The sequence below is a fragment of the Pituophis catenifer genome, unplaced genomic scaffold (genome assembly GCF_029215685.1).
Source record: "Pituophis catenifer annectens isolate HBS135680 unplaced genomic scaffold, rPitCat1.0.hap2 SCAF_1, whole genome shotgun sequence".
NCBI classification, from domain to species: Eukaryota; Metazoa; Chordata; class Lepidosauria; order Squamata; family Colubridae; genus Pituophis; species Pituophis catenifer.
In genome coordinates, this window is record NW_027256881.1 from 40,766,366 (window position 1) to 41,343,081 (window position 576,716).

The following is a 576,716-nucleotide window of genomic DNA, read 5'->3' on the forward strand; positions in this document are numbered from 1 at the left end:
TATCTTCGAGACCGCCTGCTGCTACCGACGACCTCCCATCGACCTGTGCGCTCCCACAGAGAGGGCCTCCTCAGGGTGCCATCAGCCAAACAATGTAGGCTGGTGACCCCCAGGGGGAGGGCCTTCTCTGGGCGGGCACCTACCCTCTGGAATCAGTTGCCCCCAGAGATAAGACCTCAGTGCCGTGCCCTTAAAACCCATTTTTTCCAGCAAGCCGGGCTGGCTTAAGAAGAAATTTTTAAAAGTTTTAAATTGGTTTGTGATTTTTAATTTTTGGGCCAAATTTATATATATTTTAATTGTTTTTTTAATATTTGTATTTCATGTTCTTAATTCTGGCTGTACACCGCCCTGAGTCCTCAGGGAGAAGGGCGGTATATAAATTGGAAATAAAATAAAAATAAAAAATAAATAACTTGCAATCTTTCATTCAATTCATTCTTTCAAGCATACCTTATTCTTTGATACAATAATTTCAGAGCTGCACACCTTAGCATATCATTCAGTCTGTCTAATACTCATCGCTAAGCGTTTATATTGTCAGCCAACAAAACAGCTTTATCTACGTACACATTCATATCCCTAACCAATATGCTCTAACATTGTCATAAGTATTCTCTTATTATTTATCCATAAATAAATTTAATAGTGTGGGGGGGGCATCCTCATCTTCTCTTACTTCTTGTTCAGTGTTGAAATATTTATTAAATATTCCATTTACTCCAATGCATGCTTTATTTCCATCATACACTACTCACATTCAGTAGCAAAACTCCAGTTCCACATTCAAGTGAAAAAGTCTGTAAATCAAGCTTGTTCATGTTTTCATATGCTTTGTCTAAATAGACGAGTGTATAATATGCTTTCTCACACTCTTGCAGTCTTTAGAGACCAGCAGAAGAGCAACATTCTGTTTTGCACACCCCCTGCCTGACATAAAGCTGTATTGCAGCCCCCAAATTTTGCTCTTTTATCTTCTCCCAAATGGAACTTTGCCAAACATCTTCCCAGGTGAAGTTTACTAACTAGCTCCCCTGGAGTTTTTAAATTCACTCTTACTACTTTTCTGATTGCGTACAGAAACAATTTTAGCACTTTTCCAATGATCAGGCACAGCTGCAATCTTCACATTAAAGAAATTGTACAGACGCTCCATAAATAAACTACATTCATATTTCAATGTTTCTTCAGTTATGCCATCTGCATTATCTAATGTGTTTATGTCATACATAAACACTGTTATTTATTGATTCCTTTCACACTATGTTAAAGATAACAACCTGGTTTTTGTTATCTGTCTCCTTCACTTCCAGGTTCATCAGGCAGTTTCAGTTTGCCTGCCTTGTCTAATATCTACTTCAGCAGCATATGTGTAAGGATATGAAATTATTTCATATATTCACAGGGGTGAAATGCTCCTGGTTCGGATCGGATTGCCTGATCTGGTAGTGATGGAGGCGGGTGGTTCAGAGAACCGGTAGCAAAAATCCCTGCCCCCCACCATGCCCAGCTGAGCCGCGCAATCATCAGAGGCTTTTTTTAATTTTTAAAAGCATTTTTCTACAACTTCTTTGGCCAAAAAAAAATGCTTTTAAAAGTTAAAAAAAAGCCTCTGATGATCGCGCGGTTCAGCTGGGATCGTCAGAGGCTTTTAAAAGCATTTTTTCTACAACCTCTTCAGCCAAAGAGGTTGTAGAAAAAATGGTTTTAAAAGAAAAAAAAAGTTGGCCACGCCCACCCAGTCACATTACCCCCCCCCACCAAGCCACACCCACAGAACCAGTAGTAACAAATTTTACATTTCACCACTGCTCTATCACTTGTGCTGAAGGCTAAAAGTAAACATTACTTAAGAACAAAACTCAAGCTAGCACCATAACCCCTTTGGTGTGTTCAGGAATTAGATTATTACAGGTAGTCCTTGACTTATATTCTTTTATTGAGCATTCAAGTTACAACAGCTCTAAAAAAGTGATCATGATTGTTCCTCCCACTTATGACCATTGCCACATTCCCATAGCCACATGATCAAAATTCAGGTGCTTGGCAACCAGCATGTAGTCACAACAGTTGCAGCCTTCTGGGCTCATGAGACCATCATTTGTGACCTTCCCAACTGGCTTCCGACAAGCATATTCAATGGGAAAGTTGGATTCCCTTAACAATGGTGCAATTCATTTAACAACCATGGCAAAAATGTTGTAAAATCGGGTGTGCCTCACTTAACAATTGCCTTGTTTAGTAATGGAAATTCTGATCTCAGTTGTGACTGTAAGTCGAGGGCTACCTGAAAAAGTCCTGGAAGAACAAGCTCAGGGAGCGTAGTAAGTGAAACACTCTGTATTTTGACCACACTAATGCCAGGACTATGTGGATGGTTTTCATTTGATTCACAAATAGAGAGATTTGTGTCTAGATTGCCTCAGGCAATTTTACTGTGTTTAAGTGGAAGCTAGATAGTTATCTATTTTAATAGCTATTTCTTCATTCAACAGAATAGAATGGGCTCAGTGGCCTAAATCCAATCCAATCCAATCCAATCCAATCCAATCCAATCCAATCCAATCCAATCCAATCCAATCCAATCCAATATAATATAATATAATACAATCCCACCTCTGTGATTTCTCCAATTCCAATTTCATCATTTTGTCCTTTTTAAAAGCTCTCATGACAGAAGGCTTTCCCAGATGTTGAGGGCAAGAAGGTCAAGCTTTGTCCTTGTGACACATCTCAAGGTCTCCCGTTCTTCTACTTCCAGCTTCTGGTTATTTAAGGAGAGAATTTATGGCTAGGCTTAGTTTTTGCCTTGAAATGGTAGAGTTCTAAGGAAAATGCATGGAATCTTTTTTACAAGCAAGGATCAAGGGGTCAGGTGGCACAAGTGGAATTATACTGCTATAGTTGTTCTCTGTCTATTTTTGAATCACCATTTAGCTATAATCTCTACCGCTTTCAGGATCATTTTATTGGGTTGAGCACACAGTTATGTGTGTGAAATAAATTATCCCAGATATGGCTGCTCAAATTTTACATAAAATAAATACAACACAATTCCAGAATGTTACAAAATTCAAACCCTCTAAAAATATTAAGATGCTTTAATTATCAATTAAAAGCTGGTTGATGAGCATTAAGCTTCTGGAAAGTAGAAGCTTCTGGAAGAGTCTGATGCTCACTTTCAATCAATGATGTCAGAACCTTTTTAATACAGGTTAAGCTTCATTAGCATTTGAGTGTGACATCACCAGGAAATTCTAGGCTACAGTCAATAGCATAGCATAGCATAGCATAGCATAGCATAGCATAGCATAGCATAGCATAGCATAGCATAGCATAGCATAGCATAGCATAGCATAGCATAGGAATTCTTTATTGGCCAAGTGGGATTGGACACACAATGAATTTGTCTTGTGCATACACTCTCAGTGTACATAAAAGAAAAGATACATTCGTCATGAATCATAATGTACAACACTTAATGATAGTCATAGTCTAACATTTCCAAACAATGGAAACTTGGAGGAAAAAAATCTGGAACAAATTCTATAGAGCATTGGAGGTGTCCCTATAGACACCAAGAATCAGGTTCATCTCAGAAGAAACTTTACCTTTAATGTCTGAATCAGTAACTTCCATTTTAATGGGTTATTTGTTTAGTGTATGGCATATCATACATGGACTTGCAATATATATTAACTTTTCATGCAGATTAATAAAATACAATAAAATACAAATGTTAAAAGGATCTATATTCAAGTAGCAATGTCTAGGGCCCCTAGGCCATCTAACCATTAAAACGTAGCATCATTTATATGAAAAAAAATCAGAAACTGGACTGGTATATACCTAAGTTTACAGCTGGTCACTATGTGAGCTTTATACATGCAGATGAGATCTATACATTTCTAAACTGTGAATAAGCCAATTCAGAAATTTGCAGATTTATACCACACATGTTAAGGATGCTGGCAGCTACAAGATGATCTTCACATCCTCCATACTCATAAAAGTCAACTTTATGTTTTGTTCAGCATTGTCACCATTTCCACAATGCAGCCGAAAGATACATGTGGCTCACATAAATACCAAACAGAGCTTCAATTGCACTCTTGCAGCTATTGCCTTGATTTCTTTTTATCATACCCTGCAAATGTTCCTGGGCCTTAGGGGTGCCACAGAAACCCTGAAAAATGAGTCCTGTTTCCTCATTTCTTTCATACTGTATATCCCTTAAGCAGTCACATCAGAATTCCACTTCTGCAACTGACATGGCAACTTCCTTTCCATCGTTAACCAATGTCTTTGGAAGAAAGCTAAAAGAACATGCTCCCTTCTCTCTATCTGCACGGCACCCTGCTCCACTTAGTCTCTCTCATCACTGTTCTTCCAAATATCTATAGCATCCATTGCTGCACAAGTTTAAAACCAAATGCAGTTTCTACTCAGCAACTCATGACTTAAAAGATAGGACATGAAAGGCAAAAAGGGAGTCAAAGAGATCCTGCCCACAAAGCTAAGATAGCTTATTGCTCTGTGTAAAAACATAGCAATATACTTCAAGGCTTTTAAAGAGGGCAATGGCTGGAATTTGGTAAGATTAAGATGCTGGCAGTCTCTCCAGTTTTAAAACAGATAAGCTGAGGAGTGAGTTGGCAGGATTTAATGTCAAATGATTGGTGGGCTTCTTGAAGATAACCTGATTTCTCTAAGGAGAGTTAACAAGGCAGCCTTTACCCCACCCCAAATCCTCTCCTGGAGAGCTTTATAGCTGAATGAGCTCACTTGCTTGACTTGCTTATAGTCTTGCTCTGTGAATATCCATATGTCAGAATGAAATTTAGTAGACTTGGAAACTCTGGGTCTAGAAGTCACGAGGACTTCTCATTAAATCTACATAAATATGCCAGTAAAGTTATGCCTCTTTTCACACACTTTCTTCAATAATATGTTTTTCATTATTTTATAAGGTACGAGTTGCCACCTTATTTAGGGATAAAAATAACTGAGATGGGACATTAAGGAGATGATGGCTGGAGGCAACATGCTGTAGAGCAGTTTCTTAACCTTGGCATCTTTAAAATGTGTGGACTTCATTTCCAGAATTCCGCTTTAAATACATTTTAAAGGTGCCAAGGTTTAGAAACACTGCCCTAGAGGCACATTTCAGCTATTTACTTACATATTAAATAAATGCATGAAGTTATCAGTATTCCCACTCTTGCCTCCTTAGAAAAAAATTAGCTATAGGGAAGGATTTCCCTATTCACGAATGAAGGTGAATATACAGTAGATGTCCCAGGATAATATTGCAGGATCCAATCTAGGCCAGTCACCAGGACCAGAAGTTCCAAGCTTTCAGACTCATGCTGAAGGCCATCTTCAGGGAACTTCTCTAGAAGAGTGTGTGTGTGTGTGTTTGCTCTGTGTGTGGTATTTATGTGGTGCCCATTGTATGTGGCTTTTTAGATGGTGATTGGAGTGTTGATAGCTGACTATTAAGTTGTTGGCTGTCATTTGCTTGTGCTGCCCAGCCCTCACCTTCTAAGTGCTTGATAAGCTGGCGGTAAATCAGCATTCCTGTTGACCAATGAATGGCCATTTCCCAGTCTTCAATCACTTTCCTGGCTGTTTTTGTGCCTGCTCAGCCAACAATCTTAATCACCCAAAAAGCCACATACAACAGGCACCATATAATACCACACACAGAACGGCACACACTCTGCTAGAGAGAAGTTCCTTGAAGATGGGCTCCAGCACAAATCCAAAAGCTTGTAGGACAAAACCTCTGATTCCGATGACTGACCCAGATTAGATTCTGCAAGCATTTTTTAAATCCACTTTTAAAGAAAGTTAATATATGACAGTTTATTGTGTGACAGTTTATAACCTGTCTTCTTTCACTTCTCCCTTTTATCCTTCTCACTCTAGCCACTTTAAAAAATCCATTTCTTTCTGCTGCTTGTTTCTATGCTGACTGAAACTCCTTTACCGTTCTTTCTGTTAGACTGTTGCAAACTGTACATAATATTTTTACATAATAGTGTATTATACACACAATAGTGATATTACATACACTTTACTGATTCAAAAAGAAATAGGACTGCTCCACAAGCAGCACTATATCAGTGCCAGAAAAGGCTAACCTTGCTAAAGAGCCATGTCAACAAATGTGCCCATCCAGGAAAACAAATGGTGAGAAGACCGTAACTTTTTCCATCTTTCTTTCTTTTCTTAAAAATTCTGAATGTTTTTCTGAATGTTAAAGTAGGACACTTTCCACCTTGATCAATAAATAATATTGATGGTGGGAATTAATAATCCTGAAGAAATCCACTACTACAGATATTATATGGAATACAATTATAATGTCACTCGGGTGGTTGTTTTCCTTTTTTATATACATGAAGATATTTATTGCTGATGGGGGCAGATGATAACTGAGGATTTCTTGAACATTCTGTTGCAATCAGGATGCTATGTTACCCTATTATGGGCGATGGAGTTAACAATCCAGTGGAGAGACATCAAAGAAGATATTATATTATATGGATTATAAATTTAAAGTCATTGATTTTATCTATATAAGGGAATATTTTTTTTAGTAGGGTGGGTAGAAGAATAAAGATATTAAGAATTGTTATGTATGCTAATTTTGTAGGTAAGTGGGTGGAGATAGGTTAGTTTATTGATTGTTTAGTTTAAGAAAGGGATGTTTAAGAGATACATTTATGGGAGTGGAGGAAATGGATAGAGCTGAATAAATGTTAAATTAGGATTTATTATATAGCTTTTTAGGGGAAGGCTGCTTTGAAATGTTATATTAATATACATTAAAGATTAAATGTTAAAATAGGATTTATTATATAGTCTTAAAGTGGAAGGTTGTTTTGAAATGTTATATTAATATATAGATATATGTATGGGGGAGGAGAAAAAGGGCAGATTATTGTTAAATTGGGAGTTAAAATAATGTTATTATGCTAAACTAGAAGTTATTATACAATGTTACAGTAGAATGTTATTTTGAAATGTATGGTAAAAGGGGGATGTAATAATATTATTAGAAAGAAAGGGTCAGTATTTGAGGGAAGGAGCAAGGGGATGGTAAAATATTATATAATCTGTTATGAAGTTGGATTTTATTTTGAAGAAGTCACAGGGGGACAGGTGGTGAGGGGGGGTTAGGGAGGAGGGGGGGAGAAAAAAGGGGGGAAAATTTGTATTTGAAAAACTTTTTCAATAAAAATAAATAAATAAATAATAAAGGTACTCTTGGCTGATTTATACATCCTAAAAGTTTTGCTGAACTCTGAGTCTATCCAGCAATGCAGTTACCCTGAGTATAAACCAGGTTAGAAGGAAATAATATTTGGATGGAGCACCAATGAAACATTCCAGAGACAGGTTTTTTTAGGACCCAGAAGTTTAAAAATACCGAGGAAGAAGGCAATGACAAACCACTTTTCTACTGTTGCCAAATCAATAGAATGGATCTGTCCATGTGAGGACCAGGAGTTAAGCTTTAGTTGAAGTTCTTTTTGCCTTTTATAGGACTATAATTTCTGTGTCAGGGAGTTGTAATGGGGTCTCTTAAAGAGTTATGTTCTTCATGAGTATTCCCTATTATATCATTTACTGCTTGAGAAAGTCTTCATTCTCAATTGAAACCATTTATGAAAACTGCAAAACATTTTTAACATCATAGTATTTATTAGCTTCTGAAACAATACACATTCACATACTTGAGAATACAGTACATTTGGCACAGTAATAATGGCTACAGTGAAATAACCCTAATGAATGGCAAGAGATTTAAATTACAACTGTAGGAAAAAGTCTGTACAAAGAAAATCTCACAATTGAAGAAAAAACAAAAACAAACCCAAAACAAAGCAAAAATACTACCTGGTCCTGTAACACTCAGTAAATTTCATATTTTCCCCAAGAACTATTCTCCACAAAATTTCAGATAAGGTTTTTTTAAAGCCTTTCTAGAGAGACAACATTAGTTTTATTGTAGAGGGAGAGGCAATATTATCCCCATGAACAGTGACTTCAAAAAAACAAAGTGAGAAAAAGTGGTCTGTTGTGATTTCTTTCCATTTTTCCATTTGGCATTTCGCACACTTTTTACGCATCCTTCTCCTATCACTCCAGAAGGATAGGGGGAAAACTTTACAAAAATAAAAAAAAACCTTTTAATTACCTGCTAATTTTTTGAAGGTTTGAGAAAAATGAGGAAATTGCTAAATGGAATGGTTCAGGAATAGAATTCACCTATACGCTGATGGCAGCAAGAAGTTCTGCACACAACCCAATTGCTTCCTTTGGCTTTCAGTACAGTACAGTACAGGTGCCATGTATCCTCTTTGGTGGCCTTGCATGCTGATAGATTCACCCATTTCCATAAAAAAAATTAATCTGGACAGTAACAATTCAATATACATTCAGGTTCAGGTATCATGATGCAGCCTGAGATATATCTGTTAGCCACATACCTGCCATGGGCGAAATCCATTAAAGTTTAATTGCATGGGTTTCTGTTGCAGGATCAAGGTGGACTTCAGGATTACAGCTGAAATATCTTTGCATGCAAAAACACTAACTTTTTCCTATTTGGCATCCTAAAGAGAGAAATACAGGAACTGCATAAATGTTTGTCAGAAATTGTGCATGCCAGGAAAGGGAAGTCATATACTCCACCATTTTGCTTACAGCAGCTTTGTGGAATGCACATTTTATTCTCTTATAAAGAACCACTAATCTCCATTTTGTATAAAGACCTTGCATGCCATGCAAACAAGACTGTGCTGGGCAATCATTCTGCAGTTTTGGGAGTCCTTTTGCAATTTCCAAAGTTTTCATTCACCTATGGAAAACACCGCTTGGCTTTGTTCATTCTTGCACTGGATGTTCAAAGTTAACTTCATAAGAAAAATATACAGATCAGGTATTCTAAAGGGCATTTTTACACTCTTTCCCTCTAAAATGAAAATACAATGAGATGATACATCCTTTGTGATATTTCTGTGCTTTCGCTCTAGAAGCCAGAGGGTGAGGAGATGGGATTTCTTCCCCCTACCCCCAGCCCCTTAGTTTTTATTAAAAATAAAATAAATTATTTAACAATGTTTGATACTTTATTACTTTGGTAAGCCAGACAACACATGACTTGGTGTAGCATATTTAATATTCTGAAATCCTCATATGAATACATACATATATGTATATATATTTATATATAATAATAATAATAATTACACCTGAGTTTAAAAAAAACACAACATAAGGGAATTAAATGTCTTTGTCACCAAAAGTGGCTCTGAACAGCCATACATAAAACTGATGTAACCTGTCTCTTTCAAAAGATGACTTGCACCACCTTTTCAAGCTAATTTGAGGCCTGGAAATCGCTCCATGTGGCTTCTTGCGACATTATGGAAAGTTACAGGCCACATGGGAGAAGCCCACGACAGGTGCCTTTTCTGGAAATTGGGGCATAGTGTCTATATGTTATGGATTGTATGCCTTGAGGCAATCCTGCTTTGGTTGGTGGGTTCCTCGGGACTCATCTGAAGGCACAGTCTGCAACAATTTGACCAATTTTATCCATGTATCAAGTAGTTCAGCCTAGCTCTTTGTAATTTACCGCATGACATTTTTTATGACAGACTATCCTTGCTCAAATTGCTGACAAAGCATTTTTAAGAGGAGCTCCAGAGCAGGCTCCTGTAGCTGTCCAGGCATACCCAGTTCAGATGCTGTTCCTATCTACTAGCATGGAAGGTCACTTTTGATAGCCAGGAGGTTCTACATTCTCTGACGAAGAAGCCTTTCTGCAACCATTTTCTTCTCCTAGAGATCACATGAGATGGGGCATGTGTCTGAAAGATGTGCTTTGGTCAATAGTGGTCCCTTCTCTCCCCCCTCCCCGCTCTCTCTACCATTCCATATACAGTTTAAGCGAACTATACGGGAGAATCAGTACAGCTTAATATAGGTTTACATCTGTCCTATAAGGAAAAAAAGAGAGGGAAATTCATCTGTGACAGTAACTTGAACCAATATACAAACAGAGTATTGCACATGGACATAATCATAATTATTCTTTCATAGGCTAATTTTAATAATATGCCTGAACATGCAGCAGTTGATACCTCTATATTCATTGAGTCCCACAGGCCTTGCAATAAACATCTATATACAAATCTCACTGGGAGAGAGAGAGAGATGGGGGGGGGGAGAGGGAGAGGGAGAGAGAAAAGAAGAAAGGAAAAGTTGGGAAAATGCTTTATGACTGCCCCTCTGTCTCCCCATGTCCAAAAGTCAGGCTCCATAGCCAATATACTTTATGCATAGACAATATGCTTTATTAATATTTTTTTCAGAGAAAAAGATCATATACCATACTTAGGAATGGTCAAATGACAAGTGTTAAACGACTAAGGAAGTGTTTAGAAGAAAATTGCAACCAATTCAAACATTTTATGTAAATTTTATAATAAAGTGTCTATGGGGCTTCACTTTTGGTACACCCTGTATGTAAGTGTGCGTGTATGTTTGTGTGTGTGTGTATATATGAAAAATCCAAGTGCAACAAATAAAAAGGATTCCCTTAACTGCTCATTCAGTCTATATATATATATAGACTAATCTATACACACACATACGTGTATATATATGTATATATACATATATATATAAATGTGAATGATACATATACAAGCACGCATGTCCACGCTCACATATACAAAAATGCAGTATTCCCAGAAATATGAGTAAATAACACTATCAGCATATCTACAAGCGGTAACTTCACATTTCTTTCTTAATGTATTTTCCACATGAGTTACCAGTTTATCATGATTACACAAGAAATCCATTTACAACCTTCAACAATGTCAGTTTTTGAATCTTGATCTTAGTCTCTCCCTCCTTTTTTCATTTCATGAATGGCTTTGCTTTGCTTTGTGGTTTTCCTATTGACCACAATTATCACATCAGTTCTTTCAAAGCTTTTCACAACCAAACAGTAGTACTACTGGGCTGACCCACAGTACAGTAGTATGGCATTCCAGGATCTCCATCTCCAGCCCTCTGCTTTTACACAGGGCCCCGGAAGAGGACAGAGGTAACTGGAGGTGAGCATTCAGCAAAGAGAAAGGGAGGACAAAGGCTATGTACAATGAAGGATGGGTCATCCCATTTTTGTGGGTAAAAGCCTGCAAAAGTAACACACTGCTATTGAAGTTAAAATTAAATAAGCAAAGCAGGTCATCATTCAGGTTCAATACATAAAAAAGAGGCTCCCCCCTCCCCCTTAAGTCCCCTTCACACCTGTCAATGCACCAATGACATAAACAATTTAGGCACATGCTTTTAAACAGTTTGACTATGGAAGGATTATCATGAATATGGCAAAGCAGCTGTAAGAACCCTAGAAAACCTATGCTGCTTTATTAAAGCTAGTATAGGCTTTTGAGAATTTGTCCATTCTTAGCCCTTGAAACACCTGTCTTTGTAGCATTTGTGTTAGTGATTTTTTTTAAAAAAAATTAGTTATAATTTCTAAATAAAAACTTTTAAAAAGTCATGTATTCTTTAAAAATATAGCTTTTTCCTGAAATGTTTTCCATAGCATTTATTATTTTAATCACAATGCTTTCAGTCAGAGTATTTGCTTTTTCAAGACCCAGCCTTGCAACAAAATGCTCTTTAAAATATACATGTTGGGGGAAGGGGCAGTGGAAAATCATTTTGCTCCATTCACTGCTGTATCACAGCATGGCTTGTTAATGTTTTAGCAAGCTGCTCTACTATAAGTATGGGTGACTGAAACCCATAGAAAAGAGAAGGGTAGGATTCCTTCCTGTCAGTTACTTGCGTTTCTAGAAAAAAAAAAGTTTCAAGAAACGGATTTTAAGAAGAACATCATAGAGTTTCTAACTATGTTTTCGATGAGTGTTTGCTTAATAATAAGTTCCATCGTGTTTGAGGTTTAATTGTGGGTTAAAAGTGGCACAGTTCAGCCTCAGAATCATAATATGGAAGTCCTGCATAGCATACAATGGCTTTTTCATCTTGATGACATTCTCCTTCTAGGCTCCCATCAGAATTAAGAGGAAACGATCCCCAGCAATTGACTGTCTTATTCCTAGGCAGCTGTCAACTCACAAGCTTAGAGCAGCCCTTGTCCCACTAAGCCAGTGGTGGGTTGCTCCCGGTTCTGTCTGGTTCTTTAGAACTGGTAGTAAAAGTGATGGGAGGCTCCACCCATCCACCCGGACGTCACAATTGACGATCTGTGCATACGCAGAAGCGCGCACTCCCGTTGTGAACCAGTAGTAAAGATAAGTAGAACCCCCTTCCCCAAACTAAGCTCTGGTTCCGACTAGGACAGTGCAACACCAAGAAGCAGTTAGAGAAAGAGTTGGCATCCGTGTAGCCATCACTAGCATTTTCTCTGCAACTTTCCCATTTTCTCTGCGTCTGATGCATCTTTACCCTGAAAGAAGTCCATATATCATGGCAACTTCTGATTGCATGTGGAAAACTGCCTTTTCCTTTGATCTGATTGTGAAACAGATTAGGGCAGATTATGTAGTTTTGTTCACATCTTTGAATTCTGAGAATTCAATGCTGCCCTCTGTCGCTTCCAATCACAATGAGAGCAGGGGTTTTAATCAACCAAGGCAGTGTATTTTTTTTTTAAAAAAAATCTGAGTTCTGAAAAATTGTAGTGTATCAACAGATTTCAGTTATCTTTTCATTTAACCCAGGGATCTCCAAATTTGGGAACTTTAAGACTTGTTGGCTTCAACTCCCAGAATTCCCCAGCCTCCCCAACATGGCTGGCTGGGGAATTCTGTGAGTTGAAGTACACAAGTCTTAAAGTTCCCAAGTTTGGAGACCCCTGATTTAACCCTCTGAGGTTAAATGGATGAAAGCCAGTCTGAGTTCAACTGAGATCTCAGACGCATGATAAGCTGCCGAACGGAAACTGTTTTCAGCTGCTTTTGTGGATTTCAGCCTCTACACAGTTTACTAAATTATTTCTGTGTACTAGAACTAAGTGGGTTTCTAGCATCTCTTTGCTCACCAGGTAACAATGCCTTGGGACAGCAATTAATGAAGGCATACATGGTATTATACCTGGAGCATCAATTAGTAGCCATATTGACCAAGACAGATCTCTCAGCTCTCATATATTTAAAATGCTTGTCTTTCAAAGGTAAATGCTTCATTCAGTTTATTTTGAATATTGGAAATCTGGGAACTCCATTCTATGCACATGAATTGGAAAGAAATGGTTACATTGGATTCTATAAATGACTTGCACGATTAGCCCAAATGTGTAAAAACTTTTAACCTAGTGTTGGAGCCAGACATACTTAAAACAGGCCTAATAAAGGAACTGAATTTAAATTAGCTGAAGCAAGATGAAATCTGAATTATTTCAGTGAATCTAAGGGGAGGAATATGGGGGTTTGTTCCCCATCAGACTAAATACACGATACGCTTGCATCTGCCCTAGAAACTACAGTCCAAATTAGGATAGTAGCAGGAGACAAAAAGTTAGACCCTCCAACCTCCAATCTATTTTGGTGTGTTTTTAAAACAACCTTGAGCCTGAAATTTTAAAATGTGTAGTCCTAAGAGTGGAGAGGTGCCTAACACTTACTCATAGCAGCGGCTTTTTCCTCTCCAAATGGTTCCCAAAGGTTTTGCCTCCCCAGATAAGATTTAAAATCAGTGTTTATCTTCTAAGACATAGTTTTTCAATCGCAGCAACATTAAGGCATGTGGACTTCAACTCCCAGAATTCCAGCATGGGGAATTCTGGGAGTTGAAGTCCACACATTTTAAAGTCGCTGAGGCTGAAAAACACCATTCTAAGACACACAACAGAACTTTGAGAAGATCACATTTGACAGATTAGGGCATATTTCTCTTGCCTGACACTAAATGTAAAACTTCAGTTTCCTAAGGTTGCATTCCATGGAAAGAGCTGCCTATTGAGGAATTGAAGTTCCCTCCAAACCTATCCATTTGAATGTTAAGGGTGTAAGCTCAACTATTCCTGTTGACAATTTGTTGAAATCAATGGCAAAAGGGTTTTATGTTTATCTCTCATGCTTCATAAGGCCCCTAGCAATCATCGCAGAATGCAATGAGCTGATTCCAAGCTCAGTAAATCTTATGGCTGATTTATAGATTTGTGTTTGAGGTGAAGATAAGTCATAATGAAGTATTTCTCTCTCTCTATAATCATATAACAAATATACTTATCCATCTAGCACAATGTGATGAGATACCTATTTATGGCATCTTGGGAAAAAGTTATCTAACCTTCAGTACATACTCTAGACCATAATTTTAAGCATTAAAAGATGAAGCTAAAATTCCTAGTGATTTTTAAATATTAAAAATGGTTGAACAAATTACTTTTGACAGTGCTAGGTGATTTTAAAAAAGGCAAAGCCTTCCTGAAAATTAAAAAAAAGTCTGAATAGAAAGAGAGAACAAGAGACACAGCAGCAAAAAACAACAGCAATGTGTTACCTTTACAATTTCTAATACAAAATATTTTGCATTGCTTTGTAAAACAGCTAATATGAGTGCCTCCAGATCAAAGAAATGTAACAATAAATAGACAGTAGAAAGTAATGGGTTTAGGCTCATGATCAGAGAAGCAGTTCTTGATGGTGTAGCTGGAGGATTTTTCAGAACACAACTTGCAGCATCTGTGATCTGGCGGTTCCAATTTAGGGGTGGGGGGAATATCTTATGGCAGCAGCTCTTCTCCAAAATATGAGAAGCCTTTAAATTCTTCTTGGTTGATTTGCTTTATAATTGTCTCATCCACTGGTGTTAATGTTGGGTCTTCTCGTGTAAAGTCTTGATCAAAGTTATTTACATCCCTTTTGGTTTTCTGAGAAACAAAAGGAAAAGATGAAGAATGAGTGGCATTCTTGCACCAACAACCAACTTTTTTAAAAAACTGGGATTCTAAAAGAGTGATAGTTTGGATTCTAAAGCAGGGGTTGGGAACTATGGCCCTTTTAGGACTTGTGAACTTCAAGTCCCAGAATTCCTGAGCCAGCCATGCAAGTCATAAAAGGTTTCCCACCCCTGTTCTAAAGGAAGGTGGTTCCATTTCATAGACACAATTCTCATATTCTCTCTCTCTCTCTCTCTCTCTCTCTCTCTCTCTCTCTCTCTCTCTCTCTCTCTCTCTCTCTCTCTCTCTCTCACACACACACACACACACACACACACACACACAGAGAGAGGGAGAGAGAGAGAGAGAGAGAGAGAGAGAGAGAGAGAGAGAGAGAAGCACACAAGCACACACCATACAGGAGAAGATGAGAAAAGAAGGTAGCCAAGTGAGGATGCAGAAGCAAAGAATGGTCCTGGATAATTAGCCATTAGTTTTTAATTGAGAAGTTGGAAGCAAAATGATGGTATTTATAACTTAAATTACACCATACTGCAATAATTTGGATAAATGAATGATGAATTCAAACAGAATTTGTCTGGAAATGGCATAATTTCCTTACAAGTATAGGAGTGAAGCATATGATGATGAATATGACATAAGGTAAGCAAAATCTCACAAATTTGCAGCTTTTGCATCTTTAGGATCTAGCAGTGATTGTTTTTCACAGACAGAGCTGTGGAAGATCCACCACCTACAGTCCTGAGATGCCTAGTGCCAATTCTGATCATGATGGCAGCTATTCTGAACGCATCAGTAAGATTGGCATACAATCAGAGATTGTATCTATTTAGTATGCTTACTACAATACAGTTTCTCTAAATTTTATGCTAATAAACGAACCATCAATGAAGTGCTTCCTGTTCCAGATTTGTACTTCCACAGGAGAAACTTACCTCTTGAAACATCTTTAGTTCAGTGGTTTCCAAATCATAAGTTTTCAGAGAATGACACAAGCTCCCAATGTACTCTTCACAATGTTTATCTTAACTTGGCAGGGACTCAAAATATCTACATACAAGAGCCATGATGGCTCAGTGGTTAACATGCAGCATTGCAAGCTAACTCTGCCCACAGCCAGGAGTTTAGGAGGTTGAACCTCAGCTCAAGGTTGACTCAGCCTTCCATCCTTCTGAGGTCGGTAAAATGAAGACCCAGATTGTCATGGCTAATATGCTGACATTTGTAAACCACTTAGAGAGTGCTGTAAAGCATTATGAAGCGGTATAGAAGCATATCCTTATGCTATTGCTATATACCCCATCCCAGACAAGAGAAAAATCCTAGTTGTAACATAAAATGAAAAGAGATGGATATCCAGTTTTCCAAATATCCCCTTCTCATTACAGTCCCTTTGCTATACTTTAAAAAGCTTGTTATGAAACCACATCTCAATCATTAATTTACTGAGTCTAGAAAATATGACAGCTAACAGATAAATGTTTTACTCTGCTTTTACTCGTATTCAGGCAAATGTACCTCCTTCTCTTTGCTTATGAAGGCAAGCCATGGATTGTTTTCTGAAGTAGGCATGAGTTTTTGAAAGGGCCTAAGAAGTTATGGCTGGATCATTACAGATAGTCCTTGACTTATGACCACAAACTGAGCCCCAAATCTCTGTTGCTATGCAAGACAATTATTAAGTGAGTTTTGCCCCATTTTATGACCTTGCCACAGTTGACTTTGCTTGTCAGATGATCGCAAAAGGTGATAATGTGACCCTGGGACACTGCAACATCATAAAAGGTAAAGGTAAAGGTTCTCCTCGCACATATATGCTAGTCGTTCCCGACTCTAGGGGGCGGTGCTCATCCCCATTTCAAAGTTGAAGAGCCAGCACTGTCCGAAGACGTCTCCGTGGTCATGTGGACGGCATGACTAAATGCCAAAGGCATACGGAACGCTGTTATCGTCCCACCAAAGGTGGTCCCTATTTTTCTACTTCCATTTTTTATGTCCTTTCGAACTGCTAGGTTGTATTTATATATTATATTAAATATAATATTAAATTATATTAAATATAATATTAAATTATAAATTAAATTATATTTAACATCATAAATACATGCAAATTGCTAAGCATCCCAATTTTGATCATGTGACCATGGGGATGCTGCAATGGTTGTAAATGGAACAACCAGTGGTAAGTCACTTTTTTCAGTGTTGTTATAACTTTGAATGGTTACTAATGAATAGTTCTAAGTTAAGGACTACTTGTATGTAATGTTCACCTTTTGTACACCACTAATCTCAAATGGTTTTCTATAATTACTGAAATAAAAAAGACAACATTTGATTAAAGTCTCCCCAAGCAAGAAGAAATCACAGAGTGTTTTCATTATAATTCAATAGAGAATTAAGCACAGAAATGTAATTACTAAAATTGGAGTGTGTAATGTTTCCAAACAAGTTCTTCCCACAGAAACTTTCTTGCAACTATTAGCATTGTATATCCCAACATTTGTAGTGAAATGAATGAATTTGCGTGGACTTTGGAAGCATGTACAAAACATGTGTTGCCTCAAAATCTTTGTACAACTTTCATGATAGCCTTCTTCAAAATGATGCTTTCCAATTGTTTTAAAATACAATTTCTTCTCTAACAACTATGGGTAGGTTAAAAATAGGGAAGGTACCATTACAATATTTATGTATACAATGTATATCCCATATTTTTTTTATGGTTAAAAACCATCACATGTTTAGAACAATATATAAAGCAGACTGCCAGCTTTTTAAGTGGTTTTCTGCACTTTTCAGTATCTGATTGTCTTGCTGATATGATCATGCATCTCGGTTTGGTTGCTTTCTGCCAGCCAAACTACTATTAAAAGCACCTAACCAAGTAAAGTCAGTTGGCTGCTCTACTGCAAAGTCAATGAGTCCTCAAATATAGACATATTCCGTTAGATTGGCTATTTCCTATTGCTGTTGAAGGACCTGTCAAAGGAGGATCGTTGCCTCTTAGCATCTGAAAATAAATGTTGATAAGGAAAGAAATCTGAAAAAAAAATCAGAGTTCTTTTGCTTTCGGCACTGAATTAGAGGATTTTATTACCCCACTGCAAATTTCTATTTTTTCCCTATGTTCTTCCAGTCTTCTTAAAAACCAGATGAATGCACCATTTTCATAAAACTTTGAGGAAAACTGTAGTGCCAGAAGGTTAAATAAGACCGTGCTGTTCAAGCTCACAATTACAAGAGGAATTTGTGATGCTTTCATTGCAATTTTGCCTTTTCATATTCTTTGCCCTGTCCCATATTTGTAGTTAATTGTCCTTTGGAACAATCAATCAACTGCAGCAAAGTTCTTTTTCCTATCGTGTTTCAAATATTTTACATCTATTGTATTTTTTTTATAGCTATAGTTCAACTGCATAAACTTAAAAAGCATATATTAAGTCCTTTCACTGCCTTGAGGGAGGAGCATGACTTCAATCCATACCCCAACACATATTTTACTCAAGTTTGCACCTTGTTGCTTTGGATTAATCCTCCCTTGAAAATGTTCTTCTTCTTTCTTATAAAAGTGTCCCCAGCCTCTGTCTTCAGCTTCTGAGATCAGAAAGCAGACAGAGGGTCCCACCTAGCTTTTGGTTTCAATAGAATAGCCCTTGAATCCATTGGATATCTAGATTTGCTTTGGGCTGTGCCTACCAAAACGCTGCAGTAATGATATCTGTGATTTTTGAGGACTTGGCCACTCTTTCTGAAACAACCTATAACCATACCTCAGTCGTGAGACATTTTTTTAATTGTGTGTTAAACAGAGTAAGTGATCCCGGACTTGAGAACTGAAGATGATTTATAAGAAGCAAGAAATCAAGACAAGATTAATGATACATTCAAGGTGAGACAGGGGAGTTATGGGGAAATCTAAAGCCAAGAGTTAAGAGAAAAGAGAAGAAAGAGAAAAATGCTGTATAAAAAAGAGCTGTACAAGTAACCAACATGAAAGTCTCACTTAATTGGATTTGAAATATTTCTAGTAAATGAAGTCACATAAAGTTTTTAAAAAACCATTTTGCTGAAACTAACCCATTTATTTACTGCTCATAATGGTTATTTTAAAACATTGTCAGTGACATTATTCATAAAATTTTGCAAGATCAGACAAAATAGCACTATTCTGAACTACAAGGCTGAGATACATAGTAATATACAAGCATATACAGAACAGATTTTGTTCTTACTTTGGCAAAAGGAAGGAAATAACTCAAACACTATGAAGTGAGAAGCTGAATATGGAGACAATGTGGAGTGGATAAATGGGAAAGGTTAAGTATTTCTGCTGAACTGGCATACACAACCATCCTTCATTAAGTGATGTTCTAAGGAAAGAAATTGGGACAGCCAAAAGCAAATGGGATAACAATTCTTTCTCTGTATGAAATGTGCAAGAAATTAATTCTGGAGCTAACTTGCTTTCCTTGCCATTTATAATATTGTATTTTATAGAAGTATATTTATTATAGCAATGTCCAATTTTTTTCTCCAAAGAATTCAAGTCAACATAGGGAGTATAATAGCACTCATGCTTCTCAAGTTCATTTGCTGGATTCAGGCAGAGAATTGTTCCGTTTTTCTTCTTAGAGTTGAACTTAACTCTTGGTAACTTCAGGGACGTATCCTTATAAGTCTTGCCCGCAACAAAATCGAGATGATTGCTGTTCTTGGATAGCATGATTTTTTTTTTAAACTTCCCACTCTAAATTACAGCCAAGGAATCTTCTAGTGGTCTCTCCTGTGGGTACTAACCACATTGCCCCTTCTTAATATTTCAATAATAGCCAAGATTGGCTAGCTAATCCACCTAGCTCGGCATGTCCCTGATTATTGTAAAATATCTGTAACCCAAATGTTATATTTCTTAGACCCATATCAGCTTTGAAGAAATTAGTTCTTCATGTAAGCTGCATTGATATATATCTAACATATACATAAATACAGAATTGAGAGTGCTGCCGCCATTTGGGATTCATTGTTGATTTTCTTCTTCTCTGGGGAAAGCATAAGGCCTTCCAACACCCCTTTCCCTCAGTCTCTTATAAGCAGTGAGGGGACACTTTCTATCTATAGCAAAAAGAGTTGATAGCAAGAGAAGGTGATGGAAGCCGATCTCTCAAGCAGTTCTCTGAAGAAGTAAAGGAAGGGATGGGTAATGCTCTCTTCTGCTAAATTAACCTGAATATCTCTTGCTGCCTCCCCCTTATGAGAATGTGAGTGTTTTGTAGGAGGAGGAGAGAAGGAGAATGATTTTCTCTGAGATGAGGAAAAAAATAAAACTGAATTGGAATCTAGAATATTTTGAGTTTGTAATAGACAAGCGTGCTGTGGTTCTTCTCTTGGCCAAGCAGAATTTAAGCAGATAATACTCATCACCTTTCCATTCATAATATGTAAAAGCAAGTGGAGGATATATTTCTTTATTCTCAGTTATTAACAGTTCCCCTCTGCTCTACTGGACTCTATGAAGAGGAAGTGTCTGATTTGAATTTATGGCACATGGACTAGGATAAGCAATAGCAGCAGGCCTTATTCTGGTTCTGTGAATGACTGCCCAAGTCATGTATGTCACACTTTAATGCTAGACCAATTGGTAAGTCTGAGATATTAAAACTGCCTACAGGTAAATGTAAGTGCATCAGAATAAGATTATTGGATAAGATGGCCTCATTTTCATTCACATATATTTGTGCTGTCAGTATCTCAGTCTTTTCCTGTTCTTTGATTTTACCCTCTTTTAATTTTGCACGGAGTAGTGAAAAGTGCAGAATCAATGCATAATTAACATAACTGAACAATAGTACAAAATCTGGAGTCCAAAAAGAAAAGAAGAAAACACTGCTGGACCCAGAAATGTCATCAAAAGAGGCTATTTCACACATACAGCTGAAGATCTATAACACTGGGGAACTATCTCTTACTGTACAGTAGTTTATTGTAGAACTGCAGTCATGAAAAGAATGGCACAGGAAAAAATACAAATGACAAGCAACTCATAGGAAACAATAATAGGAAACAATAGCAATCCATAAATAAGATGATGAAAAATGTTCCAGAGAAACCTGGAAGTATGAAAAAAATCAACTTTGGGATATTTTGCACATTTCCCCCACTGCTGCCTACTCCCTTCGTCAAATATAATATAATGCATGATTCTATGCCTTGTATAACTCAGTCACTCATAACTCAGTCACCTCCCACTTGGAGGACTGTAATGTAGTCTACATGATCAGTACATGGAAATTGCAACTGGTCGTACATGGAAACTGCAGTAGTGTAGGCAGGTTTTAGAGTTTCTTGCTACACTCATATAATGCTGCTACTTTGCAAGCTGCCCTGGCTTCCAGTAAACTTCTGAGTGCAATTTAATGTGCTGTTGTCATCTATACAGATCTACATGGCACTGGGCCTGGCTAGATTTAGCAAAATTCAGCTCCCTTGTATCAAACAATGTCATTTTGTTGGAGGATGGAATTGAGTTTTCTCGGTGGCAGTGCCTGCCCATGAACAGCATCCTCTCCAAGAACTGGATGGCCCTAACTCCTTTGGCCTTCCTCAGGCATCTGGACCAGGAAGTTAGATGAGCTCTGTATTGGAGTGGGTTTTTTTTTTATTGGGATGTCTGGTTTGTGTCAAGTGTCATGAGTTGTTTGTAACTGTTAGTTTTATTCTTTGCACACTGCCCACAATCACTGGAGTGAGAAAGGTGATCATATATATTTTTCGGAGTATAAGATACACCGGAGTATAAGACACAGCTTAGTTTTTGGGGAGGAAAATAAGGGAAAAAAATCTGCCTACCAGGTATTCATCTGGCTAGTGTCCTTAGTCTGGTCAGCTTCAGCACATTAGTTTGCTGGTTTTTTATCCCCTGCTTGCGGATAAAAAAACAGCTTCTAAGGCACAGCTGAAAGGAAGCAGCAATGAGAAAACCAGACAAAGCACTGGGAGATCTCTTCACTTGGCTAGCGCCTAGTTAGGGCTGAAAAAAGCTTCTAAAGAACAGCTGAGAGTCGGAGCAAAGCATGGAAATCGCTTCACTAGCTAGCGCCTCGTTAAAGCACAGTGGAGAGTTGAGGGAGCAGGCAAAGTTGGGAAGATCGCTTCACTCGCTAGCGCCTCGTTAGGGCTGAAAAAAAGCTTCGAAAAAGCTACATTCGGAGTATAAGATGCACCCAAATTTTCAGCCTCTTTTAGGGGGGAAAAGGTATGTCTTATACTCTGAAAAATACGGTACATACAATACATACATACATACATACATACATACATACATACATACATACAACACTTGCTTTGGATCTATATGATCAAAATTTACTATCACTATCACCAAAAACTTCTGATCAAAGGGGCAATCAAATTTAGTACTGTAAGCATTACAAGCAAGGGAACGAGAAGTTCTGGATGTCTTCAGCCTGCACTTTTATAGAAGATATTAATGTACTTCAGACATGAACAACATAACATTCTGAAAAGACCCTGCAGACCCCTGTATTAAATAACAATCACCACAAAGGCAGTTTTTTAAGCTGCCCAAACCCATTAGATTGCTTAATTTTCTAGTGCTTGAATTTGTGAGGTTTTGGAACAATGATAGCTGAGACCAGTAAAGGTTACTGACCCATGTCAACATGGAAATAACTACTCATGAAATCCAGTGGAAAAGCTTCTGAGAAAACTCTTTAGGAGTAGGTTTCCTCTTCCATAGTACTGATCCATCTGCCCTGTTTTCTTACATTTAATGTAATTATTTTATCCTTATAACACAATTATTCAGTAATGTCTCTGTATTTAAACCTTTTTTTTCCTCTTAGGGAATTGCTGATTCCCACAAAGTGATTTCTGGACAAATATTTGTAGTAAAAAAGAAATAAATAAAAAGTAAATACTGTAAATAAATACTACAGAAATAAAAACAAACGGCATGGACCATGCCAAAGAACAGAATGCTGGTTCCAGAATCTTTCCAGCAAATATTGCTAGGCAGTTACATACATTTCTGGTAAAGACATAAGTTAAAATGGAAGAAACCTGAACTCTAAAACCTAGCCAGTTGAAGGATAGGTTAAAAAAAAAAAGACTTTTAAGTATGTTTCATTCTAACAGCTTCTAGTGATCCTCTCTCCCTGCCCTCATGAAACTAAAAAGAACAAATATTATTCAGTTTCCACCCTACCAATTCTCTTTCAATATGATGAGAAAATATGGTTTATAAATTCTTTCAAAGGGCATATAAAACTCATAGGGGGAAAGAGGGCCATTGTGGATGTTCTGTCTTTCATGGGACAATAATTTCTCTATAGCTATTTGGTTTATGTTTTCTACACCTCAAACAAATGTTAGTGAAAGTATTATAGAGAAACACTTCCTCTTGTTTTTTTTTTTCTGGAAGGATGTCACTATCATTGCTTAAGGAGGTATCTGGTCCTAAGAAAAATCTGGATGCACAGTGCAATCTTATGCACTGAATAACTATTCCAACAAACTTGGCAGACCGTTTGAAATGTCATTTGTAATTAAAGTTGCCTGGAAAGAGCTTATTGCTCTTTTTTGCTTTTCATTTGAGCAGCAACCTCAAGTGTGGAACACAAACTCGTTCATATTGTCTCCTGGTGTGATTTAAATCTCTGACAGATCAGGGGTTGCTAAGCACATAGGAAATGGAGAAGGCTTCTATTGGATATGTTCTTGAGGCCAACATAGGACTCATGGTGGAGACAGGTGGGAACAATGGGTTTATTCCTTCTCTTAGGCCTCATATAATGACAATGAAAAGGAGTGAACAGAGCAATTATATTAATTCAAATGTAAGACAGGAGCTATTTATCCACATAAGGCATTTTTGTTCTATTTAAATTGTCAGGGAAATGAGATGGTTCCTCTTTTAGGGGTATGAGAGGTTTCTGTGAGAAGTTTAGGGGAAGATTTGAAGTGCAAAGTACTACTGTATCACTGTAATATAACTTAAGACATACTAAATGTATAGCTAATGGAAATATTATTAAAGGTAGATACAGTGATGTATTTTGGATATCTAAGAATATTGATCATAATTATGTTTCAAACATGTCCAACGAAAAATATTTTCAGAAGAGAATCAGTCCTCCTATGTTCTAGGTTTTGGCTTGAGTTCATCATCTGGTCACATCAACCATGCCCATCAATGACTTGTAAGAAACACGGAAGGAAGGCTTCTTCTTAGGATAGGCATGTTTTGTGGCTTCTCTATCTTGGATGGACTTAGCAAACTAATATCAGTCAATGCAGCAGAATTAACTGCAGAAGAACTTACATCTGCCTGCCTGCCTGCCTGCCTGCCTGCCTGCCTGCCTGCCTGCCTCTGTCTGTCTGTCTATCTGTCTGTCTGTCTGTTGTCTATCTATCTATCTATCTATCTATCTATCTATCTATCTATCTATCTATCTATGATTTATTTTCCAGAATCTTGACCTGTCACACAGTTTGAAATTTATTACATAAATAAATATACAAACTACATGTTAAAAATTCTAGTACTTCTTTTAATACACTGGTTGAAATTTTTGGTCTATTCATGAGAAAAAAATTCAGTCCATAGAGAAAGAGAGGGAAGTGTGGAATCAATGAAATAGTGTTTTACAATGGAACATGGATCAACTCTACCACCCCATCCCCAACTGATTGAGCAAACTACATTTCATGCAGATGCATGCAAGACAGCTCCCCACTTTGCATCTCCCTTCATCTAAATGCCAATTGCCATGCATCAGATGACTTAATGGAAATATATCATGAGACTGAAAGAACACCTCAGCTTTGTATATTAGGCCTGAAAACAGACCTACCTGGATATTTTCCCCACACTGTAGGCCTTACCTTAAAGAGGGACGTTCACACTGAAGCAAACTTGAAAAGAGAGAATATTCACACAAAAATAAATTTATTTGGCCAGTAATTTTGGTGTTCCCATGACTATTACTAATGCATTATTAAAAGTGACTATCTTCAAGAAGTATTTTTCTTGCTTCAAATAAATTGAAAAATCATAATCTCATGCTTACAACAGGGACCAATAAGAAGCTGTATATACAATGTTATGACTTCAAAGTAACTGAACAGAAAAAAATCCTCTATTTAAAATGCACACATATTTTGGCACAATAGTTATAAAAGCTCTAAAAAAATGAAAAGAACTTCTTCAAATTACCATAGGCACATTTGGTTTTAAAATGTTGCCTTCAGAAAGAAAGTCCCTCTTTAAGAATTCCAGCCACTGCCATCGTCAGTGTGCAACTTGGCATTTGCCACAGCGTTATGAAAACAAACACACACTGATATTTCTGCAACTGACATATCTTAAGCTAAAGCACTTCCAATTCCTGACACATCTCTCCAATTAGGTTTGCAAAAGCAAAATGTTTCACTGTGGCAAACTCTCAATCTAGTTTCTGACCATCCATTTCTCTTCCATCCGGGGTTTCTAACCCTCAGCAGTCGGCAAGCACTTTGTAGCCACTGAGCATGCTCACAATTATTTGGCCTGAGATTTTACATATTTCTAGACATAGGGTGGTTTATTTTCCTCCACCAGAAGAAAGCATTTGTTTGCAGGCTGACAGCACTTAGTGTGAACATGGGCTGGCTCTTCCATTTTTCTTTTAAAGGAATAAATGCATTTAAATAGCAATAGCACTTAGACCTATATACAGTGCTTTACAGGGCTCTCTAAGCAGTTTACAGAGTCATCATATTGCCACCAACAATCTGGGTCCTCATTTTACCCACCTTGGAAGGATGAAAGGCTGAGTCAACCTTGAGCTTGGTGAGATTTAAACTGCCAAATTGTAGGCAGCTGGCAGTCAGCAGAAGTAGCCTGCAGTACTGCATTCTAACCATTGCACCACCACAGTTTAATTTAAATGGAAATAAATGCTACAGGGAAAATCTAACACATTACCCGTGTTATTAGAATATGGATTACAATAGTGTTTGAGGCCAAACTTGAATGAAAAAGAAACACACACACACACACACACACACACACACACACACACACAGATTTCAATTATTACAGGCTATGGTTATGCTTCAAAAGAGGAGTGTTTTATGACTGCATACGGCAAAGAACAACTTTTCCAATCTTTCAATGCTAAAAATAAAATATTTGAGAAGTACACTTAGTAACTCCCAAAGTATCAGTAGCTGATAGTACTATTTATATTATCTTAGATATGATTTATTTTGTAAAGTTGATAAGCTGCTCCAATTGAAGCTGACTCTTGAGTGTCTTGAATAGGATGCATGATTCTCAAGCAGAAATTAAGCATTGGTTTACCAAGGAAATTAATATTCTTACAATTCATTGCCTCACTAGGACTGCAAAAACAGATTGCTGGAGGAAAAAGGCTGTCAAGCATTTAGCACAGCCTTTTTTTCCGGGTACTTCATGATCACAACCTTAGGAACCCCTGAAATACAAAGTCTCCTATTTGGAAGGGAAAAAAAATCCCTGACCATCTTTCCTCAATAATCTGAAATAAGGAGGGAAATCTTAGAGGATACCATGAAAGAATGTCTTGAAAAATCTTTCTCTTTTGAAATAAGTAAGAAAAAAAGAAGGGAAACTTTTATTCTGATATAGCAAGAAGGATGTATATTTTTATACAAGATCACTTGCAGAATGAGGAAATAACAATTCATGCACAGAATGCAGGTTAATCTTCCTGTCTGTAATTTTCCTGCCATGGTGCATGTCCACCATTTCAAGCCAGCATGAGGGAAGTGATGGCAATTGTAGTGGAGTAGGGTGAAGAAGCAATTTACGAAGGACTGCTATAAACATATTCAGCACTTAAATCCTAAGAAGATTTCCCTGCTGGGGGTAAGAGATGCTGGCTGGAAAATCTCAGAGTTGTAGTCCAAAACCAGTGGAAGTTGCAAGTTGTGTTATCTTCTGGCAGCATCTGAGGTAATTTGGGGAAGCTTTACACTGAATTTCTCCATTTGCAAAACTAAAGGTGCCATCATCTGTAAACACTGCACTATGTTAGTTGGTCACAACATTTTGCTGAAAAAGGCTGATCAGAAATTTATAGGATTGTGCTCGAATCAAGCCATGGTTTTGTGGCAACAAGTCTATGCAGGATTATTTGGAAGTAAATTCTAGTAAAATTTGCTTTTTCCTTTCAAATGGCACAGATAGGATTGCTCTAAATATTTGTTAGTTTACAGTAAGTCTGATTAAGAAGTGTTCTCCTCAGGTCTTATTTCAAATTTCAAATGATCTATATTTCAAGGAGTTCAGTGGAATTCTCTTGTCAGAGTTTTCTGACAAACCCAAACAACCCTCTGGTGCATATCTTGTCCTTCTTTCTTGCATTTAAGCAAACGATCTTAAGAGCGCTTCTCCCTGTTCTCTGAAGAGGTTGTTCCAGGATTGTAACTTCAGGGACCAGTTGTAGGTCCCTTCATTCAATGCTGCTGTAACTTCAAACTGTCACTGAATGAATATGAATGAATGAACACACACACATATACAGGTAGTCCTTAACTTATGACTATTCATTTATTGAAAGTTATGGTGGCCTTGGAAAATGTGATTTACAACCTGTACTTGCACTTATGACCGTTGCAATGGCAAAAAACACCCATTGGCAAAGCTGGATTTGTTTAATGACCATGTGATTTGCTTAACACCTATGGTGATTTGCTTAATGGCCATCATAAAACCATCCTAAATTCGTGTCTGATTTGATTTGCAATGATTTACGATGGAAAATTTGGTCTCAATTGCAGTCATGAGTTGAGGACTAATCTGTATATTCTTCCTAGCATTTTCCCCGCAATTGCAAGGTCCACTTTTGAATTTTTTTTTTGAACAACCGAGTTATCCAAAGAGATGCATATACTTTTGGAGTTTGATGAGGTTTGATGAAAAAGCAGTAATGGAATGGGGATATGAATGAACATATTTACAAGTGATGTACACAAAATTAAAGTAAATTGGCCATCCTTAATCAAATTGTGTAGAGTTGTTCTTATTTACAGGGTAAAAAATAATTTTCTGGCTATATTTCCAGGCAGGAGAATAATTTGGAATGTTGAATCTGGTAGTAGAAAGGCAAATTTCTTTGTGCACTGGGCAATATTCTGTGATTTTACACCATAACATGATAATCTAGCAGTAGTGGATAGAAGGGAGTAATTAGCGCAATAGATCCCTGAAGAGCTTCTATGAATAAGTACTTTGATTTCATAAAAGCTGATCGGTATTTTTACAAAGAAATATACTACAGGTTTTTAAAAATTCATTTTGCAGTCCAATATCTCAGTAATGAATTCAGATTCATCTGTATTCACCCTCCTGTATTTCAGCCTTAACAATGAGTACATACCATTGGCCTATGAATTACCTCCCTTTCCCTTCATTATTCTCCTTGACATCACAAGTATCTAGACTTCAGCCTAGACAAGTATCCCTAAGTCATAGAGATGTTCAGTGGAAGCTCCTGATGGTATATGCTGCGAGTAAAAACTTAATGGAAGAATTTAATTGCCTACAAAAACATCTACACTTTATTTCAGCTATTAGCTGGAGAAGCAACAAAAGTATAAACAGAAGCACAACACATATCTGTGTTTATCCACTTCTTCTCTCTTTTCTTGCAAGTTTGAAATCAGCGCTGTATTTGACTATTATTAATTTGGCTAAGAATGAGAATGTGAAGGAGAAATAATAAAATAATGCACACATAAAAGCCAGCAAGTAGCATATTTCATCTTCAGAGGAAAAGAGGGTAACAATACAAGGAAATGCAACTTTTTTATGTTCATTTTTTGTCAGTCTTTTAGTGAACACTGAAGAAAAAAGAAATCTTAAAAAGCTCCCACATTTAAATAGTATGAATAGATTGGCTTAAAATTAAATAACCTCAATTTATTTATTAATTAAGAAATGTTATATGACCACTCAACTCACTCTTGGTGATTCTGGGTGGCTTCCAATAAAACTTCAATACAAAACCCAATAAGTTCCTACCCCCAGTCAATGTTCCAAACACGTACATATAACATACAATAGAGAGCTAGAACTGAGTGACAATAATTCAAATTGTGACAAGGGAACAGAAATGAGACCCCACTTGAATATGCATGTTCTAATCTCTCATCATTCAAGATTTCATGGCTGTTTATCTGTCAGTAAGAACTCTTTCAGATGTGCATAGATTGACATTAAGTACAACAACTATGAAACAGAGCTCTTTATAAGAAATATTATGAATGGTTCACTCAGCCATGAAAGTAACTTCTTATCTGATGATCTTACATAGACAAAGTATAACTGGAGATCTTTTTTAGGAAAATGATATCAGACATTTGTTGATGAACTTTATCACTGGAAAATATATTCTTTTGAATAAATAAAATACATTTTGTCAATACTATGTATTAACAATATTAGGATCTTGAATATGAAAAGAGACCATAAACTGGATTTCATTATAGCACCTGCCAACTCTCCAGTGAATCAGGACTAAGGAAAAAACAGCAAGGGGATTAAAAAAAATAAGAATCCACATTTATTGCTTTATAAGTAACTTAAGGTGTTGAACATACTAATACTTCCTCCACCTCCTGTTTTCCCCAAAACAACAAATTCTATGCAGTGAGTTGGAGTGAGAGAGAGTGACCAGCCTAAAGTCACCCAGTCTGCTTTCATGCCTAAGGCAGGATTGGAACTCACAGCCTCCAGGTTTCTAGGCCAGTGCTTTAATCACTACACCAAACTGAATTTCTTGAGTTTTCACAGAATTAGAATTTATTTATTTAGAAAATGTATATGTCTGCCCGCTCACTGACAGTGATTCTGGGTGGCTTACAAAAAATAAAAACCCAATATACAGCAATAAAAATAAACAACATACAACAATAAGAATTCAGAGTTACTAGCAATGTTACTTAACAGTCTCAGTCAATCTGAAACAAGAGTGCAGCATCTAGTATCTCAGCAAAACAATGCATGACAGTCATAAATATGATTCCCAATTGATGCAGGTATTGATATTACATGAAAGAATACATATCCAATATGAGTTTTGGATGCTGAGGGTACCTTCACATATTTAGCTTAATATGTGAAGCATGATTATCTTAGCTGTGTTTACAGTGACAATAAATGGCAGCAAGAAAACATGGTAGCTTATCATTCCATAACACAAAATTAATGGTTTTAGATATAAAGGTTATCAAATGATAATGGCAATATTTTCTGTGATTTACTTTCAAAAACAGGATAGCATAAGCTCTTGATTGTTTTCACATTCAGTGTTTCATTAACAAGTATGACACATAGTTCTAAGGAAAACAATTAATTCACTTTCATTGGTATGGCAAAAAATTGACCATATTATCAGTTCTATTCCACTTCTGCAACCTTACTATCATAAAGGTAGTCAACCAGTTTTTATGTTATCCAAGTTCTCTTGCACAACTCAGATCAATACTTACAATCCGAGGTTTGAAGGGTGGCTTAATTTTCCTTTGTTCTAGAAGAACCCAGTCAATTTCTTTGAAGAATGGATGCTGTTTAATGGCATCTTCACCGTTCTGAGATGCCACACAGCCCAGACGTTTGTTTGGGTTTTTTGTCATGAACTGCATGGAAAACAAATAACCAATTTCAGTTACATAGTGGAAAAATTGTATAAGGTGGTAAGATACAGCAAGATAAACTCTGGGAAAAGCAGAAACATCGTGCAAAATATTCTATTTGCATTAGTCTTTCTGATGCCTTTCCTAACTCAGTAGAGTTTTGAACTGTCTGTTATTATTCTATGGTAACTGCAGTAGTCTTTACTGATCTGAGGTAGACCATTTCAAAACATTATATAGTAATAAATCACAGCAACTCTTAAATCAGATTAATATGTACTTAAATCAATGTTATGTTTCACTGTGCTTTTTTATTGCATTTATATTTATATACAAGGGGTAAAATTTTAATATACAAATGAGTCAGAAAAAAGTGCATTTGGCTAATATAATAGTTTAGATTATGATCCAAATGTTGTACAATTTTCGAAGACAAGAATTGGCAGATTCACTAAATATTTCAAAGCTGAATGTCACCATTTTACTACTCTTTATTTATGGGTACACAGAGAGTGTATTGTTTTATAACTGAGAATGCAAACAATTGACAGATGTATAGCAAAGGAATAGACAAAGGTAGAACAGGACCATCCAAATAAAACAAGCAACCTCTTGTATTTTCTTTTAATTGAGATGGTGAAATCCAAGCCGAGCTATTCACAAAAGAACATACTATGCCATCTAAAACTGGGGCAGAGATACAGTATATCTGGGTGTAACAAATGATATAGATAAAATTGATGGTTCAAGAAGATGGGTATGAAGACTCAAAACCAGAAACCACAGTAGAACCAAAAAACATTAACAGGTGTTGTAGTGGGGGAAAAAACAGGTTATTTTTCAATTAACACAAATACATTTTAATCAGCACAAAATGTGCTTGACCTAAACGGGATTGAAATGAAAAAGCTGCTGTCAATAACATGAACAGAAGAGAAGCAGGACTGAAGAGCAGAATCCTTAGAGGAATGAACCCTAACTACAAGCTTGGTTCATCATCCCCTTGAAATAAAGAAATAGAAAATCACGGAATGGCCAGGACAGTGAAATGATTATTTTTTAATGTGTGGTATGGCTGATAGAACATACTATGCTTACATCTAGCACTTCTTATAGGGACAGAGATAAAGAATAATTCACATGTGACATGGGAACATAAAGTGCTGGTGCACAGAAGAAATACCTATTCAGAGTTTTATTCTTAGTGTATTGTGCTTTTTAAACCTTAAAATGTCAAACAGATCCACCCACTAACTATACTGTATATTAAAGAGGTAACTGAAATCCTGTCTATTTCCATGTGATCTGGCAAATAATTATTTACAGATAAAAAATATCTTCAAGAAAAAGATGTTACATCTATACAGCGCCTGCACAAGAGCAGCACATAACTAAGGCAGAATATCAGCAAATAGCCCGAGCCTGCAAAGATGAAGTGAGGAAAGCTAAGGCTCACAATGAATAAAGGTGAAGTGCATGCATGATGCGAACCAGTGGTAACACCAAACCCACCAGAGTGCCTTCCAACTCTGTTTTTTTGTTTTCTGTTTTTTCTGCTATTCATTACATCAGATACATGTTTTTCATGTTTTTTTATGAGCATGAAAAAAAATTGATGATGCTTTAAAAATGGCACTAAAGTTAAGATGTTTGAGGACCCCTGATTTAGTGTAATATAAAAAAATGCAAATAATTTTTCTGTGGACCACCAAAATTTTCTCGCGGACCACTAGTGGTCCATAGACCACCAGTTGGTGATCGCTGATATAGAACATATTATTGAGGGATCTAGAACAGGATGCTTTAAAGAGTTTCATAAGGCTTAGGAAGGTCAATTTCTTATTTAAAGTATTCAGTGATAAGAGCAAAAATCTCAAAACATTTTTCATTATCACAATGATTACCAACTCATTATATACACCACAAGTATATGAACTGGTGTGGACACTTTTTGGGAGGGGAGGACTGAACTGTTTTTTTTTTTTTAAAGAAGAAAGGAGCTAAGGTTATTGTTGGATAAAATTCACAGTCTTTCTTCCCACTTTTTGTGGGAAGGCTTTTTGTTCCCCTCCTACTCTCGAGATAAATTAAACCAATCCAAGCTTTAATACTCTTAATGTTTTTTTTTTTAAAAAAAACTTCCTCCAGTACTTGATGGGAAATTACACTAATGTTTGGTTGTTTGCCAGCAAATTTCAGTGGTACAATCTTAGTGGTCTCTGAATGCTGCAAGAAAGGTGATAGGGCAGCTTATGCATCTCACTTGCCAAGACCTCTCATAAAACCTGTAATACAGATTTCCTTTAATCAGAAAAGAAGACAACTGAACCTATATTTTTTTTGGAATGCAAAGTATATTTTCCACTGCCAAACTAAGGCTCCTTTATTTCTCATTTTGTCTTATTTTCAAGAGAACTAATATTAAGCTTTAAAAAAGTAAAAAGGGTTTTTGAATTCCACAAAGTCATAAGATGTGTAAACATTCTAAAAATTCAGAGCGGTGTCTTTCACAAAACCTCAGAAATTAATAGGATCTCCAGTGTCCCAGCACTGAAGATCAGTTCAGAGAAATTAAACCCTAGATTCCCCACTGTTGTTTCTGCCACCCTCCCCAAGTTTCAAAATATCTTCAGTTTTGGATATTTTTTGTTTGGAAACTGTAAACAAATTGCAACATAATAGTGCAATAAAATAAATAAAATTGTGTAGAAACCAAAAATCATTCTGCCAAAGCTATTCAAAATACTTTTAAAAATCTTAACAGGATTCCAATTTAAGGTGCCTGAAGAACAAAGCCCTCATCTAACAGTACAATGTAAGGAAACAAAGCGTTCCAAAGCTAATCCCTTGTTAATATTCGGCAGTCAAGTACATAGACGCCCCTCCATTTCCTCTGTTTTTCCTGCTCTTTGGTTAATTCATATTTCTAAAGAACAAGATGAACAACCCAAGCTTCAAACATTAATCTAAGCCTAAAACTCACCCCAGAGTTTTCTTTCTGTTGTTGTAAGATGCTGTTTGCATGGTGGGTGGGAAAAGGCCTCACATTATTTCTTTTCAGAGTAAGAAACCCGGTAACAATCTATATGTTTTAAAATGACTGTATGGATAAGCCTTCTTATTGCTTCCATAAATGTCTACAGAGGAGACCTTCCTCTATCAATAGATCTCTATGTCATTGAGGATCCCAATTCCCCAGAGTCTTCCTCTCCCAGAGACCTTCTATAGCAGGGGTCCTCAAACTTTTTAAACAGGGGGCCAATTCACAGTCTCTTAGACTATTGGGGGGCCAGACTGGCTGGGTGGGCATGGCTAGGCAGTCATGTGACTGGGTGGGCATGGCTAGGTGGTCATGTGACTGAGTGGGTGTGGCCAATTTAACAGTCCATTAAACAATACACACAAATTTATCTTTAATTTGTTATGCTCCTGGGGATGGAAAGCAGGTTAGTGAAGGGTTGTGGCTGCCTTGCGGGGGGTGGGGGTGGGGGAGGTGAGGGACTTCTGTTTGTGTGTATGTGTGTGTGTGTGTGTGTGTGTGTGTGTGTGTCTTCCTCTCTTCCTCCCTCCTTCCCCTCCCCTCTCTCTCTGGAGGCTGGGGTTCATTTTTGGCCTCCTCGGCTTCCGGAAGGCAACTGGGGGCTGGCGGGTAGGTGGGGTGATGTGGGCAGGGCAGCCTCATGGTCCTGCATGGGCCGGATTAATGGCTTCGGCTGGTCATATTCGGCCCACAGCCCGTAGTTTGAGGACCCCTGTTCTATAGTTAGCAAAGGGTTCAACCTTCTAGGAATTCACTATCTGCATATGGAGGACAGCATGAGGATGATGAAACAAGGATGCTCATCCCTTTCTCCTCAATGTGTCAGTGAAATTCACTAAGGGCTAATCTTACCTATCATGCAATTAAGGAAACTAAAGCTATTTCAAATTCTACTCCACATAGTCTTCACCTCCCAATAGGTTCCTCCAAGATTCTCTAGGCTGATTGGACTCTATACCATGGACATAGTTTTACTGGAATTTCCTAGGAAGACCAGCTAGTTTGCATGAAATATCTCTATGACAATGCTTGGATTGTCTGACTTTTGTAGGGTTTTAAATAGGAACTTTTCTCGCTTTGTGTTCAAGGAGAAACATCAGGTTTGCAGCAAGGTTTTAGATTTTCCAGACTACACTTTTTAAAACTGGTTTTTATTATTTTTTATATATCAGGGTAAAAACATTCAAAGTCTAAACTCTCAGGAAACTGATATGGTTACATTCCCATCCTCAGTCTGAGTTCCCATTTCACATAAAGCATTTTTTACCTGCTTTGGGGAGAATTGCCCCTAATAATTTATTTTTCCTAAACAGTTCTCACTAGCTTGCTAATCTTTCCTCCTTGTGCACAGTCAGAGTTGTTTTGGCAGTGTAAGGAACAGTATGAGAACAGTTAAATGTATATATATGACTGTTAACAATATTTTGTTTTGAGCAAAGTACAGTGTTACCTATTTCAGGGAATTAACTAGGAAGTAACTTTTGGTTAGGAACTGATCCATTGAACATAATTCCCTTGTAGAACCGGCTCATCTAAAAATAAAGATATGAAATGTATTGAAACTAACTTCACCCTTATTTTGCCACCATTTTTCATTTTTCAAGATGAAGAATGGTCTTTCAATGCTAACCAATAAATTCTAACTGACATTTGCACAGAAGCTGTGGGGGTCAGAAATACAGGATCATCTCCCAGAGAAATCAGTTGACTTTTAAATCAGCATGGTGATGGATCAGGATGTCATTTTGTTAAGTATCTTTTGGATTGAGGCCCATCCGTGTGGGACTTGCATCCTCAGTTGCATAATTCTGTCTTCATTTTAGCCAACTATACAATCTGAGTATTCAGCTTGACAAGGCACTTCAGTTTGCTGGTGTTTTTGGTTCTTCCTGAAACATGATTCTCAAGTGCAGGCATGTATACAGATATACAGATGCAAAGAACACAAACATTTTGTCTCTTTCCCACAAGAAGTTTAATTCATCCCAGACCCCTGTATACTGACAATGGCACTCTGAACTGTAGTTGAACTCCCAGCGGTGGCTGCTTCTCAAGTGTTCTAGGAAAACTCAAATTTAAAAAGAAAAATAGATAATCTTACCGCTTTCAAAATGCTGACAGCTTCTTTGCTAAGCCATACTGGATATAGCACATCATCATGTAGGATAGACTCAAAGAGGTCATCTTCATTATCAGCTTCAAAGGGAGGTTGTCCAGCCATCATTTCATACATGAGAACCCCCAGCGCCCACCAGTCTACAGAAGGACCATATTCTAATTCCTGGAGGATCTGTTAGGAGAAATCAAGAAAAAGAGGGAAATCAGTGGATAAAAATGCACAATATGAACAATTTATATTACCTGCTTTTGAAGAAGAAAGAATGCACAGAAGAGCAACAAAGATGATTAGGGTTCTGGAGGCTAAACTATATGAAGAATGGTTGTGGGAACTAAGTATGCCTAGTCTAGTGAAGAGAAGGACAAGGGGTGACATGATAGTAGTCTTCCAATACTTGAGGGGCCGTCATAGAGAAGAGGGAGTTAATCTATTCTCCAAAGCACCTGAGGGCAGGTTAAGAAGTAACAGGTGGAAGATATTAAAGGGAGATCTAACCTAGAATTAAGAAATTTCCTGACCATCAGAACAACTAATCAATGGAACGCTTGTGTCTAGAAGTTGTGGGTGTTGTATCACTGGAGGTTTTCAAGAAAAGACTGAACAACAGGAATGGTATAGGGTCCTGCTCAACCAGAGGGTTGGGCTAAAAGACCTCCAAGGTCCCTTCCAACTCTGATTTTCCATGATTATATGAAATTATTTTTAAAAGCCAGTTTCAATGAAACACACTTGGACCTTAAATTAAAACCTATAAATTCTTTGAAAAAGTTTCAGTGTGACACAATTTCTGCCCATTGTTTATCAGTGAGAACGCTATTCTACCCATCCAGTATATTCATAATACACTAAACTTAGTGTCTATCAATGAAGCTGAATGAAAGTAGATTTACACGAGAAAAGAAAAGGCAGTTCTTCACTTAGGAAACTGTTAACTTACAGAAGTTCCTATCAGGTGATATGATTAAATCTGATGATGGACATCACTTAATTCTACTCCAAAGGAAGCTAGCAAATTCATGTGAAAAAAAAGATTGAAAAGTCACTGATTCTTATGGGTTACTCCTGACTTCAGAGGCAGACGTCTGCTATTAAACTCCTGTCACAGTTGTAAACTTTACTGTTGTTGGCTGCAATATGAAAAATATACTAGAAGAGATAGACCTTCATTCTGCTCCAACAGAGTTTTTCCTGTGTTTTATGTGTTTCACAACATGGAATTGTTTTTCTGAATGGTACTGGAAAATTTGTATGGCAAGCACACATTAATCCTATTTTTTTTTAACCAAGTTCCTGTTGTGATATACTACAGTCATCAGCATACTCAATCCTAAATAGGATTACATAGAAAGAATTTGGTTTCAGTTTTTCATCGAGGGATAAGTAAGCTAGCACCACAAAAATAAGTTCTAGACACTTCAATGCATATTATTATACCTCTGGAGCTATGTAGTCTGGTGTTCCACAAAAGGTAGTAGTTGTTACTCCATTCAAGATTCCTTCCTTGCACATGCCAAAGTCAGCCAGTTTGCAATGACCTTCTGCATCCAAAAGAATATTGTCCAGTTTCAGGTCCCTTGAATAAGAAACAATCAGGAAGTTCTTAGCAATAAATAAAGGCGGGGGGCGGGGGGGGGGGGGAGGGAATGAATGTATTAACTGTGAAGAGAAACAGGTACCTTTTCCATATTCTAACAGAGAGATACAAGTGTTAAATAGAGGGTGTGGAGTACTCTCAAACTATATTCTACTTCATAGTATTTTAAGACATCTTCCCAAGGAAAAGTGTGATTTTTCCACCTCTTCTACAAGCAAAGTGCATTGATCACTAATGCAGAAGTCACATAAATTTTTGATATGATCATGTATACCATGTCTATGGCTTTATGCAATAAGCAATTGCAGATCCTATAAAAGCTACTGCTAAGGGAAATATAGTTTCATTATTATTTAAAGCTTTTCTTCTTGGATTAGAAAATCAACAGTTGATGTCCTGGGAAAGTTGGAATCAAATAACAGAACTGCCTATGGAAAAAAAGGAACCTACTTATCACTATTGTAATCCCATAATGTGCACACACAAACACACATAACACAGACAAATCAAACTAATTTCAGCAGAAAATTGAGGGTTTTTTAAACACTTCAGAGTCAGAATTTTATGAGCTAAAAGCTTCATGAAATCTGCTCAAAGGAACACCCAGATATTCTGTTAACTATAAAAATATAGCACACTTTTATCAAATTGTGTGTTTCAAGGAAACCCTAAGAAAACAGATGCTAACACAGTTGCTACATGGTATAAAGTTAAACAGATTTCTGTAAATTTCTATTTATGTACAGTTCTTTACATAATTTAAATAAAATAGTGAATACGGCAAATACCAAATTATGAATGACCTTTCAGTACTTCGTAAAACCTCCAAACATTTCCTGTAGCACAATAAGAATTTTTCTATTCTTGCTTATCATTGTTTCTCCCCCTTTTCCTTGCAAAATTCTTCCAGATCAGAAATATTCTTAGGTCTTCTTGCATTCCATTGCATATTTGAGGTCTCGGTGACATTGAAATCTGGGGCTGTGAAGACCATTCCAAAACATTTTTTTTCCTTTCCTGCAACTATTTTAAGGTTGAAATAGTTTTCAATTTTAATTTCTTCACTGGATTAGGACATTAACTTCAAGGATAAACTGATATTCTTCCCTTCCCCTCACACAATATTTTCTCTGCCACAGGCTGCCATGTAACCCCAAAATATCTTCATGCTTAACAATTAGCAAGGTACTCTTTTTTAAAATTTCACCTTTTTTTCTCTCAATGTATCTTGTGTAGTTGTGATCAAACAGTTCAAATTTTGTTTCACCTGTCCAAAACACCTTGTCCAAAATGTTTCAATCTGATCAGTTTTCATTTGCATATCCTTTCCCTTAATTTGGTTGCTGTATACCAGGGGTGTCAAACTCGATTTCATTGAGGGCCACATCAGAGTTGTGTTTGACCTCTGGGGGCTGGAGTGGGCGTGGCCAGATAGGTGGGCCAGCTCGACATCATTTGGTTCAGGGGCACCTGTGGTGGTCCAAGCACTTTCCCAGAGAAAACTGGCTCCCAAGCTCCATTTTCGGCTGCAACAGCCTTCTGCAACCCTGTGCCAGCAAAAACGGAGCTCAGGAAGGCCTCCCGCAATCCTCCCGAGCCCTGTTTTCGCTGGCAGAGGCACCATGGGCCAGTCCTTCACTGTTTCCAGGACGACCCCATGGGCCAGATCTAAGCAATCCACAGGCTGGATCTGGCCCCCGGGCCTTGAGTTTGACACACCTGCTGTATACTGATGACAAATATCAGCCTTTAAATCTGTATCTACAAAAGCGCATAAAGCTGGTAGTTTAGAAGAAAGTAAAAGCTTTTTCAAACATTTCTAACTTGGAAATCAAAAGAGACAGGCTTAAATAAGCAAAAGCAAATTCTGTTCAGTGAATAGTTTCAAATGATAACAAGCAATAGTGAAAATACCAAATATTTATCAATCGTTTGAAGTGGTTGAGGCAACTGCTATGTAGGTGTTATACAATGTTTCTATTTTTCTTCTTTCTGTCTTTTATAGAATATATTCTCTAATATGTTTTTAGCGGTCTACTTCTCCATTGAAACTTTAGTGGGTTTAAATAAGGATAAGATGAATTTATCCTATGATAACTTTATCTTTGAACGGTGTCTTGCCGTTTTATTAGCTAAAAAGATATCTGACCATAAGCTGTCTTGCTGTAATTACAAAGCAAATAAAATTAAAAAAAATGAATAGAGGCAGTGAGGTGTAAGTTAATTTACTGCTGTGCAAGAAAAAAAAAACTTAATCCTTTGCATTAAAACAGCTTATTTTTTATTTGAAAAATGGCACATGCCATGGAACAATGAGATAGAATGCTTAAAAAGTAAGATTGGACAGATCTTCAGAGACCAGATTTATTTATAGACATTATTGCTGAGTTTACATTCAACCCAGGTGTAAAGTTGAATTAAATTTATCAGACATACCACTGCTGGTTCAGTGCTTATTCAGGTATGCCAATTGAATGTATCTTGTAAATAAAACAAATGCAAGTGTTGAAAAAGAACATACCTACTAACTGGGTTTCATGAGCATGTTTATCTCAGGTCACACTTTCTAGCTTGCCACTCTCTAGGAGGATATCAAAGGTCACTGTGGTTGGGGATGAGAGGGATTGAAACCCAACATATTTCGAAAACATCCAGTTAGTGGAGGTGGCCTTACATAAAGTAGAGTGTCCAGGAATTTTGAGCTAGGCTGATTTTACTCTAATTTTTAATAAAAAATACTGAAAACAAAGCATACGAACTTTCCCAAGTTTCATGCTGATATTCTGTTACATGGAAGCATACTAGCACCTTATGGGATACTATATAGTAGTGGTCAATGTGCAAATAGAATCTATTCAACATTACCTTCTGAAACTGCCTTTGGGGAAATGCAGCAAAATATTATTCGGTTTCTTTTCAGAAGGATGAACCAATAGAATTCTATTGGTTAAGGACTAAGAAATCCAGCCAAATTTAAAACAGAATTACATTCTCCTTGTCTAGTTCCCAGCACAGATCCATCAAGATGACTAAAGCTGTCTCCTTCATATAACTGGATGCAAATCAAGGCTGAAATGAATGGGTATTCATCTTGATTAATGATCAGTTATCAAGATAAACTCCTAACACGCTTTACAGGCTCCTTGATAAAGACCTCATCAGGGTTCTTCAGAAAAAAGGTAAAGAAATTGGACAGAAATAGATAGATGACAGACAGACAGACAGACAGACAGACAGACAGACAAATATATAACAAAGTGAATCACTGTGAAGTTAAGGGAGAACCTTGACTCATTAGTAAAACACAAGCTGCATTGAATGGATCTTGACTTTGAAAGTACCCTTTACTTCATATGGAGATGTGAAAGCATTCCAGACCTCCTTTTGTCAAATGAATTCAACTGAGTTTGTATTGTAAAATTTTAAAACATTTTTAATAAAGAATGCCAATTCTTAAATAAGATTACATATGGATGTCAATCTGAAAATTCATGAAAATTCATGAAGATATTTAGGATATCTATTTTTTTTTTGTGCATGCAATAGATACTTTTTGCCCAAGTGCCCCATTCTCCTAGGAAAACACAGCAAGAAACCAAAAATCTTGTTATAGTGAAACACGACAGGTAGTCTTTTACTTACAACAGTTCATTTACAAAGTTCAAAGTTACAAAAAAGTTTTTTACAGTTACAACCTTTACATGATCATGTGATCAAAATTCAGATGCTTGGCAAGTGGTTCATACTTATGACCATTGCAGTGTTCCAGGGTCATGTGATCACATTTTGACAACCTTCTGACAAGCCAAGTCAATGGGGAAGGCAAATTCACTTAACAACCGAGTTGCTAACTGATCAACTGCAGTGATTCACTTAACAACTTGTGGCAAGAAAAGTTGTAAAATGGGACATAATTCACTTAACAAAAGCTTCACTTAACCACCACAAATTTTGGGCTCAGTTCTGGTCGTAAATCAAGGACTACCCTTATTGTGTTATTATTCTTTCTTTTTCTTTGGTCCAGTTTGCATGTTGGTAAAAACCCAAACTCACAAAGTAATGATGGATTAAGTTACCAAAAGTATATTGTTCCCACCATACTATCCCAGGCTAAAAAAGGGAAAAATAATCTCTCAGCTGTGCTCTCCAGAGTATCCTCAAAAGGAAGAAACAGTTAGTTCAATAGTATTTCCTCCCCCAACAAATTTCTGCTACTGAAGGAGGGATTTAAAGAGATTTTTGCAATGAAAAGTCTTTCCATGGGTAAATAAAAGTGATTGTTGTGTAAGAACTGTTATTTGTATTATTTATAGACCATATCAAGTATGTTGTATCATAATGGACTGTTGACATAAGTACTACTGGGATGAAGCTTTTAATTTCCAGTAGTAAAGTTCAGGCTCCTTTGCTTTGTCTCTGTGCATACTTTTGAAAAAAAAAAAAAGAAATCTGTGTTTTCAGAGGCACGTTGTACTAAACGAGTTTTTAGCATTGTCAATAAGGCTGCTTGTTTTTCTATCTAATAGATCTCTTCTTTATAAAAATGTTTTTTCATGCAGAAATATTTGGGGGAAAATGATTGAATGAGTGTGTCACTCAGACAGAACTGCATCAATTCCTTCTGATAAATTCTTTGCTTGATTTTTTACATGGGAAGGAAATGCTTGCTTTGGGTCTTTGAGAAATATTAAAATGTTTGGGTCATTTAATTTTGACAGGAATTAAAGTTGCATCGCTTATGGGGCATCTAGAAAGATAATACTTTAGTGCTGAAAGATATTTAGAACTAATATAGTATTTAGAGCTAGTAGGGGACATCTACAGGTAGTCCTCAATTTACAACAGTTCATTTAGTAACCGTTCAAAGTTACAACAGCACTGAAAAATGTGACTTATGACCTTTTTCAGTTATGACCTTTCAGCATCCCCATGATCATGTGATCAAAATTCAGATGCTTGGCAACTGGTTCATGACCATTGCTATGGCAACTGGTTTATGACCGTTGCTATGTCCCAAGGTCATGTGATCCCCTTTTATGAACTTCTGACAAGCCAAGTCAATGGGAAAGCCAGATTCACTTAATTTACTAACTTATCAACTGCAGTGATTCACTTAACAACTGTGGCAAGAAAGATTATAAAATGGCGCAAAACTCACTTAACACATGTCTCACTTAACAACAGAAATGCTGTTGTGGTCAGCATTTGTGGTCAATTGTGGTCGTAAGTCAAGAACTATCTATATTGTCGAATTTCACAAAAATCTTTCCCCTCAAAACAGCTGTAAGGAGCATCAATTTTCTCTGGAATACTAGTGTTGATACACATGGTTTTCATATCCCCTCCTGTTTCTCAAGTCTAAAAACCATCATGGTCCATGATGGCATGGAGAATATATTCTGACAAGTAAAGTGCCATTCTTAACTTACCCTCCAAACTAAGTTAAACATACTTTAAATGACTTGTTCCTCCCCGTAATGATATAAAAGGGGATGGGGTCCAATCAAATAGAACACTCATTTAAAAATAGCAATATTATATGGTTGGTTGAAAACCTTTTGTTATCTAGGGCAAAGAGGTAGCAATCTACCTATGCCTTGTTCAGATCCAGCTAAATATTTATACAATACTCACAACAGATAAGTCTTCTCAGTCATACAGACGATTGAAAAGTATATTTGTGGACAGCATAGTCATCAACTACAGCTCTCTCTTTCCATATAATTTTATCACCTGACTCCTGCATGCTTCTATTGCAACTGGCTCATTCTGCCTACTGGTAGGGCCTATTCTGAATACGGAGGGCTTACATCTTAGAAATAAATGTGCTACTTTCTTTTTTGCCAACAGACATATATGTCTGCTGGCAAATAAGTTTTCTAAGTTTTCATAAGACCCTTTCTAAGAATCATATGGAAATGGAAGGTGAGTCAAGCTCTTAGCAGTTTCAAAGCTGGCAATCATGGGAATTTAACTGCTACCCTTCCACCCTTTATTTTTGAACCAAAACTGGCATTTGCAGATGGTATCTCTCAGAGGACAGATTTGGCCCAGAGACTGTCAGTTTATAGTTTTTGAAGAATTAAGCCTCCAAAACTGCATAGCAGAGATAATAATGTTAGGCAATTTAATATATTATATTTGGAATATTTAAAGCAGTTGTGCATTTCTGTGATGTTAAAACGTTTGAAAAAATATATAAACTATTTGTTAAAACCTGACAGGTGAAAATGAAAATGGATAAATAATGATTAAAAAAAAAAAGATTACAAACACAGGCTGAGCTAACAGTCCTGGAAAAGCTCAGGAGATCTGATACAGAAAAATAAGATGCAGAAAAGTACTACTTAAGCACATAGCTACTTAAAATAATTTGAATTATTGGGCTCTGAGCTTTGTACAATAAAACATCCAGTGGTGGGTTCCTCCCGGTTCAGTCCGGTTCGGCTGAGCCGGTAGCGGTGACGATATGACGTCACCGAACTGGTTCTCCCTCCCCGCCCTCCCACGTTATTCTTACCTTTTATTTGGTCCCACCCCCAATCTATTGCTGCCTCCTGAGTCCCAGCTGATGACTAGAGGGAAAAAAACTGTTTAAACTCTTGCCGCGGGGCTTCAAAGGGCCGTCCTACAGCTGATCAATGTTAAAAGCAAACAAATGAATTGGGTCATAAGTGCGAGGACTGGTCGTAAGTGCGAGGACCTCCCAGAAATGACTGACCAGCTAGCCACGCCCACCTAATCACATGACCTCCAAGCCACACCCACAAAATAAGCCACGCCCACAGAACCGGTAGTAAAAAAATTTAGAACCCACCCCTGAAAACATCATACAATTTTAGAGGTGATTATTGTTCCCATGTGAAGAATGGTTAGAGAAATCCTAATGATGTGATCTAGAGAAAAGAAGAGATCTAAAAATTGCTTCTCCAGTTTCTTTTGGGTGAAATAAGCATTGCTAACTGAAGGAATGCCACTTCAGATATATCTCTAGCACCAGTGTGGTTGTTGCGGACACCAATTATAAATGATAGAAACAGATTTTCTGAGAACCCAAAACCTAAACCTAACTAGCTGGATTCAAAATTTGTGGCAATCTAAGGGCACTTCCCATAGTGTCCTTAATACCATATATGATTCATGGATTTGTGACTGAATGAAATCCCAAATTCTAGTCTTTATAGAATATCATCACTGAAAACCAGTGAAGGCTTAAAACGTCCTTTAATCATGAGCTCTTTGGTGACATCTTGGTCAGTTTGATGTGAAGATAAAATAAAAGACAATTTGTGCACTAATCCACAAGCATCCTAGCATTTAGGAGGGAAATTATTTTATCTATTAATATATCTAACCCAGTGGTGGGTTGCTACCGGTTCACCCCGGATCAGGCGAACTGGAGGTGGCAGTGGAGGGAGGCTCCACCCACCCGCCTGGACATCTCTGCGCATGCACAGAAGTGTCCATGAGCAAACTGGTAGCGAACAAAATTGAAACCCACTACTGATCTAACCCACCTTGTAATGTTAACAGTATGGCTTATTGTAACATAATAGTTCATTCTACAGTGAGATGGTTAACATTACATAGACACTGCTCACTGTGACTCAGTCTCCTAATGGTCAGGGAAGGCCAGCAAGATCATCTATAATGCTACTATTCTGGCTTTCTGATAGATAAAGTCACTTAGATCAGCTCTGGCTTGGATTCTAACTGGGCAGTCCAGCTAAGGTGCTCAGGGCCTGGTCTTGTTATTTGATCTAAGTTTGATCTGATGACTACTAATAAAATGGCCAAGATTTTCTGTGCTCTCAGTTTGGTCACCTGTTCATTGGATCTGGCCACCTCCTGGTTACGAAAGCAGCCAGGGAGTTGCTGTGATTGGATCAATACTATGATGTTGGCCTCTTTGAGAGACAGGGTGGTACCTTCTCCCTTGTATTGTAGCCTTTCTTGAACCCAACATTCCTAGTTAACTATAATCACATCTCCAACCTTCCCATTGTCAAGAAGTCAGTCTGTCTGTAGTTGGTGAGAAATCTGGAAGAAGTGGATTATCTAGACCTCTTAAGAATACTTAAGTTGCCTTCATTCTTGTCAGGAAAAGACACTTCAAATTTTTGCAGAAAAAAACCTAAACCCTATTGTCATTCCTATTAGGTCCTTGTGAGGAAAAAAAGAACAGTTCTAGGTTGTTCTGACCTCACTTGTGCTGCTGCCTGAACTATTAGTGGAGTTTTGTTTTGGTTTCTTAAAAAAGAGAAAAAATTAAAACCCTCTTCTCTATCACAGCGATGATGAGTATGTTTATTCCAAAGGGAAGATCTCGCAACTAGTCCTCTATTCACCTAATCACTACTAGTGGGTTTCCAATAATGTGTCTGGATTTCAAGCCATACAAGTGTTTAACTGTACAAGTTTAAAATTGTTCCAAAGCATCTGGATGAAATGGGCATAGCAGAGTAAATATTTAAATTCCTGATGATAAAAAATATCAGTGTAGAAATACTACTTTAGTTCAAAATTTTAAAGGGCAACTACTAGGTATGGTGGAGAAATGCAATTGCTTCTTTTGTTCTCTTGATACCAAACTACTCCACAAGCTGTCTTTATTATTCTCCAGAGAAGCCTTAAAGGGAAGTTCTGTGTATATAGAAAAAAATAAGACATATGTGCTTCTGTCCCTTTCTGTATATAAAAGCATATATTTTTGAGCTCAGCCAGGGAATACAGGCTCATTTTTAGTTTCTTGTTAAGTAAATATAACAACCAAATAAACTAAAATAATTGACGTTTAAACAGAAGATAAATACTGCTTCCCAACTTCCTCTTCGTAGAATTAGTGTTATCAGGCAGAAAGCACTGGTCCCCTTCCTACAAACTCTACAGGAAAAAGACTGCCCTCTCAGGAATGTAAACTTGGCATGCTTCTTGGTTGCCTTCTTTGGTTTCTCCTTTTCCCTCTTAACAAAAGGCCCACCCTATTCTTCCCATGTTAATGTCAAGGCTCTGTTTACATGATGATCTGTTTACATGATGCAGATGAATATTAAGGAAGGGAGAGCTCTTACAATGACACAAATGCCATCTCCAGTAGCCTTTCCAGTTGGAGGTACAAGGGGAAGATCATTTGGAATGGGCCAAATTTTAGGAACTTAGAAGAATCTTCTTCAAATGTCACCCCAACCAGAAACTCACTGACCTAATTCAGATGGAGTTGCAAAGCCTTGTTTTGTTGACCCAGACCTTCAGGCATGTATGCTTCAATTTATTTTCTTTCTTCTGTTGAAGAACTACAGTTGGCATCAAAACATGACAGGCTCTACATTCACGGAAAATCCTCAAGGTTTATGTTTTCTTGTTTACCTATCCTCAAGAACTGGGCTGTGGTGACTGCAACTTGAAAACTAGTTGCCATCTATATATCCTACAATATGTTACTTCATCCACATTAAACGTTTTTTGTGTATGTCAGCTTAATTCAGGGATAACAATAACACAATTTTGGGGGGGGAGAAAGGGCCAGATTTGCTGTAGTTATGTTCTTTCAAAAAATAATAATAGTAATCATATCTTCTGATGTGCTTGGAATTCAAGGAAATGAAAAAATGGCTTCCTTCTTTGCTATTTGTTATGAACTCTTCTCACAGTCATCCACCTCTTGTTTGAACTATTGTAATGTATTCTACATTGGGGCTGCCCTTGAAGAGTATCCGAAAGCTTCAGTTGGCTCAAAATGCACATGGTTTTGTGCAACTCCAAAGAGAGTGTCATCTCTTTTGCAGGACTTACACTTGTTGCTGATTTGCTTCCAGATGTTGACTATCACCTTTAAAGTGCTACATGGCTTATCTTCCCAATTATATCTACTGGTAAATCCTCTCTTTAATGGACATCATTCAGCTTAAACATATATTCTTTTGTAAAGTCCATTAAAATCAGAGGCTTACTTTATTGTTATAAAGGGTAATACAATACTAAAGTTCTCAACTAGTCTTTTTTTTTTTTTTTTTTTTGCCAATCCCCTGGTTTTTCATCATATAAAGGAAAAGGCATGAAGACATAAACCACTCTTGGTTTCTTTCCATTAGAGAAGAAAATGTTCATGGAAATTTCCATATTGCATGACACTGATTCTTTCTCTCAGCAGGAGAATGCAATCTTTGGCACTCCAGATGTCAATGAACTACAACTACTAGTAACAGTAGAGACCGGCAATCTCCGCATTTACACAGGCAATGCAGAGAAGAGGAACTTTGTTTGGGAGTTGTCTATCTGATTCTTAAAATCACTTTTAATTATAGAGATGGGAATTTTGAAAGATAGGAGCAGATCCTATTTCTCAGCAACTTTATTAAAAACAGCCATCTTCTTTCTGTACAATAGCACTTAAATCAAAAATAGGTCACCACATTGTGACACATTCAAGGCTATTTTTTTTAAAAAAAGATTTGTAATTTGTAAATAATTTGTGTTGAGTACACAACACAAAAGATATCGGCAGTAACAGCACTCCCACTTGCTCTTTACTGATTGGTTCCATGTCTCTGAGATTCCATGACTTCATCCCTGTTCTATTTATTTTCAGCTCAGTTATGTTGTATGTCACACTGCTAAGAAACTCATTTGTGCCTTGAAATACTGTGGTTCTGCAGGCATAGCATTTGTTTCCATTTGAGGAAATCTTAGCTTTATATGAACTTCCTAGTTCTTTGGTTACAACCATGGTAGCAAATCTTTCAAAGGGAATGGTGGCTTGGCAGCTTTTCAGCCCTGCCTCCTCGTATGATCTATTGAGACTTTTTCTGTGATCATACATATGAACACACAAGAAATGAGTGTGTTTGTGCTTCATGTGCAGGTAATTTATTGTAGTCCCATTTTATATGATGTGGAGTTAAGGGGGATTGTTGCTGTAAGAGTTTTGGCAATTTGAGAGAGAGAGTATTTTTGCTTTTTGTTCTCAGCATATCTGAGTATATGGTGTAAACATAAATACATATTGTCTTCAAGTTGCTTCAGAGGGATTGGGAAATGGAAGTACCAACAGCATAGAAATCAGAATAAGTATCCAAAGTAAATACAGAATCAGAACATTTCTAGAAATTTTTATGTACCACGGTAAGATTTTTTTTCCTGAAAAGAACTGAAGGATGAAGAGGGGGAATGAAATGCTATTTTAACACCCCTATTAAAACCTTTCTCTTCCTATCTTTCTCTTTCTCTGGAATATAGTGTGCATTATGTGTGACTTGTTTTTCTCTTAAAATATTGTAGTAAGTTTTAAGTTGCTCATCTCTCTTTCAGAGGAATAAATGGACTGCTGTCCATGCCACTGAATTCCCAATACACTGAGGTTCAGGCTGGCAAGATCTGGATAGGAAAAACAACCAATTCTTAATCTTCTCTCCTCTCCAATACATATTCCTATGTGCTTCCAAACATGTATTATTTTTCGGCTTCATTTTTACTGGTAGTTGGCAATGATGTATCTGCAGCAACCTCCCCTGTGAATAGTGCTTTGTGACTGCCCTCTTCAAGTACTTCATGAAAGAGAAGTGATCCCACAGCCAACTTCCCTTACTGCAGTTTCTTCTGTATATGCCTGCCAAATTTTATCTGAAGTCATGAAAAACTGCCAGTTTCTTTTCTTTGTTTTTGTTTTAAAGGGAAAAGAAGGAGAGGAAGAGTGAAACGACAAGATAAAGGCCTTAATAACATAGAAAGATAGTAGGTGAAAATGTATTAAGAAGTTCCTTGTTTCTAATAATAAATATTTATCTCTAAGTGTATTCTTCATGGCATAACGAAAAGTTAGCAATTCAGATTTGTTATTGTTCAGCCAGATGCCAATCAGGAGCTACAGGGAACAAATTCAAGTTGTCTCCAAAGAGGTTCTTCCTGTTAGCAGCTGAGCCTTCACCCTCACCATGCAGACTTCATGTACAAAGCCTCATCAAATGATTATCCCATCTCAGACTGGAGACAATTAAGACAAACAAACCCAGGAAGTGGCAGGGAGTTCCGAAATGAAAGGAAATCCATGGCAGAAGAAGAAAACTGAAGAGATTGCCCTGATCCGCAACCAAAGTCAACGATGGGTCACAGCGTGCCAAGTTTTTAAAATAAGCGTTGCTTGTTTTATAATACAAAACTGGCACCCACAGCTGGCAAGGCCTGCAGAGACGATTCAAATGCTAACATTCAGAATGATAAACAGTCTTCTCCCCACCTCAAAAAGAGTAAGAAAAAAAGTTCTGTGTTAGCAAGCAGAAACTAACAGCCAATGCGGTTGCTAAGAGACCCTGGACTTTAGCCAACACCAATGAAACGAACAGCTTTAATAATTCTTTTTTTTTTCAACCTCTGAAAGAAAAGTACCTGTAGATGACGCCATGTTGATGTAGAAACATGAGTGCCGATGTGACTTCTGCTGCATAGAAGCGGGAGCGAGGCTCGTCAAATTTGCGTGAACGTTGAATCTGAAACATTAGGTCTCCTCCATTGACATATTCCATGACGAAAAATAGGCGGTCCTAAAATTCACAAAAAAATAGAGCCATTTCGTTGTTTTTTGCCTGGGTTTCACAAAGATGCTACTGTACATTCATGGCACATCAGGAAATTAGATCTCTGTCCAAAAATGGAAGAAACAGCCAACTACAGCTATCTGAACAAGAGGAGCAAATGCTTCCAATTTAAACTATGGGTACTTCAGCTAATGCAGAATGGCTTAAAAAAATTACAGATTTGTTTCTCAAACGAATACTTTTATTTTTTAAAGGAAAATATAATAGATGCATGAGGATCTTTTGCTTAAGTGCAGCATTTCCTTCTATCACGACAAACCAATTTATGTGATATTCTACTTCACCTCATTTTATTTTATTTTATTTTTCTAGTTTTTAGCATTATGAAATAACTCAAAGCCTCGTTTTGGCTGTGCCAATAAAATTTTGAATAGGGAGAAAATACAAAAAAAAAAAAAAAAAGACTGCTCTTAGACAATTCTGGGTCAATGGATGGCACTGAATATTATAAAGTCACAGTCCCTTTTGACAAAGATATTTCCCTGGTTCTCTAAAGCAGGGATGGGGAAGTGGTGATTTTGTAGCTTGTGGACCACAGGTTATCAGCTTAAACTAGAACCAGCCAAACTTAATTATGGTTGAGTTTGAGGTGTATATCCTGTGATAAATTAATCACTGCTAGTTCCGTATTATTCAGAGATCAATAGGAGATAATAAAAGAATTGGAAAAGGACAGAAAGGGGAAGCTATTGACAAAAAGAATAAAGAAAGTTTAGGTCAAATTCCTATATTTTACAAAGACAAATGGGGTATATTTAATTCAGAAAACTGTTTGAGACGATGCATTCACACATTACAATTTTATGTATATAAACACAACAAGAATTCTTTGGAATGGGGGGGGGATAACAAATTTGAATAAGGTAAATCTTAGGAATGGGGAATCTGGGTCCCCACAGATGTTGCTAAATCACAGCTGCCAGCAACCCCAATCAAGCTGTCCAATGGCTGGAAATACTAGTTCAGGAACATCTAAAGGACCTTAATTCCTTATTCTATATTAGATCTAATGCTAAAAAAAGCAGTACTCTGCTATACCATGACAGAAATGTTCACCTACTGATATTTCTACAGCTGCAGTTTTTGACTTAATTTTAGTTCAGTTAGCTAGTTTTCACAGACATTTTCAATGCTTGTATTTTATTGAATAATAAGACTAGGATGTTCAAAGTATACAATTATTTTAAAAGTTTGTTTTGCTTTGATTTTTTTTTGTAGCACCTCTCCAAGTCCTATCAAGAAGTATTCAGTGTTCTGTATGGTTTCTCTCTGGTTGGTGACATGCAAATTGCTTAATATGCCCTGTTTATGCAACACAATGATAACACAAGTCAGCACTGAGCTAAAACAGAACCAATAGAGACCGGATTGTGGTAAGGATAGTGAGCTTTATGCTGGCCAACTCCAGACCAATAGATTTGGCAAGAGGAAAGGCCTAGTTTAGAGTCAGTTATGAAGGCTCTCAAGATCTCTTCAAAGTCAAAACACTGAAGAGCCAGAGGGATAACTATATGGGGAAATAGTCTCAGGGTTTTAGAGTCTCAATCTTGCAGGGGTTTTTACTTCAATATGTAAGACAGAATTGTTCTGTTTTTCACATGTTCCCATCCCCCCCCCGGTTTTTACAAGATCAATGCTTCCAGATGATTGGCTAAAGTTTAAGCAAATAAACTGGATATCCTTTGACAGTAAAATAATTCTTGATTAGGAATATATAAGGGCTTTTGCATCCACTGAATTGGATGTGTTGCAATATCAGGGGAGATTACTGAGAATGGATGGACTAGTCACTAGGGAAACAAAGAACTGTCTGTATACAGTTCATTCTTATTTATTTATTTATTTATTTATTTATTTATTTATTTATTTATTTATTTATTTATTATTAAATTTATAGACCACCCTTCTCCCGAAGGACTCAGGGCAGTGTACAGCCAAAGTAAAAAACATAAATACAAACATCAAAAGCAATTTAAAAAGATATATATAAATTTGGCCCCAAAGTTAAAAAACAATAACAAAACATTTAAAAAGCATTAAGCCAGCCTGGCTTGCTGAAAAAGGAAGGTCTTCAGGGCACGGCAGAAGGCACTCTTAATCATCTTAATCATAATTCTCACGTCATTTTTGTAATGAAATTTCTTCTTTAAAATTTGGCTGACTCAGCCCTTCCTCAGAACCCGTACTTCTGCCCAATTTTAAATTTTTCTTCTCAAAGGGTCCCTTCCCTCCATGCTCTTTTATATTCATTTTCTACTTTCCAACTATTCTAAACAAAACCGTACTTTTTGAATTTATCAAAAGCAAGTTGGTTCCTCCACCTCTAAGCTCTTTTTGCCTGTTTTACTTTCTTGATGCCATATGCCACACATCACATTTGAATAATGTATGACCCTCATGCTGAATGCAGTCAACTTCACATTCAGTAAGATTTTCTTCCCTTCTATCTGCTGGGGACTGCCAAAATAAAAATAACTGACAGGTTGTTATCCTTATGACAGCCTCAGGTAGGTTTTCCTAGAAATTTATGTTTTTTTAAAAAATTGCAGTTTATATTCTACTTTACCATTCCTAAAGTTGATTTCTTATAAAAAGCTAAATTCTTTTCTTATTTATGTTTGGAGGAAAAATTAACTCTTGCAATTAAAAAGAGACAGATTTATGCCTTTAAAAACTTTTTAGACACATTTCCTTTCTTTACATGGAACATATCCTCAAGAAACAAAAAAAGTGTAAACTTCCCAGAACTTTTTTGGGTGTATGGTTCTGAGCAAAACATGCTACTTAGTACATATCTCATGAAGAGTTCATAAGGAAGCACACACATCGATGTAAATAATACTATAATATATAAATGACTGTGAAACAGACATTGTTAATTGTGCAAGCAAACAGGAACAGAAAGGACTGAATAGAAGAAGGAAATTGAATCACAACTATGTCAGCCTTCAACCAGCATGAAATAAAGTACTTGAAACACCACACTACTCCCTTCTCCCAATGCACCATTCTGAACACAAACTTTTGGGATTATAGTAAACTATAAAAATTTTAATAAATGAATAAGCATGGAACTGACATTCTCTATTTTTGCAAGCCTGGACTTTTGGAGCTTATAGTTATTGGAGTTTATGCACATGTATTTTAGTGTACAAATTCCAAGTTGAAGAATGGTCGAAGGGGTGATTCCTCTCTCCTACCCCACTTCAAAAATTCTTAATATTGTGCAATTATTGGCACACTGGCTGCTGTGAAATCTCTTTGTGATCCTTGATTTGCCTTAAAAAGGATTTACTAACCTCTCAACTCACTATATAGTCTATTATTTCTTAAGTGCACCGAACTGTCCAGCAGAAGAAAGAAATGATGGCTTTAGTGCTTAGCTCCACCCCTTTATCAGCCCTTTGACAGACTTAATCAAAGGGAGATTTGTGAGTATTCCTACTGTGAGATAAAACAAACCTATTTATGGCAGGATAAATCACTGTATGCATATCTAGGAGAGCAGCTGAGCTACTAAATCTTACCCTGGGAGAATTAACATTTCTCCCACTGTTTCTTTGAATTGTGCCAGAACTAAACATGCATTGCTCCAATGGTTATTGTGGTAGGGCATTTAAGTATTCTATGAAGAGCAGTTTTTATGAGTGCATTACCCTCCTCTGTACATCTCAATCATTGGATCTCCTTTGAACCCCAACTTCATCTTCACATCCATGAGAAAGTGTTGAGTACATTATCTTTGTTACCAGAACTACCCAAATGTAAACCATGAAGAACAAGTTTGGGAACTCCTCATGAGAACTTGTGAGTGATGACCACAGCTTCCTTTGAGGAGAAATAAATCCTCAAACCACTTGTTGTGTGTATCTAAAAATGACCACTGAGCATTTAATGTTTATATACGAAAAGATAGTATCAGTGGGGAAATGAAACTTCATGTAAATTCCAGACAAAAGGTAATGTCTTTGATGTATTGTGTTCGGCCTGAGAAAATCTGCATAAAGAACTTTCCCTCTCACTGGGTTCTAGCAGAAATCAATTCATCTTTTCTTCGGCTTGTTTGTTTTTTCACTTTTCAATGTAATGATTACAACTGGACAAAGATACTAAATAGCAGGCCAAAACATGAATTGAGAAAAGCCAAGAGGGGCAATCCTCCCTTGCTTTCAGTTCAACACTGAACATTAGGCAGCCTGTCAGGTAGCCAAAGATAGCTTAATTGGCTGAAATATCACAAAGCAGAAACAAACCACGCAATACATTTTCCATTTTCAAATCTCAGACATGTGTCCGTGCTATGTGTCAGGCAAGCAAGGGGTGTCAACGCAGGTCCTAAATTTCAGGAGCTACACTTGTACACGATTCAAACACCCAAATCAGGAAAAGCTTCGCATACACACCCCTCAATCACTAGAATCCACAACTGATAAGACTTATCAGTATTTTCCAAGTGGTATTTTTCTTTTTATATGTTTCTCATATAAATGGGTGTGAAGATTTTTCCCCCTCCAATTCCAAGAAGGGTTTGCTTTGTCAATAGATCCTTTTTTTTCTTCCTTCTTGGAAACCTAATAAGTTATGTTTCTCCTCCAAATGCTAAAATTGTTCAAGAAATGTTCTAAATTGTTCATGAAATAGAAGTATGTCTCAAGTCTGAATAATGGGAGCTCCTGGCAAACAGAATCCACACACTGGCTATGTAACAGGAGTCCAAACTAAGGCTGTGCTGAATTATCACCCTTCTCTGTGGAAATGGAGAAAATATTCAGTAACTTTTAAGAATGGATCCATTCTAAGAATTTCAGGTGTTACTTCAAATGATTTGTTAAATACTGAGGCAAACCATCATTTCTTCAAAACATATCCTGGGAGAAATGCTACTGTATAATCTACTCCATTGACCTGCTCTATCCTTGCAATGCTACCAGGATCTTCAGGATAGCCAAACAGGAGAGGAGAGGGGAGAGGAAGGGAGGGGAGGGGAGGGGAGGGGACAAGAATAGAGGAGAGGAGAGGAGAGGAGAGGAGAGGAGAAAATCACAAGTCCTTAATATCCTTTGGAATCTGAAATTGCTTAGGTTGAGGCAACAGGCAGCTTTCCTGTACTGTTCTAGATAAAATCCTATTAGTTCTTTGAATCACCTGATCCACGAGTAGATGACTGCAATACTGTCCTCTCACCAGTTGTGCTGAAATTGCTGCCATATAGCCGACAGCACCACAGATGCCCAATTCCTTCCTCTGGCATACAATGATCTGTCTTATAGGACACAACATAGACTCTTCTCTAACTGTACAAAGTCCAGTTTGCTCAAGGAATCCCAAAATCACAACTGAAACTCCTGTGTACATGTTTGATTTTATAAGATACTCGATTCAAAATTAGAAGGTTATGGTGTTCTTTATCAACTGACATAAAAATTATGTGTATGTAATTCTAATTTAAGCGAGAGCTCAAACAGCTTTAATGTTTAATGTTGTTGAAAATTAGGGAAATTGTGTTGTAGTCTGTTAATAAATCAACTGCTTATTTAGGCTCTGCATAGTTTCATGATAAAGCACAACTTTCTGAATAGTTAAAGTGCTGCACTGTTTTTGACAGGTATGGCTGTTTTGGAATGATTCACTTTTTCTTTGCCAACTGAATGCTTAATGTATGTATGTTTATATTATAATGTATAATATAAATGTATATATTTAATCCACATTACTAGCATGCTGCTTGACTGATTTCTACAGAATTCTGGAAGAACAAAATGGAGACAAATCACTGTAAATGACACCTGTAGTCAATATGTGCAAGATGTACACTATATTCACAGTGGAGGCAGCAACTCTGTACATGCGCTTGATTCCTATGAAATCAGGTTTTGGTTGCCATTGAATCTGACTCATACTATAACCTTGGCTTGGCATGGCAAGGATTTAGGGGAAGTGAAGCATCTCCTCCCAAGTTGTTCTTATGTGACTAGTCCCATAGGTTTGCAAATTTGAAGGGGAAGGCTAAGGTTTTCTCTTGGCCTTTGGACAGTATGCTGCACACCCAAAAAGAAGTAGGGTTAGAAAAGAAAACTACCTGGCACCAAACTAGCATTAAGTTTTGATGTTATTTGATTTAATTCAAGTTGAATTAAAATTGAAATGACATTAAATTAAGTACAGTCAATATGATAATACATATCTTCTGACACATCAACAATTGTAAATGACTGGCAAATTTTAGAGACTCCCACCCAAGGCTTTAGGGGCCTGCAAGTAGGCTTTCACCTTTTTGAACTATTCAGAAAACCCAGAGTTAATAGCCTTTTTTGAGCCAGATGTTCATCTATTAAGATAACCTCTTGTTTTGCAAAACATATTGGCTCAAAAACCTATGCATAAGATACTGAATGCATGAGATCATATATTCGTAGTGGCTTCTGCTAAGTAGTTAAATAATATCAGCAAAGGTATTGCTAGGTTTAAGACAGGTTAAATCCAGGATAATACCATCCTATGTTGCTCTTGTTATTTCTTTTATTTTTCACTAAACATAAAGATGGAAAGTGGCTCTCTTCAAATATTTATTGCATGTGGTGGCCAAGCCCCAAAATTGGTAACTTCTACAGATGAAGCAAATCCTTATTCCCTTTTGGAGTTAGGTACAGCAATTTAAAGGAAAGAACTACTCATTACGTGGATTGAGTCAATATGTACAAACCACTGCTTTATTGCTCTATATTAGAATCTCAGTGTTATAATCTGACAAACAGTGATATTTACTTCAGGTTAATATATCTCAAGCATACTATGGAACAGCAACAGCAAGAAAACTTTTTTGCCATCTTGTGATAGTGCTTCTGTTGCCTTTGGATAAACTGTATACAACACAAGGGCATCAGGTATGCCTGATTTGAGAAATTCCTCTGGGATGTATACTTAGCATTTAAAAAGATCAATGGCTTAGTACGGTATTATATACCCTATCAACTCTCATTAATCTGAGCAAATTACAGACAGCAATGGGAAAGTTACTTCCTAAAGTTTCATCCACAACATTAGCATTGATTTTAACAGAATAACATAATTGGAAGGGACCTTGGAAGTCTTCTAGTCCAACCCCCTGCTCAGACAGGAAACCCTATACCATTTCAGAAGAATGGTTGTCCAATCTCTTCTTGAAAGCTTCCAGTGTTGGAGCATTTACAACTTCTGGGTGCAAATTGTTCTACTGATTAATTGTTCTAACTGTCAGGAAATTTTTCCTTAGCTCCTTTATTAGTTTCCATCCATTGCTTCTTGTCCTGTTTTCAGGTGCTTTGGAGAATAGTTTGACTCCCTCTTCTTTGTGGCAACCCCTGAGTTACTGGAACACCGCTATCATGTCCCCCTATTCCTTCTGTTCATTAAACTAGACCTATCCAATTCCAGCAACCATTCTTTATATCGTTTAGTCTCCAATCATCTTTGTTGTTCTTCTCTGTACTGTTTCTAGAGTCTCAACATCCTTTTACATTGTGGTGACCAAAAGTGGAAGTAGTATTCTAAATGTGGTCTTACCAAGGCATTATAGAGTGGTATGTTGAACTGATTAGCAAGAATCCTGATTGACTACATTGCATGGAAATATTTTATATCCTTCATCACGTTTGTTTACCTTAAGAGGCTCAAATGCTTCACACTCAGAAGCAGGGGTGAAGTTCAGCAGGTTCTGACAGGTTCCGGAGAACCGGTAGCGGAAATTTTGAGCAGTTCGGAGAACCGGTAGTGGAAATTTTGAGTAGTTTGGAGAACTGGCAAATACCACCTCTGGCTGGCCCCAGAGTGGGGTGGGAATGGAGATTTTGCAATATCCTTCTCCTAGGAGTGGGGAGGGAATGCGGATTTTGGAGTATCCTTCCCCTGCCACCCCCACCAAGCCACACCATCCCCACCAAGCCACACCCACAGAACTGGTAGTAAAAAAAAAATTGAATTCCACCACTGCTCAGAAGGCCTCACAAGGGAGAGAACAGAATCATACATATACATGCGTGTAACAGAACCTTAGCAGCTTATAAGAAAAAAAAAAACTAACTCTGGAAGGGAAAGACTGAATGAAGAGATTCTGGGTACAGAGGTGGGTTATGCAACTCCTTCTCCTTATTGTTTCTCTAATCCAAATCTCCATTTAGTGCCTGTTTCTCGTTAGTGATATGGGAGGCTGCCCCATTTCTATAACAACTTATGTAATATGTAGCTCAGCTTTGTAAACAAGCTTCCAGAGCATTGCTACCAAAAGCAGAACTCATCTCCATCCCGCTTCTATGACTATGTGAAGTGGTTCAGCAGTTCCCATGTACTTATGTGCAAAGGTCAGCCAGTGACAACAGTAGGCTCCAGCTTCACAGCACAGCAAGAGACATCTAAAAGGACTGTGATCATCTTGAATGGAAAATTTCAAAAAGAGTCCTGCTGGGTCACAAACTTTGGCCTATCTCTAAGCAGTGGATTATTTTCATGATTTATATGAACACAGTGTTCTGAGTAACTTAAAATTCATTAAATTTCCATAAAGGCAGATTTTTCTTAATGACCAGATACATTCTGCTGGGACAAAAAGTTAGCCTAAAAGAAATGGCTGGAATGTACAAGGGCTGAAACCATACATGATTTACTACAGAATATTAATAGCATAATTGGCTTTGCTCAAGAGGTCTGCAGCCGAGATCTCATTGATTTCCTATTCACGAATTACAGAATAGTGTTAAGGCTTCAATATCACTATACTTCCATGCTGGATCTGTTGTATTTTTTAGACAGTTATTGGTTAGAGTTTCTTTTGGAAAAATAATAAAACTCCAAACAATGAATTGAAACTTCATTGTGTTTTTCTGCCCCAGAGCTTTTATGGCTTTTGTTGTTTATGTTTATTTTTTAAAGTATTCATTGTTTCAGTATGGATCTATCAGTTAGAATGCAAAGGTACACTTAGCCAAGCTTTGTGGAATAAAACCATTTAGTAGATTTCAAGACAGAATCATTTACCAAGGGACCTGTAAGATGGAAGCAAGGAAAGATAGGAAAATATGTCCTTCAAAATTCATGCTCTTCAGGATTTTAAGGTTGTTTTCAACTAAATAAATATATATATATATTTACGAACACGAAGCCAAACAACAGCAACACAGCTCACCAGCTCAAATCCCCCTGCTACTCAGACTAACCCGAGCACAACCAAGCCCCCACCTAAACAGAACACACACCCATCCAATCAGAGCACAGCCAACTCCCCATCCAATCAGAACACACCTCCGCCCAATCAGAACACAGCCAAGCTCCCACCCAATCAGTTCACACCCCCACTGGCAGTTAAAAGGAAGAAACAGCTGCGATCACACACATTGCTCCTAGAAGCACGAAGCCGAGAACACCAGCCTGAAGATGACGAATGAGACGTCGTCAAAACGTTGCCAAGAAACCTCCAATTTTACGCGGGAGAAAACCCGTTCACAGTGATATATTTTACAGGAAAGTGCACACAAAAGTAAATGTTGATGGAAAGAAAGCATACAACATGTGTGACTTGATATACAAAATGCATATGTTAAGAGCAATGTAAGAAATACAATTTTAATGCAAAGATAAAAAAATTCAGACTGCTGCAAACTGAGCCTAAATTCTAAATGCTGGTCATGTAAATATTTAAAAATTGTTGTTCATATTATTTTGCATGATGCCATTCTGAGCTTGGAACTGAAAAACCTAAAAGTGAAAAGTGAATTTACATTCTTAAGCAAGCAGCATATGGGCAGCCAAGAACAAAATATTGCATTATAGAGTATTCCTAGAAAGTCTGCAGCCCATATAACATTTTCCAGGACATTCATTTGGTGCCATCTTTCCTTGCTCCATCTGTTCCATTCTCTTTACTAGATACTGAGCTGTCTATAACCAATTTAATATGCTCAGTATACTAAGTGACTTTTGCAGGGAAAGATGATTCCAAAAGAGCATAGTTGTAATTTTTGAAGCTTGTTGAGGATGGTGTGTTTCTGACTCCATAAAGGCTACCACTTGGAAAACTGAACTGCAATTCCTACACCTAATGAGAGACCACTTGCCAAGTTTTGATTAAGAGACAAAATTAGATTCATGGGGAAACTAATCTTCTACCTTTCCCTACCCCCAACAACTGTGTGTGTGTGTGTGTGTGTGTGTGTGTGTGTGTGTTTTAAAAAAACTTGGCTTTAGTATAATCTTCTGGACACAGAAGGAGCTAATTGCTTTCATTCGAAAAAGTTTATAAGTGCTGATTAGGATCAAATAATATAAAAACCATTATGTTTCAGTTCCCTAAATAACTGAACTAAGAGGGCACTATAAGATGGACTTAATAAAGCAAGATTTACAATCTAAATAACTTCATAATACTCAGACTCATTCTCCAAACCGGAAGTCTACTTCAAGCTCAATATAGTTCATATTTTATGTTGTGGAAGTTATTTTTTTCTCTTCATCGTCTACAGTAGATAGGAAAAAAATAAACTTGAAATCAATTCACACAACCTCAAATGCCTCTTAGACAACCAGTTCCGCTCTCTCATCAGGTAGGCTTTTGAAAAGTCTAGCCAAAGAAAACATGTCCCTATGTCTATGCTGAGCGAGAATAAAACAATAAAAAATTATTTCAGCTGTTGCAGTTCAGGAAGGAAAACAAAAACATTACACAGGAGCAAAAAGAAAAAACATATTCCTGGCTTTCAAACTCCTTGTTTTCTTTTGTAAATGATTGTCCAGCTCTTAATATAGGAACCAGGCCAAAGTTAAAAGTATGTCTTTAGAAAGAACAAAACAAATAAAGCCAACAAAATAAACAAAACAGACCAAGTTTGGTTTTGAATCTAAATCCAGTCTGCAATGCTCTGGATCTTTAGATCAGACAAATATGTTATATGCAGCATGCATTAATTGGCATCTTTACCTTCAAAACGAAACTGCTCCTCTACAGGAGTCCAATGAGATATTCCTGCTTTCTTCCCATATATTCTATTCCGTCCTCCCCATTCCTAGTATTCATTTCTTTTCCAACTGAGACACAATAAAAAAAAGAATGACGCCTAAACTATCAGCTTTTGTATTTGCAAGAACATGTGTGAATCTGTCTTCAGCTATAAATTTTTCCCCCCAAAGAAATGTTGATGCTCAATATTACTCAACATAGATGGGTTTGACTGAATATTTATTTATTTTCAAGCAGAAAAATGTGCTTCTTCCAAATAGTTCATCCACATAGAATAAAGATAGGATGATTCTAGGGAATAATTTTATCCCCAATGAAAAAAGCAATTGAAAGACATCTTTTTAATTAAAACTCTGAAGTCTACCACTCAACTGCAATGACTGCATACTGACATGAAAATCAACCAAAAGAACTTGCAAGCCAATCTCTCTGCAAAAGACTCAAGCACCAGGTTCTGGATGGGAAAAGACAGTTGCCATTATAGTCTAATGCTGCCCATCACACTGAATACAACTTATACTGTATACAACTTATACTGTATACAATCTAGTAGCACCAGATTAACCATTGTGGGAAACAGAGTTTTATTCTCAGGATTCTTTCTAGATCAGCTGACTCTCTGGATTTATTTAGAAAAGAAGCACAATTCCTGCTTTCTCTTCTTTCAAATTAATGAATCACCATAAAACATTTATAAAATTAGTTCACATGAGTTTGGGAAGATGTATGAGATAAAACTTTAGAGGTGTTACAAAAATGATGAATCATAATGCCTGGAATTTTGGGAGATGGGAGGAGAAGAAGAAAAGGATGTAGCACTTCAATGTTAAAGAGAAAAAAAGAATGAAAGCCAATATGCAGGCACAATCTTCATTTTCAAGTTTAAAAGGCATTGCTGTAAATATCTAGGGAAACATTACAAAGGCGGCGCCAATGTAGGAAAGCATGGTTAACCTTGACCAGAAGGAAAGGGCGAATTTCAACAATAAGCATTTTCCTTTTTTTAAACAGCTGGTTTCTTGAACTTCACTTAAGCAGAGGAAATACTGAATGGTTCTAACATGCTGTTACAAAGACTTTTGTTAATTCCCCCTCCCCACTTTTTAAAATGTGGCTATAACAGAGGATAATGGTAAGAAGATGTATATATTCTCACAAAACATCCTTTGTAAACATGAATACTTTATGCATTTTTAAAGACCGGTAAGGCAGTCTTTTTAAAAATCTGTACTGCAATGATCATCAAGGAATTTTACCAATCTCCAAAACAAATACTTCAAAATACGCCATCCTCAGACTTTTCAGAAAGAGTTAGAAGTCACATTAACAAACATATGGTCCAAACTAAAGAAACGTGTGTGTGTGTGTCCATGTAGGTCTGTACTATTCTGTTTTGTTTCATCAGTATGTTTCATCATAGAATAATATCTTACATCTTCCTCAGTAAACTCCTACTCAAGATGAGGGATATCTTCAGTTCAAAAATATCACAATACCACTAAAAACCAGTGAGAGATTTGATCACACCATCATGACTACCATCTTAATTTTTTTTTAACCACCACACTTAACATAAATGAGAATCTACTGCATTTGAATTATTGGAAATTAGCAACCAGCATTGACATTCATATAAGGAAGTAAGTGAGCTTTCTTGGAAAAAGTAGCAGAGAGTGAGAAAGTGTCACTCTTAACAAAAACAACACAACTATGCATTTCTTGGGAGAAAAGGAGAACTTTGGCCAAATACTGTGATATTTATTTTGAATGACTGCCCACATGCCGTTTGCTAAACAAGTGGCAAGGGAAAACAGGGTGTGTTGGATGGTTGCATACCAACCACTATATCTTTTGTTCAAAAGTGCAATCTGATGTGAGGCATTAAAAGGAATATTTTAAAAGACCACAAGAATTTTTAAAAGGAAAACTTCACTTGTTTTTTGATGATGTAGATCCTGTAACTCTGCTGGCAACTAAATAGGATCTTAGTTCCCACACAAAAGCTTGTTGATGAGGGAAATGTCTAAAGGACATCTAAGTGCAGTTCAAACATCCATGCGTGGTTTCATGTGGCATAAGTGCAAACCTCAGATGTTTTAGAAAAGGCCAGCCTATTTACTCATCTACTGTAAACCTGCAACAAACATGTGACACAAGCATGGCAGAATCCCTTCATAAGAACTCTACTCTCCCACCCCCTCTATTTCATTTCTGGTGTATTTGGGTATTAATTGTCTCCCCAGGTGAAAAAGAAGTTACTGTATTTTTCAGAGTATAAGACGCACCTTAGTTTTTGGGGAGGAAAATAAGAAAAAAGCTGATTGGCAGGTGGATCGGCCTCCCAGAATACCCCCAATCAGCTGTTCCCAAGCTCTGTTGGGGGGCTTCTTTTCTGAAGCTCTGTTTCGGGGCTTCTTTTCTGAAGCTTCGTTTCTGATGCTTTTTTCTGCCTCTGAAACCTCCACTTGAGAAGCTGGGCAGGGCCACATTCGGAGTATAAGACGCACCCAGATTTTCACCCTCTTTTTTGGGGGAAAAAGGTGCATCTTATACAACAAAAAATACGGTAGGCTCCCTCAGACTTCTGGAATCTGAATGGCCAGAACAGAAGAATTATCCATTCTTTAGCAGGAACTCAACTTTGCGGGGGGGGGGGATAATAATGGGGAAAAACACAACAGAGTAAGCACTTAGAAAATAAGATGAACAAGTTACAGGAGTCTTAGATCTACATGCCAAAACTAGTAGCCACTCATCAGTTAAAAACACACACACACACACAAAACAATAGTAGTAAGAGAGAAAATGTAGGCAAAAGCTGAACTACACAACTGACTAAAGCAGCACTGAAAAGAGACAAAACATCTTTGCTGGTTCTGCCTATCCCTTATCCCTGAAAATTTTACCATGCTGGTTTCAAGTTGTCTTGGAGTTTTTGGAGTTAGCACCTACATCACCAGACCCAGTTGGAAATCTGCTTCTATGTGCCATTCTGAGGAGCTGCAGCCAAGATGTTTAGAGAAAAAGGAAACTTCGAATAGCCATTCTCAGTTTGAGTAATACCCATCCTGAAGAGTTACTGATTGCAATTCAAAAATATAGTGTTTAATAATAATCTTAAACTAATTAATAAATGTCAAATCCATCCTTTCTATGAAAGTAAATATAAATTTTAGATTTAAAAATATGAGCCTGGTGAAATATACACTTCTAACAATTCTGAACTATAGTTTACAAAAATACAAATGAAATGTAGATATTGGGAGACATAAGCCTGAAATTACATGCAAAAAAGTAGATACATATATTGTATGCTCAGGTATGTGTAGGACCTATTTTCAACAGAAATCCATCTAGTTCATTTATCCCATATAAGGATAATGAGAATAGCCCTTCTGATATGGGACTAGACAAGATGCTTTGTGGGTATGCCCCAGACTATGGAACAGTTTGTTTTCAGATATTCATTTTTTAAAATTATTTTTTGATGGGCAGTTTATCTCTGGAGGGCAGCTTACCTCCAGAGATTTACCATATTTTTGAAAAGCAGTTAAGATAGCTTTTCACTGACCAAAAGCTTGGGACGCTGCTTTCTGTATATTGATTGGGGAGAGGGGAGTTTTGGAATTTTCAAGCACTTTTTTCAGCTTTTTGTAAACCACCAAGAATTCTTCTGAGGTGGGCAGTATACAAATACCACAAATAAACAAACAAATCTCCAAACTCTGGAAAGCAATACTTTTAACAATAACATTCAGGGATTTCTGTTCATATTTAAAGAAAGAACCAAGTTAATTTCTACCTGCTGCCAAATTCTACCAAACAATTACAGAAAGGGAAAAACAAACACTGGTTGTGCAAACTTATTCATCATGCTGTCTGACTCCAGGTCAATGGTGGAAATTTCTGTTTATTTTACTGAAGTATATTGATGTTTCTGGAAATGGGATATCTATGACTTCCCGCTGGACACATTATTATGTTACCAGTTTGAAGGTCACTGGTTTTCAACACTTTTTATATGGACAAAAAAATCAAATTAGATAAAACTCCTCAAAGGAGTTATTTTGACTATCATTTAGAAAGGAAGCTTCAAAGAACTGATGTTAAACTTTCTGAAAACTATTGTCATCCTCATCCTCATAATTATAGACAGTTCCTCAGCTGCCAAATATAAGTAATACTGTACAATCTATTTCATATGGTTGTCGGAATATTACATTTATAATATATTTTGAATCAGGTATGGTTTTAATTGAAATGATCTTCCTTGTTAAAGAAAAAGGTCATATTTAGATAAATTTGGAGAAGACAGGAATATTAGTGGCTATTACTCTTATTAACCATACACCACTTGGAAGCAATTATTTGTCCTTATATGCTGCTTGTGAGTTTCCTAACTGTCTCAGTTTGACTATTGTGCAACATGGAGTGCTAGATTAGATGGATATTTGATCTGATCAACAGGGCCATTTCTTACAGTCTGTATAAGGCACAAAGAATCCTACAAAAAAAAGGTGTTATTTCTTGTAGGGAACTCTCCTACCTACCTCTCTTTAAAATAAAAAGAAGACTGACACCTTTAAACAGTCACACAATTTACTTGTATTAAATATTTATAAAATTGCAGCTAACCTTGCCTGATAATTATTAAATGGTTGGAGGAAAAATGTTTCACACCACTTGGAAGATGATTGACCAGAAAGAAAGCTGAATAATAATATTATGTATTAGGTAGGTATCAAGCACTAGGTATCTATTTTTTGCAAGGGAGTCATGATTATTTTGTCCATAGAAATTAAAGTCCTATTGTTATGTGAGACCTATAAAATTACTGAAATCAGTATATATTCTCTCTACAAGGAAAAAATATACAAAAAATATGCCTATTCTGCTGAGAATGTAGAATTCCTTACCTTCTTAGAGTCGATTTATAGATTTACGAAGCCTTGTCAGACATACTGTAAGTAGCAAATGTAAAATTATTTATTTTTAAAAAATTAAACCTGAACTACGCGATCCAAATTCTCCATTTACCTTGCTCAAGGGAAGAAGAAGAAAGCAGGAGTGAGACAGGCTATCCCTGCAAATGGCAGAATATGCATGCACAACATGGTAGATGTAGCATTTTTTCATGGGAGAACACTGTGGCTCAGCATTTTGCTAGATAAAAATCATGGTTGTTATTTCTTCTCTGTTGCTGCCTGCCTCTAGGATATAGAATAATCAGTCATCATGAACAGGAAGACATGAATATCAGCTGACAAAATCCATTCTTTATACTCTAACTTTAAAAAATTGCTACGAATGCAGCTGGCTGCTTTCAATTTAAACCTTTTTTTTGCTATTTGTCTCTTACACAAGTTCATGAATAGAATAGAAGAGAATTCTTTATTGGCCAAGTGTGATTGGACACACAAGAAATTTGTCTTGGTGCATAGTATACGCTCTCAGTGTACATAAAAGAAAATACGGAACAAATAAGCAATCAAATCATATTAGGAAACAGTCAATATAAATCGTAAGGCCTTCACAGAGCGGGCCTTCTCAGGGTGCTGTCAGTCAGACAATGTCGGCTGGTGGCCCCCAGGGGGAGAGCGTTCTCTGTGGGAGCGCCGACCCTCTGGAATGGTTTGCCCACTGGGCTTAGGAGAGCCCCCGACCTCCTCTCCTGCCGTGAACTGAAGACGTGGCTTTTTCATCAAATGGGCTGACCCGTTGAGGGGGGTTTTTACATTGTAATAATTTTAATTAATTTTAATTGGATTTTAATTTATATTTAATTCATATTGTTGAATTTTTATCTTGTAAGCCGCCCTGAGTCCTTCGGGAGAAGGGCGGCATATAAATTGCAATAAAATAAAATAAATAAAATAAATATATGCGGATTCATCATTGTCTCGAATGAGACCAATCACTGTTGTGTCATCTGCAAACTTCAGTAGTTTAACAGATGGATCGTTTGAGATGCAGTCATTGGTATAGAGAGAGAAGTGGAGAGAGCACACAGCCTTGTGCTAATATGTACAGGTATCTGATGTGATTCTGCTTAGCTTCACCTGCTGCTTCCTATCTGTTAGGAAGCTTATAATCCACTTACAAATGTGTTCAGGTACCACTAGCTGGTTTAGCTTAGTTAGAAGAATGTCTGGAATGAAAGTGTTGAATGCTGAACTAAAGTCCACAAAGAGGACTCTTGCGTAGGTCTTTGGAGATTCAAGATGTTGTAGGATGTAGTGCAGAGCCATATTAACAGCATCATCTGTTGATCTATTTGCACGGTATGCAAATTGCAGAGGGTCTAACAGTGGATCCATAATGGTTTTCAAGTGGGACAGCACTAACCTTTCAAAGGTTTTCATAACTACAGATGTTAGAACAACTGATCTGTACTCAAGTATTCAGAAGAAGATTTGAAAACCCTATAACAGAGGACCAATCATATGAAAGGGATGCTGCCCTCAGGTCTTACCACCAGAATTTGGTTGGATTATTTGGTTGGAATGTGGGACAAAACAGTATGGATGTAACACAATTTTGTTCATTTTGCAAACCAACTAATTTCCCCCTTCCTAGAGTGTGGTCAAATTCTGGAAGGCAAAAGTCTTGCATGTTGAGAGTTTCATGCTACTTCATTGCAAAGCATGACTTGCTAGCCAATGAAAAGAAACATATAGGAATTTGGAGTTCCTTGTGAGACTTTTTAAAATCTACATTGTTATTCTAAATAGAAGTTATACAGGCAAAGAAAAACAAAGTATAGATATTAGATTACTCACATGGTTGAGTTCACAAATCAGTCTTAAGGATATATGAACTACACCATGTTTTATATATATATCAGTGCAGCTTTAATCTAAACTACAGGGATGGCAATTAATCTTCTTGGGCACAACACCAAGAACAATTCTTTTTCAGTTTTTCTCACAGATTGATTGTTTCAAATATTTATAGAAGTCAGAGGTTTCACCTAATGAAAATTTTCCAAGGATCAGTTCCTCAACAAAAGTTCAAGAGCTATTGTCTAGTTTAGACATTTCATGCTAATATTAGTTGTCTATAATTTGCACATTTTAGGGATGGGAACTGAGTACGTATGACTAAAACTAAAAATTAATAGTGTTATTTATATTCTTGTGTCGATTGCAGGAATACACCACCTGCCTACAACTACAAAATTAGCTTTTACAATTAGATAACAAGACAGGGTTAATTATTTTGGCAGGCAGACCAATTTCAAGCCTACATTTCCTCTTAAAGTTCATCCAGCCCCTTCATGATTGGTGTCATATCTCCTTGAGGCTTCTTCACTGATAAAGCAGCTCTTTTTACTTTCAATATTCCCTCCAAATAATCTCTCAACAGACTGGCAGCACAGCTTTAGAATCAGCTGTCCAATTGCTGCTGATCAACATTTAGGTTTTTTATTCCATGAACTGAAAGATATGTGCAAAGTACCAGATCTATTACCTTCTCCCCTCAACACCAACTTCTCTGCAGATAACTGATACTTGCATTAAATGCAGAATCACAATTACAGTATCAGCTGAGGCTGTGGGTCACATAGAATTAATGTTTATAATTAATATTAATATAAATTATAAAGATTACTTAATATTAATCATTAACCCTCCACCTAACTCCTTTATTATTTTTAAAATTAAATCCTATTAGCTCTTCAATGGTTGGTTAAAAAAATCTTATGGAATTAATTTTTGGATAGGAAAAAATGTGGTATATTTGCTTTTGCTCTTTTAATCAGAGCTAATATTGTACATACAGTACATAATAATTTGTGTTCTGTCAATTTAAATTCTTGTTTTGATTTTTTTTTCTGTAAGTTCCTTCGGGAAAAGTAGTTTGAAAGACAGGATGGAAATGTCTCAGACATTTAGAAACATACAGACATGCATATCTCTTGACTATCAAAGGCAGAGGAGAATTTTTATAATAAAAATATTCTTGTAGTGTGAAATATTAGTTTCTGTAGCTCACTTCTGCCTCCTTCTTGCAATGGCTCTCTTTTCCAGTCCCTACCAACAACTGAGACTATTTCCATAGAAAGCATGCAAGTAAGTCAAGTTCTACAGAAGTTCTGCTATCTCCATCTATGAAGGAGAGAGGTAGTCTCTAAATAACAATAGCAATAACACTTATATACTGCTCCATAGTGCTTTACAGCACTCTGTGGGTGGTTTACAGTTTCAGCATATTGCCCCCAGCAATCTGGGTTATCATTTTACTGAACTTGGAAGGATGGAAAGCTGAGTCAACCATTTTATTTATTTTATTTTATTTTATTTTATTTTATTTTATTTTATTTTATTTTATTATTTTATTTTATTTATTTATTTCATCAAGCATGTATTAGATAACAGATATAAGTATAAACATGATTATGAATACATAAAATGGATATGAATAAAAGGTGATATTAGGACAGGGATGGTAGGCACGCTGGTGTGCTTATACACGCCCCTTAAAGACCTCTTAGGAATGAGGTCAACAGGAGACAGTCTAAGGTTAAAGTTTTGGGGCTTGGGGAAGAAACCACAGAGTCAGGTAGTGCATTCCAGGCATTGACCACTCTGTTGCTGCAATTGAGTTTGGAGCGGTTTATCTTAAGTTTGTATCTATTGTTTGCTTGTGTATTGTTGTGGTTGAAGCTGAAGTAGTCATTGACAGGTAGGACATTGTAGCAGATAATTTTATGTACTATGCTTAGGTCAGACTGAAGGCTGCATAGTTCTAAATTGTCTAAGCCCAAAATTTCAAGTCTGGTGGCATAAGGTATTATATTGTGGGTGGAGGAATGGAGAACTCTTCTCGTGAAATATCTCTGGACTCCCTCAATTGTATTAATGTCCAATATACAGTGTGGGTTCCAGGCAGATGAGCTGTTTTCGAGAATTGGTCTAGCAATTGACTTCCCAAGTTAACAAGATCAATCTCTCCGGGTTTTGAAAATACTCAATAGCTGAGGACTTAGAGCAGCCTTCTCCAACTTGCTCTAAGTCCTCAGCTATTGAGTATTTTCAACTAATAGACACACAGTCAATGAATGCACAGACAGAAGGCAAAGGGGAAGTAATTAACCTGAAACTTGGCAAAATGAAAATGTTTGACAGACTGCCTAAAACTATACAATACATTAATCTTAAATTTCATATTCAGAGGAAGAAGCTCCAGAGTTTAGCCATAACAAAAAAAAACCCTAGCATTTCTGAAAATTTTGAAACACTGGAAAAAAAGCTATCTCCAGGAAACATAAATTCACACATATACATCCGCACACGTACACTTCTTTTTTCTTATGACCAGTACAGATTTAAATATTATACATGTATGTGGTTGCCACTATCTTCTTTGTGCTTTAAAATCTGATGGAGAACTGATGTCCATATTAAAAATTGACAAAAGATCACAAGTCCATGAATATTCAGTTCTCCCTTTAGAAAATATAAGTTGGTGCTCCCTAGAGAAAGAAAGGGATTTTTTCTTGCATTTGATTATCGCACTGTATTTCCTAATCCTTTTTGAAGAACAATTATAATAAGCTGATACTTTAAGTACAATACAATACATAAAACCTATTACAGTGTTTTTAGAAATTATTTAGGGAAGTAATAATGGATGGCAATACTGTATATGGATACTTTTCAATATTCCTTTTTATGTAAATTTTTAAAATAAACTATTAGTATTTTCTAATTGTTTAAAATGCTTTTTAATGCAGCAACAACAGAAGAAGATCTCTTCTGTTTTCCATCTGTACTTTTGCTATCCTTAGTAAAATATATGTTCATCTGTTAGTTAAGATATTTTTGCATGGCTGTATGGTCCAAAAGGCCCTAATATTTCCTATAACATGTTGGTATATAGTTGTCTGAACAGGATATTCAAGCTGTATCCTTGAAGTGATTCTGTGTAAGCAATTAATATGAAATCATACAAAAATGCAAATGTACTGGCCAGCATTTGTACCAGCAGTCAGAAAACTAACATTTCATATGCATATAGCTAAAGGAATCAGGATTTCTAGAATAGTTAAAACAGAGATTTTTACACTAGACACTCCATTTAAATCAGAATGAGATATTTACAGAAATCCATCCCGACTGGTTTGTTATTAGGATTCATCTATTAAAGTGAGAGACCTATAATTTGAAGGACACATCTCAACCACTGGTTAGTTATTTAGAATTTTCACTGTCCTCTAGGACTATTATTATAATAACGATGATGATGATGATGATGATGATGATGATGATGATGATGATGATGATATTTTCTAATTTTTGATTAGTTGACAAAGACTCAGGATTTTGCCTTGCTAGGGCAAAATCCTACAGGGCCTCTGTACAAACTGAATTACAGTGTTATTCTTACAAATTCATTTTTAATGTGTTCAATACCTAAACATGTGTTTCATTTGACTTTAAAATTAACTGATAGCTCTAATTTATCTACTGGGTTTGTACCAAATACATCTAACTGACAATTGAAATTCATGTAATTATTTTGCCTCTTTGAGACTGGTATTAATCATATATCATACTAGGTGTCAGGGGTATCCAACCTTGGCAACTTTAAGACTTGTAGACTTCAACTCCCAAAATTCCCTAGCCAGCTATGCTAGCTGGAGAATTCTGGGAACTGAAGTCTGCAAGTCTTAAATTTGCCAAGGTTGCACACCTTTGTGCTAGGTCACGGTTGTCAAACTTGCTGTGTCACGTTGCCATCGCATGGCTTTTGTGACGTTTTTCCCATTCACGGAACTGTGATGGGCATGGCCTGTACATGATGCATACAGCCCACAGGCTGTCATTTTGACACCCCTATGCTAGGTCATCATATTGCTTTGTTTGTTAAGAGATATAGTTGAAGTTCAGGAAATATATTTGGGTTTCTTAAATAGAGTTACATATTGTTATCTATGAAAAATCATGTGAATCGTACCAACAACTTCCTCAGAAAGACACAAAAGCTTTGCAGCCTATCTCACCAGTAACATAGATGCCAGTACTATTACTTATGCCATGCATATTTGAGTCATCCTTGGATGGACTCAACCTCACAAGAAAGAACACAAGCTGTATTTTTATATTAACATTATAGAAACTCTGGTGGCAGTAGTATTCTATTATGAACACAATTAAAAGTTCTCCAGTCTTCATTGTCATCTCTCAGCCATTATTTAGTCACATCCTAAAATTATTTCCCTAAAATGTTTTAGGGATTTTCTTAAAAAACAAACCAACCAAGGGGTATTTGTGAGCTTCAATAGAAATATCCCCAAAAAATTCATTATACTATAGTGATACATGGCAATCCTAAATGATCCTCACTATGTACAGAACATGAAATAGAGCCTTGACAAGGGTCTTACATTATTATTATTATTATTATTATTATTATTATTATTATTATTATTATTATTATTAATTGAATTTCTATACCGCCCTTCTCCCGAAGGACTCAGGGCGGTGAACAGATTAAAATTTCATATACATATAATATTTTTTTTTATAAACAGTAAATAATAAATTGAGTCAACTTGGTGTATCTGCTAAGACCTTGGCATAGAATTTAGATGTTTATGCTAGCCCTGCTTGTTGAAACAGAAAGGTCTTCAGGGCATGTCGGAAGTGCGAAGATCTGGGATTATTCGTATTCCAGGGGGTATTTTGTTCCAAAGAGTAGGTGCCCCCACAGAGAAGGCTCTCTCCCTTGGAACTACTAGACAACATTGTTTTAATGATGGTACTATGAGTAGGCCTACTCTGTGAGAGCGTATTGGTTGGTGGGAGGTTATCGGTTGCAGCAGGTGGTCTCGTAAGTACTCAGGTCCTAAGCCATGGAGCACTTTAAAGGTAAGAACCAACACCTTGAAGCGCACTCAGAAAGCCACCGGAAGCCAGTGCAGCTCGCGTAAAAGAGGTGTTATATGTGAGCGCCATGTTGCTCCCATAAGTACTCGCACGGCCGCATTCTGGACCAGTTGGAGCTTCCGGGTGCACTTCAAGAGGAGCCCCATGTAGAGAGCATTGCAGTAGTCAAGTTGTGAAATGACGAGGGCTTGAGTGACTGTGCGTAATGAGTCCCGGTCTAGAAAGGGACGCAATTGGCGAATCAGGCGAACCTGATAGAAAGCTCCTCTGGCCACAGCTGTTATATGATCTTCTAAAGACAGTCGTGCATCCAGGAGGATGCCTAAATTGCGAGCTTTCTCTGCAGGGGTCAATGATTCGTCCCCAATAGTTAGTGATGGGACTAACTGGCTGTACCGGGACGCCAGCAGCCACAGCCACTCAGTCTTGGAAGGGTTGAGTCGAAGCCTGTTTCTCCACATGACGCATGGCAGGACTATCAGACAATGTAAATGCACTTTAAGTGGATTACATCCATATAACAAAATCTTCACAACAGGTTTAGCTGCCTAGCAACCTACACAATAGATGGTTGGATAAAACGGATTACAAGCCATTGATTAGCCCCAGACAAATATACGACCAGCCAGCCAGTCAAGTTAATTTTCACTCTAAATCACAAATGACACATCTTGGCCCTCTGGCCAATAATTACAAGAGAAACTTAGACTGCTGTCTGTACAGATTGGTGACTGGAAAGTTGTTATAGCATAGTTTGTCAATAGGATCTGAATATAACTGCAACTCCAGAGATGTTTTTCTTAGGAGAAAATAATCCATTTGGCCTAATGAGATGAACACACTCATTTGAGATTAATGTAATTTGTAGAGCTATGAGGTGTCTACATAGTATCCATTTTATCCTATATTTATTAACATTGCCACTTTTGAAAAACTATTTTGGCCCTACCATCCTGTCCATCTGTCCATCTGTCTCTCTTCATGGAAAAGAACCAACACCTATTTTTTGTCAAAACTTTTTCTATGTACAGATTTTGTATATGTTTTATATTTTATTTTATTGTATATGTTTTATATGTTTTATATGCTTTACATATTTGTAAACTGCCCAAGCTGCTCTCTCAGCTTGCTTGTTTTCTTGCAGACATTTCATTATCCAATGCTGTTTATATACAAACAATAAAGCAGTAAACAACATCCTAATCAAGGAACCAGTGACAAGAAAACAGCACTCCCATCAACATTGACAAGGCAAACCACTGTATATAAAGAGAGAGATAATTCCACTCCCTTCTAGAACTGAAGATGTTACTTAGTTGGGTAATGAAATGTCTGCAAGAAAACAAGCAATCTCAGAGACCATCAGGGACCCTATCGTTCAAACCTGAACTACAAATATTCTCTTCTCTGGTCAATGCTATGAATGGATTTTGTGGCAGAATTCAATTGGGTGGATTTTTTTACTTTCTTAGTTACAAAATCATGATTTTATTTTTTTCCCAAAATGCCCAATAAATTATTATGTGAAGGTTTCACAATTTTAGCAGAGAAATTAATACTGCCTTCCACCAAGATGTTGTTAGAAAGTCTGTGATACTCAGTGAACTTTGGGGGTGGGGTGGGTGAGCTATTTTGAACAAAGTTCTCTAAATTTTCTATTTGAGGTCTTAGATGATGCTGAATTGGTTTATTTCCCTTCTCTCCAAAATACTCCAAGATGACCATATCTCTGCAGCATTCTAGAAGAGGTGAAATGGTAGCCAAAGTGACAAAAGTATATTCGCTGTTGATACCACTTATAATAAAAAATAAACCACAAAGACAAACTAAAATATACTTTTTGCTGTGGTGAACTAACTGTCCCTTTTTCTTGTTCCTCATGCACAAGATCGAGAATTTTGAAAAGCTCTGGAAAACACATTGCCCTGACAGAGAATTTTGACCTGACAAATTGGTTTATTGGACTGAGAATGAGAGCTGTGCTCATTAAGAAATTACTTGTAAAATAAGCAAATGTTAACATTCCTGTTGAAAGATACAATAAATATTAGGGGTGGGGCAGTAATGGAGCTTGTCACTCTTCCAGAATGAATGGTGTAACTGAAGTGCTGATGGTCACACAGCCTTTGGGGAAGCAGAGAAATGCTAATGTAAATATGATATCCCTAATAGGGGTTCAAATGTGCTTATGAGCAGTTCCCTTGGATTCACTAAACACCCAGCCTATTTCATTTTTTTTAGATTACTTTGATTTGAACCAAGTGTCTTATGCTAGAACAATCTTTATCTTCAGGAATGTCCTCTCAGTTTAATATAGGCCTCATGAAGCGTCATGGGTAGCGGAGTCAAATGTGAGGGCTGCACAATTGCTGCGGCAGTTCCACTGATGGCATCCCCACAAATCGGGGGAGGGGGGGAGATTCATGTTGTAGTGCCATGTCTAACATATCTACCTAAAATAACATGTCTAACATAGATAACTTCTGTCTCCTGTCTTCCAGGTGGACCCCTGGTAGGGGGCAGCGAGAGCAACAGGAGCAACAAGTGAGGGGGAGGCTTGGCGGTGGTGGCCTGACTTCTGGCAGCGCCAAAAAGCTGAGGTGTTCCCCGCCAGACCCACGCTGCTCAGCTGATCTGTCCCATCAGACTTCCACAGCGGCTATGTGCCGCCCGGTGGGTCGTTCCGGGCAGTGAGGAGGACCATTGCAGCCGGATGGGCATTGGCCCAGGTAGCTACCATGGCGGTAGAACATGCACAGCCCTGACCACGGATGGTGGTTCCCGGTGGGCCAAGGGATGGTTCCTGAATGGCCAAGGGGTGGGGTGCAGGGACATTAAAGGGCGCTGGGAGGTGGACGCTCCCAGCGCTGACTTTGCAAGGGACACATTTCTTACTCATTGCGTTCTGAGGCTCCGGCCTATTTGTGGGGAATAAAGCAGAGTTTTGGCACATTTTGCTGTGTGTCTTGGCTCCCTTTGTTCCTAGCCAGAATTGGCCTAGACTGGCTGAGACTATTATTTTTGTTTGTTTGTTTTAAGGAGTGGGGGGGTCCTTGATGCTCTCTGAGTTTGGTTGTTTACCATTTCATTAAACAAACCAAGTAACATCATCAGTTTGTTTTAATTAAAGAGTGTTTAAAGCAAGCTTCAGCACTAATCCTTGAAATTTTGGTCTATGGCTTTTGCCTAGAATGCGATACCAATGTTGGAATTGACCCCTATTTTTATTTTTTATGAGTAATTTTATTAAAAATTACAATTGTACCAATAAAAAATGAATACAAACTTTAAAAAAGAATAAAAAGAAGCATGGAAGGTACAGAAAAGAAAAAAGAAAAGGAAGAAAAATAAAAATATAGTAAAGGAAAAGAAAATATAAAAAGAAATGACTTTCCCTTTCATCACAACATATAAACAATTCTAGTAATGTCTCCTAAAATACAGCAAATCATCTCTTCTTCCCATATCCCATCTCTTAATGTATAAACAAATCCTTAAAGCCTCGTCATTTCAGTCCCGGTGTCAGCAAAAGTCCTGTAAAGGTTACCAGAGACAACAACAGCTTTTCGTGGAGCTGTCTTCAACCTGCCATTTTTGCTCTGCAAGAGCAGTATTTTTTATTAGCTACTGTTAGTGCATGGTGGACATTTTAAGGCCCCTAATCCATCTCACACTTCTGGAACCTCCTTCTAATCACATAGCTGAAATCAGCACCACTGTTCTCTATAACTTTGAACAGAAAAAAGAACATTCTACAGTCTGGGACCTGCAGCTAGATTAATATTGTTAAAGCAAATGCACTATGAAATGTTATTTAAAATATAAGGGAATAGAGGCTTCCGGTTTGGCTTCCGTCGCCACCAGATGGTCCTTTGAGACCGCCAGCCCTGTTGCCCGTAAAGAGCCGCCTTTACAGCTGAAAGGCGGCTTGAAAAACTCCATTTTCTTAAGGAAATATGAGACAGAGCCGGCGAGGGCAGGTAGAGCCCTCTGCGAAGTCCCCAGAGTTCTTTTTTACTCTTGGGGACGAAGCAGGTTGTGGCTCCCTATTTCCGTTCGCTGCTGCTCCGGGCTTCGGGAGAACTCTGTGCTTTGCAGAGCTAGGCGATGGGACTGGACCAATTAACGAAATTAACAGATCATCTGAACAAGCAGGATGAAATCCAGATCTGGGATCCTAAACTGCAAGTATTTCTAACCCTAAGACTGATTTTTAAAAGTAAAGAAGAGTGAAAGGAGGAAAAAAGAGAGTTTAAAATGGCGACTGGCCGAGGCTTGAGAAAAGCTGAAAGCGAAAGTCCTTCCATTTGAATAGTTTACTATGTTACAAAGTATCTAAAACAAAAGCGCTGGTTAGAAGTGAAGAGAAATTTTTTTATTTCATGCTTCTTCCTTCTTAGAGACTTGATATTGATATTGTCTGGAGAGAAGTCTTTTTCTTTAAAAGGGGAAAAAATCTGTTTGTGTGGCAGGATGGCGCTAAAACTGACAAAGCCAGATAACCAAGCTGGGGGGGGGGTTCCCCCATTTGTAAACCACATGAACAAGTTGTGAGCTTGCAGATGCAGAAGAATAGCTTTACAGACCTAAAAGAATTTGTACTGGAGGAGATGGCAAGACATGATAAGACTGTGAATCAGAACCTTGAAAATTTTAGACAGGAAATTAAAGAGTTGGTTCAACAAAAGTATGATATCCTGCAGCAACATATGAAAAGTTTCTTAGACATAATTATGAGGATGGATAAAGAGATTAATTCAGAAATAGAGTCTAAAATGAAGGAAGTTGATCATAAGATTTATAACTTGGACAATAAAATACAAAGAATTGAAAATGATTTAATAATGATTCAAGAAAAAAGCTCAAAAGTAGAGTTTAAAAAAATAAAGGAAGCTAATTACAAGACTCACAATGTAGATAATATAAAACAAAGGATTGAAAATGAAGCTACAATAATGCAATTCAGATTCATGGAATTTGCGGTCAGAATTAGGGGAATACAGGAAAATAAAAGAGAAGATTTGAGAAAGGTGTCTGCTGAAGTTCTGGCTGGGATTTTAAAGGTTAGTTCTGAAGAGGTATCCTGCAAGATTGATAAGGCCTACAGAGTTAATTCTTGGGTGGCAAAGCAAAGGCAGCTGCCTAGAGATGTGGTGATCTACTTTACTGATAAAGAAATAAGAAATGATATTGTGCAAAAGTCTTTTAACTCCACTCTTGAAATGCATGGAAGGAAGATTTGGATATTTAAAGAGCTGCCGCCCAAGATGTTAAAAGATAGAAAGGATTTTGGATTTTTGGTGACTGAGCTAAAGAAACAAAACATCCCATTTAGGTGGGATGTTCCAGTTGGTATAATATTGAGATATCAAGGAGAAAGATATCAACTAAATACTGTTGAAAAAGCAGAAGAATTTTACTATAAGGTTCTTAAAATGGGTTCAACATCTCCATGTATAACACACGAGGGGAATAAAGAAAAGCAAAATCAACAAGAGATTGAAATTCAGGCTAAGCAGATGGTGGTGGAGGTAACGGAAAAACAACAAGTTATAGAGGCCTTTGTGGACGAGCCGCTTCTGGATTCTCCTTCAGAAGTTATAGTTGGATTACCTATAAATACAAGAGAGGCGGCTTTGGATTCTAATGTGATGACTTATCAAGCTACAGACCAGCATGGAAATCAAACAGTTGATATACAACTGATAGAAAGGAAACCAGGATGGAGATTTAAGCCACAAAAAGTTAAGAAAAGAAGAAGCAGGTCCTACAAAAATAAAAATTTTTAGACTAAACAACAGTGTAATGCCAGTTACTTAAGAGACGATTGAATACATGAAAATATAGTTGAGGCAAAGTATTGGTTTATATTATCTTGAGGAGAGTGACAGATCTCTGCAGTGCTGTACTTTTGGGATGTGGAAGATGGCCTTAAATTGAGTGGATTGGAACTTTCTATTTTGGACTCTTTGACAAATGGATTACGTTTATGCTGAGCTACAAGGCAAGAGAATTATGGGATTGGGGCATGCAGAAGATCTGGTTGTTACCCTAACACGGTGGTTGGAATGAATAATCTAGATGAAAGACATTACAAAAGACACTATATGGAATATAAATATAAAGTCACTCGGGTGGGTTTTTTTTTTTGCTATACGAAAATACTTACTATTGATGGGGGCAGATGGTAATTGAAGATACTGAACATACTGTTGGAATTAGAACGATGTTACCCTAACATGGGTGATGGAATTAACAATCCAGTTGAAAGACATCACAGAAGATATCATATGGATTACAAGCTTAAAGTCATTTGAGAATTTTATTTATATATGGAAATATTTTTTAGTGGTATGGGCAGAAGAACAAAAATATCGGAAATATTATGTATGGTAGACCTGTAGGAAAGTGGGTGGAGATAGGTTAGCTTACTGATTGTTTAGTTTAGGAAAAGGGATGTTATATTAATATACGTAAAAGATTTGAATTAAGAGATATATGCATGGGGGAGGAGGAAATAGATAGATTATGAGTTGAAATTGCTAAATTAGGATTTATTATATAATTTTACAGCTGAATGTTGTTTTGAAATGTATAGTATAAGGGGATATAATAATACTGTTTGAAAGAAAGGGTCAGCATATGGGGGGTGGAATAAAAAGGATGGTAAAGTATTATATAATTTGTTATTAATTTGGGTGTTGAAATAAATTAGGATTTATTATATAATTTTACAGCTGAATCTTGCTTTGAAATGTATAATATAAGGGGGACATAATAATATTGTTAGAAAGAAAGGGTCAGCATATGGGGGGTGGAGTAAAAAGGATGGTAAAGTATTATATAATCTGTTATTAATTTGGGTTTTATTTTGGAGAAGCCACGGGGGGAGGGGAGGGGGAGGGGGGGTTAGGGAGGAGGGGGGGGAAAAGGGGGAAAAATTTGTATTTGAAAAACTTTTTCAATTATATATATATGAATAAAGACAATTCCATCCTTGAGTAAAAGTGGCATGTCTCCACCTCCTTAGCATTATTAGTCTGAGACCTTCAAAGCCTACTCTACCCCTGGTTTTAATTGTGTACTATAATAGTTAGGACTGTGATTTGGAACGCTTCCAATTCAAACAGGACACCAATCATTCTTTCTCTAGACAACCAAACAGAGGTTAAATCCAGCAGATTCTGACAGGTTCTGGAGAACCGGTAGCAGAAATTTTGAGCAGTTCAGAGAACTGGTAGCGGAAATTTTGAGTAGTTCAGAGAACTGGCAAATACCACCTCTGACTGGCCCTAGAGTGGGGAGGGAATGGGGATTTTGCAGTATCCTTCCTCTGAAGTGGGATGGGAATGGGGATTTTGCAGTATCCTTCTCCTGCCACGCCCACAAGCCATGCCCACCAAGCCACACCACGCCGACCAAGCCATGCCCACAGAACCGGTAGTAAAAAAATTTGGATTTCATCACTGCAACCAAACAACAATACCCCAAAACTGTAGATATTGCAGAATATTGATCTGCCTTACAAGACTGTAGTTCATATATGTGAAGCATCAGAAAGACTCATGCAGCTATATAAACTAATACGTATTATGCTTTTCTGAGGAATATTATTGCATCTACTACAAATGAGATATGTAGATTTCAAAAACTGAAAGGCAAATTTCAAGCATTCTGATTAAGGAATTCTTTCCACAATAAGCTTAGTAATAGAAATTTCACTATGCTCGGCACAACACTCAATTCCGTACATGTTCCTGTGACATTCTTTTGCCTGCAGTTAAAAAAGAATTTCACACCAAAAATTTAGAAGGGAATCTAAAATGAAAGACATAGCAGAAATCCAGAAATTGCAGCTATTATCATTTTTCCAGGCGTTGAGACATGAGAATCAGAAAAAAATCAATTTAACTGTTTATATTACTAATATTATTTTAATCTGGAAGCTTTTAAAACCCATTCTAATGAATCTTTATAAAAACAAAATGTGTAAATTCACATTTGTATTCCCACATCCTCATCAAACCACTGAATACTCTTTCCCGAAATTTGCCTAGCCCTAAAATTATAGTGGGCAATTCATGATCCCCCTCTAATCTGCCCAAGCACATCCAAAATATAGCAAAATGTTATGGCAACAAATTTTTTAAAGCCATTTTCATCAAACACATATCCAGTCATAAAAACCTGAAACACATTATAAGATTTGGGGGGGGGGGGGAGAACTGCATAATTTCAATCCCACCCACTTGGTGGACACCATCCTATTGTGGCTCTCTGTGTCAATATATATATATTTTTAAAAGGCATGACCTCAGACAGGTTTAAAAGTATCACAATTTTTTCAAATACAAGAGTTTTCAGCTCTTTAATATTAGACCCATGTCACCTGAAATTTCCTAGAAGCAGAACACTCAAATTTACATCCAAGATAAAGCAGGTTGGAATGTTTGCATTTCTATTCCAACCAAGGCTTTAAAGTGACATTTTGCCAGCCCATATCATAAAAATCACAAACTTTGCTTTTTCTGAAAGTTTAGAAGTTTAATTTGCTTAGACTGCCATCAATATTTCGATGAAGTTATATAACAATTTCAAAAAGAGAAACAGAATAGAACTGGCAAAGAATTCTCCTTTTTATATCTTTAGTGCCACCTTCTGGCATTTCAGTTGCAATACAATGTATTTATTTTTATATTAAAATCTGTTAGAAGTAAATTCATTTCTAAAGGAGTTTACAGTACAGAATTAGGTGGTAGATTGTGGAATCACTGAAATAGTTTTACAAATATGGTTTAGAAAATGAGTTTTCAATATCTATGTGCAGGAAAACCCAACAAAGAAAGGAAGTTGTACTTAAAATTTCACAAAACAGACAAATGAAAGCAACCTTCAGCAAAACACAACTCTGGGAGAACCTTAGGAATCAATCCCACCCTGGGAATGGATGAATTGGTCTTCCACCAACCCATATTGCCATCAAATGTGAGACAGACACTCAAGATTCAGGCAAGATACACAAAACCTACCATTCTGTTCCACTGCAATTCTCCGCTTAAAATGAGAATGCAACTTTGCATTTAATTATATATTTCAAAGATATCATTTAAAATATGTTCATTTCATAACTTATCTTTCCATACATTTAACCCACCTCCTCCTAATATATTTTGACAACTGCAAATGTTAAGGCATAATTCAATTATTAACTGTATGACCATCCAGGCGGTGAGTATCATCCAGCTCACAGGAGACTTCAAACTCCTTGACCAGGTCAGTAGTTAGGTACGGGATAGATCTAGATAGTTTACCTTGGTCTGGAAGCAGCAGTAGAGCTGTGTTAAATAAGGATGCTTTCGTGCTAATGCCAGAATCCGTTTTTCTGTCATTGTACAGTCCACATCATCATCTTGAAGAATGACATCTTTCTTTAAGACTTTCACAGCATACACTTCATCTTTACCTTTGAGTTCCGCCAGCATGACCTAGGATCAAGGACAACGTCTCATTTATAAAACACATTGCACACTTGTTACACTAATAACAACTGGGGGAAAATAAACCATCACAAGCACCTTGAAGCAAAATATTTTACAAAGGTCTATGTACAATATCTGTCTGTCCAACTACAGACAAATATGTACATATCACATCACTCAGCAGTGCAAGATAGTTTGATTTAGATCCGTGAACTCAGTATAAAAAGGTAAGCAGTGTCATCTCCAATTGAAAAATCAGCTTTTCATGAAAGATATGTATAGAGCCAAATTCAGTACTCGTAATGAAGTTTAGTATCCGTGTGAACAAGTAGACCCATTTATTGTCAGGGTACCTTTATAATTGAAGATATGCAGAAATTCTTGTGTTTGACAATGGTGCATCCATGTTCTTACATATATACATTCTATATACATCCATATATAATCTTACCCTAAAGAACATTGCAGCATTGTCCAGATACACCAATGGTTGCAGTACAGTACTAGAACAAGCTGCTTTCTCCAATCCACTGTTTTCTAGTTTGACTAGAAATGCCATACTTCCTAATCAGTAGTTGCAGGGAAGCCTCCAAGTTGCAGATAGAAACATATAAAGGAAGTGAACCTGGGGAATGTTCAAAGAATGTACCCTTACACAAGTGAGGGAATCATGGCAAAGTTGGATCTCTTTTTTTTATAACACAGATCTTCCTGAGTTAATATATTGGCCCCAATGAAGATGTTTGGCACATGTCTATGAACTTTAGAATTGTAAGTATCCCTGATTACCTTGCATAGAGCTGAAGAAACCAAGAATGGTTCTATAATTATAGAAAGTGAGATTTGTCATTACCTTTTTCACTATTTTGTAACCACTTTATAGGGTGTAGTGATTGGAGCCAGAACAAATACAGTTTAATATCTACATGCCATGTTAAGTTTGCATAGCTGGCAAGCAGAAAAAATAAGCAAAAACTTATTTGATTTGCAGGATCAGATAAAGCAAAACAGGAAACATCTACACAGTGAAGAAATGTCAATCACCTGACAGAACACTTTTTACAGTTAGGCTCCTTGACAAACATAATTTAGCACTTCAATAAGTAGATATGTATTCAACTCACAACTCACAATACTGACATTTTTTAAAAAAATTAGACTTTGAAATGAGAAACATTTCTGCCACAGGACTTGTAGAAATTCAGTTATACATTCTTGCTATAGTTCTTTTCTGTACATAGATGGTAACATATTCTTTTATAAGAATAATAAAACAACAGATTGTCATGTGTATAAAGTCATGTGAACAGAATGTAGAGCTTGGTCTTCTGTAACTACATCTCCAACATCAACTTTTGTCAAATTACTCTCCTGAAGATATATTAGCTTATGATTTTATGTAAGGTCAGAAATTCTGGAAGTTGCAAATCTTCATGCCTAGAAGGCATCAGTTGAGAAACAGTTGCCTACATTATCCATTGATTCAAACTAGTTCACAAGGCAGCAGCATCTGCCTTAAAGGAGATGATTTGACAAGATCCATTGTACCTACCAGCTTAGATCTGACACCACTTAATAGGTAAGCAAGTTTAGGTGGGATGGGAAAATTTAACAAGCAGTGTCATAAAAGACTGGAGAAACCAAAGTCAAATTGCACTTTATTTGTAAGATTCATACAATGGCAGAGGTAAGTTTCCTGGTGAGGAAGACCACATGACTTTACAAATGACTTGTCAATGTACCTCCAGATCCCAAAATCATGGAAACAAATAACATCAATGCAGGGTGAGATATAGAGTGCTATGAATTTCCTAAAATCTTTCAGATATGCATTTAGCCTTTCTTGTCATCCTATTGGAGTCTTCTTTCCATTCATTTTTTTCTTTTCTATTCTACGGTATTTTTAAAAGTATTTATATTTAAATCTCTAGAGTTATGGGCAATATACTTTAAGGGCAAAAAGCAAAAACAAATAAGGAAAAAATAGGAATAAAAACCAAAACATAAATTAAGGCCAATGACATATAGCAATGAATGAGACTTATGGAATAAAATGGATTTAACTGATTTTAGAATGTCAGCAAAGTTGAGGCCCCGTGTACCTCTGGGAGAAGGTTCTGAACGAGGGGGCCACCACGAAGTTTGTCTTATCCTCATTTAATGTATTTCACTGCAGAGTGTGGGGACTTTTAATAGCCTTTCTCTAAGTGAACAAACTGGACAAGCCAATTCAATAGTGATAACGTGATGCATGAGATATGTTTCTGCTGAGCTTTGAAGGAAATAAAAGCACTTTGAACTGGCCCCAGAAGCCTAATATCAACTAACAAATTGATGTTAATATTATTCTACATAGATAAATATTAACTATTATACTACTTGTAGCTTCTGGATCATGTCCAAAGATCATCCCAATAGAATGCACTGTAGTAGACTAATCAAATTGTGATCGGGACATGCATTATTAATGCCAGAGCATCCTGGCCCTTCTACTAGGAGAGTACAACACTGTCCAGAGTAACTAGCAGGAGCAAATTTATATTATGGGGTACCAGATGTTTACTAGCAAGACCATCTTGGTAAGATTTAATCTGAATGTTGTTTCACCTCATCCACATCACTGTTTACAGATGCTTCATCAAGACTTCCACATCAGCTGTTGCTCAGCCTGGGATGCCAGGATATTATTGAATCTAATCAGCCTATTGGTAGGATCTCATCCTGAACTTACAATTGACATCTCCCAGAGGTTTCATATAGAAACTGAAGAATATAAAGGAGAGTTGAGCTCTGTGTAACCTCACACTGCTGCTCCCATGAATTCAAGAGCTTCCCTATCTAGAGCATAGACTAGAATCACTCATTTATTCAGGCAAGAACTTAACTACTGTAAAATGAATTCTCTTACTTCCAACTTTTTTTTTTTGGTAATATATTGAATGTTGCTTAGACAACTAATAAATAACATCTAATTCTGGGAAAATCTGTGGGTTTTTACTCACATGGTTATTTTAAACCTGGAAATCAACTGGAATACAATGGGAAGGGATTGCTGTAAATGTGAATGTATGTATTAAAGTTTTCGGAGTATAAGGCACACTTTTTCCCCCCTAAAAGTGGGTGGAAATGTTGGTGTGACTTATACACCGCATACAGTCATTTTTGGCCTCCTGAAACCCCACCCCACGTGTTCCATTTTTGCGAAAAAGGGCCCATTTTTCACAAAAGCGGGATGCGCAGAGGGTTTGGGAGGCCTGCAAAATGCTCCTGGGGGCTGTGGAAGGCAAAAATGCGACATGTGGGGGGTTTGGGAGGCCAAAAATGGGCCTTCCCAAACCCCCACGTGTCACATTTTTGTTTTCCCCAGCCTCCAGGAGCATTTTGCAGGCCTCCCAAACCCTCTGCGCATCCCGCTTTTGTGAAAAATGGGCCCTTTTTTTTAGCAAAAATGGGACTCTCAGAGGGCTTGGGAGGCCTGCAGAGTGCTCCTGGGGGCCAGGGAGGGCAAAAACTATTTTTTTTTCTTGTTTCCTCTTTGAAATCTTGGTGTGTGTTATACTCCGGTGTGTCTTATAATCTGAAAAATACGGTAATTAAAATGAGTAATAATTTATATAATTTAGTTTGATCTCCTGTTCACTGCTTTTTATAAAGCCATTTTGTGTGGCTCTTTCTTAATATACTATTCTAAGGCTGTTTTTGGCAAAACCGAAGTTGCACATCTTGGCCATAATTTCATGTGACAAAGAATGTATTTCTACAGGCACCGTAATTGTAATGATATATGAGAAAGACTTAAAGAGACAGGATGAAGAGATGCTGCTTAAGAAACAGTCAGATAAGAGACTCCATAGCCTGAAGCAGGATAATAGGTGAAGAAAGAGGCTCAGAAGGGACCCTCCCAAACTTCTCAAGCTGTAAAGGAGATGGTAGGATATCTCTAGTTTCCGACTTGCAATATTCTGTTAATGTATTCTTACAATAAAGTAACATTAGACCATCTGTTCATGTTTCCTGTCTGGTCTACCTGAGAAGCCTGTAATATTTTCAGCTTAGGAATCATGATAGAATCCCTTATGCCACCAGACTTGAAATTCTGGGCTTGGACAATCTGGAACTGTGCCGCCTGCAGTCCGATCTAAGCATAGTACACAAAATTGTCTGCTACAATGTCTTACCTGTCTTACCTGTCAATGACTTCTTTAGCTTCAACCACAATAATACATGGGCAAACAATCAATACAAACTCAAGGTAAACTGCTCCAAACTCAATTGCAGAAAATATGACTTCAGCAACAGCGCGGTCAATGCCTGGAATGCTCTATCCGACTCTGTTGTTACAGCCTCAAACCCAGGGTTGGGTTCTACTTACCTTTACTACTAGTTCACAACGGGATCGCATGCGCAGATCGCTTCTGATGACATCAGGGTCAGTGGGCGGAGCCTCCTGCCAGTTTTACTACCAGTTCTGTAGAACCAGTCTGAATCGGGGACAACTCACCACTGCTCAAACCCTCACAACTTCAACCTCAAACTGTCTACTTCACCCCATTCCTAAGAGGTCTGTAAAGGGGGCGTGCATAAGCGCACCAGCGTGCCTACTGTCCCTGTCTTACTGTCCCCATTTATCTGTACTTACTTCCTTTATGTTTATACCTATACCAGCTTTCTTGTATATGTTTGACAAACAAAACAAACAAATAAATAAATAAATGATAAGGCAAGTGACCAAAAACAACCAAGTAGCATTTGTAGGCTGCTCACCTTTCCAAAGCTGCCTTTTCCTAATACTTTAATGAAGTTAAATTCCTCCAGGCCCATTCGCCTTGTCTGAGCTTTGACGTCACCATTTTCCCCATTCTCCCCGGGTGTGTTAAGTTGGCTATCAGTTGAGCTTGTTGCTGCTCCCCTATGTTCTTCTCCCCGATTGTCAAATGATAATGCTTTCCTGATGTTATTTTCAAGCTCTTTGATTTCTGTGTGAAGACAAAAAAACCAGTACTGACCGGCAAGATATTTTACAAAAAACCCTGCAGGATTTTATATTAATTTTGGAGACAGATGAATTATATCAGATGCTTTTTGAGTCCCAAAGAATGAGAGGTTATGGCTCCCAATTTTACGCATACGGTACTTTCTCGATTGAATTTAAACTGGTCTAGGGGCAGAAAACAAAAGAATCTTGTGGGAAAATATATGCCTTAAGCAGAGAGCAGCTATCAGATTTTGGCTCTGCTCCAGGATTCCTTTGGGAGGTTCCCTAACATTGCACACTGGAGACTTAGCATGTGACATAGAATTGGGTTGTTTTGTCATTTTAAGGCAGCAGTGATAAACTGAGGCTCCGGGGCTACCTTTACCTCTAAAACAGGGGTCTCCAATCTTGGTAACTTTAAGACTTGTGGACTTCAACTCCCAGAATTCCTCAGACAGCTTTGCTAAAATGTCTTCTGACTATTATTATTGACAACTGGAAGTGTCATTTTCTGCCATTTTGAAATTTAACTGCAAATAAACTCTAAACTGATCATAAAAAAGAAGAAATAGTTGTGTGACAGCTATTTGTCTCTTGACCCCACTCATTGTGGACACACAAAAGACACTGCCAAATATTGATTTTTCTTGTTTGAGTTTATTAATTATTAGATCCCAATATTTGATACTTTAATTATTGGGATGTTTTAAAAACAGTTACAGCGTTAAGTCCAGAGAAAGATTTTAAGGCTTTTTGGAATCTCATCAGCATGGGAGCTATACAATGCTTAAGGGGACATCATTCCAGGCACTGCTACAAGAAAAGTGTGCTTCCTGGATCCCAAAAAATGACACTGCTTAATTGAGGGGATCTGAAATATGCCCACTTTGCCAGATCATATTGGGCAGGCAGAAATCACAGAAGACAGATATTCCTGAAAATAGCTAGACACTATGCCAGGTAGGGCTTCACAAGTGATAACCAGGACCTTGAATTACACCCGGCAGCACAATGGCAATCAGTATAGCTCAGTGGTGGCGAACCTTTTACTCACCGAGTACCGAACAGGTACGTGCTTCACGTGCGTGTATGCTATCTGCACTAACACGTGGCTCCTTCCCCGTGCGCTGCATGTGCAACCGTACCATCTGCGCATGCACATGGCTTTTGTGTGCACCCGTGCGCTGTGCATGCAACCACACCATCTGCGCATGCATGCAGCTTTCACAGAGGTCCCCCCATGCGCTGCATGTGCTATCACACCATCTGCCCATGCACGTGGCTCTGTGCAAATACTCTCATGTGCATGCGCAAATATGCGCACATGCGCAAGAGAACTCCGAAAACCAGCTGAATTGTGTGCATGTGCATGAAAGGTCTGAACACCAGCTGGGGCGTGCCCGCATGTGCAGCTGCAGGTGAGTTGGCTAAAGCTCACATGCCCGGAAAGATGGCTCTGCATGCCACCTCAGGGACACATGCCATAGGTTCACCATCAAGAAGCAGAGATCAGTGTGCTGAGATAAGGCAATCACTGCTTGCACCACTATGTTCTGGACCAATTGAAGCTTTCAGGGGAGAGTGGGGTCTTCAAGTCTGCATTGCCACAGTCACACTGTGAAGTGACAAGGGCATGAATAACTATCTGAACTATGGTATAGTTTAAAAGTTGGATGTTCTGTTAAATTAGAACTGGTGGAACTGCATTTTTAAATGACATAGGTTAGTCAAAATGTTAAGGTAAATGCAATTTATTTATTAGGAGAAAATATATGTTGATGAACCTTGATCACATGGGGAAGTTGGTGCTGACTTTGATCTGTCATCTTCTCCTGGTGAGGATCCAGGAACCGGCGGTTGAGATTCTGCACCCGGAACAAGCTAAAAATAATCCAACAAAAGAGATACTTAATCACAATCATGTGCTCTTCTGACATGGCATTTATGAGACACCAAAGATGTAACTTCACTTTTGCTTTTCTGCAAAAGGGGAAAGGCAACTGAAAATACATTTTACCTTTAATCAAAGTTTAAATCTGGAGTTTCTTTAAAAGGTATTCAACCTTTAAACGCCTTTAAAAAGTCTTTTTTAAATGCTCCAACACCACAAGTTTTTAAGAAGAGATTGGATAACCATTTCTCTGAAATAGTATAGGCAGCCCCCTAAGCAGGGGGTTGGACTAGAAGACCTCCAAGGTCCCTTCCAACTCTGTTATTCTATTCTATTCTATTCTATTCTGTTCTGTTCTGTTCTGTTCTGTTCTGTTCTGTTCTGTTCTGTTCTGTTCTGTTCTTCTGAAATAAGATTCTAATAAAATCTTCATGGATTTAATAGTCCATTATAATATGCTTCTAACAAAATATTGATGACATATGAAACTGTGCAAGACTAAAATCTGAGTGGGTTTTAGATAGATTATGTTCACCAAAGCATAAGGACACTTGATTTTAACAATTTTTGTAGGAGCATGAGCCAAAAGGAAGATACAATTTCATGCTAAGATTTAAACATATACAGCTTCATCAGAAATCATTGCTGAGCCCGAAGTACCCAACAGCAATGCAAGATTACTTCTAACCACTAAGAAGCTAGTTTCTTTATGGAGGCTTTCTGTATAGATCTATCTAAGATATTAAGATCCACTTGGAAATGCTCAGTGTTCCATATAAAAAAGATGTATGAGAATTATGGAGATCAATAAATACATTTTTCTGTGTCAGTGGGGGAACTCCCTCTTCATGGAGGACTGGATAGCACCAATCTTGAGGTCATTCTGTAAGGCGAAAGAGAACTCTTCCATAGGACTTTTCAATTATGATGTTGTGTTGCTATGACTGGTTGGCACCATCTACGGTTATCATTTTTCTGTTTTTATTGTTCTATGCTGTTCTTTGATCCACCATTTTATTTCTATAACTGTTTTGTTTTTTGCTGGAAGCTACTGTGAGTTGCTCCATGCTTGCTAGTATTACATTCATTAAATAAAAGTACCTATAGGATAGGTCGACAATATTAAGTGAAAAAGCAGCACATGCTATTTCTGATTCACTATTAAAGTCAGTAAAGCAACTGCAGAAAGCAATGTTTAGACACTTAGCTGGGAGAAAGCCATACTGTCCATAGTAGGATTTACATATCAGTGTACACAAATTGTATTGACCATGTACAGTATATATCGCTGGGTATAACTATTGTATTCTCCATATGTACAGTATACTTTCTAACTGATGTGTGTTTGTGTGGAAGAGTCAGTTTTGCAAATATCTACTGAATTGTTTCAGAAGAATGTTATTTCACTGTGTTTCCATTTGACATCATTGTAATAGCATGGAGGGCAGAGAGTTTTTCAACTAGATAAGAGTATTTACATTTAAGAGTATTTACATTCATGTGTGTTCCCAGAAAGGAACTTCAAAGCAGTGGCTGTGATGTTTATGTGGCTTCCTGACAAGAAATGTTCTTTCTAACAATTGAAAAAAGAATGCAACCATCTGTGACTTCACTGCTACTAAGGTCACATCAGTCTAAGGGACAAATTGCTAATAAATGTCCCTTATTATGTTTTATTTGCATGATGCAGCTTCAGGTTTTGATTATAATTTAATTAATTACAGAAGGCAGGAGAAATTGGGGGATTGGAAATTTATCTCTTTTCTTCCAGAATGCAGAGCCCTTCTCACCCAAAAGTCAGATCCCTAATGATCTGATTTATGATAGCCATAATTTCATTTCTATTGGATTACTACTTTGTGGTCTGGACTCTTGTAAGGAAAATTATTCTCAGCTAGCAAGAGAAGAGAACTATGCCCTCTCATTCCTGTTGTGCTACAAACACCCACCGTTAATATTTTTCATCAGAAATAAAGGGCTTTTTGTCTGATGTCACATTTATTTTCAGTGTAGCATCTAATTTATCCTTTAGCTCCATTAGACTTCAGTCTCTTCAAAGATAACAAAGAGTTAATCTGGTATTGTAATTCTAAAGCAGGGTATTTACCTGGGCCATGTAATTTAACAGAAAGGAAAAATAAATGTGTGGACAGTAATTCATCTTCTTTAATTAAAATAACTAAAAGTATTTGTTCTAATCTACAACATGCCACTCAAAGGGCTAAAGCAGCCCTCAGATTGAAACAAGTTATATACCCTGCTTGATGGTGTTTGTGTAAGGAAGCTGTAGGAGAAATGCAAATTCATGGATTTCAAGTAGAATGTCAAGCTTTCTTATTCATAGGTAACATGTTTTAGTTACTATGTCAAGAAAAAGTTAGATTTCCCCCCCTATTTTCTAATTTAAATCTAATTTCTTTCCATCATAATTATTTAAAGCAAGGAAAAATTACAGTACATGTTATAAGTGATGCAGGTTTTGCTGTAGCAAACGTTATCTGCAAATCAGGAACTCAGCAATGATTAAAAACACCCTTGTCCAACTTTTTATTGTTTAGATACATTATAGACAGATTATAGCTTTATAATTTAGATATCATCAAGTTAAGGAAGGTTATTTTAAATACTTATCTTGACTTACGACAACATGATCTACGACTCCACATTACTGGCTGCTATTTTGTATAGGAAGTGAATAGGCCAACATTTTCAGTGGCACCAGAAATAAATATTTGGGATGGGTGAAATATTTCCAGGTCATTGCTACTTTTGCACGTTTTATCCAGACAATACAGAATCATTGTACTGCCATGCTCTTACATTAATTTGCAAATTCCTCTCCATAAATATATTCCAAATGCATATTTTAATTGCTAAAGTGGGAATTTGGAAAGAGGAGGAAGTCTTTTCAGCAATTTGTTGTTGTGGAATCTGATAGATAGCTGAAGTTCAATCTGCCCATTGGTTTGTGAGGGTCATCATCAGGTCATTTTGTTTAGGAAGTGACAAATACATTCCTTGAGGATCCTTAAAGGAACCAGAACATATAGTTATGCTCTAAAATCCAAACTAAGATAAAAGGACACAAGATCTCTCCCATGCTTCACAGTGCAGAACCATTATTAGTTCATATTTTAAACTGTTTCCTTGGTTACCTTCTTCCTCCTTTGTCCGCTATTAGTGATCTTATCTGGAGTAACGCCAAGATCCGCAAGTACTTTAGCGATCCCTCTAGCATCTACTCCACAGTTGGGTGCTACGTTTGTTTCACAGCGTCTATGTACATTCATCTTGCAAACTGTAATTTAAACCAAACAGAAGGGAGGGGGACAAGAAAGATCCCGGTTAAATAAGATTAAGCTGTCCTGATATATTACTATCTATTATTTATCTGTATTATTCACAAAATCTCTTTTACAGTCCCTGTAGTGAGAATCTGATTTAATAGACTAAACAGATTGGTGACAGTTCAGATAAGTTTTATTCTATAAAGAACTGGCTTGCAGGATCGAACTAAAGAGTTCAGGGATGAACAATACTCTCCTCCAGTAGTGGGTTTCAAATCCCGGCGCTACAGCTTCGCTATCGGTAGTGCGGGGCATGCTTTATTTATTGTTTATTTATTTATTGGTTCGATTTATATGCCGCCCTTTTCCGGAGACTCAGGGCGGCTTACAATGCGTTAAGCAATAGCCTTCATACTTTTTTGTATATACCTGCTTAGTAGGGCTTTCAGTCCTCCCCAAGCGGTGTTCATTTTTATACAAAGTCAGCTTATTGCCCCCACAAAATGGGTCCTCATTTTACCTACCTCGAAAGGATGGAAGGCTGAGTCAACCTTGAGCCTGGTGAGATTTGAATTTGCAGTAATTGCAGGCAGCTGGTGTTACTTAACAGTGCTTTAGTCTGCTGCGCCACCAAGGCTCTTTTCCACACACTTCGCAAGCATGTGGTGCTTCTGTTCATGCGCAGAGCATTTTTGATGATGTCTGGGCAGGTGGGTGAGCCTCCCGCCACCGTTACTACCAGTTCTCCAAACCGGGGCGAACCGGGACAACCCACCACTGCTCACCTCGCTTTGGGAGCTCATAGAGATTACCCCAGATTACTGCTGAATTTGGGTGGGCTTCCAGTCCAATTCATCAGTACAATTTTGGAGCCATTTGTAAACCCCCAAATAAAGAAAATAAGATCAATAATTTACTTCCTTACAAAACAACTTTTCCCAACTCACCAAAAATGAGAAAGACACTTGGGAAATTTTTGATCTTGCATGACATTATGGTTGCTTAGAAAACCAGAAAATTAGGGGGGGAGGCAGGGCCAGATTTAGATAAAAAGAGGCCCTAGGCTATTCCATTTATGAGGCCCTTTCACCTATAGTGAAAGTGTAATTTTAATTTTGCTAACAATTTGAATGTAGGCCCCTCTTGATCTTGAGGCCCTAGGCTGAAGCCTAGTTAGCCTATAGGAAAATCTGGCCCTGGGGGGAGGAATAGACATTAAGCATGGATGCTGATAGAAAAAGTTCTTTAATCTGCCCCTATTCTAACTGCAATCTTCTGTACAACAACAATCAAATAAATACACTGTAGGGACTTGTTCCTGTCTTTCCTTCAAATGTTTGGCTACAAAGATTCAATAGCAGTCTTTCTGGAAAATAAAATCAACACACCCATTGTGGTACAAAAACAAGAAAGATCATGAAGACCCGGGTCACATCGTCAGTCATGAAATTCATAAGCTGACTCTGGACCGATCATTACTTTTCAGTACAACTTAGCCCATAGGACTTTTGTGAGGAGTGAAGTACTTGACCCTGCTTGAGTTCCTGAGGGAAATGTAGGAGACAAAGGCAATGAACAAGGAAAAGAGAAAAGAGGAAAACAAGCAAGCTTCCGTGTAAGATTTTAGAGTGAATTATATATAGCTAAAATCAATACGAGCACTTCAACATTTTGACAACTCAAAGAGCTCATAATGTTGTATTAAACAGGAACAGCATTTTTGTTGCCATTTTAGTTCAGTGTTTTGTTTTTTTAAAAAAGCCAATTCTGAGAACTTTGGTGCATATTCCTGATTCTCTACCTTCATTCTCAGAAGCCTTCACTTATCTATATATATGGTCATCCCTTTCTCTGGGCTGTCATTTTATCCTCTTGGGCACAGCATGTTTTCATTTAATGTTACCCACTTTGATCATCATATCTCAGTCACTAAAGTCCTTTCTTACAAGTTCCTCTTACTTTATTTTCCCTCCATCTCTATACCACAGCTACTTCTGAACCCCCATTTCCTGCTTCCCAGAGGTCTCCCTTATAATCCTCTCATCCCCTAATCAGAATTCTTTTTGCTATTTCTGCACCACAACAGCTTTATGAATCTATGTTTTTTCTTTCATTTCTTTATTTGGCTCAGTTTAATTTCCCTTACATTATCTCTGTGTTTCTTCTGTAGAGATTCACTTGTTCTCTATACCTTCTAACCACAAAGCTTTTACTCCCTTAGTGGAAAATAACTGACAGGTGGGCCGTGCATGTAACTAGCTTCAATAAATAGGGATAACTGGCAGCATTTTTTCCAGTTATAGCCAATTAAATCAGTTACCATGGTCATAGTAACACAAGAATTTCCCACATCATCCTGCCTGTTTGCAGAAGAAACTGCAATCAGCCCTCAATCCTTGTAAATGCAGACCCAAATTAAGTCCAAAAAAAGGAATAATATATATGCTTCACATAAATATATTGATTTCAAATGTACAAGTAGAAGCATCAAATAAGTGGGGAGAAATTGTTTAATATCCAACCATTTTTTTGGGGGGGAGGGGGGTTACTGTCATCATAGCAGTGCTGGATTACACTTGTGCTTTCTTGTGGAGGAAATTAAAATAACATTTTTTTAAAAAAAAAATTGATTTATATGTCGCCCTTCTCCGGAGACTCAGGGTGGCGCTAAGCAATAGCCTTCATACTTTTGTATATTTTATACAAAGTCAGCTTATTGCCCCCACAAACTGGGTCCAAATGAAGAATTTGCGGAAATGAAACAAAAAGGTAAGGAAATTTGTGGGAGAAAATTCCTCTGTACCAAATTGATTCAGAGATTCAAAATCTGGTGGAGAAAAAATAATTTGGGTCCATGTTTAGGTCCATCTTACAATCCTATCCTTTCCTGTTTTGTTGTCATTATGTCTGGACACAATATTCAACACAATGAAAGAATATTTATTACAAAGCTAAGATTTCTACTTGCCCTTTTACCTAAAGAAAAAGGTCATTGTGCTTTCAAAACAGCATCTTTCTAGAATACCCCTTAAATTATTCAGAAATCAAAATCCTCACATGATTGATCTGTGTTTTATCTGAGTCTTTACTGAGAAAAAAAGAGACCAAAGCTTACTCTGAATAAGGTCCAATATTGCAGTTTCTTAAAATGCGCAAGTTACTGAGTAAAAGTAGAAATGTCTCCCACTCAGATTTGAAAAGGCCAATATGAAACATGACAGCAGTGGCTGGACATCCTTATTCCCCTGGTCTTTCTCTTTGAAATATTTTAGATACTTTCTGTTCTGTGTGCAGTTAGAAATAAATAAGTAAAAGGAATATTCGAAATACTAAGCTTTTCCCCTCATGTGTGCTATGGCAGATATAGCGAAGTATAAACTGCAAGAAATATAACACCCATTATGAAAATGAGATGGCAAAATAGAGAATGCTGACCACTAAAAATGTGATTTTTACATTGGAAAGTTGAAATTTACAGTATTTCTCTGTACTCTAGCATAAATCTAATGCTGGCAGAGATGTTTGGTACAGGTTTTCAAAGGAAAGTTATTTATTGCTTTCACTTTCTAATTTTCCAATGCAAACAAAAATCCTTACAAAAATGTGTATTTTAGAAGAATGCATATAATTCACATTTTCATGCCTGATTCTGTGGTGGAATGTATATATGCATGCATACTAATGCCATAATAAAACAAAACAGGTTCATGAATCTATAGAAATATTAAATTTGTGCAAAGATCTGTGGTAAGACTATGCTGTTGAATATCTAATGTTGCTCTCTTCACATCCCCTCCCAAAAATACCCATTAATGTCAGTATTTAATAATCAGAGATTTTGGAATATAACCTTTGGTACTTTTGCCAATGGATTTATATTCCACTGGAAAGACCAAAAAATGAAAAGAATCAAATTTGGGATATTTAGGTTTAAATTCTGTGTTTACCATGCATTCATTATTTCATTTCCATCTCTCTGTTTCTCCTGTGTTATTCCTAATAACATTTGAGAGAGATCTTGCAGATAGAATGAGTTTATTTAGCAAGTGTGCTAGTTCACATCAGATGACCTCTCACCCCCAAAGTGAGAGTGGGAATTATACTCATTTTACATCAGTTGTAACTAGTGAAAAGAACAGACAGGAGAGTAGATTAAATGTGCACAGCAAATACATAGTTATGTATTCAGACTCAAGAATCACGTTAGAGAATCTAGTAAATTCTCAGATGTACCTTTTGCCTTCACTATGTGATCCTAATTGTCCCACACTGCAATTTTTTCACTCCATATTAATCACTATCAAATAATGCCATTAACTTAGGTTTATATTTTTGCATGTCACTTTTTGAGTCTGGCCAAATTGTCCACCATGTGCTTGCAATTTATACTGCTCAAACAGACAAATATTCCCAATGAAAATGAAGTATTTTATTCTAACATGCAACAAATGGGTAGGAAAGCAATTGGGATTTAATCAACCACACAGACTGAGAGTTAAATCTGAAAAACATTTCAGTCTGAGCAAAACTTTCTCTGAACTCAAGGCCAGAACTATATATCAAATTATTCCATTAACTGGGTATTACATAATTTTCTGAGAACCCTGTTTTAGCTGTCACATGCAAATTAGTGCATTACTGTGCAATTACACATGGAAACATAACTTATCTATAACAACTGAGTCTATAGAGCCTGATCTTAAAAACATGTTTAAGGCTACTGACTTGAGCAGTGCAAGGACATTTAACTCTTACTTTTTAGGTTGCAGTTTACATAATTTACTTGTAAGAGCTTAATTACTTTAAGTATATAATAGTGTTGTACCAACCAAAGGGAAATCATCTAAGACCTATTTTGTTTCATATCCCACAGGTGCTTTTTCAAAAGGCAACTGGACTTTGGGACAACCATGACTGGATGACTGAGAATCTCTACATTTCAGTTTAATGTACATCAAGGTAGACCTGAATGGGACTAAGCTATAACATTAAGAACAAAATCCTGCATTTAAAGAGAAAAAGTATCTTACCTTTGCATTGTAAACCTTGTCTCAGAAGACCCCAAAGCAATGAACCACAGTGGTCACAGAAGGTGGGCACTTTGTAATTGTGAATGCTAAACTTGTGAGGCATGTTAACACTGAAACGCTGAGAACCCACCTGGAAGATAAAAAGTACAAAAGGACCAAAGTTAGCATGCTACTGTTTAATCCAGTGTGGCTGGTTGGTGAATTTTGGGAGATGAAGTCCACCCATCTTAGAGTTGCCAAGTTAGAAAACATTGAATTAATGTCAACTACTAGAAAAATAAAGTTGCTGCCCTCTCAGGTTTTGTTTTGTTTTTAAGTTTCCTATCACACTTAAAGATATACAGTATTACTGTTTCAGTTCAGAAATTCCAGAAAACTGGAATCCAAGAATGAAATCAATACAGGAAATCACAAGGTCCTGCTAGCATAATATGTAGCATTAGTTGCTACTGTAGGTCACTAACTATCTCTTTTGAAAACACTGAACATATTGTCTTGCAAGGCAAGGGGGACATTGAAAATGAGGTAAGAACAATGTCCCTTGGAAAATGGAAATGCAACAGAAGAGGGATCTGTACAGTTGAACTTCTTAGAAAGAAGTCTTGGGCTTGTTGTTGACATACCTGCCTCCCAGCTGCATTACAACAGCCCTGCCTGTGCTGCTAGAGGCAGTAGCCGGGCTGGAGGTGGAGTTCCCCAGGCTTATGGTACTGGGGGACTTCAACTTGCCATCATTTGGCGAATCCTCAGATGCGGCTCAGGAGTTCATGGCTTCCATGACAACCATGGACTTGACCTAGTTCAGGGTCTGACTCATGGGGGGGGACACACACTTGACCTGGTGTTTCTCTCGGGGCAGTGGAGATATGATCTGGAATTAAGGGGTACAGATGCTTCTCCCTTGTCGTGGTCAGATCATTTTCTGCTGAGGTTAGACTTCAGGGTGCTACTCCTCCATTGCAGGGAGGCGGAGCCAATTAAGTGGTTCCGCCCCAGGCGCCTAATGGACCCTGAAGGGTTCCAGAAGGAGCTTGGGGAGATACCTGACTCCCTTGTCCACAGTCCGGCTGAGTCCTTGGTGGCTGCCTAGAATAGGGTGGCATCTGGGACACTGGACCGGATTGTGCCTTTGCGACCTCTCCATGGCGGTGGATCCAGGAAAGCTCCCTGGTTTACCGAGGAGCTCCGGGAGATGAAGCGCCAGAAGAGACGTCTAGAGTGATGCTGGAGGACCAGTAACTCCGAATCTGACCGAACACTCTTAAGAGCCTTTATTAGGACTTATTTAGTGGCGATATGGGCGGCAAAATGCTTGCATTTTTCCGCACTTATTGAATCCGCTGATTTGCGCCCAGCTGCCCTATTTAGGGTGACTTACTCCCTCCTTAATGTAGGGGGAGTGGAGGAGCCCTTGCAGGGTAGAGCTGAGGAGTTTGTGCAGTTTCTGTCGGATAAAGTCGCTCAGATTCGGATGGACCTGGACTCTGATTGGGCAATTCCAACCGAGATGACGGGGGCAGGTCTTAGTCCCATTGTGCAGGATGAGTTTGAGCCTGTGACTCCTGAGGAAGTGGACAAGGCTGTAGGAGTGATGAGTTCCTACACTTGTTTGTTGGACCCGTGCCCCTCCTGGCTGGTTTTGGCCAGCAGGGAGGTGACACGAGGCTGGCTCCAGGCTTTAGTTAGCGCGTTCTTGAGGGAAGGGGCCTTCCTGCAACCATTAAAGGAAGCGGTTGTAAGGCCCCTCCTCAAGAAGCCTTCCCTGGATCCAGCAGAATTAAAGAAATTTTGTCCAGTCTCCATGGAAACTGCTTTGGTCACACTGATGGATGATCTCTGGCGAGCCCGAGATGGGGGTCATTCCTCCATCTTGGTGCTACTTGACCTCTCAGCGGCTTTCAATACCATTGACCATGGTATCCTTCTGGGACGACTAAGGGAGCTGGGAGTGGGAGGCACCGTGTTACAGTGGTTCTCCTATCTTTCTGGTCGATCACAGTCGGTGTTGGTAGGAGGACAGAGGTCGACCCCTAGGCCCCTCGTTTGCAGGGTGCCTCAGGGCTTGGTCCTCTCTCCCCTCCTTTTTAACATCTACATGAAGCCACTGGGTGAGATCATCCAACAACACGGGGTGAGGTATCAGCAATACACGGATGATACCCAGCTGTATATCTCTACCCCGCGTCAATTCAGTGACGCGGTGGATGTGATGTGCCAGTACCTGGAGGCTGTGAGGTCTGGATGGGAGTCAACAGGCTCAGACTTAACCCAGGCAAGACCGAGTGGCTGTGGGTATTGCCTCGTAATATGTCGACTATGTCGACTGTCCATCCTTGATTTGGGGGGGGGGAATTGTCCCCCTCAGAATGGGGTCACAATTTGGGTGTCCTCCTAGACTCACAGCTAAGATTAGAGCAACATCTGGCAGCTGTAGATAGGGAGACCTTTGCACAGGTTCGCCTGGTGCATCAACTGCGACCCTACTTGAATCAGGAGGCTCTCCTCACAGTCACTCATGCCCTTGTCACCTCATGGTTAGATTATTGCAACACGCTCTACATGGGGCTACCCTTGAAAAGTGTTTGGAGACTACAGTTGGTCCAGAACACAGCTGCATGAGCTGTCGTGGGTGCACCTAGATACACCCACATTACACCAATTTTCCGTGAGCTGCACTGGCTCCCTATTGGTCTCTGGTCACAATTCAAGGTGTTGGTATTACCTTTAAAACCATACATGGCTCAGGGCCAGGTTATCTTTGAGACCGCCTTCTGCCGCATAGCTCCCAGCGACTGGTAAGATCCCACAGAGTTGGTCTCCTTCAGGTCCTGTCAGCTAAACAATGCCGGATGGCGGGCCCGTGGAGGAGGGCCTTCTCTGTGGCTGCCCCAGCTCTCTGGAACCAGTTACCTCCTGAGGTCCAGACCATCCCCACCCTATTGGCCTTCCGAAAAGCGGTGAAGACCTGGCTTTTCTGGCAGGCTTGGGTCTGTTGATCTCGCTCTTGTGATCTGGTGAGATCCGGCCATGAATGGCGTGAATGAGTTTTTAATAATAATAATAATAATAATAATAATTTTATTTCTATACCGCCCTTCTCCCGAAGGACTCAGGGCGGTGTACAGCCTATTTAAAAACACAAACAAAACAATGATATAAAATTTAAAATAATTAAATAAATGGCTCAAATTTAAAACCCCAATAAATTTAAATACCCCAATTTAAAACTATTGCATTGATAGTCCGGCCTGGCGGAACAACAGGGTCTTCAATGCGCAGCGAAACACCCGGAGGTCAGATATCTTACGAATTTCCGGGGGCAGTTCATTCCACAGGGCTGGGGCTCCCACAGAGAAGGCCCTCCCCCTGGGCGTCGCCAGCCGACATAACTTGGCTGACGGCACCCTGAGGAGACCCTCTCTGTGGGAACGAACTGGTCGGTGGGAGGCTATTGGTGGCAGAAGACGGTCTCGGAGGTACCCGGGTCCTATGCCATGGAGCGCTTTAAAGGTGGTAACCAACACCTTGAATCGCACCCGGAAGACCACCGGGAGCCAGTGCAGCTCGCGCAGGAGGGGTGTCACATGGGCATAACGGGTTGCGCCCATAACCACCCGCGCGGCCGCATTCTGGACCAGCTGGAGCTTCCGAGTGCTCTTCAAGGGGAGCCCCATGTAGAGAGCATTACAATAGTCCAACCGGGAAGTAACAAGGGCATGAGTGACCGTGCGCAGGGCGTCCCGATCCAGAAAGGGCTGCAACTGGCGAATCAGGCGAACCTGATAAAAGGCCCCCCTGGCCACGGCCGTCATATGCTCTTCTAAAGACAGCCGTGCATCCAGGAGGACACCCAGATTGCGAGCCCTCTCCGTGGGGGGCAAAGATTCACCCCCAATAGTCAGCGATGGCACCTGCTGACTATATCGGGGCGCCGGGAGCCACAGCCACTCGGTCTTGGAGGGGTTGAGTCTGAGCCTGTTCCTCCCCATCCAGGCCCGCACGGCCTCCAGGCAGCGGGACATCACATCAAGGGCATCGTTGGGGTGGTCTGGGGTGGAGATGTACAGCTGGGTATCGTCAGCGTACAGATGACACTTCACTCCAAAACCACGGATGATCTCACCCAGCGGCTTCACATAAATGTTGAACAGGAGGGGCGAGAGGACCGACCCTTGCGGCACTCCCCATGCGAGACGCCTCGAGGTCGACCTCTGCCCCCCTGCCAACACGAACTGCGAGCGGTCGGAGAGGAAGGAGGAGAACCACCGCAAAACGGTGCCCCCTATTCCTAACCCCCTCAACCGCTGCAGCATGATACCATGGTCGATGGTATCAAAAGCCGCTGAGAGATCTAATAGGACTAGGACAGAGGAACAACCCCTGTCCCGAGCCCTCCAGAGATCATCCACCAACGCGACCAATGCCGTTTCTGTGCTGTACCCCTGCCTGAAGCCCGACTGGTACGGGTCTAGATATGTTTTTAATTTTTAAATGTTTTTATAATGATTTTTTAAAATGTATTGTGAGCCGCCCTGAGTCTTCGGAGAGGGGTGGCATATAAATTGAATTAATTAAATTAAATTAAATTAAGTCCATGAATGCACGGTATCTTATTACACTCTGAGAGTTGAAATTAGCCTTCTCCAAATTAGTTGCCCTCAAGAAATGCTGAACTAAAACTTACATTATAACTTTCACAAAGCAAATTGTAGTCAGTCACCTTCATAGCCTGGGAGGATGGTTCAGAATCTATGCTATATTTCAGATTAACAGATTAACAGAGTTGGAAGGGGCCTTATAGATCATTTAGTCCAAACCCCCACCGCTCAAGCAGGAGACCCTACACCATTTCTGACAAATGGCAGTCCAATCTTTTCTTGAAAGTCTCAAGTGATGAAGCTCCCACAACTTCCGAAGGCAAGCTGTTCCATTGATTGATTGTTCTCACTGTCAGAAAGTTCCTCCTCATTTCTAGGTTGAATCTCTCCTTGGTCAGTTTCCATCCATTATTCCTTGTCTGGCCTTCAGGTGCTTTGGAAAATAGCTTGACCCCCTCCTCTCTGTGGTAGCCCCTCAAATATTGGAACACTGCTATCATGTCTCCCCTGGTCCTTCTCTTCACTAGACTAGCCATGCCCAGTTCATGTAACCGTTCTTCTTATGTTTTAGTCTCCAGTCCCCTAATCATCCTGGTTGCTCTCCTCTGCACTTTTTCTAGAGTCTCAGCATCTTTTCTATAGTGTGGTGACCAAAACTGGATGCAGTACTCTAGGTGTGGTCTTACTAGGGCTTTATAGAGTGGTATTAGTACCTCACTTGATCTTGATTGTATCCCTCTGTTAATGCAATTTAGGATTGCATTGGCCTTTTTGGCTGCTGCTGCACACTGCTGGCTCATATTTAGCTGATTGTGCACTAAGACTCCAAGATCCCTCTCACAGTCACTGCTATTAAGCCTGGTTTCCCCCACTTTATATGTGTGCTTTTGGTTTTTCTTACCTAGCAATAATTATTGCTTCCATTGAAATGTTTTATTCTCCCCATGCAGATATAATTAGAATGATGCAAACAAATCAGAAACCAAACAAACCCCATCAATCCTGTAACACTTTATCTCTTTTTTATATAAATGGGAGAGGTGGTAGCAATCTGAGAAGGTCAAGAGGTTTTCCAAATGAAAATGTAGTCCCTAGGGTGGTTGAGGTTGCTAATCACATTGACGTGGAAGCGATTTTGATCTATCCCTGGGCAGATCAGGGATAGATCAAAATCAGATATTGTAGATATGGACAAGAAACCATTGTGTTGAGGCAGTGGCTCCAGTATAGGACTGCAATATATGACTGCTCTGTGCTTGAAGGGACAGACTGTATGATCACTGGAGGAGTCATATGGCTCACCAAACCTACCATCATATGGGATCCTTTATAGCAGAATGCCGACATAATTATGAAAACCAGTAGGATGGCATGCAGCATTAGGAATTAGGAAAATAAGGTGATGGACATTTGCCACATGGGAAAGCACTAGCAGTTTATTATCTTTTATTTTCGTGAAGAGGGCAGAAGAATGAATGTTTAGACATGGACTTGAGGGACAAGGCAAGTGGCCAGCAAGGCAACACTGACTGGCTAGCAGTTCACTGTGGTCAGCCATTGGCCAGAAAAGGCCATAGCTAAGTAATTTCGGCTCTCTAAGAGCTCTAGACCCATCATGTCTGTGCTCACAGTGTCTTGATGTCTAGATCTGAAGAGAGTCAAAACAACCTAGATCAGTTTTGTGTGTATTTTAAATCAAGAGATGAAAAGACTGGTTATTTGGAAGAACCTTGCCTTAAACACATTAACTCTGCAGAGTTTTCTTTTATTTAGGCATTCCTTCTGTAAATATTTACCTCATCATGGGCTTCCTGCTTCTTCAAGCCAGCGCACTTTGTTATTATAAGCTCATGGCATCGCTTGTGGACTACGCAAGTACAAACTGTAAACAAGAGATTATTTTATCCATTATGAAAGAGAAAAAATAAATTAAATGATAAATTCTGGGGGATTCATCCCTATCCTCAATCCTCTCAAGGGGTCTTCTAAAAGGCCTAAATTAGATTTTCATCTGTGTGAAAAAGGGGGCAGGGCAAAAGGATAGTCTAGGAATCCTATTGGAATTGTGGCTTCCAAATGGGCAAGAAAACTCTAAAATTAATAAGAGTAAAGGCAGTTCATATTCTTATGACTATCACATTTTAAATAGTGTCAAAATATCTGTTTGCACGTTCACAGAAGGGAAATGAAGTTTTGAGGCTCCATAAACATTCTAAATCAATGAAATCATATTGAACAATCTGGAAAAGGCAACAGACTATTCCAAACTGCCATATAAGGAAATATTTCTAGAACATAACTTCCTCTTGTTCAAATGAGCTGTTATTATCAACTGGTTTTGAGGATATGTTATTGCTTTAGAATTGTAAGCTGCTTGGAACAAACTGAGTAAATGGTCTACAATAATACAAAGAAGATATAAAATAAATTCAAATTTATAAACAAATTGAATTGTTTTGGACATGTTCAACCTTAATGCAGGACTCACATCCTTCAATTTCACTGCCTCTCTTGGCATGAGAACAAAACATCTGAAGTGTTTATTTCTGTTTAAGGTTACTCATAATTTGCTGTGTCATCCAAAGCCAAGCAAATTGTAGTTAACCTTAATTACACCTATCTGAAACAAATCAACTTCTAATAATGGATTTTGACTAATCACAGTGATAATCAATCACTGAAGTGAAGCTAGGTAGCAGCCAAAATTTTAGTTAATCTGTAAAAATAAAGTCTGATCAGTTTATTTGAAGAAGAAAACTGGTAAGTTATAGAAGCTTCTATATATGAATGACCTGATTTTACCACTTGTTTTGCAGCAGTTGTTAAACAAACATCACAGTTGTAAAGTGAACACAATGGTCATTAAGAGAATCAATGAAGTCCTATAGGTAGTTTTTGCCAGAAATCAGCCCAAAGACCAGAAACTGACAAAATACATTATAAATCATGGTCATATGACTGCAGAGTACTGCAACCAGCTGTAAAAAAAAAGAGCTGATTGCCATGTGCCCAAAATATAGTCATATGACCGAGATCTGAACTTCAGAATTGAGTCATAAGTATTGTTTGGAAAAATTGTCAGAACTTTGAATGGTCAGTAACCAACCAGTTCTTAAGCAAGGATTACTTTAATTTGCTTGCTGTCAAGCCATCATGGATCACCGTATCAATACACAAAGCTTATGACTACAACTATAGTTTGGAGCTTATTATGGTTAACTTCTGAATCTTAATCATTTAAGGTTTTTTGGGTTCTAAACTCTTTTCTGTATAATGTTTTTAGTATACTGTATCTTTCTTTCATTTTCTTTGAATTGGTTACTACTTTGAATTGGCTAATGCATTGTCATCCTTTAGTATACCAATTTGAAGTGGGAACCCTTTCTGAATTTAAAGATCTGTTGGAAGACTATTCCCATCTTCAATCCCATGTTGTTGTACTACTGCTTCTGTGTTTTTTCTAACAGCCCTCTGAAACTTGTTAAATTCCTTCCTGAGATTTTTGTCTTTCTTGGCTTTGGCTTGTCTTGTCTTCTTGATAATTTCCATGATTTGTGTTGATGTCTAGTTTTCCTTCTTCTGTTTGTTCATCTTAGGCAGTCTCATTATCATATTCATCCTTAATGATTTCTTTAACTTCATTCCAGAGTACCTCTGGTTCTCAATAAGTTTTAGTACTTCAAAGTGATTCCCGATATTCTTCTTGAAAACGGTATTTATATACCGAAGATCATATTGTGCAAACTAATTGCTTTTCTTCTTCTTCTTCTTCTTTAGTTTAATTTGGAGCTTGTTCCACAGTCAGCACCTAGTCATGTCCTTGATGCTAACACTGAAGCATCTATCATTGTTGACAATGATATAATCAATTTGATTTCTATGTATCTGATGGTGTCCATCTAGAGGTGTCATTTCAGTTGTTTGACAGCTATGTTTGCTTTGAAGAAATCCTGCCAGTGACACCCTATGAAAGTGAAAGTTGGACTTTGAAAAAAATGAAAAAAAAAATACTGACAGTTTTGAAATCTGGTGTTGGAGAAGATATCTGAGGATATCATAGCCAGCCATGAAGACAAAGAAATGGATTGTTGAACAAATTAACCCAGAGATCTCATCCAAGACACAAATGACCAAGCTCAAATTATAGTATTTTAGAAATATTATGAATTAACGATGATAAAAACCTGAGTCTTAGTGGAAATGAACAAACTTTTTGCCAAAGAGTCTACTCAAGGAAATATTTCAATATCTTAAATCCTAAAATAGATAACTAATCTTAATCCTAAAAGGTATATTAATATCAAATAATGTGTCCAAAGGCAGCTAATAGCTCTAGGTATGCCCTGGTGATGTTCCCTAGTTTGGGTAATGAAACGTCTATAAGAAAACAATCAAGCTCAGGGAGCACCTCAGGCCTGGGTATTTTAACAACATAAGCAATAGAACTAGAATTTTCCTATTAGTTTACTTATAACTTTTAAATTAAGAATCCAATGACAACTATTTTTGTGTTATCAGTTTATCCTGTCTATACTAACACCTTCTATATGTTTTCTACTCACGTAGTAAGTTGGGAATGGGTGGGGGAAATGTAATAGCAATGCCAGTTGTATTCAATTCCAGACTGTAAGCTTCTGAAAGACATTTGATGAGCCATTGAGGGCAGCTGTTAAATCAACACTACTGCACTGTACTTTAACCAGGACTCAGTGTTTATGGGGGCCATCTGGGGATTTTTATTAATTGTATGTCTTTTTGTGTTTATTTTCTACTTTTATTCTGTTGTATGCTGTCCAGATGAGGTCTGCATTATAAAAACCATGAAGGAAACAGGCAAACAATCTTGCTGGATTAAGAGGAATGGATTCAGCAAGGCTTATCTTTTATCCAAAATTTATGGAGGCTCTCCCAGAGGAAGACACCAAAATATCCTTCATTATTCTCTGTAGAGGGACATCTCAGGTGTTGCATATTCAGAACAACTTTTCCCCTTGCTGAAAAGGACTGAAAGATCAAACTGACTATATATACTTTTTTATTATTCATGTAGGGACTTCTAAAATTACTGGGAATTTATAAAAAAAACTGCAAGGAAGTCATTTCCCCTAAGCCTCTAATGTGATAGGATGTGGAATTGATCTTAACAGAATACAGAGTTGGAAGGGACCTTGGAGGTCTTCTAGTCCAACCCCCTGCACAAGAAGGAGACCCTATTCCAGTGATGGCGAAACTTTTTGGCACCGAGTGCCCAAACCGGAATGCACGCATGTGCGCCGGAGCCCCGGAAACTCGGAGACCAGCTGGAAACCAGAAGAGCAGGTGGCGACGGTGCGTATGCCCACAGAGAGGGCTCTGTGTGCCATTTCTGGCACGCATGCCATTACGGCCCTATTTGAAGGGCGTCAAACTGGTGGCCCGCAGGCTGGATGCGTCATGTGCAGGCCACGCCCACCCCAGCTCCACAAAGGGGAAAAGCATTGTGATACATCACGTGACGGCAACATGATGACGCGAGTTTGACACCCGTGCCCTATATCATTCCATAGAAGTGGCTGTAGCATCTCTTCTTAAAAACTTCCAATGATGGAGCATCCACAACTTCTGAAGGCAAGCTGTTCAACTGTTCTCATTGTCTAAGGAAACTTCTCCTTAGTTCTAGTTTGCTTCTCTCCTTGTTTAATTTCCATCGATTGTTTCTTGTTTTGCCATCTGGTGCTTTGGAAAATAGGTTGACCTCCTCTTCTTTGTGGCAGTCCCTCAGATATTGGAACACTGCTATCATGTCACCTCTAGTCTTTCTTTTCACTAGACTAGACAAAGCCAATTCCTGCAACCATTCTTTATATGTTTTAGCCTCCAGCCCCCTAATTTTGGGAGACTGGGGGGAAGATATCAGATTTTCAAGATTCTGTTAAGGTAGCCTTACAATAAAATAGAATTAGCTCATCTGGTCAGGATTCTGGTCAGAGAATCCTGACACCTAATAATCAGGGTTCCTTATACATTCCATACATATTCATTTAACGTACAATTTTTCTTACCTTGACATTGGTACCCTTGCTTTCCTATTACTCCCCTGTTGTTGTTGTTTTAAAAAAGGAATAGTAAAGAACACATTAGGGATAGACCAAAGATATAATTTCACATTGTCATGTGTATATTGTCATTTATCATATAGTGAATGGCTAAAAATGACTTATACAGTATGGAAGACCATGCTGGGTACATTCTTATTTATGCACGAACATTCTCCTTCAAATTCCACAGATGCAAATAAATAAATAAATAAATAGTGTGATAAAACTCACTTTGCCTTCTTTCCATCTTACATTTTATGAAATGCCACCAAGCAATTTTCTTTTCATTTTCTCTGCTAACTCAAATGTTTCCTAGTATTGATAAGGCTTTGCCAATTTTATCCCTAACATCTTCATTAGCTGTGAAACTTCCAAACGTTTGGCAAGGGCTACCTTCTTTGTTTCATCACTGCAGAAACCAGAAAAGCTATTGCTGAACTCTCTTCGCCACACACCTATTAGAAGTACAGATGTAACACAAAGAGGTCCTATAGTCCAAATTAATCTTACATTAATCTAAACATGACCTCTGCTGTGCTTCAATTCCAGTTCTAACAACAAATTAGATCCCACGGATGTTCGCTTCTCTGTAAAGATATATGGATCAAGTTCAGACAAAGCGTTTCTACCTTACACTGAGGGACAGTTGCTTAGCAATAGAATCAGATGGGATGAGATAACCTGAAGGAGTTCACTGAGCTATAGTTTGTGTAACCATGCCATAGTAGTGGCTAGGAAGTTCACCGTGGCTGAATATTTTTGATATATTCAATTCTTTTTCACTATTTGGAAACAAGAAAATCCAAATCAAGGAAAATCTATACTAATTGCCTTACAATGCAACCCTATACATGTCTACTCAGAAGCAAGTCCCACTATATTCAGTGAATCTGAATACCCCGGTAATGTGTTCACCTGATTACAGTCTTAATCTTTTTTTTTTAACTAAGAATTTGATATCCACTATATATGCTTGCATAATGTATAATTAGGTAAAAAGGTACATAACCACAAAGTTACAGAAAGCCTTTGAATTTCTCAATGTATAAAATAATGACACCATTATTTCATTAATTATTATTTTCCTGAAAGTATTAATGCAAAGGGTTTCCAATAGCCAAAACAACAATAGTAATCATGTTACCATGAAAAAAACCTAAACTAGATGATATGAGAAAAGTCTCCATGTAATAAAATTTACCATATAAAGTCTCGGCAGTGTGAACAATAGGTTGGTTGTCTAAGATAGGTGGCCATAAACTTGTGCCCATTAACCTGATGGACCCTGCGTCGCACTGCCCCCTGGCGTTTCCTGGGGCGCATCCGTTCCCTAAATACTCTTTCTTCATTTTCTTTGGGTGCTGAAGGGAATAAAGAGAGAGAGAGAGAGAAAATGGAAGAGATTAACAAATATTAATATTCCAGGTATAAAATTGAAGAACAGAAATAAGAAAGCAGAATGCACAACTTCAAATCAATTCTCATATATCCAAGTTTCTATATGTATTCCACCACACCACCGTACTGTTTTCTGATATAAGTATTGTGAATCCCTTTGTTTTAAAGCAAATGTTTAATACTATGTATGATTGTATGAAACGGCTTAAATGTATGCAGAAACTTCATTAAGCTAGTGCCTTTGAAAGTGTTGGACTTCAACTCATTCCCTATGGGCATTCTGATTGGAGATCAATACATTCAGAGAACACCAGGTTGGAAAAGGCTGGTGAAATATTTGAAGTCATAAAGGATTCAGCGATGGATATATAATTTTGAATTCTTTGGGGACTAATGAACTGATAGTTGGGAGGGAGAATGTCTGAGATATTAAATTAGATCTATTATGTCCCACCTTTCTTCCTGGCGTTTAAGATGATTTACATAGAAGTCTTTTATCCTTACAATAATAACCCTATGAGTATTTTGGGCTGAGAGAAAGAGAGAAATCCAAAGCCAGGAGGTGGGATTTAATCCAGGATCTCCCAGTGGGTCTTGTCCAACACACTGATTGCTTCACTACAATAGCATATTTTCAAAAGCTTGGGGCTCAGTGAATTTCACCAAGACACCTCTCCACAATGTCTTGGAGAGGTCTTGATAATAGATCTTGCTGGAGTGAGCCCTTTTGAGGATATAGTGTGCTGATGAAATTATGGAAGAGCTGACAAGGCTGAATCATAACACTGTCACCTACATCAGCGTCCAAGGTCCAGCACACAATCCTTTCTTGACCATTAATTCTCAGAAGTCTATATATTGATTGATTGTAACAAAATAAATCACATTATATCTCTTTCCCTTAATGAAATTGCAGGATAATAACGCAAATTAAAACAGCATGGATGGGAAGCATCAGCACCCTATCTGCATTAGGTATATTGAAAATTAATTATTGAGGTGAGGTAACAGCTAATTCTATCAACATACCTCCTTTCAAAAGTACCATTATCAGCAGATTTTTCTACAGATGCTTTAGGCAAATTGGATATAAGAGCAACCAATTTTGTTGTTGTTGTTGTTGTTGGGAAATTCCCTTTTGTACATCAAAATACTGGGATTTCATATTTTGCATTTTTTGTTTTTGGAAATGCAGCACTTTCCCCCCCTTATCTTCAGCTATTGCATTAATCACAGTTGTTGCGGAAGCCATGACGTGCAAAGATATCTCTCTTATACACATATGCACATTTTGGCTACCAGCTGTGTTTGCCGCATCAAAGCAAAGCCACACTAATGCTATGCTGCTGCTTCCTGCTGTGTTACATTTATCTGAATAAACGTCTCACAGCAGCTTCAATCCCAGCTTTTGGGTTTGCAGGGAGGGAGGGAAATCATAGACGGACTTGCATCATCCAGCCCAGTTGAAGAGGGACATCTATGGGAATAAACTCAAAGGATTCAACCTGCAGGTGATGATCTCAGAGCTGCCTTGTGTCATAATGAAAAATATAGGATGAAGAGGGATCAGGAAACATACTTGATGCTTTGGGTTTCAAAATGGCCAACATTCAGCTAATCTTGAGCTACTAATGTACTAAAGAATCCTTAATGCTCCTAGGAAATCTGTGAGCTAGCACAATGTGAAGGGTAACACACCTAAAAGTTTTTCCCAATTACTGAGATCTGCCTCTGGGATCCTGTTTCAGTCTAAATGTGTGGCGTGTAACACCCTTTGATGTCAATCTGTTTTTACTGTGGCAGGCCAAGTATCTCAGAGAACCATAGCAAGACTTCTGGTAAAAAAAAATCCTCTAGAATTGCTATTATCTTGTATTTTGATTAATTTTGTTCAGATACACAATGGTTGTAGATCAGGTATAAATGCAATTTTGCATGACTTTGATCCAGGGACTTTCCAACCAAAAGAACTGGTAGCAGCTGAGTTTCAGAAGCATATGTAGAATAAATTAGCTTTTATATGGATTATGATGGCTTGCAATTTATAACCTAACATATCTGGAAGTTACTTGGTAAATAATCTGATTCAGCTCAAAATTTGACTCAACTGAATAGTGAGATGTTAGAGGTAACAACTCACAGATGATTGAAGTTCCTCTTCTTTGAGTGGGACTCCAATGTACAGAATCTGATCTGCTATCTTCTGAAGTTCCTGCCCCTGATGTTGTAAGACAAGATAAGCAACAGTTCAATGTGCAAGACAGTTTGCAAAGAAAAAAAATGGACAGTCTTGATATTTATTTTTTCCTGCTGTGTTACTTTAAATTACTACTGAATATTACTACTGCTATTCCCTTAAAATTTAAGGTAGCCTTCTCCAATGGTTGAAACGTTAGTTTAATACCTCCCCTTTTTTTATTAACTAGTTAGAAAGAGCCAGAGTCTCCCAAATTATTATCTAATGAGAAACAAATGAGTCCTCATTCTCCTCTCACATACAGGAGGAGAAGATAGTCAATCCAAAAATTCAGCAGTCCAACTATAATGTTTTAAATGAAGGTTAAAATGTTCACTTGATCTACATTTAGAAGTGTATGCAATACCTCTTATAAAATTACCCTGTGCCTATTCAATTGGAGTATAAGCGGTAGAAAGTTAGTAGGAAGAGCAACTAAATGAATTATTAAGAACAACTCTTCATCACCGACTAGAACAGGGCTGTCAAACTTGTGGCCCACAGACTGGATGCATCACGTCCTGGCCACGCCCACACCTGGTTTAGCAAAGGGGGAAAAAGTCCCGATACGTCACGTGATGATACCGTGATGACACGAGTTTGGCACCCCTGGACTAGAACATGTAGTCTCATCCCACTATATCAAAGAGTTTTCCTAAGTCTATCATACCCCATGAGACTAGAAGTAGACAACTTGGTGCCCTCCACAAATTTTGGACTTCAGCTTCCATTAGCTCTAGCCAGCCTAGACAAATACAAGGTACCATATAAACTGTAGTTTAAAATATCAAGAAAAATAACTAATCACATCCTTGTTTTTTTTTAAAGTAAAAAATCATTGATAAGCGGGTGGACCCATTCTACTTTCAGCATATGAAAAGGCTTTACTGCAGCCCATATTGGAGAATGGCATGGCTCATAGTGGATAGAGATTATAGAAATGCAGAAATGCAGGGGAGCTCCGAACAGGATAGTCAATAATGGGATACAAATCAATGATCCAACTCAGCAGAAGAAAATTATAGTGCCCATATCTCCCTAAAATATGTTCTCTGCCTTATTTTCTCAAAATGTGGTAGGTTGCTCTATATAAGTGCCAGGTTTGGAATATGTATGCTTACACTTCACTTAAAACTAAAGAAAAATTAAAACTAAAGAAATATATAGCACTGTATTTCCAACCTGTTTTATGGGACTCTAAAATAGTCACTTGTGCCATAGCAAAATCAATGATGTAATGAAAAATCATTACTTAATTTAATTTTTGGTACACATTCAATGGAATTTAGGAAGGAATTTAGTAACAAGGTCTGATCTAGCTAAGGAGTGCCAAAATGCATTAGCTCAAATCCAAGATAAAGCAGTTCAGATGAAATGAAGTAATTTAGAATTAGAAGTCAATTATTCATTGGGCAAAGGACTAAAAACAGGAGTGTTGCTTGCACAATATAGACCAAACATTGACTATAACTGATCCAAAGATGAGCTAGTCCATGTCTCATCCCATGTTAGAATGCAGCATAGCAGCAGGCCTTGTGATAGCATTGTTTTAGGTTGCAAACCAGAAATAGGATTATTTTGGAAAAGTCATGCAAACTACACTCATTCTGATCTTGTTAATATTGTAATTTCTAACTTCCTAGGCTTCATATAATCTTTTTTTTTTTTGTTACCAATTGACCGGGGGAAGAACTTAAAATATCTATATTATAACCCAGAGGTCTTCAAAATTGGCAGCTTTAAGACTTGTGGACTTCAACTCCTGGAATTCTCCAGCCAGCCAAGCTGGCTGGAGAATTCTGGTAGTTGAAGTCCACAAATCTTAAAGCTGCCAAGTCTGAAGACCTCTGCTATAACCCATACATCGAGAGATGTAATTTAAAAAATGTTTTCGTAATCAGAAAGATCCCGCCCTTTTGTTGTTTGGGAAGCTTGAAGCTGTAATTCCTATACATCTAAAAAGGCATGTCAAAGATGGTTGTTTATGTTACCTGACTTTCAGGATTTTGGACTTGCAATCCAGTGATTCTCTAAGGATACTTGCAAAAGGAAAAGTGATGCATTTCCTTTTACCTAATAAAATGCCTTCTGATTGTTCTTGCTGCAACTATTGTTTCGTACAAGTGAACATTTTTTTAAAAAATTCTCAAATATAACTATAAGGCTAAAAATCTAGACAGAATTAATACCATTACTATGGTTGGAAAAATATCTTTTGGAGCAAGATAAAAGAGGCCCATTTTACTGGAACATAGGGTTAAAAAAATCAAGCTTCTCCATTTAACTCTTCTTGATGTATACTCTGTTTGGGGTGTAGCTCACTGAAGAAGTAGGCAGCCTTTTGAGTTGAGGCGCTGTGCAATATTTAGAGCTCACACAATGGCTGCCTCTGGAGGACTTGCCTACAGTATTCTCTAAATGGCTACCACTGTCAATATGGTCAGTCACAAAATGTCCATTTACTAGAGAGTGAGATAATCCCTCCACTGATGTTTTCTAAATTGACTCTGGTGGATTTTTTGTTGGGCTCAAACGTATTCTTACACACAACTAAATATGATGCTAGAAGCTAGTGCTCTGCTTTGTGGCATTGAAGTTTATTTAAGTTGTTGTTTTGTTATTAGTATATTTTTTAAAAAATCAGATAGGATAGAAAGTCTGAGCTAGCTGGAGGACAATTGGGTGTCCATGGATGCCATGTTGCTTATCCGTAGATTTACTGGGTTAGCATGGTGTCCAAGCAAAGCCCACCCATCTGAGTGGTATTGTATATTATGTATCTATACCCTTTGAAGATTCCAAACACATATGTTGATATCATATGGGCATAGAAAACTATTCATTCATTTTCATTTAACTTATTTCTCAAGTTTTCTCTTCTGCCCAAACTATAAGACATGTGCCTGAAATAAATTCTGACATTTCCCTTTTCTCAGCTGCTACAGAAGGGTTGAGAGAAAGGGAAAGGATGAAAAGCCATTTGGGCTACAGAAAGTTAGATTACTGCTGCTGCTACTGACTTAAAATGTTGTGATTTTTTTTAAAAAAAAACCAGCTTGTTTATATAGTTTATGTACATAGCTTAATTAATTACTTCCTAATTTTATCAAGTCATAATTTGTCAACAAATTAGACTAGGATCACCCCTCTGCAGGCAAAGGACTAATTGATTAAACCAGACAGTAATTTATTAAGACTTGCATTCAAAGAGAGGAAGGAAAAGTTGCAGAGAAACAGAAAAGTATAAGAATAAGGCTCAAGCATTGCTTTGGAGATCTGTGTTAAACTGGGAACTAGACCAGTGGTGGGATTCAAGTAATTTAACAACCGGTTCTCTGCCCTAATGATTCCTTCCAGTTTGCCAAACTGCTCAGAAAGTTAACAACCGGTTCTCCCGAAGTGTTGCGAACTGGCTGAATCCCACCACTGAACTAGACTCTCCCAAATCCATTGGGGCTCCCAAATCTGTTGGTCAATATAGCAGAAATCTGGAAGAACCAGAATGATATCCTTGTAGGTGGAACATGCATATAAATCAAGCGTGCACAACTTTTTCTGGGCTAGCATGAGGTCTGCATTCCAAGCGAGTTGATGGGGCCAGGATAAAAGCAAAAATAGTTTTTAATTCATATTTAAATAAACTTGAACAAGTTAAATACCATCAATGCAACCATTTATAGTTAATAATTCTCCCTTCTATTGCAATTTGAGGGCAACTTTTGGAGAGGTCCTTAGAGCAGCAGCAAAGCTTTTGAGGGCCTCCTCCTCCTCCTCCTCCTCCTCCTCCCTCTCCCTCTCTTCCTTGTCCTTCTACTCCTGCCCCTCTTCCTTCTTTTGCTTTTTAAACATACACAAAGAACACTATTTGGTCACAGTTAAGCACTTTGAAGTTTCATTTATTCCAATGAAATCTTTCCTGTTCAAAGTATGGAAGCTATTATGTTTTGCCCTGAGTGTGGCTGATGTTTAACATTAGCTGGATTATGCCCCAAGTCACATTATTACATTGTTACTAATACCCACCAAGTAGTGGGTTTCAAAACCCGGTGCTACCGTATAGCTATTGGTAGCACACGAGCGCACACAGCTTCTGCGCATGCACAGACTGTTTTTGATGATGTCTGGGCGGGTGGGCGGAGCCTCCCACCACCACCACTACCGGTTCATGCGAACCAGGAGCAACCCACCACTGCCCCCAAAACAGTTTGACAATTTGTGCTTCAGTTTATGCTCCTGTGAATAAAGTGGCTGGTTTTAAGGCACTTTTGTGTGATTGATGTGTCAAACAAAAGGGAATCCAATTTGAGAGATACAAGGCATTTAGTTTCTCTAATGTTTTTAACTATACTTAAATCCCCATAAAAGTTTGAACAATACTTATAATAAAACTATAAATTCTACAGACAAATGCAGCTATTAACTGGAAGCCAGCGAAGATATGTGTGTGTATGTGTGTATTTCTACAGAATATATGTTTTAAAGTATAGTAGGATTACAGGAGTACCTGATGAATAATCATGAAAAAAAGTAATTAAGATGGGAGTAGCAGAAATCTCAGAAGGAACAGAAAATGACATCACATGCAGACTTGACTAAAGTGTAATGAACATTATCCAGAAAATTGCCTTTTAATTTGGCTTTAAAATGCAAAGCCGAGAGTTGGGAGGTATGATACAGGCATAAAATGATGAAAGCCAACAAAAGCCCAAACTCTCTATTATTCCTAACTCCATAACAGAAAAAATGTTGCTAAAAGGATGCTCCTTTTCTATAATTACACAAATATACGCACCCTACAGCTATATGATTATTTATAGCAAATATTCATGCTGGAGTGGGACTACACAATTGTTACTTCAAACCCACACAAGTGAATCATTTCCCTCCAGGCCAACAATTTAAATAATTCCTTCACACCACTGGAGGTCACTGTAGTCTGGATTTTAAAACAGCATCATACGTTTTTCTTTTCCATTATTACTGTTTGAAGCCTTAAAAGCCTATTTCCCAGTAGCATGCATCAAGAATGGACTTTCACACAAAATTTGTGGAAAAAAATCTGTGGAAGACTCAATCATGTGTAGGAGAAAGTCTAATTCTATAATTTGGTCCAAAATATATATCTACAGAATATATACTATACTAATTTGTGAATTCATAAAGGAGTGAGTGAGTGAGTGAGTAGGAGAGACGGACAGACACAAACAAACAGAGAGACAGACAGACAGATATTTTGTTATAATAAATTGATTGTCACTCAGTTTCTGTCATGAAAACCTTAAGGTGCTAGGCAACAGAGAGACTTTAACAGCCAAGAACACAAAAAGGCCTTTTTTCATTTATAAAATGTTGGAGACTTAAACTCAGTAGTGGGATTCAGCCAGTTCCACCTATTCGGGAGAACCGGTTGTTAACTTTCTAAGCAGTTTGGAGAACCGGTTGTTAAAAGAAATCTTATTTTGGTTTTTTTTCCACTTTACAGGGCTAATCCTGTAAGGAAGGCAGGAAGGAAACATTCTGGTGTTGTTTCTAGCCTAATCTTTATTGCCCTGCTTAGAAGAAACTGCCTCTCTGGTTAAACCTTTTGACATTGTAACAGCTAAAGCGAAGCCCCCATCGACATGAGCGATATTGAGTTGGCCATGCCCACATGGTCATATGACCATCGAGCCATGCGTACCCAGCTGGTCATTAGGGCAGAGAACCGGTTGTTAAATTATTTGAATCCCACCACTGCTTAAGCTGCAATATTAGCATCTTCATTTTCTATAAGTACATTCTTTCCCCCTCCCATTTTGAGAATATCTACACAAAAATGTTCAAATGTACAAAAATGTTCAATGTTCAAATTATTTAAGGGGATATCCATATTCAGTATTTCTACAGTAGAAATATAGATGGAGACTATTGTTTGTACTGTAAATTTGCTGATGCAAGTACTGAGATCAAATGTGAACAAAATGTGACTCAAGGATTTTTCAAAACTCTTTCTGCTGTCCTAAACATGCTTTTCAAAAGGCAACTGGAGTTGGTCTTTTTCTTGAAGACATTTCACTTCTCATCCAAGAAGCTTCTTCAGTTCTGACTGAATGGTGGGGAATGGAAGAATTTAAATCCTTCCATCCCCCACCATTCAGTCAGAACTGAAAAAACTTCTTGGATAAGAAGCGAAACATTTTCAAGGGGAAAAAACCAATACATTCCAGTTACCTTTTGAAAAGCACTTTTCAGACAACCATGACCTGAATGATTGAGAATCTCCATAGAAACTTTATTTAATTTCCCATGATACCTTCTAGAATGACATTATTTTGGGGGTGTTACAGAAAACCAAACAGCAACTTTCAGATCCCACAAAGGAGACTGATGTTATTGATCAACCTTTTCAATATCACTATTTGGTAAGTAAATTAGTAGGTGGAATGTGTGTGGGTGTCTGTTGTATAAGTATAGTACAGCACAGGGGTGAGGAACTATGACTTATGGACTTCAACCATGCTGCTCAGGAATTCTGGGAGTTGAAGTCCACAAGTCATAAAGGGGCCATTGTTCCCCACCTCTAGTATAGAAAAAGGCCCCATAACATATCGGGTCTAACACTCTCTAAAAACCTTGAACTGACATTGATTATGTGGCTTGGACCTGAATTAAGTATTTTCCTTAGGGAATTAGCCTTCCCTAAGGATTCATTTCATTCTATTTTTATTTTGTCTATTTTGTTCTGGTATATGAGGAAGATTTCCATTATTGCTCAGAGATAGCTGGGAATTATTTATTTAAAGTCGATCTCTCTGTTTTTTAGTCTGTAACTTATTTTTTTCAAAAACAGGTTACATAAAATCAAAATGCAGAAAAACTTCAATGGAAAATAATCAAAGCCGAGCTACCAGTCAAAATCAACAGAATAAAAGTAATTTTGGCAGGTCTGAGTAACAACTGTTAGTCAGTTACTGAAAGTTTATTTGCATTTTTTAAAAAAATTATGTAAAAATCATTATCAAGCTAACCTGATAGACCTTCTTTAGATGGGGAACTCCTCTTAAATATTCTGCCCTTCACGGGAAAGATGTGTGAATTCAAATGTAAAATAAATAATTCCATTCCATTAAATTCCATTCCCCACTATCCTGTCAGAGCTGAAGAAGCTCCTTGGATGAGAAGTGGAATGTCTTCAAAAGAAAAAGAAATAAAGAAAAAGAAGAAACAAGAAAATCCAGTTGCCTCCTGAAAAAGCACATTTGGCACATGACCTGGATGACTGAGAATCTCTACAGACTTGTAAAATAAATAACTTTCTTTCTGCAAACTGCTCTAGCCCTCTAACTGCAATTTACAAAACCAGATTTAATTTAGAACCTGTCTCTCCTGAATTATCTTGAATTAGAATTTTGCAAATTGAAACAAAATTCTGCATGGGAGTATATGGATTTTGTGGACACCAGACATTCTATTCTATTACACACCAACACACCCACATATCATGCATAGATTTTACCCAAATAGGTAAACCAGCACACTCAGTCCTTGTTGTACTCTTCTCTTGGTTCCCTCTAATTAACTTCTTTTCTGTTTTGAAAACCTTAGTGACTCTATGGTCACCATACCTTGGTGAAGCTACAGATATCCTCTATGCACCAGTAGTGTAGTTTTGGCTACAAGTTGGAATGTTTATAGCTTGAATTCTGGAAAGAGAAAACAACTCAACAATTACAGAACAGAACAATAGAATTGGAAGGGACCTTGGAGGTCTTGTAGTCCAATCCTCTGCTCAAGCAGAAAACCCTATACCATTTCAGACAAATGGTTATCTAATCTCCTCTTAAAAACCATCAGTGTTGGGGCACATACAACTTCTGGAGAAAAGTTGTTCCACTGATTTAATTGTTCTAACTACCAGGAAATTTATTCTTAGTTCTAGGTTGGTTCTATCCTTGACTAGTTTCCATGCATTGCTTCCTGACAGTGTGGCCTTTTAAAAATTGTTTATTTATTATTATTTATTAATCATATTTCTATGCCGCCCACTCTCCGAGGATTCTGGATGGTTTACACCAAAGACAGTATACTAAATAGCAATTGCCTCCAACAATCTGGGTCCTCATTTTACCCACCTCGGAAGGATGGAAGGCTGAGTCAACCTTGAGCCGGTGAGATTTGATCTGCTGATCTGCTGAACTAGCAGTCAGCTGAAGTAGCTGCGGTACTGCACTCTAACCACTGTGCCACCTCGGCTCTTAAACTAGACAGATTAACTAGACAGATTCAAAACAAATCTAAAAAATTATCTGCTGGAATAAACTACTGCGAGATTAAAAAAATAATTGTACAATTAGATTTCTTTCCATCATGTCACTGACTACTCCAACCTACTACATTGTAGAAAAAGAGTTAGATGTATTTACTTGTCAGCGTGAGTGTCTATATGAGTGTAACTCTTTATTTCACAACTCCCACCTGAAATCTTAAAAATATTTCTTTCCAGGAGGAATTAAATCTTTTTATGGCATGTCAACTACCAATTCTAGTTTAGTTTGTACGTTGCTTGGCTCTCCAAAGTACTGCAGCTGTTACTGGGGGCGTCATAGCTGTCTCTATGTTTGGTAACAGCATCATTGGCAGATTTCACTCAACTACTGTCTTTCTTTCCCACGTATCCTGACGTCAGAATAATATCTGCTGTGAAAATGCAATCCCAGCGGGGGGGTGGTGGTGGGGGTCTGGCAGTTTGATGGCACTCCCTAATGTTCTCCTCCATTTGCTCCTGAGCTGTTAAACCAAGCAGTTGCAGGTAAGAAGGCTCAGGAATGAGAAGATAGCAATTAGCCTCTCCCTTGAGTTTGCTCTTCTCCTTGTTTGTTGTTGGGAAAGCCCACTTGTAAGCATGAGCAACAACTGAAGCAGGAGGATCACTTTGGAACTGAACGGTAATAGATACCAGCTGAAAGCCAACAACGTAAAAGCTGGCTGAGTTCTCTTGTAGTGTATGCTTCTTGGAAAGCTGCTAATATTGACTGGGCAGTAAGACTTATATCTGACCTTGTTTTAAGAAACAGCTAGTACTGACTGTCTTTTTGTTATGCTTAGCCTCAGAAGTGTAAGAGGAAAGCTTTACCATACCTGGATCCATCTAACAATAATAATAATTTATTAAATTTATTTGCCACCAGATTCCCATTCTCCTGGTCCATATTTAATTCCCAAGTGACAAGGAAAAGATTAACCAACTCTTCTACTTTTCTTCCAATCGTTGATCTACAAGTGGATGTCCATAGCTTTAGTTTGGATTCAGATCTAGACGATCGTAAGACATTAAGCTATATTGAACAATGTGAAGTTATAGAATAATCCTCTGCTTCTACTTTTCCTCCTTTCAATTGTGTCTGATTCTCAAAGACTGCCTGGACAAGTAATTTTCTCTTTCAGAAGCGGTTTGCCATTCCTCCTTTCCAAACTGAGAGAAAATGGCCAGCCCAAGCATATCCAGCTGGCTTTGTGTCCAAGGTCTCCTGATTCTTCCAATATTTGAGCCTATTCTTCAAAATGCCTGAGGGCAGGGCAAGAAGTAAAGGGTGGAAGATAATTAAAAAAAGAGATCCACCTAGAATTAAGGAGAAGCTTTTTTGACAGTGGAAACAACTAATCATGGAATGGCTTGCCTCCTGAAGTTGTGTGTGGTCCAACACTGGAGATTTTTAAGAGGAGATTGGACAGCCATTTGCCAGAATGGTATAGGGTCTCCTGCTTGGACAGGGGTTGGACTAGAAGACCTCCAAGGTTCCTTCCAACTCTGTTGTGTTTAAAGTATATGGATGGGCACCTCTCAACCCCCAGGGAAGGTAAGAATGGAACACAGGTGCTGTCTGGCTTCTTCTTTCAAATCTTTCGTCTTTGTGTTTTAATGGAGCCATCTTTAGTTGCATGTTTATTTTGTAAAAGAGAGAAAGAAAATTCTCTTTCAAACAAACATATGTGCCTCACAAAATACCACATTTTTCCTTATCAAGTCTCCTATGTAAAGGTATGGCAATAGAAATAACTGAAAGAAGGATAATGGAAAGTGGAATAATTTAAGGTGGGATACTTACGTTCATATAATCTGTAACTGTATCTTCCCCAGTAAACTCCCTGAAACATTAGGAAATGATGCAAACACACTCTGGGTCTGAGATTATGTTTCCCCTCCTTTTCTCGCTGAAACACACACATCTCACATGCATGCACACACTTTGCATAATGGCTGCTATAAATTTTGGAAACTGAATCGTCAAAAATCCACTACAGGCAAGTTACCCCAGATAGCCACAATCAAAGTGGCTTTAAAAATAATGGAATTTATTTACTTTATTGATTGGATTTACATCCCAACCTTATCTAATCTTGGGAGAGAAGCAACTGCTCGCTATAAATCAACAACAGTGCCCTTCAGATCCATGTGATCAGAAACACACATAAGGTAGATTGTTAATAACTTCCAATTCTTGTATTCAACACTGAGCCAGATTATGTTAGAATGTAAGAAGACTCCCAAAGCCTGTCTATCCCAGCAAACAGATGATTCTGGGACGCCCACAGGCAAAACATAAAAGCAAATACATTTTTCCATTAGTGCATACTAATATACACTTGCTCTGATACTGGAGGTAATATCTATCCCTGATGACTAGTAGACTGCCTTGCCTGAATGTCCTTGAATTTAAAAAGGATTTTCCTGTTCTCTTATCTAAAAAGGGTACCAGTTACCACTTCACTGCTCTATTCCCAAAGATGTGGGAGCTGCAATGATCCATAAACATTACTGTAGTCAATTGGAATATTTTCACTCCCTTTGAGCCATCAAAGAGGATGAGATTAAAATCTAAAGAGCAAAATTCAGGAACCAGAAATCTTTGCAACACTGCTTTGATTTAAATGCTTCTTGTGTCTAAATGAAAAAAAAACAAAGAACCAGCATAAACTTTTGTTGAACTGCAAACATGTGCCATTCACCAGTGTTTGGTTTTTTTTGGTTTTGCAGGGTTCGAACCCTCTGTAGAAAAAAATGATATAAATTCATTTTCTGTCTTCTTAATGGATCATCTTTTACAGAAAACCTGAACCACATGAGAGAAACAAAGGCCAAATATTATTCTTTAATTCTAACCAGTAGTTTGAAGACATGACAGAGCTTATTAAAAATGGGCCTCTGGAGGCAAAAGAATGTTCTGTGGCTGACTTGGACTAGGACAGCACCACGGTTTATAACAAGACTGCATTTCTGATGTTTTCATAGCCACTGAAACAAAAAAGCACCCCACAACGTGTCCAATGAACTCTGAACATACGCCTCTTAAAAAACAGAAGTAAAATATACATACACAGAGGAGACAGTCATGCATCTCAAAGCTTAATCACTCAGCTTCCAGCTAAGTTCATGACCTTGCAAACAAATGATCACCGATATTTGATTTTTAAAAAATGTTTCTTGGCTGCAGAGCTAGCGGTATATCAAAACTAAGATTGACCATTTATATAATGATATACAGTGAGTGATTGGGCAAATATACAGTCTTATATTTTGGAGAAAAGTTCTCTTTCTTAAATGCACCATCAGTAAGAAAATATAATACTTTTATCTTTCCAGAATCCACGTGAATTGGGAAAACTATGAAGTTAATATGAAATTCCTGGATTTTTTTCCCCCCTCACAGTGAACTGACAGTGGTAAAGAGCCACAAGTAAAGTTAGTAAATAACACAAAGGCTAACCCCAGTATGTGGTTTCAAATCATATACTTTATGTTGAAATAGATTTATATCCTAGCTGAGGATTCTAGGAATGGCATTTTCAATGTATAAGGAAAGCATCAGATTAGGGAAGGCTGCTTTTAGCTTTTGCAAAAAACATCTTGCAGAGAAAAGATAGCAAAGACAGAGTGAACACGCATGGCCCCAATGGACCAAATATAGTATCCATTATGGACACTAAAAAAACAGCAACTCTTGCAAATGCAAATAACCCTTACTGCACTCAGGCAGGCTTACAAATACACTTTAAATTAAATCCAAATAATATTATTATTATTCATTAAAAAAAGATGTCTAGTAAACTAAATGCTTTAAAATACGAATTCAAAAGGAACAAGCATTGGAACTATCTAAATCTAGAGGTAACTACTAACTTATATAAATTATAACTGTTACAAGTTACTTATAACAGTTATTAGGCATTTGACAAAGAACTGTATCACTATCCTATTTTGTTTTCCTACTTTGATTTATTTGGGGCCTCTTTCATGTTATGGTTGCTTATTTTTCATTTATAAACAATTGTTGAAATAAAACAATACATTACACACAGGCATTTAAATGTTTCTCCTTCCGATGCAATCATATCACCTTAAAAAAGGAAAACAAAACCATCAATGCACATACATTCACTGTACTCATAGAAATGCTGTAACTGCTACTGTTTTCTTGAAGAAATGCTCTACATGTTACTGGCACGATGGCTTGCGTGGGCTAAATCTGGTTTCTGAGCATTTCCCATCTGGCCTATGAATCTAGTAACCTTTGCTTGTTCCAAACTCTCTCTTCTTCAAAACTAATTAGTAATAAAAGGTTACAGTTGAAAATAGTCTGAAAAATGAGAGAGGAAGCTACAAGCATGAGGTTCAAAATGTGCAACTCAGTAGCATCCCTTTAGTCTGCAGTCTGAGCCTGAGAGCCCTCACTGAACCAGTACCAAATTTTAGCCATCCAGCTTGTAGAATTACTTGGAACCTGACATGTCTGCTTTGGGAATGAATTCCTTGACATGCTGGGTAAAGAATAGAACTAATACAAGTTTGGCACTCCTGTTATATGGCAAAGTGTGGCCTACCCTACAAAAGACTTTAGGGATCATCCAGACCAGGGGTGTCAAACTCATGTCATCAGGGCGGCATAATAATAATAATAATAATAATTTTATTTATATACCGCCCTTCTCCCGAAGGACTCAGGGTGGTGTACAGCCAAGATTAAAAACATAAATATACAATATCATAGTTAAAATTAATTAAAATCATTAAATAGTTTTGGCCAAATTTTAAAACCCAATATTAAAACCCAATTTAAAATCATTCAGTTAGACAGCCCTGCCTGTCTGAACAGTAGGGTCTTGAGGGCACAGTGAAAGACCCGGAGGTCAGAGATGTTACGAATATCTGGGGGCAATTCATTCCAAAGGGCAAGAGCTCCGACAGAGAAGGCTCTCCTCCTGGGTATTGCAAGCCGACATAACTTGGCTGATGGTACCCTGAGGAGTCCCTCTCTGTGGGAGTGGACTGGTCATTGGGAGGCTATTGGTGGCAGAAGGCGGTCCCGTAAATATCCTGGTTCTATGCCATGGAGTGCTTTAAAGGTGGTGACCAACACCTTGAATTGCACCAGGAAGACCACTGGGAGCCAGTGCAGCTCGTGCAAGAGAGGTGTTACATGGGCGTAATGAGGTGCGCCGATAACCACCCGCGCAGCCGCATTCTGGACCAGTTGGAGCCTCCGAGTGCTCTTCAAGGGGAGCCCCATGTAGAGAGCATTACAATAGTCCAGATGGGAGGTGACGAGGGCGTGAGTGACCGTGCGCAAGGCTTCCCAGTCCAGAAAGGGACGCAACTGGTGGATCAGGCAAACCTGATAAAAAGCCCCCCTGGCTACGGCCGTCATATGCTCTTCTAAAGACAGCTGTGAGTCCAGGAGGACACCTGGATTGCGAGCCCTCTCTGTGGGGGGCAAAGATTCACCCCCAATAGTCAGCGATGGCACCAGCTGACTATACTGGGAAGCCGGAAGCCACAGCCACTCAGTCTTGGAGTGATTATTCCTGGCATCACATGACATAAGTTATTTCTTATCTTATTTCCAATACAAAAAGTCCTAATGGCTGATCTGGTTAAGGAAACCCATCCTAGACTTGAAAATAACTGTCTTCAGCATCAGCAGGTATTTGGCCGCTTTTGACTTCTGGGAATGACTGTATGAAAACAAGATTATTAGCTATCTTGAGATTCTCATTATGTTCCAACTTTGGGATGGTGGTGGTGGGAACTTCTTATAGTGGCACTTCCTTTCCCCACTTCTTCAATAAAGCTCCTGGTGGTGCCATTATCTTGAACACAGCTGGTAGCTGGTAGTTCTACCAGGTCTTTTTGCAGCTTGAAGCAAATGACATTCCAGGTAGCAAAGTAATTGGACAGCAGCTAAAACTTACTTCAACACTGGTGATGGAACAGTGTCCTTCATAAAAGTCTAGGTAACAGTTTAGTTTGGGAAGCCAAGGACAAATCATCTGGTATACAAAGCTGGCCAATGCTCTGTAGTGTTGCCATATCTCAGGGCTGTCAAACTCGCAGCCCGTGGGCTGGATGTGTCAGGCGCTGGCCACCCCCACACCAGGCTTAGCGAAGGGGGGAAAAGTCCCGATACATCACTTGATGCTGCCATGACGAGGCGAGTTTGACATCCTTGCTATATCTCATACTTTATGTGATTTATGTTCGCTCTAGCTAAAAGTAGGTATAGGTCTTAGTCCTTTGACCTACATTAGCTACTTATGGGATATTAAGTATCCTATAATGATTCAGCCAGCTGACCAGAAGATAAATGCATGCATACAAACTGTATTCAGGTAGTCCTCGACTTATGACAACAATTGACCCCAACATTTCTATTGCTAAGTGAGACATTTGTTAAGTGAATTTGGCCCCATTTACGATTTTTCTTGCCACAATTGTTAAGTGAATAATTACAGTTGTTAAGTTAGTAACACAATTGTTAAGTGAATCTGAGTTTCCCATTGAGTTTGCTTGTCAGAAGGTTACAATGATCCCAGGACAGCATTCAGTACCGTTGTAACTCTGAATGGTCAGGAGGATCAAAACTGTTATGAACAGAGCAGGCTGCCAGAATTCTGGCAGTCCTGACACCAGAGAAAAAAATAAGTTAATACAACAATAAATTCATCACAAATGTACAACCGGAGAGTGCATTTTCAGAGATTAGAAGAGATGGAGTTTGTTTTTATATACCTACTAGCTGTACCCGGCAACGCGTTGCTGTGGCCCAGTCTGGTGCTTCCGCTGGGCTAAAAGAGTGAGGCTGAAGTTCCAAACTCTCCATGAACATTTGGTGGGCGTGGCCAACTCAACGTCACTCACTTTCATCAGTCATATGACAGCCCCCGAGCCACGCCTATGCAGCTGGTGATTAGGGCAGAGAACCGGTTGCTAAAAAACAATGGGAACCACAAAATCCTCCCTCTCTGTCTCCCCCTCTCTCTTTGTATCTCTCTCTGTATCTCTCTCCCCCCTGTATCTCTCTGTCTCTCTCCCCCCCTCTGTATCTATGTCTTTCTCTCCCCCCTCTGTATCTCTCTATGTGTCTCTCTCTCCCCCGTCTGTATCTCTCTATGTGTCTCTTTCCCCCTCTCTCTGTATCTCTGTCTCTCTCTCTCTTCCCCCCTCTCTCTGTATCTCTCTGTCTCTCTCTCCCCCTCTCTCTGTATCTCTCTGTCTCTCTCTCCCCCCTCTGTATCTCTCTACGTCTCTCTCTCCCCCTCTCTCTGTATTTCTCTCTGTTTCTCTCTCCCACCCTCTCTCTCTGTATGTCTCTCTCTCCCCCCCGTCTCTCTGTATTTCTCTATGTATCTCTCTCCCTCTCTCTCTGTTTATCTCTGTCTCTGGCCCGGCCTCTTCTGCATCCCCCGCCATCACCCTGACCATTTCAGGCCAGGCCTTTACAGCTCTCCGCACCACAGCATGTTATGTTAACAATATATTTGTTTCTACTCTCCTACCTATCTTAAGCTAGAGCCCATTACTTTAATTTACAACTATTTATATTTTATAGAATTATGAATTTCTATATCTAAGTTTCTATTGCTATGTTTGTAGCACTATATTTTTCTTATCTGGTTTTGAGCTCTTTAAATCTTTCCAATCGAATCCAATCAATCTTTAATACAGGTAGTCCTTAATTTACAACCACAACTGAAACCAAAATCTACGTTGCTAAGTGAGAAATTTCTTAAGTGAATTTTGCCCCATTTTACCACTTTTTTTTGTTGCCACATTTGTTAAGTGAATCACAGCAATTGTTAAATTAGTAACCCTGTTGTTAAGTGAATCTGGTTTCTCCATTAACTTTGCTTGTCAGAAGACTGCAAAAAGTGATCACATGACCCAGGAACAGTGCAACTGTCAAAAATGTAAGTCAGTTGTCAAGCAGCTGAATGTAAATCACCTAATCATGGGGATGCTGCAATGGTTATAAGCATGAAAAATGGTAATAAGTCACTTTTTTCAGTACTGTTGTAACTTCGAATGGTCAGTAAGTGAATTGTTGCAAGTCAAGGACTACCTGAGTCTTCTGTATCTGGACTGCTGATATTTTTTTGTTGATATATTTTGGAATTATACCTAGTGAAAAATTTGTGATTTAATTTTCAAAATTCATGTGGTAAAATGTTCATTTTCTTTCATGGCATTGCCAAGATTTGTTACTAAGTGTTTTATCTATCCTGGAAATTATTGATGAAGTGACATTTCATAACCAGTCTGCTTTGCCCCAAAATTTCCTTCATCTGTGCTTCCTATAAGTATTCAGGTATATATGTGCAAATGCCCATTTTTAGACATTTCATTCAGTAAAAACACAACTGCAGCTGTGGTATAGTATGTTTCCTCAGAGAACAGAGCACCAATTTTTATAGCATTTTTAAACATGTAAATGGAATGTGCTACCTGAGTCTTCTGTATCTGGACTGCTGATTTTTGTTGTTGTTGATGTTTTGGAATTATACCTAGTGAAAAAATTGTGATTTAAATTTCAAAATTCATGTGGTAAAATGTTGGTATGTTGGTTTTACGTCCAGCAGGTGGCACTGTTTTTCAATGTTTTTCAATATTTGTCAATGTCTTTCAATGTTTTCCAATGTTTTTCATGTTTTTACCTGTCACAGGTGTGACATGTATATAATATAGGTATATAAAAACACGCCCGTAGTCGAATGCAACTTTGTGTCAAAATTTGAAAGCAATCGGTGAAGAACTTTCGGAGGTGTGCAGTTATGTACAAACGGACATTTACATTTTTATTTATATAGATTATCCAGAACAGATGGATGGATGAGTCCAAGACAGCCTCTAATTTCTAGCAAGAAAGGCAGAGGCAAAGACATAATGCAATATATTTTAAAAAAAATTGACGAAGGCCATGGGGAACCAGAATGAAAGTGTTCTCATACATCCCACTTTTCAATTAATTTTGAAAAAAAAAAATCTAGATTAAAAAAATACTACAAAATAATTCAGCCATGACATATGCTGCTAAGCTGCAAAAGTTCAAATAGTATAAAACTATTTCTGCTGGAAATCATGAAGAAAGAGAGCAATAATCACTTCCTTTCCTCTGTGCCATCCAAGACAAAAGAAATCTACTGTCAAATATGTCCAATTTAGGAACAGCTGCTGTCTCAAAGCCGTACATAGTTTTATAAAATAGAACAAAGAAAAAGGAAATGACAGAATTATGATGTTTTAGACACTACAGCCATAGAACAATATCTTTATTAGTCATTAGGGATGTCCCTGGCCAGGTCTACTTTTCCTTAAAACAAAAACCCCAAACAAAACAAACTGGTCAGGAACATCCCTTATGACTAATTTGGTTATTTCAGACTAAATTATTGCAAAATATTCAGGCATGAACTAATAAACATTCTTGGATGATTCCATTATTAACACAATGGCTCGGTCTAGATACAGTTGTGAGTACAGCAGCAATGCAAAGGGCTGCTCAAAATGTCCTTTGGATAGCTATGCTTCCCAACCTGTATTGTAATGCACCCTTCTCCTTCAAGAGAGGTGGATGCCTTGCATATCAAGAAACGCTGTAATGCAGTAGTGAATCCAAAAACAAATCTCTCTCCTGCTAGTACAGATGGTTTATGATTTACTATGGAATTTTTTTCTTGGATAGGGAAAGACTTCTAGGAACTGCCACAACTGCAGAATCCAGTCAGGACTTTAATAATATATATTTTAAGGTGGAATAGTCTTGACAGATTTAAAAAAAAGTGTTTATGGAGATAGGTTTTTTTTAAAAAAAGAACTCTTGGTGTGAAAAGTAGAATAAAATAGATGGAACTGAATCCAAGTTTTCTTTTGTTCACTGTATAATTGAGCAGTAATTAATCTGAGTCAAATTCAAGAGTAGATGAAGCAATGTATGTACCCAAAGCTTATTCATAATGGCCATTTGAATGGATGAATGTGGACAATTGCATCTCGATGTGCATTTGTTTCATGTCTCTCTTCAGTGAAGACTCATGTCAATCAAAGTATAGAATAAAAGGATTAGATATTGGACAGTAAAGGTTTTAATTTAAGTTCCAGTTTGTTGAGTATCTGTAAAAGTTCTAGAATTTCTTCATACATTTTGCAGCATTTAAGGCATATTTTCTACTTCATGCACATATAGTTGAGAAAAATAACACCTACGTCTCCAGGGAATATAATTGTGTAACACATTCATTTTCCACTTCCATACAGTTACGTAAAAGATTTTAGATATTGTGATAAAAACACACACAATGAAATGGATAGCAGCACCATTAAGTGACATCAGTCTTCCCAACTTTGCCGTCTCCAGATTTTCTCCAAGTTAGCATAGGCCATTCTGCAGTTTGTAATCCCAGCACAATAAAGAACACCAATTTGGGCAAGGCTGTTGCATAGATAATACAACATTCATTCTCGTCCTCCCCCATAAAGAGGCACAGAAATCTGCCTGGAAGAGGACATGAGTTTTGGTCTACTGTATATACAATAACTTGGCATGAGGTCCGTTAACCAGCAATGGTTCTCCAGGGATTCAGTGAGAAACATCTCCTAGACCAGGGGTCTCCAACCTTGGCAACTTTAAGACTTGTGGACCAACTCCCAGCTTTGCTGGCTGAGGAACTCTGGGAGTTGAAGTCACAAGTCTTAAAGTTGCCAAGGTTGGAGACCCCTATCCTAGACCTTTCTAGATATACTAAAAATTTATCCTTAGACATTCAGTATCATCTATCTGCTTTTTTCTTTTCACATAGTAAGTTCTTTTTCTCCTTGATAGTCTTCCTCATTATGCTTAAACCAAAATTCTACCCATGCAAATATTTCATGTTTCTCCAGTGTTTTGATTACAATGCAGTCAATGCTGCTCTTTCCCCAGCAGCACCTTCCATTTATATAACCGTTTATCACAGGAGAGCATCTTAGTTGTTGCACCATTGTTGCATCATGGCTAACATCAACACAGTTCTCAGAATAGCATTTATTAGCTAAATGAATGCCAGAGGGCCAGCGATGGAAATACACATTAATGTGTTGATGTAATCCATACTAACAGAGTGACTATTGTTTCTGTTGGTGGCTGGCTGAGGAAGCTGAGATACTCCAGTTAAACTCAAGACTTCTTTGCATAAAACCAAAGGGATGGAAATCATTGACTGCAGGGTAAAGGGAGATATCTTGGCAAAAATCCCCCAAATAAACCACAAATCTTCCCAGAAAAGGACTAAGAACAAATCAGAAATGCTAGAGAACAAAATAAGTGATACAAGCAAACAACCTAAGTGTGAAGAACCAAGCACTAAACTGGGGGTGATGTGAGATCATAATTAAGAAGGAGATATGAAAATAAATACAAATATTACAGATTCCGTGAGGGTAGGATTTTTAAACTAAAAGGCATATTTAAATGGGTATTTGCTCTCAAAATACATATCTAAATGAATATTTCAATACATTTAAATTGCTAAGAATCACATCTTAATGTGCTATTTCATGAATTCAGATCTTTGCATGGGGTGGCCCAAGAAGACCAGCCTGAAGTGAGAAGAGCATCTATTGCTCCACTGGTGCTTCCACACTGCATTCTTTCTCCAATGGGAGCAGTATTACCACTCACCCTTTGGCTGCAGTCCCACAAATCTCACATTAATAGCCAATTATGGAAAGCAGCATGCCTTAAGTACAATGAAGCAGCTGTTCTAAGTAGTAATTGGGAACAGTTGTCTACAGTAATAGTGGTGGGGCTCTGCAGTCCTACAGATTCCCAAAAGTCTTGCTTGGGTAGAAAAAGTCAACTAGTACAGCAAGGTATTTTACTGAGATGTTTGCTGTCTTCAGTTCAGTAATTCACCAGATGAAACAACTGCTGTAATCCCTGCTCTGTATTCTTTCAACTGCAAGAGAGATCAAATAAGGGAGTAGAATTCTAACTCCATTTGTTGGGCATGAGGAGATCTCTCCATCAGTTGGGGATCAGGTGTCAATAGAACTCTCTTGCAGATGACTGTGACATAGTTGGAGAACTCCAACTGGCATTGGACCTGGATACCTTCGAGACCATCTTCTGCCACCAGTAGCCTCCCACCGGCCAGTTCGCTCCCACAGAGAGGGTCTCCTCAGGGTGCCATCGGCCAAATTATGTCGGCTGGCGACACCCAGGGGGAGGGCCTTCTCTGTGGGAGCCCCTGCCCTTTGGAATGATCTGCCCCCAGAAATTCGTAAAATCTCTGATCTCCGTGTGTTTTGCTGTGCCCTCAAAACCATGTTGTTCTGCCCGGCTGGGCTATCAATGTAAAGATTTTAATTGGTTTTAAATGGGATTTTAAATTTGGGGTTTTATAAATTGGGCCTATTATTTAATAATTTTAATTATTTTTAAATTTTGTCTGTCTTTGTGTTTTTAATTAGGCTGTACACCGCCCTGAGTCCTTCGGGAGAAGGACGGTATAGAAATAAAATTAATAAATAAAATAAATAATAAACTCAAGAGGTAGGAATATTATACACAATAAGATAGGAAGCAAAAATGAAATAGGACATATGTATCCTTAGTTTTATCCATCACACATTCAGGGTAATAAAAGAACAAAGCTTTTGGTATTTACTGTCATTTGCCAAAAAATCTGAGGGCCAAATGTGACATGACTTATTAAAGACAGTTGTACTGGAGCAACAGATTGGTTTAGGACTATGACATCAGGCAAGGGATTTAACAGTTTCTCAAGTAAAATCACATGCAAACCTCTCAAAGTATTGAAATCTCTGAAAATGAGGGAGTAATTTTAATTAGGAAAACATGGAGCCAATATATACACCTTCCTATAATCTCTGCATTTTGCTGGCCTGAATTATATGATGTATTAGTATCTCATCTATTTTCATTTATTCTATTTTGGAGGATAACTGTTTGGCCTACGTGCGTGAACCCCTGAAAAGGATTATTTATTTTTATTTTATTTATTTATTTTGTCAAGCATATATAAGATTACAGATATAAGTATAAACATGATTATGAATACATGAAATGGATACAAATAAATTGGGACATTAGGACAGGGACGGTAGGCACGTTGGTGCGCTTATGCACGCCCCTTACAGACCTCTTAGGAATGGGGTAAGGTCAACAGTAGACAATCTAAGGTTAAAGTTGTGGGGGTTTGGGGAAGAAACCACAGAGTCAGATAGTGCATTCCAGGCATTGACTACTCTGTTGCTGAAGTAATATTTTCTGCAATCGAGTTTGGAGCAGTTTACCTTAAGTTTGTATCTATTCAGAGGTGGATTTCAGCAGATTCTGACCAGTTCTGGAGAACCGGTAGCGGAAATTTTGAGTAGTTCGGAGAATCAGTAGTAAAAATTCTGACTGGCCCTGCCCCATCTATTCTCTGCCCCCCAAATTCCAGCTGATTGGGAGGAAATGGGGATTTTGCAGTAACCTTCCCCTGGAGTGGGGTGGGAATGGAGATTTTACAGTATCCTTCCCCTGCCACATCCACCAAGCCACGCCCACCAAGCCATGCCACACCCTCCAAGCCACATCCACAGAACCAGTAGTAAAAACATTTGAAACCCACCACAGTATCTATTGTGTGCTTGTGTATTGTTGTGGTTGAAGCTGAAGTATTCATTGACAGGTAGGACGTTGTAGCAGATAATTTTATGTACTATGCTTAGGTCAGACTGAAGGCGATGTAGTTCTAAGTTGTCTAAGCCCAAAATTTCAAGCCTGGTGGCATAAGGTATTCTGTTGCGAGCAGAGGAATGGAGGATTATTTTTGTGAAATATCTCTGGACTCGCTCAATTGTATTAATTACTAGCAGAACAGAATATACTATTGAGTTCCAGTTGGTAAGCAAGTAAGTAAGCACCAAAAGTTGGTGAAGAAGGCTCCTGAATATGTGTCTCTATTTGGTGGTGGAGTAACTGCTTCAGTTTGGGTAATGGTCTATGAACTAGGACAATTCTCCTCTAAGAGCTTTCCCCCTCAAAAACCTATTTCCAAAGTGGGGATCAAGTCTCTGTGCAAAAGAGACTGACATGTATTGTTTGTTATCTTCTCTCTGGATCTGTCCTCAGAAGCCAACTGGCTGATTCATTCTGCTTGATCAAGTCCACCATTTAAATGTATGGTAATGCACTTATAAATCACCTATTGATAATTATTGATTTTGCACCGCCTTTTCGAACAATGTGTTTTCCAAATGTATCAAATTTCAGTTTCTGTGATTCCCAACCAACATGGGGATTGAAGCCCATTGCATTCTAGAGACTAACTGGCTGGGAATGGCTGATCTTGCAAACTAGCACAATGAGAATGAAAGGCCTATATTAAAAAATAGCCCATAGCAGATTTCTAATTTTACAGATTATAAATGGACAAAAATGTGGCAAGCTTTTTTACATGTGCTACCATTGAAACGAAAGAGGCCGATATAATACTGCCAGCCCTGCCTCTATGGAGCTGAGTTTCATACTAACAGAAGAGTTTGTTTTTCCCCATGCTAAAATACTTAAATAAATTTAAATTTAAAATACTTTAAAATACTTAAAAATACTTAAGAGGGATGTGGTGGCTCAGTGGCTAAGACATTGAGCTTTGTCGATTGAAAGATCAGCAGTTAAGTGGTGCTTAACTATCCTAGTTAATCCTAGTGCTGCATAACAGGGTGAGCTCCCATTACTTGTCCCAGCTTCTGCCAACCTAGCCGTTTGAAAGCACATAAAAAATGCAAGTAAAAAAATAGGGACCACCTTTGGTCCCTAATTGCGTTCCGTGCGCCTTTGGCATTTAGTCATGCCAGCCACATGATCACGGAGACAACTTCGGACAGTGCTGGCTCTTCGGCTTTGAAACGGAGATGAGCACTGCCCCCTAGAGTCGGGAACGACTAGCACATATGTGCAAGGGGAAGCTTACCTTTATCTTTACCTAAAATACTTAGCCAAGCGGTTGTGAAGAAATGATATAGTTCATTTGAGGTACAGCTTGTTCCATTTCCCATAATGTAGGCATTGAACCCATGTTTGCAATCCTCTTCTCACTAATGTAAAATGAACTTGACTAATCTAAAAAAAGTACTGACTTTTTCATTTTTTAAACCTTTTTATACATTAATAATAAAGGGCTTTCAGATCAGATGCAGGCAATAAAAAAAAAAAGCTTGAGTTGATTTATAAAATACATCATAAATTTGCTTGAAGAATAATCCATTTTCTAGGAATACCTGATGGATTTTTTCCCTCTGTATTGAAGAATGCCTAGTTGACCTAGACATGAATATGAGAAAGTCAGCTGCAACAGCTTTTGAAAAGCCAGTGCTTCATCAGAATGGATTCTATGCTTTGCTATTATTTCCTGCAGCATCTGATATTTGAAATTGCCTATTTTAAGACTGTACAAAACATGCTTGCAAAACATATAAGCACGGATGAAGATTTTAACAATTTGAAATGTGAATGCTACTTCCAAAGCTGAATCAGTCTGTTTCTATCTCTGTGTACAAGCACAACCGCTTCACTTTGCACGTAGTCTCACAGTGGCAACCAAGAATTTTTTAAAAATTTATATGAAGATATTTATGGAGAGAATAAGTTTTCAGAAAACATTTGGTAGATATTTTTGAACAAAATTGTATAGAATTCTATAGAATTGTTTCCAAGAAGTGTTACGGGAATAATTGGTTCTTGTGACAGTAATGCAGTTTTTAGTGCAGGTGCCACAACAACAAAAAAGCCTTAAAAAATGGATTCAATTGAAAAATCTTGCAAGATGGAGTTTCTTCTTAAAATCTGGTTATATTTTAACATTTTTGCTAAAAATCTTGTAAGAATTTGAGTGGATAGCAATAGCACTTAGATTTATATACCGCTTCATAGTGCTTTCCAGCCTTCCCTAAGCGGTTTACAGAGTCAGCATATTGCACCCAACAATCTGGGTCCTCATTTTACTGACCTCGGAAAGATGGAAGGCTGAGTCAACCTTGAGCCTGGTCAGATTCAAACTGCCAAACTGCTGGCAGCCAGCAGTCAGCAGAAGTAGCCTGCAGTACTGCATTCTAACCACTGCACCACTAGGGAGAATGTCAAAAGCCTTTGATGGCATTAATACCCAATCACTGCTTGAATATATTTATAAAATATAATTTTATCTCTGTATGTATACTTTTTTCATGTAGTTGTTGGCTATAAATAATAAGAATATTAATAGAAAACAAATGGAAAAAGTAATAATATATCAAGATTTGTAAAAGTTGAAAACATTTGGAAGAAAAAAGTCAGCTATAATACTAAGAGTAATTGCAGGCTTTGGAATGATACCAAAGTGTTATACCAAATATTGAAAGTGCATGGACTTTAAATGGACTTGATTTTCTTATTTGAAACTTCCTACATATATACTATGGCAATACCTCCAGGTTAGAACATCAATAATTGGGAAATGCCTATCTAGATATCACAATATTTGATGAATAAACAGATAATAACAAGAGATGACAATCTAATGATTTACATGAAGGAAACTTTTGGGAATCACTGAGATAAATGAACATAAATAAGTAGAGCAATATAAAACTCTATTATGTTCTATAAATAGAATATAATAAAACAAGGTATTATTGGAAGCCACTTCCGGCAATAACACTTCACTGCTTGTGACCTACCAAGTTTAATGTACCTTGCAGCAACGTATCACACCACACTGTTATTTTATTTCAAATAAGGTGAAAGTCAAGAGGTTTTTCAAGTTCCTGTTGGAGTGCCATACTTGGATTGTAGGTGGCAAACTGTGAAAGCTGCTTCTAGAAGTACTGTTAAATACAATTCACAGATATATGTGAATTGTATGTAACAGTAACTGATTTCCATTATGTAGATGCCCATGGAAACTATTTTGAATGTAGATGTACTTTGACATTATTTTGAATATTTAAAAATCAGAGGAGAAAACCCTTCACAACCCCAGCCTAATTCACTGTAGCTTTTTGAGAACGGAACAAGACCATCTATTCTTAAATACCATTAATTTAAAACAACAATACCAATGTGGAGGTGGGCCATTTCCCCAAGAACATTGCCTGTGTGTGATATTCCAACCATTTTGGTTTAGCGTTTCCATAGCAACAGCAGCTGGATGAGAAATCAATTTTCAAAGCAATTCTTAAATAAAACAAGTTGCAAACTGCAGACTTTATGCCTACAAAGAGAAGAGAAATTAAACCCATGGCAAGGAAGGGGAAATTGATAAAAGAGCATATTTTTACCTGGATGCAATGCAATGTCCTATGAATGCACTGATTGCAATGCAGCTGGCCTTAGTCAGAAGTAAAGCTGGTGAAAGCCTTAGTAGGGGACATACCCCATTGAATTCAACAGGAACCACTTCTATATAATATGTTTAGGATTGTTCTTTAAGCCTCTGAAACCAACTGAATAAATTAGGGCCAAACTAGCATAGCAAATGGCTGACACTGAGCTTTTCAATTGAAAGGTCGGCAGTTCAGTGGTTCGAATCCCTAGTGCTGCATAACAGGGTGAGCTCCCATTACTTGTCCCAGCTTCTGCCAACCTAGCAGTTCGAAAGCATGTAAAAAATGCAAGTAGAAGAATAGGTAACAGTGTTCTGTGCACCTTTGGCGTTTAGTCATGCTAGCCACATGACCACGGAGACATCCTCTGGATAGCCCTGATTATTCGGCTTTGAAATGGAGATGAGCACCACCCCATAGAGTCGGGAACGACTAGCACATTATGTGCGAGGGGAACCTTTACCTTTTATGTAGCAATAGCAATAGCCCTTAGACTTATATAACTGCCCCAAAATGCTTTATAGCACTCTCTGGCCAATTTACAACATCAGCATATTTCCCCAATCTGGGTCTTCATTTTACCAACCTTGGAAGGATGGAAAGCTGAGTCAATCTTGAGCTGGTCAGGATCGAACTCCTGGCAGTGGAATGCAGAGTTTGCCTGCAAGACTGGCATTCTAAGCCACTGCGCCACCACAGCTGAATGTATCCTCAGAAAAGATGTTTAGCTTTCAATCCAATATCAATCAGCACACATAATGGAAACAGGGATGGAATGTATGGAAGGTGATTCCTGAAGCTTGAAGACCAGTGCTGCGTATCTACAGTACCAGCAGAGTAGTGCAAGAAGTGTCTGAAGAAAGTCTGAATTCTAAGAACAAACTCTAGTAGGCATATTCCCACTGTTCTTCAAGCCACACATGAACAATACAAAATAAAACAATACTCCAGCTAAGTTAGGGGACATGATCAAAGCCTAGATGTGTAACATTAAGCCACTTACTGGTCTGCACTGCACTGACCTCTCAACCATTCCCTTGTTGATACAAAGAACATGTCAAACTATAGCCTAATGCACTGTCCAGTAGTTGGGGAAAATACACAGCTAAGGATTGGCTGACATAATAGAATAAACAGAAAGTGCTCACTATTTAAAGACACTTTATCTAGTCTAATACAGAAGCATTTCACAAACATGCTAGGATAATTAGAAGGCATAAAATAACCAGACCAATTCTCAGTAACATGAAGAAAACTTTCCACCAAATACACAAATGTAGCAAGATAGAAAATACCTTTCTTGGTTAATACAATTAAGTTTAATATTTTTAAGTCTATTTCTCTGGGTATATACTGTGTGTGTGTGTGTGTGTGTGTGTGTGTGTGTGTGTGTGTGTGTATACACATACATACATACATACATACATACATACATACATACATGTTGGGCAAATCAAACTATTCAGCAGGGTTCAACCAGATAGCAAGGATTTTCTTCCATTGGTAATCTATGCAAGGGAAAAGAATTAATTTTGCTTCGTATTCAATTGGACCTTCACAAAGATTGCTTACAGAATACAGAATAACAAAGTTGGAAGGGGCCTTGGAGATTTTATAATCCAACCCTACACCATTTTGAACAAATGGCTGTCCAATGCCTTCTTTAAAATCTCCGGAGCACCCATAACCTCTGAAGGCAAGCTGTTTCACTGACAGGACATTTCTCCTTAGTTCTAGGTTGGATCTTTGTTTGATAAGTTTCCATCCTTTACTTGCCCTCAGTTGCTTTAGAGATAGCTTGTCTCTCTCTTCTTCATGATAGCCTATCAAATATCTAGATGCTATCATGCTATCATGTCATGCTATCATGTCACCCCAGTCCTTTTTTAGACTTGACATATCCAATTCCTTCGATCATTCATCATATGTTTAGCCTCCAGCTCTGTAATCATCTTTGTTGCTTTTCTCTGCACTTTCTAGAGTGTTAACATCTTTTTTTTTTGGTATTGGATGCAGAATTCCAAGTGTGGTCTCACCCAAGGCAGTATATATATCTTTATACTATTCCTTTGTTGATGCAGCCTAAGATTGCATTGGCTTTTTTGACAGTTGAGGTGAGCCAACCAGTGGTGGGTTCCTCCTGGTTCCGCCGAGCCGGTAGCGGTGACGATATGACATCACCAAACCTGTTCTGCCCCCCCTGCATTATTCTTACCTTTTATTTGGCCCCACCCCCAATCTATTGCTGCCTCCTGAGTCCCAGCTGATGGCTAGAGGGAAAAAAACTGTTTAAACTCTTGCCGTGGGGCTTCAAAGGGCTGCCCTATAGCTGATCAGTGGTAAAAGAAAACAAATGAGTAGATTGGTGCCTCCAAAAACAAATGAGTAGACCGGTACAGCTCTGCAAGCAGTTAAAAGCCTGGTAGACCAGTACCTCTGCTAAATCCTAAAGAATTGTCACATGACCATCAAGTCATGCCCACAAAATAAGCCACGCCCACAGAACTGGTAGTAAAAAATTTTAGAACCCACCCCTGGAGCCAACCCCTGGTGGAGCAATGTGGATTGATTTGGAAATAAGGTAAATTAAAAACAACAGAACATGGTTCAACTTTTTAAAAGAGCATTCCAAATTCAAGGCAATTCTCTCCTGACTGGACTTCAGAATCTTCTTTGATCCTCAAGAGATGTTTCATATACTCAAATAAGAAAAGACAGAAGAAACACAGTGTTTTTTTTTCCCCCAGCTATAATGTTAACAATGACCACATAACCAAGAATGGATGGGCAACTTTGAAAGGCCAGACTGATCCAACAAATACATCAAACAACAAACAAGAGGCCATAAAAAAAGAGGAGCAGCAAAAAATATGATCAGTCCTATCAAAATCATTTAAACAATTTAAATCTCCCTCCCTCCCTCCCTCCCTCCCTCCCTCCCTCCCTCTCTCTCTCTCTCTCTCTCTCACACACACACACACACACACACACACACAAAAGCAATAAAGTAAACAGTACAAAAGCCAGAATGCTCTTCACCATAAAGGAGGTATTACAACCTGATACAATCCAGTCTCTAATACCAGTTCTTCAAATTTCAAATGCTTGGAGCAAGCCCTTTTGGAAACGGAGGAGTATATACAGTAGATAGAAAGAAGCAATTTTTCACATTATTGCTGTATTTACCACTTAAATATATAAAAAAATATTTTTTGTCAGGTGTCAGTTATTTATATACTTCTGCCTCCCATAATATTGCCTTTCAAAATCATTTGCTTAAAATTCTGATGTCGGATAATGTGCATCATGGGACAAAACCTTTTCAGTCAAGGTACCTCAAATGGGTTAACTTAAAGAATGCATCAAAAATCCATGATGAGTAACTCCTGTGGGAATTGAAAACTGGCAATTTTATGACATTTTATCACAAAACGTTTCCTGATATTTGACTGTGGTGTACAGTTCAACATGGGCTACTTTCAAGTCAAATACATCTCAAATATCTCCCTGAATTGTATGAACTTTTCAAGTACATTAGAAGCTCTTCCATTGTCGAAGGACTTGAGGAATCTGATAAAGAATATCTGCAGGTGAAGGAATGGCAAAACCTGAGGGCAGAGCGGGAAGGGGGAATCTGCTTAGAATCATTACATAGCCACAAGTGAACTAAGTCCAACCTACTTTGAGTGCTATTGGCCCTTATCTAACTCTATGCAGGGGTCCATCTTTAGTTGAGAAGATTCTTATGCATAGACTTTAATAATACTTCAGTTTAATTGAACCTTTGCATGTGGAGCTGGTCTTTTGCCACCTGACAATATCCCTGAAATGATAACCCAATGGGTCATGGGTTGTCTAGTAGTTCCTGTATATAAAACTAATGCGTTTTGATAACTTTTATTTTCCCCTGTTTCCATTACAAGCTCTTTTTGCCAATCCCACTGATTATTCATAGCATAGTAATAGTTCAACAAGGAGATGGGGAAAAGACATTGTCTTTGTACTTGAAGCAGAGCAATTAACAAAAGTAGATTCCTGCTCAAATTTTATGCTATATTATTCCCCATCTTTCTCCCACCACCCTTTAAGAATAAGCTTTCCAACAACTATCTCCTGTGTTGATCCTGTGGTGAAGACTGGGCCTGAGGAAGAGACAAATATGGTGATATATTAATGAGAACTGAGAGAGAGAGAAAGAGAGAGAGAGAGAGAGAGAGAGAGAGAGAGAGAGAGAGAGAGAGAGAAGGCAGCAGCTAGCAGAGATTTCAAATGCTTGGAGGGCGGAGAGGCTCTGTCATGTGGCAGAGTGCAAAAGGAAGGAAGGCTTCTTGAAGAGAAACAGCTTTTTAATAATTTTTTGTGCTGAATTCATTAACAAAGGATACACAAACACACACATACACCAGCAGTGTTAATAACGTAACTTCAAACACAGTAATACAATCAAAATTTTTAAAAAGAGTAAAAAAAGGAAAAAGAATGCCAAATTATGTTGCAGCCAGAAAAACTCCTACAACTTTAATAAGATTGCTTGAAAATGTCTTTGTCAGAAAAAAAAAATCTAATTCAAATATTGAGAAACAACGCATTATCAATATTCAACTGCTGAAAATTAAATGTAGATTTCTCCTTCCAGTGTTATATAATAATGATCTAAGACAGTATGTTTCAAATTTGACAATATTAAGATGTGTCCCTTCAACTCCATGAACTCCATTACCCAGCCATGATCCTTTAAACCAAAACACATGCCTGGGGAAAAAAAATCACAGTTCTTGATATGTTGAAAATATCAAGTAATGGGATATATCTATGAAGAACATTTTCATTTTTAATGCTCAACAATTATGCATGTTCATTTTAATAGTCCTGTTGGCCTCAAATCTCACAACAGTATGACAATACCACCATGCTTATGGATTATTGCTTTGAACTACAGTATATCTCCAACAGATCATAACCAAAGTTTATTAAACATTCTTCATTTCCAATAGGTATAAAACAATTTTATGTTATTGTGTTAACTTTATTTTAAGATAATAGAGACTAATTTTATGGTATTTAAACTAGCCTTTCATTGTTTACCATGAGAAAGATCTAAGTGCACCTAAATTCATTAGCTTTCTATAGAAACGATTGCTAGTTTAAAAGCCACAGTCAAATACTCCAAAAGCTAGAAGCAATGTAGCATCTGGATGATATAAACCTATTAATAAACGTTTAAGCTAATTTTACTTTCAAGAAGCAGTCCAATATAAACCAAGTTAAGTTTTTAAATTGTTGTAAATAATTTAAAGTAGTTTCTCAAACTAAGTTGATCTGAAATAATGTCAAGAGAAGTTTACAAAAAAAACAAACAGATCTAGATGCCATTTTTACACTACAGTGACAACATAATTCTGAAGAAAAGATACTCTGACAGTGATAAGCCTGAAATTTTTGGTACTTAAACCCACTTATCTCAATTGGTGTAATGAAAATAAATACATTTTTCAATTATGAAAAATAACTAAATGCCTTGGGAAGTAAGGGATCTTTCAAAAAAGCATGAATTTACTTTAAAAGAAAATGGCTTGCTTTTCAGTAGCAGAAAATGCACTTAAAAGAATAAAGGACATTGAGAGCAACAATGGCTAGAGAGACATAAGATAAAATATTTTTGCCCCTTTCCCTCCTTCATTCAACAGGTTGCATTTGATGTGACCATTTACTTTTGTTTGTCTTCCAAAAATCAATGCAAAAATCACATTATTTCTTATGCAAGAGTGGGCTGCTATATTTTCCTTGGAAACCTTGGAAACTCAGGAAAGGCCTGTGGATTGCTGGTTTAAGCCAAGTGCAAATCACTTTTTCTTCCATGAAAAAGAAAAGTCCAAATTTTCTTATCTTCTCCAGAAAACTTTGTATTTTTTTTTCCTATTCACTGTTTACCTTTTCTCGAAATCTTTATGGGGATTGTAAACAATTTCTGCTTGTTTGTGAATAGGGATAAGCAACAATTAAGTTGGAATTTAAAATTTTATGTCTAAAGTGGAATAGAAATTTGGCCACTGGGGTATTAGTAACAGTCTTCAATATTCCTGGTCATTTGCTTTTCTAGCTTTCCTTATTATCATTATTATTGTGTGAGAGTATAATACCTCTTACTACTCTTTAAAATATAAAGATTAATAAATCTTTAAATTTATTTCCTGACAATGAGAGCTATTAATCAACGAAATAGCTTGCCTATAGAAGTTGTGGATGCTCCATCACTGGAGGTTTTTAAGAAGAGATTGGACAATCATTTATCTGAAATAGTACATCATCTCTTGCTTAAGCAGGGGGTTGGACTAGAAGACCTCCAAGGTCCCTTCCAATTTTTATTCTGTTAAATATTCTTTCACACAGGTTAGTCATATCTACAAATAAATTATGCAAGTAGGATGAACCAGATTACATTTCTGAGTATGAAGAATCAAGCAAACAAAGTTTTCATGCAATTCTGCAGATTAACAATAAAATGAATTTAAAAAGTCCTGACTCTCTTTTATTTATGATAGGCAGGAAAATATAATCTAAATTAATCTAAAATAAATCCATTGGTGATTTCGATAAAAGCAGATCTACAAGCCTGGTCCAAGTGGACTTTGCTATGGCAATCCTGAATAAAGTTTCCTAGTATCTATCTTTTTTGCTTTTTGTATAATTGCAATACACGCACCCCTTGTTTTTTCTCACAGAGATGTCTGACAAAGGACATGTAATTATGAAGCATAGGGCTTTTTAAAGCTTCCACTGGGGAAATTTAAATAACCAAAATTATTATCTATAACCGCTCCATCCCTTTTTAAAGTAAAGTTCTTTAAAGTTCTGAATCTGGCAAAAGAGGAAGTGAAAAATTCAAAAACAGATAAGGGATTAATTATGTTTCTTTTTTAAAGAAACAATACTAACAAGGGCAATAAAAAATAGATGTTTGCTAATCAACTGTGATGTTTAAAAAGTCTAAATCATTCAGGCTTAGAAACAAAGGAAAGAACTTGATATTTTCTAAGCAAATCTGAAGTACCCCACTACTTTCCCACTTTGCTACCAAGCGCCCCACCTCACAATCTGCCCCTGCTTGACTTATTCCTGGTTGCATTGAATATACATCTTTTCTGCTATTATATTTTTAGATTTCTCATTCAATACAACACTGTTGATTTCTATCGCTTGGGTTTCAATGTGAAGTTTCCCTCAGAATATGTGTATTTGCCCTTAAAGGGAAGAGTATGGTTGAATTTATTGGCACATATGATTCCATGATGCAATAGTTTTATCTTATTTCCCTTCTATAGTAACTATTTAGTAGTTTATGAACCAGGTACTCTAAATTTCCAATTAAACTTTAACTTAACTGAATTGTACTATTAGATGCAGCACTTGGTTATAAACAGCTCATTATGTATAAAACTTTAAGACAGAAAACTGTTCTTATATTTTTATGCAGCATTTCAAATATATTTATATCTCAAAAAAATCTGCTGTTAAATTTAGTTCATGCTGAAGCACTGACAGTCTGAATACTTCCAAGGACTAGACCAAGTTATTTCTGATACGCCAATCAGAGTTTAGAGACATTTTATTTTCACATCTATCAAACACATTTTCCTTTTCTGGACTCAACCAATTCAAAATTGCTTTAACTCATTCTTCTTCCAAGTTTTTTTTCCCCCTTTAACAAAGTTGACAGAGATTTGGTTCAAAGTGGAGAAGGCTGTACAAGCCGTATCTATTGTGAAAATACACTCAAATCCTCATACAATGAAATAAATTCGAACTAAACACAAATCACAGTTAAAAATTTATTTATGGGACTTTCTGTACTGTTATGAACAAGGAGCCATTACAGGTTAGCATGTATCCTGAATTCAGGAAATTATTTCTTTCTATGTTTTATCCTTAAAAATAGTGGGAAGATCTTGTCCAAGAGATCCCTAAACTCTTACAGTTTTCACCAAAATGGTAAAAAAATAAATAGTAAATTAAAAGCTCTAAGAAACAGTTAATTTATAATGGAGCTTCATTTTAGTAAATCCTTTAGTAAAGATTGTGTATTTTGTGGTATGGTTTTAATTGAAGATTTTTATGTGTGTGTGGTTCACTAGCTTTCTACTTGCAAGGACTAGTCCATAAGGTAAGCATCCAGATGTCATAGTTTTACAGAGACACAGTCTCATGTAGTAGCATTCTTTCTGGCAGTTACCCATTTTATCCTAGAACACTTCCTAAAATCATATAATGTTGTCTTAATGGGGCTTCAGATCTTACCAGGAGATTCCTATAAGGAAGAAAATTTGCTGCCAACCAAACCCCTTGCATTTTCTTCCACTAAACAGAAGATGAGAAGTGTCTTCTCGGACTGAACAATGACTTCCTTTTCTTTCACAATAGCAATAGCAATAGCAATAGCAATAGCACATAGACTTATATACCCTTTTAAAGTGCTTTACAGTCCTCTGTAAGTGGTTTTATAGAGTCAGCATATTGCCACCAACAATTTGGGTCCTCATTTTTCCCACCTCGGAAGGATGGAAGGCTAAATCAACCTGGAGCCTTGTGAGATTTGAACTGCCAACAGAGCCTTGGTATTACAGTGGTCTAAAGCACCCTGTTATTAAGACCAGCTGCCTGCAATTACTGCAGGTTCGAATCTCGCCAGGCTCAAGATTGACTCAGCTTTCCATCCTTTCTAAGGTAGGTAAATTGAGGACCCAGTTGTGGGGGCAATAAGCTGACTTTGTATACATATACAAAAGGATGAAGGCTATTGCTTAGCACATTGTAAGCCGCCCTGAGTCTCTGGAGAAGGGTGGCATATAAATCAAATTAAAAAAAAAAAATTTGCAGGCAGGCGGCAGTCAGCAGAAGTAGCCTACAGTATTGCACTCTAACCACTGCGCCACCGTGGCTCTCTTCACAAAGGAGAAATGCAGGGATATTTGGCTATAGCGTGAATTAATTCATTTCCTAAAGGGATGATCTTTCATGGACAGAGCAACTACATTACAAATAGTCCAACAGAGTCTGCTTGTATAATAGATTTATTTGTGATTAGTGACTTATATCCATGGTGGAAAAAAGGTTAATGTTATTTTATTGCATATCCTCTTTTTAGGAAATTGGCTAATCTCATCTGGGAGTGCACAGAAGCTGTAAATATATGAATCAATGTTCATTGAGATGACTATTACTGAAAAACGGGGTGGGGAACCCTTGGGAACATAGTACAATTGAAGCTTCATTTATATCTTCTTCTTAAAAGCTAATGGATGTTACTATCCAAAATGAATAATGAATAACGGAACTGTTAAAAGAATCACATCAAAACATCACTACAAAAGAAAGGAGTTGGTCTGTAACAAAATTGTAAACCATTCGTCATTCCAAAGGATTGCCTAGAAAAAGCTGTTTCCGGAACTGAAAATGTTGATACAATTCCTACAACGTTTTTCAAAAGAAAGAATTAATAGTAATAAGGCATAAGGACAGCCTTTAATTTCCAGATTTACCATGTATTTCATTTAAAAAATATTAATTTCAAAATATTAAGACTGGCTACAAGCGTATGGATCCTGGAGCCTTTTTCTTCTGTCTCTGGAGAGGACAGTCTTGTGTTTGTTTGTTTTTTTAAAAAATTACTTTCAAAGAAGATATTTTTTGGAGAAATTCTCATGGCTGGTATGTAGTGTTCTTGCACTTAACTAATGATGGGAGGACCAACATGTGTTGTGTGAATGATTGCCTTTTACTGGACAATCCTCTCTTCAGCAACCTACAACCTGCCAGACTGCCATGCTTTGCTTAAATCCCAAGAGAAACAACAAAGCATAGCTCCTTAAAATGGTCTTTTTTCACTGGTGGTGCTATTGGCATTGCTAATGGACAATAATGCCTTTGGGAGATAGTGAGGAAAATCATCCTTTCTCTGGAGAAACAGAAAACGTTCAATCAATTTCTCTACCTAACAATTAAGTGGAGGGCTTGTTTTGGTTGGTTAAAATCTTTTCGTGCTCACAAACTCTTCAAGATATCAATATATGACACATGTTTCTTTTCCACTAAGAAAAAAACAAATTTTTACAAACAAATTTTATCTTAATTTCATTTCATATATCATATTTCATCTCCATGTTTTATTATCTATCCATTGATAAAATAAATCCCATTATCAAATAATATTGTTTATCTTCCTGTTCTCTTATTTCAAATGTCAATTTACTCATTTCAGCACAATCCAACATTTTCTTAATAATTTCTTCATCAATGGGTATCTTCTCTCCTTTCCAATTTTTGGCAAATACAATTCTAGCTGCTGTTAAAACATTCACAATAAAATATTGTAATTCTTTATTAAATGTCTCTGGTAAGATCCCTAATAAAAATGTCTCTGGTTTAAAGTCTAGTCATTTTACACATTCTTTTTTTTTCCAAGAAAATCTAATGAAGCTTTACCATGACCTTGCCTCTTTTAATTTGGTAGAATAATTATGCTCGTTTATCTAGATTTCTTTTCTTTTTTTCCTCTGTTGTTGCTAAGAGTTGACACCAACCTGATGGCATGTATTAAATCAATCAATCTGGACTAGGTAAAGTATCAATTTTCAAATTTAAATCCGCAAAGAGGTATCTAATGAAGTCATTACATGTCATATTATGGATATGGTTTGTCATCTTGTCCCAGGATTATAAAAGCATAATTCTTGGCAAATGTGTTTCTATTGAGACCACCGTGCTCTTTTTTTTTTTTTTCTGCAATCAGAGAGAGAGAAAAATTCTCATACTGGTGCCAATGAAATACCTTTTTACTGCCAATTGTAGCCAGAGGCAAATTTTGTGATCCAAGTTCCCTCTGTGTGCACTATAGTTCTGATAGAAGCTTTAGTACTTAAAACATGAAGGCTAACATTCACGTTAATAAAGATGACATGTCCTTGAAACTTAAAGACAGTTACAGGTTTTCTCCTTTTTTATGATTCCAAGCCACTGACATTTTATTTGGCAGCTTAGACATGATTCAGTATTTGCTATGGCCATTATACTGGTACCTTGAGTATCATTTCTGCAAAGGGTTCTGCTATGCTTACAAATGTGTTTCGCCACATCTCCTGGTGCTCTAATTTGATTACAAAAGCTGCTTCCCAGCCATCTGACTATATCTAAATGAATCTCAAATTCCCTAAGGATTCCTCAAGAGCTATTATATAGAGAGTGAAAGTCCTCTATTGACTGCTGCTACTTTTAATGGATTCATTACATCAAATTCATAGTGACCTCTACAATTCTATTCTGAAGGTTAATCCTTCAATATGCAAATGCAACACTTGGGGCCCAAGATGGCAAAAACAGAAGCATAGAAAGTTGCTTTAGGTCAGCATATCAGTTTATGTAATCTGCACTTATTTCTTCTAATTGGGTATGGGTATGAAGTTTTAATTTTACTTCTTTGGACTGGAGATGCCAAGATTGAATCTGTGACCTTGTGCCCATAAAGCATGTACACTATCGAATGAAGGTGAATATACATGTCCCAGAATAATGTTGCAGGATCCAATCTGGATCGGTCACCGGGACCAGAGGTTTTGACTTCTGAGCTTTTGATCTCATGCTGGAGCCCATCTTCAGGGAACTTCTCTCTAGACATGTGCCCTGTCTCTATGAAAGAGTTCTTTTCACAATTAAGGATATAAAAAGACTGCTCCTAGTCAAGAAAACAGGGAAGACTACTTTGGCCGTTCAGAAGATACTATTACTGCCACTCTACTTCTACCCTGTTTCCCCCAAAATAAAACATCCCCTGATAATAAGCCCAATCAGGCTTTTGAGCACATGGCAGTAAGGCCAAGCGCTTATTTTAGGGTTCAAAAAAATATAAGACAGGGTCTTATTTTCGGGGAAACACAGTATAACTTATCTTTCATACAATGCACTCAATTCAATATACATTTTAATTATCTTAAAAATGGTCTTCAGATGGGAAGTCAAACTGAAACATTATTCATGGAGTAAACTGGGAATGGGGTTTGAGTCTCCCTATTCTAATTCCAAGACCATGACTAGAACATTGGCTCACACACTATGTTAAATCCTACTCTGGTCAGAAAATTCTTGTATTCATATAAAAAAATTTAACCTACCCACCCATAGCAAACAAATTAATGAAAAGGCTCACTTCACACAGCATGCTAAGATAATACCCTCAAGTTGTTAGATTGGGAATTAGCTCTCCATCATTGTTTGCATAAGAAGGCAATTTGAACAAATAACAAAATGTGTGTTCCAATACAAAATTTGTTCAATTCGTACTTACAGCATGATAGCACACCAAGTATTAAGAAGATATAGCTAACCTTATGACTTCGCAAACCGCATTTCTTCATTTTGATGAAAGGTCAGCTTGTTATAGCCTCTCTCCAATGCTCTTTTTAAAGACAGAAATCTGAATAGGCTCTATTATGGGATAACAGACTAAGAATGAGTGACATAAAGCCCTCTGGAGCTCACCATCTGTTTTACCTCAATCCAAGCAAGAGAAAAAGGACTCAGAAAATGATAATTGTGTCCCAATTTTGTATTCGCAAATATAGTGTTCTTTGACTTGTCATCTCACACTAGGCTTATCCAGCAACACTAAAGTAATTGCTTATCATATGGCACTAAAACTAACAAGCACTGAAAATTGTCATAAAGCATCAGGCAAAGGAGTTAATATTAACTCATAATTATTAATGCTTATCTTTCCAAAGCAATTTCATTGCTGCTCCAGTAGCATCAACTGGTTTCACTGATTTCTTATGCAAGAAATGTAAATGTCATCGTGTTTGTACAAAAGTTAAAAACATATTCTCTTTGCTATGGAACTGCAATGGAACACACAGCATCAAACATTAGTCTCCCCCTTCATCTCCCCTCCTCAAACTACTAGGTGAAACATACTCCTGTTTCTACACCTGTTTTCAGTTCTTTAAAACAGAACGATGGGAAAACTGAGTCTATCCTCTCTTTTACAGAAAACATGCAATAGTTTAATACATAAAATAAAAAGAGGCGTCATTCAAGCCAACATGAAATTAGCCTTCTGCTCTTCAGATAACTCTGGCAGAAGGGAAGCATCCCCAAGGATGGCAACCCAATTATTGCCATCATTTTGCAAAATATCTTTCCCTTTTTTTGCCAGAAAAAAAGCCCATTGCCTGTTTGTGGAATAGAGTTTTGTAAACCACTGCAATGGGAAAAGGCAGCATTGAAGTAGAAGTATATACACTGGACTGAATTTCTTGAGTCATGAGAGACAGCATCTGCTTTATTTTATAGCTTGACTCCAAATATGGAAGCAACTAGGTCCTATAACTATTTCTGTATATGATATACCAGATCATTTGTCTCCAGGAGCTTATAGAGCCTACTGAAGTCAAAATTTGAAACTGTCATCTCATGGAGGGCTCTATTCTATTCTGATTTAGTCGATACTTTCCAAATTTCATTCTTTCCAAATCCAATCTGGGAGAATTTATGAGTTGAATCCAACGTATCTTGCATGCAAAACGTGTGCTCTATTAATTTTCTCTCTCCAGATCTTTGCCATCTTAACAGGACATGAATCTGCACTCTTTTGCATGTCCTACACCAGTTATTTTACTCCTGCCCCTGCAATCTCTATATAGTCATGGGACAGCTGTCATTTGTGATTATATCCTAGTTTTCCGTATCATCCTTGCCAACTTTCAAATTAAAAGATTTGTGCAAATCAGGCCAAAGGGGATGTAGTTATGAATTACATTAGGATGAGCAAGATCTCAACATACCAAGAGTGAAGTTTTTTTGGTAGCTTGGAATCAGAGTTTGTGTCTTGTCTCTTGGACTGCAAGGAGATGCAATCAGTCAATCCTAAAGGAAATCAACCTTGACTCTTCTTTGGAAAGACGAATACTAAAGCTGAAGCTTAAATACTTTGGCCACATAATGAGAAGAGATGACTCATTGGAAAAGACCCTGATGATGGGAAAGATTGAAGGCAAAAGGAGAAGGAGACAGCAGAGGATGGGATAGTTAGATAGGGTCTTTACATGAATTTGGTCAAACTCTGGGAGACAGAGTTTGGCAGCAACTCCATGGAGTTGCAAAGAGTTGGACACAACTTAGCGACTGAACAACAACAAGGGCAGCATTTGCTTTTCTCTAATGCTCCAGCTGACTATGAAAACACCTGAAAGTCATATCATTTTCTATAAACCAGACATGGGGAAAAGATCCTGAACATAATCACTTTTGGCTTGGTTAAACGCTTTTTCAGTATGCTACACATCAAGTATAAGAAATGACTGCATGTGCCATCATGTCAGCATTGACTCTTAGCAATCACAAAGACAGAGCTTCTCCACATGGTCTCTCTATCTCCACATGGTGCTTCAGACCTTCCAAGACTGCCATTTCTAGCGTAACTGAGTCCATCCACTTTGCTGCCGGCTGTCCTCTTCTCTTTTCTTCAATTGGAAAAAATATGCTATTTCTTTAAAAACATTGTGACCTAAAAAACCCCATGAGTTGATGGTCTGAGTGCATCAGCCTCTAGCATCAGCTTCCAAAATGAATTTAGGGCATTTAAAAAAAAAGTTTGAAATATCTGTCCTAAATACACCTCCTTTTGAATGCAACACTAAAGTGCCCTCTGGGTAGTTTGATTTTAAACAACACATTTGGAACCTGCTGAAAATGCCGATGTGAAAAAACTGTAAACCATATATCCTCCTTTAAAATAAACTTCCCTGAGTGACCTGAAAACTTCTAGCTAATTGCCACAATCAGCAAGCAATTGTTTTAACAACCAGAAGGAATAAGTGCAGCTTTGCTTACCCAGAAACCTGGCTTAAAAGTGATTCCTTGGCCCTTTTTCCTTCTTATGCCACGTGCAATAAAACAAGGTACAAAATAAATACTTTTGCATTTTTTAATGAAATCTGTACATTATGTCAAAATTACTTGCACAATGTCACACCTGCTAATATTTTAGAAACCATATACTTTGCCTAGCACAATGTGCTTTTTATTTTTATTTTTTTGCTTTACTCTTCCTGCTTCCCCCACCTGCATATAATTTGCTTCTCAGAACAATCACCATATAGGTCTAACAGTGCAAGACAAGATTAAATAATTTCTTTGTTTACATCATTATGTTTACACTGAGAATAGAGAAGGTTTTACAGCCCACTTTTCGGGAAAGGTTTCAAAGGCCACATTCCAGTTTTGGTGGGACCATAGTTAAAGAAGAATCCAAAATAAACCAGGAGTTGCTTTCTCTGGCAAGCCTGCTTAGAAATAGAGAGGGTGTCAATAGAATAAGATACTCCTCTAAATGATTATTCAGGAGTGAGAAATCATCCTGGGAAATGATTACTGAATCCATTGAGATTCTTCTGTAGGCTGATTAAATACTTTGTTTTATCCCTGCAATTATACTAGTACAATTGTGTACATAGTATACCTGTTCAGTTATGGACCAACTAGGCTGAAGGTTATAATGGCAGAATGGCTGAAGCCTTCTTCAACAGAAAGAAATATGGTAAGTTATTTAATAAAATAATACTGACTGCATTTGCAATTTTGTGGCAGCTTCTAAAAGCAAGATACATTTTACTTCCTTCCTTCTATAGTTATTTATAATATATAAAAGTCATAAAGAAAAATGCATTTATAATTTGCACCTGAAATTGCATATACCGGAACTTTATCAGGGATAGTTAGGTTGATCTCCCAATCTCTTTGTCTAGTTCCTAACCATGGCTCAAGCAAATAATAAATCTTGAGATTGTGGATGCAAGGAGAAAACATGAATTTCTATTTTCTGAATTGCCCAGAGGGCATTCTCCACTACAGGGCAGCACTTCCTCCCAAAGCTAATAAACAGAATATAACTTTAATGAACTCTCCAGGGAGGTGGTGTCCTAATTCCCTGACTAAACTGGGAGAGTTCAGCCCCATTTAACTGAAAATAAATATTGAAAGAAAACCTTATAAAATAAATAATAAAATAAAGCTAGATATTAGAACTCAGGAAACCACTCTAGGTGAAGATGAAAAAATAGAATAAAATCTCAACAGTTCACCTCCATAATCATGGCATAACTAGGAGCCTGAAATACCAGAATATTCTCCACAGGGAGATTCTAGACTTTGAGATGTATCAAAATAATATCAATTTAGGGTTCCAACATTGATATATTTACATTATTAGTATTACTTTCTGGAAAATCTGCTGACCAAAAACTAAACTAACCTTCAGTGTAAAGGAAAGGTTAAATCTAAATATCATTGAACCGTGTAGAACATTCATAATTTAGGTTGAAAGGAAGGTGTCCCCAATTTTGACAACTTCTTAACTAATCTTGTGGCCACCAAGGAACAGTTTTCAGTATGAATAAACTCACCAACTCATTCAGAGGGGAAATCCCATTAGTGCTGTCAATACTGAAATTGGATTCTGGGAAGGGAACCTATGAATCACAAAAAGATAAAGCAGGGTACATTTTTCAAAAAACTACTGAAATGTGAGTGAGTAGAAAAAGCCTTTTTCCGCCTTGAGGGATAAAACATTATTAAGACAGGTGGCCAGATAAGTGAAAATATTCAAACCAATGACCCCAAAGAATGCCAGAAAAGTATCTATGTTGAGAGAACCCATGAGATTCAGCCAGAGGAAAGCATTGTCTGCAAAAGTTCGCCCTCCTGTGAAAAAAGTTACACCCAAAATAAAGACCTGTGTTCTCCCTTATTAAGGCTTAAGATCGGATGTTTCCGAAGAGCATTTGGAACCTGAAGAATGAGTGTTGGGTATTCCTAAAATGAATGATGGAACTGAATATTATGACAGCTATGAGATTATTTTGACACTAGTGTGAACAATAAACAGTTTGTAGCTCAAACTGTTTATTGTACATTGTGGCTCAGTGATTAAGACGCTGAGCTTGTCGATTGAAAGGTCGGCAGTTCAGCGATTCGAATCCTTAGTGCCGCATAAGGGGGTGAGCTCCCATTACTTGTCCCAGCTTCTGCCAATCTAGCAGTTTGAAAGCACGTAAAAAATGCAAGTAGAAAAAATAGGGATCACCTTTGGGGGGAAGGTAACAGTGTTCCATGTGCCTTTGACGTTTAGTCATGCCAGCCATATGACCACAGAGACGTCTTCGGACAATGCTGACTCTTCGGCTTTGAAACGGAGATGAGCACCACCCCCTAGGGTCAGGAACGACTAGCACATATATGCGAGGGGAACCTTTACCTTTACTTTTATCATAATATAATTTCTGAAATTTGCTAAGTTTGATTTGAAAACCTCTAAGATTCAATTGACTGAAGTGACATTAAAGCATATCATGAATTAACACTGACAACCAATGAGTTAAGGTCTTAAAGAACTTTAAATGTGTTGTATATACGTAGTTTTCAAGATGAGATTGATTCAGTAAAAGATCTTTTTCTCCATGTTTATTGGACACTCAAGGGAATTTTACAAAAGGATTTATACAAATTTATATAAAATTTATACAGAACTTAACTTTATATGATTTTGGAGAAAAAAAATATAGTTTTAAAGGTGTGAAAACAATTATGCATTTTGTACCCCAAATTTGAAATCTATCAACGTATGAAGAATTATGGATCATAAGATGTGGCCAAAATGATTCTGTGATGATGGACAGACTGTGACACCTAGGATGGATAGATTATATGAGTTTGTTCTCTAATTCAAACTAGCCATCTAAGTCTAAAGTGCAATTGCTATTTTTCCTCTATCTTTCTTAGGGGGAGGGGGTTCATTTTTTCTGTTTTGAAACAATTTTTCTTTATAAAAACTAAATGCAATAACAGGGTTCCTTAGGAAGAATGAGGGGTTTTTTTGTTTGTTTTTCTCCTGGGATCCTTCCTTCACATGGTTTTGTCAGTTTGACCAGATTGGGAAACCAGTTTTGATGCAGCTAACAGGATGCTATCACAATAACCTCTGCCTTTTTACTCCTGATCTTAGGAACAGGAAGATGTCCAGTGGTCACTGGATGATTAGAGCATCTCTCTTGCTTGTTTCTGGATTCAGAAACCTAGAGAAGTATTGAACTTGAACACTGTCCTTGGTCATTAACAAATACTGTATGCGCCCTTATTTAATAACAAATCCCACTGAAATCAATATGTTTACTTTCAATGAGGATATATATATAATAGCCCCACAGTGGTCCCATTTAAATTTCAAAAAGTTCCTTTGGCTTAGTGGGGGATAGATATAGTATCTGTCTGCTATTTTTTTAAGTAGCTGTGTCCTTTTGATGCAGCTGCTTCTAAGAATTGCACTATGAATGCACTCTTCTGTGCTCTAAAGTATATTTCAATGCAACATGCTATACAGCATTTACATAAAGTGATGATCTTCAACTGAATGGACTTAATTCAGTTTTTCTGAATATTCTTATTGTAAGACCAATTCTTCATAACTCCGTTCAGGAGAGATTGGATGCAAAGAATGAACTTTTTTCAGATTTTACCCCCAACCAATAGAGAAAACACATTGTTTCCAAAGCAGTTCAGATAACTGAAATAACTTATTTTTGCAATTTTATATTATTTGTGTGATTGTGCTTTGATATTTCCATCAGCGTATGTCAAGTGCATGATTACATAAATTGTAAAAAATTATATTAAAAAGTTATCTACTAAATCATTTGTATCAATTTTCATCAGTAATGCTCATTTACATCACTTGTGTAATTATGTAAAAATTATGTAAAAGTTAATTATGATATTATGCAAATGGTATAAATAGAAGCTATTGATGTAAATTGACACAAATGAGATAATTTCAGATTTAACTGGCATGTGTAGTTAACAAAAACCCCTCCCCTAAATGATCTGTTAAGGCTGTCTGTTAAAAGCACAAAACATAATGCAACATATTGGATTACAAGTGTGGGGACCTATGTCCACAATCAAGCATGGAAACATATTGGGTTTTTTGGTCATCACTCCCTAATCAATCTACTACAAAGAATGCAGAGAAGAGCAACAAAGATGATTAGGGGACTCAAGGATAAAACATATAAAGAACGGTTGCTGGAACTGGATATGTCTAGTCTTATGAAAAGGACTAGAGCAGAGGTGGGTTTCAGCAGGTTCTGACCAGTTCTGGAGAACCGGTAGCAGAAATTTTGAGTAGTTCAGAGAACCAGTAGTAAAAATTCTGACTGGCTTCGCCCCCATTTATTCTCTGCCTCCCAAGTCCCAGCTGATCAGGAGGAAATGTGGATTTTGCAGTAACCTTCCCTTGCCACGCCTACCAAGTCATGCCACGCCCACCAAGCCACACCCACAGAACCGGTAGTAAAAAAAATTGAAACCCACCACTGGACTAGAGGTGACATGATAGCAAAGTTCTAATATCTCAAGGGTTACCACAAAGAAGAGGGAGTCAAGCTATTCTCCAAAGCACCTGAGGGTAGAACAAGAAGCAATGGGTGGAAACTAATCAAGGAGAGAAGCAATTTAAAACTAAGGAGAAATTTCCTGACAGAACAATTAATCAGTGGAACAACTTCAGTGGAACAGAAGTTGTAAATGCTCCAACACTGGAAGTTTTTTAAAAGAGATTAAATAACCATTTGTCTGAAGTGGTGTAGGGTTTCCTGCCTAAGCAGGGGGTTGGACTAAAAGACCTCCGAGGTCTCTTCCAACTCTGTTATTGTATTCTATTCTACCCCATAGGTAGGGGACAGAGGTGGGTTCTACTTACCTTTACTACCGGTTCACAACGGCAGCGTGTGCGCTTTTGCGCATGCGCAGATCGTCAATTATGACATCCGGGCGGGTGGGCAGAGCCTGCCACCGCTTTTACTACCGGTTCTAAAGAACCAGACAGAACCGGGAGCGACCCATCACTAGTAGGGGATAAATTCACCCTAGTCACCCTGAACTCTTGGAGAAAGAGTTCAGGACAGGATATAACTCTAACAATTACATCCTGCAGTGTTATTTTCCAAGGGAGCACAATGTATAACCTAAGAAACCATGTTTTCACTCATTTGATTTTTCTTATCTATATCATTTACAGTAGATGACTTGCACATTGTGACTTTATTGTCCTGATAAAACCTAAAATACAAATCTACCACAGTTCTTAATATATTTCTTTTCAGCCCATTTTAATGGCTCAGATTTGAGACAAAACATCAGTTTGTAGTTTTCAAAAGAACTTAAAGGGAGCTGGGTTCTGAGAGAAATGGGAGAATCAAAAGCCATTGAGGGCTTAACTCTGAAAATCCCAGCCATCAGATCCATGGGATTAACTGCTTAGTTTCCCTTGCCAGTCTCCATGCCATCAAGCCCTTGATATTTATGCTGGCATTATTAAGAAAGCAGCACTTTGTCTTTGTGAACAATCTCCATGGAATCAAAATCATTCCACTGGCGTCTTTTTCAGATGCTATCCCAGATATTACAGTCACTCCCAGCATTTTCAAATGCAAACTTTGGTTGTGGGCTCTTCTTTCCTGTATTTTACTAAAAGGCAGAATTGGCTTGTTTCTCTGCTGTCAAGAAAAATTACGGAAATATTCCAAATGGAATACTTTGCAATCCATAGAATAGGCTCTGTTAATCTATGTTGGAACCCATGCAATACAAACCACACTGACATCACTGACAGCTAATATACAGAGCCAGCTTTCCATGCCTGGGGCAAACACTCCACAGCCTATTGCCAGCTCTTTAAGATCCTGCCAGAACAGCAACAAAGGGTGAAAATCACACTCGACCCTACATTGTAAGCATGGCTACCAAACCCTGTAGTGACAAAGGCCTGGAAAATTACTTGGAGCAATATTGTGCCTGGTTCTAGGATTGTTTTTTAAATGACGCAAACCCATTAAGACAGTTAATCAATCCCATAATAAAATACAACCACTCTACCCTTAATGAATAATTTGCAAAGTGGATAAGGGACGGTTCCTAAACTGTTTTACTTCTTTTAGATTCGCTTTTCTTGATTGGACACAGCCAGAGTTTCCCTCAAATTTAAAAGTTGATCAGGTAACCTCGGTAAAAGTATAACAATTATAAATATTCAGCACAAAGCCATAATGTTTTGTATGAACTTACATACAAGGTAAATGAACTTACCTTTCTAACTCAGCAAATTTTCCAGCCATTCAAAGTTATCTCAAAATTATTATCTCACACTGCAGATGGCAAGAGGGTGCTTAAACACTACTATGGACAACTGGCAAATTTATAGATGCTCTGCTTTGAATGCATGGCTTGATTATGTCCATGCTGACAACTGAAATCTCTGTTTTGCCATTCAGGCCTCTATCACACAGGAGCATTTGAAGGTTTCTTTGTTAAAGTTATCTAAGTATAAGTGTCTGGAGCTTGGGAAAAAGAAGCAAGAATATAAGGGCAAGGAATACAAAACTATGATAGTGCATAGTGTTCTTATAAAATGTAAAATCCATGATAATAAGTCTCTGTAGTCGTGTATATTATTGCAGCCTTAAAAAAATACATATATTCATTTTTTTGTCTTATCTCCCTTTTTTTATTGCATGCCATTATTTTATATTATGAAGTCAGGCCTTGAGAGGATTGGCAATAAAGTGCAAAATGCTGTTTCTATCCTATTCTTTCAGCTGGCATCTACTAACACAATAGTAAACAAAAGAGGTCAATGTAAGACCAAGAGGAAGGAGACAGTATCCTCAGAGGAATTCTTTTAAGATTTGCAAAATTTAAAGGAGCCACATAACCTACCTAGACATATTGAACAGGAACTGAAGTTATGAATAAGGCCACAGAAGAATGGATGTCTACTAAGAGAGGGGGACAGGAAGGAGTTGGAAGTGAGCATCTTAGGGTGGACATGGGTGATGGAAACCCTGAAAAGAACACTCCAGACTAGGGGTCTCCAACCTTGGCAACTGTAAGCCTGGAGGACTTCAACTCTTCCCGGGAGGTGATGCGAGGCTGGCTCCAGGGGATTATAAATGCTTCATTGGGCAAGGGTGTCTTCCCCGCCGCCCTGAAGGAGGCGGTGGTGAGGCCTCTCCTCAAGAAGCCTTCCCTGGACCTGGCAGTATTGGCTAATTATCGTCCAGTCTCCAACCTTCGCTTCGTGGTGAAGGTTGTTGAGAGTGTGGTTGCGCGACAGCTTCCCCAGTACCTGGATGAAATGACGTATCTGGATCCATTCCAGTCGGGCTTCAGGCCTGGGTACAGCACAGAAACGGCATTGGTCGCGTTGGTTGATGATCTCTGGAGGGCTCGGGACAGGGGTTGCTCCTCTGTCCTGGTCCTGTTAGATCTCTCAGCGGCTTTTGATACCATCGACCATGGTATCATGCTGCACCGGTTGGAAGAGTTGGGAGTGGGAGGCACCATACTACGGTGGTTCTCCTCCTTTCTCTCCAACCGGTCACAGTCTGTGTTGACAGGGGGGCAGAGGTCGACCCCGAGGCCCCTCATATGTGGGGTACCACAAGGATCAGTCCTCTCGCCCCTTTTGTTCAACATTTATGTAAAGCCGCTGGGCAAAATCATCTGTGGTTTCGGGATGAAGTACCATCAGTATGCTGATGATACCCAGCTGTACATCTCCACCCCGGACCACCCCAATGATGCCCTTGAAGTGATGTCCCGGTGCCTGGAGGCCGTACGGATCTGGATGGGGAGGAACAGGCTCAGGCTCAACCCATCCAAGATCGAGTGGCTGTGGTTTCCGACGTCCCGATATAGTCAGCTGGTGCCATCGCTGACTATTGGGGGCGAATCATTGGCCCCCACAGAAAGGGCTCGCAACTTGGGCGTCCTCCTGGATTCATGGCTGTCTTTAGAAGAGCACTTGACGGCCGTGACCGGGAGGAGTTTTCATCAGGTTCACCTGATCCACCAGTTGCGTCCCTTTCTAAATCGGGACTCCCTATGCACAGTCACTCATGCCCTTGTCACCTCTCGTCTGGACTATTGTAACGCTCTCTACATGGGGCTCCCCTTGAGGTGCACTCGGAGGCTCCAACTGGCACAGAGTGCGGCCGCGCGGGTGGTTATGGGAGTGACGTGGATTTCCCATGTAACACCTCTCCTGCGCGAGCTGCACTGGCTCCTGGTGGTCTTCCGGGTGCGCTTCAAGGTTTTGGTTATCACATTTAAAGCGCTCCATGGCTTAGGACCTGGTTATCTACGGGACCGCCTGCTACCACCAATAGCCTCCCACCAGCCAGTATGCTCCCATAGAGAGGGGCTCCTCCAGGTGCCGTCGGCCAAACAATGTCAACTGGCGGCCCCTAGGGAGAGAGCCTTCTCTGTGGGGCACCTACGATCTGGAACAATCTCCCCCTGGAGATACAGAGGATCCCGGATCTACGCGCCTTCCATTGCACGCTCAAGACTTTCTTATTTCATCAAGCTGGCCTGACCTAAATCTTCTCCCCCTTTAAACGTAAATTTTAATTTGTTTTTAAATTATTGGGTATTTTAAATTTGTCTCAGCCAAATTATTTAATTCATTTTTATTCTATTTTAAATTTTTGTATTTATGTGTTTTATTTTGTGGCTGTTCACCGCCCTGAGTCCTTCGGGAGTAGGGCGGTATAGAAATCCAATAAAATAAGTAAATAAATAAATAAACTCTCAGAATTCCCAAGCTGGCTTTGCTGGCTGGGGAATTCTGGGAGTTGAAGTCCTCCAGGCTTAAAGTTGTCAAGGTTGGAGACCTCTGCTTCAGACAATATTTTCTTGTCTGCGGAAGCTCCCTCTCTTGAATCCCATTCTTGGCCAGCTGTCCTTCCTGTGGAATGAATAACCTTTCCAACATACCCTATCATAACTTATTCCTGTTACCACTGAAATTCTCCTGCCATCCATCTCTACTCTTTTAGAATATGCAAGCAGACTTTACAAAGCTGCTACATTATATTACAGCATCCTAATTTTTTGAAGGTTTTTTTTTTTTTTTTTGCCGTATCAGTTTCTGAAGTGGAATTATAGATTTTTTAACAGCAGCAACAACAAATCTGGTGTTCTAATGCAAAGCTGAGCTGGTCATTGTCAAAAACCATTTTAGGGTAAAGATTACTTAGAAGGAATAATAGAATGCCAATTTGATTTTGTCTTGGAGCTGATATTATCCAGCACCAATAAAAAGGAACTGAAAAACGAAGTTATTCTTCTTGTCTGGTAGCAAAAGAAAGCTACCTTTTTGTGCATTTGTATCTGTAGGGTGTGAGAGGGGCACGATGGCTCAGCAGTTAAAGATGCTGAGGTTGTTGGCTGGAAAGTCAACAGCCCAGGTTTGAGACCCGACTGCTGTATGACAGGGTGAGCTTCTGTTACTTGCCCCAGTTCCTGCCCACCTAGCAGTTCGAAAGCATGCAAATGTGAGTAGATAAATAGGTGCCACTTTGGTGAGAAGGTAGCTGCATTCCATGTGCCTTGGCATATAGTCATGCTGGCCACATGACCACAGAAGTGTCTTCAGACAATGCTGGCTCCCTCAGCTAAGAAACTATCTCCTAGAGCCGGACACAACTGGACGGGGAAAACGTATTTACCTATTGGTGTATATACATACAGATACATGCGTATATTCATCTATTCTGATGATTACTGGAGGGTGTGGGTGGTGTTTTTTTTTTTCCTTTTTCTTTCATGCAAACAGAGCAGATAAAAAGTTCTTCACCTAAAGCACATAAAATTTCACAGCACTAATTGCAGTGGGAAGGCAGCCATCAGCTTTATGCTGTGCATTAATTACACTGATCAGATGGATACAGGAAAAGGAGGTGCAGCTCAAAATAGACCACAGGTTACCCATCCCTCTATCTTTTAAAAGCCATCTTTTAAGAGTCTAATTATAATGCAGGTAATCAATATTTTGAATTTGTGTGAACATTATGTTAATGTACATAATTTAAAAGATTGTTTGTTGCATGAAGCCAGTCCAAATTTATTTGCATTTACAACAGGAAAGTAAAACAGATAATGAAACAATTAGGATGAGGATTCATAGAATTTAATGTTACCTTTTGCACAAAGGAGAGAAATAAATGAAGTAAAAGGTACATTAATTTGGAAGAATGACTATATCCATAGGCCAAAGATTGCAGTAGATCTAATGACAAAGTAGCCACTGTCCTGTTTCAGGGCCTCTAAGTGGGAACATAAAATTCAACTATTGAATGGTTTTAAGCTGGCAAATAAAATTAGCTTTGTTGAAAGAGGAGTAAAGAATTTATCAATTATTATTTTAATATTGGTATTTTATTAGATATTTGGAAGATATCATTCTCATCCTCATCAATATACACTTTCAACATTTTGTGTGTTAGAAAAGAATGAATCATTGTGTAAAGAGTCATGAGATGTTTTAGGGAGGGGAAAGATACCATATATTGATGCACATAGATTTTGAGGTAATGCTATAAAGCTTAGAATAATTTGATCTACTTTTTCAAAATTCCAGGAATTATCCAAACATTATTGAGGACACTAGGGCTCTTCTACATCAATGTGGAACAACTTGAGGGAATATAGTGTCAGAAACAGGCTTCATTCACAGATGGATACAATCATAACTAATTTTAAACCCTTGAGATCAAGTCTCATTAATCACTGAAAATATTAAATGCCAATTGCAGGAAGGAGTGTTGCATATCCATAATGGCTTCTGTGCCCAAACATGGTGATGATTATACATAATTCATAGTAGGTTGTTAGACTAAGAAGAACATCCCATAAAAAGACATTGGCAAACAATTGAGAAGCTGCTGCCAAGAAAACTACCCATGCTATCACCAGAAGTTTAGCTCAATTCAAGGGCACTTTTTGTTTTCTTTGAAGTTGAACTTCAGACTACACGTGGTGAGCCAAATCGATGTCTGGTTCAGTATAAAGCAGCAACTTCTTAGGGCATCAAGCTCACACTGGCTGTCCTACTACTCATTAAATGCATAACACTGCACTGCACTTAATAGTTCTCCATCCATAAAACAGAAAATGAAAGCCAATCTCAGCCCCCCTTCCCAAAAAAAGAGTTCCTGCTGCAAAGAGATCTTAACCATTAAAAGGTAATTGTAGAAATCCAAAAAGAAGTAAATATTCATAATTCATTGGGTAAACAAAAAAGGACTGATGCATTCCTTAAATTCTGGAAAGGGAGACAGGATTAAGAGTTTCAGGCTGACTCCTCCCTAACAAAGAAGAAAGGGAGAAAAACCACAATCAGGCTTGGAAGATGTTATTAATATAGCCTATCTCAACAGAGTTTTAGTCTTCCGGTTGAGTTGGTTTCCTATTCTGACAGTCATAGAAGGAAGTTGGAAGTCATTTTTATTTAGTTCCATGATAAAGGGGCACAAGGAGAAAACACAAAATACAAACAGACTGTGATTTGCTGCAATATTGCTAAGGCATAGTGCACAGAGCCTTGTTTTTCATTATTAAACTTGTATTTAAAGTAAATTATGTTAAATTATAAAGTTATATAAGTGTATTTGAAACACAAACATGCTTACATAATGTTTGCATTGGATAATTACATATAGAATTACTGTCGTAATAATATATACTTCGACTTTTTTCCTTTTTCCTTATTTCTAAATACTTGATATGTAACTTTAATAATATAAATTTCTTTGTTCTGTTTCATCTGTTTTATTTTTCTATTATTTTAAAAACAATTTTTAAAAAGTGAAGGCCTGAACTGACTTTTTCCAAATTTTGCAAACAATGACAGTTCCCTGCCAGACCATAATCTCTTTTTTGAGATTTACTCTGTTTCTCAATAAATAGGACAAACTAGGAAATGTGTTTCCAGTTGTTTTGACTCTCAGTAGCCAACAACAGTAAGTGTTACCCAAACACTTAGAGGACCTCAAGATTTACTCCTCCACTAGAGTTAGCAAAGAACACAGAAAAAAAACATGATAATACAATTGTCCAAAGAAACATGCAAAAAATCCACCCATAGTTAAAAGAAGCCAAATTCAAGTGTAGCTGCATTACAATAAGCAAATTATTGCTCCTAAATTATTCCAACTATTTCTGTTAAACATTTCAGTCTTGTTCCCTACTTATTATGCAACATTGCAAGACTTCAGTTCTGAGAAAAGTAGCAGCCAATGAAGTTTTATTATCAACAATTTGTCCCAAAGGAACAAGAAAAGCTACCCATGACAAAGCTTTTGTCCATCTACATAACCCTTAAAAAGTACAAGAGTGCTGTCTTTCTCTCTTATATGTTTATTTAGCAGATAAGTTTGTTTCAGAACAATAGTGTTCCCATCCAAATATAGTTTAACAACTCTTTGAACTTACAAGTACTGTCACTGGATGACTTAGCTAGTCCGAAGCTGACTCCAGATTTCATTGATTTCATGATTTCACTTCATTTGAAGAGCCAGTGTTGGGTCTTTTATTTTTTGCTCTGCACTGGTTTATTTGAACCAGAGAAAGCTGGCTATTTTCTGCATTACATACAGCTGAACAGAGCTTGTTGGCAGTTTGCATTCTCATTGGCAAGAACTCAGGCCTTTCCTTGACTCCAGCCCCTGAGCTGAAGTAAGCTTTAACTCTTTCCTCTCCATCCCCAGAAAGACTTAGCATCTCACCCATGATCCAGGAATTTGTGATTAATTAAGGTTGCAATGGAAGGGGGAGAAAGAGGTACTAGCTAAATGACTATATGAATAAATACATGAAGGCAGAATAGATTCAGACAAATTCATACATCATAGTCCTATGCTAGGGTCTTGTTCTTGTATAGATTCTTAAGAGATTATCACACACACGCATAAAAGAAGAAAATGCTGTATATAACTGCCGGCAATGCATAGTTAGAAAACTAATACCCTAAGCTCCAATACAAAGAAATCTCAGCTTTTAGTCTACTGCAGCATTTCTCAACTTTAAGATGTGTGAGTTTTAACTCCCAGAATCCCAGATTGAGAAATGTTGGTCTAATGTATATAGCTTTCATTCCAGGGATTCTTGCTGTTCTCTGAGCTTGGTTCTTTTCTTTCAAATGTTTCATTATCCAAACTATCAGTGATAACACTAGTGCAGGGCTGTCAAACTCCTGGCCCACGGGCCAGATGTGTCACATGCTGGCCACACCCATGCCCAGTTTAATAAAGGGGGGAAAAGTCCCAATATGTCATGTGATGACGTGAGTTTGACACCTCTGCACTAGTCCTAACATCAGTGCTAGCAACCAAGCTCAGAGAGCACCAAGGACTCCTCATTTCAATCCTGAGCTACAAATATTCTCCTTTATTGGTAGTTTTCATTTCAAATATGAACGAAGCTGTTCATATCTGAAACAACAGCTCTTGTTGTTATTATAAGGTATCCCCAGTTTATGGCAATACATTGCAGGTACATTTTAGTTGGCAGGATATAGACAACTATATTTCAGCTTTCAAAATATTTTTCAAACTAGAGGTACTACTTTGCATAGAATAGAATAGGTATAATTAGAGTAAAGCTGAGCTTTTGTTGCACTTCTAGTAGACTGGCCCAAATGTGCCAAAACTCACTGACACTGTCCTTACATGTAACAGGGAATATTGCATATGGCACAAGTGCAATCAAGGCTGGTAACCCGGCCTACACCTTCTCTGTTTCCTTAGACAGCATTATTTTTCTAACATCAACTAATCCAGGGGCTGTAGTAGCTCAAAGGATGGGATACAACTTGAGTCACATTTTGTGAACTTTCCAACTATCAGTTGAGGAAGAACTGACTAGTTAATAGTGGTCCCTATTTTCTCTTAGCATTTCAAAGTCAGCAGAATGGAAGACAACTGATCATCTTTAAACTGATTCTTAAGCAAATTGGGGTGAACACTGTGAAATCTACCATGTGAAAGCATCCATGATTTCTGTTAATGTCAGGATTACCCCATGGAAGGAACATTTCAAAGTGTTCTTTTCTGAACAGCTTACATTTCTTCTAGTATAAATAAAGTTTGGATGAGCTAACAGAAACAGTACTTATTTTTTAATTTAATGGTGCAATCTCTGTGTGTGTGCACACAGATAAAAAGATAACGATTGTACAGTGAAAAAAGAAAAATATATTCAAGTGATTAAAATAAAGTAAAAGTGACAAAAAAAGGAAAATTAATACGAAAAAAGAAAAAATCCATTTCAATTCCTCTTTAAATTAAAGAATTACTGTTAACATCCTGTATTCTGTACAATATCAGCCAATCTCAACAGGGTTTGCAGGATGGATTTGAAAAAAAAGCAATTAGCAGTGCCTTAATCTTAGAAATTGTAGGCAAGGGAAACAGATGGTTTCTCAGTTTGAAAGAGAAGGCACACAGGCTGTAGGTAACATTTACTGAAGCACTCTGAGTAGAAATCAGACAAAAGTAGATTTAGATTAGTTATTTATTATTCTACCCTTTAGTACCCATTTCCTTAAAAAGTCTCTTAGCAACTGCAGCAGCTAACACAGGTATCTAGAATTCAATTAGATAGTTCCCCATGGTCTATAATGATACTTTGCAATAAACTTTCTAGAACAATGTTTCTGAACCTTGATTTCTTTAAGATGCATAGACTTCAACTCCCAAAATTTCCCATGCCAGCTGAGGAATTCTGAGAGTTGAAGTCCACACATCTTACAGTGGCCAAGATTAAGAAATACTGCTCTAGTCAATTCCCATTATTCACTATCAGCAGTCAGAGTGTGGATAATCTTATTTACAGCCAGTAAATAGCACTGACTTCTGACCACAATAATTGACTGCCAAATATGAAGCAAGAGATACTGTCAGTTTTATTAAAAAGGTATGCTTTTTAAAATATCCTGTTGTTAATCAGAGACCTGAAAGGCCATATATCCTGAATAAAATAGGTGTTGTTGTTGTTTTTAAATGATCCTAGTAATCAGTGGTATCCCTGTTTTTCATATCTAAGATCCCAAGTCCCATTCTTAGTATTTTCACCTCTAGGAAACTATGAGCAGGAAATATTTTCCCCTGAGGTGCTGGGAAAATCAGTCAGTACTGGGATAAATTTTCTAACCTTTACCTAGGACACCTTCTCTTTTTCTAAATTTTGCAACACTTTATTTTTTGGCCATTCCATGACAGAAGAGTTTAAAGTTTGCATTCTCACAGCAGTTTAGATTAGAGGCATAATAACAGAATATTTTTTAAAAGTTACAATAACTGAAACGACCCACAAATGGGTGTTTAGAATGTCAACAAATAGATCAGTTCCTTCTGTTAGAGAGCATTTTCCAGGAATCTAGAATTAGAGAAAATACAAGTTGCTAAACTAAATGAACAATAGCCATCTTGATATGAACAGATATATGTGCATGATCTTGAGAGTTGGAGGCCATCATGCTAAAATGTTGGAAATGTTTCAAAAAACTGGAATGCATTCAAATACATATACATTGTAAAATATCACCCTCGCAATATTGGGCTTGATTACCCAAAAGTTTCCTTTCTCCCTTTTAAACATTGGATTCAAAGCAAGGTCCATTTAATTTGCTCTACATACTAAAATTACAAGGTGCCTTTCACATTTGGTGTTTACTGTTTTCATTATGTACAAAAAGGAGCGCTGCCAGAATTTTTAGGCCATTGTTCAATACTTAGATGTAACCTGTGTGGTATCTGAAGTGGGAAACCTTTTATTCATTTCACAGAATGTAATAATTATGCTAAATGCATGGTGGGGAAAAAGAGTAGGCAGAAGGTTCTTTGGGTAAAGGAAATTCACCTTAGGAATACACAATATCCATTTAAAATTACTTTCTATAATACGAATTCTTAAGAGGGACCTCCATAATAGTTGACATGACAAACCACAATTGTGATACTTTCTGGATATTGGACATCCTGTAGAGATGCTATGCAATAGTTCAGTGAGTGCAGGTTAAATGAAACAGTAGTGCTAAAGCCATGATTTGAAAGCAAGAAATAAGATTTCAGTGTGCTGGTGACATATAACTATCCCACCTACATCTCTGAACTATGATATTTTATTGAAGACTAACCTTCCCACTTGTGTGCTGAAATCCAAACTGGTGCTTTCAATTAAGCACATGCAACAAGACAAATATAATCCATTGCCTTATCTTCCAGCATTTAATGAGAATGTATCTGATTTTCAAAAACATGGATACAGAGGAAGAAGAGGATGCAAATTGAGAACTATTATCTAGTTTTTCAAGCAACTGTAGACAGGAAGAAAATGATCATGGTCTCTCAAACAAGAGAAATTGCTTGGCTATAGTCAAGAACACTTTTCCAGAAAAGTAGGTACCGTACTTTTTGGAGTATAAGATGCACTTTCCACCCCAGCCCCCCTAAAAGAAGGTGGAACTATTGGTGAGTCTTATACGCCGAATACAGCCATTTTTGGCCTCCTGAAACCCCATCCTGTGACTCCCATTTTTGCCAAAAACAGGTCCATTTTTCACAAAAACTGGGCACACAGAGGGTTTGGGAGGCCTGCAGAGTGTTCCTGGGGGCTGGGGAGGGCAAAAACATGATGTATGGGGGGTTTGGGAGGCCAAAGATTTGCCTGTTTTTCACGAAAACGGGACGCGCAGAGGGCTTGGGAGGCTTGCAGAGTGCTCCTGGGGGCCGTGGGGGCCAAAAACTTTTTTCTTGTTTTCCTCTTTGAAATTTTTGTGCGTCTTATGCTCCGGGGTATCTTATAGTCCAAAAAAAAAAATACAGTAGGTAAAACTCCATTCATTGGAATAAATACTTATGAATAAAGTTCTTAGCCAGATTTCCTAGTTATTCTAGCCAGGGGCACATATATCCCTAAAGAATTAAGGGAGATAAGAACTTGTTTGTTTCCTGAAAGAAGTTTAGAAAGAAGATGACAAATTGATGACAAATACTGAATTTGAAGCAGACCTTTCATTAGATTTGAGCCAAGAAATGCTTATTTTAATGATAGATGTTTTCAAGACCCATTATTGTCATGGGTAACTGTACATTAATGTAAACCTAAAGGGTTAAGAAAGGCTACAGAAGCAGTTAGTGATTGAACTTTTTATCAGGTCCGCCTGATTCACCAGTTGCGTCCCTTTCTGGATCGGGACTCCTTATGCACGGTCACTCATGCCCTCGTCACTTCTCGCCTGGACTACTGTAATGCTCTCTACATGGGGCTCCCCTTGAAGAGCACCCGGAGGCTTCAATTGTCCAGAATGCAGCCACACGGGTGGTTATGGGAGCAATGCGGTGCTCCCATGTAACACCTCTCCTGCGCGAGCTGCACTGGCTTCCGGTGGTCTTCCGGGTGTGCTTCAAGGTATTGGTTACCACCTTTAGAGTGCTCCATGGCTTAGGACCTGGGTATTTACGAGACCGCCTTCTGCCACTGATAGCCTCCCACCGGCCAGTACGCTCCCACAGAGAGGGGCTCCTCAGGGTGCTGTTGGTCAAACAGTGTTGGCTGGTGGCCCCCAGGGGGAGAGCCTTCTCTGTGGGGGCACCTGCCCTTTGGAACAAACTCCCCCCGGAGATACGGAGGATTCCGGATGTATGCACTTTCCGCTGCGCCCTCAAGACTTTTTTATTCCAACAAGCTGGCCTGGCCTAACTCTTTTAACTGCTAATTTTAATACGTTTTTAAAAGGGGGGGGGTGTTTTAATGCGTGAGGGCCAAATTCATTTAATATGTTTTAAATTGTTTTTTAAATTTTATATATTGTTATGTGTTTTATTTGGCTGTTCACCGCCCTGAGTCCTTCGGGAGAAGGGTGGTATATAAATCTAATAAATACAAATACAAATACAAATACAAATACAAACTTTGGTGGCTGTCCTGTTTTGTTAAATTAAATACTGGCAGAAAGCAAATTTATAATGTCTGCCAATCCAGGAGACAGATGTTCCTGGAATTTCTTTCAATTCTTGAAGAAGTTTTTGAGACACAAACACTGTCCCCAATGTATTCTACTGTATAATGTATAATGTCCCCAATGTATTCTACTGAATTTTCAAGGACCATGTTGCCACGGTTTTCAATCATTTATTTAATGAATCTCAGTGTTTACAAATATAAAACCTTCAGCTTCTACAACTCTTTCACAAATTGCTGGCTCATTTCTTATCCCAATTCAAAATGCTGATTATCACTTTATGTGCATTCAGTGGCTAAAACTCAGAGCACTTTAATGATCTGCCATCTCTCCACTGTTAGAACAATCCTTCAAGAAATCTTATCACCGACTGAGCAGTATTTGTTAAGAACAATATGAAATTCACCTTCATGATGGCAACAGGAAACCTGTAAACAGCCTGCTCTGAAAAATAGGCCTGTGACCTATCATGATTTGTTCTATTGTGAAATAAAGACTTGGGGTGGGGGGTGTTATCTTTGGCTTTATTTTACAAGCCTTCTTTATACTGTTCTGTTATTGTTTTGCTTTTTTGGATCATTATGGGCAGCTCCATTATGGGATTTAGAACCCATATTGTCAGGCCCAAACAACCAGGTCCACATGTGAAGAATTCAATTAACTAATTTATTGCATAACTTTATACACAGGAATCTTCTCAAACTAATGGTTTTCACCTGGGTGAGACTAGATAAGATTAAATGGTATAGGGGAGGGGGTTAGACTGTGCCCTCTGGTACCCATGTAGGGATTCCAGACTAAGTCCACATTTGACTCCTCCCCCCATCTTAGCCAGTTTCTCTCTCCTACATGTAGGAGAGCTACCATAGTTGCCTGTTTAAATTGAAGAATTTAAGGCAAGTTTTGTGATAGAGGAGAGGCTAACAGAATAAATGTTACTTTATTTTAATTCAATTGGTCATAGAATGACAGATGTGGGTTGCATATGAGAGCACAATGGGATTACAGTATATACACATGCAGAGATCAGAAAGTTCAGATTTAAGTTTCATACCAAAGCCATCCTATCTTTAGGATGGACACCCCAGTAAAGGGTCTTCTGGGCTCTGCAAGTGTCTTCTAGGGAAGAGCAGCATTCAAAACATGACTTGTCCTGAGCAGTGTAAAGAGACCTGCAATCTCTGGATACCCAGATGCAAAAAGTGGCTTAAAAGGCACTGTTTTTTAAAAAAGTCTCTGGATATCTTTCATTTGAGAAATAATGCTTACTAAAGAGGAAAGTCATCTTACTACAGAAAATCAATGTGTTCTTGGGACAATTGCCAACCCATTAAAAAGAATGAGCTAAGGAAGAAGAAATAACAGTTAAAACTATTGTCTTCCCTCAGAAGAGAAGTAAATGGAGAAGTACTTTCTTCTCCAAACTGCTGATTCAAAGATAATCAAAACTGATGATTGTTAAGGTCACAAAGGCTCAAATCAATGTCCTCAGGAGGCACACAGACCGAGAAAAACACCTTCCATAATGAATCAAGAAGCTTACCCACAAAAACACTCAAACCAAGACAGAATGACAAAGGTGCTACTATGGATATGAATGAGTTGAAACTATTTTTGTGCTTCTTTTTTCTTTCTTAACAGAAATACCATTGTAGAAAAATTGGATGGTTATAACAAAGGATATACATCTACATGGAAGGTTAGAATTTTTTTTCAGAACTGCTATAACTATCACTTACAATCTTGATCAATGGAGGACAAGGGTCAACAGAGGTCAACAACAGACTTTATATGATGTTTCAAAAAGAAACTTACAATATTAATTGTACATATAATACTAAAGTCCTTTTTTTGTTCAGCCTGAAAACCAGACTCTTATAATTCCTTTTATTAATACAAATTAGAAACAGATGTTTACAGAGATTTTCCCAAGACCACTGAATTATATGCTAGTTAAAATCTCTCTGAATCCATTCTGAGCCACCCAGATACAACATTAGGTTTGTACTAAAGAATAATGAAGATGATGGCATAGAATATGATGGAAGAATAATGTAATAAGGATGGCATTTATTTTTTTTACAAAAAATAGATTGTTATTTAATTGCATTTGATTAAAATAATTCTATACTATTCTTCATCCAACTGGATCTCATAGCAGATGTACAAGGCATATAAAACTCTTTTTACTTCAATGTATAAAAATAATATATATACATTAAAAATTAAAAAGACCAAACTCATGTTTTACATGTAAGGTAGGTTAAATCATTATAAGAATAAAAATGATTGAGCAAAACTGATCCAGGAATATTATATTGCTAGTGCCAATTACAATTCAATTATTTAGAAATTCAATTATTTAGAAAACGTACATGGCTCCTTGTGGTGTAAATGATAATTGTAAGTGCTTCACAGCAACAATCCATAAAAAATTTTAATTTCATACAAAATTTTATACAAAGCCACAATATGCAGTACATCATTCTTCCCACCAAAGTACCACAACATCTCCTCAATTCTATATTTGCTGGGCTCACTTCCATTGTAGCCCAGTGCTTACATGAAAGGCAGGTCTTCATGGCCTCAAGAAGGATAAAAAGATGGGGGCAGAACTCAATAAGCATTCAGGATTTTTCTGTCTTCATGAAAAGTGAAAGCTGATGTGGTGATCAAGCAAATGATAGGATGAAATACATGGTTGGGTGATAGATCACATTTTGTGCAGATCAGATCTAATGTCAGGTGCCATCTCTTCTCTTTTAGCATCCTTTATACCCAAAATGAAGGAAGGGGGATAATCTATTATTGTCTGTAATGCTTGTACAGGACAAAAGACCTTGAAGAATGCTGATTGCTCTTTTGATGCCACCAGAACAATCACTGTCAATGAGGTAATTCCTGTTCGTTAATACATTAGAAACTTCATCATTGCAAATACGAGAAAGAAGCACTTGAGTGACCAAAGAAAGGGTAGGACTGCAATATTGTTGTACTTAGTTTACTTAGTTGAATTCTACCTGTTGCTGAAACAACAGTGCTCCTATTGGACAGCTCCCTTCATGAATTTGAACAATCTGATCTTTGGCCTATCATTTTGATAAAAGCAGAGGCTAAACCTTTTGGCCAGGAAAAGACATATGTACTGCATGTTATTGCTCTTTTGTTTTGCAACATGTATATTTAATCTCCAGTATAAAAATTCAGATATATCATAAGCAACCTGTCACTATGATTCCAAAAAAGCTACTTGTGAATTTAAAAATTAGATGCTGATCAGGCAAATTGGGAGTTCTTCCAAAGGTTAGCTACTACTTCTAATCCCTAAGGCCTTGCTAAAATTCTGACAATTGCAGCTTTCATTTGGAAAAAAAGTTCAGCTCTTGTGAGTACTTGCTGTGCCCGTATCACTCACTACAAGCAAAAATAGAAAGGCATCAGTTTGTTTCCAAATACAAAACATGCTATTTTTAAATGTTCGGAATTGCAGAGAGGCTCTGCAGAAACCATGATTTTGCTGCTTGCAACCAAAGATAGATTTCCAGTTAAAAAATGAATAAAAATGTCTCCTACTGAACAACTAACAAAGTGTGAAGTTAATAGTAAAGAAACAGTATTCTCCTCATCTAGGTATTTGTGATATTAAGGGGGTTAAAATGCTAAAATAACAACAACCAGATTAGTTAAATCAATTCCTTTTGACTCATTTGTTAAAAACAACAACAACCCCAGGTTCTGTTCAGAGTACAACAGAGCCATGTTTTATTCCTCCTTTTTATGGGTCAGAGATACCTTTAAAGTGTTCGTTTTAAAGTTATCTGACATTTAGGGATATGACTGGAAATCAAAAGAAGCCCCTTTTCTCTTTTTTAATTCTTAAATTTCACTGCTCTTCCATTGAGCTTGAAGGTTGCTATATTTGCCCATTTTATTTGTCTTAATGAGATTAGATTATGATGGAATATCATTCTAGAAGGGTTTTGGATATAGGTACCACGAGCATAAAGTCCCTCTCAGTCTGGCCACAATTGCACAGAGCCTGGTTAATTTTCAGCATCAGTTAAATCAGGGGTCCCTAAACTTGGCAGCTTTAAGACTTGTGGACTTCAATTCCCAGAGTTCTGGGAATTGAAATCCACAAATCTTAAAACTGCCAAGTTTGAAGACCTCTGAGTTAAATACATGACTGACTCCATGCTTATGTGTCTTTTAATGTGTTCCATAATTCTGATTTCTGGCTTAACCTTTGCAATTTGGTAGAAAGTTAATTTTTTTGAATTGAAGTAAGTGGTTAAAACAATTTCATATTCTGCTTTAAGATTACTACTATATGATATTATATATTGCTTTCAGATTATGTTCGAGAAAATTTGACTATAAATATATATACGCATTTACACAGACAGAGGGACACACAAACACACAAAACAAACTGTAGAAAAGGAGAAGAGGAGATGATAAGAGATAAGGGGCATGCATAAGAGCACCAGTGTGCCTACCGTCCCTGTCCTAATGTTTCTTCTATTTGTACCTATTTTATGTATCCAATCCATGCTTATACTTATTACCAAATAAAATAAATAAATAAAATAAATGAGAAAGCACTGTTCAAATAAGCATACTAGAATAATACTATATCCCGGGAGGCTGCTCATTGCAACTATAGAAACACTTACCGAGCAGGAACAATAGAACTTAAAAATAGAAGGAAGGGAGGAAAGGCAGCTACTCCTCGTCTCCTGGAAAATTCTATATCCCAGTTTTAAATCTTCCTTTCCCTCTTCTCTAAAATGGCTAGGGAAGGAGTTTGCATGAGTTGGGATAGGTTTCCTGTTTGGGTCTTCTAATTCTTCCTTACAGGAAGAATGTAAGGCCAAAAGTCCACTTAATCCAGCACTTTGTTTCTCTCAGTGGATTGCCAGAAAGAAGGCTCTGGGAAGGCTCACAAGCAAGACAGGAATACAAGAGGTGTAAGAGTGTGTATGTTTACTCCAAGACATTTCAATGTTTGAAGCTAAGCTAAGGCACAAATGGTGAATTCCACACTCTCAAGTGAAGTTAAGTCCGAGTGTGTTATTTTGGCATATGGGCAGAAAATCCCACGAGTACCTTTTTAATCTCTGGCAATAAAGATACAATAATAAGAATAATAATTTATTTTACAAATTACTTCTTTTTTTGTCTTTAGTACTGGCTGTTTAAAGGTCTACTGCTTCATTTGCCTAAAAACAGGATGGATCTGAAGAAGATAGGCCAACAAGTCTACATACTGATTAATAGTTGTGAGTAAAAGTTCCACCATAGTCAAAACATTGTTGTTCCACTTTAAAAAGCCAAGAAAATATATATTACTCTTTTTTCCCCCTAGTGATGCATATGTGAATGTAAATAATACCCATTAGAAAACAGCCTGTTTTCAAACTACACAGGCATTTCTACTGGGTGACTGGGTAAAGGACCAAAAGAAAAAAGAAAAAAAGAAGCTTACATCAACATTTGAAATCAAAACACTCTTAGCTATTTAATAAATATATCCCAGCAGTTCAAAACTCTTCTGGAGATTATTAAGAAAGAATATAATCCAATTGCTGAGCACTTTGTAAGCCACCCTGAGTCTCCGGAGAAGGGCGGCATATAAATCAAATTTAAAAAAAAAATGTATTTTTAAAATCTAGATTGTTTTTGATTATGCAGAAACAACTTAAAAAAAACAAGTTTGTTTGCAAGAAAGGGCAAATGATGGAATATAAACTCCATTAGCCACTGACCATTAGCCAATACACACACACCCACACACATGTATATATAATTAAATATATAGCATGGTGTTTTTGCCTTGGTTGATGGAGATTTGTTTTTACCAAGTGTACTTAACCCTATTATTTTTATGTAAACAGTTACTTTTATTTTATTTATTTATTTATTTATTTATTTATTTATTTATTTATTTATTATCAGATTTATATACCGCCCTTCTCCCGGAGGACTCAGGGTGGTGCACAGCCAAAGTAAAAACATAAATACAAACATTAAAATACAGTTAAAAAGATATATATGCGTTTGGCCCCATAATTAAAAAAACAATAACAAACCTATTAAAAACATTTAAAAATGTGTTAAGCCAGCCCGGCTTGCTGAAAAAGAAAGTTAGCTCCCCAAAATTATTTCATTAAAATGGGCAATTATATATATTTGTATAATAAATTTTAGATATTTTTTTCCAAATCAATATACTGGTTCTATTTTGCTTCTACAGTCTTGCGGTCATAATAGTACAGTACAAGTATCAAGTTCAATGGACAAATCATGTAAATACAGTTGAAACCAGTTTATGCACCAAATGATGATCAATGAACCAATGCGTTCAGTTTGTCTGAACAATCTTATAGACTGTTAATAGCATTCTACTACAAGGTTTGGGTAGGAGTGTGTGTTTTGTGTTGTGTCTATTCATGCAAATAGCTCTGAACTTTCTTTAAAAAAAGAGAATAAAATAATAATCATGGGACATGGTACAAGTATTGCCTAACAATATTCTGTACGCTCAGTATTGTGATAAATATTGTCAGTCAAAACTTGTACCATGTCCCACAATAATTATTATTTTATTCCCTCTTTCTCCCTCTCTCTCTCTCTTTTAAGAAAGTTCAGAACTATTTGCATGAAACTTCCAAGGTTGTCCTTTAGGCATTGGTCAAGGGTACAATCTCCTGGCTGCAGAAAAACAGAGAAAGAAACACAGTGTCAGATTTATTCCATCACTAGCTGAATATAAAAAAACCTAACATGTGGCATGTTGCTATAGCAGAATCACAGAGAAGAGACTCCAACTTTTTGTTCAATACAGGAATTCAAATTAAAGCATCCTTAACAATTGGCTATTTAATTTCTGCTGGAATACATCCATTGAAAAAGCCCCAACACTTCTCTAAGTAATAGGTTCCCTATCAAAATGCTCTTTCTGCTGGGAGCTGTTTTTTTCCCCCATCTGTCAATCATTTGAGAATTTTGTCCCAAAGGTGCTTTCTTTCAAAAGGCAACTGGACTTTCTTGTTTTGCTTGAATACATTTTGCTTCTCATCCAAGAAGCTTCTTCAGAAGAATTCCAGTTGCCTTTTGAAAGAAAGCATCTTTGGGACAGCCATGACATGGATGACTGAAAACCTCCATAAACATCTGGGAACTTTCTTCTTAGAATGTATGCATGCCCACATATGTAAGGGAGTCCTTGATTGGCTTAGCTTCCTGTGCCCAAGACACACAGAAATCTGTATGTTCAGATAAAGAGCTCTTGTGAATACAATAAAATCTAGCAGTCTTACCTTCACCTGAAGAGCCTGAAAGATCTATGATGACGTACACTCTTCCTTCTGGCTCCAAATCAATCTGCAAGAGAAGGAAGCAAATATTTATTATTAGAATTCCACTGTGTTCTTTTCATAGGGTGTGTTGTTTTCCTGAGAATTCTTACAGGATTTTTAATGTACTTTAAGCAGGCATTGGCTTAAAGGAAGAAAAAAAAAGGAATAGATGCCATTGAAACATTATAAACCAACCTTAGATGAAGTAAAAAGATTTACTGTAAATATTTAGCTACATTTCTGGATTTGGATCTCATAAGACCATTTACTTATTTAGAAAATAAGTAAGGATAATACTTCAATTAGTTCAGTGTATAGCTTTACCTGTTCCAGAACTTTAGAAGACACAATGCAAATTAAAACCCAAATTTAAATAACGCAGTGTATAATATGTTAAAATAATGAAAACAATATTCTACCAAAATCTTCATAACTTTGTCTGTTTGCCAAAATCTTCATAACTTTGTTTCAGAGTGGTTCTCAGAGATCTGCCCAAACTTTTTTTTGATAAATGCAAAATGGGGCTAACTTTTTCTATTGGAACTGTTTAAAAAAGAGATTATAAGACTCATGCAGGCATTGTCACATTTCTACAAATAAGATATTTATGGAGCTCATCCCTGATGGACTATCAAATACCTGTTTGCTTCTACAAGTGCTAAATTTTCTTAGGTTTAAGGACAGACAATTTCCACCAAATATTACACAAGAGGGGTAAAGATATGTAAGTACACATTACTATACTGCTTTATGCCTATACTTGATAGATGTCAAAATGAAAAAGGCATGCTGTAAAAGTATCTTGGAAACAACATAGACAAGGAGCAACTAAGGAAAACACATCTTTAAATGATCTTTAGATGCCTTGTGTTGGCACACAGTTGGTAGTTTCAAAATCTTTTTTTTTCACTGACCTTGGAGATTTTGAAGGGACATGGGAGACATTTGATTTGTTACATACGTTATGGTTATTTTTCAGGTGTTTAACACAAGACGTGTGCTTATTTGCCATCAATATATGGTTCCCGCAAGGTGTAGCCAATGTCTCAAAAATATTTCTTTCTTACTATTATTGCTGCACTTTTATATCAAGAATAGACATTTTTAAAGCTAGTGTGATCTACTAACTCTAAGGTTCCTCAACCAGAACCAAATGGAAAACAAAGGCATGGAAGCTAAAATGAAGGAATGAATAGATTATCACATTCATAGATCAACGTAGGCACGTAACACGTTCCAAATAGAAATAAAATACTCAAATGAAAACGAGTTTGAAAAAAAATCACTGAAAAATAAAAATACAGGTAGTCCTTGACTTATGACTACAATTGAGCCCAAAATTTATGTTGCTAAGTAAGACATTTGTTAAGTGAGTTTTGCCCCATTTTACGACTTTTTTGCCATATTTGTTAAGTGAATCACTGCAATTGTTACGTTATCGTAGTAACATGGTTGTTAAGTGAATCTGGTTTCCCCATTGACTTTCCTTGTCAGAAGGTTGCAAAAGGGGATCACTTGATCCCAGGACACTGCAACCATCATAAATATGCACCAGTTGTCAAGGATCCAAACGTAAATTACATGACCATCGGGATGCTGCAATGGTCATAAGTGTGAAAAATGGTTTTATGTCACTTTTTTCAGTGCCGTTGTAACTTTAAATGGTCACTAAATGAACTGTTGTAAATCGAGGACTATCTGTAAACATAACACATAAATAACAATCTTATGAACAGATCTGTTTTTCTTTGTTACCTGAGCAAAGTTCTTAGACAAAATTTAGCCACAAAATTGTTTAGCTTCTGTTCCTATCAGTTCTTTCTAAACTGCTACCGAACATTGGCTTTGTATAATCTTTCAGACAGGAAAAAAAGGTGTTTTACCAACTGCTGGCTGGCTACAGGCTTTTGTCACCTCTGTTGCAGGGGAGACACTGCTTCTCCTTTAGTTTTCAGAGTGCAATAAAGAAGAGAACAACCTTGTCTAAAACCTGCCTCTCCTCCGTCAGGATGTTCTCAGTTATAATCCAGTTCAAATCCACAGTCCACCTGTGCATATAGCAACCTAAAATGGTGATGTAGAGAGCATAGAGAATGGCCTTGAAGGACAATGGAAAGAACTGTAATAAAGGCAATGATCAGACAGTTGCGGCTTAAATCCATTCCAAGAAACCAATTTGAGAAAACACATTAGACAAATCCCCCACTAATTCACAGGAAGATAAAGTGAAGGAGGAGGGAATTTAGAATTGAAAGATTCTGTCTCTATACCTGCTCTAATCAAATTTATTTTTAGACTGATAAGGCATTGGTTTTAGTCTGATCCAATTTATGGGTTAATAAAAAAATTAAAAGCAGACGGTGAAGGATGCAAAACACTGACTAAAGAGTCCGGTAAGATACCACAGAGTCGGTCTCCTCCGGGTCCGTCAGCTAAACAATGTCGGCTGGCGGCCCCCCGCAGGGGAGGGCCTTCTCTGTGGCTGCCCTGGATCTCTGGAACCAATTACCTCCTGAGGTCCGGACCCGCCCCCACTCTATTGGCCTTCCGCAAAGTGGTGAAGACCTGGCTCTTCCAGCAGGCCTGGGGCCATTGATCTCGTTATAATGATCTTGCGAGACCCGGCCACGAATTGGAGTGCATGTGTTTTAACGTTTTTAAAGTTTTTAATGTTTTAATGTTTTTCTTTTTAACATTTTTTATGGGATTGTTCGCACTGTTTTATTCTTTGTTGTAAGCCGCCCAGAGTCCCTTGGGAGTTGGGCGGCATAGAAATGTGACGAAAGAAAGAAAGAAAGAAAGAAAGAAAGAAAGAAAGAAAGAAAGAAAGAAAGAAAGAAAGAAAGAAAGAAAGAAAGAAAGAAAGAAAGAATTGTAAATTACCAGAACAGAAAATATTTGGATCAAGAGGTGTATATCAATTAATTTCTTATCTCTCTCAGGGTCTGCCTTTTCTTAGTCTATTATAATTGTTTATATGTCCTTTAAAACAGCCCACCCCCGCCAACCTTTTGGGCACCAGGGACCATTTCTGTGGTGAGAGGATTTTACGCGGACCGGAGGGAGCGTGGTTTCATGTGCTGCTTGCATCCCGTGGATGGAGCTTCATTTGTTTGCGCAGACCAGTTTCTGGCATGCCACAGACTAGTGTCGGTCCATGGACTGGGGGGAGGTGGGAGGTTGGGGAACCCTGTTTTAAGAAATAGCACATCTTGTACTGAATGAGTAGGGGACTATTTTTATATTCTCATTTGTTTCTTGAACACATGGCATTCATTGTTAAGTCATGGCTGCCCAAAGAAGGACCAATTATTAACAGTTATATAAGCAGAGCTAATAAAAACAGATAGAATTGGCCAAAGGAGTTGTATCGGAATGAAAAGAGATAATAAATTTTCCTTCTAGAATATCTAATTGTAGTTGGAATGCAATATACACAGACCCTTAAAATCTCCAACATTGTCCTTGGATTCCCTGATTTGTTCTACTTCTATGATGGTTTGCAAATATTTTAATAGCATATTGTCATTCAAGTCTAATCTGGCAGTGAAATCTCTCACTTTGAGTGGATGGGAAGTGTAGCTGAACATTATTAAAGTAGATTTCTGCTTTTGACCAGATTTGTAGGATTCAAGAGTTAGGATTGTTAAGCATAAATTCATAAATTCTCATGGGAGAAATTTAGGATGATAAGTTATACAAAGGTATCAAATGGATCTAATGTAATGATCATGGTGTAGAGACTGAGATATGGAGATCCAAGATGGCGCGAATTCTCACTTTTCAGCAGAAACTATGAAAAGAGAAAAAGATTTATAACCCTCAATATGCAAACCCCTATGTCAATGAAACAAAAGCAGCAAAAGGTAATATAACTCCTGAAGACAAGGTGTCTTGTTTAGATCTTCCATCCAGTACTATACCAGGAGAGCAGCCACAATGATTCAGGTAATCTTGCAAGCCAACTAAAATTCAGGGGTATAAAAAGGAGGGCCCTACATGTCATGCCTTGAACTAGGCTCGGGGGACATTAGAACCATCTGAAATTATGCTATCCATAATAGCATCCAGCATTCTTAAAGAGCACTTAGATTCTTCTGGATCTTCAGTCTGTAGCAATCTGTTCATATACTCACAGACACATAGCTCAGTATGGAAAAAAATGTGCGGATGGAGAGTTTGACTCATCCCTGGGGCAGTAAAGGAAGAGCAAAGATGTATTCCCTATTGAAGACCAAGGAATAAATACTTTACATTATGAAGGTTGGCTGAATCATTATGTAAATGAGGTGACTGGATATAATTAGGCTCAAGCCAAGTCAGGTTGCATTCAGCTGTATCTTCAGCATTTAAGCAGGGCACAATGCAGACACAGGACTGGTTCTAGCAGAAAGATCTCAGGAAGGCTTCAGTGGAGGGTTTGAGTGCCATCACTTGCATACTAGGAATGAGGTAACTTGCAGCTTTTATACATTAGAAGGTAAAAGCTCTGCCTGAAGCCAGATTTAATGCCTGATACATTCTTGAATCATATTCAGAAATGAGCTGCACAGACCAAGCTATCTATATCCAAAATTCTTTGGATTTTACTATTGCCATTGTTACATAATTACAATCCCAAAATCTTTGGACAATAATTTGCAAATCATCCAAGTGAATTTTCACCCAAGCAGTGGTAAAATCCATTTTTTTTTACTACCGGTTCTGTGGGCATGGCTTGGTGGGCATGGTGTGGCTTGGTGGGCATGGTGTGGTGGGCGTGGCAGGGGAAGGATACTGCAAAATCCCCATTCCCTCCCTACTCCCTCCTGGGAGAAGGATATTGCAACATCTCCATTCCCACCCCATTCTGGGGCCAGCCAGAGGTGGTATTTGCCGGTTCTCCGAACTGCTCAAAATTTCCGCTACTGGTTCTTCAGAACCTGTCAGAACCTGCTGGATTTCATCCCTATCTATCTCCCTTCCACCTCACTTTATGTCATAAATAAGCACTGTCAAAAATGTAAGACAGTGTTTTTTGCTGTCTGGGTTTTAACTCAAGTGCTTTGAAGGACTTGGAATCTAATTTCCCAGTTAAACTTTCTTCCATTTCTTGTTCATTCAGCAAACATCTTTGCCACCAAAGGATCCCTAGCAGAGTTTGAAAAGCCTCTACAGTAGATAAATATGTTTTAAGCAAAGCAGGTGTTTAAAAGCATAATCTAAGAGAGAAAATAAATCATTCAAAGCATATCCACATATGCTTCCCTCATGCATGAGGAAGATAAACTTTATAAGACATAATGGTAAGTACAGAAGCAGATTTGTTAGGCCAGCATCAAACTCATAAACACACAGAGTGATGGGTACCATTCATGTCAACATGTGTCAACACTCTTCATGCTCACTAAAAATGTTTAGCAAAGATGAAGATTTTCAAATGAAAAGAATGCTGCAACAGCTCACATTATGTGATCCATAATGGACAATCAATTCTGACACTCAAGTCCCTTTAGTGCAGGGGTCTCCAACTTTGGCAACTTTAAGACTTGTGGACTTCAACTCCCAGAGTTGACACATGTTGACATGAATGGAACTCTGGGAGTTGAAGTCCACAAGTCTTAAAGTTGCCAAAGTTGGAGACCCCTGCTTTAGTGGCTATGATTATTAGGCCTGTACAAGCTCCTAAGGCATAATATAGTTTGTGGTTTGGCTTAATGTATTTTGTGAACCCAGCCATAGTTGTTTGAAAATTATTTTCATGATTTTATGTTGCCTGAACTTCAGTTGTAGTTTATTCAGCAAAAGTTTGTTAATCGAGTTATGCTTATTCCATTGTGGGAAACCAGCCACTGTATGTTTTTCCTCATCTGAAAGGAAGGGATATCTTTATTATTTGATTTGTGATGGATAAGCTTTCCTGAAATTACCTGAGAAAAGGGATTAATTTTAAGGTAATGAAGTTCAGATCTAAATACAACGGAACTGAAAAAAGTTATTTATGACCATTTTTTCACAGTTATGACTTTTGCAGCATGCCCATGGTCATGTGATTAAAATTCAGATGCTTGGCAACTGGTTTATATTTATAAAGGCTGCAGTGTCCCAAGATCATGGGAGTTTTGTGACCTTTTGATGAGCGAAGTCAATGGGGAAGCCAGATTAACTTAAAAACCAGGTTACTAACTTATCAACTGTAGTGATTCAATTAGCAATTGGGGCAAGGAAGGTCGTAAAATGGGGCAAGACTCACTTAACAAATGTCTCACTTAACAACAGAAATTTTGGGCTCAATCGTGGTCATAAGTTGAGGACTACCTGTAGTATCCTGAGGTATTCCTCCAGCTGTCCTATTCTCTTCTTCCCATAATGTGCACACCAGTCACAGCAAGTGTGATGCATCCCTACTTTGGGCATTGGGTTTCTTATTAAGGAATGTTCAGATTTTTATTAGTGCTGAGCAATTACAATTCCAGAGTTCCTGGCACAACTCCTAATGCCTTGTGAAACCCATGGCAACAATCTCTTTCACTCTTACTATACAGATCAATTCAACAGGCTGCATGATGGGTACAGCAGCAAACTCAAACCTTGCGTGCAATCTGCAATATGCCACATGGTCCAAAATATTATTATCCGAAATCAAACATTATGAAAGTTGTCTAGTTACTATTCAAAATCATAAGGTGAACTTTTCCCGGGCAGGCATCCTACTTAAGCATGTGAAGAAATGTTCTGCTTTGTATAAATGAATAGGAAAGAATCATAACCACTTTGTAGAAAACAATGGTACCAACGGCATTCAATAAAATATCAATATTTTAACAGGAAAATAGGCAGGCAACGAGAAAGTCGAAGTGCTCACTTATTCTCTTTTGCAAATGTTTTAAGTGAAGTCTGTTAGAAGATCAGAAGAGCAGGGCACTAGGTAAATGTTTTGAAGTCAGAGATGATGGTTGCCTTTGAACCGTATCAGTAATATTATGCAGATGGCCTCTGGGAAAGTAGGAAGAGGGGGGTGGGAACTCTCTACTCATAGTTATCCAGTTAATGCTGCACAGAGATATTTATAAACACAAAATGACTGTACCATGCTGTATATGCAATTTCAAGGCTGAGGGCCGACCTGCACTTCAAATTACAAGCACAGGAAATAAGCCCCATTTGCTTGGGGACAGTGGGTGGTTTCTAGCAGAAAAGATAGATGTTCACTCTTATGGACAAGGTTTATCTGACAAATGGGTGGATCTGGAACACAGCACCCTCAGCTTGACTTCCATAAGGGTGTTTAAAAACTCTGATGTTCTAGAGATATAAAGTGGGCCTATATCAGGGGTCTCAAATTCAATTTCATTGAGGGCCACATCAGGGTTATGATTGACCTAGGGGGACCGGGGTTTGTGTGGCCGGGGGGAGCGTGGCCAGGGGGCATGGCCAGGTAGGCATGGCCAGCTTTATGTCACTCATTGAGGCTCTGTTTTTGGCCATGATGGCCTCCTGCAACCCTCTGCCAACGACAATGGAGCTCGGGGAGGCCACACAAGCTCCTTTTTCCTGGCAGAGGCACTGCCGGCTGGTCCTTCGCTGTTTCCATGGCAGCCCCACGGGCCAGATCTAAAACCCCATGAGCCAGATTTGGCCTGCAAGCCTTGAGTTTGACACCCCTGGTCTTTATTATGCCTCTGCTTCATCTTAGAATAAAGCCTGAAATTGCAGCAGTTCAGATCAATTTAGAACAGTTTTTTTTTTTTTTACTTGTCCAAGGCAGAGTATCTAGTTCCAATTTAGCTGTCCTAATCCAAGATTCTTCATGAATCTTGTCCTAGCACTATGCTACATTGAAAATAGCAATGTGCCACACAAAAGTAACATTAAAATTAGTTTGGTTATATAAATGAGAAGGTGGCTTGAGGTATAGAGTATATAAATTCATCTAATTTGGGAAAATATATCTATGGAAACTATATGCTGGAGATAATCAGAAGAGTGAACAGCTGGTTTTATGTTTTGCTTGGAAGCTTCCCAGACCAGACCGTCTTAAAAATGTGACTGCATTTCATAGCCTTCATATGGCCTTATTTAGAAGATATTTCCCATGGGTTTTCATATAGGAGTGACATTTAAAGCTCTAGCTATTACCAGGGCCAGGGATACTTATAGGGCCAACAAGGGGATAATGAAGAATGCACCTTCATGCACACCTATGTCAATTGAGCTCATTGAAAAAAAAAATAAAATAATCATACACCTTTGTACTTCTCTTTACATTTCACTGAAAGAATTAATATCCTCAGACTTATTAAATATGTGGCTAAGGTAAAATATCAAAACTGGGATGTTTTAAAATTTGTAAATGAGCTTTTTATTCTGAAAAGCCTGAGATAAAAATAAATATTTGAGAAGAAAATCGAAATGACACAACAGCCACCTTAATTGTTTCCTCTTCTAGCTCTTCATAGAAGATGTCACTGATTGAATAAGGAGAGTGATAGCAATCTACAATTAGTATTAACTTACAACACTAAAATAAAATTGACCTTGCTTGCTGTTGTTTCAGTTTTCCTCTGGCATTCATGATCTATGGGAAGCCATAAAATTAAATGAACCTGACCTCAGCCATAGCAGCAAACACAACCTCTCACCTAGATTATATGCTGCTTTTTAGCCATAGAAGATTCTACTTGTGGGATATTAATGCGTCATGCAAGGTTATGTCTAAAAATTCTGGAGGCACTGCAGAAGACTTCATTAGTAAAGCTGGACTGCAACCTCTCAGAACACTTCTGATTGGAAGCATGCAAAAAAGCAAGGTTTCTTTGTAGACTAAATAAATGGATTGCTACCAGTGGTGGGATTCAGCTGGTTCATGCCAGTTCAGGTGAACCAGTAGTTAAATTGCTGGCTGGCCCTCCTCGCCCCTTCCAGGAGTCCCCACGCACCCCATTTTGGCTCCCAGGTAAGTGGAGGGAGGCATACTAGGCCCAAAATGGAGCATGGGGGGTGCGGCACCTCCCCGTGGCCTGTTTTTGCTCCCAGGAGGCTGCAGGGAGGCCTATGAGGCCCAAAACGGGGCGGAGGGGGCGGTGCATCCCCCCACAGCCCGTTTTTGCTCCCAGGGTGGTGCAGGAGGCCGAGTGCTGCCTGTCACACACCCCTGGCCATGCCCATCATGGCCACCTCCACCCAGTTGGTCATTAGGGCAGAGAACCGGTTATTAAATTATTTGAATCCCACCACTGATTGCTACTATATATGAAAATGCTTCTCCAGATTGAAATTAGAGTCTCTCTCTCTCTCTCTCCCCTCCTCCCTCTCTCAGATTCAAGACGTATATACAATAGGAACCATTTTCATTTGCTCTTTATTTGCCAATTCTCTTGTCAGCTTTTATTATTTTTTCTTTCACAACATGCAACAAATACAATTTTATTACACCCCCACACACACACCCCAGAATACTCTTTTTGAAAATACTTCAGTTGAACATGTTTTGCCATATTCTTCCATTCTAGAAAAGGAGCCATACAAGTGACTGATATAGACACTGCTAATGCTCTCATTACACTGTCAGATTTATCTGATAGAATTCTCAAACCTTGGAAGCAAGGATTGGCATCCTGGATTTCATTACAGTTGCTACTTCACACTCTCAGAGACCTAAATGCTCTGATGCAACAGGTATTTCCATCACCTTGGCTCACCTGCCCATAATGACTAGGACTCCAGGTGAAAAACACACATTTGGAAACATAGATGCTACTATAGAAGGAGAAAATCAGTTAGGAATAGGCAGATCTTCAAGATGTGGCTGCATAATGTAGGGCATTGTGTAACTAGAATCACTTCTAGATCAGTTCTCAGAGTTGAAATCTGATAGAACTAGCAGGTTTTTTTTTTTAACCTAATAACTAAACCTTCAGAGTAGTACTGTATACCTTGAGATGCGTAAATAATAACTATTGCTTAGGAATCATTTTAGCAAAAAGAAGATTCATAAATATGTGATTACATAATGTTCAGCTCCAGAACAGACAATCCAATCTTGGTTGGTTGAGAAGAACATGACATATGGTCTAGCACCTGGCAACCTGAGCTTGAGAATCTCCGTTTTTCCCAGATTTAGGAGGTCCCACATCTATAACAGAATACAGAATACATTCAGTTGCAAAAGTATGGCTACCTCTTAAGGGAGGCAGGATAATTTCACATAAATATTTTTATGAGAAAGTTAACAAAATGTATTATTATATATGACAATATTACATCATGTTGTTTTACTGGACCTAATGTTTTCTACAGATCTGGAAAAAAAATGTTCTGATTGCAATATATGATGAGAAATTTAATGATTAAATGATTGAATAATTTATGTTTCCTACTTCAGTTAGATCAGAGGTCTTCAAACTTGGCAGCTTTAAGACAAATTTGAACACCTCTGGGTTAGAGGAAGAGCTAGTTATATTAGCTCCACAAAGATCTATGCAATTTTTTATAATTATTTTTATAATCCTGGAAAAACAGGTAACTAAGAATGCTGGATAAAAGTTCAAATACCAGCCTGGCCTTCTGGTATTCAGAAAACACAGGACACTCCGAAGCTCTTAGAAACTTGACTGATCCAGTAGATAGGTTGGGAAGAAACATTATTGTAGCAGAAATATGTATATTTTGTATTATTATTCCTACTATTAATCATCATACTGATGTGAAAGTTTCTGGTATGACATGCTACAATGAAACAACATTTTGATACTCTACACTGTAACTAAACCCTTTTCCTTCTGCAGCTATGCAGCCTGCCACCAATTGCCAAACATTTTTCTTGAATTTTTCATCTTCAAAGTGTTGGCATGAATAATACAAAAGCCACTAATTGAATAAGAAGGCCGGGAATCAGAATACAGTAACAGCAATTATAATCAACTGAAATAGCCTGCCTCTACCTGAGAAAGACGTTTTAAGGCATTTTCACTGAGGAAATATAAATCTTGCTTCCATTTACATTGTAATGCAGAGATCAAGTTCAGACTGGCCAGACTCTCTATTTGTGCAACATAAACAATAATTCAGAGACCAAACAAAATAGCATAGGATTAGGAGGAATTAAAAACTGATTTTAGTTCCATATAAGAGAACATGTTATAATTAATGATTCTTAGCAATCACATAGATAGGCCTTCTCAAGATGATTTGTGCCCAATCTGTTCCTTCAGGTCTTCCAGTGGTGCACCCAAGTTCTTCAACCTTATTGCTGGTCATTCTGTTTTCTTCCACCTTTCCTAGCAGGAAAGTTAGATCTAACTTTCATGTGTCCCAAACATGAGCCTCAGGTGGTAACTCTAGAGTGATTTGTTCTATGATTCATTTAATTCCTTTCTTGGATATTCACAATATTCTTAGGACCTTTGTCTCAAGGTTTAGGGCTAGATAAAGCTCTAAGATGAAGTGAGATTTCTGCAAGTGATCTGATACATTGTTTCTCCAAAAAGATGACTCACCTTGAAAAGAAGCCCTATCACGTTTTTGAGCGCATGCAATCAAATTAAGCCCCATCCATAAAATTAGCCCTAATTAAGAACCCACCTACCCTGGGGTGCAGGAGGTGGGGCAAGGCACACAGGTAAAAAATAAGCTAGGGTGGGGATGGAGGGGTGGAACTGCCCTACTTACCAGGCCTTGCACATCCCAACACCTCCCTCACCTTCTTCTGCAGCCACTTGTTCTGCAGCTGTTTGTCACTACTCGCACGCATTGCCCTGGCCTCTGTTTCGCCTGGAAGGCATCTGCAGCTGATAACAGAGCTCCGGATTGAATGTGTGTGGTGGCAAGTGGCCGCAGAAGAAGTGGGCCAGCAGCAGGCTCCTGCTGGGTGGGGCTGTCGGTGCCACCTCCGCAAGGTGATTCAATAATTAGAACCCTCCAAAATGAAGGCCTAGCCATTTTTTCAGGGGTCAAAAGAAAATAAGACCTGGCCTTCTTTTTGGAGAAACACGGTAGCATTTTCCTATACAGAATGCCTCACTCTCCCTGCATTAGGGACATTCAGGAACATTGGTCTAGGGTTGTGTGTTTGCAGTTAAGTCAAAGGCTAGGCTCATGAACTAAATGAAGCCATATGTTTTTTTCACCACAGTTTCTGTCAGAGTATGAATGTTCATAGACTGCAATAGACAGGGCAACAGGTCAGCCAATGGGGACTGTTTGGAAACTGAACATAATATTTGTTTGTATGGGACCATAAGAGACAGTTTGGAGTCTGGGCGTGGCTTAGACTTGCTGAACTGTATATAAGAGTTGGTTTGGCCTCTGTAAATTTTGCCTCTGTACAATATATTAGCCTCTGTATCTCTCTACTCCATAATGACTTTGCTTCTATAAATATTGCTTCTGTGTTCCTGATATTGTATGCTGAATTCTGCTGTATGGTATTATATATATAAAAGTTTTTTATATAATTTGAATCCTGTTGAATTGTCTGATTGTGTGTGCTGCAACAAACTCTGACAGTTTCCCCATGGTTTATTAAACCACAAGTGCAGTTTGCTAATTAGCCATAAATTATAATTTTCAAACTGTAACGGCTATATTCAAACTAACGGCTATATTCGAGCCAAATCACATTCTATGATTTTGATGATTAGACAGGATAGATGTAGAAACAAGAGTCATGATGTGGCTTTAAGAAGAGAAGGTAAAATATAATTGTACTTAAAATTGCTGTGAAGATCAGGAGCCACTTCTTTATAACTTTTTTAATGTCTTTTTCTTTTTTTATATACTTTCTTTTTTGCTCTATTTTAGTTTGTGCCTTACTATTGTTGTTAAAACTTCTCTCCCTCTCTCTCTCTCTCTCTCTCTCTCTCTCTCTCTCTCTCTCTCTCTTTTGTGTGTGTGTGTGTGTGTGTGTGTGTGTGTGTGTGTGTGTGAACCAGGTCCTACTACTAGATGGGATGATAATCTCAAACTCTTGGTTTACTATCAGAAGTTCTCAGAGAGTGAGTGAGCCATTCAAGTCATTGATGAAAGTAATCTGGCTTTCCCTGGCAACCAAATGGGCAGGGATGAAGAGAGAAATTCAATTCTGCAACACCCAAGCCCCCAGGAGAAGAAGGATCCTGACGGCTTTGGAGTTCAATTTAATTTCAGTAATGTGTGACCAGCCACTAATAGACCTATATGAAATACTGCATACCCCTCCCAAAATTGTCTCCTTCCACAACTGTCATTCACTAGCACATTTCTTAAATGTCCGAGCAGAGAGACTGCAAATTAGCTGGACAAGGAAGCAATTACTCAAAGAAAGGTGAAAAATTATAACCCCAACCATGTGCATCATTTCCTCTTACTAAAAGATAACTGGAGCCTTCTTCAAGGGAATGGAATGACAATGACTTTGATCTATGCTGAATATAAATAACTTTGGAAGAAGATCTTAATCTTGTTAGGTGCCTATGCAACAGAAATGCAACATGTATAACATTTTGATCTAACCGGGTTTTAAAAAGCAACAATGAATGATAGCCTCCCGAGTATTAAAACATCTTGAGAAAGAGAAAGATGTTTGAGGGTAAAATAGCTCCTGGATAAAAACGTAAGAAGAATCCAGCTAGGACAAGATGGATAGTTAGTTTCACCCAGCAAAAGAGTACAGTCACTGATATGAACTGTAGCAATGCAAATTATTTAGACATAGACATTCCAACAAGTGTAGCAGATCCATGCTTTTGTCTCCCAATAACCGGTTCCTTGCTACATTTCCAGCAATGCAATCTCCTCCTGCCCTTGAGACAAAAACAAGGTGTACAGCTGTCTCTGCAGTGTTTCTCTTTGTTGCTTCCTTCATAAGAATACGTCCTCAACAAACACTAAGCAAGCCATTCAGATGAGCTGGGACAAGAAGAGTTGTTAGATCACGGCTGTCAAACTCCCAGCTTGCGGGCCGGATGCATCACGTGCTGGCCACACCCATGCCCGGTTTAGCGAAAGGGGGAGAAGTCCTGATATGTCACGTGACACCGCTGTGATGACGCGAGTTGGACACCCCTGTGTTAGATGAACCAAAGAACTAGTTTCAGAATGTGTCACAGCAGCAGCTTTTTGATCTTATCTATGTTAGGAAGGAAAGCAACCTTGACCTTCCAGTTAGAATCTGGAAAGGAAGACTAGACTAGATTGAAAAATTGGGGGAGGGGGAATGAGAAGAAGAAGAAAATGGCAAACACCTTTCACACGATTGCCAAGAGATATTCAGGGAAGTGCCCTTGAAATACCAAGTTGGAAGTCTTTACTTGTTTTATACACAATGTATGCTGCACTACAAGGGACGCTGTGGCTCAGTGGCTAAGAGGCTGAGCTTGTCAATCGAAAGGTCAGCAGTTCAGCAGTTCAAATCCCTAGTGCCGCATAATGGGGTGACCTCCCATTACTTGTCCCAGCTTCTGCCAACCTAGCAGTTTGAAAGCACGTAAAAAATGCAAGTAGAAAAATAGGGACCACCTTTGGTGGGAAGGTAAGAGCATTCCGTGCACCTTTGGCATTTAGTCATGCTGGCCACATGACCACAGAGACATCTTCGGACAGCGCTGGCTCTTCGGCTTTGAAACAGAGATGTCCTAGAGTTGGGAACAACTAGCACATATGTATCAGGGGAACCTTTACCTTTATGCTGCACTACAATTACTGCATCTCTTAAGTGAATGCCGGTGCAATAGCTTTCATATCTACTGACTATAACATGGTTGAATATTTCCATATAACTAGTCAGAAACGCATTATATACAGTAGGAGAATCATTTGAAGTAGTTATGGAACGAATGGAGAGAACCAGTCCTCTTTGCCCGTTTCATCAAAAACTTGCAGATTTGGTGTCAAAGTTCTCTGTCCCCTGTTCCTTTTCAAGACTGGCAATAGAAAAGCCAAAGCATTATCTTATCATGCAGCAATACATTGTTATACATTATTATTTCAATTCAGTTGAGAATATGTTTCAAAGCTTGCTAGCAAAAAGGGAGACAGAGAGAGAAACAGCTGCAAGAAAAGCAGGATAATTTTCTATGTCTCCCATTGTGTTTCATGATCGCCAACATGTTCATCAGCAAGATAGGTATATGAAAGGCTGCTAATTATGTGCTTCACAAAATTCCAAATTCAGCCTTCCAACATTTTCCCTTTAGCTTTGTTAACATGAACAGAGGGGCCCAATCTCCTTCTTAGCCAGCATTTGGTAGCCAGCCAAGGAAGTAAAGTAGACTGTGATCAATCTTCTGTTTGAATGCAAACATTTAGAAGCTTCTTCATAATGTGCTCCCTTCCATTTCCACCCATTACTGTAATGATAAATGATTTGAATGTACTGAAATAGATTGTGAATTATTGATATTCAGAGCCACAGCCATCTTGCCTGCAGGATTTAACTGATCTATTGGGTTAAAAACAAAACTCAGAAATTTGTTGGGATGACAAAGAGTTGGAGGTGAAAGCAGCTCCTCTATATGAACAATAAGAGCAAAAACTATGGAAAGTGAATGAAGCTGTACTACAAAAATGCATTTAACTATAAACCTAAAGTACAAAACAGAAAGGCATATAGGCTTCCTAAGTACTTATATACAAAACTTCTCTTTGTGTTTATGGAGGCTGAAGCCATACATTTACTCAACACAAACTGTCTCTTCAAGATCTTCAATATGCAACAAGGGTTTAAAGAGAAAGGCAAGCTTTTAAGCCTACACTAAAATAAATATTAATAGTTTTAAAATAAATACCTAATGATATACAATCAGAGCAGTGACAGAACAGAACTTCCAAGGGACTGTTTAAGCAATGTACCCTTCTCTGCAAATATTTGGACTCTGGCAGCCTGCCGTTTGCCAAGCATTTAACTGATTTACATGCTCTTAAAAACATATGTAGCCAGCATTAGTATCTCTGTTTCTTATGGAAGGAAAAGGAAAGTGGAAAGCTAAATATATTTGTAGGATAAATTCAGCTTTCTTTTCCTTTTTTCTTCATGTAACCCCAAAGTGGTTCCTAATGGGACAGTTTTCCTGAACTCAGTCCCCTCCAGATGAGTATGACTTCAACATAATGTATGTATGTCCCTCATACATACAAACATACATACTAATCACAGGAAAGGGATAAGAAATAATAAGCCAAAAGCATTAAAGGCATGGGATAAGAAAGAGAAAAGGAAAGAAAGCTGAAATCAATTTGCACTAACCCCCATTCAAAATACCATGTCTTCCTAGCCTTACATACTTTCTTTGTGTATATTATGTCTTTATACTTCTGGCTGCATGTAACATGTGTGAGATCACAGCCAAAACTTTAGTCTTTGCTTTATCTATCTTATTAAAAAGCATCATGTGAAGTTTGCAACAAAAATAATCTTTGTAATAGGCATTCACCTAGTCCAGTGTTTCTCAACTTTGGCAAATTTAAGATGTGTGAACTTTAACTCCCAGAATTCTCCAACCATATTTCCCAACATGCTGGCTAGGGAATTATGGGAATTGAAGTCCATACATCTTAAAGTTGCCAAAGTTGAGAAACACTGACCTGGTTAACTGTGATGAGAACTGTTTCCAAGAGACAGGAATTTTAGAAACTTACTCTTAGGTAAAATATGAGTGCTTGAGTAATATTTAAGGACTCTTAGACTATTTGGGCAACAACAATAACAAACTTGGAATGTCAGTAATTCAAAATATTAAATTTCCAAATTAAGTGAAATGTCTCCCAATTCCTACTCATCAGCACGTATTTTGGATCTCTGGAGTGATTAGCTCTAAAAGTAAAGATATTATCACTTCTTGCAATAAATGAGTTTTTGACACCATCTAGTATATCTTCCTCCCAATAACAACAAAAATTGTGAAAAAAAGCAAGGACTTGATAGCTGTTCTGAGATGTTTCTATGGATCACTTCATTATCTTCTTTATTTACACGGCTTTTCTCTCAGTCTGAAGCTGGTGTGCTTTTGTTTACTTTAGAAGATTAGGAAAGAATTAATGAAGCCAATTCTCTTCACAAAATAGACCTGTTTGCCACACATTGCAAATTGCTGATGATTCACTACTGCTTTTTCTTCAGTTCCTCAGCCATAACAAAACCCAAGCAATCCCACTGTCAACCAACTGGGGCTAAACAAGAATTTGCTTCAACTGGTGTTTAAGGGCAGGTTGGAACAGCTGTGCACTGTCAAACACCAGCTGCCCTAAAACAGTGTAAGCAATTTAAGAACACATTGGCTATGAAGCAACATTACATTTCTTCACTCAGGCAGGGTAAAGCAGGTATCCAAACAGTGAAAAATGTGCAGCCTGGAGGTATACTAATTTCAGAGAAAGGCGGAAAAATCATTATAAGAGTAAATAATTGTTAGAACATAGAATAACAGAGTTTGAAGGGACATTACAGATCTTCTAGTCCAACTCCCTGCTTGAGCACCATTTCAGACAAGTGGTTGTCCAGTCTCTTCTCAAAAGCCTCCTGCAATGGGACACCCACAAATTTTGAAGGCAAGGGATTCCACTGATTAGTTGTTCTCACTATTAGGAAATTTCTCCTTAATTCCAGGTTGCTTCTCTCCTTGATTAGTTTCCATCCTTGTCTTGCCTTCTGGCACTTTGGAAAATAGTTTGACCTCCTGTTCTAGATTGAAATAAGCAATCAATATTCTAGATTGAAACTTTTCAGTTGACATAGAATTCTTTTATGCTAATAAGCAAAAAGAAAAAAAAGATTAAAAGACAACATTGTCAGACTGGGCATATGTGTAGTTGAGTTACTTAGCTTTTAAAACAATTGAATGGAAAGCTGTATGGAAAGGATTGCCATAGTTCAGTGTTGGTGAACCTTTTCAGCAGCAAGTGCCAAAATGGGAGTGTGTGCGCACCAGAAACTGTGCCAGAAACCACACCTGAAACTGGAAGACAGGTGGCCGGTGCACATACGTGCACCAGAAACCGGAAGATCATTTTCCCAGCACGCGCATGCACCCTGGGTGGCTGCTCTTCCGGTTTCCAGTGCTCCCCACGTGGCCGGTGTGCCAGAACCCAGAAGAGCAATGGACGATGGCTCGTGTGCCTGGAGAAATGGCTGTGTGTGCCACTTCCAGCAGGTGTGCCATAGGTTCATCATCACAGCCATAGTTGATACTTTGATGAAGCAACTGAGTTAGCTCAGCATCTATAGAAACAGACAAAGAGTAGTGCTGGATACATAGAGGCCAACTATGGAATTTGCTACTGCAAGATCATTAATAGCAACTAATTTTCACAGTTTTAAAAGAGGACGAGGCAAATAGTTGGAAGACAAGCCTATCAGTGTCTTGTGGCACCATTGAGAGCTGAGTCAACATATGCCCACATATCTTAACAATGAGACTGCAGGTTTCCTTTGGCCATCACGAGAGGAAAATGCTGATTAACACAACCTCTATTCTTACACGGAATCCTTATGTTCTTAAGGCTGGAACAAAACTGTAATAGGGGGCGGGGGGGGGCAGGGGAGGAAAGAGAATTCAGCCAGCAAATGTAAAGAAAGTTCATTGTAGGCCTAAATGGTTTCCTGAAATGGTTGGATTTGGAAGAGTTCTACAGTCATAAACCAAGGGCATTTGATACTTTATTATTACAATTTCTTCCAAGTATAACACAGTTTACTCTGAGCTAGGGCTGTCATGCGAACTATTTTCAATACCAAGTCTCAGCCTCACACCTATATCAATCCTTCTTTGGAAGAAACATTTTCAAGTCCCCACTAACACTTTACCAGGCACAACTAATTCCTATTCTACAGGGAGAAATCTTTCATATACGCCAAGTTCACCAAGGTAAAGATTGGGACGTACCATTTCAGACCACAAATCACAAGCTCCTCTACATTTAAAAAAACCTCTCAATATACATAGCCAGAGATCAGAAAAAAGAGATTAGTTTTCTCTTCGCTTTTTTGTCTTTGTCAGGGTGGGTATCAGTGGAGGGTTGCCTCCAGTTCGGACCGGTTCACAAGAATCGGTAGTAAAACTGGCGGGAGGCTCCGCCCACTGCCCTGGATGTCATCATCGGTGATCTGTGCATGCGCAGAAGCTTCTGTGCACACACAGAAGCAAGGCGCCCATGCGTGCATCATGTGCGTGCACGATCCCATTGCAAACAGGTAGTAAAGGTAAGTAGAATCCACCCCTGGTGTGTATATATGTATATATTTCTTAAAGGATCTTTCTCCCTGAAGTTGTGCAATTTCCACCTGCTGTTTAAAGAACTGCAATAGCCATAGCACTTAGATTATATACCTCTTCACAGTGCTTTACAGCCCTCTCTAAACAATAAAACAGTAGTTTTATCTCACCTGGTTTGGCCAAAACCCATGCAACCAAACATATTAAGTACTATTTACTTTTCCAGTTATGTTAGTTTGTACAGCTGGTCAGTCTTCCATAGCTAATGTCAGATCTGCCCCAATCTGATCCCCTAGGAAAGAAAGACCCTCAACTCTTCCCATGACCAGTCCATCTTCAGCCAATCGGAAGTCACTGATGTGTTTTGCAAATTCTGAGATGTTTTGGAGTAATTCACATTCTTTCTCAGGGTGCCTGGCCTTGGATGCTGGTACAAACTGGTTTTGAGCTTCTCTAGTCTTTATCACCTGTCATTCCCCACTCCCTATTTCCTATAACATACACAAACAGCTTTATTGCCCCACTATCCTTCTTACCCTCTTCTAGGTCTTGGATGGCAGGGTGCCTGTGAGGCATCAAGCCAAGCCTGGCAGACCTGACAGCTAAAAACTTTAAATAGATTTATAAATATGATCATTTAGTCATACATGTTATCTTTCAATGATCTTCAGGGCAGTTTTAAAAAATCCTGAGAATCAAGCTGTTCAAAAATTTGATCTATGCATGGATATGCAAAGCCAGTTTGGTCCAGTGACTAAGGCACCAGGCTAGAAAGCAGGAAACCTTGAGTTCAAGTCTCACTTTAGCCATGAAAGCCAGCTGGGTTATCTTAGGCCAATCACACTTTTTCTCAGCTCAGCCCATCTGACAGGGGTGATATTGTGGGGGAAAATAGGAGAAGGCAGAAGTATTAAATATGTTTGCTGCCTTGGGTTATCTGTAAAAATAATAAAGGTGGGATACAAAACAGACAAGCAATGGAAAACTCAAACACTTATACTGGAGTATGTGGAGGAGGCAGTTCTTTTTCATGTAAGCATGCCCAGTTGGTATCATTAGAGTTAGAGAGTAAAAGTAAAGCCTCCTTCAAGTTTAGTTCATGGACTCTCTGTGAACACATTCATCAGGCAGTTTTCTTGACAACTAATAGAGGTGGATTGTCAGTGCTTTTTTAGAGGATTGTTTTTAAACTTTCCAAGTTAGCCTGGATATTCCCTGTAGTACCATCTGAATAGTAATAAAGTCTGTTTCTGTTTGACTGAGGTGTTGGGGGGGCGGGGGTGGGGTGGAGAGAAGAGGGTGAGTTCAGATAAGGTGGACTAGATATTGGAGCTTTGCTGGGAAGTTTTGTAGATTATTTTCTTTACTATTTTTCACAAGATTTGTTCTAGTTTTTTGAACACACATTCATCTTTAATGCACACCATGGTCTCTCCAAATACTTTCCACTTTTTTTTTTTAATTTGATTTGGCTCCATTTTCACCTTGGCTCCATTTTCTAACATTCCTACCAATTCTACATGGGGTGGGGGGTGGGGCTTCAACTCTGTACATTCACCTGAATGTATATAGATATTTTGAATGCAGTTCAGAGTTTCAATAGCGCAATACTCCTAATCATGTGGAAGACAAATTGGTTCAATCTTTCTGACATTTTTTAATCCTTTTCCAAGCATGATTCTATCAGAATCTCATTAGCAAGAAAAGAATTGGTTTATAAGAACAATGGCAACGGAACTATTTCCTATGTAGAATTCCACACATCCAACTTCAATAAGGTGAAGAGTTCTTTATCATATGTCTAACTGCCTTGCTTTGAACTGCTGGTGGTTCTTTTTACAGCTAATGCAGAAGCTTGCAGCTGGTTGCTTACAAACCATCTCCTAAATATTTATCACTCTGAGAATGAGCCACTATATATATTGTGGGGTGTTCAATTGAGAAGGCATAGGTTTCTTCTTCAGTTCTCAATTATTTAATATAGTTTTGTACCACTTCCTATTATTATAAATATCAAATTGGTTTCTGCCAAATGCTTGATGCTCTGGAGTCAATGGAAGCTTGCAGATAGAATATCCAATAAATCATTCACAAATGTCCCTAGAATTCCTGGAAGGTTAGGACTACTACCTAATTGTCTTCAATACAAGGCTTTTCAAAACAATTTTTCCTGTTCAATCAATAAACAAACAAAATATATTATTAGCATTCCAGTTTTGACCATACCTGCTTAGAAATAAGATTGCTATTTGAATTTGGTGAAACTTATTGACAAGTAAGTATGGCTAGCAAGATTACTTTATTAAGTTGGGGAAATAGCCCCCCCCCTCTCCCTCCCTCCCTCCCTTTTTTCTTTCTTTCTCTTTCTTTCTCTCTTTCTCTTTTCTCTCTCTCTCTCTCTCCCTTTCCTTTCCTTTCCTTTCCTTTCCTTTCCTTTCCTTTCCTTTCCTTTCGTGTCCTCCCCACTGCCTGCTTCTGCTAGAATAATGGGATCCAAATAAATCTCTTGACAGAATCTAGACAGTGTTTTGGTCGAGTGAAACCTTGAGATTTTCATAGAATAAACTTTATCATTTTTTCCTGTAGGCTTTCATCTGAATCCAGCTGGCACTTTTCAACTGTACTTCTAACTGCATTGTGTACATAGCACGCTTCCAAACTATCCAATGCAAAAGGCATTTCATAAAAAAATAAAAAGGGGCTCTAGTTAACATACACATTTCATTATATTTTCCCACATTCAGACTTTCTTTAATATTTAAATTCACTGAAAACTATAATACAATATCAGCCAGCTATATCGTATATCTTATTTTAATTCAAGGGTATGAAGGACTCTGGTCATTTTTTATATGGTTTCAAATTGTTTTTAATGGTTTAACTTTTAACGTTTTATATATGGTTTTTAAATGCATTGTAAGCTGCCTTGAGTCTTCGGAGAAAGGTGGCATACAAGTTGAACAAATAAATAAATAAACAGAGAACTCAGGAATTGGAAAGGAAAGAAAAGCTAAAACCTCAGTAAAGTACTTTAGGCTGTTTTGAATTAACGATGGGGAACCGATGACATCTTTTCAGTTCTATACTTTCTACCTCCCACCACTATTAGCATCATTATGGAGCACTGTGAGAAATTACCCTGGTGCCCAGAATGATCCAAAAGTTTCACCATAGGTAAACAAATACATAATAAATGAAATCTCAGGCAGCTGTCATGGAAGTTTCTGCCAGTGAACAGGCAGTTACCTTAATTTTGAGTTAGACAAAGATTTGGTTGCTTTTTATCAAGTAGCTAATTAGGGATTCTGCCAATGCAAGAACTTTTTGCTGCACCCTAATCCCTTTAAATCAAAAGTAACCTGATTTAATTTCCCCTTTCCAAAGAAAAAGAAAAAAAAGTACCTATCATGGATTTCTCAGAATTTTATACTCATTGGTTTGCATCCACACAACATATGAATACGTAAACTAGGGATAACATACTTCAGTTGCTTTGTTCACATAACTTGCTATGTCCACACAGCTGAATGTCTCAATGTAAAGGCCCTTTGTATATTGCATGGATGGATTTATGAAACATGCTCAAACAGATTAAAAACGCCATTGAAATACTGTAGCATAAATGGCTCACACTAGGCCATGCCCAGAGATAGGATGACCCCAATCTTAATACATGAACCAAACTTTCTCGGCTTTCTCCAAGTATATTAGCAATAGCAATAGCACTTAGACTTATATACTGCTTCATAGTGCTTTTACAGCCCTCTCTAAGCAGTTTACAGAATCTGCATATTGCGCCCAACAATCTGGCTACTCATTTTACCCACCTTGGAAGGATGGAAGGCTGAGTCAACTTCAGCTGGTGAGATTTAAACTGCTGAACTGCAGCTAGCAGTCAGCTGAATAGCCTGCAGTACTGCACTCTAACCACTGCACCACCTCGGCTCTATTCTTGTTCTGACCCAGGCCTCCTGAGTCAGTAAAACACACGAGTAGTCCCAAAAACCTGTTTTATTTTAACAGCTGTGATTTCTGTTCATTCACAGATGAGTCCCAAATAGTTGTAAAGAGTCCTTCGGGATAAGGCTGATAATCAGCCATCTTTATCTCCCTTGACATGCTGACAAAGACCTAATTGGCAAAGCCACATGGAGTCCAGAATCAAACAAACTTTAAACTGCACAGAATTAACAACGTTGCTTCCTGCAAAGGCCCATGTGCCTTTGCTCCTCTTTTAAGTCTTATGGGGGGGGCAATCATCTCCAAGCCCCACTCCCGAGTCATCCCTTTCGTTTTAACTGTTCTTGCCTTCTGGCAGCTCTGCGCATGTGCGCACTGGGATCAGGCTCCCCCTGTTCCTCTGCCTCGCTGACGTCAGACTCTGGAAGCTCCGGAGGCAGCACATACCTCCCAGATGGCCCTTTCTCTGCCTCCAATGCAGAGCCCTTGTCCGAGCCTTCCCCAGACTCTAGGACTGGCCCATGTTCCTCCCCAGCCTCCTCACTGTCCAACTCTGCTGCCAGCTCCACAGACTGCTAGTGGACCATAACATTTCTCTCTGATAGAATCTCACTCTGACACCTACAATCCCAATTTATCTGGACAGTGCCAAGTTGAAGAACTTCATTCTAAACCAGAGGAATTTGATGAATAATAAAAATAAAAAACTTAGGCCCATGCATGGGCCTGCTCATTGTCAGGGCAAACCTCTTTGAATAAAGTCCTCAGACGAACCTTACAGAAGTCAATGACACATATTAATCATTTGGACATAAGCTTTGGACCATGTAAGATAAATTGACCAGTGTGTTACTTTTAGCCATATTCAATATACAGCATGCTAAATATTTCCCATGAGCTTGTAACATTTACTCTTTGTTCTTGGTTCCTCTTGATCCTCAAAAATCTAGCTATTTCTAAATGCATTTAGTCCACTAGTTACATTCCTTTCCTTGCTTCAGATTAGAAAGAGTTTGTCACTCTCACCTCCATAAGCATCTCTTTTTAATTTTTTTTCTCCAATTTTTATTTATAAGTATAAACTAAACAGAACAATGAAACGTAGAAAACATAAAAACATATAAACATCCATTTCAATACATGTCCAGTTTGTCGCAACTATAATATACATTTCTCTTTGTATTTTGACTCTTCCTTATTTGGTCATTCCCTTTTATCTATCTAATATTGATCTTTGTTGACCTATGTCTGTTCTTTGTTTCATTCATATTATATTTGGTCATTTTATTTACTTCCTATTGCTTCATCTCTTTTCTATCTTTCAACCAACTATACCACTTTTCCCATACTAAGTAAAAATCATGTTCTTCCCTATTTTGTAATTCCTTTGTGAGTCTATCTAATTCCACACATTCCATAATTTTATTGATTACTTTATCTGGTGTTGGTATATCACTACTCTTCCAGTGTTGCGCGTATAGTATTCGTGCTGCTGTTATCCTATGTATAATTAATTAGGTTGTTTCTTTTTCATTTTTTCAATTTTTTAATTAAAAGTATTTTTAAAATATTTTATTTTTAAATCACAGCAAGAAATTTCTCAAATCTTAAACATTTTAAGATGTTTAGTTATCTACTTAAATTACCAACTGTCCTGTGATAACATTTATTGAATTCTCTTCAGTTTGTTTAACATCTTTGTATATTCCTTTTTGAATAATCTATGGAACAATTACTCTCTCTCTCGTGCCTCAGTTCTGAGGCTGTTTTTTCCAACATTTATTCAAAAGAAAATCAGTCCGCTTGCTTTGTTTAAAGCCAAATCTGACTCTTAAATATGTAAAGATATATATAAAAAACCTGCCACACATTTCTACAAGAGTCCTGTAGGGATCTGTAAAATAGATTTCCCTATAATAGGGACAGTATAATAATAGCATTGAATAAAGTCTCTTAGCTCTCATCTTTCCCTGGTTAAAATTCCATAAACATAAAGTGTTTGTGAAGTGTGGACCCTCCCTATTCTGTATTTCTAAAATGGCATACGATGGAGTGGTTATGTTTGAAAGATTAGGCACAGTTGAAAGTCTGCCTCAGGAGCATTTATGAAACCAGCGATGTTAGAGATAGTTACATTCTTGGAGAATTTACACTGATAACAATATACATTAGGGGAAGTTGTGCATTCTGTGAACAAAAAAAGAAAGCCTTTTTAAAAATTCTGTAAAATCACTAGAATACAATAAACAGAAAAATATATTCCTAATTCAGGCCTATTCCTAATTTCCCCTTATTAGCCAATTTTAAAGTACAATCAATAGAAATGAAAGAGTGCCAACTTCTGCACATACCTAGGTTTAAATAATTTGATCTAAAATATGCAGTATTCTAATCCAAAATATACTTTATGTTTTATCCTCCCCTCCCCCCTCCCAGGATTCTTTATATTCTTTATTTTGGGGCAAATATGTTGATTAGCACATCTCCCCCCCCAACACACACACAATCTCATAAAACAAGAAGTAACTATTGTGCACTCTTTTTGTGAGAAAGCAACTGAGATAGAACTTCTTTTCTAGCAGAAGCAAATAGACAGTCACTTCATTATGGGAATAATTGTGATTTGGTTAAATAATTGCAGAATAAATTTTGTAAGAGGTGATCCTCCTTTGATCTTTTTCAAGCACAAAAGGGGAGCGGGGATCAACATTTTACTAAGTATATTAGATAGGAACACTACTCTATGAAGAGTTACTGTGCCAAATATAGAAATTTAATTAAACCATTCAAGAGGCAAAGAGAGGGTGATTCATCCTATTTCGAATAGAAACCTTAATGCAACCATAATCTGTCAAATTGCTGTTTTTCCTTATTGCCTCTGGTAAAAGTTGAAGGATTCCCATTTAGACCATTATATGCATTTTACATGCACTATAGTTTAACTCACTTGGTGTTATGACAACTACAGGAACTAGGAAGAAAATGTGTGTGGCTGCCAGTGGTGGAATGGTAGACACATTTAGAAACTTGGTATAAATATTTTACCAATTCTCTATCACAATATAATATATTTCTTTGTTCTTTTTCACGTGGATTGGTAATAATATGAGAAGAAACTTATGAAAATGACAGTCCATCTACATCTGCCCTTGTGAATATTTCATCAGTTATAAATACAAGGCCTCAGAGAAAAACAAAATACCTAAGACTCCAAAACTGTCCTCCCACAACAGGTAGATGAGCAAAAAAAAAAAAAAAGAGGATTTTTGAAAGTCTACAATCATCCTCCAGATGTGGTTACCTACAACTAACAGGAGCCACAACTAACAGGAGCATGAGTGATGCAGGGAACTGCAATTCAGCAAAATTCCTGCTATATTCAGCTTGGCAGACGCTCTGTTGGGCTGCAGACACAGCCTACTGCAAACCTAGATGGAGATGCCGTTGATAGTGCTGACTGGATCCGAGCCACTGAATTTGTGTGTAAAGCCTTTGCTCTGTTGCAAAACTATAGCTCTCCTGGAACTTAGATATGTTAAAAAAGCAAACAAGGATATCCAGTTGCCAGAAACAATATTTGAATTCCTAATTTGCCACAAGCAAAGGAGGTGGAGGGCAAAACATTACATTTACCAAATCTATTCAGTAAGACACAGCCAAACACAGCCGGGCGCCCACATCTTGGATTAGTTACCTTAAATAAGGCTCTGTCTCAACGTATCTTTCAGAGGGTGAGAAAATCCACTCTCTTTTGATCCAAAAGTAATCCTGACTGGAAGAAGAAAAAAATGCCTGAAAGAGGTTTTGGAGAAGGAAAGGTGGCATTTTAGGGATTCTATTACAGGAGGAAAAAACCTCAATTATAAGACAAGTCTGAAAAGGGAGCCACACTCCTTAAAATGGGAGGTGAGCAGTTTCTTCTGGAGAAATGGTTAAAAGGGAGGACACACAAAGACTGAAATAAGGAATTCAATATTCATTATACTAATAAAAACAATACCCTTCCTGGATGTCTGGAGAATTGTGAATACCTGGTTCTTCAGAACATTTGGGGACATGAGGAATAGCCTATCTCCGTGATTGCTTTATAAAAAAATCTTTATAAAAGATTTTTAAATTTTTAATATTTTTTAGTATTTTATATATTCAAATTTTAAAATTAGTTTTAAATTGATTGGGGTTTTAATTTGTTTGGGACAAAACTATTTAATTTGATTTTAATTCAACTTTTAAATTTTGTATGTATGTATTTTATTGTTTGGCTGTGCACCACCCTGAGTCCTTCGGGAGTAGGGCGGTATAGAAATCAAATAAAATAAAAATAAATAAATGGCAAACCTATGGCACATGTGCCAGAGGTGGCATGCAACGCCCTCTCTGTGGGCATATGAGCTGTCGCCCCAGTTCAGCTCCACCACACATGTGCCTCCCGACGGCGAGCTGGTTTTCGGGTCTCTGCTGTGCATACATGGGGGGCAGGGCATGTGCGGGGGGAACATGTGCTCTTTTGGGGGGTCAGGAAGCATGTGGGGGGGCCATGCACACATGCACGGGGGCAGGGCGCATGCACAGGGGCAACGTGTACATTGCATTTGGGGGGTTCACTTTGGGCACTTGGTCAGGAAAAGATTAGCCATCACTGGCCTATCTGTTTGGCAGCAGATCAAGGGACTTTCTACGAGGAACAGTTCTGGTGGCTTTGATCTTTTTATCCTTATATACTGATGGATGTATACTCCTCACACCTTTCAGGATATGAGTGTCCTTGAAGCTGCAGCAAATAGCTCTACCAGATCCAACAGAGTGGGATTGCTTTGGATCCCATCTGTCAAATAGTGCTGTCTGAAGGTTTCTAGGAAGTCTGTCCACCACAGTGCTTGTCTTCTGGAATAGCATCCTCAAAAGGATCAAATAGACTTGACTCTGCTGTCCTTGAAATGCACTCTAAAGATCTAAATTCTTCCCCAAGCTCTCTCTGGAGATAGATCCGGCAGGGATATCCCTCTAAATGAAGTACGTCAAGCTTATGGTCTATATTTATTCCCTCTGTTATTATAGATTTTTTTTACTTGCCTGGTTTAATGTACTGTGCTTCTGATTTAATGTGTGTGCTTCCCTGAGTCACTGTGGAACTAAATGTCCTTTAAAAAAATCTAAATGGTAAATAAAAGTGGTAAATTAATTACAATGAATGCAATGCAGATGAATGCAAATGCAAACATTTGATTAATTATTTAGCAGTTCATTGTCCCATACATGCACTTACAAAAAGAAACCTTTATTCTGGTGTTTAAAATTAAGAAATAGCAAGAAGCAACGAGGGAAGGGGGAGCCTTTGCTGGCACAGAGGAGGAAAAAGGATTGCATTTTACACCTCTGGAAAAATTGCATGTGACATCTAGGGGTGGTTTGCATAATATACTAAACCACAGACAAACCACATTAGGGCTTAACATCATGGGGAAACTTGGCTTTTGCTTCTGAATCTCTTACTCATATACCATGTGAATCACAATAAATAGGATCCTACTCTTTACAATTTAAAATACAAATGGGTGGTTCCGTGTTTGCATGTGGAATTCTCCCTTTCTGAAGTCTGAAGACACTTCTGGAAGAAAAAAAAAAGCTGCATAAAGTGTAACGTTAACATTTACTTTATGCTGGCATAATTTATGGTTTTTCAGCAATGACTACACTAATAAACCACATTTTTAAGCACAAGTTCCTTGTTTCAAGATTACCTAAGAAGATAACTGAAGATACCTCTTGTCGTCTGTAAACCAGACGTCCATATTGCACAAACAACAGATTCAAAGGAAGTCACCTCTGCAAAGGTTCCCGTGACTTTCATGAGTAGCTGAAAAATGTGGGTTAATACAGCTTGCAACTTGGGGGAAAGGTTGTGCCTACATAGACTTCCTTCTCTGCATTATGATCTCTGGAATCTGGCCATTCTGCTAATCTAGGATGGTATCCTGTGTAACTTCACATTCTCTTAAATTCTTAGTACCATAAAACCTAGGGGAACTTAAGCTTCATAACCTCAGACTTCAATGGGATGTAGGTCAGTGGTGGGTTTCTACCGGTTCGTCCCGGTTCAAGCAAGCTAGTAGTGGTGGCAGTGGCGGAAGGCTCCACCCACCTGCCCGGACATCATCACGGACACTCTTTGCATGCACAGAAGGTTCTGCACATGCGCAGAAGCACCGTGTGCGAGTGAAGCAAGCACACGTGTGCGAGAGCTCCTGGTTCCGAACCGGTAGCGAAGGTAAGAGGAACCCACTACTGATGTAGGTTCACATTCATGTATAGTCTAACTCGGAGGAAACCCCCAAGTAAGTGCAAGTAGATGTTCTTATCCATCTGGCATAATGCAGGTAGTCATCAATTTACAGCAGTTCGTTTAGTGAGTATTCAAAGTTACAATGGCACTGAAAAAAGTGATTTATGACCATTTTTCACAGTTACGATCTTTGCAGCATCCCCATGGTCACGTGATCAAAATTCAGATGCTTGGCAACTGGTTCACATTTATGAAAACTGCAGTCTCCCAAGTTCATGTGATCACCTTTTGCGAATTTCTGACAAGCAATTATGGGGAAGACAGATTCACTTAACAACTGGGTTACTAACTAATCAACTGCAGTGATTCACTTAACAACTGTGGCAAGAAAGGTCATAAAATGGGGCAATAGCAATAGCACTTAGACTTATATACCACTTCACAGTGCTTTACAGCCCTCTCTAAGCGGTTTACAGAGTCAGCATATTTCCCCCAACAATCTGGGTCCTCATTTTCCCCACCTCGGAAGGATGAAAGGCTGACTCAACCTCGAGCCAATGAGTTTCAAACTACTGAACTGCCGGCAGCCAGTAGTCAAGGAAATAGCCTGAGGTACTGAATTCTAACCACTGTGCCAGCATGCAAAACTCACTTAACAAATATTTCACTTAACAACAGAAATTTTGAGCTCAGTTGTGGTCGTAAATCAAGGACTGTCTGTATTGACTCCAAAAGGCAACAGGCCTCCTGAGGCAGGATTTCACATTATTGGCCATCTAATTCTATTTTAAATGGAGATGTTAAGGACTGAACTTGTATTTAATACCATGAACTCTCTCACAGATATATGGTCATCTATACTTTCATTTCCCATAGTACAGACTTCCCCAACCTGGTGGCTTTCAGATGTGGTAAACTATATTTGCCATTAATGGATAAGTAAATGACAGAAATTGTAATCCAATACATCTGGAGGCCCACCATGTGGATGAAGGGTAATCTAAGCAATAGAAAACATGATGGCAAATAAAACACACTCGGAGTTTTTTTGATTCTGTGGGGATGGTGCATTTTTATCACGGAATACTCTTAGGTACATTATTCCCTCATGTAAGATGCTGACACTCTTCAAAATTTCTTGTAGGGAGAGAGAGAAAGAAATGTGCCATAGGAGGTGGTGCCAAGAACTAAAGCTGGAATCTTCCAATATTAGCCAGGTGCTCTGCAGCTGAGTTTTCATCCTCCCTGGAAAATATTTCTCTGTACTTTTTTCCCTTGAGAAAGAAAGTGTGTGTGTGTGTGTGTGTGTGTGCAAAACTTAAACAGCAAGAAATCTCTGGGACTTTTTCTTTTTATGTTTTTTTTCTCTCTGAGGGGATCCATACCTGGCAGTATATGTACTGTAGCAGTTCACAAAGACAATAGCAACACAGGAAAATAAGTACCTGTCTGAAGCACACAACAGTGTGTTCATAATACCCATCAATTAATATTAGAGGTGTGGAATTTTGAACTAACCTCTGTGGTGCTTTATAAAGAACCGTACATACTGCCTCCTACAACATGCTATATATACTAGTTTAAATTCACCTTTGCAGTTACTGCTTTTAATGGCCTGGTATGTTTTTTTTCCCTGCTTTCTTTCAACTGTTTTCCTTTCTTTTACAGGCTACATGTTGCTACACTTGCCATGTAATATTCTATCTGGTAAGATCTTCTGCTCCCTGTTTACTAGTTTTGCTGATTTGCCCCAAGCACTGCTTGGAAACTGACCTAGAGATTTCTACTTGCGATACTTGTCTGAGCCTGTCAGAGAGACACAGAAGTCAGGTTTAAGTCTATGTCTCTCTGTCTCCTTCCCTCTGTCTCTCTCTCTCTGTCTCTCTGTCTCTCTCTCTTGCTCTTCTGTGTGTGAGTGTGTGTATGAAACCATCCAAGTTAGCAGATTCAAAGGAGTGCTGTTCCCAGAACCGAAGGATTTGGGTTAGTTGATGCAGTCAAATGATCAAGCAGGTATACAGGATTCCCACTATATCAAGATGCAATTGCAAACATTCTACCAGATAGTTATAAAAGGGGATTTAGCAAATTCATGAAGAATTGATCTCAAAGTTGGTCATAGCCTTTATGCCTATGTGTTATCACCAGCATCAGATAAAAATACACAGAAGAGGGTTTGTGTTCTTCATAAGTCATAGTCAGAGAGGGAACAAAATATGGATTTGATCAATATTTCTCAACCTTGGCAAGCATGTTGCTGGGGAATTCTGAAGTCCATCTTAAATTTACAGAGGTTGGGAATCACTGGATTACATAAATCTTTGTATGAGAAGGATCCCTGTGTCCTAATAAATACAGAAAAATATAGTTACAAAACTAAAACAAGAAAGAAAAATACTTCTAAAATGCTTGTTTGTTTATTCATTAAATTTATATACTGGCCATCTCATTATCCAAAGTGTCTCTGAGTGGCTTTCTTAGGTAGCAGAAGGCATAGTCTGCTTCCTATTTATTCCTAGTCCTAGTCCTATTTATTCACTATCCTTTGTATTTCATCAATCATTAAAATACATCTTTTTGTTGAAATGCCTATTTAGAGAACTTTAAAACCACTCACTCCTTCAGTGATTTACAGCATACAGTAAAAAATAAATTCATATTTATTTCTTTTAAATTCTTTTTTTGTGATTTGACAATAATACTTCATCTATGTACCACTAACACTCTTGTGTTTGTTTGATTATTTGTAACTTTTAATTGCATCATAGGGCAATTTTTGAATCAATGTACATCAAATGAGTTAATTTAAAGAATATGTTCAAAATCTGGGATCCATGACATTTGTGGGATTGAAATTTGGCAAAGGTGTGGCTGCTTCAATGTTGCTGCGCTACCACATACAACCACAGTCAAATGATAATCATTTCTAACACTCCCTAATATCTTCCTACATGGAAAGTCAATGGGGAAGTCAGCAGGAAATTGGAAGTTGTTTCCAATCCCATTGCCTTTTTGCCTGCCTCTGGTTATTCTATTCTCTGTTTAGGTTAGAAATAGCTCTGAAACAATGAGGTATGGGCCATGTGCTGTTTAGTATATCAAAGTACCATTTTACAAAAATCTGAACAAATAAAATGGCAAACTCTATAAATCACTGTATGTCACCTATTTTTTATTTTTGCTGCAAGAAAGGTAATTTCTCAATTGGAATCCTGAAAACATAAGGATCTCTTTTCTCTCTGGAATAATTTCTAAATTATTTAAGAATTACTAATTGTTATATTTTCACTCTTCAAGAAATTTTTTTTTTCAAACTGAAACACAACTAGTAAGAAGGTTTCTTGCAGAATTCAGCTTGATCTTTAGAATATCTGACTTTCCCTTCCTGGAAACTTTGAAAGGCCATCAAGTGGAGAACACCATGCCAAGCTAGGTGAACAGAAGGGGTAAGAAAGCTACGGATTTTCTCTACTCTAATAGAAGAGACACTATGTAGCTCAGAGCTGAACTGTGGAATCTTTCACACTGATAATGTTACCTAGTTGGGTAATGAAATATCTGCAAGCAAATAACCAAGCTTATAAAGCCCCAAGGACTCCACATTTTCTTTTCTACTGCAAGTTTTGGTTTGATGCCAGGACCATAGCATTCCAAAGGACGAGGAAGAGGTAATAACAGATCTTATGATATTAGTATCTGAAATCTTTTTCCCTTGCAGCTTTCCAAGTCTTGTTGGTTTGCTGTTGGCTGTTTGGCTACTCTAGTTCACTCTGCAGCAGAGTCAGAAACAATATTTTATTCCTCTAGCAAGTACACAGACTGGCAGCTTTTATACTGTCTTAGTTTTGAGCACAATGTGGTTAGTTATCTAGATCCTATCTAGATCCGTTCCAGTCTGGTTTCAGGCCTGGGCACAGCACGGAAACGGCATTGGTCGCGTTGGTTGATGATCTCTGGAGGGCTCGGGACAGGGGTTGTTCCTCTGTTCTGGTCCTGTTAGACCTCTCAGCGGCTTTTGATACCATCGACCATGGTATCATGCTGCACCGGCTGGAAGAGTTGGGGATGGGGGGCACCGTATTACGGTGGTTCTCCTCCTTTCTCTCCGACCGGTCGCAGTTCGTGTTGGCAGGTGGGCAGAGGTCGACCTCAAGGCCTCTTATATGTGGAGTGCCTCAGGGGTCGGTCCTCTCGCCCCTCCTGTTCAACATTTATGTGAAGCCGCTGGGCGAGATCATCCGTGGCTTTGGGGTGAGATACCACCAGTACGCTGATGACACCCAGCTGTACATCTCCACCCCAGGCCACCCCAACGATGCCCTTGAAGTGATGTCCCAGTGCCTGGAGGCTGTGCGGATCTGGATGGGGAGGAACAGGCTCAGGCTCAACCCTTCCAAGACTGAGTGGCTGTGGCTCCCGGCATCCCGATATAGTCAGTTGACTCCATCACTGACTATTGGGGGCGAGTCGTTGGCCCCCACAGAGAGGGCTCGCAATCTGGGAGTCCTCCTGGATAGGCAGCTGTCCTTGGAGGAACATCTGACAGCTGTAACCAGGGGGACCTTTTGTCAGGTTCGCCTGATCCGCCAGTTGCGGCCCTTTCTTGATCGGGATTCCCTGTGCACAGTCACTCATGCCCTCGTCGCCTCTCGCCTTGACTACTGCAACGCTCTCTACATGGGGCTCCCCTTGAGGAGCACCCGGAGGCTCCAACTGGTCCAGAATGCAGCAGCGCGGGTAGTGACGGGAGCAGCTTGGCGCTCCCATGTAACACCGCTCCTGCGCGAGCTGCACTGGCTCCCAGTGGTCTTCCGGGTGCGCTTCAAGGTGTTGGTTATCACCTTTAAAGCGCTCCATGGCATAGGGCCTAGCTATCTTCGAGACCGCCTGCTGCCACCGACAATCTCCCATCGACCCGTGCGCTCCCACAGAGAGGGCCTCCTCGGGGTGCCATCAGCCAAACAGTGCAGGCTGGTGACCCCCAGGGGGAGGGCCTTCTCTGTGGGGGCACCTACCCTCTGGAATCAATTGCCTCCAGAGATAAGGAGAATCCAAGACCTCGGTGCCTTCCGCCGTGCCCTTAAAACCTTCCTTTTCCAGCAAGCCGGGCTGGCCTAATTTTTTTTAAGTGTTTTTAAGTGTTTTGTTTATTGTTTTTAATTAATGGGGCCAAATTTATATATGTATATTTTAACTGTATTTTAATATTTGTACTTGATGTTTTTACTTGGCTGTTCACCGCCCTGAGTCCTCAGGGAGAAGGGCGGTATACAAATTCAAAATAAAATAAAAATAAAATAAAAAAATAAGTTGTAATAAGAGCATTTTGCAGATCGTTTGTTTCACATTGCACTTCATGGGACTCTTCAGTAATCCGGTTGCCTATTTTTGGATTCTTCAGAAATCCCTGTTCTCATTTTAATCTTTTTTTCTTGCCATGTTTTGTGCCATTCTATCCTTTTAATTTGTGGAATGTATCTTATAGTTCTCTTGGCTATTTTGCTCTGCTGCTCAATGAAATAATATATTTTAAGACTTTCTGTCTTCTCTCAGATTCAACAATTCAGCTTTGTGCTCTGATTTCGGGGACACTGGGTAAAGTAATAGTTTTTAATACTTTGTCTTAGCAATGTTTAATTACTACAGTTTTCTTTTATAACTTGGGTTACTCCTTTGGGGTTTTCCAACATAGACAATGTATTAATAAGGCTTGCTTTGAAACAAGAAGGCGTCTTGCTATATTGCTGTAGTTTCAGAGGTTAAATCTTCGATGACATGAAATGAGAATATGATTTTCCTGCAGAATAAGTTAGTACTCCGAAAGTTCAAAAGCAGCATCCAGACAGCATTTACAAAAAAAAAAAAAAAAAAAATCAGAAATAAGAAGTCCTCTAATAATCAATAATTTGATAACTTTGATGGAGAATAACTTTGATGGAGATATACCATTTTTGCTGACAAAACGTTTGAGAAACCTTATTGGTGAATACATGCAAGTTAGGAAAATGAAATTTTAAAAAAATGAACAGAAAATGGATTTTTAATCCATTATAGTTGCTTGGGAAGAATGAACAGAGGTCAATGTATGAGTCTATATTCACTGAACATTTTAGCTAAGTCCTTTATATAAAAAAGGAATGTGTGTGATACTTGAATATCAAATAGCTTGATCAGAATTCTTGGGTGTAGTAAATTACAGCCCACTGTTATCAAATTTTGAGGCTTTTCTGCCACATAATGTGGGTGTCTACATGGAGCGGAACTCTAACACATACACAGAAAGAAAGCACGGAAATCAAACATATACCCCTAGCACATTGTACTGGCAGGGGTTAGCCGCAAATATTTCCAAAACTGTCTGTCCTTGTGCAGTTTCTTGAATCCTACCAAGATAATGATTTTGGACTGTTCTGCTTTGTCAGTCGTCAACACTGATGAGAAGCATTTCAGGATTTTTAGAGAAAAACACATTTTTAATCAGAGAATGGTGATTAAAATAAATGATTGATTATTAAGAACTGAAGATTGGAGTTTTGAAAAATAAGCCCTTTTTAGGGTACAGGTCATGCATTCAACCCTGGTGCAATTAGAGATTATGGAATATTATTGATGACCACATACATAATGAGGAACACTTGCATACAGGTACTTTTCAACATAGAGAAAACTCTATAAATGCAGTTACACAATGAACTGACCTTCTGATGCTCAGATGTTGGGAGGAAGCAGGCACATTGCTCCATCACCACATTCAATTAATTTATGGGGGTGATGGTGATGGTGGGGAGATATTTTTTTTTTAATTTGATTTATATGCCGCCCTTCTCCGGAGACTCAGGGCGGCTTACAATGCGCTAAGCAATAGCCTTCATTCTTTTGTATATTTATACAAAGTCAGCTTATTGCCCCCACAAACTGGGTCCTCAATTTACCTACCTTAGAAAGGATGGAAGTCTGAGTCAACCTTGAGCCTGGGGAGATTCGAACCTGCAGTAATTGCAGGCAGCTGTTCTTAATAACAGGGTGCTTTAGACCACTGTACTACCAAGGCTCTTTGACAGATATTGACAGCTGGAAGGGACCTTGGAGGTTTTCTAGTCCAACCCCCTGCTCAAGCAGGAAACCCTATACCATTTCAGATAGGTGGCTGTCCAGTTTCTTCTTAAAAACCTCCAGTGATGAAGCACCTACAACTTCTGAAGGCAAGCTGTTCCATGGGTTAATTGTCCTCACCGTTAGGAAGTTTCTCCTTAATTCCAGGTTCTCTCCTTGAGTAGTTTCCATCCCTTTGTTTCTTGCTGTGCCTTCTCATGCTTTGGAAAATAAATTAACTGCCTCTTCTTTGTGGCAGCCCCTCAAATATTGGAATACTGCTATCATATCATGTGATTTTGATTCTATGCCTCTGTTTATACAACCAAGGATTGTGTTAGCTTTTTTGGCTATACAGTAGGCAATCCATAGCAAATTGACTTTATACTTTGGCTAATTCACCTATATTTCACTAAGCCAGAATGTGGCTTGGTTATGTTTTAACCTGTAACATGAACCCAGCTAATTATGGTGTATTTAGCAAACCAGTATTACACAAACAACATTTTAGGAGTCAGGACAATATTTATTAAATTACAGCTCAAGTTTTGACTAAGGTATGAGTCACTATGCGGCAAAAAAAAAAGTTATCCTATGAATCATTCACTGTTTTCCAGGTATATAAAATCTGACAATGTAATACATAAAATGAGTTCCAACAAAATGTAATTAATTCTACACAACTGCCACAGCCTGGAACTAATTTTCCTATTATAGTGGGCCAGGACACAACAATGGATTTTGCCTTCTAGGCAAAAATCTGCTTATGATTTCACACCTCAACTGCTTGACTCAGTACTTTAGCTAAGCTCCAAATATAGTGCAAGTAATGAAGGAGAAAGAGAATCAGTAATAAATAAGGGTTCCTTAGAGGTCAAGCATGGAGCAATAACTGCCAATAGCTGGGTGGAGTGTTCTTATTAATAAAATAGTGGCATGCACAGAAGGCTAGGCACCAGTAGGAATAGAGGCTTTCAGTAAGAAGATGTATCAAAATATACAGCCAGACCATCTTGTTTGATCTTTACAAATGTAAGCAGGGTCAGACAGCTTTAGTATTTAGATGGGAGATAATCAGGAAATCCTAGAACTGTAGGTCAGACTGGGAAATAAAATCAGTGACAACGTAGTGATTGGATTCACATATGTTAAACCAAAATGAGCTCTGGTCTGGTTTCTCACTTCCATCTCTCCAGATACAGTATGTTAAATTTCAGTTCCCACAATTCCTAGCTGCAGAGCAAATGCTTAAGAATTTTGGGGAATAAAATAAAAATTTGGTTTTATAAAGGGAACTTAGTACAATCTGCCATTTTCAAGAATAGTCCCATGTTTTCCCAATATACAACTTGGCCCTATAATCCATGGTTCTCAAATATTAAGGTGAATGCAGGCAAAACAATCACAGGATAGGTAATATGGAAGATTGTTCACTGCATTTAATTCATGTATACTTATTTATCTGGGGCCAAACTTTAAGCTACCAGGCATATTTAGTAGGATGACTAATGGACAGCTAGACTGTAAACCTGCTGAATATGTAGCCATGGACAATTAGCATTAGATTGTAGGCAAAATGCTACTGACTAGAATATATCCAAAGTATATATAAGTATTGTGCCTCGGCAAATATTGTTTCTAGTAAGTAACCAGATCTCTCATCAGGAACTATAAATGGAAGGGTATAGTTTGAGGCATAGTTACCTTAATTTTATTTGGTATTCATCATTTTTGGTACTCATTACACCTCCTGGAACTAATTAACGATGAATTCTGAGATACCACTGTAATAGAAAAGAATAGATACTCCCCTGCAATTTCTGTTATAATGCTAAGTGCCTTATATGAGGCAAACTATGTAGTATTGGAAGTCACTAGTAAAGCTTCCGGTTGCATGATAGTTCTTGAATTGCAAACTGGTTACTAAGTATTGTACAGAAAACCCAAATGGTACATAATCTGCATAAAAATCTTAAGTCCACTAGACTTCAAACAAAAGATCTTTAGGAAGGTGACTGAGGTATTACTCTGAAATTGGATTTGGCACTTTATCACCTGGTTCCAATGAAAACTGAGAGCAGTTCAGCTGCTGAAACCATTTCACCACCTGTGGTGTAGGCAGACAGAGCCCAATTCTGCAGGGGGTTGATGGTTTGCATTTATATTCACTAGGACCTAAGAAACATCAAATCCATCTTCCCAAATACAACCCATCAACCGTATAACATGGTATAAAAAATACCTTGCTCTATGTCCAAGATTTACCATATGTCTCAGTCTGCGAGAACAGAACAAAGCAGGCTACAACACTCAGCTTTCTTTGGTTAATTGATCAGGCTTTGCTCAAATCATATTTACACCTCAAAACTTTGAAATATTGATTACAGTCAAACACCAGTACAACACCTATGGACTTTGCTGACAATATCTGACTGGGTTAAGTAGCTAAAGTTAAAAAGTGTAAATTTATTTTATTTGAATTTATTACCCATCCAACTCTATCATTATATAATAAATATTACACAATTGTTAATTATATTGTAATATTTTAAATATTTTCAACATTTAATCCCAGTCATAGCTGCAAAGTAATAATGGTTTTGAATTACCACACAATAAAGGCCTAGGAAAAGAAACGTGTTTGGGTTTTTTCTTTTAACAGGTTCCTAAAAGAGATCACAACTGGTAACTCTCAAAGGCCTATAGCAAAGAGTTTCCCCAAAAGTGAGAAGCACCACAGAGAAGTCCTGCTTTCATATAGCCATCAGATAACAGTACAAAGCTTGAAATACAAACTACAAGTCCTCCATTAATTGTGACATTTGCAAAGTTCTATATTAGTTCTTTATCATCAGTTTCATCTTGTTCCAAACTACCAGGGGATAAGTATCAGCCTTCCATCCTTTCTAAGGTAGGTAAATTGAGGACCCAGTTGTGGGGGCAATAAGCTGACTTTGTATAAATATACAAAAGGATGAAGGCTATTGCTGAGCACATTGTAAGCCGCCCTGAGTCTTCGGAGAAGGGCGGCATATAAATCAAATTAAAAAAAAAAAAGTATCTGAATTTGACTTAACCACTAAAAGATAAAACTGTGGAATAATTGTTATACTAAGGCAACATAGGGATAAATCCTATAATATCCTATAATACTACAGTATCCTACAATACTAGACATCCTACAATACTACAATACTACACAACAAAATATCAACAGTAGAGACCTTCAAATTTCTAGGTTCTACCATATCACAAGATCTAAAATAGACAGCTAACATCAAAAACGTTATCAAAAAAGCAAAACAAAAAATGTTCTTTCTGCGCCAACTCAGAAAACTCAAACTGCCCAAGGAGCTGCTGATCCAGTTCTACTGAGGAATTATTGAGTCTGTCATCTGCACCTCTATAACTGTCTGGCTTGGCTCTGCAACCCAACAAGACAGACACAGACTTCAAAGGATAATTAGAACTGCAGAAAAAACAATTATTACCATCCTGCCTTCCATTGAGGACCTGTATACTGCACGAGTCAAAAAGAGGGCTGTGAAAATATTTACAGACCCCTCGCATCAAGGGTGGGTTCTACGTACCTTTACTACCAGTTCGCAGCGGGGCCGTGTGCTCTTCTGCGCATGCGCAGAAGCTTCTGCACATGTGCAGAAGCGTTTTGGTGATGTTGGGGTCGGTGAGCGGAGCTTCCTGCCAGTTTTACTACCAATTCTATAGAACCGGAAGCAACCCACCACTGCCTCGCATCCTGGACATAAACTGTTTCAGCTCCTACCCTCAAAATGATGCTATAGAGCACTGCATACCAGAACAACTAGACACAAGAACAGTGTTTTCCCGAATGCCATCACTCTGCTAAACAAATAATTCCCTCAACACTGTCAAACTATTTACTAAGTCTGCACTACTATTAATCTTCTCATCGTTCCCACCACCCATCTCCTTCCACTTATGACTGTATGATTGTAATTTTGTTGCTTGTATCCTAACGATTTATATTGATATTGTTTCCTGATTGTTTATTTGTACCCTATGACTATCATTAAGTGTCGTACCTTATGATTCTTGATGAAGTATCTTTTCTTTTATGTACATTGAGAGCATATGCACCAAGACAAATTCCTTGTGTGTCCAATCACATTTGGCCAATAAAAAATTCTATTCTATTCTATCCCACCCCCTCAGAATCCTGAGTACCAAGGCAGATTCACATATGGCTCATTACCAGAATCTAAACCTGAGGCTATTAAGGCATAAACTATGGTTACATATCGTAGATGCTATAATGCAGTGGCCCCAACCTTTTGGGCACCAGGGACTGGTTCTATGGAGAAAGGTTTTTCTTTGGCATTGGGGGGGGGGGGCGTGGTTTGGTGTGCTGCCTGCATCTCATGGATGGGGGCTTCGCTTGTTTGTGCAGCCCGGTTTCTGGCATGCCACAGCCCAGTGCTGGTCCACAGACTTGGGAGAGGGGACCCCTGATGTAATGGATCTGTGCTCAGAATAAGGGGTTGGCGTAGATAATACCCTTCCAGTTCCATGGTTTTATAAAACTGATTCCAATATAGGCAGTCCTCAACTTATAGCAGTTCATTTAATGACCGTTCAAAGCAGGATGGAATGCTCCCAGTTCGAACCGGATTGCACGATCCGGTGGCACAATCATCAGAGGCTTTTTTTTTTTACTTTTAAAAGCATTTTTTCTACAACCTCTTCGGCCGAAAAAATGCTTTTAAAAATAATTTTTAAAAAAGCCTTTGATGATCACGCGGCTCAGCCGGGATCGTCAAAGGCTTTTAAAAGAAAAAAACTCTTTTTTTCTTTTAAATGCCTCTGACGATCCAAGCTGAGTTGCCTGATCATCAGAGGCATTTAAAAGAAAAAAAGCCTCTGACGATCAGGCAATTCAGCTGGGATCGTCAGAGCCTTTTGAAAGCATTTTTTTACAACCTCTTCGCCGAAAAAATGGTTTTAAAAGTAAAAAAAAAAAAAAAAAAAATTGGCTACGCCCACCCAGTCACATTATGCCCACCACCACCAAGCCACGCCCACAGAACCGGTAGTAACAAATTTTAGATTTCACCACTGGTTCAAAGTTACAATAGCACTGAAAAAAGTTATGACCATTTTTCGCATTTTATGACCATTGCAGCATCCCCATGGTCAGATGATCAAAATTCAGAGGCTTGGCAACTGGTTCATATTTATGTCTGTTGCAGTGTCCCGGGATCATGTGATCCCCTTTTGTGACCCTCTGACAAGCAAAGTCAATGGAGAAGCCAGATTAACTTCACAATTGTGCTACTAACTTAACAACTGCAATTATTTGTTTAGCAACTGTGGCAAGAACGGTCGTAAAATGGGGCAAAACTCAGCTAACAAATGCCTCACTTCGCAACAGAATTTTTTGGCTCAATTGTGGTCGTAAATTGAGGATTACCAATATACTATGTCTTTTCTTTGTATTGGAAGGGAAGATGAGAGCAATTATTCATTCATCACACAAAGACCTGAAAAGTTAAGACTGCATTGCTATTAGCCATGCAAAAATTATGTGCACATGTACTAAAACGAAAAGAAAAGAAAACAAGCTCAAGTTTACAACCCAATTCAATGGAATCGGATGAAATATGTTTTCTATGTGAGGACATTAGATCTCAGATTCTGCTAGTGGGATGAATCATCACATGACTTCAAAACGCATGATGAATACTTTTATCTTTTTCAAAGCTTTTGCTTGTGATAATCATACTCTGATCTTTGAGCTCCTGCAAATATTGTTCTTTGCTGGTAGAAACTTAGGTATTTTCTATGGTTCCAAATTAGCTTGTCATAAAATTTCGAGGGCCAGATTTTATGCTACGTACAGAATATGCAGGTCAACTAGGTGCAAAATAAGTGCTATGATTTAAACAACAGAAACCTCGGGGGCCTTGGCCTCTTAATTCTTATACTTCCTCTGTTTGAATTGGATATGGATTTTCTACTTTCTTAAATGGAGAACTTGCAAGCAGGACATCCTAAAGTAATAGAATTGTACTTGACTTTTGATTTTCAAAATCCCTTGCTTATGCTTATGTCTTCCCCTGAAGACTTATATTTCCATAAATAAAGAAACTTATAAGGTTTTTCTCTAAATTTCTCCACTAAAGAAAGAATATGACATCTTAGCGTCAGTAACAGTACCTGATTATACTACTTTCTCCTGGAAATGCTTCCTTAACATCTATATAGATGTTAGTTTTTAATTTAGACATTTTTATATTATTAGTTTCTACATTATTAGTTTTTTAATTTCTAAATATTATTTGATCTGGTTCACCTAAGTAAGGTTTTCTACATTTCCTCCTTAAAATACTGATCTACTGTATATATGACTAAAACTTTCATTGTCATGACCTTTAAGCGGGATGAAATTATACATTTTAGCTAGAAATTTTGAACCAAGTTATCTTAAATTGACTATTTTTACAGACTGTGTCCAAACCTGGGACCCATATCTCTCAAAGAAATGAAATTTGTGGAAGCTGCGGCTCCTTTAGTGCTATTGGTTAGTGCTTGGCTGCTGCTGCCAGTCATGTGATCTTCATTTTCAATGTTTTGTGACAGTTTCCCAGCCAGTCTTGCAATCCCTTCCCTTCCCTCTCCCACCTAGCAGAACCATTTACCACCCTGCTGAGAAAGGAATGGAAGGAAAAGGAAGGGGGGAGGGAGGGAGGGAGGAATAGGGAGGAAGAAAGTCCTGCACTTACTTCTGGCCCATGCCACTCCCTGCACTCCCCAAATCTACACACCTTCCTCATACTGTACTATCCCCCATATGCCTTCCTCAACCCATGCAGTACATCTTGCGCACTCCTACGCACTCTCCCTGACCCACACTGCCCCCCTCATATCTTTCCTGACTCACATGGCACTTGTTGCACACCTCCATGCAACCTTCTCAACTCATGCTGCCTGGGCACTCTTCCTGACTCGTGCAATACATCTTTAGCATCCTCACACACCCTTCCCACCAGCACTATTCTCTGCATGTCATCACTGACTAGCATGGCACTTCTCATATACACCTGCAACCGCCATGCTTTCTTCTTGAACTGCACCACAGGAAGGAAGGAAGGAAGGAAGGAAAGGAAGGAAGGAAGGAAGGAAGGAAGGAAGGAAGGAAGGAAGGAAGGAAGGAAAGAAGGAAGGAAGGGAGATTTCCAATGTTTACTGCTAGTTTCCCCTTAAGGAAACTCAATGGGGAACCTGACAGGAAGTTGAAAGTCATTCCCGTTCCCACTGCCAGCCTTTGAACATTCTGTTTCTGTATTTAAGTAAGGAAATATCTCTGAAATGATTCAACTGGGATGGGTTGTTTAGTCAATTTTAAAAACATCTTGGTTCTGTTCTGAAAGTTTGATAAGTGATTTAGAGATGCTATGCAAGCTGGCATATAAATCCTTATATTAAATGAAAAATAATTTATTTGCAAAATAATAAATTCTAATATGACTATTTAGGATCAATAGAGTTGGTAGGATTTATTCAGTATATTTATATTATACATTTCCACTAATGTAAGATCAAGACTTATCCAAAATGCCTTTACTGTAGTCTTTCACTGATCGTAACAGATGTTTAATAAAATTTAATAAATGAAATATACTTAGGTATGGGAGCTAAGACATTGCTTATCAGGTTGAATGGCATAACTGTGAGGATTTGCTTCCTATAAAGAAAGTTTGTATTCTCTGTAATACAATAAATAATTAACATACAAGCACTGCAAAAAACAAAGTTTGTGTTAACCATAATACATGAATTAACCATAATACAATGCCAAATCTCTGTACTTATGCAATCCCCAAATCTCAGAATAAATTGGAAGTTTTAATAAATCTCCAGAATGCTTAATCATGCTGGATAGTAAATAAAGCTAAAGAGATCAGAAAGGAAAAAAGCTTGCTGATATTGGCCATTTAATATATATTTTATCACTGCCTTATGATGTAACAAAGGAGATTGTATTTATTCAAATTAAACTGTCAGAATGCTCTGATGGTGTCAAAACAAAGGATTATCTCTTGAGATGAAAAAATAAACAATGACTACAGGTTTTTAAACTATAAAATCCAAATGTTATCTAAATCTCTCTCTCTCTATTTGAGAAAAACTCAGTTGGGGAACAGATAAATTTTATTTTTTCAAAAACAAAAGTTCAGCCATTGCTTATCTCAACATCTTTGGAAGAACCAATAGCAAATTAGGTGCATTCCAGCAGCAAGAAAAAATTCATTTAAGTGATTGAAAGATTCTCCCATAACTCATTATTAGACAATGACAAATTAGAACTCCTTGGCTTTAGCTTGGCCTGTTTCCTCTCCTAATCCCACTTTATTGATCATTTAATCCCAAATATGAAAACCTTTACAATATTTTGCAGTCTCCTGGGAGAGACTAATAAGTAACACCATGACCCTTTTTATTAAATTTATTTTATATATTTATATTTATATTTATTAAATTTTTATACCGCCCCCTCTCCCAAAGGACTCAGGGTGGTGAACAGCCAAGATTTAAAACATACAATATAAACATTAAAATACATTTAAAATAAAATTAAATCCAAAATGGCTCCCCAATTTAAAACGCCTTACCCATAACCCTATAATTAAAACAAATTTAAAATTTCCACATTAAAAGGGGGAAGATTTAGGCCAGGCCTGATGTCTCTCTTTATGATGTCCCACTCAAAAATTAACAATAAAATACAGATGAAATGTAAGATTATGGTTAAAACTAGAAAGATGTCTGGAAGCACTCAACAGATTACACATTCAAGGCACATATGTTTGGAAACCAAATGTTGGCTTGAATATAAATCTCTTTGCATATCAGTGGAAAGACAACAAAAACCGTTTATTAGCCTTCCTTAGCAGGGAGCTTCAGAACCTGGGAACAATACTGGAAAATTCTCAATTCTCTACTAAACTCCCAACAAATACCTCTTCAATGATGAGGATAAGAAGAAAAAAAAAGCCCTTTCCAAAAAAATCCACCTTTATATGATCATCACTGAGTGGTACAGTACAAGCTTTATGTGCAAAGAGTTTCTAATATATATAATTTTTTTTTAAAAAAAGATAGTGATTGGAAATACCAAAGATCCTTGAGTATTATGAAAATTAATCAGTGTTATTGAAAATAGTGAGTGAAATGCTACACTAATGGGGAGGAAGGCAACCTCTTCTGAACCTACAATAATTCTTAGCTTGTTGAATATTAGGAAAACCAATCTTCTAATAAAATTGGTTCTGTTTCTTGCTTGGAAGTGTTCAAGCAGCCATCTGCCAGGAAAGCTTTAAGTTTAAACTGAACTCCAACATTGACAGGGCCTTGATTTGATGCCCTAAATGGGCTATTGTAACTCTATAATTCTTACAAATGAAGACAGTACCTAGACCTTCTTAATTAATGTAATGGTGATATGAGAACCTCTGGTGTTACTTCAGAGTCCCTATAACAGTTGCCTATATGTCATTATCATATCTGCCCACCTCCCGTTTTTGCTCCTGAACAACTGTTGCCAGCAATTTCATGCTAGATTCGCCTTCCTGATTTAATCTTATCCTCTTTAAACCAATTGCTTTTCCATATGGATGCAGCATAATTGCCATGAAACATGACTTTCCATTTTCTGGTTGCCTGAACAGTGTAGGCAGAATCTTTGTGTGGGAGACAAGAATTAAAAGAATACTAAGTCACTTGCTTGTTCAGAGAAAGGGGGATAAAAAAAGAAGAATTTGGTTTGTGGAGAGAAAAGCAATGACATTGTAGTGACATTTGCAACTGATAGCACACACCTCCTACATGCAACCTCATAAAACAGCCAGGACATGGAGAACCATATACTGAAATGAATGAGAATGTGGAGTAGGACAGAACTGATGGCATAAGAATTAGGAAATCAAAGAGGGGCATATCAAACATACATTGTTTGCTATTCTATTCTCTACCTGGTCAGAGGAAGAAATAGAGTTCATGAACTGCTAGGTGGCAAACACAAAGAATGAAATAAAGAAAACGATATCCTTCTGAGATTCAATTTTACTTCCATCACATTTTTAAAAATATGCATGAAAACAAACATAAGCACATATAGACCCAGAGCTATAATCATATTCTATATTTTTTAAAATAGAGGAAATTAAGATAAAATCCAGGCCTGAGCAAATACACTTTGCAACTGCTATCACATTGTTAGTTTCAGCTCATGTCATCAATATCTAGACTTTAAGCTTTTCAGAGACTTTTTTTCATGTACCATCTGAAATGCACAGGGTAGTTATTAGAGATAAGTATCTGTGACAGATTTCTTTCCCCAGAGTAAGTCATCTGATCTTATCAGGGTCCCCCCTCCCAGTTCATGCAATTTAATATCAAGTGTTCTCTATACCTTTTTAAGCGTTTGGAAGTTCTAAGAGCTGTAAAAAAATAACTGTTGTAATTAGTATTTTGTTATATAAGTTTTATTCTCTGCTATTGTATGGACTGTGCATTTCGTAGATCCTGCTTTTATTTTATAAACATTTAATGTACACTATCCATTTTAACATGTCTATCGTCCCTGTCATTGTATTTTTATTCTCTTATTCTTGTTCTTGTTTTTGTTTGACAAATTTCAATGAATGAATGAAGAAAGAAAGAAAGAAAGAAAGAAAGAAAGAAAGAAAGAAAGAAAGAAAGAAAGAAAGAAAGTGTTCAGTGGTTACTGAGAACAATTTAACCAAATGCTGAGAAGCATTTAACCAAGCATTGAAAGAAATGAAATGAAAAATATGCATGTATGATTATAATAGGCAAATGTGGCTGTAATTCTATCTTACATCAGAGCTACTGTTTTTTACTTACAGAGGAAAAATCCTTCCCTTTCTACCACTAAGATCAGATGGGAGAAAATCAATGCATTGATGTGACCTTTGCATAAACTCAGCTTTCATCTGTTATTTAAACTAGCTCTGCACTTCTGATATAGCTTCTGTAGGTAATTAAATGATTCTCATACCAGTATAAAATCCATTTTTAAACCAAAGGAGAGGAATGAAATAACCTCTGAAGAGCTGATTTCATATAAGATCAAACACGGTTCAGCATTATGGAAGCTAAACCAGAAACAGGTGGAGTATGCAAAGCCAGACCTATAGAACATAAGCAGGGATCTTACATAAAAATGTGAAAGAACAAAAAGGGAAGATAAAATTGAGACAGACATACAAATGTTCAATGAGTGCTCAAATCGTATCACACCATTGTCAAAAAATAAATCTACCTTCATTATTGAAATGTCAATATCCCTCCAGCTTTGGTTTTCCAGTTGCCTAAACAACGTGGGCATTTCCAGATAACAAGACCAATGGCCAGATGTTTCATTGCAGGTATAACCAATGTACTGGTAATAAGAAAGGCTGTAGATGTCCTATCACTTTAAAAGGAATAAAGGGAACAATTACTTTGTTGTGTTATATAGTGTTATCCTCCTCAGAAATGCACTTCGTTTACTGATCTGCAGCAATCTGTGTAGCATGCACTGTTTCTACTTGGTTCATAGCTACTTGTCCATCTATACCTTTTGTTTTGTTTGTTTTGATTTTCCAACTAACATTCACTGCTCTTTGGCTCAGTTTTCCTCTCCAAGTTAATCCTCAAAACAACTTGTGTGGTAAATCCAGCTGCTTACCTTAGTGGGTAAGGAGTAAGCTAAGCATCCTTTGCAAAATGTCCATGCAATATCACCCACTAAGTTGAATACAAATTGCTTGTAATCAGATAGGGCAGGGATATCAAACTCGTGTTGTCATGTTGTTGTTATATGATGTATCGCAACTTCCCCCTTCATTAAAATGGGGGTGGGCGTGGCCAGTGTGTGACGCATCCAGCCCGCGGGCTTCAAGTTTGACACCCCTGAGATAGGGGATAAAATGAAGCAAGCATCTCCAATAAAAGAGAAAAAGCAAGAGGATAGAAAATCTGCAGGCCCACATCATAGTAATTAGCACCATCCCCTAAGCATTCATGTTTATTCTGTGGTCTCTAATTAACTGGAGCAATCAATCCAATGACACCATTGGGGAATAAAAATGACAATGTAAAATGTTTTGCCCGAAATCCCTAAGGAAGCCCTGCAAATTCTAGCATATAACACAGGAGGAGATAGGCCAATAGCTTCACTAGATGAAGTGATGTATGGCAGAAATGAAACTACATGGTTACTTTCACGTAACTAAAAATCTTGCAATGGTTGCAAGACAGGCATATATATTGGACAAGGGAATATACTTCACATTTTTAGAGAACACTTATTGTTAGATTAGCGCAGGGAAAGAATACGCGAGCAGCGAATGGTCCATTCAGCACTTTATTAGAGAGAAACAGAACAGCCGACTGTGCTGCCGGGCTCGCCTTATAAAGGGAGTCAGCAGGCAAGCCAGCCAATGACAGATCTTCAAATCTCCCGCCGGTGGACTAGCCAATCTGGCGGGATTGCCCATATATGGACATAACACCCCTCCTCTCCTAGTTCTTAGTCCGTCTCTCCAGTGGTCACGTACGTAGTCGTGCAGGTAGGCCCGTCCTATCTGACCTGCGCAGATCACTTCTTGCCTCACTGTCGACCCGTGCAGACGAGGCTCTTGTCTCTCCCAGTTCCCGCCTTGAAACCATCTGGAACTCGGCCGTCGAGTGTGCGGTCTCTGGACCAGCACCTCCGGTTGAGTTCTCGGGACTCCCCAGCGGCCCCGGGGAACGATGCCTCCGCCGCTGCAACTCGCTGCTGATCAGGACGGGACGCCAGGAACCTGGTAAATCGATGGTTCCTTCCCCCTCACTCTGTGGCTGGTTTTCGGTGCTAGAGGCATCTGCTGTCGTCCGGATCCTTGGTCTCGGTTGTCGCTGCAACCGTCATGATTGTCGATGGGGGTCCTCGCTTTCCGGTGGTGGTAGTTGGCCTGCTCCGTCGGTTTGGAGCGGCCCGACCTTGCTGGGGTGTCAGAGGTCTCCCTCATCCAGGTGTTGTAGGCCTACCTCGTCTGGGTGTGGTAGGTCTACCTGGATGGGGTGTTGTAGGCCCACCTCGTCAGGGTGGTGCAGGCCTACCTCGTCTGGTTGTGGTAAGTCTACCTCCTCGGGGTGGCGCAGGCCTACCTCATCGGGGTGGTGTAGGCCTACCTCATCAGACTGGTTTTTGCCGTTTCCGCTACTTTCCCTCCACCTTTTCCGGAGCTGGTCGACATGGCGTTTGACGATCTGCCCGTCACCCAGCTCCACTTGGTATGACCTCAGGCCCGTTGTTCTGCTGATCACTCCCTTCAGCTACTTCGGAGGCTTATGGAAGTTGAGAGCATAGACCAGGTCTCCCTCGGTGAAGGTGCACGGCGGCTGGGTTGTGCTCGCTGGTTCTTGGGGGTTGTACTGGGGGTATAGCCGGTCCAATGGTGTCCTCAGCTTCCTCCCCATGAGTAATTCAGCCGGTCTTCTGTGTGTGGTGGCGTGCGGGGTGATATGCTGCGTGAAGAGGAATTTATCGATCCTCTCCTGCCAATCCCCGGTGCCTATCTTGGTGAGAGCTTCCTTGGTGAGCCTCACTATCCTCTCAGCTTGTCCATTTCCAGCCGGCCTGTATGGGACAATGAGGGCATGGCGGATGCCCAGCTTGGCCAGGAATGATTCCATCGGCATGGCGGTGAGCTGTGGCCCATTATCTGACATCAGGACATCCGGAATGCTGTGGGTGGCGAAGAGTCTGCGCAGGGCCCAGACGGTTGCCTCAGTGGTGATGGTGGGCATTTGGATGACCTCCAGCCACTTGGAGAATGCATCCACCACGATGAGGAGGTATTTGCCTGCCATAGGCCCCACAAAGTCGATGTGAATGAGGGACCGGGGGCACTAGGTGTCTCCCATTCTGTGGGTTGGGCTTGTGCTGGCGCTGGTCTGACCTCCTGGCATGGGGCGCAATGTTCAATGTCCTTGTCCAGGGCAGGCCACCAGACGTAGCTTCTGGCCAACGCCTTCATCTTCAGGATGCCCGGGTGCCCAATGTGAAGGCTCTCCAGGGTCCTCTTCTGCAGCGGTCGTGGTATCACTACTCTTGTCACCCCAGAGTAGGCAGCCCTTCATGGTTGAGAGTTCTTGCTGCTTCCTTACAAAAGGGCTGAACTCTTCGCCCACTTTTTCTGTTGGCCAACCCCTCAGGACCCAGGACAATTTAATTTAATTTAATTTAATTTAATTTAATTTAATTTAATTTCCAATTTATATACCGCTCTTCTCCCTGAGGACTCAGGGTGGTGTACAGCCAAAATAAGAACATAGAATACAAATATTAAAAACAGTTAATATAAATTTGGCCCAGAATTTAAGAAATCACAAACCGTTTAAAAGAATTTAAAAATTTCTTCTTAAGCCAGCTCGGCTTGCTGGAAAAGATGGGTTTTAAGGGCACGACGGAAGGCACTGAGGTCATGGATTCTCCTTATCTCAGGGGGCAACTGATTCCAGAGGGTAGGAGCCCCCACAGAGAAGGCCCTCCCCCTGGGGGTCACCAGCCTACATTGTTTGGCTGATGGCACCCTGAGGAGGCCCTCTCTGTGGGAGTGCACGGGTCGATGGGAGGTCGTCGGTAGCAGCAGGCGGTCTCGCAGATAGCTAGGCCCTATGCCATGAAGCGCTTTAAAGGTGATGACCAACACCTTGAAGTGCACCCGGAAGACCACTGGGAGCCAGTGCAGCTTGCGCAGGAGCAGTGTTACATGGGAGCGCCATGCTGCTCCCATCACTACCCGCGCTGCTGCATTCTGGACCAGTTGGAGCCTCCGGGTGCTTTTCAAGGGGAGCCCCATGTAGAGAGCATTGCAGTAGTCCAGGCGAGAGGCGACGAGGGCGTGAATGACTGTGCACAAGGAATCCCGATCAAGAAAGGGCCGCAACTGGCAAATCAGGCAAACCTGACAAAAGGTCCCCCTGGTTACAGCCGTCAGGTGTTCCTCCAAGGACAGCTGCATATCCAGGAGGACTCCCAGATTGCGAGCCCTTTCAGTGGGGGCCAAAGACTCGCCCCCAATAGTCAGTGATGGAGTCAACTGACTATATTGGGATGCCGGGAGCCACAGCCATTCTGTCTTGGAAGGGTTGAGTTTGAGCCTGTTCCTCCCCATCCAGATCTGCACAGCCTCCAGGCACTGGGACATCACTTCAAGGGCATCGTTGAGGTGGCCTGGGGTGGAGATGTACATCTGGGTGTCATCAGCGTACTGATGGTATCTCACCCCAAAGCCACGGATGATCTCACCCAGCGGCTTCACATAAATGAAGACAAGACTTGCCTGAGGGTCTTTTCCTTCTTCATGTGGGCTGCCACATCTGTGGAAGATACTGGGCACTGCAGGTCTCCGTCGATGTGGAAAAGGCCGAGGGTGGGTGCGGGGTCTTCCACCGGTTCCTGCGTTGGGCACCTACTGAGGGCATCCGTGTTACTGATGGCTTTACCGGGTCTGTGTGTGAGAGTGTACAAATACCCGGCGAGGAAGATGGCCCAGTGGTGTTTGTTTGTCGCCTGTGAAGAGCCCGAGGTGGGGCTTATGGTCAGTGATGATTTCGAATGCCCTCCCGTAGAGGTATTCCTGGAAGCACTTCATGCCAGCCATGATGGCCAAGGCTTCCTTATCCAGCTGGCTGCCGCCAGAGTCTTAGAGAAGAAGGCGATGGGGGCTTCTGTGTTGTTGGGCAGTTGGTGGCTGAGGACACCCCGACTCCATATGGAGACACATCACAGGTCAATACCAGCAGAAGCGTCTCGTGATACTGTATCAGCACACTGTCCGAGGATAGGAGCCCCTTGATGTTCTTGAAAGCAGTTTCCTTGGCTCTACCCCACTTCCAAGGGGCCGCTTTTCCCAGAAGGCGATGGAGTGGCTCAGCAATCGTGGCTTTCTGTTTAAGGAAAACACTATAGAAATTTAGCAATCCTAAGAAAGCCTGAAGCTCTGGCTTGTTTTTGGGGGCCGGAGCTTCATGAATTGCCTTGACCTTAGATTTGGTGGGGTGTATGCCAGTGCTATCTATTAAATGGCCCAGGAACTTGACCTCCTGGACCCCAATGATGCACTTGTCTCTCCTCACACGCAGACCCTTCTCTTGGAACTGCTTCAAGGTGAGCCTAAGCCATTCCAAGAGTTGAGATCTGGAGGTGCCGGAGATTAGTACATCATCAAAGTACGGCACCACCCCTGGAATGCCTTGGAGAAGGTGCTCCATCATTGATTGAAAAATGCCAGGGGCTGGGCTGACTCCAAATTGGAGGCGGTTGCATTTAAATGCACCCGGTGGGTGACTATAGTCTGAGCCTCCATAGTTTTCTCATTGACTAGCAGTTGCTGGTAAGCCTGGGCCAGGTCCAGTTTTGCAAATATGGTCCCACTCCCGAGTGAATGCAATAGATGTTGCACCATGGGACTGGGTATGCGCTTTGCTGTAATGCCCGGTTAATGGTGCATTTATAGCCGGCGCAGATGCGCACAGATTCATCATGCTTCAGTGGGGTCACAATGGGGGTCTCCCATGCAGCATGATTGATTGGTTCCAATATGCCTTGGGCAATCAGTTTATCCAACTGAGCGTCTACCTTAGGCCGAAGTGCAAATGGAACCCTGCGAGGCTTGAGCCAAATTGGGGTGATTGAGGTATCTAAATTGAAAGAGATGGGTTTCCCCAAAAATTTACCTAAGCTGCCACCGAAGACATCCTTGAACTCTTCAAGGAGCTTGTCGAGTTCATCCTGCCGAATCTGATGGATTCCTCTGATTGAGAGCCCTAGAGGCTCGAACCACTCCACTCCAAGCAGGGTCGGGCGGCTGTCCTTAACAATGGTGATGGGTAGGTCGCCCTTGAAGCCATGGTAGCTGACACTCAGCGAAGCTCTCCCCAGGACCCCAATGGGGTTTCCGCCGAAATCGACGAGCCTTGCGTGAAGTGGCTGCAGTTGGCTCTTTGAGATTTGCGGTTTCAGCCTTTTGAGATGCTACCAGTCCATAATGGAGTAGATTGAGCCCGAATCTACTTCCATGGTACATGGAGTCCCTTCCACATGCACCGTCACGATGAACTTTGTGGCATTGTGGTCATCGGTGTGGGCAATGGTGGTTTGGTGGACCGCTCTGCTTCGCGGATACCCGTCTCCCTCATGCCTTGGTTGATAGGAGCGTCTGGATGTCCTCTGGTGATTGCGGTTTTCCGGCTTGGCTTTCTCCCGGACTAGTTCTGGAGCTCTGCAGGCCTTGGCGATGTGGCCTTTTCGTTGGCAACGGTGGCAGGTTGCATCTCTCCACCAGCATCTGGCTCTCACGTGGTCACTGTTGCAGCTGGCACAGCTCTCCCCTCGGTTGCCATTTTGTGTGGTCTCGCATCTTGGTGGCCTGGAGACCTTATGGACCACCATTTCATCGTCCGATTCGGATCCCGTGGTGGATTCCTCGGGTGAGGTCTGGGGAGCTTTCTTAATTCTGTGGACTGCCTTGGCTCTCCTCATTACTGCCGCTGCACCTCTGATGTTTCCGTGGCTGTGGCCTCTTCAATTACGTCTTTTAGCAAGACCTTTCTCCTGCTCAGCAACTTTCTCTGCAGGGAGATGTCCCGCATTCCAAAGACGATGCGATCTCGGATGGCGTTGTCCACGTGATCGAACTCACAGTTGGCAGCCAACTTCCACAGTGCTGCCATGAAGTCCTTTATGGATTCGCCCTCCTGTTGATTTCGTTGGCTGAAGATGAATCTGTTCGCCATCGGTGTGCCAGTTGGGGCGTAGTGTTCCTGGAGAACATCTTGGAGGTCGTTCCGTGCCATGGTCTCTATGTCCTGGGGTGCCACGAGGTCAATGGCCATCTCCAGGACTGCTGATCCACAATGTGCCAGGAACAAGGCTCGTTTGCGGTTGTCCTCCAGTAGCCGTTGCCGGTCAGGAATTGGTGGAACCTAATCATATAGACTTTCCACTTCTCCTGATCAGGGTTGAATGATGCCAGCGAGATTTGTGGCGCTGCCATGGTTCTTGGGCTATCAGCTCTAAGTGACTCCAGCTCAGTGACTTGCTCTGTTGAGTTGGGCTGGGTGGCGATCGTGCCACGAGGTTCTTCACTGTGGTTCTTGAAATCCTTCGTCGCCAGTGTTAGATTGGCGCAGGGAAAGAATATGCAAGCAGCGAGTGGTCCGTTCAGCACTTTATTAGAGAGAAACAGAACAGCCGACTGTGCTGCCGGGCTCGCCTTATAAAGGGAGTCAGCAGGCAAGCCAGCCAATGACAGATCTTCAAATCTCCCGCCAGTGGACTAGCCAATCCGGCGGGGATGGCCATATATGGACATAACACTTATAAAACAGTATCCATGGGATATTTGATGCTTCCCAGTCATAAAACTTGTATTTTCCAGTTAGGTTAAGTTGAGCAACCTTAACTAATGAGTTTCCTCCTCACAATCTTCTGGTTTGCAGCATACTTATTTATTTGAGACAGGATGCCACATTTCCAAATAAAGCATTGGGGGTGTATCTGTGTTGTGTATGTGTGTGTGTGTATGTTAAAATCTGCAGGATGGCCCACAAAGGAACTCTTGCTTGGAGATTCCAATCCCGAGAATAGTCCTAGGAACACCTCTAAAAACAGATTTATGCTGAATTATAATTTTGAATAGAATAGGATCAAATATTAATTATTTAGAGGCAATATTAAACCTATTTCATAGTCTTATATTTCATTTTATTTAAATGTAGTTGAAACTATTATGCCGTCAGGGCATAGTATGCAGAATTAGGATTCACCATGACTCCATATATAATACACAATACATTATTACATCATCTCTAATGTTTTAACTATTTCATCTTGGGAAAAGGAACTTTACTAACAGTCTTTGGATAAGATGGACATTTTATCAAGTATATAATCAAAGTTATACTTGATCCATGGAAAGTACAAAGCAAACATTCTGGATTTACTGTTCTATCAACTGGTGGAACAGATATTGAAGCTTCGTGGGAGCATAAAATATCTCCCAATAATTCCTTTTATCACCCTGAATAAAAAAAGGATTTGCCAATACAAGGGGAGTGTGGAAGGCAGGGCAAAATCTCCTTTCCCACTAGATGGCAGTGTTGTTTTCTCAGAAAAAAAGAATATAAAATAAAAAATAAAACTCATAATCAGTGAATGAAAGGAAAAAGAGGCTATTCTATGAAAGTGAAAACTGAGGAGCTGGAGAGAATGAATGCATTTTGCCAACACTAAGTTCTGCCAACAATCAAGAGCAATAAACAATTAACTCAAAAATATGCAAGATTTTGCAAATTGGAGAGTTTTAATTAGGCTTCTCTAGCCATGCAAACTGACAATTCAAGTGATTGTAAGCATCACTAAACCGCCAGTTCAGTGTCTCACATGACATGGCAATAGGTGCGAATAGCACTGTTGAATCTGCAGAATCAACTTCAGGAGAAAATTATCTTGATTCACATTTAACCATCTCATTGTAATTTTTGGCAGCTGGCTGGAGCAGAATTTATAGAGTTTCACAGGATTTAACAGTGCTATCCCATTTCATTTAGAGAGAAAACTTCAAGAAAAGGAAATTGAGAGGAAGAAAAAGGAATGAGATTTCCAAGTTTTAAAATATTCGGGCATTAATTGAAAACTTTTTTTTTATCCCTTTCTACTGCTACTACTAATATCCAAAGCAACATCAACAATATAAAAGAGATGCTTGAGCAGCACTGAGAGCCAGTTTGGGATAGTGGTTAAAGGCAGCAAGTTAGAAAGCAGGAAATGGCGAATTCTAATTTTGCCTTAACCACAAAGCCAGCTGAGTGACCTTGGGCCACTAACACTCTCTCAGCCTTAGGAATAAGGCAACCCCAAGCCACTTTCAAAAATTATATTGAACAAATTGCAGGAATTTGTCCAGGCAGTCACCAGGAGTCAACACTGATTCCAAGGTGTGTGAGTTCGCACATACAGAGCAGCAGCATTAAAAAAGCAGAACAGGGAATAAAAAGTGACAAGCTATTTAGAAAGGATTTGAGGAAACAAAATGCCCATGTCATAAGATTTTCCTTTTCCGAATTACCACCTATTTTATTTGTGACAGAAGAGATATCTAAAGGAGTTAACCTCCTACAGCTTGATGATATGATATTATTTCAAGTGTGATCTAGCTATTCAAACCCCAAATTCAGAGTACATTTAAAGTCCTCTTCAGGATCCCACCTGGGAGTTGATTAGCATTTTTGGTTGCAGTTTCAAACACCTGCTTCTTCACCTCGTCCCACTCTGTTTTTCTCAGGGCCAGCTGAGGATTTCTTTTTGCTATTTTATCCAATCAAGTAACAAATTCAAATGGTTTGAACTGGTTTGCTGGTAGACGTTGTTTTGGGTGGTTTCCAGTAAGTATGTAGCCAGAAGGCATCTTTTGTAATTGTAGCTTTCCTCCCCTTCTTTGTTCCTAGAATTCCCTAAATCCAACCAACATGCTCTCCAGATTTTTTTAAAAAAATATATAGAATACCCTATTACAGGGGTAATGCAATTGCCCAAAATTGGAAGGAGGATTTTAATACTGATTTGGTCTAATATATCAAAGTATCTTTTCCAATTTCAGGGGAATTTGCTTGCATGGGATACAAGATCTCTTCCTGTTTTATTGTCAGTGTCCACTGTCCCAAACTTGGTCAGTTAGAAAAGAATGACTCTTGAATCCATTGATAACAAAGGTATGCTTTGCTAAAGCCAAGTAGTTACAATGTAGCAAAGCCGGATCTGAACTTTCCTACTCAAAGCATCTGGTTAACTTTCCCTTTCTTCCACCCTTCCCTCCTGGTTATCTCTAGCTGTCCAGTTACATTCAAACAAATTGTTTTGGTAACAGTCCTTGCCTTGGCAGGCTGGAAGGTGTTGAATTCCATGGTGTGAACTTGGAACAGCTGGTGGCTCTCATGGGATGGCACTATGAGTAGTTTTGATTCCCCTAATGCTAGGCATCCCTTGTCCCACCCAACAGCTCCCTCCCCATTGCATATGGCAGACTGGCATCTGGCAAAGCGTTGCTGGTGCACAGGGGTAGATTCCACTTACCTTTACTATCAGTTCGCAATGGGAGCACACGCAGAAGCTTCTGCGCATGCACAGATCATCAGTGATGACGTCGGGACAGATGGGCGGAGCCTCCACCACCATTACTACCGGTTCGCAAGAACCAGACCGAACCGGGAGCAACCCACCACTGCTGGTGCAGCAGAATGGCAGTCCTGACAGTAAGGTTCTATTGTGTTTTTTTTAAACTATTCAGCTCCCTAGCTGCATGGAACACTACTTCATAAATTGCCTAAAAAAAGAAATTAACAAAATGAGAATCTCTATTGCATTGGCAAACAAAGCAACTCAACTGAACTGACAAGAGGGCATGAAGCAAAGTATCCAGGGTCTCTCATCCCCTCTTCCCAAAAAAACCCCAATATACCTGGAATCTAATTGAGAAGGAAAATGCCTCCGCTTCTCTCCTTCATGGTCTATCTTAAAGCTCCTCAAACAATGGCCCAGACTAGCTCTGCCTATTTTGCTCAGCTTACCAAAAGCAAAGAACTGAAACTGACCAATTGTATTTAGAATTTAGCAGCCTTCCCCAACTACCTGCTCATACTGGATTGGACTTGTCACAGAAATTAGAACCAATGGGGGAATCTGGGTGTAGGTACAATATTAGACAAGGCAATTCTATGGACTCATCATTCTATTTCATGCATGTTTGTACGTAATAAATTTGCAGCATGTGCCCTCTGGGCTACAGGACAGAATGCAAATTTTTTAAAAAGTGAAATAAAATACAAACTTGCAAATGTTTGTAGAAGCATTAAAGAGTCATACAGATTTAATAAAGATTTTTTTTACATTTCTGCTCTTTCTGTATATAGGATACTATGATATCTAATTTATCTTTTATACAAGTTTTGGTCTGAAATATACATGGGAATATATCTTTCTTGGTAGTCATACAGCTGAAAATATTTGGGAATCTGGTAATGCAGGGAATGACTAAGTTAGAACATTTCTGGCTGAAAAAGAACACTGGAATTTTACAGCAACACGTAGCATGGGCACTAGATCTACATACTATCAAAATGACTCATGACCTTTAATTGGGCAAAACATTGCATCATAGGGAAATATTATTTGAACCAAGTATATCAAATAGGCTAACTTACTGAAGGTGTCCAAAATCCAGGAGCCATGCTCCCAAGGGAGTGAAATTTGGGGATGTTGTGCAGTAGTGGGTTTCAAATCCCATCGCTACCAGTTTGCTCAGGGGTGCAGGGGCACTTGCGCATGCACGCAACACTTCTGCACATGCGCAGAGAAGTCCAGGCGGTTCAGCAGAGCCTCCCGCCACCACTACTGGTTCGTCCGATCCGGGGAGAACCAGTAGCAACCCACCACTGATGTTGTGGCTGCATCATTGTTACTGGCTGCTGCTGCACAGCTGGGCAGCTGCTATAATCATGTGATCTTTATTTTCAATATTCCATGACAATTTCTCAGAAAGGGAGGGAGGGAGGGAGGGAGGGAGGGAGGGAGGGAGGAAGGAAGGAAGGAAGGAAGGAAGGAAGGAAGGAAGGAAGGAAGGAAGGAAGGAAGGAAGGAAGGATTTCTGATGCACCCTGCCAGTTTTCCAGAAATAAACTCAGTGAGGAAGCTGGCAGGAAGTCAAAAGTTGATCCTACTCCTACTGCTTTTTTACCCACCCATGTAATTATGTTTAGATAAGGAAATACCTCTGAAATGATTTTTTTATTAAATATGTGAAGAAGTTATATTCTGTAACTTTTGTTCTGAAGTGATTATTTCATTAGCATTTCTTAGAAGGCTGCTTAAAGTAACAAAGATTTGCTCCGGAAAAAAAAGATCTAAAACCCAACTCTGCATTTTCTGAACTTGGAAAGTTACTTTCACACCTAAAACAAAAATAATTTCTTCAAAACAGATTGAATAATGACACTCATTTTCTAACCTTTGCATAATGATAAGAAACATTGAGTTGATGAAAAACAAACATCAATGTAATCTGAATGGAAAGACAAACATTAAGTACAAATACATATTCTGCTGTGATAACTTGCTTTAATAATCCTACACTTTTTATTGTCATCTATTTGAACAGTTTCATAAAATTCTACCCCTTTATTAAAATCACAGGTAAAAATGCACTTCACTGCTTATTCTTTACAGTTCAGCTTGGATATCTATCAAACCATCAGAACATAGAAACAAGTTGATGGTCACAATCACTTGTCTGTTTATATTTCTCAACTTCTTTTCCTCATTCTTTCATGTGTCATAGGCATGGTTCCTTGGAAGCAGACAGGGTTGTATTATGGCTTGTCAATTCCAATAATGCAGCAATTCCATAGCATGAAATACATAACATTTAAGGCTCAGACGGTTCATTTTTATACAGTTTAGCTGTCAAACTGTAAATTACTATTTAAAAACTTAAGGTATCACTCCAAATACTTGTTTTAGCTTCCTTAACATGATTTTGGAGGATGACTGAATTGAACCTCCAATGCTCAACATTGTATTTCATTCAACTTGTACACTTCTACTCTGCTTAGTGACTTTGAGCTCATCCTGAGATGCCCTCATGAAGATATAGCTGTAATGGTTTATTTATTTATTTATCAATTTTTAACAACTATGACAAGTAGAGGATTGAAAAAGTTCCAAGTGAAACTCTTCATTCATCCGTTCACAATGTTCTGTGATGCTGATTAAAGGGTAAGAACCTCTTCACACAATTGGATGAGCAGTGCAAGTATTATATAGTACTCAAATGGTTCTATGAAAAATTGGCATTTGGTACATAGAATCTTTCAAATGCATGAGTCCTAAGGGGAATACAAACAAATTCACAAAAAGCGTTATGAAAAGATTAACAGCAGAACACACTCCATTAGATCAGCTGTAACTATCTGCCATGACTTCAGCTTCTATTCTCCATGGGATATTTGAGTCATCAGCAATTCCCATTCTGCCTTCACCAAGGAAAGAGGTCATATAGCAAGGCTGCAACCAATTGCTCCTTTTGCTTTTTTCTCTTCCGAAAACATTTTCCTCAATCGGTCACTGTGAGACTGCATAAGTTTTTAAATTCATTTTAAAAGCAGCCTCTGAGTTTCTTGGCCTTCTTTTCCCCTTATGATTGTTTTTGCATTTTATATTATGCCAGTAGACAGAATAAATTGCCTGCAGAGTGCTTAGAGAAAAAAAAAAGGCTCTTTAATATAGTACAACAAAACAGATAACTTAAAATCAGGAGATTGGTGGCACCTTTTCTGATTAGCACATTTTATTAAAAGCATAAGCTTTTGTGAGCTGCAGCTTATGCCTTTTAACTAAATTTGTTACTTGGAAGCTGGGCTACCAGACTCCTTTGATTTTGAGTACCATAGACTAAGATGATTTCCTTCCTACACTGTATAAAATGGTTTGACAATTTATGATCAATACTGAACTGGCTTTATAACTATTATGGGAAAAATTAACTCACATATTTCTTACATGATATGATATGTTACTTGGCTGTATGCACTGGTGACCACAGATAAGCTTCCACCAAATTTTCTTATAATTGAAATATAATATTCCTTACCCAAAGCAACTGTGATTTCTTCAGTCTACTGTCTTCCGGCTACAGTACAAATGAGACCTCCAATGTTCTCACCCATATTTCTAGTAACTGAAATCCATTATATTTGTAGGTACCAGGTTGGGACATCTTGAACTATTTTATCATTTGACCTCCCAGATAAACATAAACATCCCCAACTGATTTACTAGCAATAGCTGTTTAAAGTGAATAGAATAGAATAGAATTCTTTATTGGCCAAGTGTGATTGGACATACAAGGAATTTGTCTTTGGTGTATATGCTCTCAGTGTACATAAGGAGAATAAAATACATTCATCAAGAATAAAAAGATACAACATTTAGTGATAGTCAAGGTTACTAATAAACTATCAAGTCGTACTAGGAAACAAATAAAAGCAATATAAATTGAAAGATACAAGCAACATGGTTATAGTAATAAGCGGGAAGAGAGAGATACTAGTAAGGAAGAGAAGAATAATAGTAATACATTCTTAGTAAATTATTTGACAGTGTTGTGGGAATTAGTTGTTAAGCAGAGTGATGGCATTCGGGAAAAAACTGTCCTTGTGTCTAGTTGTTCAGTGCCCTATAGCGTTGTTTTGAAGGTAGAAGTTGAAATAATTTATGTCCAGGATGTGAGGGGTCTGTAGATATTTTCACAGCCCTAAAGTTGTATTTTCAGAAAAAAGCATATTTTTTTCCCTATCACAAGACCATACATTCTGGACATTGACAATGTTCAGTACAACTCCCTTTAAGGGCATTTGGAGGAAGTAATAAAAGTGGCAAAGGATTATTGCAGATTTACACAATCAGAACACACACACACACACACACACACACACACACACCTGGCTCAGGCAGTTGAAGTCCACAGGTTATAAAGGGGCAATAATTCCCCACCCCTGACAGTAAATGCTTCAGAGGTGAAAGAGACTCTGACTCTGACTTATCTTCATATACTGAAGATGTTGTGCAGCAGCTGAAGGCAAGAGCTTCCATAAGTCAAATCTCTTTTCCAAATCCCTATTTGTGAGGATAGAGATGAGGTGGGGGCGGAAATACTTGCTTCCTCCACAGAGCTGAGACTGGCTGCCATGGAAATCCCTGCACATTCTCTGCTCATCCTAATTCCCTCCTCACAATCACCCCTCAGCTTCAAACAGATGTCAGAGGCCACATTTAGATAAAGTCGTGGCTGATTATAATTATTGTTCGTTGCATTCGTTTTTAGTGATATTTAAAAATCTTGTTCTCATTTGAGCTTCAGGAGATAGAAGGAAGAACTAATGATTGATACGCATGTGTCGATTATTTGCATTAGATCTAAAGGTTTTTCTTTCAACCTTTTTTAAACAGTAGCAATTAAAAAGTTCCCCCATCTACCCAGCCCACTCACTTCTAATAACACAGTGAAAACAGAAGAAAGGTTGGGGTGAAGCAAATATTTTTTGTATCAGTTCTTTTGGAGAACTTTTGGGGGAGATTTTTCATATGTTTCTGCCCAGAGAAATTATATATTCCTCAGATATAATTTGGCACAGTTAGTCCTCGACTTTTAACAGTTCATTTAGTGACCATTCAAATTACAACATCACTGAAAAAAGTGACTTATGACCATTTTTCACACTTACAACCATAACAGCATTAAAATGTTGTTGATTAAAATTCAGATGCTTGGCAACTGACTCATATTTATGACGGTTGCCATGTCCTGTTGTCACATGATTCCCTTCTGGCAAGCAAAGTCAATGGGGAATCCAGATTCACTTAACAACAGTGTTACTAATTTGAAGGCGTGCAGTGATTCACTTAACAACTGTGGCAAGGAAGGTCATAAAATGGGGGCAAAATTCACTTAACAAAATGTCTCACTCAAATTTTGGGCTCAACTGTGGCTATAAGTTGAGGACTACCTGTACTTGGTTCTGTGGATAGATCTTGGGACCAATTTTTTTCAGAAGCCATTCTGTTGAGACTTTACAAAGCGCTGTCAATAAAGTCTTACTGAAATGAAGTCATGTTTCTGTATTTGTGTGTGATGATTTAAGCCTCCCAATCCAATTTAATCTTTCTTCTACTGATTATATGTCATCAACCTGGTGTCAACTCTTAGCAACCACATAGATTTATTTTCTATTTTTTTTGTTTGTTTTTTTTAATTTGATTTATATGCCGCCCTTCTCCGGAGACTCAGGGCGGCTTACAATGCGTTAAGCAATAACGCAACAACAAGGTCTTCACCACCTGATCCTTTAGATCTCCCAGCAGTGTACCCATCACTGCTATAATTGAGTCCATGCAGCTTGCTGCTGGTCATTTCTCCCCCCCCCAACCTTTTACTCATTTCAGCATTATATACTTTCTTTTTCTTTCCATTCAATTGGGTCCGATTCTCGGCTTAGATGAGTCCCTGCATTTTTTTGGAAAAGTTTTTCAGAAATGGTTTGCCATTGCCTCCTTCCTAAATTTGAGACAAAGTGACCGTCTCAAGGTCACCCAGCTGGCTTTGTGCCTAAGGTGGAACTAGAACTCACAATCTCCCAGTTTCTAGCCTTATTATGCCTTAATCATTACCTTGTGGTTGAAAATATTTCTTCTAAACTATCTTTTTTAAACTGGCTCTCATATACTTCTTAAGGGAATAATAATAATAACAACAACAACAACAACAATAGTTGAAAAGAAAAAAGTATGGTTCATTGATATTGCAATACCTGGTGATGCACAGATTGAAGATAAATAGCAAGAAAAAATCACAAAGTACCGGGACTTGCAAATTGAAGTTGAGTGACTGTGGAAAAAGAAATTGTGTGTTGTCCCAATTGTACCCAAAGGGCTATCCCACTATTTAGAAATTCTAAATTTACTGGACTTGAACATTTTGACTTTACAAAAAACCACCTTACTTAGAACAGCTTACATACTCTGACGATACCTTAACAGTTCCTAGGTCCTTGGTTAGGACTCGAGCTGCTGAGCTATTAACCAGCCTCAAAGGCTGTGAATCTCACCAAAGATTAACCATAATAATAATAATAGTTCAAACATGACAATTTTTGAATGTGGTCATTTGTTCCATTTATGCCTTGAGTAAGATGTCTAGGTTGATTTGTTTGAAGAACCATTTGTATGTCCCTGATATTATCAGAAGTCTTCTTTCGACTCTCTTTCTATCCTTGCTTTTTCAAAATCCAACTTTCACTTACAGCCTGTCACAAGGAAAACTATTGCCTGTACAATTCTGATCTTTTTAGAAATGAACACACTATGGCCTTTTTCAGACCTTCACTTCTACTCTGCAAGTGCTTTCTGCAAAGTATTTCTTGACTAGTTGTTTTTTAATGTTGATAGTTGAACCTAAAAAGGATAAGCTTTTCATCACTTAAATATCATCGTCATCAATACTAAAGTTGGTTGCTGTACTTCTTGTCATGAGATTGGTTTTCTTTATATTTAACCATAATCTTATTTTGTTCACCATTCTTGACTTTTCTTACAAAAGCTTGCATTTGCTACTATTAACGTTGTGTCATCAGCATTGGGCAGGTTATTTATGTTTCTTCTGCTAGCTAAATTATAGTTTATAAGGACAGCAAAGAAGTCATTTAACTTTAAAAAAATATTTATTACACCATGGTACCATTTAATTAATTTACAAATAAAAAGTGTTGATAATAATAATAATAATAAAAACAGCAACCTAGTAGCCAACTTGCCAATCACGTGAGTATTAGTCAGAGATGTGCTAGCATACCACTGTAGACTAAGGTGCTTTCCAAGTAATAATCTGGCAAGAAAAGGAAAAGTGTTTTTTTTAAGAATGATATTCCTGGAAGTTAGTATTAGGAATATGCACACTTTAAAAATGATTTGGAAGAAATATTAAAAACCTCAAGAGAATGCAGAGTGCAGTACTGTACTGTTCTGTTATTCATTAAAGCCATCTGATGTTTTTTTCAGGATTTTGCATACGCCTGAAAAAAAGAGCACATTATTTTAGGAATCCCATCAAAGACATGCTGCTTTAATGATGCCATTTAATAAAGCAATGGGATTTTTTTTTCAGCAGATCCAGAACATTGAAAAAATATGTCTGTGCTTTAATGAATAGCAAAGAGGTACTTTGCACACATGAGCTCCAAAGCATTTCTTGAATTTCTTCCAAAGCAGGCTGAAGTGTGCATTGCCATAGATTAAAAATTGTTTTAGATGGCAAGCCAACCTCAGTTCACTGAACACAGAAAGAACAGAACCATGGATCTGTACGATGCAATGAATAAACTGCCTTTAGAACATTTTAAAATCAACTGTCATCCTGCCAATATGGTTTAGAATATTACTCAAGCATTGAAATAAAAATGTGTGTTAGGTGCAGTTCTTTATTGAAGTATGAAAATACATCTACTTCCCGGGATGTTCCAGAAAGAAACTTGATAAACTTCTAAAGATAGTTAAAATTAAAGATTACATGTTGAAGTTTATTTGTTTATCAAAATAAAATTGCATCTCATCTTATAAGAAGTGACTCTAGGCGGCATACAACAAATAAATAAAACAATATATAAAAACATAATTTAATCATTATTAAAAAATCTAAAACAATATTTTTTTTAAAAAAACCAAAGAGTAAATAAAACACAATGATGGAGCCATCATAAAATATCATCAGTCCACTGAGACTCAGTATCCTGCCAGGTCTGATAACTCAGCCAGTTTTGGGAAGACTTATGGAACATCAAGAGGGATGGATGGGGTGGGGCGAAAATGTTCCATTAAGCAGGAGCCATGGCAGAGAAAGTCCAAACCATCTGAAATCCCTAACAGATGTGACCTAAAGCATGTCCTCTGGCATAGTCCTAGAAGCAGCAGGCCCCTAAACCCTACCAAGAGCCTTGGTAGTAGTGGTCTAAAGCACCTTGTTATTAAGAACAGTTGCCTGCAATTACTGCAGGTTCGAATCTCGCCAAGGCTCAAGGTTGACTCAGCCTTCCATCTTTTCTAAGGTAGGTAAATTGAGGACCCAGTTGTGGGGGCAATAAGCTGACTTTGTATAAATATACAAAAGAATGAAGGCTATTGCTTAGCGCATTGTAAGCCGCCCTGAGTCTCCGGAGAAGGACGGCATATAAATCAAATTAAAAAAAAAAAAAAGTCTTGCCAGGATTCAGCTGCAGTCTATTGTTCCCCATCAAGATCTTCACATTTTCCAAGTAATGGAAATATTTTCAGGATAAAATATTCACTTAATTTGTCAGGGGCAGAGATATATAATTGGATATCATCAATGTACGGATGATACCAAAGCTCTTGGCGATGAATGATCTCACCCAATGATTTCATGTTGAAGAGGAGAGGAGAAGGGAAAAGGGAGAGGAGAGGGCACTGAACCCTGTGTGGCACCCCACATAGAAGGGGCCAAGGGTAGGACCGCTCCTCCCTGATCACCAATGATTGAAATTGATGAACCAACACAACACTGTGTCTCCTTCCCCCAAGCTATTTATTTATTTAGCGTATGGTTGGTCACACACAGTATTAAAACACTTCATTTTTACAGGTTAAAAACAATTAAAACAATAAAAAAAACAGTAAGAAAACCTAAAAGGAAAACAGAAATAACATTTCAAAGTTTAATGTCGAGTTTGGAGATCCAGTCAGTAGCTGCCGTTGTTATGCAGAGGAAGTCCCTAGAATCTCCTGGATACCTTCTGTTAGGGCATTCCCTCACTATATGCTGGATAGTCTGTCGAGGGGCCCCGCAATCACATTCTGCTGAAGGTGTCTTTCCCCATTTATACAGGGAGTCAGCACACACCCCATGAGTTGTTCTAATTCTATTATATGTCACCTATATGTGTCGGGGTAGGCTAAATCCTGGAGGTATACTACTAGGACTGATATGCTCGGAGACATCTTGGGGGGAACAGCTATTCCACGCCTCCATCCACTTTTGTGTGGTGTTCTGATGATCGGCCATCAATTTACATGCTGTCAAGATTGGTGGATTTCTTGACTTTAATCGACATCTTAAGAGATCAGGAATGTATCCATGTATGGGTAGAGAGGAATTTAATAGGATCTTACTATACTCCCGAATGAGAGCTTCTTGTCGTCGTAAGTGCGGGGGGAGTATGTGACTAAGAACTGGTAACCAGTAACTAGGTGTAGATTTTATGCACCCAGTAATTAGCCTCATCGTATGGTTAAGTTGAACATCAATAAGTCCTGTATGTGAGCTGTTTATCCATACAGGTGCACAGTATTCCGCTGCAGAGTAGCAAAGCCCGAGGGCTGCACGTCGGAGAGTTGGGGCTGAAGCTCCCCAAGTTGTTCTGCATAGTTTTTGTAGGATGTTATTTCTGCTGTTAACCTTGGCAGCCATATTCTGGATATTCCCCCAAGCTGATCCAGAAGGATAGCATGCTTGATGGAATTGAAAATCTCAGAGAGGTCAAGTAGGGCAAGGGCATTTTGCCTTAGCCACAGCTCATGAGAAAGTGCAACCAATTCCAGCCAATGGCTGGACCTGAATCCCAAGTGAAAGGAATCCAGATAATCCATTTTTCCAAGACCCTTTGAAGCCATCTTGTCAATCACCCTCCCCGATAAAGTGAGGTTACATATTGTATGAAAATTGTCCAGTATAGTAGGATACAGTGTTGGCTTTTTAAGAAACCAAAGCTACCTTAAGAGGTAAAAGAACAACTCCCCTCATTCAAAGAAGAATAAATCACTGCTAGAACCCATTCACACAACATTTACTTTTACTAAATGAGTATATGTAAGGTTATATGTAGGAGAAAAAAAGCACATATATGATGATTATCAGAGAAAAAACTCTTGGAAGGAAATGGGTTATGGTAAAAAGCACTCACCCTTATTTGACTAGATTTCTAGGAAGGAAAAAGCTACAAAGAAAAACTAAGCAACAAAGCTTCCAATGCTTCGATTAACACATTACATCTCTCTCTTTCTCTCGCCTTAACAGATTTGCTACAGAAAGAAAAAGATTAAAGAAATGGTAGGAAAATCTACAGTAATCTATATCAGTTGTATTCTTCCAACAGAATAACTGCAAGAACAAAACAGAACAAAATACCCCTGTTTGGAAGCATGTCATATGTATGTATACATAACTGAAATACTGTGGATATATGCTCTGTTCAGGTGCAATTCTACACACACGTCAGTATAAAAACAGCCCACAATTTTAATAGGTTTTGAAAGCCAAATGAGTGACTTTGGGCCAGTCACTCACTCTCTCTCTCAGTCCAAGTCAGCTCCTAGGCTTGTTGTGGGGAAAATAGGAGCAGGAAGGTGTGTTGGGCATGTTTACTGCCTTATTTGTAAAAACAATAAAGGTGGGATATAAATAAATAAATGGATTCATGGGTGGGTCCATATAATACTAAACCAACAATAACAACAACAACAGCAACAACAACATAACAACAACAACAACAGTGATACCCATTGTCATTGGGGCACTTGGTTTCATATCCAAGAATTTTATAAAATACATCAAGAACTTGCATTTCCTGCAATAACACCAGCGGAACTGCAAAAAACTGCACTATTCGGAACATTGTACATCTTAAGAAGGTACTTGGTTGATACCTAGGATGCTGGCAGCAATCCATATCAACCATTAGCACCAATCAATGGTATTTGTGACGCATTTTTGAATGTTCAGTTGGCTGAGTTTCATGTTTAATGGATAAAGTAAATAATAATAATAATAATAACAACAACAACAATCTGTCCCCATTGCTGCTTAACGTTATATTTGAATCACATGCTTACAAGAAACCCACAAGTAAAACATGGTTGCAAGGATTATGATTCAGATTTCACTGAATCCAGTGAGGTTTAATTTTGAGTTAGCATATACAGAATTATACTATGCTTTTCAAAAACCATTCACAGTATGATCATTTTAGTCACAGCTAGTCATACAAATACAATATCCCAAAGGTTGCTCGATTGAGTTCAGTTGGGTTTGCTTCTAGATAAGTGGGCATCAGATTGTAAGCTAACAATTACCATTAAATGTCATAGCTGACTATAGACAATGTGAAATATTAATATTTTACTTGCAAGTTTTCTTAGTAATGTAAAAACTCCTAAGGAGTGTTTTGTCTAATCTATTCTAAGAGAAGAAAACTGATCACTTGCATCTGCAGAGGAAATATGTCTTACACTTGACTCAAATGTAGAGGTCAAATAAGTAGAAACATTTCAGCCAGCCTTTGCTTGATGTCCATCCATCTGAACTGACTGTGGAAACATACAGCTACTAAGAGACTTTGTCACTGACTTTCAAAGACACAACTTGAGACCCACATATTTAATTAACTACTGTTTACTTTCTTCTAAAAATAGTCAGAACAAAATTAACTATTATTCAATTGGTAAGAGAATCTGAAGATTCTGCATATAAGAAGAATTCTTCTAGTTCTAAACTCTTTAACTCTTTATAAGAAAATGGACCTAGAATACTGAACTTTTATCTGCTATGTCTAATTAGTAAAGCTGCAGGAAGGAAAATGGCATCGGCGATGGCAACCTCGGTGAAATGGTCTCTTGTAGTTTTGATGTTTTCTATTATCATTTTTTTGAATGTATACAAATAAAAACATTGAATCCAATTGTGCTCGTAAGGCAAATGATTTTTTAAAAAATAATATCAACAAAAGTATAGGATATAATATTTGTATCTTCTGTCCTTATGTCTTTGGTAAGTAGAGCTTAGCATAACGCTATTGCCTAATATGGGCTTCTTTTAGAAACAGAAGTCATGTCAGTGGCTGAGCATGCTCCATTTATATAGGCAGTTATAGTTTAAACATCAAACCATCTTTAGGTATCTGTGAGTCCAGGCTCAAGGTATTATTGACCCCCAAACCCAGAGAACCACTTTTTACCTTAGATAAAAACTACTTTATCTACTTTGTACCTTGGACTGAAGACATGGCTCAATTTGCTTGAAATGGAAGTAGATCTGTTTTCTTTTCTCTTCCTTTGCACCTTTTCCTCTTATCTGCAGGAAAATATGGCATCTGTCCTAGTGCCTGCCCACACTATAAAGGCTGCTAACTCAGCAGGCGGTAAGTAATGTAGTATAAGATTGTCCATTTACCGATCCAGACATTGCTTCCTGACTCCTGCTACTAGGTTTGATTGCTTGCATCTGCTTCCTAGGCACTAAAATCAATTCCTTTCAAGCGCAATTTCCCTAAAAATTATGTATTTAAGTTTATCATCCCAAATGGCACAAACTACAAAATTCCACAGACAATTTCACTGGAGTAAAATCTTCCAACACTGCATAAAAGCTGAAAGTTGCACTAATAATTCTGACCGTATGCTTTTAAACTTCATTAATGCTTTCAAGCCAAATTGGAACACCTAATTCCTAACCGCTCTTGGCTTTTATAAAGCCTTCATTAGCCAATTAATATTTTCAATTACAATTGTATTTTGGAAAGATTTCCATTTGTCATAAATAATCATGAGTGTAATTTTTTCAAGATTCAAGATATAGCAGCTTTAAAAATCTCAAAAATCAGCCCTGGATGCTACCTGCACTTCATGCAGGAGTTGTAAATCCAAGAGTGTCCCCAAATTGCACACAGACTCTGAATCTTAGTAAGACCTCACCTGGAGTATGGCATTCAGTTTTGGTCACTACATTACAAAAAAGACGTTGAGACTTTGGAAAAAGTACAAAGAAGAGCAACTAAGATGATTAAAGGCCTGGAGACTTAAACATATGAAGTACAGTTGCAGGATTTGGGTTTGCTAGTCTGGAGAAAAGAAGGACTAAAGGGGACATGATAGCAGTATTCCAATATTTGAGAGGCTGCTACAAAGAAGAGGGGGTCAATTTATTTTCCAAAACACCAGAGTGCAGGACAAGAAACGATGGATGGAAATTAATCAAGGGGAGAAGCAAACTGGAATAAGGAGAAACTTCCTGACAGCAAGAACAATTAACCAGTGGAATAGCTTGCCTTCAGACATTGTGGGTACTTCATCACTGGAGGTTTTTAAGAAGAGACTGGACAGCCACTTGTCTGAAATGGTATAGGATCTTCTGCTTGAGCAGGGGGTTGGACTAGAGGACCTCCAATGTCCCATCCAGCTCTATTCTGATTCAGGGAGAATATAACCGTACCCAGAAAGAAGGAAATTCTCCAGTCTCAGGAAGAAAGCTTTCCTAAAATGATAAATTACTGATAAGCAATATGAAAGGTTAGTCAACTAATAAAAAGCTTGCTTGCACAGTAAATTCAGATACCAAATTGAGAGAGATTAAACACATAGACAGAGGCATATGGCCATCCTTCTCCCTTGCAAACTCTGGTTTATTTAATTACTAGCCTGACCCAATTTCCTTTTTCCAAACAATTAGTTTCAAGTACTCCTTGCCCCTACTCCCGTGAGTCCTGACTCATACAAGGATGAAGCTGCAAGTAGATTGCCCTGCAGATGTTTGCTGCAGTATCCATCACTAGCTGAACTGAATTCCTCCTCATGCTTATAATTTGGTAAGGATTGACTGAAAATTATTCAGTGTAACAAGTAATAACTTCTCCTGTTGCTATTACTGAGTTATTATCACTTAAGGACAAAATAAGGAAAAACAAAAATAAAGCAAAATGCAGAAAAGAGGAAGGCAGGCAGGGAAGGAAGGAAGGAAGGAAGGAAGGAAGGAAGGAAGGAAGGAAGGAAGGAAGGAAGGAAGGAAGGAAGGACCTATGCTGACATAAATTGATATAATAGATGCTCTAATAGCAATAGCACTTAGACTTATGTACCACTTCATAGTGCTTTACAGCCCTCCCTAAACGGTTTACAGTTTCAGCATATTGCGCCCAACAATCTGGGTCCTCATTTTACTGATCTTGGAAGGATGGAAGCTGAGTCAACCATGAGCTGGTGAGAATCGAACTGCTGGCAGTCAGCAGAATTAGCCTGCAATACTGCATTCTAACCGCTGCGCCATCACGGCTCTTGTATTAAATCTAATATTAAACAATAAATTAAATATAGACTACATGTAATAATGTAATATTAGTAATAATGATTTATTTTTTTTATAAGCACCAGTAAAAGGCATGCTCACATGTAGAAATGTTTTCACATTAGGGTTTTAAATCAGTTGTAATGAAGTTCTTTTGCAGGATTGAAACAATCTTCTTAAGAGCAGCTCCTGGATGATAACTCTAAAGTTCTTCATACTTAAAACAACTTCCAAATTTTCAGGATCTAATTGAACATCCTGTTTGCATCTTAAACCTGTTTTTTCTTTTCTTAACACTGTTAAGAGCCTTATGAATATTAGACCCCAAATGGTCTCAGCACAGAACTAGTCCAAAACATATGACTCAGTGTCCCGTGAAATATTACCCTTCCAACATAGAGTTTGAAGCCCAGCCCAGCCTTTACTGCCCATCCTCTGGGGCTTTCACAGAAAAGAATATTTCATTGCGTTAATCAGTTCTTGAAAACACAGGATACTAATTTAACATCCTTTCAAACTCTAGCCCACTGTTTTGTTAAAATAGTATATTTCAACTGGCTTTCTCAAGTTGTTTGCAGATACAGACATACAGTATACACCCCTGCAGAAAAAAATTGTTACACATGACTAAAAATCCTGAGTAAAAACATTTCTACATATTAGTTTTAGTTGTGGATAAAAATTAATTTTAGTTTTTGGAACTTTCAAAACTTTTCCAATACTTTTAGTAGTTTTAAGAATTTTAGTTCCTGTTAACTGATTAGAGAGCCAAACTGTAAAATCAAAAGACCAAACATATTGCCATTCAATAATCCAAATTCTTTCTGCAAAACAGCAAATCTGAATAAGCTGGTACAAAGTACTGATATCACTTTTTGTCCAGGAAGAAGTATTTACTAGCAATTTTTCAGAATGGTCTGAAATGTCTGATTCTTGTAAGAGTTAGGATCAAATTTTAGACTTCATCTCAAATCATCTATTTATGCCTTATGGTGTTTAATGCAAAAAAAATACATACGATTTATAATTAAACCAGGAAACAAGTCCCTGCCAAGTATTAATGGGTGGAAATAATAATTAGTGCTCATGAAAGCCATGGTCAAAATATGACCTAAGAGTTGGAAACTTGGAAACTAGTAAAGTTTAAATCCATTCCTTCATATGAAATTTGTAATTTAGATTAAGAAATTTAAGAAAATATAGAGGCTTGACCATTTCATAAAAGTGTTCTCAAAATCTTATCATGCTGTTTGGATTCTGTAGCTAGTATTAAGGTAAGTAAATTCTTATTTATTTCTAAGAATATATCAGTCTTGAAATAACATTTAAAGGAGAATATTTGTAGCTCAGGGTTGAAATGAGAGGTTCTTGGTGCTCTCTGAGCTTGCTTGTTTTCTTACAGATGTTGCAGCCTAGCACTGATGATGTTACCTAGAGCACCAAGGACCCAACATTTATTCTTCCCACAGACTCATGGGGATTTTCTTAACCATCTATTTGTATAGTAGTAATCTGAGATAGAAAGATGAACTTTTATCTTCTCTCTTTGACAAACTCCTTGTTTCGCTCAAATTATTCAGATAATTTGTGGTAGAGTGGAGATGACAATACATGCTTTATGCACTTCTAATTTTTAATAGCAAGGAGAAATGCTCTTCTGGGCAGATTTAAATTAAATACCATCTTGCTATTGCCAAATCTTTACAACAGCCTCTTCATCAGAGTTCTAATCAAACATTAATACATCAGATGTATGGAGTGAAATTGGAAGGGCAGAACACAGTGTTTCTCAACCTTGACAACTTTAAGATGTGAAGTCCACACACTGCAAAATTGAGAACACTGGTATTACAGTATTCAAGCAAATCAAGCTAACAAATCCATTTGTCAACATAGATCAAGTGCTTTTCAATATCTTCAAAAGAATACCCAAGTATTATGGGGGAAGAAGCCTAGAATTTAAACACTAGGACACAAACTTACACAGATGGCAGTGGACAGATCAATGTATATGGTTTTTGTTTTTTTCTTGCCTGAAATAAACGTCAGATTCCATCAGAATCTTGTGCCAAAAAAAGCAAAACGAGTAATAAAAGGTTAAGAATCTGGAAAACCAGTATCTATAACTAGACCTGACATGATGACCATCAGGTTGGGAAAAAATAGCCTACACAAAAGGTAAGTTTGAATGATTTGGTTTCTTTTTATAAAGATGTTCTGAACTGAAAAAGCTTCCTGGATGAGAAGCCAGATGTTTTCAAAGGAAAAAAACCAAGAAAATCCCGTTGTCATTTGAAAAGCACCTTTGGAACAACCATGACCTGGATGATTGAGAATCTCCATAGACATTTGGCTAAGATCTTTATTTTCTTGAATACTGAATTTTGAAATGAAATTAAATAACGTATTAAAATATATGGTTACGTTAACTGGATACCCAAAACCCTACAACTTTTTCTCTCTCAATTCTCATCAAATTTAGCAATCTACTTGCCCTCTTCCCCAATGATCAAAGCAATAAGTTGCTTTCCAGTGACTCGTCTTTGCATTTTTTGTGTTCAAAAATTTAAGCTTTAACTTCTTATTTGTGCCTTTGTGAGCAATCTGATACTAACTTCACCTAGTAATGAAAAAAATGTACTTCTTGCTGTCCAAGTTATTCTCAACTATTTTCTCCAATATAGTTCAAAAATCAATATTTTTTTTTGTTCAGATTACTTTCTGATGATCAAACTTCCATAGCCATACATTACAACTGAGATGATCATCACAAAAAAAAGCTTTTAATAATCCCACCTATGAACTGATCATATCCAGTCCATTGGTTGCTGTTATGTTTTTCATATCTGCTTACAAACCATAAATTGCCATTTCAGTGCATCATCTTGTATAATTTTAAATAGTTCTGCTGGTATTTCATCAACAACTGCACCCATCTTGTTAGCAATATTTTTAGAGCCAATTACACTTTCTAGAATGTCATGCAGCAAGTCTATTTATTTATCTGCTGCCATGAATCGGATGGTGATTTGGAGCTTTGCAACTCATATCTGGTTGCTAATTAAAAATTAAAGCTGTATTATTTTTAGATTTTATTATTCATATTGCAAGCCATCATAGCATCCTACCTAACATGACATGCGATAACAAGCCTGTAACCACAAATACAAGACTAATCTATATGTAATTGGCTTCAACCTTTTGCTGCTGCTAGCTGAAGAATTGCATTTAAAAGCACTTCATTCAATGGACTACTGTGAGATTCATTAACTTACTTTCCACTTTTCCAAATTCCTTCCTTTGTGTTTTATAATGAGCTATTGTCTTGTCTTGAGGGTATTCAGTTTGCTATCAATGTGTATATGGATATTCTTTTGTTGCTGTGGAATCACCAGAGCTGACTGAATATACAATGGTGGGGAGGAATTCCATGAATAAATCAGGCCTAAGAAACAATAAGATACAGATGGCTTTTTAGTTAGTTCTGCCAGGATGCTGTACAAGCCAACTTCATGGGACTCATTAACCCACAATAAGCAAATTGCCAGTAGCATCATCCCGCATGTATATCTTCAAATTACATTAAATTTTAAATTAATGAATGTTAACAGTTAAACATTGTCTGGACCACCTACTAATCACTAAGATTTGCAAAGCTTTTCAGAAAGGAACACATATGAATCCACTCCTTAAAATGAATGCAACTGCATTGTTTGCAAGGCTTTGTGAGCACATATATGAAGAGACCCAGCCAGGAGTAGATTTCGAAAGAGCTGAGCAAGCCCTGCAAATGTATGTTGTTATACTGTATATATTGTAATACTACTATACCTTCAAACAATGCCTTCAAAAAGTACACATCCTTGCATGTGGTGGAGTAGTTTCCTGAATTCTTGATACAACCTTATTAATTATTCCCTTGGGCTGGAGAAAACTAGGGTGATTCTATTGTATTCTCTGAGAAATTAGCTATCTTAGTTCTTTTCAGTTACTGCTAATCTGGAAGTTATTTCACAAAACTACCTGTATGATAGTAATTACCTTACTATCTTACTTACCTTATCTTACTTACCTTACCTTACTTACCTTCATCCCAGGTAATTACAAGAACTGTAACATTAGCAACTCATAAACTCATCCTTGGGTTTGTTGTTTTCCTCTTCTTTCCTTATTCGTTTTTCATTGTCTAACATGCTTTTAGAATGGAAGCAAACAGAACTCTTAGAAAATGGATCTGAGTATCTGCTTAAGGTGACAAGTCGGGGCCACGGTGGCTCGTGCGGTAAGATGCTGGGCCTGTGCACTGCTGAGGTTGACAGCTCAGCAATTTGTTTCCAGTGAGTGAATAAACCACAGAAGGGACAAATGCCTACTGGCATTTAGGCATCTCCCGGGTAAAGATAACACCGCCCAAAAAAATTCCTTTCACGGAGGCAGCCAGCCACCTCGGTGATCCCTAGCTAACACGTGCCATACACTAAATAAATAAATAAAGCTCACAAGTAATATAAAATACATTATAGATACAGAAAAATGTTTCCTTTTCTTGCCACCGTTCACCAAATCCACCATACCTATTCAGCTTATAAGACAATGACCTTTTCATCTGATATTTGGAAATATCCTTCTCATATAATGCTTCAAAACAGAATTCAGACCAAAGCTCTAGTTGCTTTTCCAAGTGGAGTGCATGAAGACTACAAGATCTGGGCTGCAAACTTCAGATGCCCCAGGCGGCAGCCAAGAGTTAGATTTAACCATAGATTGCCCGCTTGCTAACTTCACCTCCAAGTTTAGTTTTCTGCATTTCTTTTCAGCCTGAATTGTCTGGATTTTTGCAGCTCATACATGAGAGCTGTATACTACATGTTATTGCAGTTTTATCTGTCCAATTTAAGGGATGATGCCCACATTATAGCAGCTATTCAGAGGGCAGTTCAAAACCAATTTGACAGCTATTGACCAAAGTTATTGGTGTAAATCAGCTTTGCGTTACATGTGGGAAATCAGATGGGGAAAAGGACATGGGATGACATGGTAAAAACTGACAGATTCTTAATAGCTGACTGTCGTAATTAATAGATCATCACGTGATCTCCCTAAGTATGATTTAGAATCACCTGTATGCAAAATGAACTTGGGAGGATTCTGGAATCAAACATTTTGAATTGCTCCACTTCCCCAATCCAGCATTCTCTTGGACGTGTTGGGTCTGCAATTTCCAGATGTATTAGTCACCATATATTACAATTAATGAGTTTTTAACTAAATATGCATAATATGGATAAAGAACATTAATGACTGTGACATATCAGAAATATTAAAGAAAAATAATATAGATCAGATTACTTTCCCCATAAGTGCCTATTAGTGCTGATGAAACTTTTTTAGATAGAGATTAGCTTCACACACCATGTTAAACAGTGGATTGCTTAAGCATGGTTTATTGAATAAACAAGAGCTGACCACACTCCCACAATATGCCAAGTCTTGAGCCATAGCTACAAAGAATGGATGGGGTTGCACAACATGATAACCCAAATCAAATCTTAGCAACTTATAGCTAAGCATGATAGGTGAAGAGATTCAGCAAAATATACTAGAAATTCTAGTTCTAGAAATTCTAGTTCTAGAAATTCCAATTCTAATGTTACTGATTGCCAAATAATAACCATAAATTAGTAAATATTTGGAGACTTAGAAGCTGCCAGAGATAGCTACACATCTGAAGGTTTCAAAAAGCAGCAAGGAGGAGACCGGCACCCACAAATTCAACAGTAAGAGACATCCACAAGGGAGAGGCCAAATTCAGGATGGTAGCTAAACTTTTGCCAATATGCACCCCAGCTATCATCTTTTTAGGAGGGAAGGCAGCATTTGTGAGTTATGATGCAAGACTAGTTCTACCTTCACTCACCTGGGCCAGATCAGATCATGCAAACTACACTCTGCATGCAATATAAAACAACCTGGCCTCCCAGTATAGAGAAATATTTATAACTATGTCCTCAGAGATATGAGAGTGACATGGAACGCAATATTGTATATTCTCAACACAGACATTCACTGAAATCAAGGGTCGCTGCAGCTCCTGGTTATTACTTCCCTCAAAATGTACATTTGAGCTAAATTAATGTGAGTTAAAGGCTTCTTGTATTTTATAATCACAGGAACCAGGAAAGTAGCTCCTCTTGTCATTCCAGAAAACACATAAACTATCTCCAATTGAACTGTGTCATTTCAGACATAATTTGCAATTGAAGTCAACATGAAAGAAATCATGGACTCCTTTGTTTATATACAATAATTTGGAGCCTACAAGGATGGAAATGCAGTGCCTACCTGCAACTCTTTAAAGCAACTACTTCCCCACTCTTTGCCACTAAAATCACACTCCAAGAAACTTTTGGGAATCAAACCCAAATGGCCCTACTATGTAACCAAATCATCCAAACTGTTTTTCAATACTGGTTCAAAGACTCTTCATTCTAGTGGGATGTTTCTTCAGGGTTATTTGGAAGAAGGAACTAGAGAGTAAAATTCAGATTTATCACTTTGAGAGATTATGTTTAAATGTAAGAGCCTTGGTGGCGCAGCAGATTAAAGTGCTGTTAAGTAACATCAGCTGCCTGCAATTACTGCAAGTTCAAATCTCACCAGGCTCACCAAGGTTGACTCAGCCTTCCATCCTTTCAAGGTAGGTAAAATGAGGACCCGGTTTGTGGGGGCAATAAGCTGACTTTGTATAAAAAAGAACACCGCTTTGGGGGGGGGGCGAAAGCCCTACTAAGCAGGTATATACAAAAGTATGAAGGCTATTGCTTAACACATTGTAAGCCGCCCTGAGTCTCCGGAGAAGGGTGGCATATAAATCAAACCAATAAATAAATAAACAATAAATAAATTAGGTTTGCCTGTAGAGTGATGAATGAATATCTGCATCCAACAACTGAAAAATGCCATTGTTGTATCCCAAGACTAAGGGGAAGGGAATAAGATTGAAAAATTATAAGGGAACTGAGTTACTATATGTGTCTGCGTGTTTGGCAGAATATAATCAACTGGGTATGAGAAGTGACAAAAAGCAAAATTGAGGCACTGTTCTTAGCCTTCATGCTGGATAGAGATACTGCAAACCTTATTTTTGTGCTTCTGCAAGTTATCAAGAAATATACAGTATGAATGTGAGAAGGAAAGCTTATGATACATTTGTTGATTAGAGAATATGTATGATAAAGGATCCAGGGTTTAATTAGACCAATGTTTCTCAACCTTGGCAACTTCAAGATTTGGGGAGTTGGTCCACATATCTTGAACCTGCTGTGGTTGAGAAAGATTGAATTAGACAATGTCATGCAAAAATATGAAGATTAGTTGCTGAATGGAATAAAGGAAGTATATGATAGAAGTAAAACGTGTGAAATTAAATACAATGTTAGTGAATGATTCAATACTGAACTGGGAGTAAAACATCTGAGATGTTCCTTGGAAATTATGGATAAATATGCAATGAAACCTCATATATATTTCCTGTTCTCTTCTCTTATCCCATGCCTTTAATGTTTTTTGATTTCTATTTCTTATTTTTTTTTTGCTATCTGCATAAGATTGCTTAGAATAGTCTCCATTAATTACAAAATGGAATAATGCATGCTGCTATAATTTTATCCGTGACTTTAGATGTAAACCACCTTGAAAGGACTGTATAGTCCCCAAAAACATAATATAAATACTTCACTAAGTCTATTATATTTCTGCAATCAAAAGCTCATTTCTGGCAAGGAAAAATCTTGTGAAATGTTAAACACATTTATTATTGTATAAAAGAGTTTGTTGCCATAACAACCGTATTAGGTTCTTAAAGGGCCACAAGTCTATTCTATTTGCTACAGGTAATTCTGCCTCTAGAAAGGGTTTCAAAATGCCCTTTTTTCCCAGATAATCTGGAGAGTTTATCTGAGGGCGGATAGCAGAGGTGTAGCCCTGGATCTGTTCTGAAGTTCCATCTATTGTGGAGGTGAAGAACTATATACAAAATATCCATCCCCTGCGTGCAGCTTAGTATCTTATTGGTCAATGATCTTGAAACATAGAACATCAGTAAACACTGATGGTCAATTATTAAAGACTATTATAAATGGTAATTGTTGAAGGTAGAAAATTATTCAGGAGTCAATCTCATCTAGTGGTTAAGGCTTCAGGCCAGAAAGCAGGAGGCTGAGTCCTAGTCCCACCTTAGCCATGAAAGCCAGCTGGATTACCCTGACCAAGTCGCTCTCTCTCAGCCCAACCCATCTCAAAGGGTTATTGTTGTTGGGAAAATAGGAAGAAGAGGAGGAAGGTGTCTTGGATATCCTTGCCACCTTGAGTTATTTGTAAAATAGTAAAGATGGAATACAAATAAATATTTTTAATAACAGAAGCAATAAACTTCTCAAAACAAGTTGCAGGGAAGGAGTGCTACTGTCCTTATGTATCTTATTTAGGGGGCTAAATGGACATTTGGTTTCACCCTATACAGCCGTGATGGTGAACCTATGGCACGTGTGCCACAGGTGGCACACATAGCCATATTGGTGGGCACATGAGCTCAGCTCTGGAGGCCAAAAACAGCCTGTTTGCCAACTTCCAGTGGGACTGGAAGTTGGCAAATGTGCTGATTCCGGCCTCCAGAGGGCCTCTGAGGGGGTGTGGAAGACCATTTTTGCCCTTCCCAGACTTCTAGAAAGGCTCTGGAGCCTGGTAAGAGAGAAAAACAGGCCTACCGGGCCATCACGTGCCAGGAGTGGGGGGAGCATGGGGGGGGTTGCGCGCATATGCACAGGGGCAGGGCACATAGAATTATGGATGTGGGCATGCACGCACACGACACACACCCCCCCACTCCTGGCACGTGATAGCAAAAAGGTTAGCCATCACTGCTATATAGTATTCCTGTTTTTAATAGATTGCCACATTAAATAGTATTTGATTTCCAAGTATAATTGGAAGCTTAGGGGAGCAGTTCCCTTTTTTCTGCAACTCAGTTGTGTCTTCAACCTGTGAGCATTTACATTGTCTGAATGAGAAAGAATCATGAGGTAAGGCCAAGGGGGAAAAAAACATGGCATCTGAAATACTAATTAATGTATTGTGACATAAGCATTTAGAGGCTACAGTCAGTTGACAGGATAATAGCTGACTGGTGTTTGTGTTTGTGTCTCAGTGTGTATATACACATACAGGGAAGCGTGGAGAGAGAAGAGGAAATAATTGAGAGACCTGGAACTAAAGAACATAGAAAGGCAGAGGCAATATTTGACGCATATCAACTTGAAGTAAGTTCAATAGAAAAGAGATGTAGTTTAGTATTAGATCACATTAATCTTATCCAAAGTTTCTAAATAGTATGTTCCCTTTTCCCACTATTTTTCTCAATTTGACTTATTTAGTTACAAGTAGTCCATGGGAGTTATAGTCAAGCCCATCTGGAAGACAAAAAATTGTCAGTGTACAAAATCTATGGTGGACACTATAAGGCAGCTTCCTAATCCTTATTCAGTTAGAGGGGTTACTTACTTATTTTACAATTGTATCTGAAGACAGAAGTGTAGAATTCACATCTCCTACTTTCTAGTCTGGTGCCTTAACCACTAGACCAAACTGACTCTTTTGGTACCACTGTGGATAAGAATGAAACGGTTGAGACAATAGGCTAGCATAGTAATTTCTCTTGAATTGTTTTAGTGTTTCTCAATTGTTCTTTGTTTTTAAAAGTTAAATTTGCCTGAAAGAATATGCCCGAAATGGAGTTCTATTAAGCAAAGTTTGTGACCCAGCTATAGGTATGGAATATCAATATGCCAAAATACACCTTGACATACACTGGTAAAAAGTCTATGATAGCAGGGGACTTATCAACTGTCTTAGTCAAAGAAAGATTAGTGGCATAGCTGTTTGAACACCTTCTGTCGGCAATGCTGGAAGGCAAACACAACTGAATCCACAGAGTATTTATGACAGTCATCCTCATCAAGTGATCTAAATTAAGCTGTTTACTTTGTAGGTTAAATCAATTTGCATGCAGTTTTATTTTTGTTTCTGAACAGTGATTGTAATAAAAACAAACTGAATGCAAATTTATATTTTTATTCCAATATATATTGACATTTTGTATAGATAGTTAAGGCAGCGTAGGTCTGATTACCAACAGTAATCAGTAAGTATTTCATTTTTCTGATTGTACTTTGCAGGTTTTCTGCTTCCAATAGCAAGCAGAGTAGCCACCACAGGAAGTAGCAGTTTTACTTAATATAGATTGTTAATGTGATATATTTGGTTTTGGCTTAGCATGTTGTTTGAATCTGGCCATCATGATGCATGAACCATGGTTGATGGTTTACAACAATGCATGAATTTATTCAACCGTAGTTTATACTATAATCCGTGGTTCGACATGCTGTTAGAATGTCAAATGAGATGAGTTTACAATGACCCAACACAGGCAGTTCTTATGCTAACCATCAGGAACAGCCTGTTCAATTTGCATTCATAATTTGAAAACTTGACATTTTGCAGAACCTGCAGGCGTTGACAAGGAATATTTTAGTGGCTGAAAGAGAAACAGATAATTGAAATTTAGGTAGGATATGTATGTGTAGGATGTGCGATTTTGTGATAAATATTCAACATGGGTTCAAGTTTTGTTCCTGATTTTTTTTTCTCTGAAGACCTATGCCCTATAAAACTTTCCAATATTACAGGAACCAACTATATGCAACTGTAGCATGGCTACAGCAAAGCATGTGTTTGATTTTTAAAAATCTAGACTTCTCTAAAGACAGACATTAGAGCTGGTTTCTTCTGAATTTTTGTAGTACAAGGACAGCCACACCACATGGAATTAAGGGAGCTCTAGAATATTGGTAAGGATAGATTGAGGAATATTGGCCAACAGCCAAACAGCTATGGTCTCTTGAACAGAAGCATTATGAATAGATGAAAGCTTTTTCTTTAGAAGCAATCTTTCTTCAAGACTTTTCTTTCTTTTTCTCCTTTAATCTTCATTTCCTGTCATCTTGGATAATCAAGCAGTAATATAGTCATCAGCTTGGGCTGTTCTATCATCAGCCTAACATCCATCTGAACTGATATTACACATCAGCCTAACAGGATGAACTAATCAGTTGCCATTTCTGCTGCATGCATGAAATAGTGGGCTATGCCCTATTTTAATTTGCCCAGCACTTTAGGTTGCGAAAAAATTATTGGATTGTTCTGAAAATTCTGCTTAGAAATGTTGAAGGTGAGTTGATATGGCTCTGCTTCTTAAATAAATAATAAATGGTAAACACCAAGAATATTACTGCTAAATTATAAAGGTATTTTTCAGAGAGTGAAAATGGGCTTTCCAATTTCCTGAACCAGTGACTGCGGTTCATCCAAGCTCATTGCTAATCATGTGCCTTTTGCTCCCTACACCAACATAGTCAACTCCAATGTATAAGATTTAAAGAATAGAAAATGAGGGGTCTAGGAACATATAAAGCTGTGTGTGTTCCATAGTAATTCTTATATCAACAGATGCTCAGGTGGAAGGAAAAGTCACTTTTTAGCTAGTGATTGTCATAGTTCTAGCTCTTCTTCCCATTCCTCAGTGTTATTCCTTCTTCCTATTCCTGTGTGAATTAAGAAGATGAAGAGGAGAATGTCTATGGAGATTCTCAATCATCCAGGTCTTGGTTGTCCCAAAGGTGCTTTTCAAAAGGCAACTGGACTTTCTTGGTTTTTTTGGTTGAAAAAGTTTTGCTTTTCATCCAAGAAGCTTTTTCAGTTCTGAAAACTAAACCGAAGAAGGTTCTAGGATGAGAAGCGAAATGTTCTCAAGGGAAAAACCAAGAAATCCAATAGCCTTTTGAAAAGCATCCTTGGGACAATGAAGAGGAGAAACAGAGCAAGTAAAAATTATGAATCCTGAGCATGCAGAGAAGCTAGCTTATTAAAAACCACAAACCACACCAGTCTGGCTGACAGGCAGAGGGCTGAACTGGAAAAAGATCAAAAAGTTGGTAGGACCACTAAGATTCATAAAATTAAATTGACAAGGAGCAGTTACTAGAATAATAATAATAAATGACAATATTTCATGAATACTTGTTTAAGACCTACAGTTGCTCCTAAATCTTCCTTTTTCAGATTTCCAGGTTCATGAGCTAAACTTCTTCCTCCCCTCCAGCTTCTGTTCTCGAATATATACTCTAATTGCAATATGACCAAGCACTGGTTAAATTGGGGTTGGAGAAGGGATATGTGTGTTTCACCGCATAGTCACTTATTTGCACCTAATACCATGTTCTAAATGTTAGCCAGCAAGCAGCACTGTCTCATTCAACAATACCATATGGAATTAACATCTGATATTGCTTGCGCAAGATTCTCTTCTCATTGAAAACACGTCGAACATGCTGCAGATTACACTGTGGCATTTAAATAGTAATAATTTGGATGTGAAATCTAAATTAAAAATGTGTTGCACATTAGAAGCATAAATTCCTCCAGTGTGGATGGAAAAATAACAATTAGTCACTTTTAACAGAAGAAGCTAAGGTACACAAATGAGATCCTCTATGATCTATTATAAAATCCATGCTTATTTTTACCTGAAAAAATAATTAAATTTAGATTGTACTCCATCACTTTATTAAGTATGTTCCTGACCACATACATGCTGCAAAATAATTTCAGCTTTATGATTGATTCAGTATCTAATTCTCAAGGCTCTATGATGGAGTTTTACTTATTCATAACAATGTCCATCTGCTTTTACAAATAATGCTTAAATCTTAAATCTTTTTTTATATATTTCTACAAGTAAAGAGGAATTAAAACATTTTCATTGACTAGAAGTGATGTATTCCTAAATAAAATATATCTATAACATTAAGTGTGAAACTTCCTCTTCATGCTTTCACTTAAATATGACTGTGTCCAGTTAACCCATGTGGCTATGTTCATTTGTATACCATGTAAAAGACAATATCTCATGATTCACACACATGAAAATCTTTACACTTATCCACAACAGATGAGAGCAAACAAAGGAAGAATAATTACTTGTGCCAATAAGGGGAATATAAGCCATCTGAGTTCATTATTTTGAGACTCAAGACTGATAAATCAAACAGGTGTTCAGTTGATGGATCCAGAAAAGGAAAGGCATCTCACCCACTGCTAATACAACATTGTCTCAAAGTAGTACTTTTCATTTATCCATGTATGGGGTATGAATGCATTTTACAAAACTGACAAACCTATGAATGGAAGGAGTAGTATTCAGCCATGCAACTGAAGAGTGAGGGAAGCTTTCATCCTTTACTTGCCATTCTGGATTCTTCATTCATGTTTGCACATATATTTATGATGAGGAAAGCTTCTGGCAGAAGAACTTATAAATAAATGGGAAACCAATAAGTATAGCTTCCTCATTACCATTTTGCCATTTTTATTATTCCCACTGGAAGAAATACTAAAGTTCAAAAACAACTTCAGCCTGAAGTTACAGGTGTATCAATAGAAGACATGGCTTGGGTCTAAACTCCCAAAGGTATCTTAATCTATTAGTCCAAGCACAGCTGATAAGCAAGCTTTGTTTATATTTTTCACAAATAAGCAAGAATTCACATGCCATCAAAATGTACGCAGAATTGAATTCTTCATTACAGAAGCATTATTCCCCAGAATAGTTTCTGTGGGGCTATACAATTTCCAGAGGTGATGTCCAATGTTTATTTGGATATTTAATATGGCAGAAGTCTGGTTTCGAAGGTCCTTGGTTTCATTTTAAACACAGTGATGAATGTTGACAATTGCTGGTTAATGCAGCTACAAAGACAAAACTTTTTTGGAACTATTAATACTTGTCAATGTTTATTATGTAGTAAAAGGAGAGTTTTTTCAATTTTTATATCATAGGGTCTTTGGACCCTGTCATTCATTCCAGGCCTAGCCTACCTTTGAGAAAAACAACCACCATATTGTAAATGAAATCACTATAATATTCTGAGCTAAGTGTTCCCAAATCTATAAGAAAAATTCTATTTTGCTCTTTAAAAAAAGTCACAGCCTTAAGGAAAGTCTAAAACAGCAGGCAATTCTATTGACAAACTCTTCTGAACTCCCATCAAAGAAAGACGAAATAATCTGCTTTATTGTTTTCTTCGTTCTCTCATTTCCTTCCCTGTGCTGATTTGCCCCAAACAGCCATAAAACAAAAAAGCTGTTTTCATATAATTCACTTGCCAAGCAGAGCATCAATTATACAAATCTTCCGTTACTTTGGCACCATGGAAAATGACATCATCACCTTGAATCTGGAAAAAGTTCTGGAAATGCCATTTCTTCCATTATTCCCTAGTGTTATTGGTGACCTTGGCACTGTATTACAATTCTTAACCTATGTCAAAATCTTCTTCACAAGATTGATGTAAGACTAAAAGTCTTATACATGCAGCCTACTCCACCTGGGTGAAAGTAGAAATAACCATCAGAAAAATTCACATACTGTATTATAGCCATATAGAGTCCATTATGGGTGGCAAACTTGATTTATAGACTTGTGAGTCTTCAGCACCATCCTTTCTCCAGCTTATGATGGCCAATAGTAAGAAATTAGTCCTAGTGGCAGGTTTACTCTGAAAACCTATTTTGTAAATATCTTTCTGTGCCTGCTCCTGAAATCCTTCATCCAGAAATGCTAATAGCGGTATCTACACTCGGGACTTTCTGCATCAATAATGGTCTCAGCCCAGGAATTATGTCTACAGCTTGAATAAACTACCCCCTGTTTTGCATACAAGTGTTTGTATCCACCATTACAGACATAAATAATTTAGGATATGGCCCTGCTGGATCTTTTAAAAACCTGCTTTATACAGTATCATGGCTTTATTTGTCTGTCTTGCCCAACTCACAAAAACTCTCCAGCTTTCCAGAATATGATGATGATGGGTTTTTGTTTTTTTTTAAAAAAAGCAATACCATTATCAGAAGAGGGTTTCAAAAAAGGGTTTGAAAATTCACAATACAATGATTTTGGTACAAATATGTGATGAAAGTGCAATTAGAATCCCATGAATAACTTGAACCACCAGTTCATGACATCTGAGAAGAGAAACTGTAGGGGTGAAAAAAAAACAGGATGAACTAAATGAACCAGAGTCTAAATGAACTCTTTAAGAGAAACTGTTGTAGCATCAGAGGGAGTGGGGTTGCGCAGGAAAAATCTATAACCCAAGAATATCCATTAGAGAAGATTCTGGATTAAAAAAAAGGAAGTCCTTCTTCAGAGGGCACATAATTATTGCATGAAATTTACTATAAGAAAACATAGCAATTCTCAAAAGTTAGAGATGTTTAACAGTAAATAAGACAGTTCTCCATAGTATAAGGTTATGAATGACTACTCCTTTTGGTGACTGTTTCTCATATTAGAATCAAACCAATAAAGTACATATTAGAATTCATGGGAAATCTGTACAAGTATAGATTAGGCGAAACCTGGCTCAAAAACAGTAAGTGTGAGAGGTACCTTGGAGTCCTAGTGGATGATCACTTAAGCATGAGCCAGCAATATGCAGTAGCAGCCCAAAAAGCTAATACAATCCTTGGTTGTATAAACAAAGACATAGAATCAAAATCACATGAAGTATTAGTATTGCTTTATAAAGCCTTAGTAAGGCCACACCTGGAGTACTCTATCCAGTTTTGGTCACCGCATTACAAAAAACATCTTGAGATTTTGGAAAAAGTGCAACTAAGAGCAACTAAGATGATTAAAGGCTTGGAGACTAAAACATATCAAGAACGGTTGCAGAATTTGGGTTTGGTCAGTCTAGAGAAAAGAAGGACTGGGGGTCGGGGGGAGACATGATAGCAGTATTCCAGTATTTGAGAGGCTGCCACAAAGAAGAGGGGGTCAATTTATTTTCCAAAGCACCAGAGGACAAGACAAGAAACAATGGATGGAAACTATTCAAGGAGAGAAGCAAGCTGGAATTAAGGAGAAACTTCCTGATAGCGAGGACAATTAACCAGTGGAATAGCTTGTCTTTAGATGTTGTGGGTGTTTCATCACTGGAGGTTTTTAAGAAGAGACTGGACAATCATTTGTCTGAAATGGTTTAGGGTCTCCTGAGCAGGCGGTTGGACTAGAAGACCTCCAAGGTCCCTTCCAGCTCTATTCTGATTCAACCTCTATGAGATGCTGGGAACATGAGTGGAAAGGTACTATTGTTTGTGGACATCCCATAGGCATCTAGCAAACCAACCTTCTACTCCACAAAAATGGACTTTATCTCTCAGAATTCTCTGAGAATTGTTGGAGGTGAAGTGCACACATCCGGAGGGCATTTATGTGGATCAGGGATATACCACGTATCTTCTCAGTTTAAATCTAACATGGCCATGAGGTGCCTTATATGCAGTGGTGGGATTCAAGTAATTTAACAACCGGTTCTCTGCCCTAATGATTTCTTCCAACAACCAGTTTGCCAAACTGCTCAGAAAGTTAACAATCGGTTCTCCCGAAGTGGTGCGAACTGGCTGAATCCCATCACTGCTTATATGGGGAAAAAAGTGGTACAAGTGACAGGTACATTCCCCTGTTTTACCTTGTTCCATCCAGGTATTGTAAACAATGTTCCCTTTATGCAGCAGTTCTCATGCTGGAAGTCAGAGAAAAACACTGTTTAAAAGTCAGTGGTGAATGGAGCAAGTAATAATGGGTGAAAGCTTTCCCTTTACCTCCCCTTTTCTGTGTTAAAAAAAAAAGATTGATCCCCTTCCTCATGTCTATGGAAATAGGACAGGCAGGTGGATGAAAGACACATGGCAGAGGCCCTCTCATCTCCCAATTGACACAAGCTTTCAAAAGACTTTTGTAGAAGCTCATAAAAACCTACAGCATGTAATGGATGAGGATAACAGCATGAAAAAGAAATTTCTCAAAAAAGTCACTTAGTTTATAATATTACTTTAATCTGCTGCACTCAGCTACAGAGAGGGGGGGGAGCGAGGGAGGAAGAGAGAGGAAGAGAGAGGACATAAGGAAAAATTGCCTGCCAAGATTTGAATTTTTCTAATGAAATCCAGAACAAGTGGTCTCTAGGTCTCTTTCACTGTCTCATGCACAAAATACACAGAACAAGGCGGCAGTATCAAGATGCTGTCAAACCAAAACAGAAATTTCTCTCAGCTGCTATTCAGGATAGAACAGTCAGGGTTACTAGGTCTCCTGTCAACTCCAATTTAACCATCCAAGGTTATACTGGAGACTTCACATTCTGCACATTTGTACCTAAATGGAAAAGATTAACTCAGAAATTCCTGGCGACCAATATGCCAAAAAGAATAAATGTTCAAAAACCCAGCTTCTACTCTGCAGTCATTATATTGTCTTTCCCTTATGCTGCTACGCTGCTTATTTTTCTAAAAGAAAACTTCCTCCGTTTCTTCTGAGGTCTTTACTTGGGAGATGCTATAGTGGTCTTCCCATCACTATATCTGACCTCCGGGTGTTTCGCTGCGCATTGAAGACCCTGTTGTTCCGCCAGGCCGGACTATCAATACAATAGTTTTAAATTGGGGTATTTAAATTTATTGGGGTTTTAAATTTGAGCCATTTATTTAATTATTTTAAATTTTATATCATTGTTTTGTTTGTGTTTTTAAATAGGCTGTACACCGCCCTGAGTCCTTCGGGAGAAGGGCGGTATAGAAATAAAATTATTATTATTATTATTATTATTATTATCATAACTTTTTCATACAGCAGAAATTTTAGTTTGTTTCTACAAGAGTTATTAATAACATGTTTACCAACACCTGCAACCGACCACCTCCATGGTGAGAGACTCAACAGCTGTGGTACAAGTAGAGAAATCATAAGGAGCCAAGTCTGGAATTGAGCAGCGCAGTCTTCAGTGCCGGATTTCCAATGCCACTGGCACTCCTAACAGGCTGCACACCGTAAGGCAAAACCATCCTGTAGAATGAAGCAGTGGCCTGAAGGCTGCCAGCTGGCTTTGCTGACCAATGTGAATACTATAGGCCAGTGATGGCAAACCTTTTCGGCACCAAGTGCCAAAAATGGAGCATGTGCTCATCTGGGCCGCGACCAGGAAGAGGAGTTGCCCAGGGAGCATGTGCACAATGAAAAATTTACTTCCAGTTTCTGGCACGTGCATGTGCCCCGGCCAGCAAGTCTTCCAGTTACTGCTGCACATGCACACGCGCCGATCAGCTGACCAGCACACATGCTCACAGAACAGCTCTTCCAGTTTCCGGCACTGCCGCATGCACAAAGGTCAGCTGATCATCACGTGCGCATGCGCACCAGAAACCCGTAAGAGGAATGGCTGACACCACACATGCCAGGCAACATGGCTCCACGTGCCACTTCAGGCACATGTGCCATAGGTTTGCCATCACGGCTATAGGCCTTATCAAACCTTCTTTCCAGACTAGTCCAAGAATCAGAGTATCTTAGGATGAGTAAAGCAGAATATGAAAATATCTCATATTCAAATTGAACAGTAGTAACTGTGACTTCATGTCTTGCCTCTGCCTTTGTATATCTAACCAAAGTTCTTGGTAAGTAAGGCTTCAGCAGTTATATGATAAGGTTCTTTCCCATCCAGTATATGCCATTGAGGAAGGGGAGCATTAGCATGAAAGATCTGTAGAAATTGTCTTGTTTTCCAACTCTGGTCTTCAAAACTTGATTGTGGCCTACATGCTGTTGCAGCATATATACCCTAACACTAACACATGATGCCTGTATGGAAACTCCTTGTCCAGACAGTATGTCATTGTAATAACCAGCTCAGAGGAAATAGAGATCACAGAATCTTTTGGATATAATCAAACATGGGAGAAGGAAGAAACAGAAAAACCTTAGTAACTTCAGAGTTTCATCCTAAAAAACAATGAGGCCATCTTGATGCTACAGATGTAGAGACATCAACTGACCTCAGTGCCATTTGAGCTAGTATGAGGTTGGGCCCTCAGGAACTTAAAGAGCCCAACTTCCTAGGCAGGTTGCTGGAACAACATTCTCATCTGTATCCCAAAGGTGCTTTTTCCAAAAGGGAATTGGTCTTTCTTGTTTTTTTTTTCCTTTGAAAACATTTCATTTCACATCCAAGAAGCTTCTTGAGAACTGAAGAAGCTTCTTGAATGAGAAGTGAAATGTTTGCAAAGAAAAAAACCCCCAAAGTCCAGTTGCCTTTGGAAAAAGCACATTTGGGACAACTATGACCTGGATGATTGAGAATCTCCTTGGACATTCTCATGTGTGCTTCAAACTTCAGATCCCTACTATTGCTGATCTCAAAAGTCTTGACTTTCAGATTGTAGCCTGGATATATTGCTTACTAATGCCCATGTTCCCCTTACATACTTATTAAATTTACAACCTCCTCAATCAGTCTTAGTTGTTTACAGCAAATACCATAAATGACAATGTTCACAATAAAAATATAACTCATAAAATCACAAAGATAACAATAAGAATGCTAATGACTAATCACACTGTCAAGGATGTCCTCTATAAATCCTTCAAACTGTATAATATTTTTTTTCAGAAGGCTGATTAGGTGGGGGCAAATCTGATTTACAGGGGGGTATGTGTGTTCCATAATACAGGCAAAGACCCTGAAAAACAGCACTGTGAGATCAGTCTGCCACAATTCATGGAAGTGGGAAGTGGGCCACCAAAAGTTTCTCCTGGAGTACACAGGTTAGGTGTATCAATAACAAAGAAGAAGGCAACCCTGCAAGTAGTTTCGTGCCAAAGCATATAGAGTTTTATACATAACTCTGTACTCTAATTTGTACCCAGAAGACAACCGGAAGCCATTGAAAGACCTTAAGCATTAATCTAATGTGTTCATGATGGTGAATGAAAACCAGGGACAGAATCACTGCAATCTGAGCTATCTCTTCCCTTCCTGATATTTATATAGACTCTGTGTGGGTACAAAAAGGTCAAAATGTACAATTTTGTACAAGGCCAATTAATGAAATAAGAACACATATATAATGTATCTAAAAAAGTAAATTCAAACAGAATGATCTTCAGTATTTGTGAGAAGCAAACAGGATTGAAGACATCTGCCCTGCTTGGGGGAGAGGGTATTTTAAAGAGAGGGGGCATCTTTGAGACCATCTGTTGCACATTGAAGTTACTCAACTGAGTAATGAAGAGTGCATGAGTCACTGTTGTGAGATTCTCCCGCTCAAGGTAGGATTACAGCAGGTGTACCAACATACGCCCTGTGGCCACAAACTTTTCCCTTCCATAAAACAGTAGCCATTACTCCAAGAGGAACTTCAAATCACAAATCTGTTCTTTCTGGGACAGCTATTACCCAAACCAGAGATAATACAAGATCTGTTTAAGAACTTCAAAGTCTAAAGGTTTGGTCTTAGAAACCAGAATAGACTCATCTTCTTCTCTCACATTATTCTCTTACTGGTCTGATACTTGTGCTATGAAGCTAGAATATCATTTGTCAAGAGAATGATTCAGAAAAGAATGTTCCACTGGACCTACAGGTGAAACTGGCTGAGGCATTAAAATTTCAAAGAGAAATACAGGTAGTCCTTGACTTACAACAGTTTTTTTTTCTTTGCAAACATTTCACTTCTCATCCAAGAACAACAGGACTTCATTTAGGGATTGTTGAAAGTTACAATGGCACTGAAAGAAATGACTTATGAGCATTTTTCACACCTACAACCTTTGTAGTATGCCCATGATCATGTGATCAAAATTCAGATGCTTGGCAACTGGTTCATACTTATGACTGTTACTGTGTCCCAAAGTCATGTGATCCCCTTTTGCAATCTTTTGACAAGTAAAATCAATGGGGAATCCAGATTCACTTAACAACCATCTTATTAACTTACCAACTGCAGTGATTCACTTAACAACTGTGGCAAGAAAGGTTGTAAAATAGGGCAAAAGTCACTTAAGAAATGTCCCACTTAACAACAGAAATTTTGGGCTCAATTGTGCTCGTAAATTTAGGACTATCTGTACGTATGACAAACTAAAAGAGTGACTTTGAAAAAAGTTTTATATTGACTTTATAAAAGAGGCTTGTTGAAGCCTTAAAGAACTTTGTGTGATGGGACAAAGCAGAAATGAAGAGAAATCAAATCTTATGATTATATTTAAATGAATTAAATATTAATTAAATATTTAATAGCCCTAGTCACATAACATACTTAACCTGATTACTGAATTACCCAATTTTTGAGTTTACTCGATGGGAAGTAATCATAAAATAACCAAACAGGTTTGATTTAGGCAACTGGATAAGACATCAAAAACTCCTAATTAATCAAGGACTCAACATCTAGGACACACTATTGCGCTATCAAGCAACACTTGCCTTTAGGAAATCCTCACAATCTTAGTTTCTACTTCCCTGCAATTTAAAGTTTTATGGTTCTAATCTTGCCCTATGAAACAAAAAAAATTATTCTGCTCTCTCTTCTCTGCATTGCAACATTTCAGATATCTGGAGAACAATCCTAGCTCTCCTTAATAATTTCACCATCAGCATTAACAACATATTCCACCATTAGCATTAACAATATATCACAGTGTAACAAAAATTAAGAAGTGATATGCTGCACATTCCCACATTATTTCACATCAACTATTTGCTAAAATGCACAGACCAAAAATTTAACACCCATCAATTTCTGAAACAAATAAAAACATTGGAAATGATTTTAGAAACAAGGGTTTGAGTTTTCAGAAGAATTTTTTTCTCAAAAGCATATATTTTGCCTATTTCGGGCCAAAATATCACATTATCTTTGTTAACCACATATATGTTTGATAAAGCTGTATTTACAAATAAATACATTATGTAATTGTGATTTGTTAAACAATTTTATCACCATATGGATTATACTTCTGTGTGTTCCGTTGGAAGCCCTGGCTGAAAAGCTAGAAATATTAATATTATTAAATATATTACTGAATGAATGAAAGCAAGTGAATTCTGACCATGTTGTTAAGCTTTCCTCCATTAGTGGTTTTGCTGAAATAAGTTAGCTATCGGGCCATGGGGTTTACAGAACTGTAAATAAAAACAGAAAACACTCAAACTTATGTGTGATGAAGAGCACTGTTGTTATTGAGCGCTTACTGTGCTGTCATAAATGGCCACCACATTTTGTAAATAAGTGAGGGAAGGAGAAGGCTTCTGCTTTGATAATCAAAAGGGAAGTGAATCCATCAGGGAGACAACAGCCTAACAAGCAGGTGAAGCCCAAATACCCAGAAATTGTAAATCTGTTTTTAGAAGACCCAACTTCCAAAATCAGTTTTGAGGGCATAGAAGCACTGACATCCACAATCATCTTTTGAAATTGCCCTTCCAATTACAGTATCTGGATCAAATTATTTGGCTAAAGTGTAAGTGTGCAGTCTGGATTCAGAGAAAAACCAATTTCTCCAGGATTAGTCATAGAGAAATGTAACCATAGAAAACATTCCATCTGGTTTGCAAAACTTATAAAAACCAGTGGGAAGGCAGGACAGGGAAATATGGTACAATTAAAATAATATGCCCTCAATAAAGAAATTTAAGGTACTCTGTACCAAGCAGTTTTAGAGGACTCTGAACTCACTCTAAGGACAAATGTACAGACGAACGGTGCTGTCCAGTAGGTCCCATTGGCCAGAACAGTGGTGATACCTCAACAGCTGAAGTGGTTGTAATTAGAAATGGATTGTCTAAAAATGTTGAAGGGTGGCCTTTAATGAGATAACAATAACCAAAGGATTGGATTCTGGCCAAATATAATGTTGGGAAATACCCAGCAAGACAGGGAGGAGGACTCAAGCAGGGAATTATCCTTGAATCATTGCACAGTCTCAGGAGGTCCAAGACTGACCCCACCCCCAACTCATCTTATGGGTCCGTTCCCAAGAGAAGGCAAGCAATTTGAGGAGATTCTGAGTAATAGGCAGACTATAATAAAGTAGTTAGCTTGAAGACTACATGTGTGGATCTTGTTGCTTGTGCCTGATATATAGGCCTACTATAAACTTTTGATTGAAGGAACAAAGCATTACAAAGAACTAAAGTTATTCTTTATTGCTTTAAGCGACACTGCCCACCATGGGAAATATCTGAATAATTTGTCACTTGAAAAATTGCTTGATCCAATTGGGTTGATCAGCCAATTTATTTATTTTTTTCAATAAAATTCACATGCTTAAAAATCAAAGTGGCAAATCATTATCAGGACTGCATTTTATCTGTATTAGAAATGATAAACTACTCATCATGATATTTAAATAGTATTTAAATGTCCAGTAGATCTCATTGGCCAAACAGTGAGGATACCACAACAGATAACAGCACTGTTGTAACAACTGGTGGCAAGCTCAAATTAATCACCTGCTACTTTTAAGAGTTCCATACTGCCCTGATATACAATCACTCTGTAACATTGCAGGAACATAAAAAAAGGGATATTCACCCAGTAGAAGGGCAAGACTGCAGAAATACCAGGCTTCGCATTAAGCTCTTCACAACTATTCTACTCATGCTGGGTGCAGTCATTGGCTCGGAAACTATAAGTCCTTATAGTCAATAATTGTCAGGCATTACTCTGTGGCTGAACACCAAAATCAGCTGCCTCAATCAATATTTCTATAAGGCTTTGCAGGGAACCAGAGAGACACTTTATTCTGAATCACTTCTTCCAAATGAAATATATCACTTCACTTTGGCCCCTCTGTTATGATTTTAATTATTGATTGGCTAACATTTTTTTCCCTGTGGGAGGCTAAGATGCTCCACAAAGCACTCTCCCTTTATTTTATTTCCACAGCGTAACCCCATGAAGTAGGTTGGGCTAATAGAGTGAAACTGGATCAAAGTCATCCAGTGGGCTTCTTCAACAGTGTGGATCTCTGTCCTCAGTTCTAAGCTTTAATTATCATGTGAATTCCAGTAACAATCCAATGTACATGCACATTCATTTGGACATCACCTACAGTACACCCAACCCCAATTATAATCCAAACTTGATAGCAGAGCCACACACACAGCACAGGGGCTACTGCACAGGAGAGAACCAGAAATACCATATACACAGGCAGTAGCTGGATGGATCCTATTGTGTTATGGACTATCACCTTAGACACAATTCATTAATGGTGTACTGGGAGGACTGGAAGATATGTTAAACATAAGGAGGTAAGTGCAATGTTTATTTCCAAGTACAACTTTTCTTTTATACAATTCCTTCAGCAATACTCCCTCTTTCTATCACCCATTTAATCTTGCCATTCTTGTCCCCTAAATTGACCCTATAATTTTCCAACCAATATAACACTGAAAGAAACATTAATCTCTCTCTCTCATACTTGGTTTATACTAAAGGCATGCAAATAGCATAACAGGGCAGGGCAGGGCAGGGCAGGGCAGGCAGGGCAGAGCAGAGCAGAGCAGAGCAGAGCAGAGCAGAGCAGAACAGAACAGAACAGAACAGAACAGTTGGAAGGGACCTTGGAAGTCTTCTAGTTCAATCCTCTGCTCAGGCAGCAAACTGTATACCATTTCAGACAAATGGTTGTCCAATGTTGGAGCATTCACAACTTCTTGAGGCAAGTTGTTCTACTGATTCATTGTTCTAACTATCAGGAAATTTTTTCTTAGTTCTAGGTTGCTTCTTTCCATGATTAGTTTCCATCCATTATACTGTACATACATGTATATACATTATACTGTACTAATCTCATGGACTTCAATAGAAATTCCAGGAATTGAATGACAAGAGTACCTAAAATTCCCACCATTTTAGATGATTTCTTGAACATGGTTTCACACCTCCATTTATGGAACATTAGCAGCAGTTATTTCTAATGTTCAAACATTAATCCCACACAGAGTTGGATGAGCAGTAACACATCTTCCACCTTAGCCGTGGAGACTCATGCTCAGGACATTTTGAAAGTATTCTCATTTAGGAATTTTGCCCAAAGTATTCATAGCTGATGCTTACATGAATGCCCATCTGTTCATGGCTAGGTGCCCAGCCCAACCATAGATACAACGAATCACTATTGCTCCCTGCACCAACAAACATATCTTTGATTCAGCGTCCCGTTATATTTAATAAACAACAGTTCTTTGCTAGTATGTGAATGCAAAATGTTGCTGCTGGAAGATTGAAAAATTATGAACCCATGTAAGAAAATCTGTACAAACCTTCATACTTCCTTGAATGGTACAGATGTAGAACGCAAGGATGTAAACTTTATATAAATCTGAGCTTTGAAGAGGACCTGCTGTATTCCATTAAATCAGTGCCAATGAAACAATTATTTTGGAGAGCATTCACTGTTCAATTTCATTCAACAGATTGCCCTATACAGCAGATGCTTCTCTGGGTGGATAGCAAATGTTCAAACAATAAAGAGACATAAAAATGTCAAAATAACAACAGAGCAACAGTAGGGCAAACGAGCCAGGTTAGGACACAGGTTTTGGCAACCAACAACCATAATAATAGCATATTATAGCAACAATAATAGCAACAACCACAATAATAGCAACATGTAAAATATGGCTCACCTGAAAGGGCCAGTTGTGGATTTCACTTAGCTTTGCTACCAGTTCACTCCAGGGGTGGGTTCTAAAATTTTTTACTACCGGTTCTGTGGGCATGACTTATTTTGTGGGTGTGGCTTGATGGTCATGTGACAATTCTTTAGGATTTAGCAGAGGTACTGGTCTACCAGGCTTTTAACTGCTTGCAGAGCTGCACCGGTCTACTCATTTATTTTTGCAGGCACCGGTCTACCCATTTATTTTTGTAGGCACCGGTCTACTCATTTGTTTTTGGAGGCACTGGTCTACCACCAACTGACTTTTACCACTGATCAGCTGTAGGGCGGCTCTTTGAAGCCCCACGGCAAGAGTTTAAACAGTCTTTTTCCTTATAGCCCATCAGCTGGGACTCAGGAGGCAGCAATAGATTGGGGGTGGGGCCAAATAAAAAGTAAGAATAATGGGTGGGGGGCCAGGGTTCAGTGATGTCATATCATCACCACTACTGGCTCAGCAGAACCGGGAGGAACCGGGAGGAACCCACCACTGGTTCACTCGCTTCTGTGCATGCACTGAATGTATTTGATGATGTCCAGGCGGGTGGGCGGAGCCTCCCACCACAGCTACTACCGGTTCTCCTGAACCGGGGTGAACCGGTAGCAACTCACCACTGGAAAGGGCCCTTTAAAACAGACTGATGTAGAAGGGCATGATTTTTAAAGCAATCTTCTCCAATAAAGATATTTAGGGCTTAAAAAGTTAAACCGGGCTCAAAATGGAACAAGAAAAGATGTAATAAAAGCTACCGGGATTTTTGCATATCACAGCTGGAGCAGCAGACATGTTTAGTGGGTTTCTAGCTGGTGAGAGGACAGATCAACTTCCTAACACACATGCTGTGATTCCCTCCTGAAAATTACTTTGCTCTGCTTACAGAAATGAGGGGGAAAAAAGACAAAAACCAATGTGCTACTTATTAAATATAAAATATAACTTTGCCTTTCCTTTTAAAATATCTGTTAATACCCAATTTGTTTCTGTAAACTTTCTGTAAACAAAGATAATCTGAAAAACAGGTAGATCTTTGCAGTTTATACTGTCAGATGGATTCCTCAGAACTATTTGTTTTATCTATCATAACCATCATAATTATTATTTTCTTCCGTACTTTAAAAAACTAGAACCCAGTTTTACAATTACAATCTTACATACAATACATGCTTTTACAGTCGTAGAAGTCTTTCAAAAATTAAAACCAGCAAGTGGTAGTTAGCTTTCATTCTGAATTATAAAGAAAGTATAGAAGACATTATAGGACAGGGGTGTCAAACTTGCATCATCACGGCGATGTCACGTGATGTATTGGGACATTTTTTTCCCCTTCGCTAAACCGACCATGGGCGTGGCCAGTGCATGATGCACCCGGCTGGTGGGCCAGGAGTTTGACAGCGCTGTTATAGGAACTTAAAGGAGACAATTTATTGCTTACAACTTCTCCCTAAAAATGGTATCTTATTTTACTTTAATGAAATATTGATGAATTAGAAAAATTTAGGAAGGGCATTCAGCTTTCTAATTCCTTACCTATAAAATGATTTAAGAACTTAACAATCATTAAAACCACATGCAAAAATGAGACGGGCTAAGAGATATTTGCAAACATCAATTTTCATGTGTCCATTCTTGCATGAACAGGAGTTATCAAGGGAACTACACTGGACTGCATGTAAAAGACTGCAATCTCCCAACATGTATGTTGAATAATGAATAAAGTTTATAATAACATAATAGTTCTAATGAATAATATTTTATAACTTTGCTTCCCATGGTTGGGAAATACTCCCCATTCTGAAGTTTACAATATAAACTTTGCAAGGGAGTCTAGTATTCCTTTTATTGCAAATCTCCTCTTATATTAAAAAATGCAAAAAGGTGGTGTTTTTTTATTGGCACAATCCCACCTGCAGATGCAAGAAATCTTCTAGAAATTGCTTTTCCACCATCTCCTTTGAAAGCAGACGAATAGAGTCATAGTATATCCATGCTGACTCAAGCTGTTTTCTTAAGAAATGAAAAACAGAATTTATTTACTTACAGATCATATTAAAACACTTCTTACCTAGAATTACAAGTCAAATTGTTCAAAAGGAAACGGTTTTTACCATACTCATTCAAGTATACTTCCCTTTTATTCTTCACTGCTTTCAGCCTTAACATTACTGGGGAAATTCTCTATGTCTGTCACAAAATCAATAGAGGATTCTGGAAGTGGGAAATAACTACTCTGAACTACCTACTTTAAGAAAAATATTATAATCTCTTCTTTGCCAGTTAGTAAGACTGGAGTCTTAACTATTTGTAGAGCTTTAAGAAATGACAATCTCTAAAGATCTTTACAAAGTTAGGCTAATATCTGTCTTAGAAAGAACATTTTCTTCTGACACATTGTGCAAGCACCTTTCTCTTTCAAAGAAAAAAGAAAAAATCCAACTATTCTCAATAGTGAAGATTTAGTTCTGAATATGGACAGAGAAAGAACCACGGGAATATTGAGGGGAAAAAATACTATGGAGTTTTTTATTTTAAGAGAAACTAAAGCTGGGTGTACTCAAATGTGTATCTTGGACTTCAAAAGAGCAAATTGTGATAAACTCAAAGCAATGATAAGTAGATTTACATGTCTGGAAACACTTACAGTAAATGGAAAAGTCCTGATGTTAGGAGTTGCTAAAACTGGAGATCTAACAATGGAATTGCAAACAAATTCATTAAGAAGAAAATGAAGATAACAGAAGAAAAAACAGAACACAGCAAAAGACAAGGTAGCTGCACAAAAAGCTTAGTGAAAATTTGAAAAAAGGGAACACATGTAGAAGACAGAAAGATAGTTGGGTCAATCTGAATAACGACATTCAGCTCATTGACACTATGTAAAGGTGTCAGAGAACTAACTCAGGTTAGTGAAGGATGCTCAGGAAAAGAAAAAGGTGTTTTTCACTAAAAGAAATGTGAAAAGTAGGAAAAAATCAGTACACCAGCTGCTTCATGAATATGGCAAAATGCTAACAACAATGAAGAAAAGTCAATGATTCAATGAAACAGAAAGTAAAACTCAACTCCTGTTTCAGCTCAGTTTTACTCCAAAAGGGGGACTATGGATTCCACCAAGCATTTATGAAGAGAAAGATAATGGCATAGGATGGAAAGACAGTCAGGCAGCGCTGTTTCTTACCTGCAATTTTATACATATAGTTTGAATGAAATGTGGCCATATTCAGAAGAATGGAATAAGATCTCCAATCCATTCCTGCTGCTGAAGCATGAAAAGTTGGCACTTGCTGGTATGTGGACTCCTCAAACCCCCCTTCCCCCCCCCAGATATCCTTTCATGTGTTATCAAGCAGGATCCACTCTGTTAGTACACAGTAACTAAGTACTGGTACTATAAGGCCCATCTGATGTTGCTGCAGTGCAATTCCCATGATCCCTCAGCCCTAGCCATATAACATGATTAGTTGTATGGACACTAGGACAAGCAGAGAAAGTCTACTACGGATCTTGTCAGTCAAAGAATTCTGACTATCGGGATCCAGAATAAGAGCCTTTTCTATCACAGCACCTGCCCTCTGGAACATCCTACCCTCTAAAAGCAAGATCTTCCCACTCCCTCCTATCCTTCTGCAGGTGCCTGAACATGGTCCTCCTGTCTGGCCTGGTCATGCTGGAGGTGGCTGCTGTATTGATTTTACCTCTCCCACCTTGTTCTCTATTCTCCACCCACCCATCATTTTGTTATATTGATGTATTCTCGTTCTTTTCTTTTTCATTGTTTCTTTTATTTGTTTTATTGTTTTACTTCTGTTTTGTTTATTACTTCTGTTTCTTCTCATTTCTTGCTTTTCATTGTTCTAAAACATCTAGAATACTCCCTCAGCAATATAGATGGCAAATAAATTTAACAATCAATCAATAAAAACATATGGAGAACTACATGTGCCCATTCTCAGTTTAGCATTGTGCATGAATGTAGTCAGTATTTGCTTGCATCCATAGAATGTAGTCAGTATTTGCTTGCATCCATAGAACGAAAGCACTGGGAGGAAGTCAAAATAATGAAAGGAAAAAGAAGGCCCATAGGAGACTGAAATCAAAACTCCAAGTTAGTTGCCAGATGTCTCTCAGTGCACATATAGTAAGAGAGAGCATAACCAGTCTGGTTGGCAAACCTCTAACTAAATTACTCTAGTTAAAGCTGGCTTAATGCTGGCATTAATTTGTACCCACTAACTCGTCCCTTGTCATGCATTACTGAAACCACATCCTAAGAATTACTTTTAGTTTGGGTTACAAATTGGTTCAGGGCTGCTGTCAAGTCATCGGTTGCTTGTTGAAAGAATGTTTGCAATTGAGTGGTTTTTCACTTTAAAAACCAACAAAATGTAGAAGGCCATGTATGCTGCCAATAAATTCCATAACTGTTCTCTGTCTGATGGTCTTAAATAGCCACTAGGATGGATGGAATCCATCTGATGAAATGTGAGCTTGAAGTGCACAATGCAAAAGCGAAAACGGCACAAAAGGGCTAATTGCTTTCTTGACCATAGCAGACTTTCTTGCAGCATCTTCCCACCCCAGTGTACTTTTCACTAAAAGAGATGCCAATAACAAAAGCGAGCATGAGGTATACCATATGTAGTGAAAACTCTATCCCTGTTTCTGAGTCTCTCTGTTATTCTCATACACTGCCTGCCATTCACTAGCAGTCTGTTGTAAGTATCTGGTTTCTCTAGAAGCTGCAGAGATGTGATTCTTTTTCTTTACACATTCCTTTGAGTTGGGGGAAAGGAGACTCACCTGCACACACACACACACACACACACACACACACACACACACACACACCACGGATGAAGATTTGGTTCCTTGCAGTGCCTTCACTTCAGCCTGTAGTTTGCAAATTCTGACAGGAGACAGGACTGTATGTGCTTGCTATTAAATCAGCTGGCATTCTAAAGGTGTTGTTGTAGTATAGTCAAGGGAAAAGAATGACAGTAGAAAAGAGAGTACAAGGAACTATGGTGTAAATTTGAGGGGTGGAGGAAAAGTTTAGTCCCCATCATTCGGGTCCCTTGCTTATACAGTTGCCCCCCCCCCCCACACACACAACTTTCCTTTTCATGTGATTTCAAATGATAAAGCAGTCACAAGAATCTAAAGATAATTTTGCTGCCTTTGTATTTAATTTGTGTTCCACTCTCACAAAATATTGGCTATCACCCAAAGGGCGATACATCTTTATAACTGAGGGAAAAATATATACCTACTTAGAGAGAGATGTATAATTGAAACTGAAGGGCTGTGTGTAGGAAGAGGTTTCAAACAATACAGTAGAGCCATGGAGTCCCTCCTTGACAACCCAAGTAATGAAAAAGAGCTCTGCTTGACAGTCTGCTGAATCTGTCAGTCAGACAAGAAGCCTAGGAAGAAAATAGCTTGGTACTTTATATAGCCCTTTTTCTAGCCCCATGTTGATAATGTGTTCTATAATGAATCACTAACATAAAATATAAAACACAAAAACTTCAAATACTTTGGCCACCTAATGAGAAGGAAGGACTCACTGGAGAAGAACCTAATGCTGGGAACGACTGAGGACAAAAGAAGAAGGGGACGGCAGAGAAGGAGGTGGCTGGATGGAGTCACTGAAGCAGTTGGCGTGAGCTTAAATGGATTCCAGGGGATGGTAGAGGACAGGAAGGCCTGGAGGAACATTGTCCATTGAGTCCTGATGGATCGGACACGACTTCGCGATTAACAACAACAACAAAACATAAAAACTAGCCTTGATTCAAAAGGCTGGATATACTTCTCAGAGAAAATTGATTTACATGCTTCCTAAATTCTCCAGTTTTTCTAAGATTAAGCATCCAGATTGTCAGTTGTGAGAAAAATCAAACAACAGCTAAGCATCAAAAGAATGGATTTGCATTAGCCCTTCTATGTACCACCTTACTGTCTCCATATTGTTCTTGTAGACAAACCACTGTACTGTAACATTCAATCTCAGCCCCATGACTTAATTTTGTAGCAGAATTCTGGCAAGATGCACTAGTGATATAAACTGGTCACTAAAAAAGCTTTCAAGGAATGGATGAGTGAGAACACAGGAATTAATGTCATTTCCATCTGTCAGTACATTCATACTATTCTAGTTTTCAATTTTTCTGCCATTTCAACTTCAGAAAATGAAAGTAACTTTTTTTAGTTAGCAGTGGTTGATAATTTGGGAAGAATTGTAGACTCGCAATGAAAATACAGGTGGTCATCAACTTATGATCAGAATTTATTTCATAAGTTATTGGGGTTGGATATAAAAAGAAAAGGTCACAAATTGTGGTCAGTAAGATGCTGGACTTGTCAACTGGAAGGCTGGCAGGTCAAGACCTAAGTACCATGTGACAGAGAGAACTTCCATTACCTGCCCCAGCTCCTGCCAATCTAGAAGTTTGAAAGCATGTAAATGCAAGTAGATAAATCCGTATTTTTCGGAGTATAAAATGCACATTTTTCCCCTAAAAAAGAGGGTGAAAATCTGGGTGCGTCTTATACTCTGAATGTAGCCCTGCCCAGCCTCTGAAACAGAGCTTCAGAAAAAAAGCCTCTGAAACAGAGGCTTCAGAGGCTGAAAAAAAAGCAAGGAACAGAGCTCACAACCAACTAACCTGTTGCTAAAATTCACCTCTGGGAACAGCTGATTGGAGGTATTCAGGGAGGCTGATCCATCCCCGAATCAACTTTTTTCTTATTTTCCTCCCCAAAAACTAAGGTGCATCTTATACTCCAGTGCGTCTAATAGTCCGAAAAATATGGTAGGTATCCTTTGGTGGGAGAGAAACAATGTCCATGTGCCTTGGTGAAGAGTGATGTCAGCCACATGAGCAAGGAAGCATCTTCAGACATGCTTGGCTCCCTCGGTTAGGAAACAAGAGATCAGCACCAGCTCTAGAGATAGGTATAACTGAACAAGGGAAAGCTTTACCTTTATTTTTTTTTTTAACCACAGGATGCTGTAATCAGTTGTAAATGCAAACCAATTTCCAGTGCCTAAATTGTGATCATATAACCACGGACTAGTATGATAGATCATAAATCACTTTTTCCAAGACCATCAGAATTCTAAACCAATTTTAAACCATCATTAATACAGTTGTAAATTGAGGTCTACCTATATAGGAAATCTGTTCTTGCTCATTTCTTCCAACTATTACCATCTACTAGGTTCAGCTCCCCATCTTTCATCTGCTGGGAGGAAAGCTATCTAGTTATATTAAAGAATTATATATATAGTATCGGTTTATCAAGATTTACCAAGAGCCATGATGGCGCAGTGGTTAGAATGCAGTACTGCAGGGCTAGCTCACTGCTCACTCCAGGAGTTTGATCCTGACTGGCTCAAGGTTGACTCAGCCTTCCATCCTTCTGAGGTCAGTAAAATGAGGACCCAGATTGTTGGGGCAATATGCTGACTCTGTAAACTGCTTAGAGAGGGCTGAGAAGCGGAACATAAGTCTAAGTGCTATTGCTATTTGAAACTTTTAAAATCCTACAAGGCTGGTTGTAGGACCTGGTTGTAAATGTAGTCAGTTTCTCATAGTGGCTCTGTCTACCCTGTGTGATCAGGAACAGTACACTTTCTCCAGATTTGAGGAACTGTTATCTTCAGAAGCCACAATATCAAGTCTTCTCAACTGCATTCTCCCTTCTCTGGAATAGTTTACCTTTAGGATCAGAGTAGTTCCTATCCTGTTGAGCTTCTGGAAAGCTGTTTAAACTGGATTTTTAAAACAATTTTGGGATAGGAGAACCAAGATCCCCTTTATGTTTTTTTTTTATATGAGTGCTCTTCAGATTTAAATGAACTCATATACTGTACATATATGTTGAAAAGAAATTTCAAGCTATGCAATAGTTAAAATTATGTGTAATCTCCACTAACTGAAAACATCTGGAAAACATTATAATATGAAAGTTTTTTTAAAAAAGCTGGCATTCCAAAAGGGGAATCCACTGTGCCAAATTCTCTCAACCTGTACTGCAAGAACCAGAAATGGAAAAACTGGAGAACGCCACCTGATATCTTGCAATAATACCAGTTGCGAAAATGCTGCCAATTTAATTGACAACTCTCTATTTATTATATCAGCCAATCAATTTCCATCAGAATCAGAAGGAAGCCTGTAGACAAGTTGTGAGTTACAGATTTCCTCTTGCGTTCTTCTCAGCAATTAGTGATGGCATGACACCAAAATTTAGACTGAACTGGCTCAGAATGTGTATTTGTCCAGCTTGTAATGTGCAGCAACACTGCGAACTAAGTGCCATTTCCTTGACAAGTTGTCTGGCTTAGATGGTAACTGGAGCATCTGTGCCCCAATTCCCAGTACTGTGAGTGCTGTGATGAAGAAAAGTATTTGTTCATGATGCTTCATCCTAGAAGTTAAATGATCAATATATCATCCAGCAAGGAGGCAAAGCAACAGGAGTTTTCAGAATGTTCTATATAACCATAGTAAAAACTCAAAGGGCCTTTAAAAATTGCAGGCTTTCGCTTCTTAGTCTTCCAGATAACAAGGAGAAAAATTCTGCAAAGAGAAGTCTGCGGCTGCCAGAAATGTGGGAAGAGGTGAAATAGGAGGCCAAGGTTTGGGGAGAAATAGAGAAGCAAACAGGCTGTCTTTCAGCTTATTATCCCAATGAGGTACAATCAGAAGCATGCTGGAATTTGAGTTCTGAACTAGGAGCAAGAACAAATTTAAATGCCTTTCTGAAATTAGGGGGAAATAGTTGGATCTGCCAATTTCATTCAGAGCCAAGTCAAGAGAGGATCAAACATCCCTGATAAGACTTTTAAAAGAACTGTATTGTTAGCTGCAGCTAGTATCTGTGTTAAAAGGTAGATGAACCATAGGCCACAATCTAGGAAAGAAAAAGACAAGAGCTAACTGCCGCCTCTACAGCCTCTTCATGGTTTGGTCAACAAAAGAACTGGCTGCAACTACAGGGCTACAAGCCAGGTCTCTTCAATCAGGTTCCCCATTCCCTCCCTCCCCCCCCCCCTCAGCTATGAGGCGAAGCTATGATAGCATGGAATTTGATGCAGCAAAATGATGGCTTTATAATCCACATCCTGGAGGAGATACTGTACAGTTGTGAAACCCTCCTTCGGAGGAAAAAAAAATAAAAATGCGGAGCAACTGGGCCAAGAAAGAAACTGAAACCAAATTCATCAAGTCAATTGTGGGAGATTGAAGGGAAGGTTAGCATATGCATAAGAAAATGCAATCCTTGATTGTTTAATCCCTTAACAGAATAGAAACAAGAAGGCCTGGAAGAAGAATCTAAATTCAGGACATTAAATCTCCATAAAGAAAGTGAACCAGGAAGCAAGACAGGTAGACATGAAATTTATAGCACGTTTCAGAGGTGCTAGACATACAGTAGCATTACATCTTAAGGCAGTCGGGTTACCATTTGCTGCTGCTCCAACTGTGAATGGAGGAGAGACAAGCTCAGTGCTCCTCAACCAATCAGAAAGAACAATATACTATATATAACCCACAGACTTTTTGCAATTTTTGTTAGTCTTCCAGTTTGTTAAGAGGTCTGTTGATTAGGCTATATGCTGTCATTGGATATAAATGTTGCCTTCTAATTGATTATTCCATGAGTTACCTTGAGAATTAAGAAACAATGACAAGAATTATCTGCTTTTCACTACCACAGAAAGATTTTCACATACAAATGAAATATTATATACAAATCCCAATAATGAAATAAATAGGAAGGAAGGAAGGAAGGAAGGAAGGAAGGAAGGAAGGAAGGAAGGAAGGAAGGAAGGAAGGAAACCCAAACTTTTCCCACATCAGTTAACAGAAAAGTGAGTTGTCAGGAAATGCATGATAGAAATACTTTTTTTGCAGCTTTACATAAGGACTGGATTACCACATCATATTAAGCCATAGTACAGTCTGAGTTTAGCTTAGTGTATTGATTAAATAGTGTATGCTGCAGTGTATGAATCCCTCCTATTGTCTTACTTATTGAGCTAAGAAACTTTAGTTTGCTATATAGCACTTCACATTTTGCAAGTCTACTGCATTAGACATATGACATAATCCAACAATCAATATGATTATATTCAAGTCAAGGGACAGCTGAGAGGCCTTAGCTTCATATCTCCAGCCCCAATGACAATAATAGAAAACCTGCAGATATTAACAGTTGGCAGCAGTATCAGAGATTCTCTTGTCTACTTCTATTGCTGTTGCCCACTGCCAGTGTGGTTGATTGAGGAAGTTTACCAGAAGGCACTTTTCAAGGTTTCCTCTCACAGACAATATTAGCCCCAGATCTATTTATATTCTCCTTTTTATTTACAAAGTAGAGTACTTAACTTCTGATTATCTCCATGCAAGTACTAGCTCAGCTTCAATAGTAAAATTAATGGGCTCTCAGAAGATTTATGGCTGTTGAAACAGCATCCATATTCCACCTTTTCATTCTTGGCATCTTTTACCTTTATCATTTATTTAATTTATTTCAGTTTGATTGTTGTGAGCCACTTAGAGTCACTGAGAGTTTAATAAATCATCATTATTATCTTTATATGTAACTGATGAATGTCCTTAATAATATGAGAGTCCTTAACTAATGCTGCTACATAGAAATGCCAGTTCTACCTCCATTGACAATCTAGCACTCATAAGAATCATAGCAAACAATCATTGCAACTTAAGCTGACCAACTGGAATAACTTTAGGCAGATGCATCACACTACACTTCATTCAATAGTTGCACCACAGGGCAATGAACCACAAAGCAAGAATAAAGGAAAATGCTAATAATGCTGACATTAATCATACATACCCAAATGAATGCATACAACTGAATTAGATTGAAGGTTTTATTATATAATCTATTGCACAGTCAGCCAGAAGTTCAGAGGATTTGGCATTTTTCTCTTCCTACTGAGTCCTTCCCAAGGACCTGGAATAGGCCATCATCATCCATCTATCTATCTATCTGTCTGTCTGTCTGTCTGTCTGTCTGTCTGTCTGTCTGTCTATCCTAAAAAGCAGAGACATTACCCTGCCAACAAAAGTGTGTATAGTCAAGGCTATGGTTTTCCCAGTTGCAATGTATGGCTGTGAAAGTTGGACCATAAGAAAGGCTGAGCGCCAAAGAATTGAGGCCTTTGAACTATGGTGCTGAAAAAGACTCCTGTGAGTCCCTTGGACTGCAAGGCAATCAAACTGGTCAGTCCTAGAGGAGATAAACCCTGACTGCTCTTTAGAAGGCCAGATCCTGAAGATGAAACTCAAATACTTTAGCCACCTAATGAGAAGGAAGGATTCACTGGAGAAGAGCCTAATGCTGGGAAAGATTGAGGGCAAAAGAAGAAGGGGATGACAGAGAACGAGGTGGCTGGATGGAGTCACTGAAGCAGTTGGCGTGAGCTTAAATGGACTCCTGAGGATGGTAGAGGACAGGAAGGCCTGGAGGAACATTGTCCATGGGGTCACAATGGGTTGGACACGACTTCTCAACTAACAACAATCTATCATCTATCTATCTATCTATCTATCTATCTATCTATCTATCTATCTATCCATCCATCCATCCATCCATCCATCCATCCATCCATCCATCCTGTTAAGGATATTGTTGTTGTGTTACCAACCAGCAGAGTAAATGCACAAGGAAACGTTGCTGAGAGCAATGAATAAGAGTTATGCAAACTGATTTATCAAAAGCTTACTTTATAGTAGATAAACAGTCTCATAGTCTTTAAACAAATTCCAAGTCTTTGCCAGTAAATCAGTCCAGTAGTTACAGAATCTTCTTACTCAACAAACAGTAGTTGGTTAGAATAACAAAGTCACTCTGGTTCACAAACCACGATGGTTGCAGATCCATCAAACGATGATTAGCAGATAACAACTCCTCTCAATGGTAGCTTATCATAGCAGCTTCATCATCTCATCATCTTCATACACAATGGCAGCATAGCATAGCAGCAACTGAATATGTTACAATACCTTGCTTAAATACTCTCACAACCAGTCATTATCTAATTACAGCATGACTCAGCATTAAAGTCACATAATACATTTACAGATTAAAGTTACAGTACACATATATTGCCTGGACAACTAGTTAGGCTCAAACCATATCCTAACACATCCACCCATCCATCTATCCATCCATCCATCCATCCATCCATCCATCCATCCATCCATCCATCTAGCTATCTAGCTATCTAGCTATTCTCTGCCTTTATTGTTTTTTAAATACTCAAGGCAGCAAATATGGGTAATACTCCTTCACCTCCTATTTTTCCCATGACAACAAGCATGTGGGGTGGGTGGGTGTTGAGCTGAGAGAGATTAAGTGACCCCAAAGTCACTCAGTCAACTTTCATTCCAAGGTAGGACTAGAACTCATGGTCTCCTGGTTACTATCCTGGTGCCTTAACCACTGGACCAAACTAAATTGGTTTTAAAAGCATTCCTGTTTTATAGCTTTATGAATTCAAGCAAGTAGGGGCTAAAATGTATTTCTAGGGAGGTGGATTCCAGAGCATGAGAGCCAGGAAATAACACTGTTTTATTGCTATTTATGCATATATCTTTTCCAATAGTAATATACACCTGATCTCTTTAATATTTTGGACTGATTCTCATCAGTCCCGGCCAGTGTGGCCCATAGCAAATGACAAGAGTTTTGTACATTGTGTGCTTTTGCATGGGTGTGTTTGCAGGTGTTTTCTTTGAGGTCATTCATGGGTCATGTCTGGATCAGCATGATGTTAATCCATTTCACTGTTAGCTTCGTAGCACAGATGTCCAGTCCAACCATTTTTCTCTCTGGGGTTTTAATTAAAAAATCAAGACAAAGAAAAACAGCTGGTAGAGGGTTACTTTTAAACATGGTTGAACTGCTGTGGCTCTTGTTTTTCTTTCTTTCTTTCTTTCTTTTAAAAACAATATGCTAGGCAGCCATTGCAATGTGAGCTATATGCTCAAAGCTTCTTCCCCTTTGTGGTGCTTCCTCGAATGACCTGATCAAGGCCTTTTTCCTACTATGACATCTGCTGAAAAGCAGTCAATGCTGTTGAAATTTAGCTGTAAGTTTTGTTTTTACTGCTTACCACTGTGGTAAAAAACAGAACCAGGAAGGATGATTTGCCATGTGGCTGTCTAGGAAACGGCAATTATTGCTGAGATGACCAGTTTCCTGATTCTATGCCATAAACAGCTGAGCCTCAAGGAAACTTAAGGTAGCAACTTAAAACAGCAAGAAATTACAATACACACCATATTGTTTTGCGTGGATTTGATGTCCTCTTCCTAATATTATTGCTTGTCGTGTTTCTATGGAAACTTTAAGAAATAAATATACAAATTAAAAACCAAAGCAGGACAATACAACACCACAAATATAGAGCTAAAGGAAAAGTTCATGAATCAACGATATAACATGCAGACTTCCAAACAAATATAGTATCTTCTTTATGGAAAAAGAAGGGCAAGATTCACACCCAAGTGCTTAATAAGAGCCAACTTCCAACACAGCATCTTGATAAATTCAGGGGAAAGCCTCTGCTGTGTATCTCAGCATAAATTCTGGAAGGATAGAATGGCTATGTGATTCATCCAAATGCTACATTCTTTGCCATCAGACACAATCTAAAAGGGATTGATTGACTGTGATCGGACACTTAATAGGAACAAACTACCCCAAGGTCCATGTGATCAGAAATCAGGCGCTTGGCAAGTGGCTCACATTTACAATGCATGCCGTATCACTCAATCACAATTTGCAACCTTCCCAGTCAACTTCTGATGAGCAAAGTTCAGTGGGGGAAGCTGAATGATGGCATAGTTCACTTTATTCGCTTAATAACCATGATAAAAAATGTTTATGAAATAAGGTCCAGTCACATTATTACTCACTTAATGACTGCAGTGCTTAGTGACTGAAATTCTGGTCCTAATTCTGGTTGTAGATTAAGGCTACCTGTAATTTTAAACCAGCAGCTTTATAGGATTTCAGCTAAAAATGTTTCTGATCATCTGCTCCCTAATATTTTTCCGTGAAGATATTTATTTATGGTAAAATAAATAAATATTGATTCCACAGGCTCCTGTTGGTTTACAAAATTCTAAAAACCAACCAATCAATCAGCGAAGGAAAAGAGTTACATAAAAACATTAAATATATAGCAACAATCTCCCTGTCATGCCCCTGTCGGAGTCTGAATCCAAAGGGAAAGAGGAACTGCTGACAGAGAGTGAGAGAGTGGATCCATTGGCTGTGGAAAAAACTGAGGAAGAGCAAAGTCAGGCTGGGCAGAGCAGGGAAGAGGTAGAACAAGGGAAAGGGGGTTCAGATGAAGACCAAGGCCCACCCCCTCCTCATCCTAGGCAGCACAGGGAGGAACGGAGAAGAGAGCAAAGTGGGTCGCGTGGTTTACGAAGGAGGAAAAGGACCCGATCCTCTTTACAAGGCACAGGTGCTGATGGAGTTTAAAAGTAGAGGCAAATGGGAGGGGTGTTTGTCAGGAACAAACGCTGAGTTTATCTGGTGCTTCTTGGAATCCTGGCATCCTCCCAACTGGTTTGATTTATTGCTGTGCTACTTTACTTGTGGAATTCCCTATTTTGCTTACCCTGCCGGATTAATTACCTTGCCTTGCCTTTGGATTTTTTGTTAGAAGTTTTCTGCTTACAACGTTTGGGACTGAAATATTGCCAGCCAAAGACTATTACAGGTTGGTGGAAGAGCTCTCTCCAGGCTGGAGAGTTGAAAGGGACATTGGGGGCACAGTTGGTGATAATAAAGGGACTCATATCGGTTCTCTGGCTGTGTTGCCTTTGAGTCACGCCCTGGGTCATCACATTTTGTTCCTGACCACAAACCAACTTGCTCCTCTGTATTATGTGGGGTCACCATGGATCAGCTCAGAGCAGACAATGATCATTTAGCCCAGCAGTTGGCTCTCCTGACTGCACAGGTTGCGCAGATGCAAGGAGTCCAGCCATGCCGCAAATGCCCGGTAGCAGTGCTGGATAAATTTGATGGCTCGCTGGCCCATTTTTCCAGCATTTTTTGGGCAGTGCCAGCTTTATATGAGCCTTTGGCTGGAGGACTTCCCCACTGATCAGGATAAGGTGGGGTTTCTAATAAGCTTTTTGTCGGGGTCTGCAGCACGTTGGGTGACACCCCTGTTAACCCAGCCCAACCCATTGTTGGATAATTATACCAAGTTTTCCAAATAGGTAGTTTGAGGACTCTATTAGGGCCCAAACAGCAAACAGACATTTGAGAGAGTTGAGGTAGGGGCAAGGCTTGCTCACCGACTATATCGCTGACTTCCGGGTGGTTGCTCAGATTTGCAATGGAATGAGGTGACACTTATGGACCAGTTCCAGGAAGGCCTGTCGTCGGAGCTCCTGGATGAGCTGGCGTGCACTGAATGCCCTCGAACCCTGAAAGAGCTCATGCATCTGTGCCTCCGCATTGACGCCAGGCTTCGGCAGCAACGGGCGAAACAACGCACTGCTCCTGTCAAGACGGCACCACCGTTGGTATTGCCTCCGAATAAGCCCATGCAGTTGGGGGCTGCCCGACGTCGCCTGACCCAAGCCGAAAAGGATCAATGTTGCTGTGAAGGCCTTTGCCTGTATTGTGGTGGCCAAGGCCATCTGGCGGCCAAGTGTCCTGCTAAGGCACCCAAAGCAGCGACATCAGCAGTGGCGGGACACAGACAGGGCCCAGCCTACCAGGTTCTGTAGGTCAAGCTCGAGTGGCACTGGGCCAGCCATCTCCACCACAGTCGTCTGTTGGGAAGCACCTCATCCTGACAGCAAGTGTGTTTGTTCCTGGTCAGGGAGCAGTGGAGATTCAGGCCCTGGTGGACTCAGGGGCCATGGCCAATTTTTATGGACACAAATTTTTCTGCGCAGTGGTCCATTCCCCAGCAGCAGGTGTCACCACTGGTATTGGTGGAGACGATTGATGGTCGGCCCCTTTGTTCAGGACCTGTGGTTGCTGCGACCAAACCCCTTCACATGTGCATTGGGCAGCATGTGGAGGAAGTGGTGTTTTACGTTGCTGCAGTACCTCACTTTCTGGTGGTGCTGGAGTTGGAGTGGTTATGGGCTCATGATCCGCAGATTGTCTGGTCATCAGGATCAGCGCAGTTTCCTGACAAGAAGTGTGCCACCTTTTGCCTGCATGCCTGTGCAGGGGGCCTGGCTATGCCCATGGACCTGGATCTACCTGTGGAATTGGTGGATTATGTGGATGTGTTCGGGAAAAAAGAGGCAGATTGTTTGCCCCCGCATCAGTCATATGACTGCCCGATCGACTTGGTGCCCGATGCCAAGTTGTCAGTGGGCCAGATATACTCCCTGTTGCTGCCTAGGATGAGGAGGGGGTGGGTCTTGGTCTTCATTTGAACCCCTTCTCCCTTGTTCTACCTCTCCCCTGCTCTGCCCAGCCTGACTTTGCTCTTCCCCAGTTTTTTCCACAGTCAATGGATCCATTCTCACTCTCTGTCAGACATTCCTCTTCCCCTTCGGATTCAGACTCTGACGGGGACATGACACTCCCTCTGCACCGTAAATATCAAAACCTGGAGAAGAGCTCCATTTAAACTGTCTTCCTAAAATTTATTGCTTTATTTGTTTATTTTATACTGCCTGACTCTAAGCGACTCTAGGCAGATCACAGATAAAAGTTCCCAGAACAATAAAATAATACAGTGATGAAGAAGAGAAGACGGCACAAACTGAAGAGTAACCAAAGGAAACTTGTATTACCCAGAAGGTAATTACCTGAGGGTGATTGAAGTGGGTTCAATCACCCTCGTGACTCAGTGGCTAAGACACTGAGCTTGTCAATCAGAAAGGTCAGCAGTTTGGCGGTTTGAATCCCTACTACAGGTCTCCTGCATGAGCAGAGGGTTAGACTAGATGACCTCCAAGGTCCCTTCCAATTCTGCTACTGTTAAGTTAAGTCTGAGGTCTGAATGAACAGGGATCTCAGAGAAAAAACTATCTCAGAGGGCAAGTGTTATTGGAATATCCAGGAGAGACTATTCTGTAGAAATAGAAGGTAGACTGAAAAGCATTGTTTCCCTGCTTCCCTCTCTTCCCTTGCCTTGACTCCCAGTTCAGGAGGAAAAACCTGGGTAAGATGGTGGTACTTGAAGGAGGCCAACTGATCAACAAACCATATCTGGCTTCAGAGGGCTTTATAATATTTGGAATTAAATCTCAGATTAGATGAAGTTGTTGATTAGGTCAAGTTCTTTTTCCAAGACACAAATCACACATTTTCTTCTCAGCAAGACTTACTGAAATGAAAGGGATAGGGTTATATACATTTCAGAAACAAATGATTTCCAACAAAAAGATATTAAGATGGGGTTTTTTTATTGCATTCCTTTTGAATGGTTTTAGCATGAATCAATAAGGAGGCGGTTCTTTTTCCTGAAAATGACTGAATCTGAAGATGCCTATTTACAAAATCATCTCCTGAATCCTTATCAGCCTGAGAATCCACGCTCAGAGACTGCCTGCAGGGTTCAAAAGACCCAGTTCAAAAGAGAAAGACAGTATGGACCCAGAGTCTCCAACCTTGGCAACTTTAAGCCTGGCGGACTTCAACTCCCAAAAATCCCCAGCCAGGCTGGGGAATTCTGGGAGTTGAAGTCCGCCAGACTTAAAGTTGCCAAGATTGGAGACCCCTGGTATAGGCAACCCTGATCAAGTTTTTACATGTCAGTTGGTTCGATTCCCATATTTATTGTACAAACAGAATGGTGAATCTTGCACCTTATGCGGTTCATACAGTGCTTCAGAAGATACCTGCATGAATCAAAATAAATTAAAGAAGACAGATATGGCATTGCTTATGGAATAAGTTACTACGGGCTCCACAGAGAGGGCAGCCATTCTGTATTGCTAATAAATCCCAAGCCGTCTGGCATTTATCCCAATTTTACAGGACTTCGTGTACCAGGGCCAAGATGTCAATTATAAATAATAATAAAAAATTTATTAAGAGAACAAGATGAGTCACTTGCACAAGATTCTTGGCAACTGATCCTGCTGCTTCTATGTTTTTAGAAGGGCACATCAGCACTTTGAGATCTTCACAGGATAATTACTTTGCTTTAAGTGACTTGTGAATCTGAAACTGCCAGGAATGGTGGTTCCTATTAAAGCAAAGACCAATTTCACCCACAGCCTTGAGGATGGAAGGAAAAAGGATGGAAAGGAGCATGTTCTTCTTTCTTTCCTTCCTTTCCCCTCCCCCTCCCGCATTTAATGAAACAAAGCTTCTATTGCAATCTAGCCAGTACCCTGAATAAAATTGCTGCCTAGAGTCACATTGCTTGAGTTAGACAGCTTTCTAAATCTTAAAAGTACATAAATAAGATTGTTCATTTCAGTAATATAATGGCTAGGTTTATATAACGAGTTAAGCCATGGATCTATTTTTGGTTTAACATATTATGTGAATTTAGCCCTCATTTGTAAGTTATGGTTTATGGATTCAATATTAAGTCAATTGCGGGGTTTTTTTAAAGGAACTATGGTTCAACAATTTTTTTGTTGTTGTTCAGTTGGTAAATCGTGTCCGACTCTCCGCAATCGCATGGATCACAGCACACCAAGCTCTCCTATCCTACACTGACTCCCTGAGTCTGCTGAAACCCATCCCCACTGTATCAATGACACTATCTAACCATCTCATCTTCTGCCGTCCCCTTCTCCAACCTCAGGGTCTTTTCCAATGAGTTCAAAAATATAGCTTTATCCAAACTGATTTTATTTCAGTTGAGTGGACTTCCATTTCCCAGAACTCCAAGCAATAGCCATTTTGACTGGGGAATTCTGGAAAATGACATCTACATCGTATAGAGCCTGTAGTACAGTGGACTAAAGCACTGTTATTAACAGATTAAAATCTGCTGCTTGCAATTACTGCAAGTTCAAATCTCACCAGGCTCAAGGTTGACTCAGCCTTCCATCCTTTCAAAGGTAGGTGAAATGAGGACCCAGATTGTGGAGGCAATAAGCTGACTTTGTATAAATATACAAAAGTATGAAGGCTATAGCTTAACGCATTGTAAGCCGCCCTGAGTCTCCAGAGAAGGATGGCATATAAATTAAAGCAAAAAAAATAAAATAAATAAAAATAGAGGGATCTCCAGCTTGAGGAAGGCTGGTTCAATAGTTTGCCTGAATCCAGTCATTCTGCTGTAAATACTGTAAGCCCTTCGGGATTCACAGTCATTTTTGTTTATATTTCACACAGTCATTTATGTCTCTGTATGTACTCTAGATCAGGGGTGTCAAACTCGATTTCATTGAGTTATGCTTGACCTCAGTGGGGGCGTAGCTGGGTGGGTATGGCCATGGTGGCCATGGCCAGCTCGATGTCACTCGTGTTGGGGGGCACCTGTGGTGGCCTGGGTGGGGCTGGGGATCCACTTTTGCTAGTAGTTTGTTTTTCTAGCACTCTGCCAGGGAAAACGGAGCTCATGGGACCCTGGGTGGCCCCCCAGGCTCCATTTTTGGCTGTGACGGTCTCCTGCAGCCCTCTACCACTGCAAAGGGCCACCATAAGCTCCATTTTCACTGGCAGAGGCATCACGGGCTAGTCCTTCGCTGTTTCCAGGGTGGCCCCATGGGCCAGATCTAAGCACCCCACGGGCCAGATCTGGCCCCCCGGCCTTGAGTTTGATACCCCTGCTCTAGATCAAAGATTGGTCAGGAATGGTTCAGAAACAACTACAACTACATATTTAATCTTTGGATTAATTTCTTAATATATTCCTTTGGATGTAAATCTAATAATTTCAGTGGAATTTACAATACCCTTATTTGAAGTTTATGGGACAGTTTAATTTTGTGTTGTAACCTATTAAAATTATATGTTAATTATTTCACACATGACAAATTACAAACTTCAAAGAACTATATATTTGACAAACAGGGAGGAAGACCTCACTTTCATATATCTTTATCTGCCTCACCGACCAAACTATTGAGGCCAACACTGTTTTGCTGAGCAGTGATGCATAATCAGGGTCTCTTCTCTTATAGAAAACCTGGAATGTTTTTATAAATTACAAAGATAGAATACTGAATCTATTTAATGTTCAAATGTATTTATTGCATAAACATTAGGGGTGCAATTACTTGTAAGCGTATGTGGGCATGCCTTTATAAAAGAAGTACAAATCTAAGAAAAACACATTATTAAGATATATACATTCCTTATTTGGATCATCTTGGCAGGATGATATTAAAGCAAACTATCTCATTATTTACTACTGAAAACCAATCACTACAAAATTTTACATATGAAATATTAGAAATAAACCTTTAAAATGCACAGATGACTAACTGATCAGAGGTGTTTTTAAGAACTCAAGTTTTCTTGAGTTCTCTCAAGAACTTTGTAGCTTTGAAACTGGTAAAAATTATCACCTCACAGAGTTTCCAACCCCAATTTCTATTTCAAAGGGAAAAAATGAACTCATAAATGCCTAGATTAAGGCTCATATTCCAACCCTTCCCATCATGATTGATTGTTTTTAAAGAAAAGTAAACAATTTTCCCTCAGGCCTTAGTTTTATCACCCAGCATAAATATGATAACCTGTATGCATAACAGCAACTGTTTAAATCATTAATATTTAAATCATTCAAAAATCCTAACAATACCCACAGTTCAGATCTGCAGACATTTAAAAAACAGAAAATACTGTAGAATTTAAAAGTCCAATGTTTTATTAATGCACTGCAATTTCAGTTTCACCTAGCAGTCTATTGTAAAAGAAATACTGTTCCTGCTCCTTTTCCTTCTATATCCCAGAATATAGCTTCCTCTTAGTAATTTCCTAAGGACTGTTTCTACAACCTATTCTGTATCAGGATCATTTTTGTTGACACAAAAATCCCAATGAGGTCACTCAGGAATTATCTTTAACAGAAGCCAATTCTGCCCATCATGCCATGGAGGTACCAGGAGTGAAGGTCAATGGGTTTCTGACATTCTCAACAAATGGTCATGTAATAAACAGCTAGTATAATAATTGTTATAATGAACTGGTATTTGAGCACAAAGAATGAATATATTCTCCAGACCATTTATTCCGTACTGTTTTCTTGAATGGCAGTGAATTACTATTAGAGGGGAAAAAAGAAGATGTGATTAATGGTAGGAGCACTACTAGTTCTAGAGCTCCCAAAACTTAAAATTAGCTTTTGAATAAGCTAAAGGTTTCTTGATGCTCACAAATGTACAACTGACAGCAAAGAACACTCTTGATTTATCCTTAAGCAATGTAGGTGCTAAAACTGTTCATGGACAAAACCCGCTCAACTGCAGTTGTGGATTGTGACTGTGTATAATGCTTTTTAAGAAATGTCAGCAATCTTGGGATTTCCCTATCAACAGGACAAAATGATACAATTCCATTTGAATTCTTATGGATGAAAAATATGTAAGGAATAACATCCACTACTTTATTCTCTGTTCCTCTCCAAATGTAGATCTCTGAATCATGAATTCTATTAACCCAGCAGCTTAATTATAAGCCTGTTGTTATAAATTTTGTTTGTTGCTTAAATCCCAGAGAACCCCAGAGTCAAAATGACTAGAAGTAACCTAAGGCTCACTTATTAGATCACTGTTTCTTAATCTTGGCAGCTGGAAGAAATGTGGACTTCAACTCCCAGAATGCCTTTGCCAGCATTCAAAGGTTGAGAAACACATTGTTAGATTGAAGGGCCATTCAAAAGCTTCAGCCACAAGAAGAGAATGGCTTCTTGTAGCATCCTGTTCTCCAGCAAGGGTTTTTTTCCAAAGAGTCTGCTTTCTATATATTACTAATGGCATAGCTGCAACTGGCTATGAAAGCTCACTGATTTGAAAATGTTAGGATAATGAACAAAATACTAATTGGAATATTAAATATTAACAGTTCCTGAAATCTTCCCTACTCTGCCTGAATATTTTTCTTGTTATTTCAGGCTGGCCTAATGCTGAACCTATGGTGTTCTCTTTGTGTTGGAACACAAATCCAACATCTTTTTGAAATTATTTTCACTGGTAACAGAGAGGCATAAAAGAATACTTTCTTTCCAAATGCTCCATTGAAAAACAGCTTTTGGTCTGTTGATTTCCAGTTCTTTAATACTCCACACAGAAGTTGGGATTCCGTGAGAGCTACAGTTCAAACATGTTCTTGGAGCTGTCAATCAATTAGGTAGCCTTGGGGCCACATCCAATAAAATTTCTCCCATGTAGCCATGACCTTATGGTTCCTTTGGATACCTCCCCAAGGCAAATTTACAGAGCAGAATTACAGTAAATTTAATTTAAAGTAAAACCATAGAAGATATGCATTTGGGACATTGTTTGTGTCAAGACTACACTATTTACATAAAAAAAATTCCTGTGGTCACTGATGATGATGGTACTCCGCTTTCTCCAATTAAGCAAAGTCCAAACCTACCCTGTTTCCCCGAAAATAAGACATCCCCTGATGTCCCAATCGGGCTTTTGAGCGCATGCACTAAAATACCCCCCTCCCGAAAATAAGCCCTCCCTGAAAATATTTAAACACAGAGCTGGAAATCAGGTAAGAAGGCAAGAGGAGCCCCATCTTGCTCCACATGCCCCAAAATAATAAGACCTCCCCCAAAATAAGGCCAAGCGCTTATTTCAGGGTTCAAAAAAAATATAAGACAGGGTCTTATTTTTGGGAAAACATGGTATTGACTTTACCAATAGGATTTATAAACTGCCTCCTATATATCAAACACATCTAAACCATGCTAGCATCTGCATATCCCTGGACTGATAGTTTACAGGCAGGAAAAGAACCTTTTGTGCATGCATAGTTTTGACTCTATGTTTCTAAAGAACCCTAGTGGTCCAAGGTTGCATATGGAACTGAGTTCCGATGGCTGTCTGAGTCTGCCTGTTAATATAAGCTAATATTAGAAGAGTGGGCCTCTGGTTAAACAAATGTCAAGGCAGAGCTGATGCTGAAGATCCTACTTCTTCGCATGTTCAGTGAAAACTTAGAGGGGCTGCCTTAACACCTTTACTATAAAGCAGTGGTTCTCGACCTTGGTCCACAGACCCCGGGAGTCTGCGATCTCATCACAGGGAGGACTGTGAAGGCTTGAAGAAATATTATGATTTAAACCTTGAGTCAAGTTTTGGGGTTCGTGGCCATGCTCGGTAGCCACAAGTTATTTAAAGAGGCTCTGTGGTGAAGAAAAAATTGAGAATCACTTCTATAAAGTATAGTAATGAGCTTACTGTACAAAGACAATTACTTTTTAGTCCTTCCACAGCAGCATTCCACAGGGATTTGTTTTTCCTCATTTCTGAAGCATAATCAAGCACAGGACATATGCCAATATTCCCAACTATATTCCCTGCTGCTACTAATACCCCCAGAAGTTCACTCAACTTAATATCAGGCTAGTACTACTTAACATCATAGCTACTGGCCAATCGCTATTGTTATGAAAGATTCAGTGAATGCATCAATTAACTCTGTAGCTGAAGGGCTAATTCAAGTGTTGATTTCAGCCTGAATCTTACACAGATTACATAGAATAGAATAGAATAGAATAGAATAGAATAGAATAGAATAGAATAGAATAGAATAGAATAGAATAGAATAGAATTCAATTCTTTATTGGCCAAGTGTGATTGGACACACAAGGAATTTGTTTTAGTGCATACTTTCTCGGTATACATAAAAGAAAAAATACATTCATCAAGAATCATAAGGTACAACACTTAATGATAGTCATAGGGAACAAATAAGCAATCAAATCATATTAGTCAATATAAATCATAAGGATACCAGCAACAAGGTTACAGTCATACAGTCAAGTGGGAGGATGGGTGATAGGAACGATGAGAAGATTAATAGTAATGCAGACTTAGTAACTAGTATGACAGTGAGGAGGGAATTATTTGTTTAGCAGAGTGATGGCATTCGGGAAAAAACTGTTCTTGTGTCTAGTTTACATCATGAATATGATGTAAAAATATCTACAGTACTATGACTCAAAAGGTACAGTTTTCAAATGGACATTTTGGGGCAAAGCAATCTGCCCAAGCCATTACATAATATATCCTGACTAAAATCCATATTTGGTGATCCTGCATTTTGAAACGGATACACAGCCGTGATGAACCTCATTCTGAAGAGTAAAGGAATTCCTGTTCAGTTAAGGTCATGCGTCAGAAATACCCTTTTCTGCACATCAGGCGTTTGAAAGGCAGCATCACAGTTCCTGCCTTCATTGGCAGTCACAGTACTTTTTTTTTTTTTCAAAATATAATCATGAGGATTTAGAATAACTTTTAATTTACTGCATAATATGTCTAAAATTATGAGGTTCTATAGAAATTTTATAATTTTCTTTATAACAACAAACTCAAAGGTAGCTTATTGTTTATAAATTTGTTAATTTAATTGTAAAACTAAAAAAAGATTTTAAAAAATCAAACTAGCTACTTATTACTCAGGCAAAAATATATCTCTGTGCGTTAGAGAAAGCACTGATTTCTGTACTTTGAACAGCATACAAAAAGAAGAGAGGATCAATATTTTTATGTTCTTAAGTTCTTTAGTGAAACTGAAAAAATGAAAGGCCACAATATTTCTTTTAAAAGTATTTTGTAACATTTTAATTCATGAATGCCTATCTTGATTAATTTAAATCATGACTATAATCTATTCTGAATCTTGCAATCTTAATTGCAATCTATGGAAAGCTGCCTTGTTTATCTTCATTTATTTTTATTGCTTTGAATACCAAATAAAAAAAAACAAATACTACAGTGCAAATATATGATTTTCCTCAAAGACTCCTGGGAATTGCAAATATGGAAATTATGGTCACAGTGCGAGTATTATCAGGTATTTCCAGCCTCCAACTCAAAGAATTAGAGTTGTCAAGATTCTCTGAAAAGATGAATGACTTTAAAATGGGTACTTAACCCTTTACGTTTGCAGGTGCAAATGCAAATATATTCTGCCTAAAAATGATTAAGCATCCCTTTAAGTGATTACGCTGAACATTGCTTCAAATGACACTCATCCAACATTTCCAGCATTTTAGAAAATGAATCTTTAACGCATACTGGTTACCTTCCATTTCATTTACACTGAACATAATTGTTACACAATAAGAATTATAACCAACATTGCAATACTGGGAGCAGGGGGTGGCAACAAGCAGCTACTGGTAATAACAGCTTGTGACAAGCCAAGAATAATTGCTCCAGTCTTGATGGTATTCATGCAACAGAGCAGCGAGGCCCTTATGCAGTATTTCAAAAGCTGTAGGCTACATGTGTTCTGTTTATCGCTCACTTATCCTGAACTGCAGGGTTTTTCAACATGCAGATGATTTAGGAAACAGGGCTTTTATTTTGTTTTGTTTCCTTTCGTTTTCTTTGATGGCTTCAAAAGAAAAAAAATATCTCCCCTTCAAGAGAACTTAAACCAAACAACTGAACCACAGAAAACTGCTGTTTATCTGTGATAATTGAAGCCCATTTAATTCAGTTGACCTTCCTTGGCCTTAAAATAGCTTTTCCTTGTGAAAAAGTATACATGTAGTTTTGAGTTGATCTGGAAGCATAATTCTTTATGCAGAATTACCTTTCCAAGAACACCTTAAGTTTTTTTAAAAAATGGACTAATAGCAAGATTTAAAGACCACTTATGCTAAAGCCAATGCTGAATTGAACCTGGTTGACCCTTAATTTATTATGAGGCACTGAGATAATAACCCCCTTGGGGTTAAGCGATTCCCATCCCTCACAAATTATAATTAACCTATATATTTTAGACAAAATATAAGAGGCAAAAACCCCATGGATAGACATAACAATTTTCATTGAGAGAGCAAGAAGAAAAATATTTTCCCCACATCTGAAGAGGATGTGTGTTTAAAGAGAAAGCAAAAAGATCGTTATTTCAAAGTAGCTTGTTTGGGATGCTGATTTGTTTCCAGCCATAGGCTTCCAGGCTTTTAACCATGGTATAGAAAGGATGATCATTCCATTAGCGTTCTCCAGCTCTACCACAAACCATACTTCTTGAATCAGGCTCCAAAAATCTCTGCATTTCCTTTTGTAAGTCTGGTGAGGAAGAGTATTCTCATTTCTATCCCCCCAAATCCTGTCTGCCCTGGTACATTGCTTTTACATGTCCAGTCAATTTTGTAAGCAGGTTGTAGTACGGCATGTAGGTCAGCTGTTCAGAGGGACAAATATATCATAACATTCTACCAGACTACCAGATAAACTGTTTGGAGGAATAGAATAAACTCCTTGGATTCTAGCCCACCTAATGAAATATAGAGTGTTTTCTTTAGAACTAGTACAGCAAGACAACATTCTTAGTTCTTTTAAATGGGGGAAAAACACCCGTGTGAAATTTAGGATTAAATTAACACAATATCTTGACACATTTTCATAGCAATGGGAAAAGGAAAGGAGATTTCTCCTGAACTATGTGGTGATTCTCTTCACCACAAAGCACAGAAGAAACACACACTGACGTACAAGTATAAATGCAAGTTTAGAAATAATGACGTTAAACAGAAAAATAATTTACTATCTGGAACGAGCTCTCCCCGGAGATACGGAGGATCCCGGATCTGCGTACCTTCCATCGCGCGCTCAAGACGTTCTTATTTCATCAAGCTGGCCTGACCTAAGTTTTTCCCCTTTTTAAATGGAAATTTTAAATTTGGTTTTAAATTATTGGGGTTTTAAATTTTCAGCCAAATTATTTAATTCGTTTTACTTTATTTTAAATTTTGTATTTATATGTTTATTCTATGGCTGTTCACCGCCCTGAGTCCTTCGGGAGTAGGGCGGTATACAAATTGAAATAATAAATAAATAAATAAATAAATAAATAAATAAATAAATAAATAAATAAATAAATACAAACAAACAATTCTCACCCCATTGCAGGAATGAATGTTGATCTATCAAATCCTTCCTAGCTAGGAACAATAAGGGTAGGTTAAAATAATGTACAAGTTACATAAAATATTATTTGATTTAACAATAATTAGTGGAAAAAGCCACAATTGGTTAGGTTTGTACATCTTGTTAAGCCTTAATGGCTGAGTTCCCAAAATGCACTAAGTCAAAAAGCAAACAAACCACATTATGTCTTAACACAGCATTCATCTGGGGATTTTTCTGTGATCCCGAGGCAACCTAAGGAGGGGCTACTATTGAAGTAGGCAAACCTTTAGGAATGGCGGGCATCTTTGGTGTTTTAAGGACAAATTTATTTATTAATAAAATTTATACAATAGGCCACCCATCTCCTTAACCAAAGCAACTCTGGGCTGGGATGTTCTCACAAAATATTTATCATGGTGGCCAGGTCTAATCACTAAGTACAGGTAGTCCTCAATTAATGACTATAATGGAGCCTACCCACATGACTGACCTGAGTTTATGACCTTTTTATGCTGTTGTTAAGTGAAACAATTGTTTGTTAAAACCAGAAGTAAATTCAATTTTTTGGCAAAAAGATTGTAAAAGGCAAGTCACCTGACCACAGGATGCTGCAAATAGCCATAAATGTGCTGAGCACCCAAAATGTGGTCACGTGATAATGGGGGGCCAGCTGTCAGAACTTGGAACAAGGTCATAAATACCTTTGGGGAGCCCTGTGGTAACTTCAGTTGGTGGCTAAGCAACCAGTTGTAAGTTGAGGACTACCTGATTCCATTTACAAGAGGTAAGCTGGTATAATTGTCCCTCTTCACCACATCCAGGATGTTTTTGTCACCCATCTTACTTTTGTGTTTTCTCCAAACAAAGCACTGAGTTATAGCCACATCCATTTTAATTCCTACTGAGGGAATTTCTGAAAGCAAAGATGATACCTGAAGCTGGCATGAGTTTTGGCTTTTTTTTTTCTTTTGCCCCTAATTAAATGATTATCTTAAATCAGGATAAAACCAGGCAAAGCAGAAAGCCCTATAGAGATAAGAGAGGTGCCTGAGGCACAGTATTGGTATTTAATTACTTACAGATTTTATTGGAAAATCAGTCTTTTTAAACTAACACATAAAATATATGTATTTATCATATTTAAGAACCACCCACCTCTCTCATAGAGGGACTCTGGGCAATGTGCAATATAATATGAAAAACATAAAAACAGTATGTAAAATTTAAAAGAAGCAGGGAATGTTTTAAAAAAGTATTAAAAAGCAGGGTGGTGGGGAAGGCTTTTGGGGTGGCCAATCAGCCCACAGCTGCATCATCTGCAATTCCCAAGCAAGAGTGCAGAGCTAGGTGTTTAAGCCTTTACAAAAGGCCAAGAGAGTGGCGGCCCACTTCACCTCCAGGGGAAGAGCGTTCTGCAGGCCAAGGGGCCAACGGCAGAGAAGACTCTCTTTCAGGTGGAATTCTTTGGCTGCTAGGTCTCCAGTATACCTTCCCTGGCTAACCAGATGGGATGGGATGATATAATATAATATGATGAAGATGGTTCCATTGATAATTTGGCCCCCATGCCATGTAGAGATGTAAAGGTCATAACCAAAACCTTGAGCTGGGCCAGGAAGTAGACCAGCACCCAATACTAAGGTGACCAATCGTCCTCCTTTAGGGAGGACAGTCCTTCTTTCATAAGTTCTGTCCTCTCTCCAAAAGTGTCCTCCTACATGTCCTCCTTTTCGATATTTGAAGACTAATCTGTAAATCTCCATATTCGATCGATGCCAAGCCGATCCATTGCATGTGATGTGACGTATTTGTATGTGACATGACGATTCATCAAGGCTCGGTACAGCACGGCAAGATGAGATTATGAGATGAATGCACCCCGCACAGGAGAATTGTTTTGAGAGAATGTGCCGCGTGCAAGAGTTCACTGCACGCAAGTGGCTTTGTTTACTTCTTACCGAAACACGGCACACACGCACGCATTAGACTCACTTCTTTCTCAATGAATAGTCAATCATACACAGGTGAGCACAATAATTCATTTTATTAATTATTAATAAAATTATTAATTATTATTGTTATGCATTTATCATATTATAGTGTATTCTATATTATTGTTGCAATGAATGTTTCTTTTATTTACAATATTTCTTTTCTTCAATTTATTTGTGTCCTCCTCATTGTAAAAAAGTTGGTCACCTTACCAACCAATACAGCTTGCACTGCATTGCCAACCATCCTTCTCTAACCTGACGACTTCCTAAGGCATTTCTTCTACAAGGGTTGGACTAGTACTCAGCCTATCTAAAAGAAAGACTGCTACATAAAATAATATTTTAACCATAATTTATAGCTTCTTATTATAAAACTACTGCATAATAAAAAATCTTTGATGATTTTATAGTCATCCATATATCCATCTTTCTGCTTGCTTTTTTAAAAGCTTATTTTTCAAAAATAGATTGTGACTGTATACATTTGAAAGGCCATTATTTAACATCTGGTCTGCATAATAAAACAATACTGTGGCAGGAAACCATTATACTGTTTGCTTGTCAAGATTGACAATCATTTAAATTTAATTTTGGGATATATTTGATAGCATTTCAGCAATTGCATTCCTTTTAAAAAAACAAATACTCTAGCCAAATGCTGGACTTCTTTTCACATTCTGTTTAAATACTGTATGAGTAACTTGTCGCAAAGAATCTTTGCAGCTTAGTCCAAGCTTTAGATCAGAAGCCAAGTTTTTTTCAAAGTAAAATTTGAAGTGTAAAAAGGTCATTTGGCAAAAAAACTGCAATATGTGAAAAGCTGGGATGAAAATTGGCATGCGAATGAATCAGAAGGCTTAAAATGTGCAGACTCTTAAGGTAGGCATAACGTTTAATTATGGTATACAAACTGTTTTCAAATAATGATTTTAAATCATAGTTTGTTTGAGTATCAGATTATGATAAATGAGTCTTTACCTTGCATATCCTCTCCTCCCTACACAAATACTTCTAGTTCCCTTTGATTTGAGAGAGAGAGAAAAAAAGCTTGTTGCAGGTAGTCCTCGACTTACAACAGTCCATTTAATGACCATTCAAAGTTAAAAAGAACTTTTAACATTTCGATGCTTGATAACTGACTCATATTTATGACAATTGCAATGTGCCAGGGTCAGGTGATTCCCTTTTGCAACTTTCTGACAAGCAAAATCAAAGGGGATTCACTTAACAAACGTGTCAAAAAAGTCATAAAGTGGGATAAAACTCACTTAACAAATTTTTCACTTAACAACATACATTTTGGGCTCAACTGGGGTCGTAAATTGAGGACTACCTGTATTTGATCTAATAAAAATGTGAACCCTGAACAAACCAGGATTATTAACCAGCTGATACCAATTAGGGTTCAGCTATGTATTATAACTAATGCTGTCAAATTCTCCTTCTTAACATGATCTCAGCACACCATTTTAAATATCTGGAGAGAGTTGATGACAGATGATATTCACTGTTCTTACTAACAGGCTTGTTACATTTTGCTCTAAAATATTACACTAATTTGCAATTTTGGCTTATACAGAGGGAGCTTCCTTGATGAAGGGAAGCTTTGTTTTTTGTTTTGTTTTGTTTAACATCAAGGCTACTATACTTCTGAAAAATGTTCAGTAGTATCTCTTTTTTTGAAATATTTCTGGGATAACTTTCTTTGAAGTATTCCATTTTTAAAAATATCTTTCAATTGAAATGTATTCTAGCTAGAACGGAAAAGCTATGGCAGTCCTTAATTGAGAGCATGTAATGCTGCCTACATGGGAGCTGAATTCACCAAGAATATACCATATGTTGTTGGATGGTGACATTTTCATATTTCTATTATAACAGGCAGTCTGGGAGGGAAAAAGATGCAAATTAAGTAGGGGCTAAAGCAGGGACAGGCAACTATAGTATCTCCTGAGATCCGGACCATTCCCATCCTATTGGCCTTCTAAAAAGCAGTGAAGACCTGGCTTTTCCGGCAGGCCTGGGGCCGTTGATCTCGCTGTTGCGATCTGGTGAGATCCGGCCATGAATGGTGTGAATGGGTTTTAATTGTTTTTAATGTTTTAATTTTTAATGTTTTTATATATGGTTTTTAAATGCATTGTAAGCCGCCTTGAGTCTTCGGAGAAAGGCGGCATACAAGTTGAACAAATAAACTTTATGACTTGTAAACTTCAACTCCTAGAATTCCTGGTTGGGAAAATTGTGGATCAACTCTATATGTGACATGTAAATTTCTGTACTGATTTAACAGATGCCTGAACTTAAGCAGGTGCTTTATGATAAGCATAAACCATTGGAATCTTGTTCATGCAAGAATCCACTTAAGACATTATATGGATAACTTGAGTAGACTACTGTTTGCTGAGTTACAACTATAGAACTGTTTGAAAGTCATTCCAAATAATTTCACCATCTCAGAAAAGTGGAGCAGCCGAAAGTTTCTGACATTTCCTGCTTTGTAGCTTTCTCTTTTTCACATAAACCACAGGGCATTACGGGTAGTCCTTAACTTACAACAGTTTGTTTAGTGACCTTTCAAAATTACAATGGCAGTGAAGAAAGTGACTTATGACCATTGTAGCATCCTCCTGGTCACGTGATCAAAATTCAGATGCTTGGCAACTGACTCAGACTTATGTGATCATGTCATGTGATCACCTTTTTTGACCTTTTGACGAGCAAAAAGACTACCTGTATAAGAAATAATTGCTTCCCAGCATTACCCAAGTTGAACAGGGCAATTTTGTTCTGTCATTGCCTGGACTGCTTTGCCAGTTCTTTCTTAACCCTTTCTCTGTTCCGATTCCTTTCCTAAAAGGCAAGCAACTAATAATTTACTATCCCTACAACTCAACTGTTTTCTTTTCTGAAGCATATTACTACCATGGCTCTAGCACAGTGGCCCCCAACCTTTTGAGGCCGGTTCCGTGAAGAGAGTTTTTTTCATGGAGGGGGCACGCTGCTTGCACCTCGTGGATGGGGTTTCACTTGTTTGCATGGCTCAGTGGCTGGCATGCCCAGTGCTGGTCCACAGGCCAGGGGTTGGGGACTTCTGCTCTAGCAGATTATCTTTGATCTCAATCAATGCATTTACTACCAGGTAGCAACTGTTCTGTCACAGCAACATTGTACATTGTACTACCATAATCTTCCGGCGTGTCCCAAGATGGCGGCGGTCGGCTGAGCTCCGCGGAGGAGATGGAGAGGTCGCTGGTGTCAGGGGTCTTCAGGAGCCGCTTTAACTATCTCCGGCTCCAGTCCCAATGAGGGGAATGTCCGCCCTGCCTGCTGAGGGCTTTTTCGCCCTCCGGAATATCAGGGCAGGGCGGGACGCGCTGTTTGAAGCCGCCGCGGGAGATGGGGCGGCGGCCTGTTAAAAACAGCTGTTTCCGGCTTGTCAGCGCCGGGAGGAGTGGAAGCCAGAGCGTTCGGCGGCGGTCGGCGTTGCTATGCAGCGGCGGCGGCTTGGAGGTGCCCTTCATCCCCTCGCCCCTCACGGATCTCTGGGACGTTCTCCTGACGTTTTTCGGGGGTCCTGGAGGCACTATGGGGAGCCCAGGGTGCCGGTTGTGAGCCGGCCGCGGCGGTGGTGGCGACGGTGGCGGCGGAAGGCAATGGCAGCCACGGATCATCTGGCTGAGGAAAGAACTTGCAGCAGGTGGATGGGGAATACGGACAGCCTTGCCTTGCCCTCAGGATTACCATCTGCTCTTTTTTGAGCCTTGACCCCTGTTATCCGGGGTTTGTTTGTCATCAGAGCTGAGACTGGGGATTTGGGGGAGTCTTGGGACGGGAGAGGCGGGAGGTTGACCAGGGTTCTATTGGTCACCTCGGGTGGCTTCTCCTCCCCCCCCATTCTTCCCCCAGGTATGTGTGGGTGTTGGCCTTTGATGGCCACCCATCCTTGGACTTGGACTGGGTTTTTTGTCTGCTATCCCTACTTTCGCCCCAGGGAAGAACTTGTGCCTATGGGATTATCATCACTGTCTTTAATAACTTTACAAATTGCTGGCTTCTTGTGCGACCCCGAACTGGAGGAGAACTGGGCAAAATGGTGTGCAGGTGCTGAGGGGGCTGTTTGTCATCCGCCAGATGAAAGGATGGACTATTGTGACTTTATTGTCGGTGTCATCTGCCCCAGTCACTGTGAGAGGGTGACTGGGATAATTATCCTCCAGACGTGGGGGGATGTCACTGGCCCCTTTCACTGTCGTGAGAGGGCAGTGAACCAGCTCCTGATATGAAGATCTACTTTGACCCAGTATTATTGGACGATCTGGTGAAGCCCTGACCAGTTGACTCTCCATCTCTGTTTTATGCGATGTTTACGGCTGCTGACCTGCTTGCGCTGCGAGACTCCCCCCTCTCGCAGGTTTGGCCCTCCTCACTATCGAGGGCCTACCTTGATGACAGATTTTGGAATCCCGAGAGGTGGCATGCGGCGAGGAGGGGGTTGTGGGTTTTTTTGGGGAAATTTTTAGATAAGGTTTTAAAGGTTTCTGGGAGGGGGGTGGGTTCGATGGGTTTGGGGGAGAACCTGTCGGGGAGGAGGCCAGAGCCGGCTGAAGAGCACGGCACTAGAGATGCGGGAACCGGGGTCAAGGAGGGGGTTAGAGCTTGTGTTATGGATGGTCATTACATCAGTACAGTGGGTGGGAGGGGCAGATATGGCGGGAGCAGGGGGCCACATCAGGTTGTGGGAGCGCGCGCCCGCTGGCTCCAAGCGGTGGCACGCTCCGGCCTCCAATGCTCCTCTCGTTCCCCAGGTTGCACAGACCCTCAGGCCCTGGGCCTTCGGCTGATGCTGTGCAACGCCCGGTCCGTGGTAAATAAAGCCCCCCTCATTTGTGATCTTGTTCAGGAGGGGGGAGCGGACCTGGCGGGTATTACGGAGACCTGGTTGGGCCAGGAGGGGGGGTCCCCCTCGTTGAGATGTGCCCACCCGGTTTCCACGCATTCCATCAGCCGAGGGCACAGGGGAGGGGCGGGGGGGGTGGCGGTTGTTATTAGAGAAGGTCTTGGTCCGAGGGAGGTCACTGTTCCTCAGACGGCTGGTTGTGAGTCCCTCCTTGTGAAGTGGGGTCATGGGGTGCAGATGGGTGTGCTGGTTACGTACCTGGCTCCCTGCCACGTGACGGCAGCCCTGCCCGAGCTGCTCAACGTTATAGCCGCGGTGGCGGTTGACACCCCCAGGCTTATGGTCATGGGGGATTTTAACCTGCCATCCGTCGGTGAGGCGTCTGAGGTGGCTCGGGAGTTCATGGCTTCCATGACGGCCATGGACCTGACCCAGTTAGTTCATGGCCCTACTCACACGGGGGGAAACACGCTAGACCTGGTTTTTGTCTCTGGTCAGTGGTTGAGTGATCTTGAGATAGGGGATATAGTGATCAAGCCCTTGTCATGGTCAGATCACTCCCTCCTTCGCTTTGACCTTCGAACCGCTGCACCCCGCTGCAGGGAGGCGGAACCATTGAGGTGGTACCGCCCCAGGTGCCTGATGGATCCTGATAGGTTCCAGACGGAGCTTGGGCCATTTCCTGAGGCTCTGGCACACGGCTCGACTGAGGAGCTGGTGGCCGCCTGGGATAGGGCGGCCGCTGGAGCTTTGGATCGGGTTGTGCCTTTGCGGCCTCTGACCCGGCGTCGATCTCGCCTGGCTCCTTGGTTCACCGAGGAGCTGAGGGAGATGAAGCGCCGGAAAAGACGCCTGGAGAGTGGTTGGAGGGCCAGCCATTCTGAATCTGACCGAACACTGGTAAGGTCTCATATTAAGACCTACCTGGTGGCGATAAAAGTGGCGAAGTATAACTATTTTGCCACTCTTATTGCGTCATCAGATAATCGCCCGGCCGCCCTGTTTAGGGTGACCCGCTCCCTGCTCCTTCAGGAAGCGCGGGAGGACCCCTTGGAGGGTAGAGCCGAGGATTTTGTACAGTATCTGTATGACAAAATCGCTCAGATTCGGGAACATCTGGACTCTGACTGGGTAGATTCAGCGGGGAGGACAGAGGCAGGTCTTGTGAGTATTATCTGGGAAGAGTTTGATTCTGTGACGCCCGAAGATGTGGACAGGATACTGGGCAGACTGAGCGCAGCCACATGTTTACTGGACCCGTGTCCCTCCTGGTTGGTGCTGGCCTCTCGGGAGGTTACACGAGGCTGGCTCCAGGGGATTATAAATGCTTCCTTGAGTGAGGGTGTCTTCCCTGCCTCCTTGAAAGAGGCGGTGGTGAGGCCTCTCCTCAAGAAACCTTTCCTGGACCCGGCAGTGTTGGCAAATTATCATCCAGTCTCCAACCTTCGCTTCGTTGTGAAGGTTGTTGAGAGTGTGGTAGCGCGACAGCTCCCCCAGTACCTGGATGAATCGTCGTATCTGGATCCGTTCCAGTCGGGCTTCAGGCCTGGGTACAGCACGGAAACGGCATTGCTCGCGTTGGTTGATGATCTCTGGAGGGCTCGGGACAGGGGCTGTTCCTCTGTCCTGGTCCTATTAGACCTCTCAGCGGCTTTTGATACCATCGACCATGGTATCATGCTGCACCGGCTAGAGGAGTTAGGGGTGGGGGGCACCATTCTACGGTGGTTCTCCTCCTTTCTCTCTGACCGGTCGCAGTCTGTGTTGACAGGGGGGCAGAGGTCGACCCCGAGGCCCCTTGTATGTGGGGTGCCACAAGGGTCGGTCCTCTCGCCCCTTCTGTTCAACATTTATGTGAAGCCGCTGGGTGAGATCATCCGTGGTTTCGGGGTGAAGTACCACCAGTACGCTGATGATACTCAGCTATACATCTCCACCCCGGACCACCCCAATGATGCCCTTGAAGTGATGTCCCGGTGCCTGGAGGCCGTGCGGATCTGGATGGGGAGAAACAGACTCAGGCTCAACCCATCCAAGACCGAATGGCTGTGGTTTCCGACATCCCGATATAGTCAGTTGGTGCCATCGCTGACTATTGGGGGCGAGTCACTGGCCCCCACGGAGAGGGTTCGCAACTTGGGTGTCCTCCTGGACTCACGGCTGTCTTTAGAAGAGCACATGACGGCCGTGGCCAGGGGGACTTTTTATCAGGTCCGCCTGATTCGCCAGTTGCGTCCCTTTCTGGATCGGGACTCGTTAAATACGGTCACTCATGCTCTCGTTACTTCCCGCTTGGACTACTGCAATGCTCTCTACATGGGGCTCCCCTTGAGGAGCACCCGGAGGCTCCAGCTGGTCCAGAATGCGGCCGCGCGGGTGGTTATGGGAGCGACGTGGCGCTCCCATGTGACTCCCCTCCTGCGCGAGCTGCACTGGCTCCCGATGGTCTTCCGGGTGCGCTTCAAGGTTTTGGTTACCACCTTTAGAGCGCTCCATGGCATCGGACCGGGGTATCTACGAGACCGCCTTCTGCTACCAATAGCCTCTCACCGACCAGTACGCTCCCATAGAGAGGGGCTCCTCAGGGTGCCGTCGGCCAAACAGTGTCGACTGGCGGCCCCCAGGGGGAGAGCCTTCTCTGTGGGGGCACCTACCATCTGGAACGAGCTCCCCCCAGAGATACAGAAGATCCCGGACCTGCGCACGTTTCGCCGTGCTCTCAAAACCTTTTTATTTCAGCAAGCTGGCCTGGCCTAACTCCCCATTTTTTAAATCTTTTAAATTTTTTAAATTTTTTAATTTGTGATTTTATAAATTGGGTGTTTTAATCTGTGTTTCGGCCGAAATATTTAATAATTTTAAGGGATTTTTTTAATATTTGGATTATCTGTATTTTATCTTGGCTGTTCACCGCCCTGAGTCCTTCGGGAGTAGGGCGGTATAAAAATTTGATTAATAAATAAATAAATAAATACCTTGCAGATATTGGTTACATTTGAAAATCTAAGCCTGGATCAGATAGGTTTGATTCTTGGACTGGAGGAAGTCTCAGAGATGTTGACTAGAATGAGAAATCAAACATCTTAGAAGAATGCAATGGCAAAACACTTCCATATTGTTGCCAAGAAAGTCCATATCTACACAGTGAACAGAAATCAAGTTGAAATCAAGGGCGATCTTTTTAGCAAGTTCTTAAATGTGGCTGCCTAAAGATACCGCACCAAACTAAAATGGCCACTGTTCTGGAAATGGTTGAATGTGTGTTAACGTCCTTTCTTTAGTAAAATTAGTTTGCCTCGCATCAAAATGCAATGTGATCACACCTGAAAACTTGAGTTCCTAAGACAATAAAGAAGACCCACATTTTGATTTGCAAGTCAGTCGACGTCTTTTCTGTTTTGCCTGGAATTGGAGACAAATTGCAGATATAAATACTTTCTTCCATCTAGGAGTGGCTGATCACAAGTTTACTTTGCAATGAAAACAACACATTGTTGTTCTAATTTCATGATACAACACTGCAGAATGACAATATATGCAGAGTAGAAAATTTGGAATTGTAGGCTTAGAAGACCAAATCTAACATTATCTATCGTTGCTTTTAATTGTCCAAAGAACTAGGCATTAACAAGAAGGACTCTTCAGGAACACTTCCCTTTGGACTGCGCCTTTCTTCAAATTACTTACTAATCATTGTAATTCTTTGGGTTAGATATGCTAAATTATAATAAATTGCTGATCTTTACTTACTGTGTTTGTGAACTCAGATATTGTGTAAATCCAGAGACTGTAATTTATTTAACAAATCAAAAGTAAAACATGATGCATAAATTGAGAAAACTTTGAGAAAAAGAGTAGAAGGAGGAAAAAAGCAAAATTATAAAAAGAGAAGAAAGAAAAAGTGGAAAAAAGAAAGCAGTTACAATTTGCATGGGGATAAATCAGTGGTAGGATTCAAAAAATTTTACTACCGGTTCTGTGGGTGTGGCATGGCATGCCATGGCTTGGTGGGCATGGCAGGGGAAGGTTACTGCAAAATCTCCATTCCCTTCCCACTCCAGGGGAAGGTTACTGCAAAATCTCCATTTCCTCCCGATCAGCTGAGACTCGGGAGGCAGAGAATAGGTGGGGGTAGAGCCAGTCAGAGTTGGTATTTATTGGTTCTCCAAACTACTCAAAATTTCCACTACCGGTTCTCCAGAACTGGTCAGAACTGCTGAATACCACCTCTGGGATAAATGTTCTGTTTCCTGCCCTTTTCTGAAACCCCACTGCCAACCATATTTTTCAGTATTTATGTTGCCAAAGACTGACTCTGGATTTCTGAACCTATTCTTTCCCAATTATTTAGCCATATACATATGCAATTAGATAAACAGTGATAACAAATACTCAAAACCACAAATAAATATGTTTACATAATATAGCAATAAATACCTTAAAATACAGAATAAGTTGTTTTAAAATAATCACTGGTTATCTAGATGCTGATAGTGTACCAACTCCTATTAGTAGTAGTGGTAGTACTAATGATAATTGCTGCAAGGTGAACTCCACCCCTACTCTTGGATACCTGTCCCGATTTCCACCAAATCACTCACCTACCTGGACCCATCAGAGGACTGAGAGATAGCAGCCCAAGAGATATGGAACTGAACACCCGCATTGTGCTCCTTGATGTGTTAAAGCATGGATGGCTTTGAGCCCATTAAAGCAAAGCTTGCTGAGGAACTCTGGGAGTTGAAGTCCACAAGTCTTAAAGTTGCCAAGGTTGGAGACCCCTGCATCAAAGGTTCTCCTGGCATGTAGTGAATCTCCAGCAGAGTTAATTTTCCCTTCCATTAAATTAGTGCTTTGTGATTGAACAGGCCTGTAGCTGGAGAATAGACCAACCTTTTGTGATCATGCCATATGTGCCCCTCGCCAAAAAAAGGTATCCTAAGGTCAGCCCTTTGAGATAGGACAGATTAGGAAACAGATCTACTAGAATTAGGGAACTCTATTTCATCAATATATCTATACGCATACCCTAAAAGAGAATCAATACAGAGTCATTTTAAGTTTTTTTCTGGCCCTTTCTTCCCTTGCTGGACTTAATTCACACTTTACTAACTGCTATCTGCCCTTCTCTAAGATCCAGGTAATATTTTTTTTGTCCCAGCATTTTAGCTAGAGAACTTTGGCCCTCAGCAAAATATCTGATTATAGTCATGCTTTGAAGAAAATAACAGATGTTCAAAAAATGTTTATAGGGTGTAGTCATTGATGAAATTGGGAGACAAAATGGTGATTTTTATCAGCAGGATTTCAGAGACTGATTAAAATAGGCATTTAACACAGCTTTTTAAAACCCACACCTAAAAAGTAAATTAACCCCTCCCCCAGAAAGAATCAAGTTATCTCAGTGCCATATGCTCCAGGGGCATCCTTATCATATCAAATATACCAGGTAAGGCTCTTGAGGAGGGGGGAAAAAAAGGATGTTGAACCTGGGAGAAAAAAGTTGTAAATACTTATTTTAAGCTTCTGACTTTCCTCACTGCTTATTAAAATAATTATCTCTGAACAACTTGTTTAGAATATTTTAATAATGTATCAGAGATATGTGTTTCTTTTTCCAAAACTGGATGTGCCACAAATGACTAATATAATCAAAACATTGGCATAGTTTTAAAAAAAATCTTATGGGCTAGATACTTCTTTAAATTTATTGATAAGCCTAGGATTTCTTTGTTCATGAGGAGCTGCATTGATACTTTTAAGTTTACAACTTCCATCTATAAACAACAGCATTTGGCTGATAAACTGTTTACTTGATAATTTGCAAATAAACTATAATTTAAAAAAAAACTGTCAAAATTTGTCCCTTTATAACAAGTTTCTTGCCAAAACAAATCATATAAACCATAAAAACCCCTGTGAGGTTCTTCTCCCCAAATTTTTATTCTTCCAATAAAAGCTTAGAACACTTTCCTAACAAAGAATTTCTGGCGCCAACTTGCCACCAGAAGAGGTTGATTTGAGTCAAGTGAGTGTGTGTGTGTGTGTGTGTGTGTGTGTGTGTGTGTGTGTGTGTGTGTCTGGGTGTATACAAGATTAATTCCATCACTTTTTTTAAAAAGAGAAGCAGTGATGATGTCATCTTCTGGAAGGCCAGAGTAACTGACAGATTGCTCTTGTTCTTGCAAGTGAATGAAGAGATCAAAATGCTTTCCATTATTTTATTTACATTCAAGTCAGAACAGTAGACAGAAAATCAGACCATCAGGAAAATGGCTGAGATGCTTTTTCCTTTTTCTCTGACAGGAAGAATTTGGAGTTGGTCATTTAAACAGTGACAGTTCTTTGTAAGATAATTTGGCAACTGCAGCTGAAACTAAAGCTTTTCACTTTAGCTGTTCAAAACTCTTTTCTTAAAGTTCAAAGAGTGTTAATAGCTGGAACTGACATAGCAAACTCAGCAATTGTGCTGAGTGTAATAAACTGATTATCATAGACCTTTTTTGGAGAGGGGATTAGATTGTAAATATACTGTCAGATGAGTAGCTGCACTTATCCAGAATTACTTCAGCGACTGAAGCAGCATACAAACTGGCAAAGAAAGAAACAAATAAATTACAACACTCACTGACTGTAGGAAATAAAATGCTGAATATAAATTTATTCTTGGCTCTGACATTGTATTGGTTTGCTTGCTTGCTTGCTTCTCACAATATAATTGTGAGAATTTAAAGTTAAAGTTGACGTTATAAAACAAGATTAGGAAGAACAATGAGAGTAAGACACTAAATAACACCAGACCGCAAATTCAGTTAAAAGCCTGGCAAAATAGCCACATTCTTAATGTATCGCGAATGACATTCAACATGAGCTATAAGTGAAAAAATTCCATAATCTGGGCATTCATATTTATCTGAAGATGTACTTACAGATATGAAATTGTTTTGATTTCCCCCATAATTACTTGGATGAAAGAGGAAGCAATATCTTTTTTGCCATGTTATTTTTCCAGTCAAATCATTTATATTTTTTGACCTATTAAAAAAATATAAGACATTTTCCCCACCTTCCATACTGGGCTCTTGTATTTGTCATTTAATCAAAACTTCAAAGTTTTGATTAAAGTTTTGAAATATTCCCTTTCAACTGGACATTCAACTGGACATTACATGGAAAGATTGTCAATTTTTCATCAGGGAAGGTAGGGTAAACTTAAAACTGTTGGTATCTTTGTCCTCATTTTCTCTATCTGGATCTTCCCATCTCTTGCCTTTCAATGATAAATGCAAAAAGAACAAGACAAAGCAACCCATGGAACACCAAATCAGAACCAAGTCAGCAAATGGAATTTGCAACCTGAAATAAATAATATTTTAGATGAGATTTTAGCAAGCTAGAGAAGTTTGCTTCTAAAGCCATCTCTTTCCCAGTTCTGAAAGTAACTCCCCCCTTATTTTGTCTGTCATGAGTGAAAAGAAGGGAAAAAGAGAAACTGAAACTAAGAAGTCCAACTAAATTACATTGGATCTAATCAGAAGAGAAAATAGCTGGTGTTAAGAGTTTCATTCTATTAGCTTACAATATTGAAATCTTAATATAGTTTCCATTTTAGGAATTTAGGATTGTTCCATTTAGGAACAATCACTAAGAACAGCAAAAAGACTTGATGGATTATAATGAGGGTGATTCATATTCTCAGCATTGTATGCCTGTGCAACTTCTTTGCTTTACGACCTGCACTAGTTGCCAGTGTAGGTGTGATTCAAGATGCTGGATATGACCTATCTCAAATGCATATAAAAAGGTTGTATAATGCACTAGTGGAAATAGATTCAGAAACAGAGTTAGTCAAGGACTGTATGATAAAATGGGCACAAAACGTAGGTGAACCAATAATGATGGAAACATGGGAAAAGATATGGGTCAGAAATGTAAGATTTACACAAGCACAAAATCTAAGGGAGAATTTTTATAAAATGTTTTATAGATGGCATTTAGTCCCCAAAAAATTAGCCTGTATGTATCCAAATTTACAACCTAAGTGTTGGCAATGTGAGTGTAAAGATGCTACATATTTTCATATATGGTGGACATGTAAAAAAATTAAGGCTTTTTGGATAAAAATATGGTGGATTATTCAAAACATTTTAAAGAAAAAAATTAAATTTACACCACAGTTCTTTTTGTTGGGAATAGTCATGGATTGTACTGTAATAGAGACTAAGTTGGTTTTGAACTTAATAACGGCTGCCAGGTTACTGGTGGCACAGTACTGGAAGAAGGAAGATCCACCCACCATTGAGGAATGGACATTAAAAGTTGTGCATTTGGCAGAAATGGCGAAAATTTCATCATATCTTAAAGACCATTCAAATGAAAGATATATATCGGAATGGAGAAGATGGATCGATTACATACAGAAGAAGTATCCGAATAAGAAGATTCATATAGCATATGAATGATGTAACGTTAAGTAGTTTATGTTTGTTTTTTGAATTATAAGGAGTTAAGGATCTAGGGAGAATATGAAATGTAACAATTTGTTAGCATATTCTAGCTTTTGATTTGTGAATGCTATACCCTGTGCTTGTTCTGGGAAGTCTAGGGAGGGGGGTGGGGGGGAAGGAGGGAAAGGGGGGGTGGGAAAGGGGAGGGAGGGGTGGAGGGGGGAAGGGTGGGGGGTGAAAATGTTTGTATTTTCTACAAAACTTTTTAATAAAAAAAAAAAGATGCTGGATATGACCTATAAAGGCCTACATGGCATAGGGCCTAATTACTTGAGCCTCTCTCTCGTGATATCTGCCTGACCAATTTGACCTGGCAAGGTTGACGTTTTGGGTCCCTTCAATTAAACAATGCATCTATCTGGACCTAGGAAGCAGACCTTCTCTTTCAGTGCCCACCCTCTGGAATGAGGTTCCTTTGGAAATTGAGATGGCTTCCATCCTACTGGCATTCCAAAGACCCATTAAGGACTGGGTATTCTGCTGCCCCCATCATTGGATGCTAGCTGTTGGTACAGTGCTTTGGGATTTATACTGGGTGTGCCAGTTTTGCTCTTTCTTTTCTTTTCTTTTCTTTTCTTTTTTTTAACTTTGAGTTTTTTATTTTATAAACAAACAATACATAATCAGTCATTCAATATATCTTCTGAGTACATCTTTTGTATCTTCTTTTTACTCCTCCAATATTTATCATATCTTAATATTATCATTTCTTTTATTATGACATTTCCCCCACATTTCTTACTTCTCTATTATCTATTTTTTAGTTTTATTAAAAATTAAACAACAATTTTATCCCCAACAACCTTCAACCCCCCCTCCCCTCTCCCCCGACTTCCCAGAGCAAAAACAGGGTGTAACATTAAACAAGCATAAGCTAAAATATACTAACTTACTACAAGATTCAAAACTCCCTCACACTCTTTAACTCCTTTTTTAAAAATTATTCATCAGCCACCCCTTTTAAAATTCTAATTTAAACATTTTAAAACTTTCTTTAAAGCATATCTTTTTAAAAGAAAAGAAAAAAAATATATTATTTTAAGTTAAACTTTTTAAAATCTCTTAATACCTTTAATAAGACATTCTTCAAGATATAAGTTTCAAAACTTTTTTTAAAAAAAAGCTATCCATATAATCTTAAAAATACTAGTAATCCATTGAATTAAATTATTTCTAACTCTTGAGTTCATTCTTCAAAATATCAATTTCAAAACTTTCAGAAAGTTATCAATTAAGTTTAAAGTTAAGCATTTTAATAACTTGATAATTTTTTTAAAAAAAGCTATCCATTTTTAATTAAACATTTTTACTTAAACTTAAAAAATACTAATTTCAATAAACTTTTCAAATTAATTATTAAAATCCTCCCCAAAAGAAACTAATCTTCAATTCTATTTCTATTTCAGCAAGCTGGCCTGGCCTAACTCCCCTCTTTTAAATTCTTAAATTTTAAATTTTTGAATTCGTGATTTTATAAATTGGGTGTTTTAATCTGTGTTTCGGCCGAAATATTTAATAATTTTAAGGGATTTTTAATATTTGTATTGTCTGTATTTTATCTTGGCTGTTCACCGCCCTGAGTCCTTCGGGAGTAGGGCGGTATAGAAATTTGATTAATAAATAAATAAATAAATAAATAAATAAATTCTTCCTTTCTTTCTATATTTTTTCCAGTCCTTCTTCTTCAATAGTACTTTCTTCTTCAACATTGCTCCTCCCCCTGCTTTTATTTTTGAAAATTTTTGAATATAGATTTGAGGCTGATGCAGCTCTTTGTTTTCTTAAAGGTAAAGGCAAAGGTTCCCTTCACACATATGTGCTAGTCGTTCCCGACACTAGGGGGCAGTGCTCATTTCTGTTTCATAGCCAAAGAGCCAGCGCTATCCGAAGACATCTCCGTGGTCATGTGGCCGGCATAACTAAACACCAAAGGCACACGGAACGCTGTTCTTGGGTGGCATCAAATAGAAGGAATGAGTCAATAAATAAATCCCACCTTGGAAGATCAAAGCAAGATATATTAGCTAGATCTTATAGTGATAGCAGTGATAATTTAAAAGGAATCAATCACTTATCAAGTGCAAAATTTACATTATTTTGGAAATGTGAATAATAGTCTATAACTTCAATGTGAATATCTTCAGTGAAATAGCTGATGTTCTTACATATACCATTTTGTACACCAAGAAATGTATTTGTCCTACTAGAGGTCCCACTTTCAAACCAGGAGTTTCTTAGTCCTCCATTTCTTTCTACAATCTATACTTTACTTATCCCTTCTGAAGTTAAAAACTGAATAGAAGTAATATCTGCATAGACTGTTCTCCATAGATTAGTTCTGACCCAATCTATCAAACAGGGTTGTCATTGTGAGGAACAATTCTTACTCCCATCTCAGCTATAAGTGCATGCCAATTAAAAATACAAGTACTAATATTACTAATTTTTCAATTGCCATTAATCTGATTTTTTTATTTGATCCAGATTGTTGAAATGATTCCATCTGAACTGGAAATTTGATTTATGAAACTGTGTCAATTCGATTCTGAATGCAATTTTTGAGCCAAGAACCATGCTACAAAAACTCAAAGCAATGTACAACCCAAAGGATAATTGTGTTTTGATCCACGTATAAATCCAAGGATTGCAAATTCTATCAATTTGCTTAAAATGTAGATCAAACAAAATTCTCTAGCCCAAAGGCCTTCCACAACTTGAAACCTGTAGTGCATTGGTGTTACATGAAAAGATTAGGATTCCAGATGAGGCAAGTTTCAAACAAGAAATCTGTAACTCATTCCAGCTCCAGCTGTTTCATTCAGTTTATGCTGCAACTGAATACAGCTTGAGATGTAAAAATGTGTAGTTACTGATGACCTATATTAGGATAAGAACATATTCCATATTTATACCTGAACACTGCAAAATCTCCTGTTTTCTTTGCCTCTGAATTTATTAACATACAAGGTGCTCTGCACTCCTGATAAAAAGTTGCACTTTATTATGATGGCCGCTTGTTCCCACTTGTCAGTTCTCTTTGGACTGCTTTATATATTAACTAGAGGTCTTAGGTTTGATCACTAGTATCTGTACTGAAAAAGATCATAATTGGGTATGAAAGATCTCTGCCTGAGAGTCTAGAGGAGCACAGCTTCTGACTAAAGTGGATTAGACGAACCAAGTAATCTGCCATAAACAAGTCCCTATAATCCTATATGAGGTTTGGTTATTTTTAAGCAGACACTTAATGTATATAGCACATGGATTCAGGCAGATGCCCAAAGTAACCTATTTCAATATGATGTGTTGAACTTCAAAACTCCTGATTCCCAGAGGGTATTCTTTGTTCATGCTGGCTGGGGATAATGGGAGATGAAGGGCATTTGCAGGGCTGAAGAAAGGAGAAAACTATCCTTAAGATATACTTAAGTATTGGTCAAGAGACTGGATTAGTTCATCACCTCTGCCCTAATTTTTTTTATTTATCCAGTTTATGGCCATCCAACATGGGACACTGGGCAGCGAACAGAAATAATAACTAACTAATTAACAGCAAACATTATGAAGTTAAAATACAGGCAGCCAAGAAACAACCTAAATAATGAACACAACCAAGAAGTGGGTCCCTGCACACAATTAGGGCCCCAGACTTGGGCACAGAACCAGGTCTTTAGGGCAGTTGGGGTCATCCTGATCTTCAAAGGGAGAATGTTTCATAAGGTGGGCATGGCAGAAAAGGCACATCTTCTAAGCCCCACTAACCAGCATTTCTTGGCCAACAGGACCTGAAACATGTCTATCCAGCTTGACCATATCAGATGTGAGAGTGATGGTCCCTCAAGTAACCCATGAAGGAGTTTAAAGTTGCAATGTGTAAAAAAAGCAAGCCAACTGAACTGGCTATCTAAGCTACAAATCATCTTACTGGATGTCTCTCACACCTAGGACTTATACAATCCATGGGTTTTCATTCTAAGTAGTAGATATTTAAAAGAAATTTGGTGTGGAAGTTCTGAAAATACCTCAGGATTATTTGGAAAGGGATTTAAAAGAAAAGTGTTTCTGGGTTCATACAATGTACTTGAACCATAATATGGTTTGTTTATATCTTGAAACAATGTGTGAAGACTTAGCCATTGCATTAATAATCATGGTTTATAGACTGTAGGATGTATAAATTCATCCTATTTGGATCAAAATGCCTTAATGCAGTTGTATAGTACAGTTTATAAAAATATATTTCTGGATTCATTGTCTCTAAATGATATTGAGCTTGATATTGAGAGCGCTCTCTCTCTCTCTCTCTCTCTTTCCCTCCCTCCCTCCCTCCCTCCCTCTCTCTCTCCCCTCCTTCTCTCTCTCCAGGTGGGGATTCAGTTGGCAAAATACTAATGAGATCTGAAGAAGTTTAGCCATCACTGAAGAAGTTTAAGCTTCTGGAAGTTTGCAGGTTTTCACCTTTGCTCTAGTCTACAGTCCTAGAACTCAGGAACTTCAGCATTTGAAACAGCACAATTTAGCAGTGGAAATAAAGAAGGCAATAGAAACCTCTTGCATCCAAAATAGCCTCCTGTAATATCTCCTCTGTTGCTTTTTTATCACTTTTGTTTGTACCAATGTCAGGTTGTGCCCTTTGCTGGCCAATGTTATTGACATTTTGGTACTGTGAAAAGAACTGTTTAATTGCCTGGACATTTCAGCATGTAATCTAAGTTAGCCTTTAGGGCAGTTTAGTTCATTCTGTTGAATTTTATGGATTTGTTTTTAATTATTACTTTTCTTGTTTATTTATGCAGAAGATATTTCATTGGATAGCTGGCAAAGCAGCTCTCTGAGCAATTTCCAGAGATCTAATTTATGGTTAGGTGCACAGAAGGTACTTATTGGAGTAAGAAAGGAACATATGATCTCAAAGGAAGATCTATAACAGATGGTGGGATTGTCTCTCACAAAGATGGATATCATAAGGTAATGTGTGCAGAATCCATAGTCCATTATTAGACTTATGTACTGTTTTTATTTTGTACAACTCAAGACCATGTAATAGCAATAGCAGTTAAGACTTCTATACCGCTTCATAGCGCTTTTACAGCCCTCTCTAAGCGGTTTACAGAGTCACCATATTGCTCCCAACAATTTTATTTTATCCACCTCAGAAGGATGGAAAGCTGAGTCAACCTTGAGCCGGTGAGATTTGAACTACTGAACTGCAGCTAGCAGTCAGCTGAAGTAGCCTGCAGTACTGCACTCTAACCACTGCACTACCTCGGCTCTTTGGTAATAATGGTACTCCCTTCTTCCTATTTTTCCCCACAATGACAACTTCGTGAGACTGGTTGGGCTGAGAGAGAATGACTGGCCCAAAGTCACCGAGACCCCTTCCATGCTTTTAACTAATTACTAGAATTTACAGTCTCCTGGTTTTTGGCCTGTACCTTAACCATTGCACCATGCTATCTCTCATTTTGCAACCATCAAAACTACGCAGAAATCACACTATGACATTATGGCAATAAACCATCCAAAAGGGATGCTACAACCATTTTGAGCAAATAACCAAAACAGTGTATAAACCTTTATTTTTGACTCTATGTGGGAAAAAAAACACCTCTCTCCAAAACTTCATGCCTACACTGCTGTTTTGGAATATCTGATTAAAGTGATGCTCACTTTGATCTACAGCTTAATCGTCATGTGGAAAAGAAAAAAAAAACACTGCTAGGGAGATGTAGCCATTAGCAAGGAAGGGGCACTCTGCTTGGTGCCAGAAATGAACTACAAATGAAAATAGCTTCTTTTCAGAAATATATACTGCCATGATTGTTAAGATAAGTCAGCCACAACTGTTGTGGAACCAGAGCAACAAGGGAAAAGAAAGGGATTCTGCCAAAGAGGCAAGCAGACATCACAGTAACACTTAAGATACAGAGAGAATTTACTGTGACACATCATGTACTTAACATATTTCAAAAGTAGATAAAGAGGAATTGCATGCATATAGACATAGAAAGAAAAAAGATATATTCATATTGTACTATATCAAGTTTCCACAATGTAAAGTGATTTATAATGATGTGAATATTGGCCAAGAGCACTTTTTGATGGTACTGCATTTTACTTGTCATAATCCTGAAGCAAACTCATTCTGAAATGTATGGAGTGTAGTATGGGAAGCCTTCTTCACACGAACTTGCACAAATTCTTCTGGGTCCATTCCAATGCTTGAGATTAAGCAGGGACTAAGACTTGGAAAATAACTTATTTAGTCATTCTGCTTTACTTTTGAACCTCCGTCCCAGAGAAATTTGCCTGGAACCCACCTTGCCTTTTTGGCAGCAAAGGCCTGCTATTTGTCCAAAACTTAAAATGCTCTCTGTTTTAGAATTATTTTACAGCTCTGATCAATTTTTACTGACTTCTATGCTGAACCTCCTCTGCTTTGCATCTTTTATATGTATTTCACAAAAAAATACATGTTTTCTAGCTTAAACTGTACATTGTATGGGGCATTTTTCTACAGCACCAATTTAAAAAGTACAATGTGTACTTTTCTCATATAGGTTAGAACTCAGAGATATAAATGTTGTGAGTGATATCTTCTTTATTTATCATGGAAGAATTGATTAGGCTCCAGCTCACTTCCAGCTTGCCCCCATATTGGCTTCTATTTCCTTTTAATAGTAATTTAAAATGTTGTGAGCCAAAGCAGGATTAGAGCCAAAGCAGGACTACTGGAGAATGGAGCATCACAATTGTTTCATTCACCCCAAATTTTGCGAAGTAGATGAGAATCCCCAATAGGAAAGAGACTCAGAGAGTGAGTGTCCTTCCTGGCTATAATGTGAATAATGAGATACAGTAGGCAGAAATAGAAAAATGGGATGAAGTAGACATCCCATCCCATGGACACAGAAAATTATGGCCAAATATATGGCTGATTCATGGACTAGGACAGGGGTGTCAAAATCAAGGCCAGAGGGCCGGATCGCAGCCGAAACAGAACTCAGGAGCCCATTTTTGCTGGCGCCCCCGACACGAGTGACATCGAGTTGCCCACACCCACCCTGGCCACACCCCCCCCAGCCCCCCAAGATCAAACACAACCCTGATGTGGCCCTCAATGAAATTGAGTTTGATACCTCTGTCCTAATCCTCTGTCCTACCTCTGGACTTGTAGTTCTATTTCATTAATTTTTCTCAATTCAATCGCATGGAAATATGCAAAATGTTTTTAATGTAATCAATTTGACCTTATCGAAAGTATTTTTATACTGTTTTGTTTTGTTTTTTGCTCTGGGCACTTCTGAAATCACAAAATGCTGTAGGAGCATTTGCAATAAGATCAGAACACCTATTTAAAACTCATTGTAGGTGTTTCAAACTTGTCACATTTTAAGTTTGTTTAGCACAGCACTACAAATAAAGAGCATTGTCAATAAGTCCTTGGCTCCTATATTAATGTTCCTTCTGTAGCCATAAAATCTGACTCAGGTCATAAGACCAGAGCATGTTCTGAACCAGAGAAATGTTGTGGAAGTGGGGGCAAGGAAAGATAAAGAAGTGTCTTAGATATCAACAGTACAGAATGTGTCAAGTCCTAATAGGAAATAACAAGTCAAGTAGTCCCAATAAAAGTTCCAAGTCAGTTTGGCTCTAAGAATAAGAAGAATAAGAATAAGAATAATTTTATTTCTATACCACCCTTCTCCCGAAGGACTCAGGGCGGTGTACAGCCTATTAAAAACACAAGACAATATCAGTTAAAATAGTTTAAAATTATTAAATAAATTCGGCTCGATTTAAAACCCCAGAAATTTAAAACCCAATTTAAAATTGTTATGTTGATAGATCAGCCTGGCGGAACAACAGGGTCTAAATCATCTTAATGTTTTTATTTCTGCATTTTACTACAGAAATGTCTTTATGTTTTCCTTATATGCCTACAAAGTCTTTGATGTATGTCCTCTGTTCTCTATTTTAGCATTTTGCCCAATTCCTACATGGACTAGCTAATTATAAACTGCCTTAATTCATAATAGTTGCCAGACCCAGGTACATGCTCTTCTAAATGTTATCTTGTGAGCTACACTACACAACTAAATCTGACTTGCAAAAATCCAGATTATCATTGGGAGGCAGCAAAGATAGAGAAAAATCTAATACTTAATTTTTTCTAGCAGCTGTCCAGATTTTTAGAGTCCAAATCAGGTTGTGAAAGCCTTGCCATATATATATTAAACTAAATGCATAAAAAGAACACAGTAATTGAAAAGGAAACACACTCCTAAATCTGTTACCAATAGACCATACTAAATATAAGAAGTTAATGTGTCAGTTGACCTGTGCTAAAAATGATGGCAATTTAATTCTATGCCTTCTATTTAACAAGAACTCTTGGCTCTGTAGTGAGTAATTCCAGAATTTGGGGAGATGTAATGCAGGCACTGAATTGACCTTTAGAGTTAAATTAGGCAACATAACAACTCTACTGGCTGCACTACATTCCTTGTGAGAGGTATTGCTATATTCTCCAGATGAATGTACTTCATCTTACCTTTACCCCATTTTATTCAGTCTGTTGTACAGTGAGGGCCTATTATTCTCAGTGAAGAGTTTAATTTAGGCAATATAAAAAGACATTGGGTGATGCAATAAAAGTGCACTGAACAGCAGATTCTGCAAACCAGTGTCAGAGCATGGCATTTTTAAATTCAAGTGGAATAAACAACTACCCTTCAATCCTTTTTAAAGGTGTTCCATTCAATTCTCTTCCATCCGTATCAATTCTGAAGCCACCAAATAAGATGACCACTACATAACAACAAATAAATTTGGTTACATCTCTTTGTTGCTTCTTAGTTGCCCAGGTTTTTTTCAGCTCACATTCAACAACCCTAGTTGTACTTGTTACTGGGTTGGGGGGGACATACAGGTCAAATCTGAAAAATCCCAAATCTGTTTTAACTTGGTCTGCACTATTTTATACTCTTTTATATGTTTCTTAAGATCTATCGAGACACCTGGTCTACCCCAGCATGTGGGAGGGAGCATACTGCATCCCTTTTGCCTTTCAGTTCCAATCCAGTAACTGAAAGGCAAGCAGTTGCATTCACAACAAACAATTTTATACCAAATTTATATTTCGCTGAAATATAAATATATAAATATAAATATGTGGATCAAATTTATATTTAACTGATAAAGAAATAAAGGGAGACTAGTATAGATATTTCAAGCTATTTAGCTCTCATCAGCTAGCCATACCCTTACTTGGAATAGATCTATACTAATCTCCCTTTATTTCTTTATCAGTTAAATATAAATTTGATCCACACACACATACACACACACACATATATACATATACATATATAGAGAGGGGGGGGATCAAGGCCAGAGTGTCTTGTTTATATGATTTAAGCAATAACTCAAAATGTTATATTTTTATTTATTAACAATATTGTATTTATATTCTCCAAGATGATTATAAAAATAAAACAAATAAATGGAAGTTACAAGGCACAAAAAGCACTACAGAAACAGTAAGATCTTATTTTGTCTAAAATCAAAAGGAGAATCTAACAGGGCAAATGAATCTCTCGGATTTTTCTCAATTTAGAACATCTTCTGAAGATCTTACAAATAGCAAAGAATATTAAAAAAATAGGCAAGTATTTCAATGCTATGCACCCCATTCAAGTAATTCCTTTGTCTATAACTTTAAAAGCAGTTTTGATGGAGAGCACATAGGAGGAACTTAGCTCTGGGCTATGATAGGAACATTTCATCTGCTGAATTTTGTCAATTCAACCCTCTTAAAGAGAAAGGGAGAAGATATGATATTTCATTTTCAAACCAGTGGGTTACTCTGTGCCAAATAACCTTTCCTTAATTTAGTGAGAAGGGCTTGTTCCTAACTCTGCTTACTTGGGGGAAAATGCTCCTTGTTTTAATTGTAAAGACAGCATCCCGACATATGGTTCAGAAGGTACACAGCTCAAAAAAGAAATGCTAAAAGGACAATGTAAACACAGAAAAATTCTAAAGGCATTAGCAAAAGTAAATGTTTATAAACCAGCAGGAAAATATTTCTCTGATACAGAATATATCATTAAAACCTCGTCTTTATCCATTCTCATTTATCCCACAAAATAAATGGGCAAAGGAAAAAATGGTCATAGCTGCTTAAGATTTAAACAATAAAAATAATTTCTCTAGGGGCTCCAAAAATCTCTGCAAGTGAAAATCCTGCAGGAAGACAGGAAAGTTTGGTGCAATGTATATTAAAAAACCGGGACAGGACTTGACTGCAAAGTCATGGCTGCCATTTTGAGGTTTTTTTAAAACATCCTCCCTGATAGGGGAATATGTGGAGTGAAGACCGCCTGAGTGGAAAAAAAAGACTATGTGGGGCATCTTGTTTTACTGCTTCCTTGTTCTTTAGTTCTTTTCCCAAAGGAGAGAGAGGGAAAGGGAGAGAATGAGAGTGAGAGAGAGAGAGAGAGGAGAATTTCATAGGTTATAAGAGGAAATCCTATCTTCAGTGCATGCAGATGCGGTACAAAAGACCTCCAAATGATCTGCCAATTGTACATCTATAAGTTATATTAGCCTCTACTCCTAAGTAGGATGAGTTATACTCCATACAGTTATACTCTTAGAGTAGAATTTCATGGCAAAAGTCCAGGGATGGGCCAATTTTATGTCCCCCTCCATGTTATGTTTGCATGTTTTATCCATAAATCCATTCTGTTCTGATCCCCATGTTAATCTGAATTTTAATACTCTCAAAACATGTACTTAAAAATATTGTTCTCCCTCAGAATAGCTACCTCAATGTACAATTTGAGACCGGTGCTGAGAAGCATTGAGGTTTACAGTCTGGAGAAGTATAATTCCAATTCATTCACACAAAGAGAAATGAACATGTGCACAAGCATCTCTCATTCAGAGTGATATCATGATATGCTGGACCTTCACTTCACCTTTCAACACGCAGAGAATTTATTTTGCTCTTCTCCAATTTGGCACTTTCTGGAGATTCTGGGGCTGCAACTCCAAGAAATCTCTGATTAAAATGCAGGCTCAGATTATTAGGACTCATAATCCTAACATCCCTTAATTTGTTCTTCTGCTGATCAGAGCAGTCATAAATAAAGTACATGATAGAGTTATCATGTTTTGTGCTGCAAAAATCTAGATAACCATTAGACAGCATCAAAATATTAGTTGTGTTTCTTATTGTTGCTAATAGTTATCCAGAAGTTTGTGGCCCAGATCTGACAGCCCTAAATTAAGGATATTACCATTATTTATTCATGCAGCATTATCATATATGTTTTCAGTGCAAAGAAATGGGAGTTGAGCAATCCCTATCCTATCACTAAATAAACCAGACAGAGGAGGAAAACAGGCCACGGATTGAAGGAATAGAGTCTTGTTGATTGTCTCTGGAGCCAGCAAGAATGTGGCAAACTGCTACAAAAGCTGGAGGAGGTATGTGTCACAGTTTTGAAACAAAATTTAACTAACAATTTTCCCTTCCTCCATCTCCTCTCCCAGATATTCCAAGTTGGAAAGCTCCTTCTTTTCGTAGAGTTTAAATTGAAGCTTTATTGCATTCTTACACAGAAACCAGAGGAATGTACTATAACAACCTGTGACAACTCACTTTAATTGGAACAAGCAAAGTGTTTGCATTGCAGAAGCTCCACCGTCACAGGACCTATACACACACACACACAGTATACCCAAAGTCTACCCCCACCCCGGGCTAATTAAGATATGCTTTATTAATTAATTTTTTCAGAGTAAATATTACTGTGCTTAGGAATGTTCAAAAACTATGCATCAATTAAGTAAGGAAGTATTTAGAAAAAATGGCAACTTATTCAAACTTTTAAAGCAATTCAAATAACACATTGTCTATGGGACTGGACTTTTGGTCTCTCTCTCTCTCTCTCTCTCTCTCTCTCTCTCTCTCTCTCTCTCTCTCTCTCTCTCTGACTTGATGGTGTTAAAAATTGGCTTTAGGCCCATTGAAGAAATCCACTGCCAAGCAGAACAGCCTACACCTCCCTCTATTCTTTCTTCCTGCTGCCTGATGTTCAGATGCCCTCTCAAAGCTATTTAACAACCCAGCAGTAAGAAAATGCAGCAGCCTCTCTTGTGGGTAGTAGTGGCAGGCTGGATGTAAGGCAAATGAACAAGCAAGCATGAGAGTGTCAAGATCCACTTGCTTTCCACAAAAAAACTCACTCTCTTCAATAAAAGAGAACATTCCAATTAAGTTTTCTTAAAGAGGAAGGATTGGATCAGGGACAGTATTCTAAATAAAGCAGCAATGTAGTGGTCTCTGTCAAAAGTCCCCTCCTGGACTGTTGCTTTATGACTTTCCTTAGCTCTAGGCACTTTTGCCTTTGTAGTTCCCTCCTACCATAAAAATTGTAGTGCAACTATAGTTCATTATGATTTTTCAATTTATTTATTGATTGATTTAGCCAATTTATATGGCAGCCCATCTCAACAAGTGATTTTAGGCAATGAACAGAGTTAAAATGAAACAATTATAAACATTTCAAAATTTTAAAACACAACTTCAACCCAGTTCAATAGAATTTAGGGAAACAGAAAGTAAAGGAACAGGAAATAATAGAGGTATTATTTTGTAATAATAATAATATAAGTAATAAGAGTTAGTATGGTCAAGTGGTTAAGGCGGGCCACTTCCCCGCTGCCTTGAAAGAGGCGGTGGTGAGGCCTCTCCTCAAGAAGCCATCTCTGGATCCGGCAATATTGGCCAACTACCGTCCTGTCTCCAACCTTCGCTTCATGGCGAAGGTTGTTGACAGTGTGGTTGCGCGACAGTTCCCACAATTCCTGGAGGAAACATCTTATCTAGATCGGTTCCAGTCGGGTTTCAGGTCTGGGCACAGCACGGAAACGGCATTGGTCGCGTTGGTTGATGATCTCTGGAGGGCTCGGGACAGGGGCTGCTCCTCTGTTCTGGTCCTGTTAGATCTCTCAGCAGCTTTTGATACCATCGACCATGGTATCATGCTGCACCGGCTGGAAGAGTTGGGGGTTGGAGGCACCGTGTTGCGGTGGTTCTCCTCCTTTCTCTCCGACCGGTCGCAGTTTGTGTTGGCAGGGGGGCAGAGGTCGACCTCAAGGCCTCTCATCTGTGGAGTGCCGCAGGGATCGGTCCTCTCGCCCCTTCTGTTCAACATTTATGTAAAGCCGCTGGGCGAGATCATCCATGGCTTCAGGATGAGATACCACCAGTACGCTGATGACACCCAGCTGTACATCTCCACCCCAGGCCACCCCAATGATGCCCTTGAAGTGATGTCCCAGTGCCTGGAGGCCGTGCAGATCTGGATGGGGAGGAACAGGCTCAAGCTCAACCCTTCCAAGACTGAGTGGCTGTGGCTCCCGGCATCCCGATATAGTCAGTTGACTCCATCACTGACTATTGGGGGCGAGTCTTTGGCCCCCACAGAAAGGGCTCGCAATCTGGGAGTCCTCCTGGATATGCAGCTGTCCTTGGAGGAACATCTGACAGCTGTAACTAGGGGGACCTTTTGTCAGGTTCGCCTGATTCACCAGTTGCGGCCCTTTCTTGATCGGGATTCCCTGTGCACAGTCACTCATGCCCTCGTCACCTCTCGCCTTGACTACTGCAACGCTCTCTACATGGGGCTCCCCTTGAAGAGCACCCGGAGGCTCCAACTGGTCCAGAATGCAGCAGCGCGGGTAGTGATGGGAGCAGCATGGCGCTCCCATGTAACACCGCTCCTGCGCGAGCTGCACTGGCTCCCAGTGGTCTTCCGGGTGCACTTCAAGGTGTTGGTTATCACCTTTAAAGCGCTCCATGGCATCGGGCCTAGCTATCTTTGAGACCGCCTGCTGCTACCGACGACCTCCCATCGTCCTGTGCGCTCCCACAGAGACGGCCTCCTCAGGGTGCCATCAGCCAATCAATGTAGGCTGGTGACTCCCAGGGGGAGGGCCTTCAGTTGCCCCCAGAGATAAGGAGAATCCAAGACCTTAGTGCCTTCCGCTGTGCCCTTAAAACCCATTTTTTCCAGCAAGCCGGGCTGGCTTAAGAAGAAATTTTAAATGTTTTACTTGGTTTGTATTTTTAATTTTGGGCCAAATTTATATATATTTTAATTGTTTTTAATATTTGTATTTCATGTTTTTTAATTCTGGCTGTACACCGCCCTGAGTCCTCAGGGAGAAGGGCGGTATATAAATTTAAAAATAAATAAATTAAAATAAATAAATAAGGCACCAAGCTAGAAACCAGGAGACTGTTCTAGTCCTGTCTTAGGTATGAAAGCCAGATGGCTTTGGGACAGTCAATCTTTCTCAGCCCATGATGTTAGGCTTTGGAGACAAGCTGGTCACAATGGATTAATACTTGGTTGATGAAAAAAAAATGGACCCATAAGATGCTAGAAAGAAAACAAAAATTAATAATAACTACCTGTTCCTAATTAATTATATCTGTTGCATACTGAATTGAAAATTCTACTAAATTTTAGCATTCATGCTATCTAGGTTACAAATAAGGTTATCAGTCTGATGTCCAAGTTGTATACATTTCTTACCTATTTTTTACTAAAAGATACAAAAATAAATAATTATCAAAAGACACAGAAATAAACTCTACTTCATTTTTATTCTTCCTGATTTTAGGCCTATTGTACCTAATGGATAAGTTGCTCCTCCTCTTCTAGTTGCAACAATGCAATTTGGGGCTACAATTTGCCAACGGAATTTGGAGGCAAATCACTGTTGTAGTGCAACAACTGTGTGTGTCTGGATTTGCTTTCTTGCAATATTTTGGGATTGATAGGATTTGGGGGAGGGAGGTGATTCATTGTTCCCACTGGCTCAGTCCAATTCATCATCCTGGCTGTTGTGATTATGATATCTTGGTTCTCCAAAAATTACAGCAAGTATAATAAAATATAAATAAATAAATAAAATAATAAAATAAAATATAATAAAATATAATAAAAAAAGTGGCAACCATCCCTCTGGATAATGAATTAATCAGAATAGTAGTTACCATTTGCAGAGTTGGTAGGTTTATTATTATTTTTTGTTTGATTTATTTTTTTGTATTCTGTTTATAAACATATAAGGATCAAAAGAGATCATATTAGATATATGATATTATACACCAATCAGTTGCAGTAATTTCTAAACACATTTCATTATTACAAACCAGTTTAGCCTTCCCTAGTCTGGTGCTTTCACCTTGTTCAAAATTCAGGATCAATTTTCTTTAAAATATATTGCAAAGGTAATTTGCAGCTTTCGAATATTAAATTGTACGTTCCCAAATGCTTTATCAGTATGATTAATAGTTCCTAATTAGGTAATACTTTCCAAATGGTTATACAATTTTTCTAATTAGTTCTTTTTATTTGATTTTTTTTCCGAAAAACTTGTTCCCAGTTTATAAAATTCTAGGTTTGGCTGGAACATATAAAATGTGTTTTTCTCATTGTCTATTGGAAAACAATTAGAGATAATCACTGGATCTGACCAGTCCCTAAATCCTGGAACAGAATGGAAGAATCGGAACAGATTTCCATTTCTTTAAGATAGAGCACATAGGTGTGAGTCTTTTCTGATCTAATTCAGAACAGTTCCATCATGAGGCTTGAACCAATCTACATTAATAAAGGAAACAACACACTAGTTATGGGGATATTTATTATTTGCTTTTACATAAAACATCCCTCATGGTAGAGGAAAAGAAAAAAAAATTCAATTTTCTAAATTATTTTAGACTCATTTATTTTACTCGGAAGACCAGCAAATTAATCTTGTCATATTTCTGTCACAAGCCCAATCATTCAAATCTACTTCATTGAGAAAGGAGGAAAAAGAGAATTTATTTCACTGCTGCTCTTTCTTTGCTCAAAACTCCAACATCTCTCTGAAATTCAACACAATGTTCTTTGACAGATATCTGTAATGTTTAATATCACATAAATAAGTATATGAAGTCCTCTAATTTCAAATAAAAAGAGATATTACTCGTTTTTATCATCTTAGTACAAAACCTTGATTTTTTTCACACTTCCATTACATGCTAAAGAATTGTCCCTTCACTGCCCAAATGTTTTTCCACTAAGTTTACTATTTTTAGCCTAACTACTTAATATCTTCTTTCTTCATATAACTTTGTCCCCTGCCCCTCCATTTTAATCACTCTCCTTTGAACATGTCAGACCATTATAATGACTAATCTTTTGAAGAGGTGCATCTTGAATCAACTGTAATTCGTAACTCCTTATGAGAACTATTTTTTATTATTGTTGCTGTTGTGTAGTTGGCTGTCCATTTTACCTCAGGCTACCCCCAATTCTAAGATGAAAAGGCAAGTCGTGGTAATTCAACTGTGAATGCAAAATTCAGCATATATAAAAATATGCTATTTTATTTCTGTTTTATTTAAACTTACTCCTTTGACAGAATATCTATGCCTGCCACAGCAATGAAGCTAAGCAGACATCAGCCTGACTGTCCCCTGCTGGAAAATGGAATACAGTATTCAGGTATGACTATGCTGGAGCCCCTAATATCTGTTTTAAAACTGCTTCACGGTTATTGTAACGGTCCTATTTATTCCCCTTTTTGAAAAGTATATCTATGCAGGAATGATTACAGTTAGTAATAATTGCTGAAATTATTTTAGTATGACTGAAAATGACTCAGAAATATATATATTTGGCCCAGTGGTGGGATTCAAAATTTTTTACTACCGGTTCTGTGGGTGTAGCTTGGTGGGCGTGGCATGGCTTGGTGGGCGTGGCAGGGGAAGGATACTGTAAAATCTCCACTCCCACCCCACTCCAGGGGAAGGTTACTGCAAAATCCCCATTTCCTCCCAATCATCAGGAGGCAATGAATAGATGGGGGCGGGGCCAGTCAGAGGTTGTATTTACCGGTTCTCCGAACTACTCAAAATTTCCACTACCGGTTCTCCTGAACTGATAAGAACCTGCTGAAACTCACCTCTGATTTGACCTCACATGAGCAGAGCACAGCTCAGCTGTCCATTAAAGTACCCAATCTTTTTTTCAAGCTTTGGTACAAGACTAAAAGGAGATGGAGCTGCTTTAAGGAGATGAGTTCTTAGCCCCAACCGCTATGAAAACCTAAATAGCAAGGCTACTTTATTGAATAGCAGGAAGAAGCTGCACCCATGACAGGTCGAAAGCATGACTTTCAAATCTTTTTCAAAGCCCTGTTACTGATATGACTTAATATTATTGTTATTATTAACAACAACAACAACAGCAGCAGCAACCTCCCAGTGATGTGGTTGCAGGGCTCACATGCTTTGAGGAGGATGACAGCTATATCAGAGAGTCAACCATACTGCACGGAACTCATCAAAGGAGCCAGAGTGTTTTTCCATAAACAATATGGTGAGATATAATTTACAGAACCCCATATCAGATTGGTCATTGCCAGGGTCAACAAGGAGTTGGAGTTCCTGAACATCTGGTGACATAGGATTCAGGACAGTTGACTGAGCAACCAGGGCCAGCAGCTGCAGGATTACTGGAAGAAAAGTTGTTTACCTATCACAATATACAAAGGTCAAAAACAAAGAAATAATGATCTGTTATTACAACTCAAGTCCAACAAGATGAGAATATTTGGAGAAAAAAAAGCACTGTTCTGAAAGAAGAACATCCAGAATCAGAAATAACATAACATGGGCTGGAAGATAAACATCAATTTCATAATACAAAATAAAATACTCACTGAAGCAGAATTGGAAGAACTGCAAAGGTCTACCCAGGGCAAAGAAATCAAAGTCTTGCCAGAAGTAGCTCAGATTGTAGAGGCAAACCAGAGAGAGTCAGCAATAGTGGAAGCTACCATTTTTACTGAACTGTTTTCACTCCTAAACCAGGCATCCTTTCCACAAAATGAACAAAACCTTCTAACTAAAGCAGAAGAGGAATTGAAAGAATAGAATAACCGAGCATCTAGAACAGCCAAAAACAGAATAAGGTTGCCTGCACTGAAGCTTGTTCCAAACAACTAGCACAAATATTAAAAGGTGTCAATAGTGTAATATCAAAAGTAAACATCAATTCACTGCAAGAAACCCACCAATTAATGTACAGCAGAGCTGCAGTTATAACTGAATACATTGAATGCAAAATTGACAAACAAAAAAAGACGTGCACCACCAAAATGGAAGATAAAGTCAGAAAATATGATCAGAAACTGAAGAACAAAAAAAAAAACTGATCATGGAGTCACCTAGAAAAACAAGGAAAATGAAGGAAGTACTGGAAATAATAAGGCAGCAAATAACAACTATACCTAAGAAGATCAGCAGATAATGAAGCTCAAATTGCAGACTACAGGAAGAATCTCCAATTTCAGTTGAATCAGAAATGTTTCTACCAATCCATCAATGGAGATGGTTTATCTACAATGAACCAGTCAACACCTGACAAAGAAGAAACAGTTCAGTTCTGGGCACCAAAGAAATACAGGTAGTCCTCAATTTATGACCATAATTAAGTCCAAAATTTACGTTAAGTGAGAAATTTGTTAACTGAATTTTGCCCCATTTTACAACTTTTCTTAACACATTTGATAAGTGAATCACTGCAGTTGTTAAATTAGTAACACGGTTGTTAAGTGAATCTGGTTTCCCCATTGACTTTGCTGGTCAGAAGATCGCAAAAGGGGATTAGATGACCCCTTTTACAGGACACAGCAACCGTCGTGAGTCAGTTGGCAAGCATTTGAATTTTATTCATGTGACCATGAGGATCATCATAAGTGTGAAAAAATGGTCATAAGTCACTTTTTTCAGTGCCGTTGTAACTTTGTCACTAAACGAACTGTTGTAAGTCGAGGGCTAGCTGTATAACAAGAATGCAGCTTGGATGAAGGAAGACAATAAGAATAAAAAGCTAAAATGAAAGAACTAGCAATAACAGTGGAAATGGTGGAGGAAAAGGCAGAATAGATCAAGAATTGGTCAACACTGGGTAAAGATGAATTGTATGGTTTTTCATTGAACCATCTGACTGGTCTGCACCCACTTATTGCCAAGCAGTTTAAAACATATTGCAAGGAGGTATCATTAAAGATAGGATAACAACTGGCAAAGCCTACCTGATAATGAAAGCTCCAACAAAAGGTGTTGCACCAGACAACTACAGACCAATTACCTGCTTTTAAATTATACTAACTGGTGTGTTAGCTGATACAGTCCAACAGCATCTAATTGAAAATAAGTTCCACCTGAGCAGAAAAGAAATTGCCCAAACTGCAGAGGAACAAAAGATCAGCTCCTAATTGACAATATTATTCCAGAAAAATGCAAGAAAAAGAAGACCAACTTGAATGTAGCATGGATTGATTACAAGAAGGCATTTGACTCCTTGCCAGATAATTGGATAATCAAGTGCCTAGAAATAACAGAAGTCAGTAGAAACATCAGAAGCTTTGTGCAAAAATCAATGGCACAATGGAAAGCACAATTGTTGGACAATGGTTATGGACTGGGAGAGGTTAGAGAGGAATCTTTCAAGGAGACTCACTATTACCACTAGTGTTTGTCATTGCATTGATTCCTCTGTCAACCATACTGAACAAATCAGGCCATGGCTATCAAACATCTGCCAGGCTATCCCACCTCTTTTATATGGATGATCTGAAGCTGTAAGGAAAAGCTATCTGAATCAGAATCACTGCTCAATGCTGTCGGTATATATAGGCAAGATATTACAATGGAGTTTGGACTGTACAAATATGCCACCCTTACCATCGACAGGGAGAAAATATTAAAAACTGAAGGAATCAAGATGCCCTATAGAAATAACACAAAGAGTCTGGTCAAAGAACATCACTACAAATGCCTCATCATCTTTCAAACTGACAACATCAAGCACACTGAAGTCAAGAAGGTTAGAAGAGAATACATCATCAGGGTGAAAAAAAAATCTTAAAGTCCAAACTCAGTGGAAGAAGTAACATCAAGGCAATTAACATTTGAACAAATTAGGTACATAGCTGGAATAATGAATTGGCAACTGGACTCAAGCAGAACTAAATGCCCTGGATAAGAAGACCAGAAAAGCAATGACAATGGACCATGCCCTTCATCCAGGCAGTGATGTTGACAGACTCTATTTATCAACAAAAATAGGTGGATGTGGAATGTTTCAAACATACCAGGCAGTTGAAGAAGAAAAAAAAGGGCATTGGAAGTATATTTGAAGGACAGTGAAGAGAAGGCACTGAGATGAGTACACCATGAAGGGTCACTCAATTACCAGACCTAATTGGCCTACAAGAAAGTCAAATAAAGAAAAGAGACATGGCAAGGCAAAGTTTTACATGGTCAGTACATTAAAAAAAAAAAAACTAGCAGGCAACGCACATATAGTAAGACCTGGTAATGATTAAAAACAAGAAAATTCAAGAAAGAGATAGAGGGTTAATTCTGGCTGCACAAGACCAAGTTTAAGAACAAATTCACACAAAGCCAGAATTAAGAAGACAACAACAGACAGCAAATGCTGTTTCTGCAAGGAAGCTGAAGAAACAGTGGGCCCACCTGGTTAGCTGCTGCAAGAACATCTTTCAGGCTGATTACAAACAGGAGCATGACAAAGTAGCAACACTGATGCCTTGGAATATCTGCAAGAAATACCATTTGCCTGAAAGCAACAACTGGTGTGACATAGACGAAGTGATAGAAAATGAAGAAGCTAAGTTGCTCTGGGACTTTAGAATTCAAACAGAAAGGCACCTACCACATAACATCCCAGTCGATAAGAAAGACAAAAAAAAAAGTCTGGATAGAAGATGTAATAGTATCTGGAGACAAAGGAGGAAGAACTGGAGAAAACAGAAGTAGAATGGTCGTTGCTTACCTGAACGACCCTTTTATACTCGACGTTCAGACACTCCTCAGTCTGGGTTACGATCACTCCTATTTGCACAGCTGAGTGTCAATCAAATCCCTCTGGAGCTGCATCCTCCTCACTTCCTGCTTCCTCCTCAGACTTTTCACGAAGACAACTTGGCTCAATAGCAGCAGGATCGACCATTAGAAACTCCATCAGGTAGGCACACAGGAAGCAGACAGCTACAGAGGGAGAAAAAGCAAACCTCCACCAAAGCCAGGCACGGCCAAGAAAGGGAGGGACGGAGTGTCTGAACGTCGAGTATAAAAGGGTCGTTCAGGTAAGCAACGACCATTTTCCTACTCGCCGTTCAGACACTCCTCAGTCTGGGATATACCCAAGTTAGAAAGAAAAGGGAGGGAATTAAGCCGTAGACTGGCCTTGTGGAGAGATTACAGCCTGTAATACCCTTCTGCCAAAGGCAGCATCTGCAGAAGCAAACTTATCCAGCCTATAGTGACTTACAAAGGATGAAAGGGAAGACCATGTGGCCGCCCGGCAAATATCATCTACCGAAGCCTGGGTAGCCCAAGCCGCAGAGGTTGCGGCGCTACGGGTAGAATGGGGCAATATACCACCCGGGACAGGGGTCTCTCTTAAGTCATATGCCTTAGAAATACAGGCTTTGAGCCACCTTCCTACTGTGGTTGAAGAAACCTTCTGACCCAGGGAAGAGGGAAGGAAGGACACCAACAGAGCCTCAGTCTTTCGAAAAGGGGCAGTCCTTTTAAGATATCTTCTCAATGCCCGTCTCACATCTAGAGTATGCCACCGCTTCTCAGCAGGATGACGCGGGTTTGGGCAAAAGTTAGGCAAGACGAGTTCTTGGGCTCGATGAAAACGAGTATTCACTTTGGGAACAAAAGCCGGGTCGAGGCGTAGAACAACCCGGTCAGGATAGAAAATGCAGAGATCACTTCTCATGGACAAGGCAGCAATTTCGGATACTCTGCGCGCCGAAGTTATTGCCAACAAAAAGGCCATCTTTAAGGACAAGTAGCGTAGACTGGACGAAGCGATGGGTTCGAACGGTGGACCCGTCAGGGCCTGCAACACCAAGGTAAGGTCCCAAGTGGGGTAGCGGTGAATCGGCGGAGGCCGCAAATTTGAGACCCCTTGGAGGAAGGAACGGATCCTGGGGTCCTGAGACAAAGGAACACGAGAGTCTCCTGACAGGACAGTCGCCAGAGCCGCCACCTGTCGGCGTAGAGTCGCGGGAGCCAAGCCCTTGGAGAATCCCGCATGCAGAAAACACAGAATGTCCGGAACAGAAGCCGTCGTGGGATCTACGTGATGATCCCCACACCATCTCGTGAAGGCAGTCCATGAGGCGTTATAAATACGAATTGTTGATGGCCTTCGAGCTGCCTGAATAATGGAGATAACGTCGTCAGACAGATTGTCCTTGATGAGCTTTATGCGCTCAAATGCCACACGGCTAATCGAAGCCATTCTGGTTCCGGATGACGGATGGCTCCTTGAGTTAGTACTATTTTGTCGGGTGGAATCCTCCATGGTGGCTCGACCGATAAGTTCTTGAGGTCGGCGAACCACTCTCGACGGGGCCAATACGGTGCTACCAGTAGAATGTTTGCCCGTTCGTGAATGACCTTCCGCACGACCTTGGAGATGACAGGAAGGGGAGGGAAGGCATAAAGAAGGCCCCGGGGCCACTGACTCCGAAGAGCATCCAGCCCCTCCGCTGCTGGACATGGATAGCGGGAGAAGAATCTTGGCAATTGCGTGTTCTGAGCCGTCGCAAACAGGTCCACTAGGGGAAGGCCAAACCTCCTGGACAGGTCCTGGAACAAGCCGGGGTCCAACTTCCACTCGGCGTGATCTATTTGGTCTCTGCTGAGCCAATCTGCCTCTCGATTGAGAGTCCCCGAGATGTGTTCGGCTTTTATCGACGAGAGGTGGAGCTCCGCCCATGACAGAAGACGCTCCGCCTCCTGCATTAGTGTCCAGGAGCGGGTCCCCCCTTGTTTGTTGATATGGGCCTTGGTGGCCACATTGTCCGTTAGAATCAGAAGGTCCTGGCGATATACAAGGCGTCTGAAGTGAATCAGGGCGAGTCGGACCGCTCTGAGCTCTAGCCAATTTATATTGTGCAGCTTTTCCGCCGACGACCAGGCACCTTGGGCTAGCTGACGGTCGAGGTGAGCCCCCCAGCCTCGCAGACTTGCGTCCGTGGTCAACACCATCCGAGCTGGTTCGAGAAAGGGAGAACCCTTGTTGAGGGCCGGAGACAGCCACCACCTCAGGGAAAGGCGAACTGGAGCTGGAACCTTCACCTTGAGAAGAGACTCCGCTCGACCTTGTCTCTGGTAAGGGAGCAGGAACCATTGGAGGCGACGAAGATGGAAACGCGCCCACGGAACAATGTCTATGCAAGATATCAACTTCCCCAGAAGCTGGGAGAGAGACAGTAAGGTCACAGTCCTGTGTAGTAAGACTTGAGATGTCAGTTCCCGAATGCTGGCTTGTCTGTCGGGAGATAGGGAGACCACACACAGTGCCGAATCTATTGTTGCTCCGAGATGCAGGATACTCGATGTGGGAATAAGATGGCTTTTGGCAAGATTCAAAGTGAACCCGTGGTTTTGGAGGGACTGAAGTACTAGCTCCCGGTCCTGGGTCGCCTGTTCGGGAGAAGACGACAGGATCAAAATGTCGTCGAGGTAGCACGCCAGACGAACAGGAACCTTTCTGAGCGACGCCGCTACTGCCGCTAACAACTTTGTAAACGTCCTCGGAGCGGACGAAAGGCCGAAAGGCATCGCCCGATATTGAAAATGGTGGTCTCCAAACGCAAACCGGAGGAACTTCCTGTGCGACTGATGAATAGGGACGTGCAGGTACGCTTCCTTTAGATCTACAGATTGCATCAGATCTCCCCGACGAATGCAGCCCAGCAGAGACTTGAGGGAATGCATTTTGAACCGACGGTACAAAATGTGTTGATTGAAACGTCGAAGGTTCAAAATACCTCTCCAATCGCCCGAGGATTTCGGTACCAGGAATAGTGTTGAATAAAAGTCGGTTTTGAGTTGATCTAATGGAACCTGTTCTATGGCCTGGATTTGCAACAGATGGTGAATTTCGAGTAACAGAAGAAATCACTTCTCCGGCTGAAGTGGCCAAGGGCATTGAAGGTAGAAGTCCTGTGGTATGTTGGTGAATTCCAAACGTAACCCTTCGGTGACAGTTTGGACAATCCAGGCATCCGAGGTGGTAGATGGCCACAGGTGAGAGAATGCCTGGAGCCTGCCCCCGATTGGGACCAGAGGCGGTGAGTCACTTACCACGCCTGGAAAAGCGGCCCGCCGACTGTCTGAAAGGTCGCCTGAAGTTGGATTGTCGGCGACCGCGGTCACGAAAGGGCGCCCTGTCCGAAGTTGACTGGTACTGGGACTGTGAAGATCTGTAGTAAGAGGCGCCCCCGGCGCCTTGGTCTTGTCGAAAGGGCTGTCGATTATAAGGAACATAGCGCCTGTCCTGACGTCGGAAAGACGTGGGTAACACCTTCTTCTTATCCCTATTCTCGACCAGCACAGAGTCCAGGGATGAGCCAAATAAGGCAGGGCCCTTGTAAGGGGCAGCAGTCAAGCGCCATTTGGACTTGGCGTCAGCTCTCCAGTTACGGAGCCACAAGAGGCGTCTTGAAGATACAGTCGAAGCTAAGGCCCTGGAAGCGAACTTAGCTGCGTCTAAAGACACGTCAGCCGAATATTCAGCAGCTGCGACCAGTTTGGCCAGGTCCTGCTGTAATCGTGCGTCCTCCGGGGGAAGCCTGTCCTTCAATTGACGCAACCACACCAGCGATGCCCGATTAAAGAATGATGAGGAGGTTGCAGCACGAATGGCCCAAGCCGCCGCTTGGTGTGTTTTGCGAAACCCCATTTCGGCTCGTTTGTCCTCAAACTTGAGGCCATCCCCCGCGTCACCTACCAGGATGGAAGACGATGTAAGACTCGCTACCGGATCATCAATTGAAGGTAACTGCAGGAGGGCATCCAGCGCAGGAGCCGAGGCATAGAGCTTTCGATCAAATGAATTCGGACCCGACAACGAGGCGGGGCGGTCCCAAGGCTTTTGAACAACCTGGCAGAAAAGATCCGGACAGGGAACAAAGTCCTCATCAGGTTGAGGTAGATTGAACAAGATACTGTTGGGGCCAGATGGAGTAGAAGAAGAGGAGCCCTGAAGAGGTGTGGAATCCATATTAGTGGCAGCTTTTGCCTTGCGTAGGAGAGAGCGAAACAAGGAAGGCTTAAATAGACCCGGAAAAGCCGGCTTGTCCTGAATCTCTTCTTCATCCTCTGACATCTCAAAATCTTCTAGGAAATCATCCTCCCGGGCTGATTCAGGCACAAGGCTACAGGCAACAGATTGCTGCTGAAGTTGTGCACCAGGGGGATGCATGGAAAAGGCAGAAGTAGTGGGGCACGTAGGAGCAGAGAAGGCACCAGAGGCTTGCTGCAACCCCATTTGATACATATGGGACATGGCCTGGGTAAAAAAGGACTGAAAATCCACAGGCTGAGGGAACCCTGGGCCCGCTTCAGGGCGGAGGCCGGCTGCAGTGGGTGTAAAGGTAGCTTCAGGACCTGGCCTAGAAGCTTGAGAAAAATGGCTTGCAAAACTAGAGGAGCGGGACCTTACACTGGTCCTTGACTGATTAGTCGCAGGCCTTGGAGCCTCCTGAGAGGTTGATGGGCCATCCTCCCTCAGACCACTGGCCAACAATTCTACATTATGAGAGGCCGAGGGCTCACAGGTCACCTCATGGCTCAAGCCTTCAGGAATTGGCCCTTGACCAGGGTCCTGGGCCAGTTGCCTAGCCTTATCAAACTGCTTTTCTAATGCTTTATGCCTCCTTTGGGCATCTTTATCTACTGTGGCAGATTTGGAGGACTTTGCCTGCCTGGAAGCCTTACATTTCTTCCCCCTGAGCTGTTTAGGGGAAGGTACTGGGGAGGGGGAGGGACTCCTGTCCATATCAGAAGAAAGAGCACCTTCCTCCCTGTCATCCATGATCAATCACCCCAATGAATTATTAATTAATTAATGAATTAATTGTAAATAGAACTTATCAATTCTATATATATGATTGTATATCGGTAATATAAATTGCAATATATATATCTATATGCTCCTTTATAATTATTATTATTATTATATATATATATATATATATTTTTATTATCTTTTAATTGTAATAAATGCAAGAAAAACTACAAGCACAACCAGTCTATCAAGATAGCAAGGCAGCAGCCCCCTTTTTTTTTTTTTTTTTTTTTTTTTTAAATAAGAATGTAAATTAATTTAAGCAATGTGTACTTCCCTGAACTTGCAGGCACCCCTCTGCAGGCCGTTGTGAATTGCAGGTACGATCAGGACAGCGTCCCCACCTGCCAGCCACCTAGCGACCCTGGAAACCAAAGCCCAGGTCGCTATGGCCACGGAGATCCAAAAACGTTGCCGATGATCAGGGCTCAAAATGGCGGCCCGCGAGGGGAAATTCCAGAAGTCCTAAGCCAGGCGAAACACAGCGCCTGCGGCCGGACTGAAGCTGCAGCCAAAGAGCAGTCACAATTTTCAAAGGCAGCTGATGAGTATGCCAGCCGGCAGGGACTCAAGCCGCTCGATCAAATGGCCACAAAGGCAAACCGGAGCCTCGCAAAGTGACTGGCAGCAAAATGGCGGCAATGGCGGCAATGGCGGGAAAACCGTTAGAAATAAAGCGCCAGCCAAGCCAAGCCGCAAGCGGCGGCTGGAGCCCCGAACCGCCGCTACGCGCTTTAACCTTCTCCAAACGAAGGCAAATGAAGCGCAGCACTTTTAGACAATAAATAAATAATATTTAGCCAATTCAGAAAGAAATAACTAAATTAAGAACGAAATGTAATCAAGAGAACAGACACTCGATGCTATTGCAATGGCTGAGTGAAAAAGTCTGAGGAGGAAGCAGGAAGTGAGGAGGATGCAGCTCCAGAGGGATTTGATTGACACTCAGCTGTGCAAATAGGAGTGATCGTAACCCAGACTGAGGAGTGTCTGAACGGCGAGTAGGAAAATGACTCTGGCAAAAGAAAGTAAAGATAGTACAATAGTGATAGGCACCTTGTATGCAATCTCAAAACATCTGGAGCACCGTTTGAACATCACCAGTATTGACAAAATCACCATCGGCCAATGGCAAAAAGCAGCTTTACTTGGAATACCTCACATCCTATGACAAAACCTTTAACACCATCAAATCTCCCTAGACCAGGTGCTTATAAAGGACTTGTTAAGTGAATAAAAATGCCAAATCTAGTCTAAACATCTGATTCTGTGATCAATCATCATCATCATAAGTACAGTAATAGTAGTAGTAATAGCAGCAGTAATAGTCTGTGGCTCCTTAAAGCCTGGCTGTCTTTTTCTGGGCTCATGCAGTATCTCTGGAAAATATGTACAGTTAATCCTCAACTTACAACAGTCCATTTAGTGACTGTTTGAAGTTACAAAGTCACTGAAAAAAGTGACTTATGACTTCAGGTGAAAGAGAGAGCTGAGAGCTGAAGAAGCTTCTTGGATGAGAAGTGAAACGTCTTCAAAGAAAAACCAGAAAGTCAAGTTGCCTCTTGAAAAAGCACCTTTGGGATGACTTATGACTATTTTTCACACTTACGACCATTGCAGCATCCCCATGGTCACATGATCAAAGTCCAAACGCTTGGTAACTGACTCATATTTATGACGGTTGCGGTGTCCCAGCGATCGTCTGACAAGCAAAGTTAATGGGGAAGCCAGATTCACTAAACAACTGTGTTATTAGTTTGACAACTGCAGTGATTCACTTAACAACTGTGCCAAGAAAAGTCGTAAAATGGAGTAAAATTCACTTAACAAATGTCTCGTTTAGCAACAGAAATTTTGTGCTCAATTGCGGTCATAAGTTGAGGACTACCAGTATTGGAAATAAAGAGACACCAATAAAGTGACAAGCTGCTTTGGAATGGGTGTGGACATGCAGTTGTTGCCTCCTTACATCAAAAGCATTTTTTCCTGGAATCACATTGCTACCATGAGAACCCAGCTAAAAGGAAATGTTTCTTTAAGATGATGTCAACAAGTATAACCTATACCAGAGGTCTTCAAAATTGGCAGCTTTAAAACCAAGCTATGCTGGCTGGAGAATTCTGGAAGTTGAAGTCCTAAAGCTGCCAAGTTTGAAGACCTCTGTCCTATACACTCATACCCTCTCTGAAGCACCTTTGAATCCAAAATGCTCTTCTTCCTACAAATCAGACTTGCTTTTTACTTTATGCTAGCTGTTTCCAAGGACAGCATTTTTTTTTTTGCATTAGAGCTTACTTTTAAATAAAAATGAACAAAGCATCAACTGTATACTTCCATCATATTAGGTAAATATATCTAAAATGTTTTAACTACAGCACGTCAGGCCTGCTGTTAGTGCTTCAAGCACAAAGATAACATCACCGGCCTTGGAATTTTAATTTCTACAGTTATCATATGGTTACAAGGCATATTAGACAACGGCATCAGTAAAATAAAAGGATATGACAATTCTCCCTCCCATATCCAGTGGATAGAAAAATAATGTGGAAAAGATACAGGACACAGCATATGTGAATTTAGTAATATGCACTATTGTGTTAGACCGCAGTGTTTCCCAAACTTGACCCTTTGAAGATGTATGGACTTCAACTCCCAGAATTCCTCAACCAGGTATACTGGTTGGGGAATTCTGGGAATTGAAGTCCATACATCTTAAAATAGCCAAGTTTGGGAAACACTGTGTTAGAGGAAAGCTAAAAATCTGAATTAAAAAATCTTAGAAGAGGAGACAACACCAAACATGTATTCTAGTAAATATACTGTACGGTAAATTATCCATCATCTTTGTGTCATAATAAGGGTGAAATCATTATAAGAGATCTGTAATTCTTATCCATTCTCTATTATGGCCCTAAACCTTAACTGCATTGCTCAATTGTTCATCATTATTGAGGTCACTGTCCAAGCAAAAAGTAACATTCAAGCTCTAAAAAAGCAAATCCATTCCAACATAATAGTGTAGTCTATAAATTATTGTTTCAGATCTTGGTTCTCATCTAAGGGGCCACTTAGATTTAATGGGAAACTCAGAAGTACGTGCAAGAAACAGGACTATAGAATTGTTTTTGGAGATAGCTGAAAGTTGTACATCCAGAACATCTGGAGGGCACCAGATTAGGGAAGCTGCCCTTAAACACTCTTCGGTGTCTCTTCCCACCATTAATCATTTGATACACTGGAACAATTATATTACACAAAGACCCCTACTGATAATACTTTTGGAGATTTATTTTATTTTTATTTTTATTTTATTTTGAATTTGTATACCGCCCTTCTCCCTGAGGACTCAGGGCGGTGAACAGCCAAGTAAAAACATCAAGTACAAATATTAAAATACAGTTAAAATATACATATATAAATTTGGCCCCATTAATTAAAAACAATAAACAAAACACTTAAAAACACTTAAAAAATTAGGCCAGCCCGGCTTGCTGGAAAAGGAAGGTTTTAAGGGCACGGCGGAAGGCACCGAGGTCTTGGATTCTCCTTATCTCTGGAGGCAATTGATTCCAGAGGGTAGGTGCCCCCACAGAGAAGGCCCTCCCCCTGGGGGTCACCAGCCTGCACTGTTTGGCTGATGGCACCCCGAGGAGGCCCTCTCTGTGGGAGCGCACGGGTCGATGGGAGATTGTCGGTGGCAGCAGGCGGTCTCGAAGATAGCTAGGCCCTATGCCATGGAGCGCTTTAAAGGTGATAACCAACACCTTGAAGCGCACCCGGAAGACCACTGGGAGCCAGTGCAGCTCGCGCAGGAGCGGTGTTACATGGGAGCGCCAGGCTGCTCCCGTCACTACCCGCGCTGCTGCATTCTGGACCAGTTGGAGCCTCTGGGTGCTCCTCAAGGGGATACAGATATTAAATAGCCAAGGTAATCAGTACTGGGGCTGCATTATTTGGCAGACTACTACATATTCTGTAGCCCCTGCACTGCTTTCTAATAAATGTTCTTTTGGTGCTATTGTGATTCCTAGCTCTGTATTTGTGTATTGTTGCAAGCATTTGCTCTGTAACCATGGAATCAATCTACATCACAGTCCTAACTGAGAAGAAAATAGCTAACATCTCCCTACAGGTGAAAAACAAACATATTATGATCTTAAAAATCACTGATCTTTAATGTGCAGGATGTGACCCCCTTTTAGAACATCCAGATGTAAAGTATCAGTAGTATCAGCTTCCTTTCTTTTTGTTATTTATGGAAGAAGCACTGGGGAAGTGAGAAGAAAAGGAATATTCAAATTTAAGATGATCTAAGATATTCCTTTTCTTTCTATCTATCTATCTATCTATCTATCTATCTATCTATCTATCTATCATCTAACTATCTATCTATCGATCATCTATCTATTATCTATCTATTATCTACCTTAAAGATTACAGGAATAGAATTTAATATGAAAATTTACTAATGAGATTCATAATACAGCTTGCAGTGAAAAATGCCTCTGACTTCAGAATTTGATTATTTATAAAAAAAAAAATTACAAATAATTCAAGGTAGTGAACATATCCAAAACATGTTCCTCCTCCTATTTTCTTCACAACAACACTATTGTGAAGTGAGTTGGGCTGAGAAGAGAGTGGCTGGCCCAAGATCACCCAGCTGACTTATGGCTAAAACAATAGTTGAACTCAAGGTTTCTTGCTTTCTAGCCTGGTGCCTTAACAATTTAAAAACTGTCACAGATTACCTGTTACAATAAGCTTAATAATTTTTGATAACCAAAGCAGGAGAAACAACAATTAACCAAGTAAGAGCTATGCTGTCACTATCAAACCAAACCACGCTAAAAGTAGAGAACACATATAGGTCAAGGTTCAACTGTTCAATTCTTTGTTATTAGTTCCCTGCAAATGTTTCATTCTCAAGCTAGATCACATCCTAACTGTTTGGGAGAGTGAACCTTGCTGGTTGTTTTTATGTAAAAGCTTGCCATGCCAGTCTTGGTTGAGGTGCTGTTGATGCTGTTTCCTAGGTTGGTATTGAAATACCTACGGAATACGACTCAGAGAAAATGAAGAACCCAAACAATATTGTGTTACTTTTAGTATGCAGAATAGACTCTGATGCCATTCTACATACAAGTTCTCCACAATTCTTCTATGATACAGAAAAAAAATAGACATTTGTGATTGGGAAAAATTTCATCATTTGGGAATGTTAGCCACCTTGAGTGCCTATGAGAAGAAAGGTAGAATATAAGATGAAATGATACAAATAATAACAAGTCAATGACACCTCAGGTTCCCCCCCCATTGTTCCAGAGCCAAGTCCCCCCATTGTTCCAGGTCTCCCCATTGTTTCAGAGCCATGACCCTAAAAATGTCTAACTGTGCTTTTAAAGAATATTTATTCTATTTTGATTTATAAACACAATTGCTTGTAAGCAGTTTTGGGAATAATGTTATCCTAGAAAATGGGATAGAGATAATTACAATTAATAAGTAATGTTTTAAATGATCCAATCACAACATTAATCAGTAAACTCAACAAGATAAATTGACTTCTCAAGGCATCTCAGTAGTTCTCTTTTGAACTTCCCCCATGCCTTGCGACACTTATCAGAGGTTTCCCAGCACCTTATTAGTTCTGAAAGATAAAGAAATAAATATATTTAAAGGACAGCAGCTGTCCTGCCAGATTTCAAGTGACAAAGAAAATAATACACACACACACACACACACACACACACACACACACAGAGAGAGAGAGAGAGAGAGAGAGAGAGAGGGAGGGAGGGAGGGAGGGAGGGAGGGAGGGAGGGAGAGAGAGAGAGAGAGAGAACCCTCTTCTTAGTAAGAACAAAAGAAGTAGCTGTATATTTCCACTGGTCTATTTAACTCAGCAATGTTTATATTCACTGGCAACAGCTTTCCAGAATAGGATAGACCAGCAAAATGGTCCAAGATCTCTCTGCATGCAGTAAAAGTACTGCTCAAATGAACCTCAGCTCTCCTCTATAAATCTTATTGCAATAACGTTGTCCAAAGAAGTGGTTACAAAGTAATACACATTTTAAACAAACCCTAATATAAAAGAGGAATGAAGCAGACCTTGGAAGCTTATTAAGTATGGATTTATTTTTTAAAAAATCTATTTTTTGTTATTTGAAATTATTATGTGAAAAGATCCATGTAAGATCCGTGTAATAATTCTAAGTATATACCGGTATCTACGTATTGACTAATGTAACTGGATTCAAATCACGTCTATTTGGATTTTAACATAAAATTGATTACAGTGTAAATGCATGCTAATATGGGCCTAAGTCTGCTTTATATATGAAATGTAGCTGTTCAGCTTTTCTACTGGGGAGGGTGTGGGGTGAGGAAGACCTCTTTCATGGGCAGATACAAGATATAATCACAGGCAGGATATGCAGTGCATCATTTTCAAAGGTTAAAAAGGAATCATTATGGCCAACCAACATAATTATCTGTCAGGGAAGACAGAATCAGAAATGGAGTAAAATATCTTAAATGTCACTAGCTTCTTTAAAATGATTCACGTATAATGCATTTCAACATATGTTGACACTATTTATTTCTTCAACTGATTTTAACCAGAGCTGTGGAGTCGGGAGATAAATGTTCCGACTCCGACTCCGACTCCGACTCCTCAGTTTTTTGTACTTCCGACTCCGACTCCGACTCCGACTCCCCGACTCCGACTCCTCTGTATTAATATGCGAATGTATTTTATACATTCCTTGAAGGAAAGAAAGGCAACATACATGTCATTACCACAGGACTACTGGCTGGGAAGCCAACAGTCTACTGTATTGAACAGTTTAAGCAAAAGACAAACACAATGAAAACAACAAAGTTTTATTAATTTTTTTTTATTAATTTAATTAATCAAGTTGCTGGATAGTAGCAGCAGGCATAAACATCAGGAACAGGAACTTTACCAGTTCAAAAATACAAACCACATTATTTGGTTGTTTTAGAACAAAAACAAAGCTTATCTATATGAACCAAAAACAAAATCTGTAAAACCTAGAAATGGTTTATATTAATCTTGAAATGTAGTTATAGGCTTAGCAAATGCAAATCAATTCAATGTAGAGTTCTAAGGAAGAGAATTGCCTCTGCCAGATCCTCTTTCATAGAGGCTCTTAAGTCAGACTTTATTATTTTTAGGGCTGAAAATAATCTTTCGACACTGACTTGGGTGGGTGGCATTGCAGTAACTATTCTGGCCACATCACTAACGATCTCTGGATAAACAAGGATGGCTTCTTCAACAGTAAGTTTTGATGAGCGATCATACTTTTCAACTTCTTTTAGTGCTTTATAAAACTCCTGTTGGAATTTTTTTATTTGGACATTTACTGGTTCTGTAACGCTTATGCGACGTCGCTTTCCTTTAGCAACTTCCATTTTGTCTAAGAAGGAATCAAAGTCTAATTCTTCGTTTGAAGAAGATGATTCTGAGTTACCACTATTGCTTAAAAGAACTCCATCCTCCTGTGGAGGTATTTCAGGTCGTAATCCCTTCATGCGAACTGCTACATCATAGAGGGCCTTTTTCCCAGTAGCAATCTGTTTACTGTTCAATAAAAGTCGGCTCATTGGGTCGACATAAATAGCCGCTAACAAGATTTCATTTTCCAGCAAAAGACTCTCTCTTTTCATCATTGAAGATGCAATGCCCTCAGCTATTAACCCTCCATTTTTGTTCAGGCGATATAACAGGCTCTTCCATTCCAAGAGGAATTTACCCGGGGTTAGATCATCACATTGCAACCTCTTGGTGACAGTGAAGGGGTGAGAAAGAAGGTTCTCCAGCTCTTTTGTTTGTGTCCACTGGCTTGCAGTTAATGCAAGATTTTCATTGTCCATTTCTTCTATGAAGTCTTTAAGTTCAAGCAAACGCTTCACCATTAAATAAGTGCTTCCCCAGCGAGTTGTTTGATCCAAAATGGCTCCTTTTCCTGCACGTCTTTTCAAAATTGCATCTGTTTTTGGGGCCCTGGCTGCAACAGTTACTTGCCGTAATTTGCCAATTAATGTAGCTGCATGGCGATCTTTTAATCCATCTCTTATGGCAAGTTGCAGTGTATGAACAGCACATCGCATATGATGAATAGTAGCAAGCTTCAATGCTTCTTCAACAAAGTTGTCTAAAAAAATGTCAGCATTCTCTTCAGTTTCTAAACTTTCTCTAATACTTGCAGAGCTGTCTTCCTCTAAGTCTAATATCTGTTTGATACCTTCTTCATCTGCCTTCATCTTCTCAATTGTGCTCAACATGTTAGAAGCGTTATCTGTCACAACACATAAAATCTGTTCCTTTTTAATTTCAAAATCTTCTAGAACACCCTCCACTAACTTCTGAAGGTAATCACTGGTGTGATGTGCCTGAGTGTCCTTTACTCCGAGGGTCCGTGTTATTGTTTTGTTATTTTCATCCACAAATCTAACATTAATAGCGAAATAATTGACTCTGTGACGTGTGCATGCATCCATTTTAAGGAAGACAAAACGTCCTTTCATAACTTTCTGTAGTTCTTCCTTTTTACATTTGGCCTCCTCAATTATAAGTTTCCTTATACTTTCTCTTTCCAGAGAAACACCAAGTTTTTTTGCCATTTCTCCATTTAGGCCTAAAAAGTCTGTCTGTGAAAAGAAGGATAGTGGTACACTATTCTTTACTACCATTTCAATAATGTGGTGTTTGAATTTTTCTGGTGTCATCCTTATGGTAACTTTGTCAGATATAAAGAATTTTCTTATTTGTGATTGTTCTCCAGTAGATTTCTGAACGTTTTTTGTCACAGAAGTAGATGCAATGTTTTCATTGCTATCTTTCTCATTCACGGCTTCTAACACTTTGGGATGAAAACGCTGTAAGTGTCTTTTCAAATTTGATGCTCTTGTAGGTGCATTTTTATCAGGCCCACTGAAACTGCTAATTTTTGCATCACATTGTTTTTCACCATCATCATCTTTTCTAATACATTGGCACACGTAATGTTTTCCATCACTTGATAATGCAAAGTGCTCATAAACAGTAGACTTTGTTGTGTTTGTTGTTAGCAGTCTTTTTGCCATTGTTTAGGATGCCTCTTTCCCTAAAATATAAAATATGTTATACTAACTGGCATATAATTAGATTTTTAATATCAACATACACAGTCTTGTAAGTTGTACGTACATGGCTTTATACAAACAAATAAGCTATATATCCCAGCACTAAACCTAGACATGATTTGTCCTATACAATATAAACACTTACAGTTGAATCCAAGAAGCTGTTCCACCAAGTTCTTCTAAGCCAGTGGTTCTCAACCTTCCTAATGCCGCGACCCTTTAATACAGTTCCTCATGTTGTGGTGACCCCCAACCAGGGGTGGGTTCTAAATTTTTTTACTACCGGTTCTGTGGGCGTGGCTTATTTTGTGGGCATGGCTTGGAGGTTATGTGACTGGGTGGGTGTGGCTAGCTGGTCATGTGACCGGGTGGCCATGGCTATGTGTATAGAGGGCTGAAAAAAGTCATTTCTGACAGGTCCTCGCACTTTTGACTGGTCCTCACACTTATGACCATCCTCACATTTATGCCCGTGCAGCATTTTTAACAACCATGTCACTCATTTCACAACTGCTTCTCTTCACCATGGTGACAAGATAGGGCAAAAACGTAAAATGTGAGGACAGTCGTAAGTTCGAGGACTGGTCAAAAGGGAGAGGACCAGTCAGAAATAACTTTTTCAGCCCTCTGAGTAGTCCATATACATAAAAGGATACAGCAATAGAGAGGGATGAAGGAAGGGAAGGGAAATTAGAGTAGGAGTGAGGGTAAGAGAGGGAGGAAGAGAGGAGGAGAAGGAGAAAGGAAGAGGAAGTAGGGAGGAGAAGAAGAGGGTGAGGAAGAGAAAGTAAGAAGGAAAGAAAAGAGAGAGGTGGTAGGTTTGAGGAGAAAGATTGCTGTACAATAAAAAAGATGAAAGGGAAGAAAGCCAACCCCAAACAAATATAAAGATATTAAGATAAAGAATGAATTGTTAAACTTTAAAGAATAAAAGAGAACAAATATGAATAAATAACAATAATTAGAAACACACATACAAACATACAATGTATTTTCTTTGAACAGAGTATTTGGCCGGTTCATAAATTTAAACAGTGTTTAGTCATGTTTAAAGTTTAAGCTAACAATCAGAGTTACAAGTTTTTATAGCCTTAGCTGAATGACAGCAGTTTTTCCAATGGTTTACAGCTTCAGTCTTGAACTATTGACCCTCCATTCCCTTCACTTATGCAAGTGTCTCTAGTCCTGCAAAAAACATATTTACTTAATCCCTTATCAGTGAGAGGCTAGGTTACCCATGGGCGCTGCGTTCCCTGTAACAGCAGAACACAACACTATGGAAAGTATAAGTATTGCCACTCCTAATTGTGCGTTGCGTGCCTTATAGTGAAGCACATGAAAAGCATGCTTCTTCACGGTCACTTAACGTGTTCATTTTGCGGTTACGTGAGGCACTGCATGCATTGGTCTTTATTCTTACAGTAGAGAAGTCATTAATTATAACTTTTTGTGAATTGGGACATTTAAACTTGCTTTTTTTAAAATTCCAATCTAAATTTAGTAGGAGTCGGAGTCGGAGTCGGTGCATTGTTTGCCGACTCCGACTCCGACTCCAGGTACCCAAAATTTCCTCCGACTCCGACTCCTCGACTCCGACTCCGACTCCGACTCCACAGCACTGATTTTAACACATTGGTCTAGCGCTGAATACACAGCTTAGAAATATCTGATTTATCGTTTGCTTGTTTTTTCTTTCAAGAAATCAGAAAGCTACTGTCAGGAAACCATCATTATAATTTATTCAATTACAGACCTGAAAACACAGTCATTGTTTCTCTTTCAAGATCTGAAATTGGTAGCCGTGTTATGGATTTTAATAGACGATTATGGTAATATATGATGTTGAACCCTTCCTTTTGCTCCCTGTTAACAACAATTTTAACTGTTCTCATGATTTCTTCAAAACCAGTAAATTATATTTGCTTTGCTCTCTGCTTCTTTATGCTGACGTTGGTGAGCATTTGCTAAATATTAATTCATATACTATAGTTGTATATCTTTTTTAAGCATACACCAACAAATATAACACATCAAAATGTTATATAACTCAGTTTTTACATCTTGGTGAGCCAGGATTGTTTATAATTCCTTGCTGAATAGAGATCAGCCCCGGATTTCACTCTGCACATCCTATAAAGCAGCTTTATTGCCTTATATCTATATTATCATACATCACAGACAATTAAGAACCTGTACACTGAATTGCCAGACTGTTTTCTATCCACTCCCTGGTCAGATCGACAGTTTTAGCAAGGTGGCTGTAGCATATGACTTCAGCCATGTGATGATTAGAGACCTCTCAACAAAGCAATGTTTCCTTTGACTTCCGTGAAGTGCTTTCTTCAATATTATCTGTTCTGCAGTTGATTTCTAAAGACCGAGATACAAACTTAAACTGAAGCAGCACATCATTTTGTAAAAAGCAAAACTCCTGCAAGCCTCAGCTACTTAATGCTTCATGTGAAATGAGAACATGAGCAGATAAACCTAAGCAAATATATTTGTTTTTTCACACTCAGTTCTGCTGTACCTGCAAAAACAAACTGAAAGCATTTCTTTAAGTTCGTGGACTGTCGCCTCTCCAAAATAGTGATTCTTTGCCATCTAGACACTTGGACTCTAGGAAATATTACTCAATGGCTCATTTAAGAGAGTTTTTTTTTCCTTTGAGTCTTTGATATATTTTTTTCTTGTATCCAAAAGGAGATTTTGGTCCCAAGGAATAGAGAGAATCCATTTAAAAACAACAGTTACCTAGTTGTGTGATTGGGGAAAGCCTTTGCTTCAGACCTTGGCAAAGCCATTCTTGGTCTGCTAAGAGAACAAAATAACCCAAATTGATTTCACAAGTCTGAATTTTTAGTTGCAGCTTCCTGGGAATCTATATTAATGATCCCTGACCCAGAACCCATGTATGACCTCACCCAGCATCATCTGTTTTCTCATAAATGCTCCTGAAACACTACATTTGAAGCTATAAATCAGTGCTTGGTAATATCCTTCTCATTGGAACTTTATGCTATTGTAAAAGTGCACTTCTTTGCAACTGGGCTTAGAAAGCTACTGTGGTGATGGAAGAAGAATAGACTAATGTTGAGCAGCCAAATTCAGTCTTTCTCTGCTCATATCATCATCATCATCCTCTTCCCAAGTCCTTGGGAAGCACTCAATAGGTGGATAAAAATGCCAAATCCAGTCTAAACATTTGGCTGGCTGTGTGGGGAACCACAATAAATAATATGCTGTGTAATATTATGATGTTATAAAGTCACTCTTGGGATGGTTTCAAATGTTACTAATGCTACCAATCAAAAGTTGTTATCCTGCCTGTCTATATTTTCCCTTTAGTGATTTTTTTTGTGTGGTAAAAACAAAAGATGGAAGAAGCAATAAAAAAAAAGGCAGTTCTAGATAGAAGATATCACTGTCTGGAGCACACACCCAAGAGAAATAGGCAATGCAAGATAAAAAGCATCATATATCATAACTTGGCCTCAGTTCCCCCATTTATAAAATAGGAATAGTGATGACCTGGCAAAGGATTCTTAAATATGATAAAATGTTTATGCATCAGATGTGTCATACACATAATTAATCACACCAATAATGACTTCTAGAAGATTCTAACAAATATATTTTAGTTCAGGAGTGTGCACATGCACTGAAGAATGAACTTTATTCTGTTACCTTATTAACATTCTGAAAGTTCAAGAAATCAGAATTTGTTCACTCATAACAGTTTGAATGTTTGCTGACTTTCATCTGAACCCAAAATATACTCTTCAAACAAGAATTCAATAAAATGCATCTACCCAAGTGCTGGAAATAGTCCCAAGAAAAATAGTTCTCAAAAATTGGGACTAAAATAGCACTTACTCAATTCTTCTACCACTGAATTTATCTCTGGCCTTTAATACATTTTGAACACATATACACATTTTATATAATACAAAGAATTACTTTAAAAAACAAACAGGAATTACATCAGAGACTTATCTCATCTCCAATTCTTATAGCATATAAGAATTATAATTTTCATGGAACTTTACTCTTTTTTTTTACAGCATACAGCCACTGTTAATTACTTTATATTAAATATTATATTTTATTACATCCAATTTTATTTGTGTTCTTCTGTACATCCACACTACCAGAGTTTGTCCTTCCCTATCCTTAACATTCTATATTGAAATTCATCCAAAACTACCTTCATTTCTGCCAAATGCAAAAAAAAAAAAAAATGTCCACACCATGATCTAATCTGTATTCAGCCTCTTTCTCCGTCTGATCAATAGAGTGCAAACGCCCTCCTCCAATCAGTGTCTCTCACTCTGTATTAGCGGTTGTGATGGACAAAAGCCATTCCATCCCAGCTCTCAGAAAAATGGAATAAAATAACTGTTAACATCCCCTCATCTTATTTATATTTTTCAGTGCATTTACTTATAAGTATTTGTCCAGCTGTCTGCAAAAAAATAAAAATCTAACAGACTATTCGGACAGCTTGAAGGAAGATCAATTGTAAACAAATGTGAACAGAAGCATTGAAATATTTCAAAGGCTTCCCAATTACCTTGTCACCAATCCTCTATTATACCCAGCATCCCCGTGAATTATGAAAGTGAAATGCAACCAGTCTTTCCCCTCCATTAGCCTTGACCATAGTTGCATCTTGCTATGGTAGAGGAGATAAGTTTTAAACATTTTGTACAGGAAGAGAAGCTCTGGGAACTGGACGCTGGACCTCTCTATGTGTAGAATTTCCCTTAAGACTGGCATTTCTAACAAATTGGAAACAATTATACAAAAATGGACAAAGAAATATTGTTGAGACTGTCGGATTTGAAAGGGATCCCAATATGGTGCAAAGCAGTACTGTGGAACTGTCCATAGTTATGCTGTGTAATCCTTGCAAAAATCACCTAGAACACGTTGCGCCTGCCTGTTGAAAATGTTACTTCATCTCTATGAAATTCTAGCGCTTTCTCTACTCCACACACAGTGGATTTAGAAACAACTGAGGGATGTGAAGTTCTATGCTGATCTCCCAGTTCATTTGTTACTCTCTACCCAAAGCCAGATTAATATACAAACGAGACATACAAACTCAAGTCTTATTAGTGAGGTCACCCTATGTGGAGTCTCTGGGGCAAATGGACCTGAAAGAAGCTCTACTCAAAGCTCCTGCTCAGCCTGAATCAAGATCATAATTGATTGACTCCTCTAGATTCATATTGAAAGCCAGTGTTCGTGTTCTGTCAGTCAGTTCCATCCTGCTATGTGCTGTTTGATAAAGTTTGTCACCCCAATCCTGTTGCATCATGACTTCCTGAAAAGCCAAATAAACCGTGTTGCCTGAGCCTAAGCTACAGTGCTTTCAAACAGTCAGCCTCTCCATCCTGATGGCTGAAAACAAAGCAGATGAAGGATATCTCAGAATCAAAGAATCATATCTAAGAATTCTGGGGTTCCTGTTTTTCTTTCCTGATTAGGAACACACGCTGTGCCCAAAAGGCACAAAACAGAGAAAGACCCTCCAGAACTTGGATTTTACCATCAGCACTTAAAAGAGCTAAGCTGAGCTGCAATGGCAAAAAAAAAAAATCTTAGTTTTGGGAAGCATATTGGGCAAATGTGACATCTTGATCATCAGAAGATGTTAGGTTTGGTTGTGGGGGGACTTATTTATTTCTGGATACTTTATTTATCTTGTTGCGGAGAGTCGCATTATGAATATAAGTTTGTTAATTGCTGGGAGTCCTAGCAGATTACAGTGGGTTAGAATCTGAATGAATAGATGGTCAAATAAACAAATGGCAACAAACCCTAACCATGCAGTAGAGTAATAGAATATTTAGCTAGATGTCTTTTGGGGTACTTAAGTCAGTGGCAGAGCCGAGGACCCTAAATCTTAGCTATCAAGGTTCGAACTACATTGTCTTTTTCTTTAAAAGAAAAAGAAAGAAAGAAAAGAAAAGAATAGGTGCATCTTCCTTTTCACAAGGCAGATTTGAGACACCACATCTCCTATGTACTTGCAAGCATGTTTCAGCCACCTGCTTGAGCCCTCCGACCAAGATAAGGGTGTGTGGCTGATACAGCTGTCAAACAAAAGGGGTAACCTTCATCTAGCTCAAAGCCACAAAAACAACCTGACCCTGAAATGCACACCCTCTGGAGCACTCACCCAGTCCTCAAAGTGCCGGCTCCCGTTCTGCAGCAAGTCCTCAAACTGGATAGTACAGTTAGCCACAAAATCGTCGTACCCGATGGGGGCATCGTGGAAAACGGCCATTTCAATCTTCCTGCCGTTGCTAACATCGGTAACAAATTCATCGTTCCAGGCAGGGCTGTTGGTTTTCTGCTTGGTGGAGGTCTGCCCGATCCTGAAATCGTCCACATTGAGGGCAATGTAGGGGTCCAGTAAAAAGGTCTGTGGCCTGGGACCCACCGCATGCCTTAGCGACCAAGGGGTGGGTTTGAGATTCACCGCTTCGCAGATTTTAATTTTCAGCATGCCATTAAAAACCACCATGGTTAGATGGCTTCACTTTTCCTTGGGATTAAGCACGCTCCGGAGCCAGGAAGGTTTCTAGGAGATGTCTCAATAAATAAGAAGGCAGGTTTAAGTGAAGTGGGGGGTGGGTGGGTGCAGGGGGCTCCTTTCGGTGGCTTTGGCTAGTTTTTCCTCTTGCGACACCCAGTGAATGCATACAGGCATACATTCATGTATACACGCATGTGTATATATATATATACACACACATGCATACAAACACACACGCATAGATTTAAGAGAGATTGGCCTCTGTGTGTGTTTTTAACGGAAAAACAAAAGGCGGGGGTGGGATGGGGGGGCAGAAGGGAAGGGGAGAGGGATCGCGCGTGCCTGCTTGCAGAAATCCGAAATGCGATCGCAGCACATTCAAAAGAATCTTCGGAGCGGGGGATACAGGGACGTGTCGAGATCTGTATATGTATATGCGTATATTATTATTATTATTTTCTTAAAAGGAAGACTGCCCCCCCCCCCGCCGTCGTCTTTCTCTCGTTCAGAGCGTAATCCTTGAGCAGTCCTCCGCTGAAAGCAATCCGGCGCTCACGCTCTGCTGCTGACTTGCCTGTGCGGCGGCGGCGGCGGCAGGAACAACAGGGGAGGGGAGGGAGGGGAGAGGAGGGGGAAGGGGGGGTCGGAAAGAAAAGCAAACACCCAGGAACACCGAACCTAACGCGCAGCCCTGCCCACTTCGCAGCCTTCCGACTGAAGGGGAGAAGGGGGGGGGAAATCACACAGTCCGCGGAACCTTACATCCGCCTCGGCTGCTGCGGGAGCTTCCTCGCCTTCTCCGCCTCCTCCTCCTCCTCCTCCTCCTCCAAGGCCAAGGATCCAGGGGATCGAACCCAATGCATGAGGAGAAACTGCTCCCGATCGACCTGCTCGGGAAAGGAGGGCGGCTCTTTTTCTGTTATTTTCAGATCATTTTTTTTTTAAAAAAAAAAAGGAAAGGGGGAAAAAAGAAAAGAAAAGAAAAACGCCTCACGCCGGCAACACGAGGTTCCCGCCCTTCCCTCCCCACGCCAAGGCCGCTGGTCTGGCTTGTGCCACGGGCTAGGCTTGCCTGATGCTGGGCGAGGAAGGCTCCCCCAGCTGGCCCTCTCGCTCGCTTCTCGCTCGCTCGCTCGGTGTGTCTGTCTCCCCAATGCAGGAAATGCGCAAAAGACGTCAGTGTGTGGATCTGTGTGCGAATAGAAAGTTTTGCCTGTTGGGGGAGCAATACGCTGCAAGGGATCACCGGCGAGAGCAACTACCAGCGACGCGGGAAGAGCCCTTCCCGGCCGCCGCTCCTCGGGACCGTGACTTTGGGCAGATATGCCCCCCAGCCCCCGACTCCCGGTTGCCCCTTCCTCCCAGCGCCAGGACTCCCAACTGGAGCGCTTCCTCCGGCGCCTCCTTCCAGCGCGCCTAAAGCTCTTCGGGACGTTTGTGAGGAAGAGAGGCTGGCCAGTTGGCGACACGACTGTCCCTCTTCCGCCCTCCTCCATTGCCGCCCGGCCCGAGCGAGGAGGCAATTTTAAAAGCGAAGCTTGCCGCGCTGCTTGTTTTTTTTTTTTTTTTTTTTGCTTCGTTTTGCGCCTCACTTTTCCGCCCGGGGTTCGGAGCGGCGGCTCGCGAGCGCTTCAGCGGGCTAAGGCCGCCTCAGTGACACTGCAGGTCCCGAGCAACACACCACTCGGGACATCCACAAGTCTCCTTCCCGGCGCCAACGGAGCCGTCTTCAAGCTGGCGCTCTCCGGATGAGTTGGCTTTCAACTCCCGGAGACTCTGCCGGCTCGTTCTGGAGGCCACCAAGTTGGGGAAGGATACACTAAAGCAGTGTTTCTCAACCTTGGTAGCTTGAAGATGGGGGGACTTCAACTCCCAGAATCCCCCAGCCAGCAGCGCTGGCTGGGGGATTCTGGGAGTTGAAGTCCCCCCCATCTTCAAGCTTCCAAAATTGAGAAACACTGCGCTAAAGCCTCGAGGCCCTTCGTTGGGTGGATCAGAGCCACAGAAGAGGACAACCCCAACCCGGACAGCAAATGCTTGATGTAGTGTCCCAGGATATCTATCTGCTATCAAGCGCTCAGTCCGTTTGCGCTGTTCCAAACAATGGGGTACAAGTGGTCCTCGACTTACAACAGTTTCGGTTTATTGACCGTTCAAAGTCACTGAAAAGAAAGTGACTTTTTAAGACCGTTGCAGCACCCCCATAGTCAGGGGATCAAAATGCAACCGCTTGGCCACTGGTTCATATTTATGACAGTGGCCATGTCCTGGGGGGGTCATGTGATCAGCTTTTGCAAACTTTGGACAAGCAAAAGTCAATGGGAAAGCCAGATTCACTTAACAACCGTGTTGCCAACTTAACAACTGCACGGATTCACTTAACAACTGTGGTAAGAAAAATGGGACCAAAACTCACTTAACAATTGTCTCACTTAAGATAAATTTTGGGCTCACTTTTGGTCGTAAGTCGAGGACTACCTATATATAGTTATTTTAGACTGGGCACTTAATGTGAAAAGTGAAAAGGAAGTCACTTTCTTGCTCGGAGATTCACCCAATGAGCCTACATATCCTTGGGCGATTTTCCAGCAGGTAGGGGCAAGGCTGACAGTACTCTAATAGTCTAAAACTGAACTAAATATCTAAATGATATTAGCAGTCTTTCCTTTCTCTTGCGGATACTACATGAGAATGAAATGTTTTTAAATGTAAAAATTTTTAATGTAAAACTATTAAAAATAATTTTAACACATTAAGCATTCTTTGCTTGACTGTGTTTTGTACAATATAGTATAGTATAGTATAGTTTATTGAATAGCCCGAAGGCCTTTTCAAACAAAACAGAAAAGAAAAAGGGAAAAAGATAAAACAGTTACAAAAATAGCAATCTAAAAATATATGATAGATGACATTAAAATTTTACAATATCAAATTTCAATAGCTAAGTTGCCAAGACTAGATAACCCAAATAGGATAGCTCCTCTCTAACTGAGCTCATCTTCCTTACAATCGATAAAAAATTTTTTTTTTATATAACTGGATCATATTGCCGTCATTCTTTTAAGGTATCGAGTGATCTACAATATATATTTATAGTAAGTAAGAATAATGGGCCCTGCACTGTGGGTCTTGGTTCTGGCCTCAATGGGTAGCTTTCAGGGGTGAAATCCAGCAGGTTCTAACAGGTTCTGGAGAACCGGTAGTGGAAATTTTGAGCAGTTCGGAGAACCGGTAGCGGAAATTTTGAGAAGTTTGGAGAACTGGCAAATACCATTTCTGGCTGGCCCCAGAGTGGGGTGGGAATGGAGATTTTTGCAATATCCTTCCCCCGGGAGTGGGGAGGAAATGGGGATTTTGCAGTATCCTTCCCCTGGAGTGGAGTGGGAATGGAGATTTTGCAGTATCCTTCTGCCACACCCACCAAGCCATACCACACCCACCAAGCCACACCCACAGAACCAGTAGTAAAAAAAATTGGATTTCACCACTGGTAGCTTTGCCTGTGTTATATGGCCCAAGCTGCATTGGGAGCCATGGTAAGTTTTCTGGCCTTATATATGAATGTTCCTAATAACAGTATATAAAAATACCTTGGGGAAAAAAATCTTTATGCCAGCATTTTTCTTCACAAGTGCTTATTGTATGTATTTTCTCCATATATGTATCCACACTGTCTCATTTCTCATGACTCAGTGCAGTTTTCATAATCCAAGTAAAACAATGGACATAAAAATGAGAATGTAAAGGTACATGTACGTTGTTAAAAACTGGGCTGCAGAATGCTAAGGAAAATAAAACAACGTGTTGGGATTTCGATGCTCCAGACATGACTCCCAGCTACTTGATTATTAGAAGGGGCAGAGCTTTGGCTTGGCTGTCACTGAAATAATTTCCTCACCCCCCCCCCTTCAGTGCCTGGGAAGTAGACAGGAAACCAAAGGAAAACTTAGCTCCTCATCTGGATCCAAGACAAGGATTGTGAACCATTCTCTCCCGGGAGAGATGTTGAAGGGAGGAGAAGACAATGCTAGCCCACGAAACAATTCAACAGGATGACCTGGAGTTTCCATTATGTTTTTCCCCCTATGTTCAGCTGTGACAGTGGCGAGGAAGCATTGTTCCAGTCAGAAGATACTTAGACGTTGTAATAAAATATTACTTTCGTGTCACATTATTTTAATTGATAGATCAGATAAGTTCAGCAGTTTTAAACTTCTTTTTCTTCCTTTCCTGTGGATGCTGGAAAACTGTTAGGCATTCACAGCAGATCACATAACAAATTTTTTAAAAAGCAAAACAAAAGCTTTTTATGTATTTCAATACCATTTACTCCCTCAATGCCAAAGTAATTGTTAAAACCAGCATCTTGTGTGGAAATGACTAATTCCAGCCAAGGCCACTGGGAAAGGCCCCTTTAACTCAGACATTTTCTGTCAAAATTCTGATGAATAGAAAACTTGCATTATGAGCAGATAGAAAAAATTGATTCCACATTGGGAGAAAGAGAGAGAGAGAGAGTTTAAAGATGAAAAAATGGTCCACTGAACTGGCATCATATTATGAAAATCAATCCTTTAGTCAGTGGTTTTGTTTATCCTTTTGACGTTCCAGCATCACATTATGAAAACTTGGCCTCTCCTCTGGATTATCCAGCTTCACTCAGTATCAGAAAAATAAAACAAGACCAAATAAAACATTCCCAATATTCCCAGCATTGTTTCTATGAACATGAGAACCTTTGATTAAATTATTTTTTAAAAAAAATGTAATGATGTAATTTAAAAAAAAAAAACCATTTAATGCATAGTGTGTATTAAAGACACACTGAACAGTAAAAACCATCTTACAGTATCTTCATGCTGTTTTACAATGTGGGTTAGTACTTATTGTGTGATAGGTGTATTGTTATATTTACCAACCTCCCCCAAAGTGGTATTTGCATGTATTAGACAGGACTTCAGAAAGTTCTGCCATTTCCAATTATCTCAGCCTCTGACTGAAGGTTTCTGTTTATGAGAACTGAAGGCCAACTCAAGTTGAGATATTAGGCTGGGGAAATAATAACCCATTATCAGTGGATTTTTGGTGCCAATTTATGACAATTACTGTGTAACTAAAATGTAGCTGCTGAGAAGGAAACAGTATTACCATGATCTGGAATATCCAAGAAAGTAGAAACAAAATCTTTAGGCTAAGTGGGAGTAGCATCTACTACAATGTGTTTCCTTTTGGGGTGGAGAACAGCAGGGGAGGGAATAATAATGTAAGGAATAATAGGCATTGTTGGCTTGAACATTAAAGCACCCAAACTGTAAGATTTCATTGCAGGTCCCAATGGGCTAAACAAAGAACTATGCCTTGTTTGTAATTATTGTATTTACCCACATGACATGCATATTTGATCAATGCATGTGAGTCACAGTTTAACATTTTCTTTTCTAGGACCAGTTTTACATTTCTAATGGCATAATGTTTTCTGCTGCAAGTCATATTATTGAAACATGCCAATCAGTGCTTTAGATACCAATCAATCTACACCAGGGGTGTCAAACTGGCGGCCCATGGGTCAGGTACACCATTCACAGGCCACGCCCACCCCAGCTCTGTGAAGGGGGAAAACGTCGTGACAGCAATGTGAAGCCACGAGTTTGACATCCATGATCTACACTGATAATCTCTTAAATATGCTACTGTTGGAAGAGAATATTTGTCGCTCAGTGTTGAATTGTGGGGTCCTTGGTGCTCTCTAGGCTTAGTGGTTTTCTTCCAGACATTTCATTACCAAACTAGGTAACATCATCAGTGCTAGTAGGGAGTAGAGTTCACTCTCATTTTATATACCAGTGGCTTACCCTGTTAGCATTGGTAGGAGTGGACTTGGTGCTTTCTTGATTACGGTATTCTTATATTTAACTTGTTTGTCTAAGTTGCTAGTTCCTTGATTGGGTATTGTTTACTTCTTGATTGTTGCTTTAACATTAATCTAGGGTGCATACAGTTTCCCAGCTGAAGCTATATCTCAAAAGATCCGAGCTCCGGACCTAATCCAGTAAAAACAACCCCAGGTGTTTGGGCAGGTGATAATTGGGTTTATTAAGCCAGACTCAGGCACACAAATGAGCTCCAAAAAGCACTGTCACAAAACAGATGCAATCCAGAATTAAAATCAGCTCTGGGAGCATTTGCCTCCCAGTGCAGTTATAAAGGCAAGCCACGCCCTCCGCTGCTGCAGGCCTTGCCCGGAGGTCACTCACCCAGCTCTGCATGGCTGCACAGCTGATCGTCGGGTGTCCCAGTTGCACAGCTGATCGTCAGGCATCCTGGTTGCCTTGCGCTGGCCGCCTCCCAGGCACACAGCAGATTGGTGCCCCAATGGGGTTTCACTGGTGCATGGTTGCAGCTGCCGACATCACAAACTTCCCCATTACCACCAGGACCTTCCCTCCTACCGGTAAGGCAAACCCCGAGGTTTGACAGTATAGTTAATTCTGTCCAAGTGTTGTGAATTTAAGGCGTTTTCGTCACGCTTTATACTAATTGGTGTTCATAGATTTGTTCTGCTGGACTTCTCCCTGTTTGTCCTACATAGTGGCTCTTGCAGTCCTTACACTGTATATACGTGGTGAGATGGTCAGCAAACAAATTTAATGAATAATCAAAATAATGTTTTAGATGATTCCTGTTTTTTTCTTCTGGAGCTGTTCCTCCTCAACTGGTAATCAAGACCCAGATGAGCAGAGGTATCAAAAGCTTTACCTAATTTCTGTGTAGTCAGCAACAAGACCATAAAAAAAATAATTTTAGTCCAAGGGTTATATTTGGTGTCTAGACATGCTTCAACTTCAGTTCCTAAAACTTTTGTTAAAAATTACTGAGTTAGACAAAAGAATATACCAGAGGTGTCAAACTTGCGGCCCGCAGGCTGGATGCATCATGCCCTGGCCACACCCACACTTGGTTTAGCAAAGGGGGGGGAAGTTGTGATACGTCATATGATGCCATGACAACGCGGGTTTGACACCCCTGGGATAAAAAGTTGAATTTAGGAAAGGTGACTTCACACATCCATTCACCATGGAGGCAAGAAAATGAAATCTGCCAATCCTCTGTGACTATTTTATTTCTTGGGGAAATAAAGCTATTTCTTTTTACCTTTGTAGGAAGTTAGTACGCACCCCTCTCCTAGAAGAATGAAATATTCTAGGAAATATTAAAAAGGCAGAATATTATACCTCCCTGGATGAGAAAAGGAGAAACATGCTCTTGGAAAGCAGCCCCCACCTTTGTTAATAGCCCCAGAAAGACTGGGCCATCCTATCTACAAGACAAAAGGCCTCCACCATCAGGACATGATAGGATTAGCGCTCACTCAAGATCCAAACCAGGACAAAGCCATTAAGCCATAATAGGAATTGCCCAACACCTTTTCAGAATACAACCCTCTTCGTTACATCATCACCCAGCAAGATTCAACCAAGCCTGGGACACAGACAGCCTACAAGGTTAGCTGAACCCCCGCATAGCCCCTGGGAGTCTGACAACCAATAGGATATATTTCTTGCAAGGCCCAAGAGAGGGTATAAAATATATCACTCTCTCTACTCCATGTGGTCTTCTACCCAGAATCACATGTGCTTGGTGGTTCTGCTTCACCATTACACCATCCTTCCAAGCAGCCTCCATGTTTCCAGTGTCTTTCTTCCCACTTGGAACTGAACCCAGATGGACATTTCTTCCAACACCTTTGATACAGAAATTTGCAAACTCAAATCATAACAGGTTGGCAAGAATTCAACTAGGAACAGGCAACTGTATTTAAACTGTAATTTAGAGAGATTGGCTTTTATTGCTTGTCTTTTCACATGTAATGCTTGGTTTGCAATTTTCTATATCTTTTGTAAAGCCAAAACAGAGTGTTTACAGCAGAGACAGAGCTACCTTATGCCAGCCCCTGACCTTTGCATGGCCTGAAAATCCAAACCAGCTATGTGTGGAGAAACAGCATCCCCTAGTGGAGGAAGTATGCAAATATCCAACCTCCAGTGTTGTGGACATTTTCCTTATTCATGGCCTGCGGACATGATCATACTTAGCCCCTCCCAATTACTGATTGCAAATGATTCTTCAGACACACCCACAAAAGCCTTTCATTAAATCATCTTTCTACCAAAGTGAATAAGGTTATGCATACATAATCCACCCAAAAAAATATTTTTCAAGCCACCAGTAAAATCTGAAGTATTAAAACAAAACAAATAAAAGCAATTTCAAAGGTTTAAAAGATGTGTCACAATGTTTTTCCCCCCTCTAAAGGACTAGAAAATGCAGAGAAGTCAAAATTGTAATTTTGCAGTTTTAAAGGGAACACAAACTGGCAACTGAGCTTTTTGCAAGTCTTTTCTGACGTCTCCACTGTCATTGGCAACATGATTAATAAATTGTTCTTGTAAGAAATGTCACCGCAAATAAGACTCAGTTCCTAAATATAAGAACTGACTCCCTATTTGCAGGTAGATTCTCAACCTATACTGAGCCTCTCCTTTGCAGAAAAGACACAGATTGTGCATGAACCATTTCATGACTAACATGGAAAGTTCACCCAGAAAATGCTGACAATCAGCTCAAATAAATGAGATATAGGTCAGGGGTCAGCAACCTGTGGCTCCGAAGCCACATGTGGCTCTTTGGGCCCTCTGCTGTGGCTCCCTGTCAGGTGATCCCACCACTGGCTGGCCTCGCCCCTTGCCCTCCCCTCCCAGTCACTCCATGCCTGGCCTGAGAAGGTAAAAGCAACGGTGAGGGATGGAGAAGCAGCCAGGGCAAAGACAGAGAGATACAGAGAGAGAGGGGGGGGAAAAGAGGGAGTGGGGAGAGAGAGATGTCAAATGGAGTTTGTGATTCCCAGTGTTTTTTAACAACTGGTTCTCTGCACTAATGACCTGCTGGGTAGGCATGGCTAGGGCGGGGTCATGTGACTGGTGGAAGTGAGTGACATCGAGTTGGCCACGCCCACCCAGGTTTTGTGGCTCCCAGTGTTTTCTTTTCTGTGGGAAACAGGTCTAAATGGCTCTTTGAGTATTTAAGGTTGCAGACCCCTGATATAGGTGATGCTTAATATTACATAATTATAATGATTAGATATAATTGGCTAAACCTTTACTTACAGATTTCCAATTGCACTGTATCATCATTTTCTACTATAAAATTGCAGTTACTTCCATAATACAGAGTTACTTTCACCTGAAAGGTTGATATTCATTGTCCTCTTTGCCACCACAGACACCCCATCTCTGGAATGCTATCCTTCTTTAGAGTCCTTTATTTAGTGGGTTGCAGGAGTCATTCAATGACAGTGAGTCTATCCATCTTTTTCCTATCACCACAGTCTGATTTTTTTTTTAAGATAAAAGGAGCTAAAGGAATAGTAGACACAAAGCAAGTCCATAGTATAAAAATATTTCTGGGTAGGGCTTTTCTTTTGTTTTTGCTCTTATAATCAATTTTACCACTGATAACAAGGTTGCATGACAATGCTGCCATATGTAGATTTTAATTTATAGGCAAACTGTATTTAAAGTCAATATTCCCAGTCTTAAATACTAAAAAAGTATTCCCACTTTTGCTATGGAACACAGCCTTTGCATGGACAAAAGGTGTAAAAATGATTATTTGCAATGCTTTCACAGCACTCAGTCCTTTGGCCCTAATACATTCTCTTCCTCTGCTCTCTCAGCCATTTCCAGTTATTGATAAATATTGGTTTAACTGATTTCATAAAGAGGAAAGATAGGCTGAGCAGATACAGAATTTAATTGACCATATAAGCAATGATAGTTAGAATGAAAAGCAACTTCTATGATAACTGAGAATCTGATTCATTCATTCATAGATATGTGTGTATATATATTGTTTTCATAGATTTTCACGGGTAGAGGTATGCAAGTTTTGGTGTATTCGGGTCTTTTCCCGTGTAAGATTGAGAGTATCTTGGTGATGTTTCGACGAGGTCTCACTCATCATCTTCAGGCTGGTGTCTTCGGCTTCGTGCTTGTGCGAGGAAAGCGTGATCGGAGCTGCCGTTTCTCTATAAATACTGGTGGGGAGGTGTGGGGTGCTGGCTTTGTTGCTGTGAGTGGGTTGGTTGCCTGTGTTGCTACATACTGATTAGTTGATGGAGTTGATGTTTGCAGATTAGTCAGCTGTTTCATAACATCCTGTGTGGGTGAGGTCCTTGATGTGTGCCCATTAGTCTTTTGTGTTTTGGTGACCTGGGTAATGGGCTGTGTGTTAACATCCTGAGTTCTAGTATTGTGATATCCTCAGTTTTTTGATGTAATATCCTGAGCAGATGGCTGTGATGCCACATCCCGGGCTTTGGTTTGGCTCTGAGTTTGAGGTCTTGCCACGTGTTCATGGCGTGTGTCAGTTTGCTTTGTGTGGAGATTGGAGGGGGGTGCAGCAGCTGGTGATGCCGCCATGGTCTGGCTTCTGGATGGAGTAGTAGTTCTCTTAACAATTCTGCTGTATTCTGGACATCTCAAAATCAATTGCATGCAGAATGAACTTCAAAAATCAAGATGATATAATTAACACATATCACTTTAGTCAGAATTGCATTCACTCTTGTTAAATAAGGGCTTTGTTGCCGTCTTGAGTGCAGTACATTAATTCCAGTACAAGTGTTTATTGATTGGGCCCTCAGATATACATAACACTACTATATTCTACATTTAATAACTCACATAAACTTGCTGGCTCAATCTCCATTCCAACAAGGAATTAAACTGTTTTTGCATAATATTAAAACAGATTTCTACTGCAAAGCATTGCCGGAAGTTGATGACGCACATAGCTATTTTGGAGATGTACACAAGCCTTCCATAATACATTTTAACAAAATATAAAAATAGCTATACCATTTACATTTACAACTTAGGTTATTTATATCCATACCCTGTATTTGCATACTTACAGAAAGATCATGGATATATTTTTGTTCAAAGATTATATTGGGATAATGTTACAGTTGCTCCTACAACTTTAGATTTGCCTACTGCTAAAACTTTACAGCAGATGCTTGATTTTCATAAATGCGTAGTTATGCATTGATGTTTGTTCACAGCAATGAAAATATGAAAATATTTTTAGATTACTTATTAAGAACACAAGTAGAGAATATAATAAAAAAAATCTTGGCAATCCTGTCAGTGGTCTCCATATGATCAACTGTGATATACTATGTCAGTGGCCCCTGACCTTTGGGGCACCATGGAGCAGTGGTGGGTTCCTCCCGGTTCAGCCCGGTTCTCCTGAGCTGGTAGCGGTGACGATATGATGTCACCGAACCAGTTCTGCCTCCCGCCCCCCCGTGCGCCCTGCCCCCCTGCGCCCCCCCCATGTTATTCTTACTTTTTATTTGGCCCCACCCCCAATCTATTGCTGCCTCCTGAGTCCCAGCTGATGGCTAGAGGGAAAAAAACTGTTCAAACTCTTGCCATGGGGCTTCAAAGGGCCACCCTACAGCTGATCAGTATTAAAAGAAAACAAATGAGTAGACCAGTGCCTGCAAAAATAAATGGGTAGATCCATACAGCTCTGCAAGCTGTTAAAAGCCTGGTAGACCAGTACCTCTGCTAAATCTAAATAATTGTCACATGACCATCAAGCCATGCCCACAAAATAAGCCACGCCCACAGAACCGGTAGTAAAAAAATTTAGAACCCACCCCTGCCATGGAGAGAGGCTTTTCCATGGACCGGAGGGGGTGTTGTTTTGTGTGCTGCCTGCATCCTGTGAATGGGGCTTCGTTTGTTTGTGTGGCCCGGTTTTTTACATTCCGTAGCCCGGTGTCGGGCCACAGACCAGGGGTTGGGGACCCCTGTACTATGTCATTGCTTAATGACTAGGCTGTTGTTGGTATTTATCAATGGCTTCTTGAACACACCAACACAACTGACAGTTATTTCTTAGGACCTTTCTCCAGTTCCAATAGCCATTATGCAAACTTGACTTCACAACATGAAGCCCATGGCCTTCTTCCATGGCCTTCTAGGGCTTCATCCAGGGGTGAAATCTAGCAGGTTCTGACGGGTTCTGGAGAACCGGTAGTGGAAAGTTTGAGCAGTTCGGAAAACTGGTAGTGGAAATTGTGAGTAGTTCAGAGAACCAGCAAGGGGAAATTTAGGAAAGTTGGTATGGGAAACTGATTTGAAGATACAAATAGGGCAACAGAGTTGGGACAGAATTTGGCAACAAAGAGTGTTGAGAAATATGTCAGTAAGAATAAAAGAGAATTACTACAAAATGGTATGGAGGTGGTACTTAACTCCGGTTAGATTAAGCAATATGATTCAGCACTATTCAGATAACTGTTGGAGAGGTTGTGGGGAAAAAGGAACGTATTTACATATGTGGTGGGATTGTAAATTTGTGCAAAAATTGTGGAAGATGGTGTTTAAGGAGAAAGAAGAAATTGTAGGAATAAAGGTAGAAGAGGCACCAAAGGTAGCATTACTGTCACTATTGGAAGATATAAAATGTAAAAAAGAGACTAAAGAATTGATAATAAATTTGTTGACCGCAGCAAGGCTAATGATTTCTAGGAACTGGAAGATACAAGATGTTTATGATTTGGAAGAATGGTATAAGGAGTTATGGGATATTACCATAAGTGATAAATTGACTTGCAATATTAAAGTAAGGAGGGGCATAATGAAGGTAAACGATTTCAATGGAATCTGGAAACAGTTCCTAATATATGTGTTTTCTGGAGGAAGAGGGATACCACCACCAGAAGAAGCTTTAAGATTCTGGAAGCAGGAATGATCCCGAGAAGTGGGGGAGCACTTGTTGATTGTTTGTATTCTGTACATTGTTATATATTATATATTATATATTATGATTCATGTATGTTATGTATGTTAATTTCTTTTTTTATATATGTTAATAATAAAAAATATGGGGAAAAAAAAGAGAACCGGCAAATACCACCTCTGGCTGTCCCAAGAACAGGGTGGGAATGGAGATTTTGCAATATCCTTCCCCCAGGAGTGGGCAAGGAATGAGGATTTTGCAGTATCCTTCCCTTGCTACGCCCACCAAGCCATGCCCACCAAGCCACATCATGCCCACCAAGCCACGCCCACAGAACCAGTAATAAAAAAAATTGGATTTCACCACTGGCTTCATCTTATATCCAACCCTTAAATAAGACAGCCAAGTTATTCAAAGCTGAACTGGTGATTTTAAAAGGGGTTTTTTTCCCACTACTTCCCCTCTGCTTTACGATTTCATTGTGTTGGCAGTGGGGTGGGGGGTGTTTCTGGGAGCAATGAACAAAGAATGCTGGGGATATACACCAAGAATATATATTCCAAACAGGTTGCTCAAAGTTATGAATGTTATCCCAGCTTCCCAGTTAAGGTAAGAAGTATCTACTTTGGATAGCAATCATATAAGAAGATATCAGAAGCAAATGATTACTTTTGTAACAATGGCAAAAGCATCCATTTATCCTATGCAGGAAGTAATGGTAAACGACTCCTGTACTTTTACCATGAAAATCACATGGGTAGAAATTATATGATTAATAATGTAGTGTTAGATGATAGATCTTTCAGATCTGATGGCACTCAGTGTTGTACTGAAGAAGGGCTAAGGATCTTTTGGAGTACTAATGATGTGTATGACATGGGTAGTTAAAGCTTTTGAATGTCTAGTTCCTGCGAGCCAGGTTTAGTGGTTAAGGCGCCAGGCTAGAAAGCAGGAGACTCTGAGTTCAAATCCTGCCTTAGCCATGAAAGCCAGCTGGGTGACTTTGGACCAGTCACTCTCCCTCAGCCCAATCCCCCTCACAGGGTTGTTGTTATGGGGAAAAAAGGGAGAAGGTGTTGATCACAGTAAAGCTCAACACAGTGAAAGATGAAACACTATAAATTAACATGTTAGGCATTAGCGAATTGAGGATTGGACACTTTCCATCAGAGGATCATACAGCTTACCACTTTTGATATGATAAAGAAAGAACACTCAATGCTTTTATATTTAGAAAGGACTAAATAGTTGGCTACCATTCAATCAATGACCAAATGTCAATTAAACTTTATAGACAACCCTTTAATACGATTATCCATGTTTATACACTAATTCATGAAGAAGAGGCTAGTGGGTTTTATGATCAAGTTCAATTTAATATTAACAGAACATGAAAACAAGGTTGGCTGATTTTGATTGAAGATTGGAATGCCAAAGTTGGAAATACTAAAGAGGAAAGTGTAGTTGCATTATATGGCTTAGGAAGCAAAAATGAAGCAGAACAAATTACTAATGTCTGCCATTCCCATGATTTCTTCATAGCTAACATTGTCTTTAAGCCACAGAACAATGCTTGTATACATGGATATCACCAGAGGGAATTTATGGAAACCAAATTGGCTAGGAGGTAGATGGGCTCAATTATAGCATCAAAGACAAGGTCAGATGCTGACTGCAGGGGTGAAATGCTACCGGTTCGCTCCGGTTCGGCTGAACCAGTAGTAAAAGAAAGGTACCGATTGATCCCAACCGGTATTTCCGATTATCAGCTGTGCTGCACGATTTATATTAGCTAGAAATCCTGCTTTCTAGTAAATCTAAATAGCGCGGCACAGCTGTTCCCCACCCCTGGTGTTGTACTTACCTTCAAACGGCTCCTTTTTCACACGAAGCATGCGTGTGGTGTGCACTGTGCATGCGTGCATCTGGCACACAATGTGCATGTGTGTGCAGCATGCGTCTGGTACACAATGTGAATGTGCATGCGCATGCAGCATGCATCTGGCTTTGTGAACAATCTGGAACTGAACACACTCAAAACCATAGAAATGGTGGTAGACTTTAGGAGAAACCCTCCCATACTACCACCTCTTACAATACTAGACAACACAGTATCAACAGTAGAGACCTTCAAATTTCTAGGTTCTATCATATCTCAAGACCTAAAATGGACACCTAACAACAAAAACAACAACAAAAAAGCACAACAAAGAATGTTCCTTCTGCGCCAACTCAGAAAGCTCAAACTGCCCAAGGAGCTGCTGATACAGTTCTACAAAGGAATTATTGAGTCTGTCATCTGTACTTCTATAACTGTCTGGCTGGGTTCTGCAATCAAACAAGACAGACACAGACTTCAGACAATAATTAGAACTGCAGAAAAAAACAATTGCTACCAACCTGCCTTCCATTGAGGACCTGTATACTGCACGAGTCAAAAAGAGGGCTGTGAAAATATTTACAGACACCTCACATCCTGGACATAAATTATTTCATCTCCTACCCTCAAAACGACACTATAGAGCACTGCACAACAGAACAACTAGACACAAGAACAGTTTTTCCCCGAATGCCATCACTCTGCTAAACAAATAATTCCCTCAACACTGTCAAACTAGTTACGAAGTCTGCATTATTTAATCTTCTCATCGTTCCTATCACCCATCTCCTGCCACTTATGACTGCATGACTGTAACTTTGTTCTTTGTATCCTTACGATTTATATTGATATTGTTTCCTCATTGCTTATTTGTATCCTATGACTATCATTAAGTGTTGTACCTTATGATTCTTGACGAATGTATCTTTTCTCTTATGTACACTGAGAGCGTATGCAGCAAAGACAAATTCCTTGCGTGTCCAATCACACTTGGCCAATAAAAAATTCTATTCTATTCTATTCTATTCTATTCTATTCTATTCTATTCTATTCTATTCTATTCTATTCTATTCTATTCTATTCTAAATTCTATTCTATTCCATTCCATTCCATTCCATTCTATTCCATTCCATTCCATTCCATAATATCCTCAATTTCATGTGCTAGCAAAAGAACACTTAGGATTTTTTTTTTTTAATTTGATTTATATGCCGCCCTTCTCCGGAGACTCAGGGCGGCTTACAATGTGTTAAGCAATAGCCTTCATTCTTTTGTATATTTTTTTATACAAAGTCAGCTTATTGCCCCCACAAACTGGGTCCTCATTTCACCTACCTTAGAAAGGATGGAAGGCTGAGTCAACCTTGAGCCTTGGAGAGATTCGAACCAGCAGAAATTGCAGGCAGCTGTGTTAATAACAGGGTGCATTAACCACTGTACCATCAAGGCAATTGTTAAGGCAATTAGAGCCAGCCCTATATGGAAAAGGAGAAGGCAAGAAGTTCAAGCTGGCTTTTGAAAAGGCCTAGGAAGACATTGTTGTTGACTCACACCGGATAATTGAGAAAGCCAAAAGAATACTAAAAGAATACCAAAAAGAGTCATCATGTGCTTTATTGATGATAGAAAAGCCTTGTGGGTCATGTCAAGCTGTGAAATGTGCTTAGAAATTTGGGAATTCCAAAACGTCTCATCGCCCTCCTATATCCTAGGAATAACATGGACACAGAATGTAGAACGCTTGGAAGAACAGAATCAGGGGTTTCCAACCTTGGCAACTTTACGACTTGTGGACTTCAACTCCCAGAATTCCTCAGCCAGCATGAGCTGGTTGAGGAATTCTGGGAGTTGAAGTCCACAAGTCGTAAAGTTGCCAAGGTTGGAGACCCCTGCATTAAATAAACAACGAACGGATGCTCCAGACTGGAACGCCTGGTAAACAGGAGCACCTAGTGGCCAAACTGGAAAAACAGGCAGAAATACTTTCTTGTTGGAAGTTAGCTTTTCTCGCGAGTCTTCCAAAGACACGCTAGTAAACCCAGCCAGACCCAACGAGCACAGAGGAAGATTCTCCCCATCAGCATCGGCGTTAGACAACCGCCCCCCCCCCCACCCTCCGCTGGAGCGTCTGCGGAAACTGTGGGCGCGCCGCTCCCGCCACCTTCATTGTCACACGCTGGTTGGGGAATTCTGGGATTTGAAGTCCACACAATTTAAACTTGCCAAATTTGTGTGTGTGTGTGTGGGGGGGGGGGGGGAAACAAAACAAAAAAGACACCCGGGCTAATCCGAAGAGGAAGCGGCTCCCCGGGACTTCATTGTCACCGTGGGCTGCCGGAGCTGCTTCGATGCGTATTTCCTGCTCCTCCCCTCGGTCAGGTCACTGCTTCCTCCGCTTTGGAAAGCCTAGATTTTGCTACAGTCGCGGCTGGCGCCGGTTTTAAATGTGAACGCAAAACTTATAAAAAGGAAGGCGAAACAAGGGGCGACATTCCGTATCCTCCCGTAGCCAAAGCTGGAAAAAGGTGAATTGGGGAGGTTGCGGCGTTCAGGGAGGTGCCGAACGTGGAAACCTAACCTCTAAGGGCTGCTAGGTTCATGAGAGTTGCTATCCATCTTGTTTTGATTTTTATTTTTTTTTTTTTTAAAAAAGGTTTATTTTCGTTAATCCTTTGCAGTTCGGGGTTGCAGAATTTTTCCGGTTTATCAAATATCAAGTATGAGGAGGAATTGGTCTCTCAGAGCAACCATGCAACTAGTTCGTGGTTCCGTTGCTTTAGAATTGGTTTCCAAATATTCTGGACTATGCACACTAATAAGACAGGCATAGCAATGAGATATGCATAGTAATAAGGCACACATATTAATGCAACATGTATTCCATAGGCTACAGAGACTCTTTCCTCACATACGCAAAAACATGCAAAGTTCCTGTCTAGATCATGACAAAAGCCCATCTGGTTCGTGTTTTATGTTGTCCAAGGACCGGTTGCAATGTATCTGTACAGAGCTCAAATCATTTATTTACTTACAGAAACACACCCTTTTCCATGCTTGCGAGCCTTTCTCACATTTTCCATCTAAGACTTTAGACATGGCCTCAGAGCGATTTTTCCTTGCTTACAGCTACTTCTTGTACATTGATGGTACTAGTGATTACTTAAAGATCCAGACACAGACAACATAAAAGATAATGAAAGATAAGGGGACATTGTTCCTATGTATATTGCTTTCAGATGTATATAAAATCAGAGCAGATTTTTCAATTCCATGTGTTGAATCAGTTGTTGATACAGATATTCAAGGATGCCTATTCAAAAATATCAGATTTGCAATTGGCAACTTCCATCTGTATTTTTGCAGTCTCTTAGGAATGGGGAAAAACTCACAGAGAAAACTATTTTTCTTTTCTCAGATGTCAGCATTCCCTAAACGGAAAAGAACTGCAAGGAAACTAGACATTTCAAAAGATGAACTACCTTCCTTCCTTAAATCGTGAGTTAAAATTTATGATCAGTGTGTTCTAATTTCTATTCAATTTTTGTACCTGGATTTTTGGTACTAGGACAACATCTAGTGATATTTGTAGCATTTTGGAATTGGCTGAAGTTTACAGGCATAAGTGTGTACATACATTGGTAATACCTATTTACCTGGCTTGTTTGACTTGTTCATAAAGCCTAACAAAACTAATGAGTTTGAAAGAAGAGTGAGAGTATCAGATAAATCAACAGGATGTTGTGCATACTGCTTCACTATGTTCACTATTTCTGGGGTTGGCTTCTCCTCTCCTATGAACTCACAATGTGAAAACAAGAAAGGAAAAAATGGATAAACACAAATATGAAATTTATCCATGCAAATTAAAATGTCTGCTATATCCTAGATATGGAATTTAGAGATGAAATTACAAGAATTGTTCTTTTTGTGCACTTCATTTTTGTCCAGCCATATTAAATGCTGTTGCTGGTTTTGTTATCTTTTTTATTCTTTTAGTTTGTGAAATCTATGCAGAGAAAGTCAGCTATGGGTTGACTGCAAAAATGCTTGAATCGATGGACTGATTGCAAGCTCAAAATACAAAACCAGGCTATGAGTAACTGCTTAAAATTGTATAACTTTGTGTAACATTGGAGTGCTTCTCCAGCAAAATTGCTAGTGGCTGTAGCTAACTGCCTACTATTGTATCCACAGCGCATAGTGGCAATTTCCTTCTAGAACATTATGGGAACTTTGAAAAGACAGGTATTTCAGGTGTTGGGAAAGACTGTTATAGAGATAGGCAATAAAGTAACAGATTAAGTCTGATTAGCATTCTGTCACTTTCTATAAATAAAAGATAAGTTTTCTTTCATCATGATTGTTGATATTTTTGTGTCATAAATTCATTTACTGATTGTGAATTGGACTACATAATTGTGAGCTATGCAACTCTTTTGTCTAGGTCAGCATATACATTTTAGGGTCTAAATGCATGCAACTCTTTTGTTTAAATATTGAGGCCTGCATATTTTAAGGACAGCGCTCTGTATAATTCCATTTACTGTATTATAAACTTTCCCATATCTTGTGCAGATCTTCAGAATCAGAAGAGGAACAGAATGAAGAGGAATGGGAGCCCAAAAAGAAAGTGTCACGTAAGGCCAAAGTGCCAAAACCCAAAGTGCCAAGAACTGAAAAAAAAACATTGACCAAGAAGAAAGCCACTGTAGCTAAGAAAGGTACAAAGAAGCTAGTGACAAAAGAGGAGCCGGTAAGTAATTGAAGCTAGGAAGCCATTTAGTTTTCAAAACATTTGAGAGAGAAAAAGAGAAAGCGAAGATTATATCGTGGAGATTTATCTGTGTTCATCGCTATTGCAAATTCCCCTGATTTGGTTCAGTTCTTTTGCATAGATCCAACAACCTGATTTACCTACTGAAATTTCTAAATTATCTGATGTATTGGAATAGGAAAATGGGAACTCCAGATGCATGTACACTGTGCTATATGCAAGAAGATCTCCCCTATGTTTTTTCCTGAGTCACTTTAACCTCTGTAATTTATCCAGCATAATTGATGTGAAGTTCCTTGAAACATGCATTTATATTTGCATTTGAACCTTTGGCGCTTCTTAACATAAATCAAATAGAAACAATAATTTGCTCACATCATACTGTCATACTGTATCAAGGAATAGCAACCAAAATTCAAGTCTTGCTGGAAGGAATTCAAAAAGTCCTTGGCTTTCAACAACAGTTGGGGCCAGAATTGCCATTACTAAGCTAAGGGGTGGTAAAAGTGAACGTCACTTGACCATTCTGCTTATCAGTGACTATTCCAGCAGTCCTATTTGCCATGGTTAAGCAAGGATCAGCTTCCTGTAGGCTTCGCTGTTGACTTTACTTGTGGGAAATCAGTAGGGAATGTCAGAAAACACAATAACATGACCATGGGAATTCTGTGATGGCTAGAATTCCAAGGACTCCAGAACTCCATCATGTCCCCTTTGTTCAGCACCATCACAACTTTGCACTATCGCTGAACAAATGGTGATAAGTGAAGAAGGTGTGTGTGTGAAGTAACAAGAGACATGGACCACCATTGGCTTCCCTTCTTTCTGAGTAAGGACCCAAAAGGAGCCTTCCCTTCCAGATCTTACTGGATAGGGAAAAACCGCTGGGAAGAGGAACTCCCAAATAATGTTGCTGGAGTTACACATGTGGTGCAAAACACTCTTAATTGCAATCTGTTACCATAGAAAGCAAATTTTATTAGGGCTAATCATTTTTTGTTCTAACTGTGACCGAAAACTGATTCACATTTGATCTTGAATCTTGGATTAAAGGAGAAAATAGATTGCTTTAAGAGCAGTGATTGTTGACCTGTAGGCAGTGACGCTAACAATGGACTTTCCTGAGGTATTCATGTACTGCACTTACATTTTACTAAGCAGAACACTGATATCTGTAGTAGCTTTTCCCCTACTCAATGACATTAATTCCATTCCTCCACCATCCTAAAGGATATGGTGATATGTAATAAGTCATTGATGCTGTTTATGTTCAGACTGGCTGTTGTCAATACTAATCTTAATGTATTTTGGTGGTTTGAGTAGGACTTATCTTTGCCTATTGCCATACCTGGAGGAACAGAAAAAATGACAGAGGAAGATGTCAATGTGAGTTGTTCAACCCAAAACCCCCCAGTGAAGAACATTGGCAGCATTAAAGGTGAACCTGGCTTGGTAAATGCAGATAAACCATCCACAAGTGCTACAGTGTCTAAAAAAAAAATTAAGGTGGAAAAGTCTGAAGAAGATTTTGCATTTGATGAACCTCCCTTAAAAAAAATTAAAACAGAATGTCCTCAGGAGAAACGTGTAAAATATGTGGCAGGTGACAAACTGAATGGGGACCATAAAATGAATTGGGACATTGTAGAGGTATGTAATGCTTTGCTTTTTACAACAAAACTAACATATGTCTAAAATGCAGGAGGAAACTCTCTAGAGTGAAGTTGTACATCCATTTTATTTCTGATGTATATAATACCTCATCTGGATGTATTCCAAAAAGTATTTCATCTGCCTTTATTTTTATAAAACAAAGCAACTTGTCTTCTCTCTTTATAATGAGAATTTATCCTTAACATTAGCTATGAAACAGAAAGGTTACAGTTAGTATTACGTTTCACAAGAAAATATAAAAAATATTATTTTGTTATTTGTAAGTAAAAGAAAAATTATGAAAGACTTTTTTTGTGGGGGGAACGTTGACTTCAACTTTTGCTGGTCAAAGATTAGAAAATATTCCAGGATTTAAAAAGTAATAAAAGAAAACATGTCAGGTCAATCTTAGTTTGATACAGTATATGCTGTACTAAAATATATTCCAGCTCCAAAGAAATATTTTTTATCACACTTAAAACGAGAGGCATGTTTCAGTTTTCTGAGTTTTTTGGGGAACATATACAGTGTCTTTTAGTATTGGGGAAGGAAGGGTTTATCATTGTTTTATCAGATGAATGAAGGTTCCTTCTATTTCTTTTTTGCTTTGCAATTTAAAAGAAAAAAAAATACTAATCGTTGTAGTGGCTGGTGAAGCTGTTTGTTCAGCATTTCACACCTTTGAAAGAGCATGGTAGGCATCTTGATGCTACGGGCCCCCATTATATAATAAACATTTTTTTTCTCAGTTGCTGAAAAACTTTATTTTTTAATGTAATTTTTAAAGGAAGATGCCATTCTAATAAACATCCTCATCAATGATTTTATTTATTTCTACAAGGCTTAAATTCCTCCCCCCCCCCCCCACATTGATTAGTTACTGCTGGGAAAAGAGAAAAGTAAGTGGAAGCTGAAATGTAGAAAGTGTATAGAACTGCTCCTCTAGTAAATGGATGGATGCTTGCCCCTGATCACCTGAACTACCGTATAACAGACATTTTGTGGGCACGTTAGGATTTTTTCACAATTTGGATTGTGACTCTCAGTTCAAAAGTCTTACTTTTGAAACTGAATTGACAATACCTGTGAACATTTTTTCTATTAGAACCCCTGGAAATGCAGTTAAGATACTATGTTAAAAGAGTCACATCTCAGATGAGAGGTAACCATGAGGATTTTTTTCCCATTCTCCTTTTATGAAGTAACTAATGATTCAGGCCTAGTTTTCATTTGAATCATTTTGGGGATATGGTTTTAAGAATGAAAAATGAGTAAAGTTTGTAAATAAATAGAGATAGATATTCTTGTATGTTTGCCTTATTAAGTAGATTGCTGTAAGATGACAGCCGCAACCATTTCTTCTCCAAGTTTAACATTTTCAGAATCCTTTGTGAGAAAGTCATACTTGGGCCTTTTTACTGTGGGTTGCAGGTTTTATCGCAAAGGACTAATATTGAAGCATGGGTGTGTGCCAATATAATCAAGCTTTTCAATGATGACAATACAATCCCTTTTATTGTTCGGTATCGGAAGGAACTTATCAATAATCTGGAAGCTGATGTGCTGCGTGAGGTGCAACAAATAATGGAAGAACTACAGTATGTATTAAAGCATTGGGATGGGGGTAGAAAAGGAGAGTAAGCAGTACCTTAAGCAATTACTACAGTCTTGCAAGTGTTAACAGAGGAGTTCATGGAGGAATGCTTACAGATCTCATAACTTGTCTGAATTCCAATCATGGAGAGCTTTCTTTTTAAAGTTCCTGGATTGATATAAGCGATTATGATATAAGCAGCCAGCTGCAAACTTTGCAGTTATCAGTGAAAATATCGCCTCTTTATATCAGGGAAGCCAATTGGGGAAAAAAGTTATGAAAATCACTGCCCCAAGGCTGATTCTAAGTAGAAAATTGTTCTTTTTCTGGAGATTTTGTAATCACATTCTTTCTCAATAAATCTTGTCAAAGAGATTCCATGAGAAACTTGGTTGGAATGAATCACTTTCTTTTTAGGCGGTTGTTAGAGAACTTGACAACACCTATGCTGTTGCCAACTAGAATGGAGCTCTGCCTTTAACAAAAAGTTTGGAAGCTTCCTAGTAATTCCGCAATTCATGGGACAGAGGTATCACCCAGTAGTATCTCTCAGCAATCCCATCTCTACCTTCAGTCACTTGCATGGCCATGATCATTATCATGAGGGGGATAAATGCAATAGAGAAAGCTTTGTTTTTAGTTTTCTTTAAAATTCAAGAAAACTAAAATAAATTTGTTTAAAATTTGCTCATATAAATGATCCAAGATTTTGGCATAATGTGAAACTCTGAGTAATCATCATCAGAATCCAAATCGTCCATTTTCTTTTTTGTAACTACACTTGAGAAATGGACAGTTTTAAGTATGTGAGTCTGTGCCCATCTAATCTTCCCATTGTGACTTTTAATCGCTCTCCATTTGATCTCTTAGGTAAATTTAAATAAAAGGGCACACTATCATTTAAGTGATTGACTTGAAAACTCTTTCTCAGTGAAAACTGATTACCTTAACTATGTTTCTATTAGAAGAAGCTACTCATCCATTGGTTATAATTTTTATTTGAGAAAATGCCTTTTCTATTGAGCCAATGGAACTGTTCAGTCTGAGAGTCCTATGAACAATATATATGGAAGGTTTCACAGTAAGGTGATACTGGCTCAGGGATGCACCAAAGTTAGGAATAGTATTTATATAAATGTTCTATTAAATACAAATTTTTAATTCTACTAACTATGCTTGGTTTTAGGACTTTAGCAAAAAAGGTGCATGTCTCAATACAAAAACTTGAAAAAGAAGGAAAGCTATCAGAAAGCGTTTTAACTACATTATTAAACTGTAAAACTTTGGAGGAGCTGGATCACGTGGTTAGTATAATATCTTCATGCACATTTTCATATAACTTATTGTGTGTTGGATATTTAAACCCTTTTAGGAAATTGTGGCCATAACCTCTTAGAAGCCATTGCATACTAGGTTAGATCATTACTATATTATCTAATAACAGTTCAACACAATTTAAGGTTTTAATTTTCCCAGTCTTGTTTGGAAGTGCAAACAACTGGGATCTCTTAATGCAGCACATGTACTGAGCCACTGAAATATGGATTGATCCTGGTTCATATATGATACAAGCTATTCTCTCAGGCAAGAGAGAGTTATAAAGGCAGATTACCAAAAGCATAAAAAGGAAGGAAGAGGCAAGACTCATGGTGGTTACTGGAAGTTCTTTCAATGGACTAATTGTGGAAAGGAAGACTCTGTTATTCAGCAATGTCCATTGAATTGGAGCATAGGGCTTTTAGTATTAATGCTATGTACATTATTTTTACATTATTTGCATCATTATAACATTATACTAATGATGCTAGCACAGTCAAAGTTTGATCTGTTACATGCAAAGTCTGTCTCATTAAGCTTTGGTAAATATAGGTTTCACTGTAATTATTATTATTATTATTTGTAAAGATGGCTCTTTGAATTTCACTAAGGCATTTTTTAAAATCCAAAATCTATTATACCAATTGGAACTAAAATAGATCTGAAATGGAAAAGAAGTAAGGCAATTAAAAGTGTTCCATTTCTTTGCTATTCCACATAGTGAAAATCAAGTGAAGACTGCTTCAGTCTTAGGTGAAATATTTCTCTCCTTTCAATCAGTATAGTATGTACAGAAACATGAAAATTCTTCGCCTTTGAAGAAGGCATTTGCTCAAAACATTCTCATTGCATAATTGCTTTTAGTTAACAGTTTGAAGCTGGCTTTTATAAGTCATTAGATTTGAGATCCACATTTTTACTCCCTGTGAACTAAGACTGCTGTCCTATTCCTCTCCCCCCAATGTGGGGAAATCTCATAAAACTCAGTGTAATGTTTTCAAAAGTGTATAGAATTATGTTATAAACATGTACTCTAAAAATTAGACTTGAAATGTCTAATTTTGGAGTTATGAATCATAGGAGAAGATCAAGGAATATGAATGAATTCCTACCCAGGAAAGATTGTTAGCAGTTATTGACCTTTTTATTAATAAAGACTTCCTAAAGTCTGGCTTTCATTTTCAGGATACACTCTGTCTACCTTATTATATAATCCCAACATTAGAAATAACATTTAATGGATTTCAGTAGGACTTCACTAGGGTTTGCGTCTAGCATTGGAGTCACACACACACACACACACACACACATTATAGTCAATGTTTATTGAATAAGTGACACTTGGATTCTCACTTTATGCAAAATATAAATCATGGGTTAAATATTAGGGTTGGCTGGTTTCATACAGCACACTGAGCTAAACTAAGCTAGGCTAAAACCAGCTATGTCACAATTTACCATGTGTGAACTAACCTGAGTTAAAAGAAGAATGATGACTATAACTATATTTTTAAATAAAGCAGTTTAAGGAAAAGTGGCAGATATACTGTATATGACAGGCTTGCTCACTTTTCAGGAGGGCTTTGGCTAGTTTCACTGGGATGTCCAAAACAATTAAGGAGCAAAACTGTAATGATAGATTTAAGTTAAACAAGGTAGGTTCCGATTGAATGTTAGAAAAAAATCTTGAAATGCTGTACAGTAGTCCTCAACTTACAACCACAGTTGAGCCCAAAATTTATATTGTTAAGTGAAAAATTTGTTAAGTGAATTTGTCCCATTTTATGACCTTTCTTGCCACATTTGTTAAGTGTATCACTGCAGTTGTTAAATTAGTAATATGGTTGTAAAGTGAATCTGTGTTCTTCGTTGACTTTGCTTGTCAGATGGTAGCAAAATGACTCCTGAACTCTGAAACCGTCATAAATATGAGTCAGTTGTCACGCATCTGAATGTAAATCATGTGGCCATTGGGATGCTGCAATGGTCGTAAGTGTGAAAAATGGTCATAAGTCACTATTTTCAGTGCCGTTGTAACTTGGAACAGTTACTAAATGAACTGTGGTAAGTCGAGGACTACCTGTATAGGGAATCAATTACCTAGGAGGCCATTGGACCAGGTAATTGACCTCTGATAACTCTGTGATTCTATATACTAGATATCATCACCTTGTTTTTATCCTGTAGACAGATAAAGCAAAATTTTTTGAAAATTTCTGACAACAAAATTACATACATACACATGCATGCACAAACACAGACACTATCTATCTATCTATCTATCTATCTATCTATCTATCTATCTATCTATCTATCTGCAAGTTTTGGTGTATTCGGGTCTTTTCCCGTGTAAGATTGACAGTATCTTGGTGAGGTTTCGACGAGGTCCCACTCATTATCTTCAGGCTGGTGCCTTCGGCTTCGTGCCTGTGCGAGCAAAGCGTGATCGGAGCTGCCGTCTCTCTATAAATACTGGTGGGGAGGTGTGACTCAGGATATCACAACACTAGAACTCAGGATGTTAACATACAGCCCATTACCCAGGTCGTTAAAATACAAAAGACTAATGGGCACACATCAAGGACCTCACCCACACAGGATGATACAAATCAGCCGACTAATCTGCAAACATCAACTCCATCAACCAATCAAGATGTAACAACACAGGCAACCAACGCGGTCACAGCAACAAAGCCAGCATCCCACACCTCCCCACTAGTATTTATAGAGAGACAGCAGCTCTAATCACGCTTTGCTCGTACAGGCACGAAGCCGAAGATGACGAGTGGGACCTCGTCAAAACGTCGCCAAGATACTCTCAATCTTACTTGGGAAAAGACCCGAATACACCAAAACTTACATACAATGGTGGGGTTCAACCAGTTTGCACCACTTCGGGAGAACCGGTTGTTAACTTTCTGAGCAGTTTGGCAAACTGGTTGTTGGAAGAAATCATTAGGGCAGAGAACCGGTTGTTAAATTACTTAAATCCCACCACTCGTGTGTGTGTGTGTGTGTGTGTGTGTGTGTATCCCACTGTATGTGTATGTATGTATGTATGTATGTATGTATGTATGTATGTATGTATGTATGTATCCCTTATGCTTAGACTTATATAATATTATCTATTACAGTATGCACCCTATAAAACTGGAAGCAAAGGAACTAAAGCACAAAGAGCTAAACAGTTGGGCTTGGAACAGGCAGCCAACTTGCTCATTGAGAATCCAAAGGAACTCAATTTATGCTTTTATGTCAAGCCCAATGTCGAAGGTAAGTATGTATCTTTTAGAAGCATTAAGAGTATATAAACAGAAATACTTTACTGAGTAAGAGTGGCTGTGTGAGTATAGTTCTGCAGTAGCCAGTGAACATTGTCTGAATTGGTGTAGGGTTTCCTACCTAAGGGTTAGACTATAAGACCTCCAAGGTCCCTTCCAACTGTTTCTCTTCTCTTCTCTTCTCTTCTCTTCTCTTCTCTTCTCTTCTCTTCTCTTCTCTTCTCTTCTCTTCTCTCTCTTCCCTTCCCTTCCCTTCCCTTCCCCTTCCCCTTCCCCTTCCCCTTCCCCTTCCCCTTCCCCTTTGTGAACAGCAAAGATCCCACCTTTTTCTGAATTATATATTGTCCTGGAGACCTGGTGATAATCAATAGAGACAGTACTGGGTAGATTAACTTGGCTTGAGATAATATTCTCTCTATGTCTTTTCTTCAGATGCTTGCTGAATATGAACAGAAACTAATTAGGTGGATGAGAGAACTCTTCCCCCCCCACCCCAATTCACTGAGGTTCCCTTTGTCATTTTAAAATACTGTATACTGTTGGCTCTACAGTATGAAAGCTACTTGTTCATGTATAACATTTCCATTCCTCACCAATAATCCTCAGGCTTACTCATGCATACAAAATTTTTAAAATATGCTTAACACTCTTGAATAAAATGACTGAGATTTACTTTGACAAAGAAGTTAGTTCCAATAAAGCAACATGTTTTCTAGCAGGCTGGTAAAAAAAAATCATGTGCTGTTTTCTACCATCCCTAGAGAGCTCTAGGGTGGAAAGGCTGAGGTAAATCAAGAATGCATAAATGTCTTTGATCCCAAATGAGCCTCAACAACATCAGTTTCATCCTGATTAGTGAAAATATTTAGAAGATAATGAAGTTCGCATCCCTGTTTTAGTAAGGTGTCATGTGTAGATTAAAACTACAGGAGTTTCAACACATTGTACTATAAAATATTAAAAGATTAGTGACTGTGCTTCAAAAAGATAAAAAGAGGCAAATCTGCACTTAATAAGGAGATGACTGAAGGAGATAGATGTCAGCTCTTTGAGAAAGATCAGGTTAGGCAATAGGCAATATAAAGAGTGCTGGAACTCTATTGTAGGTCCAAAAACAAAATCTTGAAAGCTTGACAGTTTCCCTCTGCCCTGTCTTCTACCATATAAAATCAAAGTGGTTCTTAAAATCTCATTTTCACACTCGTTTATTGTCTCTTTTTTCCTGCTAATGGTGCTTGGATAACTTTGCTTTATCTCTGTTTTCTTCTATAGTAGGACAGGATGGTTTGGGAAGGAGTTAAGGAAAGTGTTTGGGTCTGTAATTCATTCCATAACACCATTCCAAGGTTTTCTTTGCATGCAGGAGGGGAAACTGAGTCTAATGCACAGATATGACCTTGGGTTAAAGTATGCAATGACTACTAGTAAAACATTACTTTAGGGAAACAATATTGGGAAACAATAACGCTTTGTGGTAAAATGAGAAAAAGAGTGTTATGGTAGACAAGACAATCTCTACATCTGCTCTCTCTTAAGCCAGATTGTCCAAGCCTGGGGCCCTGAAGGAGTCATGGATTGTAATAATCATATTATTTACTACTTTCCCCATAGAACAGTTAGCTTGTGAATCATTTTCCATTAAGATTTTTGTTAATTTATATACTAAAATAATAAAGCTGATGGGCAAGTGTTGTAATTCACTGCTTCTGACCTCTGAGACAAAGAAAATGAATTTTGAAAGATATGATTTTTTTTTTTTGTTAAGAGTATAATGTTTACACAGTACAGTGTAATTATAGATAAATCTGTAGGGGGCAATCTTAGATAGCAAAATGCACTGATTTTTTTTTTTTAAATGGTTCTTATAGAGAATGACCTAAACAATGTTTCCAGTTCATCTTTAACAAGATTTTTCATTTTGGGGGAAAAATGCTAATATTTACTAACATTTTGTTTAAACAAATTCTATACCTGGGAGGTACTGTTAACTGAACTTTATGATAGTTTCCACAAGACTTCCTTGTTGATTTTAGCAACAGGAACATTATTGGTTCACACTTTTTGTATAACTCTCTCAATGCCTTGTCACCAGGCTAGGTCTGGCACTCATCAAAAAGACAACTAGAGGTGTCTATTCTGAGTGTATTTTAATGGGCAGGAAGTAGGTTTGAAGCCATCAGTTGTTGTCACACATAGGCTGACTGTGAAAGGGGAATTATATGGTTGAGTTAGCTGTGAAATGTTTCAGTTCAGGTGCAGCATAGAAGACAAATGTGCAACATTGTTTTTTGTGGCTGGGAAAAGGATGTGAAGTGCCTGGAACATTTAGGCCTGGTGTAAGTGGAAGTGTGACCTTCTCTTGCTTGACATCAGAACAATTCTTGCTGCATGTGTTGTATAACTTTCATCTTCAGTTGATTTTTGGATTTTGTAAGCTCCCCTTAAAACTTCCTATTGCCATGTTTGCAGGGTATTCTATTTGGTACTTAAAACCAAATATTTTCCTTTAGGACTTTCCACCACTGAGGAAGTAAAATCTGGAGTGCAGCATATCCTGGCTGACATGTTTGCTAAAGATAAAGAAACACTGGATTTTATCAGAAATTTGTAAGTAATTTTGTCATAGACATATCCTTTTGTTAGAGATTGGTAACATTGCATTTTGCCAGTCCTGTAGATTTGCTGAAAGTCTTTGGTTTCTGGGTTGAATATATTTTTCCATATGATCAGACAAAATTTTATGAGGAAGGAAGGAAGACTTCTGATATTTATTGCCAGCTTCCCACAAGGAAATTCAATAGGGAAGCCAACAGAAGTCGGAAATTGTTCCCATTCCCACTAATTTTTTGCATGCCTTTGGTTATTCTGTTTCTCTACTTAGGAAAGGAAGCAAGAAACAGGAAGAAAGGGATGGAAGAAGTGGACGGGAGTGAGCAAGGGAGGGACAGGTAGGGAGGGAGGAAGGAAGGAAAGAAGGAAGGAGGGAGGGAAGGTTTCCAATCTCCCTGCCAGATTCCCATAAGGAAATGCAATGGAGAAGCTGGTAGGTAGTCAGAAGTTGCTGTTTCTCTATTTAAGTAAGAGAAACCTAATTTTCTCTTAGGAAAATTAAGAGAAATGATGATCCAATGAGGCACGAGTTGTCTAGTTCTTCCCTAAAAGAGATCAATTTGCCTTAAAATGAGCTATTGTATGGCATTTAGCCAGTGCAGAATCTCTTCTCCTCTCCTCTCCTCTCCTCTCCTCTCCTCTCCTCTCCTCTCCTCTCTTCTTTTCCCATCCCCTCCCCTCTCTCATCACAGTGTAGCCTTAGTTGCAGCTTGTACCAAAGTCCAGTCAAGTTAAGACAGGAAATCCTCTTCGGCATTTCCTCTATCATTTCATCTCCCTGAGTTCCCCAATTAACTAAGAGACTGAATTGGTTCTGCATTTTGGCCACTTTAGTGCAATTCAATCCAGTGATCTTTATTTCATTGGGCAACCAGACCCTTGGTCAAACTGCCCACTAGATTCTCAAGAAACTCCTCAAAAAACCCTCTGAAAGCTGACAGGATGTATTGGAAAGCCTTACAAATGAGGTCTCACATCTATCTATGGAGAAGCATCTCTTGAAGAGCCATGGTGGCACAGTGGTTAGAATGCAGTATTGCAGGCTAATTCTGCCCACAGCCAGGAGTTCAACTGGCTCAAGGTTGACTTAGCCTTCCATCCTTCCAAAGTTGGTAAAATGAGGACCCACATTGTTGGGGGCAATATGCTGACTCTGTAAAATGGAGCTACTCATCCCTCCAATGCCAAATTTGAAACCTAAGTAGGCAGATTTCCGGGATTGGAACTCTTTCCTCCGCCACCACCCAGTTTTCAGTAACATAAGGCAGTCTTGCCCTTCAATCTATAATTAAATTGTGGCTGTCTCAAAATCAGGAGATTTGAAGGCCAGGGATTAGTCCAAACTTCCCACAGGATCCAAGTCAAATGAGATCTCCAAATACTTTTGCAGGAAGCCATGATATGCCATGTTTCCCTGAAAATAAGACCCTGTCTTATATTTTTTTGAACCCTGAAATAAGCGCTTGGCCTTATTGCCATGCGCTCAAAAGCCCGATTGGGCTTATTATCAGGGGATGTCTTATTTTGGGGGAAACAGGGTATATATAGTTTGACTTTGTCTTACTATACTATTAAAAACTATTTTGTTTCATTTGTATTTTTTTTTTCTTGGAGAGAGTTTAAGGTAAGACAAAAGCAACAATCCACAAGATCACTTCGTATAAGGGACTTTTTCTGGAATGAAGACAGTCTTCCGATTATAAGGACCATGTCAAAAGGGTCTATTCCAGAGACTAATATGTAGGATCCGGATGAAAAAAATTAAAATCAATTTCATTCATTTATATCTAATTAAAGTTAAATGTAATAGGCATTAAATAAAGCCATGCATGTAATAATTTATCCTGTTATGACATTAAAATTTCTATTTTGATATCAAATGTCTATAGAAATTCTCAATCATCCATGTCATGGTTGTCCCAAAGATGCTTTTCAGAAGGCAACTGGACTTTCTTGTTTTTTTCTTTGAAAATGTTTCACTGCTCATCCAGTAAGCTTCTTCAGTTCTGACTGAATGATGGGGAATGGAAAGATTTATATTCTTTAGCAGTTATCATTAAAATTTTTTTGGAGGGGTATCAGTTTTTGGAAAGGACGTAACACATTTCTAACTTGGCATTACTAGTGAAATATATCAAATTAATTTTGTAAAATAAGTTTGTTTTAATATACTATGAAATTTAGAATATAGTGAAGTCATTTTTATTAATGTTGCTATCATTCAGATGAAATTCTCTTGACTAAAGGATTTGTTTGTTTGTTTTAAAAATACAGATGTCAAAGAAGATATATTTGCATTCAGTCATCTCTAGCAAAAGTGACTTCTAAAAACGAAAAATGTGTCAATGAAAAAAATGTGAACAAATTTCATTTGTACCAAAATTTTTCTTGCAACATAAAAAGCATTCAACATCACCAGGTATGTTTGCAAATTGTCTAAAGAAGTACCTCTTAAATAAGAAAATTAAAAGATACGTTTCTTGTAAGAAATTTGTTATGTGCTATTGTAGTAGTGTTGACTACTAGTGGGGAAACCTGGGATCTAGTCCATTCTCAGCCATGGAATGCGCTTTGAGCTAGTCACTCTCTGGCAGCCCAGCCTACTTCAAAGAGTTGCTGTTTTATGGAGAAAAGAGCAGGGGAGTACTGCACCTGGAAACTTGTGGTCCTGAATGAAAGGCCAGATATAAATATAGTAGATAAAATAAACAATACAGTTCTTGAACTATTTTCCTGTTGCCTAGGCAGTCTTGTGCATGGAAAGGAAAACATGTTTTGCTGCAAACCTAAAGCAAGCAAATTGTGGCTTAAAAGTTTCCCAGCATTCTTCTGGATCAATCCCAGCTGGCCAAACCAATATTTGGTACATTTGGATTCTTCCAGATTTTAACTGTAACAAATTGTGGACAGGTCTTAAGGAGTAGAGTAGAGTAGAGATGAGTTTGTGTGCCTTGCCCCTCTCTCCTTCTTGCCAACCTGCTCTTTGTTCCTGCTAATGCCCTCCTTTCCTGCTTCCTCAGCATTTTTGAAGTCAATACTGGTATGTTCATGGAGAAGACTGGTTGGATGTACAGTGCCTTGTTTGTGTGGGGGGAGGGTAAGCCACTGGCTATGCCCCGTGGGTTTCAGGTCATGGTAATATGATGAACCCTGATTTGTTTTTACTGTATTTTATAGAACAAGCCATAGAGGCTCAGTAAGCTAGACAAACCACAATGACTGGGTTCCCATATGATAGTAATGTAAAGATGAATGGAAGAAAACTCTTTGGGAGTACTTTTTTTGTGCTCTCCTCATATTGGCCATGTTCCTGTTGCTTTAGGTAGAGAGCGATTTCCCTTATTTAGTGATTTACTGCCTTTTTTTCTCTTACACTGCAGTGCAGCCTAGCCATAGGTGCCAGGGATATAGCTCTTTGACAGGAATCAGAAGTAAATGTCAAAAAGTAGAAGTAAAGTTCTACTTAGGCCTGGCAATCAGGGTCTGGAACAGTCGATGCCAACCAAGAGGCTCTTGTGGCTTCACGATGAATGGATAAATTAAATCTGTCATTCAAAGAATTTCCAAACAGACTACCTCCTCTCAGCTGAGTTCCTGAATGAGGGATGTAAATGGAGGGGACTGACTTCAACGAATCTCTGTGGGAGCAAATTGGGGTTTGGATAGAAGGATAGAAGCAACACTCTCCACAAGAAGCAAAAGGCTCCACTCTCTAATCTCCGGTCCTCGTTATAGCTATTGTAAATAAGCTCCTTACATAAATACTGCCTTGCTATTCTTACAGCACCATGGTAGAGATTTTTTTAAAAATAGAAGTAGGTTATCATCAAAATGCTTCCAGAAAAATATGGGGATTTTGCTGCTGAATTTTAGTTTGAACTCCTATTGTACGTATATGTATGACAATGTAGCGTGCATACCTTGTATCCTATTGAGAAGATGTAGGATCAGAGATATAGTAATCATACCTCCATTTTCCACCTCTAAAATGATCATAAATACCAGTTTCTTTGTTGAGATTTGTGACTGAAGGAATATAGGTTCTCCAATCCAAGCCCAAATTGTAAACCTAACTGGATGTTTCAAATCTACCGTCTGATCTTTCTCAGCCCCTACATGAGTTGCTCCTAAAATCAACCTGTGCTGTCTAAGGATTTTGGAAATTGACTTATTTTTCAGTGAGTCAGTTGACCATTTTGAAACATATCTAGCCTATGGACATCAAACAATGAAGAGAAAAATGCGGCTGTGGTCTAAAAAGAGTAGATTTTCCTGTTAAGAGTTGTGGCCATTAGCCAAGTGAAAAGAGTTGCATTAGGCCTTTTCAAAAAGGAAAATTATTTTCTCCAGAGATAAAAGTGACCTTGTACCTTTTATTCTAGAATAATGGCTGAGGAAGATGGAAACATTGTAGATTTCCCCATGGGACTGACAAGAGTTCAAAATGTTTTCTTCGCTCTTTCTGACCATGTTTTGAATTATGCCATGAATCCCATACAAAGTTCACAATTGTTTCACTCTTTTCTACATGTGACCACATGGAATCATGTGAGGCATCCCATCACTGTCCATGTACTGCATTCTGGACAGGTTGAAGCTTTCTGAGAGGTTTTCCAGGGCAGTCTCATGTAGAACAAATTGCTGAGCCTTGAGGTGGCTGATTAAAGGGCCTCCCAATCCAGGAAGAGGTGCAACTGGTACACCTGAGGGAGCTGGGTAAAAACCTCTTTGTCCTTAGTGCCACCAGCTCATCAAGACAGAACATCAAAAGCCTCAATTAACCAACCTGAAATCGAAAGGTATAATTGGTATCATCAGCATGTGGATAATACCAGATCCCAAATTGGCAGATGACCTCGTCTACCTCACCTAGCAGCTTATTGTAGATGTTAAACATGAGAGGAGAGAGCATTGAACCTTGCAGCATCTCATATAAGGGTTTGGTGCCTTCACACCTTCCAATGCCAACTAGTCCCTTCACACCTGCCAATGCCAACTGGTACCAGCCATAGAAGAAGGATTGGAGCCACATAAAAAGCCGTAGAAGAAGGATTGGAGCCATATTGTTATCCCCCACATTTCCTATTCCCAGAAGAATATCATGGTTCACAGTACTGAAGGCCCCTGAAAGATCAAGGAACACTAGGATGGATGCGCTAGATGTGTTACCTCTATACTGGCTCCACCAAGGTCATCAACAAGTGCAACCAAGGCTATCTCAGTACCAAAATCCATCTGAATTGGGTCTAATAATCTATTCCAGGATTCCTTGCAACTGCAGACTGACCGTCTTCTTAACAACGTTCTCCCAAAAGGGAAAGTTAGAGACAAGACAGTAGTTGTCTAACATAGTTGCCTAAAATCTAAAACAGGAGAGAGTGCACTTCTGCCTTCTTCAAGAACGAAAGCACTACCCCAGAGGTGGTATTCAGCAGGTTCTGACCAGTTCTGGAGAACTGGTAAATACCACCTCTGACTAGCCCCGCCCCCATATTTTCTCTGCCTCTCAAGTCCCAGTTGATTGGGAGGAAATGTGGATTTTCCCCTGGAGTGGGGAGGGAATGGAGATTTTACAGTATCCTTCCCCTGCCACGCCCATCAAGCCACGCCCACAGAACCGGTAGTAAAAATTTTTAATCCCACCCCTTCTGTCAGTGAAATTGACACTATAGTCACCAACATCATTAACCTCAACTGCCTTTGAAAAACCAGTTTCACAAAGTAATAATATCTAACCAATAATGAATTAGAGATAGACAGCCCCTGTCACACATGTATCAAGGATCTTTCAAATTTATTGTAGCTCCAGCATATAAATGATGAGAGTGAACCTTTTAGAAATACTCTCGGAGGGATTCAAAAGACTACAAAATATTTTTCTTGCTGAACTAGTTGGTTTTAAGTCATGCAAAACAGATATATTATTCTTTAAAACTGAAACCAAGATAATAGAAGATACTCCAAATCTGTATTTCAAATGTTATTGTTGCATGTTGTTCATATTTATTTTTGATGGGGTTTTTAAAAAGAAATTCTAATAAAACATTGCTAATGTTATTTCAGTAGAAGCTTTCTCCAACAGTCTTAATGTCTCTGAGATTTCAGAGGCTGGTGATGCCCATGAATTGTGTCTGATGATCTGTTTTGTCTTAAAATGCAACTTTGATGTCACTTGAAAGAGGTATTTTAGTTTTCATCCCCCTTGTCACAATGGAATAAACCTGGCAGCTCTTTGCTTGTGAACGTGCCTCCTCTTCCTCATACTTGCCCTTTGTTTTGGCAATCTGGGTACCCGATGTTAAAATATTTCACATGCAATTTTTATTGTTTGCTGTACTGTTCAGTGATATGTCAAGCCTGGTATGTCAACAAACACCAGAAAAGCTGAAGAATATAAGTTGGTGTGATGTCTTCAGGTCACTTTTAGACCATTGTGTTTAACATATGTGACATGTCTGAGTTAGCTAGTGATTGAATTAATGTTCATGATGGACAGGGAATGCTTGCTTGTGACAGGCAGAGGCCTATAGCATCCATCAATGTGTGCAATGACATGGGTATGTCAACTTTTAACAGCTTTTTAATGGTTTTTGCAAGTCTAATGTATTAAAAATGCATGGTTTTGTTAACATTTAGGCGCACATGGACAGCAAGTGTACACAGCAATCATCTGCTTTCTCTCTCATGGCAGTTTAAATGCATGTTTGTTTTATTTAATGGAAATCTTCCATCAAGTGAATCAGAAAGTGAACATAGAGAGCAACCTTATACAATTTTACACATTCTAAATGTTTTGGACAGCAGTTCTCATTATCACCAGTCAGCGTGGCCATTGGGATGATGTTAGTTGTAGTCTGACATATCTGGAGGATACTGGTTAGGGAATACATGTAGAATAGTGGTTAGCTTGCTGAACAAAGTCTAGACAGGCTTTTTCTCAGAGTAACCAGTCAGAGGTGTACTTTGTGACAGTCACACTATCTCAGCTGGAACCAACAATTTATGATTGTTCTGAGGGAAAACGGGAAAAAAATCCTGACAGAATTAGTAAAATATGATTCTCAATCATATTACATTTTATCCATTTCTTTGAACATGCAGTATTGTAGAGGATCTCATGTGCAAAATTTAAGAAGAAAATTAATGATAAATTCTTTATCAGCTAAATATCTGGAAAAGAACCAAAATATGTTGAAAGAAACACTGTGCAGCTTTTGGGAATATGATTGATCTTGCTTGGTCAAGTATCTGCCGAACATGAGATATGAATATTTGAATATTAAGACTAGGAAAGTATAAAAGGAAAATTCATATTGAAGTCAATGAATGCACAATTTAGAGATTTCTTCTTTTTTTAATTGTGTGATTGAGGAAGATCTCACTGTGTCACGTTGCTGTTGTGACTTTTCACAACATTTTTCTCATTTGCGGAGCTGGAGTGGGTGTGGCCTGCACGTGAGGCATTTGGTCCGCGGGCTGCCAGTTTAACACCCCATGTCTAGTTAATCACTAGGATTAACAGGTGCAATTATGCCATGGATATATGTTCATATAAAGCCTGTAGTCTAAGGATTACAGACTTTATTCCAGGAAAAGCTGGATTCTGCCATTTATACATATTATACCTGTGATGGCAAAACTTCTGGCTTCCAGCACACATGGTCTTCGTGGGTGCCAAAGGGCCGGAAAATGGCCAAAAACAACCCCCAAAATGGCCTGAAAACGGCCAAAACAGCCAAAAAACAGGCATGTACACACCAGAAAGCTGGTTTTCGGGTTTCTGGTGCTCTGGCACGTGCGAAGACCAGCTGGCCAGCACACATGCAAGTGCCAGAAACCTGAAGACCAGCTGGCCGGCACATGTACGCACATTCCAGTTTGGCCACTTGGTGCTGAAAAGGTTCGCCATCACCGTACTATACAAATTCAGCTGTATACTTTATCTTTATTTTAAGTTTTATTTTGCAATTTTGTTCTGGGAGAAACAATAACTGAGCATATCATCTCTGGGTCCAAATGAATATTTTTCTTTAATTTATTCTCGTAATACAGATTTATAGGATTTGGAATTTAGAAATATTGATTGGCTGATATTTTTAATCCTTTGGCTATCAATCTATCAGTATATATCTCTATCTCTACGTGTCATAAATTGTCGCTGTTCATATTTGGGATTTAGATTCTGGCTATTAACCGAGGAGAGAATCTGAAAATCTTGAAAGTAAAAGTCAACGTTCCTGATGGAGTGAAGAATGAATTTTCTAGGTGGTGTGTAAATGAAAGGTTTGTGGAGGGATTAAGTATGTCCATGTCAATGTTCTATTGTTGTTATCATTAATGAAGCATACTGAATGCATGCATTTTTAAAAATTTCATCTGAATTTGAGTTTTCAAGATGAGGATAGGCAATTGTATTTTGGCTATCTGCATGGTAGGAGTTTTGGCTTCCCACATGCAATAAGGAGTTGTCCATCATTAATTCTAACCTGTGTACATGTAGTCCTCAACGTACAAGAGTAATTGAGCCTGAAATTACAGTTGTAACTTCTTGTGGTAGTAAATCAAGGCATCATGTGATCACACCCAATTTTGGGGAGCATTTTTGGGGCAGTCATTAAGCAAATGCTGCAGTCATTAAGCAAACATAGCAGTTGTTAAGCGAATACATCAGTTATCCAATTTCCCTCAATGGGCATTTTTTTTCCCCAGAAGCCAAAAGTAAACACCAGTAATTGGCAAAAAAAATCACTAATTGCAATGATGTAATTGTGGGACACTGCAAAGGGTTGTAAAAGTGACTTGATTGCCAAGCACCCAAGATATGATCATGTGAATATAGGGGCAAGATACACATTTTCTGTATAAGATTTCCTATCTACTTGATTCTTGTACCAAATATTAAAATGCCAAGAATTAGATACTTTTTTGATGTCACATGGATGTTCTGAAAACATTATTTCAGAATTTAAAATTATAAGGTTTAATTTTGTAAATGCTGGGGTGTATAGTTAGGCTGTAAACTCATAGATTTATCTTTTTTTAAGGGAAGAAGTTCCACTAATTACTTAGGGGTTTTGAGTTATATGTTGCTTATTCTTTAATTATTTATTAGGTCTTCTGTGAATATTTACATAACTTAGTTCTTGAATCATTGACATTTGTATGTGATATATCATTTATAGACAAATTATTTCCCCCACTCCCGGTTTACTATTTATGTATGTTTTTTGTTCTTTAAGGTTGACTTTTGGGCCAATGAGAAATAAGTGTAAAAGGATTGTTTTTCAAATGTAGTAAAAAAATTTCTAATGAATGCTTGAATTAGCAGAAATTAGAACTAGAACTCAATTCATGTTTACTACCTATTGTTATTGCTGTTTTTGATTTGATTTAAAAGATTGCCAGAGTGATTTAAAAAAATCTGATTTACAGATGGAGACCAAAAGCCTTTGCCAGCCCTGAATTAATGGAACTACTGCGCTATTCAATAGAAGATTCATATAAACGTCTTATTTATCCCCTCCTCTGCAGAGAATTCAGGTAAAGCAATATATCTTCATTATTAAAAGAGTAAGTAAAAACTTAATAGTCCTTAATAGTCAAACTTAGCAAATCTAGCATCCTGTTTTTTGCTGGGGCTAAACCAAATGTTTATGAAATGCTCACAAGCAGTAAATAAGGTATAGGAGCCCTCTCTTGTCTTCCAAAAATGATGTTCAGGGACATAATTCCTTTTGACATGGGAATTTTTAGATGGCCATCTTGGCTATGAGCTTTGGATAACCTTACACATCAGTGGTGAAATCCAAATTTTTTTACTACCGGTTCGGTGGGCGTGGCTTGGTGGGCGTGGTGTGGCATGGTGGGCGTGGTGTGGCTTGGTGGGCATGTCAGGGGAAGGATACTGCAAAATCTTCATTCCCACCCCACTCCAGGAGAAGGATATTGCAAACCTCCATTCCCACCCCACTCTGGGGCCAGCCAGAGATGGTATTTGCCGGTTCTCTGAACTACTCAAAATTTCGTCTACCAGTTCTCCGAACTGCTCAAAATTTCCGCTACCGATTCTCCAGAATCTGTCAGAACCTGCTGGATTTCACCCCTGTTACATATATGGATTTTTCTAATTTTAAAATAATTGAAGCTGGATCATTTTGACTGGAATGCATATGCATTCTCACTGAAAGTGACAATCCCGTGTATTACTGGTGGTCCATGCAACCATGCAAAGGTGTATTGTCTGTTTGACTTTAACTTAGGAGACCTTGAAATAGATGCTGAGAGATACCATACCAAATTTCCATATGTCTGTTGATCAGCCATATACCGTATTCTCACCAATACTAAATTGATATATGTTATACTTTCCCCAAGTTTATCTAGACACTCAAAGTTACATGTTAATGTTCATTATCCATAGGATTTATTTCCAAGGAGCTTTATCTAGGACTGAGATAGCAGAAGGGTTTTTGACACATGTTGTTTTTCCAGGAACAGCTTCATACCTTGCTCTTCAGATACTAAGAATTTCAAGCTTTGGCAAGCTGAAGACGTTTTTTTCTTGGTAGTGCAAAGGGTAAAGAGGAAAGTGGAAATGGAAAATGCATTTTAGATTTGGGGAAAGTTGACAGTTTGCATATCCAAACTGCAATTTGTTTATATTTTTAATGATCATGCCAAACTGTGTATTTTTTTCTCCTCTGCTGTCATTGAGTAAGATTGGTCTAATGGTCTAATGGTCTTGATGCAGACTGCTGAGCTGCTAAAATTGTTTTCATTATATCCATTTCACAATTGCTGTTTCAGTAGTGCTCTCCATCATGTCGACCTAATCCCATTTGTCATACTTCTTTTAAGAGAAGTGGGGAGACTAATTGCTCCTGCTATAAATATCTTTGTGTCTGTCATTTTTCATTCTTAGATTAACAATCTAATTGGCATAATATTGGGCTCAACTTTGCTATGTAATGACTACAGAGTAGGAAGCCATTCTGTTTTATCAGTGACAATGTAATGATTTCCTTTGCTAGCTGAAATTGCAATTTTTGATATTGTAGGACTAAATTGTGATTTCAGGTTCAAACATGTAAATTCAAAATACATTTATGGGCACAGATGTTTTTGTGAGTCCTTCTCCCAAATAGGTGGGAATTAAAATAAAGCTTCATTTGAGTCAAGTTCAAGAATCAAATGTTTCTCATATGAATATGTCCAGGTATATTTGTTTATGAAATAAACTAAGAGAAGAAATTAGAGAAAATGGCCAAGGAACTTTTCAGTGAAAATAAAAAAATACAATTTTGCATATTTATGAAAAACTAGACTTTTTTGCTCCCTTATCAGGTCAAAACTAACTTCAGATGCTGAAAAGGAATCAGTAATGATGTTTGGAAGGAATCTTCGTCAGTTGCTTCTAACAAGCCCTGTGAGAGGGAGAACATTGATGGGAGTTGATCCTGGGTATAGACATGGCTGCAAACTAGCAATTATTTCACCAACCAGTAAGTCTTCTGTGCCATCTGAGAGAGGTGCTACTTTTCATATAGGATAGAAAACATCTTTCTTCAACTGATGTTCTCCAGATTTATTTGAACCTGGCATCTTCCATTCACACATAGAAACATATCTTTGATATGGGAAACTAAATATAATACACTAAGGCTATCCATATTAAAACTGACAATTTTTAGACCTGCACCACATGTTAAAGAGATGTATTGAATGATACTCAGTAAATGTGGCTATTGTAAACTTCTTGAGATAAAAAGAGTTTGATAACAGATGAAGACTTATCTCCCCCCCCCTTTTTTTATAATGAAATTGTCAATACAAAAGCTTTGCTCATGAATCTACCAGCAAATGGAAGCTTGAGTCAGACAGGCATCTCTCATTGTTACTGGGAGAAAGGTCTGTGCCCCTTCTTAATTCATTCTGTAGCAGAAACCAATGAATAATCATAATTACTACTTGCTCCCAGCATTTTTACCAGCTGGGCTGCCTTCCTGGAACAGAATGAAAGCATATGCAATATATTTGAAAAATGCATATTTAGGCACCAAGTGATTCCAATGGTATTTCTTCATGTTTGCTTTTCCAAATAAGAAATATCAAAGTTGTTAAGCATAATACAACAATTTGTAGTATTTGATAGGAGTTTTGACCCTGCTAGCCTTAAAGAAGGCATTAGAAGCCTTCTTTTCCCCCTTGGCATTTCAGCCTGGATATTAGCTCTGCCCATCTTGAGAGGTAGTATGATGTGTTTGATAGTTAGAATATATATTTGTTTTTATTTCTATTATTGTTGTTAGCATTTCATGTTAGCTGCCTAGAATTGCTTTAGTGAATTAGGCAGCCATATAAATTAAATAAAACAACAATTAATATTTTTTAAAATTTGAATAATTTCAACAAAAAATGTGATTTAGAACAGTATTATTAGCAGGGATTCTTAAAACCTGTAGTGTCACCAAAAAAAAAAAATCAAATAAGTTTGGCCTTTCTTATCACCTCAATATCATAAATTCAGGACTCATCTCTAAATAATAACATCTAACTAAATTGAAACTCTTGAGAAATGGCATGATTTTCAAATGAAAGACTGATGGACAACATCTTGCACATAAAGCTGGATAACATTTCTTGCAAATAAAAGGTTAGAAAAATGTTCCCATTGCTTTTCTCAGAAAACTGAAGACACACACACAAAAAACAGTTTGATACCCATTGGATGTAGATGGTAAAGCATGAGAAGAATGTCTTCCTTATTGAACTCCTCCCTTTTCTAATATCGCTGGCATTGTAAAGAATCAAATAATTAAAACAATTCAAAAGATTTTATTAGTTGAAGAGGCATTGGCTGCACTTCTGTTGAGAATGCCTCCCTGTTGATGCCACTCAGTCATTTTCCTCAGCTTCTACTGAGCTAAATAGGTATATGTATCCATAAAATATTGGGAGAAATTTTCATGCATAATTCACAGTCATTACACATTACTTCAAAGGAATGAGTACATGTTAAATGTTTTAGTCATATTTTTGTATTTTCAATACAATTGTTGCTAAACTCACATGTTTCAACTCTGGTTATCAGGAAAGCCAGACTGGTGAATTTGGAACAGTCTCTCTCTCTCTCTCTCTGCTTAATTCACCCTACAGGGCTGTTATTGAGGGGAAAATAAGAGACGAAAAGCCCTTATTATGTATATCACATTTAGTTGTACATAGTAAAAACAGGATATAAATCTAATCTAATATAAATAAATACATACAACTGGATGAATTAGCTAGATAACACCCTTGGTAATACCTGGGTAAAAATATCAAACAACACAACACTTGAACAAAAACTTGGTACCTTGATGATAAAATGCCAACTCCCATTAAATTCATCTGTATGGCTTTGGTTGAGGACAGTGATATAAATTCTTTTATTGCTTTTGATTGATTGAATAATAAAGTGGGAGGTGGGAACTGGGGAACATAGATGCCCAAGGCTTCTTGAGGTTTGTTCCTGCCATGTTCAACCATAGTTGCTACTTGATCCTAGGAAAATAAATGTACATCTCTTATTCTCACCTTAGGTCAGATACTCCATACAGATATTGTGTATTTGCATTCTGGTAAAGGAATCCATGAAGCTGAGAAGATCCGGAAACTTTTGTTGGATCACAAGTATGTTCTTCTTAATGTTGCTTTTCAGTACGTTTTACTGTTGATCAGCAGCATAGATAACAAATTAGGTTGCTCTCGATATTTTAGAATTTTTATAGGAATATTTGGAAGAATATAAATGTGTTAATGACGTAATGAGGGCTACTGTTCCTGTCAGGCTCTGCTCATTTCCCAGAGGGAACAAAATGGTAAAAGTTTAGTTAGAGCCTTCTGTATATAGTTCAGGAATGCCACAAATGAAAGAGAGACGGGATTATAGATGAAGGCAAAAGACCTGTTTATATTTCATTTGAACCAGAATAGTGAGTTTGGTCCTTTGTAAAGGAGGTACTACATTTCCTCCCTACATCAAAGCAGAAATGTTTTCAAATTGCTCCATTAATTTGGGGCCTAACCAGGTAGAACACATTTGGTATATCTGGTTAAGAGAGTAGCAGGTCTCATATTCCACCTCCTTCTCTATAATGTAAATTCCCCATTCCTTCCCATATTAACAAAGCAGCTTCTAGTTGCAGGAGTTCACCTGCAACATGTATTAGGTCTGTGGTCAACTACTAGCTACTTTATCTTTAATGTGAAGTGTCAAGAATAGATGTAAGTGCATTTGGATTTCATTCCCATTGCATGCTCATACATATATGTTTCATGCCTTCCTCACTTGTGTATTACTCAAGGGTGAAACCTAAAATTTGTTACTACTGGTTCTGTGGGCATGGCTTGGTGGTGGGGTAATGTGACTGGGTGGGTGTGGCCAACTTTTTTCTTTTTACTTTTAAAAGCATTTTTTCTACAACCTCTTCAGCCGAAGAGGTTGCAGAAAAAAATGCTTTTAAAAGCCTCTGACGATCCCAGCTGAGCCGCATGATCATCAGAGACTTTTTTTTTACTTCTAAAAGCATTTTTTCGGCCGAAGAGGTTGTAGAAAAAATGCTTTTAAAAGTAAAAAAAAAACAGCCTCTGATGATCGCGCGGCTCAGCTGGGCATTGGGGGGGGGCGCGCAGGGATTTTTGCTATCAGTTCTCCGAACCACCCGCCGCCATCACAACCGGATCGGGCGATCCAGTCCGAACCGGGAGCATTTCACCCCTGGTATTACTTCTATCAGTACTTTGATGAGAAAAGGAAAAAGTACATAAAACTCCTTTTGGAAGAATGCAAAGTCTCCATATTTTTAAGGGAAGCAGATTTCCTTTTCCATATTAGATAGGAAAAGGTTCTGTGGGAAGGGAAACAAACATGGAAGATGGAGGATGTGATGGCCTTAGATGACCTTAATTTTAAATGCTATTTCTTTCTCTCCCTCCCTCCCTCCCTCTCCTAAAAGCTGTGTCACTATTGTGATTGGCAATGGAACAGCTTGTAGGGAAACTGAAGCTTACTTTGCTGACTTAATTATGAAGAAATACTTTGCACCTTTGGATGTCACTTACTGGTAAGAAAATACATAAAATTGTATTTCATTATTTTCATTAGAGTCCAGTAGAATTTGTTTTTATAGAAATGTTTTAGGATGATAAATACTTTACATATCATATCACCATCTACTCCACTGGGCTGTTTTCAGATCTAACCCCTAATCCCAGGTAAATAAAATACCATTCTTGTACTCATATAACATGCCACAACTAGACAATTACACCAAAATAAGGCATCCCCTTGATTCACATAACAATGGGTCAGTTTCTATAACATACTGAACACAAACAATTCTGGCAAATGTATGGACACATTCTTTATGTTTAAAGATAAATGTATGTGTAAATAATACCAAATCAGGCTCGTTTTTTTCTTTTTCATGCTTTTTGAAATATCTATTTTATTAAAAGACTTTGAAAAAATGTACATTTCTTGTGACTTTTGAAATGGCCAAATAAAGAGGTTGTTTATACAAAATTCATATTAAGATAAAGTTAAATATAAAGTCTATGTTTGTTTGTTTTTAGGATGTACTGTATTACAGACAGTGTAGGATAGCACAAAGGCTATATTTGGTGATGCTATTTGGTGGATCTCCTTAGATTTTGGGAGAGATTTATTAAAGTAGCCCTACCAACTATTGTCAGCATTTCTCCCTTATTCCAGAGTAAGACATGGCAGAATTTAGTTTCTCTTCCAAGAAGAATCAGAGAGGGGAAAAAAAGCAGCTATCGCAGGCATTGATGGTGATTATTGTGTTTTCTACAGAGTGTCTAATGTTGATAATACCCCTACTAGAATGTTTGTTCCCCCCCCAACTTCCTGATATTATCCTCACCTTGTAGTGCTGGAACCCAAAAAGGAGTAAGACTTGCACACTGGATATTTGGCATGTGAAGGATGTCTCAGCCCATAGAAGGAAAGGGAGTATAGGAAGCATTTCAGAAGGCCCCCTCCCTAACTTTCCAAAGAGCAAAAGAAGAGGAGGGTTAGTTTGGTGTAAAGGTTAAGGCATCAGGCTAGAAATTGGGAGACTCTGACTTGTTGTCCTGTTTTAGCATGAAATCAGCTGGGTGACTGTGGACCAGTCATTCTGTCTCAGTCCTCGGAAAAAGGCAATGGCGCAAACCACTTCTAAAAAACCTTTCCAAGAAAACTGCAGGGACTTGTCCAGGCAGTTGTCAGGAGTCAGAGTTGACTTGAAGAAAGGAAAGGAGAGGAGAAATATTTTCAGTCTTGCAAGATTCTGTTAATGTAAGCCGGGGTGAAATGTTACTAGTTCTCCTGAACCAATAGTAAAAAATGCTACCGGTTTGAGCGAATCGATATTTCCGACGATCAGCTGGGCGACGATCAGCTGTGACGCATGATTTATATTAGCTAGAATCGTTGGATTTCCTGCTTTCTAGCTAATCTAAATCGCATGGCACAGTGGATTTCCCCTCCCTCACTGTTCTACTTACCTTTGCAGACTCGGAAGGCTTCAAAATATTCCTTTTTTAGTGTTGCGCGGGTGCGCCTCAGGTGCTTATGCGCGCGCAAAGCGCATACTCTGTAGCAGTCTCACAGAATCGGTAGTAGACTTCAGAGGATTTCACTGCTGATGTAAGTTTATAATAAAGATAAGAGTTAGTATTCATTGTTGTGTTTCTTGCCTGTACTTTCTCGAAGGGCAAGAGATAACGCCGATGCTAGCAGAGGAAAAGTGACGTACAAACTTTCTTGCTTTCATTTCTTTCATTTGTTTGATATAAGCTAAATTCTTAGTTTATGAATCTGGTTTTCATAATTGTTAATAGTTTTAAGGTTCTGAGCTTAATAATAAAGTATGTGTCACTAAAAAATAGATGTAAAGCTTTTGACACTATGGTTAAGAAAAAGACTAGGGGGAAGCAGGCAAGGTTACTGTAAAGATCAAATGCAATTTTTTTAAAAAATAGAAAGTTGAATGTTTATGATGGCACTCTGTGCTTTCAAGATACCTTAGATTATTAATCCCATAATCCTTGTTGTGTATACTGAAATTTGTGGCGGCATTAGTCACAAACATCTACCTCCCCTTTGCATATATGTTCTGAATTAGCTCCCATTGATCTCAGTGGACATTCTTAGATAGATGAGTCTAGATTTACATCTAAAATAAATAATTATGTATAAATATTTATTTTAAATAACAGTGAATCATATGTACCATGATTTGTAAATCCCTTAGAAGATATTAAGTTTCTTCCTACATACACTCAATGGTTTCTTCTCTCTTTTTTTAGTATTTTATTTCTACATTTTTCTTTAACATATGAGTGCTTAATAAGTGTGGTTTCTATGGTGCATTTTTAAAATATTTTTCTTGGCTTGTAAGTGATTAAAACAATGTTGAAGTGCATTTATTTGTTTATTTATTCAATTTGTATGTTCTATGATTCTGGACATCTTTCAACAACAAATAACGTAAAAACAGCAGAGTACAAAAAATAATTCAAGTAATAATAATAATAATAATAATAATAATAATAATAATAATAATAATAATAATAATAATATTTTTATTTCTATACCGCCCTTCTCCCGAAGGACTCAGGGCGGTGTACAGCCAATTTAAAAACACAAGACAACAATGATTAAAAATTAAAACAATTAAATAGATTTGGCCCGGTTTAAAACCCCGAAAATTTAAAATACCCCAATTTAAAAGTACAAAAATAACTACAAAAAATTCACAAAGCAAATATATAAAAATTACTAAACAGGGGAGTCCCATCTCTGTTTGCTTATAGACTTATATGCCAGACCCTGAGTGACTTATATATCCTATTTACACATATAAAAATTAAATTATGTAAGGTTAAAAATTGCAGAACTTAAAACAGAATATTTATATATTTATTTAGAAGAGGACTCTTCTACTCTGGACATCATACAAAATTAAATACTAAAACAAGAAAAGAATAGTATACAAACAGATGAACAGTCTAGATAGCTGTTAAATCCTATGGGAGCGTGGTGCCCATCAAAGCCTAAGGCCTAGGGAAAGACCTTGTAGCTGGTTTTCCTGCCATCTTTTCTAATTTGAGATTATTTTTGTTGTGCTGTTAATTTTAAAATTTTGATCAAACCTCCTTTTCCTCCCAACCCCCCACTTCTCTAGAAATGGGCAGCTATTGATCATGTTGCCAAAGTTAAGCAAACTGTACCTGAGATCTAATTTCCAATAAACTGTATTCAATTGCTGAAGCAACACGAATATCAATAATAAATGCTTTGGGCTTTCCTAATGGGGTTGTTTCTTGGCATTCATGCGTGGCTTTTCATTTGAGAACATTTTGGTTTAATATTCTAATTCTCCAACATTTCATAGTTTCCTGTGTAAACCTTTATGCACCCATTTTGACTCTAATGCGTGCTATGTTGCTGAAGATCTGCCTTATTCTCTCTGGATTTTTTAAGAAATGCCACTTTCGAGTCCTCTTGCTTCCTCTATAGTATATCTAGTATTTCACCTCGCCTAATTACCTTTACTTTTCTGCTTCACAGCACTCTCTCCGTTTGAAGGGCAACTTAACATTTAGGTTCACATTATGATAATTATATTTCAAGACCATGGTGGGAGGGATTAAGAGGTCTTTGCTCTGGTTGCAGATAAAAAGGGTTCAGATCCACTTGTAAAACTAGATTGGTTAACAGCCCATAGTTTTCATTATGTTTGCTACTCATGCGGCATTAATTCTTAATTCATCAGGTACCCAGGGTGCTGTAACTCTAGAGGTGACCTTGGGACTTGATTTACGTCCGCTCAGTTTTCTTTGTTAATGTACCATGAAAGAAATACATGAAAGATAGCCAACTTCAAAGCTCCTTTTAAAGTAAAATGGCTGATACAAATCCCCTGGCGTTTAATGATGTCTGTCAAATATTTCAGCTGTCTTATATTCTTTTACAAGCTTTTGCTTGCTACAACTAAATCAGTTTGTTTCATGTTTGGTTGGAAGTATAAAAGGATCGAAGGGTAGAGGTTTTTTTTTTGACATTTTCAAAATTATGGGGAAAATTTATTAAGAGTCTCTTTATCATTGCCTAGAAATGAACTCCACTGAATTTAATGGGGCTTACTTGCAAGTAAGTGTGTATAAGATTGCAGCCTAAGATTTACTTCACAGTAAATATCAGGTAGGTGTTGCAGTCAACATTATTTGTCCTTTTGTGGGAAGCCATGTTAAAATTAGATGTACAAAAATGGGCAATTAAATAAATGTATTAGTAAGATTTTTTTTAACTGGAAATAGATTATTATAAATCAGTGGTCCCCAAGGACCACTGGCACCAGGGTCCGGTTTCATGGCGGACAATTTTTCCACAGATCGGGGGAATGGTTTTGGTTTCGCTTGCTAACCTGCCGCTCAATTCCAGCTGTGCAGCCCAGTTCCTGGTACCTGTCTGTGGCCTGGGGGTCGGAGCCCCCTGTTATAAATGTCAGCATATTTTAAATACAGATTTTGCTTACCAGTATTTAGGACATTTTGGAATATTTTTCAACCTTGCATGATAAGGTGCACCCTCACCTTATCTCTGTTCAGAGTTAGAGCTATTAAAAAGAACATTCACCATTCTTTTCCTTTCAGCCTAGTTATTTAAAAGTACATATGAGGAAAGCAACCGCAACAAAACCTTTGCATATATAGAAATAAAGAAATAAAATCAAATTAAAAGTGGCACAAGATTAAAAAACAACAACGCTGGGCTTCAGTCCTGCTAACAGCTGTATGTTTTGAGTTCCTTGGGTCCCAGAACTGATTCACAACTACTTGATATTCAGGTGGTAGCTATGGCCAAGGGGTCCTTTGTACAATTCAGTATGCCAGTTGTGCCCATTTCATTGTGCAGGAATTTGTATGCCTGCTCATAGTCATTCCCACCTTAGTCACCTCCCAATTAGATTATTGTAGTATGTCTATATGGCGGCTGCCCTTAAAGACCATCCAGAAGCTACAATTGTTCCAGAATGCAGCAGCACACGTTGCTATGGCCACTTCTTGCTATGTCTGTGTGATACCACCATTCTGCAAGGTGCATTAGATCTTAATTGGCTTCTGGATAGGTACAGGTTACCTCCTTTAAAACCCTACATACAATCAGTTACTTGAAGACCACCTCTTCAGAGGACCTATACACTGTGATAAGGAAGGCAACTTCCATTATTGAAACAATGCACTCTTGTAACCAGGAGGGGCAGACCCTAATTTATGGAATTACCTTCATCCTAATATATATTGGCCTCAACCCTTTTCTCTTTAGAAAGCCTATTGATAACCTTGCTGTCTTGGGGTCAGTGTGGTGAGCCATGGAGATGATTTTAGACCAAAAAGTTGTTAGCTTAGCAACAGATATTGAAATAGGCTTTAAGCTGAGGAAAGTATAAGAAACTCAAGATTGATGCCTCCCTGACTAGTGGGAATATAAGTGGGAGGGAAGAAAAACACAGATTTTCAAGATTCTGTCACTATAACCTATCTCAAGAAAGCATAGTCTTTCTTGTGTAGCTTGCAGAGTGCTGGTGTCATATAGACATAGGAGGAAGTGTCCATAGCAACCTGTACTGCTGCATTCTGGAACAACTGTAGCTAGTCTTCTGGTGAAGTCAGTTTCCTGATTACGTCAGTGTTGTAGGGCTGACTGTGATATGTTGGAGCCCTGATTGGATGATGATGTTATTTATGTTTGGATTGCCACTGTATTATTTTATTGCTTAACTATTTTTATAAGTTCATATATTATGGTTTTGTGTTTTTTTATTAGGTTTTTTTTTGTAAACTGCTTGAAATCACTTTTGTGGAGTTGGGCAATCAAAAATGTTTTAAATAGTTGACCTACTACAAAGAACTTTCTTTTAAATGGGTACCATCAGTGAAAAGTCACTGTTACATACCTTAGTTTATTAAATGTTTTACATTAGTAAGACAAAAAATAGATGAGGAAGGATGTGGGGACTGTATTTTACTTGAGTGTCGAATTTGAGACTAGGGGCCCAAGTCTCTATGATAATGATAATGATAGCAATATCAATATCATAAGAGCCGCAGTGGCACAGTGGTTAGAATGCAGTACTGCAGGCTACTTCTGCTGCCTGCCGGCTGCCTGCAATTTGACAGTTCGAATCTCACTAGCCCAAGATTGCCTCAGCCTTCACTCTTTCTGAGATTGGTAAAATGAGGACTCAGATTGTTGAGCCCAGTGAGAATTGAACTCCTGGCAGTGAGCAGTGATTTAACCTGCAATACTGCATTCTAACTAATCTGCCACCACACAGTGATGCTGATTGATTGTGGCCATATTATACAATTGAGCAAGACTAGGATTTTCTGTTCTACCATGTTTTTTGGAGTGGAGGGGGCAGGGGTGAAATGCTCCCAGTTTGGACCGGCTCGGGCGAGTAGGTAGCGATGGCGGCGGGCAGTTTGGAGAACCGGTAGCAAAAATCCCTGCCTCCGCCCCCCATGCCCAGTTGAGCCGCACGATCATCAGAGCCTTTTTTTTCTTTTAAATGGCTCTGATCAGCCAAGCTCTGATGATCCCAGATGAGTTGCCTGCTAATCAGGCAACTCAGCTTGGATCGCCAGAGCCATGTAAAAGAAAAAAACTTTTTTCCTAATTAATTCCTAATTTCCAATCAGAGCTGAAGAAGCTTCTTGGATGAGAAGCAAAATGTCTTCAAAGAAAAAACAGAAAGTCCAGCTGCCTCTTGAAAAAAGCACCTTTAGGCTATTTGAAAGTGTGTATGTACTGTAAGAAAGATAGAGGCTTTTTACTTATTTCACAATGTAGTTAAGTAGCTCATATATAGGAATTGAGTTTTGCCCTTTAGCAGTTGCTTTTTGGCTGGTAGCTGCTTCACTGCAAGATTTATTATTTTTTAAAAAAATGCTGCTATACCGTGGAAGAACTATAAAAATTATTTTTAAAATGTGTAAATGAAATATGAGGTCAACTTCCCACAACCTGGCACTCTCCACTTATATTGCTATAACAAATTTCCCAGAATTAGATATGCTGGTTAAGTATCTGAAAACCCTTGGTAAATATCAGGGTGATAGAAGGTTGCATACAGCTATAGACATAATAGATATTGCTTTGGGATGAGGGTGGGGATAAAATCTAAATCTAAAGTGTCTTTGGCTCTTCCTCCAGGTCATAATAGAGTTGGATAGTCTTATAAATTTATTAAATAATACTTTGGTTTGCATCAGTCTGTGCCTTATATTTCAACCTGTTTTTGGAATTTTCTCTTTTTGCATCAAAAAGGACATATATGTTTTAAGTAAATGTGACATGGGAATTTTTTAAATTACTATTTCCATGTAGTTGTTTTAAAAATCTGAAGAAATAACCAATTACAGCTTGCCTCAGCTTTAAAAGATTCTCAAAAGTGATCCTCCATGATGCCTGATCACCATTATAAATTTCTTACAGTTCTCCAAGTAATGCCATGATGTAGGCCAATTTAGCCATGTGGGAAAATGGTGGGTGGATAAGTATCACCCTCAGTAATGTGTCTGTCTGGAGTTCATGGTCCCTGGCTGATGTTGGCTGATGTTGGCTGATGTTGTGTTGTGTTGTGTTGTGTTGTGTTGTGTTGTGTTGTGATGTGATGTGATGTGATGTGATGTGATGTGATGTGATGTGATGTGATGTTATGTTATGTTATGTTATGTTATGTTATGTTATGTTATGTTATGTTATGTTATGTTATGTTATGTTATGTTGTTATGTTATGTTGGACTATGCTGGGTGTTAATATTTTTCTTCCAATCCAGTTCTCTAGTCTAAATCTCTTGTACTGTTGCTGTTTTCTATAAGTGAAACAATAGGGAAAAGATACTTAAATTTGAGAGGGCATAGGGAGAAATCAAATGACCTACCTAAAATCAATTCTGCTTGACTGCAAGACAGTAAATTAAAAAAATAAATAAACAGAAATGTGGGGATCCTAATTATGGATTTCACATGTCACGTTTTGGTGGGGGTGGAGTGGCTGATTAAGCTCAATATGGCATTGTTCTATTCCCAGGCATATCTGCTTATGCCTCATGTATGTCATTTCCTAAACTGTCTTAAAAGAATGTCTGAAGATCTACCCGATTACTGTAAATGTATGATGTCATTGAAACACCCTGGGCTAATTTAACATTGCTTTAATATGAATATCCCAAAGCAAGGTTATATCTCTGCTATTGGGTCTTGGAAATCAGGGCAGTAAGAACTCTCAGATTACCTGATATTTGGGGCCAGTTTGGATTCAAATCTGGATCTATCATGACAGATGCTGAGCATATGTAACTGGGAAAAATATTTGGTATTGTGACAATGATACAACAATGAGCAATAGCAGAGAAGACAAGAAAAGATGCTGCATATTTTCAGAGCTTTTCATAAGATCCATGTATCTAAAATTAGGGTGATGGGGAGGTGGTGACAATAGGTTGTCTATCAGGTTGATGAGAAGTGCTTCAAGTTCTGCTTTAAGCAAGTATTTTATAAATATGTGCTTAGAAGTTGGCTGTCCATCAGTTAGCTGTCTATTGATGTAAGCTTCAATGTTATTTTCCTTTTCTTCAGCTTTACAGTGATATATTCTAGCTGAAGATGCAATTTGAATTTTGAGCCTGGTATTCAATTGCTGTTCTGCTGACTGTTAAATATATTGACTGAATATGCTCAGTCCCATTACTGCCTATAACTAAACAGCAATATTTTTATGAGACAGATTTTTTTTTAAAAGAAAATCAGTGGTATATACATGCTGTAAGCAATAAAAGAGCTATTATATTGTCTTTCTAGTATTCAGTAAGCAAAAGAATGTGAAATGCAAAATGCATACTGCATATCTCAGAAGAATTTAAGCACTACAATATAGAAATTAATGAAGCATACAAGAATTAAACACACACACACACACACAGAGAGAGAGAGAGAGAGAGAGAGAGAGAGAGAGAGAGAGAGAGAGAGAGAGAGAGAGATGCATGGGAGCATCTATGCAGCACCTGTTTTCAAATTCTTAAAACAATGGTGTTTTTTCCAGGCTGGTGTGGTTCTTTAGGAAATTGTCCCTATGTGTATAGGCAGAGCCACTTACTGTAGCTTTGCTGATAAAAATGTGCAAGTGGAGATAGCCAGGAGCAACTTTCAAACTTTTTGCGTGAGCCTGAAAAAAAGACACCTCTTCACATTACAGATTTCCTCTTTCAAAGGATTCGCATAGCCCTACTAAATATAACATTTTAAAGTTATAACACCAGAACTTTATTTCGCAGATTCTTTTGGAAGAAGCATTGCCAGAACCAGCTTTGTTATGATAACAGCATCTGGCCCCAACTGATTTAACAGATCCTGAGATTTGCTCTTTTCAGATATGTATTTGTACAGCAACCAGTGTGCCATTATGACACGGCCACATACTGCTGGTGGTTTTTCTGCCTCTGAGCACCACATGTGAAGCTAATGCTCTGTGACACCTGCCATTTGCACCCCTTTCTTACAAGATGAAGACAGATATCTGACCGTTCTTCTCTTTACAAATACATGCTGAGGGCATGGTTCATAGATGAATGGATAAAGGATTCCAGTGTCACAGTTGCACAGTTTGTTTTTATGTGGTAGAGCTGGAGAACTTATGGGAGAGGTTTAGTTTGATAATAGTACTAAAATTGTTCTGCTGTTTCCACTTATTTGTCTGAGAATAAATAATTAACAGTGTGAAAACTGTTGTTTTATTACACTGTTTCTTAAAAGAAGAATGGAGTCAATGAAGTCCTGTAATGTTTTTGTAATAGTCATGTTACAACTTAATAAGCTAACTTCATAAGAATATTATGAATGAGCTTCTTATTAGACCTTGCAGTTCCTTTCCTCTTTTCTTCAAAGAGAGGCCAAAAATAAAACCAAATAGCTTCTATCGTGGTTTGAAATTAAAATATCATGGCTGACCTATTTTTGAGGAAGAGAAAAATGATGGTTAACTAAAAGCTTCAATTTCATTTTTAATAATGACCCATATGAAAAGAGTAGCTGTAAATTTGGAGACTTGGAGAAATGGATTCATATCTCAGTTTGTTAAGGCACAATATTATTTTCTGAGCTGAAAATTATCTATCATTGTATAAGGTGCCCATTCTGCTTTCTCTCATGCCTGGAAGAGATGAGAAACTGATTTCACTCTGGCTACAGTCTCACATGAATATCCCATGTGGAGCATGGCTGTTACTGGTTAACAATCAGTGAACTATTAAAACAAAAACATACAATGTCAGCATCACTCATTCTGTAAATTTATGCTTTGTACATAACAAGAATTTGAAAACTGCTTGACAGTTGCTATGGCTTCTTTAACACTTAAAAGCAACAGATCAATTATGCAGGGCATATTTTAGACCTGCAGAGCAAGCTTGCTATTCCTCTTGGTCCAATGAAGAGAGATAATGCAAATCCTTGTGAAGGACTGCAGCTTGTTTATTGTTTCTTTAAGCCAATGATGGTTCAAATATTTAAATTTTGTTTTTGTTTTTGTTATTTGTTTTGGGTTTTTTTATATTGTTAATTGCTTTGCTTTCTGTTTCTTTTCAAAAAACCAGTTTATCTGAATATACTATTTTATTGGCTTAAGGTTATATTGGAAGATATTTTGCTTATGATACATTATAGAATCATAGAATCATTAGGGATAGAAGATACCTTAGAGGTCTTTTAGCACTGCCCTGAGCAGGAATTAGACCATCCTAGACAAATGTCTATAAAACCCTTGTTTGAAAACTTTGGTGATTAAGCATCCACTATTCCAGGAGGCAAGTATTTTGCTGATAAACAGTTTATTATGATCAAGAGCCTTGATGGTACAGTGGTCTAAGCACCCTGTTATTAACACAGCTGCCTGCAATTACTGCTGGTTCGAATCTCTCCAAGGCTCAAGGTTGACTCAGCCTTCCATCCTTTCTAAGGTAGGTGAAATGAGGACCCAGTTTGTGGGGGCAATAAGCTGACTTTGTATAAAATATACAAAAGTATGAAGGCTATTGCTTAACACATTGTAAGCCGCCCTGAGTCTCCGGAGAAGGGCAGCATATAAATCAAATTTAAAAAAAAAAAAACTACCTAGTTTAAATTAACTACTTATTTAGCTTCAGATCTTTCTTTGGAAAGCTTCCAGACATTGGTTCTTGCCCTAGGCTGAGGCATTATAGAGAATGAATCCATATCTTCTCTGTGAGAAGCACTAGAAGATTGCGATCATATCTGTCCTTAGACTTCTCTTTTTTTAGGCTAAACATATCCAGTTCCTTTAACTATTTTTCATAAGATTTTACCTCCAAACTATTTACCATCTCTTTGCTCTTCTTTTTCCTGTTCCTTGGCATTCTTCTTATGTTGTGGCAACCAAAAGTATACACAATATTCCAGGTATAATCTGACCAATGCAGTATAGAGCAGAACTGTCATTTCCTACAATCTGAAACTTATATTTCTATTGATTTAGCTCAACATTGCATTTGCTCTGTTGGCAGCTGCAGTGTACTGCTGGCTCATGTTTAATACTATGTAGTCCACAAGGATACTAGATATTTCTCACAAATCCAAATAAACCAGGTGCTTATTTTGTAAATGTATACCTGATTTTTCCTACCTAAGTGCAGGAATCTACATTACTTGTTACTAAACTGCATTTTCTTGGATAAAGTCGATTGTACAAGCCTATCAAGAGCTCTTGCAACCCAGATCCTGTCTTTGGAGGTTTTAACAATCACCACACACACCCAATTTACTTTCATCTGCAAATTTATTGAGCAACCCTTCTATCCCCTCATACAAGTCATGTTTAAACATGTTGAAAGTTCTGGACCCAGGACAGAATTTTCAGATACCCCACTTCATATCTCTGTGTAGACATACACCCATTAAGTCCCTAGACATACATCCATTAAGTCCCATGCACTATTCATGGATTTTTTTGATAAGAACTTGACTATATCTTCTTGCCTAAACTGAACAGTGTCTAATACATTATTATTCCTTGTAGGACCAAAAATAATAAGTAAGGGTATTTGAAAAAAAATCATTCTGTAGTGTCTGAGCTACAGCCTAAAAAGCATGATTGGAAAGTCAATTTGTATGGTTCTTTTTTGATAATATGATGCTTTTTTATCCCCATTCTGACCATTTAGTGTGATTTGGAAGTTGGATTGTAGTTAGCAAACTTAGTGTTTAATAATGCGGGGTGCTCGATGTCAGGGCGTTGATTAATCCCATTCTGCTTTTGGGATAATCGCATCTGATTACGAGGGGCGGATCGAGACCTTTCCTTGCAAGTATACTTTAAGAAAACAAAACCCAAAGATATATTCTAAGAAAACTCATTTATTTGTTATAAAGAAAATAAAACACCTAACTGATCTAATAAGTTACATTTTGAAATAAAGTTCGTGCCAGCTGCTTTCTCAGCAGCCGGACCTTCCTGGCAAGAGAACAAAGGAAAAAGTGTGAAGGAATGTGGGTGGAGACACATGCGCAGTTTAGCTTACTGATAAGGATTCTTGGCAAACTACGGAAAGTCTGATAGTCCAGAAATGAGAGCTCAGCTGGTAAATAAAAAAACGCAGTGACACTCGCTTTGGCAGCACATATACTAATAATGCGGGGAGCAATATATTCTCATAACTAAGCAGGACCAAGATAAAGAAGAGTAAAAAAATATTTTCATGTTGGCATAAATTTAAACAATGAAAATAGATATGTATAAAGTTTAAGTCAATTAAATATTGTGATGATTTGTGACATTATTATTTTTGCAAAGACTTTTGTTTGTTTTTAAACTAGCCTTCTATAGAAAGGTGAAAATATCATTTTGGAACCTACCTCCACAGGGGTGGTGGTATACTTTGTTTCTGTATATGGTACATATATCTCTATTATGTCATGACCCACCATAACATTAATCTAGTCATTGTTCAAATGTTAAAATCAAACAGTGATAACAGTATTGATATAAATTCATGACATAACAGTTTTCAGCTCCTTTTGCCTAAAAATATAATCGAAGAACTACTATAGATTGGCCATCACCCTATCTTTCTATTATTTGATAAAGGCTAAGATCTACATACAGTAGTTGGGTTTTTCTCCATCACCTCCTCTGAAGCAGTTAATTTTTCTGTGGAAGTAAAAAGGAACCAAATGTCATTTGTGATTCTTAGATATAGCAAAGGCATAAGACATTTGTCTTATCACTGGATACAAATGTTGTTGAGACATTATGTGCATTTTATTATTTACAGTAAGTATGCAAGATGAATTTAAGCTATATATATCATTACTTATAGAATTTTTCAGATTTTTTTTCAAATTCATAAATTTATTGCTTTAGGTGGCTTACTTAGACTGAAAATCCTGATGTTAACTGCAATTTAGATCAACCTCAATCATCATGACCGATGAGCAGAGATAATAAGAATTATATATTAAAACTTTTGGCAGGCTAAACGTGGTAAAGCTTGCTTTGGAGATTTGTTGGTGCATTGCTTCTATGATGGTACCTAAGGATGTATTGCCTTAAATCTTTTTTTCCTCCATGGTAAGCTGATCCCTACGTCAACTTTGAACAATTATCCTTCCTTGGTCTCCTCAAAGTAGAACGAGTTTATTTCAAACTTAGTGTCAAATATTGATTTTTTTTCTCCCATGATAAAAATAAATGCATATTTTTATGTAGTTGGGCTTCTTTCAAGGAATGAAATGGGGCTGTTATCGTTGTAGGCAGGAAGGTTCAGGAAAAGCAGGAAAGTTACCAAAGATTTTGACAGCTGGGTGGAAAGTGGGGAAGAGAAGGAGTTGGAAGATTGGATGGCCAGTAGGGTGTGTCACATAGAAGCATTTGACAATGGCTGAGGAAGGACACTGGGGGAATATGGGGAAGCTGTAGGCCAGGTGAATGCAAGGAGTGACTGAGAGAGAAAATGACATATATACTAATCTTGCTTTACTCACTTTAACCAAATGATGGTCTTTCTGAAACCTGGAACAACCAAAGCATTGGTCTCAGGAAACCCCTTCATAAAAATGTACAATTCACTTCTAACCTAAGCAATTCAGAGTTTACAACGTTTACAAAAACAAAAGCTTGCATTACATAAAGGTTGCCACCACTGTGAGTACTAGCACTGTGAAGTTTAAACAAATGGTTATTTTCTTTTCAATCATCTTGCAGAATCCAAGTTGAGAAAGACTGTACTAGAAAATCTGGGTTCTGGAGAAAGAAAAGATGTCCCAGGCATTCAGGGGTCAGTCATTCCCTACTCCCTGTGTCTGGCTCTATAGGTACAATGGCTTTGCGAGTCACTTTGGCTCAGCCTCCTTAAAAGAATAAGCCATCTGAAAGGGCCATGACATTAATAGGTCAGCTTGTTGAAATTGACATTTATCATGATGTTCAGATGTGTGTTGGGCTGCTATTTTTTTAATCCAATGCATTTTGAATTCTGATTGCATCTGATGGATTTTACCACACACACACACTATGTTTTAATTTATGGTGAAAGCTTTATCATCTTCTGTGCTTTGTGAGAATTGCTCACAATGGCAAGCAGCAGCATTAGAAATAAGCTCTACGTTATTGCAGTTTTCATGTTGCTTTTGACTGAGGGTAATACTGAAAATCTGTCCTCCTTTTGTGTATGCATGGCGATACATAGTCGCAAATGTGTGTTCTTTTCACTCACCTGCACAACATTTACAGGGCATAATCTTGAAAACATGTTTTTGCAAAGCATTTATTGCTTTATGGGAAGAATAATGAAAAGTGATGAGTGAGCTCAAGTAGGGATTTAAATCCAGTTGAGCGCTATATGGGAGTGCATTTGTTTCATAAGAGGGATTTTCTTTTTTAATTTAAAGCTTTGAGAATCCACTCAAAGAAAAAAGATGAATGAGATGCAGTGATATTTTGGCATGTGCACGGAGGATGGTTCTAAAATGGAGCCTGATTTTTGGCCAAGCAAATGTGCTTATTAGGGATAGCTGAAATAGATTGAAATGAGAAGTGCTATAGCAAAACACAGTAAAAGAATAAGATGTTGGGGCGCTAAAGGGATATCAAAATTCAGTATACGTGGTGTTTAATTTACCTTGTATATAAAAAGGGTGTTGTTTCCCCAATAATGACAATAAATGGAAGTGAGGGCCTCTATTAGGACTGCTGTTGAAAACCACCTGCAAACTAAATCGATGCAGAATGCTGTAACCTGCTTGCTAACGGCCAGCATTCTGCAGGACAGTACACATACTGCAGGCTCTGAATGTAGTGCCAATTGGGAGGGAGGGGGGAATGAGTTTATTGGCTTTGTCTTAATTCCTGGCAATTTCCTAGACAAATCTCTGCAGTTTTCTTGACAATGTTTTTGGAATGTTGCCATTGACTTCTTCCTAGGGTTGAGAGAGAGCAATTGGCCTAAAGTCTTTCAGCTGGCTTTGTGTCTAAGGAGGGACTAGAACTCACAATCTTCTGATTTCTGTCCAGTGCCTTAAACCAGAGTTCCCCAATCTTTTCAGCTTTATGAACTGGCAGGAGGGTGGGGGTGGGGGGAGGGATGGTTTTGTGTGAGTGGCCGGCAAGCGTGTGCATGCGCAGCTCCATTTGCATCAGCAGCAGGCATGCACATCCGCTGCTTGTGAAAATGAGGATACGTGAGCGCATGAATGCACTCACTCGCTGCTTCCGCAGCCTGGTTCTGAAGAGCTCATGGCCCAATAATGGGCTGTGGCCTGGTAGTTGGGGAGCCCTGCCTTAAACCATAATGCCAAACTGTCTCTCTGTTTACTGAGGATAATTATATTATTGGTATTAACTTTTGTAATTCTTTATGGACCAGTTCCTTGTTCCTTGTTCCTTTATGGACCAGTTCCTATCTGAATGGTTCTCTTCTCTAACCAGAGCTTTCTTATGCTCTGCATTTATCCCGTGAAAGATACTTCAGATTTAATCTCCATGGGATGGTAGGAGAATGGGAGCCTCATAGTGCTTTCTTGGTAGTAGCAATTTTGGAGAATTGCTTGCTTCTTGGGGTACTGATGAGATATCAAATCCATTGCTGTCTTTTAGGAAGATTATGAAGATGGTGCTTCTTTGCTGAGTATTTAGAACTTTCTTAACTGATTATGGGTTTACTTATTTCATGAGGTTGCTATTTTGATTCATTGCACTGTGAGCCAGATGTGTAAACTGGATTTGGCATCTATCTGTTGAGTCCTTCACAAGGATCTGGGATAGGCAGATGTTGTTTGATGGTGTAAAGTTCCCTTTTGCAATTTGATTGATGGTGATATTGTCATTGTCAATGCTATTGATGTTTGAGTGATACTCCAGATATTTGGGGATTGCACCCAAGGCATCTATCACTATTGGTACTATATATTTTTCTTTTGCCACAGTCTAGTTCTATTTGCAGGTTTTCATATTTTGTGTTCCAGTTCTTTCTCTTCTCTTCTTTTTATTTTTCTTCTCAACAATTACGTCTGGGGTATTATATGGCAGGTGTTTATCTGTTTGAATTCTAAAACCCTTTAGCTTAAATTTAAACCAGCTTAAATTTAGCATCTTTATTTTCTATTACTTTGTCTATTTTGCGGTCCCACCAGCTCTTGCTTGTAGCCAAATGGTATTTCTTGCAAATATTCCAATCTCCTTTGTTGCTACTTTGTCATGCTGTTGTTTGTAGTAGTCTGTGTAATCTTCTTGCAGCATCTTACCAGGTGGTCTACTGTTTCTTCAGTTTCTTTGCAGAGGTGACATTTGCTGTTTGTTGCTGCTTTCTCAATTCTGGCTTTGTTCTTAAGGCTTGGTCTTGTGCAGCCAGAATTAGCCCCTCTGTCTTTTTCTTCAAATTTCCCACTTTTAGCCTTTACCAGATCTTCTTGCTATCTGCTTGCCTATTTTTTATGTATTTTTATATACTGGCATGTAATAACGTTGTATTGCCATGTCTCTTTTCTATTCTTCATTTGATTTTTCTTGTGCACTAGTTTGGTTTCTCCATTATTCAGTAATCCTTCATGGTATAGTAGCTGCAGTGCATCTTTTTCATCGTCCTTTTTTTCTTCTTCTGGTTCATTTGCAAAATGCCAACCTATTTTCTCCACTGAGTTTAGACTTTAAGATTTTCTTCACTCTCATGATATATTTACTTCTAACCTTCTTGGTGCAGTGGTTATAATGCAGCATTGCAGGCTAACTCTGCCACAGCCAGGAGTTCGATTCTGATCGGCTCAAAATTGACTCAGCCTTCCATCTCTCTGAGGTCGGTAAAATGAGGACTCAGATTGTTGGGTGCAACATGCTGTCTCTGTAAAATGCATAGAGAAAGTGATAAAGCACTATGAAGTGGTATATAAGTCTAACTTATATACCTATAAGCTATTGCTATTACTATTCTTCTTAATTTCAGTGTTTTTGATGTTGTCCTCCAGACTCTTGATGATATTTCCATAGGATATCTTGGTTCCCTTCAGTTTTCACTGTTTTTCCCTGGTTGATTATAAGGATAGCCCATTTTTTTTTCAGTCCAAACTCCTTTGAATATTTTGTCTGTATGTCCAGTTTTGAGCAGCAACTCTCTTTCAGATGGTATTTCCCCATAAAGCTACAGATCTTCCATGTAAAGGATGTGAGATAGCCTGGCAGGTGTTTTTGATGTTTAATAGCTAAGGCCTGACCTTTCAGCATTGTTTTTGTTTTTTAAAAAAATGTTTTATTGAAAATTATTAAAAAATGCAAAAGAAAAAATATAGCAATATAGATAGGATTGCAGAGAGTAACATAATTTTAAATTGTCAAAGGGGTTTTAGTTTCAATGTTTTAAATTTTTGGGCCACAGTTATTTAATTCTTTTAATAATTTTAAATTTTGTATTGATATGTGTTTTAGTCTGGCTGTGCACCGCCCTGAGTCCACTTGGAGAAGGGTGGGATATAAATTGAATAAAATAAATAAATAAATAATACATATAGAGTTTAGAACATCAGCTTTCACCTGATAATAGCACAAACCTCCATTAAGGCAAAATCATCAAAATAGAGCATTGCTTTCAGCATTGTTGATAGAGGAATCAGTGCAATGGCAACTAATGATGATGAGAGTAAGTCTGAAAAAACAAGTTTATGTACATTCATTAATTAATTAAATTACGGTTTCATTAAAAAGTATTCAGCATTTGGATGGGTACAAATTAGAACCAAAAATTACAGTCAAAAAATGTAGATGGGGTGCAAGTTAATCTAAAATAGGATGTCCATATTTTAGCAAAGCATACTTTAAAATTACATCAGTTGCTAGAAATAAGATTTATACAAATGATGATAAAACATAGTATTTTGCTGCAACATATAAATATGGACATTGAGCTGCATTCTTTATAGAATATAAAATTGTATTTATGAAATAAAAGGTTGTTTTGATACCATTCCTGTATATGGCAAATATTTTTTAAAGCAATGAAAGTTATATCAAAGGAAGATTTTCATTAATAAATTTAACTTAAAAGCAGTTTGATGGAGAGTAAACTGCATTAGTTTGATAGTTCATGTATTTATAAGCCAATTTGTCCAATGTCCAAATACTGAAGTACTCCATATTTTTGCAGTATTGTAGGTAGTCACCAGATGGTGCCAAAACAACACTTTTACACATCTAAAGTCTGACATAACTATTTACTTCTCTTTAGTTCATACCAGTGTTCTTTGATTTAGCTACTTTATGCATTATTCAAAAGGAAATTCTGTGTCGGTATTTGAATGAAATTTGGTACAATCTTAAAATATGACTTTGAAATCTTGTGTAGGTAACAAGTCAAATGATGCAGAGGACACCATATATGAAGTATTTCAAGTAAAGTTATCTTGCATTGAGTAGCCTTAATTGAATTGTATTTGTATCCATATTATCAGAAAATTATTTAGGATGGAAAGACTGTTTATCCTTTTCATTGCTTCAGTTATACTTGTCAAAGGTACTTGTATTTGTGAGTAATAAACTAAATGTTTATTCTTTAAAGAAAAATACAAAGGCTCCAATATTGTTGTATGGGTGTAATAATTTCGTATCTTTGGAATATATTTTAAGAAGAAAACAGGAAGAACAAATTGCCTTAATACACACTGAATGAAATCTAATATCATATTACAGTTCTGGACATGATTTTTTCTTCTCCCAGCTTTCCTTAAATCCTAGCCCTTTGCTCTAAAGGATTCATAGAGAAAGTAGACATTATAGTTACAATGATGTGCAATAACTTTTTATTTTGCTTTTACGTAGTCCAGTTACTATGTCAAACAGATGTGTGGTGATCTTTATAGGGAACATATTGATTACATTTTTCACACTACTGTTACAAAATATATCTCACACAGGAAAGTTGCAACTAACAAATAGCTTTTTGTTTTCTTTTTTCCCCTTTCTTTAAGCACACTATCTTTGATTTCCATTCAAAGAGATTTCTAGATCTGTAGGAAACTTTTTGGTAAAATGTTTTCTCAAAGTGATTTTAATTCCTTAGGTCAATTTTTAATGCCACATATATTATCATTTGAGGTCATGTCTGAGAGAACAAACTCATGCATTAGTTGTTATCCAAACTTTTCAGTGGGACACTAGCATTAGACTTTGTTTACAAAATTCTCAGCTAGCATGGCCTTTGAATAATAATTTTGAATAACTTTTATGTAATACAAAACTTATTTATTCAATACAGTGGAACTGGTTCCAATAAATATTTTCTACTTCACCTGTTTTATATATTTTCACTGTGTTTAACTATGAGTAAGATATACAAAGAATGCCAAATTCATCCTCAATTTTTTGCCATTTTTAAACAGATTAAAATCCAGATGATACACACTTTTTTCTTGTATTATTCCTAAAATTTTATTTAAAATCATTGTCTTCCACTTATTGAACTTTAAAGTTAAAATATATGGATTGCATTAATTCTAAATTCTAAAGACGATTATCTTTCCCAAATTTGTTTTTAGAAATTCTCTTAAAAGTCTAAGCTGTTTATTATTGTTTGTTTATCACTTGCATCAATCTGTTAATGTGTGAAATGCTTTACTTTTATCTCATTCCAATGATCTGCAGTGTCATCTTTATTAGTATCTCTCTGCTGGAGGCAAGCCATATTCCAAATACAAGATTCTGTACTTGAATTTCTCAGACCAGATATATCGATAGCTCAATACAGAAAATCATCCTTTGCTTCCAGCAGTTTAATGCCTTGAACACAAAATCAATGTTGCCTGATCATCTCTTCCCGGTGGAGAAGGAGAGCTTTCCACAGTGATTATAATAAATTAGTATAGATTCTTCCTTCAAACAGCTCTGATTATAAATCTGAGTTCTCCATGCCTTGCTTCCAATTGATCCCACTATCAAGTAGAACTGGATCAGGATGGCCTAAAAGATGAGGATAAGAGTGGATGAGGATTTGAACTAGGACCTTGTGTTCCTAATTCAAAACTATTCAGTATCATGAATCCCCAACTGGTTGTTCTCCAGATGTTAGAACCGCAATTCTCAAAATTCCCAGCCTAGTTATCCAGTGGCATGTTTATTAAGAATTGGAAGAATGATAATCCAAATAAACATGAAGGGATACAAGATGAAGGAGATTGCTCTGGAGACTGTCCCAAAGGTGCTTTCTCTAAAAGGCAAGTGGACTTTCTTGGGTTTTTTCTTTGAAAACATTTCACTTATCAGCCAAGAAAGTTCTTCAACGCAGTTCAGTACTGAAGAAGCTTCTTGGATGATAAGTGAAATGTTTTCAAAGAAGTACAAACAAACAAGACAGTCCAGTTGCTTTTTGGAAAAAAGCACCTTTGGGATAACCATGACCTGAATGATTGAGAATCTCCATAGACATTTTGCTCTGGAGACTGCTAGTAATTTTACTAGTAATAATTTTTATAACGGCATTCCATGATTTTAATGTTCTGCAAAGTTTGTCATTTTATGATTAGGAATCAAAAATACGTACATCCTTTTAAAATACAGCAGCAAAGTATTCTTGTAATTTATTATAAGAATATATCTGCTCTTTGATACAGTCAGTTTTCCTGATCCTTTTTTTATTCAAGTCAGTTCTTAATGTTTCTAATAACTTAGAACAACAAGAATTTTTTTTAGAAGAGATGGTATAATTTCCAGTTAGATTTAGCTGTATCCATTGGAAAAAAAAATCAAAATGTCTTAAGTTCCAAGTTTCGTCCTTTCCATGTTTTATTCCACTTTAAGCATTACCCAGGATCAAAAGATTGCCATCTGTGACTGCTGGTATGTTGCTAGAAACATGTGTAATTGATAACTGTAATCAAGAATAGTTAGACCCTCCTTCTCTCTCCCACCCCCATCCCTGCCTCAGTTCACATGGGCAGGCTTGCCTACGTGGTTTGAAAATAAATCATGGTAAGCCAGTAAAATCTTGGCTAAGAGGGGATGAAATTAATACATATATTTTTATAAACGTGCCGTCCAGTTTCACAGTATTGTCCAGTTTCACAGGAGAGTTTTCAAATTTGCACAGTAATAAATGTAATTATTTTGGGCATGGCATAATTTTCATCAACAATTATGAAAGTTCCTGCTCAGTATTATCTTTATTTTTCCTGCTAGTAATTGGGTGAAATAATTAACAATTCTAGATTGTATTGGCTACCGTGTATTTTGATGTACCAGTTGCATGTTATGGATGTTTTGCAGAATACAATAAAAATCGCATTTATAGATTAGAGTATTTTAAAATAATTTACATTCTTTGCTTGAAAGTATGTTCCATTTGCATCTTGGACTGTTCTAATGTTTCACATTTGGAAAACTGGAAGATTCAATATGATGCAATTAGGAAACTTAATATAAGTTTTATATAGGTATATAATGGAAATATAAACAATGTGTATTTCCATTTAAACAGTCCCGTTCTTCTATTTTCTAATTCTATTAATGTTTATTATGAAATTTAATTAATTTTCCATAAATAATAAAATAACATCCTTAGATTGAATAACTTCATTATGTAGATTTAGAATAACATGTCATCTTTATAAGTAAAGTGGCCTGGGCTTTTGTTTACTGATTTTGTTTTTGAATGTAAAGCATTCACAACTACAGTAAGCACATCTGTGGAATAGTGATTTGAGGATAAAAGGACTTTCTTATTGTGAGGAATAGTGATTTGATTATTTTTTTTGCTACTGTGACAGAAAATGTATTAATCTGTGGATGCTCTTTTTATATGCTTTATTTAAAAGAAAGAATGCACTTTTGAAAGCATTATAAGTTGTTCAGAAATAATTGACAATATGCTAGGAGAAATTACTCGAAAGGTAATTCCTTTTAGACTTCCTAAAGAAAATATTAGGACAAATTTTCTGTGCGATGGTTTTAATGCTGCCGTGTGGGCTCAATTAAAGCCCTCTTTATTCATCACAATTCAGCAAAAGTAATCTGGGGTTTTAGCAGTCTAGAGTAATTTTAAATGTGATACTAGAAACTGCTTTTTGTAAATCATAGCACAGGATAGCTTGTAGAAAAAGGACTTTCTGAAATATAGTAAATGCTTTCATCAATGCTGATTTCATATTTTAATTAGCAACTTGGAAGGGCAAAAGCAAAACAGGCAATGTAAATTAATTAAATTAATGACAAATGGCTAATTATTTCAGTAACTTGTAAAAGTTAATTTTTCATGACTTTTTTTTTTACAAGGATAAAATGTATGGGTCATATTTCTTGGGTATCTTCTTAAGCAATCTTTGCTATTCAGAACAGTTTCATACACACACAAATACATACAAATTCTTTTTTTTAAAAAAAAAACCAATATTTTAGTTTTTTTCATGCCTTACCTCTGTGATTTTTATATGACCCATACATTTGTTTGGAGGCAGGATAAGCTTTTAATATTTATCCCTAAAATACTTTACAATAAATGCTTCTTTATCAATAGAAGCAATTGTATGCAGGTTGCATTTTCAGTCAATGGATAAAATTGAATCCAATTGCCTCTGACCCATAGAACTTGAAGGGGCTGGTTCTTTTCTATGAACAGAAATGCCATTGTTTTCTTTCCCGTGCATTCAGCCTGAAAGTTTGCACTAGTAGGTGAAAAGGAATTCATTTTCTCTGAGCCAATCCCCTCTTCTGGACTTCTGTGTTAATCTTTTAAAATAAGATTCAGTTCTGATCCTTATTTTAGTTCCTCTTTGCATCTGCCTCTGTCTAAAGCTTTAGAGGTATTTGAAGGCATCTCAGCAGCGGATTAACTGATACTCCTGCCATGTAAGTTTGCATTTTGTGTTTGTAACTTCAGCTATTAAGGCTGGCCTTCAGTGATGCTGTGATTTGGATAACTTTCAGAGGAGACTTTGTTAGCTTTTGAAGGAGATAATGGTGGGGATTATTGCAGAGACTACGAAGAAATAGTTGGTTTTATCCTAATTTAGGAAAGTCATGTTTAATTTTATATCGGGGAATGCTGTAACATAAATATAAGATACATTTGTATAACCTTTTTATGTGGATGCATACTGCCTTTTTGGAGTGACAGACGTGTTATTGCTTCAGATAAATAGCTGTTGATAACACTAGAGTTACCTACAATTTCAGAACTATAGTTCAAAATTCTAAATGTATCAAATGAGAAATTCACTTATTAAATGTTCTGATGAAAAGAGACAATCACAATCATGTCACAATCATGTCATACTGGCTTTTATACAATGGCCTAAATCAATAAAATAATACAACTTGAATTTTATTAATGATTGCCTGCTGCTGTTTTGTTCTTTTCATCTAAATATCGATATTTCTTTGATCTCTTTTACTTCAACTACAACTACATACGTAATGCATTCCAAATAAAATGTTCACTTGCAAATAGTATAAGAGTTATGTAGCCCAAGATATTCCAAACAGGATGTAGGTTTATTCACAAATCTTACTGAAATAAGGCCATCTACACAAGTGAAAGTATTCTAAACAGATGGCATTCACATGAGTTTAGTGTTTCGTATTCAGATTGTAAAGAATGGAAATATACCACATACATTTAAATTTGAGAATACACACACAAACACACAATCTTGCCAAGTTTCTCTTTTAGATAATGGTTGATGCATTTTTGTCTCTATGAGCACTCTGTTTTTATCAACCTTTGGTTTTTGTTGCTCCTTTTTTTCATCATTTTTATTAAAGTATAAGATATGTTTTATGCTTTTTATTTTACAGCATTACCAATGAAGCAGGAGCCTCTATATACAGTGTTAGTCCAGAAGCTTGTAAAGAGATGCCTGATTTAGATCCTAACCTACGAAGTGCAGGTAACTATTGCTTATATTCTTACTCCTTTCAGAAATAGAATATATGTGTATTATAACCATTAAAAGAGGGACTTGAGCTTTAGACAGAGAAATTGTTCTCCTTTTGTGCGTATTTACTGAATATGAAATTCTGAACGGTTTTATAAAGCCATACAAACAAATCATAGGAAATTATATATAATTTCTTTTGTTTACAGATCTTGAGTACGTTTGTTGGCTAATCCAACATATGCTTGAGAGAAAAATCTGCTCATTATTTACATGTTGTTACATGCCATTTACAAATAGAAAAATGTATCTAATCCTATTATACATAGCATAGCAAACCTTCTTTTTCCCATTGTATAGGACTTAAGTGTACAATATTTTTATCTTTATTTTATTATACCTGTTTCTTAAATCGGAATAACTAGAATAGGGAAATTAATAGAGAAAGGATGAATGATGAGAGATACACTTTTCTTTCTGTTTTAATAAAGACCCTTGAGACTCATGTACTTATATAATAATAGAAATTTTCAGTCTTCCATTCTTTTTTAAAAAAATCTGCTTCCCTTGAAATTTCGGCAGATTTGCATCAGAATAAATGGACAGTACAGAATGAGTTGAGGCATAAATGAGCTGTAGGTTTTGTAAATCAATTTCAGCTTGAGTAAAGAAAATTCCGTAGGACTCTTTCCTTTACAAAAGCGCTGTCATCCGTTCTTAGTATTTCCATTGGCAGTCAGAAACATATGTGAGCTTACATAATGTTATTGAAAATGTGGTTGCAACTCTATATCGTTGAAGTTTTGCAATTTGTTTCTACATTTTAGATGATCTATCTCTAGACCTATCGCTTTCAGCAGTTTTCTAAACTGGAAATTTATATATAAATATCATTTTAAGACATATTTTTCTTTCCCAAATTGACTGAAAATTCCCATCCCAATCAATCTAAAGAGCATCAAGTTGGAGAAAAATACTTATCCTCTTGTTGTCAGTTACTTTGTTACTCTTGAACTATGTGTTAGCTCTGTGTATTCCTCCTTTTTTTCTTATTAATTCGTATCTATAAAATATTTTCATGTAGTATGTAGTCTTTTTAGGAAGCTATTTAATTCCCTTCTAAATTAAGGTGCTATCAAGCTTTTGGTTTTGGTTCAAGTAACTTCTCTTCTGGCCAACCATATTACTTTTCTTTGATATATGTTTTTTAAAATGTTTTAATTTTAAACAACCCAGTGTTGGCCAGCCTTGATTGATTGATTCTTTGATTCTTTGATTCATTGACTGAATGAGCGAATAAATGAATGAATGAATGAATGAATGAATGAATGAATGAATGAATGAATGAGGCATTACTTCATAACAGAGACAAAAAAAATGGAACATACTTGCTATTGCGTCTGTTGTCAGAGAGATTGGAAAGAAGTCCAGAAGTTATGTTTAGCATGCTTTGCCTACCTTATGTATTGAGCTGTAATGAACATGCATGCCTGGCTTGAATTGGCTTGCAGACATGTGAATAATGTAATCACAAATATAGTCTTTACCATGTGTTTAATTAAAACTGAATAAATATAGAATATATTAGAATATATGAGTTGTTTAGTTCTATTGATTTATCTCTCTTCAGGAAGATTTAATAAATGGAGCTTAGGGGGTTTAAGGTCAAAATGCCAGTTTATTTCTCCTGCCAGAAAATCTGATGCACACCTATTCTAATGCTTTGTATTATTAGTGATCCAGAAGGTCCTGTTTCGGTCCCCATTTCTTCTGTTTCAATAGCTCAAACCTGATAGCTGGCTAGGAATCCGGATAACAGGTGTAATGTGCTGTGCCTCTATATCATGAATATTAGAGTCTGAATGCTTCTTGTAACAATTAAGGATATGCAAGTATGGTGGAAGAATGCTCCTTTACCAAGGAAATAACACATGCCTTATCTAGGCAGAGCTGATTGCTGATCAAAGATAAACAGACAAATTCTACCACCTAAAGAGCATGGAGACACTATTTTAATGTTGGTAGACTTGTGAGAAGAGAGAGAAAAAAGAGAAAATGAATAATTAACAGTTGTAGAAAACTGGCTTGAAAATTATTGTTTTAGTAAAGTGTACAGTACATCCCAAATGTTTTTGTTAACCGATTTGTAAATTTCCGAAAGAGAATGAAATGTGCACTAATTTGCAACTGTATGGATGACTGTGCTATAATACCAAACAGCTGTTATTTGAGAATAGCAAATATGGGAATTTCTTCCTATATCATTTCTGAAATCTTAATTACCATCTTTCTTCCAGATGCTGGTGACTGCTCTTACCTGAAAATAAAATAATCATTTTTTTAACTGGAAGTAGTTAGTAAGTAGGTATGAGCAACGGCATTTCTAATGGACTGTTTTAATTTAGTCGGATTAATTACCCTGAAACACCTACCTACCTTCTTTCCTCCCTCCCTCCCTCCCTCCCTCCCTCCCTCCCTCCCTCCCTCCCTCTCTCCCTCTCTCTCTCTCTCTCTCTCTTTCTCTCTTTCTTTCTTTCTTTCTTTCTTTCTTTCTTTCTTTCTTTCTTTCTTTCTTTCTTTCTTTCTTTCTTTCTTTCTTTCTTTCTTTCTTTCTTTTTCAGAACCAGTGGAAAGATGTAAACCACATTCTTAAAATCACAGTGTAATTCAGAGAGGGGAACAGTGCTCAGAAAATTCATAGTCTTGGCCATTCTTTGTCTAGTCTCCTGCATTCCCCAAACTTTTCTTTAAAGATAAGGAGAAGGAACTTGGGTCTCTTTTCAAATTGCTGTTACCAAGATCCTAACATTTCAACCAAGATCTTTTCTCCTTTGATTAATATCATTAGTTGTAGTTCTGCTTTTTAAAGAATGAGATATATCTACTCAGATATTGGAGGTGAAGGTACAAATAATGGATAACTCTTCAGCTACTTGATGAATGCTGTTGTGTCTGTCTTCAAGGTTCCTCTTTTCATGAAAAACATAGTTGGTGCCTTCAGCCTGTCCTACAGGATTTGTTTTCCATACCCCAAATTCTATCTTCTGCCTATATTCTATGTCACCTATGCCACAGTTTCCAGCATAAGAAAATGAAAACATTTCCATTGTTTAAAATGTTCATGTTTTCATTTAAGACTGTCTAAAATTACATTGTGGGACGCTGTGGGTCAGTGGCTAAGACGCTGAGCTTGTCGATAGAAAGGTTCGAATCCCTAGTGCCGCGTAACGGGGTAAACTCACGTTACTTGTCTCAGCTTCTGCCAACCTAGCAGTTTGAAAGCATGTAAAAAATGCAAGTAGAAAAATAGGGACCACCTTTGGTGGGAAAGTAACAGCGTTCTGTGTGCCTTTGGTGTTTAGTCATGCCGGCCACATGACCACCGAGACGTCTTTGGACAGCACTGACTCTTCGGCTTTAAAACGGAGATGAGCACCACCCCCTAGAGTCGGGAATGACTAGCACATATGTGCGAGGGGAACCTTTACCTTTAAATTACATTAGCCTTTTTTGTAGCCATATGCACAGGTTCGTGTATAGTTTATGATTAGTTGTAATATCACAGTAAGGCAGGATCATAAATGCATTCACTTTACCATCATCCTCTGTAATCCATTCTCCATACTTACAGGACAAACGAGAAAACTAATGCCAAAAAGTCAAGTTTTGCAGTGCAAAATAATAATTTGAGGTCAACTCTTGTCCTGATCCACATGTGTGCTAGTACAACATATACAACTTCTTAAAAATAAATTTTCAGTATTAGTAAATTTATATGACTGTGTTTGAAAAATTGGAATGGCTCCCAAGTTTTATTTTAAAAGTTCCATGATTGCTTCTCTTGAGAAAAATCTAATATATTTGCAAGCACTGCATAGTATGTGTTTGGTTCTAAGGATAGAGAATAGAAATATAGTGAAGTGACTTCTCTGCTTGCATAATTTCAGCAGCAACTTATTAAGTGGTGCATTTGTTTTAGCTACTGAATAGAGGAGAGAACTTTTTTAAAAATTATTCTTTTATTTTTCCACCATAATAACCTGAAGCAGTTGTACTGCTGCCAAATCATGGAGATGAGCTGCCTTAAAACTGAATGTGGTAATGGCTGTTATGAATTAGTAAAATTATTGAAAAATTGCCCTGTGTGTTTTGATTGGCAGTTTCTGCATTGGTTTAAGAATTCTTGCTATTTGAAGAGTATTTCAGCACAGTTTTCAATTTTGTGTCACAGAATAACAAATGCCTCCCTTTCCACAAATTTCTGCATGTGCTTCTTTTAATATAAAAAACCCCAAGCTAGCAACTCTGTGCTTCATTGCACTAAATCAGAGAAAATAATATGGACAAGCCACAGTACAAAATTTTCTTCAGACTTGGATAGGAAAGGACATTTCCTCTTAGTGACAGTGACATTTATGCTAGCCTGTCTCAAAAATAACTCCTTGGTAAAGCTTGTCTATGTAACTTGTATAAGTCAGTGCAATGAAGCACAGGGGAATACTTTCATTTTAATTTCCATTTCACTAGTTACAACAGAGATTGTACTGTACACTTTTCCCCCTTTGTTTCCCAGCTGTGATGTCTGCAAGATGAACTATTTTTAAAAGCTAATAATGAGAACTGAGATGTTTAGGTCAGGTATTAAAACAGTGTATTGTCTTACCATGTTTCTTTGCTGATGCACCTTCTTTTCTGATAGGTAATACTCTTCCAGTTGTCTTGCAACTGTGTCCAAAATTTACCCAGCATGCTTTTTATTAAGAAAATATGTGTTTTGTTTAAAAGAATTATGCATGAATGCAGTATGCAATATCTAAGATGTGGTAATTATAACGACAACAATAACAGTGTATTACTACTAAATGCAAATTTGAAAACTGTTCTCCCTGATCCTTGTATTTTATGTTTTTAACTGTTTTGCATGTGCATTTGGAAGCAACATGTGAACATATGACAGAAATAGTTTGATAAAAACATGGGTCATCTTCTAGTCAAGCTTCTTGCTCAACTGAGTTTTGCAATGCAATTTGTTTTGTCCAGGACACTTTCAGATATGTGGGCTGCCAGAATTTCCCATCCTAGATTTTGGGCAGATAAAGACTACCCAGATGAAGGGCACCCGTGGTGGATAAGGGTGAGCTTCTTCTTTCTGATGTTGCCCCTTAAGAGTCCCCTTGTAAATACCCTAGTAAAGAGGAGCTCTCTGCGTTCCATGTTAATCTGTGTTGTATACTGGAGAATCCTGTGTTGTATACTGCAGAATCCTAAAGATTCTGCAAAATCTTTTTTCTTCCAATTTTATATGAAGCCTATGAATTATCACAGAACGAAACTGTTCATCTTCTTCATACTAACCCTCAGATATATGACAGTGTTTGTCTTGTCCCTCCTTAATCTTCCCTTGCTTGTGTCCAAAGTCACTGTAGGTAGCAGTATCTGAAAGCATCACTGCAAATGATGAGAGCCAGTTTTGGTCTAGAGGCTAAGGGATCAGGCTAGAAAGTAGGAGAAAGTGAGTTCAAGTCCTGCCTTAGGCATGAAAGCCAGCTGGGTGACTTTGGGCCAGCCATTCTCTCTCAGCCCAATCTACTTCATAGGGCTGTTGTAGGAAAAATAGGAGTAGGAAGGTGTGTTGGAAAAGTTTGCCATTTTGAATTACTTATAAAAAAAATATAAATGGGATATAAACAAACAAACAAATACATACATACGTAGCAGTTTGCCCAATAATTGCTTCATGAATATACTCCACCACATAGAATTACATAATGTTAGCTGGAGACAATTTTACTAATCTGCCCTTTCCTGCACGTTAGGCAAATGTTTCTTAGCAAGTTTCCTTAAAAAAACAATCTTTTTGACAATTAGCAATTTTGATTAAGAGAGACTTTTATTTTAGTTCTTCTGGTGGGGTGTGTTCATTTCATTCTAACCATATAGAGTTGCAATTACCAGGCATCTTAAAGTTTTCATTCATGTAAGATTTTGTTTTGGTTTTGCTCTGCCACCTTAAATGATAGGATACAACATTTCTTTCTCCCTTTCTCTTTCTGCACTTGTATATACAATGCTATAAGGATTGACTGCATATTCAGTTGCAGTGTTTTAAAACTAGAGAGCAATGTCTGCCAAAAAGAAGTCAAAAATACCACATAAGCCTTATGAATTAGAAACATTTGAAAAGTGAGAGAAGTAAAGTGAGGAACAGTGAAAAGTATAATGTACATAATCGGTAGAATTCTTTACCATGAGACATAGTGATGGCCACTAACATCAATAGTTTTAAGAGGAGATTGGGTAAATGTTATTGAGGTCATGTTTATCTGAGACTATTAGTCTTGAAAACTCAATACAACTTTGAGATTGACACTTTGCCTCCAAATTTCATTTGCAAGGGAACTATGGTACATTTCCATATTTTGCTTCTGAGCAACCCAGAGGTATCTAGTTAACCATTATGAGGTGGAAAAATATTGGACTGAGGTGATCTTTGGCCTTATGTGACTAAGCAAGGCTATGCATATATTCTTATATAAAACTTGGCATAGTATCAGTAATCAAATGGTAGGGCAGAGCTATCCGAAGTTTATCTGAAATTAGAATCGTTAATTTTTTTTTTTTTTGAGTACAACAGAGGTGAGCGTATTTCATTTCTTGTTGTTTTGATGCTGTCCTTCTGCATCAACAGAAGGATACTGTCAAGACAATAAATGATTGTACTGCTTTACATCACACTGGTGAGACCACATTTGGAATAATGTGTCAGGTTCTGGTCACTATGATACACAAAAGATGTTGAGACCCTGGAACAGAGGTCTTCAAACTTGGCAGCTTTAAGACTTGTGGACTTCAGCTCCCAGAGTTCTCCAGCCAGCTATGCTGGGAGTTGAAGTCCACAAGTCTTAAAGCTGCCAAGTTTGAAGACCTCTGCCCTGGAATGTGTACAGAGAAGAGCAACAAAGGTGATAAAAAGGCTAAATCATACAATGAATAGTTGAGGGAGCTAGGGTAGCCTATTGAAGAGGAGGATTGGGGAGCCATGATAACTTTCTTCCAGTACTTGAGGGGCTGTTACAAAAAAAAGAGGAAATTATACTTATTCTCTAAGAAACTAGAAGGCAAGGACAAGAAGTAATGGGTGGAAGCTTGTTAAAGAGAAATCCAGCCTAGGAATAAGAAGAAATTTTCTGATGGTGAGAACAATTAATCAATGGAATAGATTGCCTCCTGAGGTTGTGGGTGCTCCATCACTGGAGGTTTTCAAAAACAGATTGAACAACCATTTGACTGGGATGGCATAAGGCTCCTGCTTTGAGCAGGGGATTGGACTAGAAGACCTCCAAGTTCCCTTCCAGGCCTAAGATTCTATGATAACATCATATAGCTGGAGATTTGGGTGAGAGTTGCTGCACTTTAAAAAGCAGCTTTTGAGTGAAAGGGGAAAAAAAGGAGAGCAAAAGGTCACACAAGACAGCTTTGCTTAGGATTGTCAAGTCCCATCTGCTTGTCTTCTCTCCACAGGGCAGAATTCATTGGATTATTGTACACTCAAAAGTTCAGCAAACCACTTGTACTTTTCATTGCAAGAAAATGCCTTTTAGGTATTTGGGGCTTGTTGGGACTTTGAGACTGTCATGCTGCAGGGACTTATACCCTTGGGTGCTTCTACAGATAGAGACATACTGTTCAGAGCTGTCACAATGCCCCCAAAATGGAAGGAAAAGATCGGAGACAATATAATTTCTTCTGACTATCTCGGATAAAGTAAAATGGTTTGATGATTAGATGTGTGGAACATAGTGCCTTTATGTCTACTTGAGCTAATTTCTTTAGCTTTTTTCAAAGATCATTGCTCCCCTTTGGCTGCTCCAAAGCAAAGGTCAGTTTTAGAAACTTTATCACTGAAAAAGCCAGAGTCTTAACATCAAACTGGAGAGGGGTTGTTATAAGTGGATAAAACTTGTAGGTAACCGTAGAGCGCCAGTGTGAATTAATGCAGGATTAGAAATACATTACCAGGATTTAAAAATATTATTAGACAAAAAAAAAACTGAATAACTTGCTGTCATGTGCTGTCAAGCATTTTCAGCAGAAGTGCAAAGCTAGTAATTTCTTTGAAGACAACAAGAGTAGATGTAGCCATTTTAGTACAGAAACAGAAAAACCAAATGAATATTCACATCATATTTTGATGGAAATGGTTCCTTAGCTTAAAATATCATTTATTCATCATTACTTTTGAGAATCTATTTATTTACTTATTGGGTTTATATGTTCATTCATGACTGGGCATCCCACAATATTAAAAAAAAATAAAACCATAACAATATGCAAAAACACATAGCAGCCAAAGATGAAAAAAATTAGAAATCACACATTTCAGCACAACTAAGAAACAAATTCCATTACACACAATGGGGTTGTGGGGTTGAGCACAGAGCCAGGTTTTCAAAGCCTTGCAGAAAGCCAGCAGAGTCAGGCCCAATCAGATCTCCTCCAAACAAATGATATTCCAAGGGGGGGGGGGTGGAGTGGCACAACAGAAAAGGCTCATTTGTAGGAGACAGGATAGGGTAGAGACAACCAGTCCTGTAAATATTTATTTATTTATCTATTTATTTATTTGTCAACAAGTACAAGGAAACAAGTAACAGTATAGACATAGACATGGACACATGAAAAAAAATTGGTACAAATAAAAGGAAATAAATAAGCAAAACATGGCCATAAACACATAAAATGAGTACATATAAATGGGAACAGTAGGACAGGGATGGTAGGCACGCTGGTGCGCTTATGCACGCCCCCTTAGGGACCTCTTAAAAAGCATGAAAGGTCCACAGTGGACAGTTTAAGGTAAAAGGTATGGGGATTAGAGAGATTAGCAACATGTTCAGGTAGAGTGTTCCAGACATTTACTACTCTATTGCAGAAGTCATATTTCCTACAATCAAGATTAGAACGAATTACATTGAGTTTGAATCTATTGATAGCCCTTGTGTTATTGCAGTTGAAATTAAAGTACTCATTAACAGGTAGGATGTTATGGCAAATAATCTTGTGTACTAAACTTAGATCGGAACGTAGATGGTGTAGTTCAAGGCTATCGAGGCCTAAAATTTTAAGCCTGGTGGTATAGGGAATTTTATTTCAAGCAGAGGATTTGAGTACTCTTCTAGTAAAATATATCTGGACCCTCTCTAATGTATTGATGTCTAATAATAATTCAGCCCAAGACACAAAGGGCTTTAAAGGTAAATACCAACAGTTTGAATTGTACCAAGAAGCATATTGGTAGCCAACACAATTTATAGAGAAGTGTGTCATATAAGCCAAATGACAGGCGCCCCAACTGCCTGCGAAGCGGCATTCTGGACTGGATGAAACTTCTGGATGCCCTTTAAGGATAGCCCCATATTCAGTGCATTGCAGTATTCCAATCGGGAGATCACTAGAGCATGAATGACTTTTGCAGAGCCTTCCCATCCGGGAACAGGCACAATTGATGCACAACCCATAACTGTGCAAGGGCTCTCCTAGCCAAGGCTGCTCCTTGAGCATCAGCACAAGATCAGGAAGACCTCCAGATTGTGCACCAGTTCTGTCTGAGACAATGCAATCCCATTCAGAACCAAAGATGGAAGGTCTTGTCAGCTTTTGAAGGTAGAGTGGACAAGAAACAGACCAGATGAGCTAATTTTCATCTACGTTAGCAATCTTAAAAGTCTGAAAATACAAATCTCCTGCCATTTTACAGCCTGATAGGTTAGGGAGGATCCTTTCTGAATTTCTTTCTCTGCCCATTATGCAGCTGTGAATTCCCCCCTCTTCCATCTGATTGTTCCCTAGGCAGCATCTCTTCCCCAAATCTCCCAAGGTCATTCTTATATACCATTACAGGTTCCCAGAACTGTACAAAACCCAGAGCTATTCAGTTTCCTAGGGTTGCAGGGTTAGGCTATAGCCAGTTGTGCCCCATCCAGACCCCCACAGCTTCCAGGCTCAGAGACAGAACCTCCATAGCATCACTCAGATGACTTGGGGGAGAGATAGAAAGCTTGGTATATCTGCCCAAAGGAGAATGTTCCACCTTTTCTGAAATGTTGGCTCAGATAGGCTTTACAGGAAAAATCTTTACAAGCTTGAAATATACAAGTAGTCCTCGACTTACGACCACAACTGAGCCCAAAATTTAGGTTGCTAAGTGACAAATTGGTTATGTGAATTTTGCCTCAGTTTACGACTTTTCTTGCCGCATTTGTTAAGTGAATCACTGCCCTTGTTAAATTAGTAACACGGTTGTTAAGTGAATCTGGCTTCCCCTTTGACTTCACTTGACAGAGGATCACAAAAGGTGATCATGTGACCCCAGGACACTGCAACTGTCATAAATGTGAATCAGTTGTCAAAATTCCGAATGTAAATCACATGACCACGGGGATGTTGCAACGATCATAAGTGTGAAAAATGGTCATAAGTCACTTTTTCAGTGCCGTCGTAACTTCAAATGGTCACTAAATGAACTGTTGTAAATTGTAACTGTTGTAAATCTAGGACTACCTGTACTGTGAAGCTTAGACTAATAGTAATGTCTATATCCCTTGAAGTACACTGCTTTTTTGAAGATTTGGATAATTAGTCCATTGTTGCTGGACTATACAGAAACTATAGTACATTTACTCCAACCTAGCATCCCTCAACTATGCTAGAATTATGACTCCCAGAATTCTCACCCTGCTTACTCAGAACTCTGTGGGCTGACTATAATAGGAATTGCAATGCCAAGTTGGAGAAAGAGTAAGTATTCTGAAATCTTATCACACATTAACTATTTAGAATCCTTGAGATTGTGCTGGTAGATAAATTGCATAAATCAAGCTAGCCAGTTCAGCTTTAGTCCAAAGAACAATGAGCAAATTCTGTTAGCATAATACAGCTTCTTTGTTACTCTTGCAGCCCTAAAATTCTGCTTTCAGGATAGCTTGTGGTGCAGTGCCTTTAATTAAACCTTGGCAGCAATTGTTGGAATTCTGTTGCTCCGTCCATTGCACAAACAAGAATGTATCCTGCTTTTTAAAGGAACTTTCTGGATCCAAGCCATTGTATATATTCAATAAGCTGCAGTGTAAAGACATTCTTACTTGAGTGAGACTAGTATCATTCAAATATGCATCTGGTTTCTGCCATGCTGTATCTAAGTTCCTTGGACTCAAAAGCAGAGGTTTATACCCTTCAGCTAGCACTGGAGGTTATCAAGACTAATTGGAATATTGCAGTGTATTAACATTAGTTGTGGTACATTTGTATATAACTAAGCGAATGAGGTTGATTTTAAACTGAATGCTCCCTTCAGACAAATTAAATGGGAAATCATTGTGTGTCCTGAAGCAAAAGCTTAATCCAAATCATATGAGGCAGCTCTCATTCTGAAAATAGAGTTTTGAATCAAAGTCTGTTGTGATTAAATTTGCATTTCCTTGGAATTCATGAGAGTTTTTCCTATGGTCCCGTTGAGTAGAGTCTGTTCTGCATAATTATTAGAAAACCTCAGAGGGAGTCAAAATATTGGGTATAATTTACACTTATGGTGGGGAGAAATAAGGTAAGAATCTCTGACAAAATAAAATTAAATGGTCTGTCCTGGTAATAGGATAAGTAATTTGCATATGCTACTATTCCCAGTCTGCCACAAACACTGTAAAGTTTGTAAAAGGGTATTCAGTTTTCAGATTAATTTTACTGGTACTTTTGTCCTGAGTTAACAAAACGTACCTAGCTTGAACTTAACTTTGGATGTATTTCATGCTTGTGATATTTAGATGGTTACCAAGAACAACAAATATCACCAATATGCTGCAAAATGTTTAAGACTTGGCTCTGTCAGCTCTATTGCTGCTAGCTGCAGAACAGCTGATTGGTACACTAGGTTTCAAGGCTGAACATTAGCCTCAATCAGCTCACAAAATTCCAGAAAAAGTAACAATTGGCTCTTGCAAGCTAGTGAAAGTTGGCTCCAGCACACTACTGACCAATATTGTATGCATGTGTTGTTCTAATTCCATTTTATTCTGCCAAAATATCATGCTAGAAAATTAGAATTATCTCCGTTTAATTGGGGTGAGCCATGTGCAATCCTTCAAATGTTGAACTTCAGTTCATGTCAGCATGTGCCAATGTGTCCATTGGTGAAAGATATCGGCAGCTGCAATCTGTACCAGAGAATATTCATAATAATTCTGAGTCAGTATGGGGCATATATATGTCCAGATGTCATTGATTTATAACTCCAGCATTCTTCAATCCCATTAATATGGCTGGGATTGCCATTTCACAACGTTTGAAGGACCACAGTTCTTGCATTAAGTTTACAGACTCTTGGATACTGACAGGAAAAATGACTCCTAAGCATAATAATTAATTAATTGTGAACCAAGTACAAAAACTACTTTGGAATCAAAATGAAAATGGTACATTAGCAATGTGCTAAAAGTTAATTAAGATGATCAGTATTATCTATGAAAGAATCTGCTGAAAAAAACTATTACCAAACCATGTACATATTTACGTGAAAATCCAATGTTTCCAGTAGGAGTTATTCACCATTATTTCCTGAAATTAAACAATAAGGAGAAATAATATTTTAGTTGGCACAAGTCAGAGGTGTTGCTAAATTTAAATTTTCCACATTATAATTCATCTTTAAAAATCTATTGTGATTACTGTTGAGAATGCTTAAATGTCAATGTTTCATTTTTAAACCAAGATTAAAAATACACATTTTAGAGAGTTTTGCTTTAAAACATATGGTTTGCATTTGTACAAAAATTTTTCAAAATTTACATAATAGTTTTGTGTATTCTATTTTTATTTGTGGCTGTTTGTATTTTATTAATTCAGTTATTTTTTCTCTAGTCCATATCAAGAAAAGACTATTTGCTTAAACCAAAGTCATATTATATGTTATCGAATTTATCCTGTCAGAGATCATCCAAATGTTTAATCTTTTTCACAATAGAAACTTAACAATTATTGTAGAATTTTGGACAAGCTATAGCTGTTAGGTGGCTGCTTAAATTAAGTCTATTTGGTACACTTGAATTCAGATTTGTTTCTATAATCCTATCATACAGAGAAAAAAGTTCTTAAAATGAAAACTATTATAGCCTACTATATAATAGTATGTTGAAATTCAGGTCTATAGGAATTGAGCATTCTGGTTCACAAGATGTTTGAACAATAAATAGCGAGTATTTATCATTGTGTGCTAGCAAAAATTTCCCTAAAAATTGACAAATAAGAGGAGAAGCTGTGATGTAAGGCACATAATTCTGGTCCACAACATATCAGCTCTCAGATCCCATTTGGAAAGCTATATATTTGTTGTCTTTCTTTTCACAGAATTCCCCCAGCCTTGCCTATTTTCTCTCTCTCAAACATATGTTTATTTTATCTATGGGAATGAATGGCAACTATTCATTCATGAAAAAAAAAAGAGAGAGAGAGATAAAATCAAAGTGCAAGACACTCTAGCATTGTATGCAGTTTGGGGTGTTGTCCTTTAAGGTGGCTATAAATGCATTACAACATTTATATCATATAAGCACAACTTTACGGAATTACATGGAAGAGAGGTTTACCCAGGAGGACTGGGGAGAGCCTAAAAAGATAGGGGCACATTTTACATGGAAGAAGGCAAGTACCTGTTTTGTCTTGCTATAAATAGCAAAATTAAACTTCCCTTTTAAGAACACATGTCACATAAACATTAAAAGAAATTATCAATGAGAACCCATCTTATATTGATACCAATAACCAAAAGGATGTGAGGTCCATTGTTTGTCATTGCTTCCAAGGTGCCTGAAACCTTTAGCCTGCCAATGAATATATTTAATAATTTATTTATATAATCAGTCAGAAGTCACTTTCCTTCATAACATAACAAATCTAATCAGTAGATTTGAAGAATCAGCTCTGAAGATGTTGGTTAGCTTATATGATGTAGGTAACTATTCTTTTTTCTATCCGTTCTTTGTATATATAGAATTATTTGAAAATTCTTTTAATGGAACCTTTTTAAAATATCAAGCTAGGTTTTTAAAATCAAGGAAATACAATCTACAGGCAGTGAACATATATTCTGTACTGGAACACTTCAGTATAAAAATTCAGGCTTAAAAAAAATACAGAATATTCTTCTTTAGGGAAAGATTGAGGTTGAACTAATTATATCCTAATAGCTTGTGGTTGACATATATTCGTTTATATGTTCATTCGTAAAATTATGCTCATTCTGCTAGCATCTGGAAAGCTCATAATATTTAAAATACATAGTTCTTGTTGGGTTCCTGTTGAAGCCATTTTGATGTTGCTTGGAAAATAGAGTAACTATGTTTAGAGCATTTGGTTTATGAAAAAACACAAATCAGGAAAATACCTGATTGCAAACATTTTATCTGTCCTGATAAATAGAGGGGAGAAAAATGACACTGATTCTCCCTATGGAAACTCCTTGCTGTGGTTGTCTTAATTACCCCAAGAATTTAAAAGGGAACCTTATTCTTTGTTTGAATTTACTGGTGCCTCAGCTTCCTGAATTCTGAGCAGCGAACAATATTAGAAAAAAACATAAAAAAATGGCTAAAACGTAAAATGAGACAGGAAGCACAGACTAAAATGATCTAAGAAAATGTTTTTTTAAAGAGATAATTATATTCCTTATAATGCTATTCTTATTATAAAATATAATAGGGATATTTTTCCTGTTTCTCCTGCCAGTTAGATTCATTTGTGAGTAATCTATTCCTGATTTTTTATTAAGCTCTCGTTAATATGATTGAAAATACCTTTTAATATTTATTTATGTGTTTAATTTCTTAGCATTTGAAGGTAAATAAAATCCATGCTATTATAGTAAAAATGTTCTTCATTCTTTGCCCACTTAGATATTTGCAGTTACTCTTTAAGTTACGTCAGTGTTACAAATATTATTTGGGGTGGGTGGGTGTTGTCTATCTCTTTTTTTGCCTCTTAAAATGACGTATATTTAGTTTTTTTATGTCTCATACATGAGAAAATCAGTTTTGTTCCCCCCCCCCTTTTTTTTGGTTTGTGTTTGTGTGCTATTTGGTATCACTTGGCTAGATTTTCTTGCCGAGCATTTTAATAAAATAACAGCTTTGCTGTTGACATATATCTGGTTACATTAGAGGAAAAAACCACAGCAATTTGCAGGAACCCTTTATTTTTGTAGCACCCATAGTTGGGAATCTGTTCTTCCTTGAAATAAATGAGGGACCTACAATTCCCTCTTTCAGTCATCTTTTTGACTATTGGATGAATGTGTCCCTTTGGTCTTTGTCTCTGCCAACATTTTTAACGAACATATTTTACATTGTTTTGATTTATTATTTTTATTTTTATAAAATATTAATAAATATTATATTTATTGAAAACTCTTTTGAATGGAAATGTGTATAGATGGCCAAATAAATGGGTAACTTTAAGCCAGCACTCCCCCCCCCTTGGTTCCCCAGTGCCGTCCAGATGTGCAGAATTCTAGTCCACGACAACTGAAAGAATCCTAACAAGCAGTCATTTCTAATTTAAATCTCCAGCACCTTCATTGATGTAATTAAAATTCTTCCTGGACAAAATACACTGGATGTACTGTACCTGTTGCCCAATTTTCCTAATTACTAGAAAACTCTTGAAATAGAAAATAAAATTGGTATGATTTCCCCTCCTTACCCCAAAAATGTCAGAAATGCAGTCCATTTTAAAATAATGTATAGCACAAATGAATAATGAAAGTTTCTGCTTTGGGCACTTCAAGACGTCTCAAATAGTAGGCTAGAGCAGAAGTCTTCAAACTTGGCAGCTTTAAGACTTGTGGACTTTAACTCCCAGAATTCTCCAGCCAGCATAGCTGGGAGTTGAAGTCCACAAGTCTTAAAGCTGCCAAGTTTGAAGACCTCTGGGCTAGAGCAACTGCTAAGACCGATGCAAACAGCTGCCACTGAACAGTTCAGGTAAGTGACTCTGTCTCACAACAGGATGCCAGGGAGTGCTGAAGATGTCGAAGTCTAAAAATGCATTGAGAAACCATGTATATACCACATGCACATCAGATATGCAATATTGGTGATATTTATTTATTTTTTCTCTTTACCATCAGCAGCATCATAACTGTCTGAAAACAGACATACTGCAAACTAGGTAATGAGAACATTTAGAGTTATTAATTAATGCCATTTGAGCTATGGGAACATTTGCGGTTGTGGTGATGGTTTTCGTATTCTTGATTGTAAGGTATTTTGTAGGATCCGTTACTGTTATTGTTTTTAAAAAAAGTTAAAATGTTAATCTATATTGTTCTGGTTAAGTAGCACTTTGGGAAAGAAGAATCTAAGTTAATTTGGTAGCAGTCATAATAGACATAAACAGCCAATATTGTTTGGCTTGGGTTGGGTTTAGTTTAGGGTTTTTTTTGTTTTGTTTTGTTTTTTTTTTGCTTTTTACATAAAAGAGCTTCTGGCCCTGCCCGCCCCTTCCTATTTCCTACAGCAGTGTCATTGCACTTTACTGTTTATTGGCAAAAGCATTATGCTAGATAGTGGCTTTGTCATATCAGATTTGCAGCAGGAAGTGGTCTGAGACCACCACGCTGATATTGAATTGCTTATTTGAAAGGTGCCCCAAGCATACCAGGTGATAAGAGAGGATCCTTGCTGAAAATCTGCATCATATGCCAGAGATGCCAAGGTGAAAAGTGTGTGCATGAAATTAGCGTTGCCACTTGATTCCTCCACTTTCTTCCAGCTAAGAAGATGTAGACAGAGTTCCTGCCTGACAGGACAATATGTTGTTGTCATACCAGATGCTGCAGTTGTGCCTTATTCCTAATTGATGACCTAAAAGATTTTGTCTCAATTTGATAGGAAAGGTCTTCAGGTGATGTTTCCTAAATAAACCGAATTAACCTTGCATAACAGTCAAGGAACTGCACCGGTCTTGGTTTGTGTTTTTTTAAAAATAGTGGATAAAATCTTCTTTGAGCTCTCATTATTCTTTTTGTTTTTATCTCATTAGTTTTTTTATTCTACGTTAGTCTAAAACATCTTATCTGAACAATAGTATTTTTTTTAAAAAAATATGAATAATCCTAAATATTTGACCTGGATTTAAAAGAACATCAGAAATCCTGATACATACATACTTCATTCTTATTTGTATCCTGTAGCAAGAAAAATAAAGTATTTGAAAATATATTCCAGAGTATTATAAAAAATGAAAAGTATCTGTGTGTGACTATCATGAAGTTTCATTTCATCCCATTTTATTTATGTACTTACGCATTTTAAAACTTTTAATATTTATTGTACATTTTATTAATTTATTTGTATGTTTACAGTGACAAATAGTGTTATGTTCTCCAAAAGGAAGGATCTCTGTTGTAAATTCCAGAAGCATAAGGATCTTATTACTTAAGAAATAGTAATGAGCAATTTATATCAGTGGTGAAATGTAAAATTTGTTACTACCGGTTCTGTGGGCATGGCTTGGTATGTGTGGGAGTAATATGATTGAGTGGGCGTGGCCAAGTTTTTTTTTTTACTTTTAAAACCATTTTTTCTACAACCTCTTTGACTGAAGAGGTTGTAAAAAAAATGCTTTTAAAGCCTCTGACGATCCCAGCTAACTTGCCTGATTGGCAGCGGCTTTCTTTTTTTTTTTTTTTTAAAGCCTCTGATGATCCCAGCTGAGCTGGGCGATCATCAGAAGCCTTTTTTTTTTTACTTTTAAAAGCATTTTTTTGGCCAAAGAGGTTGTAGAAAAAATGCTTTTAAAAATTAAAAAAAAAGCCTCTGATAATTGCGCGACTCAGCTGGGCAATGGGGGGGCAGGGATTTTTGCTACCGGTTCTCCGAACCACCCGCCTCCATCGCTACTAGATCGGGCGATCCGGTCCGAACCAGGAACATTTCACCCCTGATTTATGTCTCCTAGTATGATATGATATTAATAATATTAGTTGTTAAAATATTGTTCCCAACTCTTAGCATCCACACTAAGTATATAAATATATACAGTACATGATACTTTATCCAGGTACTCTCACTAAATCATGATTTAGTCTTTATTTTTTTCATCATCCACTTTTGTCAGTTTTGCACTTGACTGGCAAGCCACAATTAGTACTCAACTGACAACCACAATTAGGACTGAAAAATTTGTTGTTAAGTAGTGCAATGGTTAAGGGAGGCACGATTGAACCAGATTTTACGACCATTTTTGCTATAGTTGTTGAGCAAATAGCCGCAGTTGTTAAGTGAGACATTGCAACTCCCCACTGACTTTGCATGTTGCAAGCCAGCTGGAAAATCATGTGACCACAGAATTAACGTAAATGTGGGCCAGTTGCCAAGTGCTAGAATCACGACTATGTGAACATGGAAGTGATGCAATAGTCGTAATTTTGAGGATGAGTCATAAGTCACTCAATGCACCAAAGCATTCATATTATTACCTTATAGCAGTGTTTCTCAACCTTGGTAGCTTGAAGATGGGTGGACTTCAATTCCCAAAATCAACGTAAATGTGGGCCAGTTGCCAAGTTGCCAAGATTCTGGGAGTTGAAGTCCACCCATCTTCAAGCTACAAAGTTGAGAAACACTGCCTTATAGTTTGGTGTGCCTTGTTTGAGGGCTTCCTTATGTTGTTTGAGCTTGCATGTACATGTGCTCAGAAGATCAGCAAAGGATTTTAAGTTGTACCTTTGAGAACCATGGCTAATTCAGCACTTTGAAGATTAAGAGTTGTGGTTTGCACAGCCCTACTTGATATAGAATTCCAACTTTGTATATTCATCTTGCCTATTAAAATTATGCTTTGTGTTCTGATTCTTTGTGCTATTTTATTCCTTTTTGGTTTCTTTCTGCATATTCTTCTGAGCAGAGTCATGGAATTATTTAGATCACTCCTCCCAACCTGGTGTTTTCCAGATACGTTGAGCTTCAATTTATCATGGGATTTAAAATTTAATCTACCTGAGGGATGCTACAATGACAGTAAATACTTCATTTTGTATGCTCAAGTAAATTCATTTTACAATTCTGCTTTTTCTTCTATTGTATATGTTATTCATCTCTTCATCTTATTGTTAATTTCACCCATCATTCTTTTCCTCTCGTTTTTTCTTAGTAAAACAATCCTATCTTTTAAAAGTTGTCCTTGATCCATACCATCAGAGTTCCAATTGGTAATTATAAGAGAGTTTATTATAGGAAAGCATTTCTTTTGTAGGCTATAGTACTTGCACAGATTAAGCTTTTGTGATTTTGACAAGAAATGCATATGTGAAGTCTTTGAATTCACGAGTTCTCTGTTATAGAAGCCGACAGATCAGATGTCACTAGCATAGTTGTTTCCAAGTCAGGCTGGAATCTGCCATTGTTCATGTATGTTAAAACTTGTATTAAAGGACGTGAAACCTTGTGTGTGACCGAGCCATGAACTTTAAATTTAGTATATAACTTTTTTCTTTTACAAAGGAAGAATATGCAGACCTTTGGAATAAGAGATAGGTCATGGCACGTATTAGTTGTATCTGAATATGCGGCTTATGTTCTGGCATTTGAAATATTTCAGATAAACAACTGAGTATTATGTCCTATATTGTATCTGATAAAGCACCTATGAACCACTCTAAGAAATAAATCAATAATAGTAGGTATTCTTCAGGTACTGTAAATTTATGTTATCAACATAATAGAATGGCAGCATGTAACTTTTCCCTGATTCTTTATTTTCCACCACCATCTCTCCCATCACCCCATTTCTGAAATTTCTGAGGCATAGAATGAGGATATTTGTGGAGGTGGATGTCATATTTATTTATCAAACTTTTAAAACCACCCATTTCCCTCACAAAGGGACTCTGTGTAACATATATTAGTCCCATAGCTGGGTGATGAGAACAAGAATGTGAGACAACTAGCATACTCATTTTCTCTCTCTCTTCTTTCGTCTTTCCTCCTTCACACATCATTTGTGTGGTTTTGGTAGTTAGGTTTGAATGATGGGCAACCAAATGTAAACAAACTCACTCCTAGTGTCCCAATCTTGTCATTTTAAAAAAAACTGTTTTATAGTTTATAATTAGGAACTTGGAAGCTGACATTATTGGAATATTTTTTTCTTCTTTCCTGCTTCTTTCTTTTGGTTGCTGGGAATTGTTAACACTGAACTAGAAACCTTTGATTATGGTTGTAGATTGTAAGGGGTGATACTGGGCAGGAATGTGTGATTCTCACACCATAGAAAATTGTTTTGTAAACAAGTGATGGATAGCATAAACCTTCAAGGTCAGGAAACAAGTAGATGTAAACAAGTAGAATCAAAAAGGGAGAAGGAGATCCAGAATTCAAGTGTTGATACCAGCATATGCATATAGGCCAAAATTTCTTGGTGTTGTTAAATAGAGAGCATCTTATAAGTACAACTTGATAATTTTTTTTTCAAACTACTCATTCTGAGTCTCTTTGGAATTGTGGAATCTAATTGCTCTATCTGGTATGAAACTTCGATGTAGATGCTCCGTACTATGAATATTCTATAAAATCATGTTTTTGGTTTTATAGTACTCAGACTCTTGGCTGGCCCTAGTAATTCAAGCTAGCCGCTGAATTTTCTTTGTGAGAAAGTACTATTCAAGGATTCCTATATGGTCCTGGAGTAACTGTGATATGCTATCTCAGACTCTGTAAGTTAAAATGTTTTCCAAATGACCTCTCCAAATATTGTTTTGATAAGCTTATCAAGATGCATCCAAGTACAGCCCAGATCAAAGTGAATGTGACAGATTTCATCAATAGGATACTTAGCGGACATCTCACATTGGCCTGTTGCCAGATCATCCCACCTGCCCCTCCCCAACAACAAACCGGCTACCCTAATTACTGATGCCAGACAGTGTGTGGAAAATTGCAAACTTTTGCTGTTCTTATTGCTCACGGTGCAGGCCTGAACATGAGTGCTTACCAGTATTTGTTCACTTTCATTCCTTGTCTTTCTCCACAGAAGCCCTAAGTATCAGTTCTGTTTCATCCTCTATTGCAGTCCTTTAGTAAAACAAACAACTTCCTGGGATAGGCACACAAAGAGAAGCTATTTGGAAATTATTACCAAGTATGTGGTGGAATAGTCACAATCCCCAGACACCACTATCCCTCCAACACAAGTCAGAACAATAGGCATCCAAGGCCAGGTCTACCAGGCCACTTAGTTTCCAACTCTTCCCCTCCCCTAGTTGCAATTACAGGAAAGGAGACTTGCAAGATGGATGTCAGACCAGACAGGAAACATGACCAGAAGAACTAATTCTATCTTATTCTAAGGCTACATTTGTCTATGCAATTATTTATTTATTAGATTTTTCCCCACCTTTAGTACTTTATAAGTAACTCAAGACAGTTAACATACTCCTTCCTCTTCCTAGTTTCTCCACAATAACAACCCTGGGAGATATATTGAATAACTGGCTCCCTTGTTGCCCCTTCTCGCAAGGTCTTTACATGTATCGTTGTGTTCAACTCTTCTTTACAAATTTCTACACCTCTTGTTTCTACCCTACTATATCTTATTGTCACCTTGCTCTCCACTCCTCTCTCTCTCTTTCTTTCCAGTCTCTTGTCACTATGTTTCTGTTCTTTCCCCTCCTTGTCGCTTTGTTTCTCTGATCACCACTCTCAGGTTTTCCACCCTGTTCCTCTTCTACTTTCTTCACGCTCTGAGAAAAAGAGTGAGTGCAAACTGTAACCTCTCGTCTAACTAATGTAAAAACAACTAATATCTTCCTGAATCCCCAAGTGATTGCCAGTCACAAAAAGAAAAGAAAACTTACTCAGGACATGCTTGTCACATAGGGAACCAGTCCACAACCTTTGCAGCTTGACAGCCCGGGGGGCGCGGAGGGGAACTGGGCCATGCGAGTGGCAGGCCAGCGCACAAGCTCAACTTGTGCAAGTGGCGAGATGGCTCGTGGATGCATGTGTACACCGACCCACCACTCACACGGCCCGGTTCTGAATAGGCCATGGCCTGGTAGTGGGCCATGACCTGGGGTTTGGGGATCCCTGACCTATGGTTATATTTATTTACTATAATACAAATGAGAACACACTTAAACAATATAAGCTAAAAAAAAAGCAATCTTTCAAAAGCATAATTATTGTATACTTTGTGTTGCTTAAAATGAATAACGGGGGCATCCTTTCTCAATCTAGTATTCTTCAGATATTTCAGAATCAAAGATTTGATGCACTAATATTAAGAAACCTGGATATGTTTGTAGTATTTCCATAATTCAACCTGAAAGTCAAATTTGTAATTAACATTGAATATGAAAGGAGTTAGTTTCTTAGAATTAATTAATTCATTAATTAATTAATTAATTAATTCATTCATTCATTCATTCATTCAATAACTATACCTGACTCCCATCAACTCTCCCATCAACTCCCATCAACTGACTGAAACATATACATTTTTTTGAATTGCTAATGATCTACTGTTATGTTGTATGGCCATATAGCACAGATTTTTCAGGCTGTTTTTATGTAAAGATTACTTTACATAAAAGTCTGGCCTCTGCCTTTGTGGCATTTATGTTGGAATTTTGTAAGCTGTTTTGAGTTGAGGAAACAGGGAGTGAGAGAAAATATATGGAAATAGAGGCAATGAGAAAACACAAAAATTCCAGCTGTTTATATAATTTGTCTAAACTAATTAATGTTAATACTTGATTACTGTGGCATGTGGTCCTCTTAATGTGTTGTTTGCATTCTTACAATCACTCTATTTTTCACTGTACATGCCTGGCAAGATTTTTTTCAAGTTAAATTAATGAAAACATGCTGCTCGCGATCACCACAATATGTATTTTCTCATTTGAGACTTAATTTTAACGTACACTACAGCTTTATTTTCTGTGCAGTTAAAAAACAGAATGAAAATTCATTCCACTAAGTAAACCTAATGAAAAGTACAGTAATTTTATTTGTCTTGCATTCCACATAATACCATTTCTTGCTCTGTTTTCTCCCCCCAGTTTCCATTGCAAGACGTGTACAAGATCCCTTAGCTGAGCTAGTGAAAATTGAGCCCAAACATATTGGAGTTGGAATGTACCAGGTAAGGCAATATAAAGTATTTTAGTCTAAAGACTGTTGGACTAGTCTTTAGTCCAATATGATATGAAACATTGCTTGGTAATTGTCAACTATTTATATGGCCGTTTTAAAAGTTTCATGGAATAGTAATACATATTTTTTCCAGGATTAAATATGAAGGTTTAGTATTGCAGCCAGATTTATTGCCTATTAAAAACATAAAATCAGGCTTCTAACTTGATCTGCAAATCTTCCTCTCATTTACATAGGTGCAATGGTCATTTTGAATTTTTAATCTCATTTTGGAAAATGCTGTAAGATTCACAGTTCAGACAATTGGCCTCTGCCCTTTTTTTACAGTTTTTTTCATCTAATATTTGGCTTTTTTACAGTTTCATCTAATATTCGACTTTTTTACAGTTTTTTTCATCTAATATTTGTGGAAGCACTAACTATATTTTACGTTATTTTCATTAATTAAATGGCAAATTAATTCATTAATTAAATTTCATTAATTAAATGGAAAGTTTTTAGATTTTATATCTAAAAGATATAGATATCTATAGATATCTGACTGCATGGCTGATCTGTGTGTACACACACACAAACAGATTAGATGATAGATGGATGCATGGAGGGATGGATAGATTGATGTAGGTAGGTAAATGATAGATAGATAGATAGATAGATAGATAGATAGATAGATAGATAGATAGATAGAATACAATAGAATACAATACAATAGAATACAATAGAATATAATAGAATTTTTTATTGACCAAGTGTGATCGGACACATAAGGAATTTCTCTTGGTGCATATGCTCTCAGTGTACATAAAAGATAGATAGATAGATAGATAGATAGATAGATAGATAGATAGATAGATAGATAGATATCCAGTGATTTTTGGAATTGGATGTTGAAAATTATATGTGCCATAGGTATATATCAGTGGTGAAATGTAAAATTTGTTACTACCAGTTCTGTGGGCATGGCTTGGTGGTGGTGGGTAATATGACTGAGTGGGCGTGGCCAACTTTTTTTTTTTTTTTTTTTTTTTTTTAGTTTTAAAGCCATTTTTTCTACAACCTCTTCGGCTGAAGAGGTTGTAAAAAAAATGCTTTTGAAGCCTCTGACGATCCTTGCTGACTTGCCTGATCAGCAGAGGCTTTCTTTCTTTTTTTTTAAAAAGCCTCTGACGATCCCAGCTGACTTGCCTGATCGGCAAAGACTTTCTTTTTTTTTTAAAGCCTCTGATGATCCCAGCTGACTTGCCTGATCAGCAGAGGCCTTTTTTTTAAAGCCTCTGATGACTGACTTGCCTGATCTGCAGCGGCTTTTTTCCCCTTTAAAAACATTTTTTCTATAACCTCTTCGGCTGAAGAGATTGTAGAAAAAATGCTTTTAAAAGCCTCTGATGATCCCAGCTGAGCCGTGCGATCATCAGAGGCTTTTTTTTACTTTTAAAAGCATTTTTTCAGCCAAAGAGGTTGTAGAAAAAATGCTTTTGAAAATTAAAAAAAAGCTTCTGATGATAGCGCGGGTCAGCTGGGCAATGGGAGGGGCAGGGATTTTTGCTATTGGTTCTCCGAACCACCCGCCTCCATCACTACTGGATCGAGCGATCCAGTCCAAACCGGGAGCATTTCGCCCCTGGTATACATGATATAAAGCCACTGAGAATTGGTTATAAGATGGATGGCGATATAAATGTTTTAAGTAAATAAATGCATAAATAAAAATATATGAAAATACAATGTAGTTGATAGAATATTGAAATGAAAAAATGTTTTTTAAAAAAGTAAAATTGCATATTTTTTCTGAAGAATCCATGAATCTTTAAACCTTGAATAGGATAAGGGATAAAGGAAGGTGATAGGCATTAAAAGATAATAAAAAAAAAACTAGAAAGATCAATTTTTGAAACATATGAAATCTGATAAGGGGCTCAATGCCCACCCTAACCCAGGGTGTACGGGAATGGAGATTTCTTGGACATCATTAAGGTGGGAGTCATATAATCTATTGCTATGCCTTACCAAGCATATCAGTACCAATTGCCATATTTTAAGGCAATTTTCTGTTATTTATTGCTGCATAGACTCTTAGAATTTACTGTTGTGTGAGGCTTGCAAATAACACATATATGCATTTTAATACACACCATATGATATAAGCAAATATTTGATGAAAAAGTTTAAATTAATTAACTTTTAAAGTTTAAAGTATCTATCTTTTAATTTAATGATTAATATTAGTTAAAAACCTCAGTTGTGCAGATGATACCACCATTAGATGATACTAATGGCAGAAAGTGAAAAGGAACTAAAGAGCCTCTTGATGCAAGTGAAGAAGGAGAGTGCAAAATTTGGCTTGAAACTCAACATTAAGAAAACTAAAATCATGGCATCCGACCCTCTCAATTCCTGGCAAATAGATGGGGAAGAAATGGAGGTAGTGACAGATTTTATTTTCCTGGGCTCCAAGATCACCTCAGATGGGGACTGCAGCCAAGAAATTAAAAGACGCTTGCTCCTGGGGAGGAAAGCTATGGCAAATCTAGACAGCATACTAAAAAGCAGAGACATCACCCTGACAACAAATGTGTGTATAGTCAAGGCTATGGTGTTCCCAGTTGCAATGTATGGCTGTGAAATTTGGACCATAAGAAAGGCTGAGCGCCAAAGAATTGCGGCCTTTGAACTATGGTGCTTGAGAAGACTCCTGTGAGTCCCTTGGACTGCAAGGCGATCAAACCGGTCAGTCCTAGAGGAGATCAACCCTGACTGCTCTTTAGAAGGCCAGATCCGGAAGATGAAACTCAAATACTTTGGCCACCTAATGAGAAGGAAGGACTCCCTGGAGAAGAGCCTAATGCTGGGAAAGATTGAGGCCAAAAGAAGAAGGGGATGACAGAGAATGAGGTGGCTGATGGAGTCACTGAAGCAGTCGGCATGAGCTTAAATGGACTCCAGAGGATGGTAGAGGACAGGAAGGCCTGGAGGAACGTTGTCCATAGGGTCGCGATGGGTCGGACACGACTTCGCAACTAACAACAACAAATCAGTTAAAAATGGAAAAGTAATCATTTTGAAAAACACTTTGAAGAGCTCCACCACCAAATGGACAGGGTGCTACTGTATCTCCCTCATAAATTGGATCCTCTGCCCACTTGCTGTTTTCTAAACAAACAGAATACCAGGTTGCCTGTGACTTTTTTCAGCATTATATTAAGTTTACTTGTGAGGCTGAGAGAACAGAGCTTGCATCAATATGCTCTTGAATATGACATTACATGTGTTATTCAGAAATGACAAAAATCATGGTAATCCTTCAGAGGACGGGAGTTATATAGTCAGTTATTATAGTCATTTTGTTTGCACCAGAATTGCAAACAAAAACATATTAAAAATAAAGTAAAAGCCAGATAAAATATTACAGTTAGTTTATCAGTAGATAATAAAAGTCTGCCTAGTTGTGCTTGAGCCTTAGCTGAATATAATTTTAGAGCTGGTGGGATATGCTCTGTTATTCTGGTGAAATGCAAAGATTGAATTGCAGCTGCTGTTTTTTGAGCAATTTGTTTTAACAATAATTTTGGTGTGTACTCTGGTTCAAAGTACATGGAAACTCATACCCAAATTTTTAAAAGATTTCACTTTGGCCATTTATTCTTCAGGCATGCAGTTTAGGTCTCTTTACAATATCGGAATCTTAGTTTTACTACAGTTTTACTCTGTTCCAAAACTGGAGTAGATTCTGTTTCCAGAAAGCCATAGCTGAATGTTTTTATAACTAATACAGGGAAGATGGTCAGTTTCAAGTTGATTGTCTAGATGAAATTTCTATACAAGAGTAATTAAATTCCATTGAAATTAAAGTGTAATCAATCAGGGAAAACCCTGATCCAACCCAGTGGGAGAATTCATCAGGCAAATCACTATTGTTAGATCCATTCAACAGATACAAAGTTTTGTAATGAACACTGCCCCTTCTAATCCCCTTTTCAATTTTTAGATTGCTGGCTTTGTAGGGGGGAATGCAACTATTTCTGAAGTATTGATGGGATTGAGTAAAAAGCATCTTATCGTTTGCCCTGCCTTTACATTTAGATCACCAGAAACTATTACATATTGTAAGTAGAGGAGTTATTAATCATAAGGATACTAATGTATGCTTCAAATTTAGTCCACAAGTAATAGAACATTATTAAATTTTAGCAGCACAGACATTGCATAGTACTCCCATTGGGTTTAACTGTATAATTTTTAATTGTAGTTTACTTGAAATTTGTATACTTAAGTCACGATCCAAGAGCTGCTAAAAGTGAAAATGACTTCCCTCCCTGCTTGTAAATCAGCTGTTTTCTAGCCAGGTAAATTCAGCAACATAATTCATGAAAAGCAGAGTTTTTGGATTTAGCATTCCAGCCTGCAGTATTCCATGAAATAATTGTTAGGGTTTTTGAACTTGGATGAAAGTCTGAGTTCCCAGTAATGGCCATTGTAAGAGGCAGATCATCAAGAGCGATGGGAATATAAATTGGTTCATACTGCTTAGTGTTAAGATCAGCTGCCAGAAAAATGACATTTTGGGTGTCAGAGAAAATAATATCAGTATTAGAAGTATCTATTCCAGGGATAGCATGAAGCCCAAAGCCAGACTTCTCTCTGTAAGTAGTTGCTAATAGCTGGGATAAGAGTTCTTCTCCTTGGTCAGTTTGATCTTCAGCATATCCATCTAGCTGCCTTAATAATTTAAAAGTAATTTCAGTGGAATACAATTGGGGAGCTACACTATAGGAGGTATTGGTATTAAAAAGCATGTCTGGATCCAATGAAGACAAGAAATTAGCTTTTTTTTCAGGGTCTGTGTAGATTCTGTCATTGATGTAGCACTTTGTCAAGCTGCAGATTGTCAGGATTAGACATTAAAAGTTCTCCATTGGTGGTCAGTGTACCCAGGCTTTTTGTGATTGTGGCAGCATTAGCAATTTGTTGATTGACAGTCCTGAATACATGATAGGATAAAATTAATTAATGGTTTTGCTATAGAGACTATTGTCACCAGTGTTTCTGTTAATTTATCCACTCTCTGTATGATATCTGCTTGCTCTGAATCTGGCAGTGTACCAAATGAGTCAATCAACTTTTCTTTCAGTGAGTCCTCAGCAGACTCTCTAGCTGTAGATAATGCAGTCTGTTGATTAGAGCTCTTCTTTGTTAAGGTCACTGCTAGTGAAAGATCCCTGAAATTATATGGATTCAAATTGTTAGATTTAAAGTGGTAATATCCTTTTGGGAAAACTGATCCAAAAATGGGCTAGCTTTCTCTGAACAGAAAACATGTACTGGGAATATTGAGAAGGTGCTCAAGAAAAGCTTTATGTTAAAAAGCATGCTGTGGATTTTGAAATTGCTTAAATGTGAGCAGAATTCTCATGCAGTCTCTTTTATATGGCAGCCATTGGCGTGTAGTAGATCTATCAAAGAGCAGCTGGGTCAGTCAAGGCTAGAATAACTACTTTTTTGAAGTCCTTATGATTCCCTATTCACTGCGTTATTGGAAATCTGCAGAGTGATCTGATTGGTTTATAAGTAATAATTGCACTTATTTCATCTCTGCCTTTTTTTGACTTGAGAGTTAAGCCTTCCCAGGTATTTCTTTCTCTCCTAGTAGATTCAGGAGTGGGGTTAGCTCTAAATTCCCCTGTTAGCTGCTTGTTGCCATGAGCAGCAGGTGTCTTTACAGCTTCTGCTGTTTTATTTGGGTGACTTTTTCATCAGGTTCGCCTGATCCGCCAGTTGCGTCCCTTTGTAGTTTGGGACTCTTTACGCACGGTCACTCACGCCCTCGTCACCTCCCGTCTGGACTATTGTAACGCTCTCTACATGGGGCTCCCCTTGAGGAGCACTCGGAGGCTCCAACTGGCGCAGAGTGCGGCCGCGCGGTTGGTGATGGGAGCGACGTGGCGCTCCCATGTAACACCTCTCCTGCATGAGCTGCACTGGCTCCCGGTGGTCTTCCGAGTGCGCTTCAAGGTTTTGGTTATCACCTTTAGAGCGCTCCATGGCTTAGGACCTGGCTATTTACGGGACCGCCTGCTACCACCAATAGCCTCCCACCAACCAGTACACTCCCATAGAGAGGGACTCCTCCGGGTGCCATCGGCCAAACAATGTCGACTGGCGGCCCCCAGGGGGAGAGCCTTCTCTGTGGGGGCACCTAGTATCTGGAACGAGCTCCCCCCGGAGATATGGAGGATCCCAGATCTGCGTACCTCGTGCGCTCAAGACTTTCTTGTTTCATCAGGCTGGCCTGACCTAAGTCTTTCCCCTTTTTAAATGGAAATTTTAAATTTGGTTTTAAAGTATTGGGGTTTTAAATTTGTTCAGCCAAATTATTTAATTCGTTTTATTCTATTTTAAATTTTGTATTTATATTGTTTTATTTTATGGCTGTTCACCGCCCTGAGTCCTTCGGGAGTAGGGCGGTATACAAATTCAATAAAAACTAAAACTAAACTAAACTATGAGTATACTTTACAAAGGACTCTTCTAGTAGTCTAATTTTTGACTGAAGTCAAAGGTTCAAAGATCATGATGACAGTTTGTGTTCTGATCAGGCATCGCCATCGCCATCGCCATCCACAGTTATGAACTGTTACATTTCCCCTTTTTAAGTGCATATCATCCCCATCTTGCATAAGCAATGCAGCTGCTGAACAAACAGCAGCAATCTGGGGAGGGAAGAGTATTCCCCACCAGGGAAGAAGAAAGTTCTGTAAGCTGTTACCTTTCAATTTCTATCTATAGATCCCATTCTGAAGTGTTATAAGAGTTATGTGGGTTATGTCTGTTTGGAGACTGTATGTCATAGTTACTTACTGAAATTATCTATTTATCACAAATTCATCCATTTTCTTCTTTAAAGGTTTTGGTGGAATCTTTGTTGTGGAGTCTCTTCTTCCTTTTTCCCATTCTTGAGTTCTGCTTTATATTTTATGGATAGATGACCTTCCAGGTATTACTGTTTATAAAAAGTAAATTAAAAGAATATAAAATGAGAATAGCAAGTTCAAAGATGAAGTAAAATAAAACAGACATAGATTTAAAGCTGCTCACTCATCGCCATCTTTAGACCACTCCCATCAAAGTTTGTCACCAAATGACTATGTTTAACAAGAAGTCTTAATATGTTCTCAAATAAATTGTTTGAGAATTTTACACATTTTTTGACATATTTAGTAGTTCCAAGCTTAATAAATTGAGTGACCTTTCTGATAGCCATGGGAGGAGAATGTATGACTCCCCAGATATTATTGAACTATAATCTGACTTCTGGGCCATGGTGCTGATTTGCTGTAAGGTATAGATCTTCAGCCCAGCAAGTGTTGTTCCTGCTGGCCCAGATACCTAGAAAAGTTATTCTTACTAAGAAACAGGGGGGAAATTCAGCAGGTTCTGACAGGTTCTGGAGAACTGGTAGCGGAAATTTTGAGCAGTTTGGAGAATTGGCAAATACCGCTTCTGGCTGGCCCCAGAGTGGGGTGGGAATGGAGATTTTGCATTATCCTTCCCTAGCCACGCCCACCAAGCCATACCACACCCACCAAGCCACACCCACAGAACTGGTAGTAAAACAATTTGGATTTCATCATTGCTAAGAAAGGCATCTCAAATTTATTTAATCAGAAAAAAAAGTTCTAGAAGAAGTTCTTTTATTGATAAATGAGAATTGGGGTTGAAATGAATGGTCCTTGGTGCTCTCTGAGCTTTCTGTATTCTAGCAGACATTTTGTTACCCTAACTAGGTAACATCAGTGCTGGTAGGAGAGGGATTTACTCTCAATTTATATTCTAGTGGTTTGCCCTGTCAGTACTCTGAAGTTCTATATGGCCAAACATGGACTGTAAATTAATAAAGAATTTAATATAGAAACTGAGCATTTGATGTATCAGAAAGATGAGTATTTGGTCTCTGTTCAACATCAGCATCTACCACCTATGTTAGTTAGTAGATACTGATTTTTTGTTAGGTGATTCAAAATCTTACAGGAATAGATGCATCAAAAAAGGATAGGAAGAATCTTTCTACTCCTGATGGTTGCTCTAATGCTGATGAGAAACTCGTCAGAGCATTTTCCCTTGTTATAAAGGTTATATAGGGTCTTTCTGAGAGAATAATGTTTTGAAATGAAATAAATTTTCTGATGTAGGCATGATGACAAGTGTGCCTTGTGGTTTATCTTTAATCCCCCAGTGACAAAAACGGAATAAATAATAGCTTTAGGTAACCCAAATTGCTTGCTTGTCAGAAGTTTTTAAACAAAGCATCACCCTAGAAGATATGTAAGATGCATGTTCAGTGATGTAAAGGAATTGTGAACCAGCAGAGCATTCAGCACAATGACACTTTCAGAGACAAATTGTTGAACTTGTGTGTCAAAGGAGTGATTATCCTTGGGCACAGAACAAATCTAAAAAAAAAAAAAAGATTAAGTGATTGTGACCTTTCTTCCTTTAAATATAGTTAAGTATTTGTTTTCAACAGAAAAGTTTAAGGGCAAATAAAGAAGGAAGACTTGTATAAATCTGGGGTAGAAGCAAAAATTCTCTGTTTGATAGTTCCTGTTTGGTTCCAAACTTTTTCTTTCCAATTTTGATAAGAATTACAGAAATTTCACTTGATCCAACATAGGAGACTCATGGAGTAGGAGACTGGGCAGTCTGCCATTCATGATGATCTAAAAAATGGCCAATGATGTATGTGTCACAGAGTTTATTTATTACAATAAAACTACTTAATTGAAATGGAAAGGAGAAACATTATGGTGCTTTGTATACCATTTATGTAACATGAGTAAGAATATTCACTATTTTGGATTTTATTGTCAGGCCATATAAAAACAAAATATATATTCTGTTAGCAATACATTCCTTCATGTTCTGTATACTGATATTTTTTTCTCCTTGATGAATTTGAGAAATTGGCATCTTTTAAATATATGAGAGATAAAATTCATAGGTTTTTTTTGAACACTAGAAGGGAAACATACTTCATTCCAGATGTAACTACAGCATTTTGTGTCAAATAAAATCTGCGAATAATGCTTCAAAAAATAGGCTTCTTAAAAGGAAACAGTTAAACACACACATACCTTCCTGGTTCCATGTATTGCTTCAAAATCCTGATCAAATAAGAATTTTATGGTGTATAATATAATGCTTAATATGAAAACAAGGCTCATAGGAAGTTCTGCTATACCTTCTCCTCTTGTTTTTTTCTTTTGCCTGCTTGTCTTCTCTTGGTGGTTTAATGTGTATGATATTTTTACCCTTACTTCTTTCACTCTTTAATTTTAGACATTTTGTTCTGCAACAATAACTATTGTAAAATAAAACTGGATATTATATAGAAATGCTTTTGAAATGTTTGGATGGATGGGTCGATCGAACGATGGATCGATCGAATGATGGATCGATGAGTGGGTGGGTAGGTAGGTAGGTAGGTAGGTAGGTAGATAGATAGATAGATAGATAGATAGATAGATAGATAGATAGATAGATAAGCCAAGAACACAAGGACAGCCAAAAATACAAATAGATCATTGAATGAATGAACCAAGCATTCTCACTCAAGGCACAAGTTACCAGGCTCAAATTATTACTTTGGGCATATTATATGAAGACCTAGCTCTCTGGATAAGGATCTACTGTTGGCAAAAGTAAGAGGAAAGAGAATCTATCTATGTGGTCACAAAGAGTTGACACTGTCTTGATGGCACATAATGGATCAAATCAGAGAGAACAAATATGAATGGAAAGGGGTCAGAAAGCGATTAAAATTTAAAGGTATACCATTTTCCTTTAACTGGCTTTTGGGAGGTTTAATTGTCTCTAATTCTTTACATATTTCATGACCATAAATGGGGTGATTAAAGTGGCATGAGATCACACTGAGAAGTCTTGAATTTTTCACTCCTGAGAAACAGAAGTTTTCTAACACCCAATATAAAATGAAGTGCTAGTGCCAAGCCAGGAATAGGCAGTTAGGATTTGCATGACATTCCTCTCATGTAACATTTTTCTTTATTTTATACATTTCTTTCTTTTATTAAATAAACATTCTCAATAAAAATTATAAAAAACAAATTGCTGTATTCCTCCTTTCTTAATTATTAGCTGTCACATCCAACTCTTTATAGACTTGATAAGCATTTTTTTATATCCTTCATTTAAGTCAATGATACAGAAGCTGAAGAGCTGAGGATCCAGGAGTTATCCAGGAGACACTCCACTCCATCTCTTCTAAATTTGATAAGGAATATTCTTGGAATATGATTTTTTGTTTAACTCTAAACTTAGCTGAATTGCTAAAAGTAAAAAACGAAAATATAATTACACATAAATAAATAAATAAATTACACATAAATAAGTTCAGCCTTAAAGAGCTTTGGTTGTTTTAAGAGTCATAGTAATTTTTTAAAAAAATAGTTTTATTAAACATTTTTTAAAAAAAAAACAAAAAAGAATCTTTAACAATTTTTTCTTTCCAACAGTTTGCATTGGTAAAACATTTCTTACTTACCCATTTTTTCTCCCTTATTTCAATGTATCCTTTATACATATAATTCTAATATTGATTTATTTACTTATATAAATAACAGTATACACAATTTTATTTCTACAATCTGCATTTTTTCTGTTTCCACTTGTTTGTTGTTACATTTCTACTCCTATATCTTCCTTATAGAGTCATAGTAATTTTAATAGATGGATTGATAGAGTTGTGGTGGTGCAGTGGTTAGAATGCAGTATTGCAGGGCTAACTCACTGCTCACTCCAGGAGTTCGATTCTGAATGGCTCAAGGTTGACTCGGCCTTCCATCCTTCCAAAGTTGGTAAAATGAGGACCCAGATTGTTAGGGACAGTATGCTGACTCTGTAAATAGCTTAGAGAGGTCTGAAAACACTGAAGCAGTATGTAAGTCTAAGTGCTATTGCTATTTCTTAAAAGACTGTCATGTTTTTTCCAGTTAATGCAGAAACAAGAAAAAAAACCAGTAGTTATTTCAGTAAATATCAAAGACATTCTGTGCTCACTCAAGGTCAAAAACACTTTCAGGATCATTATCAATATTTTCACAGCCATATTAATTTTACCATCCCCGTTCATGTTAAAAGTCACTAACTTATAGTGTTTTTATAAACCATACATTTTCTTTTTCTTTTGGTTATGCATTAAGATATCTTTATTTCATGATTTTATGGTCAAATATAAGCTCTGTAGATTCCAGATTCCCCTCTCCTCAGCAACACTCTTGATCTAGAAACATTTTTTTATTATACAGTGATTATCATTGTTGATCTTTACAGCAACAAAAATAGGCATTTTTTAATCTGTCAATCTCTAAAATTTCATTTTTATTACCAATTCATACCATGAATTATATTAAATTAAATTAATGTTTATTTTAAACAAAAATTAAATATGCCCTAATGCAGAATTACGTTGTTTGTTTTTACAACTGTAAGTCATAAGCAATTAATTCTCCTTGGAATTAACTTACCATTCCCAGTAGCATCATATGTTGATACAGGGTTAAAGATAGTTTAGTGTTTTTCTTCAGTAAGTTGGGCTCAACTTTGGAAGATTTCAAGTTAAAGGAAATTTTGAATATTCTTAACAGCCTACATACAAGATTATTTAAGATGAATGCTGTCATTCTTACTGTCATCCAGATGATTATTCTAAATCTGTATTCAAGATTTACAAAAATGTAAATCAGCAATTTCTTTCTGTTTCATTTTACATTTCTTCCAATGTTTAATTCAACAAAGGTTGATCACTATATAGTTAAACGGGGGGATTCCCCCATATCCACATAAGGATTCTTCAGCAGTGTAGTAAAACCTAAAATATTTAGTTTGATTGTATGAGATTAAAGAAAACAGGTATAATAACAAAGATACTTTAATTGTGTGGAACCAATTATTGTTTTCTCCTAGACTAGGCTAGACTGAGTCTACGATTTTCAATGTTAACAGAGTAGAAGAGTCCAACTCAAAGATGACTTTAGTTTTCATTTAAAAAGTTAAAAAAAAACCTTTTAATCAAGCTCATCATATTTCAACCTTTAAATTATATTCATGCCCCTTTAATAGAATTCAACAGATTATTGATTCTTGTTTATTGACAAGTATTTGCCTTCTAAAAAAACGAATCTGAATAAGTAGAACAATATTCAATAGTAGATATGCTTTAATAAAAGCATTTTTGTTGCTAAGACTGCAGCAACCATGCTTTCATCAATTCTCCCGCTTACTGCTGTAGTCTAGATGCATCACAATGTTTACTTAAGGACAAAGTTCACAAAAGTAGAGTTGTGGAAGTGATATAAGGCTTAATGGTGATATTTGAGGGTCCAAATATTTGATGGTCCAACTTTCTGTTAGGATAAAATCACTTTTTTCAACAGTTTCTCCATTAGATCTTAATGGATGATAACTTGGATATGACAAAACAATTCATATTGCTAGATCCATTTAAAAGCATGTTAAAAATGTTTATTATATAGTTTCATTTAAGTTTGACCTGGCCTGGATATTAGAAAAAGTTTTGGTTGTTTATTTCAATTTATTATTCAGATTTCATAGTTATGTACACTTTTAAGTGAAAATGATATGTATTACAAGAATAATAACAGGAATGGAATAATGTGCCATATTATTTGTGCCACACTAATTTTTTATAACAACATACAAGTCTTAGAATACCACTTAACAAGACACGGGTTTAGAAGTACTAGATTCAGGGGATTTGATGTGGCGTTATTCAGGCAGTCATGTTTCTTTAATTGTGCATTTTAAATGTTGTAAGCTGCCCAGAATCTTTTTGGAGTTGGATGGCCTCAAAAATCCAACAAATTAAATTAAACTAATTATAGCTTAAGGCTCGTGTTAGATATCATGTGTGATAAATTTCCTCACTGATAAGACTTTTTAGAGCCAATTTAAAACTTTTCAGAATTGAGACTACCTCCCAGACTGAATCTTTGAGAAAACTATTCATATATAAGGACTTTTTTTTTTCTTTACCCACTGCCCAGCTTTCTAAATATTTTTCATTTATTTTACCTCCGCTACTTGTTTAGGAAAGTCTTCATTATTGAAACATCTGTCTCTTATATTCCTTTACTCCATCTGAATCAGTCTCCAGTATAATTTATATTGCATTCTCTGCAATTTGGTCTCACCAGCTGTTCTTAATGTTCTGCCATGGTGTTATCTCCATAATAAAGTAATTATTTTTAGATGATGTAATTCTGGCAACAGGCTTTCTCCCTATGCATAATATCACATACAATCATAGATAATGTGGGCACCACTTTTCCTACAGACACTTCCTTCGGTGCCTACCAATCTCTGTATCTCATCTAACTTTAATTTGTTTTTAAATTCTTCTAATTATTTTTGTAAATTACAAACTAATAAAAAGTTGTTATGCTAGAAAATGAAATGCCAGCCAAAGTAATAACCAAATACTTAAGGAACTCACAGCTGATGGTGAAAGAAATGATGGTACTAGTTTATTTTTTTAGAATCAAGAATAAAGATGATAATGTGCTGGAAAAGTAAAGAAAATATTAATAGGGAGGAAGGCAATGACAGAATTACGCAGCATCATGAAGGATAAAAATAATTTTATAACAAACCAGAACAAAAAAAAAAATGTTTTTGCAATATAAATGTACAGCTGTATCAGCTAAACACCGAAAAACAGCAAGATAAAAAAAAAAAAGATTTCTTCGCGTTACAGATCTGGAGACCATTATAAAAGTACCAGGAACTGCATGAAAAATTATTCAGTGAATCCTGGCTAAAATAAAGACTGACTGTTCCCTTTAAGACAAGGATGAGCACTCAGAAACCTCTGTCCTTTGGCTGTGTGGTATAAGCAGATGATAGCCTTAAAAAGGATGCCATCCCTGGCAAGAGTAAGTAAAGTAGAATACAGTAGAGAGGCACTATTGGTCATGCCTGATGATGACCTATTTCAAAGCTGGGACGAGGATGGTGCTCCTTGATACTTGATACTCCTTGATCTCTCAGTGGCTTTCAATGCCATTGATCATGGTATCCTGTTGGATCAGTTTTGGGGATTAGAATGGAAGCATTGGTTTGCTGTGGCTTTCCTCCTTTCTACAGTGGCTGAATTCAGCCAGTGTTGGCATTGTAGGAAACTGCATCCATGACTCCACACTTGTGGGATGCCACTGAGGTCAACTCTTTCTGCCTTGTTATTTAACATCTACATGAAACCACTGGTGAGGTCATCTTGTCAGTTTGTAATCAGGTATCATCAATATGCCTATGATACCCTTATATATAGTATATCTTGACGCCAGGCTGATGAAGTCCTGGCCCAGTTCTTGGAGGCTGTGCAGGTCTGAATGGAAAGAAACAGAGTTGCTTCCAAAAATAGTTTGCTTCCTAGGATTTATCAAATGTTTCGACCTTCTTTGTCTACAGCAGGGCTGTCAAACTTGCGGCCCGTGGGCTGGATGCGTTACACACTGGCCATGCCCATGCCCGGTTTAGCAAAGGGGGGGGAAAGTCACAATACGTCACATGACAATGCCATGATGACACAAGTTTAACACCCCTGGCCTAGAGAATAGTTCTTAAATATTTTGTCTCCCATACCTTCAGACAGCCACTTATGCCTTGGTCATCTCACCATTGGATTAGGATAATGCTCCATCCATGGTATTGCCAATGAAGATTACCTGGGAGCTACAGCTGGCCCAGAATGGTACTAGATTGGGCTGTCATGGGTGTGCTATAATATGCAGCTGTGTCCTCACTGTTTTATGAGATGCACTAGTTAGCAGTTGGCCTCCAGATGTAATTGAAAGAGTTGGCTCACCTGTAAATCCACTAAAATAAATAAATGAATACAAACATGGGTTAAAACCAAAAAGCCAGGATTATTTATTTAAATCATAATCACAAAAAGCTGTTCTCAACTGTCCCCTTAAAAATGTGCTCTGGAATTGTCATGTTGGGGTAGGGGGGCAATGACTCAATTCTACATTTAAGCACCATTCCTGGAAATACTTATTTTAGCTTGGCTTGCTTAAAAAAAAAAAAGAAAGCAAAGCAAAGACAAATGGTCTTAAAATATTATTTCTGACATTTGAAAATACTACTTTATTTTATTAATGTATTATTGAATGAGTAGCATATTGAATTCTTAATGATTTTTAAAAGAAAAGTGCAATCAGATTGAATGCAGTGGGTTTTATTACTTAGTAAAGAAACATGGCATTGTTCTGCATATTTCTTAACCCATAAAAAGGAATCAAACAACATGGCCTTTAAGGAGAATCATAAAAAAGCCAAGATTAATAAAATCATAACTTAAATTCCTTTATGGTTTTAAAACACTTAAATGGCCTTTTTAAATATATTATAGAATCACAGTATACTGAAACTATAAGGATAGGTATCAGATCTCTGTTTAAAACAAAAACACAAACTACTGCTGTTTACATCTGCATTTATACATTGACAAATAGTTTTGATTTTGTATGTACTGTATATGCAGGTAGTCTTCGACTTATGACTACAATGGAGCCCCAAATTTATCTTGTTAAGTGAGATATTTTTTAAGTGAGTTTTGCCCCATTTTACGATCTTTCTTGCCCCAGTTGTTAAGTGAATCACTGCAGTTGATAAGTTAGTAACCCAGTTGTTAAGTGAATCAGAAGATCATCAAAGGTGATCACATGATCTTGGGACACCGCAATGGTCATAAATATGAACCAGTTGCCAAGCATCTGAATTTTGATCACATGATCATGGGGATGCTACAAAGATTGTAAGTGTGAAAAACAGTGCTGCTGTAACTTTGAACAGTTACTAAATGAACTGTTGTAAGTCAACAGTACTGGACTGCATCATGAGCGGAGCAGTCCTGTGAATTTTTAAGAATTACAAATTGTGACAGAGGAGCAGCCATACTCAAAATCCTACTGAGTTTTGGTGGCAAAACAGAAAGGAAGGAGGAACATTTTCCTTTGTTTTTTCTTCTCAAATTTTTTTCTTTGCCAAATGTTCTTTGTAAATTGTTAGTCCTAAAACAGTATGTACATATACATCTGTAGCCTTTTCCTTTCCATAACAATTGATACACAATGCCAAAATTATAGAACAGTTTCAAGTTGTGTGTAAAACAGCCATGAACAATGCAAGAAGATAGGAAGGCGGAATGAATTTCCTCAAAAGATAATAAAATCGCTATAAAGCAGTGTTTCCCAAACTTGGGAACTTTAAGAAGTGTGGACTTCAACTCCCAGAATTCCCCATCCAGCATGGCTGGCTGTGGGATTTTGGGAGTTGAAGTCCATACATCTTGAAGTTCCCAAGTTTGGGAAACACTGCTATAAAGCTACTAAGCTAAAATCGCTACTAAGGAAACATACTTGAGAAACCCCGATGGAAAACCCTCTTTCCTATCAATCACTCACCCAACTTCTGAAGACAAAGATACTTGAAATCCTTATATATCTGCTTAATATGCCTTTATATTTTTCAATGCAAAACATTCTTCATTATTGTGCATGATACCAGGCTCAGGTAAATTGCCTCTTCTAGATGAGATTGTATTCCTTCTCCAAAACAGGTGTGTGGTCTATAGGTGCTTGCAAATTTGTAGTTGCTACTAGTAGCCCAGTTGCATATAACACAGCAAGTGTTATCTTGTTGTGCTGTGGTGGTGCAGTATTGCAAACTAACTCACTGCTCACCATCAGGAGTTCAATTCTGACTGGCTCAAGGTTGACTCAATCTTCCATCCTTTCAAGGTTGGTAAAATGGTAAAATGAGGACCCAGATTGTTGGGGGGCAATATGCTGACTCTGTAAACTGCTTAGAGAGGGCTGTAAAGCACTGGGAAGAGGTATATAAGTTATTGCTATTGCTATTCTGAACCACTCTTCTGAACAAGTATGGCCTTATGTATTGGTATCTTCAAGTTCAAACTACGGTAATACATTTTATATAGGGCAGCCCTTGAGAATACTTTCCAAGCTCTAAGTAGTGCAGAATGTAATACTTAGGCTGAGTAAGATCTCTTTACCACACATTAGAATGTCTACTCCAAAAGACCAGCAGTGCCTGCCAAAAAGTGTCATTTTGGTTTATAAGGTTATAAATGACTCAGAATTAGATTATTGAAGAACTGACTTTTTCCATATGGCCTTGCCTAGTCTTTATAGACTACAGAATATGTCATTCTGATTGGACACAGTCTGTTCTTACTTCTTTAGTAATTGGTGCACCCATTATGTAAAATTGTCTCTAAAGTAATATTATAAAGGTCCCCAGTGTGATGTGCTTCCTCTACAATGTTTGGGTGTTCCCCCGAAGTCTCACTGCAATAATCCATAGTATTTAATTTTTACATTTTATTTTGCTACAATATATTATGTTTTTGCTGAGTTAATTGCAAATCTTTGTAATATAGTAATTTTATTAAAGAATACAATTTTGAACAATAAAAAACTAATACAAAGTAAGAAAGAAGAATTAAAAAAAAAGTACAGAAATTGAAAAAACAGAAAAAGGAAAAATAAGTATTGTTGATCCAAAAGTTCCTGTTAGCCGAGAAGTAATTAAAGAATTTTCAAAAGTGCTAAGAAAAAGAACCATATGGCACTGAGGCACTGAGTGTATGAGTGGGAAAGGCACTCAGTATGAGAAGAGTGTAGTTTCAGCAACATAGGTATTGTATTTCCTTGTCTCCCAGAGCATTAAACCAGCCAGAGATCATTGTCTTGCAGTCTCCTTGCAGGAAGCAACTGTGTGGAGCACTTGTGGGCAATCTCAAGTTCTCCTCTTGTCCAGAAATGAATTATTTAGAGCTGGTTTACTCACTAGTTCTTTATTCCACTGTGGACAGGTTTGCTTTTTGTAGAACTGTTCAGTTCAGCATTTCACAAGTCTCATTTAATTGTAACTCTAACACACACATATATATATATGTATTGGTAAATCACAATCAGCAAGTCACCCAAATATAACCTCTCATAGGCTTTTTAACCTTCAGCTTTAAATAAAAAAATATCTGTATTAAGAACACATCATATTAAATAAAGATATGGAGGGTCCCAAATGCATTTGTAAAAGCTTCATACACAGAAGTTTTATGATGCTTTTGTTCTGTTGCATCTGACGAAGTCTGATGAAACTTGACTAACAATGTAATAATTATGTGCTTTTTAAAAAAAATAAAAATTGTAATATTACAATGGCTTTTTTCATATTCCCCACTGAATAAAAGACATGGCTACGATTACTAATTTATTCATTCATGCAAATATAACACTATTTCTCAAAGGCACATTTATAAAATAAGCAGTGACTTGTTTGAATTGTAATGTTGCTGCCACTGGAGTTTTGCCTTAGACACTTAGATATAAATAAAGTTATACGGGTGATATGTTTTATGGAGCTGTATGAACCTGAAAAAGATCTTCTCCAGGCTAATAACATTTTGGCAGGTGAAAAGAAGAAGAAAATAATAATTTTTAGTTCCCTAGCAGCCAGACAGAGGCAAAAGGCAAAACTAAAGTCCTTGCATTTGTAATATTTTATGTCAATTAACCATGCTATTGTATGAGAATAAGGGGTACAATTTGTGTTGAAGATACATGTAGACTAGACTGATCAGTATGAAAAGAAATTAGGTTAGCAGATTAACCATCATAGGGAGTTTAGAGAAACATAATTCCTTCCTTCCTTCCTTCCTTCCTTCCTTCCTTCCTCCCTCCCTCCCTCCCTCCCTCCCTCCTTCCTTCCTTCCTTCCTTCCTTCCTTCCTTCCTTCCTTCCTTCCTCCTTCCTTCCTTCCTTCCTTCCTTGTATTCAGAGGAGGGAAAATCATGTCTGGGAGATAGTTTTTATAGTACCTGCTCCAAATAATGGAATAATTTCAACGAGCCCAATTCATTAAAACGTGGTGTAGTTTTTTTATATATATATATATATATATATATATATATATATATATATATATATATATATATATATATATATATATATATATATATATATATATATATATATATATAAATTTGATTTATATGCCGCCCTTCTCCGGAGACTCAGGGCGGCTTACAATGTGCTCAGCAATAGCCTTCATCCTTTTGTATATTTATACAAAGTCAGCTTATTGCCCCCACAAACTGGGTCCTCATTTAACCTACCTTAGAAAGGATGGAAGGCTGAGTCAACCTTGAGCCTGGTAAGAATCGAACCTGCAGAAATTGCAGGCAGCTGTGTTAATAACAGGGTGCATTAAACCTCTGTACTACCAAGGCTCCACATATTAATAATATGTGTATTAGATGCTTCCCTCTGAATCATCAGACCTTCACATGTTGCATAGGAATTCTGAGAATTGTGCTCACAACACATTTGAAAGGAATCAATTTGGGGGAAGCTAGCATGGCCTTGACTTTAAATGCCAAAATCTAATTATTTCCAAGCAAATTTATGCGTTTTAAGAATCTGTCTTATGATATACTACTGTTAGTGCAAAATATTAGCTAGATATTGACTGTAATTTTTAAAACAACCTTTAAAAATGAAGGTTATGAATTCCCTGATTTGAAGAAAAGGCCTTGAAGAAAAGCACTTCTGTGCTACATCAGTTGTCACTTTTTATGCCGCTTCATTTTTGCATCTTTTAAAAAATGCATTAAAGATTGCATTTAGCAATGAAATTGAACTCATGCATGATTCATCCATGGATTTAAATGCTTTAGGGTTGTTTACTTATTTTTGTTACTTGAATCATGCAAAGAAAAAAGAAAAAGTATTACACTAGAAAAAAGAAAAAGTATTACGCTAGATAAAATCAGGGTTGGGGGTTAACAGTGGCTTGCATTTGCAAATCAGAATGCTGTTTGAGATGGCATGACTGAATTGATGATCGCTTTTGAAATAAACACGGGAGATGTAAACTCTAATAGAAGGAAAACATAGAGGAAAAATGAACAAATAATGTACAGTGTCTCTTGAATGTAAACGACTGCCTCTGCGCAGGCCACCAAGAAGCCTGAAGTGATTGACAGCCATCCTGGTTGAGTATTTTTTTTTTCCTGCGGCAGCACTGAAGTCAGTTAAAGTCTATAGACAAAGCGAAGTGAATACCAGTTTCCCCAGTACAGGGGCTATTTTTTTTTTAAAGAAGTCTAACTGAAACCAGATGTTTTGCCTAGACTTAGAGGTTGTCTCTGCCAAGCTTCTCATCAGAGGTCAGAGTTCTGGACTCAGGGCTCTGCTAGAATTCTTTCACAAATTGCTATTCAGTGAGGTTTTAATCCTAATGGAAGGAATAATGTGCTTGTAAAATATGCAGTTATTACAAACACAATATACATATTGTGGACTTCAAATGACTACATATTTTATTCCCATAAACATGGAATGCAGATGAATGCTAAATATAACAACTTTGGACGTTCAAACTGAAACCAAGTTTATACCACTCTTATCCATTTATTCTTAACACTCAAACAGTATGGTAATAGCTTAAAAAACACGTTCTGTGTTCAATCTTGTGTGAAATATTTTGAAGTATATATTGTTTAAATTTTTTAAAATTGGAAATTTGCTATTAGGTTGACAAGTATTCTTAAAGTATGTCAGCTGAGTACTTTGTTACATCATGTTTGCTCTGCTCTGCTAAAATTTATTTTTATAATACATGCTTGAAACACGCAGCACTTGGGGATATATCAGAAACAGCTGATAGCATTTTAAGAAAAAATATTCCTTTTTTAAAAAAAGCAACAACACAAGAATTTTGAGAGCCAACCAAAAATACTTTACTCTCTTTGCAGGCTTCACTCAACTGAAGCCACATATTATCCAAAGTCAGATAGGTTATATTGATACATGCGTCACAATATCCAGAAACTCTTGTAGAAAATTGTGGGGAAATAATAATAAGTAATGGTTAGTTTCTCTTCTTTCATAACATTTTCATCCTAGTCATAGAACTACAGGTAGTCCTCGACTTACAACCACAACTGAGCCCAGAATTTATGTTGCTAAGTGATAAATTTGTTAAGCGAGTTTTGCCCCATTTTACAACTTTTCTTGCCAAATTTGTTAAGTCAAACACCACAGTTGTTAAATTAGTAGCACGGTTGTTAAGTGAATCTGGCCTCCCCCATTGACTGCCTGTCAGAAGGTTGCAAAAGGTTGATCACATGAACCTGGGACACTGCAACCGTCATAAATATGAGCTAGTTGTCAAGCATCCAAATGTACATCACATGAAAAAATGGTCATAAGTTGCTTTTTTCAGTGCTATTGTAACTTTGAATGGTCACTAAATGTTATTGTAATGAAATGAAATTGTAAGTTGAGAACTACCTGTAGTTTTGTGAATTTCTAAAAAAAAAAACTTTATAACATCCCATATTTTAAAATATGTACCGTATTTTGCTTTATTAAGTAAACTAAAGAAGAATAGTTGTAACAATATAATTCTGGAAAAATATAAATATCAGATTTTCATGTTAAAGTTACATATTTAAAAACTCTGTAGATTGAAGTAACAATATTAACATTTACAGTAAAATGAATGGGAAATCAAAGCCTGTAAACTTGCATCATAAAAGAACTTGAATACATTGTTTATAAAGCCCCATTCCATTAGTTAAAAAATTGAAAGATTCACTGCCAACAGAACTAGTGACACTGGTTAAATGTTGGATTAAGACCAGGAAGACCCAGGTTTCCTCAGCTATGAAAACACATTGTATGACTGAGCCAGTCATTCTCTCATTCAACCTACAGTGGGAAGTGAGGGCTACATTTGATTTTTTTAAAGCAGCTGAAGGCAGCAACGCATTGGCCAGTGGTTGGTAGAACTGAGATTTGTAGGAGGGAGTGTGAGAGAAAGTGGCTGTTCTTTATTTTGTAATATTTTAGTAATACTAAAAAGGATTATTTTAGTTTCCCTGCACAAAATGGTGGGAATCTCCATTGCCAAAATCATCTGTTTAGGATTGTAACTTGTTCATCCCTACTGTAATGCCTCAGCCTGTGAACAAAGATGGTCTCTCTTTGTAATTCTCTAAACTATACTAAGAGTTTATGAAATTGAAAATAAAGTTTTAATATTTTAAATAAAAAATAAATCTGCCTCCTGTTTTTATATAGTAAAACTGTTTAGCATGGATTATGGCAGGACTGAATCCAGCCTTTCGATGAAATGAGTCCCATCATAACTGTCCAATTTTTCACACCTGGTGCCATATTGTGCTAAGGACTTTCAAAATGGTTTTTGCAAGGATTCCAGTGGCATTTGGAGAGAGTGGCATCAGTTGCCTAGAAAATTAGCAGCACTGTAGCTAAATACCATATATGGCTATGTTGTGGATTTTTAAAAAATCCCTATATTTTGCATAATACTGAGTGTCAGTCAAATTTATTGATCTCTGATTTTGACAGAAGTGTCCTTAGAAATGCCACAATGAGATGTAACTCCCTTATCTTAACAAAGCCATCTGATTCAACAATCAGATTCAGTTCTTATCAGTATTTTCATCAGTATTTTAATTATCTGCAGTAGCATCACTGCTGGTTTTCTGTTTCACTGAATGTTTTTCTTATGACTATAAGAAACAGCTTCTGCTGCCATATTGCTTGTGGTCCTACCAATCCTATCCTGTTTTGTAGCAGTGTGCTGCTTTTTTCTGTTCATTATCATAATCTTCCTACTTTCACATGAAAGAAAAATAAACTCGGAGTGGTATTTTATTACTGATGTCTTAGATTACAAGGAGCTGATATTTAATGTATATTTATTTATTTGTTTGTTTGTTTATTTTAGATTTTTTAATCCCACCTTTATTACTTTTATATGTAACTCAAGATGGCACACATGCCTATTACCTCTTCTTCTTCCTCCTTTATCTTCCCTACAACAGCAAGCCTGTGAGGTGAAGATGGGCTGAGAGACAGTGACTGGCCTAGAGCCACCCTTTCATGCTGAGGCAGGACTAGAACTCACAGTCTCCTGATTTCTAGCCTGGTGCCTTAATTGTTAAACCAAATTGCCTCTATATCCACAAAAACTAGCCTAGAAGCAAAAGTGAAGTATCAGGGCTTTTTAATGAAAAATAATGATTTATATTTAAGGAGTAATTCATATATTCATCTTCTTATCTTCAATCTGAAATGGTATTTTATTTAATTTATTAGATTTGTTATGGTCACACATTGGCAGCTTACCAATTTGCCCACAACCCAATGAAAACAATTAACAAAGTTAAAAGCCACATAAACTGACAGCCCTGACTAAAAACAGTACAAAAATACAAGAACCCTGCCACTTCATAACCACAATTAACCCCAGGCCTAGAAACAGAATCAAGGCTTAAGGACTTTCTTGAACCCTAAAACAGTGGGCACCGTTTGTATCTCTGCGAGGTGTGTGTGTGTGTGTGTGTGTGTCACAAAAAAAGCTGAAATATGCAGAAATACATAAAACAAATATTAAAGAATTAGAAACTGATCAGAATCAAAATGTATCCACTTGCCTGTTTAATACTGGTAATTCTTTCAGGACTTTTTTTTTTTTAAAAAAAATAGAAATTTAGTTTTTGTTGACATTTAAACCAATCTGAGGTATAATACTTTTTTTCTGCCTCCAGTAACCATTTCATAAAAAGATTTTTGTTGGTTTTGTTCATATTATTGAATTTCCATTTGCTTGGCAACTAGAATTTGCCACTTCTCAAACAGTACTTTTTAAGGCATGACCAACTTTTGTTTTGTGTTTTTGCTCTTGGTGTTGCTGTTGATCTTGTTCTACAGTTACAGGACCAAAAAGAGATCCCATTCAGATATCTTTTATTTTTTTCCACTTTCAACAAAGAAGATGAAAAAATGTTTTTCAAACCTGCAGCTAGTTATTTCTGCAGGAGTTCCCACTTATATTCCATCTTGATTGACATTTTGAAATGGCAGCTTTTCACAAAAAGCTGTTAACTTGTAGAATTTGGTTATGGTACTAAGACAGACTGACTTTGTTCTACTGTTGGGGCTTGTCCAATCTAAACAGAATATGCATTTGAATTTAATAGTGCTGCTCAGTTTAGACTGTGAGTGCCTAACACTGGTCTTTCTGATTCATTCTTATACATGACCCACTGGATATTCTTTTGGAAAATCTTTAACTTTATAATTACTGTAATTTGATTTTCTTCTTTCTTTGCCTTTCATCGAGCAGATAATTCTTCCAAAGTTTGCCTAAATAATAGAAGATACATAATATGTCTTGGCAAATAACATCTTTAAACTTTTTAAATGTACTGTTTCTATACATTACTGTTAAAACATTAAACGTACAGAAATCCTGGTAGCTTTTTCCCCCAATTTATTTTAGAGATGCTAAACAAAACAAAAAAGGTTATACTCTTAACTGATCATTGTAACATGATTACATTTTAATTTACAGTTGAAAACTGGAGAGCTAGTGAACACTATATCATAATTTTCTCTTAATCGTTGCCAATCATTTCTTTAATGGCTCGCCAGCTGTTTGAAAGTCAAATATATAAAGAAGGGGTTTGATCCAAATTCTCAGTTTTCCTTTTACATCTTCTCGTGTTCAAAATACAGTATGAACTGTATTTCAGTTCATACTGAACTGAACTGAATTTTGAACATCAATTTACTTGATATATGGCAATGTCTAACTTGCAATTTAAGGCAAATGTCTACAAATACGAACTGTATTGATATGCTATATACAGTTGAGTTTTATATTCATTGAGTTTTACAGTTATATTCATTGAGTTTTACAGTTTCTTATATGTTAATATCATGTAATGGTTAAGCTTTTAGATTTATAATTGATGAAAAAATGGGGAATACTATGGTTTGAGAGGGTTTTCTTTTTTATATTTTTATTGCTATTGTTTTAGTTGATATTAGTTTATGATGGACAAAAACTAGGTATCTAGGAATTTTCATGGTAAGATTGCTTTGTATAGTCCATGTGCAGCTCAGTCTGCAGCTATGGATATTTCTACTTTTGTACATTTTATTTCTTGCTATTTCTCTCAAAAGCAGTGATATTATTTTTGAAAGTCCTTCCAGTTCTTATGAGCATCTATCATATCATGAAATTCTTATTTTCCTCTATGTTATGCTGGTATGATGACACCACATTTCCAGAAGAATACCCTGTTTCCCTCAAAATAAGACATCCCCTGATAATAAGCCCAATCGGGCTTTTGAGTGCGTGGCAATAAGGCCAAGCACTTATTTCAGGGTTTAAAAAAATATAAGACAGGGTCTTATTTTCAGGGAAACACAGTAGTTAGATTAGAAAACATTCAGAAGAGGGTGACAAAGATGACACAGGGTCTTGAAGACATGGCTCATAAAGACAAGCTGAAGGAATTTGAGTTCTATATTCTGAAAAAAAGAAAACTCTGAAAAACACATTATCACTGTTCAGGTAAATAAAAGTGTTATAATGGAACATAGTCAGGGACTACTTTTGTTTGCTATATTTTTATTTGCCAAAATAATGAAAATAAGTTGCAAAGATCTAGATTTTGTTTAAATATAAAGGATAATTGATAAGATGGAGATATGGTATGATCTGGTTGATGAGGTCCCGGTTTGTGGGGCAATAAGCTGACTTTGTATAAAATAGAACACCGCTTAGGGGGGGCCAAAAAAGCCCTACTAAGCAGGTATATACAAAAGTATGAAGGCTATTGCTTAATGCATTGTAAGCCGCCCTGAGTCTCCGGAGAAGGGCGGCATATAAATCAAACTAATAAATAAATAATAAATAAATAAATCTGTGAAAAGAAGACCAGTATGGAGTTCGTAGGTTCTTCATCTCTTGATGAATTTTGTGGTACCTTCCATCTCCACAGTTTGTGATTTTATGGGTACAAAAAGTTATGCTTAGAGTTCTTGTCACTGGAGAAAACACCACTATGCATAGGTCCTTTTTATGTGCATTTAATCCTTAACAGAGTTACTGATCATTCTTACTATGAGCAAGAATTCCAAGTGCTAGTGTCTCTTACAATCTTTTTGCAATCACCTTCACTGTAATATAAATGCCAATTTTGGTATTACCATTGAAAAGAATCAAATTCACCTTCTTAAAATACTTCTACCTTGCCTAACGATGTGCAAAACATTATAACCTTTCACTAACTGAGACCAAGAAATATATTACTGGTATTTTTCAAAGAGCATCCACTGCAAGGCATTGCATTCCACATCCAGGATTGAAGAACAACACAGTTCAGCTTGAAAATTAGAAAAATGCTGGGTAAGCTCCAGACGTCCCCTCAAATATCCCTTCACCAGCTGGGAAAACAAAATATACAAGGTCCCCTGCTAACAGATGGGGCTATTTTCTTAAAAGTACATTACTTCGATATAATTGTTGCTTTTCTAGTTTAGACATATTTTGCTATATATCAGAGAACCTTGCAGATTCACCATATTTTCCCTTCGTATTAAAATGGCAAATTTATGTACTGATACAAATATTTCTAACAAAAACAATGTATTTCATTGTTTCTAAAAATTGTAACAGAAGAGACTTGGGTAAAGTAAGAAAAGAAAAATAGCTCTGTAGTTTAGAGCAATTCTTAGAATATTCATCTATTGTAAAGTAATTTGCTTCTTTCTAAGTATATATGGGTTTACAATCTTAATACTTATTGATTTTTTTGGGAAAAATACATTTTGGGTGAGGATACATTACTCCAATGACTTAAATTGTTTCCATGATATTCAGGTTATGTGTGCTTCTAAGCCTGCACGTTACATCTCTGCTTCGAGAGCTGCACTAGTTGCCAGTTAACTTCTTCAATTAAAAGTGTTGGTTGTGATTTTTAAAGCCCTGTATGGCATGGGGCCAGGTTATCTGAGGGGCTACCCCTCCTCAGATATATTTCCCATCCCATCAGATTTGAGAAAAGGGGTATGATGTGTGTCCCATTGACCAAGAAGCTTCATTTGGTGGGATTCAGGAAGAGAGCCTTTTCTATTGTGGTACCTGCCCTCTGGAACATCTGAGGGAAGATTGACCTCCAGTATATTGGCCTTAAAGAAAGCTCTTAAAAACTGGTTCTGCCATCAGGCCTAGGGATCCCATGGAAGTATGAGGCTGTATTGAATGCACATTTAGAGTGCATGCACCTCTGTCTTTTTTGTTGTTATAGCTTTGAATCATTTTAACTGTATTTTGATGTTATATTTTAATAATAGCTTTATGTTCTTATTTGTATGTGTTACATGAGATAGGCAGCTACATATATTAAACAAACAAACAAACAAACAAACCTCAGCATGAAAAGAGAGAAAACTAAAGCGACCACGTAGAAACATCCTATCATTGTAGCCCTCTTTTAACCACATAGAATTTTCATACATTTTAGCTTGCTGGAAAATCAGGACTCTGAATGGTGCAGAAATTTTTATTCAAAAAAGAATGGATGGTAGCCTATGAAGATGAATGGACAATGGGCAGCACTAGTACGCTTTTCTCCATCTGTTTGTGCAGACACTTTAAAAAAGGTCATTGTCTTTCCTCATAAACTAAACTATGGCAGCTTCTACTATTTTGCTATTAATAAAGATTTCTTTCTTGGCATATATAAACACTTAAAGTTTTTCTGGACCAGTCTGTTAGGTTTCTTTCAGAGTGGATGGATAATGAGTCAAGCCCTCTGCCAGTGCTCTGGAGTATTTCTGTGATTTCTATTGCTGAGTGGAAAATTTTTACTTCCAAAATAGGCAGTTATCAAAAGAGGAAGAAAGGGGACAAAGGTAAATAAGCACTTTACTGCTTGTTTCCATAGAATTTAAGCCAGTTCTGTTTTCTAATAAAGAAGGTTGGAGAACAAGATGCTGCTATAGGTAGGCATGATTACAGGAATATATAAAAGTGACTTTGGATCCACTTTAATGGTGAAACATCATGACAGACATTTTACATATTCTTTTAACAGACTCATCTGTTTAGCTACAGGCTTAAGGTGCCAAGAATGGTTGAAATAGATGTATTAGCAATTATGTTAGTGTTAGTGTTATTTAGTTCCAGGACTAAGCCAAACAGACATTATTGCATTAGATTTTGCCTTTTAGCAGTGTGGTAGAGTTCAAATTTTGGCAGGAAAAATGTTTTGGAGTTATTTTTATGAGGAAAGAAGATATGAAACTTAAGAAATAAAATAGCCAATATTTTTATGCATTTGTGGGCATGGCTGTTATAATGAAGTTTCACAATTTTTCCTAGCCTAGAAAATATTATTTAGAGTTACTTCTGTAAAATGCTTAGTCCCAAAAGATAAATTAGAATATGGAAAGGGTTCATGGCTTAGGGCCAGGGTACTTACGGGACCGCCTTCTGCCACCAATAGCTTCCCACCGGCCGGTTCGCTCCCACAGAGAGGGCCTCCTCAGGGTGCCGTCGGCCAGACAATGCCGGCTGGCGACCCCCAGGAGGAGAGCCTTCTCTGTGGTGGCACCTACCCTTTGGAATAATCTACCCCCAGAGATACGAGTGATCTCCGACCTCTGGACTTTTTGTCGGGCCCTAAAAACTTACTTTTTTCAGTTAGCCGGTCTGTCTTGATTTTAGGGTTGGTTTTAAAATTTTGATACTGATTTTAAATTGATAAGTTTTAAATTATGGGCCAAATTTATTAATTATTTTAAATCTATTTTTAATTGCAATGTTATGTATAAATGTTTTTATTTTGGCTGTTCACCGCCCTGAGTCCGAAAGGAGAAGGGCGGTATAGAAGTTTGAATAATAAATAAATAAATAAATATTAACTACATCATTGACTATCTTTCATAATGGCTGCATGATTACTGGGTACCCTGGTATACCCTTACCAGTCCATCCATCCCCCGCTCCCATGGAGAATTGGGTATAAGAACCATAGATGACAATAAGGTATTTGGGAGTTCCAATCCAAAATATCTGAACTGCATTAGGTTGCCACTCATACTTTATATAATCCCCTGGTTTATCGAAGGTGTGCCATTGAATATTGATTGATGGGGACCAGTATCAGAACAGAATGTTTTCTTTCATTAGTTGGGCTACCAGTGGCATGTTATTAATTAAGATGGGGAAGCAGGATACCAAGTGAGATGAACTTTTGTTTTAAGCTTCATACTGAATACTATGCCAGGATAAATAGTGACCTTCTCATGGACTGCCTAGAGTATTTCACTATTCACTATGTAATTATTTAGAGAAAAATCACTATATGATAGCATTTCCACTCTACAATAATTAGCAAGTTAACAGGGATAAATCTAAAATATTACAATCTATGAAATAAAAATATATATTATCTAAAATAAAATAACTAATGCATAATAAGCCTGAACTGATGAATAAAATAGAAGTGGTTATTCCTATGTCCAACGCCTTATTTTCATTGTGGCAACACAGAATTTGGCTGCTGCACAAGTGATAAAGGATTTCAAATCTTCTAGAAGATGATTCACATACTGTCTGGAAAAACCAGACAGTTTTCCCATGAATTTACATATTAGGGGAAAAATATAAGCAGACTTAACATCCCTGTAGAATTTACAGTGCAATAATGTGTGAGAAATAAATTAAATCAAATGGCCAGGTACTCTTGGTTAATGGAGTTTTGGAGTATCCGCCTTGCAGAAAATGCAGTTGTTAAGTTATTATGCCTGGCTTTGAAGAATGCTAACCTCAACTTGGAGAACGTTAGATTTTGTTTAAGTATTTTACTGGTTCCCCAGTGCTATATTTATTCTGCCACATTGGCATGACTAGTTTTTAAGTTTTTAAGCCTTAATAATAGGCTTAAAGGGGATATATTTTCAACAATGAGCAGTTGCTTAACTTGGTCTTACCCTAAATAAATTAGGAATGAATGGGAAACCTGTATAATACCAACTTCTGCTCCATGGTCCGTTTCCAGGGGAAAGGAAAATTGAACATTAGAGATGTCAGGCCAACTGGAAATAATTGGATTTTTCAACCAATAATTTATCCTCCTCCTCCAGGCCCTTACCAGGAGTATGGGTATTTCTGTCTCAAGCCTTTATGAAGTGTTTGTTGTTGCACTGGATGCAGTGAGGATCAGTCTCAAGAATTTTGTTTGTCCTGATTCCAATGCATCCTTTTCAGCATAGGTTCCCGTTTGTGCATTGTAAAGGATTAGATCAATGATTTGGCCTCAAAAAGTTTAAATGCTGCATGGATTAATTGTTCTCTGCTTATGTAGAAGAAGTGCTTTAATAATAGAACTTGTTGCCATTACTCTTTTCAGCCCTATAGTGGTATAATAAATAATGGTGGCGGCGGCAGCAGCAGCATAGAGGAGTATACAGATTTTGCATCCTGCTAGTTTAGGAGTGTGGAAGTCTAGGTTGTAACGAAGGTCTACCATTGAATTTATACGTGTGTGTGTGTGTGTGTGTGTGTGTGTGTGTGTGTGTTAAAAAGAGAGGGGCAAAAAACCCTCTCTGTCATCCTTTTTTCTCACTCTTATGATGGTGTTGGAAAAATGAGGTGCCTATATGAAGAGTTGTTTTTTTAATTGTTCACATTTCCGGAAACTGAATTGAGGGTATATTTAAAATTTAGAAAGGTCACAAAGTGGAAAGAATATTTTTTATGGTTGATTTTTGTGTGTGAAAGACATGGTAGAGCACCAATATATGGTCTATTGTTGACCGCCCTTCTCTTAATCCTGGCTACTTATCTTGAATTATCCCCTCTGTCTTTATCCAGTTTTGCAGCTTATGATTTAAATGTTTAGCATGTAATTTGCTAATGACACTCAAAACTCTAGGTATTATAACTATTGCATAAGGAAGCTCTTGAACAAAGACTTAGAGGGCTTAATTTCTCTACTGTTACTAGAGTTTAGTAGATTTGATTTTGGAAGCAGCTGTAAGAAGATATTTATTTTCTACAGCTGCCAGGTCTTTAAACTTCTGGAATACTATTTAATATTCTTCCCTTCCAGAACATTATATTCAGAAGCCTGAGGGGGGATAGCACAGTTATGACTTAATTGAACTTGCCTGAAAGGGAAAAAAAGTAAATCTTAAAAGTAGAAAATGCAACATAAATTTTATCACTGAAATGTATATTTAGGGAAAATTGGAAGAAGATGAGAGGGTTATAACTAACCTATTTTATTATGTGCTTCTGGGTAAGCTAATGGTTTATGAGAAGGCTTCCTAAAGTAACTCTAGCTTTCCCGTTCGTTGTTCAAAACAGTTTGATTCAAATTGATGTGTGTGTGTGTTCACACGCGTGTGCATTTGCGTGCACGCACGCGCACACATTGCAAGCCAATCAGCAATGAATCTATTCTATTGTATCTTAAAATGATGCTGGGGATTTCAAGCTCCTCAGAAATGCAATGCTCACACAAGACTCCAATTCAATGCAACTTATTAATTATATCACAGATGGTATTTCAAGTACGTGTTTGCTAATATTGCATTTATTTTTCCTTTTTTCCTTTAAAATTCATGGAAGTATGAATTAAAATTAAAACTACAATCCTGTAGAGATTCCATTTTAATTCCATCAATTAAAAACATGCAGGTATTTTTATTAGTGAAAAATATACATATTATTTTTACGTCTGCTCTTAATTAGAAATACTATTTTATTTCACAATATTATTTTTAGTTTGTTAAATCAATCAAAGCAAGCAAACAATAAAAACTAAGATATAATGGAGCAGAAGAGGAAAGTTTTTTAAATGAATATATGCTGCTGTTAAAACATGCTTTATGTGATTTTTTTCAGTTCCCATTTCAGGTAAATCTATTAAGGTTCTTCCCACTGAGTCTGATCACTAATCTGTCTTTAGTTTGCTATTCTCCTTCATGGATCTAAATGGTTCCTCCCCCCACCTCTTGTTTTTAGATGTAACCAACCTGAATCGGCATCTTCATTCATATAAAGTCTTTGCACTACCACTAAACAATTTTCTGTTCTCAAAATACAAAAGCATGTAGTCATTGCAATTAGTTTTAGATTCAAAACTAATTTATTTCAAATCCTTAGCACTTATCAGAGTTTCTTCTGTGGTAGAAAACATCGTCCTCCAAAATCAGGGGGCGTCAAACTGGCGGCCCATGGGCCAGATGCATCATGTGCAGACCAGGCACAACTCAGCTACACGAAGGGAAAAACGTCACAATACGTCACGTGACATCAATGTGACATACTGAGTTTGACACCCGTGCTCTAGATCCTATTGGATAGTTACTTCTATCTTCTCTTCTCATGGTCTCTCTTTTATTACACAAACATACACCTGAATAAATAATAAGAACAACTTAAATAGGAACAGAACAAAGAAATCCTGATGTCATCTTTGATGATTTACAAATATTACTAAACATGCAGGAATCCTTTTCTTTCCTTTCCTTCATATAACACATGAGTTTAGAACCAGCAACTCTGTCATTAAGTAATTGACATAACTGCCCACCAGTTTTAAGGTCCTGAAATCTCAATCACATGATTGTGCGGATGCTGTGATGGTTCTAAATGCAAGGACCAATCATAAGGTTACTTTTGCAGCATCATAGTATCTTTGAATGTTTGCTAAACAATCGTTAGGATAACTGAATGTTTGCGAGGATCACTATTTGATCTTTTAAAAATACTTCTGAAGAAAACTAAACTTGCATTGTATATGTAGGTTTCTCTGGAACCTAGCCATCACAATTTTTTAAAAATTAGTGAGCTATATATTTGAACTCTATGTTCCTTTCATGTAGAAAACCTCAGAACTCCAGGCAGTATCATATATGGTGGTTCTTGATACTGTCTTTGAAAGATGCAAGCTGTGACTTGATCACAAACTTCAGATATATTATTTGAACTCAGATCTTTTTCTGAACTGTTATGACATGATGCTGCTAAATACTATAAGGAAGGACTAATCTCTAGCTCCAAAAGACCATGTGGGACTGTTAATCTAATCTACTGAAACTAAAGCACATATACACTCACAACTGAATAGTCAACTTAATCAGCATTTTATCTTCCCTTAAGTTTACCCAAGGAAGATGCTTGCATTCCAGTTGCAGTTGAAGCATACTGTTGTTAATTAAACATTATGAGTTGAATACTTTTGATCAAACTGTATGTTCTCCTCAGAGAAACTTCAAGTTTCTTTGTCCTACTTTTACCCCTCAGTTCACACTGTTCTTCTTGAGACATATTGTAATTCAAGCCAGGGAGACAGAGAAATATTTATTTGGGAATTAAGAGTTAGATATAGTTTGATGTTCTCTTGAAAGTTTTCTGTAGCGGAAATAGGAGGTGGAAACATTATGTATACCATCTGGAATTGTACAAAAATAAAGATGGGATGTAAATCAAATAAATAAACAACATTCATTTTCAGTTTTTTAGTGTTAAGAGCTTACAGTATATGCATATTATATAATAATTACAGGTGATCAATAAAATCTGGGTTCATTACCAATCCCATTATCCCTAAACATTGGCCATTCTGGCTGGGGCCAATGGTATCTGCATTCTCATAATTATCAACCCTTGGCTGAGATCTGAGATCTGCAGTTGTAGGGTTGAGCATCTTTCAGAAGTTCATGAAAGATTACTAGGCTATTTAGCAAGCATTAGTTCTTCTCCATCCTTAATAAGATAGGCTACCCATGCGAGTTAAATGCACCTTATATGTTTAGTAACAGTATACCTGACTTTGAAGTCAAACAACAGACATGGAAGTTTCTATATGCAAACAGAAATCAAGAGCAGACTAAATAAGTTCCATGTCTAGGAAAAGTAGGTTCTATTTAGAAATCCACTGTGTATTTCTGCAGGATCAAATTGGTGCAGTTAATCAGATCCAAAAATACTATGACAAAAGTGGCAACAGTGAATGGGGTCTGAGGCTGCTTCTTATTTTCCGATTGAGAATATGCACCCAATGTCTATAGAAGATGCATCTGGAAAGGGAATAGATGTTGAACAGTTAGCATTTGTTTAAAAATATGTATGTGTACAATACGTATGCAGAGTAAAGGAAATTATGTTAAAACTTTGCATTACATACAGAAATTCTATCAAGAAAAGGTATGAACAAGGAATAAAGATTTTTGTTAGGGATTACTTCTTAAATTCACTCAGTTTATGTCTCTTTTTAAAAAATGCAAACAATGCTATAATATATATTATACTGTAGTAGCACTAGCACTAGCACCTAGACTTATATACCGCTTCATAGTGCTTGTACAGCCCTCTCAAAGCAGTTTACAGAGTCAGCATATTGCCCCCTACATTTCATTTTCATTTTATTAGATTTCTATACCGCCCTACTCCCGAAGGACTACAATCTGGGTCCTCATTTTATCCCGCTCGGAAGGATGGAAGGCTGAGCCAACCTTGAATCAACCAAGATTACTACCTTCCACAAAAAGTATGTGAAATACTTAAGGTTACCTAAATATTATTGGAGCAAAACAATGTTAAAGCTCTTAAAAATTAATAGATTATAAATAACTTTCTGGGAAGAGTTCCAGAGTAGCATTCAAAAGTCTTGATCCCTCTTATTTACCAGCATAATTCAGATTGCTGACACACTAGATACCACTAAAGGCATTATATGCCTTCCCAATTTCGCTCTTTTTTAATTTATTTTTAAATTAATCCCATAAAGTCTAATAACCTAAATGGCAACATTTAACACCAAGTTTTTAGATGAATTTCACTGCTGCCCTGAAAATCAAATTTGACTTTCCCAGGTAACTGATCATTCCAACCATTTTGCTATACTAGCTTTTATGTATGTGTGTCCATCAGGGGGGGAAAAGGTGGAACAAAAAGAAACATGCTGCTTTGTAGATAATGTAGACTGACTGACAATGGTGGGATCGGAAGCTGGCTCTCACCTTTGCTGCAAAGCTATTAGGCTACCAAAAGTCATCAGTTCTTGCCCTGAATCCAGCAAGAGAAAACCAAGGTGTTAGCTAGTTAGTTAGTATTTAGTTAATTATTATTATTTAGCGAATAATTAACTATTGCAAATACTTAGACAATTGAGTATTTGACCACTGAGTTAGATGTTTGGTTTCTTTTTTATTATCACTAAATCTGTGACTCGCTTTTTGGTGTTCTAGATAGAAGCTCTCTTCTGTCTTATTGGGAAATATCAGTGATTTGTTTGCTAATTAAAAGTTTTTTAACAGTTTCTTATTATGGAAAAATGGTTTGGCTGGAGATATGGGAGAAGGACCCAAAGTTTGGCTATAGGTTGGTTTGAAGATGTTATATTGCAGTCTTTTCCACTTAAATCATTTTTTTTACTCTAGAAAGGATATTTTGTTTGACACTCTTCTAAAAACCTTCTGAATTGCCAGTAAGATTACTGTCTTGCCATGAAACAGAAAACAAGTAATTAAAAAACAGTCATATTACTTAATGGATGTTGCAATTATGAGTTATTAGACTTAACAGACTAGGTCCATGAAACAAATTGCCTAATTAGAGAACTGGCTCATCAGCATCCTGAAATGGTTGTGGGTTATTAGTTGAATGTAGTGATATACTTCTCACCTGCGCAAGGTATATAGCATGCATAATATATGCTTTGTTCAGTCATTCACATCGATATGTGACAGGCAGAATGCAGGCACTACTGAAGACTTTCCTGCTTGGATTTGTATAGTATAGGAACAAATAAATACTGTGGTAGAAAATTAGTGGATGCCTTGTACTGCAGAAAGGTTTCTGTAATTTAGAAAAGTTTGGATTATGTGGCTTGCTTTGAACATCAGTGCACAAAAAGAGCTCATTTGAGATGCTATTCTTTTCTACAAATTTAGAGCTCACATTGTCTAAACCAGAGGTCTTCAAACTTGGCAGCTTTAAGACTTGTGGACTTCAACTCCCAAAATTCTCCACCCAGCTATTCTGGGAGTTGAAGTCCACAAGTCTTAAAGCTGCCAAGTTTGAAGACCCCTGGTCTAAACAATATAAAACATAAAAAGATAAATAATTTTGTTTTTCCAGATATATCTCCAGGGATGTTATTTTTAGGTAAATCGTTCCTAATAAGATTAATTTGAGGTAATATGTCGGTGTACTTGAAACTTTGAGGGAGCGAGCGATGATTAATTGTATTTTTATATTTTGATTTTTAAAAATGCAAATGTTTAAATTATATTTTAGACAATATGTGTTTGATCAAAAAAGTAGTTCATTGATATTTTAAAATTTGTTATCAATTTTCTAATATTTATGTTACTTATTATTTATTTATTTATTTATTTATTTATTTTATTTATTTATTTATTTAAATTTCTATACCGCCCTTCTCCAAATAGGACTCAGGGCGGTGCACAGCCTAAGTAAAAACAAAGCATACAAAATTTAAAAAACAGTATTAAAATAATTAGATATTCTGGCCGTAAATTAAAACAACCCAATTTAAAACCAATTTAAAATTTAGCTCAAGCCAGCCCAGCTAGTTGAAATAAATAAGTTTTCAGGGCCCGACGAAAAATTTAAATATATTATGTAACTATTTGAATATGACTGTGTGAATGTTTAGGCATGCAGTGTGTTTATGTATAGAGAAGGAACATATTTTTATATACCCATAAAATTTATAAACCCAATTAAAGTTGTACTGATGTTTATGCAGTATGATATATGTCTTTAAAAAAACCAGAAGGTTCTGCATGCTTGGTTGCTTCTCAGTGATAGCTCTCCCCCATTTAGACTGATCTAAAATGGGGAAGCAAGAGTCATTTGGCAGGATGGAAAAAATATTGGCTGCAATTAGAACAGATTCTTGAACTGATATGATAAAGGATGCCAGTAGATTGGAGGTTACTGATTAAAATAAAATGGAAAGTGTATAGCAAAATTTTGTATAAAGAAATGTCAACATCCTAGATCATATAGATCATATAGATTTACATAATAAATACATGTAGTAAATATAGACAGAATTCTCTAATCGGGCACTACCAAGTTGGAAAGCTATAGGAATTGATGGAATATCTACAGAAATATATCAGAAAACATAAAAAAGAAATAATAAAGATTCTAATGAAACTTTGCCAGGCAGTCTAGAGAACTCCTTGCCTGGAGGCTGTTAAACTCTGGATATTGATTTAGGCTCAATCCATGCAAGATGGACTAGCTGCTTAATTCCAGGACAATTCCAGTATTGACTCTAGATAAGGTTGTGCTGTCCCTGAAAGAACAGACTTGCAATCTGGGGATATTCCTGAACTCATGGCTCTAACTAAAAGAACAGGGGGAAGACATTTCATCTGCTTTAGCTGTGGACTCATGCCCAAGTTATCTCTCAACATGACTACTACAATTCATTGTACTATTCTTAAATACCTAGAAATTCCTAACTGGTGCAGAATATTGGCTTTTTAAGAGGTCAAACCCATTACTGACCTATTACATGTGTATAACAGAAGTCTCACTGGCTGCTAGCTTATTTCCAGGTTCAAATAAAAATGTTGCTTGTTACAATATAAAGCCACTTCGGGATTAGATGACTGCTTATTCCACATGGAATCTGTATGCTTTGTAAGAAGATGTAAAGAGCCTGCTCATCTGTTGGAAAATCCAAGAACAGGTTTTAAAATAAATATATTCTGCAGGTACCTATTATATTGAATAATTTGCCCCCAGATAAGATTACTCCAATCTCTAATGGAATTAAAAAGCAGGTGAACTTCAGAAACCTCGTGATCTTGGTATCTTTCTCTTGAACATAAACAATGATATGGTTTGATGAGATTGTAATTATTGTGATTTTTCTCCCTTATTACATTGATTTTGTTGCTTGTTTTTTTTATCCACTATTTTGACTTTAGGCCATCATTGGTCAAATTGAAGCAACATGAAAATTATAGAAATAAATAAATTCAAATGATATGAGTGCTCTATTGTTTTATATTGCCTAGTTTGACAGGCAACAGCTCTCTGGCATCACCATCCTCCTTGGTGTATCTAGAGATGGCTAGCATTGTCAAAAGATAACTGACTATGCTAAGGACCACACCTGGAGGTTTACATTGAATTGGCAAAGAAGATATCAAAGTGATGGATAGCTTCTACCTTTTAGGATTAACCATTAAAAGTAAAGAAATAATAGTCAAGAAATATACTGGACTAGAAGTTGGTACTGCAGATATAAAGGTCTTGGGAAAGATACTCAGATGCTGCCTCTAAACCTGAAATACCAGATTGAGGATAGATTCTCATAATGGACAACAACTTGATGGCACAAAATCAGTATTTGGAGATACAAAGTTCTGGATTTGGAACAAAATGCTTTCCAACTTGGCAGTCAGTTGGAGAACCAATTGAATGTTAGGAACTCAAGAAATGGCTGAATACAATATCATTGTCATCAGAATGCTTGTTCATTTTGCTTAAAGTCAGCTTTTCTAATAGTACCGGTAGCTGTTAGACTATCTTTCCCATCGCATTTATCCTTTGTTTACCTAGAAATGCTAAGGACTAAATCTGGCACTCTGTTTGTATATCAAATCTACAGTTGACTTTAGGTTAACTCTTGTATATACTTTTATTGTTGTTTAAATTATCCTTACCAGTATGATCTTCACTCTCAATTTACAGTGCCAACAAATTTACAATGAATAACAAGTAGGAATTAAAAATATTTAACAAAGATGATGAGACTGTTTGAATAGTCTCTCTCCCTCTTAGAATGGTACATCAGATATACAGATATATAGTAGTATAGCATTTGAATTTGAATTCAGTTCCACTGCTTATTTTGTAAGCAGTAAATGCAGTTATACTCGTGACATATGGATTGATAGTGTTTCATTTTGTTTCAAATAAATGGTTAAGGTAAATTGAACAGAGATTAATAATCCAGAACACAATTTAAAATGTAATAGTATTTTCAGGTTTGTCAAAAGTTTTGATTGATTGAAATAAAAATTGATTTTTTCTTTTGGCCTCTGGGGATATTTTCAGGTATCAACACTGGAAGCACTGCTACAAGAAACAAACAGGAATTTACTTTGAAAAGCCAGCAAATGAAGCAATAAAAGTACAAACTTTTAGGGGAAAAATCCCTAATTTGCCCACTTCTTTTTTTATTATTAAAAAAAATCTTCAAAAGGGAATGTTGAAGTAAAACTCTTTTATCAAACATCAGAGGACTGTATATTGAAGGAGTTTTTTCCAAGAAAAACCAAATTTTCCCACTAATTAAAATTTATAGTCTGAACTTTCAGTAATGTATTCTTTAAAATGTAGAGTTCTTCCCCCCCCCCCATTGATTAATTCCACATGAAAGTGTGGAAAATGTTTGTTGTCCACCAATCAGTCCACCCATATGCAAAATTTCATGTATTGACTGTAAACTTCAAGCATCACTAGTCATTATGTCCTTCACAGTGGTGGGATTCAAGTAATTTAACAACTGGTTCTCTGCCCTAATGATTTCTTCCAAAAACCAGTTTGCCAGACTGCTCAGAAAGTTAACAACTGGTTCTCCCGAAGTGGTGTGAACTGGCTGAATCCCACCACTGGTCCTTCACCTGGTGTATAGTCTTGTATTTCTATTTAAATTCTAATCTTCCTGTGTATCTGTAAAGTTACTGCAAATATATATTCCTTTATCATACAAGTATGAGAGAAAAAGATGATATTTCTTCACTCTCTGAAGGTCAACATTCTCTGACTCTGTCTTCAAATTTTGCCTGGAAGTTGGCTAATATAACAATATTTCATTCACTACTTTTAAGTGTAAGTTATCATTTGGAAAAAGCATGTGGTTTATGAACACAGATTCATCATCCCCATTTTGCATGTTAAGATGGCAGATTCGTCATGGAAATAATGTAAAGCAGTATCCATGCAACCCAAAATTTCTTATAGTATATTTCTTCAGACTTTAGTGAATAACTTCAAAGGGAAACAAGAATAAAACCAGGTTTACAAGCTGCTAGTTATATAGCTTAAGGGTTAAAGTGTAATTTTAAAATCTGGTCTCTTTGATGATTAATTATAGTATATAACACTGTTATTTTTATTGCTGCAATCGTAAGCAGACATTTCAATGATCTCTCCTTCAGGATTCCCTGTTTTGCTTATGATAGCCTTAAAATATAGGAAAGCCCAAATCTGATGTGCAACCAAACTTAGAAAGTGTGTTGTCAGCAAAACAATATATTCTGGATATTGCCTTTTTTTAAAAATCATTTTTTTAAAAAGTACATAATTCCCCTGCCAGAAAGTCAACATTTAATATTTTGGAAATGGAAGATCATCTCCAAGATTGTGATCATTATTCTTTTATCTGTTTAGTATAGGCTTCCTAACCTTAAATTTCTTATTTAAGATAATTGATAATAATTTAGAAAGTGGCTAAAGCTCCATTGTTCGTACTCTAAGAATAAGGTGTTAGGTTTTTTAAACCTTTACAACTGCTAAATTATGTTCAAAGAGAATGAATGCATTTGGATGGATAAGAACGAATAAGTAATGCACCGGATAAATTGAAGTCTTTGTGCTGTTGGTGTTGTCATAGCTGAACTCTAGCATAAGAATGCTAAAATATTCTATTGTTCTTTTCTGTTGTGAATATTTTGCAAAATATTAGCAAACTTCAAAACTGTAAGACAGTATTATGATTAAATATATCATTGCAGGAATCAGAGTTTGGGCTCTTTTCAGATGGGGTTGAAAGAAGAATCCCATTGTTTGCATCTAAATAGGTGAAGTTTTCTCTCCTGGCACAAGACTCCATCATGCATAGATAGACAGCAGATGCCTGTCTGATACAGCTATCTGTTCACTGTTAGGAACTTGTGGTTGCTTCTTTCTTAATGGAAGTATGAGGGCTTTATAGCAGGTATTAAGCTGCATGCGTTTGTTAATCAAACTTGCAGCATACTGGCAATAACGCTTTTTTGAAGAACAAAGTACATAAATAGCTGAGCCTTTCAAAGAATTCCTTGCTGTCTCTCTCTGTGATTCTCTTTTGTGCTTTGTTAACCAAATTACTTGCCCAGACAATCAAGTCACTCTTCAGAATTACATAACAAAATAAACAATTGGGTAAGTGGGCAGTGTGATAGAAGTTGCAGTGAGTACATGGTGAAAGCATATAATGAAATGTCAAGATTTATAAAAGATGGTAGAGAGAAATACCGCATGAATATATTTTAGGATTTCAGAATGCATGTCATTCTGCAATTGAACTATGTGCAATTGCAAAGATTATTCTCATTTCAATCATTTATAAGTCCTGGTGGGAACTAACATGAATGAAAATATGTGACCTATTGGAAAACAGAAATGTTTAAAATGGCATAATTGATCCTCAATGTGAGAAAAATCAAAGGTCAAAATAAAAACTGTATTTTCAAAAATCATGGCTAAATGAATCATTGTATTAACATGATCCTGCCCATTCTTTTGGAAATGCAGTCCTTGCTGGAAGAATATAGTCACCCAATGCTGTAAGATACACCTTACAGAAGAAAATTGGAATTATAGTTTCGATTGCTTACAATATAATTCATTCTTATCTAACTTGACTATGAAACTACAAATTATGATTATTCACATGTATACCCAACTGCGTAACAACTATAAGCAGTTTACAACACTAAAAAGAAAAAGAAAAAAACAATATAATAAAGAAAGATCAATGATGTTTGGACATAGCAATGAAATATACATATGCCTATAACCAGCCACCCACCCACCCTAGCCCAAAGCCTGAGGGAAAAGCCACAGTTTAAGCAACCATTTCAACAAAGGTGGAAAAGAGGCTGTACACTTTCAAAGAGCAAGTGCTGCAGTAGAGAAGGCCTGTTTCCTGAGTCTCATCAGATGACACCATTTGAGTCAGAGGACCTGGAGCAAGCTGACAATCATGACCAGGACAGGCCACAGGAGATAAGTGGTCCCTCAGATAGCCAGGGCCTATGTGCTGAAGGGCTTTAAACAGAGGTGATATTCAGCAGATTCTGATCAGTTCTGAAGAACCGATAGCAGAAATTTTGAGTAGTTTGAGTGGTAAATGCCACCTATGACTGGCCCCGCCCCCATCTATTCTCTGCCTCCCAAGTCGGAGTTGATCAGGAGGAAATGGGGATTTTGCAGTAACCTTCCCCTGGAGTGGAGAGGGAATGGAGATTTTACAATATCCTTCCCCTGCCACACCCACCAAGACAGAACAGGTAGTGAAATTTTTAAATCCCACCACTGGCTTTAAAGGTGTCCTTCCAGATGGTTAGCATCATGAATTGCACCCAGAAGCAGATTGGCAACGAGGGCAACCAATGAAGCGGAAACATGGGCATTCTGTGGCATGCTCATTATTACCCATGCTGCTCCATTTTAGATTACCTGCAGTTTGAGTGATCTTTAAGGGCAGCCCCACGTAGTTACACTGCAGTAGAATACAGATGCCTGTAGCTTCCGTCTAATGAACTGCTCTTCAGTGTTCTTTCAGAAATTTGGATCATATGTTTTAAATGTGTTTATTCTGGAAATGCTAGTGTAGGATTTGGCAATTCTAGTTACAACAGACATAGGGAAAAAAAATTAAATCTCAAAAGGTTTGAGAGGACATCATTTGGTGGGGATTAGCCTTCATTGTATGGGCATATAAAGGAAAATGTTTATGTTTTGTGGAGAATAGGCCCCTATCTCACTGAGGTATTAGAGGCTTGTGTGTTTAAGAAACTGCAACTGATTTAGAACAATTTTATTTTGTGGGAGGTAGTCAGTTTTGCCCTTCCAAACTAATTTCATTGAGTGTATAGCTTTCAGTTCCTTTTTATGTCACAGTAATACATGCCTTCTTTCTTAAGATGTACAGGAAAAATTCAACTATCAAACCAGGTACCAGCTATGCTGTATAAACTCTGAGGGCCATTGATTGTCAAAATACCTTCATTTCTCTCCCAGAAGGTAAATAGAAAGTTGATTCAAGATACGTTGATAGGCATATTTGATAGGCGAAGGTAGTCTGTGCAGAGCTCCCTTCCTTTGCTGCCTGCCAGATGAGAGGGTAGAAATGGCTCTAACTTTCTAATTTAGTCTTTTATTGTTTTTAAAATCATGAAAATAAAAAACAAACTAGAACAAAATGCATTTAAAACTACAAAGATTATGAAAGAAAGAAACCATTAAAAAGTCCATTCAAATATTGTACGTTTTTTTAAAAAGTGAAGTACAAGAGTTGCATGACAGTGAGATGGGTGACATATAAATTTAATAAATAAATAAAAAGTACAATGTATTATACCAGTTAATAGTTACAATTAAATATAGTAATCTAAGGTCATTATTATTCAAATGCATGTATATTTCTCATAGATTTATATAACTATCATTTTTAAACCTACTGTGTTTTGTATAAATGCACCCAATATTTCATTATATTTGCCCATGCAAAGTCTATTCCTAAGGGCACTCCACTCATAGGTGGCAAGTGCAATCACGCTTCATTGAGTAAAAGGAGCCATATGTTTATCTTTCCAATACTACAATATCAGTCTTTTGGCCATAGTACGGACATGGAGAGTCCATTTGCATTGTCTGGTTGTCAGATTCAAAGTACTAGGTATATAATACAAATAATACAATCTGCAAAGTTTAGCTTTTGTTGCACAGTCATATTTATATAGCCCACTATTTCCTCCCAAAACAATTATCTATTTTTTTTTAGCTTTAAAGGATTTAAAAAGTTGTCATCTCAGATATCTCAGAAGCTGAAAATGTTGCTGTTTCAAAGAATGTTGTTAGCAAATGTAATTGTAATGCCATTGTGTTATATTTGGTAGATAATAATGATCTATCAGTTGACCCGAGGTCAATATCCCAAATAGCTCTAACTTTTTACTAGCTCCAGAAGTTGTCAGAATTTGAATATTCTCACACTATTATTATATTTGTTGTATTTTAGATTTGGAAACTGTAATATGCAGGTTTTTACTGTACATTTCAAGATAAAATTACACAAAGTGGTCTCAGAGTTAAATAATATATATTAGATCCAATTAAAATGGTGAGTCAAGTGATGTAAAGGAGAGATGCATAATTCACAGAGAATATGATATCCTAAAAATACCTTTTTTGTGTATGAGCTCTGCTAAACTCTTCAAGGTTATGCACATGTCTTCAGCACTTGGTGAAGGGATTTCCTTTTTTAAAAAAAATAATTTTTATTGAGTATTTTACATTTTAAAACCAAACACACAATAGCAAAAGAAATCAAAAGACAAAAACAAAAAGCAAAAACACACATATACCAGACATTGAAATACAATACTAACAACAGATATATACAGTTTTACAACTTTCTGCATCGACTTTTGTCTTTACTCTTAGCTTTTATCCTCCCGCTCCTCTTTATTTTTAAATATTCATAATTAACTGTTTTGTTAGCAGGATCATTATTTACATTTATATCCAGTATGTTAATATCTAATTTCACTTTATATTTTTATTTCTTAATTTGATTTCTGTTTTCCAACCATGTATAAAACCTGTTCCACACTTTATAATAATCCGAGTTTTCTCTTTCTTTGATCTCCATCGTTAATTTATCCATTTCAGCGCATTCAATGATTTTCTTTATTATTGTTTCTTCCGATGGTGTATTGGTCAACTTCCACACTTGCGCTAGAGTAATTCTGGCCACCGTTAGAATATGCAATATAATATAATAGACTTTTTTCCATTTTTCTATCAATCATTCCTAGGAGGAAGATCTCTGATTTAAAATCTATCTTTAGGAGTGTAATCTCTTCCAACCACCCTTTAATTTTATACCAAAATTTCCTCACCTTAGGGCACATCCACCACATATGGTAGTATGTCCCTAGTTTGTGACCACTTCTCCAACATTGGGTGATAAATTGGGGTACATTTTTGCCAGTCTTGCCTTTAGAAAATGGAGTATGGCATAAGAGAATCTGAGTTAATACTAACCAACAGGAAAGAGGCAGTTGAGGAAAAGGGGATAAGGAGAAAAGTTGGCTGTTAAATTCTTGATATTAAGAGCAAAAGCTAAATATGGTCAAAGGCATACTTTGGACTTTAAAAAAGCAGATCTTAATAAAATCAAACCAATATGAAATAGGTTTCAATGTCAGGAGAAACTAATTGGAAAAAGATTGGTGGTAGTTACTAAGCAAGAAAATATGAAAAACATAATTACAAACATAATTAGAGCTGAAGTAGCTTCTTGGATGAGAAGTGAAACGTCTTCAAAGAAAAACCAGTTGCCTCTTGAAAAAACACCTTTGGGACATAATTAGAAACAATTCCAATGAGGGGAAAATGGAGGACAGCTAAATAAACAAATCTGGGTATATAAAAGCATAGAAAGAATCTGAAAACAACAAATATAGAAAAGGGAATGAAGGTAAAGTTACCAAGGACATGCTCAGAACAGATGTGATGGAATTGTAAAGTGTGTCTTAGGAAAGCTAGGTTCATAATGAGCTGAGATTATCAAACAAGCAAAAATGATTTCTTTAGATATATTTATAATCAAATGAATAAACATTACAATATGCTAATAAAGAGAATCTGTATTGCTCCCACTTCAATGATTTTCTGAAAACTATTTAAAACCAGGCCTTAGAATAGGATGGTTGTTGTAGCCCCTATAGTTTCTGACCTAGAAATCAAATATTTTATTTTATTTAAAATCCACAGCTACTCGACTCCTTATGTATTCTCAGTTCTATACTTAACAGCTGTTGAGAAATCTCATGGCTATAGATTAAACAAGTAAGTTAGAAACACATTCTGGCGAAAAGCAATATCAAATGAAGTAATATTTACAGGCACAAATAAAAAGACATATCCATGAACCATTGGGATTCAAGCTCATTCAAGATTTATTTTCCCTACAAGGGAGCATGTGTTCTATTAGTCAATTGTAAAGAGCAATATGAAAGGGCAAAGTTGAAGTTTCAGAGTAATACAAATATAGTCAGGGAATGCCTTATTATTCTGAATAAGTTTAAATTTACAGGGCCAACTGAATTGCTTCCTAGGATACTGAAGTGACTTGATGGTCTTGATGAACTTATCTTTGAAAAATGCTGAACTTCTGATAAAGTGACAGAGGACTAGAAATGTCATCACCAAAAAAGGAGAATCAAGGGGAATAGAGACTAAGAAATCTATATTGACTTAGGGAGACATATAAGCACCTTAAAAGAAGTATAGCAAATATCAGGATGGATTTATTAAGGATAAGTCTTGCACACTAGTCTAATGTCATTTTTTATTTGACTAGGGAATTATCTGGGTGACATGTCTGTTAGATACCTGGCTCAAAAATCATACTAAAAATGTTAATGAACTATCAAGTGGGATGCCACAAGATTCCTAAACTCTTCAATATTTTTATAATTGATTTAAATGAAGAAGTGGAGAGAATACTTATCGAATTAGCAAATGATGTTAAAGCAAGTACGATAACTAATGCCTTAGAAGACAGAAGTACAGTTGATGTGTTGGACTATAAATAATAGTTGATAATTTAACAAAGGCAGATGCATAGTTTTTTGTATGATAATGTTTTTTCTTCCATTCAGTCATGTCCGACTTTCAGAGACTTCCTGAACAAGTCCCTTCAGTTTTCTTGGCAAGGTTTTTTTGAAATGATTTGCCATTGCCTCCTTCCTAGGGCTAAGAAAAAGTTACTAGCTGAAGGTTACTGGCTTTGTGCCTAAGGCTGGACTAGACATATGATCTCCCAGTTTCTAGCCTGATACCTTAACCATCATACCAAACTGGCTCTCTATGTAGTACTTGTGGAAAAAGATTCTGGAATATTGATGTGATTGATTGTAGAATGAATATTGAATCAGCAACATGATGTTTATGCAAACAACAGTAGACCATCTGATGCTACATGTATGGCCTTTATTTCTCTGGAGCAGGCAAGAATGAACATTTGCTGTTTTGCTGTAGTCTGCTCTAGAAAGACTACAGTGTGACTAGAAAAAAAAGGGTTTTTTTTCTTTTAAATGCCTCTGATGATCCCAGCTGAGTTGCCTGGTCGGCAGAGGTTTTTTTAAAAAGCCTCTGCTGATCAGGCAGTTCAGCTGGGATTGTCAGAGCCTTTTGAAAGCAATTTTTTAGAACCTCTTCACCGAAGAGGTTGTAGAAAAAATGCTTTTAAAAGTAAAAAAAAAAAAAAAAGCCTCTGATGATTGTGCGGCTCAGCTGGGCATGGGGGGGGGCAGGGATTTTTGCTACCGGTTCTCCGAACCACCCACCTCCATCGCTACCGGATCGGGCAATCCGGTCCGAACCGGGAGCATTTCACCCCTGATCCAATTATGTAGCTTTCAGTTAGATTTGATTCAGATTACTCTTTTAAAGCTTTTAAAACAAATTAACAGACACAGGCTAATATTAATAATAGACGATCAAACTGGTCAGTCCTAGAGGAGATCAACCCTGACTGCTCATTAGAAGGCCAGATCCTGAAGATGAAACTCAAATACTTTGGCCACCTAATGAGAAGGAAGGAGTCACTGGAAAAGAGCCTAATGCTGGGAACGATTGAGGGCAAAAGAAGAAGGGGACGACAGAAGATGAAATGGCTGGATGGAGTCACTGAAGCAATCGGCATGAGCTTAAATGGGCTCCAGGGGATGGTAGAGGACAGAAAGGCCTGGAGGAATGTTGTCCATGGAGTTGCGATGGGTCGGACATGACTTCGCGACTAACAACAACAATATTAATAATATATTGTGCAGAAGTGGGAAACAGATTAAGTGGGGAAATGATTTTATTTTTAAACCCCAACCCCTGTTACCTTTTCTTTTTAATATTTTTATAACAAATCTATCGAGCTATTAGGTATTCTTACCATAAAGCTTTAATATAAATCTATTTACTATCATCTACAGATTTTAAAACTTTAATATGAATACTCTCTTAAATACTTTGCTGCAAATTGACATCATAATATGAACATTAGAGGAAACTGGCATGTGCAAAACCAACACTTCATTTCCTCTTCTTAATTCTTAGAGAAATAGGCATGTGTCCGGCCCTGTTATGAATCTCTGTTTCTAATGGAAACATGATAGGCTGTCTGTCACATATATTTTGCCTATCTGAAGTTCTTGCTAACTGGTTAGAGGGGGAATATGCAATTTAAAAATAAATTCAAATGAGTTCAGCCAGTTCCACAATACAAACAGTGGCAGTATATCAGATGTTCATCTCTTGGGTTCTTTTATGTGTCAATATTCTACCCACAAATGTTTTATTAATACTGCCATTCTCTGGAATTCTCATTTGTGAATAGTTTCCATCATACAGTAATCAAATACTACTCAAGTGTTATTGGATTTCTCTTTCTTCCCCCTCCCAATTTACAGCATGATGTATCTCAAACACTACTCAAAGCAATCCTGGATAGTGTGGTGGAGGAATGTGTCAGCTTCGTAGGAGTCGATATTAACATCTGCTCAGAAACTTTATTAAGGTGAGCTTGAAAACATTCACTTAGATAGTTTCAAAACTCAAAGAATCCATACAGTGGTTCTATATCTTTGGACTAGTGCCTTGGACCTTACTTTTATTTTTATTCCTATGACTTTGTTCTGTAAATGGAATCACCTTCCATGAGTGGAGCTAAAGTTAAGTCTGTATCCACAGATAACATCAAACCTTTCTTTATTACTTAGCAGTGAATGTGCACATCTGAATGTTCTCCCACTCCCTTTCACCAACAGCACAGGCAAAACAGAAATAGCCATCTGTGGCTTGTCTATGGCCTAGCAGTTTACAAAATGCATTTCTTTGTTTCAGAGTTTATATCCTCCCCTTGTTCACAACAGTCTGGATAGCTATCAGACCAAGAAATCCAACCAAATATAATTTAAATATACGTTCAAAATACATATAAAATAAAAACTACTCAAAAATAATAGCCTGAGGAGACATGGCTCATAACAGGAAAAGACCATCTTTGTCACCTCACAAGCTAGTAATGTAGGAAGTGGGGCATCCATACCGTGGGAGGGAAACTGCCATTAAAACTGCCATCTGCTTTGCTCAGATGATGCAAGTAAGCCAGAAAGAAGCTATTGGATCGTCAGAGGCATTTAAAAGAAAAAAGTCTCTTCTGATCAGGCAACTCAGCTGGGATCGTCAGAACCTTTTGAAAGCATTTTTTTACAATCTCTTCACCAAAGAGGTTGTAGAAAAAATGATTTTAAAAGTAAAAAAAAAAAAAAAGTTGGCCACGCCCACCCAGTCACATTACCCCCCCAAGCCACACCCACAGAATCGGTAGTAACAAATTTTAGATTTCACCACTGGTTTGACACCCCTGTCCTAGAGCAAGCAGTATCTGTATTATGTTGCTTTGATAGTACTTATTGCTTCCTTTTATGAAATGTGATTCCAAATTTCCTTTTATTATGCTTGTTAGACATATTGCAGGACTGAATGCCAACAGGGCTAAAAATATCATTGAATGGCGACAGAAAAATGGACCATTTATCAGTCGGGAACAACTTAAAGATGTCAAAGGATTGGGACCAAAATCCTTTCAACAATGTGCTGGCTTTATCAGGATCAATCAGGAATACATCAGATCATTCTGCAGGTAATATAAAATGGGTGTACTTATGTGCCACATGTAAGTAGAGATTTGATAAAAGAAAAACCCCAGTAGGTAATAGGTTAGAATCCTTGACTTGAGAGTCTGCATTTAGGATGAAGAGTAATTTGTAGTCTGCTGATTAGTCAATTATACTATAAGAGGGGTCACAGAAGGGCAATGTGATTTAGGGAGTAGAGTCATAGATTCATAGCTCAGCTCAGCTATGAAGTTCATAACTCAGCTTTTAGATATTAATTACCATATCTTAACATAATGAAATAAACATGCAGATGGAGACACTGATCCCACTAATCTTCCACTACTCTAACCTCCAATCCATCCTCATCAACTGCCATAAGGGAAGACATGCTAAGTTGTTTATATGTTGATACCATTTGTTTTGGATTTATAAAATAGTAAATGTTGCTTGGAAGAATTTGTGTCATACAAATTAAGATATTAACATTTTAACAGTAACAGAATTGGAAGGGAACTTGGAGATCATCTAGTCCAACCCCTGCTCATGCAGGAGACCTCTACTAGGGATTCGAACTGCCGACCTTTCTGATTGACAAGCTCAGTGTCTTAGCCACTGAGCCACCTAGCCAGGATTTGATATTGATCCATCTAACTTTAATAAATATTGTTTCCTCCGACAAAGAAACTATCAAATGTAATAAATCAAATTAAATTTAATGTCAAACATTATAGAAATTTTATTGGGAGTATAGAGGGAGAATAGGCAGAGTCTCTTCTTTCCTCTCTTCCTTTTCCACATTATCCCACCCACATGTTGCAACCCTCAATAGTAATAACTACCCTAGACATATTTGCATTATATTATGTCTTACAATGCCAATTTGACTTTGGCCCAGTGATGAATATTCTCTGACAAGTAAAGACTGTATGTCATAATAAAGTTTCTCATCATTTCCAAGGAAAGAAACTCCAAATGACAGTTCAATTAAATTTTAAGCAGAACAGAAATATAATAGGAATTTGATTGAACACTGTGGAACTAAGCACAAAGGCTCATTTCAGAAGCTGAAGGTTGACTCAACTTTGGATATAGAGATATCTTAAATACTACCCCCCTCCCCCAGTATTAATAACTTTGAACTTGCTGCACCAGCCAACCTTAGATATTTTAGGAAGATGTAGCTACATTTGAGGCTCAGTTGGTATAGTCTACACAAAAGAGAGAGAGAAAAAAAAAACACATTGTAAGATAGTGCAAGGAATTCTGGCTCTCATATTGATACACATGTTTTTAATATATGGAGTCATATCTTCCGATCTATGATTGGTCTTGGAATTCAATGAAAACCCATAAAAATTAAATAAAAATATAAGTTGATAATAGTTCTATGCATGGACCACTGTGTAATAGTACGCTTATGAGTGAGGTTTTCTTTGGTATATAGGGTGGGATATAAGATACAATGACTATGCACAATAAAAAAAACCCTACTGATTCAACATATTAAGGTTTTAAGCCAACAAACTCACCCACACAAAAGCAGGGAAAAAGAAAAGAGATCTCAGTTATCAAGAAAAAAACAGAGGGATTCCCAGTTTGGTGTCCGGACTCTTTATAGGAAGCATATGAATCAATCTTAAAACAGTTCTAACCATAGCCTTTTAATTTAGCATTAGCTATACAGACCAGCAATGTCATTTCAAGATTTTTCTCAGAAATTTGTCAGAAATTGAATCTGGTGCCCTCAAACTACAAGCCATGTGTTCTACTATTGTATTGTACTTCTTGAGTGAAGCTGTTTACACTATTTTCTATGATTGAAATATTGAATCTGTGTTTTTTTTTAAATTGCTCAATTTCAATGGAGGTTGACAGAAATGTAGACAATTAAATTAGAGCACTTCAGGTCCACTATATGCAGAATTTTTGAGGATTTGATAATTATAATGCTCATTTGTTAGCAATGTTTGCAGAATCGGTATATAGAATTTGAGGTTTTGTAGCTTTGCCCATTGGGCAGAAGCAGAAATGATACATATGATGTTCACTGCTTTAATGATAACTACATCCTTTTCTCTTATGATTTTGGATCTCAGTCAACAAAGTGAGCTTGCAGCTGGGAGTCATAAAGCAGTCACAAATGAGAAACTGTGTAAAAAGAAAACCAAAGCTGCAGCAAATGTCATTCAGCAGCCAAATCCTTTGGATCAAACATGTATCCACCCTGAATCATATAATATTGCAATGAGGTAAGCAGTGAAAAAATGAATATGCAGTTAGCTCTTTTAGTTTTTAGTCTGGGAAGTAATATTTCTTCCAGATTACAAAAAACTCTTGGAAGCAGGGCTCTGAGTATACTAATGCTGATCTTATAACAATGGTTAAATGAGTTCTAGATACCGCAGGCTTGTTCTCAAATCTTTGTGAGGTGTGTGTGTGTGTGTGTGTGTGTGTGTGTAGATATGTGTAATTATACTTGTAATTATAATTATATATGTAGGCTGCATATCCTATAGCCTAACCCATGGCCACATGTGACCTGTGGGCCACGGGTTAGACATGCCTGATCTAAATGGAAGAGAAGGAAATTTAATTCAGAATTGTTACTAGCATTTGTTTAAATATGACCTGTGCCTGTGTCAGGAATATATATAAGCTATTCCAAGCGAAGCTCATTTTACAATTGACTGATGGTGATTTTGTCAATGGTGTTCAAGTGATGCTCCAGTTGTTTTAGGGTTGCACCCAAGTTCCTATTACTAGTGGTATTACGTTTGCTCTCTTTAGCCATAGTGCATATTGCTGAGCACATTGTAAGCCGCCCTGAGTCTTCGGAGAAGGGCGGCATATAAATCAAATTAAAAAAAAAAAAATAGTCATTTCTTGCAGATTTTCCAATGCACCATTGTTGCTACTTTGTCATGCCATTGCTTGTAGTCAGTCTGGGTGATCTTCTTGCAGCAGCTAACCAGGTGGTCCACTGTTTCTTCAGTTTTTTTGCATAGAGAACACTTGCTGTCTGTTGCTGTCTTCTCAGTTCTGGCTTTGTATGCATTTGTTCTTAAGGCTTGGCCTTCTGCAGCCAGAATTAGCCCCTTGGTCTCTTTCTTCAAGTTTTCTGCTCTTAGCCATTGCCAGGTCCTGTTATTATCTGCTTTTCCTGCTACTTATTTAATGTATTGGCCATGTAATGCTTTGTCTTCCCACGCCTCCATTCTCTTTCATTTGGTTTTTCTTGTAGGCCAGTTTGGTCTCTCCAGTACTCAGTAAGTCTTCCTGATCTATGGTACTTGCTGATGTCATTATTTTTTGCATCTACTTAGCAAGCTTTTTTGTCTTCTGATAGCTGAATCACTGTCAGTTTGGAAGTAAAATGGATTTTTCCAAAATCAAGATGATCAAATCAGTTGAAATATAAATATCTGTGAATAAAATATTTACTTAAACATCAAAAAATGCTTGATAAGAATAAATGACTTTATGCTGATTGCAGCTGAGTCTACAGAAAGAGAAGGGTAAAAGTGGAAGAACTGGCTTTTACGGATTAATGCCTTGTGCAGGAATATAATCCTTAGCATGTTTACAAAGAAGTAAAGATATTTGAGTGAAGTGGGAATTTTTGACTGATATCAATTTCCTCTTAATGATTTTAGAAATAGAAATAGAAGCAGAAATATTTTCATCAGGATTACAGCAGGGAATTTAGGGTTAAATTCCCTTTCCTATACTTATTCTGATCATATTCATTATTAATTAATATTAGATGCAAATACTCACTTAATGCCAGATGTCATCTTGCCTTCTAAGCAGGCATGTTTAGAATTACATAACATGTGTCCTTCAGGGATCAGTTGTTGCAACTTTTTCCATACACACTGTCATAGATATGTCATTTTAACACTGCCAGAAAGGGTGGGAGGGGAGATTTTAACAGTTTTTTGTATGCAGCATAATCCTCAAAGCATCTCCTTGTCAACACCCACTATGTTTCTGACATGCCTCAAGTAAGTAGGAGCCAGAGAAATAACCAACTAGAACTTATGGCATCTGGCAAACAACATGTGCTTAGTTCCTAGATTACACCCCTCCCTCAAATTCTAGTTAATTTCAGTTTATAATGATTCAATCTAACACAATAATGGATGTAACAATTAATTATCCTTAACTGAGTACTGTAGATGATCCCGTTGTCCTTTGACTTCAGTGCAAATGTAATACAATTTTGAGTTAAACTGAAATCTTGTGGAATGAATAGTATTTTAAATTTTGTTTAATTTTTTTTAAAAAAACTCCACAAACACTTTCAAGACTGGCTTAAATCAGGCTAAATTTAATTCTCATTAAGACAAGCTGATAAGTAAATCATAATATTATGAAACCAGATTGCAACATTCAGTTTTATTTCCTGAGGACTTAAGAGTATTTACATTTTAAGAGATGTATGCATGATATACAGTACATTTGGCTTTAAAGACCATTAATACCATTTCTTTCCTTCCTCTCCCAACCTTTTCCCATGTCTGCGTGGAGAACATCAGATTGTAAAAAGCTATCCTAAAGCCATATTCTCCATTTCATATGCTAGAATAGTCTGCATAGCTCTGGGTCCTACTGTGAATATTCTAGGATCAATGTGATAATATATGTTCTTTGCTCGCTTATGTCTATTTCTTTACTTTTATTCTGCAGCCCTTCTTTTCTTGAATCACAAACTGTAAACTTCTTGGGATACAGCATATCTCACTTTATCTCTTAAGGCTAAAGCAGTATGCATATTAACTGTCTAATAAAAATATACTAATAGCAATGAAATTAGGCTTATTACAAGGCTTACACTTTTAAAAAATCCTTGCAGGAAGCACCTGCAAGGTATCGGTTGGTATCGGCTTTCTGGAGTTTCAGCAAACAGCCATAGATACATTTTTTCCACTTAAAATAATATTGTTAAAATAAGGGAATCCTTCTCTAGTTCACAACTAACTAGTGATAATAACATTTATTTGGTATCAGTACATTTAAATAAGATGTAACCTATCTTAGCACCTCTTATTATGGTAATAGGCAACATCCAGTCAATTGCAAAAGCAGGCCTTCCTATTTCCAGCTGTTTACCTTTCCTCCTACAAGAGCTAAAAGGCTAGGTACAATTAAAGGCGGATATAGCTCATCCTGGCACAGAAAAGCACCTTTACCTATATCAGATTTGCTCTTCTTTCACTGCAATCCAAAAACTAGATCCCAAGCCTCCTACGGAGACACTCTAGCACTCAAGAAATACCTTTCCGAGAGGATGAGGTACATGAAAGAGGAAAAGTAGGAAGGCTTGCATTCTATATCTTATCTACAGGGCAAACAGAAATGCACTCATATAGTATGGGATATAAGTGAAGAAATTTGCATTTTTGTTATTTTACTTGTAGCTAGTAAGTTATTCTTTGGAATAGATTGGTTGTACCTTTTGCATAATTTTAGGCATAGGTGTTTAAACCAAGGAAATTTTAAAAGTATGTCTTATACTAGCCTCTTAGTGGTCAGTATTTGTCTAGATATTTGGAGCTCTAATAGTAGCTGCATTCAGATGTCTAGTCTACATGACGAATTAGCCTATTGGCTATATCAAACATGGTCATTTGTTGACAGATCTATTTGCCTATTTGTTGAATAGACCTATACAATTCAAACTTCTGGAAATAGCGATTTTTTATTCATCCCAATTGATGTTCAAGCCTATTCATGATCTTTAAAAACTGTAACATGAACAGGAATTTCCTTTTATTATTGAAGCTTCAGCAAATTCATTTAGAATGAAGGTAACATCATGAATTATGAAAATAAATACTAACGTACAGATTACAATGACTGTCCAAAATATGATGAATGCTGACATTTGCATGAGAATATTGACACTCTCAAGTAAAGTTTTCAAAGTTGGAGTCCTTTAATAACTTACTTAAAATAAACACCAGCAGTGTTATGTGTCTAGTGTTACATTCCTAAGAATTAACTTCTGTATCTGCTATTGAAAAGTTAGCTCTGTTTGATTCAATAGGGCTTACGTCTATATAATAGCAAGTAGAATTGTAGCCTAAGTATCTAAAACATGCATCAATGAATTTTTCAATATACTTAATTATGAACGTCAGCCAAAATGGGAAGGTGAGAGAGAATGCCACGTATTTTCTCTATTATTGCATTTTCATCTGTATTAATAAAATTAGAATATTTCTTGAGTATTCGAGAAAAAGATTTTACTATTTAACTTCTAACACTGATCTTTTAATTTGTACTTCGGCATTTAACATATGCTTTCATAAACTTTAAATATTTATTTGCATAGTATGTCTTAATTTTGTGCATGTGTGCATTTTTTATCAAATAGTTTGAAAATAAATTATTAAATGTAATTTATTATTAGCAATCGCCTACAAATAAAAATGTCTTGTAAAAAAAGGGATAGTTATTTATTATCATTCCTATCATTTGCTTTTAAAATACTGCAGGCTGGAAGCTCTCCATTAGTGTTCTTTTGTCGACTCCAGTATACCAGTTGTTCCACCCAACAAAAAATAAATGAAGACAGAGAGAAATAGTTTCTTATAGCATTGTTCTTCCTTCCACATAGCATAGCATAGCATAGCATAGCATAGCATAGCATAGCATAGCATAGCATAGCATAGCATAGCATAGCATAGCATAGCATAGCATAGCATAGCATAGCATAGCCTAATGATACTATGCTGTTATTCCATTTTCTGTGACCTTGATATAACTGCGGATGTTTCTCTATACCCAAAAGGATTTGCTTGTTCCTAGCAATGACATTTAAAAATAGAGGTGGTCAATATGCATTACCGCTGAGATGGAGTTTTGTCTTTAATATTGATTTCTCTTCCAAGTGCCCTCCAAGGCTGTTTATTTGGATGAAAATGAGCCATGAAAGGGAAGGAAGGAAAGGAAGGAAGGAAGGAAGGAAGGAAGGAAGGAAGGAAGGAAGGAAGGAAGGGCTTTCTCTTAAGAACACAGTTGATATGGAAATGACTATATCATATCCTATATCTCTAAATCAGATGTAGCTCTAAAAGTGTACAGCAAAGTGGAATTGTTTCTTTGAGTATAAATTTATAAGATTGAGTGTAAATTCTAAGCTTGGCTGTTGGATTTTTCCACAGACTTTCATTCTCCTTCATAGATGGGCAAATTGGTTAGAAACAACCAGGGCACTATTTCCCAACATTTTTAGTTTACTGCAATAAATTGAAATTTTGCCATGAAAAAATATCAACACATAACAAGGAAAGAGCTCTTAAATCAAATATAATTTGCCATTAACTTAATAAAGGTAAAGATTTCCCCTGTTTCATGTCCGACTCTAGGGGGCAGTGCTCATCTCCATTTTTAGAATTGTCCAAACACATTTCTGTGGTCATGTGGCCAGCATGACTATACACCAAGGCGCACGGAATGCTGTTACCTTTCCACTGAAGTGGTACCTATTTATCTGCTTGCATTTGCATGCCTTCGAACTGCTAAGTGGGCAAGAGCTGGGACAAATAACAGAAGCTCACCCCGTCCTGCAGTGTTTAAGTCTTGAACCTTCCAGCTGACAAGCTCAGCTTCTTTTACCACTGAACCACCAAACTAACCAAATCAAAGTAGATATTGTTAGCTAGGTTCCGCAAAATTGAGTTCCTTAAAGCAATACTAACAGTTAACTCAGGTAATATAAATTATACTGTATTCTTACAGTTTTCCGGTTCAATGGTTATAGTAGATGAATACAGTAATTGAAGGTCCATTTGTAACTATAAGATTTTACCTGTTTATGTCCCTGCCAATAAGTTCTGTCTTGTTACAAAGCAAAAAAGGGCTTTTCCATAATAGTCTGACCTTATGGAATATTGCTCCATTTTAAGTATACCTGTTTTACCTGTTATTTTAAAATTGGTCTAAGATCTAAATGTTGCAATCCATGGCTTTTGATTTATATTGTATTATACTTACGTTTGTAACTATTTATGAGATACTTTACCTTTTTATTTATATTGGAATTAGATTTTAATTCTTTAGTATTAATTAAGTACATATATATGTCCATCAACAGACTTTGTGCTGGTAAGATGTTTGACTAGGATCTAAGAAATCTAGGTATGTATCTATTAACATTAATTGAAGTTTATTGGGTGACCTTGGCAAAGTCATTATTTCTCAGCCCAACCTCATAAGGTTTGACTCATAAACCTATAAAGCGCCATATAGGTCATATTGTCCATTCCCTCAGATGGTGAGACAAGCAAACAAGTCTATGATCTCCTTGCCTTGCACCAATGTTTTGCACCAGAGTCAATCTGGTATGCCCAACTAGAGATGACAGACCTGACAACTATATGTTGGATAGTTCTCCTTGTTGCTACCTGCAAATCCAGTGACTACTGGCCATCATGGAGCACCTCTGGCCTACAATAAAACTTTATAGAATGTAACTTTGTGTCCAAAATTCCCACATTCTGTTCAGGGGTGGGTTCTGCTTACCTTTACTACCAGTTCGCATCGTTGCCGCGCACAAATCAACTTTGATTTGCACGCACAGATCAGCTTTGATGACGTCCGGGTCAGTGGGCGGAGCCTCCCGCCAGTTTTACTAGCAGTTCTTGTGAACTGGTCCGAACTGGGGGCAACACACCACTGATTCCGTTATTATTCATCAAAATGTTCAAAGCAAACTGTTTAGCAGCTGAAAGCCTGAATTTTAACAATATTTGGGAGAAATGATTAAAGTTGGCAATGAAATGTTTTAAATAATAGTTATTTAAATAATAGCTTGATAACTATTTTAAAAAGTCTGTCCGAAGCTCTGTCAAAGTTTCTAACAGGAGTTTGAACTGTAGTGTTGTTTTTTACTTACTATTCTTCAAATGTATTTTTCCAGGGAGTTTTGAGTAAAATATAGAACCACATCAATAAAATAGCAGTCATGACCACATAAATTTGAAAGGAAAAACCCAAAATACTTTATGATTATGGTTTTTATAATTTATTTTTGCTTTTTCTTTAGTAGAAGAGCATTGTTCATTTTTAAATTACTTTTTTACATCAAAATAGAAATGGCTTCATATTTTCAATATACATTGACTTAGTTCTTAACTTATTAAAATATGTCACTTGGTAAGATATTTACACCCTCCATATCAATTAATATTTTAATGTTTTAGTTGATTAGTCTAGCTGTTAAACAGATTAAATTTCTTAACTCTAATCCATATAATTCTGAGGGTCAGAGTACAAGTAGTCCTTGATAGTAACTACAATTGAGAGTGCCAACTTTGTCATTAAGTGTAATGGTCAGGAAGTGAAACTGGGAATATACTTAACAATATTTCAGCTTTCCTTTGCTTTATAAACCTGCAAATGTCATAAATGCAGGCTATTTGCTTTTTTTGTTTGTTTTTAAGGGGGCCTACAATTTACCTCGAAGGAATGCGGTGGCTCAGTGGATAAGACGCTGAGCTTGTCGATCGAAAGGTCGGCAGTTCAGCGGTTCGAATCCCTAGTGCGGGGTGAGCTCCCGTTATTTGTCCCAGCTTCTGCCAACCTAACAGTTCGAAAGCACATAAAAAATGCAAGTAGAAAAATAGGGACCACCTTTGGTGGGAAGGTAACAACGTTCCGTGCGCCTTTGGCATTCAGTCATGCCGGCCACATGACCACGGTGATGTCTTTGGACAGCGCTGGCTCTTTGGCTTTGAAACAGAAATGAGCACTGCCCCTTAGAGTCAGGAACGACTAGCACATATGTGCGAGGGGAACCTTTACATTTACCTTTTACAATTTACCTCAGCTAATTGAATAATTTGAGAGCTATTCAAAGCTGCAGAGATCACTAAAAGCACATCGCTGCTGATTGCTGGCACTCAGAGGCCAAAAATGGGGCATGCAGAGGCCTAAAACCAATGTGCAGAGGCCAAAAATGTGATGCACAGAGGCGGCAATGTGCTTTGGCAATCCCCGCAGCCTTGAGCAGCTCTCAAACGGAGTGTTTGGAGGCTGAAAACGCCCCAAAACACAAGCCATTGTCTGTGGCAATCTCTGCAGCCAGAAAGAGGATGCGTGGAGGCTGAAGGGAGGGGGCCAGCGGGTGGGTGGGGCCACATTCAGAGTATAAGACACCCAAATTTTCAGTCTCTTTTAGGTGGGAAAAACGTGTGTCTTATACTCCGAAAAATATGGTATATGAACAAAAGCATATATTAAACTTTGGATATTGTGATGCAGAGAAATTGTTTACTGCACTTTCCTTCAAAGTCAATGACAATTCATCTGGCTAATTCTTGTTGCTTTGTAAATGACCTAGCTAATATTCAGCAGGACAGAAATAAATTTCAGAGTGATTTTGATAGCTTAGAGATACAGGCTGAAAATAGAAAAAAGTAGTGGATAAATGTGTTTTTCATTTTGAAAAAAGAAATCAAATGCCTTGAGAAATGATAACTGGAAGAGATACAGCAGTCTTCAAATAACTGAAGAGGTGTCATATTGTGTACAATGTGTACCAGGCTTTTTTTTGTTCTTATTGTTGCTATTCCTGCTGCTGTCCCAAAGTACAGGACACAGATTAATGGATTTCAGTTAAAGGAAGGCAGATCTGAATCAATTTTAGATCATGTGGAAATTGGGATCGTAGAAAACACCCAGGAGCATAGAAGAGTCCAAAGGCAGATGCAAGAATAAATGTGATAAATGTATTTATTCATATAACAAAACATATTAACTATATACAAAGGCTGTCTTAATATCCATTAGGGTAGGGGGCACACAGCGTGTGTGACTACCCCTATCAAAGATCATGTCTCATGGAGAACAAACGTAAAAGAGAGCATGGTGGAAAGGTTAGAAGGGGTTTTATACTCAGTGTAAGCCCCTCCTCTCCACATAGGGGTGGGGGCACTTTCTGCCTCCACTAGTGTCTGTATGATATATGTGCCAATGGCTTGCAAATACTTGACAGTTCCCCTCCTTGCGAGCCAATGGCATGCAAATATACAAATGCAATGCACAACAGATTTTACCCTGTGAGACATAACTTTTTACACAGATCTTTGTGCCTATCTGCTGGTAGAGGTTTTGTGAAAATATCAGCTGTTTGATATTTGGTCTGACAATGTGATAAAGATATAAACCCCATCTCTACTAGTTGCCTAACATTTTGATAGCGGATATCGATATGTCTGGACCTTTTTCCCACCGCATAGGCTTTGGCAATGCCTATGGCCCCGGTGTTGTCTTCTATAATTTGGATGGGCAAAGTCGGTGGTGTCCAGATGCTAGAAATTAAGGCATCAAACCATATCAGATCGTTCCCTGCCTCTGATAAGCATGCATATTCGGCCTCAGCGGTGGAGCACGAAACAAATTTCTGTTGCCCCACATGCCAATGGATGGGTGCCTCATTTAATAGTACCAAGAAGCCCGAAGTACTCCTACGTGTCTTGGTATCTCCGGCCCAGTCCGCATCTGCGAAGCATTTTAATTGGGCCTTGTCTCTATTCTCAGGTTCCAAGCGAAGCACGTAATCTGCTGTGGTCTTGAGATACCTTAATAGCTTTTTAATGGCTAACCAGTGGAACTGGGTAGGATGTTCCACTTGTCTAGATAGCAGGTTTACGGCCAGGGCAATATCTGGACGGCTCCAGTTACTTATATATAGTAATGAGCCAATCACTGACCTAAATAGAGTATTATTTTGGAACTCTGGGCTATCCTTGTGTGCCAATCCATAATAGTCGGTCTGCATTGGGATAGCCGTTGGCTTGCTATCTTCCATTTTACATTTCACCAAGAGTTCCTCTATCTTTTCCTTTTGTGAGAGAGCAAAGCCTTTTGGTGTAGTGATGATTTGTACGCCTAGGTACTTGTCCACATATCCTAAAGACTTTAGAGTGAACTTTTTTTGTAGGGTCCTGGCAAATATAATACTTCCCCCCTTGTCAGGCCCTATATATAAAAGATCATCGACATACACTAGGACTTTCTCCAGCCCCCCTTTGGTATCCCTTGTGAAGGTACATTTATCAGCTGGAGATGGATGGAAACCCAGTGATTTGAGAGTTTTAGTCAGGCATTTGTACCACAGTCTGCCTGATTGTTTGAGGCCGTACAAACTTTTCTTCAGAAGCCAGGTGTGGCCTTCCTGCCGTTGAAATCCGGGGGCACCTCTGACGTAAATTTCTTGTTTTAGATGTGCGTGTAAATAAGCAGTTTGCACATCAAATTGAAAAATGTGTTCCCCATGTGCTGCTGCGGTGACCAAAGCAGCCCTCACACTTTCCGCTCTCACGGTGGGGGAGTATGTTTCATCAAAGTCCTGCAAGTAGCGCTGTGCGTAGCCTTGTGCTACCAGCCGGGCCTTATAGAGGAGTTTGTTGTTGGGCATTGGCTTGACCTTGTAGACCCAACGGGTGCCAATTGCTTTCCTCTTTTTGGGGACTTCCATGGGGATGAAGACTTTCAATTTTTTGAGACTATCCATTTCCCGCTCCATTGCCACCCTCCACCTGCGCTGTTCTTCCTCGGGAAGTTGGAGGACATCTGAGTACGTTTTAGGGGCCATGGTAACACTGTTGACCGAGGCAACACAGCCAATGTCCAACCTTTTGGGTGGCACCCCTTTATTGGAGCGTTTTGACCGTCTGGGAAATTGCCACTCACCATCATCATTGTCATCCGGAGCATCGGTGTCAGAATTGGAGCTGCCGGAGGTATCTTTCCAATCAAAATGGGGCGGGCCTCTGTCCCAGGCGCTGCGAAGATATGGTCGTTTAGGTGAGGCAGGAGGTGTGAAGTCACCCAGGGATTCCTTGTCTGAATCGTCAGAGTCAGGTAGGGATTCATCACCATCTGGATCTTCGCTGGTCAGTTGCTTGGAGTTTGTTGGTTCATCCTCTTCAGGTGGTGCTGCTTGTTCAGTGTCGCTTCTAATAGGGGAATAACCGGGTTCATTGGAATGAATTTTTGACCAATTTGACCCCTCTTCAAAGGAAGCTGATCTAGAGACAATGACAAGGTTATTTTTGTCTACAAACCTAGAGGCCTTGCTGCCGGTTGCATAACCTATAAATCTGAGCCTCCTTGATGCCTTGCCCCCCTTTCTTCTGAGGTGCTTGGGAATATGGACCCAGGCATAGGAACCAAAAATTCTCAGGTGTGAGAGGCTAGGTTTCCTTCCATGGACCAGGAAGTATGGGGTTTGGTTAATGGCACTACTCCACGTCCTGTTGACTAGATAATTAGCCATTTTGACCGCTTCTGCCCAAAAAACTTGGCTCATGTCAGCATCTGCAAGTAGGCAGTTCATGACATTCTGCAGCACTCCATTTCTCCTTTCTGAAATACCATTCTCGGACGGAGTTCGAGGGGATGATTTAAAATGGAGGATACCTCTCTCCTTCATCCACTTTTCAAAAATCTTGGATGTAAACTCAGTCCCCCTATCACTCTGCACCTGAGCGATGCACACCTTGTGTTGCGTTTGGATCTGGTTGTAAAGATATTTGAAGTTGGTAAAGACTTCAGTTTTGTCCTTTAAAATAAATACATGGCCATAACGAGAGTAATCATCTACTACCGTTAAAAAATAACGCCCCCTACCAAGGGAGGGTCTAAAAGGACCAACCAAATCCATGTGTACCAGCTGATAAGGGTACCTTGCACGACGGGAAGAGACCTTAGGTATAGCAGCAGTTTTAGATTTTGCTGCCTTACAGATGGCACATTCCAAATAGGTATTACAATTCTTTATCTTAAGCCCATCAGAAAAATCTTGCATTTTCTTAATAACCGGGAAGCTGGCATGGCCAAGCCTGCGGTGTAATATATGAGCACAATCCAAATGTAAAGGTTTACCCATGCATACTTTGTCAACCTTATGTATCTTACTATTACAAGCTTTGGTCTGTTCAGTAATGAGAGTAGGCACTGGATTAAAGGTCACCTTTGAGTTCCTCAGGGTTGGCTGAGGAGTTGTGACCTTAATGGGCTCAGCCTTAATGGCTTTGGATGTCCTAGGAGCTGGTTTAAAAGCTTCATTGGTTTTAGGTCCAGGGTCCTTGAGTTTGGACAACCTGGGGGCTGGCACAGAAGCTTTCTGCTCTATCTGGGCGTTAGCTCCCTGAGCCCTCTTGTTAGGTTTCTTGTGCCTTTTGACCTGTGCTTTTGGGGAAAAATAAGGCAAATTGTTGATTTTTACAATATCGCCAACAACACTCCCATTTTCGGAAACATAACCTCCACCCTTCTCAAAAACCAGTTTTACATTTTTATCCTCAGTCAATTTTAAGATGCTTAAAAGGTTGTTCTTGATTGAGGGAACATACAGTGCCCCTGTGACATCTCCTATACCAGGCACATTGATCACGCCTTCCCCAGTTACCTCTGCCTTGTCCCCAGTGGCAACTTTTACTGAGGACTTGAGTGGGTGTAAAACCTTAAATCGTTGCTTCGTGTTGGCTATATGCGTTGATGCACCTGAATCAAGAAGCCACAGCCCCTCAGCATCCTTTACCTGGGAGGTGTGATTGTCACTAGTGACACTACAGAATTGGTATCCTTTATGACCACCTCCCCCTCTTCCACGGCCTCTTTTATTTTTATTGTGCTTAAGTCCAGCCGTGTTGGCCCTAGAGCGAGGGCACTCCCTTTTAAAGTGACCTTGTATGCCACAGTCAAAGCAGGTGGGAAGGGTATTAATCCTTTCACTTGTGTCCTGGCGCCTCCTCTGAGGCCTAGGCCTGTGATATGCCTCCTTCATTTCTTGTTGTTCCTCATCTCTGCGTCTTAAATCTTCCTCAATAAAGCGGCCAGAAAAGTATTCTATATTTCTTTGTTCCCTAGAAACCCCTTCTAGAGAAATAATAAAGGGACTCCAGGATTTGTCTAGGGAGTTCAACATCACACTAATTAAAGTGGATTCAGAAACAGGCTCCCCCCTCTGTATAAGCTCATCCCTCATGGCTTTAAGCGTTGCCAAATGTTCCCCCATTTTGACACCAGGTCTGAGTTTATAGTTGTGGAAAATTCTTGACAATCTGCTGGTTGCAGCCATATTGTCACTATGGAACAAATTATATAGGGCAGTCCAAACTTCCTGAGCTGTGAGGCCATCTGAAAGACTGGCATACAGAGCTGTGTCTATAGAACTTAACAGGGTTGTGTAAGCTCTTTTATGCAGGAACTCAATTTCAGGGCTCCAAGGTAAAGGGGGTGGTCTTTTGATCATGTCCAGAGTATTTTCTCTTAAGAGAATTATCTGAATCTCTTTACACCATTTTTTAAAATTCTGACCACTTAAATGTAATTTTTCAAAATTATTTGGCAAAGTTACAAAATTATTGCCATTAAACTGCATGGGGAGTTGTTCAAATGGCTGAAAAGATCCTGATGTGAATGGCATTGGGATCCCTAAGCCTGGGATCGATTGCTTAGGTCTGGCTCCTTTTTGTAGTCCTTCTGTAGTTTGAAGCAACTGGGCACGTGCAGGAAATGGAGCATGCTCCAAAGCCTTTTCTTGTTGGAGCTCCGATCTCCCTCTCTGAGCTCTGAAGTCAGGTCTGGCTGGAGCCTCAGAATAGGCCCGGACATCAGCGATGTGGTGGGGAAGCCTTGGAGGAGTGGGAAGAAGGCCTGGAGGTCTTTCTGGAGACTGGAGGCCCATCAGATGAGGTCCATGGGCTGGGTAGGCCTGGAAATGTCTCTGGATCTCCTCTTCTCCATCAGAGGAGCAGGATTGCAGCTCCGGATCATCCCAGCAGGGCCGGAAAGGTGCGGGGGCCTCAGCCTGGGCCTCCCTGGAGCATTCAGTGAATGGTGAGCGCCTCTGCAGTGGGGGGTGGGAGGCTGCAGGTCCATCTGGGTTCCTCCGGGGGTGGGAGGTTGGGTTTGGGGCCCTCCTTGAGTGGGCAGCTGGGTCTGGGACCTCGGGGGGGCCAGTGGGTGGTTGCTCCATTAGTTGCAGGGCAGCGACCAGGGTCTCTATGGCCTCTTTGATGTTTGCCATGGCAGGCGGGGCCTGGCAAGGGCCTTGTGGGCTCGGAGTGGTCCTCTGGGCCGCTGGAATGCTGAACTGACTGGCTGGCGTTGTAGGCCTGGGCTGTGGAGCTGGGGAGGGCCTGGCTCGTGGTTCTGGCAAAGTGCCCAGGGGAGCAGCCATCTTGGAGGAAGTTGCCTCCGGAAGTGGCCTGGCGGCCATTTTGTTTGGCGGGAAACTGGGTGGGGGGGCAGTCTCTCTGGCGGCAGGCGCCATCTTGGAGAGATCAGGCAGGGGAGTCCTTACCGGGATGGCAGGCATCTCTGGTGCTGCCTCCTCAGGCCTCTTTCTGGCTGCTGCCCTTGTCCTCAGGAGGAAGGCGAGCGCTGCTCTGCACTCCTCTTCTGACATCTCAGCCACTTGCCTGTCCAGGCTTTCATCTTCTCTTTCTGCCCCCTCTTCGTCAGTGCTGAAGAAGCCTTCTCCAGCATCGCTTGGCTCGGCCCCTGGGATCTCTTGCTGCATCTGGGTGGCCTCTGGCTGCCAGGGTGTAGCAGGATGGAAACCCCCTTCAATGTTTTCCATCGTTGATTCAGTCTGGGGCTGCTGTGAAGTTCTCCTCCGTTGAAGGCCTCTGGTCACAACAGGGGAGCTTCTCTCACAGGTTATTTTGGAGGGCATCTCGCCTTTTCAACAGCTCCTGGAGTGGAGTTCTGCTACCATTCCCTCTGCTACCATTCTGTGGAAATTGGGATCGTAGAAAACACCCAGGAGCATAGAAGAGTCCAAAGGCAGATGCAAGAATAAATGTGATAAATGTATTTATTCATATAACAAAACATAATAACTATATACAAAGGCTGTCTTAATATCCATTAGGGTAGGGGGCACACAGCGTGTGTGACTACCCCTATCAAAGATCATGTCTCATGGAGAACAAACGTAAAAGAGAGCATGGTGGAAAGGTTAGAAGGGGTTTTATACTCAGTGTAAGCCCCTCCTCTCCACATAGGGGTGGGGGCACTTTCTGCCTCCACTAGTGTCTGTATGATATATGTGCCAATGGCTTGCAAATACTTGACAGATCAGCTTCCAATAGTAACAGTCTTTCAGCAGTGGAATCACCTACCCATAGAGGTGATGTTAAACTGGATGTGTTCAGGCTGAAGTAGAAAGGCCATCTTGCCAGGATAGTACAGAGTTTCAACTCAAATGCAAACAGCCACAGCCACTGCTGCAGGCATTTGTTCCTGGTGCCAAGTAATTATTCACGAGGTCACAATGTGACTTTGAAAGGGGAGTAGTTGCTTGTCATTCTTTGCTGAAATCCACGCACAAAGGTGTCCCTAAACTTTTCCCAAATAATTCATTTTGCATTGGGAAGGTTGCTTAACATTTGCCAGAGACAAACGCTAGGGAATGCACCAGAGTTGGAGCCATAAAAGTAAAAATATAAGGGTAGTATGTAACAATGAGATGGGCAGCATAGAAATGTAATAATAAAAAATCAGAGCAAGAGGAGCCACCTATTCTTCCTTCTTCCTCACTGAGAGTGAAACCTTTAGAAATATGTGGAGTGGAATCCTTTGATACAGAGCCATATGGACTCTTAACATCCCCCTCAGCAAGGCAGAAGCAACACAGTAGTAAAGCTTTAGCCCTTTTCTGCCTCCATTGCACTTATCCTCTGCAGTGTAGGGCAGTGGCAGAGGGTACGTTAGCATGGTCTTATTAATGGGAGAAGACTATTGCCTAATTTTACAACTGAGGAGGACTAAAGATTCTAGGCATGCCTTGGAATGAAATCCATTGAATCTATAGGATTTATTGGCCCATCTCATCCATGCTGGCAGAGGAGGCATACTGCGGGCCCTGTCGGCCAGGATATTCCAGCTGAGGGGGAGGTCCAGGAGAAGAGCCTTCTCGGCCATTGTGAGAGCCCTCTAGAACATCTTAAACCCCCCTCCCGAGGTGAGCACAGCTCCAACCTCCTGATCTTCTGTAAGAGTTTAAATACCTGGCTCTGCCATTTGTCTTGGGATAAAGAAGGGCTTTATGTTGGGTGGGGGGGGGGGGCTTGATCAACAACAGATTCCATCCTGCTCCCCTCTCATCATATTCCCTCTCCCTTTTTAAAAGGTTAATTTTAAGTAGGTTGATTTTATAGTATTTATAGTATGTATGTATGTATGTATGTATATGCATCAAAAGTTATTCCAGCTAAAACCTGTTATTATCTAAAGGATGAGATGCAGATGAAGAGAGAGAGAGAGAAAAAAAATATTTGTGCTGTCTATTTAAGCTTTTCTTCCACGTACTGTGGGCTAATAATTCAAAATTAATAATATTTTCTACTTTCATCCTGCTTCTATTTTATACATAAGGTTTTTAACACTTGTTGGAGAAAGTCACTGCAATATAGGAAAGTCAAAAATGCAGCAGAAAGTGAATTCAATAATTGAAAAGGAAGGGATAGATGGAATTACGAAAAAATTGAATACAACGGAACAAACACTGCAAATAATAATTGATGGATTGACTCAGCCAGAAAGTTTTGACATTCGGAAAGGTAAGAGGTTTGAAGATATTCTTTTGCCTTTGATATGCCACTTTTTGTTTATCATTTTAGTGACATTTTAGTTGGACAGTTATGTACATTTTCTTTAAGCTCTCTGGGAGCAGAAAAATATTGGACTGCTTTGTGAGGTAGGTAATAAAAATTAGTTTTATCTTTAAGAAATTTTTTCCCTATTCTAAATCATGATACTTCAAAACCATAGAAGTATGGTCCTGGTTAAGTTAGTGATCCCTGACTATCTGTGTTTGCTCTACTGTTTCACCTGACTTTGAAAATGAATTGTAAATCTTTTCCATTATTCCTGCCTGAATACTGTGGAAAAAATAAATCTAGCATTGTGTTTTGTGGGGATCCTGAAGCGTAGATGAACCAGAGAACATATTTTAGGCTTAGATGTTTGTTGCAAACCATGTTTATTTGTTTAAACTGGCATTATACTAATTTTTTCTAAAGTCACAGAAACTTTTATAATGGTAAAACAGTAAAAAGAATGGTGAAATGTATTTCAGAAAATGCAGTGAGGCTGGTCAGAAGTGATTTATATGGCTTTTACCAACAGGTTGCTAGGATATACAGTATTTATTTATTTATTGGAATCCTGTAGCTTCCCTGTCCAACATACAGTTGATGCAGCATACATTATTGATTTTTTAAATATTTATATTATTTTTTTAAGTATATTCGATGGCTAAAGTTCTCTGGAAAGTTTACAATAAAACACACTAAAAATATGCTCTGAGTAAAAACATATATGATACAATCGACTAAAAATACAAAATACAAATGCCATATAAAGTAGGCAGCAGCACACTAATCATTTAGAAACTAAAACAATATGAAGTAAAAGCCATTTTAAAAGCTTGGGGAAATAGGAAATGTTTTCATATGTCATCAAAAAGATCCTCATGCCCTTGCCAGTTGAGCTTCTCTAGGGAAATATATTTAATATAGTATAAGTTAGGGAGGGAATTCCATAAATGGGATGGCACAGAAAAAGTTCTCCTCCTTGTAAAGGATCAGTGTCACTTACTTTAGTGAAAGGACTTTTAGTGAAGAACATCATTAGATAAACTTAAAACCCCAATGGCTACATATGGAAAAGATATTACTTAAGGTAATCTGGTCCTAAGTGTAAGGCTTTAAAAGCCAAAACTTTAGCAATAGCACTTAGATGTTTATACTAGTCCATAGTGGTTTGCAGCACTCTCTGAGCGATTTACAAATGTCAGCATATTGCCCCTAACCATCTAGGTGCCCGTTTTACTGACTTTGGAAGGATGGAAAACTGAGTCAACCTTGAGCCAGTCAGGATCAAACTCCTGGCTGCAGGCAGAGTTAGCCTGCAATACTGCATTCTAACCACTGTGCCGCTATGGCTCCTTTGAATTGCATCTCGAGACAGACTGGCAACCAACATAGATGGGAAAAAACAGGCATAATCTGTTCAATCAGCCAGTCCCAGAGAGCAATCTTGATGCTCTACTTTGAATTCATTGAAGTTTCCATACTGTTTTCAAAGGCAAACTCCTGTACTATGCATTGCAATTATCCGACTGATAATAGTTAAATCCATTCATTTGCAGCTCATATTACAACTTACTACCCATAAACTTATTTTCTTCTTTTTCTGCAATAATTAGGGACTTACAGTATTTTTTTAACAATTTTCCATTTAAAGAAATGACCTTTAAGTATATATTTCTAAAATACCTCATCTAAAACATTAACTTATCATATATTACATGATATAAAGCTTAAAACATGTTTTGGTACACTATCATTTAACTACTGAAATGTTTAGTAAGTGTGGAAGCCAGTGGTTCTCACACATTCTTTCAGGTCAGTTCATATCCAAATTCCTCAAACATCCCTAGTGAAGTGTTGACTGCTTTTAATAGACTCAAAGAGCTTTCAGGATCAGATTAACATTGACAATAGGATGCAGTGAAATGGACCATATCTTTAATTAAATTGCACTGAAATTAGGAGCAGCTGTATTCTCGGAACAGGTTTTTGCAGTATTGCACTCAACTGCAACATAGATTATGGCAGTAACAGTTGCCATAGGAAGTCATGCAAATAGATTGCATCAGACTGGAGCTTCATAGGAACTCAACAATTAAAATAAAAACAACTCTGGGATTGAATAGGTGCTGGCTAACTAAATGTATTTTTTAAAAACAGTGATAGAAAATAAAGCAGGCACCATTTCAGAATGGGGGAGGTCACAAGAGGATTAAAGCTCATATTTCAATGCCCTGTTTTTCTAGCACAGCATCAAGGAGTATGGAAGTTTTTCTTTCATTTTTTAGAACCCATTGCTGTATCATTCAACTATTGTTTGAAACCAGTGAACATCAATCTGTAGGTTATAAAACTGACTTGTTTAAACAATCTATATTTCATATTAACTGTAGTTCAAATGACATTGTTAATGAATCGTGGAAGCAAAAGTTTTTGAACTCACAGCAGAGAAGCCAGAGGATATATATCTTAGTTTCACTCTAGTTTGTATTTGTCATGCTAATTTATGAGCCAGTCCACCAACCCTGGTGACTTCTAGATATATCACATTACAACACACACACACACACACACACACACACACACACGTATTTCACCAGCCTAATATAACAATTGATGGTGTTGGTTTGGAGATGGTGAGAATTATAATCTAATATATCTGGATGATGCAGGATAGAGAATTAGTCTAATTGTGCAATTATAACTGTATTTCATCTCTTCTCCACAACCATCAATGAACATAAAAACACCTCAGAGAAATCTGTAAAAGCTACCTGTTAGAATTTATGGATCTTATTCATAGCGCTCTCAGATCCAGTACCTGAGGGAGAAAATAAATATTTAATGGCTTCCAATAGGGCTGGGATTAAATTAATCTGGGGGTGGGAAAGTGTTATGTCAAGTCTATTGTGGGTTTTATTTATTATTTTTTATGCCTCCCGTCCCTTTTATAAAGTGAAATTAATCCCAATAAATTTCAGATCATTACTAACAGATAATATAGTTCAATTGACCATGACTAACAACTCTTTCAGAACCGGCCATAAACTGTGATTTGTGATGCAAATAAAAAACACACCAGTTTATATTTGAAAAGATGGTTAGATGACATTATTTTTGAGCTGCCAGCACCAGTGAAAAGAAATAATAGAAGTAATAGATGGTAGCAATATATGGTTATACAGCAGAATTTTTAATTATACAGTGGATTGCTCCCCAGCCTGGAGGCCCCTGTACTTCATTTAACAACCCTCAAGTTCATTTAATGGCTGCATCAAGGAAAGCAGGGAGTGGGGTCATTAAGCAAGGCTTTTTCAGCTGTTGCAACTTGGGACCATAGTGGGCAGACTCATACTTCTCATAAAAATACACTTGGTCACTTTGTTGACACAATGCCAATCTGATTTACTACTTACATTCTCATAGTCTTAGTACCATCTAGCATGAAATAAAATTATGCCTCAGAATCTACCCAGCTACTGTACATTAGAAACTAATGGTTATGTTTCATCGAACAAAGCATTTTAACCATCAGTTCAGGGTGCTTTTTATTTGTGAGAAGTCAAACAAATGGAAATTGTGGGTCTGAAAAATAAAACTGAGATCATCTGTAGATTGCCTAGAATTTAGAAAGTTCTCTTTCTAAAGTTTTATTTTAAAATCATCTTTATGTTTTTATTTTGGCTTTTCCTTTCATACAGATTTTGATCAACCGGATTTCAAAAAAAGCATTGTTTGTCCTGAAGATTTAAGAGTTGGAACTATTCTCACAGGAAGAGTTGAAAATGCTACTCTCTTTGGAGTTTTTGTTGACATTGGAGTTGGTAAAGCAGGATTAATTCCAATTCGTAGCATAACAGAAGACAAGCTTTCAAAAGCAAAGCAAAGAAGAAGTCTCGGTCTTGGTCCAGGAGAAAAAGTTGAAGTGAGAGTGCGTGAAATTGATCTTCCACGGGCCAGAATAACTTTAGAGTTGATTCGTGTATTGTGAGCAATTTGTAGACATTTTTCATACTAAGGGCTACAATCTCGACATTAATGAGAATATAGTATAAAAAGGAGGAGCAAGTTAGTCTCTTCATTCAAACCAGCTAAAAGGGCATGTTGGCTATTGACAAAAAAAGCAAAAAAAAAATCTAGTTGTATGAATGACTGTAATCATCTAGGGTGCAAAGGCTATCAACTTAGCTATAGCTGTTTTTAATGGTTTTTACAATGCTTGTGAAAGTCATTTATTTCTTAACATCCAGCCTTTGGCTTCCATGAAACTTACTAAAAGATAGAATACTTTCATAGGCATTTGGGAAACATGTATATGGTTTAATAAGTGCCTGAAACAAATTATCATTCCTCAAGCAAATGAAATGATTAAATCCCACTAATCAAAATGATCCAGTCAAGCTTTAACCTACAACATTTGATCAAGAGTGAACTTGATTTCTAGGATTTTTTTAAACTCCTATTTCCATAGTTGTATATTTCAAATTTAACTTTAAAAAGTAACAAAAATGTATTTGAATGTTTAAGTGAGTATTATGGAACTTTGTATCTCCATTTGTAGTTGACAGTTTGGTTATGATAGCTCTAACCATTTTCCCCTTCCACAATTTTTCATTCTTATTAATGTGAAAAGTCATATTAGAAAAAATCTTTATCTGAAATTCTCTATGGTAAACTTGTACCTGGACTGTATAAAATTTCTCGGCATATAAGAATGTCAGAAAAAAATAATTCCTTGCTCTTTATGTAGTGGCTTTAATTTTCTATGAGGAAGGATTTTGTCTGCATGAAGGAATATTCAGCCACCTTATTCCATTACCATAAATGTGAAATAATGCAGGCCTGACCCATTTTTTTTAATAAAATTGTTTAAATTTCAAGGGTAACTTGAGCAATTAACTCCAGCTCTTACTTTATGTGTAAAATTTTATTAGCTTCCATGTAACTATTGTCGTTTTTATTATAGGGAGAATCTGTCCTTTCCTTTGCAGTCTCACCTCAGTAGTGGTTCTACAGATCTGCTCCTAAAAATGTTTCTTTAAAAGGTTTTAATTTATGCTTATTTTACTTTTTGCTAGCTGATCCTTTTTAAAAGAGAATAGTAACAATGGAAAGCAAGTTTGTTTAGATCCCAAATTACAGGGAGTGTTATATTATTTCAACCTGAAAAAAAATGTTAACAGCAGGTACAGATTTTTTTAATATATGTATTGAGTTAGACAATACATTGTAATTTTGATAAACAGCATTTTCATTAAGAAAAAAATTGACCAATGTTTCCTTGAAAAACATGTTTATTAAAAAATACATATGCCTGAAAGGTCTTTTTGTTTTAATTCTTATTGGAAATCAGCACATAAATATTTTTGTACAAACATTTTTAGAACTAGTTTTGTTAGATAACTACTTCGTGAATTCCGCTGTGGGAACAGTTTTTTACCAACTGTGATTGTTTTTATTATTTATGCTTCTTTCACATTCCTCATTTATGATTAGTATCAGGGAGACTAAATACCATAGGCATGCACAAGGGGCAGATGATGATGATGATGATGATGATTGATGATGATGATGATGATGATGATGATGATGATGATGATGATGTACAATATATGATTACTGTGATGAGATTACTTATGCCCACAGATGGAAAGATTTGAGACTACCCCCTATGGAGGAATGGTGGTAAAGTTGACAAATGTTACCGAAACAGATAAATTGGCTTCTTTGATTAGAGAAAAAACATTTACATTTATTGATGACTGGAAGGCTCTTATGGACTTTGTGGGTAAAAATGAAAAAAAAATTGAGATTTATGGTTTTGATGATTAGACGGGATAGATCAGTGGTCCCCAACCTTTTTATCGCCGCGGCCCGCTGAGCGCGTGCAGGGGTGGGGGCACGGCCCAGGAGCTTTTGCGCACGGCCCATTGTGCACGGCCCAGGAGCCTTTGCGCTGCAGCGTTCATGTCCCCCGGCCGCTGCGCGGCCCGGTGCCAGGTACTCCACGGCCCGGCACCAGTCCGCGGACCGGGGGTTGGGGACCACTGGGATAGATTATAGAAAGAAGAGTAGTACAATGTAACTTTAAAGAGAGATTAAAATATATTTGTAGTTTATAACTGCTGTGAAGAATAGCCACCCAGAGTTGCTGTATCAGTGACATAGAGAGCATAAACATTTAATAAATAAAATAAATATCAGAAGGAACTTCTTACCTTTTTTTCTTTCCTTTCTATTTTACTTCATTTTTTTCTTTTCTTGCACTTTTTGCTTTTTTAATTTATTTTTTCTTCCTTCCTTTTTATTAGTTTTAGTTTCTATCTTCTGTGTCTGTTTAAAATTTGTATTAAAAGTTATAAACAAGAATATGATTAATTAATTAATTCTGGGCAGCTTACAAATTATTATATATATTTAAAACATACTGGCATCAAATATCATGAACAAATACCTAAGGACAGATTTTGTGTTGTTACCATATGCCATTTTTCCAATATTATGGCTAACTGGAGATACTTATACTAGAGACTATATGTTAAGGCTCCAGAGGTAAATACTTCACATACCTTTCTGTTTCCTGAGTAGTATTTGTGTGGAAAGGAGTTTATTCAACTATAAAGGCAGTAATTTTTTTTCTATTTCCCAGTTCTTTTTGTGTCCAGAGAGAGTCAGTGGGTGGTCATTTCAGTGTACCCTGATCCTTTGGTAAGGAGAGACTGTGGAAATATATGTAAGGCCTCTATGGGGACCATTCTGTTGTCATCTATTGGGGAAACTCACTCAGATTCATTCTGGAGTTAGAATTAGCTGTACAGTTGAAGTTTGAAGTTGCTTGAAGCTTATGTGACCCAGTTATCTGGGAAGAATTCAAACCTGTCAACCATGAAGAAATGGACAAGATTCTGGGTGCTATGAATTCATTCTCCTTTGTAGTAGATCCCTGTCCCTCCTGACTGATCAAATTCCCCCAGGAGTGACTGATAGTTGGGTCCAGATGGTGGTGAATGTTTCAGTCTGGGAGAGGATGTAGTTTTCACTTCTCCTTAAGAGACTATCATTGGACCCTCTCCAGTGGAGCCCCTTGTGGGCTCTATGATCTGTTATTACTGACTGGAATTTTTGACATTATGTGTTTTCTTTGTTTTTATTATATAATTTTTGTTTTGTTTTATGCTGTTAGCTATCCAGAGTTGATATGGAATCAGATAGCATAAACAATTTCATTGTCAGTTCCGAGTCTGGTTATTGTACCTGTTATCATTAATTTGGTCGTCTTAATATTTAGTCCCATTTTTTCCTTGTGTTTCTTGGCTTTAATTACAATTGCCTTTTCAGCTATGCGAGTAATGTCATCAGCATAATGCAGAATGATTGATGTTTGTTTCTCCAGTTTTAAAACCACACTCATCTTCCAATCCAGTTTCCCTCAATATATTATTGAGGGAATAATATATTGAGGGATATATTCATTACTTGACTGCAAACCATATTGTGAGGCATAATTTTATGTGGGCTTACAGAGTATGGTAAATGGTGAGTCAGTGTTATTCAGGGCCCAGGCTTAATTTTACTTGAGAATTGATTAATACCTTCCACTCAACCATAGTGATTGATTTGTTTTTGGCTCTACCTTAACGTAGAAACCCATCTACTATGACTTAGCTATACTGCATTTTAGATCTTGCTAACCAAGACGAATTTCTTCCATATGCAACCAAATATCCTACCTTATCACATGAGATAGCAAAGTTATAAATCGACCATTCATTATTAGAAACTCATTAAATCCTTTCACACATAGCATGTGCACCTATCTATGACAAAAGTAATGTGTAATAAATTGAATTTCAATAATAGACAGCTGATTTTAAAAAACTTTATCTCAAAGAAGTGAACTTCTAAATGAACAGGGATGGCTGCCAAAACTATCTGGTCCACAGGAAAAGGGTCGTAATTTTTTTTCATACCATCTACATATATATTTAGGGATCAGCCATATAGATTAAGTTTGAGGTCCGGATAGTAAAATTGCATGAAAAATTTACTAACAGCATTTAAGATGAATAAAATAATGGTTTTGCTAGTCCTTCATTTTCACAGCTCATGAAAAGCTGTAACTGAGAATATGATTTACTGTAAAAAAAAGATATCCAAACTCTTTGTAATTTGAAAAATTTGCATAAAACACGACAAAAATTTATTGGAGCCTTTACTTCGATGTTTATCTTAAGATATGTTTTTTTCAAAACAGTGTATGAATTCAGTCTGATATCTAAGCTTAACTTTTTCCATTGTACATGATACCAAAGGTTACCTGATGAAAAATTCTGATATGATTTGCGAACCTAGGCTACTATGAAAAATAACCAAAGACAACTAGGGCTCTTTTGACGTGTAAAATAACTTTCATATAAAAGGTTCAATTTATCTGAAAAAATACCATCTATTGAAAAGATTCACCTCTAAAAAGGTCGAGCTGTTTCAGTGGCTACCATAGCTCTCTGGAAGGCCCTTGATGCATAGGTGAAGGGCACAATCTTTGAGATTGCTTTTGGGCAGGTTTTTCATTTTTGATCTTCTATATTCATGTTTAATATTCTTGGTTTTGATTTTTTTAGTTTTTGTAAATTGTGAGATCACAATATTTGAATTGGCAATATTTGAACTCAATCAATCAATAACATTTAAAAAAATAGTGCTTTGGCCAGTTGTTAACCAATCTGATGTGCAGCCTATCAAATGTGCTGGACTAGGATTTTTTTCATGGATGGATGGATAGATAGATAGATAGATAGATAGATAGATAGATAGATAGATAGATAGATAGATGATAGGTAGATGATAGGCAGGCAGGCAGGCAAATGTACAAAAGCAGACAGACTGACCTAGGCATAGAGATAGGCAGGAAGATAACTATTGGTACTGAGAGATTTAAGATAGTTACCAGTTGAATAGCATAGCATAGCATAGCATAACATAACATAACATAACATAACATAACATAACATAACATAACATAACATAACATAACATAACATAACATAACATAACATAACATAACATAGCATAGAATAACTTTATTGTCACTTTGAATGTACACTAATCTGTATACATTAAAATGAATTTGTTTGCATACAGGTCTCAAAGGGTCACCATCTCCAATATACACTACATAAACATGACTAAATAAATAAATAAATAAATAAATAAATAAATAAATAAATAAATAAATAAATAAATAAATAAATACAAAATTATGCATTTTCTCTGTATTATATGACACAGAGAAACAACACAGTCTGGTTCGGATGTATATATGTACATGGCATGGAAAACAAATCTTGCGAGTTTACCAAACAGATGGCATTGGGAACAAAGCTGTTACAGAATCTGTAGTCCTGCTAGAAATACTTAATAACCTTAATAATCTTAATAGCTACTATAAACAGCTCTACAGGAAGCTACTTCCAAAACTGAAAGCAGCATAGTTGAGTGAGTTTACTCCTGAGTTTACTCCTGTGTATAGACCTTGCTTGCAGGCCTCCTGTGGATAGCAAGAATATATTTTATAGGCATAGGTTACCTAGCCCAGCAGGAAGTGTTCTCTGTGGCAGCATACTTTCTTTGGAATAATCTCTTCCTTACAGGTGTAATAATATGCCTTCTTCAAGTCAGCAGAAAACTAATATAAATTGTACTCCCCTAATGGCTGAATCCTACTCTGCCTTAGTGATGTTGTTCTTACATTTTTGATGTGGGACACCATAATATCAGTAATTGATAGATTCCCCCTGTTGCATCCCTCCCAACAACATCATTTTCCAGGGTGAAAAACAAGAGCCAAATGCTGTCTTTCACAGGGCAGGCTTGACTGACTGTGGGCAAATTCTCGGACAAAGGTTCCAGCTACTTTTAAATTGCCTAAAAAACATATTATTGGTGTGGAGAACACAGGAATTGCTAACCCATTAAGCTATTTCTGACCACAGCTCTAACACTCTTTTGAAAGTATTGGGCTATTTATTCAAACCCTTGGCCAATCCTCTTCTGGAAAACCGCTGAAGACATATATAAAAGAACCTATGCAATGTCAAAGCTCCTTCTGAACTGCCAGTCAGCCTTTACACCAGCAGACAAAATGCCCATAAAAGGCAATGTCCAGTGATTGACGGTTGGAGGAGGTATGTCCGCCTCACCCTAAAGGAACTGGTAGGAACTAGGTAGATTCCAGTCTCTCTCACATCATCAAAGAGACGACAGATCATTTGTAGCAGGAGTGTCCAAACTCAAGAGTGCTTAGATCTGGCCTGCAGAGCTCCATTTTTACTGGCAGTGGATTGCAGGAGGCCATCCCAGCCAAAAATTGAGCTCGCGAGGGCTGTGTACGGCTTCCCGAGGCTCCGTTTTCACTGGCAGAGGGTTGCAGGAGGCTGTTGCAGCCAAAAACAGAGCTTGGGAGCCGGTTTTTGAGGGCAGAGCCACTATAGGCGTCCCCTGCCATGAGTGATGTCAAGCTATCCATGCCCACCCTGGCTCCCCTAAGTCAAACACAACCCTGATGCAGCCCTCAATGAAATCTAGTTTGATACCCCTGATTTGTAGGGAAAATAAACTTGTATTGGGAGGAGAGGGAAAACAATAATTGGAACAGCTAAATAAGATTTTAAGTTGCCACCACAGAGAGATGAGGAGATGCTGAAGGTAACAATTATTTTCCTTATCTCTTCCCTCCAGCTTTTAAATGTTTTAATACACTTAATTAATGTAACAATAAATGCTTTGTATTTTTTTATTTTATATTATTTATTTCATTCAGGGTGAATAGAGTTTTGGTGATGGAGGACGTCATTCAAAGTTTCTTGAAGCAGTAAGGGCCAGACTAGACAGTAGGATGATGCAAAATATGTCAGCTATGTCCAAATATATGAGTCAGTTTGGAATTATCCATTTTTTCCTGAGTTTTTGGTAGAATTTGTGGGAGATTTCTTTCTTTCTTAGAACATTAGGTCAGCTTAAACTTAAAATAGTGGGAAATGGTCAATTTTTCACCAACAAGGATAAGAAATAAGTCTCTACAGCACTTCAGATCTGAAGACAAAAGGTGTTTTGGGAGTGTTCACATGGAACTTTCCTTTATGCATCCTTTCCTGGTATCTCACAGCTGCCCTCTGTAGCTACGGTTTTTCTTTAAGGAAAAATGTAGTTGGCTCAAGGAGCTGCAAACAAATGCTTGATGTGCTCTGAAACAGCTTTTTTTCCTTTCGGTCCAGAATGTTGCTGTACATCCCTAGTAAGGAGGGAAGGGGCTTACCTAACAGAGGAGCTTGGTGTTATGGAAATAGTCCGGAGAAGCACTGCACTTCTCCAAACCTGAAGGCATGGTTGGTCTCAGGTTTTCAATAGGTTCCCCCGTTACCTGCACATTCATGTGTCTGCATAGAAAACACATCCATTGAGATATCCACACAGGCAATGGCAAAGCTGCAGAATTAGAAACAGAAGATGAAACAGATAATGAGAAACAAGCTCTATATGCCAAAAGAGAGGCATCAGGGTATGTGAAATCTGTAGTCCTCCCCAATACTGTCTGGTAAAGGAAGTGCATTTCCCTGCTCCCTCCTCAGTTTGGACGCCTATGGCTTGTAGAGGTGAGACAATTGAGATGTGAGGACATCCAAAGATAAGAGGGGAACAAGACTCCTGCTTTGGATAGTTGCCACACCGCTTCTATCATGTCTAGGTGCTGGGTCAAAGGGTCTTTTATTGGAACATGATTTTACCCGGCCTGTCTAGGACACATGTGACTATATGGGACAATACATTTAACGCTGTTGTTATTACTGTGCTTCTTTCATTCCTTGAATGAGATCATCAGCTGGATGAAGACAAGCTGGCTGGAGCTAAGCTCAGACAATGGGGGTGGGAGGGAAGGTGGGAGAGAGGAGAGGGAGAATAATGACTATTTTTATGGCCAGTATCATTTTCACTAGACAGCCTCTATCCACTACTCAGCTCCAGCCATTCTACATTCTCAAGATCCTTCTGGATTTGTCTTTGATTCTGCTACCTAATCAGCAACAGCTGCTAAAAGCATTTTCTGATTTTTGTGGCCAAACTGCAGATGCAGAAGTAGTCACATTGAGGTCTGGCTTTATGATTTCCAGGACTGTTTAGCAGAAATGTGCCTTCCCTGGAAAGAAAACCATTGAAAGCGAAGAAGCATCACTTAGGCTGCAGCTAATTAGTCCTCTCCTTCACAGGCTTTGATTGGGACTGGCTATGTGGTGCTATTCTATAGGATAACAATTAGAACATAAACATGTGGAGCTGAGCACCCTTCAGTTCTCTGAAAAAAAAATACAAAAAAGTAAAAAAGAGACCTGCTCGATCAAACCAAAAAGCTTCCTACTTCTGTATCATGTTTTCAACAATGCCAGTCAATTCCTTTTAGGAAGCTCAAAGTCAGGATGCAAACCAGCAGTGGGTTCCTCTTACCTTTGCTACTGGGAACTGGGAGCTCACGCGTGGTGCTTCTGCGCATGCGCAAAGTGCCCGTGATGATGTCCGGGTGGGTGGGTGGAGCCTCCTGCCGCCACCACTACCAATTCGCCCAGTGGTGTTCCCACCATTGATGCAAACACATTACCTTTTCTTAGTAGTTACTCTCTAGCACATACAGTAGGATTTAGATATATGCTGTTGAACAAAAAATTCCAATCAGAATACTATTTCACATTCACTCTTTGAACAAAGCAACACTCACAAGAGGATGATCTCAATTGGTTTGGGGGAAGTTATTCACCTTCTATGGAGGGTCAAGAATAAAGAAGCACTGAATGAATAGGATGGAAATCTGACAGGTCCAGACCAAGAACAACATAGAACAATCCAGCAAATTTCAGTTCTTTATTTGCTCATACCATATAAACAGAATTTTGCCAGAGAAAACGCAACTACTCTCACTGTAATGGATACATCCTGGGAAATTCTAGGGAGTGGCTCTTAAATCTCTTCCTCTGCCTCCTATCCAGCTGCAGATTGTGCTGCCTCTTGTCTCACCTCTCTCCTTGGAATGTCCTCCCTTCTTTCAGCTCCACTATCTCCCCTCAATGACACCATCCATCACATACGCAAAAGTAAGTGACCAATTGGAGAGAGGTGATTTGGTCAGCGAAGAGAGGGTGAATAAAATCAGTATATAAAGAGTGATTCTGTGGAAACTAAGAAAGCTTTGGTTAGATGGAGTTGACGGAATTTTCAGCAGGGGTATTTGCAGGTGTAATAACATGTAAGAATGACCTTGGGATACAGGGGAAAGCCATATCCAGAGGAACCATTAAACAAGAGGCAGCTTAGGCTACAAAAGGATTGTAGGTGTGGCAAATATTTTTAGTTTCTTGGGTTGTAAAGATGAAGACTTTCAGACTTGCAAGATTAATGTCAGCCTAGTGAGATAGTCCAGATAGGAAGCACTAATTCTACTTTATTGTAAAATTACATTAATTGAAAGTACATTTATCTCCCTTTGCATTTTCAGCTAAAGAAACTAGAGAGGATCCTTCTGTTTGCCATACTCACGTTCTTTTTGTGAGCTTAGCTGGTTGTTACATTTTCCCTGTCTCCCAAGGTCATTCCTACATACCATTTCAGCAGGGGAATTTTAAAAGTCAAGATAGCAGCTATAAATGTGACGAAATTCCTAGGAGGGAGGGAGTGCATTCCAGAGGAGCAAAGGACAACTCAGTTTAGTGTGAGAGAAGGAGGGTGAAGATAGCTCCTCCTTAATAGTTCCCAGTTTGTATACTTTACATGGCTGGTAGTCTGCTTTAGTCTGATAAAATTCTATCTTCAGGTGAAGAACAATAAAGGCAACTACTCAGAAATAACTCCATGTGTTGTTCTTGGTTCTTGAGGCCTGACAATGGGTGAGGAACAATAAGGAAATCAGCTTGGAAGAATCATAACATGCCTGATGGTGCAGTGTTAAAGTGCAGTATTGTAAGCAGACTTTGCCCACAGCCTGGAATTTGATCCTGACAGGGCTCAAGGTTGACTCAGCTTTCCATCTTTCTTAAATTGGTAAAATGAGGACCCAGATTGTTAAGGGAAATACGCACATAATATTTACTTTGCAAATCGCTCACAGAGTACTGTAAAACACTATGGAGCAGTATATATGTCTAAATGCTATTGCTATTGCTATTCTTGGTTTTTGGAGCCTGATAGCAAATCTGATTCTGAAGAAGGGAGAGATGGGAAGTTTCAAGGACAAAAGAATGTATGAAGTGAGGTGTGCACATGGTCAAAATAAGTCTTATACTAAATACTTTGCATAGCTCCACTTACCACTAAGGAAATGGCATAATTAGTACATAACATATGTGCAGTGAAGAGAGAGAGAAAGAATCGTTCAGTCCAAGCGAGAGAAGGATGTGGAGACCAAAAAGGTCTTTCCTTTGAAAGACTAGAAGACCAATTTGTACAAAGAGCCAATCCCAAACTTTGTCAGCTCTCACAGCTTACCCATATTGCCTGCATTTCATCTTTTAACAAACTTTCCTTTTGTCAAAAGGTCAAGAGCTATGTGCCAATCAAAGAACAGATCTCACACTTTCAGAAAATCATTTTGATTTCTTTGTCCTGTTACCCATCCCATAGCAAGCACCTTGTTTTCTTGCTGCCTTAAGGTTTGGAATCAGACTTTCTATTATCCTCAAAGTCAATTTTCCTTTTAGATACTGTAGTTTTCAGGTCCCTGTTATCACAGCCTAATTATTACCACTTTTACCATGTTTTTCTCAAGCTCTGAGAATTCAAGGGCAATTGTACTAGCAGTTTTTTTCAATCAAACAGATGCCCTTGGGAAATGCAAGCTTGGCTCGTATTGTTTTGTTCCAATTGAGACAAAGGCAAGGGCACATTCTCAATTCCATACCATATAAACAAGACTGAAGTGATGTCCTTCTTCATGGCTAGCAATGACACACGTTATTGCATCTGAACCCAGCAGGCTAGCTGTGACACACACTTGATATTTCTGACTACATCTCTCTGCTGCTTCTTGCCAACTAGCATTTGCCAAATGATCTGAACACCTTACACTCTGTGTAGGGGAAGCCGGTGCACAAGCAGAACCTGAGTCACCTTTGCTCCCCAGGATTTGCCAGTCAAAGATTTGAAACCTCTGAATCTAAATTTAACATAGAGCCATCATAGTTATTAGTCACTGAGTCGTCTTCACCTTTATATGTCTTCTAATCATCTTGTTGCCTAAGGGACTTTCCCATGAGGACTGTGTGCTAATATGAAACTATCTCCAGATGTCTGTGGTCCAAAGATGTTGGTTTGGTTTAAAGTGAGGTGTGGTTTATTCAAAATGCAGTGGGGCATATGGACTGTCTATTTTCTGATTTTCAGGAACTCGTGCTTCATCCCAGCTCCAATTTCCCAGGCTTCAATCCTCCTATTAAGTCTTTCAAAGATAAGGGTAGCTTGATAGCTATGTAATCTTCCTTATAGGCAACACTCAGATTTTTTTTACCTTTGAACCAGAAAAAATGTACTACAGGGTTCAATGTATTACAGAGAGGGATGGAGGTGTGCATCATTGTAATTGTACATTCCTTCTGTGTACAATTGAGGTAAGGTGATTTTGTCACTTCAGGACTTGCAGCAATTTGAGACAGCACACCCATTAAACAATGTGTTTTGCTAATTTTCTATGTGTTTTGATGTCAGCAGAAATCAAGGTGATAATAGATTTTTCAGGGATTGTAGACTAAAACAATAGTGGAATGGAATGACCCAATGTAGAGACAGCATCTTAGGAAAAATAATGGTTCTTAAGAATCAATGAAAAATGAAAAATCCAGGAAAGCATCTCACTCTACATGCCTTCCTATATACTTGTAATCCTTGACTTAAGACCAGAACTGAGTCTAAAATTTCTGTTGTTAAGTGAGACATTTGTTAAGTGAGTTTTGTCCCATTTTACGAACTTTCTTGCCACAGTTGTTATGTGAATCACTACAGTTGATAAGTTAGTAACCCAGTTGTTAAGTGAATCTGGCTTCCCCGTTGACTTCGTATGTCAGAAGGTCATAAAAGAGGATCACATGACCTTGGGACACAGCAACGGTCATAAGTATAAACTAGTTGCCAAGCATCTGAATTTTGATCACATGATCATGGGGAAGCTGGAAAGGTCATAACTATGAAAAATGGACACTTTTTTCAGTGTTGTAACTTTGGTTATTAAATGAACTAAATGTTGCAAATCGAAGACTATCAGCTAGATAGACCAGAGCTAGACCAGAGCTAGATAGGCTCTGGTGTCTGAGAGCTGTCTGCTCTCTCTTTCTTTGTCTAAGAAGACAAGTCTTAATTCCTTCAGGAGAAAAGAAGAACTCTCAAGATTTCTTTTTAACTTGGACCTGCGGAAGACCCACACACAGTTTGACCAAAAAGAATGGTACCATGAGTTTTAAAGTAGTTATTTGATTTGGTTTTATCCTTATCTATAGGCAGTTTTAGTCAGTTTCTATTAGTTTATTTTTTTTATTATATTTTTATTGTTAAAGAATAACAGAAAGGAAAAAAAATCAATACAAAAATCAATAGTAAGGAAAGAAAATTTTTTTTCCCCCAACGTGCTGTACAAACGGAAAGGAAATTTTAGGGAAATTGAAGTCTTCAATTCTTCCAGAAATCTCTTTGATAAGGTATTGGTGCCGATTCATCCAATCTCCCAAGTGCAAAGTCCACAAATGGTTGCCAAGTGTTCCAAAAAACATTTTCTTTATATATACCACTTCTAATTTTAATATCACAAGTCAATTTATCATTTAATGCAAATTTCCATGTTTCATTATATCATTCTTCTCATTTTAAGTCAACATTTAATTTCCAATATCTAGCAATTATAATTCTCCCCATTATAACCAAAATCCTCACCAATTCTCTTTCTCCAGTTGTTAATGTTGTTTCATTCAATATTAATAATAATATGATTTCCAATTTCAATTTGACCCTCTTCTTAATCATTTCAAATATTTCATTTTCTATCCTAGACCAAAAAGTTCAACCCCATTACATTTACACCACATATGAGCATATGTCCCGAGTTCCACTTTATATCTCCAACACATTTTATTCCTTTATTATCCATTTGAAAAAGTCTTATTGGGGTCAAATACCACTTCCAAATAACTTTATAGTTATGTTCTTTAATCCTTATTGATAATGTCCTCATTATTCTACTAACCCAGTTCATATTCCAATTTTGATCAGAAATTTCAATACCCAGTTCTTTTACCCAATTCTCTTTCATTACCCTTTGTGAATTATTATCAAAGTTAATAATTTTATAAATTTTACTAACTAATCCCTTTGGCCCAATTTCATCTTTTATTATTCGAGATGTCAAATTTTCAAATTCCGTTTCCTTTCTACTTTCATCATTCCTTTCTTTACATTTCCTATTCCATTTATTCATTTGAATTCTTTCAAACCAATTAATGTTTAATTTTCCATAAATTTCCTCTTTCCTCATTTCATTTTCTATAAATTTCAACCATTCACTAATTGTTTCCACTTTCCCTTCTATTATAATCCTCTCTCTGTTACTATTTAATTTCATTGGGCAATTCTCTTTCAGTTTACCTAAATACAATACGTCTGGTATTAATTTTTTTGCTACTCTGTCCCAATTTTTAGTCAAACTATTTAACCAATAATTACAAATTTTAACCTTACCTTTAAAATTTTCCAAAAACCATTTGTAACCAAACTTCTTTATTTCCTTCATTTCCAAACTACCCCAAAGTTTAACATCTCCTTTTAAAATTTTTACTACTGTTTTTATATTAAATGCTCTATAATAGTTTAATAATTTTGGAATTCCTAAACCACCTTGTTTTTGGTTCTGATACCACATTTTCTTAATCAATCTTGGTTTTTTATCCCCATTACAAAATTTATCTAATTTTTTTTTTATATACTTCAATGTCCTTCTCGGTTAAAAAAAATTGGAAGCATCTCGAATAAAAAGTTAAATTTAGGAAGTAACATCATTTTACATAAAGCTACTCTACCAAACCAAGATAACTTTAGTTTTTTATATTTCCCAATTTTCCCTTCAATTTCTTTTATTACTATGTCATAATTTAGTTTCTTTAAATTTTTAATTTTAAGTGAAAGTATAATACCTAAATATCTTAAATTATCCTTTATCCTAATTTCAAATTGATTTTGTAATTTTTCTAATTTGTTTTCCCTATCAATTTCCATTAATAATTCTGATTTTGCCCAATTTACTTTCAAACCAGTCATATCTTCAAATTCTTCCAAATGTATTTGAACTCTTTTTATATCATTTGTAATATTATTTAAAATGACAAGAGTATCATCTGCGTATAAATTAACTTTGATGCCTTTATAACCTATTAATTCTGGATCCTCTTCAATCAAAGTTGTTAAAATTTCCATTGCTAATAAAAATAGGGTCGGAGACAGGGGACAACCCTGTCTCATCCCTACTTCCAAATTTATATCTTGTGTAAATATACCATTTACCTTCACTCTTGCCGTACCCCTCTGATACAATTTGGAAATAATATGAATAAATTTATTACCAAATCCTAATGCAGAAATCATTTATTTTATAGTATCCCATTGTATAGAATCAAAGGCTTTAAAAATATCCAAGGCAAGAATACCTATCTTATCACCATTATTCTCAGCAATATCAATAACATTTAATACTCTTCTAACTAAATCACACATATAACGCCCTCTAACAAAACCTACTTGATTATGGTTTATATATTTATCTATAAAATTATCCAATCTATTTGCTACAATTGCAGTAAATATCTTAGCATCTTGGTTAATCAAGGAAATGGGCCGATAGGATTCAATCTTTTCTAAATCTTTACCTGGTTTTGGGATTAAGGATATAATTGTTCTATTCCAGGACATGGGAATATCACCTCCATGTAATATCTTATTATACAATTTCTGTAGTTTTGGGATCAAAGTTTCTTTAAACTCTTTATAAAATTCTGCTGGTAACCCATCCTCACCTGGAGATTTTCCAAGTTTTAGCTTCTGAATCACATCTTTAATTTCCTCAGAGGTAATATCCTTTTCCATTTTTTCTTTATATTTATTATCAATTTTCTTCTGACCATATTTTTCTAAGAAATTTTTTAATTTACAATTATCAATTTCTTTTTTAAGATATAATTCTTGAAAAAACTTCTAGTTTCTATTAGTTTAACTCAGTGGTGAAATCCAATTTTTTTTACTACCGGTTCTGTGGGCGTGGCTTGATGGGCATGGTGTGGCTTGGTGGGCGTGGCTTGGTGGGCATGGCAGGGAAAGAATACTGCAAAATCTCCATTCCCTCCCCACTCCTGGGGGAAGGATATTGCAAAATCTCCATTCCCACCCCACTCTGGAGCCAGCTAGAGGTGGTATTTGCCGGTTCTCCAAACTACTCAAAATTTCCGCTACCAGTTCTCCAAACTGCTCAAAATTTCCTCTACCGATTCAGAACCTGCTGGATTTCACCCCTGGTTTACCTACTATTTCCATTTTAGAAAGGATTTAGTTTGAGATTAAGATAACAAAACTAGCAGTAGTAGAACAGATTACATTTAAATCAGAGATAGAGTGGCTGGAGTAGGAATTGTACTATAGTTGCTGGGGAGATTGCTGTGGGGAAGATGAAGATTAATATGTGGGAAGTGGACTACAGGAGCCCCACCAACCTCTCTCTAGGATTAAGGGTTACATTAAATAGAGTTTAATACCTTGCATTAGGTTTAAAACTAAGATGAGGTACCTGTACACATCCCAATCTGAAAATAGTAGTGTAAGAAAATGTTACAAGTGATATACTTGTTTTGACTTTTCTAGTCACAGCATCCTAAATCTGAAGTTCTTTGAGTTTTCTAGTACATCCACTGGCTAGGGCAATAATAGTTATTTACATATTAGGACTCTATGCATGCAAATCAGTTTTGTCTTCCTTTTCCCTCCTCTTCTCCTTTTCCTTTTGTGTGATGTCTTTTTTAAAAAATAAGATACAATTACTTTTTGTAATTTGTAAAAAATTAATATAAATGTTTTAAGCAAATGAAGAAGCAAGGCAAACAAAGAAGCAAGCTAACAGATGGAGGAGCCATTTTCTTTTATGTCCTGCTTATAAGATTTCATCCTGGAGGCATCTGGTTATGGTTAACAAATACATGAACTAGTTGAAGGTCTAGATGGATGCTTTGATCCAGCAGCACTCCTTATCTTCTCAGTTCTGATCAGATCTCCACATTTAAAGAACCTAATGAAGCCCAGGGAATTCCGATACAAATTAAAATAGTTTATGTTAGAGAAAAGGAATCTGGTCTATTCCCATACTATATTCCGTATATCTTTGTTTCATTACAGGGCAATTCAAATGAAAGGAATAATGTGGCAAAAATTATGAAAACATTTCCTTCAACTGGAGATGGCACTGGGGTTCCTATTAGCAGTGAAAGGACAATCTATTCAAATTAAGCTCAGCATCATAGATACTCCCATATTGTTTTCCTTACAACAGTGCAGAAGAGATTTGCCTTCCCTCTGCCTTCCCACCAGGGGTGAAATCCAGCAGGTTCTGACAGGTTCTGGAGAACCGGTAGCAGAAATTTTGAGTAGTTCGGAGAACCAGCAAATACCACTGCCTCTGCCTGGCCCCAGAGTGGGGTGGGAATGGAGATTTTGCAATATACTTCCCTTGCCATGCCCACCAAGCCACGCCCACCAAGCCACACCACGCCCACAGAACTCGTAGTAAAAAACATTGGATTTCACCACTGCTTCTCACCCTAACCTGCTGGAACCCTGGAATTTCCTGGTCGTCTCCCATCCAAACCTGTGTAGCTTTTTGATATCAGTCAGGTTAATTAGGAACTCTCTAGCTGAGCAATCCCACAAGGGCAGTTCTACCTCATCTAGCACAACCCAGCTCCAGCCTGTTCTGCATGCAGCTCATCATTTTCTATGGGGAGACTTTGTTCTCTTTGTCCTACATATTTACCTGAGTCAGAAGTAGAAATGCTATTTTAGACAGTGTGGTTGAGACTGAACTCCAGCTTCTGAAGCTCTGGATGAGATGGATTCTTTTCAGTTGAGTTTTACACTTAGGCATGGAAAACCAAAGGTACAAATACTGATTAGGCAAAACATGGCTTAAAAACAGTAACTGTGAGAGGGAGTCCTAGTGGATGATCACTTAAGTATGAGCCAGCAGTATGCAGCAGCAGCTAAAAAGCTTAGAAGGCATAGAATCAAAATCACGTGAAGTATTAGTACTGCTTTATAAAGCCTTAGTAAGGCCACACCTGGAATACTGCATCCAGTTTTGGTCACCACATTACAAAAAAGATGTTGAGTCTTTGGAAAAAGTGTAAAGAAGAGCAACAGATGATTAAGGGTCTGGAGACTAAAACATGAAGAACGGTTGCAGGAATTGGGTATGGCTAGTCTAGAGAAAAGGACTAGGGTGGACATGATAGCAGTATTCCAGTATTTGAGCAGTTGCCACAAAGGGAGTCAACTTACTTTCCAGAGCACCAGAGGGCAGAACAAGAAGCAATGGATGGAAACTAACCAAGGAGAGAAACAACCTGGAATTAAGGAAAAACGTCCTGACAGTGAAGACAATTAACCAGAGGAACAGCTTGCCTTCAGAAGTTGTAGAAGTTCCATCACTGAAGGTTTTTAAGAAGAGACTGGACAGCCACTTTGTCTGAAATGGTATAGGATCTTCTGCTTGAGCAGGAGGTTGGACTAGAAGTCCCCCAAGCTTGCTTCCAGCTCTATTCTGGAAACAAGCCTGGTTTCTTGGTTGAAGCCATATTGTCTGCTCTTGTGGATAACGTGCAACAAGAAATGAGGGAAATGGTGCAGCCAATCCTCTTGTTAGACCTGTCAGCAGATCGGATAGCATCAATCAGATCTAATAGGACAGGAGACTGAACTTACATCATCTCTACCTGCCTGGTTCCAACAAGTTCAGTTGAACATCATCTGTTTTGTAGGCCGACCAGTTCAAAGTACTATAAAGCCTTTTACAGCTTGCTTGCCTTGTCTCCAGGCAGGAATTTCCTTGCGTCTAAGCTGCCAGCATAGAGAGGATGCAGAGGAAATAAAGCTGAGTGGTTTGCCTTGTCTTAAGCATAGCACTCTTATCCTTATCACTTTGAAAACCAGAATTTCTATTAAAAAGCACACAGTTGCTGCCAATTTAATCTCCCAGATAGTTAATAGACTTCCAATGGAGAGAATTCACCTCTGAAATCATATCCAATACCACTATTTGGAAAAGAGTCTATACACTCCTCCTGTTTTTAAAGCTATTTCGTGGCCTACTCCCACTCTTCCTCTGCCTCAAATAAAATTGGGCGGATGCTCTTCCAGACAGTGCTGGGTGAGGGTAACATGGCTCAAGACCCACTCAATTTCTGCTGGTCCTGTTATCTTCCAGGCATGGTGATTAAAAGAACTTCTCAGCCACTGTAGGAGAGGACTTCAAGTTGACAAAGAACACAGCACTCTAGCTTTGAAGAGAGTAAATCCCAACCGACATCCATAGCATTATAGCCATAAATATTAATCAATGAACATAGAATTTCATTAGCTGTTAAGAAATAGTGCCTGGTGTTTATCTGTAATTCCATCATTCCTTATATAAAATCTGGAAAATGGAACAGGTGAATGACTTAGCAAGGGCTGAAAGGGAAATCAATCCAAGCTGCTCAAAAGAGTTCAGTGGATTTTTTTTTCAGGTGGGGTAGGAAGGCAGTGAATTGGAGCCTAAATCTCTATCTGGCCAGAAAGCCTTAAAAAAGAATTTGTCAACTCCTTAGGTCAGTGATGGATAACCTTTTTGCCGTTGCATGCCAAAAGCGGGTGGGGTGGGGGGGTCATGTACATGCCCACATCCATAATTTAACCCATAATTCACCCAGAGGCTTTCTAGGGGCCTGGGAAGGGTGAAAACGACCTCCCCCCCCCCGGAGGCCCTCCAGAGGCCGGAAACGGCCCGTTTCCTGACTACCGGTGGGCCCGGATGGCCCAAAAATTAGCTGGCTGGCGTGCACATACGCGCTGGAGTTGAGCTAGGGCAACGCTCACGTGCCCACAGATATGGCTCCATGTGGCACCTGTGGCACGCGTGCCATAGGTTCGCCACCACAGCCTTACGTTTTCTAAGGTTCCAGTTATTGCTTAGGCAAAGATGTTAAATGATTCATCATTGATTATTTTGCTTGCTGTTTCCTTTTTCTTTTATACTCTAATTGGTTTCATGGCTAGTTGCAAGGTTTATCTGTTGCATGCTTTATTTTTTATTTTTTTTTACACCATGGGAATAAAGTTTCTTCCTGTGGGAGAAGCAAAATGCCCAGAAATCTGTATAAGGCCTTGCTGCAATTTAACCAAATGCCTTTAAATCATTTTTCTGACATCAATTTGTTCAAGGAAAAATAGTTGCAAAGTCTTCATTGTAAAAGTCAGGATTTCACTAACAGCTTCCATGCAGAGCATTGCTCAGGGAGCAATGGAAATGCCGTCAATGGATTGTTTCCCGTTTATATGCCTGACTCTATATTGCTTTGTGTAAGTATTTGCCCCCATGAGCTTCACAATTGTGATTTTCCCAAAGATCCTCCCTGCAAGGGACTGATTGAGACTCTGTAGGCAGATGCTCTTGCCAGATTCCAATAAAGATGGCACCATGGGGAAAACCTAAGTCAATTATTGATGGGCAGCAATCCATTAATCAGACAATCTCAAAATTAATCCCATATTCCCTCACTGTATTAGCTTGCCTTCATCCTTAGGTGTTACTGAGGAAATTCACAATTTGAGAAGAAATTCCCTCTGGCCTAATTATGTCCTTTTGTGGGTATTACATTAAGAAGAGGAGATGTATTGAAGGTGGCTTGCCATTAGTTTCTGGAGAGGTAGGACAGTCAATGCTTAACACTTTGGTGTCAAAGTATGATTCACAATCATAAAACTCAGTGCCATTTCTATTAGTCTTGGCTGAATAAGGCAGGGTGAACTTTAGACCAGGGGTGGTATTCACTTACCTTCGCTACCGATTCGCAAATGGGAGCACACGTGCCACATCTGCACATGCGCAGGACCTTCTGTGCATGCGCAGAGCATCAGAAACAGGACGTGATGACGTCCGGGTGGGTGGGCAGAGCCTCTTGTAGCCGCCGCTACTGGTTTGCCCGAACCAGATAGAACCAGCTTAATATCATCACTGCTTTAGACCCTTCTGCAAAGTTAGAAGCATGTCTTGCAAAGAGCCTTGGTGGTGCAGCAGACTAAAGTGTTATTAAGTAGCACTTAGCTGCCAGCTGCCTGCAATTACTGCGAGTTCAAATCTCACCAGGCTCAAGGTTGACTCAGCCTTCCATCCTTCCGAGGTAGGTAAAATGAGGACCCGGATTGTGGGGGCAATAAGCTGACTTTGTATAAAAAGAACACTGCTTGGGGGGTGGGGGCGGCAAAAGCCCTACTAAGCAGGTATATACAAAAAGTATGAAGGCTATTGCTTAACATTGTAAGCCGCCCTGAGTCTCCGGAGAAGGACGGCATATAAATCGAACCAATAAATAAATAAATAAATATAATGCATTGGAGAAAGATATCTAATTTTGGAGATTTTATCAGTGCTTTTCTTCTTTTTCTTCTTTTCTTTGAGGCCTCTTAGAAGCCTAGAAGTAAGAACTTAGAAAAAGTATGTGACCTCTATGTTAGGAAACTAACTCAAGAGTCTTAATGATGTGTTTCCCTCTAATGGATCCCATTCTGGTACCAGTACAGAGGACTACTACTTTTAAATCCTATGATAGCCTTTATCAAGCATGTCCTCTGTATGCAAATAAAATATCTACAGAACTGCACACATCAGGTACATATGATAACTGAACTGCTGTTTGGAAAGAGAAAAAAATATGCTTCCCAAAAAGCAAAGCAATAAATGGGTTGACATGGCATGCTAAATCATTCCATGTCATTCTGGTTAACATGAATATATGGGCATCCTTCAGATATGTTGGCACTACAGTTCCTATGATCGATGGCCATGCTATTTGGGGAACATGGAATTTATAGCAGGACATAATATGCCCTTAATTGATTTCATTTTTGGTCTGATCATGTGGGTTTGTAACTGAGAACTGGTTAAACAATGCATAGAGGAATTAATTTTAAAGAGAATACTAGGAAGCCAGAAGCAACTGCAAAGCTTACATGAGAGGCAATTTCCTATATCCTGTGGCAAACAGGAAAAAAAGGAAACAATAGATGAAAAGCACAACTGGGAGAAAAACTTCAACAGTTAGAATAAATATATATACTTAATCCAAAAAGACAAGCCTAGAAAGAATTGAATAAGGTTAAACCACAACTAGATTAATTGACTTGAAGAACTCCAAAATACTGTAGATACTGTAAAATTTGACAAACAAAATCATTTTGAGAATGCAAATGAATGAGGGAAATTTTGGGCGTATTAGGTTAGAAAAGAAAAAGGATGGAAAGCAAAAAAAAAAAAAAGGAAACAAGTTTCTGTACATAAAATTGGAAAAACCTATAATGTTTTTCAAGAAATATGTTAGGTCTAATGGAAAAACATGTTTGAAAAAATGTATTGAAGATTCAGCATTTAAAAAATGTAATGAATAGCACAGATAAATACAAAGTAAACCTACTGTATAACCATTAAAATAACTAAATAAACAGTTAAAAAAATAAAATTGGAAAGCCAACAGGCCGAAGTAGGCTGACAGTACAATATTATCAAGGGTTAGAAGAAGAGCTGATGGAATCATTGACAAAAGCAATGGATTAAATAAAAAAAATAATCAAAGTAGTACCACAAACATGGGAAGAAGCATTATCTTGATTCAACAAGAAGGGAATGATCCAGAGAAACTTCAGTCATTTAGACCGCTTTCTTTATTGAAAGTTCCCTATAAAATTTTCCCAACAGTATTAGCTAACATTTAAGGAACTGTTTGCAGAAATAATACATGTAGATCAAATAAGTTATATTCATAAGAGGAGAATGGAGGATAACCACAGAATTATAATACTATAAACACACTGGAATATATTAATAAGGAAAAAAGCAGTGCTAATCTTATTAAATGTGATTGCTTTTGACAACATGGTGTGGCCATTTTTATTAGCGGTATGAAATAAAATGAATCCTGGAGGTTAATATAAAACCCGGGTAGAAAATCATGCATCACCAGCAAACTTCACAGCTAACTGCAAACTTTTCTGTAAACAAAATACTGGACAAGGAAGTCCAATCTCTTTTTTACTATTTATGATTGTTTAGAAATATTAGCAGGCAAGATTAGAAAGGGCAATCAAATAATAGGTATTACAATTCAAGGTGAGGAATGTAAATAGAAATATCCAGATGATGTAACACTAAGTATTATGCAACTACAAACCACAACAAGACAGATGATTAAAAACAATTAACGTTGCCCCAAAACAAAAAATTTTTTGGATGAAAATACATAGTTGGATACAGGAAGTAACAGGCTTCTAGGTAGAATATACACCAGAATTGTTTCTTCTAGGAATAAATGTGAAAAAATGACAACATATATTATTCTACATATGACAACGGAAGCAAGATTGGCATTTGCACAATGTTGGAGAAGCTCGAACATACACTATGAAGATCTAATAATTAGAAAGGTATTAGATTGCACCGAGATGGATAAAATGACATTGGAACTGAAAGGACAGATGGATTCGGACTTTTATGTAATATGGGAGAAATTGTATAATTGGATCGAAGATAGAAAAAAAAGGAAATAAAAGATAGTAGATTTTGTAAAATTATATAGAGTATAGGAGAATATTAGTGTGATGATATGTAAATGGTCACAGTCATACACAAGAGCAGAATAAGAATTGTTTAATTGTTAAAACCCAATAAAACTCAAGAAAAAAAAGAAAAAAAGAAAAACAATTAACGTTTTCTGGAAACAAAAATTAACATTAAAAAAACCAAACATGTACAGAGCCTTGATAGTACAGTGGTCTACGCACCCTGTTATTAACACAGCTGCCTGCAATTTACTGCTGGTTCGAATCTCTCCAAGGCTCAAGGTTGACTCAGCCTTCCATCCTTTCTAAGGTAGGTGAAATGAGGACCCAGTTTGTGGGGGCAATAAGCTGACTTTGTATAAAAATATACAAAAATATGAAGGCTATTGCTTAACGCATTGTAAGCCGCCCTGAGTCTCCGGAGAAGGGCGGCATATAAATCAAATTAAAAAAAAAAAGTTTGTTTGCCAAATTACAAAAGATTCTATTAAGAGTACAAAGAAGAGCAACAAAGATGATTAGGGAACTGGAGACTAAAACATAAAGAAAGGTTGATGGAATTGAGTTCATCTAGTTTAATGAAAAGAAGGACTAGGGGTGACATGATAACAGTGTTCCAATATCTACAGAGTTGCCACAAAGAAGAGGGAGTTATTCTCCAAAGCACCTGAAGGCAGGACAAGAAGCAATGGATGAAAACTAATCAAGGAGAGAAGCAACCTAGAAGAAGAAATCTAGGAGAAATTTCCTGACAGAACAATTAATCAGAGGAACAACTTGCCTACAGGCGTTGTGGGTGCTCCAACACTGGAAGTTTTTAAAAAGATATTGGACAATCGTTTGTCTGAAATATTATAAGGTTTCCTGCCTGAGCAGAGGGTTGGACTAGAAGACCTCCAATGTCCTTTCCAACTCTATTATTCTGTTACACAGCAGACAAAAAACCCCAAGTGTTTGTTGAAAAATGTCCTCACCGCTCACATTGAGAAGTCTTTTACTGTAACTTTCTCTCAAGGACACCCTGGAGTAGGCTTAGCCCCAAAGACAAATACAGGAAGGTTTTTGCTTGTTAAATATAGCACCAATCTAAATTTTTGACCTTTCCCCAAGCATTTCAGGGCAAATAACTGCATACTTGTCAAACTTAGAAATGTCTCTTATGCATCAATGGAAGACCATATTACATCAGGAGGACAATGGAAAAAACCAGAATATATGGCCTTTTTCCCCTCAGAATAAGGGTGAACAACAAAAAATGTTTCCAAAATGAACATTTGTGTACTTGCTTTGCTTGCCACAGCTTTTCATTTGTGTTTTTTTCTATTGCGCTTCCTAAAAAGCAACATTCATTTGCTCTTTAGTAAAAACTGTATTATCTGTATTACTTAAGAAAAACACTCACGTTACAGACCAACATTAATGAAGTCCCTGAACAGTCAGCAGAGTAGCCCAGCTATGATTGAAATGCAAAACCCAGCCTTGTTATTTTTATGAAACTGAGAATAATATAAGTATCCAATTGATAAAATGTTATTAAAGCTGACAGCCCTTAAGTGATCTAAGTGGTAAATATTGAAATTAAGTTTCTGCAGTGCAGCATTAGGCAAGAGAAGCCTACGGCAGTAATAAGGATTAAACAATGATTTAATGTTGTTCTACGAGGGGTAAGGATTGTGATTTTGATGGAAAGCAAAAGTTTAAATAATTAAACTGTGACTTAAGAAATTGATTGGAGAGAGTTGTAGTGGTTTTGTTAAAAGTCCGAATGAGTGAAATGAAAGAAATCTATGCTAGGGCAGTTGAAAGCCAAGGGAAGGGACGATTTGAGCCTCCTGATATAATGCTAGCTGCAACAAGCATATTTTATCATCTCTTTTCTAATGTAAACAGACTTTTGTCGCCAGAGGGTGGATCATAGCTAATGAGCAGAGGGGATTCCACAGGGTGCAGATTTTATTAACAGAGTTTATAAGGAATGGAGAGAAATTAAAAATGCAACATCTTTGAGATAATGTGATAATCAGGGTCCCAAAGGGGAAGAGATTTACCTATGCACAGCAGAGGGTTGCAGAACTTAACCACATGTGAGCATAGAAATCTGCAAATTATTTCCTTAGCTACATTTGACAATTATACAGATGGGGTGGGCGGAAAAAGGGAAAAAGGTTGAAAGCTAAATTAGGGATATTATTTTTCTAGAGAAATGCTCCACCTCTTAATGATTTTTGCACCTTTTAAAAAAATTAATGAATGGGTAGATTCCACTATGTTTTCTTAGACTTAGAACAGATTTGCTGGAATGGAAGATTGATTAAATTCTAATCTAGATTATAGGTTTACTTACTTTGATACAGAAATAAGTGTCAAATCCTTTTGCCACAAGGACAAGGAGGTAGGCAAAACTCCTTTAAAACTAAGAAATTCTTTGTTGCATACATTTTCATCCATTTCATCAAAGGAAAAATCAATAGCTTCTAGACATTGAATCTAAGCACTATATAAACATTTGCTTCACAAAGGATATTTAAACAGCCTGCAAAGGGCAAAGATAGTGCATCCATCCACAACAAGGTCTTCTGAAGGAGTCATGATGATGGTTGTGATTGCACAACCAAAGCCCAGATCCATGCTAGCTGGTCATACATGGTGTATGTGAAAGAGATGTGTGTCTTTGGTGCAGAGTCACAGCTCTATTTTTTTGACACAATCCTTGTGAATGAACTATCTCCAGATTTGCCATTTTGACAGCTATCTCTACTATAGGAGAATTGGAATCTACTCTTGTTTAATCATTACATGCAGCTTACATTCTATAATAAACAAAATAAATCCAGCTATCGATTACATGCAACTGTTCAATCAAGTGGATTTTATCAATCAGTTAAAAAACAGTAATTAAAAGAAAATGAGAAAAAAAAATTAAATGTTTTTTTTGGGGTACATATTTTTGTCATCTAAAACCTGAGCAGGTACAGGCACAAAAGGAGTATGAAAATGTTACAGGAACAATTCTTCAATGTACCAATATATATATAATTTATTTGCCACCCATCTCATAACAAAATGACTCTGGGTGCTTTCCAGCATTTGAAACATACATACATGTTAACACAACACACACACACACACACACACACACACACACACACACACACACTGACTGGGTCGTTTCCAGCATTGAAACATACATGTATGTATGTATGTATGTATGTATGTATGTATGTATGTTTCAATGCTGGAAACCACCCAGAGTCAGTGAATGTGTGTGTGTGTGTGTGTATGTGTTAATATGTGTGTGTGTATAATATAATATAATAGCCAACACCTTAACAGATAGGCTCAAGATTCAAAAGGCTCTTGACAGACTTGAACATTGGGCCCTGTCCAACAAAAGGCAATTCAGTGGTGAGAAAAGTAAGATTTTACATATAGGCAATAAAATAAAATAAACAGGTATAGGGTGATCTGTGGCACAACAACAGCGACTGTGAGTGGGATCTTGGAGTTCTAGTGGACAATCACTTAAACATGAGACAACAGTGTGCCAATGTCAAAAAAGCTAATGTAGTCCTAGGCTGCATCAACAGAGAGATAATATCAAAAATATGTGAAGTGTTAGTACTGCTTTATACTTCACTAATAAAACCACACTTGGAATACTGTATTTAGTTTTGTTCACTGTGATACAAAGATGTTGAGACCAGGGGTGGGTTCTACTTACCTTTACTACCAGTTCGCAGCGGGGCCACGCGCTCTTCTGCGCATGCGCAGAAGCTTCTGCACATGTGCAGAAGCATTTTGATGACATTGGGGTCGGTGGGTGGAGCCTCCCGCCGGTTTTACTACCGGTTCTATAGAACCGGTGCGAACCGGGGGCAACCCACCTCTGGTTGAGATTCTAGAAAGAGTGTAAAGAAGAAGTGTAATGAGTGAAAGAAGAAGAGCAATAAAGATGATTAGCAGACTGAAGGCTAAACTGTATGATGAAAGTGTGAAAACTGGGTATGCCGAGCCTCACAAAGAGAAGGACTGGGGTGATATGATAGCAGCTTTCCAAAATCTAAGGGGCTGCCACAAAGAAGAGGAGGTCAATCTATTTTCCAAAACACCTGAAAGCAGGATGGTAAGATTTGCTGGGCAGCCTGATGGGAAAAGATAGGCCAATAAATTATTAGACTCTGGATTGGAGGAGATTGTGCAAGGATGTGGGATTTATGAGCTCTTGGTTTATCCAAAAATAAGTTCCTTTCCATGAGTGACTGGTTTATGAGAAAGAGAAGTTATATTGTCAGCTAGCACAAAATGCTTGTAATGGAGAAGAACTATTGTTTCTTATATTTGCTATACCAGCCCACTTCCCCCAAAAGTCTGAGCGCTTCATCTGTTTATTATTGTAATGAAGCATTTCAGGTACGTCTAAATGCACCATCTTTCAAATTAACTCTGATAGCAGCTTTCAAGCTGCCTTTTATCTCTTGCTACATCAGTTTGAACACACTTATTGCATTTGCAGAATTTATGTGTTTTATAAAGCAAACAGAATGCCTCATATAGTGATTGATGGAAAATCAGTTGCTCAGTTGCCAGAAAATGATTGATTTTCCAACACAGCTGCTCCAGCTGTGCTACAGATGCACTTTTCTACAAATATTACAGAGTTGGTATGGCAAACCATTTGATTCGGCCCCCTAATTCTAATGGTCTCCGGGGAGTTGGTTGTTTAACAGATAATTTGGATAAATGGCCCATATGGTACAAGTCCACTATTTTGTTATATTGAATAGGTATGACAATTTCTTTTATAAAACCAACCTTTGCAGTACAATAATTAATTATTTCAAAGATCAGAGATGAGAACTGTGCCATTCCTTCCATCCACCAGAATTACCTCTGGATTTTTCCTTAGAAAGTAAGTAAATAGAAGCTAAAGAAAGTTACATAGTTCTAATTCCCCCCCCCCTTTTTTTTAAAGTAACTGAATAGACTATGCAGTGGTGGGTTGCTACCGGTTTGCCGTGGGTCAGGTGAACTGGTAGCGGCAGCTCAGAAGCATCGCGAGTACCCACGCGCCCACGAGCGAACCAGTAGCGATGGGATTTGAATCCCACTACTGATACTATGTTATATTAGGCTAGAGAAATAGGATGAATGAAAAAATATTTTGCTCTGTATCTCTTCCAAGCCTCTACCCACATTCACCCACATTAGATTAATGTGCTTACAGTATTCCATAGTGAATAGATAATATCTAACTGAATATTATTTTAATAGATGACAGGCAGTAACCCTTATGATTTCTGATAGCCACATTTACGGGCTTGACCTAGCTAAGATCATCTGTCAGTCCTCTATAGTTTTGTGATTTATTTATTTATTTCCAAAAATTTATATGCCGCCCTTCTCCCTAAGGACTTAGGGCACCGAACACAGGTTAAAACATACAATAATAAAAGGTAACGTAATTAAAACCCAGTTAAAACAACGACAATAAAATAATAAAACCCAAGGATCAGGGTCAACCCATTTGTTGAAAGAGCCAAGTCTTTAAGTCCCGACAGAAGGAGCGGAGATCAGGCGCCGTCCGAAGCTCGGTGGGTAACTCATTCCAGAGGACAGGAGCGCCTATAGAGAATGCTCTACTCCTAGACATCGCCAGCCGACATTGTCTGGCCAATGGTACTCTGAGAAGGGCAGCCCTGTGTGAGCGGACAGGACGGTGGGAGGCGGGTAGGAGATGGTCCTGCAAATACCCCGGACCTAAGCCATAAGTGATCAAACATTTGCACATAACATATATTGATATAGCAGAAGAGGTTAGCTCCATGTTGCTGGTTCATACCTGAGCTATGGTGGCGGGCCATTTTATACTTCCAAAACAGCTGTGAAGGAAAGAAAGTCTATGCTTTAGATTTTGAGGAAAGGGAACAATTAAAAGATAAGCAGGCGATGGAACAGCATTCCCAAAAGGACAATAGACACAACCCCCAAGTTGGGATTTAAAAAAAGCCTTCTAGAACTTTGATATGAGAGCGCATGTCGCATCTCCCTTAATCAGCTTTCTTGATGCCTTTGGCTCCCTTGTACCAAACCTGCAGCTGAACTGGGGAGTTACCAGATGCACCAGTTGTTCACATTGTCTTTCCCATTGTCTCCCCTATTGTCTCAGGCTAGAAAATCAGTCTGTGGTGTCTGACATCAGGGCTCCTTTAGGAGATCCACAAACAGGTACTTTGGGGTGCATAGCATCTCTTAGGCAACATTTCTGGAAATTTTGAGGATGATAAAAATGATTTCTTTCTCCCGAATGGAATGGTAATTTGGGAAAAATTTAAATGAATGCAATAAAATATGTAATCACTTTAGGCATTCATTAATTTGGTTTGCTTATATTGATAATTGGTATTTTAATAGTTGATATTTTACAAGTATATAAATATGCACATATTAGACTCTATTTACTGGAAAGCTGAAGAAGCATCTTAAAGAGATTTATGTAGTCAAGGAAAGTATGTCTACGTGTATCTGCACTTTTCTTTTTATTTATATCCATACACACACAAAACTATGTGCTGAAATCCAGGTGGGTCCCACCACCTCTTACGGATAGTAGCATAGCAAAGTATGTACACCATTGGTACTATTCACATAAATTGTACAGAAAAACACATCTAAAATACATATGTAAATTTACTTGTAAATTTACTACAAGTTTGCTGATAGAATTTACTTTAATTATTTAGTTGTTATAAAATCCAGTAAAATCTGCTGAACTCTGAGGAATGTGGAATCTCTATATTTCTATCTGTTTAGAAGAAATAGGTAGGCAAAATATTAACATTAAAAAGAGAAGAATCACTGTAATGCAACAGTGAAAGTAATGTATTCTGGATTTTTTCTTCTATGATATCAAATAGATAAAGAAACTTTAATTTTCTCTTTTGAAAAGAAGGCAAGGATAAGAAAGGCAGTAATCAAGATTCATTTCTGAATCCAATAAACTACCAATATCAGCATGGTCTATATCTGAACATGGCTAGGTGGCTCAGTGGCTAAGATGCTGAGCTTGTCGATCAGAAAGGTCGGCAGTTTGGTGTTTCGAATCCCTAGTATAGATCTCCTGCGTGAGCAGGGGGTTGGACTAGATGACCTTCAAGGTCCCTTCCAACTCTGTTACTGAACCTTTATTTTTATTGTTTTTGTGTCCTTTTGGAAACGGATGCATTTGGAATGTATCTCCATTGAGAAATGCTTCCCTACTTTCTTTACATGTTTGTACATTTCTTGATTTAGTGCCTCCTCAAACAAAAAGTTTAGGAAATCTTTCTCAGTCCTTTTTTTAAATTTTCCAACCACCTCCATTTTAAGAAAGAAAAATTCTTGGGTAGAAAAATGGAAGGAAACGAAGGGTTTTTTCTTCCTGGCTTTCACATTTCTGAGCCTCTCCTTCCCTGATTATTGCTAAAATGGATCTAGCCAAATGCTCACCACTTTAATCATATTGTAACAAAAACATTACTATAACCTCATGCTGTGAGTCTCTTTATATTACGTTGCCATGAGGAAAGCATAACAAGCAAAACAAAACATAGCAGTAGCTCATGAATAAAAATGTCTTCTCAGTCCTGTTGACCAAAGTCCATCCCAGTCTGTGGAATGAAACTCAGAAGGATGGAGAATGGGAATGATGTAGCTGGGACATGCCAAGGACCTATATATATATAGAGCCCTCGCTTAATGACCCCAGTTGGACCAGCGACTCTGTCACTAAGTGATGCAGTCATTAAACAAGACATTCCATCTCAAATACGTTAAGGAAAAGAGACAGAATAAGTCAATTGTGATTTGTTTCCTACTATTAGGTAGTAGGAAAGAATAGGTTGAGCTACAATATTTGTATATTTTACCATTTAATTTTTAAAGGCAACTAAGAAGGGAAAAGGTACCATTTTTGCAAGTTTTAGGGGAGAATAATCATTTTAAGCTATTAATAAATCTGATATTACTAGCTTAAACTGTCCTGTAGCATAAAATGCATATTTCTGGTAAGTTTTTCAGGTGTTTTGTAAATTGGGGAAACAATTTTAGTAAATTGTTTTGACTATATGTATAGAAATTTCACCCGGGTTCATGTACATTTCTTTTTCTTTTTTTAAAAAAAAGACTATTTTAACCTAGTATTCTGGAACTACAGCTACAAATTCCCTTCATTTTTCATCCACAAGATCAAAATCCTATGTCACATTTCACAAAAATGGAATTAGATTAGGTAAACAATGATATTTATAGTTTTAAAACTTTTCTGAATTAGTAAAGTATTTACGTTGTAGGAATAGTTACATATGGGTTTTCTTTAATTACAGGACAGACAAGCCACAGGTCTAATCCCAGCTTTGCAGCAGTCTGCTTCCATTTTAAAATTTAACGTAATTTTTTACACTTTTATTGAAATGCAGTAGCAAATGAAGAAATTAGTGATATTGGGGAAACTTTTCTACATTCTGGGTAGGGTTGCCAGGTCTGCTTCCAAAAAATAGCGGACAAGCGGGGGGGGGGGGTTAAGTAGTAAAAAAATTAAAAAAAATTACAATTAAATTATATATTTTCTTACAAACATTTTAACACGTATTAAAATAATCACTTCAAAACTTTACTTAAAATTCAAAACATCAAATATATTATAATAATATGTAAAATATTAAATTACATTTTACTTTGCTGTCATGTGTATTTTTTATTTGACTGCGCAGCTTTGATCAATTCTTTGTGTTTAAGGAATAATTCTTTAATTTCAGTACAACGTTGAGAAATATTAAAAAATATACAAAGTTCACTTCGAACTGATACAAGCAATCGGTTATGTTCGTCAGTCCACACATTTCCCATGACGCTGAAAATTCGTTCAACGTTTGCATTTGATACTGGAATTGATGCACAATACTGGAATAGTTTCAGTAAACACGGAGCTGGCTCTTTCTTGAAAAAGTACGTCCACTTATCAAGGGATGAATCGCCCTGCAGATGAACATAAACTTCTTCTAAGGCAGAAATTTCATTGAAGAGAGTGTTGGGTGGAAGTTCTTCTCGCCATGGTGATAATAACCAGATGTTCGTCATTTCTTCTAAAGTTGGAGGATTATTGCGATCAATTAGATTGAAACAACTTAGCGTCTCATATACTGAATCGGTGAAATTATACCACTTTTCTAGGTACGCAATGGCTCTTTGATACACATTGATGGCTTCTTTCTTGAACTTTTGCACGGCATTCTCAGGCAAATGTTTTTTACGTAAGGCAAATAAAACTTTCATTCCAAAAAACTGCTCATCGTATTTTTTTTGCAAAGAATCACGCAGCTTACACATGATAATATGAAGATCACATGCAAAAATTTTCTTGCTTTCCAGCTTCAGTAGGGTGTCTTGCATTATTGACATGAAGAAGTGCGTGAAATATAAATACAATTCTGAAATTGTTGGTTCATCGTCCTTTGCGAGTTCATTTTCCTGATCCGAAATAAGGTTCCAGATAACCTTATGGCACTCATCAGATCCAAGAGAAATAAAATACGATTTTAGAGGTATCCAGTTTAAAAGAAGTCTTTCGACCGCTTTAAACAAACTTAACCAATGTGTTGGAACATGGCGCAAAACTTTATGGAATTCTGACTCGCAAAACTCAAAAAATGATTTCAACTCTTCTCATTTCTTTGCAGAATTCGAAAATTTGGCAAAAACCTTCAGCACTACATTTTCAATATCAAAAGATAACTGTTTAATGCATTTTTTGTGCTGTTTTGTAAAATGTGATTATTGCAATGAGCATTGGATCTTTGTCTCATTCTAACTTATGAAAAAAAAGACAAAACGCGATTTTCCTATCCTTATTCTCTTAGACTGTGCAGCTTTAGATTACGTACCATTTCATCATAAAGCTTTTGAATAAAAAAAATGTCCACTATTTTGTGAAAAAAAATAGTGAACATAATGTGAAAAAAGTGGACTGTCCACTCAAATAGTGGACACCTGGCAACCCTAAGAAAAAAGTGACAAATAGAAACCCATCTGTACTGAAGAAACTACTGTGATTTATCCTTTTAAATCAAGAAATAATTTGACACATTTATTGGTTAAAACAGGAAGTGTTCTGTTAGATCTGTGGGCATCCCTGAAATTTTAAACTTGAATAGATTAAAGTAAAAAGAAAGGCAGACATTTTTATTCTCCCAAGCTGGATCTATAAACAGGCATAATTCTTTACAAATGGGTTTTTTTACACGAGGACTTAAGAGGTATTGTATTAGTAAATACTGCATTAGATGGTTCCGTTGAGCTGAGTTCGATGCACTCCAATATAATTTGTTAAAACATTTTCATAATGATACAATTATGAAAAAGGAGATATCCAGAGTATATATTATTGCACTATATGTTCCAGGGGTGGGTTCTACTTACCTTTACTAGCGGTTCACAACGGGGGCGCACACACTTCTGCGCATGCGCAGATTGTCAATTATGGCATCTGGGCAGGTGGGCGGAGCTGTCCGCGCTTTTACTACCGGTTCTAAAGAACCGGACAGAACCGGGAGCAACCCCCCACTGATATGTTCCTCCAAGTTGATGAGATATGTTGGATTGCAAGGTAGTCTCTAAATTAACAATCCTAGTTTGCACAGAATAGTGTAGGCACAATTGGGATAGATTGAGGTTTTGGTTTCACTTATAGTATAATGGCTAAAATGTCCAGAACTGACTGACACATGGTAATTGCTATGGGTGTAAATGAAAATATAAATCCATAGGCTGGTGATAGCTATATTTTATGCTCTAGTAAATAGTGTCAAAATTTCTGCTAACGGTTCTCCAGAACTGGTCAGAACCTGCTGAAACCCACCTCTGGTTAGTAGACTGCAAAATGGAAACAAGGAGGAAAGACTGAATCTGGTCTTTGATAACATGATAATGTATCAAAGACCAGGGTAGTTTGTGTTTGACAGGGAAAATAAAATGAATGACTACAGATTATATGTAAGTGGCAGTAAACTCAAACAAGTAGATGAATGTGTGTACCTTAATGGGATGTTTACTATTAATAGAAAATAGATGGATAAATGTAAAAATGTGTGAATACTGATAAAAGGATAGTGGATAATAAGTGGTCGATTGTGAGGCATAATTACAGCATTTTTTTCTAGTTCTTAAAACAACCTTCCTTAGTTGTTCAGAAAGATCAGGGGTGAAATCTACTTACCTTCCCTACCGGTTCGGAAGTGCGCATTCCGCGTAAGCGGAACAAGCGTCCACATGTGCGTCATGTGCAACCTTGGACCCTCTGTGCATGCACAAAGCCTTCTGTGCATGCACAGAGGATAAAAAAAGGTTACTTCCTGGTTAAAACCAGGAAGTAATGACAATCGGGTGGGTGGGCGGAGCCTAGCGCTGCCACCACTACCAGTTCTCTGAACCACCCACCGCTGTTACCGGTTCGGCAGAACCAGTCCGAACTGGTAGCATTTTACCCCTGGGTCTGATCTGGGAAATTTTACTGGACTCTTTCTTACCTGGGTCTCAGATTAACATGGTACTGTGGTTATCTCTACTTGGTCCAAGAGACTGAGATTGGGAGAGCCTCCCTAGGAGGAGAAAAGAAATCAAAGATACTGCAGATCATTATTTTAAACATTTTTGAATAGCTATATTAACTAAGGTCCAATTATCCCACCCCCTCAGATCACCCGATTCCCATATTAACAACACTCCCTCATCTAACATGTCTCCTTGGTCTCAGGTATCTGGAGCGGTCCATTCTTCAGCTTCTTTTTAGGTGTTCTGCTTTTGTTTTGCTATCCTTTCCCAAAAACGTTATGTTTCCCGCTTAGGGAAAAAATTATTTTGGTAGCCTTATCCTTCTAGTCCTCCTCAGAGAACTCTCTGTCCTCTGTAAATGTTTCTTTCTTTCTTTTTTTTTATTTCATGCCTTTAATGTTTATTATTTCTATCTTCTTTTTTCCTGCTTTGCATGTTGTTTACCCACAAAAAGGAATAGTGTGTTGAGTATGTAAGTATGAATAAAGAAGATGAAGAAAGAAATGTTTATTTTAATTTATTTTCATCAAGTAATCTGGAGTAGACTGTAAAAGTTGACAGAAATAATAAGTGATAAATAGCTAACTTGAGAGAAGGAATAGTATTTGGCATACACATCTCATACAAATAATAAATTGACCTATAAAGAAATGTTGAATTTTTAATATAGGCCCTATATTTTATTCCTTTACAGGGGCCGGGTTAGTTTGTTGACTGCATGAAAAAAGGTAAAACAAAATAAAGTATAGGATGTACAAATTCATGATGTTTTGCTTAAATCTCAGAAATATAAAAACAACAGTAGAGATGTTAGAGTTTGGAGGACCAGCTGCATTTTTATTGGTGGTCTATAACTTCAAAGATTTTTTTTTCTTCAGAAGCACAGCCAGGTACCTAGGCTACCCCGTCATCTACTCTTGCTGACTTACTGTTTCTCAGTGTGTTTTTCTTTCTTTTTTTCACAAGCTATGGCTTTTAGTCTGAATTTAAGCAGCATTTTAAGAGCTATTTTCTCTATTCATTTGTCTTTTAAGGTTTAAGTTGTGGAATCCTCAGCGCTCTCTGAGCTTGGATTGCTTGTGGATGTTTCATTACCAAACTAGATAAGCATCATCAATGCTGGCAGGTTTAAATTGTTCATCTGTTGGATGGGTTGGGGAAAAAATTTAGAAGAGTCCTGACCACTCACCCCTAAAGGTCCAGTCTGACCTAATTGTAAAGAAGTCATATCCATCCTAGACCAGAGATGGGTTTCAGAAGGTTCTGACCAGTTCTGGAGAACCGGTAGTGGAAATTTTGAGTAGTTCGGAGAACCGGTAATAAAAATTCTGACTGGCCCTGCCCCCATCTGTTCTCTGCCTCCCAAGTCCCAGCTGATCAGGAGGAAATGGAGATCTTACAGTATCCTTCCCCTGCCACGCCTACCAAGTCATGCACCAAGCCATGCCACGCCCACCAAGCCATACCCACAGAACAAGTAGTAAAAATTTTTGAAACCCACCACTGTCCTAGACATTCATCAGATAGCCATTGTTGAAAATTCTGGGTACTGATTCATGATGTTTGATGATGCTCAAGTCCAGGGATACTGAGGTTAGGAAAAATTGTTCTATATATTTTATTTATTTATTAAATTAATTGGCCACCCATTTTACCACAAAGCAACTCTACAGAGTGCCATTTCAAAAGATGAAGGGAATGAGGCACTTTGTCTGGATCTCCTTCTCCCGGATAGGTCCTATTCTAAGATAAGATATCTTCACGAGCCCTTTCAAATTCAGTCCAGTCACCACTGAGCTCTCATTTCCCCTGCTTTGTTATGTTGCTCTTCAAAGATTCAACTGAGGTTAGCTCAGGAGGAATTTCAGTAGGGGAAGCGAAAAAGTGAATGTTAAGATTCAAATGGTAACCGTGATGAACAGCTAGTGCATACTTCAACATAGTATCTAACCCTAAAGCCATTAATTGTTCACCACATTTGGAGAAATGTGGGAGGCCTTTAGATGTCTGAAAGCCATAAGAAACTTGTGGAACCCTGATGGTTAGCAATGATAAGAGCTCTGAATACTAGGTACATTACCTGTCTTATGATCCCACAGGAATGGGAGCAGTAGAAATTCTCAGGCCTTTTAATATTTGTTCTCTTTGGGAAAGAAAAATCCTAAAAAGTAGAAAAGAAGTCTTCAGTTTTTAAGGGTGCTAAGGAAACTCACCCCTGAACACCCCCCCTCCCCATTCCCCAATTAACTGTAGGAACTGCAAATGGAAAAGAAGCCCTATATATATAAAGTATAGATTGTGAATTGCATACCCCTGAATTAAACAAAGTAAATACATAGATATCAACACAAAGAAAGGGGTGGTTTAAAAGAATGAGTTAAAGCACTTTCCTCTGGAACAGTTCATTGTGTAGAGGAACCTCTCATTGTCCTAATACTGCCAATCATCCATTATCTAAAATTCATGTCTGTTTTCCTGAAAATAACCCTGGTAATAAGATCAAAGTGTTTGTTGCTTGAAAGCTTTATCTGAACATCATAATACATGGACAGAATCTTTGGGAAAAAGACAAGTCTTAGTTTCCAGCTGTACAAGTTTCATTTGGAATGGGAAATGAAATGGGAATCAGTGTACAACTTGCAACAAAAGAGATGCTGGCTTCTGACATAGGAAACCTGTAAGCAGACATCTTGAGACATCCAAAGACTTTCAGAATTTCACACCAATACATTTTTGAGTCATATTAACATGGAATCACTTAACTTTCAAAGAAGGCTGTACTAAAATGATCACCTTTAAGGTGTGTCAATTTGCTTTATTGATTACCTATATATCTTACTATGCAGCATTACCTCTTCCAATTTTCCCAGACAACCATCTTTGAGGTAGATTGGCCTAAGAAAAACTTACAGAGTGAGTTTCCATAGCTGAAGGTGGACCTGACCCTGAGTCTTCTTTGTCCAAATCCAACATTTTAACTATCCCTCCCTACTAGATAGGTAGCTGCATTTCAGTTGGCATTAAACAGTAAATAAACATCAGCCTAGTATCAAATTACCAGATATTTATTTTTATGATTTGGCAAGAGGTTTCATAATAAATCTAGTGAATGTTTTTATTATATGTATTTTAGGAACACATTTTAAAAATCCGAAATAAATACCACAACTGGAAAAACTGTATCCTTTTTAATTCTCTGTTTTTGTTTTTTTTTTAAATAGCAACAGCCAAAATCTTGGCTTTAAATTGTGTAGGAAAATGGCAAACCCAGGTGATAAGATCTGTTAAAAACAAAAACCCAAAGATTGCAAATCTGTACAGTAGAAGCATAATAGACTAGCTTGCTTGTTTAGGCAGTCAGGCATTGGGGAGGGAGACACTTTGAAGTTCCAGACTGCCAATAAAAATGCAGATGGCATTCAGGAATTTAACATATCTAGCATTAAGCTTTTCCACATCTGTTCTCCAATCGTAGAACGTATTTTTTTTCCCCAAATCAGGTTCTACAAAAAAGAATATTTCTTACACTTGGCAAATTTAGATTAGATGTACATTGCTGCATCTTTGAGGATCCTGAGACACTTTTAACCTGATGAAACTATCTTTTATCAGAGAAGTCAGCTGGCCATCTGACCCAATAGTACATCCCAACAAAACCCTGCATAGAGGGTTTATTATACTACATGCAGTCCTGGCAGCTGGAGCTGCCAGGAAACTGCCATTTTGCCACAAGCTATAGAGTAGAGCAGAATATGTGCAACATGGAATAAAGCGACAAACAAGGAAAGTAATACAATGAAGTCAAAATAGCATATTCGTACCATAGATTAGTCAAGCATTTCTCATTTTCCTTGCAGCTGTCAAGTGTCCCTAAAGAAAGAAAGATGATGATGATCTCCAAAGAGAGCATTGAAGCAGTGAAGGCAAAAATGAAGCTTGTTTCAGAAAGAAGAGTTTAGAATGTCCCCTAAAACCTAGAGATAATGGTGAGAATGTTGGTGGCAATGGTGATTATTGAATTTTATACCATGCAGTGATTGTCAGGTAGGCCAGGTCAGGAAACAGACTCCATAAGTCTGATTATAACTGTACTTTATTGATATAGGTTAACAAAACCTTAAAAGCCTGAGTTTTCTTCTCCCTCAAGTGAATTAAGAGAGGGAGTCAGTCTTAGCTTCTTTCTCAAGGCTTTTTCCTCTTTCCCAGATTTAATGCCTCATTTGTTCAAGGTAGAAGCATAATAGACTAGCTTGCTTGTTTAGGCAGTCAGGCATTAGGGAGGTAGACACTTTGAAGTTCCAGATAAGTTTCATTATTGTAGGGAGCATCTTGGCTCCCTACAATAATGAAAGTTATCTGAAAAATGTTCTGAATGGAAAGATTCAATGAGACAAGTAGAATAAAGAAATGCAATCTGATCCCCAGTTACGACCAACCCATCATCTCATCGCCTTCTATCTCATCTCATCTTCCTTTTTTTTAGGAAGGTGGTTGTGGTGATACAGATGATGAAGGAAACTATCTCTCATACTGAGCTCACATCCAGCCTGACCTAGGGTTATTTCACTTCCACAAAAGACTGCACCAGGCCCTCTTGGACAACATCCTGTACTGTTACTTTTGCATGTTTTGGGTCGTTTCCTCTCTAAAACTAATCTTTGAATAAATATTCTCAGAAACCATTCTGAATCAATCCAAATTATAGTGATCAGAATGAATGCATCAATCATTCATTGAATTAAGAGCATAGAAAAGCTGATATGGTCAGATTCTAAGCTCATCATAATTTTATACACCCCAAAGTGTTTAAAATCTGTTACTAGGAATGAGCACATACATCCATTTGCTAGTTAAACAACCTAACCTGTTTCATTTTTTATGCATATGGGCAGGGGAAGAGAGCACATTAAAAATGTTAAACACACTGACATGTTTACAATGTGTTGCAAGAAAGTGTTTAACTTCTTGTGCTCCAAAACTAAACACTTTTGAATTAGAGGGTTTGCTACCTCTCTATTTATTCAGTACAGCTATCACTTACTTATGCTTATTGGTTTAAGTTTAAATTGATTTGGAGCAGGCAGTAAGTCATACAAACAAGGAGATAATTTTGATTTCAGAACCATATGGGCAAAATTGCATTCACTGCTTCCAGTGAAATACGTCTCGCCAAATGCGTTTCATAAAGAAGCTAGTTATATTTATGGCCTGTGCTTATTCTTACTTATGTTATGGTTGAGGATTTTATCGCAGAACAAATTCTAATTCATATTCATTTTAAGGGCTGATTAAGAGCACATAAAACCAATTATCTATGTTCTTTTTAAGCCACTTATAACCAATAGCTCAATCCTATAGATTGAATTAGGACTTATGTTTGGAGAATATCCAGAAAGCTCAGAAAATGGATAGCCCAGAAAAGAAACATATAGAAATGGATCAATGAAACCCATGATCAGGTGGTAGCACCTAGCCAACTTTAGCTGAACTTAAAAGACAGGACAGACCTAACACCACTGCAGATTAGTCTGAGAAATTGGGGGAAAAAACATGGAAGAAGAAAGCAGTAGAAAACCATAACTCTACAGAGCTGTTGCCAAGAAAATTACATAAACCTGTTGATATAGTCATCATGGCCAGCATGGTGTCAAGTTGGGCTTAAAGAATCTTTACTTTTATTCTGTGCAAAATGACTTTGCTTGTGTGGGTTGAGAATTGATTGTGGGTGTAATGAGAGATGGAGAAAGTTACATTGTTCTCCAAATATGCTTAATTCACTTCTGGGGAATGAGACAAAGCAGCCTGGCTCTAACCAGAGGACGATTCCTTCTTCCTGGTATGAGCAAATTGAATGTCTGTTACCAATGGCTGGAAAGTAGGGAAATTTATTTCTCCTCCTTCCCTCAATTCCATGGCTAAAAGGCAAGGAAGCATCATTTTGGCTACTTTTATTCATATGGCTGTGAAGATTGTAGGTGGATGATACCTTTGAAGTCCACCAGAACTTTACATGCGCACCACTCCTTTGAAGCCCCTCTTAAGAGACAGCAGATGCCTCTAGGATTCTCCCCTTTGCTTGGCTAGTAGAAACAACATCTAGGAAACTCACCAGCTTCATTGACCTGGAGCCTCATAGATTATCTTTGTAAATTAGCTTCACTACCTAAGGTGTATATAAGGTGCATTGGTGTGAATTTAATTAACACATACCTTTGCCCTCTCAGAGTAAATTATATACATATTTGCCTTACACTTCATTTCTAATGCTCAAATTATGTATATTATATTCTTCCATATTTCTGTCAAGTAAGGCCACATTTTAGTAATTATTTCTTCATAGAGTATTTCTCAATTTCAGTTTTTGCATGAATTATGCTAGTCCTTATTCATTAATTTATTCACTTGTGCACAAAAATCACACTCTATTAAATATTGGAAGACTTTAATTTAGTTTAGTGATTTATTGATGCCTGTCTAAAGTGCTTTCCCAGTAGAGTTCAGCATAAGTAAAATCAGAATATTTGTACATGTGTGCCTGTGTACAATGCACATGTATATGGTCCTGGTGGATTATTCCCTTCAAATATTGGATGGGTTCCAAATCAGAGCCATGATCATGTTACAATATGGATTGCCCAAAGCACTTTCATTCCTAATTATGCCTATAAAACCCCAGAAAGTATATTACCTGCTACATTTTCGAAGCATACACATTACCTTAGATCTAGTGTAGTATTTTAGAATGGAGGCAGTCTAGATTGCTGCAATAACAAGTCTTTGGGTTTTTTTAAAAAAAAAATAGGCAAGCATTTAATCTCCCAATCTGGGACAATAGGAATCTACCTTAATTTTCCTTGGCCAGTAGGATTTTTCTTTTTTTCCCCTTTGCCCAAGTGGTATTTCCACACCCAAGTTTAATTTGCTATTAAAAGATGGCATAAGAAGCTCAGGAAGAGACTGAGCGGAAACATTGTATGTTCTGCTTGATTTTCAAACTTGGTGCTTCCAGAGAATTGTTGGCAGATTGCCTGTCTAAAAAGAAGAATATGGGTCAGTGTTCATGCTGTGTTCAGATTGGAAGGATAGACTCTGTAAGAGGAAAGCATGCCTGTGAAGGATTTTCCATTGCTGCAAAGCAAAATCATTCCCTCTGCAACTCTATAAATCCAGCCATTGGAGGCAACATGAAACCAGGGTAATGCAAAAAAAAAAAAAAAGACTACTCACAGGTTTCTGTGTTATAGGTTTGTATTATTATTTATTGGGTAGTACTTTCCACAGAGCCACTTGAAATGGCCCAGTAGAGAAATGTCAGTCATAAATAAATAACATTCCTGTCGATTATATAACTTTGAAACCAATATTTCTGAAGTGGTTACCTTTAGAGTTCTTGAACCACCAAAATATAACTGTAAGTTCCATGCCTATTTCATTCTTCATCTGTGTAACACTATTTCAATCCTAAGGGTTCAGTTGTACCCATTTCTAAATCAGGAGGCCTTGTTTTTGTCACTCGGGCTTTAGTCACCTCTCAGTTAGATTATTGAGAATAGACAGGAAACAACAGCCTGGAATCAGTTTTAATAAAGAACTGGAAAATGTCAATATGTTTGTGTTCCTTTAATAACCCACTAATGACAAAATGATCATATTTATATACAATAGAGAATATTTGTAGTTTTGGGTTATGGATTTTGGTAGTGGTTTGTTCTCTGAGCTTGCTGTTTACATTAGAAGTAGTTGCCAGGCTAACTGCAACCCCTAGGAATAACAATAGCTCACAAACCCATAGTTACACTCAGACAAGAACTAACAAGGATCAAAGACAGAACACGGAAGGAAGACAGCACCAATGTAATATACAAAATCAATTGCAACAATTGCAACCAGTTCTGTGTTGGACAAACAGGATGACAATTAAAAAACAGAATTCACGAACACCAGCTGGCAGTTAAGTGGCATGACCAGAAGTCCCTGATCTCCAACTACATTGACAATGAACAACACCGGTTCGACTGGGACAAAGCCAAAGTCATCAGCTATGCCAAAACCTGTCATGCACACAAATTCATAGAACCCTGGCAATCCACAAATGGATCCACTAACAATCCACATTGACTTAGAACGAGCATATGAACCTATAAGAAAATGGACTATCCAAATGACCAATCAGCATTGGAACCAACCAACCCCTCACAAGCTGAATTTCACACCTCACAAACAACCAGTCACACGACCAACTGATCATAACACCATGCAGGACCTATGTAAACAGAGAAGAATCCAAACAAGACACTTCACCCAAAACCCGGCTGAAGATGTTCAGTTACCTAGCGAGGTAACGAAATGTCTGGGAGCTAAACAGCAAGCTCTGATAACAAACCATTGCCAAAATATTTATATACAGTGTTTGGACAACTTAAGTACTAATATGTCCAATATTCTTGGAAAATATCAACACCTATATAGGGATACAAACATATTTCAGTACTTAGAAGACATTGTGGTTTCCAGAACTTATAGAAACAAGATGCTTAAGAAAATCAGCAGTGGCTGCAATATTTTTAGATCGGTGGGCCAACCAGTTTAGCGCAGTGAAAGGTGGGGAGAGATTCTGTGTGTATAGATGAAATATGGCTATGTGGAGCTTCAAAGGGATGGCTTGATTCAAAGGAGATTTTTCCCCCAGGTGACTGCTGCATTAATTAATTTCTGAAGAAAAAGGTTTTTGAAATCAATTGAGAACCTGAACATTTTGTGAAGTTCATCAGAATATAAGGATAATGAATTTCAGTATGACTACCACCATTGGAAAAATATACTCATTTTGTTTAGGATTTTATTTTATAATTTTAGACCCTCCTTCACTGTAAGACATCACTGAATTAATACTATTTCTAAAACATAGCTTACATCTCCTTTACAATTTAATATAATATATGATTATTTAGGATGTCTTTTTTGTTTATAGTGAATAAACTTATGAAGGAATACTTGTGAAATTACCCTGGACCTGAGAAACAACAAAGCATATATTCTATTCATCTGACGTTTGCAGTAGACTTAGAATTGCTATTATTTTTCTGTAGAAGAAAAAAAAGAAGAATGAAAATCATCTCTAAATAACCATTTTTCCAAATTTTTATGGAAACTGATTTTTGTGTGGGGTGTATGTGCCTTTAAGTCAATGTTGAATCCTGAGAACTCTCTGAACAAATCTTTGATGTTTTTCCAGACGTGATTTGCCATTGCCTCTTTCCAAGTGCTGAAAAAGAATGGCTGGCCCAAGGACACTGGATCTAAAGCAAGACAAAGAAACAAGAGACAAGAAACAATGAATTCTAATTACAAAGATGTAAATTTTAGTTGGTCATCAAGAAAAATTCCCAAGAGTAAAACCTGATCAACAATTGAACAGACTGCATTGGGAGATTATGACTTCTCCTTCCTTGTTTAAACAGAAGTTTGATTACTATATATGAGAGATGCTGCAGTTGTAACGTGCACTGGTCAAGAGATTGAAATATATGATCAGATGATATATGATGAATATATAGGATCCAAAGTCCTTTTCATCTTTTAAAGTGCATGATTCTGTGAATGAATGATTAGTTATTTAAGATGACATGTAATCTATAAATTTAATTTCTCTTAACTTTTGTTCAGATATATAGAAATGAAACAAGTGAAATGTATTCAGAATCTGAAGCACAAAACAGAAGCATTAGAAATTAGCAGCATCTTTACCCCTTAGTAGCTAGAAGCACATAAATCAGTAGCTCAGCTCATTTCATTCAAAGCAATTTCAAGATTTAAGACAACTATATTGCATATCAGCACAGTTGGCTGCAGGTCACATTTTCTTCTTTATTTTATACCTGCAGGTCCCTCATTGCTGCGTATGTTTCCTGGTCTGTAGAAACTGCTGATAGGTTCCTCAGGTGTAGCATGCCCTTAGAAAGCCATGGGAAACACCTGCTTTCTCAGCCTTGCCAGATTTTTCATGTACTATTCATTGCTTTGTGCTTATGTCATTTGTAATTATATAAGAAGATTTTTGGCAGCTTTCATCAAACAATAATAGAACTCCAGTTAATACTTTTAAAGCCCACATTCTTGGTATGTCAGTGGTTCATAATGTGTGTATTATCTATAATGTTGCTTTTGAATTTTTTTTTTAAAAAAACTTAATTGGATAAAAAAACAAACCTAAACTATATTAAATCATTGTCTTTGTAGTCTTTGGATTTGTGCCCGTTACTACTTCTTTAGCTACACTGGTTCCCTATAGACTTCCAGGTGCAATTCAAAGTGCTGGTTATCACTTACAAAGTCTTACATGGCACATGAGTTGGTTATTTGTAGGACCACTTCTCCCCAGTGGTATCTGCCTGTCCACCTGCTTCCTGGGGTGGGGGGGAGGGGGGGAGAGAGAACAATTGACCTAAGGCCACTTAGCTGGCTTTGTATTAAAATTGGCACTAGAACTCATGGTCTTGTAGTTTCTAACCTGGTGCCTTAACCAATACACCAAATTTGCTTTCTACTGTTGATACTTGATCAAATGAAATCCAGATCCAGAAACCCTGTCCAGGTAGAGGGCAAGAGACGCAATGCCTTTTGGTACTAGAAAAATGTATTTCCTCAAGTATATTTTTGATGGAACTAATCCATCACAGGTATAGAGTCACACAGATAAAAACATGATATCCTGTCCAAACAGAAGCATCGCACACTTAAGAACCAAATCCCAGGTTTTCAACAAAGCTACTTTAATTTGTAAGAAAATATCTTCTAATGGTTATGGTGAAAAGAATATTGTTCACACCCCTGAAGGTAAAAACTGGACAATCAATCAGAATTGTTAGCAGCAAACATTAATATGGAGAATCTATCCGACAACTCCTTCATCAAGATGGGTGCCAAAATCCCCCCATTAATTCCCTCTAATAACCAGGAAAGCCACAATATTATTATTAAGAAACTGTCCTCCATAAAATTATGTAAGGGTAACTCTGTAACCTGACCTTATCCGGTAACTAAAACTAGCCTGTGGAGGCAATACAATTTATGTGGCTTCGCCTTTTTGCTGGCTCTAAAATGGGAGGAATTGTGGGAGTTCATAACTTTTAATGCTTGTTGAGGTTCTTTTTTTCTGTTTCTGGCTAAACTCAGGTGTCTTATCCAAATAACAACTGTACTATTTCCAGATTTGAGAAGGCAAAACTGTATCACCTCTTTCAACATTCAAAAATAGCTGAGAGTTTCAAGACTAACCCTTGCCTTCAAGATTTAGAAACAAAACTGCTGTTGTTCTGCCTTAGCAGAGTGAGAAAATAATTCTTTGCAAAAGGCCATGCCTCCTGTTGAAATTTTATTGAATATTTTAGTCAAAACATTTCTTTGAAGAAATGTTTCATGTGTGGATTGATGGCCAGAGGAGCTAGAGCAGGGGGAGATGTGAAACAATGAAAGAGGGAGAGATCTCAAGTATAAAAGCACCTCTTTCTGGAGTAAGCCCCCTTCCCATTTTGATTAATTGCTTAGTACCAGAAGCTGGGGTGAAGTCCATTGCGGAAATGAACTCACTGGGAATCTCAAAGGCAAAGCAAAAAAGATTTAAAATTGAGGCAAAGGAGACAGCCTTGTCTTGCTTTGTAAGGTGGGGAAGAAGGGACACGCCATAATGTGAGCCACAGAATGGACACTTTAGTAATATAGAACATTCCGGTTTATCTTAAATCAAAACTGTTCTTTCAAATTACTTCCCAATAGAAGACAAAGCCAGGCATAATGATGAATGCAGAACATTTCTGACCCATGGATCAAGTTCCCTTTCCTTGTTATTGCTTAGGCAAGGGATAATGAGACAGGGTGGAGAAAAGTGGAGACGTTGTCTCATATATTTTCATAGCAACAGATCATAGACAGAGGAGAAGGAGCTCAAGGTGGAGTCACCATTTTTGTAGCAATCTTAGTTTTGACAACACATCAAGTTCCATCCAGAGAGCAGGCCTAGACATTTCCTTTACCATAACAAGAGCTTGGCATTATGATATAGGTTGGAGCTAGCAGAAGGAAATTCCACAGCTTTGTCCTTCCTAAAATTGTTTGTAAGGGAGAACTCTCTGAGGAATGATGTTAATGTTTGGGATATTTGTGAAGAGTTTATGATATATAATAAGAGTCATTTTTCTGAGCTGTGTTTTTTATATGCATAGGGAATAGAATGCTATAGAAAAATTGATGAAATGCTATATTTCTGCTATGATTTCATATCTTTCTAGGCATTTAGCATTATGAATCCAAATATATATTAAAAGCACTTAATTGAATAAGTCAAACATAGAGGTAACCTGCCATTGAAAAGTGCTCTTCACCAATGTTGAAAAAATATCATATTGAGCTTATAAGGTTTGAGCAAGTCCTACTGATGTCATGAGAACTATTTTCAAATAATAAACTGTGGCCTGCAAAAAGATAAGTAGTTTTGCTACTTTATTTTATTTTTTTATTTTTAGGAATATGAGGTATTATTTTTTTATTGCTGCACAATCCCCAGAGAGAGTTGTACTGATAAAAACAAGGAAGTTAATTGGCCATGTATTTCATTCCAACATTGTTAAGTGTTAATACTTAGTTTGAAAAAGGCAATTTAAAATGTTTATAAAATCAATGGTAATTAAGATTCTATATGACAAATGCCTCCACCAGTTTGACAGATATTGTGACCTGTGCATTTAGGGTTTGGATACCTGGAAGGTGTTATTTACCTAAACTGTATCCAGTATTTTCATATTTAGAGCAAATCCATTGAAATCAATGTGATTTAAATTAGATAAGACATTAAGTTAATTCATATGGATTTCAGTTGATTTGCTCTAAATATTTCCAGTGAAAAATTAATTCATTTTATTGAATCTGCTTTAAGAATAATTAAATCTAGACACCTAGTAAACATTTTTCATCCAAAGAAAAGTAGGACAAAGTGGGGAAAAGATAATGCTATTCTTCTGGATCAGAATTTTAATCATTTTTTTTATTATTATTTTAGGGAGACTTCTAGTTGAGCACTTTTTAAAAATGAAAATGAAATAGATACTTCAAGCTTATCCAAGACATCATTATTTCATCATCAGTGTGATGATGCTACTTAGTTGGATAATGAGACATCTGTAAGCAGGCCACTAAGCTCAGAGAGCACAAAAGACCCTACAGTTCAACCCTGAGCTACAGATACTCTCTTCTATTGAAACTTCATCTTTCTTAGGCAGAAAATTACATCTCAATAATCTGGTGGTTTGCTGTTGAATACCAGAAGTACAGTATAATATACCAGAAACCCACCTCCTGCATCCTGTCAAATGTAATTACCCAGCACATAGGACATATAGGATGCTTTCTCTACCAGACCTAATGGGACGGCACATGTAATCAGGAAGAACTATCCCCAAAGGGCTTTAAAGGCCAAAAACCGCACTGTGAATTGAACTTGGAAGCAAACCTGCAACTGATGCAGTTCATGGAGCAGTGGTGTAACATGTACCACTCTAGGGGCACACATAACTGCCCATGCTGCTGTATTTTGTACCAGCTAAAGCTTCCAGACACTCTTGAACGGCAATCCCATGTAGAATGCATTAAAGAAAACCAAACGGGGCACGAGCAGGGGTGAAATCTATTTACCTTCCCTATAGAAAGTGCACGTGCGTGCATCATGTGCGATTTTAGACCCTCTGAGCATGCGCAAAGCTTTCTGAGCATGTGCAGAGGGTCAAAAACAGGTTACTTACTGGTTAAAACCAGGAAGTAACGACATCCGAGTGGGTGGGCGGAACCTTGTGCTGCTGCTGCTACCAGTTCGCTGAACCACTCGCCCCTGCTGCTACCGGTTCGCCCAAACGGTGCGAACTGGTAGCATTTCATCCCTGGACATGAGTGAAAGTAAGCAGAGCTCCTCGATCTAGCAATGGGGATAACTGGAACATAACACGAAGCTGTGCCATGGCCATTAAGTTTTTTTGTATCTGAAAAAAGTGCACAATTAATATATTCATCTTTAAAGGGTCAGAAGATTCTGTTACTTTAGATACTAATGCTAACCACAAAATGCTGTAATGGAAGTTTTTAAAAATCAGTGTTAGCAGGTCATCTTTTTAAGCATCTTCAAAGAGTGAAACAAATTCATAATTGGAAGAAAATTATATGTCAGATGATTCACACGGACAGCTTCAGTCAAGCAGAGCATATGTCTATCGAAAGGAACAAAAGCACCTGGCAGGTTATTGTAAAAGGGCTTTAGAAAAACAAGAAAGGAAAGTCCCCAAAGATAGTGATTACAGTTGTGAATGGCTTTGAACAAAATAAATAAAATGACCATGGTCTGAAAGACCAGCTATTATATCCCTCCTTCCTTTCCAGGGAGACACCTGTATGTGTGCTTTTGTTGACGGTTGTCTGGTATGAGGCTAAGCCACTCACATCAAAGCCACCTAAGCAGTGAAACGAGTGAGGTGAGCTGATGAGCCCAGATGACATAAGTCATCTGATATCCTGGGGAGGGTCGCAGAGTGGGGAGTGGGCTGATTCACAGCATCCTGAAGGGTCAAGGTGAAAGTGACAGAATATAATGAGTCCAGATGATAGATTTGCTCTAGCGATTTGCATTCGACAAACAGGGAAGTCTTTTAATTCCTGTGTAAGAAAAGAGAAGCTCATTTGAAGTGGAAACGTTCAAAAATCAATGGGGATACACGTCAGGCTTTGGTGGCAAACTATTGTAATCCACTTTGATGGTTGCCAAGAAACGGAAGTCTGAGCAATTGGGCTCCTGTTCCTCTGCCTGGTTTGTTTGATGATGGAAAGTGCATCTCTTGCTTTGAAAGAACATGTTTTCTCTGATGCCAGCTGCGACTTGGGGGAGGGGTTTGGTGGAGCCTCTCCTAGATTACTCTTACTTCCTCCTTGCTATTGTCATTCAATTGCTTTCTGTTCATAATCCACCCAATTACCTAGCAGGAGACTGCAAGGTAATTAGAGAGTGCTCCTCCAACACCTAAGTCCTTGCTGTGGGCAGGAGAAAAGATATTGACAGTAAGGCAGAAGAGCCAGGAGATTAATTTAGGCTTCAACAGATGCTTGCTGGTATACTTCCCTGATGCCAGTCTTACATTTTTCTATGAAAAAAATCTAAGTTTATTTAAGATCTGGAAGCATGGAGAGTAGTGTAACCCAAGAGAACAGCATCAGAATAACTGATGTAAATAATTTACAGTACATGGATTACAAGACTATGTCATAATAGGAATGACACCTTTTATTCTGATCTTTAAAATAAATATTTGACCAGCATTGCTGACAATAGTAAATGCAGCAATGTTTTGGAGTGAGCAGTAAGGGAACAGATCTCCAGCACAACACAGAAAATAAAACAAAATGCACACATTCAACTTCATTTCTTTTAGAGGCATGGAAGGCTACTGGCCCTGTAAACGTTTTGAGCAGCTCTATATAAAGCCTGCTTTGGCATACTGAGAATGCAAATGCTATTCTTTAGATTTGCACAGAACTATTTCTTCACTGAAGCCAATGATGAAGATCTATTGCACAGAGCCAGAACCATAAGGCTGCATAGATTCTTTTATAGATTCTGTCTGCCCAATCCAGGAACAAAAATGCCTGGAGAAGTTCTTTCTCTGTTGAGAGGAAGAGAAAGAGGAAGAGGGCATTCTGTGTGGGGACTTCCTTCTCTGGAACAACTTCTTTCTTCTCTTCCCCTGACAAGGGTGGTTCTCACCATTTCAGTCTTCCAGCGTGTTTAAAAAGAACCAGAGTGTTGTAGATGTAATTGATGTAAAAAATGTAATTGATATAATATTAGAGGTTTATGTTGATTGTATTATATTAATTGTTCTGCATTGGTTTGTGTTGCTGTTGCTTTTGTACATTGCTTCAAGTTTTTTGAGATAGTAGCTGCTTATAAATTACATTAAACAAACAAACAAATAGTTTTAAGTTCACATTATCCATCCATGGTGGTTAGCATTCAAAGGTAGTTTTATTTGCCCTTGCAAACATGTGCAGTGCTAGTTGTCTAGGCTGATTCCCTGTTTGTATTGCTAGTTAAATCTAGGCCAATGGTCTAGATCTTTTATTTGATGGTGTTAGTGTCCCTTTCTATGGCTTTCACAGCTAAGTCTGTAATAGTTTTACAGATAATATTCCATTTAAAAAGTATCAAAAGTGACTAGGTACAGTATATCACCTATACTAAACATCTTGAGAGAATGGCAATACAGAATATATCCTCTTTAAAGAATTATATTTTTCCCTTGCCTAAAATCGCAAAGCAAACCATATATTAGGACTATAAAATTCAGTATATAAAAGAACTGAATTGACATCAGGATGTCAATTATGCCATCTTATAGGCATTTGTATCCTGCAAATTAAAACAGAAATGTGAGAGAACCTAATGCCAGTTGAAATCAATGGTCCACCAAGCTTCAGCTTTCAGAGCTGTCCAAGACGCCAAAGACCGCATTCAAGATCTTTCTCATTGAATTATATCCTTTCTTACAAAGAGAAGAAGAAACTAGCACAAAATCATGGCAAGGAGCGGGATATGATCTAAAAGCACCACTAAATAGAATGGAAATTATTTCTGCCCAAATTGACATCATAGGATTGTCTTGTCCAAAGGAACGAAAGACAAGTTGATCTGTAAGATAAAGTAGATTCAAGAACACCCAAGGATTGAAGTGGTTCTGCATAACTTTTGGCAAATGTCAACTCACCTGGAGCCTGGAGCCCATTCTGTGGCTGTTAAAGTCAGTAACATTTCGCCTTGACCTTTCAGGTAAAAGTTGAGTTGGGGAGCATCCTGTAGCTGACTGAAATCCAATACTTCCTTCCTGGCAGGATTAGAGTCATATTGTCAATATCATGTCAATGTGTAATGGAAACAGCAATGTTTACAAAATTAACAAATGGACTTCAAGTTAAACACTGAGCAATTTGTGAGACAGTGTTGACCAGTCTCAAGGGATTGTTTGCAGGTGAACATGCTGTTTTTCTTTCTGGATTGACTTACATTAACATCATGTCATTTTAAATTGCTTTTCTTAAGAAAATAGGCTGGCGGCATCTTTTCATTACCCTGAGTGCTCTTAAGTAGGGCACACACACACACCCATTTCTGCTCTGATTTTACAATAAGGGGAGGGATTACAATGATACATTTTATGTAGTCAGTTAACAAAAGAAGAATGAGATTCTATTGCAGACTGTATACACCATAGATTTTTAAAATATTTCTAACTACGTATGAATTTATTTTAGTTGGAAGGAAAAAATCAATAGCCAGGTTTGTTGTTAGGCTGCTTTGGGAAAAGGGTGAAGGAATGAGTGG

The 576,716-nt window shown here is 38.1% G+C and overlaps 2 protein-coding genes across 2 annotated transcripts; one reads left to right on the forward strand and one right to left on the reverse strand.

The window, feature by feature from the left end:
* Window positions 1-14,753: 14,753 nt before the first annotated feature.
* PRKCE (protein kinase C epsilon) lies at window positions 14,754-359,974 on the reverse strand. Its single transcript, XM_070948304.1, has 15 exons — window positions 359,540-359,974; window positions 177,714-177,777; window positions 109,400-109,559; window positions 108,163-108,197; window positions 103,918-104,003; window positions 97,524-97,653; window positions 92,362-92,504; window positions 89,100-89,196; window positions 87,105-87,316; window positions 82,173-82,346; window positions 49,778-49,932; window positions 37,237-37,375; window positions 35,785-35,973; window positions 30,500-30,646; window positions 14,754-14,935 (listed from the first exon to the last, which is right to left on the reverse strand). The coding sequence occupies exons 1-15, from the start codon at window positions 359,885-359,887 to the stop codon at window positions 14,789-14,791; spliced, it is 2,226 nt and encodes a 741-aa protein (XP_070804405.1). The 5' UTR covers window positions 359,888-359,974; the 3' UTR covers window positions 14,754-14,788.
* A 17,109-nt stretch (window positions 359,975-377,083) lies between these two features.
* On the forward strand, window positions 377,084-524,901 carry SRBD1 (S1 RNA binding domain 1). Its single transcript, XM_070948314.1, has 21 exons — window positions 377,084-377,116; window positions 378,007-378,086; window positions 379,167-379,344; window positions 380,689-381,015; window positions 382,450-382,616; window positions 383,799-383,916; window positions 387,064-387,202; window positions 389,721-389,817; window positions 392,095-392,239; window positions 398,000-398,103; window positions 399,253-399,360; window positions 401,164-401,321; window positions 403,401-403,491; window positions 404,817-404,924; window positions 429,213-429,304; window positions 452,400-452,482; window positions 500,976-501,082; window positions 502,034-502,210; window positions 504,284-504,436; window positions 520,587-520,771; window positions 524,506-524,901. Exons 2-21 carry the CDS (start codon window positions 378,007-378,009, stop codon window positions 524,793-524,795), a joined length of 2,907 nt encoding a protein of 968 aa, XP_070804415.1. The 5' UTR covers window positions 377,084-377,116; the 3' UTR covers window positions 524,796-524,901.
* The last annotated feature ends 51,815 nt before the right edge of the window (window positions 524,902-576,716 follow it).

What these genes read in the sequence shown, in the direction of transcription:
- SRBD1 (XM_070948314.1), top strand. Translation starts at nt 378,007, where the DNA reads ATGTCAGCATTCCCTAAACGGAAAAGAACTGCAAGGAAACTAGACATT. An exon ending in AGCAATTATTTCACCAACCA is followed by an intron (nt 401,322 to 403,400) that starts GTAAGTCTTCTG and finishes TTCTCACCTTAG; the next exon opens with GTCAGATACTCCATACAGAT. An exon ending in TGCTCAGAAACTTTATTAAG is followed by an intron (nt 501,083 to 502,033) that starts GTGAGCTTGAAA and finishes TATGCTTGTTAG; the next exon opens with ACATATTGCAGGACTGAATG.
- PRKCE (XM_070948304.1), bottom strand. Translation starts at nt 359,887, where the DNA reads ATGGTGGTTTTTAATGGCATGCTGAAAATTAAAATCTGCGAAGCGGTG. An exon ending in ACAAGGTTTACAATGCAAAG is followed by an intron (nt 92,505 to 97,523) that starts GTAAGATACTTT and finishes TTTAAATTACAG; the next exon opens with TTTGCAAGATGAATGTACAT. An exon ending in CAACATGGCGTCATCTACAG is followed by an intron (nt 37,376 to 49,777) that starts GTACTTTTCTTT and finishes TTCTTATTCAAG; the next exon opens with GGACCTGAAACTGGACAATA.